General features: G+C 44.1%; 3 long non-coding RNA genes across 6 annotated transcripts; 1 reads left to right on the top strand and 2 right to left on the bottom strand.

Moving 5' to 3' along the window:
* Window positions 1-82,930: 82,930 nt before the first annotated feature.
* On the bottom strand, window positions 82,931-88,195 carry LOC132248309 (uncharacterized). The gene is made up of 2 exons (XR_009459477.1): window positions 87,964-88,195; window positions 82,931-85,271 (listed from the first exon to the last, which is right to left on the bottom strand). It is a non-coding gene; the product is annotated as an uncharacterized LOC132248309 (long non-coding RNA).
* Window positions 88,196-123,024: 34,829 nt separating this feature from the next.
* On the bottom strand, window positions 123,025-318,392 carry LOC132248516 (uncharacterized). 4 transcript variants are annotated; one of them, XR_009459719.1, is made up of 4 exons: window positions 318,242-318,392; window positions 315,593-315,685; window positions 148,958-149,086; window positions 123,025-131,711 (listed from the first exon to the last, which is right to left on the bottom strand). It is a non-coding gene; the product is annotated as an uncharacterized LOC132248516 (long non-coding RNA). The 4 variants fall into 4 exon arrangements; XR_009459718.1 differs by lacking the exons at window positions 123,025-131,711; window positions 148,958-149,086 and adding exons at window positions 313,834-315,044; window positions 316,967-317,090; XR_009459717.1 differs by lacking the exons at window positions 123,025-131,711; window positions 148,958-149,086 and adding an exon at window positions 312,303-313,825.
* LOC109281221 (uncharacterized) lies at window positions 220,987-452,058 on the top strand. The gene is made up of 5 exons (XR_009459720.1): window positions 220,987-221,149; window positions 383,763-383,895; window positions 383,976-384,166; window positions 438,270-438,614; window positions 450,330-452,058. It is a non-coding gene; the product is annotated as an uncharacterized LOC109281221 (long non-coding RNA).
* The last annotated feature ends 124,658 nt before the right edge of the window (window positions 452,059-576,716 follow it).

Genomic DNA, 576,716 nt, shown 5'->3' with positions numbered 1-576,716 from the left:
GCTTTCCCTGGCCCTTTCTAGGACAACTCTATACACTCAGACATACTGGGCTCCCAGCCCTCTGGTTCCCCTCCCATCCCAATCACTGGGACTGCAGGGCTTCCCTCCCCAGTGGACTCAGGTGGCTGTAGCCATGCCTGGCTGCAACTACCTCTCCTCAGGGTTTTGCACCCCACAGGGCTTAGGTGGCTGCAGCCATGCCTGGCCCCCCAACTACATCCAATGATAAATCACCCAAAGGTGAAGGCTGGGGTTAAGGCACCCCTATCCATCTTTCACCAGGGTGGTAACTGGCCTGGTATTTCCTGGGGGCTCCCACACAACTGAGAGCCCCACCAGGCCAACCACTCCCAGCAAGGTGCAGTTTTAGGTCATGGCTAGGACCAGGAGCCATCCCCTACAGCTCCTACCCTTACCTCCAGGATGATATATGCAGCCAAATAATGTTACTACCTGGCCTGCTAGTAAGGAACTGCTCCCTTTATATAGGCGGGCAGAGGTCTAAAATGGCCACCACAATCAAGCACCTGCTGGCTGCTTGGCTCCACTCTTAAAGTGGTAGGCACCAACAGTGCCCTGCCATACACCTTCCCCCTTAAAATAGTTCCTGGGGAGGTTTTCCCTGCTGCTCCTCCAAAGCAGGCTCCCCTCAGAGCCTGTGAAAGCCCTCAAGTGGCCAGCACCCCCAAAGGTACTCTGCCACACCATCTCACCCACCTCACGGGAAGGGTGGGCTTTGGCCTCCGAATTCCAGCCTGCTGACATCTGATATTCAAGAGAGAACCTCAGGGTGAAGCTCACATATTGGCCAGATGAACCTTCCTTCTGTGACAGCTCTAGAACTGGAAGATACAGAATTGTTTGCATTATTCTTATATGCTATCAAAGTGTATCAATAACATTTATCTATTGTCAAATGGTGAAATTGTGGTCAATCTGAGGGTTTGGATCCAACTGGAACAAGGTATCTGGGTCATAAACCCAGTGCCAACAATGCTACTGAACAGTAGCCCTATACTACTGTGCAGTAGCATCACATCATGGTTACTGCCACGCAACACTACTGCGCAACTACTACTGTATGGGGCTACTGCTCAGTCAGCATCTCGTGTAGACACAGCCACAATGTATCAGTAGCATCATAGGGTCATCAATGTTGAAACCTATATTATTAAGTATATGATGATTTACTCTGTCCAGGTCTGTAATGAGCTCATTTGCCAGGACCATTTCTGTGCTCCATCTTATGCTGAGATTAGATTGAAAAGGATTTGGGATGTTGGAAGAAATTAGTTATTTCTGGACAGGTTACTGTCATCATAGAAGTTGGTGGGGCATAACAGGTCCCTTTGGAACAGATTCAGCTCTCATATGCTTCAGGTTGATAGGTAGAATGCTTTCTGTGAGGGGTCTATCAAAGGCTATATTCATTATTGATCCTAGTTACCATTCACTGAAATTCACCAAGAGGCGGAGTGGTCTATTTTATAAAGGTTTCTGTATTATTTTTACCACTGTGATGTCAGAGTGCTTCTCAGCTGAGCTCCACTATGGAAGAGAGAGTGAGAGGAGGAGACAGGGTGACTGGTATGCCCAGTGCTGAAAGATACAAAACTCGCAAGCATTTAGTGGCCTGGGAAAATGTGCCTTGAGTGGTGAGGGCAGAGCAATTCACTCTTCCGTCATACCCCTACATCCTTGCACCACTCCTCAACCAATTCTTGTCCACAATGTCTGTGACCATGGGGATGGCCTGTAGTGGCTGTGGGCCTCAATGGTCCCCCTTTCTTCCTCCTTCCCCTTCCCAAAGGGGCTTCATTCCTCCCCCCCCCCCGCCAATTGCCTGGGTCCCCATCAGGGGTGTGTGGAGTGGAAGCAAACTGTACCATCCCAGGCCACATGGCATCCTCAGTTGGTGCCTGATTCATCAGCAGAAGTGAGGGGAGGGCTGTTCATAGGTCCTGGAGGTCATGCTGTAGAAGCAGCTGCTGCACTGGTATGGAGGGAGAGGGCTGAAGGCACTCTGCAGCTTTGGAAGTAGGCATTGAGGTGGCAGAGGAGTGGGAGTGAAAAACCTGTGGGAGCTATGTGGGGAACAGTATTCCAGGGCCTGTGTGCTTGGTCACAGTCCATGGGGTTGATGACTGGGATTTTAGAGGCTCCCATGGGGTGGAGGGCACAGGGTCAGATTCCAGGTCCTAGGGCTCAATTTCCGTGGCATCAGAGCATTCCCTCTGCTCCTGCATGCTATACTCTCCACTGTCAGCTATGCCTGAAAGGAAGTAAAGGGAATTCAGGTCCAACTACAGGTGCAACTTGGCTCCCACATCTTATAATGATGTGGAGACCAAGACCGATGGAGGGGACTAGCCAGGGACCATCACCATCAGCTGATCTCTTTCTCTGTGGCCCCTGTGAAACTATTCCTGAGTACCTGGGACCTCCCCGCATTTCCTTCTCCGGTGGGGGCCTTGCCGATGACTCCTCCCACCCTACAGCACCCTTGTTGGTGCTGTAGTTGTGCAGGGTTTTGACAGCCCTGTCCTGTCCATGGGGAGAAAGCAGGACATCTCCACATAGAAAGATATGGTCTTCTCTCTTACCCCAGATTTTTTGTTGGCATCATGCACATGTTTATATTGGCTCTTCATCCATTTACTCTTGTGCAGCACTGCACCCAGCCCCTGTTGTGGCCCCATGCCTGCATCTGCTGGGCAGTGCACTTGAAGACATCCCTGTCCTGTGCCCTTTGTGGAGCTGGGTTTTCTCCTCACCCCATGTGGTGATGAAATCCTTCATCTCCCTGTAGTCCCAGTTGTGTGACTAGGGTTGGTTAGTGGAGGAGGATAGGATGAGGTCATCCATGATCTACGGTGGTGCCTGTGGTGTCTCAGTGTATGTGAGTGGGTGTGGGTCTGGCTGTGAGGAGATGGATGGAAGGATGGAAGGAAGGGTGGATGGATGAAAGAAGTGCTGGATGTGCATAGATGTGGTTTTGGCATGTGGTTCTCCCTCCCTATGCATCTGGGTGGAACCCCTGTTCCAGAGTGACTGGGGATACATTGGTCATGTCACCTGCACAAGCTCAAACATTCCAGGGGCTTCCAGCAAACACCCCATGATTCTGGCAATGCTCTGTGCCCCAGCCTGGAAATTTCTAGTGTGCTTTATGTGCAAGAAAGAGGCAGCTGGCCATTCCCCAACAGCTCCTGAAGTTTCCAGGGGCATCTACCTGCTTGTCCTGGCTTGGATGCTCACTGCCTCCCCTCCCTCCCCCCCTCCCTGCATCTTAGTACTCTGGGATCCTGTAGCTGTGGGCCCCGCCCCCCCCCCCAAAAAAAATTACAGCACCACAGATGCACATGCCTTTGTGTTGTTCTAGTCCCAAGTTTTCTGCTGTCCACCACCCTGGCCCACCAGAGGTGAACCACTTGCTCTGGCTTCTGCTTAGGGGTGGGTGGGATCCATGCTGGGGTCTGGGTGGCAAGATGCCTGGCTCTGACCTCTGAGATGTGGTGTGTAGGAACCAGGATTGCGGTCCATGGGATTGTGCCTGAGCATGGGGGCTATGGGGGTCCTTGGCTGGGTGTGCGGGTGCTCAGCCAGTCCCCCTGCCCTGGCCATGTGCCTGAGCATGAGGGCTCTTCTGGGCTCAGTGTCAGGTCTGCTTGTGTATTGTGGGCTGCTTCATAGGCAGTGAGGGGGCACAGCTGGGGGACTCAGGTGTCCAGGTCCTGGGGTTCATGAAGGGAACCCAGATGCCTCTCTTCCCCCCCACTGCCTGCCTGTGGCTGACAGATGACCAGAGGCAGGAGGTGGGGCTAGGGAGATGGGCTGCACTGTTTTGGCTCTGGGAGAGTTTAGGGGCAGGGCCTGCTGGGTGCTCAGCTGGAGCAGCCAAGGACCCATGCAGGGGGGAGGGAGAGGTAGTGAGGCCACCAAGGAGGCTAGGATGCTGGAGGACAGCCATCTACCTTGAATCAATAGGGAATCGGTACAAAAGTTTGATGCACATGTCTAACCTAGATAGATCTGATTTGAGTGTACCTCAAACCAGATCTATTTTAGACAACTTGTATCATTTTTAAATGGGTCTACATGTACCAAATGTCTATATGTTTATGGGTTTAGATCAGTTTCTGATTGCTTAGACCAGTGTAGGCATAATACCTGTATGTGGCCTTAGTGAAAATAGAGTTTATTCATGATTTAGATTTTCTCAACCATTCTAGGTGTGATTTTTCTATAGTATGTGGGGTACAGGGTAAGAGGCATATCTAAGATTTTGAATGAATTTTCAGCTAGAGAGGTGGAGAGATTTACTGGTTGCAGTATTAAATTAAAGTACTCTTGTCTATTTTCCTACTCTTGGAGCAAGTGTTTATATTAATATTTTTAATAAATGTGAGATGGCCAGTGTATCATAGCAATAGCAAATGGCTTGTTAGATATGGTCCACATCACTGAAAACAGAGTAATTACATTACTGTATTATCTAACAGTCCTGAAAACTTGGCTAAAGAGTTTATTTAGCTTATATTATTCTTCAGTGTTTGGGGTCTGTCTATAATAATGTTACATGGGTTGGCCCGTCTTGTATAGATGAGCCTAAAACTGGTTAATGTCATATCCTGAATCCATGATTCTATCCTGTAAAGGTGGAGACCCCGTTTAGTAATGTATGTGATATACTGCAGCCCTAAATTACTTGACAAAACTGTGGGGAAAGCAGCCTAATATTTTTCTACTTGGCTTTGCTTTGCTTTTCTCTGTGATTCAGGGCATGTGTAAATGAAATGGGGGCCCTAAATTGAAGTGGTGGGTTTTAAAAAACACCGCTTCAATTTAGGTCTGATTAAACCCCCACGTGCAAACACCCCTCTGACTTACCCGCCTTTCCAGCAGAGAGGGGAGGGTGAGCTGCCGGTGAGCGGAGTGGTCCCTGGGGTGCAGGGGGGGCTGGTGCTTTCCTCCATGGCAGCTGCGGGCTCCCCACCCCGGTGGCACGCACCCTCGGGCACCCGGCTTGAGTGGTCCCAGGGGGCACCACAGCCTCAGAGGGAAGCACTGGGCCCTCATGCAGCTCAGGCAGGGAGGCAGGCTCCAGCTGTGGGAACGGGGCAGGGGGAGAGGGGAAGATCAGGCTTGCTGTTTTTCCTTGGTGGAGGTGCTTTTCCGGGCTGCTGTCGGGCTATTGGCAGAGCTTCCTGCAGAGCTGTGGTGCTGCATGGAGCCCAGTGCTTCACTCCGCACCTGTAGGGGCAGCAAACTAAAACTCCTCAAAGGAGTTTTAGTTTGCTGCACCCCAAGTTATTTAAGGCACATTATGCCACTGAATTTCCTACAGCAACTGGAATTAATGCGCAATACACTGCTGAGGCGTGCAAACACCAACACCATTAAAGCGGTGAAAAAGCATTTAGCCCTCTTTAAAGTTTCATTCACAAACGCCTCTCATTTCATCTACACATGGCCTAGGAGTATACTTTGTTCCTCTTCTTTATTGGTAACATTCTATACTACATGCCCTCCCACATCATACTTAGTAAGAATGTTCAGCAGCACAATTTGCATGTACCATTTATTTTTCATTTCTGTTTAGCAATTTACCTTTATCTCTGTACTAAGAATCCAGCCTTGTAAAATAGTCTGCTTCCCATGGCAAGGGCTGATCATCCCCCAGCTCTTATTGCAGTCAGGATAGGACCCTGAATTAATATTTTTTCTTAGCAATATTTTATGCATCATAATTCACACATAAGAGACACTTTACATCATGCATTAATAATCATATTGCTGAAGTGCAAATTAATCTACCACAATCCATACCCTGTCTTGTCTTAGACCTCTATTGCTTAACTAATATTGCACTCATCAGATGCTTGCTACTGAACTCATTTTTGCTTGCTTCTCTGAGTTAAAGTCAATGGAACTTGACTGTCACCATTGGAAATAAAATGTCCACAATCTGACTTGTATTTTTAATATGCCTAGAGCAGTGGTTTTTGGCCTTTTTGGGTTTACAACCACTCCATCTTTTTTCTAAATTTAGTGGCACCCCATTTTCCAGGAGGCACAGGTAAACCTAATACAGGCAGGAGCGTCCTTTCAAGTTGTTGTAGCAGGAGGGAGTATAGATAAGTCTAATGCAACCAGAAGCACCCCTCTCCTGCCAAACCTGCTTCCTGGTCTGGACCTGCATAGGCTTCCTGGAAACAGAGGTACATAGGGACAGTTTCACCAGGCCACAGTGGCACTAAAGCACCCTTGAGAAGGTCTTGTGGCACCCTGGTTGAGAACCACTGGTCTAGAGCATATTGAAAATACTTATAATCTGTGGTCTTTGACAGAAGGGAAACTGGAAAAGGGACTGGATAAGGCATAGCTCTGGTGTGGCAGGTAGAACACTGCTCTGGGAAGTCAGAGAGAGATAAATTCCAACTTCCTCTGCACAATGGGGGCAAAGAACCTGTAATTCCTGCTTCCTGGGCAAGTGCCCTAACAGCTCAGTTCTGGGGCTAAATTATGGAAACGTCCTTATCTTCCTCCTTTGGTCTTCTACACCTGTTAGTCACAGGCTTTTGTCAAGATACATTTTTGTGACCTATATTGATTTGAGCATCCACAGCGGGCACGCATATATGACTGGGTATGTGACCAGAGCATAGTCTACTGTTCATACTGAGTCTATATGTGCATGCTTGTGCATCTGCAATACAGGAGTAATAGAATCACAACCCACACATAAAGGCCAAAAATGTCATTTATGCAGCAGGAAAAGGGCCATTTAGGTGTAGAAATCCTGCCTTTTATATATGCATATATTTAGATATAAGTTGTGCACAGGTGTGTGCATATCCAATCATAGTAATACCTTTCATGACCATGTGCCCCATTGTTCTTATATCAGACTGTGAGCTACTTGCTGCAAAATTGAGACTCTGTTTCCAAGGTAGGTAATGGAAGTTTACTGCTGATCTCAGTAACAGCAAATCACAGTGAATTCTTTATGATATATGCATGAGGAAAGACTGCCTACTTATGAGGCTGTCCTACCAGTTTTAAGCATGCTCCACTGTTCCTTTGGGTTCCTTGAGCTATCCACAGTAGTACCCAATAGTTATGGACTTCCTTTGTGGCCCATAATAATCCAATATCACTAGCTTGTTTCTTTAGTCCTGGATACCTGAATATTTATTTGCCTTGAACCTCATTTTTTCTCAGTTCTGGTCACTGGGTTGTCCAGATGGTACCTGCTTCCCTTTCTTTTATGGGGATATACCCTACAGTTTCATAAAACTTTTATTACTGTATATTAGTTTTTCTGTATCTTTTCCAAATATGGGCTATTCTCTTCTTCACCACCACGGATGTTTTACAGAACATAATCACCTGAGACATTCAACACAGATTTACAAGCAAATATTTTTTATGCTAACATGACTAGCAACAATTTTGGCTAAATATAAAGCATGTGTGGCTTATACAATATTAAAATTTAATTTTATTGGAATTCAGTAAAGAGAGGCAAAAATCAAAAAAAGATTCACAGAATCTTGAGATGAAAAACATATATTTGATCATATAGGGAATGTCTATATGTGCAATCAGTGTGAAACAATAAACTCCAGAGTTATTGCCCCCAGGTGTATCATTTGAACATGCACCTGGGAGCAGTAAACTCTGGAGCAATAAACTCCAGAGTTTATTACTACTTGAATGTGTGCCCAGGAACATAGCACATTGAGTTGGGTTGGAGCAGCACTGGCTGGCAGGGGTCCCAGGAGGTCAACCTGCCAGCCCAAGGCTGCTCCCCTCAGCTCGATGTACTGCAGAGGGGCTGGCTGGGGCATGAGGGTGCTTTAGCGTGGGGCTAGCCAGTAGACAGCCTTTACACTGAAGCATCCTTATGTCCCAGCCAGCTGGGGCAGCATCTACATATGCACTGCCATGGAGTTTTTTACTCTGCAGCAGGATAGTACTTCTATTACAAATAGTATTTACAAGCACTATCCTGCTGTAGAGTAAATTAGTTTATTCCAGCGTAACAGGGGCACACACGTAGATGCCGAGATGTTTACGGGGCAGCTAATTAGTCTAACTTCTCATGTAGACACACCCATGCTCTATTAGTAGTCATTACAGTATCTTTCCTCATGCATATTAACCAGTGTTACATCCTGTCTAGTTTGAAATATGCAACTATTTTTAAAATACTTGAATAAATGGGGCGATAATGGTATCTTTGAAACTAGTAGGATTAACATGAGCTACAACAGGCAGGACATGGAGGGATTATCAGTGCCTAGGGAAACCACTCTTATCTCATGCAATTGTCAGCAAAATACTGATTTAGTGACAAACTAAATACTGACTGTTTAGTAGTTGGGTTGGTTTTTACTAGTGAGTTGTTGGCAACAATTGCACACACACAATAAAAGTAGTGAATTGCTAAATTTTATCCTGTCTCAGGGTTCTTGTGCTAACAATGATTTACCACTGCACTGCAGTATTACAAACCCTCCTAATGTTTCATTTTTTGGATTCAAGGGAAGGCGATGATGATTCATCAAAAATTAAGGACTGTGTTTTCTTGTTTGCAAGTAAACACAGGAAGAAACGGTGATAGTGTAAGGAATTTCCCTCCTGCTTTCCTATTGTGTTTGTGGGGATGTTCTTAATGGTAGTGAGGTGAGTACCCCTTAGGGCATCCAGACAGTATATAATTTAATTTGATTATGTCAAGTCGTTAATTTGAAGCCATCCTCCTGATTTTTTTTATGTGCTCCTGTTGCTTTCCTGCAGAAGGAAAAGCGTTGGTGATGGCTGTTCTCCAAAATCCCAAACTGTAGAATTTTCTGTGAATGGAAATTCCTGTTCCTACCTGGCTCTCCTGGGGAATTCTCATGTACTTCCACAGTGCAACTCTCCCCATTGAGAGAGCTTTTAGGGTTTTTCAGACATGGGCCCTATTCCATTTATTAGGTGTCTAAGTGTGATTCTGTTCCATCCCATTCAAGTCCCTGAAAATCTATTAAGGCTTCTGCAACACACCTTGATCTTACACATAAGACTGAGTCATAAAAAAACCCAATGAGGATGTGGAGAATCCATTCAACTTTTGCATTAACTGTTTTTTCAGGGACTTGCATTTAACTGCCCAGATCTATTTACACGGCTAATACTTGGAACAGAATCTGACCAATAGTCTTTTCAACTTATTCTCTTTTCCTTGGAAAAACAGTTCTGGGGGATTTGGTTGCCAAAAAGCATGAAGGCTTGAAGCTCTGAGACTAGTTATATTGTAGCTGCTTTTTGGCATTTTCCACTTCCAGCCACTGTGACTGATGAAAACCATAGCTCTCTGGACTTGGACATTCTATTAGTCCCTCTGCATAAAGAACATTTTAAAATAAATTGTAGGCTGAACTAGCATACCATAGTCGTGGGAGAGGCAGGGAGCTAAGATTTAGAGCTTTGAGTGACAAAGAGCATCCAGCAGCCAGCACTACAGTACTGAGAGTATTGAATACCTTAAACAACCTTATTGTATACCATTATTTCCAAGGGGTCTAATCCCTTCTACTGTTTTCCCACTACACTGCAGGCAGCCCTTAGTATGCTCTCCAACATTCCCTTACACTCACTTGCAATACAAGGATTTCTGTCAGGGAAGTTTCATTTATTAAAGTTATCTAGGAGCGCGTGTAGGAGGACTGTAGAATTTTCTCAATAGATAGCCAGACCAACTTTCAGGGAGGGGCAGCATTCTCTACTAGTACTCAAAACAAAATGAGGAATGCAAAATGGGTGACAGCTGACAATAATGAACACTTTTGCCTTAGATAAGATTAAATGATCATGGTATTTACTGTATTTTCTTTATTTTTTTGGATAGGGAGTAATACCTGGTGAATATTTTGAATGCTGTGGTAACTGGACACCTGCAGTAATGCTAGATAATAAAAACAAATAGTTGACAGTTTTTAAGGATCACCTCTGTGCATAGGTCACATACCTGAGAATCTAAATCCAGCCTTTGTTTGTCAGTGCAGTTGGGAGACCTATAGTCCTTCCTGTAATCTCGTATTCTTAGTTCCATATTCAGGAGCATATGGAAAATGTTATCAGTCAAGTTTAAATACCTATAAATGCCTGAAAACTGAATTTGTCACACGAGTTCAACTCATTTAGTCTGACTTATTGGGCTCATCCACACAGGCAGGCACATGCATTTGCAGCACCCCAAGTAGCAGAAGCACACATTTGTGCCAGAGATTTGTGCCTAAGCACACATGCCTGAACATGCAACATACTTGGGGGTCAGACTCGATGATCTATTGAGGTCCCTTCCGACCCTAACATCTATGAATCTATGCACTTTGGAATGGGGCAAATTGTGCCACTTGGCACAATACCTCCCGCTCACTGCCTCCCACCAGGAGCTCTGTCCCAGCATCAGGACATGGGTCCAGCTGAAGCTGTTCCACCTGCTGCTTTGTAGCTCTGAGCAATGCCAGCCCTTGCTGTTCTGCCCCCTGCACCTGTGCCCAGGCCCCAGCAATCCCCATGCCCTTCCTGGGAAGCCCTCAACTGGGGCTCAGGGACTGGTCTGGGCAAGCCCCTTCACTTCCAGGATAGCCTCCCCTTGCACAGGCTGCTCTAGGCAGCAGAAGGACTCCAAACATGGCTCTGGTGGCCACTCCTACCTGGAGCACTCCCTCACCCCCATCTCTCTGTCTCTCATACACACCCATACACTCTGGCCCATCACATACACTGACACCCCTGGCTCATCACATACACCCATACACTGTGCTGCCGCCTCAATCCCCACCCTGCCCATTACACACCCCTGCTGCCACCTCCACCCCTCCTCCCAGCCCAGCACACCCCTCAAGTTGTTTCTGGGACCAGGAGCCTCCACCCAGGTTGGGGCTGCATGCCCCAGCACCAGTGTGGGCATGGGGCAGGGTTGCAGTCCGGCAGTTGCCTCCGCAGCCATAGCTCCTACCAGAAGTTCCTCTGGCAGCTAGGCACACAGGTTGTGAGATTTGTGGTGGGGATGTGGGGTTTATGGGTGGAAGGGTGTGGGGAAAGAGTGTGGGAGGGTTGTGGGGGATTTGTGGTGGTGGTTGTTGGTTTGGGGTTTGTGGTGGGGAGCAGCCACATGCTCACCATGCCCCCCCATGGTATGCCACATGCCACCCCCATGGGGCTGCCACATGCCTCCCACCACCACCACAGCACACAGCTCCTGCCACTGGCAGCAGCAGCCACCAATGGGCTCTTGGGGTGCTCATGGCCCCTGGTAGCACTCAGAATTGCCTGAGACACAGGGGTTGCATCTGGAGGCAGGAGCCAGTCCAGTCCTATGGCATGCAGCTCCTGAGTGCAATGCTGGGAGCCCCAGGTGGCAGTAGGAGCCAGCATGGTCTTGTCCGAAGGTGCATGCCAGTGGGTTGGGCTGGCTCCATGCACCACATATAGCCCCCGGGTGCCAGGAGGCACCAGACACTGCTGTGTGCTCTGCCTGTAGTGGGCCATGAGAACCCCAGGTCCCTGCTGTTAGCTGGTGCTGCCAGCAGTGGGGTCTGTGTGCCATGAGGCGTGGGCAGGGGACCCACCCCATGCACATAGTCCCTCCACACCCACAGTCCCTCCACCCCACACAGTCTCCCTACCCCTAGCCCCCCACCCACACAGTCCCCCCACCCCCACATTCCCCAACCCCATGTCTCTGCTTCCTGGGAACAGAGTCTGGGTCCCAGCAAGCTCCAAACCACTGCTGCCAGCACACCGAGGCAGCATGCAGGAGCAGCAGGGGCATGCAGCAGGCATAGAGATGCTCTGGCTGCATGCCAGAGCATTTCTTTGGACCCAGCCTCCAGTTGCTTCAGGACACACTCCAGGATCATGCCCTGCACCACTTTTTTTCTGGTGTGTTTTGATACCAACTTTTCACGGTATCAAACTTAAGAGTCCACTCTGCAAATATGCAGCACGGGGAACATATTTTAGTTCAAGGAGTGCCTCCTGCAGTGTCTCAAACTGCTTTGAGATGCCACAACGGACACATGCTCACTCATGTGGATGTGGCCATTTAGTCCAATTTTGTGACTTTAACTGGTGCTTTTTATTTGAAGGATTGTGTAATCAAGCATTGAGGGGATATCTATGAACTAATTTTCTCATTACTTGGCAGTTTCCTCATGCCCTGAAGCACTAATCTTTATATCCAATCCTTTTTCATGCACACAAAACAATATTTTATCTTTAGGCTTCTCCTATATTTTTTGAGAGAGAGGTTGACTAGATTAGGACATACAACACTTGCTATATAGTGGCTTTAGAATATCTTTATTTTCTGTTCCATTCTTTATACAGAATATTATTATGGAAGTTCTTTTGATTGCTGTTATACATTGAGCTAAGGTTTTCATTATGGTATTTCCAGTGCCACCCAGAATGTTTCCCATGGTACTACACAAAATTTAGAACCCAGAAATCTGTATAACTAGTTCACATTAAACCAAAAACATCACTAGTTCTGAGATGAAGCTTGGTACATTTATTAATTTGATTATATTACATGGCTGCTTGTGATAGCAGCGGATTGGATTCTATGGCTTAGCAGCTCCCTACCAGCCTTGTGCTTCCAAATTATCCAGTCTAACACCTTGCGTTTATCAGCATTGCATTCTCCTGCTTTTTTGTCACCCAGCCTAATAAAGTCCTGAATTTTGTCTTGAGTCTCCTTTTGTCTTGAATTGAACTAAGTAATTTTGTCATTGGCAAATTTGGGCATATGACTGTCACTTCTTCCAGCTAAATATATTTAATCCAGTATTTAATACACAATCTTACAGCTTTTCACTGTTAACTAGTTCTTAAGTTAGCAATTGGATTTTCAGTCCTTCTGTTTTTCTTATATGTCTTTTAGCCATGTCTTTGTGAACCTTGACAGAACTCTACTGCCCATGAGTACTTTGTTTTGCTTAATAGGCTCTTGTGAAAAGTTTTTTTCCGGTATCATTTTGAAAGCCAAACACTTTTTATCTACCTCCATCATTTGTGTGGCTGAAATTCTCAACGCATTACAGTAGAATAGAGAAGAACAAGTTTACGGTGCTGATTCATCCCTGTCATACCATACTTATCTTAGGGTCTGTTTAGTAATTCCATTTTAATTAATGTTTCAATAATGTCCCTGGACCTGAAGTTAAAAATTTCCACTGTGTAATTCCCAATCTCCCCTAGTATAACTTTGAAAGATAAGGACATTTGCCACCCTTCTATTCTGTGGTATAGTAGCTAATTTTTATGAGATTACATATTTTTGTTAGCAGGTCAGACAGAATATCACATTGTGATATTCTTACAGAACTATTGGACGAATGCTGTGAGTTCAGGTGATGTTGCTTTTTAATCTCTCAGTTTATTATTCTATTACTTCCTCTCTTGGCAACTCAGTCAGACAATACCTCAGCTTTATTCTCTGAAAAGTATATGCCTTGAATAGGATCTCCTCAGCACTTTTTGTGGTGAAGTCTGATTTGGAATATTATATGATATCTTATCTAATATAGAATAATGCTATTTCCCAATGTCTACAATTTATGTTTTCTCCTTACAGTCTGTCTTTCCTGTGTGGTTTATGACCAGGCAGCCCACCATCCTATTAATTTGCCATTCTACTGTGTTTCTGGAAATCTTATTATGTTAGGGTCTTGTTCTGTTGTGAGTTAGTCTAATTCACCTATTTTGGCTTTGGAGCACCTTGCATAAAAATTGCAGATACAAATAGTTTTTATGTGGCAGTGCACCTATTCTTCTTTCATTCCCCTTTCTGACAGAGATCTCAGCCTCTCTAGTTTTGTTGCAGCTTCCGAACTAGCCATTCCCAGATTCAAAAGTAGCTCTGAATTAGTGTCATCTGTTTAACCCAAGTGCCCGTCAGCACCTGACACTTTTCTAGATCCTAGTTTAAATAATATCCCCATAAGTTGTAAATGTCGTTCATCGGCAGCCTAGTTCCACTCTGAGAAGAGCCCATTCTGTCTGTAGAAGCTCTTCCTGTCAAACTTATCCATCTGTCATGTTTTAAACCCCTCCTCTTTATATCACCTTCTCATCCATTCATTTGGACTCTAGCCTGAAGCTCTCACGTGTAACTGGTGTGGTTCCTGACAGTAGAAGCTACTATAGATACCTTGGGTTCAGACCTTTCCTGTAGCTTCCAGGACCTCCCTCTTGCACCTCCTTGTGTCAGTTTTACTAGCATATAGCATGAACACAGGTTCCTCCCCAGCACTCATGGAACCTCATTTCTTTTTAAAGTGATTGCTGTCTTTTATACAATATATTGTACTCAGACATTCAAAATTTAATAAATATTGTGTGTTAATAGAAAAATATAAATCTGTATCTTTCAAATACACAAATGGAAAATTATAGCACAAATAGCAGCTTTTAATGGGAAAGTCAATGTTATGCCAATAGCGTATGTGAGAACAAGATGGCATCATTTCCTGTAAAACCTATTACTGTATAGGGAAAATTGTCACTTATCCCAGGCTGTGCAAAGATCAATGTTTACCCTTTTCTGAATCACATATAAAACAAATGATGTGAAGAGAAGATTCACCATCTATTTAAAAACACGGGTTTCTATTTTGGACATAACATGTAAAATTTCTGTTTAGCAATTTCAGTTAATTGTTAGATTAACATTTTTGGGAACAGATTGCAAACTTCAAAATGGAAAAGATCATTTTAGGGAGGGAACCAAGGCAGCTGTCAGTGCGCAAAAATTAACATAAATTTGCATAACAGATGTACAGTAAGGTGTCTATGACAGACAATCGCTGAATATTAATGATACAGACCACGACATCATTTGCGTAAATGCTGTCTGCTGGGTATTGAAGCTGCTGCGTTATTTGCAGAAGACAAAGGAGCGCAGAGCTGAACAGATGCACCAAATACATCGATGCATCTTAATTTATGACATCCTCATGAAAGACCTTGTGGTGTGATTTCAGGTTTTATTACAAATAATTCAGAGATAAAGGAACTAAGTAATTATCTTTTCCACTACAGTCAGTCCTTTTCTAAGGGAGTGGGGGCAGTGGGGTGGGGGGCAGCTCATTTTTGACAGCCATTGTGATGTATTTTTGTGAAAAGCATCCTTTAAAAAAAGCATTACTGAGAGTCAAGTATTCAGCATCTCATAAAAGATTAGCATGCTGCATGGCACCTGCCACCTACAGAACCATTGCCACCACTACTCAAGTCCCACAGCAGGTGATTGTACAGTGAGGTTCAACTGTACTGCAAGAAGCAAAGCTGGGAAGAAAGGTAGCACTGATTTATGCAGGCAATGGATTCTTCGTGTTAGGGGCATGTGTGCAGTTTTTTTCATTGTTTTTGTTTTGTTTTGTTTTTTGATACACCTAGACCAGAGTGTTGTGGCATTAGTTCATATGAGTTCAATGAGTTCAATGTGTCACAGCTACTCAGAAAAGATTCAAAGGTATGGATTGCATGTATTGTGCTATATTCCACTTTCAATAGCCCTATTTATGTTCTACTAGAACCTAAAGGCAAGGTAATTTGAAGCTACTACTATGTATTGCTGTAAGGAAACTGAATGATGAAAGAAGAAAAAAAAGACCCAGATATGTAAGGCATGCAGAGGAACCTAGTAAAGTCAGGGGATGTTTCTCTGCTATGCTGGTAATTCACTCTCTTTTTAATGGATTACCCTTAAAGCTCCTGCCACCCTAAGCAAATGACTTGCTGACATGATGGAGCAGTGGTAGCACACAAACAGTTATAACACACACAGTGTTCAATTTTGTCCTTGTCAGCTAATCAGCAGCAGCCAGGCGTTTTTCTTTCCAGGGATTTCCTCTTCTCGATTGTAGAACACAGAAAATGGTTCAGCAAGCACCTTACATAGGCTCAGTGTTTTATCCATTACTTTTATTTGACTTTCACACAGAATCTGTATTGTATCTTATTTCCAGTAACTCAATAATGTCCTTTCAAGGCAATGAGGTTCTCTAGGATCCATTATGAAACTGTACATCTGAATGGGATACAAAAACAGGCAGCTTACAGTTCCTAAAAGAACCGTATCTATTTTATTCTAATGAATGTTCATTGTATGCCTATGAGGCAGTTAAAACATTATTTCACTTTTCTTAGTAAATGGACCCTTTACATAGGATAACAGCAGTTTGCATCTCTGTCCGATTTGCAACCTTGAGCTGTGTTGTGAAGCTATATTGTGAAACTTGGATACAACCTTCCCTGGTGAACAAAGCTTAACATTAGCTTAGTTTAGCTCCCTCCCCCAGTGGCATCAAGATTTTAAAAAAGGTTATAAAAATGACTATTTCAGGAAGCAAGGTGTTTAGCCCAAACATGAAGAAGAGCACTTTGTGCCCAATAACTTGTTTAACATATCTCCCAATTGTATAGTTGGGACAATAAAAAATGTCACCAAAAAAAACCCTTGTTTCTTGCCTGTCTCCTGGGTCATCACAGTTGTAACAATATTCCAACCTGATACTATTCTGGGGAACAGAATAGAGAAACTGCCTTTGGAAAGAGAGGTTACCATATCCAGAATTCATAGGATGGGAATGAGTTTAAGAGCTAGGAGTTCTTTCCTTTCTCATGGTATACATTTTAATGTGTTTTTCATGTTACAAACAATAACTCTTGAAGATGTAATTTTGCTGACTGAACATTTATTTATTTTGAATCATTTCACCAAATTACATGCACAGCACAATACAGTGTTGAGCAAAGATCCCTGAGCTAGCCTGAAAGGGTAAGCTTTGGTACCAGAATCAGTATAACACCAATACCGCAGCATTGTCCAGGCTAATATACCCTGGGGGCATCTACATGTGTGCTTTAACAGAGTTGACTAATTAGCTCCACAGTAAAGTGTCACCATCTACATGTGTAGCACTGTGAGGCTGGAGTAAAGTAATTAACCCTGCTGTAGGATAGTACTGCCTGAGACAAGTACTGTCCTACACCAGATTATTTAGTCTTCTGCAATGCACATGCAGATTGTTACTGGGACTGGATGGGGCATGAGGGTGCTACAGTGCAGAGGCTGGCTGCTGGCTAGACCTACACTGCAGCACCCTCATGCCCTCGCCAGTCCCTCTGCAGCATGTTGAGCCATGGTGGAGCAGCTCTGGGCTGGCAGGCTAACCTCTTGGGCCCTCTGCAGCTGGGGCTGCGCCACTTTGGCTCACTGTGCTGTGGTTCAGGGCACACATGTAAATGGTGCACCTGGGAGCAATAAACTCCAGTATGAACTGCACCGGAGCTTCTTCAGGTGAACTAATTTCACATGTAGATGCCCCTGTGGCAGAAATGCCACCGTTGGTGCCCCTCTCCAGAGACCTGTCTCAGCCAGCCTGGGAGGCTGGTGTTTCATTCCTCAGGGTGGGGATCTCCCACCTGGTCTACATGACAAAAGCCTGGCGCCTGGGAGGCGATGCTCTAGTCACCTGGGCAGGGGGGAAAGACCCGGCCCTGCGCGGGCCCAGGTAGCCAGGGATGCTGGGGAGATTGGTCGGCTTGTGGCCAGTATTGGCAGCTTCGATTGGACCGGGCTGCTGAGGTCAGAGAGGTTATTTAAGGGCTCGGTCCAAGAAGAAGGGGCAGTCAGCCATTAGTGATTAGCCATGCGGTCATCCAGGTGAATCTGAGCCTGGCTCTTTCCTCATCACCGCATGCTCCAAGAGTGCACTGCCTTCAGAGGAAACAACAACTACCTCTGGACGATGAGAGTGAGTAAGCTACTAAAGATCCGATTAGATATTTAGTTTCAGTAACTCAGATGCGTTTAAACGGCTACCTCAGCCACCCTGGTTTGCTCTATGGGATTCCTTTGATATTCCTGTAAGATTTCTATGATATTGCTCTACCTTTTACCCTGTTTCTGCCCTACCCCCTGTAATCAATAAAGTTCTCCTTTGTGACCGGTGTGGGAGACTTATTGAGGGGTGGGTCTAAATTATGCCAAGGAGGCCCCTTAGGTCGGTGGACTAAGGGAGACTTTCCTAATAAGCCCCTGACTTGGGGAAGTGCCCCAAGTGCTTGTATTGGGTCTAGCACCCATTGGACGATCAGGCCTGTGTTTTCCAAGGTGCGCAGAGCCAGAAGTGAGTCCAGAGCCTTGGATGGTGGCAGCGGGATCCCAGGCTAGCGGGTGTGCTCCAGGGAAGGGGTCGGCCGGACGGGAGGCACCCTAAGGGAGGCACTCAGAGCCTGGAAGGTGGTCGGGTGCGGGGAGGTGGGAGGCTCAACGCAGGAGCGCCCCCTACTGGCCCGCCACAGCCCCCCCTGTAAACTATAACTTTAAACATATGCTTATGTAGTATCCTAAATGGGGGAAGGCTTTCTCACTAAAAAATAGTTCAGGCACACTTTATAATTAGTGAAAAAAGTACTATAGTTACTACCAAGCTGGAACAATCCCCTAACAAAACATAAAATAATAATTTTAAGGCCAGAATAGATCCGAGTGTAGTGCGATGGTCTTATACAGGGAAGAATTTTCTGAAGATATAGTTATTTTTTAGATATTAAAAAAAAATACCTTTTCTTGATGTTGCAAGGTCCCACAGAAAACAAAGAAATATGTACCACATGTATATAAATTCAGTAATTCCAACTTTGTGTTTCTTTATCAAATGAATTGGACTATTCAAAATTGCCATATTGCAATGGAACATGCAGATGTTAGAATTCAAGCACTGTTAGCATCACAAAAATCAACCCAGATCCTTAATATCTGATATCCTGGAAACCCATGTTAATCAGATTAGTAGGTTTTCAGAAACAGTGAATAACAGCCCTAGGTCAACCCAGAAAAACAGAAAAATTGGCATCCTATCCATACTGTGAAGCCAATGGAATTATCTGAAAGTATGAATGCAAGCATTAGATTCAGATTTAAATTTCAGTTCTGATTTGAGAACAACCCAAACCATGAGATATTGATTCAGATCTTGACTTGTATTTCAAATGCCCAGGATGGGTTTGTTCTTTTTTTTTTGTTTTTTGTTGTTGTTGTTGTTTTTTTTTTGGGGGGGGGGGAGGATTGCGGGGGTGCTTTGCTTGAATCTGGCATTTTGTAAAGAGCTCTTAGTAACTGATGATATGCATCCTTAAATTCAGATGTTTCTCTAAACAGCTCAAACCTCTGTAGGGTTAGAAAACCCATGAAAAGAGGCTTCTAGAGAAATATTCATCACCTCTAACTTTAGATGGTAATCAAATTAGGGAAACAAAATACTTTTTGGTTGTTGAGGAGGGGGGAAAAGAGGAAAGAATTTCAAGAGTTCAAATGTAATTCTACAAATGTGAAAGTTCATTTAGCAGCATCCCTAGGGAGCCTTATTTATTTGGGATCAGCTGAATTTTAATAGTTTTACTCTTCCCTATAAACTGGCTTATAGTCAACTTCAGTCAGTATCCACTCCTCATTTCCAGATGTCAACTAGCCTTTTAGCTGTCACTAGGGATTCTTGCATTACCTCAGCTGCTTTGCTTGAAACTTAAACTATAGCAATGTTTGAAACATTTTGGGCTGGGTCTAATAAAAGGACTTGGGTGTTTGAAAGGCATTGCAATTCCTAACTGGAATCTAGAAACCTGAATTTAGACCTGTAGGCTCCCTATACCCCTCGGAGTGGGCTCCAAATCCACCCATACTCTGAGAAAGGAGCAGTTTAGAGCCAGCCAATAAGAAAATGCTGAGGACAGAGGTGAGTCCTGCATCTCACCAAGTCACTCTTTCTGATAGTTTAAAATAATGACAATGACAATACTACCTCTGCTGCTTTTCTGTCCACTGCTGGCAGCTATTCAAACTCACTTCTCTCACCTCTCTGGACTGTGCTGTAACTACTAGGTTATGCATCATTCTGGAAGGTTTAGGATACTATCTACTCCTTCTGTCAAGGAAGAGTCTCTGAAAAGGATTCAAGACTCATTGGGTTAGAGAGACAGCAATCATGAACATGACTTTGGATTGCTCAAGGCAGGCACCTAGATGGGGATAGTCCTGGGTTACACTTCCAGAACCATTTCTGTATTCTTTGCAGTCTCTTTAATGTAACATATATGAACAGTATTAAGTATTCACCCACTTCCTTCAGGCAAGTGTACTAATTGCTACCTTACAGCCATGAACAATCATGCATTTCATTTTTAGCCAATAAAGCATTCTTTTTTCTCTACACAGTGGCACAGTTTCAGTAGGCAGGTTGAAGTATCTTGAGCTAGACAAACTGATTTCTTGATTGTTAGGGCTGTCCGCAGGGCCATGAGAGATATAGCTTTTAATTCCCTTCAAGCAAAGTAGGGAATTGAACCTTGTTTATCATTTCAAAGGCAAATGGTATAACCAGTATACTATTACATAAAAGGGAAACATCATTTTCTCTTCCTGGCCATATTATTAAATAAGTCAGAAGCAGTCTTTTCAAAGGAGTCTAATACTATTAGCATATATTATGCATGCTCTGAAGATACCAACCAGACTGAGTACTTCAGAGGACTCAAAGAAAAGGTATGGAGCCTTAACGGTCTTCAAGGTTATGATTTTTAGGCTGATGATTTTGGATTTAAACAGGTAAATTCCATCCAAGTCTCACTTTAGGTGCCTAGCCCTTCTTGGATCTGGGTCTTTGTTTTTTAAGCATAAACCATTTGTAACAATTATAGTGACTGTTATTTCATTCTTTCAACAAGTAGAGATGGTTAACCCTTTAAGTAAATTCATACAAGGTTCAAAATTAATCTTCAGGAGCATGTGCTTTCTCCTGACTAAATAAAATAATCCCTTTAGAGAGTATGTTATATAAGGTTCCTTGTAACGGGCTCAGAGAAGAGCAGAAAAGGAAAACTCACAGATTATTTTTTCATGTTTTATTGCAAATTTCCTAGTTCAAGACAAATTGTTACCATCTTTGAAAATCTTCAAGATGTTTTCTAAATGATATTTAACAAGCCCACAAATTCATAAGCAAAAAAACTAATCAAACCAAAGAAAGCAGCCACTTTATTTCTTCAAAGTTATCAGTTTCTAGCATTTTGTACACAGTTGTACACAAAGAACTGTGTAACCCATCTTTTTTTAAGATGCTACACCTAATCAGAACCCAGCTGGGAGTATCTATTTCTGACTGCATCTATGTTCCTACTTGTGATGCAGCAGGACTTCATGGTGCTTGCCAAGGGCTTCCCCAGAAACCATGCACATTCTATGATTGTTACCAAACAAAATATGAGGTGCAGCAGGGCTCATTTTGCTTTATTTTGCGCAAATGGAAATCCACTGTTTTCAATAGATTTGCTTCTAGTTGCCATGGTGTAACTGAGAGCAAATGTGGCTCTGTAGGCATAATATATATTTTAGTCATTCAGGGTTTTTTGTTGGTTTGTTTTTTTCCTAAAACAATGTTAGAGAATGTAGTAAAAGGAGCCTCAGGTTGATAAATAATAAACTAAGCTGAGCAGTAACTAAAATAGATTTTCTTCCGCTACCTCAAGACTCACTACTTCACTTTACAAAAACTGCTGCAACACTTTTCAGTAAACAAAGATTTTTGTATTCAGTTGGATTCAGCTTTCAGAATGAGGTCACCTCCTGAAATGAATCCTGCAACAGGGCAAACTCAATGAGAGTTTTGCCATAATAATGGCAGCAGAATTTGTCATTCTATATTTTTATAAATAAATACCATAGTTATTCTAAATGTCCTATCATGTTCTTCCATCCTTGTCTGAACAGATTGAAGATAGCGCACAATTTTTTTATGTATACAATAGTTGGGCTTTTGTGTGATATGACTTCATCCTCTGTTTGGTTACACTATAAATCACATCATAAAGAAGTATTGACCATGAAAAAACTATTGCTTATCCTTTCCTCTTATTACATTGACATGCTGTCTTCAATAATACTAATGTAAGGAGGAAAATATATTTTCCTTAAAGAGGTGTCTGAATCATCCATCCACCCAAATTTAGAGATGAAGGGAGTCCTGAGTAGAAATATCCGTGCAGTGGTAAAAAACAGAAGCACAAGAGACCTGTCTCTGTTCAGAAACAGAATCTATTTCAGTCTTTGGTGACAAGTTTGCCACCTACGTTGCAGAAAAAAACACTCCTATCCGTCACATTTTGGGGACTACCATTTTTGCTACAGAATCAGAGTTTGGGGTTGAAGAAGCCCAGTCTTGTCCTGTTTATATGGATCATTTCAAATCACTGTTACCCACTGATGCAGAGGATATGCTTTAAAGGACAGGAGTGACTATCTTCAAGCTGGACCCAAAACTGTAAAATTCAGCAGGGGAAGACTGGGGCCACTGCTGGTAGTGGTTGCTAACTCCTTCCTTCAGTAGGGCAAGGTACCAAATACTCTTATGTTTGTGCTCATCCAGTCCCTACTAAAGAAACCATCACTTGATGCTGCCTCTGCAGACAGTTATAGCCCTGTCTGCAACCTTCACTGTCTTGGAGAAGATAGTCTGACAGCTCCAGGTGTGACTGCACACCATCGCTTTCCTGGACCCTCAACAATCCAGCTTTGTCCTGGATATAGACTGTGCTTCTGGCCTCAGTTGATGATCTTCACCTGGAGCTTGACAGGGGAAATCATGCCCTGCTGACCTTACTCAATCATTCTGCAGCCTCTGATATAGTTGACTATGAAGCACTGGTAAAGTTTTTACATGGTGGGTATTTGCAGAACAGCTCCAAATTGGTTCTGCTCCATTCTAGCAGGGAGGCTGCAGAGTGTGATGATGAATGCATGCTTGTCATCCCCTCAGGACCTTTCCTGTGGGGTCTTCCAGGGCTCTATCTTGTTGTCCCTCCTTTTCAATGTGCATATGAGGCCATTGCACAAGATTTGTGTCGAGATTTGGAATGAGGTGCCATCAGTATGCATATGATGCTCAGCTCTTCCTCTTCTTCTCTTGTGACCTTTGCCCTACAGTCTGTCTTTCCCAGTGCCTGCCTGCAGTTGGAAACTGGCTACTACTGAACCAATCAAAACTGAATCCAGGCATGATTCAGTGCTCATAGTGGGTGAAACACTCGATTTGGTGAGGAATGGGGCATCAGCCTCCCCTTGTTACTGAGATTTGTGACTTTGGGTACTCCTGGGTCCCCTGCTGCACTTGTTTTCATGTCGTGGCTGTGGCTAACAGCACCTTTTGCAAACTCCATCTGTTGAGAAGGCTGAGCCTCTTTGGCTGTTTATATATGTGCTCCAAGGCGGGGCGGGAGGAGGGGGGGGCAGGAACTGTAATTAGAGAAGCTCTGAGAACTGCTCTAATTAATGTGCCTGTAACATCTTGCGTATCAGTGTCCCTACACTGAAAAATGGCGGCTGGTGCACTTTAACTGAAACTCATTAAACGAGCTTTAGCTAAAGTGCCCCCACCACCATTTTTCAGTGTGGGAACATTGATACGCAAAATGCTGTAGTCTGCTGGAGTGCAATAATTACCATGCTCTGGCAGACTTGATTAATTGGGTCTGCTCTGATGGGCTATAATTACAGCATGTTGGAGCAGCCTCTCTGCTCATATATAGGCGCCCTTTATTTTAAACTCTGATCTGGCTAGACTACATTAAACTCAACACAAGGTTGCCTTTGACAACACCTGGAAGCTGCAGGTAGCACAGAATGAAGTGTCCCACCTTCTGATGGGTAATGGTCACCAACAACACATAATTCAACCCGCCAGCATCTGCCCTGGCTCCTAGTAGCTTTCTGAGCACAATTCAGGGTGCTAGTTTTGACCTATAAGGGCATGGAGAGCCTAGGCCCTAAGGGACCACTTTCTCCCTTATAGGTATATCGTGATCCACATGGTTAGCTGAGAGTATCCTCCTGCTAGTGCTATCAGTGCACAAAGTCTACTTGACAAAGGAAAAAAGGGAGATCATTTTTGGCAGTTGTTCCTCAGTTTTGAAACTCCCTCTGTCTTAAGACCCACCAGAGCCTGAGCCTGGACATCTTTTGGAAGCGCTACAAGATCTTTCTATTTGGACAGGCATGTAGCAACCCAAGTTAGGCTGAGATGTTATTTAATGGGTCTTTGCTTTATTTTATGTGATTATTTTGTTTTATTTATTCTAGTTTCTCTTTTAAGTTGTTCTGTTTCTTGTACCGTAACTGCTGCCCCCACCCCCTTTGTTGAGAAGGGCATTATATAAATCACATAAATAAATAAATATAGTCAGTTCAGACCTGATGTAAGTGGGCACGGTTCTATTGAAGTTACTGCTCTCTTTCATCAGATCTGAATTTGATCCATTGTCTTCTTATTAACTATGGGCTACTGGAATGTTCTAAGGCAGCTTTGCCCATATCAGCAATGCAGCCCTTGGATGGTGACGTACATATCAGAAGCACAGCGGTGTGAACAATAAATTGTTGTCGTTTCCTAACAGTTCCAAGGACATAAAAGGAAAAACATTGTTTTGAGGCAAACTGAAACGAATTTTTGGCAAATTAAAAGAATAGTAATTTTATTTGACCCCAAACAAAATGTGTTGTGTGTTGTAATCATGCTCCTTCCTTTGGCTTCTTTTTTTTTAATTTGAAGCAAATCAATTTGTCATTTTGAAGGCATTTTGAAGAAGAAAAAGGAAAAGTCAAATATCAAAATAAAAGGTTTCAGTTTCTTTGGATTTTTTTTTCAATTTTGCACCAGCTAGTCAGCAGCACTGACATACATACTTTATATGTTTTAGTTTTCCAAAATTTGCATTTTGTTTCCAATGGAAAAGGTTTTAGCTGAAAAATGTTTACTAAGCTCTATTCACAATAAACATATAAATCTGATTGTTGTCTGCATAATAGCAGTGGACATAAATCATTTCAGGCTAACTTAAATAACTTTAAAATGTAATTTATAGGAGCAAAAATTACATAGGAACTACTAGGAAACCACACATTTTTTTCTTGATGATGGTTGAGATGGAAAGATGACCGTTGAGACCACATATCATTGATTTTTATCTTTTGGAATAACTGGCAACACAGTGTGTGTTTGTTGAGAAGGAAGAGCAATTGGTAGGAAAAGGCAATGTGGAAAAGGTCATTTAATTCTGAGAGATCTAGACAAGATTTTTCCCAATATTGCTTCATACAATAATACTTGAGACTGAAGAAAACTAGGTCTTTTGCAGTAGTATGAAATATTTAGAGACATAAACTGATTGATTTATGTCAAGTACTCAGTCACTCCAGCATTGTTCCAATAACCTTTGAGCTCACTGTCATTATATCACAGATAGCAGAGAGAAAGACTACAAAAGTAATAACAATGTGGAACAATAATATGAAAGCAGGAATTTTTATACACAATTCCTTCAATAAACTCTGTGCTAAAGGCTAATGCAATGCCAAATTGAAATCTCTCATTAGACAGATATCAACTAACCCTACTTATTAAAAATGAGTTTAGAAGAGAATAGAAGTTCCTTTAGTGACAGTTTAATGAAACTCACCACTTAGGGTAGATATCACAGAAAGAACTTCTCTCTAGTATACACTAGGGCTGTGCAGAGCTTCGGTTCCTGATTTGATTCGGTGGAGATTTGACCTGATTCGGTGGCCAAATCTCCAAATCAGAATTGAATCAGAGGACCCTTTAATCTCTCCAAATCAAATTGGAATCCTCTGAATCGATTCAGCGATTAGGACATAGACACAGCTTTAAATGTTTTTTCTATATACCTCTAGGTAGCAGGAGGCTCGTGAATGCTGTGATGCTGGGGCACATGGAGCGTCCCACAGGAGTGCTGGGGGCTCCCAGCTTGCTTGGCAGCAGACCCAGAAGTGGACCAGAAGCAATTCTGGTCCACTTCCAGGTCCTTGAGGGAGTGCATAGGGGGGCCCACTTGCACCCCCCCCAGCTCTGTGACTGGTGCCTCTTGGGTCTGGAGGGGCAGAGGGGAGCCCCCTGTGCACTCCCTGGCTGACCCAGAAGTGGACCAGAAATACTTCCGGTCCACTTCCAGGTTTGCCGCTGAGCACGTGGAGGGCCCTCCCTCACTCCTGTGGGACTCTCCATGTGCCCCACCATCATAACGATCACGAGCCACCTCAAGGTATATAGCCATCTACATCAAGGTATATAGAAAAAACATTTAAAACTGTGTCTATGTCCAAACTGCTGATTCTCTGAATCAGCATTGAATCTTCAGATTCGGATTTGGCCGAATTGAATCAAAGACAGTGATCTGAATCAATTAATTGAATCACTGTCCCTGATTCAGGCCAAATCCAAATCGAATAGGGCCCGCTTCGCACACCCCTGGTATACACTAGATCTATACTAGATCCAATCTCACATAATCTACTTCTAGTTTTAATAAACGGTACACCATAAAATACTGCATATAGGTAGACAGGTCAAGATAAACACTGTAACACTGAAACTAGAATTAGGCAAAATATTCTCAACAAAGAAGTAATTCTTCACATGGAAGTTTGGAGAGTAGCAATAGTACATGTTTATACCAGATATACTTTTCTCGCTGTGTGTGTTGTGCATCCTCCTTGTTTCATGTTAGCTTAACTGCATTGACTTAAATATTGCTACTAATTTACATCTCTTGGAGTGGGATGAACCTCATTGTCTTTGTGAGTGAGAGTAGTGGGAGTCTACAAAGTTAGGATGCAAGTGTTTTTACCACAACAAAGCCTTGCCAAATTTTCCAAATGCTTTTCTGTGTCATACTGTTCTTCCTTTTCATTGGGATATGGAATAGGGAACCTAACCTTTTGTTTTCGAGCTCAGCAGCTAGGCAAAATTTGGGATTGTTTCAGTTAAAGGAGAGAAATTGTATTTTTGATGCATTTGTCTTCATTTACAAGAATGTACAAAGTCCCACTTTGTCAAAAGAGTAATTGAACAATCCGAGACAGTTTCTCTGCTTACAGATCCAACCTTGTCTCAGACCGCACTCCCAAAGTCCTCCTTCTCTGGGTATTATCTCAGTAGGATGACTATATGGGACCATGGACATCCAAGATACTGCGCCCCCCCCCCCCAAGTCAGTGATACTGCTGCAGGCAAGAGGGAGAAACTGAGGCAGAGGTGGAGGTGGAGTGGTATGGTTCACCAGGCAGGAGTGCAGCAATGGTAAAAAAAAGTAACTAGTTGCATTTTTTAAATATTTTAATTTGAATGGTACCGCAGATGCAGGGCAGGAGGGGAGGCAGTTGGGCCTAGGATGAGCACTCTACCCATGCATATCTCAGGAGTAAACTCGATTCACTTTTGCATTATAGGGTCCCCATATAAGCTAATAACAGTGCCTTAGTGTCTTTTTTCCTGGCACAAAAAGAGAATGTACAGGGACTCAATGGATTTCTTGCAGAAGAGAACTGGCTCTTTTGCCAGAAAGTTAGATCAATTCCTGCTAAGAAGATCTTCATCCTCCCAATCCAACTTGAATGGCCACTTCTCTTGGGTGTGGAGGACACCCAATATCCCCCAGTCCTCTGCTTTCCCTCCCTCCAAAGAAAAGGGAGGGAAAAGAGCACTAGCTCTCTGATAGCTTGTCCAGGAACAATCTGCAAGACAGCCCCCTGGGGATCCTCCAGGGAAAATCCCTCCACTTCCCACCAGTTAGCTGATTGGTGGAAGAAGGAGAGCACTCTCCTGTGATGGGTACCCCCCAGGAAAGTTACCACCATGGGAGAATGCCCCCATGCTACTGCCAATCAGTTGATTAGCTGGTTAGGGGAAGGACTTTTTCCCGACGGGTAATTTTAAAAGACATCAGGGCTAGGAACTCTCCACTGTGGTTCCTATCCCTGTGGATAGGAAGTGTCGTGCATGCTTCTAATACTTCCCATCAGGGACGGTGATTTAAAAGCTAGGGAGCCAGGAACCATGGGTGGGAGGCTCTTATTCCCATATGGGCATCCCTAGGTGGCTAATAGTCACAAGATTTTTTTTTTTTGAAACTGCATGTGTGTCATTAATTTCTACATGTGTAATTAATGTGAAGCAATAAACTCTAGTGCTTATTGCTCCAGAGTTAATTGCTCCCAGGCACACCATTCAAATATGCACCCAGGATCGCAGCATGGTGAGCTAGTTTGGAGCAGCCTCAATGGAGGGCCCCAGGGGTTTGGCCTGCCAACCCAGGGCTGCCGCCCCCTGGCTCAATGTGCTACAGAGGGGCTGGTTGGGCATGAGGGTGCCCCAGTGTGGGGCTAGCTCACAGGCAGCCCCCATACTAAAGCACCATCATGTCCCAACCAGCGAGGGCAGCATCTAATAAAAAACCTTGTCCACCTTTACCTGCACAGCCCCCAAATGTTCTGTCTAGCCCACCTCAGCCTCCCCCTCCTCCACTAGAATGAGGCTAGTGTCACCCCTGACACTGAGTTTTCAAACCTGGGTTCATTTATACAAAAATATAAGAACTTCAGTTTACAGTGGCATTGTTTGAAGTATTATATATGATGCAGGGGTGTAACTAGCAGGGTTTGCTAGTTTTCCTTTTCTGGGGACTTAAAAAATGTCCCTGGTTGCTATTGCTGTGGTCTGCCTGTCTCGTTGTTGTGCCAGAGCAGCAGCACAGTGTCTATGCATCCACCTGCTCCTGTAACAGCAGCAGTATGGGGCTGCTGTTGCTACCAGGGTGGACTTCTGGGGAGGGCATCATTTTGGCACCCCCACTAAGTGAGGTGCCTGCTTGCTCACCCGCAAGTTACACTACTAATATGATGGTGTGAATGACAAGGTTCCTTGGGTGAATTTGATATCTTTTATGGTGTGAATGACACATTTTCAATCTCTCAATCTTTGCTGAAGGACAGGAGAAAAGTGGAGAGCACTGCAGGGAAAAAAGCATAGATAATTTGTTAGCCTCCTTTGTCTCTGTGGCTTGAAATGAAGCTTAACAAAGACCTTCCACCTTCATTTTTTAAATATAAAATGAAGTGTTTCTTTGAGGGCATATTTAATTTAATATAAGTCAGAGTAATTTTGTTATTGAAACATTAATGGCAAGCTGGTAAATGGGTATATAGAAACCCCACACTATGCACAGCATTTTATCAATACTACAAGGTCTGGCCAAACTCTGATGTAGAGGCGTGTGAATAATTGATTTTTGCCTAGGATGGAAAATACTAAGGATCCCTGGTCTGAAGAGACCTAAATGTGGTTGTGTCAATCTTTCCTAATGGAGCTGTTGCATTATGTAGAAAGATCCACTGTGTGGGCTACAACGTGAACCTGGATTTCTTAGATCTTCAGTGACTGCCCAAAGCACATAATTATGGGATATTTTGGGATAGGTTTCTGTATCTGGTTGTCTCTGATAGTAAGTCTGCACCACAGCAGCAGCAGCATGCCATGAACCCATAACTCTAAGCATTAAAAAGGAATGGTTTGTTTCTTGAAAATTCTCAGATGCAGTTTTGCACCAAAAACTGAAATGGAAAAGTTCTTTTTCCATTCCAAAATATGAGATTGATATCGTGTTGTAATGTACTTTATTTCATTCCTGTTTTTACATTTTGAATTTAACAAATACTTTTGGACCAAGATACTTTGAATGAAAACAAGTTACAAATCAAACTTACACATGTGCTTGATGCAAAATCAGTTCTTTTCTCTCAGATTTTTCAAATGTAGAATTTCTAATTGCCAAAGTTGCTGATCATAAAATGACAAATATTTTCTTCATGATATTCCATCACCTGTCTAGGTAACCTGTTTCAGTGCTTCACCACCCTCCTAGTGAAAGAGTTTTTCCTCTTATCCTACTTAAACCTCCCTTACTGGATCTAGGTTTCAGGCAAGCAGCAGACCTCCTGGGACAACAGGTCAGGCCAGCAGATAGACATCTATGTCCCCCACAGAAGGAAGTCTCCAACCACCACCACCCATCACTTTCTCTTCATGGCAGTGGTCTCAATTCTCCCCACTTCGGGGATTCCTGGCCTGGCCTCTTCCACTAATGGCATGCACTCCTCCTCCCCTGTTGCTGGCACTCCATATCTGTTCTCCAGGCAAACCATTGCACCTGGGGATCACAACTTCTTCTTGCTGGCAAAAGATACAAACTTCCATTTTCCACCTTCCTGAGAGTCCATGTCCTCTTCCTCTTCTAGCACCACCTCTAGCAGTCCTTTCTCCATAGCCCTAGAGGTTTTCTCCAGCATGGAATCGATGAAGTCCTTATGGCGGAGGATGCTTTGAAGCCTTGCTACCTTGTCCTGTAGCTCTCTTGCCATTTCCCTGAGGGACACCATCTGAAGTCACTTCTCACATTGCAGGCACTTTCCCACCTGGTTGACTGCAAGCTGCAGTCTGCACAGCACCAAGCCAGGTCTTGGGTGGAAACCTCAATGGTATACGGTCCTTCACAGGTGGAAGCAGAGGAAGAGCTGGAAGTGACAGTGGCTCTAGTGACATCCTCCAGCCATGTCTCTCAGTCTTCTAATCTGCTGCCTCTCACTTCTTGTCTCTTTTTCCAAGCAGACCTTCCCTAAATCCATGGTCAACACAACATCTGTTGCCTTTATCATCTCCTGCATCTTCTGGTGGTTGGTCATGATCACTGGGACTTCATTATATAGATCATATTTGTTTCAGAAACATTCTAGGATGTTATTAGAACCATGCCAGCTACATGGCTCATGGTCTCCCATTGAATGGCTTGTACACCCATCAGTATCACATCAGCTACCCTGTGAAGTACCTTATGAAACAAGCTGTTCTGGATTCTGCCCAGTTGTATTTTTTCAGATCTGGCTCATGTACTTGGCACAGTGGAACAGCAATGCATTGGGTATCCCTCTGCCCCTTGTCCACGTTATTTTTATAGTGTAGTCCATGCCACCTGCTCCCATCTGGAACCCTAGAAGGAGATGCACCTGGCTCTTTGGATTTTGTAAGCAACCTGCTCCAGGAGTAGAAGACCAGTGTAGTGTACAGAAGCACTGGTAGAAACACTGCCTTCATGAGTACCATACCCCTCCCCACCCTGCCTTGACAGGCAGTGCATGTGTCACAGTCGGTCTCTGTTTGACTTTGGTTTCAATCTTTTTCCATTATTTTTCCATGCCCTCTGCCTGGTCAGTTCTGGGTTAAACTCCACCCCAAGGATCTTTAACCCTTCATGGGATACAGAGAAACCCCAGGGCTGACAAGTCCCTGAGTTCATCCAGAACCCGGCAAATCCTTTTGCTCATGTTGAGGTTGGCCCCTGCCACCATTCCTTACACCTGCGTGTATGGCAACACACTTTCAACTGACCACTTTTCTCTGCATAGGAGATTGAGATCATCCATGTAGGCCAGGACACACATCTCTTCTCAGCTGCTTCTGGGGATTGGCATTCTGCTGATCCTGGGGCCCCACCTGAACTGCTGGGATAGTGATTCCATTATGCAGATGAACAGGACTGGGGAGAGTGGGCAGCTGGATGCCCAACTCCACCATGATTGGCAGTCAGGAATCCATTCACCTCACATTGGTGTACAACATCTTTATCCAGGCAATGAAGTTTGTGGGATTTCATTGCCTGGATAAAGGCTCCCATTTTCTGCAGTATCTTGAACAGGAAACAGTGGGACATTTGGTCATAGGTTGAGGTTCAGCATGACAATGTTCTGCTGTTTCTCCCATTGGTATGGTAGCTCTGTAAATCTGTGTCTCCGGTACTGCACACAATTAGTCTTTAGTTATCACCTTGACTGTGACAGATTTGAAATACTTAGCCATGACTTTGGCCAGCGGCTTATAATTGAAGTTCAGGAGTGTTATGGATCTCCAGTTCTTCAGATCCTCCCTTGGCCCCTTCTCATACAGAAGGGTCATGAGACCATTCCCAGGCCCAGGTGGTCCTCCTGCAGTTGTTCCCTAAAGAATTCCAGCAGGTCAGGCCCCATCTGGTTCCAAAATGTGACATAGAATTCCATGGGCAAACCTCTGCTCCAGGAGTCTTACTGCTCTTGAAGCTGTGGAACATCTTGTGAATCTCTTCCAGTGTCCACTCCTGCACCAGTTTCTGCCTCTCATCCTTTGCAAGAGTCTAGGTAAGCTCTTGCAGACATTCATGCATGGCCCCCAGATCCTTCAGGTATGCACATTAGAGCTCCCAATACAAGACTTCCACCATCTCCAGCATCTCTTCATTTGACCATTGCTGTAAACCTGCTTTGTCTTTCAAGCTGGTCATGACCTCCCTCTTGGTCTTCTTTAACCTGCTGAAGTAAGCAAACCTCCCCCTCCTCCACACAGGGGGCCTAGGCTGGGAAGATCTTCTTCATGGCCTGGTCCCTGTACCAGGCTCTGATCTGGGCCTTCACCTACAGTATGACCTCCCTTATGTCCCAACCTATAGCTGGCTGCTTGTGCAGGCTCTATAACTTGTGGTTTAGGCATTTGTGTTGCCTCCTTTGGAACTGGCTTGTCTTCTGCTGGCCTGCTGGCCTGCTGGAAGAAGGCCCATGTCCTCTCCTTGATGCTGGCCCACCACTTTTTGTGGTACCCAGCTCTGAGGGCCCTCCACTCTATGTAGCACTGCTTGAACTCCTGCTGGGTCCTTTTGTTTCCCAGGAGGCTCACATTTAGCTCCCATACCCTTCTGCCCCTGTCAGACACCCTCCTCCCCCCATCTCTGCCTATACTGCCAGGAGGCAGTGGCCTGAGAAGCAGATGGGTGTGGATTTGTCTTTCACTACTTTCCATCCCCTGGGGAGAAAAACAAAGTCTATCTGTGATTTGATTTTCCTGGCAGGGTCTACCCAGGTGAACTTTCCCTAAGGCTGTGGGCTCCTTTGCCTGCATTCACCAGGTTGTGGTTGCTGATGAACTGATTTGATTTCCTCAACAGCCTGGAGGATCTGTCTGGGTCTTTCTTTTGGGTTCTGCTTAGTCTTTTGCAGCTGACAGAAATCTGAATTGCTCTCTGGATTCCTGAAATTCAACTCCCATTCTAACCTACACAGCATGCAACTTAGATAAAGTCAATTTTTCACGTGTACCTTGATCATGTCTCACATGATCTTCAGTGTGATGTCCTCTCTTTCCATCCCATCTGGCATCTTTCCTGGGTGCAGGTTTCCATGCTTCACTTGAAACCTCATTGGGTAGCTTCTTCTTTTTGCTTCCATGTTGTGCTGGGACTCCTGGAACTGGGGTCCATGCCTCCTCACCCTCCCCACTTCTCTGCCCTGCACAAGCAAATAATCCAGTCAAGTCTTGCTATCTGAACAGATTAAACTTTATTAGTGAATGTTAAAAAAGAAATTTACACAGCTGAAGGGGTAGAGGGAAATATAAACACCTGGGTGAGGGTGGCTACATAGTATGAGGTGGTGGTGGAGGGGTGCAGCTAAGTTATATAGTAAAGGTGTAACCTACTTGACCTGGGGCTGGGTTGAGGTGGGCAGTAGGGGAGCTAGGGGTACATTGCTTACAAAGGAGAGAGGATACATAATGCCCCATGCAAGGAAGCTGCATCATTACAAAGTGGGGAGTTCTAAAGAGTATACACAGATACAAATAATGTCATTGCAGGGGTTAGGGAGAGTCTAGGTATGAGGGCTCTCATTCACAACCCACTGGAAGGAGAGTGTTCAGGTAGTCCCCTCTGGTTCACTTCCAGCTGGTGGTCTTCTGGGGTCCATGTGCTGGTGTTCCCCTCTGATATGTTTGATGTAGATGCCTCTGGACCATCTGATGCTGTCAGATACCATAAGGCACCTCATCAGCTTGGTGTAGCAGCAGAATATTTGGCAGGTATGCAGAATGCTCTTACTGCTGGGACCCCAGTGAGACCCAGTGTAGGCCTGAGGTCTACACTTGATCTTAGCCCACAAGAAACTGAGAAGTAATTGGACATACATACTGATGAGAATCTACCACAAGGTTAAATTAGTACAGGTCATCTGAATAAAATATAATGCCCATTTTGCTGTGTCCTTTCAGTGCTAATTCTTTTCCAACTCATGGAGAGCCACTATATTGAATACATTTTGAGTTGTCTTCACTCTCACAGCTGAGCAGCACCTGTCTTTCCTGTTTCCCATGATTCCTGTTTCTTTACTAGCCTTACATGTCTGAAAAACATCACCAAATATCTATGTAGCTGAAAGGAAGCTGAGAGGGTCTGTTGCCCCCTCTTTCAGCCTGTCACATGATCAGTGAGGCCCTGCCCTCCTTGAGATGGAGCTGGTCCTGTGCCTCATGTGCATATACATTGTTGGAGGATCCCAGAACACCCAGTTCTAGTCATGAGTGTGGGGTGGGAGGTGGTAACTAGCGTATGGATCCTTTGTGAGGTGTATCTGAAATACATACACATACTGGGCATGTCTACATGAGAAGCTTTACTGAGATTCTTGATACATTTTCCCTATATAAAATATAATTATTTGCAATTTGTCTTAAATTCAGGGTCATCTTAAATTCTAGTAGATAGTATAATTCAAGTCTGTGAGTCATCTCCTCTCCTTTAGAGACCAATGTTATTACATGTTTTCAAATTCAGTAGAATAATCCTCCCACTTTATATGCCTAATCCATAGCTCATTATTTTGAAAGCTCAGGAGCCTCTAGAGTAGTAGTTATCAACCTTTTTAGGATCAAATCACAGCTTGTTAGATTCAAAGCATCCATCACAAAGTGCAAACTTAGTTTTCACTCTGTTTTTAACTACAGAAAAATAATAGAGCAAATCTTCTCTTGCAAAAAAAACTGGCAAAAACCACAACAGGTTCAGGATATTTCTGACACTATAGGTTTCTATTTGAAATCTCTGCATTTACCCTGTGAATCATGTATAGGTGTTTGCATATTGTAGGGCATTCCACAGCACTCTTCAAATATTGTATGGCATCCCATATCACCCTGGTGAGAATCACTGCTCTGCAAAATTAAGGTTCACCTATGTTGGGTTATCAAACACAATGGGCGAACCACCACAAACTTACACATGCAGTTTGCAGCACCTCAAAGCAGTTTGAGGTGCCACAAACCTCACACAGCACATGTGTAAGTGTTTGCTGTGCTGCTCATCTGCAGTGCAGTGGGATTTTTGACACTGAGAGATCCTGGTATAAAAACAAAAAAAAAAGCATTGCTGAAAAAAGCAGCATGTTGCATGTTGCATGCAGCAGCAGCATATGCCGCTATAAAGGGAGCCTGGTCAGCCAAAACCCTGCTGTGGCTGCTGGTCAGACCTAAGGTGGCCATCATAGAGACAGTCCAGTTGTCCTCTGTCTTCTGTCCTCTATTGATACCAAGCTGGACGCCTTTATGTCCTCTATTTTTCTCTTCAAGAAAGGTGGACATAAAGAGGACATAAAGGCGTTGGGTTTCGTATCGATAGAGGACTGAGGAAAGAGTAGCAGAAAACTGGAATGTGCTCTATGAAGGGCACCCTAGTCAGGCCCTGAGCAGCTGGCTTGATGCCACTGGTGCCCTGAGTGGCCTCCAGGACCCCAGGTAAGGCTTCTGAGGCCAGCACAGATGCTCGCTCCAGCCTCCCCTACCCCACCTGGATCACTTTGCCATGTGCCAGAGCACATATGTGCAGGGGCATGCCCAGGGACAAATGTGACACAAATATGTGCTGCTGCTATTTGTCCCATAGGAAACATGCACCCCTGCATATGCACACCCATAGGGGAGCACACAGTAAGGCTTATTTTTGTTATGTGTTGTTTCATTTCTAAGAAAATAACTGGTGTTCTAGTTTGTTGTTGTTGTTCTTACCCTAGCCCTGACTTCGTAGCTGGAGGAAAGCTTTTTTGTATTCATGAGTTCAAGATCTTGTAGTCTGCTCAATCTGGCCACAAGAGAATTTTTTTAGATACATTATAAAAATTGTTTCCTCCGGAATAACTGCCCTGTCAGCATTCAAGTCAGCAAGATTGCACAGACATACCTATCTCAGTTCACCTTTACTGCTATACTACAGTGCTATCATTTTTTAGAGCTATGTACTCCATAAATTTGATAGCTGTATTCTGAAGCTATAACTTTTGACACTGTCTTCATTTTTTGTACACATTCCACAGAAAAGTTACAATTAGAAAATACCAAGGCTTTCTTAATACAGAATATATAACAGGCTATAATAGAAACATCTATGGAAACCATACTAATTAATTTGTACTACTATACAGTAGCTCCTTTACAATGTCATGAAATCCATTTTGTATGGTCTTTGTTCTTATCGCACCACTCTGCTAATCCATTTTTATTAAGGAGTAATTGATGTCAATAGAATTACACCAGTATAAGCATAGTAGTAATGCAGTAGGGAGCCAGCCATCAAAATGTTTTCCTATTGTTTCTTCCCAAAAGTTATCCTGTTCTTTTCAGAAATTGACCAACTTGATCTTCCACTGCAAAATGTAACTTTTATGGGGTTTTCCAATGCTTCATTGGAATGATGCACAAATATATTGTGTCAGAGCAGTTAGAACTCTAAACCTGGTTCCCAGACCTCCTGATCTGGGGCAGTCCAGTGTTTACAACTTGAGGGCATCTTTCACATAAATGGGAGTACAAGGCAGGTGCTATTTTAGAGACAGTGCAATAAAATGATTACTTCATCTTATTACCATATTTACTTGAATCCAAGATGAGTTTTTCTTTTTGCACCCGAACTAGCATGGGGAAAGAATACAAGTGGGGAGAGATAGGTAGCAGGGGTCAGGCACAAGGATGGTGGGGAAAGAGGCAGTGGGGGCAGGTATGGAAGGGGGATCTGGGGTAGGTGCAGGGGGTAAGAGGTTAGGTGTCAGGGGGTGGTGGCAATGAGTGGGATGCCAGGGACAGGCACGGGGGGGGGGGGGGGGGGGCAAGGGGCAAGGAGGGAAGGTGGCAAGGGGCACAGGAGCAGGCATGAGTGGGAAAGGCATGTGGTGGGCAGGAGGCAGGCTGCAGAGGGCACACATTAGGGGGCAGGTGGTAGGGGGATGGGGAACAAGTGGTGGAGGGGCAGGAAGTAGTGGGCAGACACAAGCATGGGGGGCAGGCAGCAGGGGGTAATGTGGCAGGTGGGGGGCAGGCTGGAAGGGCAAGAGGAGGGGGGAAAGGGACAGGGGTCTGGCTTTTCATCCCCCAATGCTGTTTACCCTACCATAACAATGGGAGGATGAATATAAGACAACTTTCCACTAATTATAGTTGAATTATAGTTCCATATATAAAAATATAACAAATGTATTATATTGCATGTATAGAATCTGATTATGGGGGGGGGTTCATCTTGGATTTCAAAGTCATCTCAGATTTGGCTATATACAGTACTTTACTATTGCATAAAGGAATACTGTTAGAATATCACAGTGCAATTCTTTTACAACAACATCAATAGCACCATGAAGGGCTCAATCCAACCCTACAAGGATATAATATAACCAACCAAGTTTTATGCACAATAAAATGAGAGATACTGCATCAGTGTTTCAAAACCATGGCCAACAGCACAGTTTAAATGCATTAATTGTCCAGCTTGCTAAAGTCCAGAATATTGGTAGAGAAATTCCTCACTAGCTAAAACCCCATTTTCAAACTCATTAGATTCAGTGATGGTCAGAGGCATGATTTCTTCAGAGGCCTTTTTTTGTTCCTTGCTGGTCTACTTTATTCCAGTGAACACCACGCCATCAACTCCTAATCCAATATACAGCTACTTGCTGCACTTCTGTGCAGCAACCAGTTTAGGTGCTCCTTGCTATGATGTCACCTCTGGATTCCCAACATGGATTTAGTCAGGTCTCTGTCTACTGCTAGTGATACTGAGTCAGCTAGCTCTGATCCAGCAGAAACACTGCAATTCAAAATATCCAGGAGGCGAACCCAGAGCAAATGGGGTTCTTGGACAGAATCCCTATAGGAGAATTTTTTATCAGTAGAACTAATGCCCATTCCTTGTTAAACTTGAATCCCATTCCCAAACCCAAGTCCACTGGCTAGACAGTTAGGTTGGTCTATTTATTCCTGGATACATCCTACACAACATCTGTGTCCTGTTATGAGCGCTGATACAAAAACACTGCGTTGTTTATATTATCAGAATGTAAATACATCACAACTAAGGTAATAACACTAATGATGTGGAGCTATGAGTTTGCAACATTATAACTTATGTAAATGAGGACAGGCGGAGCTGGATTTTCCTCTGAAAAATGAGTACAGATTTCTATTCTTCAGCCCTATACTTCTGGGTGCTACATCTGCCATTTATCAGCATTAAAAGGCAGTTCCAAAACACTCATACCTAGCTGTGAGTCCATCCACATTTTGCTTTGGTTCGATCACATGCAGTAAAACACATTCATGTCTTACATGAGTTCCAGAAGCTTGCAGGAGCAAGACATCCTCAGAACATTATTGAGGCAAGTTCAATTTTCTAGAAACAAGTTTTGCAAACTTGTGGGCTGAGCTACATTTTAGACCCCTGGGTGTGTCTACATGAGATGCTTTACTGTGTATTGGACTAATTTAATGCACAGTATAGTGTCACCACCTACATGTTTGTGTTAATTACTGCACATTAAATTAGTCTAATGCTCTGTTTGCTAGTACCAATACATACAGGCACTAGAAAAACAGTGCATTAACTAATGCACCAAAGTGCACATGCAGACCCTGACCAGAAGCAATTTGCTACCTGTCAGCCCAGGCAGCAGGGGGCCACAACTGCTGGTTGGCTAAGCCCCAATCTCTGCAGGATGTGGGGGAGCTGTCCCTGATCTGGGGCAGCTCAGTCACAAATGTGGGGAAATGGAGGCTTGCCCTGATCTCCACACAGCTATGAGGGAGCTGCCCTCAGAGCAGGGACATCTTCCCCCACACCTGGGCTTCAGGGCCAGTCCCAATCTCTCCATAGCTGTAAGAGAGCTACCCAAAGAGCAGGGACAGCTCCAAGCACCACCTGGGGCTTGGGGCCAGCCCTGATCTTCCCAGAGCTGTGAGGCAGCTGCCTCCAGAGCAGGGACAGCTTCTCCTAGCCCCCAAGGCTTGGGGCCAGCCCTAATCTCCATGCAGCTGTGAGGGAGCTGTCCCTGGAACTGGGGCCCAGGCCTGGCCCCTGTTCCCCCTGCCAGCCCAGAGCTGGCACCTGGGGGAGCCTGGAGCACCCTCTGCCTGCTGTGCAATAAATTCAGGTGCATTAATTGCCCATGCAAACACACCCTCTGTTCCTAAGAAGAAATAACAAGTTAGGGAATAGAGTGTGAATAAGGAGCTGGGTGAGGACCAAATTTCATCTTTACCTAAAGCATTAACAGGTATGACTGGCTCCAGCAGTAATAATAGTAAAAGATACTGCATATCAAGAAGCATGAATTGTTTAGGCGTAGGCCTACTGAAAACACCCTGTAGAATTGTGGTTTCATAATGGTTTAAACTTCTTTTTGTTTCTATTTCAGAAAACATGAGCCATCTGAAATCCTACTGAGAGAGTATATGTGTGTCATTTTTATATACTATATTGCCTCTTGAAATCTAAATGCAGAGTGCATTTCTGTATTTTATAATATAATCCTACCAGTAATATAATTTTATATCTCCTAGGATATAATAACAGACACTCCACTATAAACATTCAGCATCAGTATTCCTACTGTTATGTACTACAATTGTACTGCTCTGTTTTTTGTAGGCAGCTCAAAAGATTCTTTAACTTGGCTTCTGTTCAGACCCCCTTCTCATCATTGGTGCTCTTTCTTTCTTCCTTTTTTAAACTTTGGGGATTTCCTTTGTCTCTAACCATGTGCATAAAAATTTCCAGTGAAGGTGAAATGTGCACACACAGTGTTGCCTGTCATGGATTGGATCATCATTTTTTCCTAGTCTGACAGTTGTGGTCTTTTTACTCTGTCATGCATTAGTACAGTGTGTTCTCTTTCTAACCCTGTACCTGAGAACACTCTTCATTTATATTTAATTTTGTGGTTTACTTGCTGCATCTGAAAAAAAACCAAAAAAACTTACACAGAACTTTTTAAAACCTATGCCTTGAAAGTAAAGGGCTCATTTCTGCTCTCAGTGGGTGCATCTACACATGCATATTAATGCAAATCAATAAATTCAGGGATGTATTGTGCTGGAGTTCATTGCTCCAGAGCACTGTGTTTACATGTGCACCCAGGACTGCAGCATGTTGAGCTGGGTCAGAGCAGCCCTGGCTGGAAGGGGCCTTGGGGATCAGCCTGCCAGTCTGGGGCTGCTGTCACCTGCCCCAGTGTACTGCAGAGGGTCTGGTTAGGGCATAATGGTGCTTTAGTGTGGGGTTAGCTGGTAGGGAGCCCCTACACTGAAACACCCTTATGCCCCAGCCAGCCAGGGCAGTTTCTACACATGCATTACTATGCATGAAAAAAACTTTACAGCAGGACTGTACTCGTATTTACAAGGGCTAACCTACTGTGGAATTTATTAGTTCCTATAGCTGAATAGGGTTGTTGAGCAGGAGATAGATGAGTTGAACAGCAAGGCTTTGCAGTAGAAGAATGAGGACAAAAATTGAAGTGGGAGGACCTGAATGGAACTGAGTAGAAAGCGGTCACATCAGGCTCCAGGCCACATCCTGCAAGGGAAACCTCTCCAGTTCAGCTGTGCAACAGGTATGAGACCCTTGCATCACTGGTGGAGGGAGGACTGGTGGAGGAAGGACCGGAAGCACCTGCTTCAGAGGAGGAAAGGAGGCAAACCCCTGTCCAGAGGAGGAAATGGACAGTGCAGTGGAGGCTGCCATCTGCTGGCCAGATCCCTTTGCACAGGAGGTCAGCTGCTTTCCTGGAGCCCATATCCAGGATGTGACTGAGAGGATTACAAAATGTATCCAGCCCTCTGGCCATGCTGCTTATCTATGTGGGCATGAATGACACAGCCAGGAACAACCTTGGGCAGGTCATGAATGACTACAGGGCTCTGGGGGCTGGGCTCAAGGGGCTGGGGGATGCAGGTGGTTTTGTCTTCCGTCTACCCAGTTAGGGGTCAGGGGTCAGAGGTAGGGGCCCCTGGAGGGACAGTTGTATTGAGATGGTCAACTGGAGGCTCAGGAGATGGTGCCACAGTGAGGGGTTTGGATTTTATGATCATGGAACACTGTTCCGGGATACAGTCTTGTTGGGAAGAGATGGCATCCACCTCACACGAAGGAGGAAGAAACTATTTTCTTCCAGGATGGATGACTTGCTGGAGAGGGCTTTAAACTAGGTGTGCTGGGAGATGTGTGTGCAGATGGGAATACAAGCTAGAGGACATCCAAGCAAGAAAGATGTTGAGAGGGTGGAACAATGTCGGAGTGGCAGGGGTTACCAAGTGGGGACTTAAGTGTCTATACACAAATGCTAGGAGTATGAAGAATAAGCAGCAGGAGCTGGAACTTCTGATAGCAAATAGGAAATGTGATCTTACTGGAATAATGGAGACCTGGTGGGATGCCATGCATGACTGGGCCATATGCATAGAGAGCTACATGCACAGAAGGGATCAGGTAGGGAAGAAGGTAGGAGGTGCAGCTCTCTATGTAAAGGAGTGGTATGCCTCCTTGGAGACTCAAATTGGTTTGAGAGAAGGGTGACTCAAAGCCCTGTGGGTCAAGATATGGGGGGATGAGGAGAAGGGTACTCGATGGAAAGTATCTATTACAAACCACCACACCAGGAGGAGGAGCTGGATATGGAATTTTCCAGAGAACAGATGGAGGCTGCACATTCAAAGCAAATGTAGTCATGGGTGACCTCAATTACCCTGACATCTGCTGGGAGGATTACTTGGCCAGGTCTAACTGGTCATGTAGATTTTTGACCTGTGTGGAAGAATGTTATTTAGTACAAGAGGTAAATAGGCCAACCAAGGGAAGGCTTTGTTGGATTTGGCTCTAGCCAAAGGGGGCGATCTGGTGGGAGATGTGAGGATTGAGGGTAATCTGGGAGACAGTCATCATGAGATGATAGAATTCACTATCCATCGTAGGGTAGGGAAGTCAGCCAGTAGGGCAGAGTTCCTTGACTTGAGGAAGGCTGACTTCAATGAGCATAGGAAAATAGTGGGATAGACCCTATGGGAAGAGGGAATGGAGAGGAAGGGAGTTCAGGAAGGGTAGTCATTCCTCAAAGGAGTGATCCTCAGAGAGCAGAAAAGGTCTGTTCCTATATCCAGGAAAGGTGGTAAAGGGGCTGGGAAGCCGTCTTAGGTTACCAGAGGAAACAAGGAGTGCTTTAAAAAGAAAAAGAAGGCTTACAGGCAGTAGAAACAAGAGGTAGTCATCCAAGGAGAAATACACAAGTATAGTCCGTGTTTGTAAGGAGAGAATAAGGAAGGCAAGGGCAGCAATTTAAATCAGGTTAGTGACTGAAATTAATGACAATAAGAAGTCCTTCTTTAGGTATACAGTTAGCAGGAGGAAGACCAAGGGAAATGTGGGGCCCTTGCAGAATGGGACAGGACATCTGATAACAGACACTCAGGAGAAAGCTGAACTCTTTAATTAATACTTTGCATCAGTGTTCCTGCATACAAATGGTGGTTGTCTGCCTGGCTGGAGTCATTGCAGGACCATTGGTGAAGGTATTTGAAGACTCATGGTGCTTGGGAGAAGTCCTGAAAGACTGGAAAAAAGCCAATGTGGTGCCAATCTTTAAGGGGAGAAGGGACGATCCAAGAAACTACAGGCCGATCAGTTTGACCTTGATACCAGGTAAAATTTTGGAAAAAATTATCAAGAAATCCATTTGTGAGAGAATGGCAGAAGGCATGATGCTGAAGGATAACCAACATAATTTTGTTGCAAGCAAGTCATGTCTGACCAGCTCCATTTCCCTCTATGATTAAGTAAAAAACCACGTAGATGTGGGAAACACGGTTGATGCCATATACTTGGATTTTAAAAAGGCCTCTGATATGATCTCCCATGATGCTTTTATTAAACAATGGGATATTGTGGGCTGGCAGAGTCCACACTCAGGTCAGTTGGGACCTGGCTAAGGGGTCAAACCTAGAGACTCCTTGCTGGGATCATATAATCTCAGCAGTATTCCTGTCCAGTTCAGAAGAGTTGGACTTGATGATCATTTGAGGTCCCTTCTAGCCTTTAATTTCTATGATTTCTATTTCTATGATTCTATGTAGATGCCAAGATGTCCACTGCAGAGCTAATTAAGCAACTCTGCAGTAAATGCCTTGCATAGACCTGCCCAGGGTTTCCAAAGGTACCCATATTTGTAGCCTATTTTACTAGACATTAAAGCATCTCATTAAAAAATGTGCTATTACGCTAATACTTGGTCAAATAGGCTACTGCACATTAAGCGTCACTTAAAACCTGTGCACATTCATTACTGTGCATTAAGGCAGCCTAATGCATATTTTATTTAGTACCTCACATAGGAGGTACTAAATTTAATGAGCATTAGGAAAAGTACCTTAATGTATGGGTAGACATGTCCAGTTTTGACAGAGCAAAGTAATTCAGTGCCCATCTCGCACCTAAGCCCAATCAAGATCTAGGAACTATGTTAGTTCACTGTGATGCTTAATTAAGTGACAGTTCTCAGCACATGCCTAAGATGAAACAATAAAGCTAGGTTCCATGCTAAAAGAATGTGCGGCCACTTCTTTTCTTTAAAATAACATTGTGGCAATGCCAGCTCCTCCTTCTTTACAAAATCTTTGTGGTTACAGCTCTTACCCAAAAAATGGTAAAATTCCCTCCTTTGACTGGAAGGTTCAAATCTATATACACTACCTCCAAGGAGAGTATCATTTACTTATGGGTTATTCTGGATATGGGCAGGAGATAGGAGAAACTTTGTATCATTCCTACAGAAGGTTTGCCACTGCACAGAAAAAAATCATTGGGTCAAAGAGAGAAGGGATGGGGGAGGAGTTTTTGTTTCTAGTTACCTCTCTGATCATAGTTCCTGCATTTTATATAGTGACTATAAAATGTAAAATGCATAAACAGGCCTTTGAACAGGGACCTAAAACCAGATATCCTCCTTATCATGAATGATAGATCATGCTGCTGCTTTTGTTTTTGGCTTATTGAATTTCTGAATATTGCCAATGCTCAATGGGTACATTGGAAAGTATCCTTCTCTCATGCCCCCTTAAATTCCATTAGTTAAGGTACTCTCCAGGAAGGTGAGGGATATCTACCTTCAAGGATATGGAGCCTGAGTAGACAAAGTCATCTCCCTATACTTTTGAATAAAGTCTTGCAGAGGTAAGACTCATCTCTGTGCTTATTATATGGATAAAAGGTATAATTTAGAGATACCCCCTTACTGAGAAGACTAGAAGTTGAGATTTGGAAGATCGTCCCTCAGTGAAGTCACAGCTGATGGTTAGAGTGACAGACCAAGGGTCTGTAAAGGTTGTCAACTGCTCTATGAAAAAGTTCATTGTTTAGTTCTACATTCAGGGACCTAAAGATAGACATTCACATATTCCTGTGTTTCATGAACAGAGGCATACGTCATGGACAAATATAATGCCCATCTTTAAGAGCAGGGAAAATGAGAATCAGGGGCATTAGAGGCCAGACAGTCAGTCCTCAATATCTAGAAAGATCATGAAGTAGGTCTTAAAGGAATCATGTGGAAAAGAATGGGTAAAAAATTGGCTGATGGAGCGTGCCCACAGAGTAGTGGTGGATGGGTTGTACTCAACCTGGTGAGATGTGAACAGTGGGGTACCCCAGGGCTCTGTCCTCGGGCCCGCACTGTTTAACATCTTCATCAGCAACTTGGATGAGGGGATGGAAAGTACACTGTCTAAGTTTGCTGATGACACTAAGATGTGGGGTGAGGTGGACACACTTGAAGGGGGAGAGAGGCTGCAAATAGACTTAGACTACAAAAGTGGACAGATGAGAATAGGATGGGATTCAATATAAATAAATGCAGGGTGCTGCACCTTGGGAGAAGGAATCCACAGCATACATACAGGCTGGGGAGTTCTGCTCTTGGAAGCACAGAGGTGGAACGGGATCTTGGAGTCATTATTGACTCCAAGATGAACATGAACTGCCAATACCAGACCACAGCCAGCAAGGCTAGCCATATCTTGTCATGCATCCAAAGATGCATCTCAAGCCAGTCCAGAGAGGTGATGCTCCCCCTCTATGTGACTTGGGTGAGGCCGCAGTTGGAGTACTGCGTCCAGTACTGGGCGCCACACTTCAAAAGGGATGTGACCAGCCTGCAGAGGGTTCAGAGGAGGGCCACCCACTTGGTGAGAGGGCAGCAGGACAGGCCCTATGAGGAGAGACTGAAGGACCTGAACTTGTTCAGCCTCAGCAAGAGGAGGCTGAGGGGGGCCTGCCTACAAACTCATCAGGGGAGATCAACAACAAATAGGCAAAGCCCTTTTCACCCCAGCACCACCTGGGTGATGAGGAACAATGGTCATAAGCTGATGGAGAATAGGTTTAGGTTAGTGATCAGAAGGCAATATTTTACAGTTAGGGTGGCCAAAATCTGGAACCAACTTCCCAGGGAAGTGGTCCTCGCCCCTACCTTGGGCAAATTCAAGAGGAGGTTGGATGATTACCTGTCTGGGGTCTTGTGAACCCAGCATTCATTCCTGCCTGTGGCAGGGGGTCAGGCTAAATGATCTGATCAGGTCCCTCCTGACCCTAGCTACTATGAAACTATAAGAACAAAGTGATCAGTAACATCCATTGTGGATTCACCAAGAGCAAGACATGCCTTACCAACCTGATTTCCATAGGCTTTGTGGAGGGGTGGAGAGGAATGGATGTGATATACCTTGACTTTAGCAAGGCTTTTAAAACTGCCTCCCACAACACTCTCATTAACAAGCTAAGGAAATACAGACTAGATAAAAGTATTGTAAAATGGATACATAACAGATTAGATCATTCTGCTCAACGAGTAGTCATCAATGGCCCAACATCCACTGGTTAGGGGGTATCAAGTGTGGTTCCCCAGGGTTCTTTCCTGGGTCTCCTACTCTTCAACATCATTAATGATTTGAAAGATGGTCTAGAGTGCATGTTTAGTTAACTTGTGGATGAAACCAAGTTGGGTAGGGTTGCAAATACTCTGAAGGAGAGGGTTAGAATCCATAATGACCTGGCTAGACAAGGAAAGTGGTCTTCAGTGAATTAGATAAGATTCAGCAAGGACAAATGCAAAGTCCTTCATTTGGGACAGAATAATTGCAGGCACAAATACAGACTGGGAAACAATTGGCTAAGCACAGTACTTCAGGGAAAGACCTAGGGTTACAATAGGTCATAACCTGAATATGACCCAACAGTGTGGTCTTGTTGCAAAAAAAGGCAACCGCACACTGGGCTGTATCAACAGGAGAGTCACTTGCATAGTCCTGTGCTATGTCTGACTTGTTCTTGTCAGATCTAATGAAGCTTACATCTAAAAGCTTGTCTAACTTTATCCCAGCCTATGCTGTTGGTCCAATAAAAGATACCATGCTAAGAAAGCCTTGCCTTTCAAAGGAAACTTGAAAGAAATAGAGAATCAAGCTGAAACAGAAGTTGGAAACTAGAGCAAGTGGAGAAACACAGACATGTGGAAGGACAAGGGCCACAGTATGTGAGCTGCTTTCACAGTTAAGTAAAAGTACCTCATGGAAGTTCTGCAACCTTCACCTGCCTTTCTTATGTTGGGAAATATAGCAAAGAACTGTAGGGTTTTTCAGACAAAGGTTTGAGTGGTAGCTAGCATCCACAGAGGCAGATGAGAAAAATGAAAAAGTAAAATCCTCAATCTTGCATATTGCTAGGGAGGCGGCTGTGTATTAATACCTTTACCTTTGAAAAAGGTCAGCATTTGAAATTAAGTAAAGTATCTGCATCTCAGGAGTACTGCATGCCAAAAAAGAATGAGACTCTTGAAAGACACAAGTTTTTTTATTTTCACACAAACAAGAAGAGAAAGTACGAATCTGCATCAGTGGTGATGCATAGGAGGTGCATGGGGGTGCACGTGCGCCCCCTGAGAGCGGTGGTGCACCCCCTGAGAGCCAACGCTCCCTGCTTAGGTGATGGGCAGGGGGAGCAAGCAGGAGCACCAGTGCCCCCTCTCTGAGTGCCAGCCAGGGAGTGGGGGCACCAGGAGAAGCACTGCTGGCACTTCCGGGAGCACCACTGGCACTTCTGGCTGCCCTGCTTGTGCTTCTGGGTCAGCGTGACTAGCCGTGGGGGATCCCTGCTTCCCCCGGTCACTGACTGGGTGCTGGAGGGCATGTGCCCCCCCTGACTCAGGAGGCACCAGTCACCCATGATCAGCATGTTACTGAACTGAAGGGCCTGAGTAGGAACTGTGCCCTTGGGAACTTGATAGAATCTATGCTTAGAAATAGGATCATTTGTTGCATTGCAGACATTGCATTACAAGAAAGGGTATTGTGTTAGGGAGATTTGTCCCTAGAAAACACTATCCACATATTCAGGGCAGCAGAAACTGTGAAGGCCCAGGCTGCAGAGCAGAATGCACCAGAAGGGGTTACCTGTACAGTAAGCATGAAAGAATGTGGCCAGAGAAAGCTACAGGGTGGAATTTTCAACTCACAAGAAGCCATCTGACAGAGGGGAAGTTCCCATTAGCAAAGAGCATACAAGGAGAGAGAGAAAATATGTTGATGTTGTGAAGTGATAATAGAGCCCTGGTCCTCCAGACCTACTAGAGAGGAACAGAAATCTGCATTAGGGGAACAGTAATAAGGATCAGACATCCCTGGCCATGCTGGGGCAAGGGTCCCTGGTCCCTGTTTCTGCACTGGTGGTGAGATGCTTCTTGGGATGTAGTCCAAGCAGAGAGACAACCTGTTGTCTTTTGCTGTTTCTTTTATGACTCAGTGTCATGTCACTATTGTTAGGCAGTTGCCTAACAATAAATAAATAAACTGTTAGGCAGTTGCCTAACAGTTGTCACTGTTGCTACCCTGTTTTCCTTTTCTAAGCAGTCCTATCTTTCCATGCAATATTTACAATATTTACAGCCACAATCGCCCCTTGGGCTGACTCAGACAACAAAAATGTATTTCCCAAGGTTCTTTCTTTCTTTCTTTCTTTCTTTCTTTCTTTCTTTCTTTCTTTCTTTCTTTCTACTGGAACTTTCTGATCTGTCTTTTTTCTATATCTGTTTTTTGTTCTGTTAAGTCTCCAGGTCTAAGTGCAAAACTGCTGCAAATCAACTATTTGAGCCAATCTGAGTATGCTGTTCATGTCAAATAGCTACAGAAGGGGGGGCTGATTACAAAATGGCTGCATGTGTCTCTGTGGGCATGTCTACACATCATTGTATGGCAACATTGCTATGGCACTGTGCTTTATGGGTGGTTACTGCACCATACATGTGGTGTACAGATTTTGCCGCTACATCAGGCAACACAATTTAACTGCTACATCAGACTGGCAACACAAATTAAAGACAATGAAAAGTCTTTTTATAGGTATGTAGGGAGCAAAAGGAAGGTGCAGGGCAGCATAGGACCCCTACTGAACAAGCAGGAGCAATTAGTGACAGGCAGGGGGGACAAGGCTGAGCTCTTCAATGATTTTTTTGCCTCAGTGTTCCTGAACAAGGGTTAAGATAAGACTCCTAATGGGTTCTTAGATGGGCATCAGAGGGACACCAGCCTACCAACTGTCAATGCTGATGTGGTGCAGAGTCACTTGGATGGACTGGATGTATTTAACTCAGCATGCCCAGATGAGCTTCATCCAAGGGTACTGAAGGAATTAGCTGGTGTCATGGCAGAACCAGTGGCGTGGCTGTTTGAGCACTCATGGTGCTTGGGTCAGGTCCCAGAGGACTGGAAAAGGATCAATGTGGTCCTTATTTTCAAGAAGAGGAAGAAGGAGGATCCCAGTAATTATAGGCCAGTCAGTTTTACTTCCATCCTTGGAAAAGTCTTTTGAAAAGATTATTAAGGATCATAGTCCTGTGAGTCCAGTGAGAAAAATAATGCAACAGGGCAGCCAGCATGGATTTGTAGCAGGCAGATCATGCCTGACTAATCTGGTTTCATGATCAGGTCACAAAATGCTTAGATGCAGGAGTAGAGGTGGATGTTGTTTTCTAGGATTTTAGGAAGGCCTTCAATATAGTATCTCATCCCATTCTCATAAATAAATTAAGAGGTTGTGATATAGATGTTTACATGGTCCAGTGGGTGACAAATTTGCTTGGGGGTTACACCTAAATAGTGGTAGTAGATAGGTTGGTATCGACTTGGAAGGATGTGCGTAGTTGGACTATGCAAAGCTTCACTCCCTGATTAGATTCAGCAGAGATTCAGCCTGATTCAGTGGCTGAATCTCTGAACCTAAATTGAATCAGGAGGCCCTTTAATCCCTCCTAATTGTATCGCAACCCTTGAATCGATTTGGAAAGATTAGGAAAGATTCAGTGATTTGGATGTAGACACAGCTTTAAATGTTTTTTCTACATACCTCAAAGTACCAGGCAGCTCATCAATGCTCCAATGCTGGGGTGGATGGAGCACCCTACAGGAGTAGGGCAGCAGACCCAGAAGTGGACTAAAAGCACCACCAGTCCACTTACAGTTCTGCCAAGGAGTGCACCAGACCCCCCCCGCACCCCACCGGCTCAGTGACTGGTGCCTCCTCGGTTGGGGGGGCACCCGGGTCCCCCTGTGGCTGATCGCTAAGCCAGGGGAGGGGTGCTCCCTGGTGGACCTGGAAGTGGACCAGAAGTACTTCCAGTCCACTTCTGGGTTCACCACCGAGCATGCAGGGCCCCCTCCCCCCCCCCCCCCCACACACACACTCCTGTGGGATGTTCCATCTGCCCCAGCATTGCAGCGTTCACAAGGCATGCCTGGTACCTTGAGGTGTGTAGAAAAAAATGTAAAGCCAAAACACTGTGGCCGAAACACTGATTCTCTGAATCAGCATTGAATCTTCAGATTCAGATTTAGCCAAATCAAATTGGGGACAGTGATACAAATCAACAAATCAAATCACTGTCCCTGATTTGGGCCAAATCCAAACTTAATACAGTCCATTTTGCACATCCCTAGTTGGTAGTGGGGTCCCACAGGGCTTAGTCCTTGGACCTGTACTTTTCAATGTCTTCATCAGTGACTTGGATGTGGGTGTGAAGTGTACTCTGTCCAAGTTTGTGGATGATACTAAATTGTGGGGAGAAGTGAACACACCAGAGGGTAGGGAATGATTGCAGGCAGACCTGGACAGGTTGGAAAACTAGGCAGAACGTAATAAGATGCAGTACAAGGACAACTTGAAAAGTCAACAACTTGGTACACTAATATAGATCAAAATGGTTGAAACATTACATTCCAAATAGTTGCTGGTGCTGGAGTTACTACCATTCCTGCAAATGATTATGATCAGTTCTGGGACAGAGATCTGCAAAGGTCAGATAAAATTCTCATAGGGGCAAGTAATGCTGCAATAGAAGTGTGTGGCTAGTTCAAGGGAAAATTAGAAAAAAGAGAAAAAAATTGTCTCGGTGTATCTACATTGTTCAACGGTTCCTTTACTGGGATTGCCAGCAATGCAAAGACTACACCTAATAGAGAAACTGGATTCAATTAATAGCAAAAGGCAGCTGTATAAGACATGTATCCTCAGGTCTTCAGAGGGTTAGGGAAGGTGTCAGGGGAAAATAAAAATAAACTGGCACTATCACCATTTACTCTAACAGCTCTTTGCTCCATCCCTGTTCCTTCACAACAGAAAGTCAAGGAAGAATTCAAGAAGATGGAAACAATGGGGTTATTTCCCAAATGGATGAATCTACAGACTGGTATTTAGGAATAATTGTAGTGCCAAAACCCAATGGAAAAATGTGCAATTGTGTGGAACCTCTTCAGTTTAGCAAAAATGTATGCAGAGAAAGACACATACTTCCTGCAGTAGAACAGACATTGGCTTAGTTGTCAGAGGCTAAACCATTTTCACAATTAGATGCTACAGAAGGATTTTGGCAAATCCCTCCTGCTAAAGAATCTAAAGCAACAATCTTCAACCCTAGGGGTCTGCAGACTATGTCTAAGGGGTCTGCAAAAGGTGGCTATGACCAATCAAAAGTATGTGAACACCCACACTTAAAGGGCTCTGCACCTCCATTCATTTTTTTTTAGGGGTACACAAATGAAAAAAAAGTTGAAAAACACGGATCTAGAGTATTAACTATATTCATTACCCTGTTCAGGACATATTGTTTCAACTGGCTGCCTTCTGCCATATCATTAGGACAAGAGCATTTAAAAAATTAATCTCTCAGATTTTGGTGAGGATGTCCAATATCCTTTGCCATGCAGATGATGTGTTGGTATACGGCAAAAATAAATGGGAACATAGTGAATGTCTACATGCTGTTTTGCAATGCTTCCAACAATCTGGCTTCACTTTGAATGATAAATGTGAATTTGGGAAGGAACAAATAAAATTTGTTGGACATATAATTACCAAAAATGGAATTCAGTGAGACCTAGACAAAATAAAGGCATTGTTTGCCTTATCAGAATGCCATGATGTTCCTGTCATAAGACAGTTGCTAAGTATAGCCAAACAGTTTGGAATTTTTTTGCCGAATTAGCACAGCTAACAAAACCCTTAAGATACCTCCTTAATGGATGCAATATCTGGAGCTGAGAGAATGCAGGGGAATTCAATACAAACAAAAACTACCAGCATCACCACCTGGTATAGTATTCAGTAAATTACCCAGTGGAAGTCACAGCAGATGCATCTTTTTGGACCAGTTCTCATTCAAACACAGTCAGAAGGACACCAGAGGTCTGTTTTCTTTATAGCAAGATATCTTAAAGTAACAAGCAATGCTATGTTCAAGTGGAAAAAGAAGCCTTGGCAGTAACTTGGCCCTGTGAATGGCTCACCTCTTACTTGCTGGAAGACTGAGAAGACCTCCAAAGAGACTTGACCTTTAACATCCAATTACAATTTTAGGTGTATATTCGGTTGGTATAATAGTGTAAACAGTTTTAAGGGTTATAGTGTGTTCTTAATAATTTACAATGAATTGGAAATATTACCCTGTTTGTTATAAAGAAAGGGACATGTGGAGTGACTGTAGAGCCCTGGTCCTCAGGACCTACTAGAAAGGAACAAAAGGCTCTCTTAGGGGAACACTAATAAAGCCCTAAAGGAGGGGCAGATTACAACACACACAAGATGGCTGCACATGTTTCTGTTTCACTCCCACTGCAAACGTTTACCAAGTGTAGAAGGCAAAATGTCTGCAATGTTTTACTGCATTTGGAAAGCTCTGTTTTAACTGTATCAAGAGGACTGATTTTGTCAGGTTCTGCAGATCCCAGGCACAAAACCCCCAAGTTTTTGCAAGAAGAATTAGCTCAGCTAATACCAGAAGAACATTATATAGATATGGCTGAATCAAGCAAATCAATGAGAAGGACAAGATTTTGCTAGTTGAAGTGCAAGGAAAAATGTTTTTGTTTCAAATTAGACAGTAGAGTTCAGATTAATATTTTGCCAGGCTATGAATACAAAGAATTAAAATTGAGACTAAAAGTGAGTTCAACAAGCATAAAATAACTGGCTATTCTGGAACAAATATACTAGTGACAGGACAAAGTATTGCTGGCCTCCAATATCAAAGTAAAATATATTAACTCTCATTCATTGTGGTACGGAAGGAGGTGACATGAAATTTAGGTCTTTTGGCCTGTGAAAAACTGAATCTAGTTAAGCATGTGCTTGTAGTACAATATTAATGCCTTGTGATGATTCTCTGGGTTGTTATAGCCCCAAACTGGACAATCTTGTTAGTAAGACACCTATTGTTCCAGAACACATGCAGCAACCATGTCCTAATGGGAAGAAATGTGCCTGTGGACAGAAATGCAAATGCTATCATGCTAAAAGAAGAAATCAGATTCCATGGTCAGTCAGATCCCAGTCAAGTCTATCAAGCATTAAAGGAAAAACTTCCTACCAAAAACAAATCAGAAACTGAATCTGATACTTCATTGCTCTGGGAAGAAAGTGATACCTCTTGAAAGACTCACAACGATTTGCTAAAGAGCTACAGAAAAGGGAGAATAGGAATGTGAGTTGTAAAAACTTGGAGTGAAGTGTTAATAATTTCTCCTCTGTAAATGAGTGTGAATTGCTTTTTGTGTTGATTGATTTTCTAGTTATTGTTAAGAAGAAAAATAAAATGTATGCTTTGGAGACGCTCCCTAATTTAGAAGAGTTGAAAACAGAGATGGTCCCTCAGTGGCATAGTAGCTATTGGTTAGAGTGGGAGACAGGCCAGAGGTCTGCAGAGGTTGCCTATTGTTCCACAATCAAGTTCATTGTTTAGTTCTTCTCATTCTTGCATGCCTATGTTTATTGAACCTAGTGATCACTATACTTATCCTTTTATTTTTGCCCACTTTAGGCAGGTGCATGCTGAGTGTAGTAACCTTAGATGTATTTGCTGCTCAACATAGTGGCTGGTTTTTTGGGGATCTCATTTCTGAAATATCTAAATCTCCCCACCCCTGGCAATATATAGGAAGATAAGAGTAAATACCTAATGGAAGGTTCTAGAATCTGTTTTGATGGCAAGCACCTAAGACTTGGGTGATGCAGCACCTATAATTTAAGCATCCAAGTTCTCATTGGGTTGGCAAAGAAAAATATTAATGTTGTTAAAATGCCATTAAAAAAAAGTTTTTCACTAAGAAAGCTACACCTTTTCTGATAAGTATCCTATCACCCTCTTTAATAAGTATCTTTGATCTGCTGTTGTTCCCTTACTGTCCTAAAATATCTTCGCTTGTTCTATGTGTCCTCATAGATCAATTTTCATAGGCTCAAATACATCTGAATCTACAGTGTTCCGGTTACTAAGGTTTCCTTGTATATCTGCTTTCCTTTTCTGGAGATATTTTAATAATTATCTGTCTTAAAATATATACATTTTCAATTGAATTTAAGTAGTTCTAGCAGGTGAATGAATCCTGTATGCATAGAATGGGTTCAGAGCAGCCAACAAGGAATGTGTTAAATAGAAGGCTAGTTAAAATTTTCATTGACGCTGGTGTGGAGAGACCACCTCAATGGGCAAGTCGACAGTAAATGTCCATGCTGACTAAAAACTGGGAGAAACATTCTTAGCAACTTGTTTTGATGATTTCAGCTGTTTATTTTTGGAAATTTTGCCACAAACCCTTTAAAAATTGATGACTAATCAAAGTTTGCCAATGAATATTTTTTGTGAACAGACTACAGATTATAAAGATTATGACCAGCTTTCTTACTCTGAGCATTTTTCAATTATATGTGATTTGATATTAGTGATTTGCTATTGTCTATATAGGAAAAAGGAAGCAATATCATGCGGCATGTGCAGACTTCCTGTTGCAACACATAAACTATGCTTGTCCATTTTGCTTTGCCATGAATCAAACTTATTTATCATAATTAAACAAATGCCAATTATGGTCTTGAAATTGGCTTTGTGTGAGGATTTATTCAAATTCAACTTCACCGTAGTAATGGGTCATAGAAATTAGTTGGCTACAGTGAAAACATGTTCACAGCCAAACTCTGCTTAGAAGCCATCAAACATTTATGAATAATTTTTCCCACTATTTGCTGAACTCTGACACTGATACAAAAAAACATAGCTTCAGGGCAAATCTTGGGATTTCCCTTTCCCAAACTGTAGTTTAGGGCCCCATTGACTACAACTGGCATTGGACTGAGCCCTTCATGCTCTTAGTGGTTAGCGTCCTCGGTAATGTAAGGTTACATCTCAGAAAATACATATTCAGTCTCTTTGAAGTGAGAGAATATACTACAGTGCAGATCCTTACAATAAGGGGCATATCAAGGGGAAAAAACCAAGATGAAACACAACAAAGTATGGTATATATTCATCAGAACAGCTCAGAACAGGTGGTGGTTGGCAGAAGTCAATCGTCATGGTGCGCTGTGACCAGTGGAGTCCCTCAAGGCTCTGTCCTAGGGCCTATACTATTTAGCATCTTCATTAATGATGTAGACATTGGGGTCAGAAGTGGACTGGCCAAGTTTGCTGATGACACCAAACTCTGGGGTAAAGCATTCACACCTGAAGACAGGAGGGTGATCCAGGCAGATCTTGACAGGCTCAGGAAATGGGAGGATGAGAACCTGATGGTGTTTGACACCGAAAAATGCAAGGTTCTCCACCTTGGGAAGAAAAACCTGTAGCATGCTTATAGGCTTGGCAGTGCTATACTGGCTAGCACTACGGACGAAAGGGACTTGGGGGTCATAACTGACCACAAAATGGACATGAGCCTTTAATGTGATGCTGCAGCTACTAAAGCAAGCAAAATGCTGGCTTGTATCCACAGCTGATTCTCAAGCAAATCCCAGGACATCATTCTCCCATTGTACTCGGCCTTGGTGAGGCCGCAGCTGGAGTACTGTGTCCAGTTTTGGGCTCCACAATTCAAAAAGGATGTGGAGAATCTTGACAGAGTATAGAGGAGAGCCACACGCATGATAAGAGGTCTGGAAAACAGACTTTATAATGAGAGGCTAAGAGCAATGGAACTCTTTAGGCTGGAAAAACAAAGTCTCAGGGTGATCCGGTGCCCACCTACAAGTTATCAGGGGTGCTCACCAGGATCTGAGGGAATGTTTGTTCACCAGAGCACCCCAAGAGAGGACAAGGTCAAACTCCTCCATGACCATTTCAGGCTGGACATAAGGAAGAACTTCTTTACTGTCCAAGCCCCCAAGGTTTGGAATAGACTGCCACCGGAGGTGATTCAAGCACCTACTTTGAATGCCTTCAAGAGAAATTTGGATGTTTATCTTGCTGGGATCCCATGATCCCTGCTGGCTTCCTGACCCTGAGGCAGGGGACTGGACTCGATGATCCTCCAGGGTCCCTTACAGCCCTAGTGTCTATGAATATATGAATATTTAAATCATGACAGTGTTTAATTCAGAATACATACAAGAGCCATCTGTAAGCCCTGGTGGTAGCTAGGGGTGTGCGAAGCTGGCAGTATTCGATTCGGATTCAGCCTGATTCAGGAGACAAGGAGACAGTGATTCAATTCACTGATTCTGTCCCAATTTGATTTGGCCAAATCTGAAGATTTGACTGATTCAGAGAATCAGTGTGTTCCAGGGGAACGGAACTGGGGGAACAGGGGACCCCTTCCGCAGCAAGGCCCGAGGCAGAAAAAGCCTGTCCCTGTAAGGAAAGCCCTAAAGACAGGGCAGACTCTCCCTAATTACCTTTTCCAGGAGGAGAAGGGATGGATAAGCCATGCCGAGATGAAGCACCCACGCAGTTCGTCAGCCACTTATATTTTTAGCTGAAGACAGGGAGGATGACGTCACTGAAGAGCATTGCCCAGCAAAGATAAAAGCCGGCAGCAAAGAAACAGCTCAGGAGGCACTGCAGGAGAGCACTGCCTGCCAACAGAAAGCCCAAGGGTGGAAACTCTGGAGGGGCCCTCGAGCAATTAAAGTGACGGAGACAGCATCAAGGGACTGTGAAGCCACAGATGCCAGAGCCATGAGTGGGGAAGGGAGTAGACCCCACTCTCCTTTTTTCTTTTCCTTAGAACTAATTTTGTTTTCTAAAGGGGTTGCCATGAAATGTCCTAAGATAGGGACTAAGGCCATGAGCAATGCTCCAGAGATAGAAGTGACCGAGGCAGCGCTACAAGCTACAGTGCAGCCAGGAAGAGCCAACATAGTGGCAGTAACGGTCTGGCATCCCAAAGAGACCCAAGGCAGGACAAGATCAGAGGGAACCCTTCAGACAAGAAGGGCCCAAGGGGCAACACCGGAGGGCAGGCTGCTTGATCATGAAGTGCCATCTTACAGGCTGGCGCATGGCTGGGGTGTAGGGGAGGTGGAGACCCAAGAATACCTGTGAGGGAGTGTGACTGACCGGTGAGGGGTCACAAGAGGGAGTCCCACCACTGGAAATAAGATTGAAGTTATGGCAGGTGAGTATCGGGGCTTCCCTCGGGGAGAAAACAAGTCCTCACCACGGCCTCAGGAACAAACACTGCGGCCATATCCAGGCACATGCTCCAAGGTGGCAAGGGAGCACCTACATGAGACCAGGTGGGCACACAGTGATTCAGCCATAGATACTGCTTTATATGCTTTTTCTACATACCTTGAGGTACTAGGCACGTCTTGTGAACATTGAGATGGTGGGGCAGATGGAGTGTCCCACAGGAGCATGGGGGAATCCACTGCCGAGCGTGTGGGGGACCCTGCCCGCACCCCCCAACTTGGTGATTGGCTGCAGGGGGACCCCAGGTGCCCCCCCAGACCTAGGAGTCACCAGTTGCCGTCCTCTAACTCTCTGGGAATGGCCCCTGAATGGGCCCTGTAATGAAGCCTCTCACTCTCACTGATAAATATTTTTAAAATATTCTTTCAGTGGTGCTTTGTTGAGTCTAAACTTTAAGTTGAATTACAACCAAATACTTTGAGGCCTTTGAGAGTGTAAATACACAACTAAGAATCCAATGAAGAGAACAGCACTGAGAGACAGTGTGGTTCCATGGATAGACTCCAGGAGCTCTTGGGTTCCTTCCTAGTTCCTCCTGGTGAATTACCATAGGCAAAGTGCTTTGTCCATAAGACTTTTGAAGTGAAGATTTTTCTCATATTGTTTTTTTTGTAGAATGACTAGCACAAGGGATTCCCAGTCTCAGTAAGGATGCCTAAATGATGCTTGTAATACAAAAAATAATAAAAAATCATAAAAACACTTGAAAGGCAGAAGAAAATTAGAGTTGTTATTCAAGGACTGCCATTTTTCTCCTTGAGGATTTGTCTAACCATACATATGTAACTTTTCCAGTCTAGTTGGAATTGTCCCAATGAACTGCTGGCATTTGAATTATCCATGAGACTCCCAACTGTTTGTCATGCAGTTTGTGCCATAGGGAATAAAGTTTTCAATGAGGTCAAACAGGGGAGACTGCAAATGCTACAACAGTTTTCTACCTGGAACATCCTGTGTATCTCTGTTTTCAAAAGCAAGTCAGTTCTCCTTTGGGAACAGGAAGAAAGGAGAGTGCTTTACTTACCAAGCACAGGTTCCTGAAAAGCATTCACAGTATGGGACAGCTATTGTAGCATTACTGTAGTTGCAGCAGAAATGGAGATTTATATGAAATATCATGTGTGCAATTTCTAGTTATGAAGTGGATAAGCTTGAAAAATTAGATGAACTTTTGGAATGGATATGATATTATACAGTTCTTCATTTATAGCACAGGTTATACAGCTCCTCCCAATTTGCAGCATAACACATTTATGAAACAAAAAACCCGGAATAAAGAGCTTGGACCCTGATAGACATAGGACAGTCACTTTTATAAAGAGTCTGTAACCACTCCCAGAAGTTTAAAGCTGAGTGCATTTTAAAAATCAAACCTAAAGATCCAAAAACATTTCTCATCCTAATCTGAACAAATCCAAGACTAGGTCCAAAACCCAGTGAAGTAAATGGAAAGAGGCCTATTGAGTTTAAAGGTGTTTGGATTAGGCCTATGAGGAATAAAGGATGGGATTTGTTAGAGCTTTCAATGGTGGCTTTGTTCATCCTATCTTGAAAATAATAGTAAAATTAACTTCAGTGACAGCAGTTACATCAGTGCTGAGTGCTTTAGACAAATGCACCAAGTTTTCTATTTCAATATGGAGGAAAATGGCTTTACCATACATTGGTAAATGTTGCCCTTGCTGAAACAAGGCTAAGCTCATCTGATTTATTTTATGCAAGCAATTTAATAAAAAAAAATATATTTTCAAATATAAAAGTGCATATAAAGGAAACATTGGTAAAAAAATAGCTCATTTTCCCTTAAGTGTAACTTAGATTTATGAAAATTAGAAAGCAATTAGATGTCAAGCAAATTAAAGTGGCATATTTTGTCCTTATATTAAAGTGAACCTTATGTTCTGAAGTGGTTTCCAATTCATTCAAAGCACTGAAACTGGGTCTGAAAGAAAGGACTCACATCTGCCTCTTCAAGGTCTACTCCCCCTCTAACCTCATGAATAATCATTGTCACCAGCTTATCACTGTCAGATTAGGGGCTTAGTATTACATTTTATTTAAACCTGATCCAGATGGCTGCCAAGAGATTTTCAGGCAAATGAACTGTGAGGCAGACTATCAACAAGAAGCATTTTATTGTTCATGCATATGAGTGCATTCCAGGTCTCCAAAGTGCTTTACTGTACAGCTGACAAATACTTTTTTTCACCTTGGCACCTATCAACTTAATCTTCATCAGCAGTTTGTCGATATCATTTTTTTCAAAGCTAAATGAGCAAAGTCTATGACCCATCCTTCATCAGCTATTTAATTTACAGCTGAATTTACCAAGTCATTCAATTAGCAAACAGAAGCAGGAGTCATGAAGTTCTGATAGTTTTGGCAGGCAGAAAGTTTTAGGGGTGGTGACTAAGTATAACCTTGTTCAAAACTGACAAGTCAGCACACACAGAAAATATCTCTTTCAATATTTGCTTTTACTCTTAATCTTTAGCATTAAAACCTGTTGTTAGCCTATAGGAAATGTCTCTTCCTTCACAAGAAATGAAAGCTACACTCTCTCCTGACTGGCATGAAATAATTTCACACCTTTAACACTGATACCAATGAATAAAATGGAAGACACAGCTGATGTTTCAATAAAGCATCATCTTAAATTTCAACTTGGCTTTTAGTTACATTCTGAAAGCTACTGTTGGATTTTACCTTTTTCTTTTGAATCAGTATTCCATGTTGGAATGCTTATGATTGCCTGCCTTTATGTCAAATACATTCTGCATTTGAAGTTCTCAGTGTCTTGCTCAAATTGTTTCAAATTTGTATTTAACATCACAGCTAATCAGAAATTTTTCATCAAAATATTTTTCCCCTCAGAAATAATGTGGTGAAATAATTTCAGTTCTGAGAAAATTCCCTTGGAAAGAAATTCAAATGAAACATTTTGGTTCAATTTTTTTGGTCCATAAAAGTTTGTTTTCAGAACTCTGAATTCAAATGTATTTTCTAGTGTTTTCCATTTTGCCTTATTTTCATTATGTCTCTATCATTTTATGACATATAATAATGTCAAACTAATTGCAGCACATTAAAAACCTATTGTTATAGAAAAGAAGACAACACGTTTCAGTTTGTACAAAGTTGCAGCTGCTCTTAATGATTATAAAAAGGAAAAAAAAGAGAAGAAATGAAAAGAGACTGCTTAAAGTATATTTCCTCTCATTTTTAAGAGCAGGTTTGACTAAACCTTGGACAGCATAGTTTAAACAGGGATGATCCTGCCTTGAGCAAAGGATTTGATCAGAAGGCCTCCTCAGGTGCATTCTAGCCCTATTTTCTACAATTCATGAGACACCAGTAGTAATAGTGCATATTAGTCATTTCTGTCATGAAATCACATACAAATATTAAATGTATAAAATGAAACAACAGAAATAAAATTTGAAAAATAAAACTGAAATGAAATGTTCTAAAAACATTCTTTTTCAGAAACGACATTTTCAGGGAAGTTTGAAAACATTTATTTTTAATTTTGATTTTGAATGAAAGCATTTTTTATAATGTAAAAGTACCCCAAGAAAAAGCCATGTTTTGAGCTCTATTTGGTATGTCACTCTGGTAAAGGCATAATCCCTTGGTGCTACTGTACTGATGCAGTTTATTATTTCTGCAGGAAACAGGCTGAGATTTTCGAGTAATGTAGGACATTTAGAAATATCAACATTAATGGAGGATATGTATTTCAGTCTCCCAGATAGCTTTGAAAATCTCACCTCTAGATTATAACTGTGTTAGTTTATGATAATCTACTGTAATGCATTGTATTTGTGGTGATCATGGAGCTATTATCTCATCGTTGTTTTTCCATGTTTCACACCAGTGGCACCATGTAGGGGGTGCAAAGGGGTTCACGTGCACCCCTGAGAGTGCCGGTGCACCCCCCGATGGCTGCCCTCACCACTTAGGTGATGGGTCAGGGGGACAGGCAGGAATGCCAGGGGAGATCGCTGTGCTCACTGCAGCCACTTTCGAGAGTGGATGCAGCTGCTTCTGGGGGTGACTGCAGCAATCGGCTGGCACTTGCTCCCAGGAGCAGCTTCAGCCACTCCCAGAAGTGGCTGCAGCAAGCACAGCTATCGGCCATTGCAGGATCACCCATAGGGGACCCCCCCACCAGACCTCAGGATCACCCACAGGGGACCCCCCTCTGGTCAGTGGGACTGGCCGCAGGGGGGGCACATGCCCCCCCCCCCAGGTGGCACCAGTCGCCTATGTTTCACATTCTTCATAAACTCATGTACTAGTGATTTTTTTTGCATGATAAAAGTTCATTGTGAAAATATATTTGAGACAACATATAAGGCCTTTGGATAGGGTCCATTATGGGTATGTCCAGCTGTGCGTGGATGTTTGTTTCCCCAGGGACAACTAGCAGCTGTGCACCTTGCACCTTGCAATGCAGCTACTTGTCCCCAGGGAATGTTGGTGCTATGCTCACTTTGGCATGCAGCAAGTTGCCCCAGTTGAGTTAGGGGAGGCTGGAGCCAGCAGCCACTGAGATGGCATGCAGAGCCTGTCTAACAGCTGCAGCACATCTCCAAGATATCCAGGGGTCAAAAAAACCTGAGGAAAAATATCCCAGAACAGCAAATGCTTGGGCAGCATGCCCTTGCAGCATGGAGAACACCAGACTGTGCAGTATGTGACACTGCAAACGTGTTTGCAGTGACACATACCACATGACCGTGCTCGTCTGGATGTGCCCTATGCAGGCTACAAAAGTCCTGATACAGCTTTAGAACATGAAGTACATGATGACACGAGCCACACTTGGAATTTCAAATGCCAGGAACTTAAACTATGATGTACATACAGTGCATAGGTAAGGCTTGTGGAATATTAAAACAGAATCATACATGGCATTGCTTGCTAGCAGATGACTGGAATCGCAAATGTCCCCTGCTTACCCATCAGAATCCTACTACTATTTTAATTAGCATTCTGTCCTCAATGCTCATTTTAATTAGTGACTCAGGAAGTTAGTGGTGCAAATATCAGTACAGTACAGTAGTAAGCATGACAATTACTTACAGTTAAATACAGAATATCTTCCAAAAGGAGCACAAATTACTAAATTTTAAAGTCAGAAGCAATTTACTATTTTTGGCTGCTCAACTTTGAAAGCCTTGTTTTCAGAGGGCACATGGTCAGCATTTTCTGGAAATCAGGCCTATCACTATTCAGGCATCGGAAAACTGTGAAGACTTAAAATCATTAATAGTTTTAGAAAAGAATAGCCTTTTATGGCATGCGGGTCTCTGTGCAGCGTAAATTGGTGTGAACAATTTTGGTCTGTGTGCTTTTTGTGTGCAAGTTAGCAATGAGCAAAAGTGTGTATCCGTTAAAAAAAAAAGAATCAGTCCTAAGTAACTGACCACAGTTATTGTCAATACTCAGAGTCAGAATAAGGTAAGGAATCCCAGGGTATGCCCTGATCAGGATATAGCTATGACTGTGTGGTGTGCATGAAGTGGAAACTTGGACAAGTAACTAGGGAAGAATATAACAGCATTGCTTGGGTATGCAGGAATGAGTCAGGAAAACCAAAATGCAATTAGACTTGCAGCTATCAAAGGATGTGAAGAGTAACAGGAAGGGTTTTTACAAGTATGTTGGTAGGAAGAAGAGGATCAGGGAAAGTGTGGGTCCCTTACTGAATCAGGGAGGCAACCTTGTGACAGAGGATGCAGAAAAGACTGACATACTCAATGCCTATTTTGCCTCAGTTTTCACAGGCAAGGTCTGTTCCCAGACTACTGCACCAGGTAGCACAGTTTGGAGAGGAGGTGAGCAGCCAACAGTGGCAAAAGAACATGTTAGGAACTATTTAGAAAAGCTGGACATATACAAGTCCATGGGGCTGGATGCAGTACACACAAGGGTGCTGAGGGAGTTGGCTGATGTGATTGCAGAGCTATTTGCCATCATCTTTGAAAACTCGTGGTGATTGGGAGAGGTCCTAGATGACTAGGGAAGGATTCACAAGACCATTTATTTGACCACTCTGACTCACCAAAGTTACAAAGTAACTCCTCCTCCACTTTATAAAGTGCCACAGGAAAAACCAGGGCACTGCCAATCACTTGCCACTGCACTGACAGGGATTTGTTTGGTTACTATGATCCTATGAAGAGAAGCAGGCCACACACTGCACAGAAATGGGAGACTTCCCATGTGCCTTGATAATTTGACCTGGGGGAAAAATTCCTTCCTCACCTCAGTTCTAGTGAACTGTTTAAGCCTGAGTACATGGCCAAGACTCTCCAGAAATGTGCCTGAGAAACACTTAAATGTCACCAGGAGCACCAGCATATATACGCAAGACTCTCCAGGAAGGTGCCTGAGAAATACCTAAGTGTCACCAGGAGCACCAGAACCACCAGTCAAATTCCTGTTTCTCATTTTGTGACCAATCTTTAGTGTTTCAGACAAAGGTGAAGCAAACAAAGAAACCAGAAGCCAAATAAAAGAGTTTAGGAGGATATAAATCCTTCCTTGCCTCTGCAGTCAACCAAGGCTCATATTTGTGAGAGCCCGGCAGGACAAATTATGCTGAGGGGAAACCAGCACGGGTTCATAGCAGGCAGATCGTGCCTGACTAATCTAGTCTCTTTTTATGACCAGGTTACGAAATGCCTGGACACAGGAGGAGGGGTGGATGTCGTATACTTAGACTACAGGAAGGCATTCGATATGGTATCCCACCCCATACTGGTGAACAAGTTAAGAGGCTGTGACTTGGATGACTACACAGTCCGGTGGGTGGCAAATTGGCTAGAGGGGCGCACCCAGAGAGTTGTGGTGGATGGGTCGGTGTCGACCTGGAAGGGTGTGGGCAGTGGGGTCCCACAGGGCTCGGTCCTTGGACCGATACTCTTCAATGTCTTCATCAGCGACTTGGACGAAGGAGTGAAAAGTACTCTGTTCAAGTTTGCAGATGACACAAAGCTATGGGGAGAAGTGGACACGCCAGAGGGCAGGAACAGCTGCAAGCAGACCTGGACAGGTTGGACAAGTGGGCAGAAAACAACAGAATGCAGGTCAACAAGGAGAAATGCAAAGTGCTGCACCTAGGGAGGAAAAATGTCCAGCACACCTACAGCCTAGGAAATGACCTGCTGGGTGGCATGGAAGTGGAAAGGGAACTTGGAGTCCTAGTGGACTCCAAGATGAACATGAGTCGGCAGTGTGACGAAGCCATCAGAAAAGCCAATGGCATTTTTTTGTGCATCAGCAGATGCATGACGAATAGATCCAAGGAGGTGATACTTCCCCTCTATTGGGCGCTGGTCAGACTGCAGTTGGAGTACTGCGTGCAATTCTGGGTGCCGCACTTCAAGAGGGATGAGGATAACCTGGAGAGAGTCCAGAGAAGGGCCACTCGTATGGTTAAGGGCTTGCAGGCCAAGCCCTATGAGGAGAGACTAGAGAACCTGGACCTTTTCAGCTTCCGCAAGAGAAGGTTGAGAGGTGACCTTGTGGCTGCCTATAAGTTCATCACGGGGGCACAGAAGGGAATTGGTGAGGTTTTATTCACCAAGGCGCCCCCGGAGGTTACAAGAAATAATGGCCATAAGCTAGCAGAGAGCAGATTTAGATTGGACATTAGGAAGAACTTCTTCACAGTTAGAGTGGCCAAGGTCTGGAACGGGCTCTCAAGAGAGGTGGTGCTCTCCCCTACCCTGGGGGTCTTCAAGAGGAGGTTGAATATGCATCTAGCTGGGGTCATCTAGACCCAGCACTCTTTCCTGCCTATGCAGGGGGTCAGACTCAATGATCTATTATGGTCCCTTCTGACCCTAACATCTATGAATCTATGAAGAGAAGCCCTGCAGCGTGCAATCACCTACATGGAGTTCAAGTCTAGTTTCAAAACCTTCATGGAGATACCAAATAATAGATGGTGCAGACAAAAGTGAGTTTTCACCAAATCTGACCACAGAAAGACCATGTGGCACCCACAAGGACAGCCCAGCCTGAAGAAGGAGAACATTGGGAACCTGAAAGCCATGGGGAGGCCAGCACAACAGAACAGGTAAGGAACAAGAAGGTAAGAAACAATGGGCCCCATGGGACTGGGAGCAGGGGGGCAGCAAAGGCGCCAGTCGCAGGGCTCAAGTGCCTATATACTAATGCTAGGAGCATGGGGAACAAGCAGGATGAGCTAGAGCTCCTGCTTGCACTAAACACCTATGACTTAGTGGGGCTAACAGAGACCTGGTGGGATTCATCCCATGACTGGACGGTACATATTGAGGGCTATAGATTGTACAGAAAGGACAGGTCGGGGAAGAAAGGGGGGGGGGTTGCACTTTATGTCAGTGAGCAATATACATCAACCCTCATCAAGACAGAATCCGAGGCTGAGGAAGTAGAAGGATAGTGGGTTAGGCTACATGGGGGGCAAGGAGAAAGGGATTTGGTGGTAGGGGTCTGTTACAGACCCCCACACCAAGGGGAAGAAATAGATGCGGGGCTCCTGAGGCAACTCTCGGAGACCATAAAAGCTAAAGAGGCGGTAGTCATGGGGGACCTAAACTACCCGGACATCTGCTGGGAGACGCAGACAGCAAGGTCCCATCGCTCACGCAGGTTTCTAACTTGTGTACAGGACCTCCACCTGACACAGGAGGTGTATGGTCCCACTAGGGGGAATGCCATACTGGATCTGGTATTGGCAACGGGAGATGACATGATAGGGGACCTCCAACTCGGTAGCTATCTGGGAGACAGTGATCACCTTATGATAGAATTCAACATAAGACGGCGAGTGGGTAAGGTAACTAGTAGGGTGAAAGTGCTAGACTTTAGGAAAGCTGATCTCATTGCACTCAGGCGATTAGTCAAGGAAGCACTGCAGAGTAGGAGTTTTGATGGGATGGGTGCCCAAGAAGGGTGTCTGTGCCTAAAGGAAACGATCCTTTGGGCACAAAGCAAGACGATCCCCGAGCGAGGCAAAAGAGGGAAAGGGGCCAGGAGGCTTCCATGGCTGACCAGAGAAATCCAGGGCAGCCTAAGGGCCAAAAGGGGAGCACATAAAAAGTGGAAACAGGGTGAGATCACTAAAGATGAATATACCTCCTCTACTCGTGCTTGTAGGGAGGCAGTTAGGCGGGCCAAAGCTACCATGGAGCTGAGGATGGCATCCCAAGTAAAGGACAACAAGAAATTGTTTTTTAGATACATAGGGAGTAAAAGGAAGGCCCAGGGAGGAATAGGACCCCTGCTAAATGGGCAGAAGCAATTGGTGACAGATAGAGGGGACAAGGCTGAACTCCTCAACGAGTTCTTTGCCTCAGTGTTCCTAAGCAAGGGGCACGACAAGTCTCTCACTGGGGTTGTAGAGAGGCAGCAGCAAGGCGCCAGACTTCCATGCGTAGATCCTGAGGTGGTGCAGAGTCATTTGGAAGAACTGGATGCCTTTAAGTCGGCAGGCCCGGATGGGCTCCATCCCAGGGTGCTGAAGGCACTGGCCGACGTCATTGCAGAGCCACTGGCGGGAATATTCGAATGCTCGTGGCGCACGGGCTAAGTCCCGGAGGACTGGAAAAGGGCTAACGTGGTCCCCATTTTCAAAAAGGGGAGGAAGGAGGACCGGGGCAACTATAGGCCGGTCAGTCTCACCTCCATCCTTGGTAAAGTATTTGAAAAAATTATCAAGGCTCACATTTGTGAGAGCCCGGCAGGACAAATTATGCTGAGGGGAAACCAGCATGGGTTTGTGGCGGGCAGATCGTGCCTGACCAACCTAGTCTCTTTCTATGACCAGGTTACGAAACGCCTGGACACAGGAGGAGGGGTGGATGTCGTATACCTGGACTTCAGGAAGGCCTTCGATACGGTATCCCACCCCATACTGGTGAACAAATTAAGAGGCTGTGATGTGGATGACTGCACAGTCCGGTGGGTGGCAAATTGGCTAGAGGGTCGCACCCAAAGAGTCGTGGTAGATGGGTCAGTCTCGACCTGGAAGGGTGTGGGCAGTGGGGTCCCGCAGGTTTCGGTCCTTGGACCGATACTCTTTAATGTCTTCATCAGCGACTTGGACAAGGGAGTCAAATGTACTCTGTCCAAGTTTGCAGATGACACAAAGCTATGGGGAGATGTGGACACGCCGGAGGGCAGGGAACAGCTGCAGGTAGACCTGGATAGGCTGGACAAGTGGGCAGAAAACAACAGGATGCAGTTCAACAAGGAGAAATGCAAAGTGCTGCGCCTAGGGAGGAAAAATGTCCAGCACACCTACAGCCTAGGGAATGACCTGCTGGGTGGCACGGAGGTGGAAAGGGATCTTGGAGTCCTAGTGGACTTCAGGATGAACATGAGCCGGCAGTGTGACGAAGCCATCAGAAAAGCCAATGGCACTTTATCGTGCATCAGCAGATGCATGACAAATAGGTCCAGGGAGGTGATACTTCCCCTCTATAGGGCGTTGGTCAGACCGCAGTTGGAGTACTGCGTGCAATTCTGGGCGCCACACTTCAAGAAGGATGCGGATAACCTGGAGAGGGTACAGCGAAGGGCAACTCGTATGGTCAAGGGCCTGCAGACCAAGCCCTACGAGGAGAGACTAGAGAAACTGGACCTTTTCAGCCTCCGCAAGAGAAGGTTGAGAGGCGACCTTGTGGCTGCCTATAAGTTCATCACGGGGGCACAGAAGGGAATTGGTGAGGATTTATTCACCAAAGCGCCCCCGGGGGTTACAAGAAACAATGGCCACAAGCTAGCAGAAAGCAGATTTAGACTGGACATTAGGAAGAACTTCTTCACAGTTCGAGTGGCCAAGGTCTGGAACGGGCTCCCAAGGGAGGTGGTGCTCTCCCCTACCCTGGGGGTCTTCAAGAGGAGGTTAGACGAGTATCTAGCTGGGGTCATTTAGACCCAGCACTCTTTCCTGCTTATGCAGGGGGTCGGACTTGATGATCTATTGAGGTCCCTTCCGACCCTAACATCTATGAATCTATGAATCTATGAAAGAGGTCTATAGCCATAACCAAACACAAGTGCGTGGCTGCAGACTGCTTCAAAAATTTGGTGACAGGGCAAAAATCAAAATCCTTGTTGCATGAGGGTTCAGATGAAGATGTTTCAAAATAGAACAGCTTCTGTAATTTCTGTCTGCCTGCCTGCCAGCCTCTAACTGTTTTCAGAATGAGAGGGGGGAAAGGGAGCAGAGGAAATTCAGTCTGCAGTTTTTTCAGCTCCTGCTGGAGAGTGGGGAGGGTGGATTGGAGCTCCACCGAGGTGAGGGGGCTCCAATTAACCAACCCTACTGTCCAGTGCCAGCTGGGGAACCCCAAGAATGACGTCCCTCTGCTCCCTTTCCACCCTCCTATTCTGAAAACAGGGACAGGCTGGGACAGAGGAGGGGCCCTTGCTAGGGGAAACCTGCTGCAGGCTTGCAACCTTCCCCCCTGGAACCAACAGTGAATTTCTCTTTGGTCCTGGGGATCATTGTAACTCTATACACTTCCTGCAAAGTTACAGTTGGGAGCTACACTTCTGTCTGCACCCACAATCTACTTACTACATGTACTGATTATTCCCCCTAAATACTCTTCCATATTACTTCCATAAACTTTCCAAGGCCTACCTTTAAGCAATTTCATTATTTAAGCAATCTTATCATAGGAGATAATTAGATTGATCTGATACCATCATTCTTTGCTAAAAACAGTTTGTTTTTTGACCCTAACCTTGTCAGTGGTCAGGGTCTCTAATTTAAACTCTTTGTCCTCACCTTCCACACCCAGCCAGAACTTATTCCTGGTTCTGTTTCTGCTCTGGTTCTGCTTACTACCTACAGTCAAGCTTTTCAGGACCTTAATGCTTTAAATTATGATCAGATTCTTCTTGGACGCACACACTTAGTTTGTTGTACTTCATAAATGAAGGGTAGGGCTGTGCAAAACAGCACCATTTCATTTCAAATTCTGCTTTGCCGTTTCCATAGGACAGTGTTTCATTTTGAGTTTCGTTTGGTTTCAAAAGCACTGTTCTGCTTCATTTTGTTGCCAATAGCCTATAATGGGGAAGCGCAAAGCTGCCTGTAACTTTGTCATTTTTGGCAGCTTTCAATGAAACCAGCAGGGATGGTAGCCCCTTCTGTGGGCATGAAGTCTGCCAAGTTTTAAGGAGATAAGTGCTGGGGTTTCTGGGAAACTGCACCTCAAGCTGCTGGCAAGCAAAACTTGTGACATGGGTTACATTGTGTGTGTGTTAAGGAGCATAGGCAGACAAGGTTCCTTGGGTGAATTTGATATCTTTTATTAGACCAACCCAAATAGTTGGAGAATAGTTATTAAGCAAGCTTTCGAGTTCAAAAACCCTTCATCAGGCTAAGGAAGTTTCACCAGTTGGTGTGTGCTCTTCCTGGATCGAATGAAAAGTAAAGAAGCCAGGGGCTGGGCTGGGGAGTCAGTTGCCAGGCAGATTATAATGTATCAAAAATCCAATGTCTATGTTTAGTCCATGATCTCTAGTATCCAGGAGGTTAAGGAGCAGGACATTTTAGTGTTTCCCAATGAGGCCTCCTCTTCCCCTCCTCTTCCCCTCAGTCAGATCCACCACTTTAATTAGCAACAGGCAATACTAATAATAACTTAGTGAGCAGCACAGTAGCATCAGCAGCATCTCAGGCAGCCAAACTCTCACAGAGCCTTTCTTTCCTTTCCTGCAGGAGCTTCTTCTTCACTGTGTTTGTTAAGGCATGCCCTCACTGTGTGACTGTGTGTGTATGTTAAGGTGCACCCTCACCAGCACTGGGGCTTCTACACAACATGGTAGCGTGCCCTAATGAGGCCTCCTCCTCCCCTACAGCCTCAGTTTGGTCCACCACTTTAATTAACAACAGGTAATACTAATAATAACTTAGTGGGCAGAACAGTAGCATCAGCAGCATCTCAAACTGATGACAGAGCCTTTCTTTCCTCTCCTGAAGGAGCTTCTTCTCTAGCATCTGCCAGAGAGCTCTTCTTGCCAGCCCCAGCCCTGGAGCTTAGATGTGCCCAGGGCCCTGTGTCCTTCCAGTCAGGTGCTAGGGGTGTTGATCTAAGGACATGGTACTGGCAGAGAAGGTCCTTTGGGTCAATCAAATCTGGTATCTTTTAGAAGACCAAAAGAATAGTTACAGAAATATATCTTAGCAAGATTTTAGGTTGAAACTCCCTTCATCAGGTTGAGGAATCCCCTGCAGTTGGCGTTTGTGCTGTTCCCAGATGGAAGGAATAGTAAAGAAGCCAGAGGCTGGCCTGGCATGCAATGAAGGCAAGAAAGCCAGTCAGTGTAAATGGAAATAGAGGTGTCAGAGGGTGAGGGACAGGCTGGGGTTGAGGGATGTAGCAGTGCAAGTAATGGTGGAAAGGTACCTGGGGAGTTAGATGTCCAGCAGGTTGTAGTGTGTCAGAATTACAATGTCTATATTGAGTCCATGAGTTTCTGTACCTAGGAGGCTGATGAACTGCAGATCATAAGCTTGTCTGTGAAATCATGATCACTTGCCTGCATGTCATAGCAGTAGTTCCAACTCTCACCTGCCATGTCTTAATGTTTAATGTTTAATGATCTAGATCAGGAGGTAGTAATTATACCCCCCATTAGACAAAGTTATCTCGAAAGCTTCTCTTTCTTGTGTCCTGGGCGAAACACCTAGTAATCTACAGGGCTGACATCTCTTAATCTCAAAGGGCCCTTGCTAACAGGTCAGGAACTTACTAGTGGTGCTTGGCAGGAGCACAAACGCCTTCTGTCCTGTGTGTAAATCCCTCATCTGTGCATCCTTGTCATAATACTCTTTTTGTTCCTGCTGTGCTTGATGGAGGTGGTCTTGAGGGACCTCTCTGGCCCTCTGTAACCTTTGTTTCAGCTCTCTTACTTATTCCGAGTCTTGTGGGCCTATAGGTTCTTCTCCCTCCCAACCCTCCTGTACCATATCTAAGAGTCCTTTAGGTTGATGTCCATATACCAGTTCAAACGTGGCAAACTCCAAGGAAGATTGTGTGGCCTTTCTCACTGCAAACAACAGAGGAGGTACTAATAGATCCCACTTGCAGGGTTCCTTTTGGGCACACTGGTGTAAAATATTCTTAAGGGTGTCATTAAACTTCTACACTAAACTTCTTCTATACTGTGTACAGGACCTCCACCTGATGCAGGAGGTACACAGTCCCTCTAGGGGGAATGCCTTACTGGATCTGGTATTGGCAACGGGGGATGATATGGTAGGGGACCTACAGATCGGTGGCCATCTGGGGGACAGTGATCACCTATTAATAGAATTCTTCATAAGACATCGAGTGGGTAAGGTAACTAGTAGGGGGAAAGTGCTAGACTTTAGGAAAGCTGATTTCAATGAACTCAGGCGACTAGTCAAGGACACACTGCAGAGTAGGAGTTTTGAAGAGATGAGAGCCCAGGAAGGGTGGCTGTGCCTTAAGGGAATGATCCTTTGGGAACAGAAGGAGACAATCCCAATGCAAGGAAAAAGAGGGAAAGGGGCCAGGAGGCTTCCTTGGCTGACCAGAGAAATCCAGGGTAGCCTACAGGCCAAAAGGGGGGCACATTAAAAGTGGAAAAAGGGAGAGATTACCAAAGAGGAGTATACCTCCTCTGCTCACGCTTGGAGGGAGGCAGTTAGATGGGCTAAAGCTACCATGGAGCTGAGGATGGCTTCCCAAGTAAAAGATAACAAAAAATTGTTTTTTAGATATATAGGGAGTAAAAGGAAGGCCCAGGGTGGAATAGGACCCCTACTAAATGGGCAGAAGCAATTGGTGACGGACAGGGGGGGGACAAGGCTGAACTCCTCAACGAGTTCTTTGCCTCAGTGTTCCTAAGTGAGGAGCAAGACAAGTCTCTCACTGGGATTGTAGAGAGGCAGCAGCAAAGCACCAGACTACCATGCGTAGATCCTGAGATGGTGCAGAGTCACTTGGAGGAACTGGATGCCTTTAAGTTGGCAGGCCCGGATGAGCTCCATCCGAGGGTACTGAAGGCACTGGCCGACATCATTGCACAGCCACTGGTGGGAATATTTGAATGCTCGTGGCGCACGGGCCAAGTCCCGGAGGACTGGAAAAGGTCCAATGTGGTCCCCATTTTCTAGAAGGGGAGGAAGGACGACGCAGGCAACTATAGGCCGGTCAGTCTCACCTCCATCCTTGGCAAAGTCTTTGAAAAAATTATCAAGGCTCACATTTGCGAGAGCCCAGCAGGCTTAATTATGCTGAGGGGAAACCAGCACGGGTTCGTAGCAGGTAGATCATGCCTGACTAATCTAGTCTCTTTTTATGACCATGTTACAAAATGCCTGGACGCAGGAGTAGGGGTTGATGTCGTATACTTAGACTTCAGGAAGGCCTTTGATACGGTATCCCACCCCATACTGGTGAACAAGTTAAGAGGCTGTGACTTGGATGACTACACAGTCCGGTGGGTGGCGAATTGGCTAGGGGGCCGCACCCAGAGAGTCGTGGTGGATGGGTTGGTTTCGACCTGGAAGGGTGTGGGCAGTGGGGTCCTGCAGTGCTCGGTCCTTGGACCGATACTCTTCAATGTCTTCATCAGTGACTTGGACGAGGGAGTGAAGTGTACTCTGTCCAAGTTTGCGGATGACACAAAACTGTGGGTAGTAGTGGACACGCTGGAGGGCAGGGAACAGCTACAAGCAGACCTGGATAGATTGGACAAGTGGGCAGAAAACAACAGAATGCAGTTCAACAAGGAGAAATGCAAAGTGCTGCACCTAGGGAGGAAAAATGTCCAGCATACCTACTGCCTGGGAAATGACCTCCTTGGTGGCACGGAAGCAGAAAGGGATCTTGGAGTCCTAGTGGACTCCAAGATGAACATGAGTCGGCAGTGTGACGAAGCCATCAGAAAAGCCAATGGCACTTTATCGTGCATCAGCAGATGCATGACGTAGATCCAAAGAGGTGATACTTCCACTCTATCGGGCGCTGGTCAGACCGCAGATGGAGTACTGCGTGCAATTCTGGGTGCTGCACTTCAAGAGGGATGAGGATAACCTGGAGAGCGTCCAGAGAAGGGCCACTCATATGGTTAAGGGCCTGCAGACCAAGCCCTACGAGGAGAGACTAGAGAACCTGGACCTTCTCAGCCTCTACAAGAGAAGGTTGAGAGGTGACCTTGTGGCTGCCTATAAGTTCATCACAGGGGCACTGAAGGGAATTGGTGAGGTTTTATTCACCAAGGCACCCCCGGGGGTCACAAGAAATAATGGCCACAAGCTAGCAGAGAGCAGATTTAGATTGGACATTAGGAAGAACTTCTTCACAGCTAGAGTGGCCAAGGTCTGCAACGGGCTCCCAAGGGAGGTGGTACTCTCCCCTACCTTGGGGGTCTTCAAGAGGAGGTTGGATATGCATCTAGCTGGGGTCATCTAGACCTAGCACTCTTTCCTGCCTATGCAGGGGGTCGGACTCGATGATCTATTGAGGTCCCTTCCGACCCTAACATCTATGAATCTATGAATCTATGAATCTAACCCATTCATCTAGGGGTGGTATACTGTCGTACGCAGGTGATGGATTTTAAGTACTCTGCAAAGGCTTCATATGACATGTGACATAAAACTAGTCCCCTGGTTGGTAATTATCTCTTTGGGAATGACCACCCTCAATATCCACTTCAATAATTCCTCTCCTACCCAATGCCCAGTAACAGAGCATAATGGTATTGCATCTGGGAACCGAATTGCATAATCACTTAGGACTAGTATAAACTGGTGTCCCACTGAACTCTTCAGTAGTTGCCCTACTATGTCTAATGCTATCTGCACAAAAGGGTCTGACACTACCAGCATAGACTGTAGTGGGGCCTGTGAGGGTTTTCTTAGACTGACTCATTGGCAATTTGTGCAAGCTTGACAAAAGTCCTCAACTTGCTCATACAGATGTGGCCAGAAACACCATTTGGACAACCGGGCCTCAGTTTTTGCTCTCCCCATCTGTCCTTCCAGTGGGTTCACATGTGTCAGTCTCAATAATGGGGCCCTGTAGGGTTGAGGGATCAAGAGCTAGGGTATTTCTTGCCCTTCTTGCTGACCTGCCGTAATTCTATAAAGTAGGCCCTTTCTCAGTTCGAACCAGGGCAACTTATGACACTGCTCGGGGCAGATTACCTGTTCATTGTTCTTGGCCAGCTCTGTCTGAATAATGGCTCAGAATGCGTCTTCCCCAGCTTGTGCCTCTAAAAAATCCATGTTGCTGGATAAACTCTCCAGGTCAAAACTCTCTAGATCTGCAGCATTCTCTGATTTTTCTCCTACAAGACCTAACTAGTTTTCTCCCTGGGTTGTCACCATATCTAACACATGGTAAATTTCTTCCCAGTCACAGCCCTATACCATCTGGTAAGGTAGATCTTCCACTAGGCTGACTGGCATCTCCTGGGCCACTTGGAGTATTTCCACTTGATACTTCTTTCGGGGATCTGTGGAGAGTTGTTTGTGCATACATATCATCTTGACTGCCTTTGCATCCGATGCCCAGCTGGGAGGAGCTAGATCTGCCTGAATTCAGTGTCCGGTCACAACTGGTATGGATGAGGGCTTGTATTTTCTTTTCCTCAACATTTGCCCAAATCATGGGTTTCTCTTTTTTCTCTTCCCAGTTGCTTTTTCCTAGACTACAATCCATCATCTCTACAGAGCCATTATCCTTTGGGTCATTCCAGTACATCTGTGCTTCAAAATGCATATCTCCTGATAGAGGTCCTGATAGAGGCATGCTGGTACACTCCCTTACCATATGTCCCAGCTTGCCAAAATGAAAACACACTAAGTTGCCTCCATGTGCCTGACAAGTTTCATATGTTTCTTTGCATTCAAGTTCTCATTGACTGGTATTTCAAGGCTTTTTAGCAAAACAGTAGCAAAGGTGGGAATAGGATTTAGGAATTGTGACTCAGTCCCTTTTCTTATCTGTTACCCCTGGGGTCCAGTGTATTAGCCTCTGCGCCATCTCTAGATGTAGGTATTGGTGCAGGAGCAAATTAAAGATTCATTTTCCCCAGCAATACTCACCTTTATATTTCTTTTGCTTTTCCTGGTGTGTTTCTGTTCTGTTTAGACTAAGCTTGTCAGGGAAGGTAGCAACTATATTTTGAATCTCATACAATATCTAGCATATTGTATCTAGCATATTGTCACCAATTAACCAGGGCTATAATGCTGATGCACAATAAATGATAATGTTACTTGTTCAAATGCTAAATCTGCCTATTTATTCATCAGCACAAAATAGTAAACTATGTGTAAAGACGTTAGTCAAAACAGAGGAATTATGGTTTCTATTTGTAAGAACAAATGTCTTTGGGCAACTGTTTCAAGAGAGCACTGCAGATTCACTTTATTCTCTGTTGCTGATGGTATGAGAAATTAGTGAGCTAAGGTTTTACTGGTAGGCTATTTTACTATCTTGTGTCTGATGAGTAAGTGGAGAACTTGCTACAGTTGCCAAGCAACTATCTTCAGGATGATGGTGGTTATGGTGTACAGTATTGTAACAGGAGTATGTCTTACAGCTAAGGTCAACACAGTGATGGGTAACATTTATTAGTGTGTGCTTTGATTGCAGAGCTAGCAGGCCAGTTGTTTTATGCTACAAATCTACCTCTTTTTTGGCCATAGGAAACCTTCTGAACTAACTGACAGAAAACTCCATTTGCCTTGTTCTCACTAAAGTGGAAACATTGATGATTTGTTTTTAAAAGCCAACATAAATAAATAAAAAAGGCAAGCCCCTCTCTTCCCCACCCCCCTGGATCATGTCTGTGGTAAGGGACTCCTTTGTGAAAATCTTCCTGCCCACTAGTTTTATATATTCAAAGTGTACTTTAACCATGGTTTGGCTTTTGCCCAGACCTGCTGTCAGGCTTTCAGTTTTCAGATTAATATTGGTGCCTACCCAGTGCTGCTCTAATGTACACTTTTTTTTTGGCATTTGGTGAGTATGAACAAGGAGCAAGTGGGTGGGGATTAGTACAGGCAAGCCCTAGGTGTTTAGAATCTTGGAGATTAACAGTTAAGGGAAAGGAGGCAAAAATTCAGCCATTTATCATATATTTCAAATAAATGAATGCATGCAAAATATCCTGGAACGTATTCCTTCTCCATTACTGAGGGCAGCACTAAAACATCATATTGCTTTCTTAAATGACACATGTAGGGGGAAGGAGGAGGACAGGGCAGTACCTAGAAGACATTTGGACTTTCCAAGATTCTATTCCATAAAATTTAGCATTTTTCCCTTTCCTTCTGGTTTCACTTTCCTAATCTGCACATGTGCGCCTCCATTTTCTTCAAATAAAAGAATTATTTGCACTAAAAGGCTGTCTTTCAAACTGCACATTCAAACTAGATGCACTGAAATTCTGAGTGGCCCAGAAAATGTTTCTACAATGCCTCTGAGCATTTCAAAGGATCTCTATATTCCTTTATGTATCTGAACTCAAATTTTTTTTGGAGCAGTCTGTGTTAGTATGTTAACAAACAGCAGGAGGTTTCTTGTTTTGGGGGGGTTTTTTTCTCCCATCTGAATTCAGTTTGAAGATGTAAAGTTTATTTAAAATGACCCCAAACATACAGACTATAAATCTATAGTACTGCTAGGACAAAGGCAATAGTATAACCTTTACCATCAAAGTGAAATTGAAACTGTCAGCTAGGAATATCTACTTTAATACTGTAGGAAATTTCATTTTATTTAAATATGATTTAACCTTCAAACAGTACCATTAATGCAGAAGTGGAATCAGTGATGCAAATTCTTATATAATTTTAATACAATGACTTCAGTTTATACTTGTCCAATGGCTTGGAGCCCAATTCCAAATATGTCCTCCTGAAACAACAGGTGTAGCTCACGCATCTCACATGTGAGGTGAGTTTTAATACTTTCTTTACAATTACCCTCTTTGGTAATCTTTAAAGAATCCATTCAAGCTCACTAGGGAGAGTCTACCTGTTACATAAACTTGAAAGTCTATAAGACTTCAGAGAATGTTAACTTTAATCTATGGTCTGTACAAAGATCTAGATGCTAGAAGTCTTTAAATCCTGTCCATGCCACTAATACATTTTATGACCTTGGGAAAGTCACCTGCCCACTCTGCTTAGTTCTTTATTTGGATTCTGAAATTCATAAAATGATCATATCTCATAGGGAAGTTCTCAGGGTAAATTATTTCAAGGCTACTTTTATCATTATTATTTATTTAAAGTATTTTAGCAAAATCAGTAAACCCCAGGTGAGAAACAATATACCAGTATACCACATTTGGGAAGAAAATTTCTTTCCCAAAGCCCTTACAGTTAAAATATTCAGGAAACCCAAGGAGGTGAATAGATTCACACCAGATCAAAACATAGGAAATAAGTAGAGACATTTTTTCCAAGTCTAGGGCCCTATCTATTGAATCAAGCTGCCTTCTATACATTCATTTGGCATTTTAAAGTTGAAAAAATAGTGTAAATAATAGGTATTAATAGGGCTATATGAGAGGTTTGTTAGACAAAATAGAATCAAAAGTTTAACTGAATGAAAATTTCAGTCCTTTTAGTTAACGCTAACTAATTGAGTTGCTTATCCACTCATCTCACAGATGTGGCATCATCATTTAAAGCTTTGGCATGTCACTGGACCCAGAACGAAACCCTGGAATGTACCCTGTGGCCTGATCCAAATCCTACTGAAACCAGCGGGAGCCATTTGATTAGCTTCAATGTGTGCTGGCTTAGGCTTCTGTACCCGTGCAGCCCAGTGGGCACACTTTGACTGATGCAGCTCTTGTGCGAGGCGGCAATGAAGTTGTTAATAACATTGTAAAATGTGGACTGATAGCATGCACTTTTATTCCTTTGGCTAAGGGGTCCTCCAAAGTTTACAAGCTGGCAGCAGATCATCTGGCAGACAGGATTTTGGCAGGAGCCTGATTGTGTCCATTAGGCAGGCCTAAGAAAGGCAACAGTGTCACTCAGCTGGCACAAAATGAAAGGTTTTATAAACACAAGAATCTGCAACGTTGCTGAACCTCGAGATAATGCTACATTGTTGCCTTTTATTAATGAATTAATTATTACATTGCTTTCAATGACCCCAAATGTAGGGAGTGATGACACACGCCTTAATGAATTTTCAATCTAAGGTCTTGATCCAGCAAACACCTATGCATTTAACATTATATTCATATGTTGTCCCATCGCCTTTAAGAAGACTATTCATATGTATAAATAAATTACATGAGTGTTTGGAAGGCAGACAAAACATGAGGGGATAAAATAGATACAAAGTGGTCCAAAGTCAGTGGCAAAGCTGAGACTAGCAACTGGATCTTCCCTGACTCCTCAGCCAATATCCTATTCCCTGAATCATACCGTTTCCTCAGGACAATGGGATTCAGTGTGAAAGCATAGAAGGCCAAGTATAAGGTGGCAGAGGGGCTGAAGTGGTGCTCAAAACTATCAGTAAAATAAGATGGAAAGGGTCACCTGCTCAAATACTTTCCTGAAATGGGACTTCCACGATTGCTATTGGTGCTGTAGTTGTTTTTGAACTGGAGTGAAGTGTGATGGCACACATATTCAGGAGTAAAGCAGTGCTCTGTGCCTCTGGTACTTGTCTTAAAAAGTCTGGCCTTTATTGGCTTTTTAGGGAATTGTATCTTTAAGGGGGCCTCACTACAGCGAGCGGGAATTGGTTGCATTGTGCAGAGAGTAAGATCAAGATACTAAGTAAAGAGGCTCTGGCCAGACTCCTAGGTCCTGTGTGATTACTGAACATCACAGGGTGGATATAGAACCTTTTCCATTTTAATGCCTGACCCTAAAACAGCCTTCCCAAATTCCCCTATATTTAAAACTCTGATTTAACGCGGTTTTAGAATAATATCTAAATAAATATCTAAATAAGATCTAAATATATAAAAACATGACTGTTCCCCAATGTTTTCTATCCCTGAGATTGTAAATGGAAAGAAAAGAAGAAAGAAAGCAACTGTATGCCTGTAGGCTGCTGAAAGATGTGAACCCTGCCCCCCTCCCCCAGCAATTTACTGGGAGAGAAAGCACTTTAGTGTGACCTGGCTCTGCAACATCTGCATAGATTACACATTTCAGCGGTGCTTTTTGGCACTTTTATCTAAAAGAATCATAAAAAATTAGGGCTGAAAGGGACCTCAGGGGGTCATCTAATCCAACCCCCTGCTCAAAACAGTACCATTGCCAACTAGATCATCCCAGCCAAAGCTTTATCTAGCCAGGTCTCAAAAACTTCAAGGATGGAGATGCCACCACCTCTCTGGGTTACTTGTTCTAGTGTTTTTCTACCCTGCTAGTAAGAAAATTCTTCCTAATATCTAATCTAAACTTCCCTTGCTGCAACTTGAAACCATTGCTACTTGTTCTGTCAGCTGCCACCACTGAGAACAGTCTAGCTCCATCCTCTTTCTAACCCCTCTTCACCTAGTTGAAGGCTGCTGTTAAATTCCCACTCAGTCTTCTTTCTCTAGACTAAATAAGGCCAATTTTTCCTCATAAGTCATGTCTCCCAGTCCCCTCACCATTTTGTTGCACTCTGCTGGACTGTCTCCAAATTGTCCACATCCTTTCTGTAGTGGGGACCCAAAACTGAACACAGTACTCCAGATGTGGCCTCACCAGTGCTGAATAAAGGGGAAGAATCACTTCCTTTGACCTACTGGCAACACACCTACCAGTGCAGCCCAATATGCCATTAGCCTTCAGGACAACAAGGGCACACTGCTGGCTCATATTCAACTTATTGTCCACTGTAACCCCCAGGTCCTTTTCTGCAAAGCTGCTGCCCAGTCAGTCAGCCCCCAGCCTGTACTGGTGCATGGAATTGTTCTATCCTAAATGCAGGTCTTTGTACTTGTCCTTGTTGAACCTCATGAGATTTATTTTGGGTCAATCCTCCATTTTGTCTAGGTCACTCTGAATCTTAGCCATACCCTCCAGCATATTTACTACACATCCCAGCTTGGCATCATCTGCAATCTTGCTGAGGATGCACTCTATGCCATCTTCCAGGTCATTGATAAAGACATTGAACAAAACTGAACCCAGAACCAACCCCTGGGGCACTCCACTTGATACCAGCTGCCAACTAGACATCAAACCATTGATTATTACCCTTTGTCCCTGATGCTCCAGACAGTTTTCTATCCACCTTACAGTCCATTCATCCAGCCCATACTTCCTTAGCTTGCCTGCAAAAATGGTGTGGGAGACTGTATCAAACACCTTGCTAAAATCAAGGTATATCTCAGCCACTATATCAATCAGGTATTAGATAAAAGTGCCAAAAAAGCCCCAATAAAGCACCCAATCTATACAGATGTTGGGTGAACCAGGTCCAACTAACGCATTGCCTATTCTGGGTATGCACTGGGCTCAGCTCATGGACACACCAAGCTTAAAGTAAAGCCCTGTTTTTTGAGGGGGGGGGGGGTGTTTATGGCTTTAAGCAGCCATAGTGTTTAACTCTGTGAAGTGTTTTTAGGCACATAGTATGTGTTTTGTCTATATTAGGAATTTTAACAAAAATATTTAAGCAGGATCAACACATTTTATCTTTGCCAGTGGTAGCACCATTAGGATCCTGTGTAACTATTTTGACTGGTTGAAAACTTCTTTATGGCTGTTAATTGATGGGAAATTGAACAACTAAATTCTTCACAAAAAAAGTGTTTTCTTTCCATAGAAAGAATGTAAAAATAGAAATAATTTGGTTAGCTGATGCTGGGAAATAGAATATGCTTTACCCACTCTCTTCCCTCTGCTCTGCACTCCATGGCTCAGTATAGGGTGAGAAACCTCTCATGGCAAAGCTCCCTTTGCATGAGTCCACACGTATTTGGAGGGAAGGACTCATGATTTTGCCCTACCCCTAAGAATCTGTAACATATTTTTAAGAACCTGTAAGACATGCCCCTGTAACACATTTTTAAGAAGGGAATCTTGGTGCAACAAGGAAGATGAGGGTCCCTCAACCTGTAGACTAGAGCATCAAGTAAAGATCTTGAAAGTCACCCAAGTGCTTGCACTAATGTAATTGAATCTATAGTAGCACAGCTGTGAATTCTTTCCTAAAATTCTCTGCTGTGAAAAGTCCATAGATGCGCTAAAACTACTACCTCAGGCCTTAGCACTACCTGATTTGGGGGCTTCAAAACTCAAGCCTAAAATCAGATCTGGGTTTTGATTCAAAACTGAGATGCACATTTTTCCAGCTTGAAGCAATTTTCAGTTTAAAATCACTCTAGAGAAGATTAATTTTAATATATTAAACAGGTTGCATTTCATTATGGATAGGATGACTAAAGCCAGACAGATAAGAAAAAAGAGATGTCTTGAACAATAGAAAGTTAGCATAATTATCACCTATAGCACAAAATTACCTCAATTATTTATATTTTGATTCATGCAGAATTTATGTATTCTTAAGATTATGATTGTTTTCTTTATTTTTAGCTTTTGGGGGGATTTAAGACGCAGCATTTAGCTTAGATTCAGTTTGAAGAGCAATAGCAAATGTTTATCCTTTCTATTTTTTTACTGTAATTAACTATATTTCTACCTTTAAAAATATTCTAAGTATCAAATCACTGCTAGTAGTTCGCGAATGTGTAAGCTAAAAAGAATTTTAAAAAATTGTCTGCAAAGATCACGCAATACATTTTGGAAGGTACAAATGAGAGAATGTTTGTTTACCAGTACAAAAATATTGTGCTGTGGAAAAGAAAAGTGACTTGTCTTAAATTTAAGATTAAGTTTATCCCCTTACCTTGAGCCTTTAATCTATAGAAAAGCCTGGGGATTTATGAGTGTTAACAGACCTGAATTTTTTATTTCTCTTTCTTTCCTTTTATTTGTTCATTTTCCATCAGTGTGTCCCCTAAGAACTTGAGTACAATGATTGAAAGGAAAGATACAATGATTTATTTGATATAACTCTATTCCACCACACAGGCAGCATTGCAGTTAAAAACCAAGGTGATTGCTAATGACTTGAATGAAAGGAAAATTCTGAAAATCAGTGACATTGAGTTGGCAACTGTCTGCTGTGCCCAGGCTAGCACAAGAGGTTTAAATTAATACCTATAAAATTGTACAGCTATGCTAATTTACAACTCAGTAGTACTGAGGAGTGTTTCCTATTACAAATGGTAAAGACATTAAGTATCAATGTTTCACATCTGTATATTTAAAATATATATATTCAGCTTTTGATATCTCCAACACATTCAGGGTTCATTTGGAAATAGACAAATGGCCTCAGATCTAATTCTCCTATCGAGTCCTTTGGCATTAAACAGGAATTACCCAGTTTAAAATCAATGACGTTAACCTGGCAGAGACCTGGTAGGGCATGCAGCCCACCACTGCTGCAAGGGGAGGTGACTGTTTGGGTATCCAGCAGCTATAGTGTTGATGCAGCAAGAGATTCCCATAGCAAGCAACAATGTGAAATCCTTAATTTGGTGTCAAAAAAGGAGCTGTGAGGTCAGGCAAGAGGGTTAATCTGCTGGCTGCTGACCGCACTGGCAGCTACCTCCAAACCAGCAGCATCTCCTACAAGGTGGCGATGAGAGGGGGAGTTGACTTACTTAGTGTTCATGGCTCATACCCTGGTCACCCACCGCTAGTTACCCTACTGGAAACTGGAGTGAACCAACAGTTAACAGAGTTGGATGAAAACTTACTCATCAAGAACAAACGCCATATGATTGATTTATTAAAAACAAGTTAGTAGCTGGTGCGTATATGGGTATCATTATCAGCTATTCCTCAATATGAGGATGATGTCTGCGGGGGTGGGCAGCTTACTGGTGAGTTTTAAGGTGGCTGAGGAATCCAATCCATGCTTTGCAAGTTTTTCCACAGATATGACAAGTAGTACCTTGGGGAGGGAGAGGGTGCACAATTTTCTACACTTTCCTTCCACCTCTATTGTTTACTGTCTCCTGAGCAAGACAGTTCTCTTTGAAGTGGGCTGTAGCTTAATGTATGGTACAGCGCCATTGAGATGTGTTACCAGCCAGCACTTCCCAATTTGCAGAGTTGATGTCACCCTTCTTAAGGTATGCTTTCAGGGTGTCCTTGTAGCACTTCCTCTGTCTTCCGTGGGTCCTCTCACCATAACTAAGTTGAGAGAAGAAGACTTGCATCAGGAGGTCAGTGCCAGCCACCCACACACGCTGGCCAAACCAGTGGAGTTGATGTTTCATGATCTTTGCCTCAGTGCTGGTTATGTTAGTTAAAGAGAGGATGCTAGCATTGGTGCAGTGGTCTTCCCATCTAATGCAAAGGATCTTCCTGAAGCAAAAGTAATGGAATCATTTCAGGTGCTTAAGATGACTTTGATATGCCACTCACGTCTCACACTCATAGAGGAGTATGGGGAAAATCACTGCATTCTAGACTAGGATCTTAGTTTCCTTCTACAGATCTTAATCAGCAAAGACATGGTGAAGCAGCTTTCTGAAGGATATGTTGTCATGGCAAACCCTAAATTGGATTTCTACATCTAGACTGACTGACTGACTGGGAATGGTGACTGCCAAGGTATGGGAAATGCTTCATGGTTTCCAGGGGCTCTCCACCAATAGTAATTTATTGAGCGAGGGGAGAAGCTTGTGCTGAGGCCAGCTGATAAAGCACCTTGGTCTTCCCCATGTTTAGAGAAAGTCCCAGGCTATGATAGGCACCTGAGAAAAGGTGTACTACAGATTGGTCTCACTGTGTTCAAGTATAACACAGTCATCAGTGTACTGAAGGTTGGTGATACCAGACTTGATAACTTTTGTTTCACTGCGAAGGTCCCACAGGTTGAAAAGCTGACTGTCCATTCAATATTTAACTCCAGTCCCAGGAGGAAGGCAGTCAAAATCACATGAAGATGGAAAAAAGGGCTGGGGCAATAATGCAGCCCTGCTTGACACCAATATGAATAGTAAATACATCTGTCTCTGATCCATTGCAAAGGACTATGGTGGTCATCCCATCATGGAGTAGCCTGAGGACACTGATGAACTTCAGTGGACAATGAAATCTAACCAGTACCTTCCATAAGGCTTCACAATAGATGGAGTCAAAGGCCTTGGTTAGGTCAATGAATGCTATAAATATCTCTTGGTGTTACTCTCTACACTTCTCCTGAATCTGTTGTGCAACAAAAATCATGTTGGTGATACCCTGAAATGGTTTAAAGCCACAGTGGGATTCTGGGAGGACATCTTTGGCAAGGGGGAGGAGGTAATTAAGAAGGATGCGAGTAAGAATCTTCCCAGCAATGGGGAGCAGGTCAATGCTTCGGCAGTTCCCACACACCGACTTGTCCTTTTTCTTGAAGATGGGCAAAACATTGGCATTCTTTAAGTCAGGTGGAATTTCCTCATTAACCCATATTTTCATGAGAAGCTGGCGAAATGTTCACATTAGTGCTGTTCCACCAGGCTTTGAAGACCTCTGCACGGATACCATCTGGACCTGGTGCCTTATTGTTCTCGGTCTAAGTAATGGCTCGCCAGCCTTCCTTGAAGGATGGGGGATCAGCAAGAAGTTCTATTCCTGGGTGTTGAGGGATGGACTTGGAAGGAAGATTCACTGTTGAGTAGTCTTGAAGTGTTCCTTCCAGTGTTGCATTGTCCATGAGAAGACTGGAGCTGTCTTGGGATTGCAAGGGGGTTGGGCCATTGGAATATGGCCCATGGATAGCTTTTCTTGCTTGAAAGGAGCTTCTCATGTCATGTTGGTCAGTGAAAATTTGGATCTCCAAGGCCTTTGATTGCCATGCTGGTTCTTGATGTCCTGTAGCCTTCTCTGAAATAGAGGTTTGAGCCACTGGTAAGCCTCTTGTTTTTGCTGGTTGGAGGGTTCATTTTGCCAGCTGCAGAATACGGCTCTCTTCTGATGGATAAATGCTAGGATTTCCTCATTATTCTCATCAAACTGGTCTTGGTGATGGTAAGTACAGTATCCAACGGATTTAGCACGTGCATTGTCAATAATATTCTTAAGTTCCTTAATGAGCTTACAGGGAAAGACCTGTAATAATGAACATATAACAAAAATATATTTGCTTAAAACACACTGTAAAATATAAATTAGTGAAAAAGAATGATAAAGTATGCATCAGAGGAGAAAGACTAATGAAGAAGCACATGCTAAATTTAAAAGCTGCCTTAGAGTGTTTCTTTTCTGTTTCCTGTAACATATTTCCTGCTAAACCCCAACATCCATTCCCACTATCTTCCGTAACATCTGCTGATTTAGGCTGTGATGATCAATTGTAGGCTTCCTGAACTCAAATCTCATCTATCTGTGCAGTTGCAGCCTTCAGTTTGTTTTCTTATAATGACAATCCAATAGGTAGATGGGCAAACACCTTTGTGTATTATACAGAAGCAACCTAGTAATTGAATAGCTCAAAAGAATTTAGCAAGGAAAAGGATTGATTTAAATATCTAATAAAAATAAAAGAATCATGAGATGCAGCAGAAGATAAAAAAGAAAACAAGGAAGAAACAGAAATTCCATTTCCCTTAAAATACTGATTTTACTGTATTTGATTTTGTGACCTGTGGAAGAACAGGAAGTTTAACTGTGGCTCTAGCATCTGAGACTTGCATTTGAAAACACTATGTGGGATGAACATAAAGTGAGGGATTTAAACTCAAACAGAATACATTAAACATTATTATTCAAAAAAGATGTGGTTAAACCACAGTAAAAAGTTTAAATAAGCATGTAAAGAGAACCAGAAAGAAAGACATAATATATGCCAGATCAAACCATCATAAACTATAAGAAGTTCTCTGTTATAACAACAGTGATGTTGCTCTTGTAATTCTCTTTGGCATAGAAAAGGATAATTACATTTTCAACTTTTAACTTTTGCCATTCATTTCTGTACTGTGACCTCAATAGTCTGTTTGATCACCAGCCAGTTAGAAATACAAAGAGAAAAGCAGTGAGGAGTGACACAGCAGAAAACAAATAGCATGAGTCATTTTTTTTTTTAGTTTCCCTTATGTTCTTTATATAATTCTGATAACAGCTGAGCTAAAGTTAATGTACAGGAGTAAAAGTGTCTGCTGAAGCTGTGTCAGTAGATTCATTTCCTTCTTTACACCTGCAGTTCTGCAGAATTTATCCAAGGTCTCTTGGAACACTTTGAAAATTATGGGAAAAGTGTCAGGATTATATGACTCACACAAGGACCATATAGGGACATGGCATCATATATAAATGCTGACATTTAATTTTGTTTTTCTCATTAGTAAACACAAAGACAGGGACTAACAAATTTGAAAATTCAGTTACTTTCCCCCCTTAGGCCAATATCAAATATTTACAATATTAAGTATAGTGAGCAACTAGAGCACTGTGAAATCTCCTGCTGATTTGTCTGAAGTGCCTTTTACCCAGATTGTTAAGGGCAAGTGCCTACTTCTTCCCCCTGAGGGGTGCCCAGACTTTCAAAAGCAGAAGAAAAAACATAGTAAGATTAGTTTCTGGGCTTCGCTGCAGGAGACATTACTTGTATGTGATTGTTCGTTTTCATTATTCATGGGCCAACAGCAAAGTACTAAGACAAAAGAACGTGACAAGGCAAGGAAACACCAGGGAAGGTGTCCAAGTTCTACTCAATAAAATATTTTTTAATAACTGATCAAAATCTAATTTCCTGAAAGAGGAAATACCAAGCATCAACTTATTTGTGTGAATTTCTACTATCATGTGCAATCTGTATAAGAAAAACAATGGGAGATGGATTGCTTTCTCATGAAGATCACATGAAAGAGTGCAGCTTTTTCTTTTCAAGGATACTGTTGGAGACTAAGTACCATAGATATATTAAAACTCACTTTGATTACACATACGGCTCTAAAAATCTCCCAAATTGTCAACTCCTGTGATCTTTATTAACTGTGATATAACTGTAGACAATTCCCAGCTTTGTTAATAATTTAGACCTAGAACTTCAAAGATACTTAGGCACCTAACTCCTCACGTGTTTTAGGGTTGAATACTAAATATCATTGAATATCTTGGCCTTATTTTCTAGCCATGAAAATACAATATATAACAATATTTTTAAAATAATTTATTAAAATTAAATTATGTTTTATAGATGCTTCAAAACACACTGAAATTATCAGATAACAAAGATACTTCAGGGCCATATCCAAAAGAGGACTTAAATATGTAAAATCAAATGTAGAAGGAATTCAGGCAATTAAGCCAAAAGTTGCAGTCCTGAAAACTCCTGTTTAGATTCCCTTTCATTTTCTGGGAAAGGGGGCAGCATTAATGGCGATGTCTCACCATAATGGTATTTAAAAACTGTAAGTGCCTTAGGCTACAAACACATATCACATTTGTCCCAGGCGAAAAAAAACAGGTTTTATTTTATCCCTGAACAAAATCCAGTCATTCAGATGTCCATGTCTGTTTGCCAGGAAAAAATCCTAAAAGGGTTCATGGGAAAAGAAATACTAATAAGTTATCCTGGCACATGGTAAAGTGCTTCTGAAGGGTTGTCCCTGGATTTCATTATCAAATCAATGGCAGAAAAGTGGTAGTGCATTCAGCCACTCACTAAACCCTGATTAGAAGAGCAAGGTATGTACACACCAATCTTGGAATATTTCTGTTTCAGGATAAACACAGGCACAACATGTCCAGGGATAACATGCAATGTCTGTTCCTAGCCTTACTTAAAGGTTTCAGTTACCTATGCTGCTGATGCTGCACGTGCCCAGAAAAGCCTCAGTCTTGAGAGGGTTGAGTAGGTGGCAGCTAGTCTCGTGCCAAAGTTGAATTGAGATCCAGAAACTAGCTGTTCCTCTACCTATCTCCCCTGAGGGGCTTAATCTGGTAAATATTCTCAGAGCACACCTTTTGGATCAAGCAACATGTAAAATACAGTGCCTGCCACCACTTTTTTCCAGCCAGGGAATCTTGAATTCTTTTCTGCATGTGGGACTCACTGATCCTACAGGCAATTTTCCAAGGGAACAGAATTGTGTGTGTTTTGGGGGTGGGACAGTATTTCTAATCTGGTTAGTGATCAGCAGCTTTTGATTGGCTGACATAGCTACCTATGCAAATGGGGGGGAAGGTTAGGCAAATTTTCCTTTGCCTCAGGTGATACAGTAACTAGGAATAGCTCTGTGTTGTACACTCAGGCAGCTTCAAGGAGAGTTGGGGGGGGGGGGAGAGAGAGAGAGAGAGAGAGAGAGAGAGAGAGAGAGAGAGAGAGAGATTAAATGCCTGTAGAGGTTCCTCTACTGTTCCACAAAAAAAAAAACTTGTTGTTAGTTGTTCTCTTTCATGTATACCTGTGTTTACTGATGCCAGTAATCACTACAGAGAACAGGTTGTCCAGCCATGTTTTGAGCACAAGAGTTATCCACACTGTTTTAAAAAAAAGGTGATGTTGGTCTTTACTTTCCTGAGACAGTTCTAGGTTGTAAATCTTAAGTAAATGAAGTTCTGTAAACTCTGGAGAGGGGTTAGATTTAAGACACGCCTTTGTTTTCAATATTTCCCTATTGGATAGCTGTAAGTACCTTCCAATTGAGACTGTTTCCCCACTCAGCATTCCAGTTGTTTTGGAGCCCATGCAAACTGAACTGCAGGGTTCCATTTGTAAACCAAATGATGCAGGTATGTCTACACCACTTCCACGGTACTCCTGAGAGCACTGCTAAGAGGCATGCCCTGACCAAGTGTCAAACTTGATATGAGGCAGTGAAGCTTCCCTGAGAACCCCACTGCTGCCTTCAAGCAGCTGAAACTTCACATCAGAGACAAAGATCTTGATAGAGGTGGTAAGAGCACTATAAGGTGGCTTTCTGTCCTATGACTAGGTGTGGTCAGGCACCTTTGGTGCCTACCATTTTAAGAGGCTTAAGGGGGGCTGAAGAGCTGCATATAGATTGCATAGAGTAGGGTCTGTGCAGGTGGTCCTGAAGGGCTATGCAGGGGCTGCATAAAGTAGGGTCTGTGAGAGGAGCCAGAAGGACTATGTATAGGCTGGCCTCAGTGGTTTGATAAAGCGAGCCCCAGTGAGGGGGCATGAGTTGAGGCCCTATTAAGAGGTCATGAGTTGAGGCCCCAGTGATGGGGGGGCATGGGCCAAAGTAAGTCTTCAGACACCTGAGCCTAAGTTTGGGCCAGAGGGTGAATACGGCCCAGAAATGGGGCCAGGGGAGTTGGGAGTAATTTAGATGTCATCTGCGAGGCATGGGACACAGTAAAGGAGGGGCCGGAGCTGTGTATTATGCCCTTCTCATTGGGCATTAAATGGGCAGGCTCGCACCTTAGAAACAACTTATTAATCACATTGTGCCCGCCTCCGTTCAACTAAGCGCTCCCGCGCAGCCTTCACCTGAACTATGGATCACGTCTGTCCCGGGCTCGCGGGTGGACCCCACAGGCTACCCCTGCCAACGTCAGGGGGACCCCCTTACTCACCTGCCACTACTTTGTTGCTTCAGTGGAGGGGTTCCCCCTTGGGGCAGCCTCCCAGACCGTCGCGCCTTCTGGCGGGCACTCACAGGACTCCGACCTCCCCTACACCCTGGCCACTCGCCACCTTGGGCTGCCCATCTTCGGGCCCCTTTGGTGTCCTCGGCTCCTCCCCAACTTCTGCCTATGGCTTGCCAGCTGCGCGTCTGTGTCTTCAGGCCTGGTGTAAGGTCCACGAAGTCCCACTGCCTAGTCCCTCTAATAGGGCTCCCTATCACCCTATACTGAACACCCTGTGACGTGATGTGCCTGACCACCACCGTGATAACTAAGGCCTTTAAACTACTGGGCCGAGAGGCCCAAAAGGGTGCCTCTGGCCCCTGGGCCGCGTGGATTGCCCCGGGCTTCGGTTCCACCATGCTAGCAGCTCACCCCACTGGGGTGTTAAGTCCCCGCCTCTTCCTGAGGCCACTATGGGCCACGGAGCTCCACTGTCTAACCCCACTACGGGTCTTCGGCCGCCCTCCTGTGCAGCCCGATGGGGCCCCGTTGGGCATGCCCTCTCGTTACCTCTTCTCCGAGGCTCCCATGCAGATTCAGCACCGGCTTGCCCCGCTGCTGCTCTCTGGGTTCCCGCCTCTGGTTCCTCCGTTGGTGCTGCCACTGGCTCTGCTGCAGGTGTACCTGTTAAGTCCCCTGTCGGCGCCGCTCACAGCTTTCCTGCCGCCTCTGTGGCTGACGTCTCTGCCGGCTCTCCAACCGGCTTTGCTTCTGGTGTCGCATCTGGCTTCCCTGCCGGCTCTGCTGTTGGTTCCGTCAGAGCCTCTTCTGGCTCTGCCCCCGGCTTTCTGCGCTGCTGGGCGTGGCGGCTGATTCCCTCCATGTGAGGGCTCTTCCCTCCAGCCTCCACACATCAGCCGCCCCGCCGTATCATCAGGGCTACTTTTTATTTCTCCCAGGCGGCGTCTCCCACCCATACTGCTCGTCTGCAGCTGTATAAACGCGTGGCTAATCACCTTCACCGGTGGTTTCGCTGCTCGTCTCCCCTCCAGCTCTTCGGGCTCTGAGAGAGATAAGTGGGGCTCTCTTTCGGCCCAGGGTCCTCCTGCCACCCCAGCTCCCCTGGGACACACATCAAAAGTGTGGCAGGAGAAGTAGGTGGATGGACTGCCCTAGACAGATGGGTGGGCCAATGTTTTGAAAGGCCCCTGAAATGACACCCTGTCACAATGAGTCTTATGTATGGAATGGGAAGGAGTGGGCAGTGTGTGCTTCTTGGCAGTATTCTTGGGAGTGCTATGGAGCTGGTACAGCCATGTCCACAATGCCTAGCAGTCATGATTGCTGCTAGGCAATTTTCTCTGAATTTTTCTGGTTCAGACTTTGAGAAAAATCTCAGGCTGATTCTTACTGTAACTGAACTCATGATCTCACAAGGTCATCTAGGCCACTTCCCTGCTCAAGGCAGGATCATCCCTGACTAAACCATTCCAGTAGGTTAAGTACAGAAAATTACAAAGCCTGAGGCTAAATAAATTCAATCTTTCCAGGTTAGTCCAAGCTGAGTAGATTGAACTGGTAAGTAAGTGAACAGACATTCACTTCTGATTTTGGAAATGGAGCCACATGCCTGCAGTGGCTCAGGCCAGAAGCTGGGGGTTGCTAGAGCATGCCTTCCTGCTTGGCTGGAGCAAAAAGCTTAGGCCAAGGCTAGCCCACTCACCTGCCCACCCTGTGAGGGTGGGGTTTGCAAGGGAGGTGCAAAGCATCCTGGGATGCTAGGGGATTTTGAGTTAACTTGAATCTGGAGGAAATCTAAGACAGAATTTCAGTAAATTGATTTAACCCAAGTCAGTTAAGTCTGATACTATGCCCATCCAGATTTATCGTAAACTGGTTTCAGCCATTTTGAAAACGATTTATGTGCACTGAACTTCTGTTGTGTTACAAATTTGAATCAGTTTCTGATGATTTATATCGTGTTATGTGGAATTTCTGTCCTTAGCCACAATGTGCTAGTCTAACCTACTCTTGAAAATATCCAGAAACAGAGATTGTACAGGCTCTGTAGGTAGCATTTTCCCAGTTCTCTAATAATTTTTGTTGCCCTATGCTGGACTCTTTCCAATTTCTCCACATCCTTTTTTGAAGTGGATCCCAAGACTGGAGACAGTAATCCAGGTAAGGCCTCATCCAGTGCAAAAGAAAACAGCAAAATCACTTGCTTTGATTTGAATAATCTCTTATCATTTAAGTAAACAGTGTCAACAACTCTTTGCAGTTATATATCACTCATCCAAGGATCTCATTGTGCTGCATTAATATTTATTAACTTAAGCCTTATGACATTCCTGTTAGGTAGGTACTGTTATGACTATTTTACTTTTGGTGAAACTCAGCTACATCAGGAGATTGAACAATTTGATTAATCTTATCAAGTGATTCATTGCACAACCAGGAAAGGAGACAAACATCTCAAATACTAAGTCCCTTGATCGCTTTTTTAAATTAGGCTATGCCACATTGGGGCACTGATAAGAATTTACTTATTAGAATATTGAAAAACATTAATATTTCTAAGAATAATATAGCATTACCCACTCTTCAGTAACTGTATGACTCCTTGGGACTGCATAGAACTTTATGATTTCTGGGTCAGATGATAGAAATAGTAGCAAATGTGACACAATCTGTGCTTTTACCAGTCAGCAATCATAAAACAATCATGAAAGACTGTCTGTGATTGTGTGGCCTCAAAATCCATAAGCCTCTCATATGCCTAAATATTTCTGATGGTTCCTTAGGTTTGGTGCCCTTTTAAAAAAAAATTAAACTCCTACAGGTTCTATTTTTATTGCAGTACATTTTCTAGTAAGAACAGTTTCTATTAGTGGTTTCTAAAAGTCTCTGGCAGAAAAGAGATGTCAGAACTGGAATGCAAACCACTTGCATTGTGCTCGCATTTTTAATGTTGTATTAGAGACTGTGTAAATCACTACTACAATATGAATGTCACTAATATGACAGAGATTATCCAAAACTGCTGACACCAGCAGTCTCCAAGGGAACATTTCTCTGTGATCGGCTTTAGTCGGGCCTTTCTCAGAAGCTTTTATGTAGCCTTCAACTCATACAGGTCAGGGCATCTGCCAAAAGAGTATTTTTCTTTCTGTTTATGTAGTGCAGCAAGCAACCATTTAGCTTGGAGGCAAGAATGTAAATCCTAATATGTTTGATTTGTGGTGCCATGGTGGCACCTTTTCCATCAGAAACAAAGCCTTCTTCTAGTTCAGCTTACTCAGCAGGGGTTGTAAAGCTGGATAATCCCATCGGTTTCAGCTGCTGTACCTGTTGCAGATACTTAATATTAAATGACAGTACCACCATTTTAAAACTATTTTCTTGGCACTTTAAAAAAAATTCTGAACGCACTGACGCAGCATGAAACAACAACTTCTTAGTATGCTAAGAAGTACTTTTAATGATGATTTTTTTCCCAATGTTTCTCAGTTTACATTCAGGGGTTCTCTGAAGTAACTTTGGAAAGCCAAGGATTATAAATAAGATTTCTTAATAATGTGTGCCTTGGGTCTGGTAAAAGTTACCATAGAAATGATTTTATCCTTTAGCATGTCCTTTAGATTTGAGCCCTTTAGGTCTGAAAAGTTTTGTTTTCTTAACCTGAAGTATTTTCTCAAGGATTTCACATACCATTTTGATCTATTTCATCTTATTGAGGTGTTTGAATCCTACATTACATCTCAAGGACAAGCTAAGGACCACATCAAATGGGATAGTTAGTACACATTAAATGCACTTAAAATGTGAGTGTCTGCACATTCAAGCAGTATACCATATGCTAAGTGTGCTTACATAATAACAAACTTACAACTTTACTGGAGAGGAATATCTTCAGATTGTATTAAGTAACATATGTTCAGCTACTGTTAACCTGCTCGATAAAGATAATATGAGCAACTTGCAATCCTTAAGCATCCCAGGATGCACTACTCCCAGTTCCACCTCTAAGTCTAACGTCCAAACTCTAGTGACCAGGGGGTGGTACTGGCCCATGGTAACATCCTCACCACCTGCCCTGAGAAGGTTGTGAGCCCAGCCCACATAGCATCACCCAAAGCACCCACTGAAAGCTTCAAGTTTCACTCCAGCCAGCCATACTGTTTGACTGCTCCGGTGCGAATGGCAATCATCTATCTTTGTGAACTCAACTGAACCACAGAATGGCCTCTTCAGATTTCTGCAGGAGGGCTGTAAACTGGACTCTTGAGGTGCTGGGCCAAATTGCAATCTGGGGCAAAGAGAAAACCACTGCTACTACTGCTATGGGCAGGAAGGGCAGCCAACAAAACCAGGCCGCCTACTAGTGCATCGCAGCCTGAACAGTGGCTCAGGGGCACCAATGGGACTGGCAACAGGTCTACACTAAAACTAAGTGCCTGAAGACAACACAATATGTGTTGTGACAACACAATACCAGCGAACAGGTACCAGTTCCTCCAGTCCAACTGGAGAACAGGTACGAGGCCCTGGCGACCCTGCAGGAGATGGAAGGGGAGGAGGAAACCCTTGGGCAGGAAGAAACACCACATTCTTCATGCTCCGAACAGGTCAAGAGATCCAAGCGGACCCAGAGGAGGAGGCGACAAGTGCTCGTCATAGGCGACTCCATCCTGAGAGGTACAGAAGGGCCCATCTGTCGCCAGGACCCCTCAACACGAGAGGTATATTGCCTGCCCGGAGCAAAGATTCGGGATGTGAAGGAGGTAATCCAGGCCAGGATCAAGCCCACTGATTACTACCCCATGGTCCTAGTCCATGTGGGTACTAATGATGCGGCCAGGAGAACCCCCGATCACCTGATGGCGGACTACAGTGCTCTGGGCGGCGTGCTGAGGGAGTTCGGTGCACAGGTGGTATTCTCTTCCATCCTACCAGTGACCGGACGCGGAAGACGGCATGAGAACTGCATCCAAGAGACCAACTGGCGGCTTCGGCAGTGGTGTCTCGAGGCAGGCTTCGGCTTCCTGGACAACAACCCGCACATCATGACGAGGGACATGCTCAGTTGGGATGGGCTTCACCTGCCCCCCAAAGGTAAGCGTGTGTTTTCTTCTAGGTTGGCGGATCTCCTCCGGTGGGCTTTAAACTAGGCTGGCCGGGGGGAGGGGAAGATGAGGGCGGGGGAAGCTGTGGACCACCAAACCATGTGGCACCCACAAGGACAGCCCAGGCTGAAGAAGGAGAACATTGGGAACCTGCAAGCCATGGGGCGGCCAGCAGTACAGCACAGGTAAGAAACAAGAAGGTAAGAAATAAGGGGCCCCATGGGACTCGGAGCTGGGGGGCAGCAAAGGCACCTGTCACAGGGCTTAAGTGCCTATATACTAATGCTAGGAGCATGGGAAACAAGCAAGATGAACTAGCACTCCTGCTTGCACAAAACACCTACAACTTAGTAGGGCTAACGGAAGCCTGGTGGGATTCGTCCTACGACTGGGCGGTACATATTGAGGTTTATAGATTGTACACAAAGGACAGGGTGGGGAAAAAAGGGGGAGGGGTTGCGCTCTATGTCAATGAGCAATATACGTCAACCCTCATCAAGACAGAATCCAAAGATGATGAAGTAGAAGGATTGTGGGTTAGGCTACATGGGGGGCAAGGAGAAAGGGATTTGGTGGTAGGGGTCTGCTACAGACCCCCACATCAAGGGGAAGAAATAGATGCGGGGCTCCTGAGGCAGCTCACGGAGACCATAAAAGCTAAAGAGGCAGTAGTCATGGGGGACCTAAACTACCCAGACATCTGCTGGGAGACACAGACGGCAAAGTCCCACCATTCACGCAGGTTTCTAACTTGTGTACAGGACCTCCACCTGATGCAGGAGGTACATGGTCCCACTAGGGGGAATGCCATACGGATCTGGTATTGGCAACGGGGGATGACATGGTAGGGGACCTACAGATCAGTAACCATCTGGGGGACAGTGATCACCTAATAATAGAATTCACCATAAGACGTGGAGTGGGTGAGGTAACTAGTAGGGTGAAAGTGCTACACTTTAGGAAAGCTGATTTCAATGAACTCAGGCGATTAGTCAAGGACACACTGCAGAGTAGGAGTTTTGAAGTGATGGGAGCTCAAGAAGGGTGGCTGTGCCTTAAGGAAACGATCCTTCGGGCACAAAGCAAGATGATCCCCGTGCAAGGTAAAAGAGGGAAAGAGGCCAGGAGGCTTCCCTGGCTGACCGCAGAAATCCAGGGCAGCCTAAGGGCCAAAAGGGGAGCACATAAAAAGTGGAAACAAGGAGAGATCACCAAAGACGAATATACCTCCTCTGCTCGTGCTTGTAGGGAGGCAGTTAGATGGGCCAAAGCTACCGTGGAGCTGAGGATGGCATCCCAAGTAAAGGACAACAAGAAATTGTTTTTTAGATATATAGGGAGTAAAAGGAAGGCCCAGGGAGGAATAGGACCCCTGCTAAATGGGCAGAAACAATTGGTGACGGACAGGGGGGACAAGGCTGAACTCCTCAATGAGTTCTTTGCCTCAGTGTTCCTAAGCGAGGGGCACGACAAGTCTCTTGCTGGGATTGTAGACAGGCAGCAACAAGGAGCCAGACTTCCATGCGTAGACCCTGAGATGGTGCAGAGTCACTTGGAAGAATTGGATGCCTTTAAGTCGGCAGGCCCGGATGAACTCCATCCGAGGGTGCTGAAGGCACCGGCCGACATCATTGCAGAGCCACTGGCGGGAATATTCGAATGCTCATGGCGCACGGGCCAAGTCCCAGAGGACTGGAAAAGGGCCAATGTGGTCCCCATTTTCAAGAAGGGGAGGAAGGAGGACCCAGGCAACTATAGGCCAGTCAGTCTCACCTCCATCCTTGGCAAAGTCTTTGAAAAAATTAACAAGGCTCACATCTGTGAGAGCCCGGCAGGACAAATTATGCTGAGGGGAAACCACCACGAGTTCGTAGCAGGTAGATCGTGCCTGACCAATTTAGCCTCTTTTTATGACCAGGTTACAAAACACCTGGACACAGGAGGAGGGGTGGATGTCATATCCTTAGACTTCAGGAAGGCCTTCGATACGGTATCCCACCCCATACTGGTGAACAAGTTAAGAGGCTGTGACTTGGATGACTACACAGTCTGGTGGGTGGTGAATTGGCTAGAGGGTCGCACCCAGAGAGTCGTGGTGGATGGGTCGGTTTTGACCTGGAAGGGTGTGGGCAGTGGGGTCCCGCAGGGCTCGGTCCTTGGACCAATACTCTTTAATGTCTTCATCAGCGACTTGGACGAGGGAATGAAATGTACTCTGTCCAAGTTTGCAGATGACACAAAGCTATGGGGAGAAGTGGACACGCCGGAGGGCAGGGAACAGCTGCAGGCAGACCTGGATAGGTTGGACAAGTGGGCAGAAAACAACAGAATGCAGTTCAACAAGGAGAAATGCAAAGTGCTGCACCTAGGGAGGAAAAATGTCCAGCACACCAACAGCCTAGGGAATGACCTGCTGGGTGGCACAGAAGTGGAAAGGGATCTTGGAGTCCTAGTGGACTCTAAGATGAACATGAGTCGGCAGTGTGACGAAGCCATCAGAAAAGCCAATGGCACTTTATCGTGCATCAGCAGATGCATAACTAATAGGTCCAAGGAGGTGATACTTCCCTTCTATCGGGCGCTGGTCAGACCGCAGTTGGAGTACTGCATGCAATTCTGGGTGCCGCAATTCAAGAGGGATGCGGATAACCTGGAAAGGGTCCAGAGAAGGGCCACTCGTATGATTAAGGGCCTGCAGACCAAGCCCTACGAGGAGAGACTAGAGAACCTGGACCTTTTCAGCCTCCACAAGAGAAGGTTGAGAGGCGACCTTGTGGCTGCCTATAAGTTCATCACGGGGGCACAGAAGGGAATTGGTGAGTATTTATTCACCAAGGCGCCCCCGGGGGTTACAAGAAACAATGGCCACAAGCTAGCAGACAGCAGATTTGGATTGGACATTAGGAAGAACTTCTTCACAGTTCGAGTGGCCAGGGTCTGGAACGGGCTCCCAAGGGAGGTGGTGCTCTCCCCTACCCTGGGGGTCTTCAAGAGGAGGTTAGATAAGCAACTAGCTGGGGTCATCTAGACCCAGCACTCTTTCCTGCCAATGCAGGGGGTCGGACTCGATGATCTATTGAGGTCCCTTCTGACCCTAACATCTGTGAATCTATGAATCTGTGTTCGGGGCAGGGACTCCCTGCACTTCTTCCTTATCTCAGTTATGTAAACATGAAATGTGGTAACGTGGACATAGGACCAAAGTGATCCATGGTAAAATTCAACTGAAGTTAAAGGAATTATTCTAGGATTAATTTTGCCAACTGTATGTTTAATGTTCTCCATAAATAATTATATATTTAGTCCAGATAGTACAATTTTAAATATAATACTCAACCTCTTAACAAGAAATTTAAGTATGTGTGTTTACAGAATACAAAACCAAGACATACCAAATTGCTAAGTGTAAACCCAGAGTCTATATCTCACTTTACCGAACCCCCCCCACCCCCAAAAAACCCTCATTCCCTCCCCTCGTATCACACTGCAATATTCCATATGCCATGTCTGTCCCAAAGCATACTTTATTTTCTGTTGATGTTGTTTCCTCCTTTCAGCAACAGTCCTTATGGCACACTGGCTGGTTTGTTTAGTTCTTCATTAGAATAATTATTAACACATTGGCAGATCTTTCTAATCTGTACTTGCAAGAATAGCAACTAAACTATCAGCTAGTCTGAACCCAGGGAAACAAAGCTATGCTATCACTGAGGGGCACAGACATCAGCTTACACGCAGGGTCAGACTCCTTGTGATAGCCCTGAGTGGCACCGTGGGCAGTACAAACTATCAAACTGTTCAAATAAATCCAGCGATGGACGAAAAGTAGGAATCTACAAGTAGCAATTTTCATTGCTTAAGATAGGAAACTGAGGGGGAGGATGTCAAATTCACTTCAGAATTTCTGTCAGAATGAAGCCAGTATTTTCCAAGGCCTACAAAGAGCACATCAGAGAAGATATAAGTCTAGGGACAGAGTCTCACTCCTGTCACTGGGTTGGGTAAGCCACCTATACAGTACTGCCACCCAGGGGAAATGAGACCCCAAGCTCAAGAGCTGTCATGTCCAAATCTGCCACAATGTGATTAAATCACTTAAAATTCTTGATTGTTCTCCCACTTCCCCCAAGGGTCAGTCAGCAAAAGAGTGAGAGAGTGCTGCAGAGATCTGTTGTTGTTGTTGTTATGTGTCATCAGTCATCAAGAGCAAACGGCTCTTGTCAGCCTAAAACAAAAGTGAGAAATTTATGTTGTATTATGGCAACGAAGAATAATTTGACAAAGAAGCGAGAGGAATAAAGCCTGATTGTGAGTCTAGGATCAGGCTCAAGGAGAAATGAGCAAAAAATGAAAACTCCTCCATAAACACGGGCTGGGCATTGCCTTCAATTTCACCACGTTCTGCTAATACCAGAACAGAGCTTTTATTTTGTCCTTTCCGAGTAATAGCTTGCTATTTATTGGCTAAATTCAGAGGTAATTTTCTCTTTTGCACGTGCTTCTCAGTGTGTATTTTGTGTCATTTCTAAACTTGGCCCTTTGAATGTTAAGGAGCATTAGCACCTATTTCCCTGATTCCAAAAGAGTCAATACCACATCTGATGTTTGGAGCTTTTTTAACCCTAATATGTCAGGGATATTACCAAGGATATTAATTAATATATCTGCACTGAAGCGTTGGTTGTGGGGGGAGAATGAGAAATCTAAGATGACCTTAGGCTAGAGAGGAAAGTGGCTGTCTTGCTCTTGGTCATCTATTAAATTTGTTCTGAATGTCTATTAAGGCTCTTCAAAATTTCTCCCTTTTCCCCATTTAAAATTTGGACAGAAATGGGAGGGAAAAAAAGACCCTCAAAGTTTTCCATGGGAAAAATTGACCTTAGAAAATCAAAATGTAATGCTTTGATTTGAAAATGCTGCTCAGATGCCTCGGGAGAGTTATATCTGGGTGCCTTGTGGTTTCATTCTCTTTTATATGTTGGAGTTGCCGATTGTACTGGGCTCCCATGGTACACTGTCTCCTCTTCATAGCGAGGGCTGTCTCATCACCTGCCGTTAGACATTCTGGAAGGCGTAGTCCATCTGGAGAGCCCAGGCTACAGAGGTGAATGTGGACATGAAAAAGAGGAACTACAACTCATATGGCATCTCAGAACAATATATCTGAATTAATATAGCTTGGTTTTCTGACTTCTGGGTTTTCAATAAAAACATTTCTGTGGATGGTGGACATTGTTCATGAAAATATTCATGTAGCTGAAAATTTGGCAGAATATATTGACAGAATATTCAGTACAAACCTTTAGTATGACTCCTATTTTCATTTTCAGCCCAAAGTATTGATGAATAATGTGGGAAAGAACTGAGAGGAATGACATTTGATTGTGATTCTAGAATTAGGTACAAGAAGTGGAAAATCAGCTATAAGGAAAAATGGTAAATTCTTCTAAAGCTCAACCTGGGCTTTGCCTTCAAAGTTGATGAAAATCTGACGATTCCTGTAGGTAATTGTCCTTCCTGTGCACATAAAACTTTTCTGTTTCTGACTGATTCTGCTATTGTGACAAATTGGGCTTCCCAGAGACAAATTTTTTGCTTTTACTTGCATCTTGCACAAGCATGATGGAAAGGAAACTGCAGTGTTGTTCAAAATCAAAGAAAGTGAGCTGCTGTTTTCTATTTGCTTGGCTCTAAGTCATTGAGGATTCACCTAAGGCTCTTGGAGACATTTGATTCAGCCCATGGACATACGACTTCGGTGGCATTTGACAGCAGAGCGCTTTGGCAGAGTTTGCAGCTGTGGAGAGAAGCAGCAGCAGCAAGTACTTTCTCTATGTCACCACAGGGAAAAGTGGCAGCAGTCCTAGCACCTGCCTGCCTGTGATCCAAACTAGGCATGTCTACATGTGCAGTTAATTCAAAGTAGGTTTACTGTGCAGTCCAAATACTGTGTATTAAGCCTACTGGGGAGCATTTCTACATGTGGTTGCTCCCACCTTGCTCTGCCCCCTGCAGCAGCCAGGGAGAGCTCCAAGCTCCTCTTTGGGTGCTAGCCGAGGTGCAGCACGGAGCATGGAGCCAGGAGATATGCTTGCTGCTAGGGCAGAGGGACATTGTCCTGGCCAGGCTCTGAGCTCAGAGCCTACCCCAAAGTCTGCCCCTCCTTGGGGCAGGGTGGAATCTCCTGCCTCCTGCTGCCAATCTGACTGGAGCTAAATTTGTTCCCAGGTGGCCATCTATGTGTGAGATACTGCACAGTAACTACTTCTCAGTTAATTTGCTACCTGCGTAGTAAATTCACCATTGAGTAAACCAATGTACTGCTCAGTAAGCATCTGAATGTGTAGATGGTGATGCTTACTGTGCAGTATATTGGTCTACTGTGCATTAAAGCATCTTGTGTAGATGTGCCCACTGGGTCATTTTGGCTTGCAGCCTTAAAGGGTTGCCAACTGTTGACCTACAGAATACAGTTCATGCCAGTGTGTTGAAGAAGGGAAGACTTAAGAAGTAAAAGTCCAGATTAGGAATGTCCAAACAAGCATGGCAAAATAAGCACCTCATTTCCCTAGGCAACCTTTACCATTTTGATTTTCAGGCATCAATCATATCTTTGGGGTTTTCTGAAATACCTCAATAAATGTTTTGTTTTGTTTTGTTTTGTTTTTCTACTCTCAGCTGCTATCTCACATAGGAATAAAAAACTCCAAGGAAATGCAAGATAAGCTTTCCATAGATTTAAAATGGAGATGTGTTAGGAATCTCCCAAGGAAGTCTGCTCTCACTGGAATTCCAACATAATTTTTCAGACTTGAGATTCAGATAGGCTTTGGATAAAGCACCAAACTGAAGCAGAATTTCAATCCTTTGAAGATTCATCCATCCGTAACACACAGCATAATTAGGAAACAACATTTTTTTTCTTACTGCCATAGCTTTCCTTTGCTAAGCTTACAATTCACAATTGACTTTTGCTGTGTTTTTTTTGAACAGTGAGACAGTTCACCAGCTCTGAACCAGCTCAAAGATGAGATTGAGCCTCAGATTGTTTCTGCTTTATGAGATATTTCGCATCTCATACAACTTTATGCAAAACATTCAGTTGGAATCTAATTATTGTGGACAATTGAATATTGATTCATATTGGGTTGAAAGCAATTGAGCACAGAGGATAGCTTCAATATAATATAGCTTCTTCTAGGGAATTCTCCATAGCCTTGGTTTGTAATCAACCATTTTGTGAATTATAAATCACATCAAATGTGCATTGTTTTAAAGCTGTCAGTTGGCTCACCAGGCTTTCCAGGTGCACTAGATTGGCTTCCAGGAGTTTTTTTATCCCAAGAGATTTACAGATTGAACATCCTCTTGGTTGAAAAGCGGGAACATTTTCTGTCACTGAAAACTGGCATTATAACACAGTATTTACAGCTGTAACAAACAGTTGTGCAGAATGGAGTACAGTATGCACTTAAAATCCCTCCTTACATTCCTCCATCTTCCTCATTCCCCTTTTAAAGACAATCTCAAGTGGATTTTTTATGTGATATGCATTTTCTATTATTAAGTGCTAACTTGCTGCTTTGAGTAAAACGATATGTGACTGGATAGATTCTGAAGTTGTGCCGGTGCTATTAGCCAAGGTGTCATTAAACTTTATTTTAAAATCATCAGTATTTAAGATAAGATGTTTTAACATGTTTCCTTTAATTCAACCAAAGCTAAGAACTACTTCAATTGGCTCATAGACATGACATATGTGGTGATGATGTCCATTCAACTCATGATAAATCACAAACCTCTGTGAAAAACCTCCTGTGTCTTTGCTCCTTGGATTGTTTCACCTTTACTTTGTCCATCTGCTGAGCAGCTGAAAACAGCTACCAGTAAAAACCTTTTAAAAAACTCACCACAAAATTGGTGCTGAAATCCCCAAGTTAGAACTTTGCCCCAACACTTCTAAAACAAATTCACTGAGCTGAAATGCACAATGGACAATACTCAATCCTGGCCCAGAATCAAATGTGATATTGTAGTGACCATGCAAAAGGTAGATTCCTGGTTTCCTCAAGGGATAAGAAAAAAAATATCTTCTAGCTCGCAAAGCTCTTGAAAAGCATTACTTGATGATTTATGGTCTGTTTGAAGCCCTGTTGAAATCAGTGGATTTTTTTCAATCATTGATTTCAGTGGGATTTCAAGCAGATCCATATAAAATATATTTTAGTTTAAAATAGTTACTATATTGGTTATAAACTATTACTCCCTCTGATAGCTTTACATTTGGACTCATGGTAGCAAAGGGAGCTAGAACTTATAAGCAAAGAAATGTAGAAGAAAAGAAGCAAATATGTTCTAAAAAACTAAACATTTATATATATCTATATATCTATATTTATATATATCTATATATATAAAAGCTTTACACCATGCTGCACCATCATGTAGACTCCTTCACTTGCTACTTAATTTTATTTAATGTGCATGTTCTGCTGAGAAAGCACATTATTACTCTAGATGAAGAGAAAGTGTTGCAACCTTGGCTAACAGTAAAACTAATTTTTGCCTGCTCCTGAATGTAATAGTTATACCAGTGATCAGTGACATTTCTGCTTTGCATTTTAAACACCAGTTGTTTCTGTGTTTTCAAATCACTTTCTCTAGTGTAACGTATCAGTAAAATACGAATATTTTACAGAACAGTGCCCTGTACCATAGAATACCTATAATTTCTTTATGACTCCAATAAATATCATATAGTACAGAAAAAAATATGAACAGCTGCAGTTTTAATTTGAACTTTTAAAAACACTCTCAGCTGCATAATAAAGTCCTTTATATCTGCAGTGTTTGTGGTTTGCATTGTGAGTCAATGTAGCAGAGCACTGAAGTGCTAACTTCTCCTATATCTTGTAGTGATCATTTAGTTAGAAGTCAAAAGAAAGGGCTTCTTGAAGAGCTCTCTATAAGAAATTTGCTGTGACAAAGCTGAAATGTGCCTAGATTTTTTTCACCTTGTTTGTTTCTGTTCAATGCCCTGCTTTTCTAATGATTAGTGTGTGTTCCCTTTAGAGCCTAGAAGATGTATGGTATGACAGGTATATTTTTTTCCCTCTAGCCCTGCAGTTTCTTTCTGAGATTTTCTTGCTGAACTACTTAAATGAGCAGGTTTCTCTCTGGAATGAGCTATGCTCTCTATGCCCTGTGTCTGGCAGATGGGAAGTGCTATTTTATTATAATAATATATTTTTAAATACCTTTGAATAACAAAGAGCTTGAAAACAGGAAGTTATGATATGCACCAAAATGAAAACAGTACTTCCTTCAGCAAACAACACACACCAAAACAGTTAAGCAACTGCTTGCAGAACTTATATTCAAGTTTGAGCAAAAGTTGAGGACAGGTCTTTTGAAGTAACTATCCCTAATTTGCAAACAATTTGGATTTGCAAAAAGCATATTACATCAAGTAATCATTGGTCATATAGTTTATCAGCTGTGATCTAATGGGTATCACAGAGACCTGGTGGGCACCTCTTATGACTGGGACATCAACTTTGAGGGGTATATTCTATTTTGGATAGATATGGTTTAGAGGAAAGGTGGTGGCATTGCCTTTTATGTCAAAAATGTATACACGTTCTCTGGTTCAGGAGAAAGAAGATAGCAGATCCGAATGCATCTGAGTGAAGGTAAAAGGTGAAAGATACAGCACCAATATCATGGTGCAGATTTATTATACACCACCAAGTCAGAAAGAAGTGGATGAGGCACTCATGACAAAAGCTATGAGATGGTACTTCAATTTTCTGGACTTCTGTTGGAAGAACTATACAGCCAGACATAACATGTTGAACCAGTTCCTAACTTGTGTGGAGGACAACTTTCTGTTCCAGAAGATGGAGGATACAACTAAGAGATCATCTGTCTTGGTTCTTATCCTGACCAATAGGAAAGAATTGGTGGAGGATGTGAGGATGATAGGCAGCTTGGGAAGAAGCAAACATGACATGACAGAAGTCCAGATCCTGAAATGCAGGAAGCATAAGCTCAGCAGAACTTGGATACTTGATTTTAAAAGCCAGATTTCAACCAAGTCAAGAAGTTAATAGGTATGGTATCATGGGAATACAGACTAAAGAATAAAGGTGCCCAGGAAATTGTAAAGGACACAGTATTAGAAGCCTAACCAGTATAACCCTGGGTGTGACACTACCCACGCCCTCACCTGAATAGTGGGATCCTGGGGTACCCGGTAGCCAGTGGCCCCACTCAGCTCCCTGGGTAGGTGCTGCAGTGTCCCCAAGTGGAGAGCCTTCCCTTACAATCAAACTATTTAGAGGATTTAATTATTTACAAGGTAACATATAGCTGATGCAATAGAACAAATGTTACACTGCGTGACCTGGTGATGGTGGTTTAAGGGTTAATGCTTCTTGGATATACATTACACTAGGGGAAGGTATACAAATTACCCATGATAAATAAGGAACCAATAAATAAATACATTTATACTCCAACTAATAAACTATCAAGAACTTATTTACACCGTCTGTAACTTATACACTGTGTACTGAGGACCCTGTGTGCACTGCCCCTGGATGGGTGTCTCAGGGAGCAGGACTGCGTCTGTGTCCCTGGCACAGGACCTGTGGGCAGCCCCTGGTGCTGGCATCCTCCAGGGATCCATGCAGCAGGTGGTGGCTCCTCCCCTGTGGTCCCTGCAAGAGAGCTGATTCCTGCCCAGACGCCTGCCCTGGCTCAGCAGGGAGCAGTGTCTGGGCTGCAGATAGTAACAGTTTCCCCTGCCCAGCGCAGCCTCCAGCACCCAGCATATGCAGCCTCTCCCTGGGCCCTGCCTGCCCTGGGACTTCTGGTGGCTGGAGCAGCCCCTGCCCCTCTAGCCCAGGGCTCCCTCCAGCACCTGCCCCTCCCTGGTGGCTTCTCACACACAGGCGAAAAACCATGGCAGTCTCCAGCAGTCTCCCCCTGGCCCTGCATCCCCCTCGCCTGCTGTGCTCACCCAGCCACACAGGGCTTGCAGAAGGGTCTTCCCAGGTTCAGAGTCTCCTCACAGGCAGTTCCTCTCTTGTCCTGCCCTGGCAGGGATAGAGGGGCAGGGAGGGAGAAGAGACACACTGTAGCACTCTCGGTGCAGCCTCTTGCTGCTACTTCTGCAGGGCTGTGCAGGGGGGACGGCCATAGGGAGATCCCTTCCCTGGTCTCCAGCCTGCCTCTTGCCCCCACTCTCTCTCCCCTTTGTTCTTCCCCCTGGGAAAACTGCTCTCCTCTTTTAAACAAGCCTCTCAGCCAATCCTAGGCCAGGGCTCTTCCTGGGCTTTTGCTGACATTTCTCATTCAAACCCTGCTGGGGTTACATCACTCCTCCCACTTCCAAGAGGGCTACCTCTGAAACAGCTCCACTTGCCCTCAGGGCAAATGGTGTCCCTACTGGGACAAACTCTGTCTCTTCGCACTCTGTCCCTCTGCAGGGCAGCCCCTCCTATTCCTTCAGGTGAGTCCATTTTTCATGCTGCTACACAAGAAACTTTTCCAACACTATGGAAGGACAAGGAGAATGGCAAGAGACCAATGTGACTACACAAGGAGCTTCTAGGATGCCTTAAATACAAAAGAAAAGTATACAGGCAATGGAAAAGTGGGCATGTCACCAAGGAAGCATCTCAAGTAATAGAGAGAAAATGCAGGGATGAAATCAGGAAGGCAAAGATAAAGAATGAGCGGCACCTGGCAAGGGAGTTAAAGAAACTAAGAATAGGCTCTACAAATATGTTGGCCAAAAAAGAAAGATCAAGGAACCTGTGGGTCAACTGTTAAATAACGGTGGCAATAATATTCAGGAAGTTGTGAGAGATGGAGGTATCAGAGAATTGGAAAAGACCTGGGGAATTACAAACTGATTAGCCTCACCTCACTATCTGGGAAGTTACTGGAGCAAATGCTAAGGAAGTCCATTTGCAAGCATCTGGAGGAGGAAAAGCTGATCAGAAGCAGCCAGTACAGATTGACTAAGAGCAAAACATGTCAAACAAACTTGATCTTTTTTGACAAAGTAACTACTTGGGTGGATGACGGGAATGCTGCTGATATAGTGTATCGGAACTTCAGCAAGACTTTTGACAAAGTCCTACATGACCTTCTCATAGATAAATTGGAGAAATGTGAGCTAGTTCAATAGCTGCCAGCAAAGGGTAACTATAAACGGATACTTGTCAGAATGGCAGGAGGTTTTGAATGGAGTCCCACAGGGGGCCTGTCCTGGGCCCAGTACTGTTCAACATGTTAATTCATTATTTGGATGCTGAAATTGAGAGCTTCTTGAGCAAGTTTGCAAATGACACAAAACTGGGAAGGATAGTGAACATGCTGGAGCATGGGAGCACAATTCAGAAGAATCTTGACAGATTGGAAAGCTGAGCTGGAGCTAACAGGATGAAGTTAAATGCTGACAAATGCAAGGTACTACACCTTGGGAGGAATTTATAAAAAATACAAATACAAAATGGGTTATACCTAGCTGGATGGCAGCACTACAGAGAAGGATCTGGGAGTCTTGGTAGATTACAAACACAATATGAGTATGCAGTGAGATGCAGCCCCACAAAAGGTGAACGTGGTTTTGGGCTGCATTAATAGAAGCAATAGGCAAGACATAGGAGGCGATATGCCTCTCTACTTGGCACTGGTTAGGCTGTATTGTGCTGTTTTGGGCTCCACATTTTAAATAAAGGGCATGAAGAGGGTCCAGAGGCAGGACACAAAAATTATAAAGGACTTTGAAGGCAAGTCATATGAGAAGAGGTTGAAGGAAATCGGAGGTATGGTTAGTTTGTGAAAAAGGCACAAGATAGAATTCTTCAAACAGATCAATGAGCAGTAGAATAGACTGCCTAGAGAAGTTGTTGAATCTTTGTCACTGGGAGTGTTGAATAAGAGGTTGGACAGGCATTGGTTAGGGATGATCTAGGCATAACTATGTATATATTCTACCATGGGTATTTTTCATGCTTCTGAACTTTGGTGGCTACTGAATTTTTTATCTTCCTGCTGTTAAATTTTCCTCAGAAACATTGCGTATTGGCTGAAGTCAAGGCTGGGGATTCTGACTGAGGTGTGCCAGTGCTCTGCTAGGACTTAAACCGGGAAGTTCCTGGCTAGAGAGACTTGCTTCCCTGCTCAGGATTAGACTGTTTGCTATATTTGGTGTCAGGAAGGAATTTTACCCCTTAGTAAGGTTGGTAGGGACTATGGGGGGGGGGGGGGGTTGCCTTCTTTTGTAGCAGGGGATGTGACCCTCTTCCTGGGATCTCTCAAGCATATTTTAACAAATTTTGGAGCAGCAGGATGTTGGCTGCCATGCTCCCCCTCCTTTACCTATGGCAGTTTAAAGTGTTATGTCTTGTCCTGTGGCAACTTTGTAATTTTGCTAGAAGTCTAAAAATGGATTTGTAAAGGATGATCCTGCTTCTGGCAGGGGGTAGAACTAAATGGCCTCTAGAGATCCCTAGATTTTATGATTCTATTAATGGCACGATATGTTACTGCACAAAGTAACATAGTTTGTAATTCAGTTTCAGGCCTTTAGCACAATAGGAAATGCCACTAGCCTCTTAGGGGGGAAAGATGAACTTCTTCCTAGAAACCTTTTTGACTGTAAATACTGTAAATATATTTTTAAGCCATATAAGAAGACACATTTGGCCCTCTTGGAATAGTAAAGTGGTTGAGAATGGAAACAGAAAACGGAGTGAAGATCCTTTCTATTCTGACAGACATTCCAAAGATCTGTGGTAATGTGTAGGTCTGTGTGAAGCAGCAAGTATTCACTTTGGATTTTGATTTGGCTGATTCAGGAGGACAGTGATTCAATTCAGTCATTCAAATCACTGTCCAAGATTGATTCGGTGTCAATTCGGAGATTCGGCCATAGACTATAATGAGGAATCACTAAAATACCTATACTTTGTCATTTTTTTGCAGATTTGGATGAAAACAGTGGGGATGGTAGCCCCATCTGAGGGCATGAAGCCTTCCAAGTTTCAAGGAGATAGGTGCAGGAGTTTCTCAAGGTTCTGAAAGCAAATAAAAAAGCAAATAGGTGCAGAGTGAGCAGGGTGGCACTCACTCCATCTGCACATGGAGCTTGGGGAACCCCAGCAGCAGGAGGTTCAGCTTGAGGAACATCACCTGCTCCACCAAACCAGGATCCAAGCAGGTGCAGTGGGGTGTCTCAATATCCCCAGCAATGCTGAACACCCTTTCACTCAAAACACTGGTTGGTGGACAGGACAGGTGTTCCCAGGCAACCGTGACCAGATCATAGATTCATAGATGTTAGGGTCGGAAGGGACCTCAATAGATCATCGAGTCCAACCCCCTGCATAAGCAGGAAAGAGTGCTGGGTCTAGATGACCCCAGCTAGATGCATATCCAACCTCCTCTTGAAGACCCCCAGGGTAGGGGAGAGCACCACCTCCCTTGGGAGCCCACTCTAACTGTGAAGAAGTTCTTCCTAATGTCCAGTCTAAATCTGCTCTCTGCTAGCTTGTGGCCATTATTTCTTGTAACCCCCAGGGGCGCCTTGGTGAATAAAACCTCACCAATTCCCTTCTGAGCCCCCGTGATGAATTTATAGGCAGCCACAAGGTCGCCTCTCAACCTTCTCTTGCGGAGTCTGAAAAGGTCCAGGTTCTCTAGTCTCTCCTTGTAGATCCTGCCACACCTGGCTGCAGGCTGCCCAATAGGCCAAGGGGTCACAGTGCAGCAGCTCCACATCCTCAGGAAGATACATAGCCACCATGCTACCTGCCTGATGGTGGGATCTGGTGCCTCTGGACCCCAATATTGATGTGGGTCCATGGCCCACATTGGCAGCAGCTGTGGTGGAGGAGATTAGCTGGTTGTTGAAGTGCTGGAACAGGAAAGTGGATCCCCCTCTTCTACGTCCCCTTGCCTCTCCCCTTCTGCCATCCTGACTCTACTCACCAGTACCTCCGTCCAGTGATCGAGAGTTTTGCTGCTGCACATGTTCCCCGTCACCCCCAGGTTGCACATGCCTGCCAGCACTTGGACTGGACTGGACTGAACCGCAATGGATCCAGCTGTTTTTGATGCCTTCCTTTAGCCATTTCACCAGTGCCCACACCTCTCATGAAAGCAGCTTGCCCCAGACAGGAACATCTATCCCCTGGAACTTCTCCATTTCATTCTCAAACTCCTTCACTACGGGGATCACCTTGCTAAGGAGGGCATTGCCAGCACTGAGGGTCTTGGTGGCCTTGAGTAAGGGCTTTAGGACCACCAAGATCTGGGCGATAGTATCCCACTCCATTTTGTTAAGGGGGGCCACTGATTTCAATCTCCCTGACCAAGGCCATCTTATGGATGGCCTTCTGTTGCTCAACCAGCCTTTCCAGCATCAGTTCCACTGATCATCCAGTTCCTGCATGATTTTTGTGCTGTGGGATACTCAGCTCTGTCTGTTTGTCCCACAGCATCTTGCCTCCCTTGATGCTCGGGTGGAAGTAGCCCACCACCTTCCTGCACTTCAGAATAAGCTGGCTGGTAGTGAAGGCACAATCACCGGGAGCCCTGTCCCCCTCCAAGGCATCCCTGACTGCAAGGTGGAACTTGTGTGCCACACAGCAGATGCCAACAAAGTTGGCATCACTCACGACCTTGACCATATTGTCCCCGTTGCTGGTGGCCATGAACCTGCAGGTGAGCTCACCCTGCCCAACAAGCCACCCCTGCACCATGTGGTTCATGGCCACCATGTTCTCCCTTGCCACGTGGGATTCATCCATCACCTCCACTTGAAGGAGAGTCCGCCGATGGCCTGACTGATTGCACCAGTGCCCTGTGAGGGAGAGGTAGGCATGATCTCCACCCCAGCTGCTCCAGATGTCTGAGGTGAAGTGCAAGGCTACCTGCTGAGCTGCGTTGTGCAGCTTCTCCCAAAGTACTCCCTGCATGCCTCATACAGGGAGGGGACCACCTTTCTGCTAAAGTTGGTGCATGTGGGCACTTGGTACGATGGGGCCAGGAGGGCCAGGAGCCATCTTAACCTGGAGCACTCAACAAAGGAGAAGGGCTGGCCATTGAAAGCAAGCATCTCCTCAATGCTCTGGCTGACCTTGCTCACCTTTGGAATGCACCCCACTTTGTATCTGCCTTTCCCCCACAGGTCCAGGGAGGCCTGCCTCTGCTTCTTGGGGATGGGGGCTTTGGAGCAAGAGGGAGACTTCTTTTGGAGTATGCTCCCACTGGTGCCAGGTTGAGGAGAAACATGGACAAGAGGGTGCTGCCTCCTGAGATGCAGCAGCATCAATGTGGTGGTGAAGTGTTTCATGCTCCTGTCCCGGCTGATCTGCCTTTAGTAGTGCTGGCAGGTAGCATACCTGGGATCATCTGCCACCTCAAAATGATCCCATACTACACTACCCACCTGTTTCTGGGTTGAGGGTAGGGATCTTGCCTTATCCCTCTCCTCACCAGGCAGAGGCACAACAACAGGAGGAGCTGAGCCACCTGCCCCTACAACCTCCTCCCAAGTGCCTTCCAGAGAAGGAGACTGCCTCTAGGGGAACTTCGAGACGTGTGGAGCACAAACTCAGATCCCCACCCCTACTTCTTACCCAGAATTTCCTTCGCTATGGCCCTCAGCTTCCAGATCCAGCTCCTTCTCTGGCACTGAAAGGCTCATGCTGGGAACTGAAGTTGGGGTGGAGAATGTCATGCTGCTGCTGGTTGGCGGTGTTAATGGTAGTGGTGCAGGTGCAGTGGTAGTGGTGCAGGTACCACCTCCTTGCTCCCACTAGCAGCAGAAGACTCATCACTGCCAGGAAAGAGCAGACACAGCTCACAAAAAGCACAAACCACTTCAGACACAGTTTTATATGTTGTTTCTATGTCGCACCTCCCTTCCCCTCCACACCACCCCAGAGCACTGTGATTGAAAGGGAACTCAGAGAAAGATCACAGTCACTGGCCAACTACACATGTCAATATTAGAGCAGTTTTCCCCCCCTCAGCATTTTCCTTACATGGAATATCACCCCATCCCCCTTCCTCTTCTCAGTTTCGGTTTGCTGCAAGCCTTCCAAATCTCTGAATCTCTCCTAATCAATGTGGAGGCTTCCAATTTGATTCAGACCTTTAATGGGTCCCCCAATTCAGTTTGGATTCAGAGATTTGACTGCCAAATCGGGCTGAATCTTTTCCGAATAGAATCAGCTACTGAAGCTTTGCACAGCCCCTAGTAATTTGTGCCTTTTAAAACATAGCCAGACTTCCAAGGGAACCCCCTCCCAAAAAAACAACAACAAAGCCCATAAAAGCCCCTACCCCCATCATTTCACTATGATAATAATCATATGCTTTGGTATATGAAGGCAGGTACTGTTTATGTGGTCATTATGTAACATATATCCATATGAGGTAGTTCGTATTGACATCTATGCTAAAACCTTATCAGGCTGGGCCACTCAGTAAATGAATGCTGCCAGGCTGCTGGAATTATGTGCACAGTCAGATACTTGCTTTTAGCTATTTCATCATGCCTGAAGACAGCTCCACTTGATCTCAGCAAAGTTATTGTAAAGTCCAAGAGTTTGCCAAGTTTTCTTTTCAAAGGATCACATCGAGAGTGACTCATTGCCCTTTGAATTCATTTGTCAAAACAGCCAAGTAGTCTAGCTTTTACATTCCCACTGGCCATTATCTCTATTTGTTAACAGCTAAATGGCTAATGCATGGATTCACATTATTTTTGCACTTCTTTTCTGAGACCTAGTCCTTGCAGGAAATAACATATTTTTAAAGAAACTGGATATAGTATAATTCTACATATCTGAAAGGGGAAAAAAAGTCATTGACTGAAAATATTTATGCAACTTATTGTTTACCAAATATTAGCTCTAGGGCTTTGATTCAGTTGACACCCCCCCCCCCCGCATTTTTTTTGGTTTTTTGGTTTTGTTTTGTTTTTTGCTATTTGCTTTAAGTGCTGAATTGAGTTTTTGTATTGTTGACTGTATTCATTAAAAAAGCATTTCTGCCAGAGGTCAATACTTCATTTCCAAACATGCTAAACTTCAATGCATTCATTGTTTACACAATATGACCCCAATATCACAAAGTTGAGTAAAAACCTACTTATAATTTAATCACATGAATGATCCTACATCTATTCAGCAATGCATTTAATCAAAGTGAGTAGGTCCTATTTGCTACTCAGATGTCTAATATTCAGGCAGTTTTGCTGAGTTGGGGCCTGAATCAATATAAAATTGCATGGAACAAGCAGTTTGATTAACTGATGTGGATCCTGAACCATGGAATTACAAGATTGTGCACAGCTAGGGTTGAATTAATTAGCCGTAGCATTAAAATAACCATTTGATAAACACAATACCCATGAGGGAGAATTGCTGTGTGTCACACAGTATGTGCAACAGAATATGTGCAATCCATTTGTGGCATGTAAAAATAGTCACTTGGCCTAAAATATATCCTGACTCAGGATTGGCATTTACTGGATCAGACTAAAAGTCCATCTTGCCCAGTATCCTGTATTTCACAGTGGCATAGATGGGTGCTGAAAGGGAGAGTCAACAAGGTATGACCAGGTTTTTTTCCCCACTGTTCCTTTCTCACTTGCAGCCTCCAGCATTTAGGCCAGATATGGACATTACGCTTCTACCAGTGTAAGCAATTGGAAACCAGTCTATACCCAGAACAGCACAGAAATTTGGCACACTTAGACTGGTTTAAAAATGGTGGAACCCAGTCTAAGGTTTGTCCCCTTCTCACCAAAGGGTGAATATGTGTTCTGTTCACTACTGATCTGAACTATGCTGTTTACAGAAAACTGTGTAACTTAGATTGATTCTACCTCAGGCTTTTTGAGTGTTTGTACCTAGCCTTAGGAGCTAGGAAGTTTTGATTCAGAGGCTATATCCTTAATTCCCAAGCTCAATACCCACAGACACACCACAAATTTTTCCAATCCCTTTTTGAATCTGGTTAAACTGCCAGTTTCCACAACTTCTTGTGTCAGTGAGTTCCATACTTTAATTACATGTTATATGAAAAATAACTTCCTTTTCTTAGCTTCAAACTTACTACCTACTAATTTTATTTTGTGACCCCTAGCTCTAGTATTGTGAAAGACAGAAAACAGTAAATCTCTACTTACCTTCTCTCCATCATTTAGTATTCTGTAAACCCTTTATTATGATCCCCCTCAAGTGTCTTGTTTCTAAATTAACAGGCCTAGCCTCTAGTCTGATCTCATATGAAAACCCCTCCATACCGGTAGTCATCCTTGTTGCCCTTCTCAGTATCTTCTCTAGTTCTTCTATATTCTTTTTTGAGGTGTGGACACTAGAACTGGGCACAGTATTCAGTGTGGACGCAGCATAAATTTATAAGGGGACATAATTTCATAGATTTCATAGACATTACGGCTGGAAGGGACCTCGGAAGATCATTGAGTCCAGCCCCCCACACAAAGGGCAGGAAGTCAGCTGGGGTCATAGGATCCCAGAAAGATAAGCATCCAATTTTTTCTTGAAGGTGCTCAGTGTAGGTATTTGAACCACCTCCAGTGGCAGGCTATTCCAGACCTTGGGGGTTTGGACAGTAAAGAATTTCTTCCTTATGTCTAGCCTGAAATGGTCTTGCGGTAGTTTATAACTGTTCGACCTTGTCATCCCTTGGGGTGCTCTGGTGAACAAACATTCCCCCAGATACTGGTGGCCACCCCTGATAAACTTATAGGTGGCCATCAGATCACCCCTGAGCCTGAGCTTTTCCAGGCTAAAGAGCCCCATAGCTCTTAGCCTGTCGTCATAAGGTCTGTTTTCCTGACCCCTGATCATGCGCGTGGCTCTTCTCTGGACTCTCTCAAGCTTCTCCACATCCTTTTTGAATTGCGGCGCCCAAAACTGGACGCAGTACTCCAGCTGCGGCCTCACCAAGGCCAAGTACAAAGGGAGAATGACATCCCGGGATTTGCTTGAAAAACATCTATGGCTGCAAGTCAGCTTTTTGGTCGCTTTACTACCTGCAGCATTGCATTGAAGGCTCATGTTCATCTTGTGGTCAATGATGACCACCAAGTCTCTTTCTTCCATAGTGCTAGCCAGTGTAGCACTGCTAAACCTATAAGGATGCTGCAGGTTTTTCCTCCCAAGGTGGAGAACTTTGCATTTTTCAGTGTTAAACACCATCAAGTTCTCGTCCACCCATTTGCTGAGCCTGTCCAGGTCAGCCTGGATTGCTCTCCTGTCTTCAGGTGTGGATGCTTTGCCCCAAACTTTGGTGTCATGAGCGAACTTGGCCAGTCCACTTCTGACTCCAGTGTCCACATCATTAATGAAGATGTTGAACAATATGGGTCCAAGAACAGAGCCTTGGGGGACCCCACTGGTCACAGGGCACCATGACGATTGACTTCTGTCAACCACCACCCTGTGGGTCCAACCACAGAACCAATTCCCCACCCAGTGGATCGTGGTGGACCCAAGGCTACAACTGGCCAGTTTCGCCAAGAGGTGATTATGGGATACCAGATCGAAGGCTTTTTTCAAGTCAAGATATATGACATCAATCTCTTCTTCCTTGTCCAGGTGATAGGTCACCTGGTTGTAGAAGGAAATGAGATTGGTCAAGCAAGACCTACCCGCAACAAAACCATGCTGGTTATCCCTCAAGATGTTGGTGTTGGCCAGTCCATTAAGGATGGCCTCTTTAATAAACTTTTCTAAGACCTTCCCAGGGATAGAGGTCAAGCTGATGGGCCTATAGTTTGCCAGATCCACTTTCCTCCCTTTCTTGAAGATAGGCACCACATTGGCCTTCTTCCAGTCTTTGGGCCTTCTTCCAGTCTTTGGGCACTTCAGCAACATAATGTTACTTTCTATTTTGTTTACAGTTCCCTTCCTAATAATTCATTACATTTTGTTTGCCTTTTTGATGGCTGCTTGAACACTTAACTAATGTTTTTAGCTAACTATCTGCAATAACTCCCAGATCTCTTTTCTGTGTGGCAATAGCTAATATAGAGCCTGTCACAGTGTAGGTATAATTTGCATTATTTGTACCCATATCCATCACTTCTGTAGTTCCTTCTGAAAATCCTTCTGTAGTTCCTCACAGTCTTCCTTGGTCTTTAATATGAATACTTTTGTGTCATTGGCAAATTTGGCCATCTCACTACTTACTCTCATCTCCAGGTAACGTATGAATATATTAAACAGCATACGTCCCAGCACATATCCCTGGGGGACTCCACTGCTTTCCTGAAAACAGACCATTTATATTCAGTCTTTGGCCCCTGCTGCATGTTATATATATTACACAATTAACAGGTTAATCATCCAATACATTTAGACTGCCCATATGTGCAAAGTAATCATTGCACCATAAAAATGACTGTGCAGTGATAAATAAAGCCAACCAGCTAAAAAGCTAGTGCTTAAAAATATGTAACAACTCCTTAGCTGGTTTTTATCCAGCTTTTATTTGAACATGAAGTAGGACCCTTTTTTGCTTTCTATATGTGAGCCAATTTCTAATCTACGAGTGGACTTTCCCTGTAATTCCAAAATCTTCTGATGGGGGACCTTATACAAGGCTTTTTAGAAATCCAGATATACTATGTCAGCTGGATCACCCTGGCCTCATCTACATGAGACGCTGACTAAGCAGCTGTTACTGTGCAGTCACTTAGTATTTACATAATCAAGTACTAAATGATTGTGCAGTAACCAGAGTTACTGTGCAGTAGCATTCACGAATGGCTTCTGAGTGACGCTGACTATGCAGTAACTTGTTACTACTGCACAGTAGCATCGCATCACAGTTCATGCCCTGCTGCACAGTACTAATGAGCTACTGTGCAATAAGCGTCTCATATAGACATGCCCCTGATCTCCCTGCTTATTGACACCTTTACAGAACTCCAGTAGGTTGGTGAGGCAAGATTTCCCTTTGACAAAACAATGTTGATTTCTTCCCAGCAACTCATGTTCATCCTTGTGCTGAACAATTATTTTGTTGTATTATTGTTTCTACCAGTTTTCCAGGAACAGAAGTCAAACTCACAGGCCTCTTGATCCCTTTTTTAAATATAGAAGTCAAATTGGCAATCCTCCAGTCATCTGGTACAAGGCTGTTTTTAGTGACTGATTGTATACGACAGTTAGGAGTTTGGCAATTTCTGACCTGAGCACCTACAGGACCCTAGGGTGAAGGCAGTTGTATCAGTTTCCTCTAAGGTCTCATCTGTGGAAATCTCAGTTTGGTTCAGACCACTGACTTGTCCATAGAGAGGAGTAGATCTGGTGAGGAAATCTCCCTAACTTCTTCCACAATGAGGACAGATGTAAAGAATCTATTCAAATTCTCAACAATTACCTGTTAGCCTTTGGTATCCTTTTTATATCCTGATTATCCAAAGGTCCAACTGAATCCCTGGCAGGTCTTTGGCTTCTAATGTATTTAAAGAATGTTTTATTGTTACCTTTTATGTCTTTAGCAAGTTTCTCCTCAAATTCTTTCCTCAACATCTTAGTTTGTCTCATTACAGTTTTACATTTGATTTGCCAGAGTTTGTGCTCTTTCTTATTTTCCTTGTTTGGATTTGTCTTCTGTCTTTTGAAAGAAACGTTTTTTTCCTGTTTCTTTCCCCTGTAACTCTGCCATTAAAATATGCTGGTGTTCTTTTGTTCTACTTTCCTTTTTTCTTATTTAAAGCATGCATGTTGTGCTTCCAATATGGTGTTTTTAAGCAGTTTCCACACTACTTTCAAGTTCTTCATTTCCTTAGGAGTCTCTTTTAACTTATGTCTAACTAGTTTCCTCATTTTGATATAGTATCCCTTCTTAAAATTAAAGGCTACTGTGGTAGATATTCTTCTTATCTCCCCTCCTATGTGGCTGTCAAACCCAATTGCATTGTGGTCACTATTACAGAGTGGTTCAGTATTACAGTAACAATTTCCCCGCAACATAGTTTGCCTCCAAACAATTTCCTTTCGACCAGAAGAAAGGAACTTGCTGCCTGAAAGCTTGTCCAACAGCTCTACCAACTATACAGTTGGTTCAATGAAAGATATTACAACAAGTCCTTGCCCTTTGAACATGTCCTGGATGATCATCTTGGCTACAACACTCCAAACATCCCATAATAAAAAATCCTTAATTAATCTATGTTTAGCAATTAGGATTAGTGGTCAAATATCTTTCAAACCATTACAGTTTTAGCCTTATGAGACTATTATTCCCTTAAACGAATACAGGAACAAGAATATCTTTGGACATATATAGGTAATAGAAAAATATCAAATCTTTATTATTGGCCTTTTAAGTCAACACTTCATGTAATAAATATATATATATGTCATGAATTGTTCTTGCTGATATTGGATCTGCTCAGGTGAATTATATTGAAATTACTCTATGTATATGGATGCAAGTTCCATATTGAACACAATCCAATTAAAAAAATATATATATATAATCATCTTCTGTGGTATGGAAACCAATGCTGCAGAACAGAGATTCTAGATGTGTTTGTGATTGTGTGACTGCATCTGCAGCACAGATGTTGAGTAATTTAAAAAAAAAATGGATCAAACAAATAGGAATTCCACTGTAAAATAGCAGTGAATTAAGATAATTTTATTACCACAAATGTGTATGGCCCAGACAGATAAACACATTGTTTCTGCCCTGAAGATGTTATCGTCTGAGATGAGCTATAACTTGGTAGAGGGAAGACAGAATAAATGTTACAATGCCAAGGGGAAGTGGATATCTGAGTTGATAAATATACAGTTGGAGTGTCTATAGATTTCTTCATACCAGTTCTGTGACAGTAGCTGAAAAAAAATTCCTGAATTTCATTGTTAAAGCACTTAAAAAAGGAGAACCCCTATATATTTTATGGAGTTAAAGCTCCTTCTGAACTCACTGTATAAGATAATGTGCAATTAGACTACCAACCCTTGGAAAATAAAATCCTTACTATTAATTGTGCTTGAAGAGAATTTTACTTTCATTCAAACAGTAGAAGCCTGTATTTTTGAAGCCAAGTCAGCCTATTTCTATCCTTGGTCCTACAATATATTTAGGGTAGGACAAACATGACAATCTTTCACTAATTCATTTTGCACAGATTACAAATCTTCAACATGTTTGCAAGAAGCAAAATGTTCACTCAATTTTACACATTAAGTCCCTTGCCCTCCATGGGTATATCTACATGGCACAACACCATGGAGCTGGCTTAGGTACTGGAAGCAGAACAGCTATGTTCATGGAGCATTCCACCGAGGCTAATTAGCATTGCTAAGGCATATAACAGCCTAGGTGAAGCACTCTGTTAACATGACTATACTACTTCTAGTATGCAGCCTAGCTTTTCATAGCTGGCTTGGGTATCCATGCACAACCCCACATTGTACTATGCAGACATATTCCATGTGCCACAATTAGTTGGCATGATATTTCAGCATATAACAGAGAAAACAAAATGTATTCATTGGCACATGTATTTCCAATACTTTACAGAGCTGCAAACATCAGGTCATATGTGACAGTAAGGCCAGGAACACTTCTACCAGTACAAGTGATTGAAAACCAGTCTATACCTATAACAGAACAGAAGTTCAGCATGCATAGACTGGTTAAAAAGTGGGAGAACCCAGTCGAAGATTTGCTTTCTCCCTCCTCCTACCAAATGGTGAATGTGTGTTCTGTTCGCCACTGCTCTAAACTACATACAGAAAGCTGCGTAACTTAGATCAACTCTGCCTCAGACTTTTTGAATATCTGTATCTAGCCTAGAAGTTAAGAAAAGAATATTCATACTTTACTCTAGGAAGACAACATTGCTTAGTGATTATGGGTGAGTACAGGTGTTGCCCTTCATGGACTTTAAGCATGTAGAAAGCACTTTACAGCCCTAACAGAACAGATGTTGATGGCACATGAAGTGCTTTAAAAATGGGGGAGCCCACCCTAAGTTAACCCTGGATAGATATAAACTAACCTAAAGCACTTTCTTTTAGAGCACTTGATTGAACATCTGTGCCAAATCCCATTGAGGGTTAATTTAGAGTGCCACTACCTCAGGTGACATTGTGCAGGGCTGTGCTCAAGCCTCAGACAGGGCTCCTGAGCTCTGCCTGACTGCTAGGCTGGCCCAACTTCCTCGACTGTTACTGACCCAAGTCAGTGCTTCAGGGGAAGAAGTCCGGATCTCTCTCCTGGCAGCCACCTTGGCTGGGCTGTGGCATGCTGCTGACTGGCTTGGGGGCAGGGGCTGTAGGGAAAGGACTCGGGTCTGTGCCCCTGCAGCAGTCCAGGCTGTAGCACTGTGGGGTGACCTGGCTGGGGGCTGCTATGGGGGAAGGGCTCTGGGGTCAACCTCACTGTAGCAGGCCTGATCAGGCAGCAGTGCATTGCAGCTGCTGGCTGCAGTTGTCAAGAGGCTGGGAGGGAGTGAGCCCCCCCCCTGCCATGGACCAGGTTCACCTCCCTGACCCCAGTCAACAAGTTAAGGGGAAGGTCTGTTCCCCCTCTCCTCCCTCCACTCCCCCAGCCACTGCTGACAGTCACCAGCTGGTTGGGGGTTCTCTGTCAGCCTCCTGGGAGGCATGCAAGAGCACCCCCAATGGCCAGTGTGGGCAGGCTGCAAGCCCCGCCCCTCCCCCCCCACTGAACAGCAAACAAAGTTTCATAGTAGCTAGGGTCAGGAGGGACCTAAACAGATCATCTAACCTGACCCCCCTGCCACAGGCAGGAATGAATGCTGGGTTCACAAGACCCCAGACAGGTGATCATCCAACCTCCTCTTGAATTTGCCCAAGGTAGGGGCGAGGACCATTTCCCTGGGAAGTTAATTCCAGATTTTGGCCACCCTAAATGTAAAATATTGCCTTCTGATCTCTAATCTAAACCTATTCTCCATCAGCTTATGACCATTGTTCCTTGTCACCCCAGGTGGTGCTGGGGAAAAACGGGCTCTACCTATTTGCTGTTGATCTCCCCTGATGAGTTTGTAGGCAGCCACCAGCTCCCCCCTCAGCCTCCTCTTGCTGAGGCTGAACAGGTTCAGGTCCTTCAGTCTCTCCTCATAGGGCCTGTCCTGCTGCCCTCTCACCAAGCAGGTGGCCCTCCTCTGAACCCTCTCCAGGCTGGCCACATCCCTTTTGAAGTGCGGCATCCAGTGCTGGACGCAGTACTCCAACTGCAGCCTGACCAAAGTCACATAGAGAAGAAGTATCACCTCTCTGGACATCTGCTTGATTGGCATCCCCTGTAACTTACAGTGATTTGAATAAAGTGTGGTAAGTTAGAGCATTTCTGCCAGGGGCTTTTTGAAGATCTGTACTTACCCTAGGGCATTGACCCAGGATTCAGGAGCCTTAGGTTCAGTTTCTGTGGGGGAAATTTGCAGCAGGGGAGCAAAAATAGACCCCTGGATATCCAGGGGTCAAAGAATACCACAGGGGAAAAAGCGAGTCAGGGCATGGTCCCAGACTCTGCCCTGAGGCAACTAGAGGCTTGATCCTCCACAGAGATGATCTGCCAGCCTGCCACAGCATCTCTGTGGTTGGCCCTTTTCCCGGTCCTGAAGCATGCTGTCTGCCCATGGTAGACACGCAATGGTGCAAGCTGCAGGGACCTAGACTTGGCTTCTGCTAGGTAAGTAGGGGGTTGGGGGGGATGAAACAGGGAGGGGACCTTTCCCAACTCCCTGTTTGTTCTCCCTGTTCCCCATTCCCTCTCCCAGCCCCCTTCCCCCCCCCCCCACTCACTGGCAGTAGCAGAGAATGAGCTGGAGGCTGGAGAGAGCAGGGGAATGTCTCCAGCTTATTTCCAGGGGCTTGTCTCCAGCCTCCTGCTTGTCTCCAGCCTCAGGAGGCTGAAGACAGCAGGGGAATGATCAGAAGTCTGGAGACAGCCCCTGGAGACATTCCCCTGCTGTCTCCAGCCCGCTGCTCATTCCCTTGCTCATCTCCAGCCTCCCAAGGCTGGAGACAAGCAAGTGAATGAACAGGGGGCTGGAGACCAGCAGGAGGCTGGAGACAAGCCACTGCTCTCTCCAGCCTCCTGCTCCTTCGCTGCTACTGCTGGTGAGTGTGTGGGGGAGGGCTGGGAGAGGGAACAGGGGTTGGGGCTGGAGACAAGCAGGAGAGGGAGAAGGGTGGGTGGAGAGAGCAGGAGGCTGAAGACAAGTCCATGGACATAAGCTGGAGGCTTCCACTGCTCTCTCCAGCCTCGTGCTCATTCTCTGCTACTGCTGGTGAGTGTGGGGGTGGGTGCAGCTGGGAGAGCAAGCAGGGAGCTGGGGGAATGAACAGAGGGCAGGGGAATAAAAGGGAGATGGTGGGGAATGGACAGGGGATAGGAGAACAAGCCTCCTGCTCATTCTCCTATTCTCTCCAGCCTCCTGCTTGTTCTCCTACTCATCTCCAGCCTCCAGAGGTTGGAGAAGAGCAAGAGAATGAGCAGGGGGCTGGAGACCAGTGCTGGAGCTGGGGGGTGGAGCTGTAGCCCCTGAGGGGCCTGGGACCCTGCTGGCAGGGTAGTCCATGTGTTGGGGGGGGTGCTCTGCCTTGTGTGGGGAAGGGGACCATTGGCAATGCATAGGGGGTGCACACAGGTCCCCTTAAAAAACTTGCTGCCAACATTGTTGGCAGTGCCTGTGGACTGTCACCGCTTGCCTCTGCCCCCTGCCCTGCCCCCCCCCCCCCACTGCCAGCAGCATCTGTGGGCAGCCAGCAATTGCCACTGGCCACCACTATCACTGCCGGCAGAGTCTGCGGGTGGTTACTGACCCCCGGTTGGCGATCGCCACGCCTCCCCCCACTGCTGACAGTGCTGGCAGTGCCTGTGGGACCTCCCCACTTACCACTGCCACCATGCTCCTACCACAACCACGGCCTCTGTGCCCCACCAGCTGCCAGGGGCATGCAGCATTCATGCAGAGGACTCACCCCTCCTAAGCAGCCCCCACACCCACAGTCCCCCAACACCTACCCACACACTGACTCACATCCCTCCACACACATGCACCCAATCCCCTTCCCACCCCCTCCTGCAAACCCCACATCCCCTATAACACAGCTTCCATGTGATAAGGAAACCAAAAGCAACCATTAAAACATAGATATTTAGGATTTATTTTATAATGATACTAGAGACACTAGTAGGCTTCCAAATTTCTTTAACATTGTAAATATAGCAATAAAACATTGCCTGTCTGATCAATCTCCCTTTCTCTCTCTCTTTTGTTCTAATTGTGGAAGAATGTGGATTTGGAGGTATATTAAAAAGTGAATTTGGGATGCTGCTTCAGCAGTCTAGTTGACACAAGGGGCTAGTGTCCCCAGATACCAAGTGGCTGGACCTCAGAAGCTTCTGTCTATTTGTAACATTCAAAATAGTGTGGGCCCTAAGGTCCACCCAGCTAATGAGTAGCCCCTATTGTATGGGGGCTAGTGGGTAAATGTTACAACAAAATACTTGGGACAATTAATGAAAAAACAGGATAGGAGTGTTGTGTGGGTCAAAGGGTCAAAATGTGAAAACAAGTGCATCTGAGGGGGACACCAAGAAGAGCTCCCTGGGCTGCACCCACTGGTCCTCAAAGGCATCCAAGGAGCCAGTGGATGCTGCCCACTGGTGCTCTTCCTGGAAACATACATGGACAAGTGAGAGGAAAGTGGCTCCACAGTCTCCAGGCACCTTCCCAGCCACAGCCTCCTTCCTGGTCAAATACAGGGCCCACTTAGCCAGGGCCAGGGCCAGGAGAAGGTTGACAAGGAGGTCCCGGGACTTGGTGGGGCCATGGATGGGGTGACCAAAAACAAAAAGCTGGGGGATGAAATTCAACCAGAACCTCAACAGGAGGCTCTGGAGGTGGAGGGGCTGCAGCCTGGCACACTTGAGGGTCATGAAGACTGGGGCGTCCAAGAAACTTATCACATACACGCCTATGGTGATGGCTCCATGGAGAAGCCACCAGCTGAGGGCCCCAGTGGCTTGTGGATGAGGGTGGAGTATATATAGACTCAGCCAATGGGGTGCCCCAGCCACACCCTTGCCAAGCAGGTCTCCCCACTTGGTGTCTGGGCGGAATGTGAGAGCAGCATGATGGACAGTGTGGTGCATGAGCATGTAGAGGTGGCAGGGACGGAAAGTGGAAAAGCAGACTGGTCTGCTGTCTTCCAGCCAGCTCAGGTGGTGGAGGAGGGAGCACCATGAAGTTGGGAAAGGCGCCAATCCCATGGCAAACTCCAGTGGGCTAGAGGACACCAGGCGGTGGAAGCAGGCAGGGACCATTGCTGCACAGGACCTGGTCAACAAAGGCAAGGGTGTCAGGAGGTAGGGCAGATTTCATGTCCTGGACCAGATGGCACATTGCACATGTCATGGGCAGACCCATGTGCCAAGCCAGTGTAGCAGGGTCCACTCACTCCTGCCTATCATAGTCCAGGAAGTCTCCAATATGGGTGACACCAGCCAGGATCAACCTCTGTCGCTACTGGGGTGCCTCTGCCATCAGCACCTCCAGCGGGGGTTCCAGAGGAGGGGCTTGATGAGCAGGTCAGCACCCTGGGTGACTGTTGTGGAGCACCTGGAGGCAGAGACCAGCCTCCAGGCCCAGATTAGGTCCCGGTAGAAATCTGGCAGTCCTCGCAGGTCCTGCAGGGAGAAGCCCCACAGACTGAGGAGCTGCCAGTTGTATTAAAGCCCCTGGAAGTAGCAGTGGAAAGCATGCCCCAGGTGGCTCCATGCCATGTGGCCACTGACACCATACAGCAGTTGCTGCAAGGCCTGAAGGTGGAAAGCCAGAGAGGAGTCGCCGGCAGGGCCTCTGGGTGGATAGGTAGTGTGGCATGGTGCTGGTCCAGATGGAGAGGGCATCCCACTGGGTCTGTCTTCACTGCCCCTTTTTATAGGGGCATATCTTGTGTGACCCTAGTGACAGGAGGCATGCCCAGGCAAGGGTCAGCCCCTGGTGTACTGAACATGTGTGCTTCATGCAAGGATGTGCAGTTTCAGGTGTCTGTAATGGTGAGAGTTGCTGGTTTTGCCGGGTCTTTTGTCTTTCAAATGCTCGTCTTGTCTCTGTTCCTGGGTGAGGTCCGTGGATCCTGGATGAATCAATGCAAGGCGGTGGCCCAGCCATTACAGGCCATTCAGTAGAGGCCTGCTACCATTGTATATCAATCATTCCCAATCACACTCATTCATCCGGGAACCAATTTACATGGGAGGGATACATGACTCATACAGTTGCGACACAGGGGATGCCCAGGCAGAGGACACAAGATGGAGACTTGACATGACTTTGGTTCACTTACAAACACAGGCCTAAACCATACAATATCCATATGAAACAATAAAAATCAATATAAAAATGATAATAATACGATATACATCAGTAAGAATCAATATAAACCTAATAATAATACAATATAAAACAGTGGATATCCAAAACCAAAAACTTGCTACCAGAATAAAAATGTTTAAAGCTTATCCTACATCTTAGCTTACATATACTTATCTATAGGGAAAAGCAAGGGAGAGAAAAGGTCAGAAATGGTTGGGGAAGGGGAAGGAATGCATTTTAAAATAAACACCAAAAAAAACCCCCAAACACCGGGGTTTTTACTACACTATAGTGCACTTGATCCCCTCAGGCAATGGTGGTCTAGGCTTAGGGGCAGGGCCCTTTCCCTTCCCACTCCCAGCTGTTTAGGAGGCTAAAGAGGAGCCCTTCCCACTGCCCTTACCCTTGGTCCCTGATGATGGGAGAGGGGGCTTGGGAACCCCTCCGGGGGCGGGGGGCTGGCCAGAGGACACCCCCTGGACCTGTTGGCTCCCTACTGGAGTCCCAGCTGCCCCTGAAGCAGAGGTTGCAGGCTTCTCCACCCCTGGTGGGCTTTAAACTAGGCTCATTGGGGGAAGGGGATGATGAGGATGGAGGGAGCCACGGAACACTGAAACAAGAGTCACCCACAAGAACATGCCAGCCAAGACAGGCAAGGAGCGCAAGAAATACCCAGGTAAGAGACAGGGGCCCAGATAGTCCTGGGAATAGGGGGGTAGCACATGCACCTTCAGGAGGCCTTAAATGCCTCTATACCAATACTTGTAGTATGGGGAACAAGCAGGAGGAACTTACCCTCCTGCTAGCTAACACAGACACAGTGGGGCTCACTGAAACTTGGTGGGATCCAACACATGACTGGGCAGTCAACATCAAGGGCTATAGGCTGTACAGGAGAGATAGAACAGGGAAGAAAGTGGGGGGGGGGGGTGCTCTACATCAAAGAGCAGTACACATCCTCAACAAACAACACTGGGTCAGAGGAGGGGCAGACTGAAGTGCTCTGGGTCAGAATTCAAGGAGGTTGGGGGGAAAGGGACTTAATGGTGGGTGTCTACTACAGGCCATCCAACCAGAGAGAAGAGCTAGACTGGGAAGTCTCAGGTCAGCTTGTGGAGGCAGTTAAGTCAAAGGATGTGGTGATCATGGGTGACCTAAAGTATCCAGAAATCTGCTGGGAAGAGTAGTCAGCCAGGTCTGACCGCTCACGTAGGTTCCCAGCCAAGTTACAGGACCTCATTCTAACCCAGGAGGTGCACAGTCCCACCAGGGGAAATGCCTTGTTGGACCCAGTCCTGGCCACAGGCAACAACCTGGTGAGGGGACTGCGGGTGCTCAACCACGTGGGTGATAGCGATCATCGCCTACTGGAATTCACCATCCAATGCAAGGTGTCAAAAGCCTGCAGCAAGGCAGCAGCCCTGGACTTCAGGAGGACAGATTTTAATGAGGTAAGAAGGCTAGTTGGGGAGGCTCTGGGGTCCTGGAAGGGAGGGGAGTTGGGAGTCCAAGAAGAGTGGTCATTCTTTAAGGAGATGATCCTCCAAGCCCAAAGGGTGACAATCCCAATGCAGATCAAAGGGGGCAAGAGTACTCAAAAACCCCCATGGCTCACCAAAAGCATCCAGGAATGTCTCCTAGCTAAAAATGAGGCATACACCCAAAGGAAGGGAGGGACTATCACCAGGGAGGATTATACCTCCTTGGCTTGAGATTGTAGGGGGGCTGTTAGGAAAGCTAAGGTGGAGATGGAACTGGGACTAGCAACCAAGATCAACAATAACAGGTAGTCCTTTTTTAAATATATAGGGAGTAAAAAGAAGGTACCAAGTAATGTAGGAAATCTGGTCATCACACCAGACAGCAAAGCTAACCTATTTAAGAATTTCTTTGCCTTCATTTTTCTGAGCAGGGACCAGGTCATCCCCACAACTGGGATCCCTGTAGGCCCCAGGGGAGGTACATCCAGGCCTAGGGTCAAAGAAGACATAGTCAGGGAACTTTTGGAGGGATTAGATGTATTTAAATCACCAGGTCCTGATGATCTCCACACCAGAGTGCTGAGGGATTTAGCAGAGGTCATTGTGGGACCCCTGGCACGGCTTTACGAGCACTTATGGTGCTCTGGTGAGGTACCAGAGGACTGGAAAAGGGCCAGTGTGGTTCCCATTTTCAAAAAATGGAGGAAGGAGGACCCAGGAAACGATAGGCCAGTTAGTCTTACCTTGATCCTGGGTAAGCTTTTTGAGAGAATTATCCTGGTGCATGTCCGCGAGGGACCAGCAGGGGAGATTATGCTCAGGGACAAGGAACATGGGTTCATTAGAGGCAGATCCTGTCAGACCAACCTGGTGGCCTTCTATGACTGGGTCACAAAATCCTTGGACACAGGTGTTGCAGTGGTCATAGTCTTTCTGGACTTTTGGAAGGCCTTCAACACTGTCTCTCACCCCATTCTCATTAAAAAACTAGGAGAATGTGGCATCAATACCTACCCAGTCAGATGGGTCACTAATTGGCTGGAAGGCCACACCCAGAGAGTGGTGGTGAATGGGTCTTTTTCAACCTGGAGGGATGTGGGTAGTGGGGTTCCCCAGGGCTCAGTCCTTGGGTCCGCACTGTTCAACATCTTCATCAGCGACTTGGATGAGGGGGTAAAAACCACCCTGTTCAAATTCGCAGATGACACTAAGATGTGGGGAGAAGTGGGCACGCTAGAAGGGAGGAATAGGCTGCAATCGGACCTGGACAGGTTACAGGGGTGGGCAGATGAGAACAGGATGGGTTTCAACACTGAAAAATGCAAGGTACTGCACCTGGGGAGGAAAAACCAGCAGCATACTTACAGGCTGGGGAACTCCCTTCTTGTCAGTGCAGAGGCAGAAATGGATCTTGGAGTCATTATTGATGCCAAAATGAACATGGGCTGACAGTGTGGGGACCAATCAGGAAGACCAGCCATACCTTGCCATGCATCCACAGATGCATCACGAGCAGGTCCAAGGAGGTGATCCTCCTGCTCTATACAACACTTGTCAGGCCACAGTTGGAGTAATGCATTCAGTTCTGGGCACCGCACTTCAGGAGGGATGTGGAGAGGGTCCAGAGGAGGGTCAACATGGAGAGGGTCCAGAGGAGGGCCACCTGCATGATCAGGGGTCAGCAGGGTAGGCCGTATGAGCAGAGGCTACAGGACCCGAACCTGTTCAGCCTCCACAAGAGAAGTCTGAGGGGGGATCTAGTGGCCATTTAAAAACTAGTCGGGGGGCCCAGCAGGCATTGGGAGAGTTCCTGTTCCCCCAAGCACTACCAGGAATGACAAGAAATAATAGTCACAAGCTGGCAGAGGCTTGTGGATTCAGGCTAGATATCAGGTGGCACTACTTCATTGTCAGGACGGCTATGATCTGGAAACAACTTCCAAGAGAAGTGGTGTTGGCTCCTAACCTGGGGGTCTTTAAAAGGAGGCTGGATGAACACCTTGCCGGGGTTGTTTGACTGCAGTACTGTTTCCTGCCATGGCAGTGGGTCGGACTTGATGATCTGCTCAGGTCCCTTCCAACTATGAAACTATGAAACGTGGAGCCCCTGCAGAACATACTAGGAAATCTGGTGGTTGCACCAGATGACAAAGCTAATCTCTAACAATTTCTTTGCCTCCATTTTTCTGAGCAGAGACCAGGTCATCCCCCCAACTGGGATCCCCAACGGTCCCAGGGGAGGCACAGCCAGGCCCAGGGTCAGTAATGACCTAGTCAGGGAACTTCTGGTGGAACTAGACATGTTCAAATCAGCAGGTCCTGACGATCTCCACCCCAGAGTACTGAAGGAATTAGCAGAAGTCATTGAGGGACCCCTGACACGGCTTTATGAGCACTCATGGTGCTCTGGCGAGGTGCCAGGGGACTGGAAAAGTGCCAATGTGGTCCCCATTTTCACAAAAGGGAGGAAGGAGGACCCAGGAAATTATAGAACCATTAGTCTTACCTCAATCCTGGGGAAGCTCCTTGAGAAAATTAGCTAGGTGCATATCTGTGAGGGACCAGCAGGGAAGATTATGCTTAGGGTCAACCAGCATGGGTTCATTAGAGGCAGGTCCTGTCAGACAAACCTGGTGGCCTTCTATGCCTAGGTCACAAGAGCCTTAGACGCAGGTGTCACAGTGGACATAGTCTTTCTGGACTTTAGGAAGGCCTTCGACACTGTTTCTCACCCCATTCTCATTAAAAAATTAGGCAACTGTGGTGTCGATGCCTACATGGTCAGGTAGGTTACTAATTGGCTGAAGGGCCACACCAAAAGAGTGGTGGTGGATGGGTCATTTTTGACCTGGAGGGATGTGGGCAGTGGCGTTCCCTAGGGCTCAGTCCTTGGGCCCGCACTGTTCAACCTCTTCATCAGTGACTTGGACAAGGGGGTGAAAAGCACCTTGTTCAAATTCACAGATGACACTAAGATGTGGGGAGAAGTTGGCACAATAGAGGAGAGGAACAGGCTGAGAACAGGATGGGTTTCAATACTGACAAGTGCAAGGTGTTGCACCTGGGGAGGAAGAATCAGCAGCATACCTACAGGCTGGGGAACTCCCTCCTTGTTAGTGCAGAGGCAGAAAAAGATCTTGGAGTCACTATTGATTCCAAGATGAACATGAGCCGACAATGTGCATCCACAGGTGCATCTCAAGTAGGGCCAAGGAGGTGATCCTTCCCCTCTATGCGACACTGGTCAGGCCACAGCTGGAGTACTGTGTCCAGCTCTGGGCACCCCACTTCAAGAGGGATGTGGACAACATTGAGAGGGTCCAGAGGAGGGCCACCAGCATGATCCAGGGACAGCAGGGCAGACCCCACAATGAGAGGCTATGGGACCTGAAACTGTTCAGCCTTCACAAGACAAGGCTGAGGGGGGACCTGGTGACTGTCTATAAACTCACTAGGGGGGACCAGAAGGGTTTGGGGGAGACCTTGTTTCCCCTACCGCCCCCTGGGATAACAAGGAATAATGGCCACAAGTTGTTGGAGAGTAGGTTTAGATTAGACACCCGTAAGAACTACTTCACAGTCGGTGGCTAGGATCTGGAACCAACTTCCAAGGGAAGTGGTGCTGGCTCCTACCGTGGGGGTCTTTAAGAAGCGACTTGATGCCTACCTGGCTGGGGTCATTTGAACCCAGTTTTCCTCCTACCCAGGCAGGGGGTCGGACTTGAAAATCTATAAGGTCCCTTCCAACCCTACTTCGATGATTCTATGTGGGGATGCAGTCAGGAAGGCTAACCATACCTTGTCATGCATCCACAGATGCATCATGAGCAGGTTCAAGGAGGTGATCCTCCCCCTCTATGCAACATTGGTCAGGCTGCAGTTGGAGTACTGTGTCCAGTTCTGGGCACCACACTTCAGGAGGGATGTGGACAGCATCAAGAGGGTCCAGAGGAGGGCCACTCGCATGATCAGGGGACAGCAAGGATATGAGGGGAGGCTATGGGACCTGAAGATGTTCAGCTTCCACAAGAGAAGGCTGAGAAAGGACCTGGTAGCCGTCTAAAAATTGACCAAGGGGGACCAGCAGGCAATGGGAGAGTCCCTGTTCCCCTGAGCACTACCGGGAATAATGAGGAATAACGGCCATAAACTGACAGAGAGTAGATTCAGGCTAGATATCAAGAGTCAACACTTCACAGTCAGGGTGGCTAGGATCTGGAACCAACTTCCAAGGGAAGTGGTGCTCACTCCTACCCTCGGGGTCTAGAAAAGGAGGCTAGATAGACACCTAGCCGGGATCATTTGACCCCAGAATTCTTTTCTGCTCATGGCATTGATCTGCTCAGGTCCCTTCTGACCCTACCAGCTATGAAACTATGGAGGAGTTTGGTCAGACTCTGCCTCCGGGGTGGAAGTTGCAGGGGCATGTATCCCCTTGGGGGCTTTGCTGGGATCTACCCCCATAGTGGGGGCATCTGCCCCCCCAGAAGTTTTCTGCCCTGGCATTGTTTCACATGAGGGCAGGGAAGACAATAAAGAAAAAACATAATATCCAGTGGAGCTGGTGAATCTAATAGGGGCAAGTTGGGGTTGTCGGGGAGAAGGGGGGTAGGGAGGAAGGGGTCTGAAGCTCAGTAAGCTACAGCTCCATGGGAAAACAACTGGGAGGCCTCTGCTTTGAGAATGTGGGGGAGGGGGAACACACACACAAGAGCTGGGGAAATTTGAGCTGGCTTACTCAGCCACACAACAAACACCAGGGCAGGGGGATTGGACCACAGGACTTACAACACAAGGGCCAGAATGCACAGGGAAGGCTGCTGAGACAAATGTAAAAGATGGCTGGAGTGGTGGAGGGGCTTTGTTTGTTGAAGATCTGTCCAGAAGCTCCACAGGCCTCTAGCCAGGCACTCAGCAGCACAGCAGTAGGCAGGAAGACAAAGCAGGATCAGATGCAGTGAGGTAGCTGTGGGGGAGAGCAGGAGCATTCAGTCAATTAGGAAGTAACCCAGTATAGGTGTGGTGTCAGGTGGTGCAAAGTGGTGTAGCAGGGAATCTCCCTCTCTCCTGAGAGGGGGCAACAGCAGCAGCAGCAGTAGTGGTAGTAGTGATGGTGGGAGCCATCCAGTTCAACCACTCAGGGTGTGCTTCTGGTGAAAGTGGAGGTGAAAGTGGGGGTTGGCCTGCCAAGGCAGCTGAGGTAGGCAAGGCACCTTTAGGTTCTGGCAGTGATGGTGGGGATGGAAGGGCCTACAGGCAGTGCAGTCTCCTTCCCCAGGCTGTCCCCTGACTGCAGCTTGGCAGCTGGCTTGGCAGCAGGCTGCAACAGAGGTGCAGAAGCTGGGGTGCACTGCCATGTAGCAGGCCCCTCCCCAAGGGGGAGGGGCAGGGAAGCAGCATGCAGCAGAAGACCCCTCCATGGTGGGAGGCAGCAACAGCAGCAGCAGCAACCCAAGGCAGGAAAGGATGCAGCCAACTCACTCCTAAACATCCTGAGAAGAAGCCAGCAGCTAGCAGTAGCCAGAGGCAGGAAAACGCCTGGCCATCTTCACCCCAGGAGCTCCTGAGACCAAGCGTGCAGCAACAGCAACAGCAGCAGCCACCACTGCCACCTGAGACAGGAAGGGGCATGGCCAACTTCCTCCCAGAGGCTTCTCCCCCTGAAGCTCCTGAGGGCAAGTAGCTCTGAGCTACTGGTTAGGGCAGCTTTTTATTCTTCTGGGGACAGCACAGGTGCTGGCGCGGGCTCTATCTCCCCCTGGCTGCGGATCCGGGAGGAGCTAGGCAGTGTTATTTTGCCCCAAGTTGTGGTACAAATACGCTAGATTTTAGACACAAAGCCTAGATTTAGACATAATGCTTTACTTTTGCAATATGCTTCTGTATCCAGTACGGCTTGCAAGTAGCTTCTGCATATAGGTTAAGGCCTGCTTAACACTTAGAACTAGCACAGTAACCTAGAGTTACACGAAGACAGGGGGTTACTAGAGGGTACCAAGTTTACCGCAGTACCCCTGTGCAAAACACGCAGGTGCGACATATCCCATAATAAGTTGAGCATAGCAACCTTTGAACTCCGACATCCTGTGGAAGCTTAGATATGACCTTTGGAAACTATGACGTCTTGAATAGAAGCTTGTAGAAATCGTAAGACAACCAATAGTTGCAAGGTTCTTTGTCTAGATAAGCTATAAAAAGACCCCCGGACAGTACCCTGGGGTCGACTCTGCTTTGGGTTACTTAACCCCTTTGTCGATCGATTGCGCGATCAATAAACTTATAACGGACCTAGCCTGAATGTGTGACTCCCTCCTTGAGGTATTTGGATTAAGCCTCCAGGGGCACGAAACTAGCAATTTGTGCAACAAAGTGACACAATTTGTTCCACAATAAAGTGCATGTCCGAGCACGTGTCCTGTGGCAAAAAGCCCAGGCTCAAATTTGCACCACTTCTATTTGAGCTGCTGCAAGCGCACATGCGTACATGTGTGGACATGCCTCATGTGTCTCTTGTTTCCTTATCTGTAAAATGATCCAAATCTCCATTTTAAGCATTTTGGCTACTTGCAGACATGAAAAAAAACCCCCAAAACCCCAGTGCTTTACCAGAAGAGGAAGCATGTCAGTAAGACCTGGCTCCCAACATCTGTATAGATCAGGAGCTTCAGCAGGGCTTTTTTGCATTTTCATCTAAAGATGATTCAATCAGTTATTAAATAAAAGTGCCAAAAAGCCTGGCTGAAGCTTCCAATCTATACAGATGTTGGTGTTAGGTGAACTGAGTCAAACTAATGTAATGCCTCTTTTGGGTATGTGCTGCACTTGGCTCAGGAGCTCATGGAGCTGAAAGTAAAGTGCCTTTTTTTTTTTCCATGTCTGCAAGCAGCATTTGAGATCTATATATGGTAGGTGATACATAGGAACCAGGTATTACTAAAATACTGGGATCTATACTAAGGGCTCGATCTGCATATTTCCTGCCTTTTATCTTCATCACTCCTCCTGTCCTCTTTTTTCCATTTCCTCCTATGAAATCATCCCTACACTCACTGTTCCACACAAAAAAAAACATTTTTTTCAATAAGCCATCTAAAATTATTTAAAAAAAAAAACAGGTTGAAAACAAGGCAATGAAGGCCTAGCCTAATTCACAACTTTATTTTTATTAACCTTGCATAATCCCTCACCAATATTGCTTTGTTACGGTGGTTATTTGGTGTTATATCTATTTTAGGCCAAAAATTCAACAGGGTATGGACTGGACTTTTTAATTATCTGGTGACTCATAAATGATAATAGAAACAATTGCTACATTTTAAAGTGTGAGCTTGATCTTTCTTAACTAAAACATTTCAAAGGACCATCTTGATTCTGTACTATTCTGAAGCTTTGTAAACTTTTTGCTCCCTCCTCCCCCCAGAGACTCAGCCACCTTTTCTGGGTCTTTTTGTCACTGATTCTTTCTGAGTGTTCCTGGTTTCTCTGTCACAAAAGTGAGAAAGGTTCTTTTAAAAGCATTCACTTCGCACTTGTTTATTTCTTGCTAAGTCATATCACTCCACGGCTCGCTCTCAGTGCTGCTTCAAAACAGCTTCTCCCACTAAATGGTGCTATTGCTACTAGCTTCCTGATCTACTTTCTGGGAAAATACTGTTCTTTTGAACAGAACAGTTGATTTATGAAGGAATCAGAAGGCTGCTTTTATATATCTGAAGTCCAAGAGCTCAGAGATATTGAATGGCATATTTTACATGAAGTCTTACTATAGAGTGTTATTGTCTCTCTCCTGATTTCTCTTGTGGTGCCAATGGAAAGTCATGATTCTTTAGACTGAAGCTTTGAAACAAATTATCTTACAAATACTGCTGGAGGAAGCCCTGTGTGTCTTTATATTGCATTAAAAATGCATGTCTCGTGTAAAACAAACTATGAAGAGAATGGACATTAGGAATTAGTCTAAAGCAGTTATTGTACTGAGTAGAATAATGGGAAACTTGCTTTTTTTTAAATTTTCATATAAGTATGCTCACCTTAAGGAAATCCTGGACATTCATCTGCGACATCCCAGGATACTGCCCCCTCCTTGGCAGGGGTGGGGGCAGGGTGGTGTGTCAGGCAGCAGTGCCTGCCTGCCCACCTGCAAGGTCTTTTATGCTGCTCCAGCTGTCAGCCAGAATGCACCCCACACCCTTGCATTTCTAAGGACACCCATTATAATTCTCAACAGCCAGCCAGGACTGGCCTATGAAATCCAGGACAGTCCTGGCTAAACCAGAACATATAGTCACCCTATGTATATAGTAGGTCTGTCTGAAATGACTAGTATTCACTTTGGATTTGGATGTGGCCGATTCGGGGGACAGTGATATGATTTGGTGATTCAAATCACTATCCCGAATTGATTCAGCCAAATCTGATTTGGAGATTCTGCTGAACCGGCTGAATTTCTGAACTGGACAGGTCCCATCCCCTGCCTGCTCTCCCAGCCCTGTCAATGGCTGCCCTGCCCGGCTCCAGCTCTCAATTCTTTAAAAAAAATGAATAAAGCCCTGAACTCACCGGCTCCTGCTAGGTGGGGGCGCCATCCCCACTGCATCCTGCTGCCCCATGCTGCATTCCACTTCCCCATGCATCCCCCTATCCCCCCTAGCCCCACCATGGGTGTCCCACCCAGTCCCAACTCCCAGTTTAAAAAAAAAGAAAGAAAGCTGCAGTCTCATCAGCTCTTGTCAGGCAAGGGGGCCATCCCCACTGCCCTGTGCTGTGTGTGGGGTCTATGCCATGAGCCCCCAGAAGCCCCAAGACTGCTACAGCAGCTGGTGAGTGGGGGCTGTTGTTTGTTTTTTTTTTAAACCAGGAGCTGGGGTGGGTGGGGCAGCGATGGAGGGGGGTGCTGAGATAGTGGGCGGGAGTAAAGGACTGGTAAGGATCCCCCCCGGTCCCTTTACCCCTCCTCCAACCCCCCCTCCCCTGCTCCTGCTTACCAGCACAGAGTCTGGGTCCAGCTCCCTGCATTGATGAGCGGGGAGTGCCCAAATCACTGAAGCTCTCTGAATCTTTTCTGAATTGATTCAGAGAGCTTTGAATCGATTCAGACCTTTTTATTGGTCTTCTGATTTGATTCAGAGATTCAGACGCCAAATCGGCCTGAATCTCCTCCAAATCGAATCAGCACCCAAAGCTTGACACAGCCATAACATATAAGCCTTTTGTATATTTAGGGTCCATAGTCACCCATTCTATCCACATTCTCTCTCTCTCTCTTTCATATCCTCTCTCCTCATGTTCTGCTTTGAACACTGGTTTCAAACACACCTACAACATCGAAGTCAAATTCTTCCCAAACAACACAATTCTGGTCAAAGCCATGTGAAACTGCCAAATATACCTATGTTACATAGTGTTTATGGAGAGAACTATTATAGGATTTTCTAGCTTATCTGGGAATTTCTGGGATGTTCCACAATGTACTGCTATCACAAAAATAGAAAATCTCATTCTGGGATTTATTAACAGGTCATTTTTAAGACAGGTAGATAATTATCTTGTTCTATTCAGCACTGCAGAGGGTGCAGTAGTTTATACAATGTCTATTTTGTGGCACCACATTCAAGGAAGATAGTGGTAAATTAGAGAAAGGCCAAAGGGGAGCAACATGAATGATAAAATATCTAGAAAACAGGGCATATGTGAAGAAAATACAAGAAATGTGATTTTTTTTTTTTTGTTTACTAAAGAGAAGACCAAGAACATGAAAACTTTCCTTCAGTATGTATAAAGACTGGCACAAAAAAAAAAAAAAAAAAACAACAGTGAATTTTCTCCATATATTCTGGAAGTGGGATAAAAAGAAATTGGCATAATTTACAGCTAGAAACCCAGACTCAACCATTTTTTTCCTAGGCATTAGGAAAAAAACTTTTACCTGTAAGAATAGTGAAGCATTGGAGGAAGGTAGCTAGAGATAGAAACTTGTTCACTGGAGGTATTTTAAGAGAGGTTGTTAGCTGTGTTAGTCTGAAGTTAGGCAGAAGACAGATATGCATATTACAGACTAACTAAATAAGATATATGTACAGCATAAGCTTTTGTGAACTTGAGCTCACTTCATGTTATATCAACAGCTATGACAAATGGTGCCTCTACAGGGGGATAGAGTAGGCGACCTATAAAAGTCCTGCCTGGGCAAACTCTGTATTATTTTTATGAGCTACAAATCAAAATTGAAGACTCTTGCATGGCCTAAATGAAACTGCCCATGTCTACTGTATTACATTGCTGCAGATAATACAACTGTGCTAGAAAATGTTTCTGCCTATATTGTTAAAGATGCAGGCTTTAGAAATCTGTTGGCAAAATGAAGATCCAAAGAGAGCATTCCATCTGGGTTAACCTTTTTTTCCATATGTCATCCCCTGTGAAATGTTTTATGTATGTATTCTTTGGAAATAAATTGGAAGAAGCAGCTGTGTGTGCTGCCCACCTGCTAAAGCCTACAATCTAGTGTTATTTCAATTAGATTTGATTGCAGGAAAAAGTTTATGAAACAGCTATCAGTGATTTCATGCCATCTGGCTTCCGCTATTCTCCTATTTAGAGATACCCTGTGTTTACATTGATTGGCCTTCTATATATGCAAGCACAGTTGAGCTCTATGTTTCTTTTTATTTGCTTGATAACAGTGTGCTTGGTGCTGCACAAAAATAGTGAAATAAAAGTCCTAGCTCTCAAGAAACTCAAATGAATTTAGTTTGGACAGTACAGACAGAAACACATGATGCAGAGGTCAAGAGTATACTTCCAGAGGGGTAATTAAAAAAAAAAAAAGGACTACCTGGTTTATCTATTCAAAATTAATGCAAATGCTAAGGAAAGTTCCTATTAAATTTAATGAGTATATGAAAATCTTTTCTCTCCTTAATCAATATTATTCCATGACCAGTTACTAACTTAGTAACATTCCAAAGGCCAGGGAGATGGGAACATTCCCTCTCCCTCCTTTTGGATGAGGTTTGAGATCGAGAATTGAATGTAACAACCTAGAAATACATTCTCCATTCCTTCAAAGTTTTCTTAATGTGCCTTGATACATTGCCAGGAAGAATCTAGTGTATAGACACAAGATATAATTCACTCTAACAGAATAATTTTTATTCTGACTTCAACCTAAGTCAGATTAAATTTCATAGTTGTGATGGAGTTTCTCTGAGTTTTGAGCAGGTTTGAACCCTGTGCTTGAGGCAAACCCTGAAAGGAAGACCACATGGATGAACCATGGATGGAAGTGGTGCTGGCTCCTACCTTGGGGGTCTTTAAGAGGAGGCTTGACATTTATTTACCTAGCTGGGGTTATTTGAGTCCAGTTTTCTCTTCTGCCCAGGGCAGGGAGTCTGACTAGAAGTTCTACAAGGTCCCTTCTCACCCTACATCTATGAATCTATGAATCTAATCTATGAACCTTCTGTATGAAATGATAGTTTAGGCTTGGGAATGAATATTGCCTCCCTGAAACATTTTATGTTCACTCTTCCTATGTGCCTTCATTTCCCCACTAAAATGGTGAATGCTTTGTAATAATAGTAATTACCATTACCATTGTACTACTTTGTACTAATGGTAATTACCATTGCACAATCTGGAAGTGTCACATGATCTTCATTTTGAACCTTTTGAAACTCTGTCGCAGGGTACCTTTGGTGCCTGACACTTTAAGAGGCTTAAACAGGCTGTGGAGAAGCTGGCAGGTTCAGTGTGGCTAAATGAGGCAGTCACATGAGCAGAAGGGAGTTCCTGGATTACAAGTTGGGGCTGAGCAGCCTCACTGTAAACCCAAGGTTCAGGGTAGGAACTATGGGCATGGAGGAGTGTCCTAGTCCTGGGGCATGACCTAAAACTATACCCTGCTAAAGTTGGATGGTGGGGTGGGGCTGCTTTTGGAGGTGTGATCCCCAGGAAATGCCACACCAGTGCCTCCCTAGTGAAAGGCAACGTTGGGATGCCTTATAGCCGCAGCCCCCATGATCTGGTGGGTTACCCTGTAGATAGGACAGGGGAAGGGTGCAGGTATGTCATCAAGCCTGAGACCCAAGAGGCATAAGTCCGAGAGCCCCAGGCAGAAGGCAGAACAGTAGCCCCAGTAAGGAGGTGGTGTGATGGTCTCAGTGGGAGGACATGTGAGGGAACAGCTGCACAGTAGGCCATTTAGAGTAGGGCCCGTATGGGGCCTGAAGGGCTGTGCATAGATGGCGTAGAGTAGGGTCTTCGCAGGCAGGCCTGAAGGGCTGCACGGGGGCTGCACAGAATAGGGTCCATGTGAGGGGTCTGAAGGACTGTGCATAGGCCAGCCCCAGTAGTTTGACAGAGCAAGCCCCAGTGAGAGGGCAGAGTAGTTAACCCAGCAAGAGGATAGTGTGAGGCCCCAATGAGGGGGGCATGTGGCCAAGATAAGTCTTCGGACACCTGAGGCCAAGTTTGGGCCAGAGGCCGAGTGCAGGCCCAGCAATGGGACTGAGGGAGTTCGGAGTAATTTGGATGCCATTTGTGAGGCATGGAACATGGTATAAGGGGAGGTTCAGAGCCAGGGACTATGCCCTTGGCATAGGGCAATAAATGAGCAGCCTCGCACCTTGTAAACATCTACTAATTAGGTACATCAAAGGTAAAGCAGGTGGGCAGACTACCCTAAACAGGTGAGCAAGCCAATGATTTGACCACCCATGAGATGGCCCCATCACACTCTGTAAAAGCAAAACATTATTCATTCATCAGAAAACTCAGAGCTCTTTTAAATCTATATTTAATTTTCATTTTGCAGCCCTACTGCTAATGCTTATCTCTCTTGAATTATTATTACTTGTATAAAATGGATTTGAAATAATTTACATTGTAAACAGTTTGGGGTATGAGAGCTTTCTATTCTGTGCAAGTGCAAAGCCTAACACAAGGTTCTGGTGCCTCTGGCCACATTCAGACAAGCATGGTCGTGTGGCATGTGGTGCCGCAGACATGTCTGTGCAACGGGATGGGGTCTTAAAGGATGGCTGTGATCTTCCAAGGCCCCTTACCATGCCAAGTTGGTTCAATAGGCATCCTTGATTCTCACCCGCCACGTCTTTGATGGAAACTATATAGTAGGGAGGCTGCCTTTATATCCTCTTGGACACAGTTTGCTGTATTCTCTGGCCCTGTGGGCTCCTGGACCCCTTGTGGGTCCCATTTTAAAGTGGGTGTTTTGGGGCACCCTAGCCTTATGGGCTGTATGCATGGCTCCAACCACCCCTTTACCATGCCCCAAGCCTCGCAGGTGGTACCAACATTGTTCGGTCTGGGCCTTGTTGCAATTTGGCCCCTTTGTCCTCCCTGGGCTCTCCGCAGCCCTGTCTCGCTTGGCGCCTCACTGGCGCTTGGGATCAATGCAGCCCTGCAAAATGCTGCGCCTTCTCTGGCGCTGGGGTTGGTGCACCCCAAACGCTAGGCCCTCTCTGGCTCTGGGGTCCCCACTCTGCCGTGGATCCCCTATGAGACCTCCTCCTTCCCCTAATAGCCTCACCCAAACCACTGGGATTTTATACAACAATAAACAAAACACAAGCCCCTGGGCTGTAACATAAATTCAAGCAGCTCGGCTATAACCTCAGACCAACCCTACCAGGGAATGCTCCTTTCCTTAACAGTATTGGAAGCTGCTCCTGCAGACAAGCCTCTCCCCTTTGCTTGCTCTGGGAGAGCTCCTTCCCCCTTGGCTGCTGGCAGGGAACTGCCCTCCCTCCCTGGACCTGGGCCTGGGCCTTGCCCCTTCTGGTCAGCTGACCATGTGCAGATGCAGGCTAATTTACCCTCTGGCTTGTTGCCCTAGTAACCTGCACCTGGGCTTCTGTCTCTCTCTCCCTGGGCCTCTTCCCAGGCAGCCTCTGCCCCTCTAGGAGCAGGGCACCTTTGTGCCCTGTGACAGTCTGCAGCACCACATACTGCACATTCAGGTGTTCTCCACACTGCAAGGTAGGAGGGGGGGGGGTGACCCTGGGAGATCCCAGGGTGTAAAAAACCCTGTGAAAAAAAAAAAAGCAGGGTGGCGTATGCTGGGACAGCATGTGCCACCCAAAATCAGAGCCTGGCCAGCCAGAGCCATGCTCCAGCTGCCAGCCAGGCTTGACACTGCTGCAGCCCCAGGAGGCCCCCAAAACCCCAGGTAAGAGTGCTGGGGCCATCTCAGGGCTAGCTCCAGCCTCCACTACCCCACCCAGGATAACCTGCTGTGCACCAGAGGGTGCAAGGCACAGGCATTCCCCAGGGACAAGTACCAGCAGCACAAGGTATCCTACAGCTAGTTGTCCCTGGGGAACCAAACATCCGTGCTCATGTGGCACGACCTGTGGGTCTTATGTGGTATCATACTATAAATAGGAAATAATAATGAGTGCTCAGTTTTGGTGTGATTGTGCTCTCACTGAACTCAATGGCAGTAAAAGGTCCTAGTGACTTCAGCTGAAATTAAGTCAGTGTTGTGCAGAATGCATTCAGGACCAGATTTTTAAAGGCATTTAAAAATCTGGTCCATTGTATATTGCAAATTAAGCCCGACCGTGCTTTGTTGGTCTCACTTTCTCTTGAGAATGAACTTAGAAAATCAGGTTTCTCCAAACTTCTTTGTTAGTTTCATTACTTCACAAAGGTATCAGTCACTTTACTTTGAAAAAGCAAAACACAGTACAGATGGAGTGGCAAACAATGTACAGTACCTGCATTAATAAGTCAAATATTTGAAGAAACTGAACAATTTCCTTTGATCCTGATGAAAATGGGGGGGGGGGGGGGGGGGAGAAACATATTTGCTTTTGCAAATTCCCTTATGAATTATTTACTATATCACTAAAACAACTTATGCTAATAATACTGTAATAAGCTGTGCAGTTCAGGCTCTGACTCATGTTCCACTGAAGAGGTATCTAGTGAAAGCTCAGGAAATTATGCTTTACCTTGCCATCGTTCTCTAGAATATAAATGATGTAATTAGCCTAGCATCATGGAATATACCGGTATGTTATGTGACTTCAAATGTGCATTTTTTACCTTCTAGACGCTTGTTAATGAACAAAGAATAATCACACACTGATATTACCCTGATGTTCATGGTTGTTGTTTTATTATTTGTTGAAATCAGGACTACACATAATGAGATGTTCCCTTCTAAAAAGCTTGCAATCTGAACAGAAGAGAAAATAAAAGTGGGAGGAAGAAGTATAATTGTCCCAATTTTTTTAAGAGAATAGGAATGGAGACACTGTGAGCCTGTGCATAGACAAAACAAGAGGTGTGTTTGCATGACACTTTAAAATGGGCTAAATATTTTTGCATTGCTTTAATGGTGTCAGTGTTTGCACGCCATGACAGCATAGTGCAGATTAATTCCAGTTGCTGTAGGAAATTCGGTGGTGTAATGCACCTTAAATAACTTGGGGCACAGCAATCTAAAACTCTTTTGAGGAGTTTTAGTTTGTTGCCCTATATCCATGGAGCAAAGCACTAGGCTTTGTGCAGCTCCACGGCTCTTCAGAAAACCCTGCAGGCAGCCTGGCACCAGCCTGGGAAAGCAAGCTCCATGCAAGAAAAGAGGTGAGCCTGATCTGTCCCCCCTTCCCCTCCCAGAGCCTGCCTGCCTGCCTGAGCTGCGTGGGGGCCCAGCGATTCCCTCCACGGCTGTGTTGATCCGTGGGACTGCCCAAGCTGGGTGCCGCCTGGGGGGGGGGGGGCGCCACTGCCACAGAGGGAAGCACCAGCCCCAATACCTGCAACCCAAGGACTGCTCCTCCCACTGGCAGTTCGCCCTCCCCTCCCCACTGGACAGGCAGGTAAGTCAGCAGGGTGTGTGCACAACATGGGGTTTTAATCAGCCCTAAATTGAAATGGTGTTTTTTAAAATCCACCACTTCATTAGGGCCCTCGTTTCATCTATACATGCCCAGAGAGTTTGCAGACCCAACCCTACAATCAATAATGTCTAGAGGGGTTGCTGCACTTGTAACGGAACTCTGTCTGGTCTTTTGTGAGCTCAGCTGCAGAACATGTACAAGTACATGGGCACCTAACTCTCTTTGATTCAAAGTGAAATGTGAAGTTCATAGGCAATAGACAGGAAAATCATACCTTTGTGGATATGGGCCTAGCTGATTTACTCAAGGTCAATGAGGCACCAATATCTCCCAAGGTTCAACTAGGCCCTTGCCGTCAAGATCAGTCATCTTTGAATCCAAATTATACTGTGTGCATCTACACAAGATGCTACTGCACAGTCATTACTGCACATTTATTTAGTACTTCTATTAGCAAGTACTAAATAAATGTGAACTAACTGGAGTTACTGCACAGTGGTGCCAGTGAATGTCTTTTAGGTGATGCCACTGTGCAGTAATGCACTGCGCACTGTCTACACTGTGACATGCTACTGCACAGTTGGTTTTTTTTCCGGCTACTTTGCAGTCAGCATCTCATGTAGACACACCCACTGTGAAACACAATATTTAGCATCTACTTATCATTTGACCCACTGTTTAGGATTCACAAACCTACAAAACAAATGCCACTTAGACCTGTTCCTGCAAAGCCTGTACGTGCTTAACACTAATCCATTGGGTTCAGTGAAATGCCTCACATGTTTGAAGTTAGGCACATGTGCAAGTCAGTACACTGGAGGCTTAGTCATAAAATTAAAAATCTTTAAAATACCTGCCTGTTCTCCTTCTTGATTAATATAATCCTCTGGAACGAAATAACTGCAGACAACCTAATACATAGGGTCTAAATCTGAAATATCTAGAGTTATTATTACAAAAAGAAAATCAGCCAAACAATTGGCAATTTAAGGAACAGAGAGTATTATTATACATGTGCAAAACAGAGGCTGGTGCTATTTCCAGAAATAGACCTGTAAAATATGGAACTGATTAAGCTATTTCATTTGAGAGCCTGTTCATAGTTTGGTCCCTTCTGATCTTAGGTGTACAGTGTGAATCACCACTGATTTCCAGATTTGTTTCTATATGCAGGAGTAAACTCAGCACAGGGTATATGCAAGAGGATAAAAAATGATGAGAATAGGTGTATATCAAATCAATATCAAGTCAGCAGGAGACCCATCCCGAACTTTTGTTTGAAAATCCAAAACCAAGTAAACAATTATGGTTTTGTGACCATTTTGAAAGTCAGTGCACATTTGTCAGGAGGTGCAATGAAGTTCATAAAATGTTTTGAGTAAATGTGGGTCTAGTTATAATCTCCCCCTAGAACCATGCAAAACTTGTTCTGCATGACTGTACAGTGACAATGAAGTGATGCGGGAGTAGTTTCAGATTCCAGCTAAGTGTTATCTTAGGAGGTTTGGGGAACTTTGGGCAAGATCCCAAGTAGTGCAAATTTTAGAACAGCTGTGAATAGGATGGGATTCAATACTGACAAGTGCAAGGTACTACACCTGGGGAGAAAGAACTAGAAGCATATCTATAGGCTGGGGAACTCCCTTCTCGTCAGCACAGAGGCAGAAAAGGATCTTGGAGTCATTATTGATTCCAAAATGAACATGGGCCGCCAATGTGGGGACGCGGTCATTAAAGCTAACCGCACCTTGTCATGAATCCACAGATGCCCATGGAGCTCAATCCTCCATGGAGTTAGGCAGCAGCACACAGGAATTTTCTGGATTTCAGTTTTGGGCTTAGGTACCTTAATTCTGCCTAAATCCGAATCAGGACACCAAAGTCCTTCACTGGCTCTGAACCTAAGTGCCTGTAGTTCCCACTAATATCATTAGAAGTTTTACACACTGGTAGGATTGGGCCTTCTGTGTATGAAATCACAACCCTTCTATATCTACTAACATGATCAGAAATTGTGTTATGTGGCATTTCAGAATACTAAACAGAATACATAAACTGCTCTTGAATTACTCAGAAAATAATGTACCGTTTGGGCCAAGCTGTGTGCATACAATTTCAGAGCGTATAGGCATAAGTCAAAAAGTCCCACAAATTGATGCGCTGTTTCCTCAGCTTGATAATCAATGCTTTATAACTTTCTAAGTTTTTTTTTGTTGTTTTTTTTTTCAAATAATGCTAGACTGTAACAGAAATCAACACAAAAATTGATACACTGTTATTGTCTCAAGTAAAAGGTCTGTCTTTTTCTTGGTGGTGAGAATTAAAACCAGATGGTCAAAGCCTTCAGTATCAGTAGGTTATTTGGTCAGTCAGTGTTATAAATGTAGTGGTTTGTTCAGCTTCTGAAACAAGGAGAATTTCAGGGAGTTCCAGGCACACAGAGTACAGAAAAGATTTGGGGCAGAGGCTGTGCGCCTGATATGTTCTGAAAGTTGCTTAAAATACTTTGAACTGTGTAAAAATAATACTTTAAGTTAAAGCTGTTATGCTTATTTGATTAATGAATGGATATAAACTTCAACCTGGGCTATGATTTTAATAACCAAACTGTTTAAGAAGGAAAAGTATGATCAAACTGAGCTAGGAAAGCAAGGAGTGCTATGCTCTGCAAAAGACCTGGTGCAAGAGCAAATTGAAACCAGATCATTCATAGAAACTCACCTATATAAAGATAATAATGGCTGGTAATTAGTAATCAACTTGAACTGCAACTTTCAGATCCAAACTTTCCTACAGCTAAAGGTGTTACTGTCTGGTGTTACCCTTCCCTGTGATGACTGTAGTGTAGTTATAATTTGAAGGTGCCCCTACTAAGTAAACTTGTGGAAGTTAGTAATTGAGAGATGGTCCCTCAGTTAAGTGTCTAGTTAGAGAAACCAAGGAATTGCTGAGTCTTGTGTAAAGCTCCTCAGATAAAGGTTATTGTTAGTTCTCATTCATATATGCCTGTGCTTATTGAACCTGGTGATCACTACAGGAACAAACACTTGCATCCCTAACTGCAAGTCCTGTATCTCTTCATATGGTTGTCCTGGATAACCTTTGAAGTACCTTCCAAACTTATGATTGTATGATTTTTTCTCTATAATTAAGAAATCATAGAATATGATTGGGGTCTGTCACAGTTTGTGGAGGCATCTAAAAAAGTACACAAGAGAAGACTGGCATGGTATGGGCATGTTCAAAGGAATTCAGAAGAATACATGGGAAGTTACCAGAATAGCACTACCAGGGAGAAGGTGAAGAGAAAGACTGTAAATGAGATGGAGAGATATAGTAGAGGGGGACATGAGAGAGGAGTTGGAAGAAGATACCTATGACCAAAGCTGGTGGAGATCCAGGATCTGCAACTGTGACCCTGTTTAGACAGGACAAGTGAAGGAACAACAACAACAACAACATGATTGGGGTGGTGGACTAGAAAATGCCACCTTTTTAGCTTTCATTCATTTTTGGACTACAGAAAAATAATAGAACAATTCTTCTGTTGCAAAGAACTTGGAAAGACTATAACAGATAAGGATGTTTTTGACACCTTGGATTCCTAGTTGAAATCTCAGGTTTTATCTTGTGAATCATGTATATGTATTTGCAGATCTAACCATGATAATATTGCATACCCCCAAAACCCTGAAAATTATCTTGAGGCACCCTGCTTGAGAAACACTGGTCTAACCATAGTCTGTATATATTCAACTTCTTGTTAGTAGGAATTTTCTAGAGGTTCAACTTGGGAAATGTTTCCCTTTACTAGTGAATTAGAACCATAGAAGAAAGGGTCCCAAATATTGTTACAAGCAGAGTAAACAAAAGTATAAAATGAAACAACTCTGGGGGGAAAAATCCATACCTGAATGGACTAGTTTCAACATAAGCAGAATTCTCAACCCACTTGCTCACTGTTTTCCTCCACAAGCTTGCTTCAAAAATATATCCCTAGTAATAAAACAGTCTGAAGTAACTGAAGATCACTAGGCAGAATGTGAGATCATTCATCCTAATATGTAAACTGCTTCATTTGTTAAAAGCAAGTAAGAGGTCCTTCGATGAAAATACCACATGGCATGTCACTTTGCTTTAAATCTGAGCTAAAAAAAATCAATTAGCAATGTAGAGCTGGTGACTCTAAGATATATACTGCAACTAGAGGTCTGGCAGAATGATGACAATTTAGAATGATAGCTACAGCAAGACAGTAGAGTTGATTAAAAATGTAGCAGTTCTACTGATGAATGTCCTAGTTCAGATTTAGAAAACATTGAGGAACTTAATTTTCCGCTGACTAAATAATCATTTTATAAACTGTGTATAATTCATGTAATGTTAACTTTACAATCTTGTTAAATATGACTGCAGCTAAATAGTTAACACATGTCCAGTGAACTGGGACTTGTAAAGGACCATTAGCATGAATTAGTTTATACAAGCGAGTAGAGCAAAAGCCTTTATCCTAGCTGTCTGCCTTTTTGGCACACACTCTCCTTGCAACCTAGTAACACATACTCTGCACTTAGCACTAGTTTCCCCACCTGAAGCAGCCCCCCTTCTGGAAAAAGAATTTTTTTTTTTTTTTTCAAATTTGGGGCCCTAAAGTTTGATACTAAATCTAGAGAAAGCTACCTATTTACAAGTCCTGATTTTCAGAGCAACCACTGCTCTCACTGAAATCAACAGTAATTTCAACATCAGCTTCAGTGGAAATAAATTTAATCCAAAGTGAGAAAAGCTGAATAACCTAGAAACAAAAGCTCACATGTTGACTTCAACTCAAGCAATTCTATTAGCGAACTGTGGCCCACAGTGAAAATAATTCAACAATGCTGCAAAAAGAGATTGTAATTGAAGTGCTGACACAACATTAACTACCCCTGCCTAGCTACCTAAGGGCAATGACTTCACTGAAACATATTAGAGCATAGTAACAAACTAAAAGACACTAACACCGCAGTTTTCAAACTATGGGGCAGGGCCCCCAAGGGCTATGAAGGAATGTTGGGGGAGAGCAGCTATGTGCAAGGCATATTTTCCTTTGTTTTAATTATTATTATTATTATATAACAAGAATGTGATATTTGATAACATCACACATTGAAATAGTATGAGTGAACCTTTTGCAACTGATTTCACAGGTGTTACAATGTATTTAATTAAGCCAGTGTTCATTTCCATGGCAACAAATACATTTCCCGCCTTCAGGTTTAGCATGCCTATCATACCAGCTCTTACAACACAAAAAAATTACAACAAGCATTTGTGCAGTGCAGCTTATTCTGCCGGTGAGTTTGATATTTTTCATATGATTATGAGGTGAAAATGGATTGGTACTTATTGCCGAAAGATAGTGTTCCGAAATGAAAGGCAGAAGCTAAAATGGCTGAAGCTGATAAAGAGAAAAAATCTGCAAGAACAAGAAAATGTGATGAAGCATATTTGAATTTTGGTTTTACTTACAGTGTAGGCAATGGAGGAATTAGGCCTCCATGTGTACTGTGTGTAGTAACTTTGGCAAATGGTAGCCTGAAGCCAACAAAATTAAGATACCACTTAGAAACAAAACATTGCATTCTGGTAGGAAAGAACAGAGAATTTTTTTTAATGAAACTCACAGGAAATTAACAAACAAAAAAACACAATGAAAAATGTGGTATCCACCCCTGCAAATGCATTAGAAGTAGCATATTGCCAAGAATAAAAAGTTTTACACAACTGGGGAAAAACTGATTCTCCCAGCAGCAACTGACGTGTGCTGGGTGACAGTGTGGCCAAGAAATTAAAATTGATCCTGCTCTCAGACAACACAGTCAGCTGTCAGATCTCTGACTTGTCAGGAACTATCAATGCACAACTGATCTCTCAATTGAAATTCAGTTTATTTGCAATCCAGTTGGATGAAGCAACAGATATATTGAAAGAAGCTCATTTAATGGCATACGTTGTGTATAATCACAAAACAGCAATATTGGAAGATTTTTTGTTCTGTACGCCAATTAGGATGTGTGTAACTGGATTTGAACTTTTTAACATTTTAAACAACTTCTTAAATTCTCATGATCCAAAGTAGGAAGCCTGCATCACAATCTGCACTGATAGAGCTCCTTCAATGGCTGGAGGTAGGGTGGGCTTGAAAACCAAAGTGTTTGAAATTGTACCACAGGTACTGTGGACATGTTATATGATACACTGCTGTGGCAGCGAAGATCATGCTGCCAGTTCAAAGGAGGGTCCGGGGCTCAGGGGGGCCCCAAAGATCATTGGAGAGCTAGCTCCAGGCATGATTACTTACCGTGTTGGGGATGAGCGGCGGAGGCACAGGACTCATTGGAACCATGGATGACACACTTTGTTAGCTCCTGCCAGCTCCAGTCTGCTGGGCATGCAATGAGTGACATCAGAAAAGCATGCCCGGCAATGGCTGTGAGAGAAAAGAATGAAAAGTCTTTGAATGAGCATAGGCTCAGACTAATGCCCTGGCAGGGGTAAAAGGAAGAGAGTGGTAAACTTTCTCCTTCTTTGAGGCCCCTGCAGACAGTCATGGTTGGGTCTTCAGATCTGTTGTGCAGACTCATTGGGGACCCAAAAACAAGTCACAGTGTGCTCAGACTCTACCACCAGGTCAGTGCTAGGCCACAGTGCAAGGGGAGGCGGAGCCCTGAGGAACATCAGTTAGCCAGGCGTCAACAGAGGTTCAGGCCAACAAGCCTTCCTTTTTACTTACCTTCAATATCAAGTCATGGCAGGTTAGATAGGGTGGACATGCTGTTGAACATCTGATAATAGCAATCTGCTGGGACCTAAGGACTAGCACACACCTAGTTCCACCAGGAAAGTAAGCAATTTGCTCCGATAACCCTCAGTGGCTTACAACCACAAAGACCTTGCAACTTGAAACATGGATCAGGAACTTACTGATGTTCTGAGCAGTGCTATCAAAATTGTTAACTCTATCAAGATACAGCCCACAAAGACACACCTCTTTGCAATGCTTTGTGCAGAAATGGGAGTCGAGCATGACGCTTTGTGTTTCATTCCCATTGTTAAGTTACACTATCAAAGAAATGGAATTGAAACTGCTGAGTGTTGTGGAGCCTATCAAGAATCACTTGACTTCTCTCAAAGCCAGTTTGGATAACTATTTTCCAAAAGGGAATTCACCCCTGAATGACTGGACTATCCAGCCTTTTGTAGCTGAGGCACTGATCTTGTCCCATCTCTCAAATGACAATCAAGAGAAACTGATTGAACTTCAGCGTGATGGGGCACTGGGCATTCAATGTAAAAATCAGCCTTTGGGGGAGTTTTGGTTGAAAGCTGGCTCAGAACTTTGCTTTGTCAAAGTTTGTAATCAAAGCTCTTTTACAGTTTGGTTCATCTTATTTGTTTGAGACTCTCTTTAGCACAGCCAGCGCAGAGAATCCAAAGTACCATCCGAGACTGGAGGTGGAGGATAACCTCAGAGTGTCGGTTTCAAAAATCTCTCCACAAATTGATCAACTGCCTGCAGAGAAACAGGCACACCCTTCACATTAATGGTAAGTACAGTATCTGTGAATTTGAAGCTTACAGGTGTAGGTAATGTAAGCTGTGTTAGTCTCTGTTAAGTTTATGAAGGCATATTTTGCATGTCTGTTTTTGTCAGGGTTGGGGTGGGGAGAGGGATGCATGAACAAAATTTTAGCTCAAAGGGGGACTCAGCTCAAAAAAATTGAAAATTATCGCACTAACAGCATACTATCCATGGCATAAATAAGGGCCTTTTCTGACTTCTGTTTATGCTAATGGAAGAATGCACTACAGTTTGGACTAGGCCCTGAGTAAGTAGAAAACAGCTAAGTGGTTCCTTTACTATTGTTTTTAATTTGATGAGAGACAAATAGTAGAAATAACAGGAGAAGGTAAAAATACCAGAAATATCTTGATAATGTCAAAAGGGTAAGTGACAAGTAAGAGTTAAGCTATTTTATTATGAGATTTTTGGGGGTCTCTAGAAAAATCCGAAGTTGAGGAATATTGGGGCAAGGTAAGGCAAAGTTTTATACTCTCATATGCTCTTAGATACAACCTGAACATTTTCTTAGTTCTTTTTGTCTCAAGCATCTACATGAGTCATGCTCTCATTGTTCCAAGGCAATTGGGCCCATTTTTAAAGGGAATAATGAAAATGGGTAAAAATTATTATCCTAATTATAGATGGGCAAAATGTGTTGGGTTTTTTGTTTTCTTTTTAAAAACCCCCAACAAAGACCTCTTCACAAGCCTGGAACTTGGTTCCAGGTTTTTTGTAAAAACTGGCAGGTTAACAAGCCTAGCCCCAGTTTCTCAGAAATCTGACCCCTTCTACATTTTGCCTTTACATTCCCAAAAATATAGTTTCCATTGTTTTTGTCACAAATTCAGATACAACACAGCTACTTTCAGTTACTTTATTTCACTTGGTTTAGAGGGGTTCACTGTAGCTACAGGCAGGGGTTGCAAAACTGTTGAAATTAAGACCACTGAGAACTTTCTATGAGGACCTTTGTGAAATGTACTGGGACATATTTACACTCTTCTAAGTCTAATGCCCAAAGTTTGGTGGACATCGTGGAATATGAGAATTAGAGGCTTAAAAGGAACAAAAAGTGTTACTACAGCACTGTATAACTGACTTGGAGGCTGATTCAGTTGCAGCAGCTATGTGTGGGACTTCCAGCTGCATCTATTTCATACAGACACCTCCTTCTCCTGAGATGTATTTGGTCTTCACAATCTTCCAAAATGTCTTTGTATTTGATGTTATCAAGTTTTTTGAGTAATTGGTCTAATCTCCTTTGGCTCTGGGATTCTGCTGGTGCTTTAAATTCCTTATTCAAAACCCTTTGAGCCTTGCCAAACAGGAATACAACTCACTTACAATACAGTGATTCAGACATAGAACTTTAGAAAAGAAGTTCTAAAAAAGCACAAGGCATGGGAAATGTGTACCAATATATACATATGGTGCAATATCACCCACTGTATGCTATGCGATAGTTAAGTCAGGTTAGTGTTTCCCAAGTTGAGCCTCTGACAGGCTGCTGTGCTGTTTATCTATGAATCACGCCCTATCTGCAGAGTCAGACTAACAGGTACTTAGTTTCTCAGTTGTTATTAAGGCCTATTCTGACTGATAATGTTTTACTCTCAGAACACTCACCCTTCATGATAATGAATGTTTCTTTCCTGTGTAATTTAAACCCTTCCTGGTGTCCAGAGATGAGAAGTGAAAGTGATTTTTCCCACCTCTGAAGGTGAGAAAAATGTTTAGATTACAGATGTTCTATCACCCAGTTGTGCTCTGGCTTTTAAAATAACATTTTTGTTTATAGAGCAAAACAACTCAATTTCAGTTAAATGCTACAGTAGTTGTTCTGTCACTCAATGATATAATGTTGCCATGACAATGCTTGGCAGTATTTCATGGAGGATTTCTGCATTTCAGATAATGGAATTTAAAAGGGTTTGGTTCTGAACTTTTCAGGGTCATTGTGAAACAGAAGATCTTGTCCTTTATCTGTCTCAATAAAGGAAAAGACTGAAGTAGTACTGTACTAGGCAGATCAGAGATAGCTTTCTTAAGACTTTAAAAGAATTGACCATCAAGTAACACTCCTTTCCCCCAGCCCATTTATCTCTTTACTTAAACCTGAACTGTTCACTGATAGGCATATGCATTTCTCTGCAAATGAATAGACAACATATGTCATATAAACTAGAGTTTGAAATTTACATCACTGAATACTACCAAGAGATTTCTTCCTCACTAGATGTCATTTCTCAGGAGACCCAGGAAGTACTTAAAAAATGTGATGATTTCTTTTGAATAATGAGAATGTACAACTTTGATATGGATATAATTCCATCATTCTGCCTCTTTCATACACTCTCATTATACTGAATGAATGTACCATATTTACTTGAATATAAGACAACCCCCTGATACTTTGATTCTATACATGGAAGAATTATAAATTTGTTATCATTTTCTATGTATAAAATCTAATCATTGAAGCTTTGCCTTGAATTTATCCCCTTCCCACTGCTACAGCATGGAAAATAATTGTGGAGAATAAGGTAGCTCTCTTGGCCTCTGCCCTGTCCCCAACAACTTCTTCCCCCTGCAGCCCTTTCCCTCTCTCCTTATTCTCAAACCCTGCTCTCTCTGAACACATGGAATTAATTTGAAAACACTGACCTTGAAATAAACATACCTGTAGTAATCTCTATATAGTATCTATAGACTTCATTCATTCAAAATTGATGTATTTTACCTTTTTTTTTAAACTGATGCAAGTTTTAGCACTGGTGCTTCATAAACACACACACTTTTAAGCAGCACTTTTATACCTACATATACATAGTAAAAAACTATATGTGATATTAGTTCAAAGCCAAAATGCTCATAATTTACCATATAGTTCATTTGGCTAGGCCCCACCAGAGTCAACAGTATTTCAAAAGCCATGGTGACTCCACAGCTCAACACTGTGTTTATATTCCAGATACTCCCCACAAAGGAGCCATGTGCTAATTAGCTCCCCCACTCATGACTGGAACTGGGATCTTCCAAAAAAGTATATGCAGATAAGATGCAGGACAACCTGGTCCTGCTCCACTTCATGGAAGGTGGGGCCACACCAGTCATATGTAACAGGCTGAGAGATGGGGCAACACAGGAATTCTGAGTGAACTGTTTGGAATCTCATTTGGTGATATTTGCCAGACATTGAAGAAAAAGGAATCATGGTAAATGGGAAAGAAAGGCTCAGCTCAGCTATGGGAGTGAAGAGGAAGTTGAAATGTGTTCAATGTCATGGCTCACCATGGCTTGAAGAAAAATTCAGGGACTGGACTCGGTGGGCACTACCATATCTCTTATTCAGATGGGCAGCACTAACTTATCCTTGTAGTAGGTTCCCATCAGTACGTTTGCCAAATATAGGTCATGTGTTTTATAGTCGTGCTCTGTGTTGACTACATTTAATCAACTTCATAGTTGGTTTCCATTACTAAGCCTATGCTGCTTTAGGCTGCAGTTAAATGAAAGACAATGGGCATGTCTACACATGCTTTTACATGCACCTAAACCTAATGCCCATTTACCTAAAGTGCATTTATGAGATTTAGGCATGTGTCTACATGTGCACACGCTAAGGTGCATTAATACATTGTACTTGGACTAAAGTTAGTCCCAAGTCAGTTGACATACACAACGTTAATGTACCTTAGCTTCTTTTCACGCATGTTAAGGCTTTTCAGCTATTTGCACCTAAATTTGATACCTGCTTTTACAGGTATCTCCTGTAAAAGGTCCTTAAATCAGAACATGTAGATGTGCCCAATGCATTTAATGGCAGTTTCCTTTGAATGTAAATGCAAGATGAAGTGGTTTTTTTGCCCACAATAATTGGGTAAAAAACCTTGTCTTGTATTCAAGTAAATATGATAAATATCAGAATACAGTACAAGATGATGAATTAAAGAAAACAAACCCTGAAAAGTCAACCTACAATCATATTGTAGTAGGAAGTTAAAAATTATTAGCCCATCAAAATGAAAAAGCTACAGAAAGTACCCAGTGCTCAACTGTTACATGCACTTATAACAAGATATATTAATTCTAAATAAGTTTATTTCAGAGTATATAAAAATAAATTTGTTGTTTGTGCATGTTGGCTAAGAAAGGCATTTTTATTTAATTAAAAAAATAAAAGTATATTATCCTAGGAATGACTTAATATACGCTCTTATACCTTGTCTTCAGATGAGTCTTGAGGCAGAAGAGCAGATAAAAATTTAACTATATAGGTTATGGTTGGTATGCAACATGGAGTGTGAAGTTAGCAAAATGTATATTAATCACAAGGAAATGTGGAATTTAGGTATCTGCAATTCAGCTCTTTCTTATTTCTTCTGGTGCTGAGAAAAGCAACTTGAGTCAGATTACAACTCCATCTATACATAGTGTGGTTTGGGCATTTGTCATAAGAGTTTGCATGAAATTATATTAAATATGTTTTATCTATCACAGATAAGTAGCAGGCAAGCATTTTAATATGCAGACACACCCAATGGGACAGGCATGAATGTCAGCTTGTCTATAGTCTTTAAATAATTGCACATTTTCCTAGATACTAACGTGTGTGACTCTTTCCAGGCTAAAAGCACGTCCTCTACATTATTTCAGAGTAGCAAGCAAAGATGGGAAAACTGCAAGGCATTTGCGCGTTAACTTATAGTAGTTATAGTTTAAATAACCCCATTAATGTGTGGTATTTTGAAGTTTATTACGTAGAGCCATGATAAGTATAATGAGTGAGCAAATGGGAGTACTGCAGAATAAATAACACTCTTTTGCTTACAAACATCTCCATAAGTTACAATAATAAAGTGTACAAAGTGACAACCCGTGAAGAAGCATGGTTCAGTTGGCTACACTAAACTTTCCTTCCCAGGCAATAAAAGAAGCTACAATAAATTTTTTATGTGTAAAGTTAATTTTTCATTATACCAACTAACATAAATGCAATCAAAATGTCAGCAAAGGTTTTGGTTTGATTTAGCCCAGGACTTTAAAAGATGTTACTCATCTCAAAGGTGGTTTTAGACATTCTTAATGTGTTTTTGAAAAATGTTTTATTGTCTCTAAGACATCCTGAAAGTTTCCACCTTTGTAAATCTAAAGGGATTTTTAGTGGAGTTTTATAAGCTTGTTTTACCAAACAAAGATTTTGAGTCAAAATGTCATTGAAATCTGCTTTTATCAGGATGATTACCTCCTGCAAAATTTAATCTTTTTAACTTTGAAAAGATGAGCATAATAGCATTGTACTCTGGCCAATGTTCCATTCTTCAGCCTGTAGCTCTTATTCAGGTGGTTAGTCATATTTTAAAGTCAATGGAATTAATTGCCTCTGTAAGGGAGTAGAATACCCTTATAATAAATGAGGTTCCAAATTAACAATGGATTCAACAGAATTTTAGGTTTTAGAATGTTAGGCCTGGGCATTAAAGAAATCTACATGTGCTTAAAGCATGTAAAAAAATAAGCATAGGATCTAGAGCCATGGTGAACTTTTATTTCCACCTGTTTTATGTTCAAGTTAAGTTACATCTGTTTTCTGCAGTCTAATGGATTGTAATGTAAAACATCTTGAGCAGAACTCCTTTATACTTGGCATTTCCACTTCACAAGAAATTCCAGTTTTTTAATATTTTCATTAGGCCTGAATTGATTTATAAGAAACACAATTTGTACAAAATATTGCTTTTGAAAATACCAAAATGACCTCACCCAAACATTTCATTTCAATAGGGTCCAAGTGCTGTGTTTCAAGGGGTGTGTCCAGACAAGTATGCACATGAAAAAATTAAAATGTGCACGCTGCAAATGAAAAAATGTTCTCTGTGCTGCATATTTCCAGTGCAGGCTCAAAATTTGATACCTGGATATCCAGGTATAAAAAAATACCCCAGAAAAAAAGCAGGGCAGAAGGACCATGCCGTGAGGTAATTGGGAAGCCGGTCCTTTGGAGAGATGCTCTGGTTTCTGGCACCCATGGGGTGCTCAGGACGTGTCAGAGCCCCCCGCGGCATAGCGTGGCCCCGATCGCTTCAGGGCTCAAGCTGCCTGTGCCACTTCTTGTGGGTGCGGCCCAGCCTGGCTCAGGGCTGTGTGCCTTTCTGCAGATCCAGGCCACTCGCACTGTCACCCAGGGGCCGCAATGCTTGCAGGGACCATCTGTTGTGCCGGACCAGGTCCTGTGTGTACAGGCCCTGTGTGCTGCCAGGCCAGGCCGGTTCTGTGGAGGCAGGACACAGCCCAGCATGACACGTGGTCCCCATGAGTGGTGCTGACTCTCAGATGACAGCACAAGTGACCCGGAGCTGCAGAAAGGGGCATGGTCCCACGTGACGCCACGCCAAGCTGGGCTGCACAGGCAATGCTAGCTGTGCAGGCTGCACAGGCAATGCTAGCTCTGAAACGATTGGAGCTGCACCATGGTACAGGAGAGCTCTGGCAGCAGTGGCACTTTAGCACGGCTGCTGCTGCTAAGGGGGGGAGCTGTGGCCCTGCGGGGGGGGGGCAGTTCATGTGCTGTGTGGGGGAACTGCACCCTGTGGAAGGTAGGGGACCCACCCCTCCTGAGCAACTCCCCTATACAGTCCCCCCACAAACCCTCTGCACCTACCCACACACTGACCCGCATCCCCCCCGCCACATTTCTCCACTCCCACCCCCATCCTGCAAACCTCACATCCTCTACAGGTGCTGGCCCTGCCCAGTTCCTTTAGATTTGGAAGAACTGGGCAGGGTTATTCTTCCCATATGGCACAACTTACCCCACACCAAAGTGCATGTCCGGGTAAAGAGACACTTACCAGATGCTGCAGGACCGGCTGACAAGATGACATCATTTCACCGGTGCTGGGAGCATTTGCAGCATTGGAGACCAGCACAGCTTGTAAAGTGTCAATTAATGAGCCCCTGTAAGAGGAGCTAGACTTGATTAGTAATTTCCCTGGAAGGGGAGAGGAGCCAGAGCTGAGAGACAGTTGCAGTGATGGAGCCAGCTTCCTGCGCGAAGGCACGGGTGTGACACAGGCAGCGTGCCTGAAGGAAAACAGAAACCAGGCAGCCTGTAACACCAGGAGTGAACCTCATTGGAAACTCTGCGGGACCAGGTACTCCTGCTTAGTTAGAGACTTTGTTGCTAGACATCAGGAATGAACGTTTGTGGACTGACTACGTTACCTGACCAGGCTGGAAGCAGGATCTCTCCAGGCGAAGAGAAGGAGCGAATTAAAAAGCCTGCAGTAGGCCAATTAACAATTTGATTTGCGGTTTGTTTATCTCTGCTTTATGAGAGAGAGAGAGAGCAGAGGTGAGGAAGAAGGAAACATCGAGTGCTGGTTAAGGACCTCTGCCCTCCCAGAAGCTTGTTTCAATGCATAAGGGTGTTACTCCTGTGGGAGGTAGTTTGCCGGCTTCCCCACCTGTAGTAGCATTAAGGAAAGAGTGAGCGTCACCCTGGGCATTAGTTAAAATCAGAGGCCACCCACCTGCAAGTACTAACTGTAACTCCCATCAAAGTCGTGGCAGGCAAGAAAAATTCAGGGGAGGTGGGGAATGCTCTGCCAAAGCGCACTGTCTTTCTGACTTGATTTAAGACACCTGCTCACAATCATCATTTTTGTACTTTTGGGACTAGTAATACTGTAGTCACTGCAACCTCCTTTTCTCTCCCTTTTTTGATAACCATTATTTGTTCTTTGTTCATCTGTTCTAAATGCCACTGTTCCTAATTGTTTGACTTGGCCCACTGGTCTCCCTGTATCGCAATGGCTCTCTGTCATGTGGTATGTCACACACATATTTCTTATCCTTCCAGGCCCTTCACCGCTTCACATTTGGAACTGTGTACAAGATCATTTATGAAAGCCACTACAACCTTGTAATAGCAGTCAAAAACATATGCATATATTCTGAACTCTGTACCAAGAGGTAGCAGATATTAAGGTGTTGTTGGTTTTCTTCTGAAAGATAAATCACCGGGTATGCTGGGAAATGAAGAATTCATTTTTTCTAAACAACCTTCAACAGTTTTACATTTACTTTCTTCAAGACCTTTTAATGTACTTTTTGCAAAAAAAAGAAAAAGACAGAGACTCTTCAAAATAGCTAATAATTTATGTCTTATCCCTCTAAAATTCTTCAACTGTTCAGAATAGACAATAACCTCTACTCAGGATGTGGGACATGAAAATCCAGGTCTCTGCTCTACTTAATTCAGAGCAAGGACTTGAACCTGCTTGAATCTTCCATATTCCATGTTGTAACAGGGATCATAAGCCCCTGTTACTGAAAGGGCCATCCACCCCCAGAGGGGTCATCTATGGGTCGGAGCCAAGGGCCGTTCACCCCAGGAGAGGTCATCATCAAGACAAAAGACAAGACTGAAACCACACAGCTGTGACCACCCACAGGTGTCCTGAATAACAGAAGAGAGTATGGAATAAAAAAGGAAGAAAGGAGAGACTAAGCCCCCAGCAGAGGACTGGGGACGATGGAGCTTCTGGATGCCTGGGACCACAGAGGCTGCAAAGGAAAGGAGCCAAAGGATCCTGAGGTCAGAGACTGACACCAGGAAGTTAAAAGGAGAAAAAGAAAGGTATTTACCAAAGTGGGGGAATCAGTCAGTGATTGGCTGAGGCAGTGGCTGTGGCTGTTTCAGTCAAGCCAGCATGGCCAGTAGGGAGGGACTGGAGCCCGTACCTTAGTTGACTTGGCTGGTGAGGCACAGCCAATGCAGTGGGAAGAGTGAGTCCATATCCCCAGCAGGCTCAGCAGAACCATCTCAGCTAACTCAGGGACCAGAATCAGTCTCAGCTGGCTCCAAAAGTGCCACACCAATGCTGTGGGAAGGGAGAATGGAGCCAGCATCCTTGACAGACTCAGTGGAAGAGAGCTGAACAGGCAGCATCTCTACATTCTTGGCAGCAGCCACAAAGCTGGCACTGGGCATGGAGATGATATCCCAAGGGGAATGAGAAACCCCATGGCTGGAGCAATAGCTGTAGTGTATCCACTGAGGGTCAGACCTGCAAGAGGGGGATAAGTAGACCCTGTGAAAAGAAGAGATAAGAAACCCCCAGGAAAGAGAGGGAGAAGCCATCCATGGGGAGGGAATTCATTTTTCACCTACTAAATGAATTTCATGTTCTAAAAAGGTCAACTCACCTGAGTCTTCTTTTCTTCAGTCTTCCCATCAAAGGCATGGCAGGTGGGTCAGATCAGGAAAGCCCCTAGTATAGACACCAAACTTGATAACACATGTAATAGCCCTAAGCACTAGACTAAAAAGTCACTCGTGCTCTCCTGTTTGGACCGTTCCACTGTGGTTAACTAATTCAATATTCATTGGGGCAGTAAGACTGTTCTACAAAATAAAACTGACTCTTAGAACTGAACTAGAACTGACTCAGAACCTTGCTTTAGAATAAAAAAAAGTTAGAGTTGGGAGAAGGTCATCTAGTCTAACACACTGATGAAAGTAGGACCATCCCTAACTAGATCATCCCAAACAAGGTTTTGTCTAGCTGGGTCTTAAACCTTCAAGGATGGATATTTTACAACTTCTCTGGATAATCTGTTCCACTGTCTGACTACTCTCCTAGTGAGAGATTTTTTTTTCCTAATATCTAATCTAAACTTTCCTTACTGCAACTTGAGACAATTGCTCCTTGTTATGTCATCTGCCAGCACTGGGCATATCTTCATGAAACACTTTAATCTGCAGGAGGACAAATTACTGGGCAATTAGTGTCATTAGACACATCTTCACATGCACATTTACTGTGCAGTAATTTAAATTACTGCACAGTAACTGAAAATTACTTTGCAGTACAGGTGTGTGTCTCCATGTGCACACCCAAACTGCACAGTAATTATGGTGGCTTATGTCGATTTGGGTGTAAATTTGCTACCAGACATGTGCATGATGCAGGTAGTAAATTTACAACTAAGGGTCTGCCAAGCCACTAGGGGGCCAGCTGGAGCCCAGCCCCAGGGCTCGTACCTGCTACTAGGCTGGATGCTCTCTGGAAGCCCCTAGCTGCAAGGTATAAAATTATTGTGTTTGCCTAGGCTTTCCCCTTCCTGAGCTCCTTCCTGGCCACAGGTGAGTGCTGCAAAGGACTGCAGATTGCTGCACCCCTTGCCCAGACCTGTAATCCCACCAGGGCTACTGGCCCTGCCAGCTGTGCCATCAGGGCCAGCACCTGCTCCCCAATGCTGCTCACTCCCCACCTTTCTCTCTTTGCAAGATCATGCTGAAGCACCTCAGCCATGCAGCTGCAACTCCCTAGATGTGCTCCTATTGGGGGTGTTGTTCCCAGCCTTCTGGAGCTGGCATCACAGGGCCAGCCACATGGGGGCCCAGTCGGCCAGTGTAGGGAATAATGTTCTCCTTCCCCCTGTGTCCAGCCCTGGTCCTGTCTGCATGTGCCTGCCCATCCAGAGACACAGGGGCCCAAACTGGACCTCGGAGGATGTGTGCACCCTTGTGGCACTGTGGGGTGAGGAAAACATTCTGAGGCAGTTCACCTAGGGTGGGCACTAAAACACCACATTTATGAGGCCCTGGTGACTGGGATGCATTCATGGGGCCACTCCCAGTTGGTGTGGCAGTGCCGCATTAAGGTCAAAGACCATAAGCCCAGTGGGTGGCTGTGAACAACCACAATTGTGAGTCTGGTGGGGCCTCCAGGACTATGCCCTTTGTGTGGGTGCTGACCCACAAGCTGGTGCCTGGGAGCCTGTGCCCACACCCAACCCTAACATCTCCAGTGACACATCACCAGAGGAGTGTCCTTGGGCCTTCAGCACCCCATCCTATACTATGACAGCCACCCACCACCCAGCAGCAGGCCCCCCAGTAGGCCTGTGCTGAGGTGCAGCAATTCTTTTACCAGAGAGGTACCACTGCCCTAGATCCCACTCCAAGCCACCACCTCTGACCTGCTCTGGGGCTGCATGCAGCTGTAGTGAGCAGCAGGGCTGGGCCTAGGTGGGGGAGCTGGGCGGCAGGTGCAGTGGGTGGTGAAGAGGCTCTGTGGGGAGTGAGGGAAGGGGCTCAGGGGGCAGGAGGGATGGGGGTCTGGTATGGGGGAGGGATGGGCTCTGTTGTAGGGGTGAGAAAGGGTTCTGTGTTTGTGGAGGGGATAAACTACTTTTCTGAGAGCTTTCCACAGTGAACGTGGTGCTGGGGCTGCATGGTGGGGCGAGGGTCCAGGGGTGGTTGTCCAGGCGGGCTACCGTAGAGAGTGCAGGAGCAGGTGGTTAGCCAGCACCTCTTGCACCTGGTACCCTCTCTGGTAGGTGAGTGGCTCACCCAAGGACCCGGTGGAAGTGTTCTTCTGCTGTCACTCCACCACAGCTGGTGCTCCTGGTGCCAGGCATCCTGTGCCCACTACACCTTCTCCCCCCAGGCCTCACAGATGTTATGCAGTATGCAGGCTGCAATGATTACCTGGGGGATGTTGGTCTCTGCAGCCTTGAGGTGGGCAGTGAGGGTGCACCAGTGTCCCTTCAGTCAACCGCGGGCACACTCCACCAGTGCACGGATCTGACCTCGGCACTGGTTAAAGTTTGCCTAGCAGGGGTGCATCTGGCTGGTGCTGGGCCACATAAACCAGGGGAGGAGTGGGTAGGTGGGATGAGAAGAGGTCAGATCCCACCCCCACTGCACCCAGCTGGAGGAGGTCTGGCACCCCAACACAAAGTGCCTTCTCTCCACCAGGACTGGCAGGGTGGAGTTGTGGAAGATGTGAGCATCACAGGTGCTGCTCAGCCAGCCAGCTCCCATATTGGTAAGGTGCTGTGGTAGTCAACAACATCTTGGAACACAATGGAGTGGAAGCCCTGCAGAAGAGAGTCTCCAACCACCACCACCCATGGCTTCTTCTTGGTGGCTGTGGTCTCCTCCCACCTTTGGGAGACCTGTCCTGTCTTTTACCAATGTAACATGCTCCTACTCCTCTGTTGCTAGGGCTCCATATCTGTTGTCCAGAAGAACTGCTGCAGGTGGAGATGAACATTTCTACTTGCTACCAGAGTCACAAGCTTCCAGCTTCCACCTTCCTTGCAGCCCATGTCCTCTCCCTTCTCTATTGCTGCCTTTCGCAGTTCTTCCTTCACAGTCCCGGAGTTCTGCTCCAGCATTGAATTGTTGAACTCATAGCAGAGGATGCATCACAGCCTCACCACCTCCTCCTGTAGCAATCTTGCCTGCTCCCGGAGAGACACCACAAGGAGGCACCACTCACATTGCAGGCACTCCCCATTACTGGAAGGAACCTGTAAGCTGCATTCCCCACAGCACCAAACCCAGAACTGCGTGGCAGTAGAGTACTGAGGGTCCCCAGTCCCTCAGGGCCAACACCTCCATTTGCGCCCCCTCCCCCCCCCCCAGGACAATCCAAGCAGGGTGTGGGGTCAAGGCAAATCAGCCTGTGCGGGGCCCTGCCTCCCACCCCACAGCATGTCCACAGGGGAATTACCAGCACGGCACACCAGCTGTGATAGGAGGGGTGCCAGACAGAATTTCTGGCCAGAACAGCAGAACAAGCCCACAACCCACTGAGTGGGAGGGTGAGCCACACAGCAAACACAGGAGGCTCTCCAGCTGGTGCATGTGCTCCCCCCCCTCCCCCCGCCAGCACCCGGGGGGCCATGGCCTTCTACCACTCCCTGCCCATTGATATGTCACTGCTGGGTGGAAGCCTCAACGGTGAGTGGTCCTACCTGGACAGACACCTCACAGACATAGCCAGTCCAACCATTAGGTGAACTAGGCGGTCACCTAGGGTGCCAAAATTATGTGCAAAACAAAATAACACCAACATCATTCTAAGTAACAGAAACTGAAAGCACAAAAAGCAAAGTTCTAATTTTTTACACAAATGTTCATGAGGATTTTCTTTTAATTGTACGTGTATTATCAATAAAAAATGTTTTTATTATTTTATTGTTCATTTCAAATATTAAATCAGTACATGTAAAAGTTCATTCTAGACGTCTTATTTTCCTCTATAGTGGAAGTGGTGGGGGCGCCAAGGTGCACAGTGCACCTAGGGCGCCAATTACCCTTGGACCTGCCTGCTCACAGATGCAAGCAGAAATAGTGACAGTGGCGCCACAATTGCAATGTCGTGCAGCCATTTCTCTAAGTCTCTTAATCTGCCACCTCTCTCTTGCTGCCTCTCTTTCCAAGCAGACCTTTCCTAGGAAACTTCCCTGGAAGCTGGCCTGTTTAGTACTCCTTCGTCCTAAAAGGTTCCTTTTTCCCTGCTTCCTCATACTAAGCTGAAAGGCTCCCCATCAGAGTGGGGTGCAAACTGACTCACAAACTGATAAGCGAACTGCCTGTGAGCTGCTTGCCTTGTTTGCTGCCCCCTTTCACTTACTCCCTGGTCACTCAGGGAGTCCCCTTTTATACCCTGCTGGCCCTGGACCGGCTCCACCCACTCACTAGGGTTTTTGTCATGTACAGACAGCAATCACTCAGCAATCACTCAGCTAGTAACACTCCCTGCTTCTCAGAGCACATGCCCAAACCATACACAGCCCACCAAAAACATTCAGCAAGCCACAGGCACAGGCAATTCTGAATCACTTACCTTGCCCAGGCAGGATCTGGTGCCTGGATTCTCTTCCTGTTCCCTTTCCTCCTCTTGCTCCCAGCAAACTTCCAGCAAACTGCTTGCCCTCTTTGCTGCCCCTGTTCACTCACTGCCCACTGTTCACTTAATATATTATCAAATTAAAGAGAACCAAAAACTTTCCTGCATATTCTCATACATCACTCAGGAAGCATGGATGAGAACAAAGTCTATAAAGTTCAGGAGTTCTAACCTTTCTGATGATCCATAATGTCAGTGGAGTGACTGAGATGAAATTGACCTACTAGTCTCAACGTTTAGCGAGGTGAGGTGTGATTGCTAATAAATGTTGCTCTGAAATTGTTATAAAAGTCATGTGGTTGGAAATCAAGAAGATGGCAGGATTAGTAGAGTATGTTTCAAAGTCAGTAGGAGGAATGAGGTTTTATACTGCTGACAATAAGAGGAACAGAAGGTGGGGAACTAAACTAGTGTCTGCAAATCCTGAGGTAGGAAAAATGTATCTGATTCCCTTCTTAAATGGGCATGTTATGCACATATGGAGGAGCTGTCAAAGGACTGTATACCACTTCAATCCCACTGGAGTCTTTACATGTGCAATTAATTGACCTGAATTTTCTGTGCAGAAAATTCTGGTGCATTAAACTACATCCCCACATGCATCCAAACATGCACCCATCAGAAGCAAATCTGCTTCTGGCAGGAGCAGTTCAGGACCCATCCTGATCTCCACATGGCTGGGAGCCAGCTCCCCAGCAGCTGGGACAGCTCCCCTGTGTCCTGCAGAGATCAGTACCAGCCACCTTGCCTCCTGCCAACTCAGGGTTGGCACCCAGGGGAACCTGAAGTCCCAGGTCCCTATGTCCATGAGTCTCAATCTCCACATGGCTGGGAGAGAGCTGCCTGACAGCCAGTGCAGTTCTTCCAGCCCCATGGAGATTGGGACCGTTCCTGATCTCCGTGTGTCTGGAAGGCAGCCTCCCACCAAGCTGGAACAGCTATCCCCACCCCATGTGGCCCCCTGCTGCCTAGGCTGACTAGCAACAAATTGCTCCTAGTCAGCATCTACACCTGCTTTTGGCGCATTAGTTTAATGCACTGATTTCTAGGTACTAGAAAATAGCATAGTATTCAACTGTGCAGTAATTGCTTTAGTGCACATTAGATTAGTCTAATGCACAGTAAAGCATTTAGTGTAGATGCACCAACACACTATTTACTCTTTGAGGGCTTAAATCAGGTGAGTAGTGCATAGGACTTGCGAAAATCACCATTAAAGATCATAGAACCCAAACAAGCCTGCGGAAAAAAGTAGACACACAAAAACATTATCTTCTGAGGCAACTGAAGGAAAGAGGTTTCTGGTTCGTTTTTTTTTGTTTGTTTGTTTGTTTGTTTTTTAATCCATTAGCTGATTTTGACACAATTATAAACATGTAACCAATTCAATAAAGTTCATAAGAATATGGAATATCTTCATTTAATTTTAAAAAAAAACCCAGGGAAATCCTTGTCAGCAAGATATATATAGCACTAACACAGGAAAGGGAACATACCCACTATCCAGAACAAAACATATCTAAGTTGGTAGCACCACCTGTTATTTAGGTTGCTTGACACCTACAATGAAAAGCCTCCATGTTCAGTTACTTATCGTTTTGTCAGCCTCAGGATGATTTATTCCTTTTATTTGCCAGGCAGTGGGAGGGGAAAGCATGCAGAGACTTTCAGGCCATACAGTTCACATGCTTAACTGCAGTTTGAGGGAGCTTCACAGCTACACTCTAATTCTATCCCTCTTGTATGTGCTCCTTCCCCTCCTAGCTCCTTTGTATGACACAAGTGCAAATATGCAAGCTACCACCACAAGAAAATTAAGCAGGCTCCAGACTAGGCTTACAGGGGCTTGAAAGGACTTGCCTTATAATGACTGTTACAGATTGCTCCAACCTAGGTACTGGAATTGTGTACAGGAGTTTGTCTGTCTACACTTTTAGTAATTTTAGAGCTGTCAGTGTGGATAAGGAATATGCCAGATTTGAATTCAGAGGAGATAAAAACCAGGCTGGGTAAGAGAAAGTATACTGGGATAAGAAGTCTAGCTGGAACTGGAAATGGGCAGAAAAACTGTAACTGAAAGTTGATGGTAGAAAACTAGCACTGAGATTGGCCATTGGGGGAAATTATATTTGCTGGACAATGAGATCAAGAGCTAGGGGCAAGTAGGCTGAGAAACTCCAAAAAGAAGTTGATGGTAGAAAACTGAAAACAGCTGGGACAAAGAGACATATAAAGAAGTAGGTGACAGGAGGAGAGTGCTACTGTTTGGGTAAAAAACTTGTAGTAGACACTATCGAAGAGAGACTTGTGATCAAATGTCAATGAAGAGAATTGGAGTGACTATGGCTAGTTGGGTCATGAGGAGCACTAAGGTTGAGTGAAGAGTTGGGATGTGGAGAGTGGAGTCAAAACAACAAGGGATAGGAATGGGGAAGAGAGGCAGGTCTAAAACAGCAAAGGTGAGAGAGAAAAAGCCTGGGCAAAAACAAAGGAGAAAGGAAATAGGTGGTGGTAGTGGAAGACTGAAATGAAATGAGGAGGCAGTGGAGAGGGACAGGAGGGACAGATTATAAGAGAAACATAGGGACATCCTGAGTAAGGAGACAAGGATAGGGTATGGGGAGGGAGTTAGTGGGAAACAAACTCAGACAGCCAGTTTGGAAGAAGAGACTAGGAATGATAAAATATGAAGACTATTAATGACATGAGAAGCCTGAGAAGTGGAGACAGGAGCTGGTTAGGCAAGGAGAGTGAGATTGGAACAAGAGTTGGGGTAGGAAAAAGAAAGAACTAGGACAGTAACCCACATGAGGGAATGAGCTAAATGTGGGGCATGGTCATAGGAAAAAGTGAGAAAAAGACTGTGCAGTAGAGGAAAGTCCCTTGGGGTACTGGAATGGAATGGAAAATTCTTGAGCCTTAGCATTCCTATGCTGTCAGTAAAACCCACTGTAAAAGTGTGCACCTCATCCCCCTCAAGTACTAGGCCACCCAGAAAGACAATCTTCTATAACTAAGGGTCTATATACATTTCTATAAAAGTATATACAATATAAATTATAATATAATATGAATTACATATAACATATCATCATCATTTATTATTATATGTAGCATTCTGCAAAAAGTGAAGGTAAAACTTCTTTACTATCTCTTTAAGAAAATAAGGTATGAGTTAGGAGTGGAGAACAGGGCTCCCAGGTATTCCATAGGTAGTTCTGTACCTTTGAATTTTGTATAGTCCACTTGGGAAGGCACTTCTCAATGGCAAGATCTAGGCTTCCACTTTCAGTAAGAAATGAGTCCCATACCTTCAATACCACAAGATCACCCTGGTTTTAGTACCTCTAATTTCTCACCAGGGTTCTTCCAGCAAGCTGGAAAAGAAGACTCCACCCAGACAGAGACTCCACCCTCTTAGAGGCTGATCCCTCTTAGGAGCCTTTGACCAGCACACTTATTTAGTGACATGCATAAAACAGCCTTTTCAAAATAAGCCAGAATTTGTTGGCTAACTGGAATGCAGTATTTGGGGTCCCCTGGTGAGAATGGAGAAGTAAAGTTTACAAGCTCATCCATGACTGCAGCATTATCTCTCTCTACCACAATTTAATTTTGTTCCTTGCACTGGGAGATATCTTAACTCAGTGTCCTGGCACTTCAGTTCTTCATTTCAAATTGCAGTCACACTATTTTCACCTCCTCTGCCTCTCTTGGCTGGCACTTGTTAAAAGTTTGTGTCTGATTGGTGATCTTCCATTGCATCTTTGAAGTAGTGTCATTTGTACATTGAGACAGTCCTTGATAATTCAGCCATACCAACCTTGGCTTGCTCATTTGACCAAGGTCCATATTTATTTTCCTTTTCTCTAGAAAAAAATAACCTCTTTGGGTCTAGTAGTTTACAGTACAACACTCTGTTCCCAACCTAAGACATACATAATTTTGATAAAATATAGAAATTTCCCACTTACAGAAAATTAATATAGAATTCCCCACGAGAAATTATGCTTAAAACAACAGTCAGTTTAATGAGACCTGCAGCTGCAGACAGAATGAGTGTGACGAAAGACATTTTTTTTAAATATATCTTGGTAGTTTTTTTTTTAATTTGAGACCAAGATGCAGAAGAATAAAGTAAGCCTGAATGATGTGACTTGTACTTTATTCAGTATCCCACTAAATTCTCTGTGAGCTGCCAAATAGAGGATGAGCTGGTCACTATTTGCTGAGGCTTCTACTTCAAAGGACTCTCTTTCTCCACTCAGCAGTCAGGGACAGCTGTTGCTATGGCTCCATATAGTCCCATTTGGCAGGCAAATCCACATCTCTAGAAAAGGCTATGAAACCTAAACCTATGAAATATCTGGGTTGTGCTATACATACTTAGGTTACACACCTGAGAACTCTGGTACCCACACACAACTTTGGGGAAAATGTTCCCTATTTGAAGGCAGAAATCTGTGGGGTATGTATTTACAAACTGCATGAAAGACTGTTGAGAGGGGTCTAATTCAAGAGAAAGGCTTCATATAACAAAAGTACCTGAATTATTAAAGGAAGGGATCAAAACTAATAGCTATTCTTGCAAAATACATGTATGAACTCTAGTTAATGGAATGTGGGCAGCTGGGTACACCCAATATGACTGAGAATACTAACAGCATAGTCCAGTATATGTGTTGTAGAAAGCAGCTTGAAAGGTGCTGTAAAAAACATTTGAAAAAATTCCCAGGCAGTGGGCAGAAGCATACAGAGTATGGGAAACAACCATTCTATGAACCAATATCACAGCTGCTCAGGGGAAAAAATGCAGCAGTATATGCAGTAATTGAGGACTGCCATTGAGGAGAGCATCTGAAGTGTGACTTTAGCTTTCAGTGCATGCACACACACTGCAGAAGAAAGCTGCCAGCCACTCAACTGCCATATCTGCAACTATGCTATTAGATCAAAGAGAGATTTGATGTCAGATGCAATATAATCCCAATTACATTGATAAGCAGCAGTTTTAGATGAAGAAATGTACCAAATGCTAATGATATATAGTGGGTGCATCTACACATGCCCTTTACTTCAGAGTTGACTAATTGGCTCCGCAGTAAAGCATCACAGTCTACACTTGTGCTGGTATTAGGGCACACAAAATTAATTAACTCTGCTGAAATGAACATGTCGACAGTGACAGAGGCTGGGGCACAAAGGTACTAAAGTGCGTGGGGCTGCCTGCTGCTTAGCCCTGCACTGTAGTTCCTTCATGTCCCAGCCAACCCCAACACCACTCAAAGCTGCCACCCGGAGCCTGGGGCTGATCCCCCAGAGTACCTTCAAGTCTGGGGCTCCTCCACCCCAGCTCAAACTGCTGCAGTCCCAGGCACACATGTAGTTGTTATACCTGGAAGCAGCTGACTCCAGTAAAAACTGAACTGGAGTTTATCATATCACCTTAATGACATATGTAGATGCACCCAGTGAAACCATTTTGAGGCTGAGCAGACAAATGCAGGTTGTTCATAATAAACCTATGAAACAAGAAATATTATTGTTTGGTGTATATAATTCCTGACACCTAAAAGTATCATCCACTTCTGCACAGCAGGGTAAGGCAAGTCATGGATGTGATTGCACCAGCTGAAACTAGTACAAAGTCAATCAACAGGCTAACAGTGGTAAAAAATAAAAACCAAAAAACCAAAACAAAAAACCCCTTCTGGTATACTGAGAGTTGCATTGACCTAAAATCACTGAATTGTTTTTTGAAAAAGTCATCTATTTCCAGTGAGTGAGGATATGTTACCCTTTTTATCCAGAGCCAAAGTGTTCGCCATGTCAGGAATGGGCTCTGAGCTAGATAAATTTTCCAGCCATCTGACAGCATTTGTCACATCTTTGGTATGAATGCCTGTGAGAACCAGCCCATCCTTAAGGGCTGTTTCGCTGTAAATTGAACCAGGGGTTAGACGCAACTTCAGACATCAATAATGTGGCAGATTACCTCTTTATTTACATCCCCTTCTCTTAAAAAAAGTATATAGTCAAGGGCCATGAAACTGAGATGTGATCATTTCTAAGCAGTTGATTACGCTGAATACAAACAAGGTGAAGCTGAGGAGAGGTATGGTCCCTTATAATGAACTCAAAACTTCTGAAGGACTCTAGTCAGACTTCCTTGCAAAGCAGAGGTATTAAGGAAGTGCCCAGATGAAAAGATGTTAAGTAGTTTAAAGAGGGGGCCAACTGTCTTTTCAGATTCTGCACCCAACTATAAAAAGCCTGTGGTCTCTTGAGATGGTTAATGCATAATGATGCAGTGTGAGAATAGTTAAGAGTGAATAAAATGATAAACCAGGGAGTTGTTCCAAGGCACTACAAGTCAATGGAGCAGTTTGAGTTGTAGTGTGGTGCCTTGAATGCTGATGCAAAGCCAGCAGCCCATAGCCTTTTCCTCATAGATCTCTGACAAACCCAGAAAAGAGGATATGACTGGCTTGTTGTACTCTTGGAGTTGTTAAGTAAATTCACCTTTAGATCAAAGTGGGTCTGAAGTCTGATCACAAGCTGTTAGAAAGCATCATGAAGAAGTCACTCCTGTGTGCAAACAAACAACAATCCAGGTCACTGAGATTCCAGTGTTTTAGTGAAAGTATACTGTGCTGTCCAGGAAAGTAATCACTTGTGGTATACAGCAAACAGGATGTGCCTTTCAGTATTAGCACAGATGGAATGGGAACTAGACCATGAACAAGTTACAGTATCTTTACAAAATCATGGTTTGGAGCTGTGTTCATTAACCTAACAGCTGCCTAAGATACAGTCAACCATCCACAGCTCCTCCACAAGACCCTGGAAATGACAAAAGATCTACATTTTACAGAGCTAGTATGAACCCTGCTCAAAAAAATACTTTTTTTTTTTTGTCAAACTGGATGGGAAGTGAAGCAGATGGAGGTGACAGATTAATGACCTCCACCAAGGAAGTGTACTTGCACCACTGTTGTATAATAGCTATACCAGGGGTTGTCAACTGGGGGTATGCGTACCCCCAGCGGTACTTGAGAAAGCCCTAGGGAGTACATGTAGGTGGGTAGGGACAGAGCACCGCCACCTACCACCCCATGCTGTAGCCTCCCAGGAGCAGGGCCGGGAGGGGGGAGGGGGCACAAGGGTAGTGGCGCCCCTCTGTGGGCCACACAGGCATAGCCCAGCTAGCCAGAGATGGGGGGCGGGGTGGGGAAGGCACATGGCAGCTGCCACAGCTACCTATCACCCTGCGCTGACGCTACTCTATGTCTGGCTGCGCACCATCCACCCCTCCCCCTGCCGAGGGCACACATATTAAAAAAGGTTGAAATCCCCTGATCTATACAAATGACCAACTGATTGATTCAGAAACAAAATATTTCATCTACGCCGACAACCTGTGCATAACAGCCTAAAACACTGGTTTTGACCATGTTGAAAAATCTCTAAGTGAGGCACTAACTGGCTTAACTTCATACTACATTGAAAACCAATTACATGCCAACCCAGCAAAAATACAAGTATGTGTCTTCCATCTGAAAAGCCATAAGGCCGACCGCCTGCTCAACATTACATGGTCTGGGACCCCACTATCCCACTTTGCAAACCCAATTTTCCTTGGTGGTACCCTCAATAAAATCCTCCCATACAAAAAACACATCATGAAGAGAAAAGCAAAGGTAAGCACTTGTAATAATATTCTATATACACTCACCAACTTGAAATGGGAAGCCAGACACAGCCATCTGAACCACGGCTCTGGCTCTCAGCTTCTCCTCTACTGAGTATGTATGTCCTGTATGGGAGGGATCCATACACGCTAAGTGCCTTGACCCCATTGTGAATGACAGCTACCAATGCATTACAGGATGTTTAAAGCCTACCAGCCTAAGCAGCGTGTAACTGCTGGCTAACATTGCTCCAGGTGACATCAAAAGAGCAGTGGCAAGCAGGATAGGATGATTGAGACAAACTGAATGGGAATCCCAAACATATGGGACCCACTTGCTATATGACCACCTTGGAGCACACAAACATCTGAAGTCACTCAGGAGCTTCTTCATCAGCACCCAACCTCGCGATACCACATCCAAGGAGACACAACAACGGATGTGGAATGAGAGGCTGAAATAAATACCTGACAGTAGAAAAATGGGCATTCTAGCAGCCCAGTCCTTACCACCAAGGGCTGACAAACTATGGCAAGGTTGGCAGTATCTCAACCACCTAGGTGTGGGAGTCACACAGTCCAAGGAACTAATGAAGAAGTGGGGCTATACCATTGGTTCAACCCCCTGTGACTCCAGCACAAAGCCTCCGACTACGCAACATCTGCTGCAATGCCCACTGCCAGTGCCATACCAATGAAGTTTGGTGCCTGGGGTAAAGCCCACAGTGGCAGCCTGCCCTCACCCAAGCATGTGTAACAAAATGGCTAAATGTGGTGTAGAGACATGAGAAAAAGAAGTATCTTTACATCTTTGATGGAAGGCTTCTCTGAAATCCTCCAAAGAACCAAACAGAATGGGCTGTTCTTGATAGTAAAATTGTTCATACTCCAGGACTGGCCAGCTTGTGGCATATAGTACATGATCCATTTTGCATACTGAATGAGGGGGGATCCCTCCAAAAAGCAGTAGGTCACTATGTAATTAAGACTATGTATGCATACAAGGGAGTCCATTAATATTGCACAAGCAATATTAATTTTGGTATTTCCTAACTTCTGTGTTTTGGTTGAAAAATGTTTTTAATGGGTTTTGTGTATAATAAAAAACAATATAAAGAGTGCTGTCTTGGTTGGCACATGCAGATCTGATTCTGGGATGTTGAGAGCTAGTATTATGAGTTGATACCACTTAATTTGGCATTCTTGAGCTGTGATTGCTACAGATTCTCATCCTCTAGGAGTCGGGGCCTGTCAGGTCCTGAAATATACACTAACCAAACCAAAGGGTTACATTAGCACCATGAAAATTGTAGTAGAAAATTTAATTTCTCAAATTATTAATATTAAAACAAATTTTGAAAGTTTAGGAGTTTTATAAAAAATACAGGGGATTAATAATTTTTTGTCCTTAGTTTGGGTAGACTGTAAAATATCTTGATATGTAAATTTTATTTTATTCAGAATATGCACATTATTTTTTTCTGGATTTATACTAATGTAGAATAATGAAAGGACATGCTAAAGTTTAGAAAACTAAAGAGGAAATAGAAGACAGTTTTACATTTCAAGATTTTTAGGTGGGTATAAAGCAACTTTTATATGGTAAGTAGAAGATTAAATTCAGGAAGATAGCTCAAAAAACCCCACAAGAAATGCTATCACCTGAAGGGTCAGGTATGCCCTACAGCCATATACTATTTGATGTAATAAAATTTTCCTTTATTTCCAATTTTCAGTGTACCAGAACATTATCCTTTATTAAGACCCCAGTTAGAAAGTTCATGCTATCATTTTTGTGTCTGTGTCTCATTAATTTTATCTTTTAAAGTCATTCCTTTTATTTTCCCCATAGACACACCACCATGCTTTTATATGTTAATTTTTTTAGTAGAAATCAAATCCAACTTCAGTTCAAAGGAATTAAATTTTAGTTTGTTCATTGCTGAATGGCCAAAAAGTTCATTAGGAAACATTAGAAAATGCCTGATGTTTTAAAAATATAGATATCATTTAAATTTAGGAGGAAAGGAAGATCGATGTTGTGTTTAGGGTATTAATCTGGCATTAGGGTTCAATTACAGGTTCTGACACATATTTTCATTTTATTCACATGGGAAAATCTGCCTCAGTTCCTTGTCTGTGAAATGGGGATAACTACATCCTTTGTCTGACTCATCTGTTGACATCCCAATCCTGATCTGCCTAAGGACAGGGATACCTCAGCAGGAAACATCTTTCAAGATGAAGCCGTGGAACAATGAACTGTTCATGGCAGAAATATTCACTTATTTTACATTGAATACCATGGCACAGAATTGGCCCTTGATTTTGTTTGAGCTGCATGAATACAATTCATTAATGGGATTAGTTTCTTTGAATTGTGCCACATTTATAAACTATTCCTATTGCTGACTATTCACTCTGGGGCAAGGAATTCCTGTCTATCTGTTTTAGCAACGCTAAATACCATTGCTGCACGGAATTATTATCATTACTGTTTCTGTTTGTAATTTATTCAAACAGCAACCTATGTTTTGAATAAAGCAGATAGGTATCTGCACCTAGGAGTTTATAATCTATGTTAGATCTAGCTCAGCAAGGGATGGGAAAAAAAAGAGAAGCATTGGTAGTAGATGGCTTCGACAGAGAGACAAAGCACTAGTTGTTGTTTTTGCTTTTTTCTTTACATTCACATCTTGCCAGTCTCCTGCAGCCTTAACTCCTGTTTGTCCAAAGAGCTGAGTGCTTACTCATACAGCTTTTACATTCTCTTATCACTGGATGCAATATATTTCAACTAAGATTTTGAAAGACATAGAAGGGATTTGTTTTAAAGGCTGTGGGAGCTGGAGGATGTGAATACCTTGGATAGCTTGAAAAAGATCAGTCTGGTAATGTGTGGGAGAACTGTCATCAAGAGACCTGGAGTGGTACAAAGCAGGGCAAAAATCTAAAGCAAAACAACCTATCGCACCGGACATCTCCATGGACCTATCCCCGCACTCCTGGATGTACTCAAAGAGCTGAAGAACCCTTGAGACCCATTCTGGTGCAGGACAGACACTTTACGAGATGGGGATTATCATCTGTCAAATAGTTAGGAATATAGATTTAAGAGAATTAGTGACACTGGGAGGGGAGCATTTGGGTATAGACCAGATAGAAGGAGAAAAAATAACATAAGAAATCTGTTAAATGTAATAGTTGAAAAAGAATATGCCTTTAGCTAGGATTAATTGTTATCAGGAGCATGGCAAATATTAAAGAGAGCCTAGTAACACATATATATTTTTAAAAATAATAACTAAATAAAGTTTGGCATGATTCAATTACGCACTTGAGGTGCGATCCAAAGCCCACCTAAAGAAATGGGAAGGTTCCCTCTAGGCTTTGAATCAGGCCCTACTTATTAGCTTTAATACCATGAAAACTGTTTTCCTATTTTCCTTCCTGTAGTTTATCATATGCTTTGGTTGACTCTTAACTGAGATTTTCAACTGAATTTTCTTCCCTGCCAGCACTTCATCTACTGGTGTACTTTGGCAATACTTATGTATTTTGACCCCTGCCACAAGGGGAGTGCATATCTGATTGGGGCTTCTACACATTGCTACAATAAACATTAAAAACAAAAGCAACCAAATAAGAAGAGAGAGTATTTAGGGATCTGAAGGAAAAAGGAGATAGAGGAGTAGATTCCAGGCTTTAAGGGGTAATATGAGAAAAAATATGGAGTCTTTGTGGAAGATGAAGACTTGGAAAGAGTAAAATACATTGATTTTCTTTTACTACAGAGATTCCACTCTATGTTGAAAATGAAAATGTCGCCCTAGAGTACAGTGTTAGATTATTTGGCTACAGACAGCACAAAAGTGAGAAAGAAAAAAAGGTGAAAAGGACCAAAAAGCAATTAATGTCTCCTGATGCCAGGGTGAAAGGCTGTCAGTGTGTCCTGATGAGAGGGCTGTAAACTGTTAGAGATTGAGCCAATGACCACTGAAGCCAGTGACCACTAAAGCCAAAAGAAAGGCTGCTGGTGAGAACAACAAGCCCATACTTTATCTCTATTATTTGCAATCCTGGATGTAAACAACCAGAAGGAAATGTAAAAAGTCACACTAGTTGGAAGGAGATTTTGGCCCCTATTGCCATGTGGCCTGCTGACAGCACACTCCTCTGTAGGGCTGCTGTTATCACTGCTCCCTTCTTATCAAAATGTCAATACATTCTTTTCTGTCTTTTGAACTTTGCTTGGAAAGTATATATTGGCACTGACTACAGTGAAGAAAGAGTCATGAGTTCTGCAATGTTAAGATATCTACAGTGAGGAAAGGTCCTGAGGTATAGTCAGAAATACTGACAAAAATACAAACAACTATTATTTAGTTATTTTTCTATGGTTAAACTTACCATGGGGGAGCGAGGGATTTTCAAAGGTATAAATGAAAGTTAGCAGCCTGATTCCAACTGAAAGTTATAAAATCAAGGAAAATTAGGCATCTAGCTGTCCCATTCTCACTATTAAAAATAGTCTCCTTTCCCTTCTTTCATTAATGTCCCTATTAGTTAAATGAATCCTGATGCCATTGGGAAATTTGTGGAATATATGCCCTTCAATTTCATTGAGTTTCTCATTATTATCATTTAAAAATAATTCAGATCTCTAGGAGGAAATTATTATGCTAGTGAATCTTGGAGAGTTTTGCCTTTTATTTCAACATGGTTGGAATACTGGTGAACAAGTTAAGAGGCTGTGATGTGGATGACTACAAAGTCCGGTGGGTGGCGAATTGGCTAGAGGGTTGCACCCAGAGAGTCGTGGTGGATGGGTCGGTCTCGACCCGGAAGGGTGTGGGCAGTGGGGTCCCGCAGGGCTCGGTCCTTGGACTGATACTCTTTAATGTCTTCATCAGTGACTTGGACAAGGGAGTCAAATGTACTCTGTCCAAGTTTGCAGATGACACAAAGCTATGGGGAGAAGTGGACACGCCGGAGGGCAGGGAACAGCTGCAGGCAGACCTGGACAGGTTGGACAAGTAGGCAGAAAACAACAGGATGCAGTTCAACAAGGAGAAATGCAAAGTGCTGCACCTAGGGAGGAAAAATGTCCAGCACACCTACAGCCTAGGGAATGACCTGCTGGGTGGCACAGAGGTGGAAAGGGATCTTGGAGTCCTAGTGGACTGCAAGATGAACATGAGCCGGCAGTGTGACGAAGCCATCAGAAAAGCCAATGGCACTTTATCGTGCATCAGCAGATGCATGACGAATAGGTCCAAGGAGGTGATACTTCCCCTCTATCGGGCGCTGGTCAGACTGCAGTTGGAGTACTGCGTGCAATTCTGGGCGCCACACTTCAAGAAGGATGCGGAAAACCTGGAGAGGGTCCAGAAAAGGGCAACTCGTATGGTCAAGGGCCTGCAGACCAAGCCCTACGAGGAGAGACTAGAGAAACTGGACCTTTTCAGCCTCCACAAGAGAAGGTTGAGAGGCGACCTTGTGGCTGCCTTTAAGTTCATCACGGGGGCACAGAAGGGATTTGGTGAGTATTTATTCACCAAGGCGCCCCCGGGGGTTACAAGAAACAATGGCCACAAGCTAGCAGAGAGCAGATTTAGATTGGACATTAGGAAGAACTTCTTCACAGTTCGAGTGTCCAAGGTCTGGAACGGGCTCCCAAGGGAGGTGGTGCTCTCCCAGACCCTGGGGGTCTTCAAAAGGAGGTTAGATGAGTATCTAGCTGGGGTCATCTAGACCCAGCACTCTTTCCTGCTTATGCAGGGGGTCGGACTCGATGATCTATTGAGGTCCCTTCCGACCCTAACATCTATGAATCTATGAATCTATGGAATATCAACTTATTTTCTAATTCTCTCTGCCCCTCTGATTTTTCTGATTTGGGGTGCATAATACTGAATAACATGAAATGCACAGAATTAAAACAGTAAAAGGTGTCATTGTGACCAATGCAGCTCCTCACTTGGGCTCATTTCCTGTCCAGACTTGTTCCCTCAGCAACAGGTACGCACCTCTTGCCTCTCCAGCACAGCCTGCTGAGTTGCCGGTTCCCACAGGCAACATGGGCCCAACTGCTGCTACTGCCCCTGCTCTCCCCAAGACAAAATGTAAGGTGTTTGTTGTGGGAGACGCCGTCCTGAGGGGGACTGAGGGGGCAATCTGCCACCCCGACCCCTTAGCCCGGGAAGTCTGTTGCTTCCCGGGGGCCCGCATCTGGGACATTGCGGAGAGGATCCCAAAGCTCCTCCAACCCACAGACCACTATCCCATGCTCCTTATTCATGTGGGCACCAATGACATGGCTCGGAGCACTCCCAGCCAGGTCATGAGGCACTACAGGGATTTGGGAGCGGGGCTAAAGGGTCTGGGGGCACAGGTGGTGTTCTCGTCAATCCTCCCAGTCTCAGGCTATGGGCTGAGCAGAGAGAGGAGGATTCATGTGGTCAACCAAAGACTGCGGCGCTGGTGTCATCGGGAAGGCTTTGGCTTCCATGACCACAGCCTGCTCTTTGGCGAGAGAGGCAGCGAGCTGCTGGGAAGAGATGGCCTCCACCTCTCTCCCCTAGGGAGGAAGCTCTTCTCAGCCAGACTGGCTGACCTGCTCCACCAGGCTTTGAACTAAGTCCGCTAGGGGACAGGGGGACTACTGTCACTGCTGGCCCACTGAGCAATCCCTGCAAAGCCAACAGGTCAAGGCACTTAAGGGAGCCCACCCCTGCCCCAGCCCTGGTAAAATCTGTGGGCAAGGAAGGAGCCCCCCAGGGGACACTTGCCTGCCTGTACACAAATGCCAGGAGCTTGGGGAATAAGCAGGAGGAGCTCATCCTCCTGCTCAATGCAAATAATTATGATGTCATAGGGATAACGGAGACCTGGTGGGACTCCACCCATGACTGGACCACGGGTATAGATGGCTATACCCTGTACAGGAGGGATCGTGTAGATAAAAGGGCTGGGGGTGTAGCTCTCTATGTTAAGGAAAGCTACACATCCCTGCAAGCCAATATTGGCAACCAGGGTGGATGGCTGGAGACCCTCTGGGTTAAAATCCGTGGGGAACACGGCACGGGGGACACAATGGTGGGAGTCTACTACAGACCTCCCACCGAAAGTCCTGAGCTTGACCAGGAGTTTGCCTGGGAACTGGCTGAGGCCGCATGCTCCAGGACCATGGTTGTCAGGGTGACTTCAATTACCCGGACATCTCGTGGGAGGATCGCTCAGCAAAATTTGAGCGGTCGCAAAGCTTCCTCTCATGCGTGGATGACCTCTACCTGACTCAAGAAGTCTATGGGCCAATGAGAGGCAAAGCGCTGCTCGACCTGGTATTGGCTACTGGGGATGACCTAGTCGGCGACCTAGTGATGGATGGGAAGCTGGGTGACAGCGACCACGAGCTGATCACCTTCACCATCTGCCGAAAAGCTGGCAAGTCAGTCAGCAACACGGAAGTCCTTGACTTCAGGAAAGCCGACTTTGACAAGCTCAGGAGGCTTGTCAGTGAGGCCCTAAGGGACCATGACCACAGGGATAGGGGAGTTCAAGAAGAGTGGTTGGTCCTTAAGGGAGCGATCCTCAATGCACAAGCTAAGTCTATTCCATCTCGGAGGAAAGGCAGCAAGAGGGCACAGCAGCCCCCCTGGCTCTCCAGGGATCTAGCAGACCTCCTGAGGCTAAAAAGAAAGGCCTACAAAGGATGGAGGATGGGAGTCACCTCCATGGAGGATTATTCTGCACTGGTCTGGTCCTGTAGGGAGCAAACCAGGAAAGCCAAGGCTGCAACTGAACTCCAACTAGCTTCGAGCATCAAGGACAATAAAAAGTCCTTTTTCAGATATGTGGGGAGCCGGAAGAAAAGCAGGGGCAACATTGGACCCCTGCTGAACCAGATGGGGCAACTGACAACTGACGCCCAGGGAAAAGCCAACTTATTAAATGGGTACTTTGCGTCGGTCTTTCATCAGTCCCACGGGATGCCTATGCTTGCTACGGGACAGGGAAGTCCGGGTGAGGGTGATCCCCTGACCTCCATTAATGCTGACCTCATGAAGAAACATCTTGAGAAGCTGGATACCTTCAAGTCAGCCAGCCTTGACAATCTTCACCCCAGGGTACTCAAGGAGCTGGCAAGCATCATAGCCCAGCCACTAGCACGGATCTTTGGAAACTCTTGGCGCTCTGGTGTAGTGCCCGAAGACTGGAAGAAGGCCAACGTGGTGCCTATCTTCAAGAAAGGGAGGAAAGTGGATCTGGCTAACTATAGGCCCATCAGCCTGACTTCTATCCCAGGGAAGATCTTAGAAAAGTTTATTAAAAAGGCCATCCTTAATGGACTGGCCAATGCCAACATCTTAAGGGATAGCCAGCATGGGTTTGTTGCTGGTAGGTCTTGCTTGACCAATCTCATTTCCTTCTACAACCAGGTGACCTATCACCTGGACAAGGGAGAAGAGATTGATGTCATATATCTTGACTTCAAAAAAGCCTTCGATCTGGTATCCCATGATCACCTCTTGGTGAAACTGGCCAATTGTCGCCTTGGGTTCACTACAATCCACTGGCTGGAAAATTGGCTCCGGGGTCGGACCCAGAGGGTAGTAATTGATGGAAGTCACTCAACATGGTGTCCTGTGACCAGTGGGGTCCCCCAAGGCTCTGTCCTTGGACCCAAATTGTTCAACATCTTCGTTAATGATGTGGACACTGGAGTCAGAAGTGAACTGGCCAAGTTCGCCGATGACACCAAACTTTGGGGCAAAGCATCCACACCAGAAGTCAGGCGGGTGATCCAGGCTGACCTGGACAGGCTCAGCAAGTGGGCGGATGAGAATCTGATGGTGTTCAATGCTGATAAATGCAAGGTTCTCCACCTTGGGAAGAAAACCCCGCAGCATCCTTATAGGCTCGGCAGTGCTATGTTGGCTAGCACTAAGGAAGAAAGAGACTTGGGGGTCATCGTTGACCACAAGATGAACATGAGCCTGCAATGCAATGCTGCGGCTAGTAAAGCGACCAAAATGCTGGCTTGCATCCATAGACGCTTCTCAAGCAAATCCCGGGATGTCATTCTCCCCTTGTACTCAGCCTTGGTGAGGCCGCAGCTGGAGTACTGCGTCCAGTTTTGGGCTCCACAATTCAAAAAGGATGTGGAGAAGCTTGAGAGAGTCCAGAAAAGAGCCACGCACATGATTAGAGGTCAGGGAAGCAGACCCTACGATGACAGGCTGAGACCCCTGGGGCTCTTTCGCCTGGAAAAGCACAGGCTCAGGGGTGATCTGATGGCCACCTATAAGTTTATCAGGGGTGACCACCAGTATCTGGGGGAACGTTTGTTCACCAGAGCACCCCAAGGGATGATGACTAGGTCGAACGGTCATAAACTACTACAAGAGTGTTTCAGGCTGGACATAAGGAAGAATTCCTTTACTGTCCGAGCCCCCAAGGTCTGGAACAGCCTGCCACCGGAGGTGGTTTAAGTGCCTACATTGAACACCTTCAAGAGCAAACTGGATGCTTATCTTGCTGGGATCCTATGACCCCTGCTGACTTCCTGCCCTTTGGGCAGGGGGCTGGACTCGATGATCTTCCGAGGTCCCTTCCAGCCCTAATGTCTGTGAATCTATGACTCTATGAATAACTATTAGCTGTACAAGAACCATTTTTAGTATACGTCTTTTGCTGTTATGATGATTTAGACAATGTTGACTGTGCCAGAATATTTCTCTGAGTGTGCATGGAGATATAATAGATTCATAGATGTTAGGGTGGGAAAGGACCTCAATAGATCATCGAGTCCAACCATCTGCATAGGCAGGGAAGAGTGCTGGGTTCAGATGACCCCAGCCAGATGCCTATCTAACCTCCTCTTGAAGACCCGCAGGGTAGGGGAGAGCACCACCTCCCTTGGGACTCCAGATTTTGGCCACTCTAACTGTGAAGAAGTTCTTCCTAATGTCTAGTCTAAATCTGCTCTCTGCTAGCTTGTGGCCATTATTTCTTGTGACCCCCAGGGGCGCTTTAGTGAGTAGAGCCTCACCAATTCCCTTCTGCACCCCCGTGATGAATTTATAGGCAGCCACAAGGTCGCCTGTCAACCTTCTCTTGCGGAGGCTGAGAAGGTCCAGGTGCCCCAGTCTCCTCTCGTAGGGCTTGGCCTGCAAGCCCTTAACCATATGAGTTGCCCTTCTCATATCATTGTACAATAAAATCATTTCACAGCAAATCTTAAAAGCCAATATTATTGAAGAAATTTCATATATAATTTTCCAAATTACTTCAATTTTAGGTGGACAAAAGTGGAAGTCTCTGAAAGGGCATTTCCCTGACACAGGGAGATTCTCAAAGGAATCTCCTGAGACCAGTAGGGTGATGATGTTGATGTTGCAGGGCACCAGTGGGAACTGTGGTCTATTGCCCGGGTTTATTTATAACAACTGCAGAATGAATTTAAGGCAAAGATGAATCCCCCTGAATAGACTGATTGTTTATGTAGAATAGGCTCTCTAATGTAAAAGCTAAATGTAAAAAGTGCAAGAGCAATAGATAGTGCTAGAAGCGAGAACAAGATAACTACTAATGGATTGGGATTTAGAAGCAGTTTCAAGGTAAATTTATATTCACACAGAAGCGTGGGTATGGAATTTATATGAGCAACTAAATGAAAACAAAAATCAAATCTGAGCACAGAGACGCACTTGCTTTTCTGCCATATTTGAATTTTATGTGCATGTCTGGTAGCTGATCACTTGGACAGAGACAAATTTGTTTTATTTCTCTCCCTGCAGCTTATTCATTAAAATTCTGTTTTACTGTAGGAGCCAACATTGTGCTACATTCTGACAACAGCACGGAAGAAAAAGTGCCGTATAGATACACACCAGCTGTCCTTTACAATCCAGCTTCCCCTCATGGAAAACTGGCATTTACCATTTTTTCTAGGGCAATAACGTGTTCTGATGAAAGATAATAGATTGCATTTGTTCATACGTGCTTAAACTGAACACATGGCTGGATCCATGACTCCTTTATTCGAATTTTATCCAGATTTATTCCTGTGATTTCCAGAAATCCATGTTATTTGTTTCCTATTATGTTCTCTCCTGCTCATGTCCACAACACCCACAAAATACATATGCTCTTACATAGCTACACAGTTGCCTTACACTTAAATCACGTATGCTTTTGTAAAGTCTGTAAGAACATGACTTATCCTTATCTGCTAGATGAGTTGTATACATTTCTATTCAGCTTTGAAAATTCCAGGATTTTTCCAGAATCCCTGGCTTCCTGAATGAGGACTTGGGTACTTTAAAAGCATGTTAGATGGGATTTAGGCATCTAAGTTTAAAACTCCAACTTACCTGTCTTCTAACCCTAGAGTTGTTTAGCATAACTGGCAAATTCCTTTTTTTACTTTAAAGTTCCTCAGGTGCACGTGACTTGAGATGACTCCCTGTTCTATATGCTGGCTGCTTCAGAGCCTGTTCTCAGGTGTCTAACTCTCCCCATGCACCATATAGGGAGCCTCGGCAGCTGGCAGAGGGCTTCAAGTTTCAATCTAAGGGCCAGGCACCTAAAAGTTAAATACTTACGTTCTTTATTGGATTTGGCCTATAAAACTATAATTAGGCATTTACATACAAGGATTCACTTCTAGAGGTTCTGATTAGTGCTGTACAGAAGGTGCAAGTGTTCGGTGTTGAAAATAAGACTATTCATTCGAGTACCTAATTATGGATTGAGGTGCAGAACTTGGCTTCTAGGTTTGAAAATTCTGACCTCAGCCTATAGTGCTGGGGGGGGGGGGGGGGGAGTCACCTTTATAGTTTAAACAAATATGTTTTCAAACCTGTGAGATACTGGGTGTAAACAAGGGAGTTAGTGCCTGCATCTACTGAATTCCTAAAGCTTTTAGGACATAGATTTAGATTATATTAGAACTTAGATATGTGGGGACTTATGTATAGAAATACTCTTAGCAGTAAAGTGTGTCTGGATGGCTTTCACATTGACCTGAAAGACCTAACCGCTCATTCAGCATTAGAAAGCTATTCAGGCCTAGACTTTAATAGGTGAAGTATCAAAGCAGGAGGAGATTCTGCGTCAGTGTGTGGGCTGTGAATGCAGGAAGGAGCTTATTAAATGGCCACTGGTAGCAGAAGATAAAGTTAGCAATTATGTTCTGACCATGAGGCCTTTTCCAGGAAGAATCTGCACAGAATACAATTATCACTATAACTAAAAGCAGTAGATAAAGGTAAACTTCTATATCCAGAGTTGTCTGCTTTTGTTGAGAAAGGATTTATCCTTTTCCTTTAGCTACCAACTAAATGATTAGACAGATTCCCTTTTGTTTCAATAGCAGTACATATTTTTACGATTATATTTATTATTATTGTCCTGTCTGAAAACTAATAATCCTCAGGTAAAGTGTCAAGCTGCCAGATGTGGAGAATGATGCTCTTTGATCACAAGAGTGATACAGCATAAACAGTGTCATTTTAAGGCTTCCTTCATCTTCTTATCACTGTACTTCAAGCCTGATCGGAAGGGCCAATTATCTGAGAAAGAGTAATTTTCTATACCCCATTCAGTACTTAGTTTCAACAGAAAAACTAATCAGCAAGGCTCCCATTTGTGTCAACTGTACTGCGAATACCTGTCCATTAACATTTCTTCCACATAGGCCACCAGAAACATGGAAAATGACAAGTACTTTGAGTCACTGATAACCTAGGTGACCCAAAACAAGCACTCTGCTCCAAGCTTAGTAAGAGCTGGAGATCTCATGGTAGCCAGAGGAAACACTACAAAAAAACATGGAATGCATAACTCAAGAAAACAGATGCAGACATCAAGAGTTGGGAGGAGCCAATCTACTTCAACGGTGTTGCAACCTTAACTAAATGGCAGCCCATTTCAAGATAAAATGTCTTGTCTCAACCAGAGAAGAGAGTGGAGGAAGAAAAAGGTGAGGAATGCCATCCTGTTGCCTGCTTTCCCCTGCAGAAAGACCTAAAACTTCTGCAGACAGATCTGTGGCTCAAGGATTGGACTCTTAAGTCACTTCAAGATCCATCAATGAACAGTGGAAGAGATTATCCTCAAGTCAAGACACCGTTGATGATGATTATGAAACAATGACATGTGCTTTCATTTTAAGAAAATTGATTAATGCAGTGTAAACTCAAAACTGTATTTAGCCAGAGTTGGGCAACAGGAATGGTGTTCTGATCAAGTTCTTGATTATGTCTGTGTTTAAGTTGGAATAAGGACTTAGGGTAGGGGTTAGCTTCGGTAGAATTTAGCTTATGTGAGATGTTTCCATGAGATATGACATTAAAATATAAGACATTTTCTCGGGTTTGTGGGCAGTTAAACCTGCAAGTTTTGTTGAATAGTAGGAAATAGCTGTTCCCCTAACATTTATACTATCACGGTTAAAATATCACAAACAGTTTTTTGAGAGACTCTGGGTATGTCTACACAAGATGCTCACTACACAGTAGCTTGATACGGCTTTGCAGTAGCATCACATAGCAAAATCCATGACACAACACTACTGTGCAGTAGTATTAGGGTGCTGCAAAGTAGCATCACAAAAAAGGTGTTCACCAACACTACTGTGCAGTAACTTGGGTTACTGCACATTTATTTTGCATTTCTTTATTCAAGTACTAAATAAATGAGTAGTAACGACTGCACAGTAGCATCTCATCTCTTAAGAACCAGTACCCCAAAACAGGTTCCTTAAAGCCTGGGTTCCAGACAGTGTAAGTCACTGCATTTTCTCAGATGTGAATCCAACTCCAAACTAAATCCATAGATTTTAAAATCAAAAGGGACAATTATGCTTACTATGTTTTCTATGTGAGGGCCATGTGGCTGGGCTACTGGGCACTAAACAGACCAGGTAAGACAGGTCTGTTTGTTTGTACCTCTCTTAAGATCATGCAAATGGGACCCATTGGTCTGGGTTTGAAATCACTGACTCATTAATCATTCCTAATTAGCAGGAGGTGGAGCTAGCAGAAAAGCTTCATATAGAAGTCAGTTGCTAGGTTAACACCTGAGCCAGTGTACAGGGATGGCACATTAGGGAAGTTTAGAAAGAAAGTGTTCAAGGCTTTTGTTCTAAGAGTGTTATAATGACCATCAATTATTGTAATTTGTAACACACGTGCCATGTTTCCTTTCCTGCCTAAAGCCAGTAACTTAGTGACTAAGAAACAAGAAAGAAGAAAAGTGGAAAAAAGGACTGGCTGCTCACCAGAGGCAGCATTCTACATGACTAAAAATCAAAGGAGGATGGGTAGGCTGTAAGCCCCTGGGGGACAACAATATGGAAGAATTTCATATGGCTAAAACCATCCAGTTGTTTAAAGGTTTCAGAACGAAAAGATGGAGAAAATATCTATCGTAGTAAGCTGTAAGTGACACCTGTGGATTCTCTCTCAGGCTAACCTGTAAGACTATAAAGAATGCCCACAAAAATCTGTCCAACCAGCCAAATATTCTACTCTAAATAGAATGGAAAGAGCAATCTGGAAGGGATGGATGGATAACAAGCTGATGCGCTACCTTCTTGGCGCCAAGACACAAGGTGTCATTCAGGGAAGGCTGCAGAAGATGGTGGCCTCCACATATGGCGGTCAGGATCATCATGAATGACACCGTTTCATGTTAAACCTGATATTTTAGTGATGACTTCAGAGTACTTGGAAGGATGATGAATCAGAAGAATTTTCAAATTTTGTCTTGGAAGACCAAGGATTTGACTGGCTATGTGAATTCTTCTGGGTAGATTATTTTGTTTTTATAGATGAGTGGGCCACCTTTTATGGGGATAAATTGATTTCTCTTACAGGCCCTCTCAGGGGAAGGATTGGCAAAACTTGTTAGGAGTATGTTAAATTACAAGCAAAAGGGGGGGGTGGAAAGAAACAAAAAAAAAAGACAATTCATTAGCAGAAAATCAAAGTGTCAAGAACAAAATTAATCAAGGCACAAAGGGGCATGAAGAGAAGGGATTCTTTAATTACCTATATATCAATGTTAGGTGCCTGAGTAATAAGAGGAACTGGAATTCCTCATTTATGTATAAGCATAAATTTGACTTGGTATTACTGAAACCTACTAAGAAATTCAAATCACTGAAATGTTAAAATCACTAGTCATAAACTATTTAGGAAGAATTGAGTCAGTAAAAGGAGAGAGAGAGAATGGTCATCTGTCAAAAATTGCATTACTTGTTTCTGAGACACTAATAACTCACGAACAGATTATCCTGAAAGCTAATGGATCTAAAAATGCAAGGTAGGGAGGTCATAGTTGATGTCTGCTACAGATCATCAAATCTTTCTGGAGAAAAAGATGACCAGTTCCTTACCATAGGGGGACCTCAATATGAGTGACACATGCTGGCAGTTTCATTTTAAAAGAAATATGTATGTCTTTGCCCTTCTAAAAATTATAGAAGACCATTTCTTAATGCAAAAAGAATTCAAACCCAGGGAATTTTGTATTAGGCTTCAGACTGACAGATACAGAGTAAATGATCACAGAAGTAAAAGTGGCTGCTTATAATTAAATTATATTTAATATAATTATCCCCAACCAGTAATATATATATACTTGGTCTTTCAAAGGTCCAATTTAATAATGCTGAAAGAATTATGGCTCATGCCACTTGGAAGAAAAAAATTAAACAGAGAACTGTGAATGATAGCTGAAGACTGTTTCATAAAATTTTACTATATGTCTAGAAGATCACAATTCATAGTTTCATAGTTGGTAAAGTTGGAAGGGACCTGAGCAGATCATCAAGTCTGACCCCCTGCCATGGGCAGGAAAGGATGCTGGGGTCAAAGGACCCCAGCTAGGTGATTGTATAGCCTCCTTTTGAAGACCCCCAGGGTAGGGGCGAGCACCACCTCCCTTGGAAGTTGGTTCCAGCTCCTAGCCGCCCTGACCATGAAGTAGTGCCTCCTGATGTCCAGCCTGAACCTACTCTCAGTCAGCTTATAGCCAGTATTCCTTGTAACTCCTGGTAGTGCTTGGGGAAGCAGGGACTCTCCCATTGCCTGCTGGTCCCCCTTGGCAAGTTTGTAGGTGGCCCAGATCCCCCCTCAGCCTTCTCTTGTAGAAGCTGAACACGTTCAGGTCCTGTAGCCTCTCCTCATAGGGCCTGCCCTGCTGCCCCCTGATCATGCAAGTGGCCCTCCTCTGGACCCTCTCGATGCTGTCCACGTCCCTCCTGAAGTGTGGTGCCCAGAACTGGATGCAGTACTCCAACTGTGGCCTGACCAATGTCGCAAACAGGGGGGTGGATCACCTCCTTGGACCTGTTCGTGATACATCTATGGATGCATGACAAAATGTGGTTAGCCTTCCTGACCGCTTCCGCACATTGGTGGCCCATGTTCATCTTGGAATCAAAAGTGACTCCAAGATCCTTTTCTGCCTCTGTCCTGACATGAAGGGAGTTCCCCAGCCTGTAGGTATGCTGCTGGTTCTTCCTGCCCAGGTGCAGTACCTTGCACTTGTCCATATTGAATCCCATCCTATTCTCATCCGCCCACCTCTATAATCTGTCCAGGTCTAGTTGTAGCCTGTCCCTCTCTTCTAGCATGCTCACTTCTCCCCACATCTTAGTGTCATCTGTGAACTTGAACAAGGTGCTTTTCACCACCTCGTCTAAGTCACTGATAAAGAAGTTGAACAGTGCGGGCCAGAGGATCAAGCCTTGGGGGACCCCACTGCCCATGTCCCTCCAGGTCAAAAATGACCCATCCACCACCACCACTCTCTGGGTGCAGCGCTCCAGGCAATTAGCAACCCATCTGACTGTGTAGGCGTTGACACCACAGTTGCCAAATTTTTTAATGAGGATGGGGTGAGAGACAGTGTCGAAGGCCTTCCTAAAGTCCAGAAAGACTATGTCCACTGCTACACCTGCATCTAAGGATTTTGTGACCTGGTTGTAGAAGGCCACCAGGTTTGTCTGACAGGACCTGCCTCTAATGAACCCATGTTGGTTGCCCCTAAGCATAATCTCCCCTGCTGGTCCCTCTCAGATGTGCTCCTGGATAATTTTCTCAAACAGTTTCCCCAGGACCGAGATAAGACTAACAGTTGTATAGTTTCCTAGGTCCTCTTTCCTCCCTTTTTTAGAAATGGGGACCACACTGGCCCTTTTCCAGTCCCCTGGCACCTTGCCAGAGCACCATGAGTGCTCGTAAAGCTGTGCCAGGGGTCCTCTGCCGATTCCCTCAGCACTCTGGGGTGGAGATCATAAGGATCTACTGATTTGAACATGTCTAGTCTCTCCAGAAGTTCCCTGACTAGGTCCTCACTGACCCTGAGCCTGGCTGTGCCTCCCCTGGGACCGTCGGGGATCCCAGTTGGGGGGATGATCTGGTCTCTGCTCAGAAAAATGGAGGCAAAGAAATTGTTAGAGATTAGCTTTGTCATCTGGTGCTACCACCAGATTACCAAGCATGTTCTGCAGAGACCCCATGTTGCTTGGTACCTTCTTTTTACCCCCTTTGTATTTAAAAAAAAAGGACTCCTTGTTATCTTTCTTCCAGATCACTAGTCCCAGTTCCATCCCTGCCTTAGCCTTCCTAACAGCCTCACCACAATCTTGAGTAGTAGATGTATAATCCTCTTTGGTGATGGCCCCTCCCTTCCATTGGGTATACACCTCCTTTTTGGCTTTGAGACATTCCGAGATGCTTTTGGTGAGCCATGGGGGCTTTTGAGTGCTCTTGCCCCCTTTGATTCCAAAGTCAAGGAAGAAGACAGCATGGGTAAAAAGGGAAGGGAAGGGAAGGGAAGGGAGTAGAGGTGTAGTAGGGCAGCTCTGTGCCCTGGATATGCATGGCACACAGGGCAGTGCCAGCTATTGCATTGCCAACAGCAGTGGTGCAACAAGCTGCCACTGGAGCAGTAGCTATTTCTGCACCTACCCACAAAGGAAGCACCTGGGGCTGCTGCTCTGGTCTCCACCCCCTGCTAAGTTATGCTATTGGAAGGCAGCACCAAAACTCAGATGGGGGAGGGACATGAAGTTAATGACTACAAATATAACTTTGTAGGAATGGGAAGGGTCTCCTGAGAAGTTGTGACTCAGAAAGATTTAAGGGTCCTGGTGGAAAATTAGATTAATACATGGTGTTATGCCCAAAAGAATTAATGCAATCCTTGGATGTATAAAGAAGGCAATATCAAGAAGCAGAGATGATATTACCTCTATATTTGACACACTGGATACTGGAGGGCTGTGTCCAGTTCTGCAGTCCACACTTCAAAATGGTGAAGACTGTTTGGAGAAGAGCCATGAGACTGATTATGGGACAGGAAATTACAGTGAAGACCCATGGCATCCATTATTTTTAGCTTATCAAAGAGAGGGTTACGGTTATTTGATCACAGTCTGTGGGTTGCTACATATAACCAAAATTTTGATAATAGAGAACTAGTCATTCTACAGTGAGGCATTAGCTAGAAGATGAAGCCAGATGAATTTAGTTTAGAAACAAAGCTCACTTTTTAAACAATAATTAAACATTTGAATAATTAACCACAAATTGTGCTAAATTTTTAATCTTGCAATGTTTAAATGAAGATTGTAGCCCCATCCAGATAAGCACAGCCGTGCAGTAGGGCTGTGCGAAACTTCATTTGCCAATTTGATTTGGAAAAGATTTGGCCCATTTCAGTGGCTGAATCTCCAAATCTGAATCAAGTTGGGAGACTAATTAAAAGGTTTGAATCAAATTGAAAGCCTCCTAATCGATTTGGAAAAGATTTGGCACCGCTTTGGAGATTTGGCCATAGACTAAACAGGCAGCAGTCCTGACCACGCTGGACACAACTGCCTCCAGTTGGTAAGTCTGTTGTTGTGGGCGGGGTGGGGAGGGAGGGATTGGGGCTGGGGCTGGGGCTGGGACAAGCTGCCCAGCCAGGGCGGAGCGGGGGTGCGAGACTTGGGGAGGGGGTTGTGGGATGCAGTGCTGGGAGCAGGGGCTATGCCCTGCTGCTGCTTGCCCAGCTGGAGTGGTGGGGGGGGTGTGCAATGTAGGCACACTCGCTCCAGGCAGCAGGGGGCAAGCGGCAGCACAGCATAGCCCCTGCTCCCAGTGCTGCCATATCTTCATCCTGCTGCCCCTCACCCCACCTTAGCAAGTGGCAGCAGCACCCACATCCCATGCCCCCCCGCCCCAGCTGGGCAAGTGGTGGCTATGCTCTGCTGCTGTTTGCTCAGCTGGGGCAGGGGGGTGCGGGATGCAGGTGCTACCACCACTTACCTAGCCTGGGTGAAGGGATGGGCACTAATGCTGCTTGCCCAGCCGGCACGGAGGGGTTGTGGGATGTGGGTGTTGCTGCTGCTTGCCCAGCTGGGATGGGGGGGGGGGGCAGGTGCTACTGCTGCTTGCCTAACTGGGGGGGGGGGGGGAGGGAGGCACTGCCACTGCTTGCCCAACCAGGGCAGGGTGGGGCAGGTGACATGGGATGCAAGCAGAGCAGCCCTGGGAGCAGGGACTATGCCCTGCTGCCACTTGCCCCCTTCCACCCAGAGCAAGCTGCAGCACCCCCCACCCCCTACCCCAGGTAGGCAAGTGGCAGCAGAGCACAGCCCCCACTCCCAGCGCTGCTGCACCTGCATCCCATGCCCCCCCGACCCCATCCCCAAGTCCTGTGCCTCCCTGCACCAGCCCTAACCCTAATCACTCCCTCCCCAATACCCTTCCCACCCCCTCCGCCCACCACAACAGAGTTACCAGCTGGAAGCCGCTGTGTCCAGCATGGTGAAGACTGCTGTCTAAGTCTATGGTCAAATCTCCAAAGCGGCACCAAACTTTGATCTGATTCAGCCAAATTGAATTGGGACAGTGATTCAAATATCAGAATTGAATCACTGTCCCTCTGTATTGGCTGAATCCAAATCCAAAGCAAATGATTGCTGCTTTGCACAGGCCTACCGTGCGGTATGTGGCATTGCAGACATGTCTGTGGTGCCACATACCACACATTCAGCTGTTCTCCATGCTGCAAGGAAGCAACATTTGCGGGGTGGGGAGGGTTCAATAAAACCCACACAAAAATAAAGTGGAGCAGCGCACATGGGGGCAGCACACACTGCTCAAAGTCGGAGCCTGGTAAGCTGGAGCTATGTTCAACCTGCTAGACAGACTTTGAGCAGCAGGATTGCCATTGCTGCAGCCTAAGGAGGCTGTCAGGACCCCAGGTAAGGCTGCTGGGGCCAGCTCAGTGCTGTTGCAAGCCTCCTCTACCTCATCCAGAGTAACCTGCCGGGCGCCAGAGGGCATGTGGCACAGGCATGCCCCAGGGACAACTAAGGTGACTCAAGTTGTGCCCCTGCTAGTTATCCCCAGGAAACCAAACATGTCCACGCTTGTGTTGACACAGCCAAGGTGTTTTTCTAAAATCTGCAGTTCAGTTCAACAAATAGCTACTGGCCTTTAACGGGAATTAATTCAAGAGAATCCTGTGCCCTTACAGTTATTATGGAAGAGAATCTATGAATCTATTAAACATTTAAGGACAGGATGAGAAAGATACCTTACACAGCTTAACCCAAGAAGGAGTTAGAGTCAAGGTGAAAGTAACTGCTCAGCTGAAAATTGGTTAGAGGTCTGAAGTTAGCATCTTTTTTTTTCTGCAGGACATCTCACAGAGTCTTTAAAGGTTGGAACATAACCTCAGATTTTTATATAGATGTCTTGTTACTTTGTTTTAATAATAATATGTAAGCTTTTATGATTGCCCCTGATTGAGTTCGTGATTTCTGTTTCTAAGGGGAAAACACAAAGTTTTGTGATAAAGATGTTTTCATTTATGAACGGAAAAAGGTTTTACTCTGGGTTACTTTTTTCTTTTTCCTCTCTCCCTTTATAGTTGTTTCTTTCCCAAGATAACTGGGCTTGAGTACCATTTTGTGTGGCACAGTAAATGTATGAGTCATTATGTGTTTGTAGGCAGGTGATAATTTTCTGTGGTTACTGCCTACCAGAAACTAGTATTTAGATCTATGCACTTTGATTAGTAGTGGTGATTTTAGTCTCCTTTAAAGCAAAGCATTCTTGTTAATAAAACCTTTATTCATAGGCTTCAATTGGGACACCTAATAATAAATTATAATGGATATTTTCTTACAGCTCAAGTGGTAGAGTGGCTGCTTTTGGATCTACTATACGTCACTTTGTAATTCTGACTCTCTTTGAGAGGTCCCAGTCCTTCACATATTACTATCTCATTTACTGTTTACTGTTATAGAACTAGAAAGGTATACAATAACCTGAAGATAAACAGGATGTGTACCCTTTGCAGCATTGTGGAAATGTCTGTCCTCTTGTGAAGAGCAGGATGTGCAGTGCGCAGTGCAACTTCCCAGTGCTTCTTTTTGAGTCAAGTACTGGGGTAGGGCTGTGAGCTGTTCCGTCTTCTCAACGCCCTTTCAAGGGTGGCATACAGCTCTCTCAGTAAATAGTGGAACTCTGTCCAATCTCTAAGAAATTTAAAAGAAAGGAAAGATTCTTATATCTTTGCCTTTTTATTTATTTGAATGTGAACACTGCTGTTGTGGCATTGACACCAGTTCTATAGTAAGTGTGAGATCCAGAAGGAACTGTAGCTCTTACGGTATGCAAGTCCAACAATTATGACCATTAGCATTCACAAAATTCCCACTTAGCTGCCATGTGATCTCATAGGTGCCTACATTTCTGCCACCAAGTCTGTACCGAAAAGTCTGACTCTTAACAGTATTGAATAGCTTGCTGCCCTAGGTCACCTTTCCATGAGTTCTTCCAGAAAATCTTATGGACCTGCTATGCAGGAGAACCTTTGACTCTACATAAAGAGTTTTAAAATAGGGAGTGACACCTATTTGATCTCTGGGGCCCGGTAGGGTAGGCAATCCCAGAGACTAGGTAGCCAACAGAAAAAGGGGTGAGACTTTGGTTGGCTGCCTGTCTATTTCTCTGTATACACAAACCCATGGTACCCAACATAGATTCATAGATGAAAGGGTCAGAAGGGACCTCAATAGATCATCGAGTCCGACCCCCTGCATAGGCAGGAAAGAGTGATGGGTCTAGATGACCCCAGCTAGATGCCCATCTAACCTCCTCTTGAAGACCCCCAGGGTAGGGGAGAGCACCACCTCCCTTGGGAGCCCATTCCAGACTTTGGCCACTCTGTGAAGAAGTTCTTCCTAATGTCTAGTCTAAATCTGCTCTCTGCTAGCTTGTGGCCATTATGTCTTGTAACCCCTGCGGGCGCCTTGGTGAATAAAACCTCACCAATTCCCTTCTGTGCCCCCGTGATGAACTTATAGGCAGCCACAAGGTCACCTCTCAACCTTCTCTTGCGGAGGCTGAAGAGGTCCAGGTGCCCCAGTCTCTCCTCATAGGGCTTGGCCTGCAAGCCCTTAACCATATGCGTGGCCCTTCTCTGGACCCTCTCCAGGTTCTCCACATCCCTCTTGAAGTGCGGTGCCCAAACTTGCACGCAGTACTCCAACTGCGGTCTGACCAGCGCCCGATAGAGGGGAAGTATCACCTCCTTGGTTCTGTTTGTCATGCATCTGCTGGTGCACGATAAAGTGCCATTAACTTCTCTGATGACTTCGTTACACTGCCGACTCATGTTCATCTTGGAGTCCACTAGGACTCCAAGATCCCTTTCCGCTTCTGTGCCTCCAGGCAGGTCATTTCCTAGGCAGTAGGTATGCTGGACATTTTTCCTCCCTAGGTGCAGCACTTTGCATTTCTCCTTGTTGAATTGCATTCTGTTGTTTTCTGCCCATACGTCCAACCTGTCCAGGTCTGCTTGTAGCTGTTCCCTGCCCTCCGGTGTGTCCACTTCTCCCCACAGTTTTGTGTCATCCACAAACTTGGACAGAGTATACTTCACTCCCTCGTCCAAGTTGCTGATGAAGACATTGAAGAGTATCGGTCCAAGGACCGAGCCCTGCGGGACCCCACTGCCCACACCCTTCCAGGTTGATACCAACCCATCCACTACGATTCTCTGGGTACGACCCTCTAGCCAATTCACCAACCACCAGACTGTGTAGTCATCCAAGTCACAGCCTCTTAACTTGTTCACCAGTATGGTGTGGGATACCGTATCGAAGGCCTTCCTGAAGTCTAAGTAAATGACGTCAACCCCTACTCCTGCGTCCAGGTGTTTTGTAACCTGGTCTTAAAAGGAGACTAGATTAGACAGGCATGATCTACCTGCTACGAACCCATGCTGGTTTCCCCTCAGCATAATTTTTCCTACCGGGCTCTCGCAAATATGAGCCTTGATAACATGTTCCTGGGATGCTGGAGACGGTGATTTCAATCTCTACTTCCTTTAATAGGAGCAGGCAGTTGAATGGAGATCCCCAATGTCTCAGGACAGTGCCTTAACTGACAGCTTTCTAGGGATCCTGGGGTGAGTCTCTCTCTGCTTGAAGCTGTTCCATAATTAAATATTTAGTGGGCAAGAGGACGTATAGCTGACTTCATAGCCAAGTAGTGAATATACCAACTTGTGAATTGAGAAACCTCTGCTCCAAATCAGGCAGAGTTGAGATTTGAAAATAGGTCTCCCGGTGAGTGTCCTAACATACTGGGCTGTGGGTTAGGGTATAATGGAGTACTGGGAGGGTTGTGTTCTGGTTTTGTGGGGGCTCATCTGGCCTAAGTGCTTCACTTCTGGATAGTGTTTATGACTAAAAATCCTGAAGAAAGACCATGCTTGAGGTTTATGGTATGGGCTGTATCCCTATCCTTGACTTTTCCTTCTAGCTAGCATAGGCTACTGGAAGGAAGCTATCCTCTGCTTGTTGGCTTCCATGAATCTACTTCATGAGTATGTTGTGCAGGCCGGGAGTGGTCTGAGGCCCTCGGGGGCGTGCGGCGGGCTGTGGCCAGCAGCCCTGGCACGTGGGTCGGGGAATGCAGGCTGGCGGACTAGAATTAGGCACAGACGCGTAGCGGTTGATTAAAGATTATTTTACTTACACCGTAGATGGTCGCGGTGCAGGCAGGAAAACTTGCTTGAGTTGCAGTTACAGACAGGAAAGAAGAAGAGCGGACAAGAGTTCTAACCTCACGAACTCTAGCCCAATCCAGCTGAAGGCTCTAAAAATGTGAGCCCGTTGTGTCAACCGAAGAAAACAACTCGGAGAAGAGCTCTGGATACACACACACAAAGTTTGCTAGGCTCCGTGGAACTTGTGCGCAGGGAAGGGGTTCATCGAGGGATCGTTCGGCGACGGGGAGAGGCCAGAGGTTGATCAGACCCCTATAGCCTTCTTAAGGTACACGCTGGGTCCGTTAGGCTCCACAGCGCTTAGAGTTCTTCACAAGACGTGAAGTCCTCCTCCTCCAGATGGTTGTGGAGTCCTCCAACTTGGGCGGAAACCGCTCAAGCCTCTTATACGGCTAGCAAGCCAATCACTAGCCACCACGTGGGAATAATTTAGAACTGGCCAATAGTGGGACACAAATTTGCATGCGGGTGGCGGGAACTCCTTTGCACAGGGGTTTTCTCTTTGCAACTGAGAAATGCACCCTGCAAAGAAAGCTCCTCGTGGTGGGAAATAATTTAGCAGTGCCGAAGCGCACACACACAAAATCACACCCTTGGGTTGTGACATCCCCCCTTGCTGAAGGCACAGCTGAATTATACCACACGCTCATCACTTGGGTCATCGAGAGCTCTTACCACGGGTTGCTAAACTAAATAGGTAAACACAAAATTCGCTAACATAAGAAGTTCGTCCTCTAGGGATCGACTCAAATAATAACCAGCACAAATACATATACACATAATCAGATTCATAACAAAGAACTGCATGATCAGGGCTTCAGTGGGCATCATGGCGAAGTCGCGCGTCAAGCCCTCACTTCCTCGATGATGTTATCCTTCTTGGGGCTTCTCTCTGCCACGCACTCTGAATTCCGGATCTGTGAACAAAACTCTCAAAAAATAAGTTAACGTATATCAAAATATTTACAAAATCCACACACAATAGGGCGGTTAGTCAAGCTCAAACTCCATGGACATGAGTCCCAGCCATGAGACTATAGCCTCGTCAGATTCCATTTCAGATTCTCTGTACAGCTCCTGTAACTCCATCCAAGCACGAATGCGACTGGTGGCAGCATCTTGTGCATCAGTCACTGGGTTGATTGTTGTTACAGGACAAGCTGCTCTTTCGGGAGTCGATGTTGTTACAGGCTGAACTACTGCTGCGGGAGTCATTGCTGTTATTACTTCAGGCAGGAGGGGCAGATGCACTCCTCCGCTTGATTCTCCCTTCCGTTGGCATGAAGGCGTGGTCGCCGGAAGTGACACTGCGTCAGTGGGTGGGGGTCGCCGGAAGCGACGCTGCGTCGGTGGGCGGGGTCACTGGCCGAACTCTCACGGGTTCCTCCGAAGCTTCACCCTTCTCTTCCGGTTCTTCCACGTGGTCTCCCTCTTGCTCGGCGCCATCTTGGTGTAGCGTCTCAGGATTTTCTTTCGCAGCTGCTTCTTTGACCGCTTGAACGGTCATACGCAGCTGGGCTTTCAAACTTAAATTCTTCTGCATTAGATCGGTTACAGTACAAAAAGTTGTAGTTAACACTCCCCCCTTGTCGTATTGTGGGGCTACCCTCTCATCCACGACGCATTCCTCCATCTCCAGATCTTCGCGGAGCTCGGATGGAAGCTTGTGACCCCTTAATCTAGACACCAGCATAAAGGGGGCGAACCGGTCGATCGGCACCGGTTCTTCACTCTCCCAAGCACATCTTAGGCAACGGGCACACTCCCAGGTGAGGGTTGGGTTTACTGTGCCCGCCAGGTTGACTCTGGCTAGGGACACAATGTTGAGGGGCCTAAACAGGACCCACTCATCACTCATTATACACCCGAATGCCACGGGGTGCAGATACACTTCCCTCTCTCTCGAGGCTCCATCTTCGGAAGCTCCCTCTTCTCCCTTCAGCGAAAGATGACCGCTGATAAACCTCTCACCCGTTCCGCCCGCCTGGTGATAAGTGATATGCGCCTCCAGTTCCATAAAGTTTTCTACTTGGTGTTTTCCACTGCGTCAAGGGCAGTTCTAAACTAATTCTAGCTCCAGCGTGCCTTCCCCTGATCCCATCCTCATCGCCATGTGCGGGCAGGAAGCGGTCCGAGGCCCTCGGGGGTGTGCGGCGGGCTGTGGCCAGCAGCCCTGGCACGTGGGTCAGGGAATGCAGGCCGGCGGACTAGAATTAGGCACGGACACATAGCAGTTGATTAAAGATTATTTTACTTACACCGTAAATGGTTGCGGTGCAGGCAGGAAAACTTGCTTGAGTTGCAGTTACAGACAGGAAAGAAGAAAAACGGACAAGAGTTCTAAACTCGTGAACTCTAGCCCAATCCAGCTGAAGGCTCTAAAAACGCGAGCCCGTCATGTCAACCGAAGAAAACAACTCAGACAAGAGCTCTGGGTACACTCTCACGGAGTTTGCTAGGCTCCGTGGAACTTGCGCGCAGGGAAGGGGTTCGTCGAGGGATCGTTCGGCGATGGGGAGAGGCCAGAGGTTGATCAGACCCCTATAGCCTTCTTAAGGTACACGCTGGGTCCGTTGGGCTCTGCAGCGCTTAGAGTTCTTCACGAGACGCGAAGTCCTCCTCCTCCAGATGGTTGTGGAGTCCTCCAACTTGGGCGGAAACCGCTCAAGCCTCTTATACGGCTAGCAAGCCTATCGCTAGCCGCCACGTGGGAATAATTTAGAACTGGCCAATAGTGGGACACAAATTTGTATGCGGGTGGCAGGAACTCCTTTGCACCGGGGTTTTCTCTTTGCAACTGAGAAATGCACCCTGCAAAGAAAGCTCCTCATGGCGGGAAATAATTTAGCAGTGCCGAAGCGCGCACACACAAAATCACACCCTTGGGTTGTGACATATGTAACTCCTTTATATAGGGTGCCTGAATACCCAATTTAAGATGGTAAATTATACTAAAATTCAGCACAAAATGCTCCATTAGGATATCCCATTTGCAAAGAATTAATTTAGCCTGGACATACATAATGCTGCTTCACATTTGAGAAGTATTTTAGAGGTAATAAATTTCTTCAGGCAGATAACATTGAAATAACAGGTTTATCTTTCTATCTAAGAAACTGCAATTGACATGGAAAAACGGTATGTCTGGGAGCCCATACATGTGCTGCAGTGTCACGTATTCAGCACCCACATTTCAAAATGGTGGTGGGGGTGCTTTAACTAAAACTCATTAAATGAGCTTTAGTTAAAGTGCCCCCTTACCCATTTTAATATGACGGATATTGAATACACGTGACTCTGTGGAATTTTAATTAGAGTGGCTGTCTGGGAGCTGATCTAATTAAAATGCTCCCCCTCCCCACCTCCACCGGAGCACATGTATAGACACCCTTTGGTAGTAGATAAAATCCATTAGATAACATATAAACTGATTCTTACAGTTAAATGTCTCCATCTGCCTACTTTGATCATTTAAAATCAACTCTGCAATCTTGGGAACTGCACATTTGGGGTTATTTTTGTTTCCAAAGAGGACAAAATTCCCATTGACTTCATTCATGGAAGATGGGAGAGCCTAAAGACATGTCCTATTCTGAACCAATGGCAAAACTCTCAGTTTCCTAGAGGAAGAGCAGGTCCTAAAATTCATATGTTATGGTTTAATGATTTTTTTGTTTAGTTTAGGCCGCCTTCAAAAGTTCAGATGTTCCTATTAATTTTGCCTGAATCTCATGTGTAGGGAAATATAGGACTGGAAATCTCACAAGACCAGATTTCTTATAAGATTATTTATAGTTCTAGCTTTTCCTGAATCTGAAATACATACAGATCCTTTGTTGGGCTAATTTGATACATCTTTTCCTAGGTCCAGCCAGAAACAGGAAAAATGTGAAAAAGCTAGTTATCCAAACCCCATAAAGGATTTCATTCAGGATTGGCTTAAAGACTGGAAGTGAAACCTAGAAGTGGACCTCTTGTCATCCAAGTGGATGATTCCATGCTGTAACCTCCAGGGGTATTTGTGTCACCCCCTAGTGGCTGTACAGCTGAACTTGGCCCCTTAGTCTGGCTCCTCTCTCCTGCCTGCCATGCTTTGATATGAGAGTTAGTAAGTTGTTTAACAGGCTTCCTTGGGTAGCCAGGGTGTAGCTCAGGATGTCTCTGGGGTTTCAGTTCCCGCCTAGGGCTCTGCCTGGCAGAGGCAGCTGCCCACCTCCCTCTCTGGGACCACTATAAAATATTAGAAAAGAGTTAACAGAAAAAAAAAAAAGCCAGGAGAAAATTCATGGGGTGCTGAGCATTCTGCTCTGTGGCCTCCATACCTACCCTCACAGCTGCCCTGGTAAACCAGATGTTACTAACAAATAAGCAGAGGAAAAAGGGCAAAGTGACTCTCTTTTGGGTCAACATAAATGGCTGCTGGTGTGCACCCACTCCCCCAGGCCCCTCCTGGGCCAACATAAAGTCCCCGGCCTTCTGGCTGTGCTCATTCTCTATGACTCCTCCTGGGTTAACATAAATTGTCTTCAGCCTTCTGGGTGTACTCACCACTCCCCCAGGATCCTTCCTGAGTTAACATAAAAATCCGTAGTGTTTCCTATGCATGCACGCATGCACGCACTCTTTTTCCACCATCAAAGGTTCCTATTCTTAGGCTACAGCCCCTTTTTCTGGGCTTGCATTCATCCTCCTCTACCAAAGGAACCAGTCCCCACTGCCACTGCTTTGAGGAAGGGTTTATATCCCAGTTAACCCCTGTCTCTCATTCAGGTGACTGGACCTCCTACCTACTTGGCCCAGGTGCTGGCAGTCCTTATAGCCAGCTGCCTGAAAGCTGGGCTTTGCAAAACAGAAAAGAGGTAGAGGGTTTTAGGGGCTCTGCACTGAGCTCCTCATGTCTCTGAGGTGTTCCTGCCCTTAACTGCAGCTGTCAGCTTGCCCACCCTGCTCATTACTTGATGTCTTTTCTAGCCACTGTTGCCTCAGCCCCTCTGGCTGGTTTATCAGTGCTACCCCTGTTGCAGGTAGCCAACCCTCTCCTTAATATTGTTTAAGGTATGTATCATAGTATCATAGTAGCTAGGGTCAGGAGGGACCTGAACAGATCATCTAGCTTGACCCCCTGCCACAGGAATGAATGCTGGGATCACAAGACCCCAGACAGGTGATTGTCCAACCTCCTCTTGAATATGTCCAAGATATGGGCCAGGACCACCTCCTTGGGAAGTTGGTTCCAGATTTTGGCCACCCTAACTGTAAAATATTGCCTTCTGATCTCCATCCTAAACCTATTCCCCATCAGCTTATGACCATTGTTCCTCATCACCCCAGGTGGTGCTGGGGAGAAAAAAGCTCTGCCTATTTGCTGTTGATCCCCCATGATGAGCTTGTAGGCAGCCACCAGGTCCCCCCTCAGCCTCCTCTTGCTGAGGCTGAACAGGTTCAGGTCCTTCAGTCTCTCCTCATAGGGCCTGTCCTGCTGCCCGCTCACCAAGCGGGTGGCCCTCCTCTGCACCCTCTCCAGGCTGACCACATCTCTTTTGAAGTGCGGTGCCCAGTACTGGACATAGTACTCCAACTGCGGCCTGACTGGTGTCGCACAGAGGGGGAGTATCACATCTCTGGACCGGCTTGAGATGCACCTTTGGATGTATGACAAGGTATGACTGGCCTTGCTGGCTGCAGTCTGGCATTGGCGGCTCATGTTCATCTTGGAGCCAATAATGTGTTTTCAAAGGTAGTTATGAGTCCATATGTACTAATGATGGATTTCCAACATTCATGTCCATATATTAAGATGAACATACTATTTCAGCTGAAGCTCTGATTTTTAAGTTGTAGATTTTTCAATAATCAAATCTTGTTTAAACCAGTAAATGGTAGTGTAACAGGGTCGTCTGTCAATTTAAGGAGAAACACTCAGCCCTGTTAAGAAAGCCCAGCTGTGGGGCATTTAGCTAAGCAGGGAGTATGCCACTGGGAGTTCCCCAAACAAGAATAAGCACAAGAGGAAGAAGCAAGTAGGCTGTAAAGGTATAGCTTGCTGCAGGGAGGGGCAAGGTTGCTATTCTTGGGCCAGAGCAGAAAAGGGCTCATTTCCTAGTGTCTGGAAAGAACAGAGACATTTTGTTTTGATTGTTTAGTTAAAGGCTAAACTTTGCTTTGAAGAGCTGCCTGAGTTTCCCTTAATGGAGCAAGTTCTCCTTCAAAAGCCAGCAGGCTAAAGGACCTGCTTAGAGGTGATGGAAAACGCAGGCCATTCAACTCCTCCCATTCAACTTTCCTAATCCTTTTCTTCAGGAACCACGCTTTACACATTCTATTCTAGTAGTATACATATGCATGCTTATACCATATTCAGACATCTGAACCTCCCAGATTAATACCCCCTTCACCTTTTGTTGGTTAATACTAAATTATATATTCATCTCATTTTAATATAAACATTATCATTACCACAGTATCCTTTACAGATTTAAAGACTTTCAATTATTAAAATATCCCAAACCATCTGATTGTGAATGTTTGTAGGTACTACTTACACACATTTCTCTGAAATCACCTGATGAAGCCCATGTCTTAGTTATCTATTCTTACCAAGCCTAGATATGCCTGAAGCCTACTCATGGCAAGATTATTTCTCTAAGTCTCATGGGTTTTCTTACTTAGCCTCACTAACTAGCGTCCTAACTCACACCCTATAGACAACAAATGGTATTTGAAATCTTCAAAAATATTCTAGGAAAATGCCTAGAAATACTATGAACCGAAACATACATTGTAGCCTACATCAAATATGTCTTCATGTTCACAACATAAAAAAGACCACTTAGCTCTGCTGACCCAGCCCATGACAGCTCACCAAAACGGCCTATGTGGCCCTTGGGCTCCACTAATTGCCACCTCTGCTCTAGAACTGTCCCTTCAACCCTTCTCCCCCTCGGGAGGAGAGTGACTGCGACACCAGCCCAGGGTGCCAACCCTAAGGTGGAGAGTAAAAAAATAGAAGTGGCTGCACTGCAGGACCACCTGCCACCATAGTGCTAGCAGCACAGACAGCGACATTGTCCTACCCATGCAATACTGCACGCAGGACTCTCAAATATCATACTGTGCCTCTGCATAAGTGGTGTCCCCTGGAGCACGACCTGTGTCTCATGCCCAGTAGTGAGTGAACAATGGCTAAAAACCTTGTCATGTTAGCTAGGTGAACATGGTGCAGCTGCTGATACTTACTAGAATTAATCAGTGGCAAAATTATTATTTAGGGTGGTGGAATGGAAGGAATATGGGGCAGCTGCTTAAATATTCATTTTAAGGATATAGTTATGTATCTCTGTTATAGTTAAAGTGGCAGACCCCCCAAAAGCATGCAGGAAAAATGTATTATAACACCAATTCTGGAATGAAGAAAGCTGATAGGAATGTGGATATCATCAAAGAAAATGCTTTGAGTAGGTTTATTTTGTGTTGTCCCAGAAGACTGGGAGGCATCAGCCTAAAAGTCAGGAGTCCTGAGCTCTACTTTTGGCTTTGGCACTGAATTAATGTTTAATATTGGGCAAGTTACTTTACCCTGCTATGCAAATGCTTCCCTCCCCAGCCTTTGTTTATAGACTACGAGTCCTTCTGGAGGGGATATGTCTCACTATGTTGTTATATGACACCTAACACAATGGATCTCTGATTTCATCTCAGATGTGTAGGTGCTACTGTAATACAAATAACAGCAATAATAATAATACATCTTGCCAATAAGCATCCTTCCCTTTCAATTATTCAGTGCATTGGTAATTCATTATGAACTATGTTGGGTGGCCAAATTTTGGCCTGAAGTAATTTTCTAACATTAAGAGCATTATTAATAGAGTAAAACTCATTACTAGCTAACTTGAGCCTATAGGACAAAATCTTTTTTAAATGGTTGTTGAAAAAAAATGATTTATTGATTGTAGTTTTTCTAAATAAAATAGACTAACATATACTTATGGCTTTGTTGCACATTACACTTAGGGTATGTTAACTGCACTTAAAACACAAGCATCAAGCAGGAAAACGTGCCAAGCGCTACTGAACTGTAATAAAGTTAAAACTTTTCGGGTGAGGCGTGTTAAGTAATACAGATTGTTTTAAGTAATACTGTACATGGTAAGCTATCATGGGACTACTTCTAGAAGTAACAGCAGTGGTCTTTACTGGCTCCAGTACAGTGCTAGCACTGGGACCAATAAACAGCTGTTTGTGGGTGAGGGGGCTTGGGCCAACAATCAGCTCTCTGCCAGCCCCAGCTTCTGAACTGCAATGGAGTCTTGACCTGACTTTGATGAGGTACCAAGGCAGTTTGTTGGTCCGAGTACCCTCCATGCTCCCTGCACCCCCCTTCACCATAGTCTTGAATTGGCTCGATGTGGTTGCAGGGCTCGATGTGGTTGCAGGGGGAGTTACCCTTGGTAACTTGAGACCAAGGGAGATAGGGCTATATTTGCTCTATTTTTGCTTCATTTTCATACTCTCATTAGCATCTTGTTACCTACGCTATGACAAAAGTTATTTAATTTATCTGCTTTTCTTTTCATGGTAATGAATGAACTATGTTGACAGCAACTGCAACAAGTGAAGCAAGACTGAGACCAACAATCAGCTGCTTATCAACCACTCAGCCAGCTTCAGCTCTGTTCAGAGGCCTGAGATCATAATAGGCATTATTACGTGATTGCTCAGAAAACTCACTCAGAGAAATACTTACTATAACCTAAATAAAACATGCCCAAAGTATAATGTGCGGCAAAACCCTTATTCATCAGTCATTAAATTAATGTATATTGTGTTACTATATTCCACAATAACTCTTTAGAACATTTACTTTTTTTCTAGAAATACTAAGTAACTTGAGACCAAGGGTGATAGGGCTATATTTGCTCTATTTTTACTTCATTTTCGTACTCTCATTAGCCTCTTGTTACCTACGCCATGACAAAAGGTCTCTAATTTATCTGCTTTTCTTTTCATGGTAATGAATTAACTATGTTGATAGCAACTGCAACAAGTGAAGCAAGAAGTTCATTAAACAAGAATTTTCAGGGTGTCCCATGCATTGTTATACTACCTTTGGTAAAAGGTAATGTCTTCTACAGTATTATCTTAAGCAGAATAAAGGAAACAATAAATTAAGGATAAGACTGAATAGCAGGATGGATTTCAAACTAGAAGATCATATGTTGAGCAGATTTTTGACCTAAGAATATGAATCAAAGAGAACACTGAATGGGAAAAAAAAACACTCTTAAACTTCATAGATTTCAAGAAAACTTTGACAGTCTCCATTGTGATTCACACTACAACATCTTGAAGTATTATAGTATGACACCAAAAATAATCATCAAAACTTTATATCAAAGGTGCTGCATGCACCACTGAAGTCAATGCAGACTTGAGTGAATGGTTCAGACTAGATCCTGCTTTCAAGTAGGAGATCAGTTCTCTCAATGTTACTGTTAGGTAATGCCTTTGACTTTGCTATTAAGAAAAATGAGTAGGCACACAGCACACATCACATGGCTAAATAAGAGAACACCACATCAAGTTCCCCTTTCTCTTGTCCTGGCACTACATAGATAATTCTTGACTAGGCAAACTGTCTTCTTGGTATCACCACACTGGTGTCTGAAAACCCACTCCCAGGTGCCACAAACAGTATCTGGCAAAATTGCTCCAGGGTTTTCAACACTATTTCTGTGGTTGAGCAGGACTCCAGTGTAAACTACTGAACACACAAATCCTTGAGGTGTTGGGCAATTGATCAGGGCCAGGAATCTGAATTAAATGGTTCTTCCTGTTGGTATGTCTCTTCAGTGAGACTCAAGTGCTCTAAAATGGCTTGGAGGGCTTCATAGTCCTGTGCAGGCTCAACTCCTGACCTCAGTATGTTGCTTGAGCTTCCCCTGTCAGGTAAAGGGCTAGCTTAGTAGCCCACTGACCCCAGGTCCTTTGCTACATTCTGGCCACCCATTCAAAGGTTTCCAAAAAGGTCTCAGGATCATCATCTGGTCCCATCTTTGTGAAGAATTCACTTCCTTTTGTTCAGACTATGCTAGTCATCCCCCTGTGCCGGGCTTCCCCAGTAGCTAGAAAACAGTATGGCTGCTACTGGGACACTTGTTGTTGCTGACAGTGTAGCCCCTCTAAGCCATTTCAGCAAGGCTTCTGTATCCATTCTTCAGCTGCTGGTGGCTGAGGCTGAGATCATCTACAAAATATGGGCTAGAGAACTTGGTTGGGAAGTGAAACAAAGTTTAAAACCCCCATTGGGTGAGGGGTCCTACAACAGCAGTTTTCCACTCCCTGTGGAAGTTACCTAACAGCTAGGATATTACACTAAAAAGTATAATGGGTTTTTCCTCTTCTGGTGTCAGACACTTGCAAGTTTTGTTTCTCTCCAAACATACTTTCAGGCGTTTACATGCCTACCTGGGCTCTTCCCTTTCTACAGCTAGCATCTGAAGAAGTAAGTTGTTGTTTGTGAAACTTTATGCATCTCTGATTTAGTTAGTGTATAGGAGCAATCGTGTTCTGCCACAGAGCATTATGCGGCCATAGTGGGGCATTCTGAATGTGCTCAGAAGGCAAGTGCAAGGCAAGCAAAGCTACACAGATGGAGGGAGAATGTTAAATTTAGGCAAATACCAAAAATTACACTTATTTGGCTATACTGGATAGGGAAGTACAACTTCAGCATGTTAAAAGAAAAATAGGTTTGGTCCAGTATGTCTTATATGAGGTCTAAATGTTATCAATCCAAAGGTGTTTTGAATGATCAGACTTATACAATCTAAACTAAACAGTCAAAACAATCAAAATTAAACAGACAAACACATGTATAGGCCAGGGTGCTACTTAATATTAAATAAAAAATGTTAAATGGTAGTAAAACACTATTGGACAAAATGTCTCTGACTATCCAGTAAATCGAGCAAAGTTTAATAGTATTTTATTTTCAAATAAGCTTTGGTCCAACCCTGGAGAACTATGATGAAGACTCTGTACTCAAACAGGTGCATTACTATTTTATTTCAAGGGTGGAGCAGAGGGAGAGCAGATCTCATGGTCCATGTGGGCATACCTCATCCCTCACACTCTAGGAGAGAGGCATTGTCAAGCATGTCCTGATCACTAATTTTTTGCTTGCTTGTGCTAAATTGGGCTATGAGGCGGCAAAGCCATGCCTCAAATTTTCTATCTCTGGTACATCTGAGTGGCCACAAGGCATGACCCCCAAAACAGAAGCATCATAGGGAGCCACAAACACCAAGCCCTATTTATAAAACTAAGACTATATCATAGAAGAAATGTCTTTCTTTCATATAGCTAAAAGTCATGGGCATTTGAAAGCATTGTTTACTATTTAATATTGTAAATAATGGCAATACATGTTGTTTCTATTTAAAAAACAAATTGAAACTTTAGTTACAAGTAACCACATTTAAAATGAACACAGGAAGGCAAACCTGATATCTTCAAAGCCCTCAGAAAAAGGAGGTACGGTAACATTCAGAGCCGGCATATATAATGATTTACTGTTAATACTTTAAACAGGACCTGTAATGTTGAATTATAATTTAAATAGGACAAAAACCTAAGAAAATGACCAGAAGCTGCCTGCTCCCACAGAGCACAAAGGTACCTATATGCCGGAAGGCAAAAAAAAAAAAATGTGTTCCTCTTATTGGATGTCTCTTGAATCAAAGCAGAAATGTGCAAAAGGCAGAAAAATCTGATTGGAACAATATAGACAGAATAAAAAGCTTATCTGGTTTTGAAGCCATGTTTTTACATCAGGCAACGTTTTGAATAGAATGGCTATTTGTGCAGGATAGGGAAAAGTACACATTTATATTATAACTATGAATATATTTACAAACACTATCTTTAGCAACAATGGTGAATATGCCATCGTTAGCAACAATGGTGCACGTCTTTATTGTCTAGTTAGTGTGGAAAAAGCAACTTTAGACTGTAAATTACTAGGCAAGTAAAATTACTTTGTAACCATACATATGATTAATGCCACTTTGTTTTAAAAACCCTTTTTTAACCCAGCCTGTGTTTATGTAAGCCTAACAAATTATGCAGTTAAAGAATAATGCTAACTAAATTTTGTTTGATCATTAAGGAAAAGGCTTATCTGCAGACGCTGCATTTAGACTGGGCAAAAAATGGCTGGCTGAATCTAAATTATTTTACCTGAGGAAGTGAACTAAGTTTGCTCTTTCTCCCTTTTTGCTCTTTCTCCCCTTTTACCTTCTTCTTTTTCTTTCTTTTTTCCTTCTTTCCCTCTTTCTCTCTCCTTTGTTTCTCTCTCTCTTGCTGTCCTCTTTTTTTTTTCCTCTGTCTCGCTCTCACTTTTAATTTCCTCTCTCCCTCTCTCTCTCATTGCAACATGCTTAATAAAAAAAACAATACACAACTAAGGTAGTATATGAAGTTTTATTTATTGTCACAAGGTTTAGAATTTTTAGAAAACCTGGTATTTGCTGTTAACCCCCCACCCCAACATTTATTATTATTAACTAATATTGATATACTGTACCCTCTGCCCTGGTTTTGTTTTTCTGGCAAGTTGTTTTTCTGGTACTTTGGCACCTTGCAAGGTAGATATTGTGTTTTTTTTCAGCACTCTGGCCAAAAATGTTGCCTACTCTGACTTAGATACTCCCTTCAGACTGGCCTGTGGCTTATACATTGAGGCGGAGGAAAGTAAGGGGAAGAAACCAACTGTGGAAGTAAAAAGAGATGCATCTCTTCAACTTCCAGATCCACAGTCTGAAAATATATCTAGTTGTGCAAAGTGAAATCTGAACATTTTGCAGTAGTCTTTCAAATCTCTGCCATAGCCGTGAAAGTTATATTGTGCTTGGCCTTTGTTGATGTAGTAGTGTCCATCTCAGAAATAGCTTCCTGTACCTTAAGAGGAAATGTACTTTTGACAAAAGAACCAAGCAAGTCTGATGACAGAGACACATATTTATAAAAAGCATATGTAATTAAAAAAAGAAAAAAAATGTAGCTGGTAAAATGCCTGAAGTAGTTTATCATGCCTCTGTTTAAGCTTTCCTATCCTTTGAATAATGGGACCCCTGACTAGTTTATAATGGAATATGGAATAAACATATACCTGGTGCTTCATCACCAGTTGTGACAATTAAGGACTTTATCTCTAGTAGCCAAGAGCATCAAAGCCACCAGGACTTACCTATTGGGTGTTGAAATAAAGAAATCCTCCAAAAAAAAATGCAAAAAGCTAAACTTTACACAGGTAGGTTTTTAAAATACCTAATGGATATGAGCTAGGGCAATGAGATACAAATAATTCTGTCTCTACCAGAATAGGACCAAAGCATGAATGCCAAAACCTGAGGAATTCCCCCAAAATTCCAACCCTGTTATTCAAGAAGTGTTGGGACAGTGTGAATATCAGGCACAACAAAAATCTCAACATGCTGTTACACAAGTAGAAAATATTTCTTCCTGACATAAGGGAGCTTTTATATGCAGTTGCTAAGTATTCTAACATGTTCAGTTTGGTCCGGCTGAATGGCTGGGATGTGTTTATGAAAACCACAGCTGAACTTAATATGTCATCTTCTGTCATGGACAGCCAAGAACTTATAGAACATCTCAGAGCATCAACATCAGAGACAAACTTGATCAAGAATCACCAGCATTCCTTTTTTATCTTTGCAAATTTAGATAAAGTTTCTTAGGCTTAGATTCCATATTTTTATGATATGCATGTGTGTATATATAGTAAAAACAGTGTGTGTGTGTGTGTGTTTGCGTACGAGTGTATATATGTATATTCTACATTCTTCACCAGTCTTATTGTGTACGACTTTTGATTTAAAAACAAAACAGAAAAAAGTTAGACATTAGTGGGCCTTTAATCTCAACAAGGAACAACGTATTGAGAAACATGAAACTCGTTGCAAGGAATCCATTCCTATACTTGCTAGAGTATATTTTGAGAACATCTAGGCATGTCCAAAATGCATAAGCACCATCAGAATACAGCTTAAAAATCTATGAAAAATGAACCCATGCTATGCTGGTGTGATTTCAACCCCACCACCCCAGGCAACAGAGTAGGGGTCTTGTATTTGTCTAATGTAAGGCTGTCTAATTGGTGGCCCACAGACCACATGCAGTCAGTAGGAGTTAATTTGCAGCCCCCTGGCTCCTCCTGATTGTTCCAGCCTGCAGACTTATGCTCCTTGCTCTTGTTTCCACTTCTTGCCCCCACTCCCAGGGGCAGGGTGGGATAGCACAACACAGCCTCTGGGGCTGGGGAAGCCTGCACACTGAGTAGACTGCAGCCAGGGAGCTGAGGGTAAGACCAGGGTACTTGTGCTGTGGTGCAATTTGGGAGGGACACTCACATGACATGTGGTCTGGAGGGCCTGTGACTCAGATTGGTTTGGCCCACAGAGTTTGCAGCCCCCACTAGTGCATCCTGCAAGATGTGTATCCCCCACCTACTTAGAAGATGGACAGCCCTGATCTAGTGAAAACAGTGCAGGAGTGTAGGTTGTAGCCGTGTTAGTCTAAGGAAACCGTGTTGCTGAAACTTCCTTAGCCTGACGAAGGGTTTTTGAACCCGAAAGCTTGCTTAATAATTATTTTGCAACTATTTAAGTTGGTCTAATAAAAGATATTATATTCACCCACAGAACCTTGTCTAGAAACAGTGCAGGAGGCACTTTTATTAAAATTGTCATGCGTCTAGGGAAGAAAGCATTGTTTGGGAAATATTTGTAAAAGTTAAAGATTCCCCATGGCCTTGCCATACCAGATGCACAGTAAACCTGGCTGTTTATATCCAAATATGTGTTGATCACTAAGCTCAAGGGTGTCACAACCCAAGGGTGTGATTTTTGTTTTGTGTGTGCTTTGGCACCACTGAATTATTTTCCCACCATTTTGAAGCTTTCTTTGCAGTGTGCATTTCTTCTTTGCAGCTAAGAAATGCACGTTGCAAGGAGTTCCCGCCATTTGTATTCTAATTCGAGCCCCATTATTGGGTTGCGTTAAATTATTCACACGTGGCGGCTAGCGATTGGCTTGCTAGCCGTATAAGAGGCTTGAGTGGTTTCCGCCCAAGTTGGAGGACTCCACGACTATCAGGAGGAAGAGAACTTCATGTCTTGTGAAGATCTCTAAGCGCTGCGGAGCTTATTGGACCCAGCGTATTCAAAGAAGGCAACAGGGGTCTGATCAGCCTCTAGCCTCTCCCTGTCACCGAGCGCAATCCTCGACGTATCCCTCTTCCCTGCGCGCAAAAGGATCCACGGAGCCTCAACAACTCCGTGGGAGTGATCCAAATACTGAGTCCTCAAATGAGGATTTAAGCGGAGCTTTGCCTAGGAAACTGTCCAGCCTACACCGCGACCATCTTCGGTGTAAGTAAACAATCTTGAATCAACCATTATGAGTCTGTGCCTAATTCTAGCATGTCACCTGCTTTCTCCGACCCAGCGTGCCTGGGCTGCTGGCCACAGCCCACGCGGCGCGAAAAAGGGCCCGGATCGCTCCCGGCCCGCACAAAGTGGTTTTTGGGAGAGCCTGATTTCTAAGAGCTGGTCACCAGGATATATGTTTAAGAAAGTCTCTTTTGTTTAAGCATCCAGTGATAGAACGTGATGTAGTGGAATAGGACATTTATCCTCCTATTTATATCTATAGTACTGACAAAAATCCCAGTGTTCTCAGATTGACAGTGACCTAAAACTTCCCAAATATACTTCTGCTCTCAGGGTACTAGTTTTAATTAGTGAATAGTGATCAGCACATTCCTAGTCAGGAGACAGGTCAAAGGCAAACAAGATGTAACCCTATGCAAATCCCTTTCAATTGATTAACAGAGCGCAATATCACACATACCTAAGAGCTACCTGAGATAGATTTTGGACTGTGTCACACTATTTGCAGCCTCCTAATCTTGTTGCATAGTTGTAGCTAATATCTTCTCATACCCCCATACCATACTATGAAATTAATATGATAATATTTAAAGCTGAAGGGGACTTTAAGAGTAAGTCTCATAAAAGACATTGGATTGAGTAGATATCCCTAGACTAGCCTACCAGGGGTCTTGAGCATTTTCATCTCTGCACAATCTATGGGTTATTTAACAATGGCAGTAAGCAGACCTTCCATATGCCCAGGATAAATAACAAACCCTCACTTACTCAAAATTAATGTGGATCAAACCTTGGTCATATCATCACTAAGGAGTTGGATAAAAAAGTGTTATTATGCAGCAATTAGTTTCACACCCATGACTAGTGTTGCCTCTAAGCTGCTCACGTGCATGGCTGCACTCAAGTTAAAATCTTGCTGCACACAAACTTTCTAAGGCCATGCAACCACTCAGAGAGGAGCTGGGCATTGAGTGCAATGGAGGCACTGGGACCAGCGTGGGACACTTACCGAAGGTAAGCTCCTCACTCCTCATGCAGGAGAGGCAGCGGCTCCTCCCCGAGGTGAGGCGAGGCGGGGGTGGGAACAGAGACAGGGATGGGGACTGGGGCTGGCGTAGGTTCCGCCAGGTCCAGGGAACTGCTCCACTCCCCCTCATCGCCTCGGGGAGGGAGGAGGCCCATCACATTAGGGCTGGGGAGTGAAGCAGTTTCCTCAAGCCCACGGAGCAGTTCCCCAGAACTGGCAGACCCTCACGCGGGGCAGGCAGCGACTCCTCCCTGAAGTGAGGCAAGGCAGGATTGTGGGCTGGGGCCAGGGGCTGGAGTGGGCAGCCCCCTGAGTTATTCACCAATCCCACCTATTGAGATTGGTTCCATTTTTTTTGTGATGATGCAAGGCAACAAGTTATTTAAATCCATGCTACCTATGCTATTCCCAACAATAAAAAGTTATGTGGGGTGATTCACTTTGTGCTACCTGATAAAGGCAAGAACTAAATGTATATGCATTCCCTGATGCTGGTCTGTATTGAGGCTCTTTTGACCAGATCTAGTTTGATTTTGGTATTTTGTTCAGGGCTACCGGAAACAAAATCCTTAGTGTTCAGCTGTTTCTTTTACTTGAAGAAGGCTGCTTCCTCTTTCGGCTTCTCCTTGGTCTTTCACTTACACTGGCCAGAAGTTTCAATGTCTTTCTTTTAAAGAATTCAGGGGGACCTGTGAATCAAACGTACAATGGATTTTCTTTCTTTCTAGGTTCTTCCTTTTAATAGCCTGAAATTTGTTTCTTTTCTGCAGGGTCAGATTATCCAGTTTATCCAGAACAGCTTAGGTACCATAAAGTGTCATAGCTTTGCCTATGAACATAGCCCAAGCTGCCCCACAACCTCTGCCACTGCCTGGAGGGCTAATTGTGGCTGTGCTACATGTCCAAGCCCCTACAGCCAACAACATCGCCACTGGCATCAATGCATTCTTTGGCACGTGAAAGACTCATGCCCACCTGGTGGTAGGGGCACAGGCTGCTCAAAAAAGTTTTGTGCTGTCTTCTGCCTCCCTGTGTGCTATGGGGGGAACCCAAGGGCCAGAGAAGCGTGGCTTGGCTGTGTGGGGAAGGTGTGTAAAGGGCAGGGGCCAGGCCTTTGGGCAGGGGCCAGGAGGGCTCTCCCCACTGTGCAGGCCTTACCACATGCCCAGGGCTGGCATGGCCAGGGGTTTTGGTCAGGCCCAACTGGTGGCAACAGCATGTAGCACCTGGTGGAATCATCAGATGGCAGGGCACAATGTGTGGCCACCTGGGCAGGCCCCCCGGCCAGGGAGCAGCTGGCATTGCTGGCAGCTGGTGTTGATGTCATGGCTTGGCCTGAGGCTGCAGAGCTGTCAGGGCAGACAGTGGCCCAGGCTCCCTGAGCTGCTTGTGGAGGCTGCAGGTGGGGACCTCAGCAGGATGGGCTGCTGGTGCCCCAAGGGATTCTTCCCCAGCAATGTCAACACAGGTGTCAGGCCAGGGTGGGGCCTTAGCAAGCCACCTGTACTGCTGTACACAGCACAGCTGTGGCCTGGGCCCTGGGGCACAAGGATCTGTCATTTGCTGCATAAAGGGTATGGTCTTGTGAGCACTCCCCAACCAACAGTTGTGATCAGAGATGGAAACCTACTGTGCCTGCAAGACCTTGACCTTTATGTGGCACTGCTGCTCTGACCGGTTGTGCCCATGCTGGGCACAACTGGCGACCTGACAGCCCCTCGTAGACATGGGTGGTGAAGTGCCCACCTAGTATGCACTGCTATTGCACCTCCATGTCACCTCACAATGACAAAAGGACAAGGTTGTCAGTCTCCTTCTGTAACCAGTTGGGGTCCCGGGTGGCAGGGTGTGGCATCGACAATGACAAGGCCATCAGGGCTCCTGCTCCAGCTCTCTGGGTGTCCATATGACTCTCCCTGTGCTGCTGGGCCTGGGCAGCTATCCCCAGCACCTAGCGTAGGGGCACAGCATGGGACTGGCAGCCATGTGGCAAGGCAATGCCTCACAGTGCCTGCAGGCTCAGGGTAGGCTGCTGGAAGTTGGCTGCAGGCAGCTAGAATTGGCCTTGGTGGCCAGGAGCTACCTGCAGCTGGGCCTGGGTGCTGATAGACGTGGCATGAGCTTGGAGCCACCTACAGGCCTAACCAGTGTGGGCTTGGCAGCCACACAGAACTGCGGTGCCAGGCAGCAGCACCAGGATACAGGCAGGCTGGTGCACCTAGCCTGCAGCCTGCCTAGGGGGACACAGAGGCCTGGAGTGGCCTTAGGATGCCTAATTAAACCCCAGGGCTCTGCCTACAGGCTTTTAGGGACCTGAGGCTGGGGAACATATAGTGCCAGCCCAGCCCTGTGTCCAGAGAAACTCCCAGCCCCCAAGCTTGGAGCCAGCTTCAGGCTGGCCTTCTAGTAGCAGGGCTGACTGTAGCAGGGAGCAAATCTGCTCTCATCTGGCATCTGCACATGCATTACTGTGCAGTTAATACTTGCATGTAAATTTGCTACTTGCATTTGAAGGTAGCAAATGTACTCACAAGTAGCATCATTCTCCATACATGTGCATGTGTAGCTGTGCACACTTACTGCTTAGTAAACTAGGCTACTGCACAGTAAAGCATCTCATGTAGATGTGGCCCCAGCATCTAAAATGTAGCCACCTCATCCCCAGAGAATTATTGGATTTGAATAGATTTAGGTGACTAGGATCACTATCCAGTCAGTGGTGGGAAATAGGTGCCTCCAAAGAACAATCCAATTAGACTGAGTTTGGGTATGTAGGTGTCCCATACAGGCAATGTAAGTACCTCCAAAAGGTAATTCAGAAAGTCTAGAGGCAGACAATAGGGACTGCTAAGCACTGAGGTGTGAAACTCTCAGGAATGACTCTAGACAACTCTAGTCATTTGTGATGTACTATACACAGTCCTACTTTTAAGAGTAGGCAACAGACTGATGGTGCTGCATAAAAAGTCCTGGAAATAGGGACCAAAACCCAGACCTTTTTCCTCACAGGGTCCAAGGCCTTAAGCATTAGGCTGTAGAGGCAGTCTCCCTCTTGTTTAATCTCTTCAGCCCCAGGACTCTTGCTTACCTGGCAGCCCAGTGCACCAGCTTCAACAAGAAGGTAGGAAGCACCTGCACTTAATCTAATCCATGATTTGGTGATTAGGGCAATCTCCTGACAAGTGAGAGAGGTAGATTAACCAGAGAAGGGCCTAGCATCCATGTCTCACATTTCCTAAGTCAATGCTTTAATCTATAGGCAACTATGTAAATGGTGGACAAGCCATTGAGCCAAACTAAATATTATTGATGTTAATTAGGTATATCCTAATGGATTTAGTTCTTTAAGGTATTGAGGCACTTCCCAAATATCAACTTAATTCACAACAGAATCAAGGTTGGGTCTGGGCACCCGGGTGATCAAATCAGATTCTAGGCATGAACAGAAGCCCAAGGCTAAACATCTACAATACTTCATAGACCAAAGAGAAGGTGCTGCCTCCAGGGTTTTGTCTGGGATCCATCTGGTTCTGCTCTACAGATCTGGATCGCTCTTTGGAACTTAGGACCCTAGATTCCACCTAAGTCCTGTCTAGATACTTCTGAGACCAAACTGGACCTGGCACTGATTCTTATATATGCAGCGGTGGTGAACTCTACATTAATTTCTTCAGATGAGGACACAACATAATAGTAGTACAGAATATACCCAGCAAACTGGTGGTTTATGCTATTTGTGTATGAATGCAAATAGTTGAAAGAATTGAGACCTCCTACCCATAATGTCTTCAGAAATAGATTTTTGGGACACTGAAATCAGAGAACAATTTCAAAATATTGGGTAATTCCCCTTAAGTAGAAAATGTATCAAAGACCTTAAGCCTGATTTTCTACCCACAGGATTATAACCAGGGCCAGCGTGAATGGCCAGGCAACACAGGTGGCTGCCGAAGGTGGCTAATTGAAGGAGGTGGCAAAAATGGCAAGCACGCACCTTGTTGTTCTTGACTTTCCTTCCTTGTCATTAGTGCAACATCCTCTTTGCAGGCTTCTAAGCACAACTGGAGAAAAATAAAGGAGGTTTTGAAGGGAAAGATAGAAATTCATGTTTCCTTTCTGTTTCTCTGGTTACAGAGATATGTTCTTTAGACAAGATGGTCCCTGGGGTTTCTAAGGTGACAGTATCAGTTTGACAACAGGATGGATTTCCTGCTTGGCCATTCTGTCTTGGGGCTTGGAGATCTCACCTACATTCCAAATGCGGTTCACATTCCCAGTATGACTATACCAGGCCTAGATGAGGACTAACTATAATGGGACTGCATAGAAGTGTGTAGGAGTAGCTAATGTAACCTGAAAAATGAAAACAAACATCTCCAATACACTGTCCTTGTAGAAAGAGAATAGGGAGACATCTAGAGGAGGGATTTCCTACAGCACAGATTAACCAATGGGTTTGTGGAGCAGCTACTATTGAAAGAATGGGCTGGTTTCCACAACACATTCTCTGGCTATCTGGGGCCAGGACTTGGGATCAGTGTGTAAGCTGACTCAATGCTGACTGGTCAGTGGCAAGGCATGGACAGTGAGATTACTTAATTATTCTACAACGACTAGGTTCTTCCTTATTTTTCATATAAAAATTTAATTTCTCATGTAATGGGCTACTTGTGCACCTGAATACCTTACAACATCAAAAACAAATATCCACAAAATTAAAAAATGTGGGAGCTGCCAGGCTTTCTCAGTATAACATTTGCTGCTGCTGCTACTGCTTTGGTGAGGAAGTGAGCCCAACCAGAGGACAATCACATAGTTAATAATTATTGTGGTATGCTGCTCAAATTTTCCTAAGGATTATAAACCAGAAAAGGGAAAGGATATAATTTAATAGTTTAAGTATCAGCAAAAGATTAACAGAATTATGCAGAAATAGAGAAAACATATTTCTTATAGGCTGGTGGTGCCCCCTGCAAAGTATCAAGGGCCTGATACAAACAATAGAAGTATAAGAAGCCTTTCACAAAAAAAGTCACAAGAGCCCTTTTGTAATAGAAAATGGTAAGCAACCTAAATATAGGTGTTGCTAATAGACCGCCCCCACCCCCTGTTATAAATTAATAAGTAACATTTCCTACCGGGAAATTTCCTATAGGAACATTTCCCACCTGGGAGATGAGGGAGTGGGATTTGTTTTTTACCAGATGAAAAATATAAATCATATGAATCAACTGCTATGTAATGTCCTAAACTTCATGCTAGTACATAGATAAAAGTTTTTGAAATCACACATGATAGACAGTGATAGGTAGAATTTAGTATTAATAGCTGCAGCTGTAAATTCACTGAAGCAAAATTGTCAGCAAGCTGTTCAGAGAGAGTTCTATTGATAGGGATGTAAAAATAAACCATTTTCAGCTGTTATATATTGCTAGCTGTTTCAGATGGGCAAAATGCTGAATCTGCTATTTTTTCTGTTTCTTTTTTTGCTTTAGAGAAATTCAGAGTTATATACTGCAGTCCTTGGGATATACTGACATTTAATAGAGAGAACTTTTAATATTACTATTATTGCTCTGAAGTACTTGATTACCAGCACTAAAGCAGCAACATTTTATTTCCTTTTGCTTGCTGTTTGGCTTTTCATAAGCAAGCAGCTATTTACATTTGGAAAACATTTCAATCAGAATTTCAGGTAAGACAATTCATTTAGCAGGAGTCAAATCCTATCAAAGTGAGGCTTAGTCCACACAGGGAGCAGAACCATGGTAACTGTAACCATGTTTAAATACAGTTACTGCTAGCAGGTCTGTAACAGAGCTTCATTAACGAATGTGGGCAAAGATAATTGGTTTTTTCTCAATGGTATGTTAGTCAAACCATGATGTAGACATGATTTAGACATAACATTCTCAGTTGTCAATAGCATGCTGCTTTAACATGGTGTGGATTGGTTTCCAGGACAAAAACCTCTTTTCCACCCCAGTCTGATTGGAATCTGAGTGACGAAACACTGTAGTGCTCAGGAGGATACTAAAAGGGTGTAACAAATCTTTCAATGAAGCAAAAGAAAAGCTGATGTTAGGAAGGAAAAACTAGCAGATGGAAGCAGACAGAGTGACAGCTGAAGAATAGCTGTCTATGACCACAGAACTACAAGAACCAGAAGCAGTAGTTTCTTCATTCACCACAAATTTCTGTTGTTTGCTTTTCCAACCAAGAAACGAAAATACGTGTCATAAGGAAATATTGTGCTTGGTAAAAATTAACCGCATTAGAAGTTTATAAAAGCTGCTCTGTGCCAAATTCATGCCTGGTGTAATTCCACTGAAATCAATGAAGGCAGACCTCAGAACTTAGAAACATAACTCGAATGAAACTGGCATGTTACTTCTCAGCTATTTTGGGTCATTTTTTTTTAGCAAAGATAAATGAATACCTTCCTTAGCATGTAACATGTTTTTAATCCATATGGATTTTGCATGGATTTTGATGTTCAATAATGCATAATTATCTATTATTATTAGATCTGGGAGAATACTGAGATGGCCACTTACACCTTTCTTTAGTTTTCTTTTTGGTAAAAGTTCACGCTAAATCTATCAGTGTTATGGTTTTATACTGTCACCCATAACTGTAACATCTGAGCACTTTCCATGTAAAATCATGAGAAATAGTAAAGTTCCTAGCATGCAGAAGTAGACTTGGAAATTACATAGTGAATATGGACACATAAGAATTCATGGAGTAGAGGTGGAATGGGTCTTAGGTACCTTTGTTACTAAGTTTTCCATTTTTTTTTTTTTTTTTTTTTTTGTCATTTCTGAATTTCTTAGACCTCTATCTCTTCAGCCCTCTTTTGCTCTGTTTTTTTTTTGTCTCCTCTTCTAGCCAATTACATTAATTGAATTCTTTTTTAACAGCCTGTGTTTGAGGGGAGATCTTACCCTGTGGGATACTAATAACTCTCATTTATCTGAATGACTTATTCATGTCCTGCAGCATTAGAATAAAGCTTGGTATCCCATTGTGTGCATGTGTTTCTTTTTTTTTTCTTTTTTTCTTTTTTGCAGAGGGGAGGGCAGGGAGCAGGGCCTTTTCTGCTCAATTTCTTTCCATGTTCCTATCACTTTTTTTTTTTTCTAGGTACCATCCAGTGTTTTCTCTTCTCTTCATTTCTTACCATCTCTCTGCCCCTTACCCTTTCACTCCTTGCCTAACTCTTACTGTTTTTCCTGTTGGAAATCATGGAAGTAAGACAAGAACAGCATGTTTTCTTTGTATGATTTTTCATATTGTTTTCATGGTCTTTTACTGACAAACTGCAGTATTTGGATCTGGTTCATTTTAACAGCCCTTTTAACATCTGGGAAGAGAGGGAGATTGTGAAGAGAGCTTCCTGCTGTTTTCTAAATGGTATGTTCATCCGCCCCCAGTCACTTATAATTACCTTGAACTTTATTTCATTAATGAATACAGGGCCTGATTCTGCAAATGCTTGAGCATCTTAGCACCCCATTTTATTTTTCTTCTGACAACTAAACTGGGAACATGCTGCACAAAATAGAGCAACCCACCAAGGTTTCCTATTATTTAGTACAGTATTTTTCAACCTATGGTTCATGGACCCCTGGGAGGTCTAAGGGGTCCATGAAAGATGACTATGATCAATCAAAAGTATGTGAATACCCACACTTGCTATTCAAGGGGGTCTGCACCTCCATTCAGAATTTGCAAAGGGGTCCACAACTCCATTAAAAAATTTGGGGGGGGTCTGCAAATGACAAAAGGTTGAAAACCACTGTTTTACTACATCCTGAATTCTTCTGGAAATCATTTAAAGTTGGAATGATGACAGTCCAGGATAATTAAACAGCAGGACATTTTACAAATAATTCAAACTATTTGCTCTCCTTTTCTTGCCCAACTTCACTTTTACCCTCTTGAAAAAAATAATTCTGACCAGCTCAGAATGAACCCATTTGATAACTAGACTCACAACCTAGAGATGAAAACATAAGGAATACTATTTGTGCCTGAGCTGGTGTCTGAATATTTAACTAGAAAGAACAGTCAGGATTCCTGACTGAAAGTATCATTAATAACATAAAAGGCATTCATATGCTTTGCCAAAATTTAAAATGATTGCTGGTTGAATAGGGGGGAAAGGATTTGCACAAATGTTTGTGGATCTTAGGGTACATTTCCATTGCCTTATTGCCCTGCCTGGGAATGCCATTGTGAAGCATGCCCTGGCTACTTGCTTCCATTTCCCAAAAATGAAAATAATGTAGCCACCTCAGAGCCATGCTGAATGCTGCCCAGCACTGTCCTCAGGTTCCCTGAGTCAGGGAGTACACTGAGCTGCTGTAAGGTGGCTACAGTACCCATTTGTGGCATTGGGCACATGTGGAGTAGGAGCGAGAGGGTGACACTCATTTCATAATGGAACTTCTGAACACAAAAAGTAGCAGTGTTGACATATCCTTAACTACATTTGAAACCAGCCATTTTCACACCTTTTTGTTAGCTTTTTCCTGACAATGGAACAGGCAAATATTTCCATACACAAGTGTCTTTGGAAAATTTGTTTCAGGCCTTCTGCTGAGTGTCTTGTAATCAAGAAAGTAAATACATGAGGAAATACTTTATAAAAAATGCACAATAACAGCTGAGGTCAGCCAAGCAGGCAACAGGGGAGCAACAGTATGATTGAGGTGCAGTTCTAGGTGTAAAGAAATCCCCCTCTGCCTCTCCCTGCTTGGATCGTTCCAGCTACACCCCTCTCTCTCTCACTTGCTTGCCATTTGGTTCAACCTGGTCACCCAGGTGACTGGGCTAGGTAAATTCCTGAGGGGAGGGGGAGCTCGCTCTCTTCCTCCAGCAGCATTTTGGAACACACAAGCAACAGCCTCCAGAGACTTTCTGGATGAATCAGTGAGTAAAGACCTGAAAACTAGCTAGTAGATTAGAACCAGGTAATTCAGATGTGTATTAAAAGGGTCCCTGTACCCAAGATCTGTAAGGCGCAACTTATTTTGGTTTGCTCAAAATTTTTTTTGTAACTCTTTTTTTTCTACCCCACCCGTACTCTCTCCCCCTGATCAATAAAGGTAGCAGGTTACAGTATGACTGGCTGTTCCACTGTGTAAGGGGCTGAGAAGGGGCCTTTTGGCTCCCTGCAGAGCTTGTCTGTTTATTGTTTCCCTCAGTTGTATCTGGGGTTACCTTGGAAGGCTTCAGGCTAAAAGAAGCACCCAAAAATATTACCAGTGGGCAAAGCACCCCCAAGGCTTGTAATATCTGTGTACCCCAGGCTGCACAGAGCCCTAACAGAGGCCAGTGCCCAGGCGATGGCAGCATTACCCCAGGCTTGCAGGAGTTCTCCAGGAGGAGGGCCAGCCGGCTGTAGGCTCCACAGGGGAGACTCCCGAAGCATGGTTTTGGGCCTGGCACAGTGAGGTGGGTGGCTTTGCATAATAGCACCCCTTACTGTGCCACCACATAAGTACCGTTCAAAGTGCTCAGAACCACCACTCTTGCAATGGTATATTCCCCAGCAGAATATTGTGCTCCTGTATTGTCCAGAAGTTGTTGCACTAAAAAGCTCAATAATGTACTTAACAGTCTGCAGAGATTCATAACAGGCTGCACAACTTGCATACACACAGATGTACTCCCTGTACTCCTGGGCATTGGACCAAGTGATATAAGAGGACAGGCCCTAATATCATTACTGACAATAGAGGCAAGAGATGACCAAAATCAGCTGCTCCATCAACTATTAACTGAAGATCTGAATAGATGGAGGTTTAAGAGGCTCAAAAGTCATAAACTCTTCATCCACAAAGCCCACTAGCTCCTGGAAGAGATTGGGGATGCTGAACCAAACCTATGGGCAGTAATGGAGCAGGCCAGGAAAGGTCAGATCTACTCCTATGCTCTTATAGTGTTTTATACCAACACTAAATGAGTCTCCGATTGGGCAAAACTTTGGCAGAGAAGCATGGGTCAAGCTGAACAGGCTGAGATTTGGATATGGACACTTCAAAACAAGATGTCACAAGATGAACATCTTAGAGAGTCCCCTTTGTGAATGTGGTGCTCAACAAGCAGCACAGCACTTAATCAAAAGCTGTAATCTTTATAAATGAAATCTGCACATTGAGCTATAATGCCAGACAGTGGCTCACAGATTTAGAAGTTGATATGTGACACCACATGAAAGAAAGAGAGAGTCCCAATGTCTCCAAAAGGATGCAGTAGCTTAAGAGAAGGTACGGAGAAGGGCAACAAAAAATGATTGTGAGCCTGGAGCAGCTGCCATACTAGGAGAGACTAAAAAGGCTAGGACTCTTCAGTTCAGAAGAGAGAAGGCTGAGGGGGGATTGGATACAGGTCTATGAAACCATGAAAGGTATGGGCCAAATGAACATAATAAATCTATTGTTCGCCAAGTCTGAAATACTAGAACTAGGGGGTACATGCTGAAATTAGTAGGTGACAGATTTAAAACTAACAAGGACAAGTACTTTTTAGGCAATATGTAATTAATTTGTAGAATTCATTGCTACAGGAGGTGGTGGAGGCAGATGGCATAGCCAGGTACAAAATGCACCTGGATAAATTTATGGATGATAGATCTATTAATAGCTAGAATGGTTGGAGATGTTTCCTTTGGCATCTCTAATCCAAGAAATAAGGGATATCCGGGAGGATGCTGAATAGGGAATAGATCACTCTAGAGATATTTCAGTGTTCTTTCTGTATAGTAGCCATTTCTACAACTGTAAGAGACAGGAAACTGGGTTAGATGAATCACTGGTCTGACCCAGTATGGTATGTTCTTCTTATGTTCTTATGTTCATGGGCAACTGATGCCTCCTGAGTCTGGAGGGGTACCTGAAAAAGCCAGCATTGGCAGAGGGGACGGAGATGGCAAGCACCTGAAGACGCCACCAGTGGCAGTGAGGACAGCTCTGTCAGGGACAGGGAACACATGCCTGTCCCCCCTCCCCCCCACCCGGGCCCTTCTACCAGTCATCTATGACTTACGTTGTTATGTTCTTAGGTAACCAGTCACTCAGCTCAGATAGTAAATTCCAGCTTATCCGAGTAAATACTGTGAGAGTTTGTGAATGACCCATATGTAGAAATGTGCTCATATACATTGAAAACTTCTAAATACTAACCAGAGGCATATCGAGTTTATTCAGTGGGGAGGCTGGGATGCTGGTCACTGTTGAGCAGGAGAAGAGGGTGAGAGGAAGGGAAGTCTTAGTTGCCTAGGCTCTCTGCGCAAGGAATACAGATGCTGCTGTTACTGATGTGCCTGCTGCTGCCTTTCCTACACAGAGAGCCCAGGCAGCAGTGGCAGAGAGAGAGTCTGGCAGAGAAACCCTGTAGCACAGGTCCCCCATCCCCCCAAATGCTACTGGGTGCAAGGCTATGCTGTGAGAAATACTCCCTGGGGGAAGAGCACCATTCTGCTTGCCCCCCACCTCCCAGATGTTCTGCTGGGTGTGGGGCTTTCTAATGGCCAGGCAAAGTCAACACAGGGCTGGCAAAGACTTTGGGTGGATGGTGATTCTGGCACCACTCTCATAGTTAGCACCTGGAACTGATACCTTATTTACCCTGCACTAGTTAAGCTACTGACACTAAACAAGTGGGTAAATACTGTTACTTCTTTAAGAACCTTGCAATAAAATAGAGATAATTTCAGACACATCCCTCCAAAAAAATGGGAATCTGAAGATCTGGATTATATTCATGGCTATGCTATTGATTTACTGGGTGACTTTTGACAGGTAGCTTTATGTTTCTGTGGTTGTATCTACACATCGCTGTATGGTGACGTAGCCAAGCACTATGTCACTGTATGGCACGTTATGGTGTTATAGTGTGAGTCTACACGTGATCAGCGGCTGTGTCACCATAGCAGCATGTTTTAGCCTGCCACTACAGCAACTATACAGCACTACAGCAGAAAAATGTAACCACGCACAGCAAACACGGTGCAGTACAGGAAGTTACTGCACTGTGCTTTAGTACTTACAAGAGGAAGTACTAAAGCACACTACTGTAGCAATAGTGCTGTAGCAACATCACCATATGGTTATGTGTAGATGCACCCTGTATGATATTTTCCCATCCTGAAAAATGGTGATACAAGTGTAAGTAAAGCATCCTGAAATATCAGGATGATCAAAGAGTTACACAAATACTACCATTTTTTTCAGCACCTAATTAAAGCAAAATTCCACTTTTGTAGGTAGGGCCACTACATTCAGTAGGGTCAGTGAGGCAGAGTTTCTCCTAGAATTTTCATGTTCAGTATTTTCATAAAAACTGAGTAGTAGCTGAGAAAAGAATCAGGTTTTGAGACTTGTATGATAAAACCTTAACACCTAAGTATGCTTCAACTTAGTATCTTGTTGGACCTGCTTTTAATTTGAATGCTGTAATGTGCTATGGCATGAAAGACAGCCCCCAAAATCAGGGTACAAAATTGTGCATACAAGTAGTCCCATTAGGTTATTATAACACAAAGTTATAAAATAATTTGAGGGCACAATTTTTTGCCAGATTGGAGCCTAAATTTGCATTGAATAATTAAATCAATTTCTTTACTGTGATGATATCCATCTGGTAGATCTCTGGAGATCAAGTCTGTTGTGTCTTTAAATTTACTTCAGCCAGATTATACAGTGTTTAAATAAGGACAGACACTGACCTGAACTTTTTGTGTTTTTATTGATAAATTGATCTACTTTTGTGTCCAACTTGTGCTTACTACAGATCCAATCAATTAAGAAAATTACTGAACTAATATTCTAATATTATTATTCTAATATAATAAAATCCCTGGCACTGTGTGTCTGTCTGTCTGTAATGCTCCAGGCCAAATGTGCATGCACCGCCTGGAGCCTATGGACAGACAGACATACAGCCGGAAGTGCTATGGCTTTTATTATATTACAATAAAAGCCAGAGGCGGAGGTGGTCAGGGCCAAGGGGTGCTCCCCACTGTGGGAAGCGGTGCAGGGAGAGCCCTGGGGTGTGGGTTAGGGTGCGCTGCCACATGGGGTGGGGGCGTAGCTTGTGGCCATGCAGAGGGCGTGGCATGTGGTGCACGGGGGGCGTGGTGCATGGCCATAGGGTGCCAAGCTGGGAGCAGGTGCAGGTGGGTGTGGGCAGCCCTGCGCCTCACCAAGGGGCCACTGCCCACACCACACATTCCCCACATCATGGCCACTCCCTACACCGCTCCCTGTGGTCGTGTGCCACTCCACCCTGTGCACCCTGCACCACATCCCAGGGCTGCTCCCCTCACTACACAGCCACCAAGTGCTCCCCATATCATGGCCACTCCTGCGCCATGCTCTGTGGCCACCCCCCACCCCCCCCGTGCAGCGTTTGTGTGAAGCGGCGGGAAGGGGGGTTGAGTGGGGCATGAACCAGAGAGGCAAGTATAGCAGGGCATAACCCAAAGCAGCAGTGGGAGGAGCAGGGAGCAGGGCAGGACCTGAGTGGTGGCAAGATGTGGGGAGAGCGGGGCTGGACTTGGAGCAGTGGCGGGGGGCACGGGATCGGATGCCCATTCACAATGGGCATTTCGCTAGTAGATGTATAAAACTATATATAATATCATCTATCTATCTAGATAGCTATATTAGTTCAGTAGTGTGTGTGTGTGTGTGTGTGTGTGTGTGTGTGTGTATCTCAAAAGAGAGAAAGAGAGAGAAAGAAGAAAGAGTTATACACAAATAGGGAAGCAAGATTTGTTATGATATCTTTTACTGGACTGACAATACAATACAGCTGGGAAAGCTGCTGGATAAGCTTTCAGACATCAGGTGCCCTTCCCTGAAAGCCTGACCAACAGATTTCCCAACTATATTGTTGGTCCAGTAAAAGATACTACCAAAAAGCCTTGCCTCTTGACATTTATTGGGCCATCATGGATATAAAAACATTGTAATCCTACTACTGCTATATGTACATGTATACATGCATTCCCCATACATTATATATTAGTGGCACCTCAGTTAATCTGGCTGTATAGTATTAATAGGGTTTTTTCACAAGAAGTATTCAGAAGATGCTACTAAAATGGTTGTTGTTAGGCTTTCATTTGCTGTGCCATACTGATAAGTCCTTTTCTCAGAGAAGATAAACACTTGCAACAATACAGCTGAGAGAGATTGGGAAAAAAATAACCTGGCAAGCAAGTTCTATGGTTCTTTGAAAGCTGTCCAACTTCATGAGTCCTGTGAGAGCTTAATTAAAATGAAGAACAAAATTTCAAAGGAAAAAATAAGCCCTTTAAATGGTCTATTTTTTGTTCTAGGCTCAGAAAATCTCTCCCGTTCAACTGATTTCCCCAAAACATAAATATTGGCAGCTTTCAGGTTTGCATTTTATCCCTTTTGGGCAAGTAGCAGTGAGTTCAAAAGCTTTTTCCAATCAAGCTTAGACTGTTTGTTCACCAGAGTTTGAATCTCTGACACAACTGGTACATCTTGTAACAATAAACATTGCCATGGAATTAAAGTCACTCTTTCAAGGGAACTATGATTAAAGTACTGCATTTACTTTTCTAATGATTTGAGGGAATCTGTCTATGTACTAGTTAGAAATTCTGGTTATTGTTATGAAGTTCTTATTATGAAAAGTGCTGCATCATGGAATGCTTCTATGCATATCCAACTTGCTGACAAGACCTCTAGCACATATTTCCCAGAATAAGGACTGTACTACGACTGAACCATTGGCATACTAAGGAGGCTGACTACAGACTAGCAGAACCAGTTCATTCCAAATGACTCGGCAGGAGGCTGGCATTTAAAGTGGTGGAAAATTACTAAAGGCGGAACAAAAAAGGCTGTTAGAAGGGGCAAGGCTTACAGAAATGCACAAGAAATTGGCGATGAGGTACAGGAAGTTTTGGGAAGGACAAAAGAAGAAACAGATGAGTTATCCATAGCACGGGAACTGATTTAACTGTGGGACTAAGCAAGGATAGAGAATGACTACTGAACCAAAAAATGACATCATTCAGAGGAAAAGCCATGAACTTCAGGAAAAGGACCATGGATAACCCAATAGGGCCCTGACCCAAGCTGAAAGCACCCTTTCGAAAGAAGAGGAAAATGAGGCAGGGAAATACTTCTAAAGGTTATTATCTTTGTGCAGATCTGTATATCTTTTTGGTGGTGAGTTAAAGACCTATGGTATTTCAGAATCTTGTGTGTACTACATTCTGGCTCTCACTTACCTTTTAAGAGATACATTTTACCAGAAAGCTCACGCCTTCAGACGGAACATAGGAAATAAGGAAGAGCTGTTGGGAAGTTGAGGGTATGGAAGGCACTGGTTTCAGGGCATAAACAGTTAGATTTGTACAGTCACCAATACTAAAAGAGGTGATGGATATGAGATCTTCACTTGGAGTGCATGTCTGGAAGTCCAAAGCCAGAGATAGACAATCAGAGTCAGTATTTCTTCAATACGCAGTAGATTCTTAATCCAAGATAACCAATACCTCCATTACTGACTCAAAGGTACTACAGGACCATCCATAAATAGGACAAATAAGTAGGGCTCCAATTAAAAAAATTCAGTGGTCTTCATAAAAATATATTTAGGCATGTCTCTGCCTCTTATGCCCACAGAACACTGCCTTTGTGTAAATTCTTGGTGCCAGTTCATAAATAGCCTGTGTGGGAAGATAGTATGGTATATTCTATATCATATTATTATACGTTATACTAATTTATTAAACCAGATCAATAGGGACCGACCGAATTCATGGCAGAAGTGGGGTGTGCTGTGGCTCCTTTAATCTTGCAGGTTCCCCTGTGCTGCCCCCCCTGCCCCCCCCCCACTGATTGGTGGAGGGTCCCACTTGTCACTCACTCCTAATCAGCAAGGAGGCAAAAACTGTGGTTTTAAATATGGCACCATTTATGCCTCCTGCCCCTGATTGACTGAGGGGCCCCAGACAGCCCTGCTGTTTGCTGCTGACTGGTGGGGAGACAAAAACAGCGTCATGTTTAAAACCACGGTTTTAGTTTCCCTGCTGATCAGGAGGGAGCTGCGGGGTCCTCCGCTAATCAGAAGCGGGGGAGGATGGGGGGTGTGGGGCGCCAGGGGCGAGGTGCATGCGGGGGAACATGCAAGATTAAAGGAGCTGCCATGCACTCTACTTCCTCTGTGAATTTGGTAGGTCCCTACAGATAAAACAGAAGCAAGCACACTTCTTTTGCTATATGAGTTACTTTCCCACTATTTGCCTCACTGCACTGTGGTCACCATTATTCTCTTACACCAGCACTGTTCACAGTAAAATGTCTTCTGGAAGAAAGGATCCAGGCAAATGGAAATGACTAACCTAATGGCAGATCAAACTATCTTTTCCCTTTCACAAGGGCAAGTAATCTCATCCTCAAAGCCTGATTCAAGAACTACATCTGAAGAAAGGAAGAGGTAGTTTGGGTGGCCCTGATATTAACTATTCATGAAAACAGGTTTCAGAATTCTCACTGATTTTTGCAGGTATTAATCACTGGATTCTTGCCATTACATCTTGTGGATTTCCACATGCTCTGCACATAAATAATAGTTTTAAGAACTCCTCCAACAAAATCTTTGTTGCGGTGAAAACTTTATATATGGAGTTTTTAACCTGAAGTTATTTCTATCTTGGAGCACATGTTAGTCCATCCTGTGGGGAACACCCTTTCAATTCCATTTTGATGGACCGATTATCTAAGGTACTAGTCACCTGGATTTAATGCCCTGCTCTGCCAGAGGCTTCCCATATAGTTTAGGGTACTCTTGGCAATCTTGCTTCATGTCTTTGTACCTCAGTTCTGTATAAAAAGGTGATAAGTACTTCTTATTTTACAAAGCTGTGATGACATACATGTTAAAGTTTGGCAGATGCTCAAATACCATAGTAACAAGCAGAGGTTACTCTTGTTAGCTTTTTTCCCCATTTTACAGCGTGAAGTAGAATGCATCAAATAATAATAATAATAACAATCCTGAGTAAATTATTCATTGATAGAAGGAAAATGAGAGAAAATGATTAAATAAGCTATTTGTGTGCATTATTCAGCCAGTACCAGCAAATCATTTATAAACTAATGCGTATTATTATATATTAGAAATGTCTTCAACTTCAAAATCCAGACCCAGTCCTGATATCAAATACAAAATTTGAGAGTTTGGTGATGACCAGGACTAGAGTTTTTGGCCTGGGCTGCTCTTAAGGGACTATATAAAACATTCAGATCACATGTATGTTTTATCGCATGCCAAAGAAGTATATTAAAAGGACATTAAGTTTGCAGAGTCAGCCATCCAGGGTTTAAAAATATTAGAATTAAGATTTCTAATCAAAGTCAGTCTTCCCTGCTTGTCTCTTTAAATTATGGGATAGCTTAGGTGGTCAAGAATGTTTCAATTGCATGTTTGTTTGCTTTTTGCTGAAAAATGCCAGTTCATCAAAACAAAACGATTTGGACACTGGACATTTTCTATGAATTTCCCAATTTAACAATGTTGAAATAAAAACATTTGAAAATGCTGGAATTGGTTGCTTGGACTTTTTGTAAGCAAAATTTCAGTATTTCAGTTTTAAATGATTTTCCATTTTTAAATTAAATTTGCATTTATGCTAAAAGAAAATTATAAGAAAATAGACTACCAAAACTGAAATAAACTATTTCAGAACTACAAAATGAAGCATTTCAGTTGAACCAAAAGAATTTTGGGATTTAAATTTTTCCCCACCCCAAAATCAGGACAAAAAAAGCAAAATTTCACATTTTCATAAATTAAAAAAAAAAATCCATCTCCCTAGAGCCATCTGCATGTAATCTTTAATTCCTAGAAATTACCTTCAGTTACATAGTCACATGTTATATTTGCCACAGCAAAGGAACAGGGATTTTTGACTCAGCAGTGCCTCATTCCCAGTCTGAGCTCAAATCAGATCACCTCACTCTCTGTGTAATAGTTTTGTATCCTACAATAGATGTCCCATTCATAAAATGGTTACAGCTACCCAACCCCTTAATCCTGAAGAGGCAAATACCATCTGCAGGCAACTGGTATACACCACCTACACCAATATTTACAATGACATACATTTCTCAACAAAACTTTATTCCAACTCTAGCAAGAGACTCACTGCTTTGAGTCCATTGCAGTGATAGTGTTTATATGCAAGATTTTCTTTCTAAGGACATTCATAGGATAGACTAAAGCTCTTCCAGACCAGTGGTACAGACTTTCAACAATGTGGCTTGCACTAGTCTTAAATATTGATGCTAAAAGTTACCCAAGGTGGTTTGAGGTTAACAGTAGACTATGCAACTGGTCAGCACTCAGTGACTTGCTAATTGATTTCTCCACCTCATAGGAAATTTGCTATGTCACTAGTCCATAGGCTGGCCCATTCTCCCCCTACTCATTTGTAATTTAACCCAGTTATTTAATGACTTACAGAAGTGGAGAGAAATTAGCCTATCAGCAAAATTTATTCCTAATTAAGGACTATGAATATGGGCCACACTTTGCAAGAAGGAAGCATAAGTCAAGCATCATTCTTCTTGATTTGTTCCAGGTCATTGTTTTTCTCTGCCTGGCTGCAAAACTCTAATGGGCCATCTTGATAAAAATTCACTTTTGCATCCATCTGTTATATTGCACTTTTAATGTCAATTTTACTTAATGTATCTTGATTTCACCCAAGTCACAGCTGCAACCACACCACATTTTATTAGAATAAAATCTCATCCCTTTTGGTCCTCTAAATGAGAAAAGACACTGTAGACAGTTTTCTCAGCAGCTCTGGCAGTTTTAAGTTTTAGCATATGTTAGCATAATAAATTCATTCAATACAATTTTGAAACACACATTCCTTTCAGAGTCAGTTTTCTAGACACTGCAGTGGGACCCTCTAATCTAAGTTGTTTAAACTGGCTTTAATAGAGGGATCATTCTATAACAACCCCCACACCGCCTCCCTCACCCATCAAACTCAGTGGGGAGGCTGAAGACATGAAAGGGATGCTGAGAATTTTCTCTCTTCCTGTTAAAATGAGGCCTAGATAAATCTCCTTTAGCCTAAGGGTTCTCCTCTGCCTCACGATAAGCAAGAGATCATGATCACACTGATATCCCGTAACTGCAAAGAATCTTTCAAGTATACAATGGAGAAAAAGAAATAATGACGGTTATACACAGAATCTATCAATAGAGCATGAGCACAGAGAGGAGGTATGTCATAATGGTTACAGCATAAGATTTATATAATGGCAGTTAGTTGTATTGTGGCAGCACAGCACAGTTTCAATCAGCGTCGGGGCCCTGTACTAGGGCATGTACACACGTATGAAGATGAGGCAGTTCATGTCCCTGAGAAATCTCCAGTACATAGCAGATGGATGCAATAGTGCAGAGAAGCAGGAAGGCAAGCAGGAGATGATTCTATCAGAAGCAGAAGGCACAGTATGCCAGGGCCCTAGTTATTGTGAAGTGCTTTGCAGACTTCATATGTCATTCCTGACTTTGCCTCTGATTGACTAAGCAAATTACTATCTTTGTATTTATTCCAAATGGGGATTATCATATTTACCCAACTGGCATGACAAGATTTATTCCATTCTTTATCACCTTTGTATCTTGAATTTTTGCATCATACCCATCACCACCATTAACACTTTGAGATAATCAGAGGAAAGGTGCTATTTCTATAACTGTATAATTGACACACCAATGGTTATGTTTTCCACAGAGTTGGTCATATTATTTGTATGATCTATGCCTTTTCTGAAAAGATTACCTCACTTTCATGCATGGTAGTGGCATTACTGAACTGCCAGTATTCTAAGAAAAACTCATAGAAACGTGAACACACCAGTTAAATGATGTCTCACTGCATGTACTGTTTGCATCACACAATTCTGCAAGTTCTAATTAGAGCATATTTTGAGTAAAACCATGCCATTTTCTGAGAAGATTTGAAATCCCAATGAGTTGGGCATCTGGATCTCCAGAATTGTCAATTGCCCCTTTATTCTTTGCTCAGTTTGAAAATAATTAGCAGTGATCTGCTGTTTCTCAAAGAACTGAACGAAGGTCTCCCATTTCCTGTATGAGTGCATTAGGCATACGCGACTGGTAGGGGCTGCACAAGGGTGCACGTTCCCCCCCCCCCCCCCGAAAGCTGACACTGATGCTGTCAGTAGGGCTGGTGCTTCCCCGACAGGGTTGGTGGCTTCTCTGGGTGCCCCCCTCCCGATTCAGGAGGCACCAGTCACTCATGGCATTAGGCAGCAGGTTTTTATATAAAGGGGGTCACTGCTGTCATTAATGGTACCACCTCCCTTTCTGGAAAAATTGTTTTTAAATAAAAGTACTGGCTGCTTCTATATTTGATGAGAAGCCCAATCTTGAAGGTGTGCTCAGAGCATACCTATTGAATCGGAGCACTCAGGACACAGAGGTGGAAAACTACCAGGGTTATGAATGTCAACAGGGCTTAAGTGTGAGATAAGATTTGAGCTGCTTGGCCTTATCAGGACTGAGATATTTCAGGGGGTGTAGAGAAGCAAAGGTCCAGGTGCCTGGAGAGCTTTACTGAACAAAATTAAAACAACTATGGACTCTAGGTGCCTAAGAGATTAGACAGTAACTGTGCAGTTACTGTGAATATTGCTATTTTGGATGGAAATTGCTTAAGTCTCACTTTAATTCACTAAGTCTCTTTGCAGGTCCACCCATAATAAATGTTATCATCTTCTGTTGAAGATTGTATGCTACTAAGAACAATATTCCTGAATACACTATAGTCAGGAATTATTGGATTAATCATACATTTTCTGATAACATGTTGCTTCATTGAAAAATGCCTGCATTACATTGAACCCTGAATTTTTCCAATCCATCTTGGGATCAGTACTTTTTTAGAGCATCCGAAGCAAGACTCTTGTGGAACCCTGTCTGAACCCTGTGCTTACAAGTCCAAGGATCTGGGACAGACTCACAGGGTCCTGAGCAGTCCTTGCACCCGAGGTCCATAACTCTGGAACAGCCAGCTATTCCTGGCTGTTTGTCACAGTGTGTTAACTCGGCCTGGTATTACAGACCCAGGAAATGCAAGTAGTTGGTCAGGAAACAATGACTATGGAACAGATTTTGTTTCAGAAGCACTGTGGATAGGTGTTCCTGAAATGACATTTTCTAAAAATGTCACATCCGTGAGAAAAGTAGTGTTTTTGTTTGCTTGCTTGTTTGGGGAAGGGGGAAAGATGCAATTCAGATTGAAAACAGAATTTTCAAAAAAAATCTGCAGACTGGAAATCCTGCTTTATAGCTAGATCTTATAACGACATTCTGCTTTTTCCAGCAAGATCCCTATTGCTCCAGTTTGAGAAGGTTGCTTCACTTTCTTTACTGAACCAGTAGTGTTCACTGTTTAGGGACTGTGAGGATTGTAGGCTGGGGACACTTCAATTCCTCTGCCCCTTTCTGCTTTTAGGACATGAGGATTCCCTCACCAATTTTATCTTTTTTTGCTGTATTACTTTTTACCCTCCACATTCAGGCATGAATCCTGTGCATATGAAAATGGCTGTACATTTTTCTTTGTAGATCCTATCACCCTGAGGGAAAACACACCTATTGTGGTACAAACATGCAGTCCTGCAACAGTATATTTTATATAGCATTTACACTGAGAGCCTGAATCCTGTGTCATCTGGCTCAGGGGGCTTGTCATGGGTCTGGAAATTTGCAGACTGGAAATTTGACATTTGGAGAGTCATGGCAGCATTAATTGCCACACCTTCCAGAGCTGGGGCAATTAATGCTGCCACCATTCCCTGCTGACAAATTTTCAGACCTATTGTCAGCCCCACAGATTGAATGACATGGCCATTACAATGTGATCAAATAAAGTAGTTGCTAATATTTGTGGAAAAACTCCTTTTCCAAAGAACTATATTCTAATCAAGATTACAGTATATATGTTATCACAGAGCTTGAATACTTTACTAATGTAAGTCCACACAACTACTCAGTAGTGGATTTTTCAAGGTATGCAGCTATATACATCACACATCTCAGATCAGAATCTGGCCTTGAATTGGAAAGGGATTAAGCAAGTCAATTTCAGTTCTTCATAAAACCTCAGGCTCCTAGTGACGCTAATAGATTGTTTGAGTCATAGCTTCATATTTATAAACCATCTCTAGTGTTCTCACACACTTCAGAATAAAAATAAATCAATTTTAAAGCCATTTGTTAAAGAAAATGCAGCATCTCCAAAGCACAGGTTTATGCTCTCCTCGTTACAACTTGAAATAAAAGTTGCAACAAAAAACTGACAGGATATTTTTTATACAAGATTGGAATATTGTATAACATCCCAGGAAGTTCACTTTAAATTTCAATTTTATAACAGAAGAGCTAAAAATCTATCTCTGTACTGGAATGAGACATATTTTCAGCACTTCATCAAATTAAATTTAAAAGACAGTTTTTCTGAAATATTATGCAATATTCTGACCTTATATAAAATATATCTCCTGTCAGTTTTTGTTGCAACTTTCCTTTTGAGTGGTAACTAGAAGAACATAAGCTTGTGCTTTGGAGATGGGGCATTTCCTTTTAATAAGTGGTTATAAGATTGGTTTCTTTAAATGCTAAAAAATATTGTGAAAGAAACCATGGTTTATAAATATGAAGGTATGACTTGGCCAATTTATTAGCATTACAAAAAGCCCGAGGTTTTATAAAGAATCTTAAATAATGTTTGTTCAGAGCTTAAAATGTATAAAGCACAGAGCAAGTGACTATTAGTTGATAGTTTAATTATTAAGCATAGGAACTAATACCTGTCTGAAATAAAATATTATGTTTGGGATAATGGTATAAAAATGCCCAGACATCATTTAGAAACCTAACAATAATTGTGTTTATTAAGTGAAAATAATCACATTTCATAATCAAAATTAAATAGGAGGCAGAGACCAGAAGTTCAAATCTCTTCCATTTCTCTTTCAATAAAATGTGCCTACTAGCTCAATAATGAGTGACACTAGATACAACATAGCACCATTTCACTGCAGAATATTTTTATCAGCTAAGCATACCCATAAGAGTCACATTGAAACTTAATAAGAGATACTTGACCCTCTCCTGCTGTCATTTCTAGTACAGAAAATTATTCTATGTTATCAGACAAAGGGTTTCCACCATGATTCACCCATGGTGGTAAAGAACATAATTTTTTTAAAAGTGTAACTAAAACATTTAAGTCTATTGATTTCAGTGGCACATAAGCACTTATTTTCTCAGACATTTTTCAAGCACTCTGACCCTTAATCATTACAAATTAAGTCCCTGATTCAGGAAAGCTTCCCTGAGTAAGAAGAGGAATTTTGGGTACCTATACACATGCATGTTCTAGTTGAGTCTGCTTCATGTTCTAATTAGAACTCTAGCATTGCCATAGTGTCACATGCATAAGCCCCTGCAAGTTTAAAAATGTCCACTGGGGCACTTTAATGAAAGCTTGTTGAATGAGTTATCCCACCCTGCCATCCAAAAGGCATTTTTAAACATGCATGTGATGTTATGGTGTTTTAATTAGAGTGACTCTCCAAAACCTACTCTAATTAAAATGCCCCTCCCCTGAGCACATATATAAGCACCCTTTGTGTTTAAGCCTTAAAGTTTGGGAACTCTTCTGGGAGGTAAAAAGCATGGGTTTAAACCTTGAAAGTCTGAGGAAAGAACAATTCTAGCATCTTTTGTTACCTTGGGAGAGTGATTTAGCCCAATGTTATATAAAAGGGAAATGCCACCATTTAAAAGAAAGTGATAGCCACAGATGCATTGTTGATGAGGCCAACCCCATTGGTATCCATTCAGGCTTACTTTTTCAGATTGAGCCTTTCATGAGGTTTAGGCAGGTAGATTTCTGGATTATAAACAGGCTTAAGTGTGGACTCAGCATTGAGCAGCTCAGCACTTTCAAAACTGTAGCACTTTTGGGCCTACACACAGATACCTTTCCAAGCACCTTTGAGTCAGAAGGCTCCTCTGGAGTTTACACACAGTTGAAATGACACAAAGTGTAAATTGAACAAGGGTTTTCAAGATTGCAGTTTTGTGCTTGGGCACCTAAATTCCACCTAAATTGCACTTGTGGTGCCTAAGTCCTGTTTTGGATCTGGCTCTAAGTGCTTTCGTGAATTGAAGCCTAATATATAAACCTTAAAATGCAACAGCTCATCTGTTTGAATTTACTGGCTAACTCTTATTGCAATGATTATCCAATTCCATTATATTGATAGCTACCATATGCTTGAGACAATACCATAAAATTCACAGCCATGAAGTTTTACTGACATCAGATGTAATGCCCAAATATGTTTGGTTTATTTAGTATTATGCCGTACGTATCTGATTTCTGTGTTTGTCGAGTGCCACATATTTATTAATTATGAAGTTAATTTGGAAAGATCTATGGGTCACACATTATTTAGTGTTATTTATTAATTTTCTATAAAGCTAGTATGAATTTACCACAAAAGTAGATAGGGGACCTGGCTCACTAAAGCAGACTTATTCACTTCTAAAAACACTAATGATTTCTTTATTTTCTGAAATTCTTTTACTGAAAGGTTTTGGGGTACTTGTTGCAGAATATTTGCCAGGGCTTAAGCAGCTGCAATCACCTGCAAATTTTTACAGCCTATCTAGTTACCAACGTGTTATCTTCCTTATTCTGTAGCCTTTTAAATAGTAGAACAAAACTTTGTAGAATGTCCCAACCATGCAAACATCTGATGCTGCTTAATGAACTCCATTTAAAACAGACCACAAGTAAAAAAATAATTCCCAGCACCCTAGTCTATAGCTAAGCAGTAAGCACACGTTAGGATACATGACAGCATGTGTTCCATTAGAACCTTGTGTGGAATATCAACAAGACCAGTGTATTAAGAAGCAGAAAGATGCCATTGTAGTAAATTTATATTATCTTAAGCCCCAGTCTAGAGAAATATTTAAATCACATGCTTAAGTCCCATTGAAATCAATGGGAGTTAGGTCCACAGCACTTTTGCAAATCCTAACAAGCACTTGTAACAGGGAGCCCTGTTACTGTTAGGTGGCTGAAGAGCAAGAGGGTAGGGCACGGTCCATTTAAGGATCAGACTTTTGTAACCTGGAGGATCGAAACTCCAGATTAGCAGCTACAGGAGCCCAAAGACAGAAGCCATAAGAATGCAGGTGGATACTTATGACCCCGCTGCTGTTCTGTGAGCAACAGGTGGAATCCCAGCAAAGCAGTTAAGTGAGCCTGTAGAGCAAACTGATTAGGGGTGAGCAAAATGTGGCCCAGGGGCTGGATGTGGCCTGCCAGGCTATTCTATCTGGCCCACGGGGCCCCTAAAAAATTTAGAAAATTAATATTTATCTGCCCCTGGCTGCCTGTCATGTGGCCCTTGATGGCTTGCCAAAACTCAGTAAGTTGCCCTCTGCCCAAAATAATTGCCTGCCCCTGAACTAGATAAACTCGGGGAGCAAGCTTGTTGATTGAGTAGAAACCCCTTGGCTTGTTCACAAAGATTAAAAACAGGTGGCTAGAAGGGGTGGAGTCCAGAAGTAGATAAGCACAGTTATGGGACCAGAGAGGACAGACTGGCTCTGGAGGGAAAGGGGCTCCAGACAGACAAAGCTGCTACAGCTGGAAAACCACAGCCTTGGAAAGGTACCTGGAAGGGTGGAGGGGAGTCAGAAAACTGGGGATGGAATTTTACAGCACTGGGTCACTAGGTTTGAGGAGCTAGTTGGTCTGTGCTTTGTGTTTTGACCTTAGGTTTGGAGGTGGCTACAGGGGTGGTTGGAGGCCACAGGGCTTGTCTAAGAGGCACCCTGTGCATTGATCCCTGCCAAAGAACTGATGCCATTAAAAGACCAGCCTTGCTAAGGCCCAGGGGGCCCAGTGGTCTAAATCTGGTATAGGGCCAGATGTTGAGTAGAGTTGGGGGAAGACCCACAGGGCACAGGTGTATCTATGAGGGAGGCTGGAGGCCACTACTAGTGCCCCTAAGGCATAGTTAGGGCCAACAGGGCTACCATCAGTGCCCAGGAAGCACAGGTGCCAGTAAAGCACAGAACAGGAGACAGTGAATTTAGGATACCTTAGCATGCATATGTGCAAGTTGAACTAGGCTGAGTATAAACTCACTAGGCCCACTTACAGGCTCTGAGAACAGCCTTCTGAAGTATCACACAGATAGTATCAAGGATTGCCAGGTAAAACAGAGAAAGTGGTATCCTGGAGGCCTTATCACTATGGTCCCCCAGAAGTGGGTCCTCTTATATAGCATCTATCTGCTTTTTTAGGTACTGGAACAACTTTGAAATCTGTCTGTATTTAAATATAGTACGACATAAATGCATGCTCATGTGTTGTTTTTTTTAAATCAGACCTAAGAGTATCAACCAAACAATTTGCTATGGACAGTTGATTTACTTTCTGAACTGATAACAAATAGAAGAAAGGAGATGTGGCCTATTATTTTCATCACAGGATTCAGAGCCAAGAACTGCTAAGTTGCAATGCCAGTTCTGAACTGTATCCTCCCATGTCTTCAGTATATTTCCACTGACTTCAATGATGGATCAAGTCTTCAATTAGCCAAGGTGGAATTTTCAAAAAGGGGGGTTTTACTACTGACTTTAGTGGGAAAAGTGTTGGCAAATTTGAAGCATTTAAACATTTGTGAAAATAAAAATATTCTTATGTACATGCTAATTATTGTACAGCACACATCTGCCAAGAGAAAACAAAACCAAAAACTCTCACTTTGGAGTTGAAGTTTTAGGTGAGCTGGTAACTATAAACTGAATAGAGGACATTTTCATAGTCAACTTTCAGATTTGCTTTGAATTTTTATTTAGTAAAATCGAGTGCTAAGGAGCCTTGGCATCTACTTTTGGGATTTAAATTATGCTCCACTAAACTCAATTTATGTGTATTGAACATAAAACCAGAAGGGATTTTTGTGCTCTTCTACTCTGATGCCCTCTTTAACATAAACTATACAATTTTCCTGAATGAAATATCTGAATTAGAACATATTTTTCAGGAGAAGGTTCCCATCTTTATTTGAAACGTGTGGTGGTGAAGCCACCACAACACATAGTTTGTTGTTCCAATAATTCATTATCCTCCTTGTTAAAAATGTGCATCTTATTTCAAGTTAATTTATCTGGTTTCAACTTCTAGCCATTGGATTTTGTTGCATCACTGCCTGGTATACTGAAGAGCCTTCTCTCAAAGTGTTCATCCCCTTGTAGGTACCTATACATTTTGTGCAAATTATCTTTTAATCTTCTTTTTGATAAGCAAACTAGGTTGAACTCTTGGACTCTTTCACTGTAAAGCCTGTTTTCTAATCCTTTAATTATTCTGTGCCTCTTCCGTGAACCTCCTACAAATTGTTAACATCCTTTTGAAGTACAGACCCTACAGCCAGGCACACCTATGCCAAACACAAAAGCAATATAACCTACCTACTCTTATTCAAGATTTGACTGATTTTACATCTCAGAATCACAATAGTCCTTTTAGTCATGCTGGCCACTTCTGTTCAGCTGATGATGCCCAAGTCTTTTTCTGTTGTCACTTTTCAGAACAGAGTCTATCCTGTATATATTGTCTATATACTTTATGCCCCAAACTGTGGATCAGTCTCTTTCAGTCAGTAGTTTAAAAATTACCCAAAGAGAAAATTTAATACAAAACACATTTTCTTTGACTATTGATTGCAGAGAAGGTACATGAAGGTTCTGGTTCAGCATTTTATTTATATTCCAATATCGGTAATGCTCCCTTTGCCAGGAATATTGTCTCACATTTATATCTTTCTAACATATTAGCATTTAATGTGACAGAAATCTATCCATGCCTAACATAATAATACTGTACACTTCACAAAATTTTTGCAATTTGACTTGAAAATAAATTGGTTTTCATTGCCTAACCATATTGTTTGTTTTATTGCAAAAAATATTGATGTCCTGAGATATCACAGATATCATTAAACTGCTCTTTTTCCATTAGATCAACTATATAACTATAGTAAGTTTTACAGGAACATGGTGGTTTGTGACCAAATGATTCATCCCTGTAAACTGCAACTGCCAGAATTAAACTTATCTTCCATAGAGAAATCAAGAAGCATTTTCTAATCATGATCCTTGTCTTTAAAATTCAGCTCAAGAAAATAACTTGGGAGAGGGGAAGACTGAAACAGATGTACCCATAACATAGTCTGTTGCTGCTTCATAGCTACAACTTCTGTATTCATGCTTTGCCTACATACATGTTAACACAGTACTTTTTATAGTGGATAATCCTAAATCAACAGCTAGTTAGTCCATAAAGCTCACTGGGGAGTATGTTGTTCTAAGTTATCACCAATTATCACTTAAAAACCAGGTAGATAGCTCACTGCTACCAGGGCATAGGGACATTGTCCCTGCCTGGGCCCCAGTGACCAAGCATCAGGCAGCTTCTGGGGCAGGGAAAAATCTCCTGTCCCCTGTTCCCTGGCTGACCTGCTCCCAGTCAAATGTCTACACTTGCTGTAGGGCATAGTAAGTAATCATGAGTAAATTTGCTATTTGTATTTAAAATCACAGCAAATTACCATGCAGTAAGCATCTGTGCACGTAGACTGTGACACTTACTATGCTCTTATCTCCAGTAAAGCATCTCATTGTGATGTGCCCAGTGATGGGCAGCAATGCACTATTTAGAGCAAAGAGGTAATAAAATGGGCTTTCTGAATGAACTGGTGTATTTTCTTTCCCCAAATAAGAAGTGTTGTGCTTAGGTGCAACTATAATTAGAATGTGTTTATTTTGAAGAAGATAATGGGTATTTGAAAAGTCTTGGGAAGCAGTGAGACTGTTCTTAGAAGTGAAAGTTCTAAGAAATGTGTAGAAAACCCTTCTTGCTGCAGCATCAGGGGGATGAATTTTCAGAGACAGAAGAACGGCAAATGAGTGACTTGTTGGTTTAGGAGTATGATTCTTGCTTTGGGTGCAAGAAGTCCTGGGTTTAAATGCCAGATGAGCCCTATATGGCTGACAGGGGCAAAAGGTGTCCTAGACTGCTGGGAAGCATCTATTAGGGACCTGATACAGCACTGAGGGCTGCTCTTGCTGGCCTGCTGGTTGCAGGGATCCCAGGTGCCTTTCTCCTTTGTGCATTTTGGGGAGGCTCTTCTGTTGCTGAAGGGCCTGAGTTGCAAACTGGTGACCAAAATTTTGACAGTTCAAGTCTTCTGGTTGGCCGGCAATTTTAAGTCTCAATTCATGGCCGTCACTGGATAAATTTTAGTGGGGCTGGACCTGATGATCTGTAAGGTCCCTTCTAGCCCCTAACAGCTATGAAACTATGTAGCTGTGTGGCCACCAACCCAGTCATAGCTAGGTCATAAATAGGATTCTGGGGGAGGCTGCTTGGAAATGAGTAAAGCCACCCTGCAGACATACCCACTGGGCGCATCTACACGTGAATTTGCTGAGGCACCAGTTTACACATGAGTAAATGGTGCCAGGAAAGTGTCTACACATGCAGGGAAGAAGGAGCTCCTTTTGGGGCCCTGCAGTGGGCCTCTACTTCCACTGGAAGAGGCTCCAGGCTCCAGCTGCAGCTGCCAGCAGCCGGCAGCTCTTTTCAGAAGTCAGCCCCACTCGCTGCTGTCTGGCCAACCACTTCCCTGACCACAAGCATCATACACAGTCTGCTGGACCTGGCCACATCAGCCACCTGTTTGGTATGAGCAAGGCCACCACTAGAGAGGCCATCTTGGAAGTGTGCAGGGCCTTTCAGGAATGCTGGGAACACATGCTCCGAGTGCACAAACCCCTGCTGGTGGTGGTGGGGTTCCATGCCCTGGGATTCCCCCAGTGCATCAGGGCCCTGGACAGGACCTACATCTCAATCACCAGCCCATCCCAGGGCCACTGCCCCTGTTACAGCCAGAGGGGCTTTTACTCTGTGGTACTCCAGGCCATCATGGACCACCATGGGGCCTTCATTGCATGTGAGTACCAGGTGGGTGGGCAGCATCAAAGATTCCCACATCTTCAGGAACTCCAGCTTGCTGAGCCTGGTGGAGAGTGGACACTTCACGCTGGGGATGCCAGACCTGCAGCTGGGCACCATGGTAGTCCTGCCCCTCCTCATCGGTGACTCCACCTACCCACTCATGTCCTAGCTCATGTGGCCCAACACCAGCCACCTAGACCCCTGGCAGGCCAACTTTAACTGCTGCCTGGTTTGACCCACACCGTGGTGCACTGTGCCAACAAATAAGCAGAAGAACCAACCAGACTCATGGACATTGCAGTGATCCCTAGGTGGGGAGAACATCATTATGAAGAAAGTATGAATTAGGCAGAAATTTGGTGAGGATGTAAATACTCATAATTGGTGGTACCAATGGTGGTGATGGTGGTAGGAGAAAAATGTAATTGCCCTGAAGGGACACCAATGAATATCAGTGGTAAAAACCTCAGTTTTACATCTCATCTGAAAGATCAACAAAGTTATCTTGGACCAGACAGTGTAAAACTTTCCGTAAAATAAGATGACAAACAAATTGGTATTTGACTTTATATCTACCAGGAGCAATAAACACAGAGGCCTCCCAGCTTCTGCAGTGTCTGAGTAATTCTAAAAATTTCAGGACTCCAGCATGTAAGTGGTAAAACATCTGTTCTGCATGTAGGGTTGTATATATTTGTTGGAATTGTTTTTGTCATCACTGGCTGATAAATTGTTTTGGGGCCCCTATTGTATAGAAATGGCTAACTGCAGAGTTTATTCTCTTGATGTCTCTTTGACCCTTAACCATTTGTGTATCATGTTCTCTGAACTGAGCTCCTTGTTCTCAATATTTTTCTAGTTTGCAAACCCTTTTTATGTAGAGCTATTAAAAGCAGGTTTTATTACAGTTTTCAGCTTCTACACATTGCATATTGTGAAACTACTTTCTTTTTCATCCCTTTAAATGACATACTTTTAAAAGTATTATTATTATTGTTTAAATAATTTGGAATTAGATCAGAATACCACTGCTTGTAGTAGACTTTTAAACTCGGTATCTTGTGTTGACATGATAGAAATTTAAAAAAATCAAATCTGGAACTGTGAATTAATTCTGAGCATATCCCAAGTGATGAATTTTGATGAATTTTGCATTTGGGTTTTTTGATTCAGACCGTTCTGTGGCTTAAGCTAAGTAGAGGATGATTACAGCACTTGAGTACTTGGGGCTAGATTTCATTATGCCTGTTAGGTGGCTCATGCAAGCCTCTTCCACCCAGTTTGAATCCTGCATTTAGCAGCCCTCCTTAAAAGGCAGTCCTACTCTTTGCTTTCTGGGCAGCTAGTTCCTGTGCTCAGGAGCAGCCTGGGAAGAGTAGAGGCAGCATGTGGCAACTTTGTCTGTGCCCACCCTGCCTCCCTGCACTATAGCCACCCAGCCCCTGGCTCTGGCAGCAAGGAACAGCATCTTCAAATCCTGCTGGCTGCCTCGATCTCCCTGCTTGCCTGCCGTGCTGTCACCTGGCCCATGTCCATGTCACCCTGCCCAGCTCCCCCATGACCAGCCACCACCTGCCCACCCACAGCATGTGCTCCCAGGGCCAGCATTGCCATGCAGCTGCTGCCACCAGGGATGCCAATGCGGTCACCACTGGGCACACTGTCACCTTCCTGGGCCTCCAATCATGCTACCTCTGGACCTATGGTGCTAGCCAGCACTGGTGGTAGCACCCTGTCCAAAAAATTAGAAAAATGTGCAATGGATGGATGCCTTCCAGCTCACCTGGACCACCTTCAGGGGCCTGTTCCACAAACTCCAACCCCATCTGGAGTGCCAGGACACTGGCATGTGCCTGACCCTTCCTGCCGACTCCTACCTGGGCCTGGTGCTGCTCACACTGGCCACACCTGCCAGCCTCCAGTATATGGGCCACCTGTTCGGCATGGGCAAGGCCATCACCGAGGAGGCTATCCTGGAGGTGTGCAGTGCCCTCCAGGATGTACTGTCAGACACCATCCTCCGTGTCCATGACCCCCCAGGCAGTGGTGTCAGGGTTCCATGCACTGGGATTCCCCCAGTGTATTGGGGCCTTGGATGGGACCCGCATACCAGTCATCTGCCTTTCTTGTGGAAACCACCCCTATTATAGTCACAGGAGGTTCCACTCCGTGGTCCTGGAGGCCATTGTAGAGCACCGGGGCACATTTACACATGTGAGTGCCAGCTGCGTGGGTAACGCACACAACGCCCACATATTTAGGAACTCCAGTCTCACAGGACTGCTAGAGAGTGGGTACTTCGCCCTAGAGGTACTGGACCTGCAGCTGGGCAACATCATGGTCCCACCCCTGATCATTGGTGACCCTGGCTATCCACTCCTGCCCTGGCTGATGAGGCCCTACAATGGGCCCCCCACCAGCCCCACTTTAATCATTGCCTGGGCTGGATCTGTGCCTCAAGGTCACCAAGGAGTATGTCTCCTGGGTCACCATTGCAGCCTGTGTGCTGCATAATATCTGCGAGGTCCAAGGACAGCTGTTCCGCGAGGCCTGGGCAGAGGAGGCACCGCAGGCGGAGCTGGCTTGGAAGTGGGAGTACCAGCTGCAGTGGCAGCGGTAGCTCCCCACCATCAAGGCCCCAGGAGAGCCATGCACCTTCTAGCAGTGCACAGGGCACCAGATGTAGGAGGCTCTTGTCTAGTGGACCACATTCTGCAGCACTCCCTGCTCTAGCCTGCTTGCCTTGCCATCCACAGACCCCCTACCCCCTGTCCACCCACAGCACCAATTTCATGGGAGATAACAGTTATTGTTTGCACATGCTATTCCCCATAAATCAGAAGCACACCCCCTCAACAAACAGAGCCAACTCCCCACCCCCTACCCAACAAACAGAGCCCCTCCACCACCCGCCCCACCCACCAACAATAAAAAACCCTCTTTCCAGTGTGAAAACTATTTACAATACCTGAGTTTTGCTGTCCCAGAGTGTGGAGCGGTGGGGTGGGGGCACCTAGGGTTCAGAGCCCAGGGCAGGTGGCCAGCACTCCAGCCTCAGCCTGTTCACCTTCAGGTGTGCACAGCACAATATGTGCAGCAGGGATGATGGCAGCCGGTGCTTCTCCAGGGTGGGTGGCTCCCCCTCTGTCTGCTAGAGTCCAGACCCAGCAGAGCTGATGTCAAGTCCTGGCACTGCTCCGGGAAGCTCTGACTCCACACCCATGTGGAGCCAGGGCAGGCAATAGCCCTGGGCTTAGGCAGGTGGTGGAAGATCTGGGGCAGGGGCTAGATCAGGAGCTCCTGCAGGTGGGAGATAGTGCCTCAGGACCAGCTCCCTCCCACCCCCCAACACACCACCACTGTGCCCTGTGTATGCCTCTGCTATGCATGCCCAAGCCAGTGCACAATGTGCTGTTTGTGCACACTGAAGCCCACTACACCTTGCTGCTGATGATCCTCATGGTGCTCCGGCCAAACCTGTGCATCATGGGACCATGAGCTACAACAACACAGGGAGCAAACCCAGGCTGCCCTGAAACCTCCACCATTACCTAGAAGGCCACCTGTGGCAGCACTATATGTCCCTGCCCACTGCTACCAAGGAGAACATTGTCGCTGGCATTGACACCTTCTTCGGGGTGTGAAAGGCCTATGGCCACCAAGCTATGGGTGCACAGCCTGATCAATACACTTTGTTCCACCTCCCTCCATGCTGTGGGCAGGCCAAGCAGCGAGGCAGGGCAGGGGCCAGGGGCAGAGGTTGGGGCTGGGGTAGATAGGGCTCTCCCCCCCATGTGGGTCTTACTACATGTCCAGGGCTGGTGTGACTGATGGCTCGGCATGGCCCTCCCCATCAATGATCGTGTCCGCCTGCACCCAGTGTCCTGGGCCTGTGATGCATGGTGTGTAGATGCCTGGCCAGGGGCCTCCTCTGGGAAGGAGCTGGTGTTGCTGATGGCCAGTGGTAACATTGTTGGCTGGTCCTTGTGGTGGAGCCTGGGGCTTCACAGCTGCCAAAGTAGGTGCTAGCCAGGGCTCCCTGAGCTGCTGGTGGACTGTGCAGCCAGGGAGCTGGGCAGGATGGGACACTCCATGCCCAAGGGCCCTTCCTCCAGTGACATGTCACTGGAGAGGTCAGCTGGGGCGGGGGCTTGGGCAGGCCACCTATGCTGGCAAAAACTGCACAGTTGTGGCCTGTGCCCTGGGGCACCAAAATGCAGGTCAGATGCCACATAAAGGGTATAATCTTATAAGCACAGCTGGACTGAAAATCGTGGTCGGTCATGGTCACCCACTGGGCCCGCAAGGCCTTGACCTTTATGTGGCACTGCTGCACTGACCGCACTGACCAGGACCATGCCTGCATCCTGCCCAACAGGGCCTCATAAATGTGGGCATTTGAGTGCCTGCCCTGCTCAAACTCGCACAGCACCTCTGCATTGCCCCAGAGTACCATGACATCAGCAACCTCCTCCTGGCTGCAGTTGGAGTCCCAGGTGTAGGGCATGGGCATGCACTCACAGGCAGGGGCAGGCCTGGACAGGGAGGACAAGGACATTGTGGGTTCTGCACCAGGTCTCTGGGTCCCAGCATGGCTGTCCTGCCATTGCCAGCCCTAGGCAGCTGCCAACAGTGCCCAGCACAGGAGCATGGCACGGGTCTAGGAGCCGCACAGCACAGGCTACACCCCACAGCAGCTGCAGGTACAGGATAAGTTGCTAGGGGTCTACAGCAGGTGTTGGGGCAGCCCTGGGGTGCTGACGGCCTGGCCAGGGGCTGCAGCAGCCTGCAGAAACTGATCTGCAACCATCTGCCTGACAGTGGTGCCCTAGCAGCCACAAGACTGAAGGGACACACAGGAACGGAGGGCTCTAGGAAGACAGGATGAGCTGAGCAGTGGCCTGCCAGGGGAGGCACACAGGGCCTGCACTGCCCTCAGGCTGCCTGTTATGTGTGCCCTAGGGCACAAAATGTCTGCTGGCTTTTATAGCCATGGAGCAGGAGAAGCTCCCAGCCACTAGCCCTGGGGCTAGCTTCGAGCCAGCCCCATAGTGCCTGGGCAGATCCGGCAGCAAATTTGCTGCCGGGTCATGTCTACATGTGCATTACTACACCGTTACTAATCGCAAAAGCAGGTAGTAAATTTAAGTGCAATTAAGGGTTTTACTGCACAGTAAGCGCACACACACGTAGACACGTGCTTACTGTGCAAGAAATTAGGCAACCATGCAGTAACGCATCTCATGTAAACCACCCATTCGCATCTTACTCCTAAGCTTAAGTCCCAAAAAGTTGCAAAGGAGAAGAAATTTCACCCTTCCTTTGCATTAGCTGCTTTTCAGGGACTTGAACAGGTTGGAACAGAATCACATGTAGGCACTCAGAAGCCCAATAGCTAGACTACTGTGGACCTCACTATGTTTCTGTATGGCAAGAAATGCAGTATACTAGCCTCACAAGTTGAAGTCCCTCCCAAAAAATGTCTTAATTAGCCCATCTCTTTTCTAGGCTCTGGTTTCTAGAGGTTTACGCTGTTAAATATCAAACTTTGCTGTGTACACTAATTGCACTAATAAAGCAAAATAGTCTACATAAAAGTTCCTAAACAGTATATGTAGAGATCAGACCTCAACACTTATAGGAAGTAAGAGTGGATTTTCCTCACTTTTAGCCTTTGGTTCTTTAATGGAACTTGATTTGTGTTAACAAGAAGTAGACAGAGAGGAGAAAATAAAGCTGCTTTTTTTTTAACCAGGAAAAGCTTTAGCAACTAATTATTCCATTTTGCACAAGTTTGCATTTTCCCATCAAAGCTGTGTCAGAAAACAATTTAATAACCTGTAGCTGAAGAAACATGCTGAAAATGTGTGCCAGATATATTTGCTTTCCTTTCAGAAGACTCCAGTATGAACTGCAGTTGCATAGTTACAAAGCATAGCATTACACTAAATAGCATTCTTCTCTGTCGTTACAACCAGGCATTTGTAACATGTTATGTCACTTGAAAGAGATGAATTAAACTTATTTTTCTATTTAGTTGTTCACATTTATCTAAACTGTTTACAGAAGAAATAATATACTTACCATAAACTGGTAAAACAATGTATAGCCACATAGGAAATAGAGGGAAGGGAAAGCTGTATTAATTTTGTTCTGTAGCTACAGAGGTTGGACAGAGCACTGCCCCAGGAGGTCTAGAATCTGAAAATATATTGGTCATTTTTTAAATGAAGTCTCATATTTTATCCTCCTAGGATATGTCCCCTTCTGTACATATTACAGTTTTGTTGTTTATTAATTGCAATTTAGCACCAAAGACATCACCCGAATGTGCAGGAACAAGTCTCCAATATGGGTTTGACCTGTGACCTCTAGAGGTGAGAAGCTAATGAAGTCTGCAGTACTGTGTTGGATGGGAGGGCAGCCTCTCTTGCTTTTTAAATTCACACAGTGTAAAATTAATTAGCTGACTCTTTTCACCTCTGAAAGACACAGCTATGGTTAATAGGGGTTGAATGAGAGGAACAGCACATATCCCCAGGCTCCAATCTTTTTGTTATACAGTTAGTGAATGTTTATCTGATCTAGTATAATCAGGACATACTGCAAGCATCAAATTACAGCATACCTAGTGCAAGACTTCATTCCAACAGAAAACCAGAACTTGTCCAAGAGCTGTCTTTAATGCTCAACAACCAGGTAGACCTTTCTTTTTAGGCAGGCATTTACCAAACCAAGCTAGGGTGAGATGTTCTTTAGGGGAATCTGTTTTATCTTGATATTCTAGTTCCCCTTACAGTTGTTTTTGTTCTCTTCTAGTTCTCTTCCTTTTAAGTTATTCATTTTTCTTACTGTAAGCCACCCTGAACCTTTGTTGGCAAGGGTGGTATATGAATTGAATAAATAAATAGATAAATACCTTGTCCAAAAGAAATAACATTTGCTTTTGCTTTAGTTTTCAGTGAACTAAATGACTTAAGTCCCTCTCAACTTCAGTAGGATAGGCCCTTTAATCAGAAACAGGATAGGCCCTTTAATCCTGTACCCTATGGAACACCATTTAAGTCACTGGGAGCGTTGCTAGTCTTTTCAATCAGAGCAAAAATGAGCCCCAAGAACACAACTCTAGTGAAAGTGTGGTGTGTCTACACTCCATTTTGAGAACTTGACTGACTCAGATCAGCAAGACAGAGGCTGGAGTCAGAATCTGGATAAAAGTTTGCCTGTGTTGGAGTTTTAGTCGAACATGACAGGTATAATCCCCGCTAGAGTTACAGGGTGGAAGGCACAAAACCAGTTAGGACAGGTCCAATGTGTACCACTTTGGTTGATGGGGAGAGGAGCAACCTGACAAGCCAAGAGACAGTACATCCCCTAGGGCAACCTCTGGCAACAAGTTCCTATACAGTGCTAAACAAAAATTGAAGTTGTACTTTCCTAAAAGAATCCCCTTACATTCCTCTCTGACTGACAGTTATATCTGGTGTACATTGCTTTGCTACCACTCTTCATCTGTCTGGAGGAGGGAATCAAGACTTGGATTGTTCAAGGTACATTGTTAATGGATCCCTTAGAAATCACTGGAACCAAAGAAGCTATAAATTTCTGGTTACTAATTAATGTGCTTCAATTCTGAGAGCTACTTCATTTTAGGATAGAATGCAGAGCACTAGAACAGAGAGAGAAAGATGCAGAATTAAATTATTACAAAGATCAAGTTTCTTTTAAACCCAGTCACAGATACCAATCCCTTTTTTCGGCATTCACTATAATTGGTAGGAACCAAATGGCCTTTAGAGCATCTTTCTAACAGATGCTAGAAGAAAAATTTCCACACAACCCATTTTTTTCTGAGTCATAGTGAATATTGAAAACCAAGATAGAGAAAGCAATTTAAATCCTGTTGAGACAATGTTTTCATAAACATTTCAGTCAAATATTAATTAATTCCCATCAGTGTGGGTATAATATATGATTGCATGATTAATTTTACTACATTCTTAAACTAAAAGAGTGAGAAAAATATCTTGCAGAAAACAACAGAATAATAAGGGCCTGATTACACACTGCATTTAAGCATCTGCTTAAGTCTAAGCATACAGGAAATTCAATCCATATTCACCAAAATGCATACTTAATCACATGCTTGATTTTAATCAATGAAATTCTGATGGCTAAGTGCTTTGCTAACCTGAAGTCTATAAGAAAAGTTCAGAAATATGAGGATGTGAAAAAATAGGATTATCTATTCAAAGGGTCAAATTAACAAAGATGCTGTTAGGGGTAACTTGGTTCTTTCTTGCTGGTTCCAAACTACCATGCGTGGAATGTGTTTAGGCAGGTGACTGTTTGCTTTCATGTCTCATTTAACTTGACCTTTTGGATGACTGACCCTTTTCTAATGTACTTAATGTTTTGGGATACCACAGGTCAAACTGTCCTCTCTGACTCCAAAAGAGTTACTGCAGATTCACACAGGTATAATTTGAGCCAATCCTCTTATATATATATGTAAGCTGTTCTTTTCTAATTTTTACTGAAAATATAAAATCTTTTTAATTTGCAGTCAGAGCAAGCTTTAAGGCAATGCCAGAAAAAAGGACCATTACCAGATACATTCTGAATCCTTTTTCTTAATATCAAACAATAATCCCACAGGTAATAACGTGGTCTGTGAAATCCTTTAGCTAAGTGCTTAATTAAAAAAGCAGGAGCAAAGGCCGTCGTTTCATATATCATACAATTCTTTTTCTCAGACTCTGAGGGAGGGGGGCACTGTTCAAAAACCTAAATTACAACGCATTGGTTCGTCAGTCTTTTGCAAACCCTGCTGCAAGGTCATCATCACTAGAATTTACCAAGCATGTCAGAACTCTCTATAGTTCCTCCCTAAACAAGGCATCTTGAATTCATATGCTGTCAGACTGATCCAGCAACCCAACTGCCAATAGAGGTGCAGCTTGTGTAAGGTTAGCAGTATCAAGTCAATTATGACTGAAGTCTCAGTGTTACCCATGGGAAAAATGGAACTGTGTGATCTGGAGCAAAGATGTGGCATAACTGTATCCAGATCATAGAAAAATGTGGGATATAGGAAAAGTTATAGCCATTGTCTACTATAGTCAATATAGTTACATGCTGTTTCTTAGGCTCTTCCAAATGTAGTCAAAATTGAAAATATACCATTACCTTACTGAGTTTGTTCTTGACTCTTACATATAGTATGGACAACAAAGTGTAACTCTGAATATGAATATATAAACCATGAATGAAGGATCAGGTTGGAATTTGCAAGGGTGCTCCACAATGACCTAGTTCTACTCCGGTGAAATCTATGAAAAATCTTTCATAGATTTAGTTGGAACAGAAGTCAATTAGAGTCAGTAAATGTGTGCAATTTATAATGAAAAACAAAAACTAGTAAAATCATCCAGGGTGCGTTTACATGTTCATTAATGCACCTTAATTATGGCACATTACGTTTAGTACTTGTAATAACAGGCACTAAATGCACTGTAATTGGTGCTACTACTATCAAATTTCTTAGAAATTTGTACAGTATCTTATATCTTACATAGTTGGTAGCTACTGACTTCTTAAGGATGACAATCTTAGTTTTAACATTTTGCATTTATCATTTTCATAAGAATATAAGAACTGCCATTTACTGGATCAGACCATAGGTCCATCTTGCCCAGGATCCTGTGTCAGAGTGGCAGAAAGTGGATGCTGAAAGGGAGAGTGTATGATGCAGATTTGATCAGAGTATGATCAGGCTTTTTCCCCTGGTTCCTCTCCCACTTCAAATCTCTAGCATTTAAGATCTAGGAGGTTCCGATTCAGAGGCTGTACATCTAAACCTCATGTTTCATTTTAAAACTGGTCCTAATCCAAAACTCGCTTAGTGTAATGGAAGTCCATTCTTTAATTTCAATAGGCATTGGATCAATGGTTCAGACAACAATGAATTTACTGATATCTTTATTTGCCCTAAATACCAAGAATGACATTTTGCACTATTTTTGGAACAGACATTTTGGGTGCCTATAAACACGATCATTAGTTTTCTAATTAGAATGCATCAGAACAGGCTTGATTAATCGAGTCTTCTCTGTATTCTAATTAGAATACTCTATCATTGCCTCAGTGTCACGTGTATTAAGCCCCCAGCATTTCAAAATGGCTCTGGAGGCGCTTTAAAGCTCATTGAATGAGCTTTAGTTAAAAGTGCCTCCACGGCCATTTTGAAATGCTGGGGGGGAGGGGTTAATACACAGGGAAGTGAGCCATTTTAATTAGAGCGGCTGTCTGGGAACTGATCTAATTAAAATGCCTCCCCCTACCTCCAAGCACATGTATAGGCAGCCTTTATTTTAAATAATCATGAAATTCATTGAATAAAGTTTGAAAGTAATATACTTGTGAAATATTGCACCAACATTATAAATTGGTGAATAATGGAAAAATATATTTGCTGAATAATTTATTTGAAAGAGATCATAAAAATCGTATAATAAATGAGTCAATTAATGATTCAACTGGCTGTGAAGTAGGTTTAGTTAGCTTGTGCTCCCTCTACTGGATGAAGAGCTACCTCTATAGAAACAGAGGAAGAAAATTGTAGTCATGCAATAAGAATTAGTATTTTTAAAAGTAATTAAAAAATGTCTTAGCTACAAAACTACAGATTTTAAAGTATTGATTCTTACAATCTAGACAACGTTTATCGTAGGACTATATTTTAAAAAAGATGAAATTCTGGACCTAATTAGTTGGCAATATACTTTGAATTTATAAAATAAAAAACTTACAATTTTAAACACTTTGGGTCAGATTTTCGGATGCATTTAGCAACTAGCAGTTTTCACTGAATACACGTGCATGTGAGGGTAATCACATGCTTAGATACTTTACTGATCTAGGGACTAAGCAGGGTGAGTGTGGATATAGTAAAGTGCATTGACTCTTAGACTTCACTAACCAGCTAGAGACAGAGACAATGTGTTTGTGTAGCACATATCCCACTGGAGAACAGACTCAGTCAGGACTTTGGTGAACAAGGTAATACAAATACTACATCAAAATAATTACGGTATTCAGGACACTGATTGTTTCTGCTCAGTACATAACATTTATGACATTTGACTAAGCATGGAAAGTTCTGCTGATTTCTGACCACCACCTCATAAGAGGAGATTGGACCCAATTCCAAAAACCTTACTGAAATCAGAAGTAACTCCACTTAAATCACCAAAGTTAAATCAGAGTGAATCTAGTGTAACTGAAAGAAATATTACACCCAATTTTCAGCACTGGAAAAGTCCACAATTGCTGATGTTATAACTGGCTACCCAGTACATGGACAGAAATCAGTAAAGTCTATTAAACATCCTTTAACAGAAAATCCTTAACAAAATTACATTGTGTTGCTAGCCTCTATGGGGATCTTTACATGTGTTCCAGGGTGGCATGGGTACTTTAATTAGAGCACTTCTCAAAAACCACTCTAATTAAAGTGCCTGCAGCATCTCATGTATTCAGCATCCCATGCTTCAAAATGGCAGCTGGGGTGTTTTAACTAAAGCTTGTTTGATAAACTTTAGTTAACGCACCCCCACAGCCATTTTGAAGTGTGGGGCTGCTGAATACACGTGACACCAAGGCAGCTGGAGCATGCTAATTAGTAGACTTGATTAATTGAGTCTGCTCTGATGCATCCTAATTAGCATGCATTGGAGCAGGCATCTGGCACGTGTGTAGAGGCCCTATGCTATCAGTAGTCTTTACATTAAGCTTTTTTGAAAGAGTGTATGGCATTACTTTGGAAAAATAAAAAGGACTAAAAATAGATTCATGGCTGTATACACTAGAATTTAGAGCAGAAATCTTGAATTAATTTATTTCATTCAAATGTGAAATAATATAAATATTTGCTATTGTGTCTAATGTGAAAATAAAGAAAAGCTCATATAAAAAGAATCTGACAGTATACTGATGATGCCTCCATTATCTTTGAAAAAACATGATGTGGGATCCATTTACATACAAGAGAGACTGAAAGCTTAACTCATTCCATTACGTTACATCAACATTTGAGAGCTATTTCAATACAATATCATCGTGATATAGATTTGTTTATAGACACTGCAAAAATGGCCCTGCAGGAATTTTTTTTCACAAGCAAAATAAAGGGAGGAGATCAAACATTAAAGGGCAAATGATTTTACTAGCAAAAAAGGCTCTTGGTTTATTTACTAATAAAAATATTCTTAACAATGTTAAGATGAAGGAAGTCAAGCATTATTGAACAGCCTCCTTGTAAAATCCATTTTATCACCTTCATTCTTGTGGTTAGTTGTTTATAATAGCACTGGTGTCACCAGCACATGTCTGTTACCTCATTAATGAACAGTATTTGGGGTTTCTTGTTTAGATAGAGGAAGTGTGTGTGTGTGTGTGTGTGTGTGTGTAAGTATTCAAGAAAAGAGCGTCAGAGAACAGACTTCAATAAAAATACAAAATAATAGGATTCTGTGGCTATGCCTAGACTACAAAATTCACTGTGCCAGAGGCAGAAATGCCAGAGCACTTCATTCTTCTTAATACATGGACTGAAAGCTAAGTAACCATGTCCACCTGGTGCCAAAAATCAGGTGTTAGATTGGGCACTCCAAATCAGTACATATTTCTGACCTTAACTGCTCTGCATATCAGTTTCCCATCTGTAAAATGTGGATGATAACACCATTTGTCAAATACTCAAATCCCATAGAAAGTACCTTCATAGACAAGTCCATGAGCAAATGATATTTCTATCTTCAGATCAGGGTTCAAGTAAGTGCAGTAAATGGGTGTGTATACTTAAACCATTTACTGCCTAGCTGCCTAATTAGCTCTGCAGTACATGGCTTAGCATTTACACATGCAGCCCTATTAGGCCTCAGTAAACTAATAAACTCTGCAGAAGGGTAGTACTTGTATTTACAAATACTACCCTAATGCAGAGGGTTTTTTTATTGCGCAGCAACAGAGGTGTAAATGCTGCCCTGGCTGGCTGGGGCATGAGAGTGCTTCAGTGTGGGGGCTGCCTGCCAGCTAGCCCTGCATTGAAGCACCTTCATGCCCCAGCCAGCCCCTCCTCAGCATGCTGAGTTGTGCAGAGCCAGCCTCGAGTTGGCAAGCTGACCCCTGGGGGCCTCCTACCAGGCTGCTCTGACTCAGCTCAACATGCTGCAGTCCTGGGCGCATGTGCGAACAGGATACCCAGGAGCAATAAACTCCATTGTGATAAGCACCAGAGTTTATTGCTCTACATTAATTGCGTAGTAGATGCACCCAGTAAGAAGCCACATACTCCACAATAAGAAAACAAAATATTACATAGCTGCTCATGACCTGACCACCATCCATCCTATATGCAAATAATTGTGGCAGGCCCATAATTTACAAACCTGGTGCCCTTACTAAAAATTAAAAGGGATCATATAAATAATTCTTAAACCACTCATCACTCAAAGAGCAAGTTTTCTACAAGACACAAAAGACTCTCTCAATCTAATCATTAACAAACACCTTGAGAATGTCATCCTACCTACCATTATTGTTACCAATTGATCCCTCAGTATCCCCCACTATGAAGGCATGTGTCAGCCAGCCTGACACATATACAAAACCAGAACATTAGGTTTTCCAACACCAATGTATTACTAAACTCACCCACCTTATTTTCACTCAACAATTTTACCTTTCATATCCAATATTTCTTTCACACCATTGGCACAAAGATGCTCCCTCCATATGGAAATCTCTTTATGAACCACCTTGAAGACATTTTTTTAGAAAAAATATATCACTGTGTCAGTACTATATCTAAGCTATAGAAAGGACCTCTTCCTAATTTGTATTGAACACCGGGATTCTCTCGTTTATTTTCACTGCACCTTCAACCACTATCATCTTTTCCTCTGGAATACTCTTACACCAACATCAACTTCCTTAATATGTGGACCAACATCAAGAATGGCACCTACAAACAATCCTATACAAGAAAACCCTAGACACCTCACTTACCTCCATAAAAACAGTAAGCATTCAAATTACTGTAATCTGTAGGCAAGTCCTTAGATATCCCCACCTGTGCTCCAAGGACAATATTCATTAACACCAGTCTCACCAATCTAAAAACTTTCTGTATCCAAAAAAGATACCACATCAAGGAAACAAACCATCGCTTTGCAAGAACCATCCAACTAACCTACACATACCATCTACAATAGAAAAATAATATAGCCACTGACTGCTTGCTCCTGGTGTTACATAATATCCCGCATTGAAACCTATAAGAAAGATTATCTGAAAGTTACAACCTATACTTAAAGATCACACCTTAAAATTAACTTTCCCCAAGTTACTCTCCTGGTTTTCAAATTACTCCCAACCACTCTCTGCTGACTAAACAGCACCAAATGAAACCGGACCTTACCAAAAGAACAGATGCAAAACCTTCCCTGACTGTAACCACAAGAATCAACACCTCCACGACAAAACTGACAAAATACACGGATCCTACCCATGGCTATCACAATGTGCAATAGATCCCATCCAGTGTACAAAATGCCCTTAGAAACTATATGGTGGAAACCAAACCACCATTACATTCCAGAAAGAATCCCACAGAAAATAATAAACGGCAAAAACACACTTTTACCAGTGGGAAACATTTTTCACAAAACACCTATTCCAGACCTGCCTGAATAGTCTTTGTCCTCGTAGAACCACAAAACCTTCAGAAAACTGGCCTGGCAACAGAAATTCAGAACTTAAGCTGAATATGAGCCAACAGTGTGTTCTTGTTCCAAAAAAAAGCCAACAGCATACTGGGTTGTATCAATAGGAGTGTCACACGCAAATCAAGGGAAGTGATTCTTCTGGCTCTATTCAGCACAGGTGTACCGTGTCCAGTTTTGGGCCCCAAACTTTAAGAAGGATATGGACAGGTTGGAAAAAGTCCAGTGCAGAGCAACAAAAATTATTATGGACCTAGGAAGCAAGATTTCTGAGGAAAGGGTAAAAGAGCTAGGGTTATTTAGTCTGGAGAAGAGAAAACTGAGGAGGGATGTCATAACTGTCTTCAAATACCTGAAGGGTGATTATAGTGAAGAAGGAGATGGGCTTTTCTCTGTGGCTGTAGGAGACAGGACTAAGGGCAATGGCCTCAACCTGCAGCAGAAGAAAGGTTGGACATTAGGAGGACATTTCTGACTGTGAGAGCAGTCAAGCATGGGATAGGTTGCCTAGAGAAACTGTGTAAGCTCCATCCTTGGAAATTTCAAGACCACATTGGAAAGACACTTGGCTGGGAACACAGGAAAGTAGGGCTGAAAGGGACCTCACAAGATCATCTAGTCCATCTCTCTGCTCAAGGCAGGATCATCCCTAAGTCACCCCACTCTCATTTGCTGTTGAAAATTTCCAGGGATAGAGATTCCTTAACATTTCTAGGCAGCCTTCTCCAACGTTCTTTATAATCACCCTTCAGATTTAGACAGGGACGATCCTTCCTTGAGAGGCAGACTGAAATGGATAACCTTGTGAGGTCCTTTTCAGCCCTATTTTCTTATGATCCTATGAACTTTACTGGACATAAAAAGTATGTATTTATCACAGACATTGGTTGTATGGCTCATCATAATTGACTTCCCACCTCTTTCTCTCCTAACTTTTGTTTGATACTTAGACGATAACTGCCCACTTCCCTTGCAAGTGGTCCAATTCATAAAAATAACTGAGCTAAGCTAAAGCAAATGTTCTTAACTTGTATGTAGTTTGGGCTGTGACTGCTTTGTTTTCAGACCTAATGAAAAGTGCTCAAAGTCTAAAATCTTGTCTCCTATCACTGCCAACTACAATGGATCCCATTACAGATATTAACTTGCTTCATAAATCTTTCTTCTCTTTTAGACTACAAAAGCTAGATCCAGAAAGGGACTTAGCTATGGAACTACTAATTTAAGCACCCCTCAAATTCTCAATGACTGAGATTCTCAGGTACCACATAATCTTGTAGGCATAATCCTATAAATATCATGACAATAATCATGCAAACATAGCCACCTAAATTCTGAAATGGTTGAACTTCTTGGCACCTAGGAACCAGTGATATTCTCAAACTACTTACCCCGGTTTTTCTCACCTGTGGAGGCAGTTCTCAGAGCTTACCTACTGGAGATAATCTTGCACAAAATACAACAATGGATGAGACTGTTGACAAGGTAAATGCCAATTTACTCAACAGTTCAGGCTTCTCACTTGAGATTTGGAAAACCTGGTTTCAAATCCCCAGTCCACATGACTTGGCATTGGGACCTGAATGAGAGTGCTCAATCAACCAGGCTAATGGATATTCTAGTCTGAGTGCTTCTCAGTCTCTCTTGCTATTCACTGGCTCACAAAATGAATCAAATGGCCAGTGAGTAGGGCAGTCACCAAGAATAAGGAACAATCCAGATAAGGAACTACATTTTCTTTCAGATATTTTATGTGGCTCCTCATTAATCATGTGGACTTCTGTGAACTGCCTTCTTGGGTACATTGAATAGGGAGCCTGCATGCCTAATTCAGGGCAGAGGATTTATTAGGTGGCAAAGCTTCTACACTTGGCCTATAGCTATGTTCTCCACTGCAAAATCTACTATCCTTTGGGTGCAAACAAACATCGCCTTTGTGCTTTGATGAAAATTTTTATGGTGTCTCAAGTCATGAGCAAACAGATGTCAGCCCCTTGTCACATTTCAAGTGCCCAAAAATGTTGCCACAATGAAAGGTAGTCAGTTTAGGACACCTTATTTGGGAGGACACCTATTTGCTTATTGTGCACCATGGGAATTCTGCAGTGGATTACCATAGCATGCGTATCATGCTGCCATGTCCCCAAGGCTATGTTCCCACAGGATCTGGTCCCTGAAGCCCCAAGAGCAGCAGGTTCCTGACTCTGTGGGACAATGTGTATAAATGTCAGTGACCTGCATCATCTGGGTTTGGACAGCTCCCGGCATAGCTGATCCCACTCCCAAGAGGACATCTGTTTATAATCTTTGTAGAATTAGCCATAGGCTATTAGATACAGAGTTGGATATTTTTTGTGTGTGTTGTACAGGGCCAGGCACATATGATACAAGAAACAATGAAGAATCCATGAAGCATTTTTTTTGTGCAAACAGCAGCTTAAGTAGTATATAAATGTGTGTGTATGTATGTGTGTATGTATATATATATGTATTTTATCAGACAGACAAATTCAGAAATGATATTGTCATAAGACCAATTTTCCATGAAATATGTTGCTTTTTTATTATAGCCTTTTAGATGCTGATTTGACATGACACAATTTTTTTATGAATCTTTCATCTTTTATGCATCTTTCATTCCGCTATTAACTGAATAAACATCTAAAGCTTTTTAGTTTTAGGATAAACTATATCAATTTATTTCCCTTCTCCTGTGAGTTTGCTTATATTAAGAGGCCATGAGACTCAGTTAATCTTTGCAATGGAACCATTATATTGGTAATAAAATGGGAAGTGATCATGCTGAAAACAACACATCTATACAGGGAGTCTGGAGATGCAAAACAATTTCAGAGAAGCATATCCATTAGCAAAAACAACAGATTACTGAAGGCATATAACCAGATATATGGACAGAATCCTTGATAAAGCTTACACAAAAAATGTCTAGCTGTCTAATCCTGTTGCATATTTTTTTAAAGGCATATTTCAGGCAGTATACAACATGAAAAAATCACCCACAAGTCCCTAATAGGCATAAACCTATGATGTTATAAAAACAGTATAGGAATAGTTTAGAATACAGGAACTGGAATGGGCTTCCTGTGCCATTGGGTCCCCTGCATAACCAAATGAATTTCCCCTAATTGTGATTTCAAACCCGCATCCACAACAAAAAGAAACAGCATCCTAAACATCAAGAATACTTGGCAACACACTACAAGAAAAAGCAGAAGACAGAGGGGTACTGCAATAACAGGGAAGAAATTAATTCATGCTCAGAAGATCCTAGAAAAAGAACCAGGCTCCACACTACAGAGGAAGGCAAAAGAAAAAAAAACCTAGCTCCACATTCAATGCCAACCCAACCTAAGGAAAAAAATCCTTGGTGCCAAATTTTGGCAATGGGTATGACCCTGAGTGAAACAGAAAGACCTTCTAGCCAGGAACCTCTGGGATTTTGAACAGCCAGCAGGATCATTGATGTACCCCAGTCAAAAGCCCCCAGTCTTTCTTCTAGCAAATATCCAAATGCCTCAGATAAAGGAATAAAAAGACTCCAGAAACGTGTAGTATTCATGCGGGGGAGATAATTCCTCCTCGGCCCCAAATGGTGACCAGCAAAAGCCCAGAGACATGGGGGTGCCAGTCATCTGTCATACTGCAAGATATACCTTTATACACCATCCTGGGTTAGGGTTCCCATCATAGAGGACAGTCCAGTTGTCCTGTCCTCTATTGATACAAAACCCGATGCGTTTATGTCCTCTATTTTTCTCTGAGACATAAAGGTGTCAGGTTTTGTATTAATAGAGGACAGAGTAGCACAAAACTGGAATGTGCTCTATGATGGCCACCCTATCGTGGCTACTGAAAATATGTAACACTACCTCAGTCACGCTACTTGATGAGCCAGAATTCTACATTCTATGAGACCATGACCTCTCTACTTCAATCTTAAAGAAATTTGGGTTTCCTGTCCCCACCATTTTGCCTAGAAAATTGTTCTAAAATTTCACTCCTTTAGAAATCGTTTAATTTCTAATCTACATTTATTAATGGTCAGTTGATAGCCATTTGATCCTATGCTAGTCTTATTTTTCAGCACAAAAAGTTCTTCATCTTCTCTAATATTTGCCGCATATACTGGTAATTGGGGCAAATATTAGTACTTTTAAAATCTGATCATATCTGCTCTCAAACTTTGTTTTGCTGAAATAACAAGCCAAGCTCTTTCAATCTTCTTTAATAAGAAACCATCCTAGTGGCCTTTTTTGAACTTGTTCCAATATAAGTTATTGGTTTCTGAACACTGTGGACCAGCACTATTCACAGTATTCTAAATAGGGGTATACCATTGCCCCATATAGTGATACTAGTACCTCCTTGTCTCTACTAGAGGGGTATCTTACTCACCCTGGAGCCCAGGCTGGATCCTGACCATGGAGCATCCTCCCAGGCCAGATCTAGGGAGCCAGTAGCAGGTGTGGTGACCAGTCTGGGGCCAGGTCTGGGGCCAGTGGCTCAGAGCTACATTCAGGCAGGTTAGGGAATGGACAGCGCACAGGTCCAGGGGTAGGCAGTAACAAGGTAAGTGAGAACTGTATCTGCACAGCCTTCATTTACCTTCCTGCTCCTGATCCATCAGGGTCCAGGGAATCTGAATTTTGGAGCAGGCTGTACCCTACTGGCTACACCCCTCCAACTTCCAATAACACATGGGAGTACCAGCAGGCTGGCTGAAATGGTTCTGTAAGCTGAATGTTTGACACCCCTGCTGTTGCATATACCTTGCCTAATACTTATTTAAATTGCAATGGCTGTTTCACTATTGGATCCTGGTCTACCTATGATTAATCAATACATCTAGATTCCTCCTTTCCTCAGATGTGTCCCGTTTGTGTACCTCCCATCTAGTAGGTGAAGTCCTTTTATTGGTCTCTAAGGGCACTTTTACATGTGCTCCAAGAGTTGGGGGGGGGGGGTGGCGGGAGACAGGACACTTTAATTAGGGTGATTCCAAAAGCCTCTCTAATTAAAGTGCCACTGCGTCTTGTGTATTAGCATCTCTGTGCTTAAAAATGATGGTGGGGGTGCTTGAACTAAAGCTCGTTTGACAAGCTTTAGTTCAAATGCCCCTGCCACCATTTGGAAGTGTGGGGATGCTGACACACGAGATGCAGGAGGCTGCTGGAGCACAGTAATTGCCAACTGCACGGAATTGCTGAAATTCTAGCACATTGGAGCAGCTTCTGTGCTTGTGTATAGGCTCTCTAAGTGCATGATTCATTCCATTTATCATGCTGTATTCCACAAGATTATCTAAATCTTCCTATCAATAAACTGTATTTGCAGTTCTTTCAAGTTTAGTGCCATCTGCAAATCTCATGAGGTGATGATCCCTCTCTGACAGCACCCATTATAGGATTCAGATGTGTGTTGTGGAGGCCAAGGAAAGAAGGAAACAAGGAATATTGGGAGAAAGATAGGCAAAGAACACCAAACTTTGGCAATCCACAGATGGCATGTGTCCCTTAAGGATAATAAACAACTAACAGGGAATTATAAAGTAATTCCCTTACACCCTTGTCCCATCAGCTACTTTGCTGTAGTCAGCAGAAGCCAAGGATCTTAAAATGTTGCTTGGATCTAGACACAATAGTATAAGGGGAGATCACTTTTTGCTATTTGCTGACTTCCCTTAGTTCTTGTGGAGCTCAGTTTGAATAGTTGAGGCTTTTGTCTTCAATATACTTAAATATCTGGGCTATCCAAGCACTTAAGCTTATGTACACCCTGAAGTGCTTTTCCAGTTTAGGTCCAAAGAGAGAGTTGAATGATACTAGCCCACGGTAACAAAGTGATCAATGGCACTTGAGTGTTTGAGTTTTGCTAGCACAACACATGTAACCACCAGTCTTTTTTAGGTTGAATGCTCACAGTCACTAACAAGAATTTCCAAGCTATGGCCCGTTGGAATGTCGAAACACAGCAATTCTGTGGTAGCATTTGAGCCAAATTTGGCAAAACTTGGGTTGTACATTTTATTTATAAAAATAAACACTTTGAAAACTTGAATCTTCTTATACAATCTATGAAGATTATCACCATAACATATTCCTTTCTCAGAGTCTTTGTACAGTATCAAAAATGGAGCAGGAATGTTCTGAAGTGACAGCTTACAAAACTCACATTGAAATAGTATTAAAATGCTTTTCAAATCCTTTTTTAATATGAGGATTCAAAGCTTTGATAATAAACTCCTGCAACTTGCTTGGCACATTATATGTCATTTTCCCTAGGAATTAGCTTCAAAACATGGGCCTGCTTTTGGACTTTCCAAAAGAAACAAAAGCAAATGGAATGAAGAAAGGAAAGAGAAAAGACTAGAGCTTTGATTGTAGGTTTATTTGAATAAAGATGTTGGTTTAAAAAATAGCTCCAATGTGTAAGGTAGAATTAGGAGAAATATTCAAACCCAAATAAATAAATAGATAGACAAATGGATGAAATAAAAATTAAATGCTTGTAGTGTCAGGAAACTCCATTTAGAGCTGGTGTAAACTACAAAAACATTGTTTGCAGTCCTTTAGCTGAATTTCTAAATGATTTTTCATCAGTTGTGTCTGTACCTGTCCTGTGATTGTATTCTTGGATTTTTGAGAAAACACATTTAATGGTAGGAAAGTTTGCTGTAACAGTACATCTCAGGGGAATGCTAGGTCCATTGAAGCCAATGGGAATGTCGGCACTGACAGCAGTGCGGTCTTATTGCACAATGTGCATGGAAAGTGGATTTAATGTTTCACAATTATAGTTGCAGGGATATGCAACTGAAACTAGGACAGGAGGCTTAGGATGAAGACGGCTGATACAGGGTCATCTGAGGAGGAGGGTTCAAAAAAAGGGGTCTGAGAGCTAGAGCCAGGAGGGCCTGGAGTTGAGATTGAGCTGGGGCCAGGAGGTCCAGAGGTCTACAGCCCAGGAGGGGCATATGACATGAAGGGGAAGCCCAGGAGGAGGCCAGAATGGTTAGATGGTTAGATCAGGGTAGCTTAGAGATTCATCCTGGGTAAGACCTGAAACTGCACCCTGCTGGGGCTGGTTAGCATGCTGGGCCTGCCTGTGGCAGAGCAGCCTCCATGAAATGCCACATGTAGGCCACTCCAGGGAAAGTCCCACTGCCTTGTGGATAACCCCATGGATGGAGGAAAGCTAAGGAATCACACCCTAACAGAAAAGAGGACCAGGAGGATCCAGAGGCTGAGAGAGGGGCCAGGAATACAGTGGGAGCAAAAGGGTCCAAGGGCCTAGAGAGCAGCCTGCAAAAAGTGAGGCCAGGGGTCTGAGGACCTAGAGAAGAAGCTGAGTGACAGACCAAGGAGTCTGAACACCCAAAGAGGGGCTATACATGTAAAGAAAGAACAGCAATGAGGATGACATCTGTGAGGCATGGTGTATAGTGTATGGATACATAATAGAGCTATGCAGTTAGCCCATAAGGGTTGGACCACAGATAGCTGGTGGTCAGTCAGTTAAGACCAGGGCAGCCTCCTGCATTTGAATGGCAATTAACACTAAGATATGGTGGGTGAGGAGGGAAGACTGCCCATAGAGCAGGGTAACAGTAAAGTTTTTGGTCTCCAGGGCTTTATAGCCACCCCTGGAGATGGTACACTGTAACAAGTGGGTTATAGGAGTAACTGGGTGAATGGTCTGTTTAATACAGGAGGTCAGATCAAGTGGTCTCCTGTGCCCTTAGAATCTATGAATCAATGATATTTGTTAAATTCTGTTTTGGTTTCTTTTACTGGTTTCAGAGACTCCTGCCAGTGTTTGTTCATTGTTTTTCTGTGTTGAAACTTCCTCATTCTTTTTTTCTCTGGCTATTTTTTAAAGTATTTTTTAAAAAGTTCAAATTTGGTCTTTCTCTTCTACTTCTGTCAATCAGTTTTCCCCCCACTTTTGCTTTCTCTCAGTGTCTTGCCTTCATTTTCATTCCAGCTATTTTAACTTCTGCTTATTTTTGGACTATTACTTAGCTCCCTTTCTTCGGCTTTTTTTTTTTCTCAGGATATTTTTTTCCTTTGGACTGGTTTTCCTCCTTCCCAATTATATTTCTTCCTTTCATGTTGTTTTTCTTTGCTCTTGCTTTTCACTTGGTTCCCCTGCTAGTACATTTGTTTTTCAGATTGTGTAACCTCTTTAGGCTATAACTTCTATCAGCTGCCAGTACTGAGAGGAACAGTATACAATGGACTAGTCTTCAGGGACCACTGTTTCAATGTGCTGAGAATGCTTGGAGGCCTCAGACAGACCTAATCATACAGCACAGTTTGATTGCAGTGTGATCAGCACTGGAAGAGGTTTTTCCCACTATGGAGATGCAGATTGTCAGCAGTGAATAAGAGAAAGTTTGAATGGTGTGAGACAATTGCAATACTTTTTAAATAATGGAGGTGCAGCTTGACTACAGTAACTAAGAACCTGATCCTATTATTGAATGCATTGGAAGCTACAGTGAGCTCCTAAAAGAGTACTTTCACATGGGAACAAGTGTGTTTAAAAATAAATAAATAAATAAATAAATAAAGGAAAATAACTTGGCTATTTTTTCAGCACTCTAATGATATTGTTTTATACCTATACACAGACTAAACAAAAAATGATAGCTTTGGAACATATACCTTACTGACACAAAATCTAGCCATATAAATATACACAAGGGACAGACGTCTACAGATACTCAGCTTATATTTCATCTGTATTTTAACAAGGGCAAGCCTGACAGCCTGGATTTTTACAAGATGGAAGAATGAGAGAAGTTTTTTGCTTGTTTCCACTGTAATCCCCAGTCAGAAGCACTGTCCCATTGTAAGAGCTGAAAGAGTTTACAAGAGACTTGTCCTCCCAGAGTATATGAACTGCCACAGATGCAGGTTGCAGCATGGTTTTTTTTCTACGTATGGGAAATAGGGAACTAAGGAAGTTAATTGTGACACACTGGTTCATAATCCGATTCCTGGACTGTTCCTAGAGCAGGGCAAGTTACCCCACACCCATAATTTAGTAGAAACTAGTTTAAAACAAACTAAATTGAAGTGGGGGTAAAGGGGTGCCTCACCCTCCCATCCACCATCTGCACCCGCTCCAATTCCATTCTTAGCATCTGTTGAAGTAGGTTGTTGCCTGCAAAAGCCAGTGCCTCTCAGTTAAGTTATAAGGTGCTATCCTGCCATGCCTTCTGTCTGACTTCAGATTAATATGGCTAATCACTACTCTTTGTTCATATTTTTGTATTAATGACAACGTAGGCTACCCCCTTACCCTCACTGTCACTCTATGACCAGTATCTCACAGGTGTCAGAGCAAATGTAGTTCTTGAGAATAGATTTGAGGAAGCAGCACTTGTGGCCTTGAAGATTCTTTTCAGAGAGGGAGTTTCAATACGGAAAATACAGCATATAAGAGAGGCTGCAAGCACACTGAAGAATTTTATAGATGCACATACAAGGCTAGTATTGTTAGTGAAGTGGAAAGGGCTATGTGATAAGAGACAGGAGTAGATAAGCACAGAAGGGACCAGAGTTTTGAAGGGGCCAGAAGGTGAAGACAAGTCTGAGCTTGAATTTGATACGATAAAGAAAGGGAAGCCATTCATCAAGGGTGGTGCTGTGGTCAAACTGATAAGTGAAGAAGGTGTTTTGAATGCAGTGGAGGAGGGTGAAGGGGCAGTCAGGGAAGTCACAGAGGAGGAAGTTCTCATAATCAAGATGGAAAATAAATGTCTGAGCAAGAATTTAATGATCATTCTCTTTATCCCCGAGAGAAATTGTAGTCCTGGGTTTATGAAAGGATAGAAATCTTTATGTTGTCACAAATCCACCATTGTGACTTCCCAAACCAAATAGGAGTTGGGCTGAGTGAAAAACCTCCTCTAAGTGCAATAACTTAGGCATAATTGGGAAAATTGGAAAGATGAATTAATTTTTAATATGAATAAAGTTTCCATTGGAAACAAACCCTCATCTTGAGATGACCATAATTAGGATCAACACAGTAAAAATAATAGCAATAAACCATAAAGAAGATGTATGCATCAGTAAACAATTCTTGCTAACAGTATATCCAAATATTTCATGCTATTTTATAGGCTCTACAAGCAATAAGAGATTTCATATATTCTGAGGTTATCTGCGTTACTGCTTATCTAAAGTAACCAAGACATCTAAAGTACTCTAGCTCTTTCAGTTTGGGGCATATCATCTTCTCACCTAGTCTCAAACCTGGATGTGATATTCTATGGACTAATATAGCTTATGTATATATTTCAAACAGACAGAGGAATAAAGATGCGAATTACAAGCATGTAGCATTTTCTAATGATTAGCAGTGGTCAAAATATTGGGCTATACTACTCTGAGTGCAAAATTACTGCAAGATAAAATATTCCCAAGGGAATGGGTATACTGGACACTTGTTGGTTGATATGTGGTCCATCGGATAATGATACATGCTCACTAGGGATCAATTTGACACATACTGGATATGGCATCATGCTATTGACATTTTGATCAAATGTTTGAGAGTCTGGTATCATAGAGTGCCTATACATGTGTCTGACACATTCTTATTGGAGTGTTTCAGAGCAGACTCAATAAATCAAGTCTGTTCCATGTTTTAATTAAAACACTCTATCATTGTTGCAGCGGCATGTGTATTAGCCCCTGTGGGATTAAAATGGCCACTGGGGCATTTTAACTAAAGCTTGTCAAATGAGCTTTAGTTAAAGTGTCCTGTGGCCATTTTCTAAATGTTCAGGGACTTAATACATGTGATGCTGTGGCATTTTAATTAGAGCGGTTCTCCAGGAACTACTTTTATTAAAATATTCTCCAACCCACAAGCACATGTATAGGCACCCATATGCTACAAGTCATCAGAATTGTATTTGCTAAATTTTCTCTACAATACATGGCCCTACACAGAATTTTAAAAATGGCTTTTGGTCACCTCTGGTTGTGCAAGGAGACTGATCCCTATAAAATAGGAACGCTCTTGTGTCCCTACTTCATAGGAGTGAGACGCTGACATGACAGAAATTTCTTCATGTGGACATTTTATAAATAAAATTAAGGACAAAAATGAAGAATGTCATGTGCTATAGGAAGAATATATCTCATATCTAAAGAAAAGCACAGATGTGCAGGCCAGAGGTATGAGGTCCCTGGAAAAGTGTTGAGAAAGTGACATAGTAGTACAATCTTGGAGTTCTCCTGTGGATACTTCTCCTGTCTGCCTATTACCTTCGTCTCATTCATTGTTATGTATGCTTGCTTTAAAATTCCTAGCGAGTTCAAAAACACCTCATCCACAGAGAGTTCATAAAACTTGTAATGTGTTATACTTGATAACAAAGGGTGAGACCCAATGAAGGACAGGGTGCCTACAAGTTGGATTCTGGTACCTCAGTGGAATCCACCTAGCTTATTCATAGATTCATAGATGTTAGGGTCGGAACGGACCTCAATAGATCATCGAGTCCGACCCCCTGCATAGGCAGGAAAGAGTGCTGGGTCTAAATGGCCCCAGCTAGATGCTTATCTAACCTCCTCTTGAAGACCCCCAGGGTAGGGGAGAGCACCACCTCCCTTGGGAGCCCGTTCCAGACCTTGGCCACTCGAACTGTGAAGAAGGTCTTCCTAATGTCCAATCTAAATCTGCTCTCTGCTAGCTTGTGGCCATTATTTCTTGTAACCCCCGGGGGCGCCTTGGTGAATAAATACTCACCAATTCCCTTCTGTGCCCCCGTGATGAACTTATAGGCAGCCACAAGGTCAACTCTCTACCTTCTCTTGCGGAGGCTGAAAAAGTCCAGTTTCTCTAGTCTCTCCTCGTAGGGCTTGGCCTGCAGGCCCTTAACCATACGAGTGGCCCTTCTCTGGACACTCTCCAGGTTATCCGCATCCCTCTTGAAGTGCGGCACCCAGAATTGCACACAGTACTCCAACTGCAGTCTGACCAGTACCCGATAGAGGGGAAGTATCACCTTAGACCTATTCGTCATGCATCTGCTGATGCGCGATAAAGTGCCATAGGCTTTTCTGATGGCTTCGTCACACTGCCGGCTCATGTTCATCTTGGAGTCCACTAGGACTCCAAGATCCCTTTCCACTTCTGTGCCACCCAGCAGGTCATTCCCTAGGCTGTAGGTGTGCTGGACATTCTTCCTCCCTAGGTGCAGCACTTTGCATTTCTCCTTGTTGAACTGCATTCTGTTGTTTTCTGCCCACTTGTCCAACCTGTCCAGGTCAGCTTGCAGCTGTTCCCTGCTCTCCGGCGTGTCCACTTCTCCCCATAGCTTTGTGTCATCTGCAAACTTGGAAAGAGTACATTTCATTCCCTCGTCCAAGTCGCTGATGAAGACATTAAAGAGTATCGGTCCAAGGACCGAGGCCTGCGGGACCCCACTGCCCACACCCTTCCAGGTCGAAACCGACCCATCCACCACGACTCTCTGGGTGCGACCCTCTAGCCAATTCACCACCCACCAGACTCTGTAGTCATCCAAGTCACAGCCTCTTAACTTCTTCACGAGTATGGGGTGGGATACCGTATCGAAGGCCTTCCTGAAGTCTAAGTATACGACATCCACCCCTCCTCCTGTGTCCAGGCATTTTGTAACCTGGTCACAAAAAGAGACTAGATTGGTCAGGCACGATCTGCCTGCCACGAACCCGTGCTGGTTTCCCCTCAGCATAATTTGTCCTGCCGGGCTCTCGCAAATGTGAGCCTTGATAATTTTTTCAAAGACTTTGCCAAAGACGCAGGTGAGGCTGACTGGCCTATAGTTCCCCGGGTCCTCCTTCCTCCCCTTCTTGAAAATGGGGACCACATTGGCCCTTTTCCAGTCCTCCAGGACTTGGCCCATGCGCCATGATCGTTCAAATATTCCCACCAGTGGCTCTGCAATGATGTTGGCCAGTGCCTTCAGCACCCTCGGATGGAGCTCATCCGGGCCTGCCGACTTAAAGGCATCCAGTTCTTCCAAGTGACTCTGCACCATCTCAGAGGTCTACGCATGGAAGTCTGGCGCCTTGCTGCTGCCTCTCTACAACCCCAGTGAGAGACTTGTCTTGCCCCTCGCTTAGGAACACTGAGGCAAAGAACTCATTGAGGAGTTCAGCCTTGTCCCCCCTGTCTGTCACCAATTGTTTCTGCCCATTTAGCAGGGGTCCTATTCCTCCCTGGGCCTTCCTTTTATGCTTGTTATGCACCTTAGAGTGAATGCTCCAAAAATGTCTGCTGACTGAGAAGCTTCCAGTAGGAATCAGTACAGAGAAGTGTCCTAAATCCCTTCCCATCATAGGGGCTTTAGGCAGCCCTTAGCCCACTGTCTCCATCCACCTCAGAGGGCATGTCTACATGTTAATTAATGCACTGTATTAATAAAATGTATGCTGCATTGAGTACCTGTAATAACAGGTGATAACTTAATGTGCCACAATTGGCGCTATTGAGTAGTAGCACCAGCATATACTTTTTTTTTTTTGTGATGCTAATGCACAGTAGACTAATTCTGCTGTGCATAATTATGGTTTTTGACTGCCATGCTAATGCACAGTAGAATTAGTCTATTGCACATTTTGCGTCTTGTGCAGATGCACCCAGTTACAACTAAATCCTGCTTTAGGGGTTTGTGACCTTTACTGTAACTAGCCCAAGGCCCTTCCAGTTGTTTACCTTAATTGACTCTTTTGTTACTTAGTTGCCTCACTCCCAAACATGCCATCATGCAAACATGCACTCAGCCTTGGAGAGGCCGCAGCTGGAGTACTGCGTCCAGTTTTGGGCTCCACAATTCAAAAAGGATGTGGAGAAGCTTGAGAGTCCAGAGAAGAGCCACGCGCATGATCAGAGGTCAGGGAAGCAGACCCTACGATGACAGGCTGAGAGCCCTGGGGCTCTTTAGCCTGGAAAAGCGCAGGTTCAGGGGTGATCTGATAGCCACCTATAAGTTTATCAGGGGTGACCACCAGTATCTGGGGGAATGTTTGTTCACCAGAGCGCCCCAAGGGATGACGACTAGGTCGAATGGTCATAAACTACTACAAGACCATTTCAGGCTGGACATAAGGAAGAATTTCTTTACTGTCCGAGCCCCCAAGGTCTGGAACAGCCAGCCACCGGAGGTGGTTCAAGCGCCTACATTGAACACCTTCAAGAGCAAACTGGATGCTTATCTTGCTGGGATCCTATGACCCCAGCTGACTTCCTGCCCTTTGGGCAGGGGGCTGGACTCGATGATCTTCCGAGGTCCCTTCCAGCCCTAATGTCTATGAAATCTATGAAATCATGGCCACAGTTGCCATTACTATTATAGCCCATTCCCAGTCAGCCTCCATCAGGATCAAATGCTGAATGTTCTGAATAATTTGCATTAATAACATTTAACCTGTAGGGTGTTCATAAATCATTCACTTCTGTTATCAGTGTCCATTATTCCTGTTGTATGATTTAGTGACCAACAGTTCAAGATTCAGATCTGTCTACAAGGCTCTGCATGAAGGTCCCACTGGAGTTCATAGAAGCGGGACCATTTATTTGTAGCTGCCAGTAAAGCAGAACAACAGAAGAGATGAGGAACACTGTTTGCACAGAGGGTGAGGTGTAGAAGGGAAGAGTTTTCCACAGATATCCCTGAAGCAGGCAGCCAGTGTATGATAGAGCCAAGATACTTGTTTGCAGTTGTCCTACAGAGGTTTATGTCTGGGGCTAAGAAAAAAAATGTGAAGGAGAACTAGTGCATTCTTGTGAGAAAAGCTAAACGACTGAGAAAAAGCAATGCTTTTATTTGTTTGTGTACAGTATTTCAATTATGACAGAATTAGTTAGTATGGGGAACAAGGGGAGAGTGGTGCAAGTGACAGTGAGAAGTTGGCATAACGAGACCATTCATCAAAAAGAATATGAAAGAGTTAAGAGGAAAGAGCATTTTGTTCCATTCAGGAGGGCAAATGCATTAAAGAAAACAAGAGAAAGTGACTCAACATTAGGATCTTGGCAGGAGAAATTGATTTGGTTTTGAAAATATATTTTCCCCACAGATGTGGCAGGAAGTTGTTGGACTAGAAAAGGGATGGACAAAATATGGCCCACAGGCCACATGCAGGGCCGTATTAACGCATAGGCAGACTAGGCATATGCCTAGGGCCCTAAGTGAAGAAGGGGCCCAGTTGTGCTTATTTTACATATTATAATTATTGAGTGAAAAAAGTAATACATAGTTTTAAGTAGGGACCCACGAATTTGTTTGCCTAGGGCCCACTAAAGGGTTAATCCAGCTGGCCATCCCCAGCCTGCCAATTAGTTCTACCCAGCCTGTGGGCAGGCAGTTCAGTGGTTGGCTTTGGGTCTGGTCTCTACTGGCACCAATGGGGAGGCTAGGTGGAGAAAACAGCCCCGCTTGCTTGCTTGCACAGTAGCACATGGCAGGCTCTGGAAAGCTGCATTTGGGCACCAGCAGCTCTGGTTCAGGCTGCTGGCACTATGGGGGACACTGGGAGGAAGCAGCCCTGCCCACTCAGTTCCACATAGCTGGCCCTGGGTGAGCTGTGCTCAGGCCCCAGTGTCCCCACTCAGGCTGGGTCACTGGTACCCTGCCTGTCTGCAGCTTGTAGTTGGTGGGTGCCACCCCAGGTGCTAGAACTCTGCACCTGTGCCCAGAGGCGTTGGACCTTCCCCAGTGCCTCCCTGCATGTGAAGCCCCAGTCCTACCCCCACCTCTCACCTTGCCCCATGCAGCACCATGAGCTGGCACAGCCACCAGCCACTTGCCACTTATAGCCAACTTGGCTCCTGTCCTGTCCTGTCCAGCCAGATGAGGCTGCTGCCAGTGCCTTGATGCTGGGGAACCTCCTGGGGGAAGGAAGAAATCTATGCTGCAGGTAGACACAGCCTGCATGGCCATGGCAGGAAGCTGGAGCAGACTGAAGGGGCCTGCTGGACTTCCCCAGGCTTTGGGAGGACAAGTGCGAATGGGAAAGCATGGGAGCAGGTGGGTTTGTGGTGAAGGCAGCTTTTGAGGAGCATGTTAGAGTGCAGGCTGAGCTAGGAACTCCCTTGATATTTGCGGGGGGTGGATGGGTGTTGGCAGGGTTCTGCTGGCAGAGGGGGCATCCTCCCTTGCCTGAGTGTCCTGCTGGTTGGTTTTGGTTTCCTTGGGAGAGTGACATTATTTTGAGCTATTATGCAATTGCCTGTATATATATGACTCAAAAAACATAAATTAGCACAAAACATAGTTTTTTAAATAAAATTAAAATATATTATGTTTGATTTTTAGCCTGTGATTTGTTTTTTATATTATAATTTGTTAAAATGATAGTCTTAATGACTAATTTTGTGTGAAGCCCTCAACAGCTCACCAAAACTTAAGTGGCCCTCCAGCCAAAAGAATTGCCCACTCTTAGACTAGAAAAATTGAATTTAGATGGAAACGGGACGACTCAAGAGATGTGGATGGAAAAACACTATGAAAAGCAAGGGGTTTCTGTCTTTTTTCTTTTTTTGTACAAAGAAACAATTGCTGTGCCCAAAGAATACAATGTGAAGAAGCACTTATCTAAGAAACACAGCCAGTTCAGAGTGTCAAGATGAAAACTGCAAAAGGAAAATTGCTTCTAGTGTTCATGTATTCCTTCTCGTGGCCTGACCAGCACAAACTGTTCAACAAAGGCCATTCATTGTGTTGCAATTTCCACACAGGTCAGCTATGGAATTGTTCCAGTGACAGCAAAGAAAAAAACCGAAAGCATTAGCCCTTAAACTTTTTGGATTTTGTGAAATACCCATGTTTGAATAATAGAATCACAGAGATGTAGGGCTGGAAGGTACCTTGAGATATCATCTACTCCAAGCCCCAAATATTATATATGAAAATAATACCAGCATTCACTTACAGGTTTATAAATTTTGAGAGTCAGGTGGATGACTATTCAGAGAAAAGTAAAAGACTAATGTGATCATATTGTAGTAAAGGAGGTAATGAAGGCTTTCCTTGCCTTTTCATTTAGATATAGGACTGCTGATTCCACATTTATAGCTCAAATGCTTATTTTTCTTCATATGATGATGAAATTACAAATAAGTGAAGGACTTATGGGTATGACAAATTTTCAAGGCCAGAAAGGGGGCTAAGGCTCCCTAAAGAATATGTCTGATACAAGTCACGAATTCTCTGGGTTTGTATTTGCGTAAATTTGCTGGCATCCTCACAAATGGCTTTTTTACAATTGCCAGAGCAAAACATATCTTAGAATAACTTCTTATCACCATCTAAGCAATCATGAAGGAAAATTATTTTGGTATTTCTATCATACGTGAGTGAAAACTATGTGGGAAAGATTTATAGTAGTCTCAATAAAGCTGTCTTCACTACACAGAACCTTAGTATATCACTAGTTTAAATCAGCTCTGATTAAATGCTTCTTTGGGGGAAATGGGAGCTGAATAGGGTAATAGAGATTTGATGGCTATGGAAAAGGAAGATTTGTTGCCTTCTGGAAGGGATTATGCTATTTTATAATTGAGAACAAATGATACGTTAATATGGCAGACGATTGCCAGTGGAAAGCGATACAGTGCTTCAAACCTAAAAGATCTCAATTTTGAGCATCAGGGCTAGAATCAGGTAATTTCAGAATTTGTATGCAAGGTAGCAAAATCCCAAATGAATCTGATGCTTTTTTTGCAGAGTGCTGGTAACACTGCCTTTTGCATTTTCAGTCTTTCCAATGGCTGCTCAAGGAAAAAAAGAAAGAACTATATGCAGAAGGGATCAAGAATCTTCAGAATTAATTTGAGCTGCTGTTGAAGACTTTAAATAGACAAAAAAGCTTAAGTTGTTTAACAGTCTGATGAACATGAAAAGCAAAAATAGATTTTAGCTAGAACTCTCACTTGCAGTTAAAGCTTGTGGAGAACAGAGGCTCTGTTTTGCAAAGGATTTTGAGGTTCCAGCACTTGGCTTAGTCCCAAATCTGAACAAAACCAAAATAGTCTTTAGGGGAAGAAATTACACATTTTTTTCCATTTTTGTGAAGCATTTTCTTTTGACTTGGCCTTTTTTTAAATCCTGTATTAGATCTCTTACACTCACTTTCAATGCACTAGCCATCCTCTAAACAATGTTTCCTTTCCCTTATCTCTTCATTCACCCTGCAACCCAGGGCTAGCTCTTCCCTTTACCAAATGACCAAGTCAAGTGAATGGTCTTCACCAAACACTACTTCCTCTTGCTGAGTTCCCCCACCCAAGCCCTCACTTCTCTTCTGTATAGCCCATCAGCCACACTCCACTGTCACCTGATTTTCTGTGCCTCCCAGTCCATCAGTGCTAGTCACCACTTAGCTGCTATTTGCAATATCTTTCCATTAAGTTTTTTTTTAAATATTTCCATGATTAACACTTTTCTGTCCTTAACTGTGTTAGCTCATACTGCCATCCCTCTAACTTACCATCAAAATCTGCTTCCTCCACTCCTGCTCACACTACACAATGTCTCTACCATAAATCCCATGACCAGATTTACTTCATATACAAATTAATTCTCTTTCCTTCTACTGCTTTCTTAGCTTAACTCTACTTTTCCAATGTAATTGAATCCCAACCATTGCTGCCTTTTAGCCAGTTGGACTCCCCCTCCTGCTACAGACATTAGTCTCTGCACAGGATTCAATATTTTCCTCAAGAGAAAACAAACAGATAAAATGTGATACAAGCTCCCCAATCCTCTTTTCCTGCCTCTTCCATTCCTACAACATTACTGTAACAGACTCATAAGTTTCTTAAATACTCTTACCTCCTCAATCTTCCACTCACTCTCCCTTTGACTTACTTTCCTTAACCTCTTACGTCCCTATAGCTTTTGTGCTCATTATCATCCTTGTTTTGTCAGCTATGGTGGCATAGTTGATCATGCTGTTCTTGAAGGTTCTTCCACCTGTCTTCCTTGACTCTGTCCTCTCCTCATGCTCATCCTACATCTCTAGTCATTCCTCCATGGTGTCTTTCTAAAACTCTTTGCCGAGGTTTCACATGATCTGCCATTGATTCACCTCTCATCTCCTTTTACACACTATCTATAGATAATAATCAACTGCAAACACATATGTGTCTACCATCTCTATGCTAATGACTTTCAGATCTACTTTTATACTTTTGACCTGTGTCCTGTCTGAACTAAAGTTGCATTCTCTCTTTAATTATATCTTTTGGATAAGTGAACATCAGCTTAAGCTAAATATGGCTAAAAGAGAGCTTTAAAGCATTTCTATACCTTTTTTTCTCATCACTGTGAACATTGCCTCATCCTGCCATCACTCATGTCATAAAAACGGTTCTCAACATCAGGTTTTGTTTAAATATTGCAGATTCTGTCTGTGAAGCCTCTCTAAGATATGTCTTTATTTGTCCATCCTCTCCAGACTCACATTACTTCACACCTTGATTACTACAACATCCTCTCCTCTAGCCTGGACAAATGCAGTCATACAATAGAGTCTTGGTCCAAGATACTATGATCAGCTGAATAATATGAGTAATAGCAATACATAAATAAAATGTAGCTCTCAGAGGTCTATAAAAGGTTCAGAGCTATGAAGGTTATGTTGCAGCTTACTAAACAATATTGTGGCCAAATCATGATCTCAGTTACACAGTATTAACCTAGACTCACTCCTTTTGAACTCATTAAACTTACTTCAGAATCTGACCACCTTTGCTTCTTCAGCTCAGCTCCAGGGAAAAATCTGTTTTTTCCTTCTGCTATCTTGGAAATCCCCTTTGCTCTTCAAAGTGTCTACCCAATTTAGAAACTCAATTCCTTATATTCTGCAATTAGGAAACAGTAATTTGGGTAGCAAATACTACAGGAAGAGGAAAACAACAGTAAATCTTATTTTTGAACCATACATTGATCTCTTGATGAGAAAAGGTGAGATCATACTTTCTCATGTATGAGAGAAATTTAACACGAAATCCCATGCAAAAACTGATTCCTTCTGCTATTTCTCTAACCCAGGGGTTGGCAACCTATGGTCTGTGGGCCGGACCTAGCCCACAAAACATGAAGTTTCAGCAGTGTTCAGTGGTGGGGGCTTTCCACAATCTGGGTCATTCCACCCTGTGGACTGAAAAGGTTGCCAACTGTTGTTCTGAATTATTATGATTAATAATCATCCTCATCTAGGGTACTGTGGAAACCTCCTTATTTAGGAACTTCTAAAGAGCTACTTCAGGTCATAACTGGGTCCTGATCTTGAAGATCTGATGGAAGTCCTATGGTAACTAGGAGTCCATAGATGTGTCTGAATACTTTAGAATCTTCTTAATACATTTTGTCTTCTTGAGGTTCATTTAACTAATGGCTTGAGTCACAAGAGGGATTTAGAATAATAGAATCATAGAAAATTAGGGTTTGAAGGGACCTCAAGAGGTCATCTAGTCCAACCCCCTGCTCAAAGCAGGACCAGCCCCAACTAGATCTTCCCAGCCAAAGTTCCAGTGTAACCTGTTCCAGTGTTTTACTACCCTCTTAGTGAGAAAATTATTTCTAATATCTAACCTAAGCTTCCCTTGCTGCAATTTGAGACTCTTGCTCCTCATTCTGTCATCTGTCACCACTGAGAACAGGCTAGATCCATCCTCTTTTGAACCCTACTTCAGGTAGTTTTAGGCTGCTATTAAATCCCATCTCAGTCTTCTCTTCTTTAGATTAAATAAACCCAGTTCCCTCAGTCTCTCCCCATAAGTCATGTACCCCAGCCCCCACACCATTTTCATTCCCTTCTGCTGGACCCTCTCCAATTTTTCCACATCCTTTCTGTAGTGGGGGGCCTGAAACTGAACACAGTACTCCAGATGGGCCTCACCAGTACTGAATAGAGGGGAATAATCACTTCCCTTGACCTGCTGGCAACACAACTATCAATGCAGTCTGTGGGGTTTTCCCTTAATATTTGATGGTCCTGTTTTTGCCCCTATCTCCTCAATTGCCCAGTCTGGGTACTCCTGCATTATATTCTGACTCTCGCCTGCCACGTCTTGATCTAGTTCTATGTTATCAGTCGGGAGGTGTTACTGATGCAGTAGGACACCAGCAATTTAACTAGATTTTTGTCTGTGTTACACTCTCTCTTCTAGCTCACTCAGACAACACCCAAGATTTTTAATCATCAATTGAATCCAAGTTCTATATGGGTTGATCAATTCTCTTTATTATTAATTTTTTTTCTTCTATATCCACAATCAGTTCATAGACAGACAGATTGTGACTATTTCAAACTGGTTTACATACTTTTACTTTTCCCTCTAGAAACACTTTGCTGTATTTTGTCTAAATACACACACACACAATTATGTAAAGTCAACTACAGAAACTTTTTTTTTAACATGACTTTACACTACTTTCAGTCTCTTTCTTTCTTCCCTTTTTGTTTCACAGTGAGATCTTATCTTAATGAGTTCTTTAGTACACTCCCATTTCTTTCCTGCATGGGTGTGAGAGTAGCCAGGACTCAGGATCTTCTCATGCTGAACCTCATGAGATTTCTTTTGACCCAGTCCTCCAATTTGTCTAGCTCTCTCTGAATCCTAACCCTACCCTTCAGCATATCTACTACTTTAGATATCTAATCACCATGTTGAGTCTGAAATTTAGATTTAAAAAAAACCCTCATGTACTTAAATCCTCAGATTATTTATTTTCCATCAGTAAATCTCCACAGAAACATAAATTCTGCTTCTGACCTTTCACAGAACTACTAAATTGTTAAACAGCTCAACTCCTACCCTACACCTAAACCTCCTTAGGAATTTCCCTACCTATCTAACCCAAGAAGACCCATTCTGGTAAACATATCCAGAGTATGTGTACCCAAAAACCATCATAGCCATAAGGAGGAGAGTGGAGGAAGGAGATGGTATCAATCTTTTTTTTTAACTTATATTTGTAGTCAGAGTTTCCCATAGGATTTGTAAGGCTTGAGTTTGAATAATTCCTCTACTAGTGAGGACTCGAATCCCACAAGAGTCTACTATTAACACTAGTCAATAGTGGAGTCCAGGGTGGAGCTTTCCATCTCCCCTTTGAAGCTGTTCTGATTTTGAAAGAATTAATTTAATATATATTGGCACAAAGAAAGAGAACTTAAGAATGACTCTTTTGCCCAGTAACTAATGCACTGACCTGGAAAAGGAGAAACATGTTCCATTCCCTCTTCCAATAAATATTTAAGCATTTTTATATTTAAGTATTTATATTTAAAAGTAATGAGTCTAAATTTCTGAGAGGTGAGGCTTAATCCACCACCTTGCCTTTAATTTCCTGTTGGCTTAATTTAGGCATCCCCTTGCTCAGTGGCCTTTGTGACATCTGTTCTCAGATGTCTGTTTTCTTGCACATTATATAGGGAGTTGAAGTGCCTAATTTGGGTTCAGGGATGTATTTGGTAGTCGTGTTGGTCTGAGACAAAAAGAAATGCAAAAATCTAGAACTCTTGGTTCAGAGATTATACCTTTTATTAGACCAACTAAAAAACTGCAAAAAAATTATTTTTTTCTGCAAGCTTTCAGGCACACAAGCCCTTCCTCAGGCTCAGGGAAAATTAAAGATGTTAAAAAGTCCCCATTGGTAGAAAATAAACTTAATTTTTGCACAGAGGAAGCTGAACATAGTGAATGTCTATTCCTCTGGGCCCAGGAGAGTATCTTTGCGAGTTGCTCTTTGATGTGCAGATAAGGCAGGATTCCTTCCCTGGTGGTGTCAAAGCATTTGTAAACAACACTTTAAAGCATGTTTAAAACAGGTAAAATGTTTTTTGCACCACTTTAATGGCATTGTTGTTTGCACATTTGGTGGTGTATTGTGCATTAACTCCAGCCACTGTAGCACTTTCAGCAGCATAATGCGCCTTAAATGACTTTGGGACGCAGCAAATGATTTTGGAATGCTGCAAAATAAAACACCTCCAGAGAGTTCTAGTTTCTAAACCCTACAGCCATAGAGAGAAGCACCGGGCTCCATGCAGCTCAGGGGCTGTGCAGGTAAACCCTGAAGGCAGCCTGGAGAAAAAAAAAAAAAAGGAGAAAAAAAAAAAAAACGGTGAGCATGATCTTTTTTTTTCCCACAAAGCCTGCCTGACTGCCTGAATTGCATGGGGGCCCAGTGCTTCCATCTGCAGGTGTGGTGCCCCCGGGACTGCCCCAGCTGGGTGCCGCCTAGGTAGAGGCCAACGCTGCCGCAGAGGGAAACACCAGCCTCCCCCGCCCCACCACCCAGTTCAGGGACTGCTCTACCCACCAGCAGCTTGCTCACCCCTCCCTGCCACTGGAGAGGCAGGTAAGGATTGGGCTTCAACATGGACGTACACGACATGGGGGTTTACTTCACCCTAAATTGAAGTCATATTTTTTTTTAAAAATACTGCTTTCAGTTTAGGAAGAATTAAACCCCCATGTCATGTACAAACCCCCTCAGATGGGAGAAAGGCAGGGAGATAATTTTTTGGTGATTTCTTAGTTCATCTAATAAATGGTATCATCTCTGAATCAAGAATTCTAGAGCTTTGCATTTCTTTTTATCTCAGACCAATACAGCTACCAAATACGTCCCTGAAACATGGAAAATGCTGAATTGTGTACAATTTTAGCCAATTTTGGATGTAAAATTCATTGCTGAAAGATTTCTATACCTCCCTGCCTTCCTATCTGTAGGTCCCTGGGGTCAGAAGCAGCAGCCCTGCCTGGAAGCTGCCTGCTGACCAGGTGGGCCCTTCTGCCCATGAGGGTAGGAGTGAGGCACAATAGGGTATGTTGTGGGCTGTGTACATGTGGTTTCCTCACTCTCACCCTCATAGGTGGAAGGGCTGGGCTGAGTACAATTTGTTGTGGGGGACTGTGGGCTAGATGGAAGTGCTTGGTGGGCCAGATCCAGCCTGTGGGCCATATTTTGCCCACCCCTGATCTAGATAGAAGTCATTCTAGCACCAGGCTCAAATCCCCAGGCTCAAATCCCCTATGTGAATCCAGCCTAAGGCCTGACCTGAATCCAGATCTCCTAAGTCTTAAAGCTAGTTCCCAAATCCCTTGGTCTTTCTTACTGTCTAGAATAAGTATTTATTCAGGAAAATCAAAAAGTACCTGTTGAGCTGGTAATCTTATTCCATTTTAGGGTGAAGATTCATTTTAGATTCATTTTAGTTCATACTACTCTAAGTACAGTAAAAGTTCTGCTAACCGGCATCTTACAAGCCAGCATGGTCTACTAACCGGCATGCCGGCTTGTAAGATAAAGTGAAACTGGAAGAGCCTACCGTGGCACTTCTGGTTTCTCTGAGCCCCCACAGCCCGGGGCAAAGAAGCCTGCACTGCTGAGCACCCACGGCCTGGGAGCATAACAGCCTGCGCAGGGCTGTGCAGGGCCCACCACCCTGTCCCACAGGGCCCATGGGAGGGGCGGCAATGCAGTGGGAGGGGTGGAGGGACTCCCTAGATGCGGCAGGAGAAGCGGCGGCCGGGGCCACTCAGTTAACCAGCATATTTTGTTTTCCAGTATTCCCCATTCCCGGGGGAAGCCAGATAACAGAGCTTTTACTGTACTGCTATTGTTGACACCTTGGTTGTTTTCTTCTTGTTTGAGTTGTACCAAAGCAAGAAATCACCACAAAAATCACTAGAATATAAAGCCATCCCCTTCCCCCTGAAAATCTTTTCAGTATTTTCTCTTTCCTTTTCATTTTTAAGCCCATGTTATCCCATGACATATGATGTCTTTATACTACAAGATGGTGTTAGAGAAAGAGGAATTTAAACCACACTATAATCCAACTTTCTCTTGCAAATTCAATCATTTTCAAAAGAAACCATTTCATGATAAAGTTAGCAACTAAGAGAAGGATACACGTGAAACAACAAGAATAAGCTATCAACTGATTTTATTACGGTATTATTAGTCCTAGACTAGCAGTGAGAGGCCTCAGATGAGATCAGAGTCCACAGTCTCCATTTCAAAGAATTTACAACCTAAATAGACAAGACAGAGGGGAAAAGGCAACACGGAGTAATATGTGACTTTGTTCATGGTATTATAGCTGGCCAAAGGCATAGGCAGGAAGAGAACCCAGATGTTTTAACTCACCATCAGATGCCTGATCTACTGATGCACACACCCATCACAAATACAGAGGTTTGTATATTTCTTTGTATGTCCAAGAGATATTTCTTAGTATATCCTTATTTCCTGATATCCAAATATATTTCTTAGTATATTCATATTAGCTATCACACTTAGGTAAATAAAAATCAGGAAATATAGCATCTCCATAGTCTCTAAATGAGGATTCTTGTTTTAGCATTTATTCTGAATGAGAACCCTTTTGGGCAGAAAGAGAGGGGAAGATCTTTAAGGTTATTTAGGTGCCTAAGGATGAAGAAAAGTGCCTGATGTGATTTTCAGAAGTACCTTGATGAGACTATAAATTGTATTCTGCAACTGTCTGCATCGCTAGCTACCTACATACCTTTAGAAGTCTAAATATTGTATTGATTGTTTTTGCACAAAGTTAGACTTGATTTTAAGTTATTAAAATCTCTGCAGTGCTCATTGAAGTCAGTGAGAACTGCAGAGCCTCAACAACTCTAAGATCAGCAAGTCCTAAGCCAGAAACTCTAGCATTAAATGTGGCTTCAATATTAGCAGAAATAAATCCAACCCAACTAAAGTAACACTGTTGAATATCAATACATTCTTAGTCTCTATGGGTGAAATGCATTCCTGGGCAGAAACCCAGCACCAGGCCTATAGAGTGCTTACCTCTGTAAAACAGAGCTTAGGAAAGATTTAAATGGTGCACTGGTCTCTGTGAGCTAGCTTACTGCATGACAGTGAATTTCACTTCCCACAAAGTTTTCTTTGACTTCAAATTCTATACATAGTTTTGGTTTTGTAAACAAAGGAAGTTGGGCCACCTGTTGTCACATTCACTATTGTGGTGAGAGTGCAGCAGAGTTATGACTGAAGGAAATATTTAATCAGTAAATAGGGAACAACACTTTCAAAACCAGGTGCCTAAGATTTACACATCCAAATGAAAGTGGCCTGGCTTTCAAAGGTGCTGAGAAGCCACAGACCCTGTTGTCATTGCTGTTTCATCCCTATTCGTACATTAACGCCATTTGAGGAATGAGACACAAAAGTCACAAAATTTGTCAGTCATCCATAAAAATATAAACAACAACATTTACCCATCTGCATCTCAGGGGGCTCTAAAGCTTATGTATGGCATACAACACAGTATTGTTTAGTGCTTGGAAACTTTCAGATGGGAGGTTTTATAGGAGTACAGAGAAGGATTATCATTGCTCTTGTTTCCACCAGAAGGGGAAATAGTATCCCATTGTGCCGTTAACCGTGTTAACAATGTACAAGTAGCCACGTTGCCTTCTCTCAGTATATGGATGTCATTAGGAGTGCTGGATACAGATACTAATGGGAGATGGCCTATACTAGGGCTATGTCTGAAGCTAGAGCTGCATTTGGCAGGTTCCCCAAATAATAGGATCTTCTATTTCCCAGGAAGAAGAGAAAAAGAAAAGGCACCAGAATCTATATTTGTGCCATTATCTTGACAGCTGCAGTCTTGGCAACACACTGATGTCTCTGCCTTCTTCATAAGCAGCAGCAATAGTCTCATTCCTCTTGTATGAGCCATGTTTTGGGTCTGTACTTTTGCAGTTAGGGTTGGACCCAGTACAGTGTCATAGAATCCCTGCTGCCCTCAGCTCCTGATGACTTTGATGCAAATGGAACAGTAAGCCAATGCTCTCCACAGTGAGCTGATATGCAGAGAAAAACTAGATCTGTAAAGATGGGACTTTTATTGTTAGATCTTTGTGGGTGTTAAATGAACCTGTTTTGGAGGAATGCCAAAGTGAGGAGATGCAGGAAAGTCTGATGAGAGATACCAGGCATAGGATTTAATTGCGTTTCAGGGGTTAGAGAGAAGCTAAAATTAAACCATTATCAAAGAAAATCCTTGGACAGTTTGTTTTAAAACAGAGTTAATGGCTAAAGCCTGAAGCAAACCTAATTAAAAGAGAAAAGAAAACAAATGAGTTTTAAGACTGTAGCTTTGTATGCAGGGGGTGGTTTATATATAGATTTTCTGTTCTTCCAGACTGTACTACTGTGACTAAGCAAGCCATTATTGCTAGGTATATTAAAAGTTTATGTACTAGTTAAGAACACCATATTTTGAATAGGATTGGATTTCTAAACAACGTGCCTTATTTTTGCTAATAGAAATCACTTGTAGAAAATAGCCTTCTGTATGATATGCTTCTTATTCAAAGGACCAAAGTGCTTTGAATTGATCCATTTCAGTAAAGCAGTGGGCTATTATGTTTGTTGTTTTAAGTGTGATCTGATTTAATTAAATATAATATAAACAATTGAAATTCAAAAATCTATTTTCTTTTATCTTCCATATTTTGGTGGCCCTGTATTTTTAGATATATTCTGTCTCTTTGATTCTGCTGTGAGCAAATGACATGCGTTAAATACATTTATTGAAAGTTGAGGGGAAGCTCCTTTGATATTGACCCTGTTAACTTTCTCTTAAGTGAGAATTTTTCATCCTTGGTGAACTTGAACCTCCATATTACATGAGTTAGGAATACATATAGGTAGGTATACCAAAAGGACCCTTCTTTAACCAGGAGAGATGAGGTAACTCTATGAAGTCCACTGGGGCCTTGCATGACATGCATTATCTACAAGAGTGTGATTGGTATTATTTGGATTCGGTAATGGGTATTGTACAAAATCTTGAAACAGAAAAGTCTGACTGAAAATTTGTACTGAGGGCCTCTGGCATTTTGAGCAATTTGGAGGCATTTGAGGGCCCTTATCATTTCTTGGCATAATTTATTATCAGTGACAAAAAATGAGGCTTCAGTATTCTTAAGAACGCAAAATTTTACTGGTGTGTGTATTTTGTCTAAAATTAATGAAATTTCAGTAAACATAATTCCCTATTTATATATCACAAGAATCAGGAGTCAGAGGAGTCATAGTTCAAGGTATCCTAATAGACTGTAAAGTCAGAAAAGTCTATCATTTCTACAATTATTAATAGAATAGAAAAAACTAGAGTGGAAGAGACCTCATGAAATAATCTAGTCCAACACCTTGAAGCAGGATCATCTCTAACTAAATCATTCCTGACAAGTGCTTGTCTAACCTGCTCTTAAAAACTTCCAAAGATAAAGATTCCCAGTCTCTCTAGGTAATCTATTCTATCCTAAGTTCAGTGCTTTGTACTTGACCTTATTGAATTTCATTTAATAAATTTTGGACCATTTTCCAGACTATAAAGGTACTTTTGAAATCTTATCCTGTCCTCCAAAATATCTGCAACTCATTCACCCTGTTGTCATTTGTAAATGTGTTAACTGTGCACTCATAGTCAACCTCCAAGTCATTAATAAAGATTAAACAGTACAGACCACTAGCAAACTCCACTTGATTCCTGTTCCCAGTTAGACATCAAGCCACTGGTGGTGACTATTTGAGCATGTGGATCCTGACCTTACAATAATTGTTTCTAGACAACATTTCCTTAACTTACTAATGAATATGTCTTGGGAGACTGTCTAAAGCTTTGCTAATGTCACAGTATATCATGTCCACTGCTTTCTTGCCATTAATCAAGGATCTTTCTGTAAACAAATATGATTTCATAGACATTAGGAATGGAAGGGACCTTGGAAGATCATCGAGTCCAGCCCCCTGCCCCAGGAGCAGGATGTCCGCTAAGGTCAAAGGATCCCAGCAAGATAGGCATCCAAATGTTTCTTAAAAGAATCCAGAGTAGGTGCTTGCACCACCTCTGGAGGGAGTCTATTCCAGGCCTTGGGGGCTCAGACAGTAAAGAAGTTTTTTTCTTATGTACAGCCTGAAACAGTCTTGGAGGAGTTTGTGACTGTTTGATCTTGTCATCCCTTGGGGCGCTCTGGTGAACAGGAGTTCCCCCATATCCTGATGTATATCCCTTATATACTTATAGGCAGCCACTAGGTCACCCCTGAGCCTGCGTTTTTCCAGGCTGAAGAGTCCCATGGCTCTCAGCCTTTCATCATAAGGCCTATTCTCTTGCCCTCTCATCATGCATGTGGCTCTCCTCTGGACTCTCTCAAGCTTTTTCACATCCTTTTTAAATTGTGGAGCCCAGAATTGGATACAGTACTTCAGCTGCAGCCTCACCAGGGCCAAGTAGAGCAGGAGGATGACATCCTGGGATTTGCATGAGAAGCATCTGTGGATGCAAGCCAGAGTTTTGTTCACTTTACCAGCTGTGACATTGCATTGGTAGCTCATGTTCATCTTGTGGTCAATAATGACCCCTGCTAAACCAGTCCCTTTTGGCTGCAGTCCTAGCAAATGTAGCATTGCCGAGCCTATAAGCGTGGTGCAGGGTTCCGTCCCCACCGCCCCGCCTGCCCCACACCAAGGTGGAGTACCTTGCATTTTTCCATATTAAATGTCATCAGGTTTTTATCCTCCCACTTTCTAAGCCTGTCAAGGTTGGCCTGGATCACCAGTCTATCCTCAGGTGTGGATGCTTTACCCCAAAGTTTGGTGTCATCGGTGAACTTGGCCAGTCTGCTTCTGACACCAATGTCCACATTGTTAATAAAGATGTTAAAGAGTATAGGTTGAAGGATGGAGCTTTGCGGGACACCACTGGTCATGGAGCACCATGATGATTCACTTCTGTCAACTACCACTCTCTAGGTCCAACCTCGGAGAAAATTCCTCAGGCATCTGACTGTGATGTAGCTGAGGCCACAATTGGCCAATTTTTCCATGAGGAAATCATAGGACACCAGATCAAAGGCTTTTTTAAAGTCCAGGTATATGACGTCAATCTCTTCTCTCTTGTCCAGGTGATATGTCACCTGGTCATAGAAGAAGATGAGATTGGTCAGGCAAGACCTACCTGCAACAAACCCATGCTGGCTGTACCTCAGGATGTTGCCATCAGCCAGTTTGTCAAGAATGGTCTCCTTGATAATTTTTTCTAAAATCTACCCAGGGATTGAGGTCAAGCTGATTGGCCTATAATTCCCCAAATCTACTTTCCTCCCTTTCTTGAAGATAGGCACCACATTGGCCTTCTTCCAATCTTCGGGTACTTCACCTGAGTACCATGAGCTCACAAGATCCTTGCCAGTGGCTAGGCTATGATGCCTGCCAGTTCCTTAAGCACCCTGGGGTGCAAACTGTCAGAACCAGCTGACTTGAAGGTGTCCAGCCTCTCAAGGTGTTCCTTTACAAGGTCTACACCAATGTTGGGTATAAATTCACCCTCACCCCAGCCATCACACATCAAGATAGGCAGGCGGTCCCTTTGGGTTGGTGAAAAACCAATGCAAAATACCCATTAAGCAGGTTGGCTTTTTCCTGGGTGTTCGTTGTCAGTTGTCCTATTTGGTTTAGCAGGGGTCCAGTGTTACCCTTGCTTTTCTTCCAACTCCCCACATATCTGAAAAAGGACTTTTTACTGTCCTTGATACATATAGCCAATTGGAGTTTGGTTGTAGCCTTGGCTTTCCTGGTTTGCTCCCTATAGGTCTGGACCAGTGCAGAATACTCCTCCTTAGTGGTGATTCCAGTCTTCCATCCTTTATAAGCCTCTCTTTTGAGACACAGGAGGTCCATGAGTTCCCTGATGAGCCAAGGGTGTTGCTGTGCCCTTTTGCTACCTTTCTTCCAAGATGGGATGACATCACTTGTGCTTTCAGGATCACTGACCGACTTGCCAGCTTTATGGTGGATAGTGAAAGTGATCAGCTCACGGTCACCGTCTCCCAGCTTTCCTTCAATTCTTAGATCATTACCGTACCCAAATTATAATACCAATTACCAGTACCAATTACCACATAGATATGGACTAAATCATCCCCTTTGACCAGTATCAGGTCCAGCAGCACTTTACCTCTTATCAGTGCATAGACTTCTTGAGTCAGGTAGAGCTCATCCATGCACGTGAAGAAGTTTTGTGACCATTCAGATTTTGCCGAGTGCTCTACCCATGAGATGTCTGGGTAGTTGAAGTCTCCCATGACAACCATGCACCAAAAGCATGAAGCCTCAGCCAGTTCTTTGACAAATTCCTGGTCAAGCTCTTGTTTCTGATTAGCAGGTCTGTAGTAGACTCCTACCATTGTGTCCCCTGTGCCACGTTCCCCAAGTATTTTAACCCAGAGGGTCTCCAATCATCCTCCCTGGCTGCCAATGTCAGCTTGCAGGGATGTGTAGCTTTCCTTGACATAGAAAGCTACTCCCCCGCCCCTTTTTTCTGCATGATCACTCCTGTACAGGGTATAGCCATCTATACCCATGGCCCAGTCATAGGTGGAGTCCCACCAGGTCTCTGTTATCGCTATGAGATCATTGTCATTCTTGTTTAGCGGGAGGAGCAGTTCCTCCTGTTTGTTCACCCAAGCTCCTGGCACTGATGTACAGGCACGTAAGTGTCCCATTGGAAGCCATAGGCTTCCTTGCACTCCCAGGAGGACATTGTTCCGGGGCTGGGGTAGGAGTGGATTCCTTTGAGTGCCCTAACCTGCTGGTTTTGCATAAGTTGCCTAGTAGGCTTGCTTTGCCAGTTGTCCATCCATCCTCTAGTGGACTTAGTTTAAAGCCCAGTCAAGCAGGTCAGTCATTCTGGCTGAAAAGAGCTAATGACAAAAGCTAAAGAAGACATGAGATAATCTCCTTCCAAATTCTGAGCTTCCATAACTTCCTTTGACTACAAAGTAGATTGGATGCAATTTGTAGGTCCATGATATCTGTTTCAGTTTCTAATGCTCTTCAAATTATCCACAAAAGTTCTATGATTTGATAGTACTTGATATAATTATCTAAAAGAGTACAGTATCTATTTTAGGCTAGGATTATTCAAAATATACCTATAAGTGATTTGTAAATGTTACCTTGATTTAATGTTTCAAAAGGGGATTTATCCAATAGGGGCTCTCCTGTTGTTATAAGGGCAGAAAAGTAGGAAGACATTGATCTAAAGAGAGGAGTTGAAAACTAAGCAATTTCTGATTTACTTAGAAATATTATTAAAAATGCACTTGTGGTCATTTTCTAGTTATCTCTAAATATTGCAATATCACACACTTATATGGTCTTTTATCAGCTAACAAAAGCTTTTGCCTCTCTTATTATAAAGTACTTTTTTGCCCAGCAGCAACAACAGGGTTCAAGAAGCAAGGGGTCTGTCTTTAAACAAAGCAACACAACATCTTCAACTCCCACCACCCAGAATTCCTGAGACCAGAAAATATTTCTGAGACCTCCCTTGAGAATTTTCAATAGAAAATATCTTTTTACTCATCATCACTGTATCTTACAAGGAAAACTGTATTAGAGAAAAAGGGAACAACTTGGTAAAATATGGCAGCAATATATTTAAATGACTGATTAACAAACAGCCAGATAGTAGCCTTATGGAGCATTCTACTCCAGACAGTCTGAGGAACCAAGGTAGGTTTGAGAGTGCTCTCTCAGTAACAACTATCCTAAAGGACTGGTTATAAGAACACCTGAATATAACTCTTAATCTGAAAATATGTTAAATGACTACAGAACTGTACAATGTCAATGATTTGTAACAAAATTATTGTTATTATAATTACAAGTAATCAAATGTACTTAAATCTGGAAAAGACATGGTTAAAGTGATAACATCATTAAGACTTGAAAAGTTACAAATGATTAAGAAAGAGACCTAGAAAAAAATATGAAAAAATGAAATTTGTATCAATAAAAATGCTCAAGTTGCAATAAGGGAAGTTTAGGTTTGATATTAGGAAGAATTTTCTCACTAGGTGGGTAGTAAAACACTGGAACAGGTTACCCAGAGAGGTGGTAGAAACTCCATCCTGGCTAGATGAACCTTTGGCTGGGATGATCTAGTTGGGGCTAGTCCTGCTTTGAGCAGGGGGGTTGACTAGATGACCTCCTGAGGTCCCTTCCAACCCTAACTTTCTATGGCCACATCTAGATGAATGTGGAGGTTTGATTCCCTGGGGCAAGTAGCAGTGGCACACCTTGAGCTGCCGCTACTTGTCCTTGGGGAATGCCCATGCCACACATGCTTTGGTGCATGGCAAGTTACACTATGCTGGCCCCAGCAGCCTTACCTGGGGTCCTAGGGGCCTCCCAGGGCTTCAGCAGCAGCGATCCTGCTGAGCAGAGACTGGCTGGCAGCCGCAGCACAGCTCTGGGTGGCCCGGCTCTGCTTTTTAGCAGCACACATTGCCTGCTGCTCTGTTTGTTTGGTTTTTTCCCCATGGTTTTTTTTGACCCCTGGATAAATTCTAAGCTTTAATAAACAGGCAGGAGTCTTCACTATCGCTAACGCCAAAAGGGGTGAAACTCAAACTCTAAACTGGTGTAATACATCAGTTTTCTCCATTTCTCTGCTTTTCCCTTACAAAGCTTCAGTTGGTCCATGGTAACTGCCTAACTGCATGGTCTTACCCTGAAGTAAGTGTGAACCAATCACCGGTGTTTTACCTTTAAGTGAAAGAAGGCGAAGTTACCCCAGCTTAGCTTTTACTTACTACGAGGGAAGAACATGCACATGGAAAGTTACTACAAATCATCTGATGTGTGGTAAGGCCCAACTTCTTTTAACTATAATTTGTTCATTTCTCCATGCTCTATAATTCTAGCTCAACCTGGGGAGCATGGTGTACTCTGGCAATGAGTCCAGGCATGTGTCCAGAACTGCTCTTATAGTAACAATGTGTGCTTTCGGATTCACATGTTGCTGTTAAAAATAATGGAATATTATGTAAAAAATAACAGAATAATCCGAATTGATACAACTATTTCCAGTCCAATCTGGAAAATACAGAGCAGAGATGGCCTCAGGCACAAATATAGCCCAGGGCAACCTGAAATCCAACACACAGAAAACCTCCTGAGTAATAGGATGAAGCCAAGCAACTTCAGGGTTTTCTTTTCTTTTCTGGGGAAACTCAAATGACAATTTTTTAGTTAGTGATCATGGAGAATACAAGTACAAAGTAACGTTTCCCCCAAACTATTATTACAGTGGGTCACCTTAGAAAAATTAGTCCATGACCTCTTTGTAGTATTGAGAAACATTGTGTTATCTTCCCATGTAAGTAATTGTTAAATGATACTATTCCAAATATAAAATGACTAAAATAACATCAATACAATGAGCAGTGACATAATAAAAATATCAAAGTAATCAAATTATTCAAATGGGCTGTGATGAATTATGAACCAACCAACCATTGTTTTATTTAAAAAAAAACATTTTGGAGATTAAATATGAAAATCTGCCCAAATGTTTCAAAGAGAAAGTTGAAAAAAGGGTTATGCTTCTGTTCAAATGCTGACCTGGAACTTGAGATCTGGGTTAAAACTCACGCTATGCTGTTGACATAAATGGCACATCTAGATGGCAGGTACATCTACCCGTGCAATTAATGTTCATGAATAAATGCCAGAGCTTATTGCTCTGGAGATTTTTGCTCCCAGGCATACCATTTGAATGTGCACCCTGGAGTTTATTCATACGCAGCACATGGAGCCCAGTTGGAGCAGCCTGGGCTGACAAGGGACCCGGGCGGGGGGTCAGCCTGGCAGCCTAGGGCTTCTCCATGTGCTGTGTAGGGGCTTGCTGAGGCAAAAGGGTGCTTCAGTGCAACGGCTACTTGTCGGCTAGCTCTGTACCGAAGCACCCTGTGTCCCAGCCAGCAGGGGCAGCATCTATGTGTGCTATTGTGCACAAAAAAACCTCTGCAGCAGGGTAGTACTTGCATTTTACATGTACTACCCTGCCGCAGAGGTTTTTTGTTTCATTAGCCCTAATCAGGGCTCTTGTGTAGATACCAAGACATTTTTTTTGTAATCCCTTACAGTCAAGGATGATTGTCTTCTATGATTATAATACCTGTGTGTCCAAAGATGGCTGATGAGGACTATCCTGTGCTGAGGTACTCTTCTGCAGCTCAGACATGTTTCCATGTGTGATGGATGGCTCTGGATTCTTGATTTGGTCTGCAACATGCTGTTTCTTCCACTCACACTTTTCTATCTCATGTTGTTTTGAGGTTTCAAAGTACTGACAGCCCTGCAGCAGACTCTTCCTCCATTTGGAGCAGTCCTGGGTGATAGTCTGTCACAAGTTGACATCAATATTGCATTTTTTTAAGTGGCCTTGAGCACATCCCTGAAGCACTTTCTCTGCCCTCCTCTTGAGCATATGCCTTGTTTCAGCTGGGAGAATGAAATTTGTTTTGGGTGGAGGACATCTGGATGACATGGCTGAACCAATGAAGTTGATGTTGAATGATCATTGCCTCAGTACTCATGGTGTTTGCTTGCAGGAGGATGCTAACATTGGTGCATATGTCTTCCCACTGAATTCAGAAGATCTTCCACAGGTAGTGTTGATGATACTTCAACAACTTTAGATTTCTCCTGTACGTTGTCCATGTGTTAGCTCCATACAGCAAAGTAAGGATCATGAGTGCTTGATAAACCATGAGTTTAGTTTTGAATCTGATGTCATGATCTTTAAACACCTATTTCTGCAGACTTCCAAAAATCACACTTGCACATTTGAGGTGATGTTGGATTTCTTCATTGAAGTCAGCCTTCTAAAAGAGATGGCTTCCAAGGTACAGGATATACCCTATGTTCTCCAGAGTCTCACTATGGATCTGGATCACCAGAGCTGGGGACTAGAAGGTGGCATGAACAAAGTGAAAGTTGTGTGTCAGGACAACATTGCCTTGTGTAGCATAAATATACCACCCACAACTTGACCTTTGGCTGGTCACTTAGGTTCAGTTTTCCGATGAGCCAATTGTATTTTAAATCTCTCTCAAATACTTCGGGTGATCTGGGCTACAGTTTTTCTGCCCCTGTGTTTCCTACTAGTAGAATTGTGATAATACTCTCCTATCTCACAAAGATGATCCGAACATAAAATTCATTAATAATTATGATGTAGTATATTGAGGAGGGCCCAAACTAGAAAATAAACACTCCTCTTTGAGTACAGGGGATGAAGCAGTCTATGTTCTCCAAATTCCAGGACTGAGATTGTCTCTCTATAATACAAAGTTCACAAGAAGATGAAATACTTTATGCGCTTCCCTAACTGCACAGTCACATAAGGGTCAGATGCAATCTGACAGTCAGGCAGGGAACACCATTGAATTCAGTGGGTGTCTTACTTGACTAGAGACTAGGCTGCATGATTTGCCCCTAGGAGGATGAGGACTTGATCCTATCAGTGAAGTTAAAGAAAGCTCTCCCTTTGATTTCAGTAGGAGCAAGGTCTGACCCTCAGAGCAGACTACAAACTAGATTTGTTAGAATACTGAAGTGTACACTTGAAAGAGACACATAAGAGTTAACACAGCTAAGCATTCATTCTGTGTAAGGTTACACAAAAAAAAAAAGCCAAGGTTTCCCTACCTTCTATTATTTGTCATGAAGAATTAAGCCACGTGAAATAATTACCTTACAAAGGCAGCCTGTGTAGGGGTTAGCAGCAAGTTATGCAGGGAAAACTTCTATTACAACCTTATATATATTATATTATTTTATATACACGCATATACACACACATAAACAGGCTCTCTTTGAAGGTTTTGAGTTAAGCTAGATAAAAAAAAAAAAAGGAGAGTCATTAATTTGTGCTCTGGAAAACCTGTCATAAAACTGGAAATATTGCAATGCAGCTGTAAGGGTAGGATCCTATAGAAAATAATTTAGCAAAATGTATTTTGTCTTCATGAATTGTCCATGAATAAATTGTCATTTTTTTCAAATTTACATTGTGTAAAATTATGCAATAAATACATTCAGCAAATATTTGTCCATGTGTAGACTATATGTGAGCAGAAGCATAACTTGCAAGTTTTGCACCCTGAGCAAAGCACTGCAGGGGGTGGGAGAGACTCAGACAAAAAGTCTGGGGGAGGGTAGGTGGGGACAGCGGGGGAAGGTAAGAGAAGGGAGGGAAAGTCTGTGCACCCAAATGCTGCCTCTATAGTCACAGTGTAGGGCTACTGCTGATATAGCACCACAGACTCCCTGAGGAGCTACATTCTAGCACCCCCTCAAGTGGGCATCCAAGGCTAGTGCTCCACTTGTTCACCCCAGGTTACGCTACTGTATGTGAGTTGTCTGTTTTAAGAATTCAGAATTTGCAATAAGTCTTTTAGTTTTGACCAGCCACATACTAGATATCATTGGAAAACATGAGGAAGGAGGGACGTGGAAAAAATTTACTATTTGTTGAAAAACAGAAAAACAAAAATATTCAGCCAAAAACAGTAAAAGAGAGAGAAAAAACTTTTGTGATGCAAAACTAATTTTTGGAGAGAGCAGATACTTTCTACAAAAAAATAATTTAGTCTAAACTTGATTTTTTCTTCTCAATGGAAAATTCTACATATTTTTTTGTACTAGCCCTACCACCAAGTTACCTCCATATAATACTACAACAGTAGTTGCTTCAACTTCATCCTCAGAGGGACAAATGTTGATCCTGGGTCTTCTTTCCCTTCTTGGACTTGATCCCTTTTTCTTCCTTTAACTGCTTTAAGGTACTTCCACTACCAGGAACCCTGCCCTACACATTACAGATTGCCTTATTCATACTCCAAAGCCTCTGGCTTTTTCTGTATGCCTGCACAGTGAATGCTGGGAGGATTCTGAGTAGTGGAAGCAGCATAGAAAATTGAACAGCAGCACAAAGAACAACTGGAACTAAGGCAACATTTTCATTATAGGAGGACAAAGTTGTAGCGGCAGGCATGCAGCTTACAGAATAGGGAGAGAAGAAAAGCAAAAGGAAATGGATTTCATCAGTAGAACCATACTGAAGGGGAGAAATCAGACACTGGTACAAGGGAGCAGCTCTGTGGACAGAAGGGAATTGAATTTCACCTCATGAACTGGAAAAGACATAAAAGCATGCAAAGTATTCAGACAAAAGGAACTACCTGAATCTCAAAATACATTTGAGGTTCATTCTCCAGATAAAAGGTGAACTTTTACCACATCTTCCTTCCTCTTAACAAAAGGAAACCGTGGAGTCTGCTTTGATAATTTTTCAGTCTGTTTGCTGGTTCATCCCCACTACCGCCCCTGTTTATATTTGATCCGTTTTATTTTCTTTCCCTCCCTTTTTGTGCATTTGAGATACTTCATCCTCCCAAATGACACAAAAGCATTACCTGATTATTAATGCACCATGCCAGTAGCCGGATTTTCACTTCTCACATGAGTGTTTATGAGAACATCCTTCCAATGATCTGTTTTCTCACTGTAAAAATACAGTTTCAAATTTGCCCTTGAAATGCAAAACAATCAATGCTGGCAGCACTTATTCCTTCCTGTCAAATATTTTACTTATTTTCTGGTCTGTAAACAACTTAAGAATAATGTCTTGTGACAGGGACACTGCAATCCAGTAGGGCTTCCTTTGCTTTTTAATTTATTTTGCATTAGTTCAAATCAAGGGGTAAGGAATATACAAGATATCAGTGGCAGCATTTGGCTTAATCATCTCGTCACTAATTTGTCCAATGATCAGTGCAGACAAGCAATGGTGAAGGTGGCTATAAGATGCTAATCTTTTCAAGCAAAAGAAACATCCACTTTAACTCCCATCCCCTCCATCTTCCTAATGCAGAAGGAGCCATCCCTACATGCAGGTAAGGTTATTGTTTGTTTTAAGGATGAGCAGACCTTGTGGTCTTTACTTGCTTGTCCAGGAGCTCTTGCTGAACCAATGTTTTTGCTGACAGATGCCAAGCCTCAGCCAGCAAAACTACTTTCCCCCCAGCCCCTTGTCTACAAGTGCTTATTTCTGGAATTTTTCACTCCCTATTTGACTTTTTTTTCAACAAAACTTTGAATAATGTCTATGTTTCCTGTGAAATCTTCTGGCTGTGACACATCCTGCCTATTCACACAAAATAGAATTTACCTCTTTGATAATGTTTTCAGCCTCAGCTTTTGCAGTAATCCTTTCAAACATGGGGAGCAACTGTGCAGGAATTCTTGTCTACCAGTGTCTTCTATATGGTCCTCTGGGTTTAGTTATGTGACCCAACAATATCCAATATTCCATTTATTCTGGTCAGTATTGTATAGGAGGGGTGTCAAATTCCCCCTGTGCCCTGTGAATCATCCATGGGGCCAGAAGTATTGGCTTGTGGCAGAGCCAGCAACAGCAAGCCACAGTCCTTGGTCATTTGCCTGCCACTGAAGGCCATGTCCAATGGGTCCCTGGGCCCCAGATTCTGCCCTGCCTCACCACTAGCCATGCTTACAAATTCCCTGGTCTGTCAGTAGCTCAGTGGGCTACATAGGGCAACTCCATGGGCCAGGTCTAGCTTGTGGGCCATATGTTTGACACCTCTGTTTCATAGGGGTTTCCTAAGGCTTATTTACCTTAAGGTGTTCTGTCTTTGTAGGACTGTGGAAGCAAAACAGATCCCCACCTTTAAAAAAAAAAAAAGTTTCTCCAATAGCCTTACACAAAATCTGCAGGATGTCCCACTAAAGGTTATCTTCCAATTTTCTCTAGAAAAAAAAACATGAGAGGGGTTTTTTTCTGTTTTGGATTGTAGTTGAAATGGTCAAAATACGTTTGTTCTTTTTCAGAAGCTCCACAAAAAATGTTTGTTGGTTCTTAGCTCATTTCCAAATATTGTAAGTTCTAGCATATGTATTGTACTCTCAGTGATTGTTTTTCTATCAGCTATCTAAAGGAATGGTATATGCTGGTCCTAGCCCCAGTACTGCTGTTCTACAAAGATAGCAGAATGCCTAGATCCTACTAGGCAATCAGGACTCATAGTAGAGATGATATCTTTTATTAGACCAACAAGATTTTTGGAAAAAAAAAAGTCTTTAGTTGCAAGTTGTCGGGCACAAACATACCAGCTATTAATTGACTGCCCAGAGGAGTTTTCCATCTATTGACTCCTCTGTGAAATCCTATGAAAGATGAACTTTCATTTCTACCCAGGAGAACTTTTACAATCTTTTCTCCAATGCCTGATGAAGGGTGTTTGTGCCCAAAAGCTTGCAATTAAAGAATTTCTTTTTGCAAAAAGCTTGTTGGTCTAATAAAAGATATCATCTCTACTATGAGTCTAGATCCTCATAGCCTAGATCCTACTGTAATGTTTCATCCTCCTGACATACTGTGGTGAACATTTTATGGAAGAATACAATCTCACAAACTTGTTGAAACTTGTTCAAAATTTCTTTTTTGATTTGGAAGTAACTGACCTAGGGCCCAGAGTCTGATGAATTCATGAACTAAGTCCTCTGCTACTGTAACCTCTATTTGGATTCTTACTGGGCAAGCTTCAACCTATTTTTTAAGTAGTCAATAGGAATCGACAAATTGCCAGCTTCTCTCTCACATGAAAGTCCTAGCAAACCAATAGTAATATGCTGCACTAGTGCCCCCATGAGATACTGCTGCAGAGGAATTTGTCCAATCTTGGAGAAACGTTCAATGCATTGAAAGCATCACAGTTCTGTACCTACTTCCTACTTTCCTTCTGGAAGATAGAATTGCTTTTCTCTTTGCATATCTAAAGGTTTTGCAACCCCAAAATGTCCAATGGTTTTCAAATAATAATATAATCTCAGAATTTCCTTTTTCAATCTGTCTAGTAGCACCAACTGATGCTTCTAACCATCACCTGATGGTTTCTCTCACATCCTATACAATACTGCACCTTCAAACCCCAAGCTTTCCCATTACGAACAAAACATTTTTACTGTGATGTTGTGAGGGAACACTACATTCCAGGGTGACTGTATTTGCTAATTATTTCCCAATCGCACATTATTTTAATATCAGAAACATCTTTTAGGAATAGATTGGTTGCTGTGGAGTCTACGCCTGCAACTCAACATCCACTCTTCTAGTAAATTAACTTGAAACATTTGCACTTCAGCAAATTATAGGGAAAGGAGCCAATCTCTTCCTCAGCACACTTATTCTCTTGATCATCTGATTCCTTGCTCTCCTGCTCAGGACAGTATTTGCAATTACCCTCCAACAAGGCCATCTGAACTAGACATCAACTTTACCATAATGATGCCCCCACTTGTGTAACTGTAATATTTTAGCACTTTAACTTTTCCACCCTGGAAAATGGCCTCTCAGTAACAAAAAAAGAGTTATTTCAGTTAAACATGGTCTGTCCTGACCTTTCACCTGTATGCATAGGTAATAAAGAACTATATATTAAATCACTCCTAGGAGTTCCTTTCAGGTGCCGCAATAATTTCTCTTTGAAGAGCCAAGTCATTTGCTGTAATAAACCACTACCTGTCAAGTTCTTTGTAATCTTGTGTCAGTACTGCTTCTAAACTGTAAGCAGTCAGAAAGGGGGTTGAAACACAGATAGGTCAAGACAGGAGCTGTCACACGAACTTGCTTGTACTCTGGAAATACAGTATCATATGCTACCAACCAGTGAAATGGCTCCCTGTTCCACCCAACCTATGTAAACATTTAGCAAAATAGGCAAAACCACAAATAAACCCATGTAATATGTGCAGAATTCTGTAGGATTCTGCACCTCAGTGAACAGCTGGGAAGTTGCCCAGTTTGTACAGGCTCAATTTTTGTTTCCTAGTGAAAAGCGCAATTAACTGAGTCTGCTCCAATGTGTTCTAATTAGAATGCATTGGACCAGGCTCCAGACACATGTATAAGTGTCTGGGTTACCTTTTTGACTATTTGCTGTTAGAAACTTTCAGCAAATGAGCAGAGATGTGTCCTTGTTTCAAGCAGGATTGAAGCATTCATCATCTTTCCTTTTCTGGAAAACTACCACACCATGGGTGCATCCAGATGAACATGGCTGTTTGTTTCCCCAGGGAACACTCAAGGCACATGTGCTCTGGCATATGGCAGGTTACCGGGGTGAGGTAGGGGAGGCTGGGGCCACACAGCCTTACCTAGGTTACTGGGGGCCTCCCAGGGCTGCAGCTGTAGCAGGCAGCCTGGCTGGCAGCTGGAGTGTGGCTTTTAGCCAGCCAGGCTCCAGTTTTGGGTGGCACGTGCTGCCACCATGTGTGTCACCCTGCTTGTGAACTGTTTTGACCCCAGGAGATCCCAGGGTCAACCCCCCTCCCCTCACTGCAAGGTAGTAGCATGGGGAATGCCTGCATATGTGGTATGTGGCACAACAGGCAGGTCCACGCGCATCTGTACACAGCCCATATGGCCACAATAATAGTCTTTACCCTTGAGGTAGGGCAGTTTGTTCCCTGAAAATCAATTGCCTTTAAACCGTTTCTGTCATATGGGTGACATCTTTAAAGGGACTTTATATAGCACCTTTCCTGGCTTTGACTAAAGAGTTATTGGACACAAAATCAAAATAAGTTATATTCAGCATCTAAAATAAACTCAGATCAAATTCCAGAAGTCCAGTTTTTAGGTGAGTGCCATTGGCCATCACCATTTCCATCAAGACCAACAGTTAGCTCTATTTTGGATCCCCCAATGCATGTCTGGTCTAATAACCCTATCTGACCCCATGATACTTCTTATGCCCCACTGAGTCCCACACTACACCTCAATGCCCCATTAACCCAGTGCACATTGTACAAACTTGTCCACATCACACCCCACCCCAACACCCTGATGCCTCACCATCTTCACTGAGCCTTCTCCAGCTCCCCTGAGCATTCAAACCTCACTGCAGCCCCCCCGAACCCTCTTCTTTCCCAGTTCCTCTTGCTCCCAACACCTTCATACCTATTTCACCACCTATTAAACCCCACCACCCTCTTCAGCCCCAAACCCCATCTACCCATGACATTTCCCCACCTCCATAATGCCTCAGCTCCTCCTCACCCCCCACCCCTGTACCTCACAGTCCCCCACCCCTCCCCAAAAACCCCCTGGTGCTTGTGATATTCCATCTAGACGCTCATGGCCCCCAAGAGCCCTTTCCTCTCAAAAGCCAACCCACACATTTCCTCCTCCCTCGCACCATCCCACCCAACCCTCGTGCATGATGCAAGTGGGGGAAGGGTTGTAACTGCTCTTTCTCCTTATGCTTTATAGGCACAAAAGTAAACATACAGGTTTCGTGATGAGCAGCTTCCTTTTCCCTCCCCAGGAGCACCTTCTTGTTCAAGTTTTGTGGCACCTTCCACCACCTTCTGCCTCTGTTCATTGGTCTTGATCTGGAAATCCTCACTCCCCCAAATGTCTCTAAAACAGTCACTACTAATTTATTGCATAAGTCTTTGTTGCTATCTAGCAGAACTCAAAGTCTCAGCAGGTCCTCTGCCAGTTTAGTTGGCTTTTCTCCTCTTCCTCCCTTCCTGGTAGCTGTGTCCTAGCGGATTCCAAAAAGCATACCAAAGGCTTGTGCTAGACCTGGATAATTCATCTCTTTTCTGAAAACAAGCTCCATAGGACAATCAGAGCTAGGTCACTCAAGTTAGCTGCTTTCTGTCAACCTCCACATGACTGTAAAACTGAAGTAAATTTTAAAAAGTCTCCAAGAAAATTCCCCACCTTTTCAGTCAAAATAGGCTGCCCTTTCTTCTTAGGGCGTCTGCTAGTTAAACCAGGGAAGAAATATGTTGTGAACGGCAGGTCTTACCCATCTTCTCCAGTTTACCCAGTTCCACATCCAGGCAAGTGAATCCTACTGTGGTCTGTGAACATTTGATTTCCTGCTGAGACTGAATTTTTAGCACCTTGCAACAGCTCATCTCCATTAAAAAATTCTAAGATAGCCAGTAATTTCATAGGCTCCCTTATTTCATTGAAAGAACTGTCAATTGATGGCAGTCACATCACCTTGTCAATCCATTGCACCATTACAGACTGGCTGCACCTGGGGTCCCTAATCTATCCCAGGGCTTTGTAATTGCGGTTCAAACAGAGATTGCATCTCCACCTGCAGGTCACCTCAGCAGTTTCTAGGATATGTCTAGTTCCTTATTTAATTCCCTTTATGAAGTATCCACCCCTTGTTTTAGATCTCAGTTCCTTATGGTCTTGTAATTCCTCCCTGCAATTTTTGTTTCCGGAAGAATTTCTATTATTTGTTCCATCTTATTTCAACAGGAATACGAGTTCAAAATTTTTCTTCTTAGAAACTGTGCCCCACTACCAGTTTTGAGGATTTGTCTTTTCTTGGGAGGTAGGGGAAAGGATTGATGAGGTTTGGTTTTTTTGCCTGAGCCATTGCTTAAAGTTTGGGACCCTGCAAGTTTTTTTTTCCATTAAGAAAAGCTGATGGAGTTTTGCAACCTTGATGCAAACCTGCTTATTTACAAAAAAATGCACAAGGCTTTTTTATTCTTAGCGTGGGAGAAATCAAATGGAAGAGTTTTTTTGCTCACAGTGACAAGCTTCTTTTGCCTAGCACCTATCCAAAAAGCACACATTCTCTCTAGGTTTTTCTCACACCCATTTTCAGTTCTTGTTCAGGCTGTCTGGAGTTCTGTGGTCTCTGTGTAAGGATTGACTGAGGCACAGGCAGTCAAACCTAGCAGTTCATACAAGACTCAGAGTTAGGGAGTTTACCAGAGTGGAAATAGCCAAGGCACGTAACAGTCCAGATTCCGGGATGTCAAAACAGAGTCATGATCAGTCAAGAGCAGGAGGTCTCCCCACTGTAACTCATGGCCCTTCTCAGAAAATGCTATGTGTTACAGTCATCCCCAGGATATGTTCCCTGTTGGGTCCCAAGGACTGGGAGATGAGCTGCAATTCAGAGCATCTGTGTCTTTGCAGCCACTCTCCCCCTAGCCCTGCCCTTCCCCCCCCCAGCACTGGCACTGTCTTCAGGGGAAGGGAGTAGAGGGAGTTTGTTTTGGGGGTTGCCCAGCTGATGTTGGAGCATTGGCTGGGCAACCCCCAGAATGAGTTCCCTCCACTCCCCCCCACCTCCCATTCTGAAGACAGCATGGGGAGCAGAGCTCGGCTGCATCAGCTGAGGCCTGCTCCAAGCTGAGCTGACAGATGTTAATGAAGGTGCTCCACTTTGGAGTGCCTCCATCTGAACCCTCATATTGAGGGTTCAGATTGTTGCCTGATTGTGCATTTTAAAGCATTCTGCAGCTATGCACTTCTGTCAGCACATGGCTGTAGAGCGTTTTCAGTGGCTAATTGCAAAACAAATTGTCACATCTGTCAGTGCCACTGTCATGTCTGTCAGCACCCCAAAAGAGCAACAAGGTTAACTAGAGTCAAAGCTGGAGGATCCTGGACAGCAATACCATTAGTGCTTCTGCCAAGACAAGGTTCTGCAAGATGTGGGAAGGTTTTTTAGCCCTTCAATCGGGAACTAGTTGCTCTCATTGGTCCACCTAGGTACCATCTGGACCCCCACTGGAGATGTCAAAGGACTGAGATGGTCCTAGTATCTGGCCACCAACCTGGCAGGACTGTAGCCCAGGCTTCTGCCTTTAGAGGATATAGGTTCAAATCCAAGGAATTGAAAAAGTATGCTTCTGTCTTATTTTTCCTATCCCACCAACAATTTTGCTTAAACTACTCAGTGAAACACCTCCATCCATAGTGTAATAACTGATGAGTGAAATCACTTGTGTCTTTGTTCTGGGGGTAATATATGCCTGTATTTTGGTTCTGAGATCAATATTATTTCATAATAAAATCTGACTGTTTCTTACAATAACCTTAAACAAAGGGCATGATTACAATTACCAGTTTCAGTCCAGCCCAGCCTACAGGTCAATGTTTCAGAGATAAATATAATGCCAATGACCAATAAGAAATTGACAGTATTAGCTATAATAAGACCAAGGAAGAACTGTGCAAGATCCTTGTCTGTATATTCCTTTCCCTACCTACAACATGACCAAAATGGTAAATCTGAATGACTCTTAGGCAAAAATTTCCAGCAAGTATATCTTATTGTTCCAGATAATAAAATGTATCTGTGGTATGAACAAATGAGTAGTATGACAGTTAGGCAGTTCTATTGCTTCTCTTTCTGAGTAATATAGCCAGGGGGATTTTCTATACAATCTTTCCAGAAAAACAGTTAACATTCTCAATATTTGTAACTGAGTACAAAGGGTCCAAAATCTGCTAACCTGTTCTCATCAGTAGTTCCAAGGAATCCAGTGGAAGCCTAGTTACAGAACTAAGGATTACTCGCATAAGCAAAGGATGCAGGATCAAACCTCAAATTTACTGCTTATTAGTGACAAACAGCAATACAGAAACAATTGTTCCATTTTCTTTTTAAAAAAAATTATTTTTGTTTTATGAAGACAGGGTACTTTATGCAGCAAGCTGCCCAAATTCATCACTGGAATGAGCAAATGTAACACCAGTGAAGACCATGCCATTGCACCCAAACCCATCAACACAGCATGACGCCAGGTGCAACTACATTTGTAGTTATCCCAGAAGTCCCATGAGATCAATTTTAACAGCAGTGCCGCATAATGGCACATATTTCATAGACATTAGGGCTGGAAGGGACCTCGGAAGATCATCGAATCCAGCCCCTTGTCCAAAGGGCAGGAAGTCAGCTGGGGTCATAGGATCCCAGCAAGATAAGCATCCAGTTTGCTCTTGAAGGTGTTCAATGTAGGCGTTTGAACCACCTCTGGTGGCAGGCTGTTCCAGACCTTGGGGGCTCGGACAGTAAAGAAATTCTTCCTTATGTCCAGCCTGAAATGGTCTTGCAGTAGTTTATGACCATTCGACCTAGTCCTCATCCCTTGGGGCGCTCTGGTGAACAAACGTTCCCCCAGATACTGGTGGTCACCCCTGATAAACTTATAGGTGGCCATCAGATCACCCCTGAGCCTGCGCTTTTCCAGGCTAAAGAGCCCCAGGGCTCTGAACCTGTCATCGTAGGGTCTGCTTCCCTGACCTCTGATCATGCGCGTGGCTCTTCTCTGGACTCTCTCAAGCTTCTCCACATCCTTTTTGAATTGTGGAGCCCAATACTGGATGCAGTACTCCAGCAGTACTCCAGCTGTGGCCTCACTAAGGCCGAGTACAAGGGGAGAATGACGTCCCGGGATTTGCTTGAGAAGCATCTATGGATGCAAGCCAGCGTTTTGGTCGCTTTACTAGCCGCAGCATCGCACTGCAGGTTCATGTTCATCTTGTGGTCAAGGATGACCCCCAAGTCTCTTACTTCCATAGTGCTAGCCAACATAGCACTGCCGAGCCTATAAGGATGCTGTGGGTTTTTCTTCCCAAGGTGAAGAACTTTGCATTTATCGGTGTTGAACACCATCAGATTCTCATCCGCCCACTTGCTGAGCCTGTCCAGGTCAGCCTGGATCACCCGCCTCTCTTCTGGTGTGGATGCTTTGCCCCAAAGTTTGGTGTCATCGGCGAACTTGGCCAGTCCACTTCTGACTCCAGTGTCCACATCATTAATGAAGATGTTGAACAGTATGGGTCCAAGAACAGAGCCTTGGGGGACCCCACTGGTCATATTAGTTAACCAGGTACTGCCAAGGGATTTCATAATAACCTATTTTTAAAAGAGAGCTTAATAAATGTAAAACAAGGATTGTAAGATATGGTTGGTTATGATACTGGAGGACTGGGTTTGGTAACCCAGGAGATCCCTTCAAGTCTTACATCCCCATGTGTGTATAATAAAGAACTTTTAAGATAAATAGGAAACATCTATAGCATTTCTGAAGCAGTCTTGGGACTGCTACCTGCTCCACCTCTGTATGCATCAAAACTCGAAATGAGGTGGTAAACCTGCCCTACCAGGTATACCTCATCTCTCTCCTCAAACATGTTAGAGACAGACAGCCTAAGAGTGGTGGCAGGGGTACCCCCCACGGCAGGTTTACTGCTCCATTTCTAGGTTGGGTACATGTAAAATGGAAGTGTGCTTCTTGGCAGTGCTCTCAAAAGCAGTAGGCATAATCACACTACCAAGCCATCATTTATCTTGCTCAGAAAGATGATGTGCTGAATTGACCCTGCTGGGAATTGAACCTACCTTTCAAGACTTCTTGGCATAACAAAAATAATATCTAAAATGATGCTGAAAAACCAGTGAACACTACTGAGATAATCCTTGGTGCTGTTAGCTTCAATGCATTTAACTACAATTTGGAATACTTTTTGGATCTATATTAATAGGCTCAAGAGTAATTTTCAGAACATTATACCTTTTTTGGACAGTGGCTTTATTTTTCTTTTCTTGCCTATTGCACTTCCCTCCCATTGTTAGGGAAGCAAAATACATCAAAACTGAAAAATGTGGAGTGTTTGGTGGGGCTATATGTCTTTTGCCTCATAAATCCTTCATTCTTCTTTGTACATTGTGCATATACCTTTGTGAATGTGTCCCTTTATATTAAAAACTGGTGTTTCTGTATTTGAATAGCTTATACCATCATAAGCAGTCACAGTCTTGCTAGCGTATCTCAGGTATATTATTTTCTTTTGTTAGATTATTTGTGAATGTTTGACATTGATAATCATTATTAGCACTTGGCTAAAGAGGTGTCTATTGTCTTTGTTTCCAACATAACCAAGAAGTGACCTTCTGCAATATAAGAAGCTCCGACTAATGAAAAAGGACCTCAGCCTTTTCTTGTTTTCAGGTTCACACATCCCTGAACATATACTAGTTTAAAGTTTGTTTGACATCTTAGATCAGCTGAAGGTTGTAAGTAATTTAAAGTCATTCATCTAAGTCAGCACCTAAAATGAAAGCAGAAATGGTTTATTCCATGGGGAGTTACTTGTGAGGAGCTAAAAGGGTGTAACAGTCTATTGCACAGTGCAAAACCAAGCTCAGTAGAAAGTAGATGAAAACCTATACGTGGTTTAAAGGGCATCAGCAAGTATTCATTTTACCCCAGACATTCAGTACAGGGGCCACTTGTCTTTTTATCAACAGTATCTGATAACATGAAGAAATTAATAATTTACAGAGGGCAGGCAGTACTTTTCCATTAAAAACTGTGCACAAAGGAAAAAAGAACTGCTGGCACACGCCAGAGTGTTCCCTGCAAGGTCATTCTGCCTCGCTTTCATAAATGTGTTTCTCTTTAACCCTTTCATCATTACCAGAAAATTCACATTTCAGAAACAAATGTTTTGCTTTTATTAAGTAAAGCAAAACTTGCCTTCAGCTATGCCAGACTGAATGTACCTGCTCTTGTCTGATCTTGAAAACTAAGTGGTGCTAGGCCTGAATGGAAAACCATGTGGGAATTGTGGGTGCTGTAAGGTATAGGCAAAACAGTTATGTTTGAACACTTGGCAAATATTAGAGCATATAACTTGGATGGGTGAGAAAGCTTTGTTTGGCCTCATTATTATTGGTGAGCTGCTGGAATGCAAAAAGTAACTCAACCCAATGCAGGAATGCAAATCTGAGAGTGTAGATTTAACATAAAATAATCAGAAACTGCTGTAGATATGATTCCTATAGCAATATTAACTCAGCCACAGGCAGAGTAAAATTGTTCCTAGATCTTTATCTTCCTTGCCAAATCCTTACCTTATACTCCACAATATTTCTGTTCCTGTTATTAATGCCAGCCATAAAAGATAAAGGATGAGCAACATGGTGGCAGCACTTCTACTTATATTATCCTGGTTGCATTTAGGAAGCAGAAATATTATGTAGCATTTGCAGAATTAATAAAAAATTAGAGAGATTCTCGCATTGATATACAATTTTTATGTGAACACATGATTTAATTTTCCCTTCTTGTTCTTACATGGAGTTTTTTTCCCCCTGAAATACTCGTGTGTGTGTGTGTGTGTGTAATGGTGGAGCAGGCTGGAAGACTGTTTTTCTTTTTTTTTTCCTTAGGATTGTGCGGTGTGTCTTTCAGGGAAACACTCCCAGTGCAAACTGTCCTTGCAGCCATTTCTCAGACTGTGCACAGACCATGTACATTCTGATATTATCACAAAACGAGCAAGGTTTCATTAAGCTCTTCTAAAAATCCTGGCAGATTCCATCTGAGCATGCTCAGAAGTGCAAGCAGTTATAATTTCATAATGTCCAATCAACCTTTTTCCCCTTGTTTAGGCACTAAAGTGTACATTCATGATTCATGGAACATTTTTTACATGTCAAGCCTTTCCCCTGAAGATATATCAGGTTTCCTTTTAAGCTTACTGTATATCCATCTTCCGTTAATGTAAATGTGTGTAAAATGAAGGAGGAGAATTATGAAAGAACTGGGCACAGCTCCAGAGTTTAGCTTGAATTTAAGTTTGCACCTAAAGCAAGGATTCAATCACTCTGTTATTAGTGAATAACACACTCTGTTATTAGTGAATAACATGAAAAGTACAATATATCCTTCCCAAAATTACAGTGCTTGCACACTAAGTATAACATGTATTTTCTGAGAATTTACAAGTAAATCCATTAATTAGTTTGAGTTACAGTTAATTGAAAATGAGTTCATTGTAGAATTTCATACATAATGTCACACCAACTGCTGAAACTTCCTTAGCCTGATGAAGGGTTTTTGAACCCGAAAGCTTGCTTAATAAATATTCTCCAACTATTTGAGTTGGTCTAATAAAAGATATCAAATTCACCCAAGGAACCTTGTCTGCATACATAATGTCAGGCTTCTATTTATCCCTAATGAACTCCATAATTAAATACAGACCCTTCCTTTTCCCTATATGGATAAAATTCCATGAAAGCTTTGCATAGAGTACCTTCGAAGAAATTATTTTAGGATTTATGGTCAGTTTTGCTATAACTCATCATAACTAAGAGTTTCTCATTCATCAGAGGCCAAAGAAAAATGTTTCATGAAAGTCTCTGAAGCAGAACTGCCATCTTTCAAAATGGATGCCATTGCCTATTGTTCTCAGAGGGATAACTCTACTCTGTCATGGCATGATGAGAGGAAGAGAAAAATGTAATTTATCTTTAAAAACCAGTTTAATCTAATCTAGAATGAAGAGGGAGTGAGAGAGCAGGGACAGCAAACTGACCAGTTTGCAAGCAGTTCATTGGGAGCAAGAGTAGGAAAGGGGAAAAGGAAGAGGAGCAAGGCTCCAGGCACCAAATCTTCTTCTGGGAAGGTAAGTGAGCCAGAGCTGCCTGTGTGTTTGGCGGGCTGGGTGGGTGCCTATATATGTAGGTGCCTATACAGCTGATGCATTCTAATTAGATACTCTGAGTAAGGACTCTGGACTTCAGAAAAACAGATTTTGACTCCCTCAGGGAACTGATGGGCAGCATCCCCTGGGAGGCTGATCTGAGGAGGAAAGGAGTCAGAAGAGTTGGTTGTATTTTAAAGAGACCCTACTGAGGGTGAGGGAACAAACCATCCCAATGTATACAAAGACTAACAATTATAGTAGAAGACCAGCTTGGCTTAGCTGGGAATTCTTCAGTGAGCTTAAACACAAAAAGGAAGCTTACAAGAAATGAAAGCTTGGACAAACAACTAGGGAGAAGTATAAGAATACTGCTTAGGCATGCAGGGATGAAGTCAGGTTGCAACTGGAGTTGCAGCTAGAAAGGGACATGAAGGGTAACACAAAGGGTTTCTACAAGTATGTCAGCAACAAGAGGAAGATCTGGGAAAGTGTGGCCACATCTACATGAGACACTGACTGTGCAGTAGCCTGATACTATTGTGCTGTAGTGTTGTCATTGAAAAAAACATGACACAATGCTACTGCACAGTAGTATTAAGCTACAGTGCAGTAACATCACAAAAAAGATGTTTGTCAGTGCTACTGTGCAGTAACTTGGGTTACTGTTTATACAATTACTAAATGACTGTGCAGTAATGCCTGTGCAGTCAGCATCTCATGTAGATGCAGCTTGTGAATCCTGTACTGAATGGTGGAAGCAACCTAGTAATAGATGATGCAGTAAAGACTGAAGTACTCAATGCCTTTTTCACTTTGGTCTTCACAGTTGAAGTCAACTCCCAGACTATTACACTGAACAGCACAGTTTGGGAAGGTGGTTAGCAGCCCTCAGTGGTGAAAGAACAGGATAGGGACTGTTTAGAGAAGCTGGATGTGTACAAGTCCATAGGGCCAGATGCAATGCATCTGAGGATCCTGAGGGAGGTGGCTGATGTGATTGCAGAGCCACTAGCCATTATCTTTGAACACATGAGGTGATTGAGGGAGGTCCATGAGTTTTCAAAGATATGGCCAAATATAGTGCCCATCTTTAAGAAAGGGAAGAAGGAGGATCCAGAGAACTACAGACCAGTCAGCCTCACCTCAGTCACTGGAAAAATCATGGAGCAGGTCCTCAAGGAATCCATTTCTAAGCATCTGAAGGAGAAGAAGGAGATCAGGAACAATCAGCATGGATTCACCAAGGGCAAATCATGTCTGAATAACCTGAGATGACTGGGTCTGTGGATGTGGGAAGAGCAGTGGACTTGATATACCTTGACTTTAGCAAGGCTTTTGACATGGTGTTCCAGAACATTCTCACAAGCAAGCTAAGGAAGTCCAGGTTGGGAAAATAAGGAGGACAGAAAACTGGCTGGATCATTGGGTAGTAGTCAATGGCTCAATGTCTAGTTGCCAGCTGGTATGAAGTGCAATACCCTAGGGGTAGGTCCTAGGGTTCATTTTGTTCAATATCTTGTTGTGAAGAAGGCTAACCGCATACTGGCTGTATTAGTAGGAGTGTTGCCAGCAGATCGAGGGAAATGATTCTTCCCCTCTATATGGCACTGGTAAGGCCACATCTGGAGTACTGTATCCAGTTTTGGGTCCCCCACTACAGAAAGGATGTAGACAAATTGGAGAGAGTTCTTCAGAGGGCAACGGAAATGGTTAGTGGGTTGGGGCACATGACTTATAAGGAAAGACTCAGGGAACTGGTCTTATTCAATCTAGAGATGAAAAGACTGAGATGGGATTTAATAGCAGCCTTCAACTACCTGAAGCGGGGTTCGAAAGAGGATGGAGCTAGACTGTTCTCAGTGGTGACAGATGACAGAACAAGAAGCAGTGGTCTCAAGTTGCAGCAATGGTCTTTTCATATATCAAAAGAACTTTGAATGACTGAATTCTACAACTTTAAAAAAAGAACATGCATTATCTGTCATCAAAAACAGTGCTGCGCAAGATATGAAGTGTACATCAAAGTACTGGGTATTAGGATACCTGTTATTCAGTTGAGGAGAAAAAAAGATAATGTCTGAGTGATTTAGCGTAGAAAACATTGATTGCCAAGGAGTACTACATATAAAGATTTGTGAACAGTTTTGATTAATTTGAATGTGAATAAGCAATGTGCATTGAGGTTGCAAAAATAACTGAACTCCAGCCATGCTGTCAGCGGTACTAGGGGGCTGTCACATTACAGTTTGCACATGCTAACTATACAGTATTAAAGTTAGAGCATGTTCAGAACAGTCGCATGTTAAAGCTTAATACAGGGGCAGGCAATTTTTTTGGCTGAAGAGCCACTTACAAAAAGTATTTGTCATGATTCGTGTTTGTGTACTGTATATAGAGGGGACTGCATAATAATTAAAAAATTAAGTCTTACTCTTGTATATTGTGTGTGGGGAATGTGGTGTTTGACTCGGGGGATGTATGGTAGGGTGTGGGGAGGTATATGGTGGGGTGTGGGTGTGTGGGGGCAGTTTGTGAGGGGGTGTGGTTGAGTGGGTGGGGGGACATAGTGTATGTTGAGGGGGTGTATATGTTGTGGCGTTGTGGGGGCAGGGTGTGAGAGTCAGGGAGGGTGGGGGGTGTGGGGTCCCCTCACAATTCCACTCATGGCATGCAGCCCCTGCAGCAGCAACAGGTGGGGGTGCTCATGCCCCGTGCAGGCACTGACACCCAGCAGCCTGCTCAGTCCATTTCTATTGCAGGGGCTCTGCCTGGTGTGCCAGCAGCTCCAGCATTCACATGGCAATAAAAGAAGCCCTGTGCTGGAGTCAGCTACCTTCACCACCCCTGCCACACAGGTACCCAAACTCCACAGAGAAGCATAGGGCAAGGTTCCCTCCATTCCTAGTGGAGCCCTGGGATTTATGCAAAAAGGGATAGGGAAGGCAGCCAGCTCCAGCGTGGGCCTTCCCCTGGTGCCGTATGAGTACAGGAGCTGCAGGCATGCTGCGTGGAGCCCCCACAATAGAGAAGTGGGCCAGGCAGGCTATGCTCTGTCACAACCCAAGGGTGTGATTTTTGTTGTGTGTGCACTTCAGCACCACTGAATTATTTTCCCGCCGTTTTGGAGCTTTCTTTGCAGGGTGCATTTCTTCTTTGCAGCACAGAGATGCATGGTGCAAAGAGTTCCCGCCATCTGTATTAGAATTCGAGCCCCATTATTGGCTTGTGTTAAAATATTCCCACGTGGCAGCTAGCGATTGGCTTGCTAGCCATATAAGAGGCTTGAGTGGTTTCCGCCCAAGTTGGAGGACTCCACAACCATCTGGAGAGAGAAAAAGAGAAAGAGGAGGGCTTCGCATTTTGTGAAGCACTCCAAGCGCTGCGGAACCTATTGGACCCAGCGTATTCAAAGAAGGCAACAGGGGTCTGATCAGCCTCTAGCCTCTCCCCGTCACCGAGCACAATCCTCGACGTATCCCTCTTCCCTGCGCGCAAAAAAGGATCCACGGAGCCTCGACAACTCCGTGGGAGTGATCCGAGTACAGTCTGAGTCCTCAAACTGGGGATTTAAGCGGAGCTTTGCCTGGGAAACTGTCCAGCCTACACCGCGACCATCTACGGTGTAAGTAAACAATCTTGAATCAACCATTACGCGTCCGTGCCTAATTCTAGTGTGTCGCCTGCTTTCTCCGACCCAGCGTGCCCCGGCTGCTGGCCACAGCCTGCGGCGCGAAAAAGGGCCCGGATCGCTTCCGGCCCGCACATGCTCCACACCCCCACATGCAGCACTGGCCAGAGCCATGTGCTGCTGGGAGCTAGTGCCTGTTTTGGGCACAAGCGCCTCAAGTGACCCTGCCTGCTGCTGCTGCCCGCCTGAGGGGCTGCATGCCTGCCCCAGGCTTAATATTATCTCTGACCTTCCACAGCTCTGACTTGCCACTGGAGGGCTGGCAAGCAGCAATGCATCTGAATGGTTCTATCTGTCCTTTGGGAGGGGTGTGGGAGTCAGAGCAGAGGAGCTTCCAGCACCTTTATGCTCCTGTACCATTTGGGGCTGCTCCAGAGGAAATGTATTTAAGAGGGAAATGTGCATCCTGGTCCACTGTAGGGCACTGGAGGAGAAGCCCCCATCTCCATCAGAGTTTGGGGTCTCACACACTAGCACAGATGAGTTGGGAGCAGTGGAATATTTTATTTTCTTCTTTTTTAACAAACAGATTGTTACAGCTTGCGTTCCCCCCTTTCAGAGCCATGTCCAATAACGAGCATCCAAAGGTTAGGATAATGGGGTTGACTGCTTTGGTTGTGAAGGTGACCTTGTTAAGTGACTGCTGTCATTTTGTTTGTTTGATGGGAGAGATGCTGGCTGTCCTGCTGGTTGGGGTAAGAGAGTCTAGGCTGCTGCTGCCTAGAAGTACTAGCAACTGAGCTTCCCATGCTCTCTGCTGGTTGCATCAACGCTGTATGGATAGGAGGACTGCAGTACAGAACACAGGAAACTCAGTGTTCCCACCCAACATTGCCACCATATGTCTGGTTGGGCTCTGTCTGGCTCTTCTGCACAGGGGACTCATCCATGGCTAGGGCAGCAACCCCAAGCAAGCAGAAGGCAGCATGGTGACCGTACAGCTCCATGCCTCTACCATGCTAACCCCCCCCTCCCAGCAGTTGTGGTTTCAAGCTTCTTGGGAAAACCAGATTGAGCATGGAGCCTCCAGGAAGGGGAGAAGCAAGCTCCATGTGTCCACCAGGCAAACCCCTTTCCCAGCAGGTCCAGGCCCCAACTTTTCTTGCAGTCACTGGGATCAGGGGCTTGCGCAATAAAAGCATGGGGCTTGCTTGTCTTCCTCTTGCTGGCTTCATGCTCCCACCATGCCAACTCCTTGCATGGATTTGCTGAGGGGGAAAAAGCAAGGTCCATGCTTCTGCTGCACAAACACCGCTCCCAATGGCTCAATGGGCTATGTGAGTCTGGCTTCCCTCATGATGGGGGGGTTGGCATGGCAGGATGATACAGCCACTGGGAGGAGGAGGAGGAGAAGGATGTTCCATACTCCCACCATGCCACTGCAGCTGTCCCCAGCCACAAGGGAGTCCAGCTTCCCCATGAGTGTAGAGCCACAGCTGCTGAGGGGTGACCAGTGTGCCAGGAGCAGCAGGGCACTTTCTTGGAATTTGAGATACTCTAGGTCCAGTCCTTGCATCTCTGATATTGCAGGTGGGGACCCTAAAATGGGATATTCTGGGACGAGCCTCCCTCTTCAACTGAAACCCAGGGCTTCCACAGTCAGGTGACCATCTTAACCTCTGGGGTACTTGCCGCCGTCTAATTTTGACCAAAAAATCTGGTCCCGAGTAAACTTTTTGATGAAAGTTCTGTCCAAACTTGCACATTCCTAAGAAAATTACAGTTCTGATGTTTCTGTCCAAAAACAAAAAACAAACAAGCCTGTATTTGTTCAGATAAATCCTGACCAGCTGTACTCCCACAACCCATCAGGTTTAGGGAAGTAATATTTATTTATCTTATCTTTATTATATAGATATGAAACAGGCATGCTAAGTTTGCATAATTAGTCCAAGGTCACACTAGCACTCTATAGTAGAAAAGGCAATTGAATTGGGCCTCCTGGATCTCAGACTAACACCCTGACCAACACATAGGGCAACCAAGATCTAGCTCTGTGTATGAAGCACTCTTGTGACCTCATCTGGAGTGTTCTGTATCAGGCTCTGCAATTAAAAAGGGATGTTGGCTCACTGAAAAATAAGCTGGAGAGAAAGAAGAATGATAAAAGTATTTGGGAAAAAAACCTATTAAAGGAGATGGCAGTGCAGAGCAAGGATGGCAATATGCATAGGCCAGAAGAGAAGTGACTCAGGGTAGATAAGGGTTTATAAATATTTATATCATCTGCATAGATGAAACAAAGAGGGAGGCAGGGGTACTCTTTCATGTGTAAATTAAGCAACAATGTGAAGCCATGATATAAAATCAAAACAGGAAAGCCATAGGTTAAATCACAGAATCAACTATACAACTCAAATGACACATAGGCAATAGAACTAGCTGCCAAGAGAGCTGAATAATTACATTGCTAGAAATACTATAGCTTGAGTAGACTAGGTAACGTTGGAAATCCTATAGCAGCTGAAGTAAGTTCTGTAGTAATGCACAGGAGGAAATTTGATGGTCCAGGAATTCATTTCTAGCCTCAGTGGCAATGGGAAAACTTCTTGACTTGTACAGGTTCTTTTGCTCTTTATCTTGCTCCACACCTGACTCTTGAACCACTTTTCTGTTTTTAGGTACCCGAGACTGAAAGATATATCTGGCTGAGTCATTAGCAAATAGTGTTTAATTAGCTGCTTTGTGGTGCCTATCCTGAGCTGAACATCATTGGCTGGGAGTGTCACTCTTAAGAGGTAGCACTTACTGAAACCATCATTCAGTCCAAAGATAACAGATGTATTCTGGACATGCTGAGATATTTTTGGATGAAAGGTGCTATTACCGGTATATTGTTGTTATTCAAGAGTTGCTTTCACATCTCCAAGATAATAATAAACACTGCAAAATGGCATAGCAATTGCCCAATGGCTTTTAATACACCATGATAAATGTCCTTTCATTTGTATATCTGGAATGAAAAAATAGCATCCATAATAAAATGGACACTCCTGCTGTGTTTAACGTTACCATTATGCTACCTAGAGATAGTTTCCTCTTTAAAAGGTACACATATAACTATTTAGCAATAATCGGGTAATATCTGCTTGTTCAGCATGTGTGTTAAATACCAATGTGTGTTCACTTACATATTACTCCTTAAGGGTATTTCCCCTTTATTGCACACTCCAGCATTTAATCCCCTGGGCTGGTCCTAGTCCGAATGCTTTACTAATATAGAAAGCTTCCTGGGTAATAGTACAATTTAGATAAAGTATTTATCTATCCTAAACTTTGAAAACTTTTTAGATACAAAAAAGTCCAAATCACAGTGGAAATAGCTGAATTGCAACTTAATGGCTGAGTGTGCAGACCCAAACAAAGCAAAGCAAATCTTAAAATTGCAGATATAGTCATCAGAGCACTAATTAGTATTTCACCTGCTGCCTCTCCACTGCAAACCTTCACTTTAATTGCATAATGGTAAGAAAATAATCCAAAATCTGTGATCTGCCTCACCCTTTTGTTGGTGCAGGGGAGGAGGGAGAGTGAAGAATTCCTTCTTTGCCTGGATGGATCCACACAGCCTCAGGGAAATCAGCATGAAGCATTCTGCCCCAAGGAAAGAGAATGTCTGCTTAGAGCTCCAGACACACAAAGGTTGCATGGCTAGTTCTCATTCTTATGTGGGGTGCAATAGGTTCCTCTGTCTCACTGCCAGCACTAATAGGCAAAGCACAGAAGTGCAAGTCATAACCATATTTCCTCACTGAGCCCTAGAGACACTGTGCCCTCCCCCCCAAGGATGGAGTGGTGATCTACTTCCCAGATCACTGGAGCTACAGTTCTGGCTTACATGAAAACCATCCAATATAGCATTAGCCATATAGCCTCTGCGTGCCTTACCACTGCTCGGAAAACCATTTTTCACTCTTGGGGCTTGCCCCCCAAGTCTGGCATGATCTATACTGCCCCTCACTGCGCGGGCATGGCACATTCTAACCCTCAAGAAGGTGGTATGTATCCTCCATGATTAGAATCTATTTTCTAAAAACATAATCAAACAAAACAGCTGTATGTTAGTCAAGAGAGAAAGAAAGCTGTGTATTATTCTGCTGTGCCAACCTCCCAGCAGTTAAGCTGCCCTTGCTTGAAAGCGGAAAAATAAAAAGCTGCTATCATTGCCATGTTATTACTTTTTGCCATCTGAAAAAGAGCTGCTAGCATTCTGATTACCATCGCCACCATTTATTTTACCATGTGAATGTAAAAGGTTAATAACATTTTGAGAATACCACCATCCTGCAGCTCTTAAAAATGATGATGGAGTTCTTCTTATAATCATGAGACTGGTTCTCTGGCAACCCTAATGTTTAAGCTGTTAGTACTAGGAGTCCATTTGCAATCCAGAACTGCTACTCCCCTCCCCCCACACTGGGATCAGTGTGCTGGAATGGGTTTGCCCTAAGAACCTGCCCTTGGCTCTTCTCTACTTACTGTAGCTTTAGTTACCCTTTGTTTTGGCTCTTGCCCTCCCTATCCCATTATATGTTTGTCAATTGTATTTCAGCTTCATAGCACAGGAATCCTGAATGGTTTTTTAAACCGAGTGTGTAGGGCCAAATTATGTTAACTTTTTTCAAACTTTACCATTCTAAAATGATATTAAAGGGCTTTTGCAACAAGTGTCTATACACTAAATATCCATTTATAAAGATCCTCTACTTTCCTCTTTCATACAAAACTAATATAACTCTCACTAACAGGAATGTGATTAGGGGTGAAAGGTTTTATTGGCACCCATCTAGGGTGGCCTGAATAATTCACATATCTTCACTCCTCGTATGTAACTTGTCCATCTCCAACTCAATTTGATAAATTTTTAAAGCACACCTTGCTGGAATGCATTCTCTATATTGTGTGTGGTTGGCATGACTGCAACTGCACAGTTAAGTCCATTGACATCATCGGTATATAAGGCATGCAGAATTAATCTGGTCCCTTACATGATTTTTTGCTAGAAAATATAAGAAAAATAGAAACATTCAAGAAAAGTTTAAAGGGTCCATTTTAGATGCTTATCATTCAAATCAATTAAATTTTTATTTGAAAATGCTCACAAGAAGCATTTTTTTAAAAAAAACACAAAAGCAAATCATGTTGCCAGAGGAAACTGTTATTTTACCATGAGCCTCACAGTGTTGGGTGTTTTTTTCCTTAAAGTTTCAGTTCCTGGAATCATGTTATCGTATAGGAATTGGAGATTTTTTTTTTTTATTTTTTTTTTTTTATTATTGCTTTAAAGGAAACCTCTCTCATATGGTTGCAAAAAAGATATTGAAAGAATAAATGCTAAAGTGATCAAAAACAAGAAGCCAAAAAAAACCTAACCCCTCTGCAACAGGGGGCCAGCTTGAGGCCACCTCTGTGTCAACCTACCCACCTGTCTTGGACAGTCCACCTGCCTACCATGCCTTGTTAGTAAATAATTAAGTTATTAGGCAGGAGGCTGCCCTTCATGCATTCAGCTATACCAAGCAGTACATACATGTGCCAACCTTCCCTACACATGTCCCATGCCTCCCAGGTGTTACTACCTTTGTCAATTCTATATCCCCCTGGTGTTGAGCCCTCTGGCTCCTGTCTCTCTGCAACCCACAGGCACAGAGTTCTCTAGCAGTTGGCTTTCTGTGCCTTTCTCTCAGCTGCCTGACTCTGTGCCTCTCTCCTGGGCACCCAGTTCTGCACCCCCTTAGCTGTGTTCCTCTGGTGCTATGGGTGCTGCTTCTCTCTGGCTTTACCTCTGTAGTGCTATGCGCTTGCCCTGACCCTGTACATGTGCCCTCTGGTGCTATGGCTTCACCAAGCCCTTCTGTCTGTGCCCCTCTGGCCTCACTGCACCCTTGGTGCTGCACCCCTCTGGCATTATGGCTTACACTGGACTCTACCAAATCAAATGCCCTCTCTCTCTCTCTCTCTCTGCACTAATGCAGCCTCCAAGCCTCCCCTTCTAGCCTCATCCCAATTCATCAGGGCAAACCTGAACACAAACACAAGCCCCTATAACTTAACACAAGGCTATGAATTAAATACTAACAATAACAATAGTGCTATGCCCCCTGGAGGGAACAAATATCCACTCAGAGTAACATGCCCTCATCTAGGTACCTGGGAGACTCCCTGTAGGCATGTAGCACCTAGATAGCAGAGCAGGCAGTAGCAGGGAGAGCTAGGCAGACAGCACCACATCTCCAGTAACTGCAGCAGGCAGGAGCACTTTCTCTGTCAAGTGCCAAAGAGAGAGTGTTTGCCTGCTAGCTACACCCCGGGCTTATATATCCCAGACCCCTGCCTCCTGCCGGTCAGGTGATGTCAGCAGGTGTGGCCAATTACTCCCTCAGGCTGTTACCCCAGCAACCTGCAGCTGGGGAGCTCTGTTTGTCCTGCAGAGCCTCCTGGCCAGGCTTCTTCAGCCTTAAGGAGCAGGCACGTCTTAGTGCCCTGCTACACCCTCCTTCCCAAAACTTATACAGAGTCCAAAATTTCATGATTTAAGCCATCTCATCATTTTGGGAATGAGTCATCCCTAAAATTGAGTCATCTTATTTGAATATATGGGATTGGCAATATTAAGTACCCTAAATTTGAAGAGGTTTTCTAGCATTACTTATATGAAGCAAATTGAATCACTGTTTTACGTGCAAATCAATATATCCATAATGGCCCCTCCATAATTTAGCTGCTCTGGGTCTGAATTACATATACACTCCAAACCCCTAAACCATGCTATCTGTGTAAGGTTGGCATGAAGAATCCTTAACACAAATGACATTTAGATGAAGAGCAGGTACATTATGAGAGAGAAGAGAGAAGGTACATTATGGATTCATAGAGGGACTTCAGTGTAAATGAAAATCAGGACTGCAAAATGTATTTCTACAAAGAAGTAGAAAAGAAAGAAGAGCATTTCAGTAAAAGCTCACTAGTCAGATCAGTTCTATTAATTAATCATAAAAATGCAGATGAAGGATTCCATAGATAGCATTAAATTTTCCTCATATAAAACTCCTGTTCACAAAATCCCAGGTTAGCAATACAATGAGAATGATCTTACCTTCCTATATAAACATATCCTACTTTCCCAGACAGGCATAAAATTTGGTCCTACATCTATATATTCCTAATTTTTTCTAACTTAGCTTTCTTTGAATGTGCAGTATTAAGGATCCAATATAGACATACAGCAGACACTCACACAATACATACAAAATCAATATTTCATTTTTACAAAATGATTTTTTCACCAGAGCAACACTTTATTTCCTCTGTTCCTTCATCCTCCCTGTCAAATCCCTAACACAGCAAAGTCATTTTTAAATTAAGAAGTCATTTCTCTCTCCTCTTAGCTACAGTAATAATTTTCTAGTTGCTATGTGTTACAAATGGCATGGTTCAATATGTAACCAAGTATAGCAATTGGCAAACAAGTGCATCTTGCTTTGCTGTTGTGCTGTGACATTTCCTACCCAGCTCTGCCCAAGAACCCTGCAGCTCCCCTGATCTTGGTCTCTGAACTTGTGGTTAACCCCCAGGGGAAACATACTACGAGAAAATAATGGAAACCTAGATATTTCATATCTTGGAACAAAAACTCTTCCAGGCAGCAAAGGATATAAACTAAAAATATTGTTTGATAACAGAAAAAAAAAAGAATTGCCTACCATTTACTTTGTAAGATCAACTGCAAAATCTTTATTATCTAGTAATTAGGGTGAAACATCATAATGGAAGTAACACTTATGAATTCGGGGCAGATAGATGAATATCTATTTTACATAGATATCAGAGATCTCAGGTGTTTGCATTGCCTAATGTGGTTTTTAGTTTAATTCTGTAAACTCAAAGGACTAAAATGGTTGCATGCAGGAGAATATAATTTGTCTTCCTTAGTTAATTGCATGAAGTACAAGCACACACACAGATCAGAAGTACTAAACTCTAGGACTGACCAAAGCCCTGTGCTCCTCAAATGCTAGAAATGTAAACGGTGAGGATGGGGCCACCATTCAAAAAAATGAGGTAGCATGGAGAGGAGCTCACACCTGAAGCATGAAGCTCAAATCTGAAGCATGAGGTTGCACTTCAATAACTGCCCACAAGCAAATAAGAGACCTCTATCTTTTCCTAAAGATGTTCCTTTAGCATAGGTAATACAGGGCTGCAGTTGGGGGGAATACATAAACCTATCCTGCCTCTTCTTGAAAACCTCTAAGGAAGAACATTTCAGAGGTTCACTAAGCAGTTTGTTCTCTTGAACTGAGATTGCACCTGAATTTGCTTTGCTGCAGTTTAAACTCATTGACACATGTCCAATTTAGATGACATCTCAGGACAAACTTCCTAACTGTAAGAACCACAGAATAGTGGAACATAGCATCTTATTTAAACTATTTTTAAACCAATGTTATTTGACAAACTTCAATAGAGTAATTCCTCAGATAAAGTGAGATCATAATCAGACCTATTGGGAGCCTGTAGATGTGCAGGGAAGCTGCTTTGATGTGCTGTAATTACAGCATGTCAGAGCAGACTCGATTAATCGAGTCTGCTGGAGCATGCAAATTAACATGCTTCAGCAGTCTCCATGTCTCATGTATTCAGTGTCCCCACACTTCAAAATGATGGCATGGATGATTCAACTAAAGCTCATCAACTAAGCTTTAGTTAAAGAGCCCCCACTGCCATTTTGAAGCAAGGGATGCTGAATACATGAGATGCTGTGAACGCTTTAATTAGAGTGGCTCTTGGAGCTGCTCTAATTAAAAGACCACTCCCCACCCCTGGAGCACATGTAAAGATGTCCATTCTGTCTGCCTGAGGCCCCCAGAGACTATGCTGTTGGAGATCTTCCTCCCATGGATGATAGCTTAACATTACAATCTAACCCAACGTTTTGGGGCTAGAAATGAGTTTGGTTCAGACAGCAAGGAAAGTTGAATTCTTAACCAAACTATGCAAATCATTAAGATCTGGAAATTTCTTTCTCCCTGCTCCTAAATTTCTGGTATTTCCTTGCCCTTCCTTGCTTCAAAGGCCTAGCTGTTCTGAGATCAGAGAATCTTAGAATCATAAAAAAGTAGATGCTGGAGATCATCTAATCCATGAGGCAGAATCATCCCTATCCAAACAATCCCAAACAAATCCTTGTGTAACCTATTACTAAAACTACACAGTCAACCCTCTGACACAAACACAAAGCATAGCACCTGCCACAAGTAAAGAGGGGTACAATAGTGGCCAATGCCCTATGGCCACAAGGGTTATTAAAATACACTTGAGAGAGTCAAGGAGAATCAAGGAAGAGTCAAGGCCCTCCACTCAGGTAGAGGAACCCTCTAACCAAGACCCTCCAGGTTTTAGTCCCAGGAGGAGCATTGGTACACCCCAGTCAAAATCTCTAACCTTGGCTACAGTCAACACCCACTTCTGAGGTAGGCAGCAACAAACACACACTCTAACATGTAACAACAGGAGGGGGAATAAAATCCTGCCTGGCTCCATGTGGCAACCAGCAAAGCCCAGAAACTTGGGAAATATCCATAGTGAAGCATAGGCATAGCTGCTCCTAGATCACCCCTGATCAATGCTCGTCCATCTCTTTTTAAACACCTCCATTGAAGGAAATTCCAGAACTTCCCTTAGACACCTACTCCACTACATCGCTATCCTAATAATGAAGATTTTTTCCCCTAATATTCAACTTAAATTTATTTCACTACAGCTTCAAGTCATTGGTATTGTAATATTCCGGTTATTCAGTATGAAAACCTTGTTTTGTGGATCTGGTGTCCTTAACCTCATTTAGAGGGAGCCCATTAAAAGTACACCAAAAGGTATGAAATCAAAATAAAATGAATCTACAGTTAGTTCCTCTAATGCAACACTTTAGGGAAAGAATATAATCAACTATAATAAACTAAATCTTTTAATTAACTGTGTCATCATTATTTGGGTGGTATGAGTTTCTTTTGCTTATTTTGTCTGTCTTGTTTAATCCTAAAGATAGAAGTATTAAAACATAGCAGCAGTAGCATAAAAGAAGCTCTTCTGAAAAACTTCAAAATCTCCATAAGGATCCTTATAAATTCATAGGCATACACTAGCCAATCAGTTTATCTTAAGCACTGCACTAAAGTATACCCTCTTTTGAATCAAATACCAAATTTCCTCTGACAGATTATCTTAAGACTTTTCTGTCTTTTCTTCATTATGAAACTACCAAATTCTTAAGTTCTCATCCAAATAAGATAGGGAAAATTCCTACTATAGAAAAACAGCAATGACCTCTAAGCCAAGCTATTTGAATTGTCTTATAGAGCTTTTTACTTGTAGCCTTGCATTTTTTTTAGACTGGCATCTTGGTCCATCCTGCTGCTCTCTATCAATTTTACCCAAAGAATAGGAAAGGCAAGGTGTAGTGACTCAGCTACAAGATGGTGGCTGGAGAAAGCACTTGGATAATGCCTATGGCCTAGTAATTAAAGCACTGTGTTATAAAGCAAGAGAGATCTATGTGCAAACCACTTCGAGTAAGGGTGAGGTAGAACCAGGTCTTCCAGTTCCTGGGTGAGCTCTGTGAGCACTAGGCTATTAGGCTAAAACATAGGAAGGCTCTTATCTGGCATCTAACTCTTGCTAGTTAAGGATTTCAGGACTTAACAGTTGCCCAGGTACACAGATATGGAGCTGTGTACCTGCCTGACCAGAGCTCAGACTAACCATGAGCAGTCACTACTTGGGCACTTGTGCATCCACAATGCATGTGGAATAGGCTTGTGAACTGTGTGTTAGTATCAAAACCAGCAGTTATGCAGTTGGAGAAGTGTCATTTAGGCATGTAAAATGAAATAGGATTCTGCCCTTAGTGTATGAATCTGGATGAGGCTTAGGCATGAAATAGATGCCACTATCTAGACCAGTGTTCCTCAACCCGTGGGTTGAGACCCAAAAGTTGGTCACAAGAATATATGAAAGGGTCATGAACAAACTTTAAAAAATGGATCAACAAATTTTAAAAATGGATTCCCCTTTAAAGGAGAAAAACGTGGGAAACCATGGGTTTCCCTTTGCAAGCTGGCAAAAGTTCCAGCCTTCAAGGCACTGCTCAGAGCTGGAGGGAGTGGGAGGACAGAGATAAGGCAGGAGGCACCACATGCAGGTGTGCGCACACACATGCACATGGCAGCCAGGCAGCATGGAGAGCAGTTCCCCACAGGTAAGTCTATGAGGCAGGAGGTCGGGGGGTGGGGGTGGGTTATAGATGATGTGTTGAGGGGGGGAAGGTGGCACTGCCTACCACCCCACTTCCTTTCTGGGGTGGGGCTGTGGCCGGAGGTGAACAGTGGTGGCAGCCAGGCCATGGCGGCAGGGTAAAGCTGTGGCCCAGCACATGAGCAGCTGGCGGCAAGAGAAGGTGAGGACAGCGCAGCCCCCTCCCCTGTCCATTACTCCTTGCACTGCTGGCAACATGGCTGGCATGGGGGTTTTGGCAGCAGTGGCAGCAATGAGTCTCGCCACCCTGCTCTGCCCTCCCACACCGAGTCTCACCCGCTAGGTCATGGAGGCAGCTCCTGCCTGTGTTGGTCCAGCCAGGCTGCAGTCCCATGCCCATTGTGGGTGCACAAATCTGGGGGGGGGGCACATGCCCCCCCATGCCACACCCACCCCATGGCCCACACATTGTGGGGCTGGGGGCTGGAGGCAGAGGACAGCAAGTCAGGAGTGAGGGACACCAGCAGGGCTGGGGGTGGGGGGGCTGTGGGTTGGGTGTGAAGGGCACTGGCAGGTCCAGGGGCTGTTTTCTACTTAAACTGTTTACTGGGTCAGGAGTGGCCATCAATGTTTACAAATGAGTCTGGGTACAAAAAAGGTTGAAGACCACTGATCTAGACTACTATGCTTGCCCAACCTTCCATGCCCAGGAGCAAAAGGTTAGGAACCTGAGGAACTTCATCATCAAAAGTTTAGTTGCCTCCAGGGTTAGAAGGGGTTAGGAGGCAACTGAACAGAGATTTTAGAATCTCAGTTTTAGACTTTGGTACCTAAGGTGGTCATTAAGTGCCTCAATCCAACCCAAATTTCTTTGCAGATACAGCTCATAGCTCGAGAGGTTCAGGAATATAAACTGAATTGTCACTAAGCAAAGCCAATGCTTTCAGCAAGAAACATGGGTCCCGATGTCCATTCAATATGACACACAGTGTCCTACAGCTTTCCTCCTTACTGCATCATATATTGTTAATGAAGCACCTAGTACCTCTGAAAAGAAGGTTGCCCAGCTTTTGTTCCTCAACCCTCAAGCTACAAAATAGGAATACTTTATTACATAGGCTACATCCAAAAAAATATGGCAGTTATGCAGATATAGTGGGGGTAGCGGGGAATGGGAACACATACTTATAACTAGAGAGATATAATATTGTCTGAGGACAGTTTTAAGTATAGCTGCATTTAGTTTGGCTCATAGAATCAAATATTATGAATGATGGGCATATCCTAATCATTAAAAAAATACTGCAGAAATGTCATGACAAGCTCTGGCAAGCTTGTTTTCATCTCTTCCTGAGGGCTGTAAAAGAACAGTGACTTGATGGCAGTTGTTGTTTTGTTTGGGGGATTTTCTTGCTAAAGATTTTCAAAGAAATTGAGCATCTGCACTTTAAATGACCACAAAAGAAGCACGTCAGTGGGAAGTTGTGAGCTGGTACCAGACGAGTGGCAAGGCATGTTCACGGCAAGTCTGAGTTATGAGCAGCAAGGGTCCTTTCTGAGCTAAGTTGGCCCATCTTGGTTGTTCTCCTGCTGACACAACTAGCTGCAGAAGCTTTCATCAAGTCTGAGTTCAGACAGGAAACATCAGCAGGAAATTTAGCAAATAATTAGCAACTAGAACTTACAGTGAAAAATCAGATTGTGTGGGGGATTTTTTTTCTTTGCATCCTATGGTAGTAGCCTAATAATAAGTGCTTCCAATCGGACACAAATCTTTCTTCTTTCTTCATAGACTCTCTTTTTTTATTAATCAGAAGACTACAACTTTAATAATAAAAAAAATTATATTTCTGGGTATGGGATTTTTTTTCTGTTTTGATGAGGACACACAGCATGCCTAAGCTAATTATTTTCTACCTACTGTCCCTATGCAAGCCTCATACTTTCTTGTCGGCATTTTGGGGGTCCAAATAACAGGTTTCGCTTTATAATGGGTCATACAAACTACTCACTGCTGCTTTTGTCAGTCCTGGTTCAACTAATAGTTCAGTTCAAGTAGAGTCTTGAAGTCATGTCCTGCAAGGTGCTGAACATCCTAAACACCTATTAAATTAATTGGGGATTAAAAGCATTCAGCACGTCCTGGAACTGAACTCCCTATGTGAAATTCAATGCTTGACTCCTTAAGTCCTGCTAAGCAGCACATTCCTACAATTAAACTTCATTATACACCTGCACTCTTTTATCTTTGCATTCAAACTCTCATCAGGGAAAGGGAGAATGAAATTACAGCTAATTAGAAACTTTTATGTCCTATTTTCGAAAGTGTTGAAAGCCACAGCAGGAGCAGGATACCAAAAGTAGCTATTGTACTACCTGGTAATCTAACTCATGCAAAGCATCTAAGTGGAAAGAACTGATTCATCAGTGCTACTCTTGGTTTCCATGCTATGTAGCACCTAGCTCTAGAAATAATTGTGCGGGCCGGGAGTGGTCCGAGGCTTTCGGGGGCGCGCGGCGGGCTGTGGCCAGCAGCCCTGGCATGTGGGTCGGGGAATTCGGCACGGCAGACTAGAATTAGGCACGGACGCGTAGAGGTTGATTAAAGATTATTTTACTTACACCGTAGATGGTCGCGGTGCAGGCAGGAAAACTTGCTTGAGTTGCAGTTACAAACAAAAAGAAAACTCGCACGAACAAGACCCGTAGAAAACTCGAGCCTCTTAAACCCAGACAGAGCTCTGGATACCATGATGAGAGTCCAAAAGGTGACTCTCCACAAACGCGCAGGGAAGGGTACGTCGAGGGATCAGGCGGCGACAGGGAGAGGCTAGAGGTTGATCAGGCCCCTATATCCTTCTTAAGGCACACACTGGGTTCGTTAAGCTCCACAGCATGCTTAGAGTTCTTCACGAGATGTAAAGTCCTCCTTCTCCTACTTCAACTTGGGCGGAAACCGCTCAAGCCTCTTATACAGCTAGCAAGCCAATCGCTAGCCGCCATGTGGGAATAATTTAGAAACAGCCAATAGTGGGACACAAATATGCATGCGAATGGCAGGAACTCCTTTGCACCGGGGTTCTCTCTGTGCAACTGAGAATTGCACCGTGCAAAGAAAGCTCCTCGTGGCGGGAAATAATTCTGCAGTGCCGAAGCACTCACAAAATCATACCCTTTGGGTCATGACAACAATGAGTGAAATCCTGGCTCTGTTGAAATTAATGGCAAAACTCCCTAGACCTTATTGGTGCTGTCCCCATGACCGTGCATATACAGTTTGTGGCACCTTAAAGTCGTTTGAGGTACTGCAAACAGACCTTGAACTATGCTACCAGCAAGTAGGCCTGCTAAGATAGAAACTCTTTTTACCCTTATTAGATCCTCATTGAAGCTGATAGACTATCTGAAGATTTAAGGTACTACTCAATATATGAAAGAGGTTCCCATTAAGGCTCATAATGATCTGTTAAAAGTTTGGCTTGGGGGCATGGATTTGGCTAACTTAGTATTCTCCCTTGAAGTCATTTGGGGCAAGTCACTCATAATTCGAGGTGGTGTGTTGGGCTAATGGGAAAAGAGTGTGCCATCCAAAAGTTACAAGTGAAAACTCTTTGACTTCAGTTCAAGATTAATGATTTGCTATACATTGTCCCTGGCCTAAATCTTGAAATTAAATTAAAAATATAAAACAATGTAAAGAAAGGTTCCTATACATCAGGGTTGTCCAATTTCTGAGTGGGTGGGGAACATAGGACCCCTGGCCACATACTGTCCGGACCACACCAACCCAGGCAAGTGCTGTACAAGCTGCATGTTGCATCATGGATTCTTCCTCCCTCCCCCTACCGCCACACAGCATGGACCGCTGACACATTGTGTCAGTCCCCCAAGTCACGATCTTCCTCCCTTCCTTTTCTTCTTCTGACATATCACATAGTCTCCCCCCCCTTCCTGAATGAATGCATTGCAATGAACCACACAGCCTCCATCCCCTTTCCATGCCATGTGGATGCACTGCAACATGCCATCCTCCCTCCCCACAACTTCCACGTGGTGGGTGATTCCTGTGGCACTGCACCAGCAACGATGCTGCGCTAGGCCTCTGAGTCCACAGACCTCTCTGGCCATGGGCTCCCTCAGCCCTGCAAGTCAGGCCACTCCATCTCCAGAGGCTGGATTAGGCAGCAGAACGTGATAAGGTGCAAGGAGTCTAAGGACTCCAGTAGCAGAGCACAGAGGAGGCGCAACACCTGAACTAAGAGCCTGGGAGCCCCTTGGGAGCCATGTACAGCCTGCATCAGCCCTGCTACACATGACTGAAATAAGTGATATCAGTAATATCCAAGATGCCTGCCAGATAGTTTTAAGAGTACAAAAAACAATATTGTTTTTTTTTAATTTTGTATCCCTGTCATGTTGTAGTTTTAAAAAAGAGAATATTATTCAAGAGAAAGGGTTGTAGAGGATGGAATTATAAAGATTTACACCAGCTAAGGATCTGGCCAATACATTGCTTCATCCCTTCTTTATGAGCACCTTTATTAGCAGTGTTCAGTAGCTGCTTTTTAGGATTCTTTGTGCTCACATAATACCATTCACCTGGGGATATCAAATACTTTACAAACACCTCTGGTTGCCCCATGAGGCCAGCTTTCAATCACCCACTCACCATTTCAAACAAGCACTTCATGCTTTCTCTCATGCTGCCATCATGCTAGGAAGGAGCCCCCCTCTAAACATCTACAAAGCCACTTCATTGTTTCTCTCCAAATTCCTCCTTAAAACTTTCCCTTGCCATGATGCTTACAAAATAAACTTGAAAATGTTAGGCTGCAAATGTACTGAGACTACTGTCTGCTTTGCTGACCAGTGCTGTACTCCCCCATTTGACTGTATCCTTTTGTTGTCTCGTGCCTTATGGTTAAATTGTAAGTTCTTTGAAGCATAAACCATCTTTTTGTTTTGTGTTTGTGCACTGCTTAACACAATGGTTCTGGTTCATGACTAGGGTCCCTGGGTACTGTGCAATACAAAGAACAATAAATATTGCAATACTCCTTTGAGATAAGGAAATGTTATCCCCATTTCCTGATAGATAAATAGAAGTACAGAATAACAGAATAACTTGCAGAGTTACAGAGTAACTCAGAATAACAGTGTTTCACAATGGATCAGTGACAGAGCTGAGAATAAAATCTGGATTTTTTAAATATATCTATATTGCTTCTGCAGTGCTAGCAAGCACAAACCACACCCCCTCCACAAACACCACACCTGGAAATGATGTAGTGAATCCATTCCTGGACTCTTTCATTTATATGATTGCTCTTTAACATGCTGGAGACAAAGGTCTCGAGAGCAGTCTCAGGTGTATGACCCCAGAAGAGCTGCATTATCACATTTCTGGTTTAGTGTGTGCAAATAGGAGCAGGTTGGCAGCACAAGATCAGCAGCATGCCTTACACAAAACACTATGGAAGCAGTATAGGTGTGCCCTTTGCTTCCTACCACGCTAGATCATTTATGCCTGCAGTAAGGATAGTAGATTATTACACTTACCTTGCACTCACTTTGTGCAGATGCTAATGACTCTACCAGAAGCAAGGCAGTGAAATTCAGACCCTAAATAAATACTTTCTTTACCAGGTCTCAAAATAAAATATATACAATGCAGATGAAACTACACAGTCAACCCTCCAAAAGTGTTCAGTGGTCACTTTAATATTCAGATGAGCATCCTACTTGCATCATAAAATGTCTTTACATGAAGATAAAGCAAATGACCCTTTGAGTGTGTGGTAACTGTTATATCCCATCCCTAATCTACTTCTAAGACATCTTGAGGATCTTGAGGGCCTGGTGCATCCCCTACCAAAGTGAAACAAAGACTCCTATTTGGATCAGTCCCTTCATTACTTAAGAAAATGTGATGTCACCTAGCTAGCACAGCAGCCATGCCATCCCTCAGTGTCAATTAATATTCATTAAAAAACAGAAACAGTCTTAAATGCGGAAGAGGTTGTACTAGCATATTAACACCACAAAATTCCCATTTACAACTAGCTTTTCATTTAAGTGATATTTCTATTAAAAGTAATATCCATTGCCTTGGAAGGTAATGAGGAAAGAAATCACACTGTTGGTTAACAGAAACATAGCAAAATGGTAACTACTAACAAATGTCTTAATTAGATACTGCACCAAATTCATCCCTGGTGTACCTATTGACTTGGCTTGTTCATTGTTGACTTTTTATGGTGTATTTAAAGGACTCTCCTAAGGCACTGCTCATTCTCTTACTTAGGGTTAGATTCTCTATATTCTTCAGGTTCTTTCCCCGCTAATGCATTATCCTTCTCCATCTGTCGTTCTTCCCCTAATTTATAGTTCATAACTGAAACTGAAAGTGGAGATTTGTCAGAAAACATTGCAGATTGGTGTGTAAGGTCAAAGTTAGAACAAACACCATTAAAAGATGCTTATTGATCATTATTTAAAAAAAAAAAACAACTTTTGTATCTTCTGTGATCCATCTATTTGAAAAAGCAGTAAGTTCAAGCCTAATTCTGTGTGTAGGTAACTGGAGAAAACAAATGAATGCAATGAAAATCTTCTGGTTTGGAAGATAGGAATACCTACCTAACAAGGAGAGGTTTGTGTCTGGAGATGCAAGCTGATTCAAGTGTATAGTTTATTAGGTCAACTGAGTGACGGAGGAAGTCATTCTTCTGTCTCTGGAGACAGCAACAATGGACTGACTCTAACAACTGAATATCAGAGCAGAGCCTCGGTTTTTTGAGCGATATGATCCATTTCCCTTATACCTTAGGTGGGATGCCCTACCTAGCTTAGTCTGAGAAGTACAAATCTAAAACAAATTAAGGAAACAGTTTAATTCCATTCTCCATTTTCATAAACTTTGTTGTTATTAAGATTGTTGTTAGGCAAATAACATTACACAGGTGTCCTCTAAGTGAAGCCAACTCCATTAACTAGTGGTAATCTCCCCTACCTTGGAGGTCTTTAAGAGGAAACTAGACAAGCACCTAGGTGGGGTCATCTGACCCCAGCGCTCTTTCCTGTCCAAGGCGGGGGGTTGGACTCAGTGACCTACTGAGGTCCCTTCCAGCCCCCAAAATCTATGAAATTGGAGACATGAAGATGGGTGAAGAGTTTCTGGAACCTGCCTGTCCTCCTCAGTTTTGGTCAGAAGGCCTTCGCCAAGCTATTCTAGCCTATGGCGCTGCACTAAATGTAAGCTGTAGTGGGTATGCACATGGAGAAACTAAGTACCATGTGGGAGGTGAGAGCTGGCAAGAAATGGTTTTCTCCTTCTATTAAACTTGTGGTTTCAAAAGTCTTCCTCTTCCTCCCCCACAACTTTTTGAAGTGTTTGTGCCCTCTCCTGCCTGACTGACCAGACATTTAATCATAAAATTTCCAACTGAAGCTCTAGTCATAGCTTCTTTTTAAGGCTTGATTTGGATTTGTTTTTCATTGTATTCTTTAGTTGTATAGGGGCTAAGAAATATTTTTCCTGAAGTCACTGGAAATTTCAACATTAGATCTTTCTGGGCTGAAGAAGCCATTAGTAGAGCTACGGTATAGAAACTATCTGCTCCAGTTTTACCTTTTCAGAAACCAGAAGAAAGCTAGGCTGAGCACCTGTGGGTCACATCTTAGGTCATGCAGTTTACTTATTTAAAAACATCCCTCATACAAACTTCTCGTGTCATGTACACCTAGTCCTGCCAGGACTGATCTGCCTGCAGATGCCAAGGGTGATCAGCATTGCCACTATGCCCATTTGACAGTCATTCATACCTGTATCACTCCTGGAGTAAACATTTGGCCTCACCATGGCATTTAATCAGAATATGTAGTGAACTTACTCATTACCTGTTTTGTTCAATTTGGATTACTCAGGTCATTTTCTTCTATTTAACATCAATTAAATGTTTCCATTTTCTCTTTCTCCCTGCCTTGTCATCTTTGTTGTAATCACTCTATTCTAATACAATTCCTGTTATACAGGGTCATCCTAATCTTTTTCTTTCCTACTTACAGCCTACTTCCTCTTACTTCTCTTCTCCACGTGCAGGGCCTTCATTATAAATCATCTCCCTTGAGATGTTTTTGTTCCAATAATAGCCTTGTCTGTCATGTAGCCTTAAATCTGTCTCTGCTATTATCATCCTCCATTTCTAATTTCCTTTGCAGCTTCTTATATTTCTCCCCTCTAGATGTAGCAACTACAAACTCTTGGCTCTTACTGTCACTCTATTCTGCTGAAAAGCCTTCAGTACTGCCATACATCTGAAGTCCCCAGTCTATTGTTCTGTCTCTGAGTCACCCAGTCATTTAAGCAATGTGGAAAGTTATTATGAAACAAATAGGGGATTGCAGTTTGCAGGTAATTTACGTGCTAGAAAGTGAGGCACAAAATCAGTTCTATTGGAGGAAAATACAGCTGCTCAGAAAGATTTGTTTAGGTTGGCTGCATTCCCCGATTCCTCTTTCCTAGAGCCATCAAAGTATGATTCTTGCTGCCCTCAGTGCACAGGTGGAAGACCTCTTTGAAATGTCTCTCTGACTACCTCTTACATTCAAAGAAAAATATATAACTGGCTGTGCAATTACATCTCTCTATCTCCCTTTAAACTCACAAATTTGGGGTTTGAGGTATTTCTTTTTTGTAGAAGCATAGAAAGATAGAAAATTAGGCCTGGAAGGGACCTCAGGAGGTCATCTAGGCCAACCCCTTGATCATAGCAGGACCATACCCAACTAGACCACCCCAGCCAAAGCTTTGTCTTAAAAATCTCCAAGGATGGGGATTCCACAACCTGTCTGGGTAACCTGTTTCAGTGCTTTCAGTGAGAAAATTCTTCCTAATATCTAACCTTAACTACCTTTGCTGCAACTTGAGACCATTGCTTCTTGTTCTGTCATCTGCCACCACTGAGAACAGTCTAGCTCCATCCTCTTTTGAGCCCCCCTTCAGATAGTTGAAGGCTGCTGTTAGATCCCCTCTCAGTCTTCTCTTCTCTAAACTAACCAAGCCCAGTTCCCTCAGCCTCTCCTCACCAAGTCATGTTCCCCAGCCCCCTCACAATTTTTGTTGCCCTGCACTGGATTTGTTGCCCTGCACTCTCCAATTTGTCTACATCCTTTCTGTAGTGAGAGGCCCAAAACTAAACACAGTACTCCAGATTTGGCCTTACCAGTGCTGAATAGAGGGGAATAATCACTTCCCTGGACCTACTGTAACACACCTACCAATGTAGCCCAGTATGCTGTTAGCCTGCTTGGCAACAAGGGCACACTGCTGGCTCATATTCAGCTTATTGTCCATTGCAACTCCTAGGTCCTTTTCTGCAGAGCTTCTGCCCAGCCAATCACCCCCAGCCTGTACTGGTGCATTGGATTGTTCCGTCCTAAGTGCAGGACTTTGCACTTGTCCTTGCTGAACTTCATGAGATTCCTTTTGGCCCAATCCTCCAATTTGTCTAGGTCACTGAATCCTAGCCCTACCCACCATCATATCTACTACTCCCCCCAGCTTGGTGTCATCTTCAAACTTACTGAGGGTGCACTCTATGCCATCTTCTAGCTCATTGATGAAAATATTGAATAAAACTGGCCCCAGGACCAACCTCTGGGGCACTCCACTTCATACCAGATGCCAACTAGATATCATGCCATTGATTATTACCCTCTGAGCCTGATGCTCCAGCCAGTTTTCTTTCCACCTTCCAGTCCATTCATGCAACCCACATTTTCTTAGCTTCTCTGCGATAATGTTGTAGGAGACCATATCAAAAGCCTTGCTAAAATCAAGGTACACCACATCCACTGGTCTCCCTGCATCCAGAGAGCCAGTCATCTCATCATAGAAGGCAATCAGGTTGGTTAGGCATGACTTGCCCTTGGTGAATCCATGCTGACTGTTCCTAATCACCTTCTCTTCCAAGTGCTTCAAGATGGATTCCTTGAGGATCTGCTCTATGATTTTTCCAAGGACTGAAGTAAGGCTGACTGGTCTTTAATTCCCTGGATCCTCCTTTTTCCCTTTCTTAAACATGAGCACTATGTTGGCCCTTTTCCAATCTTTTCCTGATTGCCATGAGTTTTCAAAGATGATGGCCAATGGCTCTACAATCACATCAGCCAACTCCCTCAGCACCGTTGGGTGCATTCTATCTGGCCCCATGGACTTGTACACATCCAGATTTTCTTAATAGTCCCTAACCTGTTCTTTTGCCACTGTTGGCTGCTCACCTCATTCCTAAACTGTGCTGCCTGGTGCCGTAGTCTGGGAGCTGACCTTGCCTGGGAAGTCTGAGGTGAAATAGGTATTGAGTTCATCAGCCTTTTCTGCATCCTCTGTCACAAGGTTGCCTCCCTGATTCAGTAAGGGACCCACACTTTCCCTGATCCTCTTCTTGCTACCAACATACTCATAGAAACCCTTCTTGTTACCTTTCACATCCCAAACTCCAATTGCAGTTTGGTCTTCCTGACTTCATCCCTGCATGCCCAAGCAACTGTCTTATATTCTTCCCTAGTTATTTGTCCAAGTTTCCACTTCTTATAAGCTTCCTTTTTGTGATTTAGTTTACTGAAGAGTCCCCTGCTAAGCCAAGCTGGCCTTCTTCCCTACTTGCTAGTCTTCTTACACATTGGGATGATTTATTCCTGCACTCTCAGTAAGCCTTCTTTAAAGTACAGACACAGCTCTCTGGATTCCTCTCCCTGTCTCTGGACTCCTCTCCCCCTTAGACTAGCTTCCCAGGAGATCCTGCCCATGACTTCCCTGAGCAAGTCAAAGTCTGCTTTTCGAAAGTCCGGGGTCCTTACTCTGCTCCTCTCCATCCTTTCTTTCCTCAGGATCCTGAACTCAATCATCTCATGGTCACGGCTGCCCAAGTTTTCACCCACTACTACATTGCCCACCAATTCTTCCCTGTTTGTGAGCAGCAGGTCAGGAAGAGCATAGCCCCTAGTTGGCCGCTCCAGCACTTGCACAAGGAAGTTGTCCCCAACACTCTCCAAAAACTTCCTGTATTGCTTGTACACTGCTGTATTGCCCTCCCAGCAGATGTCAGGGTGATTGAACTCCTCCATGAGAACCAGGGTCTGTGATCGGGAAACTTCCACTAGCTGTTTGAAAACAGCTTCTTCCACCACTTCCTCCTGGTCTGGTGTCTATAGCAGACCCCCACCATGACATCACCCTTGTCACTTTCCCCTCTAACCTTAACCCAGAGACTTTCAACAGGCCTATCTCCAGTTTTGTACTGGAGCTCTGAGCAATCATATGGCCCTTTTACATAAAGTGCAATGCCTCCTTCTTTTCTCCCCTGCCTGTCCTTCCTGAACACTTTGTATCCATCCATGACAGTGCTCCAGGTGTGTGAGCTCCCACCAAGTCTCTGTTATTCCAACTATATCATAGTTCCATAACTGTGCAAGGACTTCCAATTCTTCCTGCTTGTTTCCCAAGCTCTGTACATTTGTGTACAGGAACCTGAGGTAACTAATTGATTGCCCTGGTTTCTCAGGATGTATGACAACACCTCCCCTGTTGCCACCTCCTGTTTGTTCTTCCTCCACATTGCCCACTTCCCCACTTACCTTAGGGCTTTGGTCTCCAAACCCCAGTGAACCTAGTTTAAAGCCCTCCTCACTAGGTTAGCGAGCCTGTCTGAAAAGATGTTCTTCCCTCTCTTCGTCAGGTGGATCCCATGTTGTCCCAGTAATCCTTTTTCTTGGAAGAACATCCCATGGTCGAAGAAGCCAAAGCCTTTGTGGTGACACCACCTGCACACCCAGGTGTTGATCTGCAGGATGCCCCTGCTTCTGCCTGGGCCCTTTCCCTTGACTGGAAGCATTGAAAAGAACACAACCTGAGCCCCAGACCTCTTCACCCATGCATCCAGAGCCCTGTAATCACTTTTGATAGGCTTAGGATCTCCCCTGGCAGTATCATTGGTGCCCACATGGATGAGCAGTATGGGGTAGTAGTCAGAGGGTCAGATAAGCCTTGGTAGTCCCTCTGTGACATCCTGGATCTGGTCTCCAGGCAAGCAGCAGACTTCCTGGGATAACAGGTCAGGTCAACAGATAGCTCCCTTCATCCCCTGTAGAAGGTAGTCTCCAACCACCACAACCCATCGTTTCTTCTTGGTGGCAGTCATCTTGATCCTTCCCACCTTGGTGAGGCCTGGCCTGTCTTCCTCCACCAAAGGAATATGCTCCCCTCTCTCTACTGCTAGGTATGCGTATCTGACTTCATAGACTTCATAGACATTAGGGCTGGAAGAGACCTTGAGAGATCATTGGGTCTAGCTCCCTGCCCAAGCAGGAAGTCAGCTGAGGTCAGATCACCCCAGCAGGATAAGCATCCAAATGTAGAAACATATCCAGACATATTTGCACCACTTCTGGGGGGAGTTATTTCAGATGCTGGAGACTTGGACGATAAAGAAGTTTTTTCTTATGTCCAGTCTAAAACCATCATCCAGCATTTTGCTAGACCTTGTCATCCCTTGGGGTGCCCTGATGAACAACTGTTCTCCCATTTCCTGATGCACACCCCGATATACTTATAGGCTGCCACCAAGTTGCCCCTGAGCCTTCTGTTGTCCAGATGAACCACTGCAGGTGGAGGTGAAGATCTCTGCTTGCTGCCAGAAGTCACAAGCCTCCAGTTTCCACACTCTTGGGGGTCCATGTCCTCTCTCTTCTCTAGTGTGGCCTCTGGCATTTCTTCCTGCACAGTACCCATGGTCTCCACCAGCATGGAATTGATGAACTCCTCATGGCAGAGGATGCTTGGGAGCCTTGCCACCTCCTCCTATATGTCTCTTGCCTGTTCCCTGAGAGACACTACCAGGAGGTATTGTTTACACTATAGGTACTCCCTGACCTAGCCATCACTGGGAGGAACCTGCAAACCGTGATTCCCACAGTGCCAAACCTGGACCTGGATGGACGTGTCAATGGTGAGTGGTGCTGCCTGGACAGAAACCTCACAGGTGCAAGCAGAGGCACTGGCAGTGGCTCTGGAAATGCGATGTCCTCCAGCCATTTCCCTGGGTCTCTTAACCTGCCTTCTCTCTCTTACTGCTCTTCTTCCAAGCAGATCTTTACTAGTGAACTGACCTGAAAGCTGGCCTGTTTATTGCTCATTTACCCCAAACAGTTCCTATTTTTCCTGCTTCCTCATGCCAAGTGGGAAGGCACTCACCTCAAAGGGGGGAGGGGGAGCTGTGAACTGGCCTAGGAATTGCTTACACTGTTTGCAGGCCCTGTTTGCTGGCTCCCTGATCACGTGAAGAGTCTCCTGTTATACGCTGCTAGGCCTGAACTGGCTCTACCCCCTCATTAGGGCTTCTGTCAGGCCCAAGCAGCAATCACTCAGTAATCAACAACCACTTAGTCAGCAACACTCCCATCTTCTTAGAGCACACACACCATACACACAGAGCCCACCAGACAAACACTAAGCAAGCCATAGGTACAGGCAGCTCTGGACCACTTACCTCCCGTGGGCAGGATCTAGTGCCTGGTGCCTACCTTCTCACCCCCTTCCTCCTCTTGCCCCCAGCAACCTGCAGATATACTTATGCTGACACCTTTTAAAGCAGTGGTCTGTCTCCTTTGTTAAGTGTTTCCTTGATCATCCACTGAATCCACTGACACTTCTTTTATAACCATTCATGGTAGTATTAAGAACATGTGTAAACTGTCAAGGCACAATTACCAATAGACAGCCACACAAAACGTGAGGCAATTACCCTATTTTCTACTGTTGAACCTCACTTACAAGACCAAGGGCTAGCATATAATATCAATCTAAATGGCTGTTAAATGAAGGAAACAAGTAAGCAAGGGGGAAAAAAAAGCAAAGTCTTCCTGAAAGAGTAAAGTATTCATTGTCTTTAACATGCTGCATTGACTCTGCATTGACTCTCCTCCTAAAATGGCTGCTGGTCTGACAGGCAGGAAGACTTCTCTGAAATTTAAATTATGAAAAACCCTAAACCATAACTATTACATATATATACAACCGGGGTCAAAAAGGGAAGAAGATTAGGTATGTTGGCTCAGCTGATATGGTAACCCCTACTTATATTTAAACTTTTGAATAGCTTTGTCAATTGGCACTGTGAGTGGGAAAAAAAATCAAGCTACCTATTTAAATGCCTAATAATTAGGCAACTCTTAATCCTCCCGATCATAGTGTAAGTGTACGTGGGCTACGCAGGTGCCTGATGATGAATCTGCTTGTTGCGGACAAGCCCAATTTTAGAGTGACACAGCTTCTTACAAGTTCCACAGATCCATATGTTGTTCAAGCTGGAGTCCAAATTTACAGTGCACTGCTTCCTTCCTTCTTGCTTTGCTTCCATCCTCTGGATCAAAGCTACTTAACACTGAACTGCACCTAGTGCCAGATGTTCCCTCCAGATTGGATAGGACTCTGTGCCCTCTTCCCAGCTTTTTACATGGAAGTTGAACAACTTTATATAAGTTTTCACACAGCATGGTACTGCCAGAGAGCAATCCTGATTTCTAGTGCCATCTTGAATCTCACTGTACAAAATATTCTTAGAGATACAGTCTCCTCTCATTCTTCTGATATGGTAAAACCATCACAACTTCCTCTCTTTGATAGTGGTTTCTAAGTGTGTCAGTCCTGTATGCTCCAGTACCTCTTTATTTGACATTTCTCTTCCCACTTTATGTTCACAATCTTGTGTAGGCATCTCATGTGAAAGCTGTTCAGTCTCCTGATGTGTATAGATGGTCCATGTTTCTGAACCAGAAAGCAGTGGTAACAGCACACAAGTCTTGTAGATTCCCACTTTCACCTTAGCTGATGATATGTTATTATTCCATGCACCTTTCTGTAATAGCCCAAAATTCTTAGCTGCTTTTCCAATTCTGTTAGTCAATTCATTTTGAAGGTGAAGATTCCTGCTCATCACAGAATGCAAGTAGCGAACACTGTCAATGACAGCAAGAGACTTACCCTCCAAAGTGATGTCAGGCAGTGGTTCTTCCACCCGTTGGTACGTAATCACACTCTTCTCGAGACTAATTGTCAACCTGAAGCTCCTGCATAATGCAGAAAATCTTCCCAAGAGATTTGGCAGGGCAACCAAGGCCACGTGATCTGCAAACAGGAACTCTCTCAGAAACAGTTCTTTCACCTTGGTTTTTGCTCTGCAAATTTTCTAATATAGGCTTGTTAATAGTACTGTCTTGTATAAACACCTAAAATTCAGTCTTGAAAAGTACTGAGAAACGACAACCAAGTGATGCCATCTTCACTCTGCTGAAAGGTAGCAGATGGGTATTACTACAACAAGGGCTGAGTTAAAACTGCTAAGAGTACTCCTTAAAACTACCAACCACTGCCTGAAGCCCCAATTCTAAATCTGCAGAATCACAAAACACCTACTTCAGTGCCTATAATAAGCAGTATTTCCTCCCAGGCAATCACTAACTCAGCATATATAACAAGGAAAACTTTCTTAGGGGAAAATAAAACACCTCATTTTAGTACTTAAGTGTCCTTATAGCTCAAAAGTTTTCCTTCATATCTAACATAAATATTATTTGCTGCAAATTAAGCTATGTTTTTCTTATTGTATCTTCTGTAAACATGAAGAACAATTATTTATTGTCCTCTTTAAAATACCATTTTATTTATAGCATGCCCCTACCCCCATCTTCTGTTTCCAAACTAAACAAAGCCAGTCTCTTCAACCTTTCTTCACAAGCCATTTCCTAACCCTCTTAACATTCTTGTTGCTCTCTCATGGGCTCTCTCTAATTTGTCTATATATTTCTTAAATTGCGTTGCCCCCAAGCGAGGCTTTTTAAATTGTTAAACACCGCTTATCAGTGAGTGACATTTGTTGATTTTTGTTATGGTCTTTGTCATTATTAATAATAGACTGGTACAGAGCTTTGGGTTACATCTACCAAAACCTCCCAGGTGGACATACTATGCCATGTAGTAAATTTGCTGTTACTATTTCTTATGCTTTATATTTATTTTCTTTTTCCTTTCTTTTCTTCTTTCCCCTCATAATCTTTTCCAAAGTGTGGTTGAGATTGTATGCTGTTATGATTTCTAAATATATGGGAGAATATCAATATCACAACTATAGCAGTATACAGATAAACATCTTATATCTGATTTACAGAAACTGGCAAATTACCAGTTGAACAACATACAAGTTGAACATAGCAGATAAAGTCCTGAGAATGGCCAGTCTAAGTGTGTATCTTAGAACGTTAAGAGACTTAAAAGCCATATTAAAAATAAGAAAATATTATCTTTTCTTAAAAAAACAGAAGTCTGATATTGCTATGCTTCAAGAAACTCATCTTCCAGTAGAGGAATGTCAAAGTTTAAAGCATAGTTGGGTGGGATTAGCAATCTCTTTTGCATATACCAGAAAGTCACATGGAGTTTCTATTTTAGTTCACAAAAGACTGTGCCCCCATTTAATTGACATGGCTGATGATCCAGGGGTATATTTATTCTTGCAAATGTTAAAATTACAGATTCCGTTTTCACTTTGGGATGTGTCATTGGTCCCAATACAAACAATCCAACATTAATCATTCACTTTTTTTGTAAATCTCTCTGAATTTGGGAAATACCCTTATATTCTGGGGGACAATAGAATGAATATTTGAATCCTTTAATTGATTGGTCTTGTGCCCTTTTATCAACAAAATCTACTTCTTGAGAACTAATATAAAAGTTGTTGTGGATGTCTAGGGTAGCCATCCATCCCATATTTCCCAGGATACTCATGGATTTTGGAAGCCAGTCCCAGGCATGGGACAGAGAATAAAATGAATGTCCTGGGCTTGAGGCACAGTCCAGTGGGGAAGAGAAGTGGTGCAGTGTCCCAGGAAGGCACCTGGTAGGCTGCCTGTCACTTTCCCTCCATCTCTCCCTGCAGCAAGCCAATGATTTGGAATTGAGGGAGGGAAGCAGCAAGGGAAGAGGAGGGGAGGGGGAAGTGGGAGGGGGCATTTTCCCAGATGTCCCATATTTTCAGCCAGGATGGCTGGTCACTCTACATGTCAGACCTGGGTTTAGTAGATAATTTGGCACATAGTGAATCCAACAATGAGGGATTATAGTTTTGCTTTTTTTAATGTGTCATTCAGTATATTCTACAGTTGACTGCTCTTTAATTTTTCAAAGTATAATTGACTATGTGGTCAATGTCTTTATTAGCTCTGTAGCTGTTCTGGGCCATGTTGAGATAGAGCTTTACTCTTCTTTGCAGAACTAGCTGTAAATAATTACTGGTGACTCAACACCTCCCAGTTGAATGATTGTAAATTTGAAACAGTCTTCTTGAAGAAGTTAAAACATTTTATGGAGCTTAATTAACCTTTTTTGTCCACTGCTACTTTATAGGAAACTACTAAAGTCTTCCTATGAGGGCGTATAATGTGCTTCTGCAAAAAAGAAAAAATAGAGACACTGAAACAGATACTTTAATAGGAAAAATTAAGGCTTTAGATGAAGATTATGTCATAAATCCTCTGCCTGATGAACTATGTATTCTTACCAATATGAGATATGAATTGAATAAATTATAGTCCCAGGAGGCAGAGTCTGCTTTATATAGATTACTGGGATTATTGGGAATCAGGGGAATATGCAGGCAGGTTACTAACATATAGACTAAAGAGTAAATCCAAACATAATAAAATATCAGTTATAAGAGACACACTGGAGAATATGCATATGATACTGAGACAAACCAACCAATAGTTTAATCAATTCATTCTAAATGATACACCAAGAATCTGAATGTTACTGGTAAGGAAAGAAAAATCTCTTCCTGAACTTTATACCCATACATTAAATTTCACAGACAGAGAAGGAAATTTTATCAGCTCCTTTATCATTAGATGAAATAACTTTGTTCTTAAAGGCCATGAAAGATAATAAATCTCCCAGCAGTGATGGATTTCCTGTGGAGGTTTATTAAAAAAAAATTAAATATGTTGTTACCTAAATTATTGAATCTGTATAATAACAGTAAAAATCAAGGTACTCTACCAACCAGCTATTCCTCTCAAAGAGTGTTTTGAATAATGATAAGGAGAGACAGAAAAAAAATGTACCCAGTGTCTTACAGCAACTTTCCTTCTGGATGCTGAAAAGGACATTTACTAAAGAACAGATTTAACTAAACATGGAAAAGCTAAGCTTCATGCTGTTTAAAAATACCCAATGAATGTGAAGCGAAGCAATGTGGATACAAGAAAAGTCTGTTTCTACCATATCGGTTACTAACATACTTGATTTAGTTCAGGGTATTACCCACACTCATTCTACTTCCATTACTCACAAACTCACACCTAAAGGCTGGACTGTTTTTCTGAAAGCCAGGCTGAATTGAAAATGCCATAGTCTGTCATAAACAACACTATCACTATAATACTTGCAATAGCTTCACATCAAAAACAATACAGACAGACTTTTTTGCAAAACTAATAGCAATGCTACATTTCTTCAAAGACTGCACTCACACACTAAGATTAAGTCAAAACTCTGTGTGTAACACCCCCGTTAGTTCCTACCAAAACCATATGAAGGGGAGTTGAAGGTGTTCATAATCTTTCCTTCACAGGATTTGCTCTATGCAGAAATTACACATGAATACAATGAAGGTACAGATATCATCAGTCATACATGAAGATACTGCCTGATGAAGGAGCTATATCAAGTAGCCCTTGCCCGAAGGCTGCAATGTTATAAATAAATTGAAATCTAGCTACTGGAATTCACGTGACCTACAGTTCTGATTTAACTGTATTTTATTTGGCAAAGACAGGCTTAGGCTCTCTTAAAGGCTTAGATGTGTTTATTTGCAAGTAAAGATTCAAACTGAAATAGTAAAGCAGCTTTGAAGGCATAACCTTCTTTAGGAGACCAACTTATTTGTGCAATGTTTACTCACATTTGTGAGCATTTACTCCCATGAAGAGTCCTACAAGCCAAAGAATATGGACAAACAACAGAAAAGTAGTAAGAGTAGGGTCCAGAGGAGGGCCACTCACATGATCAGGGGGCCACAGGGCAGGCCCTACGAGGAGAAGCTACAGGATCTGAACCTGTTCAGCCTTCACAAGAGAAGGCTGAGGTGGGATCTGGTGAATGTCTATAAACTGGCCAAGGGTAACCAGCAGGCAATGGGAGAGTCCCTCTTCCCCCGAGCACTACTGGGGGTAACAAGGAATAATGGCCATAAGTTGACTGACAGTAGATTCAGGCTAGACATCAGGAGGCACTACTTCACGGTCAAGGTGGCTAGGAGCTGGAACCAACTTCCAAGGGAAGTGGTGCTCGCTCCTACCCTGGGGGTCTTTAAAGGAGGCTAGACAATCACCTAGCCGGGGTCGCTCATGGCAGGGGGTCGGACTTCATGATCTGCTTAGGTCCCTTCCAACCCTACCAACTATGAAACTATGAAGAAAAAATGAAAAGCAAAAGAAATTTGGGGTTGTTTTATGTTGCTCCCCATCTGGAAGTCCTACTGTGCAGTGGTGTCCATTTTCCCTTTCTTATAATATGACCCTAATGTCTGACCCTTCATGCGCTCAACTTCTCTACTGAAGCCTGCCACGTGAACAATAACCCTCATCTATAAATTATCAAATATACCTAGTAGCTATAAAGCTGTCCTCTTGCTAACACCAATGGGAAAGCTAAAAGAAAAGAAACACATAGTAGGAAGAATGTGAATGAGAACAAAATGGATGAACAACTAGAGACAGTTAAATTGAATTAGGTAGCCAGTATCCTACATGAATAAAATAGGATTAATGTAAATTCAAAATTTCCTAACTTGTGAATAATTAATGTTGATGTTAATTAAAGCCTTGTCAACTAGCATGTTGTCAAAAACTGCCAGTTTCCCTAGTCTATAGAAGGCATACAAGATCTCCTTTAAGTAAACTGTGTGACAGTTTTCCTTAATGGTCCAGGAACTTCTAGAGCCAAGGAATCTTGGCATTGCATATTGCCATTCCATCCATGTTTCTTTTGTATACAATAAGACATGGTTACCCAGTATTTGAGAGTTAACTTAATCTTTGATTAAACAGCAAAGAAATAATGCATTCCACTAGAGAAACTGGTTATATATGATGGGATTTTTCTTCTTTAAAGGTATCAAAACAGGAAGAGAAAGGCAGGCAGACAGATTTAAACTTGTCTTGATAATAGAATGTAAATGCATAAATCAAACATTTTGTCTGAAGCAATAAGTACTATGAGATACTGCTTAGCCTGGCAGCATAAGAGAAATTACATAAACAGTTGCCCATAGAAATCATGGCATAATGAATAAAATCTGTCTTGAATTATTTATTTTTAGTGCTTTATTTTATCTTCTATCTTGCATGGCCTGGAAATTATTCCTGATGAGAGCTTTTCGGTGCCTAAATCTCAAATTAAAACAACGCATTAATGTCTTATATATACTACAGCGGTAGGAAGATTAAAGTGGATTGCTTAGAAATGCACAGGCTTCAACACTTTTCACTAATAGGACCACTAGTGTGTACCACTTTAATTTACTGCCTTAAGACATATCCATGAGAGACACCATTCTGGGATGCACTGTGACTTTATAAAAATTAATATATACACAAGTGGCAGAGCAGAACTAATCCTTTCCAAGGTACTGGCCCTGCTGTAAACTTATTTATTTTGGAATCTGACTAAAAACATGTCTTGCAGCATTAGTAAGAGCTTCGAGAGAGGGAAATCAAATGTAGTGTGAGCCATAGGAGATTTCAAATGACTGGATCATCTATAATAGGAGTCTTTTTTTTCCCTTCCTTATTGAGGAAGAGATTTCTTTTTTTTATCAGAACCTGTAAATCTTTAAAAACCCTTTCTGAGCCAAGCTTTCAGGGCCTAGTGTTGCATCACCTAGCCAATGAGAAAAAAGAAGAGGGATTCCTTCTGATGATGCATGTGCTAGCCTTCAACTTGCCAGGGGCACTGAGTGACGTTCCCCTGCCCCAGTGCACCACTGGGAGGACTCAGTTTAGTGATATTACTATTCTCCAATCTGCTGCTAGAGTAGGGAGCATGAGTTTTGGAGAAATCTTCTTTGTTCCAATTAAGTTCCTTGGTTCTACCTTAAAAAAACCTATGATTCTTTGCCCGTGTCACATTACTATCACACAGTCTGGCTCCCAATCCAGAGTTCTGTTCCTTTTTGCTGTCCCTTGTGAAGTTAAGGGTCACATCTTTAAAGGTAGGTAGGCACCTAATGGCCATTGATTTAATTTAGTTTAGTTAGGCACCTAAATGCTTTTAAAATTGACTGTAATAAGTTATTTTGAAGTGTGTGAAACCTGTTTCTGTGTACATATATGAGCGTGAGTAAAGGACTCCATACGAATTGCCCTCCTGTTTATCTCAATAGTTTGCTGCATACTAGGGCACTCTCTAAACCTATATCTAAAAGGGGTAGAGTAAAAGAAGAGAAGAACTACCAACAATTTTAATTTACTTTAATGCAAGCATTGTCACATATTTAAAAACTTCTAAGTAAAATTAGCTTTAAAACCAAGCTGATGCATATAGAGACAGTGTTTAGATAATGTGACAGATATTGCCATTCTCTCCCTCCCCCTCTTCCTTCCCCTCCCCCCATTTTAGGCATCTATAAGCCATTTTCCATAATATCTAGCATGATCCCCAACAAACAAAGAGGTTGATTTCAGTTCAGCTCCCTCTTCTTCTTGTGCAGCTGCTCTGGGAAAGGGCTATAGGAGATGCTGCTCTTCTCTGAGACAAAGGGAGACTAAGAGAATAGCTGGAAAAATCGTTGTGTTTTTTTTCTCACAGAAATTTTTGACAAAATATTTTTTTTCATTGCCATTCAAACTTTGCTTCCAGACATTCCATATCATCATTAAAAAAGATAAATATATATATATATATATATATATATATATATATATATATATATATATATATATATATATTGGCTTTCAGTAACAGAAACTAAAAAATATTCAGTTGGGGTGTCTATATTTTTCTGTGTTTCTTGAAAGAAACACAATTTCACTGAAAATGAAACCTTATATTAATTTGAAAAGTTATTTTCCATTGAAAACATGCATTTTTTCTTTTATCAGATGTAGGGATAGTGCTTTTGAAAAAGGAAGATGTCTGATTCAGGGTATAAGACAGAGTGCAACCTTAAGTTTTTCTGTTCGCTTCTGCCTCTGTTAGCTTATATTTTGCTTTCTTGTTACAAACATCTAAGAAAAGATCTTGCTGAGAACATCTGTGTTGTTTGTTTGGGTTTTTTTTTTGGTTAATTACTAGAAGTAAGGGTTAAATATGAATTAATAACAAACCTTCCTTTATGACATCCCAAATTTATTAGGCATTTATAGTACAGTACTTTATGTACTTAAGAATATATCCTAGGTGCATCCCGACAAGCGCGCACATGCGGTTTGTGGTGCCTCAAAGCAGTTTGCAGCTAATTTGCAGCACAGCAGGCTTTTTCTGACACCAGGAGATCCTAGTGTAAAAAACCCCCCAAAAACAAACAAAACAAAAAACAAACAAAACAAAAAAAATTTAAAAAAAGGTATGCTGCTTGCAGAAGCAGTGTGTGTAGCTAGCAAGGGAGCCGGGTCAGTCAGAGCCATGCTCTAGCTGCCAGCCAGGCTCTGAGCAAGCATCTTGCTGCTGCTGCTTCCCTGGGAGGCCTCCAGGACCCAAGGTAAAGCTTATGGGGCCAACACAGGTGGGCACTAAGCATAATTTAAAAAGCATTTATCTGTACTAATGCTCAGTAGTGCTGATTATGGCTCATTTAGTACCTGTTATTACATGTACTAAACTTAATGCGCCACAATTACAGAGCATTAATGAATGTGTAAATGCACCCATAGAGGATAGCAAAAGTAGAGGATCATGTTCATAGCTCACATCTATTTTTTTTATTCTTTTTTGGATTCCTTCTCAAGGTTCCAGTCCCTTGGGGCAAGTGATAGTATTAGTGACATCTATCTTTTTTCTGTTGGGCACTAAAATAGCTAAACCCCACCTAGATATCTGCATCTTTTTTACCTCACCTTCTTGAAGCAACATGGTTCTTGTGGGGACAGCAGTTTTTCACATCAGAAATGCCAGTATCAAATAAGTCTTCACTTCCTCGGTATTTGTTAAAAAACTAATCGTTTCCTCTGCATGACACCTTGATGGACACTGCCTCTTTGTTACTTAACATGCCATATGCATTGGACAGGACTTCCTAATTTCTTCTCCTTCTATGGTAGGAAAGGAAATATAAAAAAACATACAGTTGTTGACTGGTCCCTTTAGAAGGAAACCAGCCAAACTGTAAGACACAATAATAATGTTTTGCTGAAAATATATCTGATTATGTAACAGATTGCTGTATTAAAAATTAAATAAGCCTTGAAATATACAGTAATTTGTCGGCACAAGGGACCTGAGCTTAATAAAAGGGAATGCATTAGCTACTCCTACTTTTTAAAATCTGGTCTATAAATATCACACCATCTTCCTTTTTTGCTTCAAAAATGGGAGGAACAAATTTTGTGCACCTGCTTGTTAAAAATCAGTGTTAATTTTTCCTGATTGTTTTGAGATACGTTCTGGTGTTATTCTTGCTGTAATCATCATGTTACAATTGCTATTCAGATCTTTAGATATGGCATATGGACTTTATTTTCTATTTGTGCTGTGACTTTAGAGCCTGATCCTGCCAAGGGAAAGCAATGGGAAATGGAGATGTACTTTACTCCTGAGAGGAGGCACTCAGAGTTTCACAGGATTGAGAAATGTTACATTATCATGCCAGTGGTTCTATGGCTAATGTTAAATGTCCAAGTCTGCATAATATTAACTAGATATTTCTCAAAAGTTAAGCATAATGAAATTGAACTAACTTCAGCAGAAGCTGGGGTCAAGATACTCTCAAAAATCCTATTAGGTGCCAGTATTTACATCTGTAGGTGCCTATGTGCTTTCAACATATGGCCCTTAGCAACATAAGCCTCACTGAAAGTCATTCATGGGAGTAAAGGGCAGAATTCACAAAAGGATTTATATACTACAATGTTCAATTTGCAAAGAGTAGTTAAATATGGAAATAACATAATACCCCAGGGCCAGGGCACGCAGGGAGAGTGGCCAGGCAGGGAGGGAGGAGGAGAGGGGGGACACATTTGGGTTCCAGCTCTGCCCCAGTGATTATTAAAATATATAATACAAAAGCGAACAACTTCAATAGGAGTGACTTCAGTAGTGGTGACTCCCTTCCCCTCAACTGCCCCATCTTGGTCTATTGCATAAAACAGACACATGTCCTTTGACTACAAAACCATTCTCTGGATGCAACTCAGATTGATAATACCAGGAATCATGACTTCGTGTAAAATGAGTTGGTTATCTCAGTTGTGTTCTTGGTGGACTTACAATCACAATTATTAACAGTGTTAATACTGTAGTCTTAGCAGTGCAGTCTATTACTGACCAGGCGTAGAAACTGAACTAAGTAATAATGCCTAATTTTAATAGTCCCCATGGCAGAAACTGGAACCCAGACTTTCTCCCTCACAAGTGATGGCCCCAACCACTTGGCTATTTACTCATTGTCACACTATTTCTGTCCCAAGGAACTATTCCAAGCAGAAGCGAAACATGAAGTGTTCTGTAAAGTGAAAAATACATTAAACAAGTTAAACAAATTGACTGTGCACTGGGTATCTGCATCATCCTTTTTGCCACAGTCAGTGAAAACAGCAACAACCCAGTTTGAGTGCACACTGGGCTAGGTTAGACAGCTCATCTGGCATTCAGTACTCGCCTCCCAGCTTCCCCTTGAAAAATAAAGGCAGTGGCCCTAATGAGAATTAATTAAGGCTGATGTTTTCCACCATGTTTTTGTGTGCATTGTTTGTTTTCTGTAAACCCATGGAGGAAAAAATCATATTACTTTTCCATGCAATATAGTAAATGCAATAAAAATGAACACATGGTAATTAGCTTCTCCATTAAGCATACCAAGCATAGACAATAGTAATCGCAGAGTGCTGATTATTCAAGCCTTGTTTTTTTTTCACCATTCAATCAACACTACTAAATAGAAGCCTCAGTGTTCACTATTATAAGACACTAGCTGGCAGTTATACAAAGATGCCTTACACAATGTCATCTGGCTTTGTGCCCAATTCTCATATTACCTTCTTGTTTTGCCTTATACAGTAATATACATGGCTGATTAGAGGGAAAATACAAAATTCTTCCTCCTCTTGCTTTTTTTCTCCAGCCTTATGCCTTGATGGAAAGGTTGAATCATGTTAATTTTACCATCAAGCCTAACTTGGGTTAGGAAGCCATTCCCTTTTAACCAGTGTTAGTTAAGTACAGCATCATATACAAACACTTTGCTGCCTTAGACTAACTGGCTATTTTTTTATTTCACTGTAAGATATATTTCAATTTCAGTTGTCATATAGAAACACTGAAATAACCTCAATAAAATGTCTGTTTTTACCTTTTTAGTTCAAAATAGACATATTTGGGTGGGTTATAACATACAGCATGCTTTATCAGATATCTGAAAAGAGGATTTCAAGATCACAGAGAAAGCACCAATGATTCTGAAGAACATCTAAGCTTTCTGGAAATGCTACATACCCATCATACTTTAGAAAGCTTTTCTGCAGTTAAAACAATGTACTACCACAGCTATACAAGCTACCCTTTAGCAGAGACTCAGCTTACATAAGCTTGGCGGTATATCTTAAATGAGCTCCTCAAATGGGAAAAGCTCCCCATGCAGAAAGAAATTTTTATGCTTTTAATAGCATCTGCACTATAATTTTGCTGGATTAGGAACCCAGGCCCAAATCCTGATCTAGCCAGCCCGGCACATGTAGATGCCTGACCCAAAGCAAATAGCTCCTAGTCAGCCGGGCAGCAGGGGGCAGGAGATTGTCCCCTGCCCCTGGAAGCTGTCTGCTGCCAGGGGGGACTCCACTACTGGAGCCTGGGAGGAGACAATGTCCCCTGCCCAGCAGCAAGGAGCCCCCAGCCCCTGCTCTGCAATCGCAGGGCTGGGACTGGGAGATCTTCATCTCCCAACCCGAATCACACAGCCTTGTGACACAGCCTGGGAGATCCTCATCTCCCAGCCCCAGTCCCGCAACCATGGGACAGGCTGGGAGATCCTTATCTCCCAAACTGAGTCCCACAGTGTTGGGGCTCAGGTCAAGAGATCCTTCTCTCCTAGCTCCAGCTCTATGGCCATGGAGCTGGCACTGGGAGCTGGCACTGGGAGTGAAGCATCTCCCAAAGCTGGCCCCACAACCATGGAGCTGGTACTGGGAAAGAAAAATCGCCCAGCCCTGCCTGCCCCCGAAATGTGGGGCTTGGGCTGGGCAATCTGGATCTCCCAGCCTGGGCCCTGTAATCACAGTATAGGGGCTGGGAGCTCCCTGCTGACAGTGCAGGGAAACACTGTCCCCACTTGAGCTCCAGTGGTGGAGCCTGCCTCAGCAGCAGGCAGCTCCTGGGGGCAGAGAGCAATATCCCAGCCCCTGCCAGGAGACAGCTGTCTCCTGGCCCCTGGGCTAGCACCCAGAGGTAGACTAGAGCTCCCCCTGGCTGCTGCAGGGGCCCATTGCAGGGCCACAGGGAGTGGGAGCAGTTTGCTGCTAGGAGCAGCAAATCTTCTCCCGCGTCCCTGCATGTGTAGACACATGACTGAGAGAGTTTACCCTCAAGTGGTTTACTTGAGAGTAAACTGCTCTCAGATTATTTGCACATGTGAATGCACCCAGTGTGTCTATGGATATCTGAGCAGGGGTGAGAGAGGCTTCAGATCACCCTTTGCCCCCTATTACATGCCTTACCCTTGCCAACATAACAAGCAATTTAAATCAGCTCGTTGATGTCCACACAGGGAGAACCAGATGCTAAATCTAGAAAATGAGATAGTATCATAGAAAATGAGGACTGGAAGGGGCCTTGGGGGGTCATCTAGTACAGCTCCCTGTTCAAAGCAGGACCACCCCACCTCTACCCAAGTCTTAAAAACTTCCAAGAATGGAGATTCTACAACCTCTATGAGTAGCCTATTCTAGTGCTTTGTTATCCTCCTAGTGAGAAAGTTTTTCCCACTGGCTGAATGCAACATCCTGAGGGACAGCCAGCACGGGTTTGTTGCAGGTAGGTCTTGCTTGACCAATCTCATTTCCTTTTTATGACTGTCGCAGCACACCTCACTGCCCCACTCCTAGAGAGGGGAGAACTGCTGGGGAAAAGCCTCAGCAGAGATAATGAGCACAGCTGCAGGTTGCCAGGGCAACTAATGAGAGTCAGCTGATCCTGAGGGGGCAGGGCCTGGCCCCTATAAAGCCTAGAACCAAGGGCAGGCTAGTGGTTCCTTACTAGCAGTCAGAGGGGTAGGAGTCTGAGCTTCTGGAGTTAGGATGTGGAGAGAAGCCTAACAGCAAGTATCGCTCAAGTGGAGTCAAGCAATGATGTTAAGTTATAGTCAGGAGGCTTGAAGTTGTGTTTGTATTACACCAGTGGTTTGGGTGAGGCTGTAGGGGTTGGAGGAGGCCTCATAAGGGGCTCACGGTAAAGTGAGGACCCCGGTGCCAGTGAGGGTGCACTAGGCCCTGAGAGTTGCAGGGCAGAGTTGTGGGGTCAGTGAAGCTCGGAGAAGAGCGGCTGAACCCCAAGGGACCCACACGGGTGTGGGGCCCTAGCGCCAGCGAGGGCACAGCATTCTCAGAGGGAACCCCAGTGGTGTGGGAACCCTGGTGCTAGTGAGGGCGCAGTATCCTTAAAGGGGCCTCATGGCGGAGTGTGAGGACCCTGGTGCCCAAGGGGGGGTGCAGCAAGCCCCAGAGAGGGGCTGTATTATTTGAGCCCAAGAGTGGGTGTAGCAAGCCTCTGAGAGGGGGCAGTATTATTGGAGAGCCCAGCGTGGGCTCAGCGAGTCCCAAAAGAGGGGGACTATGGAGAAGCCCAGGATGGGCGTAGCAAGCCCGGGTAGTAGGCTAGTGCTGCAATAGACCTCAGACAGGGGCAGGGTGCTGCGGTGGACCCTGACAAAAGGGGTTAGCAGTACAGAGCCCAGGAGAAGGGCAAAGTGCGGCGGTGGTCCCCGGCAAAAGAGGATAGCAGCACAGTGCGCCCGGAGGAGGGAGATTAGCAGTGCGGTGGGCCTAAGAAACCGTAGGGCTTGATACGAAGTCCCAGAGTGGATAAGGGTCCCTGAAAGGGACAACACTTTAGAGAAGGCCTAAAGTCAGCCTCGAGAGCCCCAAGAGAGGGGCAGTATACTAGAGAGCGCCCGGAGTGGGCACAGAGAGAGAGAGCCCAGGAGGGGGCACTTCCATGGAGCATACGGAGTAGGCCCGAGGGAGCGGGTGAGTTGATTTGTGACAGGACAATGTCCAGAACATCTGCGAGGCTTGGGGCGTGGTATTAGGGGTTGGTAGGAGCCACGTGGGGCCCTAAGGCTAGGGTGCCTGGGGAGCACCCATCGTACAGGGAGACCCCCGGGGGGTCCAGGAGAACACGGAGACCACGGGGACGGAGGTCCCGATTAGCCGTGCCCAAGGAGATGTAAGGCAGCCTCCCGAGCTTACTGAACATCAAAGATGTGGTGGGCAAGAATAAGAGGGTGCCCTTGGGCCGGATTTGAAACAGTGAGAGGGACCTCAGGGAGATCATGGCCCTCCTATAGGACCCCGACGCGACAATGACCAAGTGACCTATCACCTGGACAAGGGAGAGAGATTGATGTCATATATCATGACTTTTAAAAAGCCTTGCATCTGATATCCCACGATCATCTCTTGGCAAAACTGGCTAACTGTGGCCTTGGCCTCACCATGATCCACTGGGTGGGGAATTGGTTCTGTGGTAGGACCCAGAGGGTGATGGTTGATGAAGTCAATCATTGTGGTGCACAGTGACCAGAGAGGTCCCTCAAGTTCTCTGTCCTAGGACCTATACTATTTAACATCTTCATTAATGATGTAGACATTGGTGTCAGAAGCAGACTGGCCAAGTTCACCAATGACACCAAACTCTGGGGTAAAGCATCCACACCTAAGGACAGAAGGGTAATCCAGGCAGATCTTGACAGGCTCAGGTATTGATTTCATAGATTTCATAGACATTAGGGCTGGAAGGGACCTCGGAAGATCATTGAGTCCAGCCCCCAGCCCAAAGGGCAGGACGTCAGCTGGGGTCATAGGATCCCAGCAAGATAAGCATCCAGTTTCATCTTGAAGGTGTTCAATGAAGGCGCTTGAACAACCTCCGGCGGCAGGCTGTTCCAGACCTTGGGGGCTCGGACAGTAAAGAAATTCTTCCTTATGTCCAGCCTGAAACGAACTTGTAGTAGTTTGTGACCATTCGTCCTCGTCATCCCTTGGGGCGCTCTGGTGAAAAAACGTTCCCCTAGATACTGGTGATCACCCCTAATAAACTTGTAGGTGGCCATCAGATCACCCCTGAGCCTGCGCTTTTCCAGGCTAAAGAGCCCCAGGGCTCTCAGCCTGTCATCGAAGGGTCTGCTTCCATGACCCCTGATCATGTGCGTGGCTCTTCTCTGGACTCTCTCAAGCTTCTCCACATCCTTTTTGAATTGTGGAGCCCAAAACTGGACGCAGTACTCCAGCTGCGGCCTCACTAAGGCCGAGTACAGGGGGAGAATGACGTCCCGGGATTTGCTTGAGAAGCATCTATGGATGCAAGCCAGCGTTTTGGTCGCTTTACTAGCCGCAACATCGCATTGCAGGCTCATGTTCATCTTGTGGTCAATGATGACCCCCAAGTCTCTTTCTTCCATAGTGCTAGCCAACACAGCACTGCCGAGCCTATAAGGATGCTGCGGGTTTTTCTTCCCAAGGTGGAGAACCTTGCATTTATCGGCGTTGAACACCATCAGATTCTCATCCGCCCACTTGCTGAGCCTGTCCAGGTCAGCCTGGATCACCCGCCTGTCTTCTGGCGTGGATGCTTTGCCCCAAAGTTTGGTGTCATCGGCGAACTTGGCCAGTCCGCTTCTGACTCCAGTGTCCACATCGTTAATGAAGATGTTGAACAGTATGGGTCCAAGGACAGAGCCCTGGGGGACCCCACTGGTCACAGGACACCACGATGAGTGACTTCCATCAATTACTACCCTCTGGGTCCGACCCCGGAGCCAATTTTCCAGCCAGTGGATCGTGGGGGACCCAAGGCGACAATTGGCCAGTTTCTCCAAGAGACGATCATGGGACACCAGATCGAAGGCTTTTTTGAAGTCAAGATATATGACATCAATCTCATCTCCCTTGTCCAGGTGATAGGTCACCTGGTTGTAGAAGGAAATGAGATTGGTCAAGCAAGACCTACCCGCAACAAACCCGTGCTGGCTATCCCTTAAGATGTTGGCGTCGGCCAGTCCATTAAGGATGGCTTCCTTAATAAACTTTTCTAAGATCTTCCCCGGGATAGAAGTCAGGCTGATGGGCCTATAGTTAGCCGGATCCACTTTCCTCCCTTTCTTGAAGATAGGCACCACGTTGGCCTTCTTCCAGTCTTCGGGCACTACACCAGAGCGCCAAGAGTTTTCAAAGATCCGCGCTAGAGGCTGGGCTATGATGCTCGCCAGCTCCTTGAGTACCCTGGGGTGAAGATTGTCAGGGCCGGCTGACTTGAAGGTATCCAGCTTCTCAAGATGTTCCTTCACAAAGTCAGCATTAATGGAGGGCAGGGGATCACCCTCACCCGGACTTCCCGGCCCTGTAGCGGGCACGGGCGTCCCATGGGGCTGATGAAAGACCGACGCAAAGTACCTATTTAATAGGTTGGCTTTTTCCTGGGCGTCAGTTGTCAGTTGCCCCATCTGGTTCAGCAGGGGTCCAACGTTGCCCCTGCTTTTCCTCTGGCTCCCCACATATCTGAAAAAGGACTTTTTATTGTCCTTGATGCTCAAAGCTAGCTGGAGTTCAGTTGCAGCCTTGGCTTTCCTGGTCTGCTCCCTACAGGACCGGACCAGTGCAGAATAATCCTCCTTGGAGGTGACTCCCATCCTCCATCCTTTGTAGGCCTTTCTTTTTAGCCTCAGGAGGTCTGCTAGGTCCCTGGAGAGCCAGGGGGGCTGCTGCGCCCTCTTGCTGCCTTTCCTCCGAGATGGAATAGACTTCGTTTGTGCATTGAGGATCGCTCCCTTGAGGAGCAACCACTCTTCTTGAACTCCCCTCTCCCTGCGGTCACAGTCCCTTAGGGCCTCACTGACAAGCCTCCTGAGCTTGTCAAAGTCGGCTTTCCTGAAGTCAAGGACTTGCGTGTTGCTGACCGACTTGCCAGCTTTTCGGCGGATGGTGAAGGTGATCAGCTCGTGGTCGCTGTCACCCAGCTTCCCATCGATCACTAGGTCGCCGACTAGGTCCTCCCCAGTAGCCAGCACCAGGTCGAGCAGTGCTTTGCCTCTCGTTGGCCCATAGACTTCTTGAGTCAGGTAGAGGTCATCCATGCACAAGAGGAAGCTCTGCGACCGCTCAGATTTTGCTGAGCGATCCTCCCATGAGATGTCTGGGTAATTGAAGTCACCCATGACAACCATGGTCCTGGAGCAAGCTGCCTCAGCCAGTTCCTGGGCAAACTACTGGTCTAGCTCAGGACTTTGGGTGGGAGGTCTGTAATAGACTCCCACCATTGTGTCCCCTGTGCCGTGTTCCCCGCGGATTTTAACCCAGAGGGTCTCCAGCCGTCCACCCTGGTCGCCAATATCAGCTTGCAGGGACACGTAGCTTTCTTTAACATAGAGAGCTACACCCCCGCCCCTTTTCTCTACACGATCCCTCCTGTACAGGGTATAGCCATCTATCCCCATGGTCCAGTCATGGGTGGAGTCCCACCAGGTCTCTGTGATCCCTATGACATCGTAATTGTTTGCACTGAGCAGGAGGATGAGCTCCTCCTGCTTATTCCCCAAGCTCCTGGCATTTGTGTACAGGCAGGCAAGCACCCCCTGGGGGGCTCCTTCCTTGCCCACAGATTTTACCAGGGCTGGGGCTGGGGCGGGCTCCCTTGAGTGCCGTGATCCGCTGGCTTTGCAAGATTTGCTCAGCGGGCCAGCAGTGGCGGTCGTGCCCCCGTCCCCCAGCGGGCTTAGTTTAAAGCCCGGTGGAGCAGGTCAGCCAGTCTGGCTGAGAAGAGCCTCCTCCCTAGGGGAGAGAGGTGGAGACCATCTCTTCCCAGCAGCTCGCTGCCTCTCTCGCCAAAGAGCAGGCTGTGGTCATGGAAGCCAAAGCCTTCCTGACGACACCAGCGCCGCAGTCTTTGGTTGACCACATAGATCCTCCTGTCCCTTCTCAGCCCATAGTCTGAGACTGGGAGGATCGACGAGAACACCACCTGTGCCCCCAGACCCTTAAGCCCCGCTCCCAAATCCCTGTAGCGCCTCATGACCTGGCTGGGAGTGCTCCGAGCCGTGTCATTGGTGCCCACATGAATAAGGAGCATGGGATAGCGGTCTGTGGGTTTGAGGAGCTTGGGGATCCTCTCCGCAATGTCCCGGATGCGGGCCCCTGGGAAGCAGCAGACTTGCCGGGCTAAGGGGTCAGGGTGGCAGATTGGCCCCCCCGTCCCCCTCAGGAGGGAGTCTCCCACAACAAACACCTTACGTTTTGTCTTGGGGAGAGCAGGGGCGGGAGTTGCAGTTGGGCCCATGTTGCCTGTGGGGGCCGGCAACTCAGCAGGCTCTGCTGGGGCAGCAAGAGGTGCATACCTGTTGCTCAGTTGTGGCGGGGGTGGGGCCTTGGTGCGGCGGGCCTTACGGCCCTTGACCACCTTGGTCCATGCCCCTGGCTGGACACAGCAGGAGGTCCCAGAGTCCTCCTCTGGCCTGGAGGGAGACTGTGATCTACCCTCTGCCTCCCAGGGGAGAAGGGCCTGGCAGTAGGAGTCTATCTCCTGCTCGCAGTCCCTGATGGCACGCAGTCTGTGGACTGTGGCCTGGAGCTCCTCCAGCTGGCGTGCCAGAGACCCCAAAAGGGAGCAGACCCCGCAAGGGGAGGTCGCCATGCTCCCAGGCCCCAGAGCCTGAAAAAGGGACAGGCAGCCCCCGCAGCCGAGAGCCAGGGGCTCCGTCTGCGTGGAGCCTGGAACCAGGGGCTCCGTCTGGGTGGCCGTCTCTGAGGTGCCAGAGGGGGGGGCCACGGAGCCCGAGGGGACCCTCGGGGTGCGGTGCGTGCCCATCCGTGTCATGCCTCTGGTAGGCTGGCTACAGCTGGGACTGTCTACCCTGGGGGGTGCGCAGGCAGGGTCCGGCGCCCACCCGCACTCCCTCCCGCGCGAACTCCGCGCTAACTCACGCGCTGGCAGAGAAGCGCGCCTGTTTGTGCAGCCTGTTCGCGCAGCTCCGGTCGCGTGGCTCCCTGGGGGGCTGGGCCAAGTAGGGGCCTGGGCGGGGCTTGACCCGGCCCGGCTCCACTCAGCTGCCGCCTCCCACACACACACTAAGGGGTTAGCCCCTTCTCTCCATGGGCCCCGCTTACCCCGGCTGCGCTGGGGGTCAGCGGGGGGCTCCGCGGCTGCTGGAGGGTTTCTGGGGGGCTTCGGGGGAGCGGGGGCGCAGCAAGCTTTCACCCGCGCGTCTCTATTGGGCAGACAATAACTTGATCGTGTTTTAAACTGAAAAATGTAAGGTTCTCCACCTTAGGAGGAAAAACCTGCAGCATGCTTATAGGCTTGGCAGTGCTACACTGGTTAGCACTACGGATAAAAGGGATTTGGGGGTCATGAATGACCACAAGATGAACATGAGCCTTCACTGTGATGCTGCAGCTAGTAAAGCAGGCAAAATGCTGGCTTGCATCCATAGATGCTTCTCAAGTAAATCCCAGGATGTCATTTTCCCATTGCACTCGGCCTTGGTGAGGCCGCAGCTGGAGTACTGCATCCAGTTTTGAGCTCCACAATTCAAAAAGGATGTGGAGAAGCTTGAGACAGTGCAGAGGAGAGCCACGCAGATGATCAGAGGCAAGGAAAACAGGCCTTATGAAGAGAAGCTGAGAGCTATGGGGCTCTTCAGCCTGGAAAATCGCAGGCTCAGGGGTGATCTGGTGGCCACCTATAAGTTTATCAGGGGTGCTCACCAGGATCTGGGGGAACGTTTCTTCACCAGAGTGATCCAAGGGATGACAAGGTCGAACTGTCACAAACTCCTCCATGACCTTTTCAGGCTGGACATAAGGAAGAACTTTTTTACTGTCCGAGCCCCCAAGGTTTGGAATAGACTGCTGCCGGAGGTGGTTCAAGCACCTACTTTGAACACCTTCAAAAGACATTTGGATGTTTATCTTGCTGGGATCCTATGATCCCTGCTGGCTTCCTGCCCTTGGGGCAGGGGGCTGGACTCGATGATCTTCCGAGGTCCCTTCCAACCCTAGTGTCTATGACTCTATGAACTACCTAACCAAAACTTCCCTGACTGCAAAGTCTGTTGCTCCTTGTTGTGTCATCTGCCACTACTGAGAACAGTCTAGCAGCTTTATCCTCTTTGTAACTACCCTTCAGGTACTTGAAGGCTACTACTAAATCCACTCTCAGTTTTCTCTTCTCCAGACTAAATATGTCTAGTTCCCTCAGTTTCTTCTCATAAATTGTGTGCCCTAACCCCCTAACCATTTTCACTGACTTCCATTGGACTCTCTCCAATTTCTCCACATGTTTTCTTTAGTGGAGGGCCCATCAAAAACTGGACAAAAAAGAAAGATTTTCCTTTAAATTTCTATTTCCTCCAAATAAGAATAGTCCACAACCCTGAGTTTTGAGGGCAATTCCAAGGTACCAGGGCAGGCAGACACTTTGCAGCTGCTAGCATAGCTTTATTGATTGGAACAGGAGCTTTTCAAGTGAGACAAGTAAATATAAAACAGGAGATACAACAAGTAGAGATATACTCTTTACTCCAAGATGGCAGCAGCCGTAGCTCACCAGCAGACAGTGGATATGTCTACTTCATTGCTTAATAGAATACTAACTAAATGCATAGCAACTCACACTACTGCACAGCAGCACCAGCACAGTTGTTTTGTAATGCTTACTGTGCAATAGCCTAATAACACTGTGCAGTAGCATATTAGCATGCTTTATGACCAACACGCTACTGCACAGTTTTCACTAAGTGTCTCATGTAGATGTGCCCTGCAGCATGCACCTGAGGAAATAGTTAAAACATCAGTAAAATCCCTGTCACGTACTTGTGATTAAAAAGCCAGTCAAGCAAGTTTGTTTTGGCAAAAGCTTGTTCCCTAGAGGAGTGACCCTCTATTCGAAGTGTACTCAGAGTACTGTACAGAGTACAGTACAGTTTCACTACTACTGGAGTTATCATGGTAAGCTAAAAAAATAACAGTTCAAGTAAAGTCAAGCACATAATTTCGTAAATTGAATTTCAAGCATTTCCTGGATTATATCCATGTTCCTCCAACTAGCTTACACTCCAGATGATGAGATACTGAGTGGGGAGACATTTGGAATATTTATATGTATGAGAAAATGCAATAGCTAGAGGTGATTCTGCCATAAAAGCTGACTGCCTTTGTCTATTAGAAACTGAAATGTTTCCACCAGATATATATAGCTTTGAGCATTCCTGATCTCCCTGCAGAAGTTACCAAATGTCTCTTGCTTTTGTCAAACATGATTGAGTGGTGAAAGAAAGATTCAATAGCAGTGTGAAGGGTCATAGTCCAAATATGATATTCTTTTCTTTTTAGCCCCTCTCATTTCCTTCTTCTCTTCCATTTCTTGCAATTGTTCCAGTTCTGAATACTGATTCAGTCCAGTCTTTTTAACTCATCATTTTATGAATTTGGAAAGTATACCTAATACAAACAAATTTACATGGGAGATCTTGTAAACCAATAAGTAAGTTAACTACTGGTATCTTAAAAGAATGATTCCAAGCAGAAGTGACACTTCTTCTGCCAGAGGATGTAATAAATTACATATCTTTGATTAAGGGATATAAATGTATAAATACATTCTTACTACAAAAATATGAGACACTAAAGCATTCTTTAGCCAAGCAAAGAAAGACATAAGAGCAGATGGAACTTGAGGGTGTTGAGGGAGCTAGCAGGGGTCATCGCGGAGCCCTTGGCCCGGCTCTATGAGCATTCGTGGTCATCTGGCCAGGTGCTGGGGGATTGGAAGCTGGCTAATGTGGTCCCAATTTTCACGAAAGGGAGGAAGGAGGACCCAAGTAATTATAGGCCTGTAAGCCTCACCTCAGTGCTCGGGAAGATCTTGGAGAGAATCATCAAGGAGCAAATCTGGGGGGGGCTTGCATGAGAGATCATGCTCAGGTGCAATCAGCATGGGTTCATCAAAGGCAGGTTCTGCCTGAACAACCTGATTGCCTTTTATGACCAAGTAACTAAATCCTTGGATGATGGTGTCACCATGGACGTAGTCTTTCTAGACTTTAAGAAGGCCTTTGACACTGTCTCTCACTCCATCCTCATCAATAAATTAAGCAACTGTGGCATTGATGTCTACACAGTTGGATGGGTAAAAAATTGGCTGATGGGCCACACTCATAGAGTAGTGGTGGATGGGTTGTGCTCAAATTGTTGAGATGTGAGCAGTGGGGTACCCTGGGGCTTGGTCCTCGGGCCCGCACTGTTTAACATCTTCATCAGCGACTTGGACGAGGGAGTGGAAAGCACGCTAAGTTGCAGGGGTTTAGGTTGTAGCTGTGTTGGTCTAAGGATATAGGCAGACAAGGTTCCTTGGGTAAATTTGATATCTTTCATTAGACCAACCCAAATGGCTGGAGAATAGTTATTAAGCAAGCTTTTGGGTTCAAAAACCCTTCGTCAGGCTAAGGAAGCTGCAGCAGTTGGTGCGTGCTCTTCCTGGATGGAATGAAGAGTAAAGAAGCCTGGGGCTGGGGAGTCAGTTGCCAGGCAGATTGTAATGTATCAAAAACCCAATGTCTATGTTTAGTCCCTGATCTCTAGTATCCAGCAGGTTGATGAAATGGAGCTCATAGGCTCGTCTCTGGGAAGTGTTGTGTAAGTTTCCCTTGAGGATCAGGACTGAGAGATTGGAGAGAGAGTGGCCCTCCTGTGAGAAATGTGCCCCCACCGGTAATTGAGTGTTTTTGTCTTTGATGGATTTCCGGTGTGCGTTCATTGTGGTGCACAGTTGTTGTTTGGTCTCTCTTACATATCTTCCATCAGGGCATTTGGTGCATTGGATGGGATATACTACATTTCTGGAGGTGCAGCTGTAAGATCCAGGGATACTGATGGCTCTGTTGTGGGGTGTAGTAATAGTGGGGGTGGTGGAGATGTGTGGGCAGGTTTTGCATTTCTTGTCCTGGCACGGTCTGGATCCTTTTGGTGTGTTCTGGACGTGAGGAAGTTTGCTTCTGGTGATGAGGTTGGCGAGGTTTGGTGTTTGTCTGAAGGCTAGGATGGGTGGCTCTGGGAAGATCTTTTTTAAGAATAGGGTCTTTTTCTAATATGGGTTGCAATTTTCTGAGGCTTTTCCGTACAGGTTCAAGGGATGGGTGATATGTCATAACCAGTTGTGTGCGATTTGTGGGTGTTTTTCTTCTGTACTGCAGCAGTTCTTCACGTGGTATCCAGGTGGCTCTTTCAAACGTGTGATCTACCTCTCTGGAGGAGTGTCCTTGCTGGGTGAAAGCCTTTTTAAGATTGGTGAGGTGGCAATCCCGGGTGTTCTCTTCAGTACAGATGCGGTGGTATCTGGGGGCTTGGCTGTATATCACAGCTTTTTTGGTGTGTTTCGGGTGATTGCTGGTTCTGTGCAGATATGTATGTTGGTCTGTGGGTTTCTTGTATACTGTGGTCTGTATTTTACCCTTCTGGATACTGATCATTGTGTCTAAAAAGGGGATGTTGGTGCTGGAGTATTCTAAAGAAAGTCGGATGGAAGGATGGTGACTGTTGAATTTCTGGTGGAACTCAATCAGAGATTGCAGGTTCTCACTCCAAATGATGAAGATGTCATCAATGTATCATAAGTACAGCAAGGGTTTGATGGTGCAGTTCTTGAGGAAGTCTTCTTCCAGGTGGCTCATAAAAAGGTTGGCATACTGTGGGGCCATTTTAGTGCCCATAGCTGTTCCCATCATCTGGAGGAAGTGTTGATTATTAAAAGTGAAATTGTTGTGTGTGAGGATGAAGTGTATAAGCTCAGTAATATCTTTGGGTCTGTATTCTGGGTTGTAATCTTGTTCCTGTAGTTATGTAAGGCAGGCTTGGATGCCATCCTGGTGTGGGATGTTGGTATATAGGCTGGTAACATCCATGGTGGCTAGGAGTGTGTTGCTGGGAAGGTGGTCTATGTTTTTAAGTCTCCGTAGCAAGTCTGTAATGTCTTGGACAAAACTTGCTCTGTGGGTCTAAGTTTGCTGATGACACTAAGATGTGGGGAGAGGTGGACACACTTGAAGGGAGAGAGAGGCTGCAACTAGATTTAGACAGACTACAAAAGTGGGCAGACGAGAATTGGATGGGGTTCAATGTAGACAAATCCAGGGTGCTGCACCTTGGGAAAAGGAATCCACAGCATACATACAGGCTGGGGAGTTCCCTTCTTGAAAGCACAGAGGCAGAAAAGGATCTTGGAGTCATTAATGACTCCAAGATGGACATGAGCCGCCAATGCCAGACCGCAGCCAGCAAGGCCAGCCATACCTTGTCATGCATCCAAAGGTGCATCTCAAGCCAGTCCAGAGAGGTGATACTCCCCCTCTATGCGATTTTGGTCAGACTGCACTTGGAGTACTGCATCCAGTACTGGACGCCGCACTTCAAAAGGGATGTGGCCAGCCTGGAAAGGGTTCAGAGGAGGGCCACCCACTTGGTGAGAGGGCAGCAGAACAGGCCGTACAAGGAGAGACTGAGGGACCTGAACCTGTTCAGCCTCAGCAAGAGAAGGCTGAGGGGGGACCTTGTGGCTGCCTACAAACTCATCAGGGGAGATCAACAGCAAATAGGTAGAGCTCTTTTCTCCCCAGCACCACCTGGGGTGACAAGGAACAATGGTAATGAGCTGATAGAGAATAGGTTTAGGTTAGAGATCAGAAGGCAATATTTTACAATTAGGGTGGCCAAAATCTGGAACCAACTTCCCAGGGAAGTGGTCCTGGACCCTACCTTGGGCAAATTCAAGAGGGGGTTGGATGATCACCTGTCTGGGGTCTTGTGAACCCAGCATTCATTCCTGCCTGTGGCAGGGGGTCAGGCTAGATGATTTGTTCTGGTGCCTCCTGACCCTTGCTACTATGAAACTTATTTCAATTAGAAATAAGGCACTGAAATAATGAAACAAGCTACCAAGAAAAGTCTTAAAAAAAAAAATTATTGATGTCTTCAGATCAGGACCAGCTGTCTTTCTGGAACATATTTATTACTCAAACACAAGCTATATGTCTCAACAGATAGATAATTGGAGATATTTCTATGACCTTTGTTTCACAAGAGTCAGATAAAAAGATTCTTTGGCTACGAATCAACAGCCATGTCTACACTGGAGCAACAGCATGTCCCAGACAGGATAGATAGCCTCAGCCATGTTCTGTACACCCCATCCCATTCGCATACTCCAAACCTGGAATGTGCTGGTAAGGCTGTTCCATGGTAGTCCCCAGCAGCTACTCTCAAGCATGCCACAAAGACCAAAGTCTAAAGAGCAGCCATAGACAGAAACCCTAACAATCTCACTGGTATACCTTCTGGTTTGGAGCTTCAGAGTTCATGGCTGGTCAGTGTCCAGGGTCATCCTAGCTAGAGAACAAGGCATCTCCATGTTCTATGCATCTAGAAGGCCTTGCATATGAATAGACAGAAATGTATGCAGCACTTCTAACAAAAATAACAAAGGGACAATGATACAAATTCTGTACTTCATAAATGAGGGTAAGTAAAACAACTCTAATTACACCATTTGGTCCATATAGTCCACTTTCTCCAATTTTGCTGATTATCAATCTTTTACAGATCCAACAAGGTATGCAGAAGGTCAGAAGGGAAAGGATGCACTAAAAAATTACTGCTCTCCCAAATGGTAGCTTAAGGAAAGGTTTTATAAGTGTTGCTTTCTAGAAGTTTTGATTTCAAATGTCTCCCTCTCTAGAGGCAATCTGGATCTGTATAACCCAAACCACAAGTAACCAAGAGACAGGCCTCTGATACTGATGTAGAATTAATAGGGTTCTGGCATCATGCCTTTGTGTGGCTCAGACTTGACATACTTATTTAGATTATAGTGACTATTTCAACCTAGCAGAGAAAAATTAAATAGAAACTTGATCTTTGCTGGATTCCAAAGATTTCAAGATTTATTAACTCTCTTGGTCTGGTAGTTAATAATTCTGACTTTCTACCTTTGCATTCTAGACTGCTTCAACATGACTATTACAGAATACATATATTTAATCATTAGCTTATATGTTAGTTAATTTGTCAATATTTATTTCTATAATTTCTCTTGAAGCTGTCCAGGAAGTCATTTCATGATGGGCTATTATGCCACCTTCTATGTCTTGAACTACCCATTTCAGTGGCCTACGCCCATACAATAATATCACCCAGTCAGAATTTGATACAAAAGGAGGCAAAATTACATCTGCTATCTAGTCCCTTCATAAGAAACTGCAGAATTAGAGGTCTTTAAATTCTGCAAGGGATATTGCTGCTTTAAGAAGTGGACACAGAGAAACAAAGATCACTCAGTAATCCCCACAATATCTGTACCGCATCTGGTAAATGCATGGACACTATCCAAATTGTTACAGGCAACTCTTCATGTCCTTATTTTCAAGCTAATATAATGTTATAGTTTACAAACTATAACCAAAGAAGGTAATAAAGTTATACAATGTTTGGGAAGGGGAGAGTGATAGATATGCTATCTTGGCACTAATCAACCCTGGAAGTTTAAGATGTTACAAAATCTGGCATCTTGCCATTTTGTCAGTCATTAAATTAAAGGTCATTTAGGATATCACTAAAGGAATAATGAAAATACTTTGAATACCTGATCTTAAAACATTAAAAGATACTTTAATGTATTCAAGGGATATTTTTGTATCCAGATGGGGTGTATACCTTGTCTTGACCAACTACTTTCACACTGTTAAAGAAATTCTTATATACCACGTTAGCAGAAGGCTGCTTATTAGGCAGAAAGCAAAATACAGTGAGGTAATTCCATAGGATAACACTGGAAGTGCTAGTGAAAAGAAAAACTGAATACTAGCCAACTTTATGATTCATTTGACAGATGATAATCTCTTAGCATTTCCATTTTAACCATGGGAATTCTGAATGAGGTAGGCATTCTTGAGTACTGGAAATATACTTCAAGACCTACAGTAATTGCCTATAGGGACAGGTAAACATTGGAGAAAAGAGAAGCAGTTCAAAATAAAATATGGCTTCCAAGTTCCAAGCCCAGACAATATTAAAAGATGCCATTTATTTTAAAAGAAATATAAAAAGACTTTGACTTGGTGCCAAAATGTGAGGACTTTATTTACTTATATATTTATTTTGTTAATACTATTAGGTTGCTTCAAAAAGAGGCTGGGAACATCTACACATGTATGAATAAGTTTTTCCTAATGTGTATTAAATGTAGTACCTCCAGTGTGAGATACTAAATAAATGTACATTAGGTTGCCCTCATGTGCAGTGCTGAAAGTGCATGTTTTTTAAAGTGATGCTTAATTGACCTGTGCGAAGCGGCTAGTATTCACTTCGGGTTCGGATTCGGCTGATTCAGGGGACAGTGATTTGATTTGGTGATTCAAATCACTGTCCCAAATTGATTCGGATTCCAAATCTCCGAATCAGCCAGGCCCACCCCCTGCCCACTCTCCCAGCCCGGCAATGGCTGCCCTGCCCGCCCAACTCAGGGCACTTTGAAACAAAAAGCCCTGGCTCACTGCCCCATGCTGTGCGGGGGGGACTCTGCACAAGCCCCTCAACCCCTGCCCTGCACTGTCCCAGCCCTCCACATGGCTGCCCTGCCTGCCCCAGCTCCAGCCCTTCAAGAAAAAAATAGAAGAAAAACCCCATACTCACCATTCCTGCCTGTAGGGGGGCAATTTCCATTGCCCCCCACTGCCCCGTGCTGCATGGAGGGGCTCTTCCATGAGCCCCCCAAAGCTCTGAGGCCACTGCAGGAGCAGTGAGTCCCAGGGTTTTTTCTCTTTTTTTTTTTTTTTTTCTTAAACAGCCAGAACTGGGGCAGGTGGGGCGTGTAGTCTGAATCCTGCTTATACAATTACTGAATGGTACCATATTTTGTCACATGTAACAGATACCTTTTTCTCTAAAATCAGGCCCCCCAAAATTGGGGTGTGTGTATTAAGCAAGAAAGATGATTTTTTTGCCCAAGAGAGAAGAATCCTACTTTGATTCCCGCTCCACAGTACATTATTATATTACTATTCAGACAGCCAAGAGAGCCAGTCGATTTAATGGCTCATTGTTATTCACTCCAAAGGTGTTAATGATGGTCTTGATGTTCTGCTCATCAAGATAACCTTTCTTAGGATAATTTCATTTAATGCTAGCTGCTTCTTGTCTTGCTCCTATTTCATGGCCTTGGAAACTATTTAGCTTGTTTCAAAATCTTAGGGTGCAGATGGAAGTGAAATTTTTTGCCCAATCTGGCCACAGAAAGCAGTCTATAGCTGTGAACAAACACAAGTGTGCAGCTGCAGACAGCTTCAAAAATGGCTGACCTGGTAAAAATGTGACCCCTCATTGCATGAGATATTAGATAAAGATGTTGCAAAATGTAGCATCTTTTGTAACTTGTGTTTGTAGAGCTCCCAGCCTATCAGTGTTTTCAGAATGGGGGGGGGAGAGTGAGCAGAGGAAATTCAGTCGGGTGGGGGGGGGGGTTGGGTTCAGCTCTACCTGAAAGGTGAGGTGTGTATATTGAAGCTCCCCTGATATGAGGGGCTCCAATTCACCCACCCCACCCTTCAGCACCAGCTGGGGAGCCACAAAAATGAGCTCCCTGTGCTGCCTTTCCACCCTCCTATTCTAAAAATAGTGAGCACTGGCAGAGAGCCAGACCATTGCTATGGGAACCTGGCTGCAGGCTCTCACCCACAGCTAGATTCCCAATCTCCTCGGAGCCAACAGTGAACTTCTGTTTGGTCGAGGGAAACCTTGCAACTCAGAAGGCTTTGCAAAAATCCTTCTGATTTTCAGCTGGGAGCTTCACTTCTGTCTGCACCCTTAGATCCACCCATGGAGAACAGTCTTCAGAAGCAGCTAGGGAGGGTAACAACTGACAACAAAGCTTTGTTCTTGCTCCATGAAGCCCTAACTAGAAAAATATTTATTTTTCTTCATTCCTTCTTTTTAAAAAGTGCATATTATAATTTTAGGGCACGTTGTAGATAAGAAAATATGGCAAGTGTCTGAAGACCCCTGAATGATATATAGCACACAGCAAAATAGAGAACAACTACATTTTCATATACAATAAAAAAAAAGCAGTGAGCCCTTATGGTCATTAGAGATCCTATACCATTTTTCACAAGAGCAGTAAAAACCTGAGCATCCTGGCTAACTTTCAGACTTCATAATTATATTCTATCCACCTGAAATTCCTTTGGGATTTTCAGCTGCAGATGTTCACCTTCATTTCCTCTTCTAAAACACTGGTGCAGAATAACTGCGGTGCTTTACCGCAGAGGTGATCCCTATATAGACCGAGTATGATCCTTTAATCCTTTCTCACACTGACTTACAGTTACCCATGGGAAGAATCTCACTGACTGGACATATGGGTAAGATGTAGTTGAGACATGACAAGGCTGCAGAATTAGATCCTCAGTTTTTAAAGTATATCAAGGAAAGTTCCTGATAGATGCACCTTATATATTCATACAACCTACCTATTTTATATATTTATCTATGCAGAGTTGAAAAAGGAGAGAACCATAAACAAGTTTTGCACTAGTCTGTTAACCAGTGGGTCAGCCTTTTTGCTGTATCCAATTTACACTGGGTGCAGCACAAATGGGGTCTACAGCTCCCTGCTAGTGCCAGGCTCAGGTTAGACCATCAGGAAAAGGGGCCAGTCAGCAGCTGGGGATAAATAGAGCCCTTCTCACTGTGGCCATTAATATTTTCCCTCTCCCAGAAGAAATCCAACATTGGGGATTTGCAGGGGGAAGGTAGCAGGTACTTCAAGCTCAAAGCAGGCTGGGAACTTCCTCAGTCTAGTGCACATGGAGCAAAGGGAGTATTTATAACATGGAGACATGACTTCACCTTTGGTAGAGGTAATTGAAACTTCAGTGATAACATGAGATATCTTTTCTTACCTTTGTGTCACCCAAGCCCTGCTCAGGGCAAGTTTAGAAGACAGGATTGAGGGATCCTCATCTCTTCTTGATCTGTATTAGACATGCACAATTTGGGGTCTTCCACTGAGAAAAGATGTGACTATTTGGGCTGCTCTTTGTTGATTACATAGTCATAGCCCAAACCCCACGCACAGAGCTCAGTGGGCTATGTGAGGCAGAATTAAGTATGCTCAGGATTATATCATCACACCATCAAATAGCACTTGCAGATAATTCATGATAGATTCCCCCAGTCATTGCACATTCTATTAATGAATACATGTTTTCACTACCCTAGCCACCATTCCACTGAGATGTTGAGAAATATATTTCATTGATAAGTGTGGTAGCTTGGTAAAGAACCTTGTTAAAATACAAGCTAGAATAAACATAGCTGATAGAACTGAAGCCCTTCTATCACCAGCAACTAGAGACTATAGACTTTATTTCTGAGCAGATATGTCCTGGCATGGTTAATCTGCTTGATTGGCAGGTACAGATAAAACCTGTGGTCATTGTCCTGCACAGTCAGGCCCTGCTGCTTCCGGGGGTTCAGGAACCTAGTCCTGCAGGACAATGCCTCTGCGTGCCTTACCCTGATCTGGGGTGTGCATCTGCAAGCTTGGGGGATACAGGCTTGTAATTGGAGCCAGACAGCATGAATATGTGCCTGAGAAATCCCCTGCAGGAGAATCCCTGGAGTGCGCATATCACGCCATAAGCATACAGATATCAGCTTTCATAAAGTAGCAAAATGTTCAGGAATTGGCATGCAACCCTTTTGGGTATTTGTGGAAGAACAAGGGGCAAAGAGGTCTGTATGCTCATGTTTTATCCCACCACAAAAGGTTGTATGGCAGGACAAGGGCAATGGCTTTTTACAGCCATAGATACATAGTAAGCGCATTTTCAGCTGAGCTAGATAATCCATGCAGTTTGCAATAGCCGCAGGGCACAATACTTTACCTAAATTATGATGCTTACTCAGCACTTAAAATGAGATTGTATGCATGTGGGACTACAATGGATACTGACCAAGCAACTAAGAGCCTTTGGGAGTCATACTGGGTTCATGATGAAAAGAAGAAAGTCTGCCATTTTTTGCATTCAATATCATTGGAGAGTAGTAAACATGACAAGGTATTTTTTATGCAGTAAATATTTGCTACATACAAATGAGTTGTTTTCTTATATAGATGGAATGCTATCTTGTACATTTAAACTTTGTCTATGCACTTAACAATTGCATAAAAACAGCATTAATCATCCATCACTATTTGTAAAGGAGGCACAACCTTATTATTAAGGAACTCAGGAGAACTGGAATCAGTTCCCAGTTCTGACATAAGTTGTTCTGTGTGGCTTTGAGCAGGATACCTAGGACATCCATATTCATTCTACCATATATCTCATGGGGCACTCCTACATGTGATATTAATGTGACACAATAAACCCTGATGCAGTTTGCACCAGAGTTTATTACTCCTGGGGGCAGCAATTACACATACAACCAGGACCACAGCACAACGATCTGGGTCAGCACAGTCCTGGCTGGTAAAGGGTGTGGGGGGTCAGCCTAACAGCCCAGAGCTGCTCCCTCTCTGGCTCAACATGCTGTGGAGGGGCTAGCTGGGGCACAAGGGTGCTAAGTGAGTAGCTAGCTGGCAGGCAGCCCCAGCACTGTAGCACCTTTGTGCCCCAGCCAGCCTCTGTCACTGTCTGCACATGCATTGCAGCAAAGTAAATAATTCTGCCATAAGAAAGTACTTGTGTTGGTCACTACTATCCTACAGAGGAGTTAATTAGTTTACTCCAGCCTAACAGGGCCACACATGTAGACAGTGATGCTTTCCTGCAGAGCTAATTTGTCAACTCCACAGTAAAGCATCTCATGTGGATGCACCCCTGCTATGGTGTGTGTGATGTGGCAACAAGTCTGCCCTGTCACAGAACTCCAGGGAAGCAGAGAAAAACAGGGAACTTACCTTGGCAATGAGCCCAGGGAGGGAAGAATAAAATGACAAGCAGAGAATGAGGTGGAGATACCCAGATGAAAAAGAGAGGGACCTGGATGAAAACAAAAACAAAGGGCTGCAGGGCTGAGAGAGCAGAGAGTGTGCCAGGTGCGAAAGATGCAAGAAGGATTTAAAGGGGAACTGAGCTCGGAGCCAGTTCCCAAAAGAAGAAGAAAGAAACCCAGAAGAAGTATGGAGAGACTACAAGAGAGGGACAACAGGCAGCAGAGAGAAGAGACCAGAAGAAGAGTCCTGGAGAGAAGCTAACTGGGTAAACTGAAGAGAGGTGATGATGGAGACCTCTGAGTTGGTGAGTCCAATAGCTGGGGACGTCAGGAACCTTCCCAGGGATCTAAAAGGGAAAGAACCAAGAGTGGATAAGGATTAACCAAGGGAAGCAAACCCCACATTTACATATCATTAGAAAATACAAGGGGGCACAGAATTGCCATTTGCTTGGGGCCCATGCAGAGCAGAATGAGGCAAGCAACCAAGAAAGTGAGAGTTCCCCAAAAGAATGGGAACTAAGTATATCCAAGATGTTGGTTGCCTAGGAGAGACATCATAACTGTGTAGAAGAGTTATCTTGCTGAACCGCAATCATGATATCCACTTCGTCTCTCAGGACTGTGTTTATTTCCCTACCTTATTCCATCAAAGTCATGGCAGGCGAGAAATAAAGGAAATTAACCAGTTTATATTAACTGAGAGACTGTGATTTTATTTTCATAGATTTCATAGACATCAGGACTGGAAGGAACCTTGGAAGATCATCGAGTCTAGCCCCCTGCCCCAGGGGCAGGAAGTTGTACCAGCCGCCAGCGGAGGGTTCAGGATTGAGAGTGTGGTCAGGGGTAGAAATATAAGAAAGGTTTATTGATTTAAACACAGGACTATGCGTACTAGAAAAACAACAAAGGCAGACAATAACAATTTGTATCAGCAATTTATCAGCAATCCCCTCTGATGCCTGATGTATGACAAGTTCCTCTTTTGCAAAGCTCAGCAAAGTCAGGCGTCCCCGATCAGTGCTATCTGAGCGGTACCAGGAAGGACCCTGGTATTCAGTCCTCGGGCTCCTCGAGATCCACTAGCCCATGAATCCAGGTCAGCAGCTAATTCCAAATCAGTAGCTTCTTTTACAGAGCTGCATCTTCCTTCAAAATGATTTCCGGATGTGCTAGTCAATTTATAACTTCTAAGCTATGCTGATAACTAACAGCCATCCAGATTCTCCCATTATAATTATTCTTAGGACTGACCAATAGCAGTACAAGCCTTGCATTCTTCTGATAAGTTTAATTTTTACTACGCCACAGACCCCACTACTTCTACAAGGCATTGTTAAATTTACTAGGCCTTACTACATACAAGGCCTCACTAATCTTTGACTTTAATTAGGCTCTTAACAACAACATATAGCTTAAAATCTAAACAAATGACAGTGTCACAGGGCACTAAGGTGCCTGCTCCTCTGAGAGCAGAGATTGCCCGGGGAGGGAACACAAAGGGCCAGATAAGAGCCCAGGTGCAAGTTGTCATGGCAACTGACTAATGAGGAAATTGGCTGCACCTGCACCTGGTCAGCTGACCAGAAGAGGCAGGGCCCTAGGCCTATATAAACCCTAGAGCTGGGACCAGGCAGTTCAGTTCCCTGCCAGCAGCCGGAGGGAAGGAGCCTTCCGGAAAGAAAGGCTCAGAGGCACTACCAGCCATTTGATACGCTACCCTTAGGGCTAATGGGGCACCAGGAGCCCATAAGGTACCCTCTCCTACAGGCACCCAGTATTAGAGAAGGAGTTTTACTCTTCTAAAGGGGCAGAGCATGCCTTGCACTTCGTTACATTATAGCCCAGGGGCTTATGTTTGATTTCTGTTGCTTGTTTGCTGTTCAATAAGACCGGTAGTTTGGGTGAGGCTATTTGGGGAAGCCCACTGCAGTATGGGGAACCTGGCACCAGAGAGGGTGCAGCATTTTGCGGTGCACAGAGCCCAGCGCTGAGGGGCACAGAGACAAGGGATGTGGAGAGCCCAGCACAAAGGGTTGCAGAGACAGGGCTGCAGAGGGCCCAGTGTGGACAAGGGGCTGAACTATAACGAGGCCTAGGCAAGACAATGCCAGTACGATCTGTGAGGCCTGAGGTGTGGTAACGGGGTGGTTGCAGCCATGCATATGGCCCATAAGGGTGAGAGACTCAGGCACCATACACCATTACGTGGTATGCCAAGGGCTCCATGAACCACAGGGTTCAGTAAGATCTAACCAGACTGTGTCTAAACCCAAAGATCAAGGGCAGCATCCCTATATCAATTATACCAACAAGACATGGTGGGTGAAATAGAGGGTGCCTGTAGGGCAAGACTGGCACGGTGAAGGAGCCTAGGGGTAACACGGCCACTCCTAGGGATCCCATCCTGCTACAGACAGAAAAACACTCGGTCTAATTTTTCACAGCATTCAGCAAGCACCTTAGACACAATTTTCAGCTGTCACAGAAGTTAGCTGGGGTCATAGGATCCCAGCAAGATAAGCATCTAATTTTCTCTTGAAGGTGTTCAACGTAGGTGCTTGAACCACCTCCAATGGCAGGCTATTCCAGACCTTGGGGGCTCGGAAATTAAAGAAATTGTTCCTTATGTCCAGCCTGAAACAGTCTTGCAGGAGTTTATAATGGTTAGACCTTGCTGTCCCTTGGGGCACTCCAGTGAGCAAACGTTCCCCCAGATCCTGGTGGACACCCCTGATAAACTTATAGGTGGCCATCAGATTGCCCCTGAGCCTCCACTTTTTCCAGGCTGAAAAGCCGTATAGCTCTCAGCCTGTCGTCATAAGGTCTGTTTTCCTGACCTCTGATCATGCGCGTGGCTCTTCTCCGGACTCTCTCAAGCTTCTCCACATCCTTTTTGAACTGTGAAGCCCAAAACTGGATGCAGTACTCCAGCTGCGGCCTCACCAAAGCCAAGTACAACAGGAGAATGACGTTCTGGGATTTGCTTGAGAAGCATCTATGGATGCAAGCCAGCATTTTGCTCCCTTTACTAGCTGCAGCATCACATTGAAGGCTTATGTTCATCTTGTGGTCAGTCACGACCCCCAAGTCCCTTTCATCCATAATGCTAACCAGCATAGCACTGCCTATAAGGATGCTGCAGGTTTTTCCTCCCAAGGTGGAAAACCTTGCATTTTTCCATGTTAAACACCATCGGGTTCTTGTCCACCTATTTCCTGAGCCTGTCAAGGTCAGCCTGGATTGCCCTCCTGTCCTCAGGTGTGGATGCTTTACCCCAAAGCTTGGTATCAAATCTGGCCAGTCCGCTTCTGATTCCAATGTCCACATCATTAATGAACATGTTGAACAAAACGGGTTCAAGGACAGAGCCTTGGGGGACCCCACTGGTCACAGGGCACCATGACGATTGACTTCCATCAACCATCACCCTCTGGGTCTGACCACGGGAAGAGGGAGGACCTAGGCAACTAAAGTCCCATTAGTCTTACTTCAATCCTGGGGAAACTCTTTGACAAGATCATCAAGGAGCACATCTGTGATGGGCCAGCAGCAGGGATGATGCTCAAAGACAACCAGCATGGTTTCATTAGGGGCAGGTCCTGTCAGACCAACCTGATTGCCTTCTACGATTAGGTCATAAAAGCACTGGACACAGTTGTAGCGGTGGATGTAGCCTTTCTGAACTTCAGCAAGGCCTTTGAAACTGTCTCCCACCCCATTCTCATCAAAAAATTAGGTAACTGTGGCATTGATGCCTACACAGTCAGATGGATTGCAAATTGGGTCATACTCAGAGGGTAGTGGTGGATGGGTCTTTTTTGACCTGGAGGGAAGTGGGCATTGGAGTCCCCCAGGGCTTGGTCCTTGGGCCCACACTGTTCAATTTCTTTATTAGTGACTTGGACGACGGAGTAAAAAGCAGCCTGTTTAAATTTTCTGAAGATACCAAGATCTGGGGTGAGGTGGGCACACTAGTAGGGAAGGACAGATTGCAGCACCACCTGGACAAGTTACAGGGGTGGGCTAACAAAAATAGGATGGGTTTCAATACTGACGAGTGCAGGGTGCTACACTTGGGCAGTAGGAACCAGCAGCACACTTATAAACTGGGAAACTCTCTTCTCAAGAGCATGGTGGCAGAAAGAGATCTTGGAGTCATTATTGACTCCAAGATGAACACGGGTCGACAATACGAGGTTACGGTCAGTAAGGTTAGCTGTACCTTGTCATGCATCCACAGATGCATCTCAAGCAGGGCCAAGGAAGTGATTCTCCCCCTGTATGCGACATTGGTCAGGCTACAGCTGGAGTACTGTGTTCAGTTCTGGGCGCCGCACTTCAGGAGGGATGTGAAGAGCATTGAGAGGGTCCAGAGGAGGGCCACCTGCATGATCCGGGGACAGCAGGGCAGACCCTACGAAGAGAGGCTACGGGACCTTAACCTGTTCAGCCTTAGGAAGAGAAGGCTGAGGGGGGACCTGGTGGCCATCTATAAAATCACTAGGGGAGACCAGCAGGGTTTGGGAGAGACCCTGTTTTCCCTAGCACCCCCCAGGGTAACAAGGAATAATGTCCACAAATTGTTAGAGAGTAAGTTTAGACTAGACATCCTCAGGTACTACTTCACAGTCAGGGCAGCTAGGATCTGGAACCAACTTCCAAGGGAAGTGGTGATGGCTCCTACCCTGGGGTCTTTAAGAGGAGGACTGACGTCCACCTGGCTGGGGTCATTTCAGCCCAGTTTTCTCTCCTGCCCAGGGCAAGGGGTCAGACTTGATGATCTACAAGGTCCCTCCCAACCCTACTTCTATGAATCTGAGCCAATTCCTCAGCCAGTGGATCGTGGTGGACCCAAGGCCCCAGCTGGCTAGTTTTGCCAAGAGGTGATCATGGAATACCAGATCAAAGGGTTTTTTTAAGTCAAGATATACAACATCAATCTCCTCTCCCTTGTCCAGGTGATAGGTCACCTGGTCATAAAAGGATATAAGACTGGTCAAGCAAGACCTACCCACAACAAACCCATGCTGGCTATCCCTCAGGATGTTGCCATCGGCCAGTCCATTAAGGATGGCCTCTATGATAATCTTTCCTAAGACCTTCCCCAGGATAGAGGTCAGGCTGATGGGCCTATAGTTTGCCAGATGCATGTTCCTCCCTTTCTTGAAGATAGGCACCACACTGGCCTTCTTCCAGTCTTTGGGCACTTCACCAGAGCACCAGGAGTTCTCAAAGATCTATGCCAGGGGCTGAGCTATGGTGTTAGCCAGCTCCTTGAGTACCCTGGGGTGCAGATTGTCAGGGCTGGCTGACTTGAAGAGTCCAGCCTCTCACGGTGTTCCTTCATGAGGTCGCATTGATGGAGGGCAAGGAATCTCCCTCACTCGGCCTCCCTGTCCCATGATGGGCAGAGGCTTCCCGTGGGACTGGTGAAATACTGATGCAAAGTACCCATTTAGTAGGTTGTTTTTTTTCCTGGGCGTCGGTCATCGGTTGTTCCATCTGGTTTAGCAGGGGTCCAATGTTGCCCTTGCTTTTTCTCCGGCTCCCCACATACCTAAAAAAGGACTTTTTATTATCCTTGATCCTAGTAGCCAGTTGGAGTTCCATCACAGTCTTGGCTTTCCTGGTTTGTTCCTGCAGGTCCAGACCAGTGCAGAATATTCCTCCTTGGAGGTGGATCCCATCCTTCATCCTTTGTAGGTCTTTCTTTTTAGATGCAGGAAGTCTGCTAGTTCCTTGCTGAGCCAAGGGGGCTGCTGTGCCCTTTTGCTGCCTTTCCTCCAAGACAGAATAGAATTAGCTTGTGCATCTAGGATCACTCCCTTGAAGAGCAACCACTCTTCCTGAACTCCCCTCCCCTTTGAGTCATGGTCCCTTAGGGCCTCACCAACCAGCCTCCTAAGCTTATCAAAGTCAGCTTTCCTGAAATCGAGGACTTCTCTATTGCTGACTGACTTGCCAGCTTTATGGTGGATGGTGAAGGTGATCAGCTTGTGGTCACTGTCACCCAGCTTCCCTTTGATCATTAGGTCACTGATTAGGTTGTCCCTGGTTGCCGGTACCTAGTTGAGCAGCGCTTTACGTCTCGTTGGCCCATAGACTTCTTGTGTCAGATAGAGGTCATCCATGCATGAGAGGAAGCTTTATGACCGCTCAAATTTGGCTGAGCACTCTTCCCAGAAGATTTCTGGGTAGTTGAAGTGTTGACATTTTTGGTAGTAGTCCCACTTGGAAAATATAAGTGAGACATGGACATCCATGGACTGGGAGCATGCAGCCTCAGCCAATTCCCTGGTGAACTCTTGGTCAAGCTCTTGCTTTTGAGTGGGAGGTCTGTATTAGACTCCCCCCACTGTGTCCCCGTGCCGTGTTCCCCATGGATTTTAACCCAGAGGGTCTCCAGTTGTCCACCCTGGTTGCCAATATTGGCTTGCAGGGATGCATAGCTCTCCTTAACATAGAGAGCTACACCCCCACCCCTTTTGACCCCTTGATATTTCCTGTACAGGGTATAGCCATCTATACCTGAGGTCCAGTCACGGGTGGAGTCCCACCAGGTCTCCATTATCCCTATGACATTGTATTTCTTTGTGTTAAGCAGGAGGACAAGTTCCTCCTGCTTATTCCTCAAGCTCCTGGCATTTGTGTACAGGCAGGCAAGTGTCCCCTTGGGGGCCCTTGCCTTGCCTACAGATTGTTCCAGGGCTGGGGCAGGGGTGGGCTCCGTTAAGTGCCTTGGCCTGCTAGCTTTGCAGGGGTTGCTCAGTGGGCCAGCAGTGGCAGTAGTCTCCCCGGCCCCCAGCAGGCTTAGTTTAGTTTGTGGGCATAGCTAAACTCTCAGAGTGTGAGATACTATTCAGAATAAAAAATGGTATCTCAATCAGACCCTTTCTCTGTGTGTCTCAGTTCTTCATGTTTAAAATGAAGATAGCAACTTCACTTTGTCTGTTTTATCTATGTAGATTATAAGCATTTTTCGGGGTGGAGAACTGTCTCTTACTATGTATATATACAGTGCCTAGTGACCTACAGCCTTGAAGTCAGCCCTAACTGTGATCCATTGTCCATTTGTAGAACGCAACTAAACCTTTCTTAAAGTTCAGAAATATTGGGTAAAAATTTCTCACTTATATTTTCCAAGTGGGACTACTACCAAAAATGTCAACATACTGCAAGAATACTGCCTGTTTCTTGAAACTGTTTTACTATACCCCAAAGCAGAAGTACTGGATATCCCTAGATAAGGATTGTTCATGTGAGATGACTAGCCCATGTCACAAACTTAAGAGGTTCAGATGGTTCTTCCAAAAAAACCAAGAAGCATCTAAATTCTGGAGCAGTATTCTCCTATTGACTTCATTGAGTTACTTATATCTGTTGTGAAGCAAAGTCAAGGTCTTTTAAGCTGCTTATCCACACTGAATCTGAATGATGAACTTTAGAGCTTTCCTCATTGCTGCCACAGATAACCTTCCCTTTATCCACTTTAAAATATTTAAGCCTTCAGAGAATCATAGATGTTTACTCATATCTTTTCTGGCTCACATCAGCCCTAAAGGTCTGAATTATCAACACTTTTACAGAACTCTTGGCTTCACACACATTCTTAAATGAATGTCTTCTGTTCTCAAACTAACAAAAATTTCTCTCCTACCCCTCATCTATTAAAATTTAAACTAACACAGTTCAGCACATTGCAATCATTTTCACCTGCAGAGTAATAATGTTCCTTTTATTTAAAGGTTGGCCATCTTACAGCTCATTGATTAGCAGGGAAAAGTGCAATAAGACTTTCAAGAAGTGAGTGGGTGCTGCATAAACCTTGTAATTTTGTCAAGGACACAGATTTTTCTTTGCTTTTAAAGCTTAGACAGTTACAACCATCTTTTACTGACTAAAGGATGGTAATGAGGCTAACTGGTTTTTGTAGAGAAACATTCTGTCAGTCACAGTGAGGGGTTTCTTTGTAAATATGAATGTTTGTATATCCCTCACTGATCTTTCTGCTGAATCCATTGTCCTTTCCAACTTGTCATGAAGCCTTGGGTGTACATGTGTAAACAAATTGTTTCATAATAACTAGGGAGCTACTCAATTTGCGATTTTGTGAATTTTGCGGAAACCACGGAAAAGGCATTTTCCATGATCACCAAGAAAACTGACGTTCCCTGCAATTGTGTGTGAAAACACAAGAATATATATATATTTTTAAACTTCCTAAAAATAAAATGCTGCCTCTGCAAAGGGAGCCAGTGGCCGCTGTGGCCTGGCCTTGTGGCTCACTAGGGTGAAGGGAGGCGTCAACATGAAGGGGAGCAGCCAAGATGGCAATCGCCCCTTTCTCCTTTCACTGCTGACTGGCCAAGAGGGCTGCCTTTTTGTGTGGTCCTGCAGCAGGGGTGGGGAGTGGCAATTATACCAGATGCCAATTAGACCTCTAACCATTGATTACTACTGTTGAGCCTGACAACCCAGTCAGCTTTCTATCCACCTTACAGTCCATTCATCCAACCCATATTTCCTTAGCTTGCTTACAGACCATAGCAAAAGCCATACTAAAGTCAAGGTGTATGACATACACTGTCTTCCCCACAGCCACAGAGCCACTCAACCCATTGTAGAAGGCAACCAGGTTGGTTAGTCATGACTCACCCTTAGTGAATCCTGACTGTTCCTTATTACTTTCCTTTCCTCCAAGGGCTTAGAAATGGATTCCTGGAGGACCTGTTCCATGAGGTGAAGCTGACTGGTTTGTAGTTCTCTGGGTCCTCCTTCATCCCTTTCTTAAAGATGGGCACTAGATCTTCCTGTTTCCAATTGTCTTGAACCTCTCCTAATGACCATGAGTTTTCAAAAATAATGGCCAGTGGCTATGTAATTACACCAGTCAACTCCCTTAGCACCCTCATGTACATTGTATATGGCCCCATGTATTTGTACACATCCAGATTTTCTAAATAGTCCCTAACCTGTTCTTGCACCACCAACGGTTACTTACCTTTTCCCCAAACTGTGCTACCCAGTACAGTAGTCTGGTAGTTGACCTTGCCTGTGGAGACTGAGGTAAAAAAGGGATTGAGTACTTCAGCCTTTTCCTCATCAACTGTCACTAGGTTGCCTCCCCCATTCAGTAAGGGACCCCGACTTTCCCTGACCTCCCTCTTATTACTACCATACTTGTAGAAACCCTTGTTACCTTTAACATCCCTAGCTAGCTGCAACTCCAATTGCACTTTGGCTTTTCTGATTTTACCGCTGGATGCCCAAGCAATATTCTTATAGTCCTCCCTAGTCATCTGTCCAAGATTCCACTTCTTATAAGCTTCCTTTTTGTGTCTAAGCTCACTAAAGATTTCTCTGTTAAGCCAAGCTGGTCACCTACCATATTTGCTATTCTTCTTGCACATTGGAATGGTTCATTCCTGCAACCTCAGTAAGGTTTTTTTTGTTTTTTGTTTTTTTAAATACAACCAGCTCTCCTGGGCTTCTTTCCCCCTCAGACTGGCATCCCAGGGGATCCTGCCTATCAGTTCTCTGTGGAAGTCAAATCTGCATTTCTGAAATCTAGGGTCCTTACTCTGATGCTCTCATTCCTTCCTTTCCTCAGGATTCTGCACTCAATCATCTTGTGGGCACTGCTGCCCAAATTGCCATCCACTTCTACATTCCCTGTCAATTCTGTCCCATTTGTGAGCAGCAGATCAAGAAGACCATGGCTCCTAGTTGGTCTCTCCAACACTTGCACCAGGATGTCGCCACCAACACTTTCCAAAAATGTCCTAGATTGCCTGACAAGGTTCCTTGTGTGAATCTGATATCTTTTATTAGACCAACCCAAATAGTTGGAAAATAATTATTAAGCAAGCTTTCGGGTTCAAAAACCTTTAGTCAAGCTAAGGAAGTTTCAGCAGTTAGTGTGTGCCCTTCCTGGATGGAATGAAAAGTAAAGAAGCCAGCGGCTGGGCTGGTATGCATACAAGACAGGTAGTCAGTGAAAATGTAGATTGAGGAGTCAATGGGTGAGAGACGGGGGGGGGGGGGGGGGGAGAGAGTGGAGAGATACCTGGAGAGAAAGGGGATGAAAGTGGAGAGATATCTGGGGAGTCAGATGTCAGGCAGGTTATAATGTGTCATAAATCCAATGTCTATGCCTGCACACCCCTTCTAGCATATGTCATGGTGACTGAAGTCTGCCATGAGAACCAGGGCCTGTGATCTGGAAACGTCTGCTAGTTGTCTAAGCTTCATCCACCTCATCCTCCTGGCTTGGTGATCTATAGTAGATACCCACCATGACGTCACCCTTGTTGCTCTCCCCTTTGACCTTAACCCAGAGACTTTCAATAGGCCTATCTCCAGTTTCATACTGGAGCTCTGAGCAATCAATATGTATGCATTGCCTCCCATTGCCCCCTCCTCCTTATGCTTCCTCCAGGTCTCCCCCTTCCCCATTTACCTCAGGGCTTTGGTTTCTATCCCCTGGGGAACCTAGTTTGATGTCTTCCTCACTAGGTTAGAGAGTCTTCTGCAAACATGTTCTTCCCTCTCTTTGTTAAATGGATCCCATTTCTTCCTAGCAGTCCTTCTTCTTGGAAGAATATCCCATACCTAAAGAAGCTGAATCCCAGGCATGCATTGATATGCAGGATGCCTCCACTGCTGCCTGGACCCTTCTCCTTCATATTTCAAAATATTGAAACCTTACCTATTTGCTAAAGAGGAAATGGGTGTCTGCTTTTGGTTTCTAAGAGAAGGTGCTCATTAGGGTCACCATACCTTTTTTCTGTGCTTTTTTGATTATCTAGGGAGAACCCCATTCTGCAGCTGATATTTATTTAGCTGAGGAACACAGGTCTCACATACTACACTAATGCAAGTTCAGGCACTCTCCAAATATCATTCATAGCTTCATAAACCTTTAGGCCAAAATTAGGTCACCTAGCGTACTTATCATATGACATTGAATTGCACCTTGTATTAAACACAAAAATTTATGTTGGGCTATAATACGTTTCAGAAAGGCATCAGATCTTGACCTGAAGATATCCAAAGATATCTTCAAAGAGTCCACCTCATCATTTGGTAATTTGTTCCTATGGTTAATCACTGAAAAAAGTATGAAATATTTCTCTTTTGAATTTGTCTAGGTTTAGCTTCTCCCCTGGATTAAAAAGCCCTTTAGTACCCAGCATTTTGTTCCCATTGAGGTACTTCTACCCTACCAACAAAACACCTCTTTCAAATAAATAGATCACACTTTTTATGCAACTCCAAAGCAAAGCATTTTCTCTAGTTCTCAAATCATTTTCATGGCTCTTTTCTTCAAAGATTCCCAAATTTGTTACATTCATTTTAAAATATGGGTGCTAACCAGAACTGAATGCAAAAATCCAGTATGAGTCTGTAATGAGGAAATGAGAGTAAATAATAGGGCTGTGCGAAATTTCACTGGTTGTTTTGTTTCAACACTGTTTTGACTCATTTTGAGCTTGAAACAGTGAAATCAAAATGAAACAGAGGGCTTCAAAAAGCAGTCAAAACATTTCAAAAGTTTTGAAACCTTTTGAGTTTCAAAGCACCCCAGCTGAGTTCCCCTCCCCAGTGCTACAATCTGGCTGGGGAAGCGAACTCAGCTGGACTGAGTTCCCTTCCCCAGCCCTATTGTAGCACTGGGGAGGAGAACTCAGTCAGGAACTCAGCCCAATGGAAACATTAAAACAGCAAAACCATTTCGACAAAATGGAATGGAACAGTGTTTTCAAATCAAAACAAAACTCAAAATAAAACACTGTTCCATCCAAACGTCAAAATGAATGTCAAAGCAGAATGCTGCTGTTTTGCACAGCTCTAGTAAATAACCTTCTTATTCCTACATCTGAGGATCACAATAGCCAGTTCTGACAGAGCATTATACTGCAAACATTCTGCCTGGACCTAATCTCTGTATATCTCCCTCTAGAGCTAAGGATGTTCTTTTTATACCATATGTAATAAATATGTAGAACCCATTGCCACAAAATATTGTGGAGGTTGATAGTTTAACCTAGTTCACAAGGGGATTCGACAAGTTCATAGAAAGAAAGGGCCACCAGCAGATATTGAACATGGTAGATAGGGCTGCAGCCTCTGAATCAGAACTTCCTAAACCTCTGAATGCTGGAGGCTGCAGTGGTAGAGGAGCCAGAGGGATTGGAAATTCTGAACAAACCCTCTTCAACCTCCCCCTCAGCATCCACCATATGAGACTGACTACTGGGCTAGATGGACTTATTGTTGGATCCAGTGAATGGCAGTTCATATGTCCTTATGTTATGTTCTTAGAAACAATCTATTTAGGATCCCAAAGGACAACTACTTCTTGATATTTGTCTGTCAGTCAGTTCTTAATCAATTTAATATGTGCAATATTTGCACTGTATGATGATCATTTTTAATGAGACTGACATGCAGTACAAAGACAAATACCTTACAAAAGTAGACTACATTGACAGAATTAAATAAATTGACAAAAGCTGTAATATCATCAAGAAATGAAACCATTTTTTTCTACAAAAACATTTTTCTATCTTTTACTTCTGTGTTTATTTAATGTGATTTCCCATTATTTTACCCAGGGTGGATGGCAGTCTAACCATCTTAAAGTAATCTGAGTCTCACTAACTTTCCCTTTTTGAATCAGACTTTCCTGTTCTTTGGGTAATTTCCTTGTATTCCAGTATTTATTAAAACCAGATATCAGGAGGACAGAAATCACCTCAGACAACTCTTCAAAAACTTTTTGGAGAAAAGTATCCAGCTCCATTTATTAACTGTTCCATGAGCTCCTTCTATTTTGAGTGGGCACAAGGGACAATAAGGTAGAACAGAATATATTTTATACCACTTGCCACCTTCTCAGAAATGAAAGAAAAATCACTAGCAGCATGACCAGGACTTTTATAAGAGGATTAGGAGGCTTGAGATTGTAACATTTCTAAAAGAAAGGAAGTAGTGCTAAGGAACTTTCTCTTTGTGAGACAAAAGTAGCGAGGAAATGTAAAAATATTCAAGGAAGTTATTAACATGGGTATATTGGTCAATTGCAGAATGTTTATGATCCATCAATGTGATGTAGCTATGCAAAAGGAGATGCAAACCTAAAATGTATCAGAAGAGTTATTTCCAGTGGTTAGAGAAATATTATTCATGCAGTTGTACAAGGGACTGGTGACACGTCATCTAGTCATTCCCCAGTATTCAGTTCTCCTATATTCAAAAACAGATTAAATCAAATGGAAAAGGGGTAGAGAAAGGTTACTGGGACAATGAGGAGAATTAAGAGGTCATCTTATAAAAGACGTGAAAAATAGCTTGGCTTGCTTAGCTGACCACAGTAAAAGATGAGAGGAGTTATGAGTATTGTCTATGAATACATCCAAGAAAAGGGTTAAACACTAAGCAGAAAAAGTAGTAACTATGTGAAGGGGAACTGTTGAAATAAAAATAAATCTTTTTCATCAATCCCTCACAGTTGAGGACAATTGTTTTCCATGATTGTCTTATTTGTGTATTCAAAGATGACTGGTGAGGCCTAATCATGATCGAGAGACTCTACTGCAGCTTGCACAAATGTTTCCGTGTGGTGTGGGTGCAGCAGACTTCCTCCATTTGGGGTGGTCCTGGGCAATAGTCCCACACAAGTTGACATCAATGTTGTATTTTTTTAAGTTTGCCTTGAGGACAGTCCTAAAGTGCGTTCTGTGCCCTCCTCTTGAGCGTATAACTTGGCTGAGCTGAGAAAAAAAAAAACTTGCCTCAGGAGTCTGGAGTCAGACATCTGGATGACAAGGCTAGCCCAACCAAGTTGATGTTAGATAATCATCACATTAGTACTCATGCTGTTCGCTTGCAGGAGGACACTAACATTGCTGCATCTTTCTTCCCAATGGATTTGGAGGATCTTCTGCAGGCATCATTGATGGTGCTTCTCCGACAACCTTAGATGCTTCCTGTACATTGTCCATGGCTCAGCTCCACACAGCAAGGTGAGGATCACTACTGCTTAATAAACCATGGGCTTGGTTTCAGATCTGATATTGTGATCTTTGAACATGCGTTTCCTCAGGCACCCAAAGGCTGCACTTGCACATTTGAGGCAATGTTGGATTTCTTCATTGATGTCACCCTTCTGTGAGAGAGAGCTTCTGAGGTACGGAAAATACTCAACATTCTCCAGAGTCTCAGCATGGATCTGAATTACTTAAGCTGGGATTGTTCATTAGGAGCCTGCTGGTTGAGGATCTTAGTCTTCTGAATGTAAGTGTCAGTCCCATTTTCTTCTATGCCTTGGTAAAGACACTGATGATTGCCTGAAGGTCTGCTTCCAAGGGAGCACATGCTATAGCATCATCAGCATACTGGAGCTCAGTGATTGAGGTTGGGTGGTCTTGGTTTTGGCTTGGAGTCAGCTGAGGTTAAACAGCTTACCATTCATTTGGTAGTTTAGCTCCACTCCAGCTGGAAGCCTGTTGGGTAAATATAACATTGTGGCAAGGAATATTGAGAAGAGTGTTGCAGCAATGGTGCAACCTTGCTTAACTCCTGTTTTAACCTCAAAGGGTTTTGTGATAGATCCATTACTGAGACCCACCACTCACCATCATGAAGCAAGCAGAGAATGTTGACAAATTTTGGTGGACATCCGTACTTCAAAAGTATCGTCCACAACACTTTAAAAGAGGTGGGTTAGACATTAATTGTCTAGAACAGAATTCAGTTGGCTCAAGAATGAAATTCTGCTTTCTTTTTCTTCAATTCCCTGCCCTGTTCACTGCATACCTTCCAATTTCTGCAAGGTATAAAGGACCATTCTTACAAACAACATTCTTACGCAGTAGAAAATACTGATTTATCCATCTTGTGCACTGAATGACACTATCACCTGGAGGGGAGGGACAGAATCCAGCTAGATCTAGACAAATAACAGATGTGGGTGCATGGAATTCAATGCAGACAAGTGCAAGGTGCTGCATCTAGGGAGAAGGAACCAGCAACACACCAATTGGCTGGGGGACACCCTTCTTGTCAACACAGTGGCAGAAGCGGATCTTAGAGTCATTGCTGACTTCAGGATGACCATGAGCTGCCAATGCAAGGAGGTCCAGAGAGGTGATCCTTCCCCTCTATGCAGCATTGATCAGGCCACAGTTGGAGTACTGCATCCAGCTCTGAGTGTCACATTTCAAGAAGGATGTGGCTAGCATTAAGAGGGTCCAGAGAAGGGCCACTCGCACGGTCCAGGGGCAGCGGGGCAGGCCCTACAAAGAGAGGCTAAAGGGCCTGAATCTATTCAGCCTCCACAAGAGAAGGCTGAGAGGGGATCTGGTGGCCATTTACAAACTCACCAGGGGGGACCAGCAGAAATTGGGTGAGGCTCTGTTCCCACAGGCACCACCAGGGGCTACTACGAATAACGGCAACAAATTGTTTGAGAGAAGGTTCAGGATGGACATCAGGAGACATTACTTTACAATTAGGGCTGCCAGGCTCTGGAATGGGCTCCCAAGTGAGGTAGTGCTCTCTCCTACCTTGGGGGTCTTCAAGAGGAGGCTGGATAGATATTTGGCTGGGGTATTATGACCCCAGCACTCGTTCCTGCCCACGGCAGGGGGTTGGACCAGATGATATGTTTAGGTCCCTTCTGACCCTAAGCAGTATGACACTATGAAACTATAAAACAATGTTAGGAGACTGCAAAATGCAACAGGTATAAGTGGCAGAGCTAAAGAGCAACAGAGCCCAGCCTGCAAACTACAGACAGCAGAAAGCTTGACCACTCTTTAGATGATTAGTAACTCCTGTGCCCTGGGAAAAGGGCCCAGGTGACTGGAAGGAAGAGGAGACAGTGGATATATAAATCTGGCTCCTGGGCTAGAGAAGCACTAGAAAGAGAAGGAGCCCTACAAGAAAGCAAGTCTTCTGCAAAGATAAGTGGTTAATGTTTCCATTTTCAATTCTGTGCTTTAGCTGTAGATATCCTTAGAGCCCTACATTGTATTTATCTTCTGTTTTTATAACTATTAAAATTTAGATAATTTACCTAATTATATATTGATGGATGAAACTATCAGAGTCAAATTACAAGAATCTCCATGTCCTACTTGCATGCTGTAACCCCACTTGTGTATTCTGGTAGGCTTGGAAACCTCCATTCAGTAGAAATGAAAGAATAAAACGATGCCTTTGAAGAAAATAGTTCAGCTTTATGTCAGAAGCGTTTCTGTTTATAATTTCAGAGTAAGAAACAGATTTTGCTTTTTAATTTATGAAATGAAATAAAAAGCATGAAGCCAGGGGGAAAGTTTTTAAAAGAAAATATAACTTGGAATAATTTGTCCATATGCCTCAAACTTCCAAAGCTGAGGGTTATTTTTATTTCTTTCTTTTAAAATGTATAATTTTCCCTCCCCTTTGGATAATCATTATTATCCTACTACCATATATGACAGATGTACATGCAAATTGGTAACAAAAAAAGACATAAGGAAAAAATAATAAGGAGCTGCTGTTGCACTGTAAAGAAGCAGGAAACGGAATTGTGTATAGAAAGTTCTTCTAACCTAGAAAACAGAAATGAGAAGATGACTATCTATTGCTTAGATGTGCAATATTTTTCACTTATTTTTACATTTAAAGTGACCTTTTATCTTCCAAAACGTGTCCTTTTTTATGGTACCTGTAATGTGCATCTTCCACAGAGACAATTAAATGTAGGAATTTTCAGAAAGCTGCAGTACATTGTCATAAAAAATTATGTAAAGTAAAAAGTATTTATAAGCAAACAAGAAAAATTACTCTGTTTTAAAATAACTTTCCTTCTTGTTAACATACCATATCCTGAGTTCAAAAGTCTACTGTGACTTTACAAGGGAACAAAGACTGCAAACTTTCTATGTGAAACACAGAAAGTTTGCAGTTACCAAACAATTGGTGACGGACAGGGGGGACAAGGCTGAACTCCTCAACGAGTTCTTTGCCTCAGTGTTCCTAAGCGAGGGGCAAGACAAGTCTCTCACTGGGGTTGTAGAGAGGCAGCAGCAAGGCGCCACACTACCATGTGTAGACCCTGAGATGGTGCAGAGTCACTTGGAAGAACTGGATGCCTGTAAGTCGGCAGGCCCGGATGAGCTCCATCCGAGGGTGCTGAAGGCACTGGCCGACATCATTGCAGAGCCACTGGCGGGAATATTTGAACGCTCGTGGCACACAGGCCAAGTCCCAGAGGACTGGAAAAGGGCCAATGTGGTCCCCATTTTCAAGAAGGGGAGGAAGGAGGACAGGGCCAACTATAGGCCAGTCACTCTCACCTCCATCCTTGGCAAAGTCTTTGAAAAAATTATCAAGGCTCACATTTGCGAGAGCCCGGCAGGACAAATTATGCTGAGGGGAAACCAGCACGGGTTCGTAGCAGGTAGATCGTGCCTGACCAATCTAGTCTCTTTTTATGACCAGGTTACGAAACGCCTGGACACAGGAGGAGGGGTGGATGTCATATACTTAGACTTCAGGAAGGCCTTTGATACGGTATCCCACCCCATACTGGTGAACAAGTTAAGAGGCTGTGACTTGGATGACTACACAGTCCGGTGGGTGGCAAATTGGCTAGAGCCTTGCACCCAGAGAGTCATGGTGGATGGGTCGGTTTCGACCTGGAAGGGTGTGGGCAGTGGGGTCCCACAGGGCTCGGTCCTTGGACCGATACTCTTTAATGTTTTCATCAGCGACTTGGACGAGGGAGTGAAATGTACTCTGTCCAAGTTTGCAGATGACACAAAGCTATGGGGAGAAGTGGACATGCCGGAGGGCAGGGAACAGCTGCAGGCAGACCTGGATAGGTTGCACAAGTGGGCAGAAAACAACAGGATGCAGTTCAACAAGGAGAAATGCAAAGTGCTGCACCTAGGGAGGAAAAATGTCCAGCACACCTACAGCCTAGGGAATGACCTGCTGGGTGGCATGGAAGTGGAAAGGGATCTTGGAGTCCTAGCGGACTCTAAGATGAACATGAGTCGGCAGTGTGACGAAGCCATCAGAAAAGCTAATGGCACTTTATCATGCATCAGCAGATGCATGACGAATAGATCCAAGGAGGTGATACTTCCCCTCTATCGGGCGCTGGTCAGACCGCAGTTGGAGTACTGCGTGCAATTCTGGGCACCGCAATTCAAGAGGGATGCGGATAACCTGGAGAGGGTCCAGAGAAGGGCCACTTGTATGGTTAAGGGCCTGCAGACCAAGCCCTACGAGGAGAGACTAGAGAAACTGGACCTTTTCAGCCTCCACAAGAGAAGGTTGAGAGGCGACCTTGTGGCTGCCTATAAGTTCATCATGGGGGCACAGAAGGGAATTGGTGAGGATTTATTCACCAAGGCGCCCCCAGGGGTTACAAGAAATAATGACCACAAGCTAGCAGACAGCAGATTTAGACTGGACATTAGGAAGAACTTCTTCACAGTTCGAGTGGCCAAGGTCTGGAACAGGCTCCCAAGGGAGGTGGTGCTCTCCCCTACCCTGGGGGTCTTCAAGAGGAGGTTAGATAAGCATCTAGATGGGGTCATCTAGACCCAGCATTCTTTCCTGCATATGCAGGGGGTCGGACTCAATGCTCTATTGAGGTCCCTTCCGACCCTAACATCTATGAATTTATGAATTGAACCAAAGTAGGAACTAAATTGGCTCTTTATCAACTGTACGAGACTATGGAGATATTTCAGTTTGCCTTCTTAAGTGTTTGCTGGCCAGAAATTTGCAGTTTTGAAATTTCTGCAGTTTATATGTTACTCAGAATTATTTACTGAATAATGTGGGGTCTGTATGCAATTAGTTGCAAGCTTTTGGTATATGAAAATTGTCTTTCTATAAGCTGTTTTGACTAGACATGTAGGCCATGGTTCAGCGTAACAGAATTCTTAGAATCCCAAATACACATACTTACAATGCCAGAGTTTATATTCTGTAGTTATTTTTCTTTAGATAAATATTTCTTCCAGCAAACTCATTTGCTAAAGTACTTGCAAGTACCTCCCCCCTTATTTTAATGCCTAAGGAAAGCCATTGATTTTGCATTGTTATTCAAATGGGCCAATTTCACTGTGAAAGCAAGGAACAGAAGAAAGGAATGTAATGACATTTGTTACATGAATAATAGTTACAAAGGAAAGTTTTAAATTGTTACATTTATCTAAGAGAAGCTAGCACACATGAACCGTCTTTGGAGTGTCAGTCTTTATGCCTCTCATAAGAACATAAGAAAGGCCATACTGGGTTAGACCAATGGTCCACTAGTCCAGTGCTGGGCAAAATATGACCTGCATGACAGATTCAGCCTACCTAGTGATTATATCCAGCGCACAGTGGGTCCCTTGGCCCCACCTGGTCAGCAGCCTGGGCTGTGGAGCATGAAGCTGTACGCACTAACCTGAGGTGTGCGGTGGGACAGGGGCAGTGTGGCACCCAGACGTGGCTTTCCATCAGCCCCTACAGTTGTGGCTCACTCTGCCCAGCTGCCGCTGCCACTCCACCCCGCACCCACCGCTAAGGGCACTGGATGAAGCAGGTGGGGTCTCCATGGAGAAGCATCTGGGACCCCCACAATCAGGGCATGCTTGACCAGGTGGATGGGATGGAGCTGCAGGCAGGTGGAGAATGGCATCTCAGAGCTGGGGGCCTGGGCAGTGCTGCAATCTACTTCCTGCACGTACCTGCTAGCAGAACTGGCACCCATTGCAGTGACATGCAGGAAACGGATTGCAGCCCTTCCCTGGATCCCAGACCCATGTTGTTACCACCCCATGATCCTGGTCCCACCCACCTTTCCTACTCCCAGATGCTGCTCTGTACCTACCTGCAGCCCCATCCCATCTGCCCAGCCAAGCATGCCCTTTCTGTGTGGGTCCCAGTGGCAGCCAGACAGAACGAGCCACCACCACAGAAGCTACCAGGAAGCCTTCCATTCTGCTGCGCTGGGCCAGGTCAGCATCCCCTATCCTGCTGCACTGGGCTAGGTCAGCATCCCCCAGTAGCCTGTGTCCAACAAGGTCAGGGATGGATGGGTTAGAGGGAGAACATTGAACCAGATATGTCTAGAGTGATCTATCCTTTATTCATAACCCACCCTGGCATTCATAATTTGAGATGTTTGAGGAAACATCAACACTTCAGTTCAATACCTATCAATAGAGATATTAATCCATAAATTTATCTAGCCCCTTTTTGAACTGGGCTATGCTATCTGCCTCCACCACATCCTGTGGCAATGAATTCTACAAGTTAATAACCATGCATTGCATAAAAAGGACTTTCTCTTGTTAGTTTTAAACCTGTCTCCTATTAATCTCAGTAGGTGCCCTCTATATCGTATATTCTGGGGATAAGTGAATAACAATTCTCTGTTCCCTTTGTCCTCACTCTTCATGATTTTATAGACCTTTATCATGTCGTACACAGTATTCAAGATGTGTGCATATTATGGATTTGTATAATGGCATATAATGTTCTCAGTTATGTTTTCAATTCCCTTCTTGATGTTGCCCAACACTATTGGGTTTTTTGGTCACTGCTGCACATTGAGCAGATGTTTTTAGACAACTGTCTACAATGACTCAAGGTCCCCTTCCTGAGTCATAACAAGTACATCCTCTGTAGCATTTTTAGTTCAAATACCTTTCCATAATATAGTGGCACCATACGTCAATATATCTGGTATTCAACTTTAGCCATTATGTGTTATGCCTCACAAAATCAAGTGAGGCCATCAGAGCTTTTATTTTAAATCAAAGTTAGCCAAAAAAAAAAAAGGGGGGGGGGGGACAGTGGGAAGAGTCTTGCCTACCAACTGTATCCAGCTCCACTTCATTTTTGAATCAGTCTCCAACTTGGCTCCTTTTGCTACCACTTCCAGCAGATGGGACTTTGGAGTCCTACGAGGATGTGCAATATTCTTCACTTATTTTTACATTCAAAGTGGTCTTTTATCTTTCAAAACATGTCCTTTTCTTTCTGTACCTTGCAGTAGTGCATTATAGAATGTGATTAATATCATGCCAAGGCTACAATGCCTCATAACTGAGACTGCTTTTAAGCTAGCAATGCTTTCTCTTAGTAGCTGGCATGAACAAGGATGAAATCTGTAATACAGATTTAAAATTTGTCTTGGCTACCAAGCCTTCTAAAGTCATATCTGAGACAGCCAGTCTTGATTCAAAGAATTCAAGCAAAGGAGAAACTGGCATGGACCAAATCAAGTTGTTCCAATGGCTGTTCTGGTGGTGCACTGCATGTTTCCTTTCTCCTCTGGACAGAGGCAGAAATTGAAAGTGAACCACAGATGACCGATATTGGTCACATTCCATAATGCACTACTGCAAGGTGCTAAGATACTCAGGGTGATGGTATAGGGATGGAAATAAGAATCCCACTTGCTGTTAAAGTCTGTGCCATAGTTCTACTTTTATTTGTCTAATAAATATACAAACAATCCAGTTTTTTTCCTCTTCTTGAGACAAAATTTAATTACAAGGCATTCCTTTCCCATCCATATGGCTAGCTTTGTGTATTTTAAAGGGGCTCGAGCATTGTTCACCTGTTCAAACAAAACACCATAGAACACTGAGGACTGAAGCACAATAATGGGGGAGTTATTAATATATTTTCCATTTTCACCTCTTTCCTCATTGTCTTTCTAAAGACTGTATTCAACACCTTTCACATAGCAGAGTTTAATTACTGCAGCACATCAATCACTGTTTTAGGTCCATTTTGCAAAGCAAGCAAAATGTACTTGGCATTGTCAATTCAGTGCTTTGTTTTGCAGCAACAGGAACAAATATGTGCACCAGAAGTACTTAGTGGGAAAGATTAAAATAGAGTTTGTCTATGGACAGTGATACACGGTTTGTTTGGCAAAATGAGTTTTTTCAGCTATTTCTTAGTCATGTACCAACTTCTTCTGGACTATCACCACACTGAAACGCTTAACAAAAATCCATATCACCATTAATTCTAATTGGCAAGTATAAGAAAAACATCAAAGGGAGGAGAGAAGGCTATTTCTGAGATGGAGAGGAGGAGAGCTATAGGGCAGAGATGAGGAGAATGAAGTTGAAAGACTTTTCACCCCTTCAGCCACATTTAACTCACTTCCTACTGTAAATGTCTATGTGAAAACTGTCCTATAGGTTTTGTAAAGGAGAACATAAAATTCACCCTTTTGCGAAGGTTGTAAAGCCTTGTGAAGAATTGTAAAGCCTATCTACAAGAAATCTCATTTATGTCTTTAAAAAAAGAAAAAGAATCAATCACTTAGTTAATTTTTTGTCCATTATTATATGGCATAACATTGCACTCGCTGGTTTTCTTAGACAATCTGTTTTCTATTGTTCTTAAAATAGTAATTCTCAGCTAGGGTGCCGCAGCACCCTGGGGTGCTGGGAGCTGCTTTTAACAGTGTTGTGTGGTGTCATGCAATATTAGCACTGTCATGTATGTAAACACACACACAATTTACAAGATTAAACCTAGATAATTTCAAACAGAAATCTATAGTGTCAAAAACATTCTAGCCTGTTGTGGTTTTTCTGAATTCTTTGCAAGAAAATAATTAGTCTATCATAGATTCATAGATGTTAGGGTCGGAAGGGAACTCAATAGATCATCGAATCTAACCCCCTGCATAGGCAGGAAAGAGTGCTGGGTCTAGATGACCCCAGCTAGATGCATATCCAATCTCCTCTTGAAGACCCCCAGGGTAGGGGAGAGCACCACCTCCCTTGGGAGCCCATTCCAGACCTTGGCCACTCGAACTGTGAAGAAGTTCTTCCTAATGTCCAGTCTAAATCTGCTCTCTGCTAGCTTGTGGCCATTATTTCTTGTAACCCCCGGGGGCGCCTTAGTGAATAAAACCTCACCAATTCTCTTCTGTGCCCCCGTGATGAACTTATAGGCAGCCACAAGGTCACCTCTCAACCTTCGCTTGCGGAAGCTGAAATGGTCCAGGTTCTCTAGTCTCTCCTCATAGGGCTTGGCCTGCAAGCCCTTAACCATACGAGTGGCCCTTCTCTGGACCCTCTCCAGGTTATCCGCATCCCTCTTGAATTGCGGTGCCCAGAATTGCACGCAGTACTCCAACTGCGGTCTGACCAGCACCCGATAGAGGGGAAGTATCACCTCTTTGGATCTATTCGTCATGCATCTGCTGATGCACAATAAAGTGCCATTAGCTTTTCTGATGGCTTCGTCACACTGCCGACTCATGTTCATCTTGGAGTCCACTAGGACTCCAAGATCCCTCTCCACTTCCATGCCACCTAGGAGGTCATTCCCTAGGCAGTAGGTATGCTGGACATTTTTCCTCCCTAGGTGCAGCACTTCGCATTTCTCCTTGTTGAATTGCATTCTGTTGTTTTCTGCCCATATGTCCAATCTATCCAAGTCTGCTTGCAGCTGTTCCCTGCCCTCCGGCGTGTCCACTTCTCCTCACAGTTTTGTGTCATCCGCAAACTTGGACAGAGTACACTTCACTCCCTCGTCCAAGTCACTGATGAAGACATTAAAGAGTATTGGTCCAAGGACCGAGCCCTGCGGGACCCCACTGCCCGCACCATTCCAAGTCGAAACCAACCCATCCACCACGACTCTCTGGGTGCAAGCCTCTAGCCAATTCGCCACCCACCGGACTGTGTAGTCATCCAAGTCACAGCCTCTTAACTTGTTCACCAGTATGGGGTGGGATACCGTATCGAAGGCCTTCCTGAAGTCTAAGTATACGACATCCACCCCTCCTCCTGTGTCCAGGCGTTTCGTAACCTGGTCATAAAAAGAGACTAGATTAGTCAGGCACGATCTGCCTTCCACGAACCCGTGCTGGTTTCCCCTCAGCATAATTTGTCCTGCCAGGCTCTCGCAAATGTGAGCCTTGATAATTTTTTCAAAGACTTTGCCAAGGATGGAGGTGAGAGTGACTGGCCTATAGTTGGCCCTGTCCTCCTTCCTCCCCTTCTTGAAAATGGGGACCACATTGGCCCTTTTCCAGTCCTCTGGGACTTGGCCTGTGCGGCACAAGCGTTCAAATATTCCCACCAGTGGCTCTGCAATGACGTCGGCCAGTGCCTTCAGCACCCTCGGATGGAGCTCATCCGGGCTTGCTGATTTAAAGGCATCCAGTTCCTCCAATTGACTCTGCACCATCTCAGGGTCTACGCATGGTAGTCTGGCGCCTTGCTGCTGCCTCTGTACAACCCCAGTGAGAGACTTGTCTTGCCCCTCACTTAGGAACACTGAGGCAAAGAACTCATTGAGGAGTTCAGCCTTGTCCCCCCTGTCCGTCACCAATTGCTTCTGCTCATTTAGTAGGGGTCCTATTCCTCCCTGGGACTTCCTTTTACTCCCTATATATCTAAAAAACAATTTCTTGTTATCCTTTACTTGGGATGCCATCCTCAGCTCCATGGTAGCTTTGGCCCATCTAACTGCCTCCTACAAGCGTGAGCAGAGGAGGTATACTCCTCTTTGGTGATCTCTCCCTGTTTCCACTTTTTATATGTCCCCCTTTTGGCCCGTAGGCTGCCCTGGATTTCTCTGGTCAGCCAAGGAAGCCTCCTGGCCCCTTTCCCTCTTTTTCCTCAAATCTGGATCGTCTCCCTTTTTTGCCGAAGGATCATTTCCTTAAGGCACAGCCACCCTTCTTGGGCTCCCATCACTTCAAAACTACTCTGCAGTGCATCCTTGACTAATTGCCTAAGTCCATTGAAATCAGCTTTCCTAGAGTCTAGCACTTTCACCCTACTAGTTACCTTACCCACTCGATGTCTTATGAAGAATTCTATTATTAGGTGATCACTGTCACCCAGATGGCCACCGATCTGTAGGTCCCCTACCATATCATCCCCCGTTGCCAATACCAGATCCAGTAAGGCATTCCCCCTAGTGGGACTGTGTACCTCCTGTGTCAGGTGAAGGTCCTATACACAGGATAGGAACCTGCGTGAACAGTGGGACTTTGCTGTCTGCGTCTCCCAGCAGATGTCTGGGTAGTTTAGGTCCCCCATGACTACCGCCTCCTTAGCTTTTATGGTCTCCGAGAGCTGCCTCAGGAGCCCAAAATCTAGCTCTTCCCCTTGGTGTGGGGGTCTGTAGCAGACCCCTACCACCAAATCCCTATCCTATTTCCATAGTCAAGAAACCAGTGAAAGTTAAGAACTGGGATTTTTTGAAGGGTGCCTTGAGTCTCACAAATTTGAGCACGACTGTCTTACGTATAACTTTTATTGCAGTCATGCAACACAAATAATTACAAATCTAGAAAGCAGAGTGATTTTGTCAGATATCATAAGCTATGTGAGATGTTGGTAAGCTTAGCTCTTGCAAAAAAGATAACTATGGAAATCCAAGAAGTAAGATGGAGAACAGAGATCTTGAACATGTATAGACATATTACAATAAAATTGGGGTACTTATATAAGTATTGTGGTCATATTCTAAGTGTCCCTGAGTTTCCATTTGACAAAAAGAAATTATACTAAATAGTGTTATACACTGTGTATTGCCAGAATGTTACCAGGGTAGTTGCATTTCACCTCAAAGATGGATGCACCTTTCTCTGTATTCCTTCAGTCGGTGCAATTTGTAAAAAGTGATTTGGGATGGCATTATATCAATGTAAGATCATTATCACTGCAAATAGTTAAGTTCTGGTAAATACATCCTCCAAGAAAAGGTATGTAGTTATTTATTTATTTTGCTTAAAGCAATCTTCAGGAACAATGTTAGTCTAATTCATCAAGGTCTACACGTGAGATTTGTGTTCCTAAATCAGATCAAAAAAGAAAAAGTGATGCAGTCTGGGAAGTCAGCCCAAGATCTCCTTAATTACTAACGGACATATAACTTGGTAGAAATCCAGCTGAATCCATCCTCCCTTTTTAAGAAAAATCTAGAAACTAGTACCAACAGGTCACAGCTTACTGATATACTTCATGGGTTGTTCATGGACCAGACATTAACTGGTGCATGACTGAACGTTTCAGTTCTGGCTGCATGTTCTGATATTAACTGTGTTTGTCATGCTACATAAGGGCTCTGATCAGCAGCTGGCCTCAGGCAAAGGGAAAGTAATCAGCCTTTTGGAGAACTTTTCTAGTGGCTGCCAAGAATTTTCTGCATGAGGAAGCCTATTAACAAGCATCATGTGAGAGAATGTTTACAGAAAGTCAGAAAATGCTGACCTAGGATAAGGAAAATGTCCCCTCTAAATAGTTTCACAGTTGATTAACTAGATGATATTTCATTGAAGGGATTTATAGATAAGGGTTACTAACTAACTATGCAAGTGTTTTAAAAACATGCTTACATAAACTATAGCTTAGGTTCATGTAGAAATTCTTTAAGGGACATTACATTTCAAGGAACAAATGAATTATACCAGTATTTAGGTATAATATTTATGCAAAGCAAAAATCTCAAAGGGTACATCTGGCCCACTGTGCTTTTTAAAAAAAAAAATCTAAACTCCATAATTTAGTGAGCCTGACCACTCTATGAAATCCTTGTTCAGAAACTAACTTATTGAATTCCTGAATGAAGGCTAATAAAGATACAAGTAATGTAATGAAAAGAAACTGAACAATTACTGATACCATAGATGCTGCAATTAATAATCCACAAAGAAAGGGTTCTTTTCTAGTTTGCCAAGCAGCATTCCAGAAAGTCTGGCAGAGTGAATATTTACACGGAAGATTTCTTCTCATTCCGTTTTAGTGAAGCATTTGTTAGCTACAAAAATAAGCTCAGATTTGAAAAATAGAAAATTTTGCAAGGAAAGGGATTTTTTTTTTTCAAAATACCTCAAAGGTATATATATTTTGCATATATATTCCATTATTATTCTAGGTAGGTATCACACTGCATTTGCCTAAACTTTCAGTAGACTAAAGTGCAGCAAGCTTGTGCTTGCAGGCTAGTTATGAATACAACTGTATTGCCCTAATTACTGTACTGAATATTTACAAAATCCTAGTTAGTCTCTGATGTTCTGTAACAGCATACTAACATAGTTTTGTCATTGGCTAGAATGAGATTTTCCTGCTGACTTGTCAATGACTTTATGATGTGGGAGTAAAATCTTTGTGCCCCATCTCTTGCTATGTGTGCAGAATTGTTGGAACTTCCTTACATACACTGCATTTTTAGCTGAAATGTGAAGGGATGAGAAGAAGTGTGGTTAAATTGAGTAGGACTTCCAATATAATCTGGTTTTAATGCAGTTAGATTAATCCACACTTTTTGGCATGGCAGGCCTGCAGTTAGCACTCGGTATTTCTACTTTGACATAGTGATTTTTCCATCTAAAAATTTGGAAATTGAATCATTCTGATGTAGCATAATAATTAAACCAATCTGTCTTTGGAATTGAGATTCTATCTATAATAGCATTTAAAACTGTAAACATAGAGAATAAATTACTTCTTCAGGTTTTACCTTGTGCTTTTTAGTAGATAAACTCCAGAATTATTTATGTTTTACTTATAATATAGCATAGGAAGTAAAATGTAATGTTTTAAAGTTCTATGTTTCATATCTCCATCTGTTCCTGTACGGCTTAATACACACACGTCTAGTTACATGCACAACACATGTGATGGTAATGCTCATACAATAAATAACAAATGTGATATTACATTCTCATGTACTAAATGCCTTGCCAAATAGTTGCATCTGTCTCTGTATCTAACACTCCCAACCTCCACTTAGGCTCAGTCAAAAAAGCCTGAGGCTGAATCAATTGAATCTTCGCAGGCTAGTGGGGGGTGCTAAAGCATGCCTCCGTGCTCTGCTGGACCAGATAGCTTGGGTTTGCAGGGGCAGTGCAAAGCATCCTGGGATGCTGGAACACTTTGAGTTAACTTGAATGTTGAGGGTTTCTGGGACAGAAGTTCAATAAACTGATTTAACCTAAATCAGTTAAGTCTGATACTACATCCATTTAGGTACATCTTAAACAGGTTTCAGCCATTTTGAAAGTAGTTTATGTGCACTGAACTTCTGTTGTGTTACAGATTTGAACTGGTTTCCAATCATTTATATAGATGTGTAATTTCTGTTCCTAGACTTAAAAAGCAACATTTAGTAAGTGAAGGAAAAAGCATCAGGTTTCTTGCCTTCTCCAAATACATTCAATTAAAAAATTCCCCTAAAAATTACACTGCTTTGAATTATTGGAATTTATTTTTGTTCTTTGTTTTATGTGAAGAATTACACTTGAGGGTTATGGTTAAATGGACCATATCTAATAAAGTATTTAATCTGACAAAAGCCCACATAGAGGGCATTTATACACATGCTCCAGGAGTATGGGGGGGGGGGCGAGGCTTCATGTGTATCAGTGTCCCCATGCTCATTTGAGCTTTAGTTAAAACGCTCCCCCCCACCATTTTTCCATGTGGGAATGCTGATACACATGACACTGGAATAATTACCATGCTCTTGCACTTGATTAATCAAGCATCCTGCATAGGACTAGCCTCGCTACACTGGTATAGGTGCTAAATTAACCCTTCTACCACAGAGAGAGTGTGTTTCTTGCCTCCCTGCACCCACTATCTGCACTGTGTGTAACAATTCACTGGAGAGCAGTCTATGTCATCTCATCTCTCCAGCTCCTGCAAAGGTGTATGGGCCCTGACAGGGTGGGTAGGGCAAGAGGCTTCTCTCTCCTCTTCCAGCATTCTGAGCAGTGCAGTGCAGTTCAGATACCTTGAACCCACTATACAGCTGTATAGCTGATTCAAAGTAATTTTCCCCTGACCCCCAAGAGCAGGGGGAAAAGTTAAAGTCACTTCTGTTTTCCATGCTGTTTCCCACAACAATGGGATCCCCTATACATAGGGTTTATAAAAAAAAAAAAAAAAAAAAAAAAAAAGGTCATAATTTAGCTCAAGTTTAATTGAGATCATCTTGGATATAGCATGTTAGATGAATAGAAAACTGGCTGAAAAAATGTAACGCACGAGCTATGATAGACAAGAAAAAAATGAGTTGCAGGGAGGTGTCTAACTGCCTGTTTTAGAGCTGACTTTATTATTGACCTTAACCATCTAGCTAGTTATCTAGAATTATTGCCATCACTATCATCATCTACAGACATAAATGACATGTTAATGAAATAACAGGTGAAAGTGATGCAGATTCCAGTTGAAGACAGAGAAGTAATCCTAAAGGACCTGGCAAGGTTAGAATATGTGGAAGAAAATATCAGTTATAAAGTCCAGCTAAAATGATCAATTAACACTCCAGGGGAAGAGCTATAATGCTATAGAGCTATAATGCTCTATAAAACCATAATGCTAATAGGGGTGAGATTGTGGATATCAAGTTAAAAATGCATCCACAATGTGATATGGCCAATGGTGTAACTAAGGTGGGGTGACCTGACAGCTACCCCAAGCACTGGTTTGCGGGTTACGGGTAAGAAATGAGTCCCACCACCACAGGTGACCTGAGTAGGGTGTGGGGCCCAGGGTGAATCAGCCTGTGTGAGACCCCGCCCCTGGACATGAGGAAGCCAGCAGCGGATTTGATGGCGGGGGGAGGGAGGGTGCCAAACAGCTGGATGTGAAGCCAGTGGCAGTGAGGAGTCACTGCAGCTGCTCTGCCTGGCTCCTCAGGGCCCCCCAAAATGTAGGGCCCAGGGCAGTCGCCCCAATTTGCCCCCTCCCCCGGAACAACCCTGCCCACCACAGCCATACTATCACTCTTGTGGTCGCAACTGCAACTGGAAGTCATCACTGGTCCTGTGTGGCAGCTGCACCTGGATATAACTACTAAATTTAGAACTGTATACTTAGAGGCCTGTAGCTCATAAAAAGAGAAATAAATCCTATGTTTAGCTCAAGTGGCCCAAACCTATAAATGTCACATTCACTTCTAGTAATTTTTAATCTGGGTTTCACGTAGAAAACAAGTGCTCATGCTCCTGTGCATGTACTCTGAAATTTGCCAACTGTTCTTCAGCGCACACATTATGTATGCTTTGTGTCAATGGTTAGAGCATCTTAAAGAACAGCAACTATTTTCAGTAATAAATATCAAATGGGTCAATTTTTTTAGAAAATCTTGTGAGAATGTTTGTTGTTTCAATAAAAGCCCCCAATTGAAAATGTTTTTCAAAACTATTTGCAGTATGACTTTGTAAAAATCAGCTGAATCAAAATCCCAAGAAATTTTGAAGAAAGTAAAAAGAAAAATGCATTACCAGAAAACATTTTCCTGAAAGACTCTCAGTTATTTCCAAAAAAAAAAAAAAAAGTGGGAAATTTTGACCCAAATAAAAGTTGTTTTAAAAGCTATCTTTAAAAAAATATAATAAAAAGCATTTACCTATTATAGCAAAGTCTTAACCTAATTTTCCTTCACTTGTAGCTATAATGGCAACTTATTTTCTTTCCAATAGGAATATGACAATAGCATTAGCTAATAATATCATAGGATAATATAACAATGGGCCTGAAAGGGAACTCAAAAGGTCATCCAGTCCAGGTCCCGGCTCAAGGCAGGATCATTCCTTACTAAACCTTCCCAGCTGAGTGCATGTCCAACCTACTCTCAAAAATTTCCAGAGATGGAGATACCACAACTTCTCTAGGGAGCCTGTACCAATGCTTGATTAGCCTCATAGAAAGTTTCCCCTAATCTCAGCCTAATTTTCCTTTCCTGCATTTTGAGGCCATTGTTCCTAGTCCTGTCCCTTATGGCTCATCTCCATCCTCTCTAATTGCCCTTCAAGTATTTCAAGACTGTTATCAAATCCCCACCTAGGTCTTTTCTTCTCCAAACTAAATAACTGTTGCTCTTTCAGCCTTTTCTCAGAAGTCACACAGACCAGGCTCCAAATTGTTTTTGTCACTCTGTGCTAGACTCTTTCCAATCTGGCCACATCCTTCTTGAAGTGTGCTGCCCAAAACTGAACACAGTAGTCCAGGTGAGGTCTCACCAGTCCTAAATACAGTGGAAAAATAACTTCTCTTTGATTGGCAAGAGTCACTTCCATTAATGCAACCTAGTATACTGTTTGCCATTTTTGCAACAAGAGCACACTGCTGGCTCATTCAGTTTATTGTCTAGTGCAGGGGTGAGCAATTATTTCAGCTGGAGGGCCACTTGACAAGTTTTGGTGAGCTGTTGAGGGCCACACAAGCAAAATCTTTTAGAAGATATAATTTTAATGAATTATAGATAAAAAGCAAATCAACTACTAAAAATCAAATGTCAACTATAACATATTTTGATTTTATTAAAAAAACAAACAACTTTTGTCCTGATTTGTGTGAGTAGCACATATAGAGGCAATTGCATAATAGCTCTAAATAGTCTTACTCCTGTATATTGTGGGGGGAGGGGAGGAAGGGCTCTTCCTGGGCTCTAGGTACTAGTGGGGCTGAGGGTATCTACAGCAGAGCTTGCCTAAGCCATGCGTCTGTGGCTGCCCCTGTGGTACTCTACATGGGACCAAGCCCTGCCTAATCCTACCTGGGGCAGCCAGCACCAGTGGGCACAGATTTCCATGGGCCTGCTCCTGGTGCAGCTAGCTGCAGCCACCTGGGTACTTTTCAGCTCCCTGCATCTCCACCTCCTCCTCTTACTCCTGTCCCTGCTGTACCACTCTGGATGGGGGGAAGCTTCAACTGGGAGGCTCCTGCCCCAACACGCACCTTCCACTAACTCAGCCTCTCCCAGGTGGCTGCTCATCAAGACAGGTGGACAGAGTAGGTGGAAGCTCTTATATTCTTCAATGTTCTTATATTCTTCCCTAGTTATTTCTTCAAGTTTCTACTTTTTATAAGCTGCATTTTTGTGATTTAGTTTACTGAAGAGTTCCCTTCAGTACGAGCTGCTCTCCACCCCACTACCTGGCTGTATTGCCAGCCACATGCATGTGTAAGTCCACACATGCACGTGATGCCCCCCGCCTCTGGTCACCTGCCTCCCACTCCTGCCAGGCCCAAGCAGCCCCTTGCAGGCTGGAACTCTGCCCATCTGCAAGGGCAAATCTGCAGTTTCATGGGGTTTTCTCCTTCAAAGGAAAAAATCTGCCTTTTTCTGTGGGAACTGGAAAACCTGGATCCCTGGATTAATTGTGTGCTCTCCTATATGTATTTTGCTACGTGGTACTGAATTACTATATGGGCATACTAATGCAGAGGAATGCCTAGCTATGTTTTTCCTTGTAGCCTGGAAGTGTCAGGGGTTTTCTGCTGTATGTGGTCTCCTATATGTTTTGGGGGATAGTAGGGATAAGCTAACTCTATGATCTCATATTGTACAGAATGTAGATTTGTACTGTTCATTGCTTGAGGTTTGAACATGGAGTTGCATGAGATTCTACTATTTAATTCCCCTCACATTCCTAGTAAGAAAGAGAGCATTAATTATTTAAAGAGATTATTTTAGCTGCAAGCAAGCAAAGGAAATGTAGGTTGTAATGGCCATGAACCTGAAGCCAAAAGTACGTGCGTTTTCAGTTCTGCCATTGGCTAGCGATTTACCAAAATCAAATCAAAACACACCTGACTTGGCTCTTCTATTTTGTCACCTCCAGGAGAAATGCAAAAGCAGCAAGGCCATGGCTTTGAGTCAGACTGAAAGGAAAAGGGACAGTTTTTACTCTAGCTTAAGTTTTCAGGATGCTTGACATTCTGAAACAGGGCTTTATGGTTCTCTTTTTAAAGATTAAATTCAATAACTTAAAATCATTAGGCCTATTTTTTAAATACTTCTTATTAACTAGCATATGCTGTTGAAATAGCAAACACATAGGGTTATAGGAAAGTAGGGCTGGAAGGGACCTTACAAGGTCATCTAGGCCAGCCCCCTGCTTAAGGCAGGATCTTCCCTGACTAAACCATCCCTATCAAGTGTCTGTCTAACCTGCTCTTAGGTTAGGTATCAGATGGACACAAAGTTTCCAAGGATGGAGATTCCACTTCTCTCAGTAGTCTTTTCCAATGTTTGACCACCCTTATAGTCAAAAAGTTCCTCCTAATCTCCAGCCTAAATTTCCCCTGCTGCATCTTGAGGCTGTTGCTCCTAGTCCTGTCCTATACAGCCACAGAGAGAAAAGCCCATATCCAGACTTAAAAAAAAGTTCTTAAAACTGCATCAAAATAATGCCCATCCTAGGTTCTGTTGGGAGAAATTCCATGATTCCATTTATAAAGAAGAAAGAGATGTTGAGCTGTGGGATGTTAGAGCACTCTTTACTCTGAATGAATCTGGCCTTTTGTCTCACACCTCACTAAAAAAAAAAAGAGTTGCAATGTGGATTCCTGTCTCTACTGCTGAGGCTTACCTAGAAGTATAGCTCAAGTAGTTCTCTGTCCAAGGAAAGATGGGATCCCAGGGACTTCCTGGAGTGGGCAAATAGCCCTATCCAGCACGGGGCTCAGCTTCACATTGATCCTATGCAGCCACATAGTGGAAACAGAGTGTGTCACTGAGAAGATCTTTTAATAGGATGCATTCTGCTCCTATTACCTCAACTCCTGCTGTAGAAGGGACTATAAAACTAGTGCAAGATGTTGCTTTGAAGTACTCTGTTATTTGTCTCCCATTAAGACTAACAACACTTATCAGGATCTGCTCTGACTAATTAGGACAAGCACTAGTGACTAGATGGATGATTTGCCCCTCAGTCATGCCATTTATTATTTTTTACACCATGTGCACTGTGATTCCATGCTCTTTTGAAGGCATTTTGGAGGCAGGAAAGGAGAGTTATTAAACTATATGCCGATTGCATTAAAGCAGCAATCTGTCCTATAGGGCCTTTGGTTAAACTGATCCAATCCAAATTATACTTAATGTACTTAACGGCTAGGGACAGAAGTTGCACATAAACTGGTTTAAGTGATCCAAAACTGGTTTAAACCTGTAACAGAACAGAACTTCAGTGCACATAAGCCACTTTCAAAATGGCCGAAACTGGTTTAAGGTATGTAACAGCTGCTGCTGGATTTGCAGCATGGCTCAGGATCGCCACAAAGTTGTTGCTTGCAAGAGCATATGCATGTTTTTGACTGGCTCCTGAGGCAGGAGAGGGGAGGGAACTCAGCCAGGCTCAGAGAAGGGAAGGTGCCTGGGACCACAAGCTCAGGGAGGAACCACCCTGCATTCTGTCTGTGAAGGAACCTGCCCCTAGTGATGGGGAGACGATAACCTGATATCCTTTTGTCCCTCTGAAGCAGAGGAACCTGTGTGGAGGAAAAAGGGTAGTAAAGGAGACTTGCCTAGGAGGGCAGGGTGTTGGTCTGGGAAGAGTTAACTGAGAATCAGCTTGGGGCCAGATGGATAATAAACCCAGAATTATTTCAGTTATCAACACAAGGAGCCACGTCTGGGAATTGGAGAGAGGTGCTTTGGGGAAGACGGGACAGAGTGTGTTTCTTTGCAGATACCACAGACAGCTGAAGCAGAGGAGAGCTGCTCTTCCCCATGAGGCTCTAGCAGAGACCAGACTTGCTGAAGCAGCAGCACCAGGCATGGGTATTGTGCTGCCAGTGTGAAGGAGAGTAGATGTCTTCTTGACCCCGTGTGCTTCTGCTGAAATTCACTGGAGTCTCAAGGTTTAAGCTGGGGAGTTGTACTGAGGGTGTCTTTGATTCAATTTGTACAGAGTGTTTTAGTTCATTGATACCTGTCTTCAACAATTAGATTATTGATATCCTGTTCTGCTATTAACCTTGTTCATAGGTTGAATGTTTCATAAATAAACGGTGTAAATAACTAGACTGCATAGATTCATAGATGTTAGGGTCGGAAGGGACCTCAATAGATCATCGAGTCCGACCCCCTGCATAAGCAGGAAAGAGTACTGGGTCTAGATGACCCCAGCTAGATACTCATCTAACCTCCTTTTGAAGACCCCCAGGGTAGGGGAAAGCACCACCTCCCTTGGGAGCCCGTTCCAGACCCTGGCCACTCGAACTGTGAAGAAGTTCTTCCTAATGTCCAATCTAAATCTGCTCTCTGCTAGCTTGTGGCCATTGTTTCTTGTAACCCCCAGGGGCGCCTTGGTGAATAAATCCTCACCAATTCCCTTCTGTGCCCCCGTGATGAACTTATAGGCAGCCACAAGGTCGCCTCTCAACCTTCTCTTGCGGAGGCTGAAAAGGTCCAGGTTCTCTAGTCTCTCCTCGTAGGGCTTGGTCTGCAGGCCCTTAACCATATGACTGGCCCTTCTCTAGACCCTCTCCAGGTTGTCCGCATCCTTTTGAAGTGTGGCACCCAGAATTGTACTACAGTGTGTGGGGAAACCACAAGAAAGCACTCCACAGAGAGGTGGCCCCAGCCTTAGGGGCTGGAAGGTTGACCAAGGCTACTGGCCCAGGCTGCAGGGGCAGGGCCCTTCCCAGCTTCATGACAGCCTAGCCTGGCCTGGGCGTGGGGAGCTGGGAGCAATCTGGGCTCCCCATGAGGCTAGGGTTACAGATAAATCTGGTTGAATGTAATGTCAAACTTAACTGATTTGGGTCAAACCAGTTTATTGAACTTTTGTCCCAAAACCCTTCCTGGTTTAAGTTAAATCAGAATTCCCCAGTATCCCAGCATGCTTTTCAGCCCTGGGCTGGGCTGGGCTGTGCTGTCTACTCCAGAGATCAGGGCTGGCCCCACCCCTCTGCTCTCTACCTGCAGCAAGGGTGTGGGCATGGCCAGACACCAGCTGGCATGGCCCCCTAAGGCAAAGGGGCAGGGAGGGAGTTTATTTTCCCCTCCCTCCCTTCTTCCCCTGGGGACCACAGCCAGGGTCTGCCTGGTCAGGATGGAGCAGCCCCTGTCAGGGTCCACCCCCTCACTGCTCCAGGGGCATGGCTAGAGCCAGCCAGGGCAGTAACCTCAGGAAAAGTGGGGCAGGGAGAGGATTAAACTCCCTCGTCTCCCTGCCCCACTGGCCACTTATGTGGCAGGGAACATTGCCAGAGCCGGATGGCATGGCCCCACCTCACCTGGGGCTGAGGCTGGGGTTGTGTGGCTGATCTGGGCTGGTTCATGGATGCTACTGAGGGCAGGTGTGGAAAGGCTGGCCGAGGCTGGGCCATTGGGGCAGGGCCTTTCCCAGCCAGCTGCAGCTCAGGCTGGGCCCACAGGAGCTGTGCACCCCGATTGTTCCTGGCTTCCTACGCCCAGGCCAGGCTAAGCTGTCATGAAGCTGCAGTCAGCTAGGAAGGGCCCTGCCTCCCCGGCCTGGCTGAGCCTGGGACAGCCCCTCTGTGCCCACCCTCAGCAGCACCCACAGCCAGCCTGGCTCAGCCCCGGGTAAGGCAGGCAAATAATAGGGCCGGCCTAGTCCAGGCTGTGGGGGCAGGGCCCTTGCCAACTGGCTACAGCTCCATAATAGCTGGGACTGCAGCTGCAGGCAGGCACCTTGGCAGCCAGACTGGCCACACAGGATGAGTCCTTCATGCTCACGGCTGCCCAAGCTGGCTCAGAGGCACCAGTGGGCTTGGAGCCCAACAGCTGCCCACCATGAGGGCTCATGTGCCTGCATGCACCACCACCACTGCTGCACCCCCTGCATAGTGTTTGCTCATCCATCTGTAGGTACTACATGAGATGGACGAGCAAGCACCATGCAGAGGGTGTGGTAGCAGCAGCTGCAGGCACATGAACCCCCCATGATGGGTGGCTGCCAGGTTCTGGGCCCGCTAGCACCTCTGAGCCAGCCCAGCCAGCCACAGGCATGAAGGACTCATCCTGCACACTCAGTCTGGCTGCCAAAGCACCTGCCTGCAGCTACAGGCTAGGGGTTTAATTCCCTTCCCTCCCCCTTCTTTACCTGAGGCCCTGGACAGTATCTGGCCATACCCTGAACTGGAGACAAACCTGGAAAGGGCTGCTTCTCCCCTCCCCGTCCAGGCACACCCTAGCTGGGGTCCCTGCAGGCCAGGGTGGGGGTTCAAACCCCTCCGCAATCATACTCAGTGGCCTGCCAAGGCCTGGCCCAGCTCCCCCAGTCAGCTTCTGTCTGGCCTTGCACCTGCTAAGGAAGGGAAGGGAGGGCTCGTGCTAGTGCCCCCCGGCTTCTAACCTGAGCCACTGCAGGAATGTGGCTGCATTTCCAAGATCAAAAGTGAATGTCTATTCACTTGCAAATTGATTCAATCTGTGCAGGTTAAACTAACCTGCAAAGATTGAATGAATTTAGACTTGGGATTTTTGAATGTCCGTACTTAGCCAAAATACATGGCATTTTTGCTTCTGTATAAATGAATAAAATTGAAGTAATGTTTACTATGAAAGCAACTGACTCTGTCAGCTACTTTAAACACCGGAAGATCCTTCTTGATTCTGTAATCTCTCAAATGTCATACTGATAAGATATTGCTATGGGGCATTTTCTGACAAATGCTCGACACTTGTGTAGAAAGAAAACATTGCAGTGGTTACACCCTCAGTGCCCTATAGATCACAAAGGCTTGCATTTGTGAATCTCACAATCATTACATATGTATTCCATCACAGGTGTACATTGATCCATAGATGCTGTAGTCTAGGAAGGACTACAGCAATTATTTTAGAATACTTTGGGGTAGTATCAGAAGATGGACTAAACCATGTAATGCTGATCACTGCAACACTTAAGTTTAGGGGCCTTATCACCTTGTGGAATATGAACCCATGAGCTGGACATCCAGGCTCCCTCATGCAATGAAGCTTTTTTTTTGTAAGCAGCTGCTTATACTCTGAAGGGACTGCAGGAAGCAGAGATTCTAAATAGAAAGAGGTGATTAGAATACAAAGGGCAGGGAAAAGAAAGGAAAAAGGAGGAGGCACTGTTGTGAGAGGCAAGGTGGGCAGGAGAGAGAAAAACAAAGCAATTAATCCATTGAGGCCCATAGGAGTTGCAAAAGCTAATCCAGGTAATGGGGTAAGAATCTACAGTTTATACAGCACACAGGAACAGATCAACACCAGACTTGTGCAACTGTCAATCAGCATATAGAACCACCTAATAGAGCTGTGCGAAATTTCACTGGCTGTTTTGTTTTGGTGCTATTTTGACTCGTTTCAAGCTTGAAACCGCAAAATCAAAACAAAATGAGAGGCTTCTAAACAGTCTCGAAACGAAACAAGGGCAGTTGAAATGTTTTGAAACATTTTAAGTTTCAAAGCAGAAGCTGGGCCTGCCTGCAGGGAAACAGAAAGTAAGGAGAGGGAGGGGGAAGAGGAGGGAAGGACTGCTCTGACATTGACTGTGTAGCTGTCCAGTGACTGTGTTGTGTAGAGGCCCCAGCACCAGTAAGGGTGTGCCTTAACACACACACACACACACACACACACATCATAAGTCTTGCTTGTTAGCAGCCTGAGGTGCAGTTTTCCAGAAACCTATAAACCTATCTGCTTGAAAGCTGGCAGGCTTCATGGCTTCAGAAGGGGCTACCATCCCTGCAAGTTTCATCTGAATCAGGCAAGAAATGACAAAGTTATAGGCAGTTTTGTGCTTCCCCATGGGCAAAACAGTGAAACAGTTTCGATTAAACAAAATGAAACAGTGCTTTCAAAACAAAACAAAACGAAACACTGTCCCATTGAAACAGCAAAACGGAAGTCAAAATGAAATGGTGGTGTTCTGCACAGCCCTACCACCTAAATATAAACAACCAGTCTCCCAAGAGGAGATTTCATCAAGCCATGAAGCCTATCACAAACACCTTCAATCACTATTTTAAAGAAGATGAAGGAAGTCCTACAACAACCCTATAATCTATTGTAATATTATCAACCTATCCAACTGTACTCTCAGCATAGTTGAGATGTCTGTACTATCAAAAAAAAAGCCTCAGTCAAGGCTTTTTTCTGACACTTAGGCCTAAAGAAATATTTCTACGACAAGGAGCCACACAATGGTCAACCCACCGCAGACCTGAGTTATGTATAGCACAAGAAAAAGGACTGCGCCTGGACTCTACCTGAGGGCTGCAGCCCCACTCTGGGCTGGTATATAAACAGTTTCTGCCTCCACTCAGTCTGAAACTCTCATACAACAGGATGATGGGGGCAAAGGGAGTTTTCCACTGTTGTCATGAACAAACCAGCATACAGAAACTGAGAGAGAACAAACTCCTGACTAAGGATTCCACTGCACAAGACCGGAAGGAACTAAATAAACTCTTAAAGATGCTACCTCTGGAAATACAGGAGAAAATTACTGCTTCTACCTCCTGGGAACCCTGGCCAGCCAACTTTTACTTATTAGCCAAGATCCACAAACCTGGCAAGCCAGAGGGAGTTTCTGGCTATGTTGACTCAATCCTATTCCCATCCTCCACAGGGTTTGTCAAGTATTTGAAATGTACCATATATTTCCTAAAGAAACTAGCTTTCATTGACAAACTTCCAGGTACCACAATCCTAGCTACAATGGATTTCACACTTCTGGACACCAACTTCTTGCATTTCTGGCCTGGAGCAGTCTGCAGCATGATGGCACCGCCCTTTGCAACTGTCTGCAGAGCCTATGCCCAGTGTAATGGCTGCTCCACCCCCAGACCCAAGGAGCAATAACCCAGACCCAAGGCTCCTGCTTGCCACCCTGCTTGCTGTGCTGCTGCAGTGACTGCCACCTGGCCCAAGTCAGTCTCAGCCATGCCTGCCCCCCATGCTGTGCTGCCACAAAGCCTGGCTTACTGAAGTGTCTAAGGCCACCACGCTGATGCCACACAGCCCCAGGGCTGCTGCCTGGACTACAGCAGAGATGCTGACAATGAGCACCTGGACGCCATCACCACTACCATGCATGAGCTTCTGGGGCTCCAGCCTCGCTGCCTGTGGGCCCACCTGGCCAGCTAAGACTGATGGCTGCACATCATCCAGAGCACCTGGGACAACGAGCAGTGGCTGGAGTCCTTTCAGATGACTAAGGCCACCTGGGCCAGGATCTCTTCAATAAGCTCCACCTGCACACAGAGCAGCAGACCACCACCATGCTGCTGCCCCTCCCCATGGAGCCCCAGCTGGCCACACCTGCCAGCCTGAGCTATGTCGGCCACCTCCTTGGCATGGGCCAAGTGACCACCAGAAGCTGTCCTGGAGGTCTGTGGTGCCCTCCCAGTTGTGCTGAGGCACATGGTGCTTCAGGTCCATGACCCCCTGAAAGTGGTGACGTGCTTCAATGCCCTTGGCTTCCCCCAGTACATTGGGGCCCTGGACAGGACTCACATCCCCATCACCTGTCCACCCCATGGTGACCACCCCTACTACAGAAGGCAGGGCTTTCACTCTATCATGCTGCAGGACATCATTGACCACCATGGCACCTTCACCAACATCAGTGTAGCTGGCCTGTTAGCACCCATGATGCCCAGAATTTCACCCTGCCAGCCCTGGTAGAAAGCAGGTGCTTCATGCCAGGGGTGCCGGACCTCCAGTTGGACGAGACAACAGTCCCAACCCTCCTCAAAGACCCTCCCTACCTGTTCCTCCCCTGGCTCATGAGGATCTACACCAGCCAGCTGGACCCCCACCAAGCACATTTTAATGGGTTCCTGGGCCAGACTTGCCCACTGGTGGAGTGCGTATTTGGCTGCCTGGAGGGACGCTGGCACATTCTCACCACCCACCTCAAGGATGCAGAAGCCAACATCCCCCAGGTCATCATCACAGCCTGTGTGCTGCATAACATCTGTGAGGCCCAGTGAGAACTCTTCCTCAAGGCATGAACAGAGGAGATGCAGGAGGTGAAGGATGCCTGGAACCAGGAGTGCCAGCTGTAGTGGCAGTGACAGGCCCCCACCACCAAAGCCCCAAGCAAGCTGCACACGTGGCAGCAGAGGCCAGGACACCAGGTGTAAGAGGTGCTAGCAGGCCACTTGCTCCTGCACTCCTTGCTGTAGGCCTCCTGGATGGGTGTCCATGGACCCCAGCTGCACTGGGCACCCCCAGCACAACGCTCACTATGGACAGTTTGCTGGAAAGCACTTTATTCCTATCCACAAACACAAACCCCATCCCCCACTCCCTCCAAACAACAGAGCCCCTCCCTTCCCAAAAGCCACCCCTCCTGAACCACAGAGCCTCTCCACCCCCCGACCCACAGAGCCCCACCACCAACCACCCTACCCACCACCATTAAAGTGCCCTCTTCACTGTGTATACTATGTACACTACTCTGTGTGCCCTCCCGGGGTGGGGGGACAATGGGGTGGGGGCACCTACAGGGCTAAGCCCAGGGACAGGGGCCCACCACCCTGGCTTCTGGCAGCACCACTGTGGGTGTGCATGCCACAGCGACACTGGCAGGGCTGTGTGCTGCCTGGTCTCAGATTGAGAGTCATGCACATAACAGGTGCCCAGAGACCATGGTAGGTCAACCAGGCAGGCTCCTGGACAGGCAGCCAACAGCCAAGCCCCCTGTCCCCACTTGCTTTGCAGCGACAGATGGAGCACCAGCACCGATGCATTTCTCCACATGTGAGAGGTCCAAGCCTGCCTAGCTGAGGGGGCACAAGCTGCTCAATTAAGTTTTTCACTGCCTCCCACCTCGCTGTCTGCTGGGGCGGCAGGAGGGGGAACTCCGGGGACCAGAAGGAGCTCAGCCAGGCTGAATGGGGATGGGAGGGCCCTTCTCCCAGTCTGGGGCTTACTGGGTAGGCATGGCAGGCATGCCCAGTGGCTCAAGTCTGTCCCCACTGGCAGTGATTATGTGTAGCTCCTGGTGGCATCCTGGGGTGCAGAAGCGCATCACCTGGTTGATCAGAGGAGGCCCCCTTCAGGGAGGAGCTGGAGCTCATGAGGACAGGCAGTGCCATGGACAGACTAGCCTCCTGGGTGCAGCTGTACATCCAAAGCTGGTGGGGCAGAACTGCCAGAGCTGCTGGATGATGCCAGAGGTGGGGACAATGGTGGGACAGGCTCCTTGTGCCCCAAGGGACCCTCTACCCCTAATGGCTCATTGCTGCTGCCAGGCCTTAGTGGAGGCTCTGGCAGGCCACCCATGCTAGAGAACAGTTTAGCTCCACCTGGGATCCTAGAACATGAGAACGTGATCCATCTGCTGTATAAAGGGCATAGTTCTATGAGCTGCCCCTAATCAGTGGTTGTGGTCAGTGACATTGACCCACTGTACCTGCAGGGCCTTGACCTTTTGAGGTACTGGTGCACTGACCAGTCGCACCTGTGCTCCAGCATGTGGCCCACCAGGCCCTCATAGCTGTGGGTGTTGGAGCACCTGCTCCAGGAGAACTGGCTTTGGATCTCAGTCTTGTCCCACAAGGCTATGAGGTCTGTGGTCTCATCCTGGGACCAGTTATCTCCTCAGGAAGTGGTGTGTGATGTCAGAAGTGACACCAGCATGACTCCCTTGATGCCCCTCAGGAGCTGTGAGTGAGAGTCTGGGCCTGCTGGGCCTGGGCAGTTGCCTGCAGTGCATAGCACAGGCATGGTGCTGGATGTACAAGCAGGCAGTGGAGCTGGGCTAGGGGCCAGCGCCAGGGTCTAGGCAGGCTGCTGCGGTTTGCCCAGGACCACTGCTGTGAGACCCATTGGCCAGAGGCAAGCAGCAGGTGGCATAGGCCCCCGGGGTCACCGCAGAGTTTTAAAGGCCAGGTTAGGGCAGGTAAAGAGCCACCCCAGCCCCAGGACTGGAGAAGCTCCAAGCTCCGTGGCCCTGTGGCTAGCCTGAGCATAGTCCCATGATGGTGGGGCTGACTGGGAGCAAATTTGCTCTTGGTTGCCATCTACATGTGCACTGCTGCACAGTTACTATGGAGTGGTTAATTTGCTACCTTCATTTGCAGGTAGCAAGTTAACCACACAGTAGACTCATTTACTGTACAGTAAGCTCCTGCATATGTAGACAGTGACACTTTTTTGACAATTAGTCAACTGCGCAGTAAAGCATCTCCTGGAGACGCGCCCACTGTAACTTCCCTGGACATTCCATCCTTCAGAATAGCTGTTCATAGATCGTAAGGCCAAAAGGGACCTTGGAAGAGCATCCAGTCTAGCCCCCTGCACCAAGCAGAAAAGATAACTGGGGGTCAGATGACCCCAGCAGTGTGACTGCCTAGTCTCCTCTTGAAGATTTCCAGGGTAGGTGATTGCACCATCTCTGGAGAGATCTTATTCCACAGTCTGGACACCCTGACTGTGAAGAAGTTCTTCCTAATATTGAACCTGAATCGGTCTTCTAGAAGTTTGTGGCCATTACTCCTGGTTTTCCCCTCAGATGCCCTGGTGAACAGTTGTTCACTGAGCCCTTGATGTATTTGATGTTCTTAGACAACAAAGAAAAAAAATCAACTTGAACAGGAAATTACAGAACAAGAAGTCATCCAGACTGGATTGTGTTAAATGTGGTCTAAAAAAAAATTAAAACTATAGATTCTTATCCTAAACCCTAGATTATTTTTTACAACTCCTACTTCCCTCGATGGGTTAACTGCTTGTTCTCTCCCCTACCTACCTTGCCTATTCCAGCAGTGTCTTTTCCTTTCTCATCCCCTTTCCCTATCTCTTGTATTCGAACCTTTGTTTTCTATTTAGACAGTCTGCTTCCTGTATCCCTCCATAGCATCTGATGAAGTAAGCTGCTGCTTACAAAAGCTTATGCTTCTCTAATTTAATTAGTCTATAATTACAAATCTACCCTGCCTTCTGCTTGACTTCAGTCTAACACAGCTAAGTATCTCTGGCAGTGTAATTAGGGAGGGGGAATGGGGGAGGGGCAGCAAAAAAAAAAAGAGTGGCTTCTGCCAGCAGCTACACCTTTGCATTTGTGAAGCCTCCACTACTGCTTTACCCCAGGAACCTGGCCAGGTCCCTACACAACTAACTAGAAATTAGGAAAAGCTACTTCCATTTTAAGGAGTGGAAGGAAAACGTAACCCACAAAAAATTAGGATTTTTAATCCAATCATGATTTAAGCAGCCTGAGCCATGATATTTTAGACTAGTGACTAATGCTTTTTATAGTAATCCAAGCAGACAAGCTATTGAGCTAGTCTTCAGCCAAGTCAATGATATTCTACTTGCTTCTACGGTATTTATCTTTGTTGACACCTGTAGCTTGTCACGCTGAAGAAGATTATTGAATGAGATTGACCTGAGGTCAGATATGGAGTGAGGCAGTCTTCAAATCATTTTCATGGAAAGAATCCAAATATTTCATTGTCAAGAGTGATAGGAGATAGTAAGACATTGGAAATGGTCTATAAACCTGTGAACTGCAGGATGGCAAAATTGAAGTCAATAAAGACATGTCCACACCAATTCACTCTCTCATGCCCTCAGTACTTGGAAGGACCAAGTCACAGGTTGTCTAGCATAGTGGTTAAGTCAGTGGGGGATGGCAGGAACAAAAAGCAAAGACCAAAATACCCAAATTGAGGGGGAATTCCAGGAGCAGAGTCCAAGTCAGAGGCTGAATCTGGGTTCTGGAGTCAGAGAGCAAGGGTGTTTATACATGTGCTTGTGGGGGGAGGACAGGGTGACGCTTAATTAGAGCAGCTTCAAGAGCCACTGTAATTAAAGCGCCCCTATTGTCTCATATATCAGCATCCCCATGCTTCAAAATGGCAGTGAGAGCACTTTATCTAAAGCTCATCAAATGAGCTTTAAATAAAGTGCCCTGCCATCATTTTTAAGTGTGGGGACGCTGATACATGAGATTCTGGAGGCTGCTGGAGCATGGTAATTACCACGCTTTGGTGGACTTGATTAATCAAGTCTGCTCCAACATGCTGTAATTACAGCACATCAAAGCAGCCTCACTGTGTATAGGCACCCTGAGTTACCAAAGCCAAGGAAAATGTCCAAAAATCCAGAGTCCAGGAACAGAGGTGAGCTGGTAAGGAATCAGAGAGCCAGGAGTATAAGATTCAGAGACACATTTTTATTATTAAAGGATCAAAAGAAATTACATTGTCATAGATAAGAGAAATGTTTACATCCATATATACTCTTCTCTTTCCCTGTTCCACCCTTCCCCTTGTCTCTCTCCATATACCTTAAACAAATACAACTGTAACACATCACCTCATTTGAAATGTTTGTTTGATTTCATATCCTGAATGTATACCTTTTCAGGTACACTCCTACTTGCTGCCCCACACAGCTTCCTTGATAACCCATCTCCTTCCACACTCATTCAAAGAGCTCCATCTTTGTAGGTAAAAAGACGTAAAATACTAAAAATGAAAGACTGATAAAACCACAATTGCTCTAAAACCAAGGTAAACATTTGTGCCCCTTGTACATGTACAAGGCTGCAAAAAATCATAAAGCACTTAAATTAGATAACACAACATTCGACTATAACCAGAACTGTCTAAAAATAGGCTAAACAAAACTCAGTCCTTAAAACATTTCCAAATGTGCAAGGAGGGTTAAAACACAGTCCTGCTGCTTGTTGTTTATAATATCCCCCAGTCTTTTGTCTTCCACTGTCAAAATGTTTCCTCTCTGTCCATCCTTTCCTGATCCTGGTTCATGTAAAATCATCATGTAAAAAATGTCTCATGGTCCATGGTTTAAAAATGGTCTGTCACTGAGAAAGCCAGGTTTCAAAACCAAGGAGCTTCCCAAGTTTACAGAAGGCCATGAAGAAATATATTTAAAAAACACATTTATATACAATCATCTCTTTCATTAAAATCTTATTATTAAAAGATTAACTTTTATATTAAAGGTTATATTGGATTAACATATTTAAAAAATAACCTTATACCACAACCAACACGTGAACCCAGTCCATGTATTATCATTTCTTCCTCATTGCATGTTTCTTGTGGGCATCTTGCGGATGGGCCAAGATGTCATGCGTACGAATCATTCTCACTGGTAAAATTCCCCTCATTATCACTCAAGCTAAATACACATGGTTCCTATGACAACCCCTTCTCTGTGACCCTTCCCAAATCTTTTAAAAAAGAGTCCATTAGGACCTAGGTAGGGAATCAGTGACTACCAACCTCTCACTGCATGAAGAACTTAATGTTTGCATCAGAAAGGCTGCTGCCACCACCTTCAGCAGACTAACTAAAAGAGCATGGAACAACTCAAAGCTTACCATCGAGACCAAAATGGTGTACCAGGCTTGTGTACTCAGCACTCCCATGTATGGTGGGGAAACTTGGAAAAAGGTTAAACACCTTCCACCTACACTCACGCCACATACTCAACATCAACATTAAATGGCAAGATAAAGTTACCAACGCAAAGGTTTGTCAAAGGGAAAGTTTACCAAGTTTAACAACCCTACTCAAACACTGGGTGGCTAGGCCATCTGAGCAGACTGGAAAGCCAGAGTTTCAGACTTGGATGCGTACACAAGGACATGATATATGGGGAACTAATCAGAAGGAATAAGAACAACAGGACATCCCAAGCTTTGCTACAAAGACACATGCACTTGAGATATGAAGGCATTTGGAATTGATCCTGACTGGTGGGAAACCTTGGAAGTGATCATAACAAGTGCCATCGCTGTCTCCACCAGGGCATCAAAGTCCATGACAGAAATTGGCTCCAACAGCTTGGAGAGAAAAGAGCCCGTAGGAAGCAAGCAGCTCCCGAACCACCCAACCATGACATATACACTTGTAACCACTGCCACAGATCATGCAAATCTCAGACTGGACTGTTCAGTCACAGGAGACATTGCAAATTATCTGTCATGGGCTTCAATATCCACCATCTCCCATAGATGAAAGGAGGCCAAAGAAGCGTATATGCCACACTGCAGTCACTGCACCCCTGGCTCTCACCACTCCCAACACTGCTTTTTGTGCAATGTAAAAATTGCTTTGCTCTGCAGGCTCAAGCCTGTATTTCTTTAAAAACCATCTCTATCCACTTGTTATGCAGTGATATTTCTTTTCCTTAAAAACATCTCCATGTCTTATCAAAAAGAACTCCTTACCTTCACCTCTTCCTCCACTGCTGCCCTGAAACACATGCACACATAGTTAACACAGATAAAAAGAGCAATGAATAGGTGGGCCCCTGCCTTTCTCTCTTTAAAAAGCACTGTCCAGGCCAGCTGCTCTCTTTCCTCCCCCAAAAAACATACAACATTTTTGTACATAGGCCACCTCTCTCCACATCGAGGGAACACCAAACCCATATAAACCAATGAACAGCAGCACTGCTTTAATTGCCATTACCCAACCCCCTAGTGAGTGTCCATTCCAGAAACCTAAGACCTGTCACACCCAAGTTATCATCTGCTTCCATTCAGCACTCCCTGTCATACCTGGATCACAGGTGACCCCCCAATATTTTAATCCCATCTTTGCTACCTACACCCCCAAGCCTCCCATGTGCCCCATGCTACCCATCAGAATCACTGTCCTTTTTCTGCATTCAGTCTTGCCCTAGCTGCTTCCCCATGTACAACAATGCCCACCTGTAGGGACAAAATAAGTTTGTCCCAAAATAAGTTGACACCATCCATGTAGAGGCAGCACCCCCCTTCTCTCCCCTCCGCCCCCCCCCCCCATCACCCAGGATCAGCACCCCGCTCATTGCTTGATCTTCCCTCAACCATTGTATCAAAGGCTCCATCCTACAAATGAACAGTGTGGGGAACATGGGACAACCCTGACACAGCCCGTCTGTATCTAAAAACTCTGGCTTAACAGATTGTCGATTCAAATTTAACTCTCTGCCCCCTGATATAAAAGCCTTTTTCAATCAACTGCTCCAGAAAAGTCATCTCCATTAAAACTTGGAATAAAAACTTGTGAGCCAGCCTGTCATAGGGGTTTGTTTTTTTTCAAAATCTAAATACATCATAGCTACATTTAAATTCTGCTCCTTACTGCATCCCATATTAGGCATAATGTATCCCTGATTCTTTTCCCTATGATCATGCAAGACTGATTTTCAAGAATTATATTCAGAAGCACTTTCTGCATTCATAAAGCCAGTGCCTTAGCTAAAAGCTTACAACCAACATTTGAAAGTGTAATTGGCCTTCAGTTCTTCAGTTCCTCCCTAACCCCCTTTTTATGCAACAAAACCCCTGCATCTTCATTAAAACTTCTATCTGCAGCCCCATCTGTTAATGTTTCATCAAAAACATCCACAAGATCAGGGCCCATGAGGTCCCAAAACCTTTCATAAAATACCATGGCAGCCCATCTGCTGGGAGGTTTTCCCTTTTCAAAAACTCCCTAACTTCCTTAAAAACCACTATCTCCTCCATCTTCTCTCCTTCCTGTTTTATCAGCTTCCTTTCTACCTCCTTCATAAAACCCTTTAGCTATGCCTTACCTACTCCTTCCGCCTGTACTAACATATACAAAACCTCCTCACTATTTCCAGCACCTCCTTTTGCTCTTCCAGCAAGCCCCTCCTTCCTCTACCACTGCCTTTAGCTGGGCTCTCCCCAACCCAGGGGCAATTATTTTGGACGGAGGGCCACTTACTGAGTTTTAGCAAGCCATCGAGGGCTGCATGACAGGCAGCCAGGGGCAGATTAATATAATTTTTCTAAACTTTTTAAGGGCCCCGCAGGCAGGATAGAATGGCCTGGTGGGCCGCATCCAGCCCGCAGGCAGCATTTTGCCCATTCCTGCCCCAACCTGACCTGGTGGAGAAGTATTAGGACCTGCCACTCCATCCACTAGATTCCACAGTCCACCATTCTGCCCTCTATTTTCATCCTCCACCCACCATCATCTCTCCACAACCTGCTAGTCATATATCATTGCTGATCTGTTGTCCACCGCCATAGTCCACCCGCCATTGTTTGATATTGCAATGGTTCTTGGCAAATAGAGATGCCAACTATCCTCTGCCATTTCCTCCATTGCCACTTAGAGGATCCCCCTCAGCCCCTCTGACCAAGATCCAGCCTTTGCTCATTCTTAGATAAGAGGCCAAGATGTAGAGAGGCTTCCCCAGCAGATGCTCAGGCAGAACTGCTGGCTGACCTCCAGTCTGCTGCCACAGGTGGACTTAAATGGAGAGACTGCTCTCCTCAGCAGCCAGTAAGAAAACCCTAACAGTGCCCAGATGGTTTATCAGTCAGGGTGAGGCTTCCAGTTAGAGCCTCTGGCAGGCTTGGCCAACCAGGCAATTAGTCCTGACTGGGCTGCCTGTAAAGGACCTTACAATATTTGAATATTTCATAGATTTCATAGACATTAGGGCTGGAAGGGACCTCGGAAGATCATCGAGTCCAGCCCCCCGCCCAAAGGGCAGGACGTCAGCTGGGGTCATAGGATCCCAGCAAGATAAGCATCCAGTTTCATCTTGAAGGTGGTCAATGAAGGTGCTTGAACAACCTCCAGCGGCAGGCTGTTCCAGACCTTGGGGGCTCAGACAGTAAAGAAATTCTTCCTTATGTCCAGCCTGAAACGATCTTGTAGTAGTTTGTGACCATTCGTCCTCGTCATCCCTTGGGGCGCTCTGGTGAACAAACGTTCCCCTAGATACTGGTGGTCACCCCTGATAAACTTGTAGGTGGCCATCAGATCACCCCTGAGCCTGCGCTTTTCCAGGCTAAAGAGCCCCAGGGCTCTCAGCCTGTCATCGTAGGGTCTGCTTCCCTGACCCCCTGATCATGCGCGTGGCTCTTCTCTGGACTCTCTCAAGCTTCTCCACATCCTTTTTGAATTGTGGAGCCCAAAACTGGATGCAGTACTCCAGCTGCGGCCTCACTAAGGCCGAGTACGGGGGGAGAATGACGTCCCGGGATTTGCTTGAGAAGCATCTATGGATGCAAGCCAGCGTTTTGGTCGCTTTACTAGCCGCAACATCGCATTGCAGGCTCATGTTCATCTTGTGGTCAATGATGACCCCCAAGTCTCTTTCTTCCATAGTGCTAACCAACATAGCACTGCCGAGCCTATAAGGATGCTGCGGGTTTTTCTTCCCAAGGTGGAGAACCTTGCATTTATCGGCGTTGAACACCATCAGATTCTCATCCGCCCACTTGCTGAGCCTGTCCAGGTCAGCCTGGATCACCCGCCTGTCTTCTGGCGTAGATGCTTTGCCCCAAAGTTTGGTGTCATCGGCGAACTTGGCCAGTCCGCTTCTGACTCCAGTGTCCACATCGTTAATGAAGATGTTGAACAGTATGGGTCCAAGGACAGAGCCCTGGGGGACCCCACTGGTCACAAGACACCACGATGAGTGACTTCCATCAATTACTACCCTCTGGGTCCGACCCCGGAGCCAATTTTCCAGCCAGTGGATCGTGGGGGACCCAAGGCGACAATTGGCCAGTTTCTCCAAGAGACGATCATGGGACACCAGATCGAAGGCTTTTTTGAAGTCAAGATATATGACATCAATCTCATCTCCCTTGTCCAGGTGATAGGTCACCTGGTCGTAGAAGGAAATGAGATTGGTCAAGCAAGACCTACCCGCAACAAACCCGTGCTGGCTATCCCTTAAGATGTTGGTGTTGGCCAGTCCATTAAGGATGGCCTCCTTAATAAACTTTTCTAAGATCTTCCCCGGGATAGAAGTCAGGCTGATGGGCCTATAGTTAGCCGGATCCACTTTCCTCCCTTTCTTGAAGATAGGCACCACGTTGGCCTTCTTCCAGTCTTCGGGCACTACACCAGAGCGCCAAGAGTTTTCAAAGATCCGCGCTAGAGGCTGGGCTATGATGCTTGCCAGCTCCTTGAGTACCCTGGGGTGAAGATTGTCAGGGCCGGCTGACTTGAAGGTATCCAGCTTCTCAAGATGTTCCTTCACAAAGTCAGCATTAATGGAGGGCAGGGGATCACCCTCACCCGGACTTCCCGGCCCTGTAGCAGGCACAGGCGTCCCATGGGGCTGACGAAAGACCGACGCAAAGTACCTATTTAATAGGTTGGCTTTTTCCTGGGCGTCAGTTGTCAGTTGCCCTATCTGGTTCAGCAGGGGATTTAAGTAATTTAAGTCAAGCATTTGTGTTACCATTTGTGTGTAAACAGATGTCTAACTGGAAACAGTTAAAAACCTAGAAGAAAAGAGGAACCTTTACATATTTAACCCTTCCAAGCACTGTTGTTGTTCCTCTGCTAATAAATGGTCAGGGAGAGCACACAGCCTGACAGGTTCGTCCCTGGAATGAATGGCAGTTAACTTGAATACACTGCAGGTCAATTTACAGATACAGTATTATCTCCAGAAAAAAAAAATGTTAACTGCATTTTGTCTCACATTCTTCACAGGTATTTAAAGTAGGACAATGGACTACTACAATAGGCTCTCTCCCCCAAACTTGGGAACCATATTTACACCCATATTAAGCACACAAATAATAACAATAGCCCATTGCTGAACTAGGCAAAGAGATCTACTTCTCTGAAAAAGGAGGTTTGCTGGTAAATAGCTTTTCCACATAACATCTAAACACAAAAATGGCATTATAAGCAGTTCACGGGGGACACACTGCTATGAAACCTTCTGCAGTGAACCAGCTATATATTTCATGTGCAAGTCATGCCATGGAAATGTTTAATGCTCCTCTAGAGAACAATAGACCAGTGACAAGAAAAATAAACAACAGCTGAAGATGAAGAAGTCCTTGAACTGAAAGTGTTTTGTTTTTTGGAACCCAACATGGAGAGAGAGAAAGAACCTGAAGCTCAAATGCATTAAAATAAGCAGCATTTTGGTATATTAAAGGTGAGTACTTGGTGAGGGCTGGGGAGGGTTGGTTTTGTTTCATATTTTAGATCTTATGGTACCATGAACTGTTAAGAGCACTTACTACATTTCACAATGTACTTCTGGGAGGTATGCTGTAATATTATAGTAAAAATCTGTCCATAAGTCTAGGGCTGGAGCTTTCAGCATTTTTCAATAAGTCATTGTGACATTCACCCAAGATGCAAGAAATCCAAGTTCAAGTCCCTGCTCTACCTCATTGAGAGCAGTGACTTGAACGTAGTTTTTGCAAGTACCATAGCCCTCAACTTGTAAAGTTGGCATCTCTTACTCTTGCTTTCTGGCTAATAAAAATTGTGTTTATTGTGGGACAAACACAGCAGGAAATACATAGATACCCACTCCAGAATAGCTATTGATCCCATTGTCATGATGGCTCCTACCTGAGATACAGGCTCAAAGCACTGGAGCAGGGACTGCACTTTGGCTTCCTATACCTTAGCAAGGTCCCTTAAGCACTGGGCTGCAGCATTAATCTCTCTCTGCTTTTAACCAGAAACATCATCCTGTAAAGTTTTCATTAAACCTAACTCTATAGAATGTCTCAGTTTCACAATTCAGTCTTTTCAGACAAATCGACTGTTTTGTCAAAAAAAATTGCAACCAGCTCCATACAAATATTTTAATGTAGCCTTGTCACCAGTGTATATTATACTAAAAAGAAGGTATCGGAATAGTTTACCCACAAAAAATATGAACCATGTGTTTCATTTCCTATTTTAACTGCAGAGAATTGTTAAAAGTGGAGTTGAACCTCCTGGCTTGGGTAGCAACGAGTTTTGTATTGTGTCAAAAGCTTAACAGCAAGCTGAAGTCAGAAAAAGATGAAGGTTTTCATAGCTTTCATTAATTTTAGCGTCGGAAGGGACCTGGTAGAGCACTGAGTCTGACCCCCTGCCCTGGGCAGGAAAGAGTGCTGGGGTCAGATGACCCCAGCCAGGTGTTTGTCCAATCTCCTCTTAAATACCTCCAAGGAAGGTAGCACTGCTACCCTTAGAAGCATATTCCATATTTTGGCAACCCTCGCTGTAAAGAATTTTTTCCTGATGCCCAATCTAAATTTGCTCTCCTTCAGTTTGTGGCCATTGTTTCTAGCTACCCCGATGGGTGCCCTGGTAAACACTGTATCCCCTATTTCCTGCTGTCCCCCCCAATGAGTTTGTAGACAGCTACAAGATCACCTCTCTGCCTTCTCTTGCGGAGGCTGAAGAGATTCAGGTCCCTCAATTGGTCCTTGTAGGGTTTTTCCAGTAGGCCTTTAACCAGACGGGTAGCCCTCCTCTGAACCCTTTCCAGGTTATCTACATCCCTCCTGAAGTGTGGTGCCCAAAACTGGACACAGTACGCCAACTGCGGCCTGACCAATGCTGCATAGAGGGGAAGTATCACGTCCCTAGACCTGTTTGTGATGCACCTATTTATGCAAGAAAGAGTGTGGTTAGCTTTACTCATTACCTCATCACGTTGGTGACTCATGTTCATTTTGGAGTCGACTCCGAGATCCCTTTCCACAGCTGTGCTACTTAGAGTGGTACCTCCCAGGCTATAGGCGTGTTGATGATTCTTCCTCCCTAGGTGCAACTCATGGCACTTATCTTTGTTAAACTGCATCCTATTCTGCTCTGCCCACTTCCCCAGCCTGTCCAAATCCACCTGGATTTGCTTCCTGTTCTCTAGTTTGTTTACCTCCCCCAAAAGTTTGGTGTCATCTGCAAACTTGGACAGACTGCTTTCTACTCCCTCGTCCAAGTCACTAATGAAGATATTGACCAGTACCAGTGCCAAGACAGAGCCACAGGGGACTCCACTGCCCACATTTCTCCAGGTAGAAACCGACCTATTCACCACCACTCTCTGGGTGCGTCCCATAAGTCAATTTTCTACCCACCGGACTGTGTAATAATCTACATTGCAACTGTTTAGTTTATTTATAAGAATTCAGCACGACACTATGTCAAAGGCCTTTTTAAAATCTAAGTAAATAGTATCTACCTCTATTCCTTCTTCCAAGCATTTTGTGAGCCGGTTGTAAAAAGAAACCAGGTTAGTCAGGTAGGATCTGCCTGCTATGAACCCATGCTGGTTGCCCCTTAGCATTATTTTACCTACTGGTCTCCCACAAATGTGATCCTTAACAATTTTCTCAAAGGTCTTGCCAAGGACAGAGGTGAGACTAACTGGCCTATAGTTACCTGTTTCCTCCTTCCTCCCCTTCTTGAAAATAGGGACCACACTGGCCCTTTTCCAATCCTTTGGGACCTGTCCTGAGCACCACAAGTGCTCAAACAGTTGCGCCAGCAGATCTGCTATGACTCCAGCTAATTCCCTAAGTACCCTAGGATGAAGATCATCAGGGCCTTTTGACTTAAATACATTCAACCCCTCCAGGTGCTAGGTCAGTGCTAACAGTTGGTAGGTTGGTATCTATCTTGTGTTAACCTAAAGTCCCATTGGGATGCATGCTTGTATTCATTTCCAGGAACACAGATGCAAATAAATCATTTAGGAGCTCTGCTTTGGCCATCCTATCGGTTACCAGTTGCCATAGTCCATCTTTAAGGGATGTTACCGTTACCCTGCACTTTCTTTTTGCTTCCTATGTATTTAAAGAATGACTTTTTTGTTATCTTTACCTTTTGCTGCAAGCCTAAGCTCCATTTCTGCTTTGGCTCTCCTCGCTGCTTCCGTGCAAGCTCGAGCCAAGCAGGTATACTCCTCCTTGGGGGCTGCCCCCTGCCTCCACAAACCGTAGGCCCTCTCTTTTCCCCTCCAGGCTCTCCTGGATTTCCCTGCTCAACCAAGAGAGTTTCTTTGCTTTTTTGCCCTCCTTTAGGTGTACTGGGATGATTCCTTTCTGTGCCTGCAGGATCAGTCCTTTGAGGAATGCCCACCCTTACTGGACTCTGATCTCTCCAATGCTTTTGCCTGTCAGTCCCTCCCTAATTAATCTCCTGAGCCTGTTGAAGGAGATCAGCTTGCTGAAGGTGATTTCATAGATTGTATAGACATTAGGGCTGGAAGGGACCTCAGAAGATCATCGAGTCCAGCCCCCTGCCCAAGGGGCAGGAAGTCAGCTGGGGTCATAGGATCCCAGCAAGATAAGCATCCAAATTTCTCTTGAAGGTGTTCAGTGTAGGTGCTTGAACCACCTCCAATGGCAGGCTATTCCAGACCTTAGGGGCTCGGACAGTAAAGAAATTCTTCCTTATGTCCAGCCTAAAACAGTCTTGCAGTAGTTTATAACCGTGCGACCTCGTCATCCCTGGGGGCACTCTGGTAAACAAACACTCCCCCAGATACTGGTGGTCACCCCTGATAAACTTATAGGTGGCCATCAGATCACCCCTGAGCCTGCGCTTTTCCAGGCTAAAGAGCCCCATAGCTCTCAGCCTGTCACCATAAGGTCTATTTTCCTGACCGCTGATCATGCGTGTGGCTCTTCTCTGGACTCTCTCAAGCTTCTCCACATCCTTTTTGAATTGTGGGGCCCAAAACTGGATGCAGTACTCCAGCTGCGGCCTCACCAAGGCCAGGCACAAGGGGAAAATGACGTCCTGGGATTTGCTTGAGAAGCATCTATGGATGCAAGCCAGCGTTTTGCTCACTTTACTAGCTGCAGCATCGCATTGAAGGCTCACATTCATCTTGTGGTCAATCATGACCCCCAAGTCTCTTTCTTCTATAGTGCTAGCCAGAGTAGCACTGCTGAGCCTGTAAGCATGCTGCAGGTTTTTTCCTCCCAAGGTGGAGAACCTTGCATTTTTCAGTGTTAAACACCATCAGGTTCTCGTCCACCCATTTGCTGAGCCTGTCCAGGTCAGCCTGGATTGCATTCCTGTCTTCAGGTGTGGCTGCTTTGCCCCAGAGTTTGGTGTCATTGGCGAACTTGGCCAGTCCGCTTCTGACTCCAATGTCCACATCAATAACGAAGGTGTTGAACAACATGGGTCCAAGGACAGAGCCTTGGGGGAGCCCACTGGTCACAGGGCACCATGACGATTGACTTCTGTCAATTACCACCCTCTGGGTCCGACCACAGAGCCAATTTCCCAGCCAGTGGATTGTGGTGGACCCAAGGCCATAGTTGGCCAGTTTCACCAAGAGGTAATCATGGGATACCAGATTGAAGGCTTGTTTGAAGTTAAGATATACGACATCAATCTCTTCTCCCTTGTCCAGGTGATAGGTCACCTGGTCATAAAAGGAAATAAGATTGGTCAAGCAAGACCTACCCATAACAAACCCGTGCTGGCTATCCCTCAGGATGTTGGCATCGGCCAGTCCATTAAGGATGGCCTCTTTAATAAACTTTTCTAAGACCTTCCCCGGGATAGAGGTCAGGCTGATTGATGGGCCTGTAGTTTGCTGGATCCACTTTCCTCCCTTTCTTGAAGATAGGCACCACATTGGCCTTCTTCCAGTCTTCAGGCACTACACCAGAGCGCCAGGAGTTCTCAAAGATCCACGCCAGGGGCTAGGCTATGATGCTCGCCAGCTCCTTGGGTACCCTGGGGTGTAGATTGTCGGGGCCAGCTGACTTGAAGGTATCCAGCCTCTCAAGGTGTTCCTTCATGAGGTCAGCATTGATGGAGGGCAGGGGATCTTCCTCATCCGGACCTCCCTGTCCCATAGTGCACATGGGCATCCCATGGGACTGATGAAAGACCAACTCAAATTACCCATTTAATAGGTTGACTTTTTCCTGGGTGTCAGTTGTCCCATCTGGTTCAGCAGGGGTCCAATGTTGCCCCTGCTTTTCCTCCGGCTCCCCACATATCTGAAAAAGAACTTTTTATTGTCCTTGATACTCGAAGCTAGTTGGAGTTCAGTTGCAGCCTTGGCTTTCCTGGTTTGCTCCCTGCAAGACCAGACCAGTGCAGAATATTCTTCCTTGGAGGTGAATCCCATCCTCCATCCTTTGTAGGCCTTTCTTTTTAGCCTCAGGAGGTCTGCTAGATCCCTGGAGAGCCAGGGGGGCTGCTGTGCCCTCTTGCTGCCTTTTCTCTGAGATGGAATAGAATTAGCTTGTGCCTTGAGAATCGCTCCCTTGAGGAGCAACCACTCTTCCTGAACTCCCCTCCCCTTGGGGTCGTGGTCCCTTAGGGCCTCACTGACAAGCCTCCTGAGCTTGTCGAAGTCAGCTTTCCTGAAATCAAGGACTTCAGTGTTGCTAACTGACTTGCCAGCTTTACAGCGGATGGTGAAGGTGATCAGCTCGTGGTCGCTGTCACCCAGCTTCCCATCGATTACTAGTTCACTGATTAAGTCATCCCCAGTTGCCAATACCAGGTCGAGCAGCGCTTTACCTCTCATTGGCCCATAGACTTCTTGAGTCAGGTAGAGGTCATCCACGCATGATAGGAAGCTTTGCGACCGCTCGGATTTTGCCGAGTGATCCTCCCATGAGATGTCTGGGTACTTGAAGTCACCCATGACAGCCATGGTCCTGGAGCATGCGGCCTCAGCCAGTTCCCAGGCGAAATCCTGGTAAAGCTCTTGACTTTGGGTGGGAGGTCTGTAGCAGACTCCCACCGTTGTGTTCCCTGTGCCGTGTTCCCCATGGATTTTAACCCAGAGGGTGATCAGCTCTGTAACTCAAGGAGGGAAAGCAAAATGCTAAGGTATATACAAGTATATCCCATAAGTGTAAATAAAGTAATAGAAGCCCAATTATGTGGTGGGCTTCCATAAAACATGCACATATGAACTCGCAGCTAGTAAAATTGAATTTTTCCTAGAGATGACAGGAAGGAAAGGCTGCAAAATATTTTTGGCACAATACAATAAAACTACCGATTTGCTGCTTGGGATAGATTGTATGTACATAAATAAAATATGAAATAATGTTATAGAACAAAAGCAATACTCAGCCTAATTCCTAGTTAAAGGTCCTGAGGAAAGTCAATTTATATAATGGTGCAGAGATAACCCTGCACTTGAGTATGAAGAATACTGCTCCAAGTCATTCCTCATATGTGAGGCAAGAAATTCTATGTTTTGAACCATCTGGGAGGTTTCTCATATACGGCATTATTTCACTGAAGGTCTCTGTCATATTATTGTTACTGAGCTACACTGGTGGTCTCTTTAATTGTTTTGAAAACCCTCTCCTATAGTGGCAGTGGTAAACTACAGTCAGTTCCAGCTCTTAGTTTGCTCACAGCCTCCTAATCTGTGGTCAGCCTCCTAATCTGTGGTCTCTAACTGGTTAATCACACAACAAATTTAGACACGCTACACATGCAAAGTCATTCTTGCACAATAAAAATGTCAAACCAGCCACAAAAAATGGCCAGTCAAAAAATGTTGTTTGAAAAAATGTAGAACACTTTTGTAGCTGGTTTCTATGAGGTTAATTTGAATATGTGGTATATCACAGGTAGGGTGATAGTGTTTGGCCAGGTCCTCCAAAATACCACAGTAAACTGCTGTCTCTCCCCCATAGCTACCCACTTCCTGCAAGGGGACTGTAGATGAACTTACATGCTACACTTAGACCATACTAAAAGCACTTAATACATGAGTATCTACATGTTAAAGCACATCAACTGGCCTATGTGCCCTCTGAATGTCTTAAAGCTACCCCACTTCAGGCAAGGGTTAACTCTGGGCTACTTAGCTTGTGTTAGAATACCTTTGGTCTGCTCCATGGAGATAAAACAAGGAATTTTCAGCATCCCAGAATGCACTGGACCCAGCAGCGGCACCTGCCCACCTCGCAAACACCCCCCGACAGAGCAGTGTCCTGGCTTCTACTCATGCCCCTGCTTGCCAGCCCTCTATTGGCAAGTCAGAATGGTGAAGGGAAGAATGGTAATAACCCTTAACATGGGACTGCCCACAACACATTCTAACTTTAACACTCCACAGACCTAGCATGCTCTAAGTGTAATGTGTTACACATGCTGAACTCCGCTGCCTTGGGATGCCTTAACAGGAGTGGTCATGATGCGCTGGGGCCCCTTCTCCCTCTCCCCAACCAGCCTTCAGAGCTGCTTCTTTTCAGGAGCGGTTAGCACCTCTTCCTGCAAGAAGCAATGTAAACAGACATGCAACATGACCAGTTTTACTTGCATACATAGTACTCTGGGAAAGGAAGAGGATTTTTTTTTAGAAAGCTACTGGTGGAGACAAGATGGGGAGAGAGGAAAGCATATATACAAAAACAGCTCATGAGATATTCTGGGAAAGTTCAAGCACTGCTGCTCCTCCTGCCTGCCCCCACTCCCCGCAACCCTGTGCATGGCTCTCTCTTCTCCCAAGGGTTAGAAGTGAGGGCTGAATTAACCAGGGGAACTCAAGGGTGCCTCTACACCAGCCAGAAGGCTGCTCCGATGAGCTCTAATTACAGCATGTCAGAGCACACTTGATTAATCAAGTCTGCTAGAGCGTGCTAATTAGTGCCAGCCTCCACGTCTTGTGTGTCAGCAACCCTGCACTTCAAAATGACAGCAGGGGTGTTTTAACTAATGCTCATTCAATGAGTTTTAGAAAAAGGGCCCCTGCCACCATTTTGACGTGCAGGGATGCTGATACACGGGGCACTCCAGGTGCTTTAATTAGACTGGCTCTTGGAGCCACTCTAATTAAAAAGCCCACCCCTGGAGCATGTGTAAAAATGCCCCAAGAGCTCACTTCTCATTAGCAGCACAGGTGAAGGTGTGGGAGGGGAGCTGACAGCCCCTGCCAGCGTCTCTCCAGCTCCTCTTGCTGGTGAGTGCTGGCACGGCAAGTTCCCAGGGCACTGTTCCCAGCTCTGGATAGCTCTCCCTGTAAAAGTGAAGCAGGTCACAAGGCATGACAAATTCCATCATGATGGTTTTCCATCATGAAGACATTACCTATTGCTTGATGAAAATAATGTCTGCCAGGGCCTAAAACCCAGTCAAATTATTATTAGCCCAGTAGCTAGAGCTACTATTTTTTATGCATTAACAATTTTAACCCATCTTAAAGGACCTTTTCTATGATTTCGGTGTTGTACCTTTAAATAACCTGCTCACTGCAGGGAGGGGAGTTATTTGTCCATCTTTGTCAGTCTTTTCAAACATCAGTCCCATGGCCAACTCCCAGTAACTGTGGAACTTCTTTAGCAGTAGCATCACTTTGTTAGCTGCTTTCCCATGAAACATTTGGCGTCTTTTTTCTCACTTGCCCTGCTGCTCTGTCCCACTGAAAAAAAAATATCTTCTCAGCACCCATACCATGAATTTGACTCTGGCCTGCTCCTCCTTTGCCTCCCAGTTTTTTTCTGGATTGCTGTTCAAACCATGTTACAAGCAAACTTTTATGGAGTTTATAAACCTACCTCCCCTTTTACTACCAAAAGCTACTTCAGGGACTATTTCTGTGACTCCTCTACCTCATAGCTCTTCTGCGATTCCAGAAAATATTTTGTTACCCTCAAGGATTTGGGCCTTCTTGGACATAAAGCAGGGCACAAAATAAAAAATGTTTTCAACTTACTGAATATCTGTTCATCCGGGTCTTCCTTAACCTGGAAATGAATCGACACCCCATGGTAAAGAGCTGATTGGTTATCAAGTCATGGCTTTGAGATCACATGCAGTTTCAAGGAGAATGGAACCAAAATAAACCCCCAGTTTTTCATAGAAATTTTCATGGAAATAATAGTTTTAGATAAAGCAGATTGGAATTTATCTTTTATAATGACTTAATGATATAAAACAACCAATATTTCTTCAGAAAAAAATGTTTGTGTCAAATGTTTCATTTTCCTATCAGCTTTTCTGACTCAGTATTTTAGGAAATTTTCAGTCCATAAAAAAATTTGAAATCTGAACTCATACTAATTTCAGATGGAAACAAGTGCTGAAATTTCAGACTAACCTGTGGGATAAAAATTCATATTTCACTCAATCCTAGTTCTAAGGTCGGAACTGACAGCTGTTCTTAAAATTAAGGTATTAACTGTCGTTTCCCATCAGCCATATTGCCATCTTTATTTTTAAACCAAACCTTTTTTAAGCAAGTCACAAGGTAATCTGCACTATTACTTTCAATTACAGTTTAATAATTTATGAAATTACTTAGTATTATACCTGCAATATGTCAGTCAAGCTTCATTACATTGCAATAAGGTTTGATTTAACATAGTCATTATTACCACTGTTAGAAGTTTGTAGGGGGGAAGAATTTATGCAAATGTATTATTTTTGACCATTTTAGATTAAAATAAGCAGCTGTAGAGGAGCAACAGTATATTACAGAGCACAGAGCCTACCCAGGACTATAACCCCCCTTATAACAATACAGAAATACACTAGCCCATTACTGTGCATTGTGTATTACATGCTCTCAATGTTTCTTACAAAAATTATTTTAAGAGCAAAGATGAAGGAATGAATAGTCATGAAGAATGTAAATCACTCTCCAACACAGAATGTTCTAAGGTTTCATTAAGCCTCACTAAAAATATGTAAAACTACATTCATTGTATACAAAGTACACTTACATACATAGATGCCTTTTCACTGAATCCAAGATAATACTGACATGCTGTTTGTTTTTTAAGTACTGCTATGTAATTACTGTACAACTGATTTAGAGAGCAATAAAGTTTAAAAAAAACAGGAAGGAATATTTTCATTCAATTTGAATAAAGATTTTAAAGAAAAAGTATTCAGGGAGGAAGCTTAATATAGTAAGTCTTTTATATATTGTTATTAATTCTGAAATTCATCCTAAATTTCCCCAGACCATACAAACTAAGATACCACTCTATTCAGAATTTAACAGTCAAGAAAATACAAGTATATATATAATTTCTTCTGTATTTCTCACTCAGTGCTGTCTTCCCTGTTTGTAGTAAAGGCATAGGTGGAAGAAGAAAATATTATTTCAGGAGGCTGAGTAAAAGTTAAAATTAAAACATACTTCTACACGCACACACACACACACTGCCCAGCAGGTAAGTCTGTGAAGGAGAAGAGGCAGGGCGGGCAAGGGGCAGATTGAGGCCCCCACGGTGAGGGAGGGAGTAGGGCAGTGGCAGGGGCTGGGGTGAATGGAGCCCCGGGGCCAGGGCAGGTCATGGGATGCTCGAAGCCCAAGCAGCTCATCCGGGGCACTGTGCACACGCTGTGTGCGGCACGTGCCCCCCAGATTAGTACACAGGGCATCATGAAGGCGGGCTGCCCGCTGGACTCTGAGCCCCACTGGGGATGCCCGGGAGCTGTGCATGACGCCACTGCCTGCTGCCACCAAAAGCCACATGGTGTCACAAGTGGCTCCCTGGCAATGGCAGCAGGGCACAGAGCCCAGAGGGCAGCCTGCCTCTGTGACACCCCGTGCACAAATCCTGGGGGCACGTGTCCCCCCCAGGATGCACACAGCAGCGGAAGCCCCTCCCCACCCCCAATGCCCCTGGACGAAGCCACCTGGGCTCTGAGCATCCCACAACCTGCCCTGGCCCCATTGCCCAATTCACCCTAACCCCTGCCTTTACCCTACTCCCTGCCTCATTGCAGGGGCCTCAACTTGCCCCCCGCATCCCTTCTCCTTCACAGACTTACCTGCTGGGTGCTCCATGCCTGGCCACCTCTGCAGGCTACGGCTGCATGTCTGCCTATGCATGCCCCCTCCCCTCTGCTGCAGCTTCCTGGAGCTGGAAGCTGGGCTGCCCGGCGGCCCTCTTTGCTGCCACCAGTGCCCCACATTTGTGAGGGCTAAGCCCCATTACACCCAACTTCCTACCACCAATAAGTAAAGGCCCATAGTTTGCATATTTTAAAGCACCACTATCACATAGATAAGAACTTTATACTGGACACGTTTACATGAGATGTTTACTGCACAGTAGACTAATTAGCTGTGCAGCACGTCTCAGCATCAATGCATGTGCCCCTATTAGGCTACAGTAAACTAATTTACTCTGCATCTGGATTGTATATGTAAATACAAGTGCTATTTAGCTATGGAATAAAAAACACCACAGCAGCACACATGTATATGCTGCCCTGGCTATTTGGGTTACAATGGTGCTTCAGTGTGGTGGATGCCTTCCAGTTATCCCTGCACTGAAGCACCCCTGTGCCCAAGCCAGACCCCCAGCAGCCTATATCATGACTTGTATTTCTAAGACTGTTCTCTTTGGGCATCTATACACATGTTCTGGGGTGGGGAGCCCTGATAGCCACTCTAAAGCACTCACAGTGTCATGTATATTCATGCTGGAATTCCAGCATATTGGAGCTGACCTGATTAATTAAGTCTGCTGGAGCACTGCAATTGCTGCACTTCAGCTGCCTCCTGTGTCTCATGTATAAGTGTCCCCATACTTAAAAATGGTGGTGGGGGCACTTGAACTAAAGCTCGTCAGACGAGCTTTAGTTCAAGCACCCCCATCACCATTTTAAGTGTGGGGGATGCTAATGCATGAGGCGCAGTGGCACTTTAATTAGAGCAACTCTGCGAGCTGGTGTAATTAAAGAACCACCCCTCCCCCCACCATACACACACACATGTAAAAGTGCCCAGAGGTACTCAATTTAATGTGTATTACCTAAAGCACAGTAATGAAGATGTAGACACACTCCAAGAGCCCAGACATATAGGCCACTTTAAACCAGTTTAAACTTCCTTGAACACTTCTCAAAAGCACACTGGGAAAAATCAAGTACTATTTTGAGCCAGTCCTCTTTGAACCAATTCAAGGTTCTTTGGGGTTGAGGGAAGTAGCCAGGTTTGGAGGAACAGGCACTTTGTAGCCCTTTGTTTGTGGTGGGAGGGTGGTTGTGCCTGTAACAGGAAACACATATCAGTTGCTGAAAGGTGGAGAGTGGGGAAACAGAGCCATTGAACAGTGGGCACTTACTAGAACGGAAGGGCTGCCATGTCTATGCTAGATGTGAACTGTTCCTTATTCTCTGTGCTGCCCTCATGCAGCCAATACTGCCCTCAAGGTTTCACCCAGTACCTGGGGGTTACAAAAGCCAAAGAGTTCTTTGGGGGGCCTAGAGCCCCAGTCATGTGTGTGGACACTTCAGTCCAAGGACATTTATGAATCAGTTCCCAATAAGTGACATCCTTGGAGCCGTTTAAGTGTTATGTCTGTCTGCACTCTTTGCTCTCACTGAAGTCGAAGGGAGTTCCACTGTGACTTCAGTGGGAAAACTGAGCTCTTTCAAAAATCCCAGATTCATTGCAAGCTTGGGTGCCTTTGATTGTAAGCTGTTTGGGTCAAGTATTGTCTTTGTGTTTAATGCAGCTCCAACTACAGCATATTAAACAAACAATAAATAATAATTATGTATTGCTGAAGTCATTTTTCCCTGACTCATGCACTGGCAGATGAAGATGATTCACAGCTGTTTTATGGGGCCATTTAAATGCTCTGTCATTAGATGCAATAGGCCAGTGACAACTAACAGGTCAACTGAGGATTCTGCTAGGGAGAAAAATGATAGATGTGCCTGTGGAATTAGAGCAGGAATAAATACAAGGAGAAAAAAAGAATCATAGCATTGAAGTCTAGAAGAAACAATATTATGACTATATGGATTTAATGGCTGCTGGTATCTAGTTCAGTGACAGGTACTCTCATCCATAGGGACCAAAGTACACAGTGTGCTTCGAGGAGACCTGGAGGCAATCCTTCACCCCAAATCCCTTGATAGGATAATGTGCTATGGCTCTTTTTATGCTGGAGGTGGCATCCTTTCTAGATCCTTTCTTAGTATGTCAGCTGATGATAACAGCATAATTTCCCCTAGAAATTTTAACTCCCCCTCTCTTTGCCTTACAAAGAAGAAAAGCATAAACATTTCCTTTGAGTCATTCTGAATAAATACTTTAAGAATATTAAAAAATGAGAAGTGGATTAAAGTTCTCAGACTGAATTCCAAACCATGTAGACTGCTTTGTTAATTTAAAAAGGAGGAACATTATAACCTTGAGTGCCCTCACTGTGTGACAGGCAAGCATTATCTGTGTTAAAAATATGTACTATGTACCTAGCTGTAACCATAGATATATAATCTCATCTGTTTTTTCTCCTTTCCATGTAGGAAATTTAGCAGGGAGCAGGTAAAGCAATTTTGTGACATCATGGATGTACTACAGGAACTCCTGGGTGTCATTAGCTGTTGCACTTTGTTTCTTTGCATTTAAAATGCAGAATGCATTAGCATTTGCTTGTTTTGAAGTTCTCCAGGGTATTCTACAACCAAGTTGCCTGGTAGCAGAACAATCTGTGTTCCTCAGATATGCAAGTGACTAATTTTCCATCAATCAGAGATGAAACTTAAATAAATAAAGGTACTTCATGGGGCTGCTGTGCCTAATGATAAGCAATTATATAAAGTCAAATTAAGGCAGTTCTTTGTGAGGGTCCTGTGAAATTGGTTAAGCAAAAAGAATAACTGCACCATTTCAGTGATTCATCCTATTGCTCATTTCAGAGGGAGCATTATCTCAGTTAACTGATGCAATTAATATGAAAATGAGGAAATCATTGTTTAAGAAGATGAGGGAAAAAAGGGGGTCTTAATGCAGTGGCACTGAAGAATAAGTGTCACAGAGATGGAAATTTGCATAGGTCAATGGTAATGTAATGCATTTAGCACATATTCAAAGCTTAACTTGCGTAGTAATACATATCCATTAAATTCTCATTATGATGACCTGTGTCCAACACAATTCAATTTTTCTGAATCTTAATGATAAAAAGTTAATTACGCTAAGGTGAAAACCTTTTGTACTTGGTCTTAAAATAAAACACTGAAAGGGCACTGAGACTATCTTTTAGATGTGGCAGGTAGTTTCACTTATGCTTAATTCAATATTTTATTAAGCATGACAAGATTTGAAGTTTGGTTTCTTTGTGCACTGCAGATTTTTAATGTAGTCAGTAGCAATAAATAAGCCTTTGTCTGTACATTTACGATTTAATGCTAGCGATTTTCCACTTAGAGGCTTCAGTCACAGAGCACATTGTCACAGATTATCTTGGTTTTCTTATTTTAGTAACTAGAAAAGCTACCCACATTTAGGGAAGAAAAGATGTATTTTTCACTAGCACACATTCCTGCTTTTGTTCTAGTGATCTGCCTTTGTAGCCAATAACTCTTACTGGGTATATTACAAGTTCTGAAACATCTGTTTCTTGTCATGACCTGATTTCACTTTTCACCCCAGCTACAGGTTAAAGATAAGTGTCGGAGTGGAGCTGAGTCCTTGTGTCTACTAATCTCACATTCTAAGACTGGGGTGGGCAATTATTTAGGACGGAGGGCCGTTTACCCAGTTTTGGCAGGCTGTTGAGGGCTACATGGGTAGCCCCACCCCTTGACAGGTGCCACGCACCCTGGTCACCATCTTAGGACCAATGTCCCAATGTCCTGGGACCAATGTCCCAGTGCCAGCACCGGTGGGGCCCAAAGTGGGGCACAGGCTGGCAGGGGTCTGTGGAGCCCAGCTGGGCAGCACCAGCAGGGAGAGCGGAGAGCTGGTCTGGCTCCATAGAGCCCCTGCCAGCTGGGACCCCACACTCCTGCCACCCTGCTCTGGGCCCCGCTGGCACTGGCCCAGGGACACCAGTGCAGGCCCCATGCTCCTGCTGGCTCCCTACCCACTCACTCCCAGTGCCCCCCAGCCCCACGGTACAGGCAGAGGGCAGCGCACAGCCCTGACCCCCTGCTTGCCCACAGGGAAGAAGCTGGTGCTGAGCGTGGGAAAAAGCAGCCCCTCGCCCACCCCATGGCCAGCACTCCCTGCTTTAGGCACTCACAGCCCATGCGGGGCTGTCCAGAGCAGGTACAGGCAGCCCTACGCGGGCTGCAAGCGGCTACAGTGTGGGGCACTGGCCATGGGGTGAGCAAAGGGCCAGTTTTCCCCGCGCTCAGCACCAGTTTGTAACCCGGCCCCGCTGCCAGCCTGGGCTCCAAACTGGCTCCGGGCTCGCCCATTGGCGGCAGCAACTGCAGCCCTCCCCACCTGCCCTTCTGGGCAGTGTTGACTGCTGCTGCCCGCCCGGAGCTCATGCTCTGGACAGCCTACAAGCGGCAGTGGCAAACACTGCCCAATGCAGCAAGTGGGGGGGGCTACAGCCCGTTGCCACACACAGCCCTGATGGGCGAGTCCAGAGCCGGCATAGGGCACAGGCTGGCAATGGGGCTGTGTCACAAAGTGGTGCTGAGCACAGGGGGGGAAAGCGGTCCCTTGTCCACCCCATGGCCAGCGCTCTGTGCTGCAGCCACTCGCAGCCCGCATGAGGCTGCCTGTGCCTGCTCCAGACAGCCCCCTGGGCTGCGAGTGACTGCAATGCGGGGCACCGGCCACAGGACGGGAGAGGGGCCGCTTTTCCTCAGGCCACTTTTCCCTGGGCTCCTTCCCTGCCCTCCCTCCTCCTCCCCCCTTACCTGAGGTTCTGGCGCAGGGCAGCCATGTGGTCCCAGACCAGAAGCCCCTGCTGGGGCTTCCAGCTGGAGGCATGGGCCCTGCTGTTGTGGGAGCCTGCCAGGCTTCCCCTGGGTCCTACTGCCCTTGGTTCCTGTCATTTTTGACAGGAACCAAGGACAGATGAATATTAATTTTCTAAATTTTTTAGGGGCTCCACAGGCTGGATAGAATGGCCTCGCGGGCCAGATCCAGCCTGTGGGCTGTATTTTACCCACCCTTGCTCTACATGGTGAAGTAAATGTTGTGTTCAGGTTCTGACAGGTATGTAGTTACAGAAAACAGATTGCTGTCATTTATGTTGTGCAATCAAGAGTAAAATATAGACCTAAGTCTCATTTATGTTGAAGCCCCTCTTTACTGCTCTGGCCATTCTAGGTATTTTGAAAAATGGGACTAAATTATTTTAGAATGATCTCTAAGACCCCTTTGCACCAAAATTAGAGTGGCATAAAGTGGTCTTGGTATCAATATGAACTGTTATTTTATTCTGAAATAAGTATTCAGGACATTATTAGTGCCATTCATGGACATGATCCAGCACTGTACTTAGTACATCTTGTGAGGAGTTGAGTTCTCTCAGATCTTGTAATTCAATAGGAATTAAGGGATCCTAGTACATCACAGCAGGTACTAGAAGCCAGACTTTTAAGGTCAGTTAAAAGCCTATAGGTACAGAAAGGCACCTGGTAAGTGTAAGAAATCTCTGATTTCAATGGAAGGTAAGTTTCCACTAGGCAACCATATTCTTCTTTGTGTGCCTAAATACATTTAAAGTTTTGAACACAAGTGCTTTACAAGATTAGCTCAATATTTTTGTCAATATTATTTTGATAACATTATTGTCAATATTTTGCCAAGTACAAATTTATATTAAAAAAAAAAAACAGGCAGGGAAGAATGGTATAGCACATGCATTTCTTTTTCTTTTCTTTTTATCTTTTGTGACTTTTTAGTAAGAGAAGTCTCATAAAATTGAGTATGACAAACCAAAAGGGTACTGTACTATAGAAATTGCTATAAACCTATTTAATGTAATAGAGAGTGAGGTTCCTTGGTATAGAGTTCTATAAGCTAGTTTAAACATTCAATTGATGCTGTCTTTCTATCAAATTATCAGGGCTTGTCTATAAAGTTTCTTTCCTCTATTCTCAATCTTTACAATTGAAAGAATTGATAACCCCTTCTTACTACGCAAGAAGTTGTCGTTTTGTGTGTAGATTAGATGCAGCATGCTCTAGAATTTACACATGCATATGTAATTGGATTTTAAACTTCACTACAGAACAACAAGGAAATTTTTTTACCTCCCTACCTGCCATCTGACACCTCCAGGGAAGAAATTCTACGTGATCAACACATCAAAGAGCTACTCAACACAGCTCACAAAGACACTCTCAAGGACCCAGAGGGATAGCCCTCCATCTTCAGCTCCCTCTGTGCAAAAATGAAGTTTATTTCCTATGGGAACTTTTTACCATCTTGTACTATCTACACTTTTCCCAGAGCCAGATGAAGGGACTTTGATCCTGAAAGCTTGCAGAAAAGGACAGTTTTCTTGCCATTTTCCTTTTGGTCTAATAAAAGGTATCGTTTTGGAACCAAGAGCTCTAGCATCACTAAATCCAAGGTAACCTAGAACACACTAAGAAGTGTACTAAACAGGTGACAATGATGGCTATACAAGTGTTCTCTAGAGATTTAAGGTCTTCTGCTTGAAATACAATAGTCTATTTTCTCAGGAGGATAGGCTGACTCTTCCATCCCTATATTCTGACCCTCTTTCTAGTGGTACCTATTCCAATAACTCCCATTTTTGTTTCTCTCATAACAGACTTTATACTTTCTATATGTTTGGTGGAAATAAAGGAGTACTATCAGGGACAGCACTTTGTTGCTCAGTAGTTGGTTTTCTACACATGAAACACTCACTTTCAGTCCTTAGTCAGTGCCCTTCTTTACTGTAATAGACACAGAAACCTACAAAAAGAAGACATGCTTTTCCATGGATCTAGATCACTTTCAAGTTGTTCTTATACAGGGCTAGAATGACACTAAATTACTTCCCCTGTACATTCCCTAGTTCCCTCTGTTATTCACTTTGGAATAATTTTAATTCCACCTATTAGGCACTTGACTACAATTGTACTATAACTTGTTCAAGACCCTAAAAAAATAATCCATTAATGTATCTACTTTTGTAACCCACTAACATTTGAGCTTGATGATGACCTGAAAGTTGGTTGAAACTATTTGTGCTGCACCCTACTTACCACTCAACAATGACCTGTTTAACCCACCCAAGGCCTGCCTTCCTTCATGACGCTCTTTATGGAGCAACCTCCCTGACCTGGATTTGTTTGCAGATGCCCTCTGGATCAAGGAATGGGAATTACAGGAGGCCACAAACAAGTTCCTTGTGACAAACCCCACTCAGCAACCTGCTGACTTTGAACTACTGCAGTGAGAGTGGTCCCTGCTAAACAGGTTCAGGAGAGGCCAAGGCCCCTGTGCAGCCAACCTTTACTGCTAGGGCCTCAGTGCTAACCCATTATGCACTTGTGGAGAGATACAAACAATGCTGCACATCACTGAGGAGTGTCCCCTCTTAGTTTGTAGATTAAGTAGATTAATAACTTTGAACTCAACTAGGAGGTTATTGCTTGGCTTTGCATTTTTGAATTCACTAAATACATAAATAAATAATTTGAGTCTTAAAACCAAGTTACAAAAAAGCAGTGAGGAGGAGAAGAATCCACTCACCTTTTTCATTGAATGTTTTTCACAGACTGACACCCTATCAGAATCCCTAAAGTAAACTGGAAGTAACCAACAGCAAGTACCACCAGTATGCCAAGTCTGCTTGTGGAAGATGCATGTGGAAAATGCATTTTCTGCAGTTGCTCCTCAGTTCTGAGAGGGGTTTCTCTAGATGTCTGTCAGAGCCTGAGCTTGGACATCTCTTGGAAATTCTACAAGACTTTCCTATTTGGGAAGGCTTTTAGCAAACAAAGCTAAACTGAGATATACTTTAGGGCAGGGGTGGGCAATTATTTGGGCCCAAAGGCCACATAGGCACACAGTGCACAGGCAGGGGAGGGGAGGGAGGGGTGGACCCAGTGGCAGCTCCACGCCCCACCATTCACTTGGAAGCAGTGACCAGGACCAGGCTGGGGCCTGGGGAGGTGGATGGCAATGGGGCACCCTCATCCCGTGCCAGGCCACAGCTCGCCCTGGAATGTCCCCAACCCCACAGGCTCAGCATGGGTTATAGTGGCCCAGAGCAGAGTGGGGGGGCAGTGGCAGCAGCGGGAGCCCTATTGAGCAACTCTTCACCTGAATACACAATCTCCATTCAGACCAGTCCCTGCCCCTGTGCCACTCTGCTTCATACTAAGCCAACAGGGCTGTGGGCTGCCACCGCACTACACTGCTGGTTGGTACAGGATGGGGAATCACCCAGCACTGCCCATAATGGCTGAGGGACCCATCACAGGCAAGGAAAAAAAAATAAAAATCACTCTATAGGCCAGATCCAGCCCACAGGCCATATTTTGCCTACCTCTGCTTTAGGGGGTCTCCATATTACATGAATATTGTAATTCTCTTTTAAGTTGTTTTTAATTTACATTCCCCCATTTTGTTAGCTATTTTGCCCTGTTCTTGCAAACTATTCTGTCCTCTTATTATGAGGCACTTTGAGCTTTTGTTAGAAAGGACATGTAAATCGATAAATAAAGCTCATATTTTTGCGTACCATATGCCCCCAAATCATACATGCATCTAAAATGAGAAAAAAAAAAAAAAAAAAAAAGGTATTTTTTTTCCAGAGATATGGCTACATAAAGCAGAGACGGAGCCTAATCTTAAATTCACTCTCCCCCCCTTTCTGCTCAGGCAAAAGCTACAATTTGAGCATTTCCACAGATTAATCTGCAGAAGCTCTTTGGCTGCTCAGCCAAAAGCTGAAACTGTAGTTACTGCTGAAGACTGGACTCCACATATGGATCTAGGATTTTGAAAAGAGGTAGAAATAGTTTGCAGAGCTGTGAAAGAGACACCAGTACTTGTTGTTAGCTCCTTTGATATGAGAAGGACAGTCTTCCAGTAAATAGGGGAGTCATCAATGAGTACAGAGATGGCCAAGCAGGCCAATCTGAGATCCACCTGTTTGACTGCAGACATGAAAAACATTGGGAGGAAGGAGAGGACCCTGTTAACATTGGGTCACAGCTCTTTCCCTTTGTCTCTGTTGTTTATCTGGCTCTATAGTGAAACAAATTTTCACAAAGTGATTGATACCTTATAGTACATCATGGTGCTACTGGGAATGATTCAATGCCTGAGTCTCCCAAGTATTGATGTTCATATCACATTTCTTCAGATTGACCTTTAAAGTATCCTTGAAACTCTTCACTTCCTTTGTTGACATTGATGTTAAAAAGATTCTCATCTACGTGATACAGGATGCTAACTCTGGATGGAAGGTTATCAGCAATGAAATGTGGAAAAGTTATGATACAGACGGAAAAAAAAGTGTTGGTGCAATCACACATCCTTGCTTAATTCCATTTCTAATAATGAAGGGGGATGTTTATGTGCCATTACTATGTATCGCCACTGTTGTGTCATTAGCAAGGTGCGCCATGATGGAAAAAAAAAATTAAACGACATCCAAATCTCATCAGGATCATCCATTGGGCTTCTCTGTTGATAAAATTAAAGGCCTTATTCAGGCCATGTAAAGATATCAGTGTTAGCATACAATCATAGAAAATTAGGGTTGGAAGGGACCTCAGAAGGTCAAGTCCAATCCCATGCTCAAAGCAGGACCATCCCCAACTTGATCATCCAAGACAAGGCTTTATCTACCTAGGTTTTAAAAAACTCCAAGGATGGAGATTCCACAACTTCTCTGGGTAACCTGTCCCAGTGCTTCACTACCCTCCTCATGAGGTTTCTTCCTAATATCTAACCTAAACTTCCCTTGCTGCAACTTGAGACTATTACTCCTTGTTACTGTTACTTGAGACCATTGCTCCTTGTTCCGTCATTTGCCACCAGTGAGAACAGCCTAGCTCCAGTGTTGCTTACTTCTCCTGCAGGCATTCCTTCTTCAGCTGTCTAGTAACAAAGAAGTTATCTATAGTACCTCTAAATGGTCTGAAACCTCCCTGGGGCTCAGGCAGAATTTCCTCAGCAAGGAAGGTGAGTCTCTTGAGGAGAATTCAGGCAAGCATCTTCCCAGCATATTGCAAAGGAGTGCAATACTAAGAAAATTGCTGCAGTCTGATCTCTATCTTTTCTTGAATATGCTAACAATGTTGGTATCTCTTAGGTCACTGGGAATCTGTCTGTGTTTTCAGAATAATAATGTGTAGTTGGTAAGAAAATTTTTCCACCTTTGTTATAAAATTCAGGTGGTATTCCATCAGGACCATATGCTTTGTTGCTCTTCATATGTTTATTGGCTTTCAAGGCCTCTTGATAAGTTGGTTGGTCTGCAAGGTAGTCCTTAATGGGTTGTTGTGTAATGTTGTCAATGGGATTGTTTTTGACATTAATGTCTCAGTTCAGGAGTTCTTTCAAGTGCTCTTTCTACCATGCCTAGATGGTGGAACCATTTTTAGAGTATTATCCTTGGACCTCAGAGGGAGAGCTCTGTGTGCACTTGGCCCATAGATAAGTTTGGTTGCACTGAAAAAGTTAAGCATGTCAGATGTTGGCAAACTTTTGAATCTCTTTTGTTTTGTCCTTCCACCGCTTACTGGAGTCTAAATGCATCATCTGTGTTGGAGTTGGAGTCGGAGTCTAAGCCCATCAGTTGAAGTCTAAGGTTCACAAGATGCTCATTGATGCCAAACAGACACTCCACCATCTGAGTAACATTCTTGGTCTTGATAGCACAACTAACACCATAAATCTGTTAGTCTTTTTTGCCCATTGTTGGTTTCCTTTCCAGGGTAGCCACTACCACAGCCACTCTGTGAGCTGCCCCTCTCCTACATGTCTGGTCTCACTGAATGCAGCAATGTCAATGTCAAATTGTATAAGTTTTCTGGCCACAAGTGCAGTCCTTCACTCTGGTCAGCTGCTGTTAGGGTAATGAATCCAGGTAAAGATGTTCCAAGTTGCAAACTTTATTACTTGACTTAGACCTCTCAGTCACAGAGGAGTCCAAGTGCTAGTATCTGAAAGGCTGGAAGTTCAAGCCTGGTTGAGGGCAAGTGATCTTAAGTTATAATTTCTGGCCCTGTCTGGGTTAAAAAAATTAATGTATACCTTGATTTTAGCAAGGCTTTTGATGTGGTCTCCCACAACATTCTTTCAGACAAGTTACGGAAATATGAGCTGGATGAATGGACTGTAAGGTAGATAGAAAACTGGCTGGAGCATTGGGTTCAGAGAGTAGTAATCAATGACTCAATGTCCAGTTAGCAGCTGGTATCAAGTGGAGTGCCCCAGGAGTCAGTTCTGAGGCCAGTTTTGTTCAATATCTTCATCAATGACCTGGAAGATGACACAGAATGAACTCTCAGCAAGTTTGCAGATGACACCAAGCTGATGGGAGTAATATATATGCTGGAGGGTAGGGGTAGGATTCAGAGAGACCTAGACAAATTGGAGGATTGGGCCAAAAGGAATCTCATGAGGTTCAGCAAGGGACAAGTGCAAAGTCCTTCACTTAGGAGGGAACAATCCCATGCACCAGTACAGGCTGGGACTGACTGACTGGGCAGCAGCTCTGCAGAAAAGGACCTGGAAGTAACAGTGGACAATAAGCCGAATATGAGACAGCAGTGTGCCCTTGTTGCCGATAAGGCTAACAGCATACTGGGCTGCATTGGTAAGTGTGTTACCAGTAGGTCAAGGAAAGCAATTCTTCCTCTCTATTCAGCGCTGGTGAGGCCACATCTGGAGTACTGTGTTTGGTTTGGGGCCCCCCACTACAGAAAGGATGTGGACAAATTGGAGAGAGTCCAGCAGAGGGCAACAAAATGGTGAGGGGGCTGGGGAACATGACTTATGAGGAAAGACTGAGGGAACTGGGCTTATTTAGTCTAAAGAGGAGACTCAGAGGGACTTAATAGGAGCTTTCAAGTATCTGAAATAGGGCTCAAAAGAGGATGGAGCTAGACTGTTCTCAGTGGTGGCAGCTGACAGAACAAGGAGCAATGGTCTCAAGTTGCAGCAAGGGAAGTTTAGGTTTGATATTAGGAAGAATTTTCTCACTAGTAGGGTAGTAAAACACTGGAACAGGTTACCCAGAAGTCTGAAGTCACATTCCTCCTTGAAGCTTAGGCAGCTGACTTATTGCCACAGTGGGCACCTGTGTCATTTGGGGATCCAGAGTGCTCAGCCACCTACCTGAATCAAGACAACTAGCTCACACTGAAAGCAGCAGTGAACTCAGTATAAGGAAACACCCCATACCACCCAGCCTTTACATTTTGCCATTGTTGCAATGGCAATGCCCATCTTATTCAAAGTAGTCTAATAATGAAAGCATTCAACCAGGAAGTGGGAGACATGGGTTCTAACCCTCTTCAGCCTAAGGAGACTCAAACTCAATATCCCAAGATGAATTATCTTTCTGTTAATCAATAACCATCTAACATAAATGCATTAGCAGCAGGGGAAAAGCTAAAGGATCCCTCTTCCCAGTAAAGTCCCCTGCTTACTGGGCTAGAGTCAGGCTCACTCTTGCCTGTTTTTCTCCTTCCTCATGAATCTTGCACTCTTGACTGCCCGGAAGTCTGACTTGACCAGGAGAGCCAGAAACCCCCCTGCCCAGACTCTTCTAATTTAGTATTTAAGACACTCTTGGGAAGTAGGCGATGTGGTTTTGAATATCCTTATGCTGAGAGGGGTCTAGAAAGTACACGAGCACTCTAGCTACCAACATATTAAACAAAAATGCTAAAGGATGCGTCTGAGAGCTGAAATTAGCCGGGGTGCTACCTTTTGCACTGAATTCAATGCTGCCACCAGCATTAAGCAATCTCTAGGCCTAGTCTGTGGATATCTAACAAACTGAGGATTTAGGTGAACTTCAGACACTTTTCAGCATCAATCAAGATTGCAATAAAGCACAGGAGGCCATTAGGTTCCTTGATGTTTGAATTAGTATGCCTCTGAGCAGGCATATAAGCCTCAACCAATAGGCATAAGGAACACACAGGCCAAAACAGAAGCACTGAAACTAAGCATTCAAGTTGTTTTGCAGATTCTGAAGAGGGCTAATTTGGATCACTTTTGAAGACTTAGGGGGTTCAATTTCAAGTACATCCTGTTTAGTAGCCTACAAGAACGATTTTGATGTACACCAAAGGACACTTATACATGTGCAGGGAGGCTGCTCCAATGCGCTGCAATAACGGCACGTTAAAGCAGACTCAACTGATTGAGTCTGCTGGAGCGTAGTAATTACCGTGCTCCGGAAGACACCAGCATCACATGCATCAGTGGCCCCATGCTGAAAAATGGCAGCAGAGGTGCTTTAACTAAAGTTCGTTTGACAAGTTAAAGTGCCCCCAATGCCATTTTTCAGCACGGGAATGCCAATACACATGATGCTCTGGGTGCTTTAATTAGAACAGCTCTCAGAGCCATTCTAATTAATGCCCCTCCTCCCCTACCCCAAGCATGTCTATAAATGCCCAAAGAAGCTACCTGGATAGCAATTCCAGATGGTTTGCATCTCCCAAATGTGTCAAAAATGCTGATATCAGAAATATTGTGCAGTTAGAGTTTGAGTGTCTTAAAGAAAAAAATATAGACAAATATCAAGCCTAGCTTTTAAACATCACATTTAATATTAAAAAAGGGCTTGAAACTGTTGGCACTGAGCCTCACATTTATCATACAATCCTAGAAAATTAGGGTTGGAAGAGACCTCAGGAAGTTGTCTAGTCCAACCCCCTGCTCAAAAGCAGGACCAGCCCCAACTAAAACATTCCAGCCAAGGCTTTGTCTAGCCAGGTATTAAAAAACTCTAAAGATGGAGATTTCACAGCCTCCCTGGGTAGCCTATTCCAATGCTTCACTACTCTCCTCATGAGCAAGTTCTTCCTGATAGCTAATGAAAACTCCCCTTGCTGCAACTTAAGACCATTGCTGCTTGTCCTGTTATCTGCTACCACTGAGAACAGTCTGCTTCATCCTCTTCGGAAGCCCCCTTTCCAGTAGTTGAATGCTGTTGTTGAAGGCTGTTATTAAATCCCCTGCCCCAGTCTTCTCTAGGTGAAATAAGCCCAGGTCCCTCAGCCTCTCCTCATAAGTCATGTTCCCCAGCCTCCTAACCATTTTCATTGTGCTCCGCTGGACTCTGTCCAGTTTGTCTACATCCTTTCTGTAGTTGGGGGCCCAAAACTGGACACTGTACTCCAGATGTGGCTTCACCAGTGCTGAACAGAGGGAAAGAATCACTTCCCTCAATCTGCTGGCAACACTCCTAGTAATGCAGTTCAGTATGTTGTTAGCTTTCATCGCAACAAGGGCATACAATTGGCTCATATTCAGGTTATTGTCCACTGTAACCCCCACATCCTTTTCTGCAGAGCTGCTGTTTAGCTAGTCAGCTTCCAGCCTGTAGCAGTGCATGGGATTGTTCCATTCTAAGTGCAGGACTTCACACTTCTCCTTATTGAATTTCATGAGATTTGCAGGCAAACTCTCTAGTGAACTCCCCCTCACTCTATTTAAACAAGGGGCTTAATATAGTGTTCTAACTTCTGAGTTTTAGCTATTTACAGGAAATATTGTACGTTAGTTACTCCAATTAAACAGCTTACCTTAATGGCTCCCCTTCAAAGAAGGGGTTGGCACACTGACTTGCAAACTGCCCTGTATGCTGTGCCTGTTTGCTCACTCAAGGAGTCTCCTTTTATACCCTCCTGGGTTTGAACTGACTCCATACCCACACCAGGCAGGAATCATCCAACAATGCTTCAGCTAGTAGTACTCCCAGCTGCTCAGAGCACATGCCCAAACACACGGCCCACCAAACACACAGGCTCACTTACTTTCCCAGAGCAGGATCTGGTGCCCTTCCTCCTCTTGTTTCCAGCAAACTGCTTGCAAAATGCCCCATTTGCTATCCCTGTTCACCCATTCCCTGATCACTCAGGGAGTCTCCTTTTAAACCCCCATGAACCTGGGCTGGCTCTGCCTCCTTGTTAGGGCTTTTATAGCTAATTTTAACATGCCTGATTATGGAACACTAAAAATCAATGACATTTCCACCTCCTTTAAGGCACAAAATTTAAAGACTGATATTTTAGGATAAATGGGCCCAGAGCCTTGTTACACTTTACACTCTAAGTGGCCTAAATGTTATTAGGGTTACCATATTTCCAGTTTCAAAAAATAGGACACCTGTGGGGAGGGGGCTATATGAGTGTGGGTGGGTGAGGGGCAGTGATATGCCCCTGCTCTGCCTCTGCCCCTCACTTCTAAGCCAAAGTCCCCCCAGTCCTGCTGCTGCCTCTCACTTCTGATCCACCGTACCCCACCCCCCAGACCATGCTGGTGCCCCTCATTCCCAATCCACAGCCCCCCTCTCCCTGCTGATACCCCTCACTCCTGACCCACACCCCTATCCCCTCCAGCCCTGCCAGTGCCCCTCACTCCTGACATGCAGCCCCCTGCCCACCCCTAGCCCTACTGCCCATGCAGCTCACTCACACAGATACTCTCTCTCTCACCTGCCTGCAGCCTGGGGGCCTGCACACAGAGCATGTGATCCCCCAGCATCCAATCACCTTCCTCCACTGCCCCCAGGCCCAAGCAGCCAGGCCAGGAGGCCTGGGGAAAAAACAAAGGCAGAGCCAAAACCTGGACATTTGTTTGCATTTAAAATACCCGCCCAGATACAGGACAGCAGACCAGAAAAAAGGACATGTCCAGGAAAACCCAGATGTATGGTAACCCTGTGTTAATCAGTGTTAGTGCTAGCTCCCATTTGGAGCACTCACATGTTCAGGTCAGCGTGGGCCTGGGGGACTGAAAGGTCAGAATGCCCCTCCCTCCCTGTCCCAATTCCAGGCTTCTGCCCTGCCCCGCCTTCTCCTCCCTGGGGCTCCCCCTATTCCTCCCCTCCAACTCACTTGTGACTGCCCATGCTGTCTGTTCCAGGGGAGCAGGCAGGAGAGGTTTAACCTGCCTGCCCAGCCCTAGCTGCCCAGACTTTCAGCCTGCTGCTCTGCTCTAGGCTGGTGGTTGTGGTAGCTGGGCAGACAAGTTAACTCTTCCTTGCCTGCACCCCCTGAACATACAATGGGCAGCCACAAGGAAGCAGGGAAGGAGGGGCAGTTAGTGGGGTTCTGGAGTGCTGGGCTTGGGGGCAGCAAACCTCATCTGGGCCAGCCAGGGAGGGGGAGTGGGTGGGGTGTTTACATTAAGGTGTAGCCTAGAGTGGCTGAACTTTAGTGTTATACAAGCTGGGTAGTACAGATCAGATTATCCTGCCCTAAAAGTAGTTTTCAGGTGTTAATGTGGGGACAATTCAGGTGTTAAGAGCTGCAGGAGCTGCCCAAAACTACCGTGTAGCAAGGCCTTTAGAACAGCATTTCTCAACCCTTGGGTCATGACCCAAAAGTGGATCTCAAGTATATATGAAAGGGTCACAAACAAATTTAAAAAATGGATTCTCCTTTAAAGGAGAAAGAATTGGGAAACCTATGGCTTTTCTCTTGCAGGCTGGTGGAGTTCTATAACCCCCATACCCACCCTGTGCCCCACACACCCACTCCCTACCCCACACACTCAGGGGGTCCAGGGACAGGAGGCAGCAGGTCAAGAGTGAGGGCCACTGGGGCAGGACTGGTCATCAATGTTTACAAATGGGTCCTGATACAAAAAAGATTGAGAACCCCTGAACTAAAAGTCTCTAAACATCTGAGACTCTAACCCCAAGAACTGGTGTTATCCTAATCCCTTGTCAGGGACTCTGATCAACTGGGCCTGGCTGGGCTACACACATGACTTACCACAACTGCCCCTGATCCCTAGTTAACGTAGCTGACCCAGTGCTCTGCAACTAGATTGGCTGTTGAAAGCACCACTCACCCCTTTTAAACACACCTGCATCATCATCAGGCTATAAGCATGCTTTCACACAGCCTGACTCTGTTTTGGCAAGCCTTGTGTTTGCTGTTCTAGGTTTTCCTAACTTCTGACCTAGCTCTCCCCTGCAACTTGGTGAAGGTTTTACTCTCTCTGGTTTTCTTGGCATCCTGACTCAGCTTAGCTTCCTTCACCCTGGAACTTGGCATTGGTTCTCTGACTCCAGACCTCAGCTTACATCTTGGACTACATCTCTTGGATATACCCTCTTGTCTCCAATAATCTGTGCCCCCACCCAGATAACTTCTTATTTGAAGGGCATTTCCACAGGCCTGGCTGCTTATGTCCAGATGAACCCTCACATCCCTACAGGGTCTGATTTGTGTGACCCCACTCAAACCAAGCCCTACAGAGTTTGCTTAGGATATAGATTCCTATAGCCAAATGCAGCTGTTGGTTCTGGTACAGATTTCAAACACTCTCAACGTTTGGGAGACAGATCAACTGGCTTTGCTCAAAACTATAAATATGTCATCAGTGAACCTGAGTGACAATAGAGCATCAAGCCCCTTAAATCACCCAAGCTGACCTTTATCATTTTTATACTCCATCTTTCCCCTTCTCAGCTTACCAATATCTCCTTAAGAAAATCAAAGCATTTTCAACTGGGATTTCCTCAAAATGAGCTTCTTCCATGTTATTAAATAGGCCATTTGTGCTTCTAGTAAAACCACTCTAACTACCGCAGGTTTAGAACATGAAATTAAGACAAACGGATGGCAAATAGTCAGATTTCCTTTCCACACATCTCTGGGTTCCTTTCTCTTTGTAAAGAACATATTTCTCTGCAGCAGCAAGTCCATCTGAAATTTAAGTAGCAAGCTTGATAGCTGGTTTTCCTGAATCTTGCTGCGTTATGCATAAAAGAATGTGAAAGGCTGTATTTTTGCTACAAGTCTTTTCCATTTTAACTCACCAACAGAGAGGAGGCCACAGCTCTGATAAAAACATTACTGCTGCTGGAGAGACAAGGGGTCTTATTATCTCATCTATATCAAGTTAATGTGGCTGCCTCTTCAATGACTATAAGGAAGCTACTTCTGATTTATGACAGTAGAAGAGAAATGAAATGAGGCTTAGTATACCCCCTTAACCTTGATAGAAGAATGATGCAATGCAAAACTTTACAAGCTAAATTCATTCTATTATTGTAAAAGATAATATGAACTTTTACAGGTGCTTGAGCTAAAGATACACCTTCTCTCTCTTTTCTTCTCAGGCTAAAATCAGAGGAATCAAAGTGATTGTTTGAGTGTTAAAACTAAAGTCAAGAAGGACAGTAAGAAGTCAAATGGGTACTGACCCAGGAGATAATATTAAAGCTGAAAAATGCGAAGTGGGCAGAAGATCATCTACCAATTTATGCCAACACTCGGGAAATAGGAACATTAATTAAGATTATTTTATTACTTTATTAATAATGAGGCCATATTGACTTGTAACAAGTCAGAACATGCACACTATTTCTTTGTATTGTTAATAGTACTACTTTCTGTTTTACTGCTTCGAAGTTTCAATATATATTATATGTCAAATAGTATAAGACAAATTTATATTCATTATATCACCAGGTCATACTAGAAGTAGCTCAAAACAATGTAATCCATAGATTTGCTCCAGTCACTCTATTTCTTCCCTCTATGATTATTTATTTCAGTGGCTCTCCTTTTCTAGTACTGTTCTTCTGACTGTTCTCAAAAATCTGATCAATTTGGGTTCAAAAGTCTTATCCTCTGTAGCTTCTGCCCTCTGAAACAGTCCTGTATTTCTAAGCTTCAATACTTTTTCAGATCTCTTCTAAAATCATGATGATAAACCAGATTTTCATCTGGTGTAAGTCAACATTGCTGCATCGATTTAGTGAGGCAATGCTACTTTACATGAACTTAGAGCCTTGCCTGCATTATCTCCATTACCTATGTCTCTGTTTTTTTCCTTCCTCAGCCATTTTAACTGTCTCTCTATGTAAGCTAGAAAGCATTTGAGGACATTTTTCAAGTGAAATTTATTATTTGAAATAGGTTGTATGATAAATAATAAAGAAAGAAACAGTGTAGTTTCCTTCTATACATCACTCCAAGTAAAAGAAAAATGTTAGTACATTATGTTCAGAAGTCTACTCTCATAATGTAATAGCAGCTGTCCTGTGTTGGCAGCTGGTGATCTAGCTTTCTGAGCAGTGGAAAGACTCGAGGTACAGTAGGAACTGAAATGAGATAAAAGTATGCGGGCTTTAGTGCACATTTTAAGGCATCCTTTCTGGACAATCCATAAAGCAGCATTGATGTATCCTAGATGAAGATGACAACTTACCTTTCCTGTTTTTAAGCTAGTAGAAAAAGTATCTCAGAATAAGAAAGCATAGTAACCTTGCAATATGATGGGTTCTACAAATACAGCAATTTGGAAGTAGAAAAAGTTTGACACTAAGTTTCTGAGCTCGCTGAGTATGTGTCCCAAATATTATGGGAAAAATGTCCTGAGTCCACAATTTTGAGCTCCTTCCTGAAATAAAAAACAAATCTACCCTTGCTCTCTCATGCTTCAGCCTTTGCATTTCATTGCAGATACTGAAATCTCCATTCTTTTTTGACACTCAAAGATGTTCCAATCAATATTACTGGAAATGTCATTTGACTTTTCACTCAGACGAAAGGTGATGCTGACATTCTACTTTTCCTGTGTTTCCCTGGAGAACATTTAATCTCTATGACCTTGAAGATATTTAAGAAACCATTCACAAGATAACATTGCCTTGTGATAGCCAGCAGGGACTTTCTCACAGACAGCATTTTGCCTATGGGAACCACAGAAAACATCTGGATTCAGATAGAAAAATTTAAAAAGTGAGAGCACATTATTGCTGTTCATCAGTAGCACTCAATGATACATCATTATTTCAGCCTGTTGGTAACAATGCTGTGGGGTTTTTTAAGCAAAATGACTGTGACCTATGAATCTGACAATGAGAGATTATGGCATTAAAAGAATATGAATAAGATTTATATGTTGTTGAACTCACATCAGCCGGAAGCAGCAATACCAGGTATTGGGACTGAGGTTCTTTCTTTGTATCTCTTGCTCTTTGGCAGATTGAGTGAACCTACTCCATAAATGGCACTATCAGATTCCAGGGTCAATGAGGTTGACTGTCACTAGCTATTCCAAAACCTCCCATGGGCTGTATTTGAACAGCACTGGCATTGGTCTCAAAGGTAGCTACTCATTTGCAAAGTGATATACAGAGAGACAGGGGTTAAATAAATAGCAGAGATCAATAGGACCCAACTGGAGTGGCTTTGGTTGGTCAGGTGTGGGCACAGTAGAGAGCAAAATAAATTAAACTCCTCCAGCTGGAAAATAAATATGAAACAGCAAGTGATTGTGTGCACTTCATGACTGAGTGAGCAAGGCTTAATTCTCTAATTATTACATCTATTCTACCCACTGAGATAAATAGCAAGTTAGGAGAGATAATCAGGTTCTAAAATACTGTGTCCTCTTGAATTGTGCACAAATGTAGCAGTCAGCAATTGTTCCCAAACTGTTCTACTCTTCTGAAAGATTTAGAATTACATATATGTATGTATGTATATGTATGTGTATACACACACACACAGTATTTTAAACATATAGATTATCATATATATTATTTATTTATTTACACATTAGCACAAACAAAAAGCCTAGTTTTAAAACACAGAAAACCTAGAAGTTGCTTTGCATTGCCTATTCAAACAATGAAGCACCGTTAATGCACAACTATGACACAAAACACCTGATTAGGGATTGTGCCTCAAACTATTCTTAATATTAATATTCTCCTAATTTAATGCAAATACTGCTAGTGCCACACTGATGTTGTCTTGCATTCAAGCCTTTGCTTACACCAGTGGCATATTGTGTTTGCATTGGTCCAAAAATTCTGCAGCTTATCAAGGAAGCTTTTGTGTATGGACTATTTTTTCAACAAAATGGGCTTTTGTTTTTACAGTAAGGAAGGATGGAAAGCTATCAATAGAATAATTTAAAAAAATTAATTGCAGTTATGTTATGACCCTGAGGGAAAAATGCCAAATAGCAAAATAAGACTTCAGTCATTAAATGCTGCATTCAGACATTTGGGGAGGTTAGGGAGAGAGTAGACTGAATTAAAAATGGCCACCTCATCTAAGGTAAATTGGGATGCAGGGGACTAGAGGGAGGGATTGGGAGTATTGAGTGGGGGTGCAGCACGTGTGCCTGCCACTTGAAGGGGAGACGCTGCCTGAAAGGCAGCTTCCAGGTGGTGCTGGGGTAGATAAGCCCAATGTCCGAGCAGTCAGGGAGCCTAGCCCTTGGAGCCTGAGGAGAGCAGTTCTTTGCAGCAGGGAAGAAGGGCTTGTGAACAGCCTAAGGTAGGGGAAGCAGAACAAGTCTGCAGGCTTGGGAGCCAGAGAATACTACCCAGGGCACAAAAGAAAGGATTTATGCAGGCAAAGGGCCACTGTTTTATGTTGAAATTATTGTTTGAGTTACAAGCCTTAAGCCTTGCTGGAGGCAGGCCCTGCAAGCCCCACTGATCCTGCTGCACCCTCCCAGATACCCCAGGTTCCCAGGGAAGGGGGCTGAATGGGGCACAGGGTTCAAAAGCCCAAAGGAGGGGCTGAATAAAGGAACAGCACCCACCATCCTAGAGAAGGATCTGAGCGGGGTACAAAGGGTGTCCCAGCCTTGAGAAGGGACTGAGTCATGAAGCTGAACAGAGGACCCGCTGGCCAGGGAACATCAGAGCAAGGGATTAGAGGACCTGCAGTCTCTGAGAGGGATGGTGTGAAGGGATAGGGGTCTGAGGACTCAGAGAAAGAGGGCAGAGAGACCCAGAGGGTCTGAGAGTCTGAAGAGGGGCTTAGAGAAGCTAACATCTGAACTGATAGCACCTGCGAGGCTTGGGTTGTGGTGTAGGGGAGGAATGGAGCTGCATACAATTTGCCCTTAAGGCAGAGGCACTGCCAGGCCGAGAAAGCCTATTTAGCATAAGGGCTGGAACAAGACTAGTGGGGTCCAGGAGTCTGCAAGGGAGTTGCTACAACTGAGATGATTGGGCTTAGGCTCTCTCTCAGGCCCGTGGGCAGCCTCCCTTACTTAACTCCAATAACTTCAAGGCATGGTAGACAAGCAATTAAGGAAGGGCCACATTAGAGACAGAGGCAGGCAGGAGCCACACAGCCACCAGGGGCATCATGGCCACCCCTGTGGCTCAAGTCTGCTACAGGGGGCAAGCAGGCTTCTGGGGGAATGGGGGAATTCTGCAGGGGGGACTTAGGGGGCAGGCATAGCCTGTGGGAGGATTAGGGGGGAAGGTGGCATCTGTGGGGAGGACAGGGAGGCAGGTGATGTCCACAAGGGGGCAGGATTTGGGGTATCTGGGAGGGTGTAGTAGGAGTAGGGAGGCTTGCAGGGTCTGTGGCATGGGCCTGGGAGGATAGGCGGCTCTCATCCCCACCCCCAGGGACCAGGGGCTATTTTTAGTCCCTCAACCCCTAGACAATCAACCTCCCCCCATGAACCTTCCCATCCTGCCCACTTACTCGTTTGGCTCCTGGCACTGGCAAATGCCAGTAAAATTGACCCTTGGAGCAGCCTGCAGGATAGGTGTTTGTGCAAGCTCGGGGAGAGGGCATTGTCCATCTGGGTGTAGGGGTAGGGGACTAAGCTAAAAATAGCCCAGGGCCAGCAAGCAGGTAGGAAAAGCACAACCTGATCTGCACAGAAGTTCAGGACAGTTAAAGCCATCTAAAAATGGCCAAACCAATCTGAGTTGAGTGTACCTTGGAGGTAGGGTTAACTTAGATCAGATCAGCCATTTTTAGACCTGTTCTGAACTTCTGTACAATTTGCATTTAGATCAACTTAACTAATGTAAGGTCTGCACCTGGGCAAACTAAGTTAGATTGGGTGGTCATTTTTAACTAATCTAACCTTCCCATAACCTCCCCAAATGTGTGTATCCAGCCTAAGTTGTACTTTAAACAAGTCATTTAGTCATTCATTACCTGCATCTGATGAGAATACTGCTGTAAGGAAGGAGAAGAACTAGAAGAGGCTTAAATTTTGGTCTATAACGCTGCTTACAGACATGAAAAAAATCCCCCAGCACTTTACTTCAAGCTTGGCGCACCCCTGCACCGAGCCCAGCACATGCCCAGAAGAGGCATCACATTAGTTTGACCCAGTTTGCCCAACATCTGTATAGATCATGCACTTCAGCAGGGCTTTTTGGCACTTTTATCAAATAGCTGATTGAATCAGCATCAGATAAAAGCACCAAAAAGCTCTGCTGAAGTGCCCAATCTATATGGAAGCTGGGGAGCCGAGTCGAACTAACACGCTTTCTCTTCCAGTAAAGTGCTGTTTTTGTTTGGTTGGTTTTTTTCACGTCTGTCAGCAGCCTAGGATTATGCAGGGTGTAGTGAAAGCTGATTAGTCACCTCTTTTTATATTTTCACATTAATGTTATCATTTGTTCATGAATAATGGAGGTAAACTTAGCACAAAGGAAAGGAAATGCAACTTCACGTAGCCTGCATTCAGCCTGTGTGGTGTTAACTGCAGCAGGAGGTCAGAGAGTCAAGTAGGCCAGTGGGGTTGAATTTTCAAAAGGCTGCATAATTCTAGCAATAACACTTGCTATTACAATCGATACCTTCCCAATAGGAAGCACTGTAGCATGATACAATGCTTATGTTTACGGTAAGCCTAGAAGTTTATAGATTTCTGCTACCAGAGAGTGCTTCATGAGTGAGAACTCTGTTTAGAGAAAGGAAAAAAGGTTGAGTTTTGAACTGTATTGGTTCTCTTCTTATCATAGAGAAGTAGGGCTGGAACAGAGCTCCAAAGGTCATCTAGTCCAACCCTCTGCCTGCAGCAGGATCAGCCCTATCCAAACCACTCTATAATCTAAACTCTACATAACAGCACCATCAACCATAACACAACACAGGACATAACATCCTAACCTGCCACAGGTAAAGCAAGAGAACTACAGCAGCCAAAGTTCTTCTATAAAAGTCATCAGAATATGGGATGATATGGTAGGGGACCTACAAATTGGTAGTCACCTGGGGGACACCAAATAATAGAATTCATCATAAGACGTTGAGTGGGTAAGGTAACTAGTAGGGTGAAAGTGCTAGACTTTAGGAAAGCTGATTTCAATGAACTCAGGCGATTAGTCAAGGACGCACTGCAGAGTAGGAGTTTGGAAGAGATGGGAGCCTGGGAAGGGTGGCTGTACCTTAAGGAAATGATCCTTTGGGCACAGAGGGAGATGATCCTGATGCGAGAAAAAAGAGGGAAAGGGGCCAGGAGGCTTCCTTGGCTGACCAGAGAAATCCAGGGCAGCCTGCAGACTAAAAGGGAAGCATATAAAAAGTGGAAACGGGGAGAGATTACCAAAGAGGAATATACCTCCTCTGCTCACACTTGTAGGGAGGCAGTTAGACGGGCCAAAGCTACCATGGAGCTGAGGATGGCATCCCAAGTAAAGGATAACAAGAAATTGTTTTTTAGATACATAGGGAGTAAAAGGAAGGCCCAGGGAGGAATAGGACCCCTTCTAAATGGGCAGAAGCAATTGGTGACGGACAGGGGGGACAAGGCTGAACTCTTCAATGAGTTCTTTGCCTCAGTGTTCCTAAGCGAGGGGTAAGACAAGGCTCTCACTGGGATTGCAGAGAGGCAGCAGCAAGGCACCAGACTGCCATGCGTAGACCCTGAGATGGTGCAGAGTCACTTGGAGGAACTGAATGCCTTTAAGTCGGCAGGCCCGGATGAGCTCCATCCGAGGGTACTGAAGGCACTGGCTGATGTCATTGCACAGCCACTTGCGGGAATATTTGAACACTCGTGGTGCACGGGCCAGGTCCCGGAGGACTAGAAAAGGGCCAATATGGTCCCCATTTTCAAGAAGGGGAGGAAGGAGGACCCAGGCAACTATAGGCCAGTCAGTCTCACTTCCATCCTTGTCAAAGTCTTCAAAAAAATTATCAAGGCTCACATTTGCGAGAGCCCGGCAGGACAAATAATGCTGAGGGCAAACCAGCAGGGGTTCGTAGCAGGTAGATCATGCCTGACTAATCTAGTCTCTTTTTATGACCAGGTTACAAAACGCCTGGATGCAAGAGTAGGGGTTGATGTCGTATACTTAGACTTCAGGAAGGCCTTTGATACGGTATCCCACCCCATACTGGTAAACAAGTTAAGAGGCTGTGACTTGGATGACTACACAGTCCGGTGGGTGGCAAATTGGCTAGAGGGTCGCACCCAGAGAGTCGTAGTGGATGGGTCGGTATCAACCTGGAAGGGTGTAGGCAGTGGGGTCCCGCAGGGCTCGGTCCTTGGACCGATACTCTTCAATATCTTCATCAGCGACTTGGACGAGGGAGTGAAGTGTACTCTGTCCAAGTTTGCAGATGACACAAAACTGTGGGGAAAAGTGGACACGCCAGAGGGCAGAGAACAACTACAAGCAGACCTGGACAGGTTGGACATATGGGCAGAAAACAACAGAATGCAATTCAGCAAGGAGAAATGCAAAGTGCTGCACCTAGGGAGGAAAAATGTCCAGCATACCTACTGCCTAGGAAATGACCTGCTTGGTGGAACAGAAGCGGAAAGGGATCTTGGAGTCCTAGTGTACTCCAAGATGAACATGAGTCGTCACTGTGACGAAGCCATCAGAAAAGCTAATGGCTCTTTATCAGCAGATGCATGACGAACAGAACCAAGGAGGTGATACTTCCCCTCTATCGGGCGCTGGTCAGACCACAGTTGGAATACTGTGTGCAGTTTTGGGCACCACACTTCAAGAGGGATGTGGATAACCTGGAGAGTGTCCAGAGAATGGCCACTTGTATGGTTAAGGGCTTGCAGGCCAAGCCCTATGAGGAGAGACTGGGGCACCTGGACCTCTTCAGCCCCCGCAAGAGAAGGTTGAGAGGCAACCTTGTGGCTGCTTATAAGTTCATCACAGGGGCACAGAAGGGAATTGGTGAGGTTTTATTCACCAAGGCGCCCCCGGGGGTTACAAGAAATAATGGCCACAAGCTAGCAGAGAGCAGATTTAGACTAGACATTAGGAAGAACTTCTTCACAGTTAGAGTAGCTAAGGTCTGGAATGGGCTCCCAAGGGAGGTGGTGCTCTCCCCTACCCTGGGGGTCTTCAAGAGGAGGTTAGATAAGCATCTAGCTGGGGTCATCTGACCCCAGCACTCTTTCCTGCCTATGCAGGGGGTTGGACTCAATGATCTATTGAGGTCCCTTCTGACCCTAGCATCTATGAGTCTATGAATACACTCAAGAGATCCCAGGTAGAGGGCCATACCCCGCCACCACAGAGGAAGGCAAAAACCCCCACAGTCTGTCCAAAATTAACCATGGGGTAAAATTCTTTCCTGTCCCCAAATACGGTGATCAGTCTGACCCTGAGTAGAAAGGCAAGACCCTCTAGCCAGGAATCTCTGGATTTTGTCCCAGCAGAAGCACTGGCTCCCCCTGATCAAGATACCTCTTGGCTGCAGACAATACCCAACACCTCTGAGGGAGGCTTAAAAGCAAAAAGTGGGGTTGGGGGCAACCAGCAAAGCCAAGAAGCATGGGAAATACCCATAGTGGAACATAGGCATGTCTGTACCTAGACTAGTGGGTGTCCAGCCTCTTCTTAACACCTTCAGTGATGGAGAGTCCACAACTTCCCTAGGCAGTCTATTCCACTGCCTCACTATTCTGACAGTGAAGAAGTTTTTCTGGATACCTAACCAAACCTACTTTGCTGCAGCTTCAAGCCGTTGGTCCACATCTGACTCTGCAGCAAGAGAGAAAAGGTGCTTTCCCTCTTCTTTATGGTAGTCCTTCAACTATTTGAAGACTGCTATCATGTCCCCTCGTAAGTGCCTTTTCCCCAGATGAACATGCCTTGCTCTTTCAGCCTCTCCATGCCCAAACACAGAACATTAACCATGGTAAATCCCAAGATAAATTGCTTCTCGAGTTGCCTATTGGTTTCTAGGGGAAGTTCAAGGGCTTCAAGGACTCATCTACCTGAGGGGCTGTCTCCCACCCTGTCCATGCCATGTTGGTTCATATATGCCCCACAGTAGCATACCAGCTGGCCACCTCCTAACCCCATCATAAAAAAGAGGGAACAACTGGTGGGGCCTCCTTGGTGAAAGCTCCAAGACTCTGGAATTTACTCCCTTCTTATTTGAAATAGCGCAAGATTGATGGCTTCTTGGGCATATGGCAAAAGACGTCGTAAATTCCGATTCAGCTCCCAAGGGTATGCTTCTCACATAAGGAAGATGTGGAAAGAAACTGGCTAAGTTTCTGCTGCAGTGATCAATACTGTTGGGTTTTGATTATGTTATTAAACATACATGAGGACACCTAAATCCTGGGCTAGATGCATTTTTTCAATTATTATTTTGAATCTAAATAAGCAAAGAAATGCTGCAGGGCTGGTCTTGGGTACTTAGCAGACCTGGCCAAAAAAAAAATTGGCTTCTCTCTCTCCCTACACTTAGATTTCTGAGCCATGAATTCCTTCCCAGATTGAAGTGTCAGCTCTATTTATGAAAAAAAGAAAGTTTCTACACTAGCTATCCAAGAGCCTTTTTAGATCCTGAGATATGAAGGAGAGGAGTTCACTGTTATTTAGAGGATGCATCCAACAAAAAAGGATTAGAAAACAGCACAAGGAATATTCAGAACTTGCAGCATCTCAGGGTACAAACAGATGCATCCTGGCACAGTTGATCTGCTCTGTAGGATAAGACACACGTTGCAAAGGACCAATGCAAGACAACAGGTGATGTGTTTCCCTTGTCCAGTGATTCCCTGCTTCCCTCACTGCCCTATGACTATGCTGGGACCCACACCAGGTCCCATGCTTCACAGGGTAGCATGAAGATGTGGGGTGCTACAGGACCCACGGAATTCCCAGTGACCCTTGCCTTCACCCCAGATCTCTCACTGGGTCCTGCACTAACACATGCTTCACTCAGAAATGCAAGTCAACATGGGTCCCTCCATGGAGGCACAATGTGCCAGGAACTCCCTAGGTCCTGTGCTGCCCCATGTCTCTTTGCCAGGACCTGCTCCAAACTGTGTCTCCAGGTTGGCGTAGGATCTGGCTTGGGTCCCAGCATGGAGGTATAGGGATTCAGGAACTTCCTGGGTCTTTTGCCTCCATACCAGAACCCGTGTGAGCTTTCCCTGCTTGTGTAGATGCACCCTTGGAGATCCCAGAGCAGGTCTCTCTAAGCAGAGAACTGAGTTTCCCTGCTTAGAGAGAGATGCCCCAAGATTTCCCAGGGTGTGTCTCTGTAAGTAGGGAAGGCCAAGAAAGTTCTTTCATGACTTGAAGGGCCCAATCCTGTGCAGGAATTCCCACAGCATGCAGGATTGGACCCCTCATGCCCTGAAGCATCTGCTCTGGGCAGCTGGGGAGTATGGACAGCTGTGGACTGTCCTCACTGTCATCCCACACAGCAAATACACATCCACTGCAATAAAGTGGCACTATTTTACACTACTTTTTGTCATGGCCACTGATATGGTGCAATAAAAGGTAGGGATGTATATTTGTTTGCCACAAAAAATTATAGCTCACAATTTTTATGGCAGCTCTAATGAGATGTCAAACAATATCTCTTTCTAACCTCAGACATTGTACCAATTGGCTAAGAATGACTTAGCAAGGGAATATGAACAACAACTCATAGTTCTCTCGCCCTTCTGGATAGAAATGCTGGTGTTCAAGCATGAGAGTGTATGAAAGGAAGAAATCCAGTCCTTATTCTACACACGTGATTTGGAACACAGACTTGAACCAGCATCCCAAGGTGGTGTCCTAAGCAACCCAGGGAGATATCTTCTGGGATTCAATAGGTAATCTGTTTCATCCTGGTATATCCAACATGTTGTTTCAGAGCACTCATCTGGGAAGTGGGACATCAAAATTCAAGTCTCTAATTCCAAGTAGGGATTTAAACCTGCTTTCCACATTCCTAGAAGTGTTCTAACTACTAAATTATTTTAGGAACGGAGAGACAGATAGATACACACAGAGATAGATTAACTGTGGTTAGGTGTGATTGGAGCATGACTATGGGATCAGGCCCTACTGGATCCTACTGGAAAGTGAGAGAATTCAATTTTAGGGACTTGACACTGGGTTTGAACTAAAGCCTTCAGCAGTCATCAGCTGTGAGACACTGACAGCATTTAGGCCACATGGTATATACCCCCTGATGCAAATTTAGGCACCTAGGGCATTTTTATATATGTTCTGGGACATGGCGCTGGGCGCTTTAGTTAGTGAGCCACGCTAATTAAAAGAGCCCATGCATCACATGTATCAGCATCCCTACACTGAAAAAACAGCAGTGGGGCACTTAGAACTAAAGCTCATTGAACGTGTTTTATTTCAAAATGCCCCACTGCCATTTTTTCAGTGTGGGGATGTGCAGGGACACTGATGCACATGACATGGAAGGCTCCTGGAGAGCATCAATTTCCATGCTCCAGCCCACTTGATTAATCGAGTCTGCTTCAATGCGCTGGATTTCCAGTGCATTGGAGTAGGCTCCCCGCACATCTTCAGGAGCCCATACAGGCTAATATAGAAGCAAGTTATGCACCTCTGGAATATCAGTGCCAGGAAGGTTAGGTGAAAATTGAACAGCAGTTTTCAAGGATGCCAGTGGCCATGTCTACATGAGACGCACAGTTTTTACTCTGCAGTCATTTAGTACTTGCATACCCAAATACTAAATGACTGAGTAGCAACTGGCATTACTGCACAGTAGGATCCCCACACAGCTTCCTGGGTGATACTGACTGTGCAGTAGCTTGTTAGTACTGTACAGTACCACCACATCATGGTTTGTGCCCTGCAACACTACTGCATAGTCTTGTGTAGATGCAGCCAATGATATCTAAATGGTAGGTTTAGGTATTCAAAGATGCAGACAGGCCCTTGGATAAATTTCAGGTTCTATCCTGAGAAGACTTAGATTCCTGTAAGGTTTATGCAGCAACTGAGAGGCGCATTTAGAACTGTCAGCGGGTGTGACTACATAGAGCGATCTCTTGCGGGGGTAAATTGGGGCGACCGCTCCAGGACCCGTGCTTTGGGGGCCCCATGGACAGTGCCATACAGGCACGTGCCGAGGCTGCCACTACTCTACGTAGTCGCACAGGCTGATATGCCCTGGGCCCCACACACCCCTAGGGTCAGCTTTGTGTCTACATGAGACACTTTACTGTGTAATAAACTAATCTGCTGCACAATTAAGTGTCACCATGTAACACTTTAGCTTTATCAGTCTACTGAAAAGCTAGCTAGATCCTGTAAATACAGGTACTAAACTAACTACATATGAGATACTGCTTGGTAGGGCTCATGTAGATGCAGTCTGGGAGCAAATTTGCTCCTGGTCAGCCACACCATCAGGGGGCTCAGTATTGGCACTGCTCAGCTCCCAGTTACCCCCAGGAGCTGATCAGCATGGGGACCAGGTCTCTCTCTACTCCCCCAATCCTGGCACTGCAGAGCTCCCGGCTCCTCACAGGAGCAGGAAGCTGAACAGCACCAGAAATGGGGAACTCTTCCTTCCCTGCATAGCCAGGGGCTGGGCAGGAGCTGTCCCACCAGTGAGTCCCAAGTGAGCCCCAAGCTCAGCAGGGAATCCCCCTAAGCCAGGGGCTCATTTGAAGGCTGTCCCACCAGTGGGACAGCTCCCAGACATCCCTGGCTGAGCAGGGATTCCTGGGAGGACATGTTTTGCCAGCCCCATGCCCCGATCCATAGATTGGGCATCAGACTGGGAGGCAACTGTCCCAGAAGCAGGACAGCTTTCCCCACCCCCTGGAGACCAGGGTCTGACTCTGGTGCCCCCTGCCAGCCAAGGGCTGGCACCTGGGGGAGCCTGGAGCAACCCCTGGCTGCTGTAGTGGGGCACAGCAGGACTGGAGTAGTCTTGTACTGACCTGTTCTCCTCAGGAGCAAATTTGGTCCCGACAGGAGCGTTGTCAATACCCTGCCAGGAAAAGCTTACTACACAGTACTTTACTGTGCAGTAAGTTTTCTGGGCATTAATTGTACATGTAGACACTCCCACTATCACCCAAATGGTAGATTTTAGGTGCTTTAGAATACTTGAGGATCCAGGCTTCAAATCCACAAGATTTGCTTCTGAGTTCTATTGAATTTAACAGATCCACTGACTGGTGTGATATAGCAAATTCATCTGTTTTAATACGATGAATTCCAGAGCCTTGCCAGATCATTATGAGTGTGATTCTGATCTTTCTCATGGCTAGCACAAAGCAGGAATAGTGCTCACTAATGCCAACTTCATTGCAATAATATGTCATCAGAATCTTCTGAACGTGTCTCCATGACCGGCAATTTAGATTCAATATAACATATATTGTTCACCTTTTTAGCATGTAGAAACAAAGGCAAACCATTTTCTGAAGGATACAATGATTTAGACTGATTTCCACTACAATAAAAGAATATGGCGTAGAAATACTTAAAGAAAAGCAGTACTCGATGCTAGGTTATTGCATGTCAACTACTATCGCAAAGATACATAAGACATCTGAGTTAGGTGCCCAAACATGCAAATTGATTTCCAAGGACTTCTGTTGGCACCATGTTTGGCTTTGTATCTAGCCTTTGAGCTTGAAAGGATGATATGATGAAAGCCATTTGGGTTTATTAGTATTACAGCACTAAATACAATGCATACAATGAATATGCTATTTTAAGTGTAAAATATTCTTTCCCTGTTGTCAACAGGTGTTTGAATTAGACTCCTTGGAAGTTAACTCTGTAGTCTAAACTTAGCACTGTATTGCTCATTTGCAGAAAAAGAATATGGGAAAAATGTATTAGATAACAATCAAGTTCCTGCCTCAGTAATGATAGAATTCCTCTAGGCTTTCTCTACTACCAGTCATTTTGAGATTATAGGTTTTAATGATAAAGCAGTTGGATGAATATGACATCAGTGTAAAAAGGGTATTATCTTTTCTCTAAGTTATTGTTAGGGTGACAGATGTGTCATTCTGTTATAAGAAGAGTAACAGAAATAGACAGGTCTTGATAATAGGATGAAACACACATTTTGAAAAAAAAGAAAGAAAAAAAAGCCAGCTGTAAAGAAAAAATGGTGCTGCTATTTCTTTAAATGTGAGTGATTATACAGATAAGCCTTTGTCCATTTGAATCATGGTTTACAGATCTTTATTGAATCTCTGCAGGCACCATGCTATTCTAACATCCCAGTGGACATCTTCCTCAGTGACATATGTTGAAATCCAAATGGCAGCCCATGTCTTGTGCCAAAAATTTAGCTCACTTATAAGCTGTTTCATTTTAGACACTGTGATGTAGTTTTATTTATCACTATCAACAGACATTCAAGACATCAGGAATTTTCATAACGCAGGCTAGACAAACTGTTCATATCAACCACTGTTGTTACAGTCAAAAAAAACAATTCTGACAAAATAAAGTTCCAAAACTTTTCCCTAATTCAAACTAATTTTACTTTTCATGATTTTTCATTTTTATTCCTCTCTATTCATTTCTATATTAGAGAAGAAAAAATGGCAAAATAGCATGAAATTGCTAACTACCAAAACCAGTAAGACACACAAACTTACTTCATACCTAAATTGTGCAGATACAGCATCTGGAATAGCCCAAATCTCTTTAGCTAAGCTTCTGAATTTTTTAATACTGCCCACCTAAACTGAATATGATCTTTGATTCTTTGTTGGAGTCCCTCCATTGCCAGTATAGATCCAGGAATAGTTTGCCATAAAATCTACCATTAACTATAAAATAGAATGAGTACTATGAAGTAAAATAAAAAAACCTTGAATTAATGTAACATTCATTTAACTTGCATTAACAAATAAAAGTAAATAAATACTAAAAGCAAAAGGCAACTATAAACTTCTTTCTGTATGTAGACTAATATGCAGGACTTTTGCACCACTATTTTAATAGCTTTATATCAATCCATTGACTTAAAATTAGAATACTGCAGTGATAATTCCAGTTTACATTCTATAACAAAAAGATTGCAGAATTAATAGATTCCTATGAAATAAATGGAAAACATATACAATCTCATTTTTTTTCCAATCAGAAATTAAAGGGGGAAATAGTCAAAATGTTATGTGTGATGATACTCTGGAAAAAAGTAAGTCAATTTAGATGTTTAATCCTAAAGGGATTTTTTTATATATTATGCACAATAAAAAATAAATAAAACTATTTCAAAATGGAAAATTAAAATTCTATGTTTTGGGAGAAAAAAAATAGCCTTATCAAATGTTCAATTCTATTAAAAAAAAAAATACAAACCAACAACATTTCAAAATAAACAGTCTTTTGAAAAACTGCATTTTCAATAAACTGGCATTTTCCAATGGAAAAAAAATGTTCTATTGGAAAATGTCTAACCACTGTTTTTATAAAAAAAAAATTCCTATGACTTCCCCCCTGCTTCCTGCCATCCATATAAATGTCTAGTGTCTAGCAGTATAACAGCAGGGAAAACAAATATCCCCAAATATATCTATGCCACCTATTCAGTTATTCCAATAAAAGATACCTCCCACAAGAATTTAATTTTTTTGCATAGCTCCTGAATCACCAGGGCAACAGCATCACCTGAACACTACCCAAATATTCCCACGTATATTTGTTTGGGACAGTCTTATTTTGGTTAGTGGCTCTAAACTAGTAGTAATAACCTTTAACAAACTGACATCAAAGCCTCTCCTACAGCCAACATTTTAAAATAGGTCAAAAACTTTTGAAAATGGCTGCCTAATTTTCAGTTCCCATTCCATAACTTTTCCCCTAAATAAACAACCTGCTTTTGTAGAGCCCGTAAATAAAGTGCCTCACTCCACAACTTCAGTTCATCTGTTCACCACTTTTGTAAATCAGTCCAGAGCCCACAAGTAGTGTGTGCATAACTCTATGGACTTCACAGCACCTGTCACTAGCATTATTAATGTCTATTTATTAAGCCTGAGTTATGTGTTTTCTATATTAAAGAGAAAAAAATTAAGATCGCTTAAATAGCCTATAATCTCAAGGATAGGATTCACTAAGCAACCCAGGTAAAGAAATCATTTGGAAGATTTTCCTCCCATTAGTATTATTTTTGGCTTACATTTTGTGGGCATCATGCAAGAAGCAAGTGATCAGGGATTTTGAACATGTAGGACTACATATTAGTCATAGGTGAGGAGATTTTACAGTTCCCAGAGTAGAAATAAAACATTCTATAGCAGCCAACACAATGACTGTAGTTACTTTCCATAATCAGAATTCAAAAGCACTGGAAATGGATAATGGCCCAACTTTCCACAGGCAGGAATTTAAGAATTTGCAAAATATGTAGGCTTTTCCCATACAAGAATAATACCACTATATCTAATGGAGAAGCAGAATGATTTATGAGAGCTATTGGGGAAATGATTTTATGCTATAAATGTTGAAGGAAAGAACAGGAAGCAATAAATGTAAAAATTGCTACGTAATGAGAGGCCCATGCCTCATTGTGCAATTGGTCTGTCCCTCTACAAATGACATCTTCAGCAGAAATATTGGCATTCAGTTACTCAAGTATTTTCCACCAAATGATGCCAAAAGAAAAAGATGAATGAAGTTGTGACTTCAGATTATTCAGATGGACCCTGCAAAGTAAGTCTGCAATAGAACAAGAAAAAAAAACAACCTGCATAATTAAAATGAGTAGCCATCCCAGACCCTTCTCTGAGAACTGCTCTCCAGTGAGTGCAATGACAACTTCATGTAAAATTTATAAACAGTTTTTTGGAACAGGGATAAGAACCCAGTCCGTCCCTCATATGAAATGCCTAACCCACTAGGCAGCATCACCCTGTTACTCGTGGCCTCTTTGGTCCAATGAAACTTTGTGTTATGGAAAGTAAAACAAACAACAACCTCAAACAGAGACAGGACTTATGCTCCATGACCATTTCAGGACTTATGCTCTGGTATTTGCATGTGGATCTGTGTACCTTCCTGACTAGTGCAAAGCCTACTATGCATGCTCAGTCTCAGCACAGGTGCTGATACTTTCCATGTTGTATGTGGCATCATAAATGGCATAATCCTTCCATATCTTTCCCTCCAAGGGTCTTGGGTACCTTATTTGAACATGCTGGGAGGTGCCTTCCTCATCTTTGAGATTCACAGTCTTGAACCAGCCCTCGAGGTCACGTGCCTGAGCCCTTTCTTTCGAATTCCGAATTGTGCTTACTTCCTTCAGAGACAGTTTCATTTATATAATAGTCTAGTGGCTGGGACACTCACCCAGTCTGTGGTGCAATTCTTCCTCTGCCTAGGGATATTCAAACTTAGGTTTAAAGAAGGGTGTCCTATTGCATTCTAGCCTGATAACAGTTTGATTTGGGCACTTCCTCAGGTAGCCAGAGACCCAGCTCCTAGGTTTACATGTCTCCAACTTCCCTGAAAAGTGCCCTAATAATGAGGCTGCAGATTAGACATCATCTTTTTCACCTTCCACCTTTTCCATCCCTCCTCTCAAAACTGGGCCACTGCATCCTGCACGTAGTGGATAAAGTAGATGAGGAGCAGTGGGAGTGTTCCTGTTCCACTGGGAGCAAGGATCAAAGCTAGAGCCCAGGCCTGCTCCCTGCCAGAGTAACAGCATCTCACTGAACCACACAGACTCTGACTTGTTTTCTTCCTTTTGCCCTCTCCCTCCTCCACAACGTCTCCCTCACTTGGCTGTCAATGGAGGACAGTTTCAAAAGACTTGCAACTGGCCTCTATGAACTTTTTATCATGAGTAGATGGCTGCGATGCAATACTGAAGAGTGGGTTATAGGCACATCTGCATGCACAGGAGAATGAATATTCAGGTCGAGAGTAATCCCAAGAGTTTGGGCAATGCAGATAAATGAGAAGCTTGAGTCAGAGAGATAGGAGATCAAGCTGTGTTTTAGGATACCCAATTTGGAGTAACCACTTCTTCACCTGAAAAAATCAATACTCTGACAGGGATTAATGTTGACATGATATACCTTGATTTGGGCTAGGCTTTGGATGCAGTCTCCCACAACATTCTTGCAAGCAAGCTAAGAAAATATGGGTTGGATGAATGGACTGTAAGGTGAATAGAAAACTGGCTGGAGCATCAGGCTCAAAGGGTAGTAATCAAAGTCTAGGGGGCAGTCAGTATGGAGTGGAGTGCCCCAGGGGTCAGTATTGGGGCCAGTTTTGTTCACTATCCAGTCATCTGGAAGATGGGATGGTGCACCCTCAGCAAGTGTACAGATGACACCAAGCTGCGGGGAATAGTAGATACGTTGGAGGGTACAGGTAAGATTCTGAGACATCTCAACAAATTGGAGGATTGGACCAAAAGGGGGCTTGGATTAGATGACTTCCTGTGGTGCCTTCCAACCTTCATTTTCTGTGATTCTAATTAATTCTTTTACTCATACAAACCTTGCCTAGAAACCCATAACAAAACAAGGTATTAGCCAGCATTTTTAATTTGTGTTGGGTGCCACATCTTGAGTACTCAAAAATAAAACATTCATATTCATTTTAACTTAATTTCTTTTGTACACTGAAACTTACTAAAGCAAAATAAAGGAATGAATTAACTAGGATAAAATATACTAATATTATTAATAAGCTAACAGCATAGGCATTGCCTAAGGGCCAAAAACAGTTGATGGATGATATGACGGCAATCAACAGATGATCCTAATTACAGCTGGAAATTTGATGTCCCCAAAAAATTAATCTCATCAACATCATCACTACATTCACTTTCTGTAGCAGCTGTATTACTACCTTATGGTTTTGGCAGTGTCTGCTTAGTATGTATCTCTGGCACTAATCACAATTCAGATATTGCCACTATGAAAGGAAAAAATAATTCTGGAAGAACAACTCTGCAATGGGATTAATGCAAGGGCGCTCAACTCCCAGTCTGTGGGCCAGACCTGGCTCATGCAACTGTGTTAGCTGGCCCGTGGGTCTCCCCAAAGGTCTGGAAATTTGGCAACAGGAGAGCAGTGACAGTGTTAATTGTTGCTTTTCTACTGCCAAATTTCTGCACTTGTGGGGAGCCCCACAGACTGGACAATGTGGCTCTGTGCATCAGATTGCACCAGTGCCTGGCTGGATAAAGACATGGAGGGTTGCGCCAGAATGTGAGGTGGGGCCAGCATGTGGGTTCAGGCTGGTGCGTGTCCAGATCTGGGCACACGGGGTCGGTTCAGTGTGCAGGACTGCACCCATAAATGGAGCCCTTGTAGGATCCAGCTGCTGGACCGGAGTTTTGCTACTCATCTGACCCATGGGCCTCAAAGGTTGGGCACCACTGGATTAGGAGTAAAACACAGGTCCTTACTGACTGCTTTGGATCCTAAGGAGACAAGAAGTACTGCCAGTACTGACATTCTTGTATCCCTGTATCATAGAGGTGGGGGGAAATAAAGTGAACATAGCCTTAAGATTTCCAACTCAGCAGTTAAAAAGTTCCAGATTAAGTTTACCCAGACAAGCCTCTTTTTGTTTACTGTATATATACAGCCTAATATTCAAATATGTGATAACACGTTACCCTGTGATCATATAATTACAGACCACATCATATGCTAACACACAAAGGGATAGAATTAAGGAGCCCAGACAAACTTAACTCTGATATTTCCTAACTATTGCTTGACCTTGCACTCTCAATAACATCATAACATCTTTAAGATGCAGGGTGGGAGGGTGGGTTTTGGCTGATGAGTAGATTAGACAAAATAAAACATACAGAGCCAAATTCCGGTCTGAAAATTCACTGAAGTTCTTAAGATAGAATTTGGCCTGCATAAAGAAAAAAAAAATACTCAATTCATATGCACTCTGGATAGATACAGATCCAAACTGGATCTTATTGAAAAAGCCCAGTTACCTTCATTTTAAATTAAAGTGGTGAAAATGACTATCTAGATGCTTGATTAATGAAAATTGCCTTCATGGCTAAACCTATGAGTAACATTTTCAATATGTCTCTCTTTATTGATAAATTACCATATATCTCCAAGCATGCTATAATTAGATAATAGTGCAGAAGCTGTAAATCTAATTCAATATTTATTGATGTACTTCAGCTCTGTATCCCATCCTGTGGGATTGCTGGAAAACAAAAGCACTGTTTTTATATCCTTCTGATTTCAGAAAAATGCATATGGTATGTTCACAGAGGTCTGTTAGCTTTAAGTAACTGTATATTGTGTAAAGTACAAAATATTCAGCTCATTTAATTTGCTCAAGTTTTAGCTATTGTTTACCCTTCTTGTCATCAATTTTCCATTTAATTTTAAATGTGAGAGCTCAGTTATTTCTCTGCAGGATCAGGACCTAGTGAAGAGGGTGCTCTTTCATTCCTCAAATGCTAATTTAACTCATGCATGTTATTTTATTTAAATCAAAGTTCAGGTAGCCTAGAAGCTCACTGACTTGGTGAACCTCCTGGAACATGGAACAATGTCCATGAATTGAATATATACATATACATATATTTGCACACACCATCTTAATAGATATACACATGCATATATCCAGTGGTGGATCCAGGGGGATGCAGTGGTACATTTGCTTTGATTCCTGCTTCACCCGAAGTTTAAAAGCAACAGCCTAGGAAGGACAGTGGTATTTCTATTCAGGCAGTGATGAGAAAGTTTATTGACTTCATGACCTTTAATTGTCTCCTTGGTTCCTGATAATTTCTCTCCACACCATGGGTGTTAACAATCCTGTATCCTTTTAATGGTCTTTATGTCTCACTATTCAAACTGTCCTCTATTCTGCAATTGTGCTGTCTGTTAGCCATTCCTGGTAATGTCTCTTTTCTATTTCACAGTGCTCCCAACTGTTTCTAGCTCTATCTAAAAAACCTTAACTCAGATATTAATTTTTTAGTTTAGCTGTAGAAATGATTGACAGTGAAGTTGGCTGGACTGTTGGAGGGATGCTCAAGAAGGCTAGCTTTTGTTATACGAATCTGAATACGAGATGTACATTTAACTATAATGACTACAGGACAAATGAAACAATATATTTTGACTAGATTTTGCCTAATTTGTTGTGTTTCTTTAAAACTGTATATATATATAATCAGGTGCAGCTGGTTAACTCAGACTGGTGGGGTGGTGGAGTATCCCACGGGAGCAGGGAAGGGAGAGGTTTGCAGCCGACCAGCAGCAAGGTATGGGGGAGGTTGAAGCGGGCCAGGAACAGGGGGGTTTCCAGGCTCCCCACTACCGGCCGAAGTGCCTAGCCAGCTGCAAACCCCCACACCCCTCCCCCAGCCAGCTGCAAACCCCTCCCCACCTCACTCCCATGGGACGCTCCACCACCTCACCAGTCTGAATTCACCAGCCACGCCCAATATATATAATCTACCAAATTAGTGCACATTCCAATAGTTATATTTGGTTTTGCTTTGATCTTAAACTGAATGCCATAGTGCTAGCCTATTAGCATATTAGTAAAGCATTTGGTTCAATTTGACTAGAGAAAAAGATATGTTGCATTATATGTGATAATGTGCCACACCTTCTGCATCCCCTTTTTCAGAATCCTTGATTCATCTGTGGATGGATGGATGAATAAACGTATACACAAATGCATCCTGCTTTGTGCTTGTCCTTTCACAGCATCTGTGAAGTGAGCTTGAGTTCACAAAAGCTTATGCTCTTATATATAGATATCTTATTTAGTTAGTCCATAAGGTGCATGTCTATCTTGCCTTCTACCTGGCTTCAGACTAACATAACTAGCTACCTCTCTCTGGGCTCATCTACACATGCATTTGATCCAGGCTGTTTACTCAGGTATAAACTACACTGGAGTAAGCATTCCCGGATAGGCGTCTACACATGCAGGACCTAGGAAGCAGATTTGCTGCTCTCAGTGCCAAAATTCCTGCAGCCCTGCAATGGGCCCCTTCTGCCATGAGGGGAAGCTCCAGACTCCAGCTGCCAGCACTCTTCAAAAGCCAGTCCTGCTCACTGCTCCCTGGCTAGCCACTTCCCTGCCCAAGAACAGCAGCTCTCTCCTTGCTCACTCTGCCTCCCTGTGCTATGGCTGCTCCAGCCACTGCCCATGGCAGAGATGACCAGCACCCCAAGCTCCTGCTGGCCCACCATGCCAACCACTGCCTGGTCCACGGCCATCTCACCCCACCCAGCTCCATGCACAGAGCAACTGCCTGCCTGGCCATAGTGCACTATCCCAGGACCACAGCCACCACACTGCAACTGCTGCTACCAGGGATGCCGACAAGAAGCTTCTGGACACCACCACTAGGGCCACCGTCATCCTCCTGGGCCTACAACCCTGACACCTCTGGGCCCACCAGGCCAGCCAGTACTGGTGGTGGCATATCATTTAGCACACCTGGGATTATGAGCAATGGCTGGAGGCTTTCCGTATAACCATGTTGCCGGACCCTGTGGAGCAGCTCCAGCTGCACTTGAAGTAGCAGGACACCAGCATGCGGCAACCCCTCCCTGCAGACACCCACCACACCCTCACCCTGCTCAAGTTGGCCATGCCCACCAGCCTGCAGTACATCAGCCACCTGTTTGACATGGGCAAAGCCACCTCCAGGAAAGCCATCCTGGAGGTGTGAGGCACACTCCAGGATGTTCTGGTGGACACTGTGCTCCACATGCACAACCCCCTAGTGGTGGTGGCACAGTTCCATGCCCTGGGATTCCTGCAGTGCATTGGTACCCTGGACAGGACCCACATCCCTGTCACCTGCCCACCCCACAAAGACTGCACTTATTACAGCTGAAGGAACTTTCACTCTTTAGTGCTCCAGAGCATTGTAAGCCATCGCAGGGCCTTCATGCACATGAGTGCTGGTTGGGCAGGCAGTGCCAAAATACCCATGTCTTCTGGAACTCTGGCCTGCCAGGTCTGGTGAAGAGCAGCCACTTTGTGCTGGGAGTGCTGGACCTGGAGCTGGGCACCATGGCCATCACACCCTTCCTCACTGGGGACCCCACCTACCTGCTCCTGCCCTGGCTCATGTGGCCCTGCACTGGTCACCTGGACCCCCATCAGGCCCACTTTAACTGCTGCCTGGGCTAGACCCACACCCTGATGGAGTGCACCTTCAGGTGCCTCTAGGACCACTGGTACTCCCTCACAGCCTACATCTGCAAGGCCCACCCCCAGCACCACACTCATCTCACAAGAACATGTTTTAACTCCCCTCACGTCAACCAGAGCACCCCTCTCTCCCCAACATACAGTCCTGCTCTCCCCTCAACAAACAGAGCCCTTCCACCACCCACCCCACCCACCAACAATAAAAAACCTGAAAAGTATTTATAATGTCTTTTGTGGGCCATCCTGGGGTGGGTGCACCTAGGGTGCAGAGCCCAGGGGCAGACAGACAGCACCCCAGCCTCTGCCTATTCCCCCATGGGTCTGAATGCTGTGGTGAGTGAGGTGGGCAGGGGGCTCGCCCAGGGGAAGTGAGGGCTGCTGGTCCAGAACCACGGGCAACTCCCCCTCGGGCAACCAGTGGCCAGGGTTAGCATGGCCGGCATGCAGTCATGGCCCCACTGTAGGCAGCTCTGGCTCTGTGCCCACATGGAGCCAGGGTGAGCAGTGGAGCTGGGTGGCACAGGACCTGGGGTGGGGGCTTGGTCAGGGGATCCTGGCTGCTAGAGGCAGTGCTTGACCTCCTCCCAGTCCCAGATGGGGGCCTGCTGAGGGGCAGCAGGTGGCTGAGAGGGGCAGGCAGGGCTAGGTTCTGGGCAGGGGAGTGAGAAGCACTAACACAACCTTCAGGGCCAGAATGATATCCAGCACCCAGCAGTCATCATCTATGGCCTGCACTGGCTGGCCCAGGATGGCATTTTGTCCTGCAGCAGCTGATGCCACTTGTGCTCCAGAATTTGCAATCTGCCCAGTCCCGCATATCTTTTTGGGTGATGTACCCTGCCAACCAGTTCTGTGAGTCCTTCAGCTAGTCCTGTGACATTACCACCAGTTGCTGCAGGAGGATGGTGTGGTCCTGCATCCTCCTCTGGAGGAGTTGGAGCATGTGGCAGGGCACTGGTTGTGTCCGCCACTTTAAGGTCCTGGAGCTGGCAGCTGCAAGGTGCCTGATTAGGGCAACCATTTTGGGATCCAGGGCTGCCCATATAAACAGGGCAGCTCGGTTGCTAGAGGCCAGGCAACAACATCACCTGGCCAGAGGGCTGCTGTTATCATCTGGAGGCAAGGGAGGAGCTGTAGGGGATGATAAGGAGGCTCCTGGTCCTGGGCATGACCTAAAACTGCACCCTGCCGGGAGTGGGTGGCTTGGTGGGGCTCTTAGTGGCACAGGAGCCCCCAGGAAATGCCAGGCCAGTTACCACCCTGGTGAAAAATGGGTCAGGGCACCTTAACCCCTAGCCCCCACAACCGGGTGGGTTACCCCTTTGTTGAAGGGTCAAGGTGGTGGACCCCATGGCGAAAGAGTAAGGGCCACAGACTCAGGCCTGTCTGAGCTTCCCCTGACTGGCCCATGCTGGGGCCAGGACCTGAAGGGTTGAAGGGCCAGGGGCCCACCACAAGGAACGCCCAAGAACTGAGGGCCTGGGGTTCCAACTGGCATGGAGGTGAGCCAGGGCTAGTAGCCAAAGGTCCCGGTGGGGGGATCACACCTGAATGGGAAGCAGCTCAGGGAGCTATATTGCCCAGTATGATGGCGGAAGACTATGCCTGATGAGAGGATTCTAGGTTGGGGTTCAATCAGTAGGATTCTAGGGGACAGAGCAAGGGACCGGTGATGATGACAACACCTAGATGCCATCTGCGAGGCTTGGTCTGCAGTGTAGGGGAGGAAAGGAGCCGCAGATAGCACCCCCTGGCATCAGAGCAGAAAATGGGCAGCCTCCCGCTTTATTAGCATCTACTAATTAAATATAACAACAAGGCGTGGCAGGCGAGAACGCAAGCGGTTGGCCCAGGAACAAGTGGTCCTTACCACATAACCAGGGGTGGCTCCACTCAGTCCTGGCTGGCGGTGATGGTGTGTGGCTTTGGGTGGTGTCCTCTGATGGTGGGGCATGCCATGCAGGCACCTGATCAGGGCCACCCCCCCGGGGAGGAGCTGGAGCTGCTGGTAGCCGGTGGTGTCATGGCCAGCCACACCTCATGGCTGGCCCTGGGGCTGCAGAGGTAGCAACGCAGGTGCTGGCCAGGGCTCCCCATGCTGCTGGTGGAGACTGCAGCAGGGGAGCTCAGCCTGACAGGGTACTGGATTCCCAAGGGGCCCTCCTCTGGTGATGCATCACTGGAGGTGCCAGGCTTGGGCAAGGGCTCAGGCAGGCTGACTGTATTGCTGTAGACAGTAAGGTTGAAGCCTGGGTCCCAAGGCTCAAGGATGGCTGTCAGTTGCTGCATAAAGGTCATGGACTTACAGGAACTGCTAAACCAATGATCATGGTTGATCACAACAACCCACTGTGCCCACAAGGCCTTAACTGTTATGCGGCACTGCTGTGCCAACTGGTCCTGCCCACACTCCAGCATCCAGACTGACAGCACCTCATAGATGTGGGTATCGGAGCGCTCACCCCACTCGAACTGGCGCTGCACCTCTGCCTCGTCCCACAGCACCACAAGGTCACCAGTCTCCTCTTTGGTCCAGCTGGGGTCCTGGGTGGAAGGCACAGGCATAGGCATGGGCCTGAGTGAGGAGGATTAGGCCATTGTGGGTCCCAGACTGGTTTTCTGGGTCCCTGCAGAGCTGTCCTGGTATTGCAGGACCTGGGCAACTGCCTGCAGCACCCAGAGCAGGGGCATGGCATGGGACTGGCAGCAATACGGCTAAGGCAATGCCCTGAAGCACCTGCAGGCACAGGACAGACTGCTGGAGGTGTGCTACAGGCAGGTGGAGCTGGCTCTGTGGGCTGACAAGCCTGGTCTGCACCTGAATGTGTGGGCTGACAGGCCCGGCCAGACGTTGCAGCAGTCTGCATCACCCTGCTGGCCTGGATGGCACTGTCCTGGCAGCTGCTCAGCACTGCAATGCCAGACAGTGGTGCTGGGGTGCAGGCAGGCTGGTGTGGCTAGCCTATGGCCTGTCAAGGGGAACACGGGGGCCTGGAGTGCCCTCGGGCTCCCTGGTGGTATGCCCCAGGGCTCATAATGCCTGTAAGCTTTTAAAGCCTGAGGCAGGGGCTGCCATAGAGGTAGCCCAGCCCTAGGGCAGGAGAGGCTCCTAGCCCAGAGCCCTGAGGTAGCCTGAGACTGGCCCACTAGGGGCAAGGCAGACCCAGGAGCAAACCTGATCCTGGGTCACCCATACTACTGCACAGCATCTAATCCTGTGTAAATTTGCTACCTGCATTTGCAGATAGCAAAATTACACAGTATTAAGAGTTTTTATTGCACAGTAAGCATGCTCATGTGTAGATGTGTATGCTTACTGCACACTAAACTCAGGCTACTTCATATTTAGATGTCTCGTGTAGATGTGCCCTCTATGAATATACTGGCCTTCTGAGGTTATCCAAATCCTAAGCAAGAAGGCATCAAGCTGCCTGTTCCAAATGAAAAGCCTTACTCTCCTGTTTTGCTTTGGGTCATTAATGCTCAGTTTATGAGAAGTGCTGCAGCTTGCTCATGTGCTCACAAAGGTTACATTTAGCAAATTGAAATTCCAGTGCTGGAGTCCAGTTAGTTATTTCACCCTATTACTTTGCACAATTCAGAGACAAATTAAAAAAAAGGGGAAAAGAGCATCAAGTCCTGTATTACTTGGAGGACTAAAATGTTACTGATTTAGATTTGCTGCAATGTATACTAAACCGAAGGAACAATGACATGTATAATTTTAAAAGTAAATCAAACTGAAAAAAAAAAGATTAACTGATCCCAGATGCAGTATCTATGCTGCACTTTCTGACGAACCAAGATGCAAATACCATTCAGCCCACAAAAAAAACTGCAATTAACCTTTTATTTTCTTCTGCCTCCTTTAGGTGGTATCCTGTTGTCTATTCATGGCTCTTTACTTCCTTTGCTTTTTTTTCTTTCCCTTGACTCTGCCCTCAGTCAGCTTTATCTCCATATTGCTGTGCAGTTAATTAGAGCCAAATGCCTACCTGATGTAAAATTGATGGACTTACATTGACTTCAGTGGAATTACATCAATGCAGCTGAGCATCTGTCATTTTCTGCACTTTTTTTTCCTTATCCATTGGACTTATATAAGGCAATGTGATTCCTGTATAATAATTTTCAGGGGAAACATCAAAAAATGGTTTGACTGAATTAGGTTCACAAAAGTTATGATGCACTGATATTTCCTTACAAAAGTAGATTCCAACATTTAATTTCTGAATGTTCAGTTTCCCTCTGAGAATCATATGGAAGTAATTCTCATCTCTTATATGAGTATGGGGAAGTGATTTTAGTGTAGTTTGTAGAGCCAAGTATTTTAACTGTTCCTTTGTGCGAAAGACTCGAGTATAAAGTTCTGTTTTCCTTATATAAGGTGTGACTTATCATAGTTTGCTACTATTTTACTTCTGGTTAATGGTATTTTGTTTATTTAATTGTTAATCTGTCCATTGCCCTCCAAATATTCGTAGATCTAGATTATGATCTGTTTGGGTCCCTCTTATCCCATCACCTAGTTGACTTATTGGTTGCATTACAGTCAGGTCACATCATCTTCAAGAGTCAGCAAAAGAGGTTTTTTTAGGGTCACTGAAACCATGCTCCCTTATCCTGGTTTGTCTAGCAGTTTCTGCACAGAATTGCTTGGTTACTTAAGTTATGAAATATCAGAATCTGTCAGAAAACAGGATTATTGGTATTAATAAGAAGCTGTTGACAAGATGGCTGCTTAGCAGAAACAATCAACACTACATACAATAGGCCTAGGAACCTGGGATTTAACCTGGAAAAGGGAGGAACATGTTATAGCTGGGATTTAATATTTTACTTGCCCTTTTATTCTAGGAACAATAATACTTCAGGGATACAGAACACTGATAAACATTAACAACGAAAGAACAGGAATCAGTGATTCTTACAGAAGAGTGTATATTTTTGGCCTTCTGACTTTTAGAATCATGTCTTACATCTTTAAACGGGCAGCGGCAAAGCTGTTATGGAGTATGAGCAGACATTACATTTAGACTGACCTAACTAGGGTTAGTTCAATCTAAGTGCCAATATGCACATTTAGACACAGAATGGGAAGGGGTGAGCCCAACCAAGTGAACATCTGCACGTGTTCAGGGTGCAGCACTGGGGCTGGGAAAGCCTAGCCAGTTGCTCCAGCCTCAAGGCAGAGCTCTTCCTACTCTATCGACCTTGACTGGGCTGTTTTTAACTCCCTGATCCCCACACAGAAAACCCGCTCACAGCCCCACCAGCCCACCCAATCCTGCTGCCCACTGTCCAACAAGTCAGTGGCAGAACTGACTCCAATGCTCTATGCACTGGTCCACCCGCCAATAGTTTTTTTAAATGTTGTTTTATATTGTAGCAGAGCACTTAGGTGCCCTGCTCCTAAAGAGGGGAAACTACTAGGGGAAGAGCCCTAGCAGTGAGTAAGGGGCCCAACTGTTGATCACCAGGGCAACCAGAATAGTTAGTGCCCACAACTGCCAGTGATCAGCTGACCGAGAGGGGCAGGGCCTGGCACATATAAACCCTAGGGGCTGAGGCCAGGAGGGAGTTCCCTGCCAGCAGCCAGGGAGGAAGGAGCTCTCCCTGAGCAAAGCTGAGAGGAGAGGCCTGACCGCAGGTACAGCCCCAAGCCGGGTAAAGAATGGAGCATCCCTGGGGTGTTTTGAGTAATGTTGTTATAGCCAGGTGGCTTCAGTTTATATTGTAGCCAAGGGGCTTGCATTTTGTTTACTGTTTAAAACTGGTGGTTTGGGTGAGGCTATTAGGGGTTGGAGGAGGCCTTATAGGGGACCCATAGCAGTGTGGGGACCCAGCGCCAGTGAGGGCACAGCGTTCAGGGTGCACTGACCCCAGCCCTACAGAAGGGGGCAGTTGAGAAGCCCCAGAGAGGGGCTGTTGGTGAGAAGCCCCAGTGCAGGTGTGGTGAGCGCTCAGAGAAAGGGGGCAGCATTTTGGAGAAGCACCAGAGAAAGGGGGCAGCATTTTGGAGAAGCCCCAGAGAAGGGGGCAGCCTGGGAGAAACTCCAGAGAGGGGGCGGCAATAGAAACTCCAGAGAGGGGGCAGCATTGACAAGCGCCAGAGAGGGCGCAGGGTGAGACCAGGGCCGCACAGGGCCCAGAGAGGACAAGGAGGCCAAATTATAACAAGGCCTTGACCAAACAACGTCAATTCCGTCTGCGAGGCTTGGGGCATGGTAAAGGGGTGGCTGGAGCCACGCATAGCCCATAAGGCTAGGGTGCCCCAAAGCACCCATTGCAGAGCAGGACCCACAAGGGGTCTGGGAGTCCACGGGGTCAGATATTACAACAAACTGTGTCCAAGAGTACATAAGGCAGCCTCCCATATATTATTCTCCATCAAAGACGTGGCGGACGAGAAGTGAGGGTGCCCTTTGGGCCAGCTTGGCATGGGAAGGGGCCTTAGGGAGATCACAGCCATCCTGCAGGACCCCGCGCTGTGACATATATATAAAACTTATGCTAGTTCAGAAGCAAGTGTTTCTCATTTCAGGCCTTCCAACCGTATTCTCTGTAATAGCCATTTTACCTTTTTCAGTCTTTCTTTTATATCAGAAGCAGATACTTATGCACAAATTCTGCCTTTTGCCTTATCTGCTTTTTATCCTTTTTAAACTACTGAGCTAATTTTTGCCACTTTTTGTTGTTATATTTCCTCCTCAAGTAAACTCATGTAAAAGGTGAACTTTAATACTCAGTCATGAGTCAGGTGTTGTTATATAGGAAAAAGTCAAAGGCGCACCTGAGCTTAGTGGCCTGTTGGGCTAGCATGATAAGGCATGCTACTTTCTATAGCCAATATCACACAAGGCAGTGACATGGTGGGGAGAAAGAGATCTATAGGGCCAGGAGGTGGTACCTAAGCTAAGGGGAAGAGAGCTCAGCAAAATGGATGTTGCCCTGACAGGATAGGGGGTATGATTTCTGACCCTGGTCCCTCCCCTATGAAACAAAAATTATTCCATTGCTGTTTACCCATTAATATCCAATGAATATTTCAAAAAAACAACTCTGTACAGAAAAGCCATTTGGGGCAAACCATTCAGCTTGTTCTCCAACTCCTGGCCCCATATCTTCCCCTCTTGACTGCTCAGTGCATCAGCTTAAAAAAGAAGGCAGGAGACTACTCTAGGCAATGTCTGGCCCATTCACTTGCGGTTTGAACACTTTGCTGGGAAGCAGACAATGCATATTCAACCTCTGTCTGGATGAGTGGGCTTAGAATCTGTTTCCCATTCTGAGGTCAAGTGCTCCACCCACTGCCTATTATGCATGCATATGGTAGGAGGGCCATCCTCCTCCCCAACCTCAAAAGTCATGGTTTCTTCCCTAACTTAGGTTTCAGATATTCCTGATGTTACATATGCACCCAAGTAATTCTATTCCACCCTGGAGCCTACAAGGCTAGAATGTGGATTTCTGAGCATGGTCAGAAGGCAGCATAGTGTGAACATAGCTACACTAGTGCAAACAGAATCTAAATTATGCACAAGTGCCTACAATTGCAGTTATGCAGCTACTTAAGTGCCACTTAGTTGTGCAAAGGTGAAGTAGGACTTAGCCCCTTGTGCTCCCCAGTCTAACTGTGGGTTATCACATGTTCTCACTATTTAGCAAAACCCTGATTTTACATTAGAGTCAACCATCTCCTGAGATCCTTTATAATATTGAAGTTTTGCTATAATACCTGTTTTGAGAGAACAACATGCCTTAACCATTACAGATTACATGTATCATGAAAGATATTAAACCTGTCAAGATGTTGTTTTTAATATGTCTTTTAGTTAAGACCATATCTAGACATGAATTATTCCTAGCAGAGTCTCTCACACCCTGGTTCAGCAAGCAATCAGTCACTACATCCATCATTTCTGTTGCTGTCTTACCATATGTCCCAGGGGGGGTCCATTTATTTTTTTTTCTTTTGCATTTGCTATGCAAATTATTTTAAACTGAATGATGTGGCAATTGCAAACAACATTGTCTTAAGAAAGACTGAAGTTTAAGTAATCAGTTAAGTTTGATAGGTTTTCTTTTGGGGGATTGTAAAAAAATTCACAGATAGAAAAATCAGACTGATAATCTCTTGCCTATTTTCTCTACAGACATACATTGCAAAAATTGGTTTTGTATTATCTTAGAAAGAGGTTTCTGTTTTTATTATTTCAAACGTTAAGCTGCCCTTGGCTGCCATGACATTCATCTGTCTGATAAAATGGAAAAAATAATGCCAGCCAACTAGTGAATGCCCTTTTAAGAAAATTTGTTAAACAATCACAATGAGTACTGTAGCAAGATCAGCAGTTGTAGTGGCTAGTCTTGTGACTCCTACAAGCATCGGGTCACATAACATATCAAGAGTCAAGGCAGGACATTCAAACAAAAGATCTTTTACTTTTTATGAACAATCTGCTTTCATCAGACTGGGGCTAGCTATGAATTAACCCACAGAACAGTGCTATTGTGTATTTTCCTCTTGGTTCTAATTTGAAGAGGCTTAAAACAGTGTTATTTTATTTTCCGATTCCTCTTATAACCTTATGAAACACAATATTAGGGACTGTCCCACATGAAATGCACATCAGTAAAGCTCATAAGACCCACTTCTAGGATGCAGAAAAAAAAAAACAAGTAAAAGTCCTGAACAAAATCATCAAGGGACTGAAACATGAATTTCACAGCACTAATTAACCAGGCGAGGATACCCATGAATTCAGACCTCAGCTGTTATTACAGAACACTTAGAGAAAGAAAGGAGGGGGCTCCTTTGTTGTTTAACTGAGTGAATCTGTATTGTGCACAGGACAACTAGGTAATACCCTGGTTCATCTGCACTACCCTTCTCTCTAGGGAATTACAGGAAGATACTGGTTCACCATGAGGCACATCCCCACTGCAGGGGTATGCAGTTGGTGCAGCAAAAATAGCAGAAACAAAAATTGGTGCTGCTGCTTTTTGCCACTGAGTATGCCCCTGCACGTGGGGTGGATGCGGGGCAAATTATCCTAGGTGGGTTAGGGGAAGCTGAGGCCAGCACCTGTCCTGGCCCAGCAGACTTATCTGGGGTCCTGGGGGCCTCCCGGGGCAGCAGCAGTGGTGATCTCGCTGCTCAGAGCCTGGCCAGCAGCCAGAGCATGGCTCTGACCAGCCAGGCTCCCTTTCTGGAGGTGCAGGCTCCTGCCACATGCACTATGCTGCTTTTTTCTAGTTCTTTTTGACCCTGAAACTTCTTTGAAGCACTGCAAACCTCACGTGTGGACTCATGAGGACATGCCCAGGGTGTTTTCCCTTTTCACTCCCACAGAGTCAAAGTATTTGGGGGCTTTTGCGCACATACATTCCACCTCAGAATTTGACTCGAATAAAAGACTATTTTCTCACATACAATGCATACTTTTTCCGTGAAAATCAGCCCCCTTCCCCCAAATTGGGATGCATGTAATATTCAGGGAAGCTGATCTTCTGCCAGGGGTAGAAGCACTCTACTTCGATTCCTGCTCCACAATGCAGCAGCCATTGCATTACTCACCTAAGCAGCTAAGGGACTCACTTGACTTAATAGCTCATTGTTCTTCACTCCAGAGGTGCTAATGATTCTCTCTCACCTAATGGTCTTGATATTCCACTAATCAAGCTAACCTTTCTTAGGGTAAGTTTGCTGTCTGCTGAGTTTTCTGGTCCCTCTTCTTTTATTTCACAGCCTTGGAGACTCTTTAGTACTTTTCAAATTATAGATCTACCCATGGACGCTAGTCTTCAGCAGCAGCTAGAGAAGGTGAGTTAGATGAAGATTAGGCTGTCTCTGATTTATCCAGCCATAAATTCGGAAAAGTTTTTTCATCATCATTTTGCCTTTCAAAATGAGGTAATGTATTACATTACATAATACCATTATTGTATGCAATAAAATATAGTATATAACAGCCTTTTTAGAAAATGTAATCATCCGCTTTAAATGGAGGCGTTCAAGAGGTTGGACAAGCATTGGGTAGGAATGATTTAGGAGTAGGTACGCTCCTGGGCTTCGTTGGTTGCTGCATTGGGCCCAGAAGTTTACTGGCTAAAGTGTCTTGTCCCTCCATTCAGAGTCAGACCAATCACCACATCTGGTGTTAAGAAGGAATTTGACTCTATGCTTAGATTGGCATGGACAGTGAGGATATTTGCCTTCCTCTATAGCAGGATACATATCCCCTCTTCCTTAGATCTCTCAAGCATTTTAACAATCCTTGCAGCAGCAGAATGCTACCTGCTGTTGTCGCCCTGCTTAATCTTCAGAGGTCCCTTACAGCCCTACTTTTCTATGATTCTATAAAGGATGGAATTAGTAAACTTAGTAAAAATAAATGTTTTTGTTGTGGCAGCAGCTTTTCCAGGATGTCCCAACACAGTTGATTTGATTCGTCACCAAAAACAAATGTTGCTGCTGTCTCATAGGGTTGGGCCTCTACCACTCCCAGGGCTCACATGTGACATAGCAGGTTCTCAACCTGGAACACAGGTCTGCCGGGGGATCCCTAGGGCAGATAGGCATCAGCAAGTGCAGAGGAGAGAATTCCCATAGGAATTCTCCACACTTGTAGGCCATGCCCTGAATCACACATGCAGAGGAATCGATCCCCAGGAGCACATACCAACAGAGTTACTGCAGGGTTCCCTTATTTGCAAATGCATGCCTCAAGTCAGGGCACAGCAGCATGATACACATTCCCAGGGCAAAACTCTGAAAGCAGGAGAACCAGAGTAAGTGCTCTGAGGGCTTCATGGGCACAATCCTGCATGACCTGGAAGTACCCTACAGGAAATTTCCTGGGGCGGCTGGAGAGCACAGGAAGCTCCAGGCTGTTTGTGTTCTCCCACCATAAAAGACACACACGTCCACTGCAAAAAAGTTGTACAAATGTATACCACCTATTGTCACAGCCACAATTCTGGGCATTTGCGGTTTGACAAGGGATATGAACGTCTCTTTGCTTGGGCTTTGTGCTGTCATAAAAGTTTTGTATATGGTATGTTGAATGTGTCCCTATATAAAGGCATTAATTTTACAAAACTCTGAAAGAGGCAGGATGCTGTTTTTGCTTTTTTTTTTTTTTTAAATAGTGAAGTAACCATTGGCTGAAAAGACTTATCCACTTCTACATTTTACCTCCTAGTCCTACTTCCCAGTCACCTTAAAATGGAAGTAAGATTTTAATTTAAAAAGTATAAGATGCAGGAAGTTTGTCCAATGGTTACATAATATTTTGTCCTGGGTGTGTGTCTGTGTCCCTCTATTCTACAATTGCCAAACACTGTGGTATAAAATGCATGTTATTGGAAAGAGCAACTCAATCCATTAAATTCTGCATCATTTGTTCTTTGGCTCTGTCAACTAGCTCAGTTCTAGTATAGTGGTAGCTGCAGTCTTTTGTAAGCACCTATTACTTATTCCAAGTTCATAGTTTAAGGACAATAGTTTTCACTTTAGTTTGATTATTCTTGCTTGCCGGACCTATTCTACAAAGAGACCGGTTATAAATTACAACATTTCCTTGCTTAAGATCACATGACTTGCTTAAGATCACATTTCTCAAATCCTGTTAACTTTGAAGAAATATTGAAAGTATAAGCTGGTCACCAAAGGAAATGTGAAGTATAAATTTAAAATAGTGAGTCATGAAATTGGGGTAACAAATACATAGAATATTGCAAATATTTAATTATACTTTCTGAACATATGTCTCAAATGTAAAGCATACCAATGATACTATACAAATAACAACATAGGTGTTACAGCACAATATTTATGAACATATTTACAGTTTTCATTTTTTAAGCAGACACTATTGCATTACTTAGGTGTGGCAAGAAACCAATTGTATCTGTGATACAAAGTTGTTATCATTTTAGATTCAGGGATATATCAAATAATTAAGTAGACATTTCAGGATTTCTTTTTTTCTGAGAAAATATAAAGAACAATTTAAAATGTAAATTGAGGTTTTTGTTGGAACCTAAAAATACTGAAATATTTTTTTTCCAGTTTTCAGCAATTGGGTTTTCATTTTTTTTTAAATATACAAACAAGTTTTTTTTTAAACAACACTTGTTTGTTTGTTTGTTTGTTTGTTTTACCAAACAACCTTTTTAACTGAAAAGCCATTTTCTGTCAAACTCTTATATGAAAAAAACTTTCAATCATCTGTGTATCTGAGATGCAAAAGTGTTCTATGAAAATTTTTAATGTTACCCTCTGTGACAGGGGGCTGTCTTGCAGCCAGTCAAATCATTGACCCACCTGCCTGTCTAGGCCAGTCCACCCTCCTGCCTTGCCTGTCATGCCTTTGATGAAACCAATTAGTAGATGTTTACAGGTGGGAGGCTGTCCATTTAATGCCCGATGCCAGGGACGTAATACATGGCTCCAAACCTCCCCTTATACCATGTCCCATGCCTTGCAGATAGCATCTCTATGTGGCTTCAGCCCCACACTGGGCCCCATTACATTCCAGTCTGATGTTCAGACTCCACCTGGATCCCTCCTTCTCAGGCGGTCTACTCTGTCCTGATTCTGGGCTGACAAGCTCCCTGAACCCTTCTCCCTCTTGCATATGGCCCCCTCTAGGACCTTTGGCCACACAGGCCCTGGCCTCACCTCCAGGCCAGTTGGAACCCCAGGCCCGCAGCTCTGCGTGTCCCTTGTGATAGGCACTCTGGCCCTTTGACTGTTCTGGTCCTGGCCCCAGCATTGACCAGTTGAGGGTTTCTGCAGTCAGGTTTCTAAGCAGCTAGCCTACTTCCTCTCATACAGATCCACTTTCTTAGGACCCTCCAAACACAGCTCACTCTTTCACTAAGGTCAGCCTATGCACAGTCCTTCAGGCCCACCCATGTAGACCCTACTTTACATGGCTCACACAAAGTCCTTCAGGCCGATCCATGTGAACCCTTCTCTGCATGACCCAATCAGTCACTCTTACACCCTTCCTTAATGGGGCCAATATTCCGACCACTCACTGGGGCTCTCAGGTCTCTTGGGTCTCAGGTCTCTGATGACATGCCTGAATCCTCACCTGTCCTCTCTATGGTATAACCCACCAGGTCATGAGGGCTGAGGCTATACGGTGCCCCATGCTCACCTTTCACTAGGGAGGCACCAGTGTGGCATTTCCTGGGGACCACCCCACCACAGGCAGCCCCACCACACCATCCATCCCTACCAGGGTGTAGTTTTAGGTCATCCCCCAGGACCAGGAATGTCCACTATCCCCATAGTTCCTACCCTGAACCACCAGGTGTTCTGGGAGCAGCAGCTCCAGCTGGGCAATGTTCTTCCTCCAGCTCCCTGCAGTAACTGCCCACTCAGCTAGGAGGGCCTGGATTTATACTGAGTCTGCTCTGCCCCATCCTCCAATCCAGGAGCCCCCTTCCAGTCATGTGCCTGCCTCATTAAGCTGCACTGCACCTGCCAGCTGTTCCACAGCCTGTTAAAGCCTCTTAAAATGGAAGGTACCAAAGGTGCCCTGCCACTCCCTCTCTTATCTTGCCCACTCTTTATGGTATTTTGCACTTCACTTGACCTGAGAATCAGAGGGTGTTGACAGATACGAGGAAAAAACCTGTGCTTTACTGGAAGAAGCAGCACGTTAGTTCGACCTGGCTCCCCAGTGTCTGTATAGATTGGGCATTTCATCTGGGCTTTTCAGTGCTTTTGTCTAATAGCTGATTCAATCCACTATTATATAGAAGTGACAAAAAGCCCCACTGAAGTGCCCAATCTATACAGACATTGGACAAGCCAGGTCAAACTAATACAGTGCCTCTTCTGGGCATGTGCTACACTTGATGCAGGTGTGGACTGAGCTAAAAGTAAAGCGATGGATTTTTTTCCCATGTCTGTAAGCAGCCAGAAAGCCCTTCAACAGCATCAATTATTTATCCACCCTCAGGAACATAGAAAAAGTGTAATTGTCCTCACAAAATGTGAGAAACTAAAACAAAAGGAAAAGATAAGGATAAAAAAGTCAGAAGTAAAACATTAATTTTGAATGACCATTTTGAGCTATTTTGAGCTCAGCACACAAAACAAAGCAAGTAGATTCATAGACATAGGTTGTAAAGCTGGAAGGCATAAGTAGACACATATAGCTTATGTAATGACTTAACCAAGGTCCCACAGAGAAGTAATCAAAAGAAACTGTAATTCATAGATTCATAAATTGCGAGGTTGGAAGGAACCTCAGAAGATCATCGGGTCCAGCCCCCTGCACCAGGCAAGAAAGACAACTGAGGTCAGGTGACTCCAGCAAGGTGACCGTCCAATCTTCTCTTGAAGATTTCCAGGGTAGGTGACTGCACCACCTCTGGAGGGACCTTATTCCACAGTCTGGACACCCTGAATGTGAAGAAGTTTTTCCTAATGTTGAGCCTGAAATGGTCTTCCAAACATTTATGGCCATTACTTCTGGTTATCCCCAAGGGCACCCTGCTGAACAGTTGTTCACTGGGCCCTTGATGTACACCCCTGATGTAGCAGTAAGCCGCTATCAAGTCCCCTCTCAGTCTTCTCTTTTTCAGGCTGAAGAGTCCCAGGTCCCTCAGCCTTTCTTCATATGGCTTGCCGTGCAAGTCTCTTATCATACAGGTGGTCCTTCTCTGGACTCTCTCGAGCTTTACTACATCCTTGTTGAAATGCAGTGCTCAGTGCTGGATGCAGTACTCCAGCTGCGGTCTCACCAATGCTGAGTACAGTGGAAGAATCACTTCCCTAATTTTGCTGGAGATGCATTGATTGATGCATGCCAGGGTATTATTTGCCCTGTTGGCTATGGTGTTACACAGTCAGCTCATGTTTATACTGTGGTCTATTATTACCCCCAAGTCCCTTTCATTCATGGTGCTGGTCAGTTTGGCATTGCCAAGCCTGTAGGTGTGTAGTGTGGGTTTTGTCCCCAGATGGAGCACTTTACATTTCTTGATGTTGAACCTCATTTGATTCTGATCTGCCCAACCTGCTGGCCTGTGTACATCCATCTGTATCTGCAGCTTATCTTCAAACATGACCATGCTTCCCCATAACTTGGTGTCGTCTGTGAACTTGGCCAGCAAGCTCTTCACCCCCACATCCAAATCATTCATAAAGATGTTGAAAATCATTGGACCAACCACTGACCCCTGAGGGACACCGCTGGCCACCAAAAGGTGAATTGCCCTCCCCACCAAAGGACAAATGTATGTTCTTTTTTCTACCAATATATAATCAGTCTACTCAGGGCTTTGACCTAACCAAGCACGCCTTCCCACTCTTTACCATTTCATAGTGTGAAGACCTGTTAAAAGGGAAATGGAATCAAAAGCATTACATCCACCTCACTGAAGTGTTCCTGAAGAGAAATTAGTTAACTAGTATAAAGTAAATTAAGGCGGAAAGTACAAAGGGACAAATAAAAAGCATCTGATCTTATGAAAATTTCCCAACCCAGTGGTTTCCATACAATGGCATAGTTTTATAACTATTTATTTCACAGTGGGTGTGTCCACACATGCACTTTAATGCACAGTAGTCTATTTTACTGCCCGTTAAAGCATCACATCAAAAACTATGGTAATATGCTAATACACCGTAAAAATAGGATATTGTTCATTAAGCATCAATAAAAAAGTTTTAGCTGTTGCTACTGTGCATTAGGGAAGCCTACTGCACATTTATTTAGTACCTCACATTAGGGGTATTAAATTTAATGCACAGTAGCAAAAACGCATTAATGAATGTTTAGACATGCCCAGTATCACTTAAAAGCTGCAACCAGGATCACAGCAGATGATCCTGTAAATGATCATGCTGCAGCTGATGAATAAGGTTTTTCTTTTAATATGAAAAAGACTCCTGCTGGAAATGTTACAAAGAATATATCCAAAGGCTAGATACAGACACTACATTTTTAACCAGTATAAGTGATTGGAAACCAGTTTATACCCATAACAGAACAGAAGTTCAGCATACCAGATTGGTTTAAAAATGGTGGAAACTGATCTAAGATTTGCTCAGAAAACCGTATAACTTAGATTGATTCTGCCTCAGGCATTTTTAATGTCTGTATTTATGCATACTGCATATCTCTGGGTGCTGATAGATGTGCAGCTGCCCACTTTAACTCATGGCACTTTTCAGGAAGTACCTTGAGTGACAGCATCTCCCCCTGACCCAACAAACATCCGTTGTTGGGTCCAGGGGGATTAAGTACCAGTTTGGAGTGGCTGCATGTCTGCAGGCGCTCTCCCCTAGCCCCACCTCACCCCCTCCCAACTCCCCTGAGTTTTGAGACACAAGCCTCAGATGAACCCCCCTCCCTCCCTTCTCCCCCTCCCATTCTGAAGACAGCACTGGAGATTGCGTTGGATTGTATCAGCCCAGCCCTGCTCCCAGCAAATGCTGGCAAACATTAATGAAAGCACTCTGCTTTGAAATGCCTTTATCTGAACCTTCATGTAATGATTGCATGATCAGGCACTTTTAAAGTACTCTGCAGCCATGCCCTTCTGTAAAGGCATGGCTCTAGAACACTTTCAAGGGGGTGCTTGCACAACAAATGTATTTCTGTCTGTACCTTGTGTGAATCACTGAAAATTTGAATCATGCTGAATTCTATAGTAAAAGAGATATTCTCAATCCCAAAGAGTTTACGTTTGTTGTCTTTAAACACATATGCTGTGGGTATGCTGTAATTACTGTCTACCTTGCTGACCTTTCATCTTTATATTGTCAGGACTTTGTTATTTCCATCTCTTGACTCTTTTTTTATAGTTAGACTGTGTAGTCTTTGGGCCACCTTGGCCACCTTATGACTTGATCATAGTTCATATAGTATGATATGTAGTTAATAAATTAAACCTCTGTCATGTCCCCCTACAGTCATCTCTCATTGTACTAAAGAATTCTAGCCTTCACAGCCTCTCCTCTTACAAAAGCTGCTCTATACCTCTGTCATCTTGGTGGCCTTTCCCTGTACTTTTTTTTAGTCCTACTATATTTATATATATTTTTTATATGTGAAGAAACTAGACCAGTACACAGTATTCAACATGTAGGCACATCATGGATTTATACAATGGCATAACAATGTTTGCTGCTTTGTTTTCTATTCCCTTCCATATGAATCCTAACATTCTATTTGTCTTTTTAACCACTACTGCACAGAAAACAGGTGGTTTGAGGGTACTATCCCTGGGAATACAAAGATCTGTTTCCTGAGAGGCAAGGGCTAATGCAAAACCCAAGGGCTACAGACAGATGTTACACACAAACTGGTTGAGGTGAGCAGAAACTAATTTAAACCTGTAAAAGAACAGAATCTCAGTGCACATAAAACAGTTTCAAGATGGCCAAAACTGGTTTAAGATAAATCTGGCTGAATGTAGTATCAGACTTAAGTGATTTGGGTCAAACCGGTTTATGAAACTTCTGTCCCAGACCCCTTCCCGGTTTAAGTTAAATCAGAGTCCCCCAGCATCCCACCATGCTTTTCAGCTGTGGGCTGGGCTGGGTTGTCTGCTCCAGAGAACAGGGCTGGCTGACAAGGGTGTGGGGGAGGGGCAAGCCCAGCTGGGGATGCCACCCAGTTTAGGAGGGGGCTGCCCCCCCCCCCCGGCAAACCCCAGCTAGGGCTTGGGGTCTGGAGCCAGGGAGGGGTGGGAACTGGGAGGTTAAACACCCTTTTCCCCACCCAGATGTACTGCAGGCTACAACTGTGGACTACAAATCCCAGAGGCACCAGGAAGCATGAAGCACCAGGAAGCATCTGTTTCAATTTAATCTGTGCATTCTGGATTAATTTGCAAAGACTGAATCAACTGAGCTTTGGGCTTTTTGACTGTCTGTACTTAGCCATGCTGTGATAAGGTGTCTGTTTTAAGTATTCTAGTGTCTAAATATTGGTGTCTCTATGACCAAACTGATTTGGCCATAAGTCAGGCTCATGACATTCCTGACCCAATGGTTTTCTTCTGCATAGGAATTATCAATATCTTATCAGCCCAGGCTAGTCTCCAGCTAAGAAACAGCAACTTTATTTACAAGGGCGAAAGAAAAAAAAGCAACAGTATTGGGACAAAAGGGAAAGAGAGTGAGTTAATTAATTGCTGAATTTACTTCAAACCAAAGACCTCATATACTGTATTTTCTTAACTTTTGTTTTTTCACTGCTAAGACAAGAGTTTTAGCTAATATTAACTGTTAGGCACTGATCTTTAGCCAATACTAAGAATTTATATGACAGGGGGGAAAGTTATTGCTAATATATTGTACTGTTTAAAAACAAACTCCTTACACTTCAATAACAAGCTGGCAGTCAGTTATTTATAAAAGTCCAAATAGAAATTTCAGACTATTATTCTTTGTTTGTTATAAAATTAAATAATATCAAAACTGGGGTTTGAAGGAGAAAATGCAAAAACAGTAAAGAGTTCAGAAACTCAATTTTTCGTTCTATCTTGGTAGGTCTATTTACATTTTAATTTTCACTCTCTTCAATTTTCATCTATGGAAGGACATATTTCTGAATGGAAAGTGCAATAATATTCTTCAGTCCATAATTTCCTTGCAATTCACAGAGACAATCTTGCACCAATATATATTATAGTATTCAGTGCAGTGAACATGATGGTTAAGGGTACATTGGAAATTCATAAGTGTATATATTAATAAACTCTTTTTGCTTCATTAGGAATTCCTATAGACTTTTTTGCTGACATAGACCTAACGCTGCTGTAATCACACACATCTACCAAAATTCACTCTGAACTGTGGGTGTTATTTCATTAATTCAAACAATATATAAATGGTAAATAACATTCCTATTTTGAAGGTCAATGCCAATTATCTTGCAGAAATCCTCAGAATGGCTTTCTTTTTCCATATGGCTTTACAGCTTATGAAATACACAGAATAATACAACATGGCATGTCTTGTGTTATTTGGCAACACAGTTTTGCTTTAGAACAGAAATATAGTATGAATTCCCCACCCCTTTTTTTCTTTTTTGCTTTTACTGCAGTCAGTTTTCTTTCTTTCTTTACAAAGATAAATCATATTTTCCTATGTAAAAAAATGGGAACACTACTAAAAGTGTTCTAGAAAATGTATCCATGTTGTATATCTGTTCCATGCACTGACAATTTGGATGGATTTTAGCTACAGACTTTAATCATGTTAGCTATTACAAGAAAATTGAAGAGAAAATATTGCAGTGGTCCAACTTGTGAAACAGACAACAGTATCCAAAGCTAACAGCTCTTCTATCAGGTGCCTAATATATAATTTAAGATTGCTGTGCAGAACTATAAAAACGTACAGACTCTATTCTGAAAAATGCTACATCAATAAATAAGATTAGTTGAGGAACCAACTATAAGGAAGAGGGTCAAAAGAGGGTCTAGAAGATAAAGCTTAGAAGCTAGGAAAAGAAAGAATATATTCCATGCTACAAGAAGAATACAAACAGGCTTCAAGTTATAACTAGTATCCTTGGTTTTTCATCTCAGCAGTGCCCGTTCACAGCCATCAGAAAGTGTTCCACTAACCAAACTAAGCAATCCAAGTGAGCTGGGATTCAAAGCCTTCTCTTTCTAGAAATTACTTTCTTCTTTCTTGCAAACTTCCTTTTGCCTTCTTTTTAGTTGTAGACCCCGGCCCTGGTCAGACTCATCTAACTTTCCCTCAAAACATACCTTCCATTTCTCCCTGGCTGAGTTTCCAGAAGCTGAACCATTTATCCTAGCTCTAGCTGAGTGAGGCCCAACTACTTGATGAATAGGCCCAGTTTTCAAATGTGGTTCACTTGTTGCCACTAAAGTAGCAGGTCTAAAATGCATAATCCAGGGATCCATCACTTTCCTAGGCTCTTTGAATCATAGCTAAGTGTCCTAATAGACCCCTACACTAGGCTTTATGTTTGCCTTTTAGGTTCTGTTGCTCTATTTATTTTTAAGGCACAAAGTATATAGATCTAGGGTAACTAAGAAGTTAGTTACATGTTGCTTTCCTTCTTGGGAATAAGTCCTAATGCATGCTGCTGTATGTATAATGGGGCTGCTGTGATTTCTTTGTCAAGTCTTGTAGCTCATTCACACTTTGTTTATGAAGTTTTTATAGGCATCCTCTGGTAGTGAAATATTGTTCTTAGCCATTGCTAAAGTGCCTAAACCTATAAGTTATTGTGCCAAGAAGAAGCATCTTCTAATATGTTGTACTGCTCCATGAAGAATGCCTCCTGATCTAAAAGTACATGGCACTTGGACCTGGCTAATTAATACTGCTGATAAACTCTGCCAGTTAGCCTGGCCTACGCTAGTTAGTCTTCCCACAGTGCTGCACTGCTGCACAGAGGCTACATTGCTCCCAGTTCAAAAGACTGCCTGTACAAAGTACAATGATGGGTCTGCAGACATCACAACTGGCCACAATAACATTGTCTCTGCCTTTGGTCAGCCAGAAAGAAGATGAAAGACCATGTTACAGCCAATAAAAGACAAATGCAATTCTAGGATGTATTAGGACAGGTATTTTCAGTAGAGATAGGATAATACAATACAAGGCACTGTTGAGATCCCCTAGAAATAGTGTATCAAACATTGTGTATGCTATTGTGGTCAGCCGTACTAGGAAAAATTAATTTGTCTGGAGCAAGTGCAGAGAACAAATTTAACTTTATTAGAAAATGTTAAGGATCAAAGAAAAAGATGATAAAGCCATAAGGGAAATACAGAGTGCCCAAGTGAGGGACTGACATAAGAGGGATGGGGGTGAGGAGGGGAACGCAACTAGGTTACGTAATTACAATGTTAGCCATCTACGCCTGGGGGGGGAGGAAGGGGAGGGATGGGGTTGCGATGCTGAGACAGAAGATAGATACAAACCCTTAACAAAAGTCTGCAATGGTGGAGGGGGTAGGTTAAACAAAGAAGTTAGTCCATAGAGTCCTATCATGGTGGTCTTTGTCAGGTAGGGTGGAGAGGTCCGTGGTTGAGGAATAGCTCTCAGGGTCCATAATGTGCAGAGGGGGGTTCAGACTGTCCCCTCTGGGTCCCTGGGGGAAATAAAGGGAAAAGAAAAAGTACAGGAGGAAGGGGGGAGGAGGGGAAAGGCTGTGCCTCTTTTATAGAAGAAAGATAGGAAAAAAGATCAAAAGAATTTTTAGACTTGGATTTCTAAAACTAAGTGATTCAGGAGCATACACAATTGCTTAGAAAATCCAATCCTGTGATTTGGTAATGAGAGGTTGATTAGTTTTGCTCCTAACAAACTCTTAAACCAAGGACCCTGACGGTTTTTTCCCCTTGTCCCAAACTGTCTCACAAAACTGATGCACATTTAAAATGTGTGTATATTTTTAATTCTAATTGAAATATAATGTAAAAATAAGAAGGAAGAGTGTTTGGTTCTAATTTGGCTCTATATAGCTAAACTGTTATAATATATGGTACATGCATATGTAGTTGTTTTAACAAACTGACATTTAACAGGAGACCAGAGCAGAATTCTGATTCTTTTAATGACATGGAAGAAATAAGACTTGTTCCCTCACAGGATTATGTATTTTATATTGCTGGAAAATATACAAAATTGTCCCATTCACTCACTCCAACTTATTTGACCTTAATTCTATACCTGAGGATGTACTGGTTAGGCCAAAAAGGGATGTTCCAGACATAAAAAAAGATGTGCCAAGCTGCAAGGGAACGCTCATAAATGACTATTTATAAACCTCTCAGTTTCCTAAAGATGTGCTACACTACCAATTTGGCATTTATTTTTTCTTCAGTTGCATTTTAGGAACTGTTTTCAGTTTGTTACTAAAATAAACTAGACTTCTCCATCAACTAGAATTATTTTTAATTTTCTAATTTGTTGTATTTTAACAGCTACACAACAAAAAAAATCTTTTCCCTGCTACAGAGCAGTTATACTTAGTAAAATGAGGCAGTCTGGTTTAGAGTTCCTCCCAGGCAAAATTCTCTTTGATTTCTGTGGATGTTTTGTCTAAGTTAGAACTGCACGACTGGACCCTCAGTTTGCAGTTGCAAGTCAAGAGCATTTTTTTTTACCTCTCCATTGCTCATCTGTGTCTATTTTTTCTTCTCGACTCTATCACTTTTATGTAGCTGCCACATTTATTTCACCTTGAAGATGATAGATGAGCCAGGAAACACTTCTTTAGGAATACTGGGGGCACTTGCCCAATGCTTAGTGTTAAAGTAGTGGGAAAATATTTTAACATTTAGTTTGGTCAATTTTAGCTAAACAGAAGAGCTTTGATTCATATTCCCCAGATCCCTTGTGAGTCTGTTACCCTCATTCTGCAGGTGGGAACACTTGTAGTTTTTACAGAAGTTTTAACTGACAATCCAAAATCTTTCAGGCCAAAACCTACAGGGATTTTTTTTAAATGAACCATACATTTCTATGAAAAAAAAAAAAACATTAACATTATCTGGAGGGGAATCCTTCCCCCTTCCCCAACTAGCTCTCTAGTCATTGTATTCCTTCCTGTAGGAAGGAGAGTTGAGTGAGCATCACTGAGCTACCCTGCTTTTATACATGAGGCTTTTTACACATAAGGTGAAGTAATCTAAGTGGAATGGGTCCTGCTGTCTGGCAGTTGATAAGGACACTGCCCACATCACAAGGCAGTGAACAGCTACCTAAGAGAGCTTCATAGGAAATCTTGGGGTTTTGTAGAACCCGCAGTGGTGTCTACAGGTTTTCCCTGAAGTGCGGCAAAATCTTGAAGTGGCGCCCTATGGATAGGGCTCCCATGCATGGCTTGACCTGCTGTGCTGGGTGCATCCTAAAATTAAGCTTTTGGATTAGTGTTCCCTGAGGAAACAGCAGCATTGGGCACCAGCCATATGGTAGCACCTACTAACTTGGCATTATTTGTGATCTCGTTATTGATTTTGGTTACTTTCTGCCAAAGTAAGCACTTTCCCACATTTGGGTAAATTTCTACCACATGCAGAAGCTGGATTTACGGCAAATAATGAAAATTCCTCTTTGCTCGGAGAAAATCTTGCTCCCACGGAAGTCGATAGTCCAGATCCTACTACAATTCCATGTCCTATGTGCATACAGTTGTACTAACCCTGTATTAAGCCCATTCTCTCCTCTCCAGTATAACCATTCGCCCTTGCTCACCTCACTTCAGTGCAAGCACACAAGTTACTCATATGGTTAAGCACCATGTACCCCACTTCACAGTATGCAGAAAGCTCTCAGTTCAAGGCTGAGTTTGGTATTGTCCCTCTTACAGTCTTTTTTCAGCTGACAGAATCAAGCCCTTGCTTCTCTCAGAGACAAAATAAGTGAAAAATACTTAGAGTGGGTTTTGTTTTTCTTTGGCTATAGCTTCTGGATTTTGTGGGCTTTTCTTCATTCAGCAGAGCTGAATATCACAGCAAATGGCATAGATTAAGTTCTGTGCTCTGAGCAGGGATTTCTCATTTCATACATCATTTATAACTTTCTGCAGTGATTCCACAGAGTCAGTATCTCTCCATAACACAAAGATGAGAAGGACAGAAAATATAGCTGAAAAAGTGACAAACCTGCAAATTGCATTTATGTACAATGCTGGAGCCACAAAGCTTCTATGGCAATTTTTATGGAAACCTAGCAAATTCAATATAAATAAATTTGCAGTTTAAGAAAGTTATGTATTTATGGATTTTGGTGCAGTATCATGTAACAGCTTAGCAAAGAAGCTAAATATCTTTAGCATAAAAATGGAAATAAAATATACTGTTTTATTTTGTCATGTCAGATTTCTGTCTGTGGTACATAGATTACAGTTCCCTATCACAACCTGAGGTAATAGTGGAAATCATATAACAAAAACTCACTTCTGAGAAGGTCACAAACAGTAACCCACAACAGATTATTAATTATCAAATGGATAGGTAACAGCTTTTTTCAGTATCTTCTATTTTCTCTGTAAACACCCTGTCATTCATTCTTTGTAAAAACAAAACCATACCATGGTATAATATGGCCCCAATGATCTTTGATTAAATCCTGGTCCCATTGACATAAAATGCAACATTCCCATTGATTTTACCAGGGTCAGGATTTTTTTTTCTTTGTTAGGTTTGTCCTGTGTATCTGATTAGATTTGATAAGACCTGGAGGTTTGGAACTCTCGAGCTGCTCCTGCTCCTAAATACAGTCAGGAATGATATGATCTAAAGGACAGGAATCAAGATGGTGCAAACCTGGGGAGCACTAAGGAACTGGGAGCACATGGTTAAAAGATGAATTCTCAGACACCCTGATCTCCTGCTGATCACTGCACAGGCTAGAAAGCAGCTGCCTGTGGAAGGGGACAGTTCCCCTGCCCCCTGCTGCCTGGGTTGACTGAGAGTAATATGCTCCTGGACACCTGTCTACGCATGTGCTACTGTGCAGTAGCTACTGTGTAGTTCATCTACTACCTATATCTACAGGTATAAGCCAACCATGCAGTGGACTAATTTATTGCACAGTAAATGCCACACCCATGTAGACAATGATGCTTCTCTGTGCAGTAAAGCATCTCGTGTAGCTGCACCCTCTGATTTTTTTTCCAGAAGCCAATTTTCCTTGTGTTACTTTTAACCTGATTTAAACCCATTCTTGTTAGCAATAAAACTATTTTTTCTGTTAAATTATTTTCTTTATTAGAATCAGAAATCTATCCAGAATTTCTGATGTCTTAATCATGTATTTTGTTAATTTATCCACTTAATTAGCTAAGTTAAATTGTAATTATTTAACGTCCAAGGAAAATATCATGATCAAATATCCATAATCAGGATTAAACCGGAAGTAGTCTGTAGACATTACTTTAAAAACCAAGGAGAGTTATCTGAATAATTACTTTCTTTGGAGAAATCTTATGGAATTTTAGAGCAATGGTACAATCATCTATTCTTGTTTAGGCAGTTAAACCTATAATAAGGTTGTCATTTTTCATATAGTTTCATAAGCTTAAAGCTAGACTGGGACCACCAGAACATCTAAACTGAACTCCAATATATCACAGACCATTAAATTTCACTTGGTCACCACTATATTGAGTGAAATAACTTGGGCAAGAGTAAAAGCAATTTGGTCTTCAGAAGATTAAACTGTCAGGTGCATCATGCAGAAAACTGGACACTGCAAGCTGCCAACAATGCTCTGGATTCTTGCAATGGCAGGGAATTGATTTGAAGAGATGAGCCCAGATGATTCTAGGAGGCAATCCGTGCATCATGCTGAGAATGAAGACAACCCCCCCATCAAAAAAACCCCAAGATCCTGGCTAGCCTGACCGTAGGAAATTCTTTCCTTTCCTCCTAAATGCTATAATTTAACCATAAGCATGTGAGCTTACTTAATCAACTGAAACAGAAAAAAGGATTCTCTACACCATCTCAGAGCTTTTGATGTCCTTTCTCAAGCAGTGGTCCTGTTCCGATGTATCAGAGAAGGGCAAACCCATAAAATGCCACAAAAAATACTGGGTTAATTGTACATTGGAGGATTGGGTGGTGGGGTGGAGAAATTCTTTTCTTGACCAGTGCAGGTTTCTGGCTGAAGCAGTACAGTCTGAGATCTGACTACAGTTACATCTTAAGGAAGATATGTAAGTGTTATAAGCATGTTGAAGGCAATGCAAAGCTTTCAATCTTCCCACATGACGCAGGAAGGAATAGAAGGAATAAGAATTCCTAAGCTTACAAATACTGAGACTCCACAGACAGAAGGAACCACCACTAGCATCCAGCCCTAGCACCTTGCACTCACAGGCTGCATAATTTTTCCTAGAACCTGAATTAAGGGATTTTTTTATGAATACATGTAGTTTTACCATATGCACTCTAAATGACAGTGCATCTACCACCTACCTTAATAAACAGTTCCCAATGTTTCAATGTCGAAGTCTAGGGGGCGCACAGGGGTGTACGTGTACCCGCTGACAGGCCGCAATCCCCGCTTAGGCAATGGGCAGGGAAGGCAGGTGAGAGTGCCAGTACCCCCCTGAGAGCACCAGCTGGGGAGTAGGAGCACCAGACAAAGTGCCGTGGCCACTTCCGGGAGCACCATGGCTGCTTCCCGCTTGGCGCGATCGGCCACGGGGGGACCTCCTCCCCCAGCTGATGAAATTGGCTGCAGGGGGGACACCCTCTTCCCCCCCCAGTCGCTGACTGGTCGCTGGGGGCGGGGGGGGGCACATGCCCCACCTGACCAAGGTGACACCAGTTGCCCATGCAATGTTTAATCATCCTCACTGCTAAAAAATTGCATCTTATTTCAAGGTTGAATTTGTCTTAACTTCATTTCCCAGCTATTAGGTCTTATTATGCCTTTTACAGGAAGATTTAAGGACCTATACCAGGAAGAGGCAAGTACCTATATACAATGATCTGTTCTTTGCTCTACCTTCTTTTTGATAAATGTGCTACATTGAGCTCCTAAAGCCTCATATCATGAGGCTTGTTCCCCACCCCTTGGATCACTTCCGTGACCTTCCTTTGAGCCCTTTTGTAGTTTCACCTCCCCTTCAAAAAGTCTGGATACTACAGTTGGGCACAACAGTTTAGTAGTGCTCTTTCCAGTGACATGTTCTGAGTCAAGGTTATTTCCCCATGTCTACTTGATATTTCTCTCTCTTACATGCAAGGAACACATTAGCCCTTTTTGGCACAGTACAGTACTGGGAGTCATGATTAGGCAGTTATTTATGATGGCCCTTAAATTCCTGACTGAATCATTGATTTCCAAAGATAGTCTCCAACCTTATAAGTTTAGCCAATATTTTTTGTTCTCATGAATTACCTCACATTTGGCTATATTGAAACATATTTTGTTAGACTGTGACAATTTGATCAAGCAATTTAGATCATTCTGCAGTAGTAACCTATCATTATTTACCACTTACTTTTGTAGACCTTGGTATAATCTTTTGGATCACTAATAAAAATATTGAACAACAGTGGATCAACCAAGGGGCCCCACTAGCTACATGTTTGCTCATTGATGCATTCCTGCAAACACTTACATTCTGGGATTTGTCAAGGAGCCAGTTTTTAATCCATCTCACATGTGCCCTCTTAATTCCATATAATACGTGTTTTTAAATCAATATGACATGTGTTTTGAAGTCAAATGCCTTGAAAAAATTCAAGAATAATCAATCAACACAGTTGTTCTCTTTTACCAGATCTGTCTCACAAAAAAAAATAATTTGACAGCACTTCCTTCCACAAAACTATGGTAATTGGCATTAGTTATATTTTAGCTTCTAGTTCTTAAAATCTCAATTAACAGTTCCAACATTTAGCTCTAGATCAATATTAGGATAACTTGTCTATGCTTCTTGGGGTCATCCCTTCTACAATTTATAAATGTTAGAATGACATTAGTTCTTAATCCTTGGGAAATTCCCCAGCTTTTCAAAATTTGTTTAAAATTAATATTAGCAGTTGAAGGAGTGCAAATTTTAAACTTTTTTAAAGACTTCTTGGTGCAAGGTTATTAGCTCTTCTCTTTCCTTCAGAATGAGATTCAATATAATTATCCCATTATGGGTGAAGAACTATCTGTTCTTTTATCATCTCTTTGAAAGTTTTGTGATTGGCCTGCCTGAAATTTCAAGCATATATCCAACAGATTGAAGTAATGCATGGCAAAACAGTTTTTCTTCCTGCATATGACAGACAGATGTTTAAGGACCAGTTCATCCTATTCTGTAGCAAGAATTGGTGATCTGTAACAGATGCTCATCACTAATTATAATGTTAATGGATAAGCATCTAGAAGCCTATAACTCTGAACAGTTTATAATGAACAGGTAACTGTCTTTGATGTGAATTTCCATTCCACCCCCCTCCCCTTTTCCCTATTCTGTTTTAACAAACACATGACAGCACTGATTTAAACATCTTAAGAACTGGTCATATGGTCCATGCCACCAAGTATCAGTAATATCAACCATACTGCTTGTTCTCATACAGGAACATCTCCAAATACTCTTGTTTACTACGCAAGCTCTAAGCATTAGGCTCAGTATGAGTCTGCAGTATGATGTGGCTACACAAAGAGTAAACGCAGTTTTGGGTTGCATCACTAGATCCATTAGATGCAAAATGTGGAAGGTCATAGTGCCTCTTTACTCAGCAGTGGTTGGGCCTCATTTGGAGTACTGTGTTCAGTTTTGGGCTCTATATTATAAAAAGGACGTGGCAACATTAGAGAGGGTCTGGAGGTGGACAACACATATGATAAAGGGCTTGGAAGGCAAGTTATATGAGGAGAGGTAGAAGGAAATAGGCATGTTTAGCTTGCAGAAAAGGCACTTAAGAGGGAACATGAAAACAGTCTTCAAATATTTGCAGGACTGCCATAAAGAAGAGGCAGAGAGCAGGACACAGAAAAGTAGGTTTTGACATGACATCAGGAAAAACATTTTCACTGCTCAAACAATGTGGCAGTGGGACTGACTGCCTGGGGATATTGTGGAATCTCCATCACTGGAAGTGTTGATGAAGAGACGGGTCAAGCATTGGTGAGGGATGATCTAAAATTAGCTATGTGTGCTCTACAATAGATACAGGGGTCAAAAAAACCACAGTGAAAAAAAACGGGGCAGGGCAGCTGGAGGCAGCTGGAGGCTGGATCCTCCACAGAGATGCTCTGGCTGCCAGGGCGTCTCTGTGCTTGGTCCTCGCCCTGGTGCTGAAGCACGCTGTCTGCCCATGCAGGGCAGGCAGCATGCCAGCCGCAGAGAGCTGGACCCGGGTTCCAGTGCTGATAAATAGGGGGCTGGGGGGGCTAGAGGAGGGAATGATTGGGGGGACTCCCACCAGCCCCACCTGCTCCCCCAGCCCCCCAGATCCCTTTGAGGTCAGGAACAAATTTTACCTCAATGGTCAAATTGGTACAGACTGGGGGGGATTTTGCCTTCCTCTGTAGCAGGGTGTATGATCAAATTCCTTGGATCTCTCAACCGTAATTTTTAAGAACAACCTTTATAACTGCAGGCCATTTGGCTGCCATTGTCCCCCTACTTTATCTGTGGTAGCTTAGGGTGTTACTGTTACACAAATTGCCAATTGGTCAAATCATGAGTGAGACCTTATGAGGGAGGATAAGTCAAGATGCTGCATTTATTGATTAAGCTCTTAACACACACACACACACACACACACACACACATTTATACCCCAGTTTCTGTTCTGTACTGGTATACATTACCAGCCTTATGAGTGCTCGGATCAACTTAGTGGCCAGCCAAGTTGGTCACGAGTAGGAGCCAAGCTCCTGCCAGTCCATCTCGTCAGACAAACCAATGCTCCAGGATGACATGCAGAACAAGACCCAACATCGATATGTCTCGCCCCAATTTTTATAGCCTTGTCAATTCACCCAGTCCTCTGGGCTTTTGCTGAGTTATAACTGTTCTTTGTTGAAGGTCAATTGCTGTTGTCCTCTCGCTGTTCTGGGGCAGATTCTTCTTGTTTGGTTTTTTATCTGTCTGCATTCTTCAGCCAGTTGCCAGCTGATGTTTTTCTTTTCTACAAACACACTCTCATCCATACAGCATACAAAAGAGTAAAAGGTTGAGCATTTATGTCAAGCTACAGAGCAATACAAAATGGAGTTTCTTAAGGAAATGCAAAACTCAAGAAAATATATAAGATTAAAAGCAACAGGCAAAAATTCTATTTGCATAACATTATGTCTTGTAGCTATGTCAGGGCCAAATATGTAGTTTTACTAATGGATTTATAGAGGATGGATAGAAATGATCCTGCCTATTGCAGAGGGGTGGACTAGATGACCTGCTGAGGTTCCTTCCAGCCCTGCTTTTCTATGATTTTATGATATATACAATTTGGAAAATAAATTTCTGGCACATACCTTTGTACTTGTTTGTGTCATGTTTGGGACAACTTAGTACAAATATTCAGACATATAAGTAGCCCTATGTCTTCTCTATCAGCAATTTCCCACTTTATTACTAGATTTAAATCCTCTCAACTACATTAGCTAATCTATTATCCAAGGGACTGGCACCCCTGCTATGGAAATGGAGGTCATCAGAGTCATGTCCTCCCCCCAATCACTGGAAGAGGTATCCCAATATTCCACAAAACAAGAGCCTTCCACTACTTAATTAAACAGCTTTTGACTCAACTCCCACTTAATGAACAGGAAGGATTTTTTAGAAGATAGGCTGGATATTACTCTTATTCACCTCTTTCCCCATATTTCTCAAGTTTTCACAGGATCTGTGGAATGGTACTTGATGCAGTGCCAATGTGGTTCACTAAAGGAAGTTCTCCTACTCACTTCAGAATCTTGTTTGTTCTTGAGGTTTCTGAAAAGCAGTAAACTGTCATACTGTCCTTCTGCTCCTTACAAATGTCATACTATCCATTTGTTTTAGACATTTTTCACTGGAGGCTCCAAGCTATCTCCACTGCACCCAAAAGAGCATTCAGAGCTAAGTCCAGCTGGTTTGAGCTGGACAATCCTCAGTTCTTTCCTCCTGCAAGTGCCTTCCTCCAGATAGGCTTGCTGAAGGACACACTTTAGATGTTTTACTAAGCACCTAACAAATGTTGCAAAGGTATCTTTTTGGTTCTCTTGTTTCTGGTTTTATCAAGTTTCCACTCTTATTTCTTTGTCTTTTCTTGTCACTTGATTTTGCCTCTGGCAGGTTGTGTTATGGTGCTGCCCAGATCTGTGTATTCAGGAAAACTTCCATATACCTGACGTTTCACCTTTAGCAGAACAATCGTCTTGCACTTCACAGAAAAAGTGACATCTCTTTGCAGCTGGGAAACAGAATATGGCATACTGGAGGCAGGTCACTAAAAGTCTGTGTCAGTTCTTGTTACTGTGGTGAAAGCTTAACCCCCAAATGACTACAGAAATTCCGCTCCTTAGTACTCAAGTATTTGTAGATAGATAGCTTTTAAGTCTATGCAAACAAGGTTAGCACCACCCATTCTGTAAGTGATACAAGCAAGCTCTCTAAAGCAGAGGTTCTCAAAGTGTGATCCATAGACCACCACTGGTTCATGAGCTCCATTCAGGTGATCCACAGAAAGGTTGTGGAACAATCGAGAATATCTGTAAGGTAAGACTACTGATATTAAAATATGAGTTGTGTGCTTTGATTTGTAGAACAAAAAAACAGTTTATTAAGTGGTCTGCCAAGACCCTCAGCAATTTTCAAGTGGTCCACAAAAAAAAAGTTTGTGAACCACTGCGCTAGAGTATGATCAGGCACTAGATCAAGGCCTCATACCTGTAACAAAACACTCAAGGATCAAAACTGCAGTCCTAAAATTCAGTCGCCTCCAAACACAAGACTCATGGCACACTCTTCTCAAACAGAGTCCCATGGAAACTTATAAGTGGTTACTGCTAAATTATGTACTTGTATAGGACTTTCCCAAATTTCCCTTTGCCACAGGAAATGGAATTTTAAGAGTAAATTTTATAGCGATTTTAGTAACATTTATTTTAAAATGCACTGATATGCTTGAATTCAACATGAATCCAGTGTGAACTGGTTTTAATAGTTAAACAGTAAAAGCTGCGCTATCCAGCATCTTACAAGCTAGCACGCTCCACTAACTGGCATACCGGCTTGTAAGATAAAGTGAAACCAGAACTGCCCACTGCAGCACTTCCAGTTTCTCTGAGCCCCCACGGCCCAGGGGTATAACAGGCTATGCGGGGCCATGCAATGCAGCGCAAGGGGCAGCGATGCCATGGGAGAGGTGGGGTGACGCCCCAGACACAGCGGGAGAAGCGGCACCTAGGGCCGTTAAATTAACCAGAATATTTTGTAATCTGGCATCCCCCATTCCCAGGACATGCCAGATAGCAGAGCTTTTACTGTAGTAATTTAATGTATTTCCCAAGACATTCATTTTCTCATTTCCCTCTCCATACTTCTTCAACAAATCTACTGACACACACATCACCTCCTACCACAAAGGGATAAAAGAGTCTGTTCCATGGTCTGAGTAGATATTCTCCTCCTGCACTTATGCACCTTCCAGACCAAGCTGACCTGCAAATACTTAATGTAATATACCCATGTGATCTTTGTCCTGCCACAACTTTTCAGAGTAGAAACAGAAGTCAGTCTCTTAGTGGATCCTGTATGCACTTAGAATATTATTAGAAGTAGCAAAAATTTTACTGGCTTAAGTTAATTTATAAACAGCCAATTTCTAAATGAAACAGATGGCTTATTAAAAATGAGCAGTCACTTGTCTGGCACACAATGATTACATTAAAAATGTTTGTATAATAATATTTCCGGTCTTGAGTAGATCATGAATAAAATTGACAAGTTTCATGGGCCAGACCTCTTAAAGGAAAATAAAACCTAATTTCGTGCTTTTTGTCACAAATTAAAAGCTCTTATCCTTTTCCTGTATTTGTATGTAATTGGGCTGAGTGATTTTTTTTTATTTTTTGCAAAATTGTAAATTCAACAAAAAAATGCAATTTCTCGTACCTCCAAATCTACTGAATAGTTTTGTTGGAAAAATATTGGGGTTAGAGAGTCACAACCATACGATGGTATCCCCTTTTTATTCTGTAGATCAGGGGGTCTCAAACTCGTCTGCCCCTCTCGACTAGATCTGGATAATGGAGCTGCCTGTGGGCCAGATCTGGACTATCAGGCTTCTCACAGGCCAGATCCAGACTCACCTGTGGCAGTGGAGCAAGTGGCAGCAGTGGAGTGAGAAATGTTAGAGAACCACTGGGGTTAAACACAGCCATTGCTCACCTTGCTGCCATGGAAATATATTCCCCAACAGGGCTGCATACCCTGAAATTTGGTAGTGTGCCCTGCCCTTGCTCACCCCACCCCTGAATTCCCAGTACCAGTGACACAGCTCTGGAAGCCAAATCAGACCTACAAGCCATATGTTTGACACCCTGTAAAACATTGATAATTACAGCCCTCCCACTACCCCAGAGGGTGGCCCAACTAGGATATTACTTAGGCAAATTTTTCTCAGATCTTGCCTGTTGGAACTATTCCCTTTACATACACACAGTTTCCAGTGCAGGCAATGTTTGTTTAGAGTAGTGGTTTTCAGTTTGTGGTCCAGGGACCCTTGGGGGTCTGCAGACTATTTCTAAGGGGTCCTCAAAAGATGACGGATCAGAAGTATGTGAATACTCACTTATAATTCAAAGGGGTCCGCACTTCTATTCAAAATTTTAGGGGTCTGCAAATGAAAGAGGTCGAAAACCACTGGTTTAGACAGTGCAACAATGTCAAGAGAAGAGATTGAAAGGCCCCACCCTACTTCACACCATGCAAATGTTACCTGCAGTGTAGTGAATATTATGGGCGACTGGTGCCTCTTGAGTCGGGGGATCATGCGCCCCCCTAACAACAGTCAGCAATTGGCCAGTCCCACTGACTGGGGTGGAAGTCTTCTGCGGCAAATCACACTCACCGAAAAAGTGGCTGCACTGTTTCCAGAAGTCCCCGTGGCCACTTCCTGAAGCAGCATGGCTGCTTCTGTTGGCAGCCCCACTCCCCGGCCAGCGCTCACAGGGGGGACACTGGTGCTCCTGCCTCCCTGCCCCCCCACCTAAACAGGGAGCACAGTCTGACAGGAGGTACACCGGCACCCCCGTGCACCTGCTACACGTCACCACTGGTGGACATAGCTATCTCCTGGAAGATGTAAACCACGGTTGAAGTCTCCTCAGATTGAGGAGGAAACTGAATCTAGAGTTCCACATGCTGGAGGAGTACTCTAACTACTGAACTGTTGGATATAAGAGGGATAGCACTATCCTTCTTCTTTAAACCTAGCCCTTCATTACTTTTTTATAAGTTCCCTCAATGAAATATTTTATTTTTGGGATGAGTGGAATGATTTGCATCTAATACCACATTTTCTGAGTTTTTCATTTTGGAAAAAAAGGAGAAACAAGTGAGCCAAACTAAGCGGTAGTAGTAATATTAATGATAAGAACAACAACAACCTTTTCCCCTTGCTCACTAAGCCAAAACTCAATTACTCCTATACCCTTTTGTCTGTAACCTAAAAAAATGGTCACAGATGAGACAGCATTTTTAAATGGTGAAGATTTGCTTCATTACTACAGCAACTGGTAAAAGGAAAAAACTGTATTCAGTGTGCTGCACAGGACACAAATCTGACAAAAGTCTACAGACTTTTCCTCCAAACCCTTGAGAAGAAGCAATTCTCCCCCCAGATTTAGGCTGATTGAAGAAGTTCCTCCATATGTAACATCTGCATATAGTTTTTTTAAAAATATTTCTTTGGTTCTACCATGTTCATCACAACTCCTTCCCAGTTTAATGGAAATAACATTAGTGTGAGTCATGCAGTCAAGTGATGTTTGTTTGAACAGGGGCCAACATTGGACAAAATACATTTGCTCCTCCCTAATGCAAAATTGGGGTTGCTCATTTAAGTGAAGTATTTCAAATAACTTCCAAACGTATTAAGACTTCCTCCTCTTTAACTGTGATTCTAAATAAAAAGAATAGATCTGCATATATTCATTTGAAACTGATGCCCGCAGAAGATTAATACACTTATATTTTGGTTAGATGTATGCTGCCAATGAAGAATTCAGCACTTGAATTCACTCACAGGCACTGCTTTGTCAGATAGCCCGGCAAGGAAACATTAATTACTAGCCCTATTCCCCAAAAAAGATGAAAGATCCAAATGCCATGTCCATGCCATCAAATCAGCGTTTTTAGTGAAAAAAGTATTTTTATGAAAGTGGATTAAACATGCCCATTTATGTGGAACTTATACAAATATTAACCAACAAACCCACCATGATAAAATGGCATAGTCTACCTTGGAATCATAAGTAATTTGTTACTAAAATATCTGCACCAGTGAAAAAATAGTTCTCTATCTTGTGCTGTACTAACTTCTACAGAGCTATGCTGTTGATACTGTTAGCAGGATACTGGAGCATTTAAGCTGTATCTGAGCACTTCAAAAGCCTTTCAGAGAAAGAAGCCCTATGACTTATATTCACTGGGCCTGTGTCTTAATCTTATGAATAATGAATCTGCAGTAATTTCATTTAGAGAAAAGTAAAAAAAAGGTCACCTCAAACATAAGGAATGAGGCAAAGTGATTCTATGCAAAATTATGTTGAATGGATTAGTTTCTCCTGAAATAAAATGAAAGAGCAGCTAAAATTATTAATTTTGCCCCCAGCTGTCTTTAAGAAAAAAAGACAACGCAGAAATTAGCATCTGGCACGTAATAGATATGTCAGTACAGAAATAATTACTGACTCATAAATGAAAAAAGTAAGACAAAAACATTTATAATGTTTATATATTCCTTTTTTATTCAATTGTTTCCTTTATTTGGAAGGACATTACAAATTAGTAAATACTGCAACTGCCTTTCCCCCCAGAAACTATCCCACAGGAAAACAAGATGGGGTTCTTGTACCAGAAAAAAAAACTATATGAAAAACTAGCATGATGCTGCCAAATATTAACAAAGGCATCTGTGGAAGTGAGATGTAATGAGTGCTTTATTTTCATGAATGTTGTGATTGATTTTAAAAATACTATAAGCAGAAAAACTACTGGTGATGTTTCCAGTTCCCCTAGACAATATATGTTGTCCACCAGATCATAATGAAATATCTTGACTTCTGTGCATGTGTTTCTAATCTCTACAGAGGTAAAAGCATTCCTGTATAATCTTTACTCCTCCAGTGGTTGTGATTTGTACTTTGTTGGTTGAAAGCAATGGGTTTAGTTCTAGGTGACATCTGTATATGTCCAAACAGCCTACCTTTGAAGTCTCTAGTTCAAGGGCGAGCAAAGTCTGGCCTGCAGGCCATTTTCAGCCCACAGTGAACTCCATTTCCCAGCAGCTGCTGCCCATGTCACTGTGGCCAGTTTCTATGGAGACCCCAGGAGGCAGTGACAGCACAGAGCTAGGGTTTCCGTGGAGACTGGCCCAAGCAGTGCTGGCAGTGTGTGTGGCTGGATGGGGAGCTGCTCCAGGGCTGGGACTAGGCTTTTGCAGCAGTGACAACGTGGTCTGAAGCCAGGCCAGAACCGCAATCTGCTGCCTGTGTGCCCTGGGCAGGGGTATGCAGGCAGTGGATCACAGCTCTGCCCCAGTTCCAGACCACATTGTCACTGCTGCAAGATGCCAGCCCCAGGCCTGGAGTAGGTCCCCACCCAGCTGCATGCCCTACCGGTGCTGGAAACCCTGGCCCTGCATGGTCATGGCCCCACCCCTCCAGGGTCTCCATAGAAACTGGCTGCAGAGACATGGGCAGGAGCTGCTGGAAAATGGCATCCAGCTGCCTGCTGGCTCTGCCACCTAGTCTATTTGGCTAGATACTTGAAAGCATACTCAGACCATGCTAAATTAAATGTAACAGCTTCAAAGGCTTGCTTGGCTGCAAGCTAAGTGGGTGATCTGTGCCTAAGGACTTTGCAAGAAAAAATTTGCAGAGGGTGCAGTAGCTTTTCCAAACGGAAGGTATGCTATGCACAATGCATGCTTTTTAATGGAGGATTTGAACAGCGACCAGAGCCCCCATTGCAAACCCCGGGCTCTGATTGGCTATTATGGAGCCACAAAACCTGAGGCAGGGAAGCAGCAGGAGAGGGAAGCTGCAGGAGAGCTACACCAGCTTGGAGAGAGGGGCAGAGACTCAACACCTCCTTTTACCCCCAGCAGAGGGACGGAGGTGAGGCTTGTGGGGGACCAGACTTCAGGACAGAGAGCCTGAGTCATCCCAGGAGAAGCTGATTCCCCACCAGGGTCCGAGCTGTGCAATCAGACACAGGTACCCAGGGAAAGAGTGGGGAGGGGTTGGTAAGCTGGCTGGTGTCAGTACTTAGTGATTAAAAGTGCCTCGACACAGCAGAATTCTTAGCACGATGCGGGTACTCGGTGCAAGGAATGCCTCGCTGCGGCAGGAAAAGCCTTGGTGCAGTGATCAGCTCCTGCCAAAAACTGGCAGCTGCACCGTTTGGATGCATGCTACCGATTGGCTCATTGTAAATTATTCATACCGGCGGCTAGCAGTTGCCTCACTAGCCGTATAAAAGCTTGGGTAGTTTCCGCCCAAGTCGGAGAACTCCGTGTGTACGTTGGGAACGAGTTCCTCGCGTACCTTGGAGCAAAATTGGGGCCTGATCAACCACCAACCACTCCCCATCAACGACTGTCCCAACGTACCCCGTGCTCTGCATGCTCGGAAAACATCGGTGATTTTGCTTGTGCCTACGCTGTGTGCATCGACGCAAGTCCCTGTAAGTCAGTTTGTAAGTAAAGTTCTTTTCAATTCAACCAGTACGCATTTGTGCCTAATTCCACTCCATCGCGGCCCCATTCCGGCTATATTCAGCACCCACATGGCGTCACGAACAGGATCAGTATCCAGGGAAGATGCAATGGAGTCGGAATTAGTTAAGAATTGCCCCTGGCACAGTGGGAAACGCCATGTGCAGAATGCCGTGGAGTTAGGTGCACACATCGCCTACCAGCAAGCGGGCGGAATGGGTGGAAGACTCATCAGCGGTTACCTTTCACTCGAAGGAGAAGAGGAAGCTGCAAAAGAATGGGAAGTACATCTCCATCCCGGGGCATTTGGATGTGTGATGGGAAGTGAGCGGGTTCTATTTAGACCCTGAGAGGAAGGGGGCACAGAACTCTTCGCCGGAAAAAAGCCGAGCGAAGAAAGCACTGCCCTCAGCCAGGATTTTGCCCACTGCATGCGCTGCGCGCAGGAGAGCGAAGAGCCAGCGCTGATTAATCTAGCACTGGCGCCTGAGCTGAGAGATCCCGAGCTTCTTTCAGAGCTTTGCGGAAAGTTAGAAGTGGAAAGTCACCCCGCGATTAGAAGGACTGGCTCGGAACACGGAAAGGGGAAAATGTTAACTGCAATGTTCTGCATGGTAACAACTTTGATGCAGGAAAAGGCAGACCTGGAAGCCCGACTGCTTGCCGTCCAGGCGGCTGAGCAAACGACAACAGGAAAAAACCCTGGTCCCCTGCCATTTCAAGATGGCGTCGAGAGGGAAGGGAGAAGCCCGGAGGACCCGGAAGAGAAAGACGGATCCTTTGACGGACGGGCGGAAGTTCAGTCACTGACTCCGCCCCATGAGGCTGCATCGCTCCCGACTGCCCCACCCTCGCAGTACAGCAAGGGGGCAACAGAGAAACTGTTGTATCCGGTTCCCCTAACGGATGCAGCGACGTCTCAGATGGCCACACATTCGGTGGCAGCGAGAAGCCGAGTGATTGGTGTGCAGAGTACAGCTTGTATCACTGCTAACACCTGTCACGCCGGAACCTTGACGGAATTGCAAGAGCTATGCAAGAAGTCCAAGATGAGACCTGAGGAAACCTTAGCTATGTGGTTGGGATGCCTGGTTGTGGAGTTTGGGTCCGACCTAGTGGACAGAGAAGAGGCAAGTTTTCTAACTGGACGAGCCTCGTGGAATGGAGGACATGCCACCGACATTAATACAGTGATGTATAATCCCCACTGGCCCATTCCACTTTCAGCGCTTGTTGCAGATCAAGTCAGCCGCAAGTCTTATGCATGGCATGGAGGTTGCCCATTAAAAGTTGATATAAAGCAGATCGTACTGGCAACGATTGGAATCTTGTACTGCACCTGGAATCCTAGAACACATGCACTGGGACTGACACCACCCCAGCAAAGAGGACCATGGCCTCACCGTCACCTGCAAGATCCTGGAGCTGTCCCTATAATGCTCAACGGCGTGGAAGCCTGCATTGAAGTTTACGGAGGAAAAGCCACCACCCTTCTCTGAATTCTTCTAAACCCGCTAGTTGGATGGTCCACAGGCAATCTTTTGTGTCAACTCCCATGATTGCAAGCTCTCATCAAGCCAGACATAGAGACAACCAGTGATTCGGAGCATCGATCCACCATATACCCACACAAGTCTGGCTCGCGACGACTACATGTGTCCACAGAGACCACCAGAAGAGCGGATAATGTTCGGATTTCTCCTGCAGCATTCCAGACTCACAAAATGGCAATTGCGAATTTTGGGAGATGAGGGTCAATGGAAACTAGCATACGAGCTAGGTTTTCGATACTCAGTTAAGCCAGATGATGAGTCATCTTGTTAGTAGTATTGTAAGATAAGTTGATTAATGGTTTAGAGAGTTTCTTTCTCCACAGGTCCGAGATCTGAGACGCGTGCCGGAACCGGACAAGAGAGGGAAAGAATACTCCAAGAAGCAAGGACTCGATGTGTGACGTCATCATGACACTCACCGAAATCCTTGTGATTGAACTTTTTGTGACAAATGTATTAATATGTAGTTGTGTTCTGCTAGGTTATTGTTTAATCCAATCTTTAGAGAACGAACTTGTTTCATTATCTACCTTTGTTCATACCTATTTGCCTTATGAACCCTTCGGACAAGGCAACGACTTGACCGACTCGCATATGCTCTTAATTTCAGCTGTGCCATTGGCAAGGGTGCATGTCAGTACTTAGTGATTAAAAGTGCCTCGACACAGCAGAATTCTAAGCACGATGAGAGTACTCGGTGCAAGGGATGCCTCGCTACAGCGGGAAAAGCCTTGGTGCAGTGATCAGCTGCCACCAAAAACTAGCAGCTGCACCATTTGGATGCATGCTACTGATTGGCTCATTGTAAATTATTCATACCGGCGGCTAGCAACTGGCTCACTAGCCGTATAAAAGCTTGGGTAGTTTCCACCCAAGTCGGAGAACTCCGCGTGTACGTTGGGAACGAGTTCTTTGCGTACCTTGGAGCAAAACTGGGGCCTGATCAACCACCAACCACTCCCCATCGACGACTGTCCCAATGTATCCCGTACCCTGCATGCTCGGAAAACATCAGTGATTTTGCTTGTGCCTACACTGTGTGCATCGACGCGAGTCCCTGTACGTCAGTTTGTAAGTAAAGTTCTTTTCAATTCAACCAGTACGCGTTTGTGCCTAATTCCACTCCATCGCGGCCCCATTCCGGCTATACTCGGCACCCACAGCTGGCAGCTGGGAGAAGCTGCCTGGTCAAGGACCTGCAGAGGGAAGTCCTCTATTTGGGCTGGAAAGGCTTGTACTGCAGGGACAGAGACCTGCAGAGGGAATCCTTTGTCTGCATGTGAAGGTGCTGAGGGAGAGAGAGCCCAGAGGGGGAGCAACTATGAGAATCCCAAATCTGCATGGCTGTGTGAGGGGACACTTAACCCCTATTGTTTGCAGGAGGTATATTGCAAGAAGGAAACTAAAGAAAAGAAGCTTATTACCTGCAGTGGTGGATCGGAGACTTGTTTTTTTTATTGAGTGACCAAGAAAAAGCAGAGTCCACCATCCCCAGAGCAGCAGAAGCCTTGCCTCTGCCACCTAGCGGTGGATCATAGTTAAAGCTGTGCAAAACGGCTGTGTTTTGATTTGGTTTCGGATTTGGCTGTTTCAGAGGACAGTGATTTGTTTCAGATCACTGTCCTGTTTCGTTTCGGCCGAATCTCCTCCGAAATTGTTTTGAACGAGCTGCAAGGAAAGCTTCACATAGCCCTACCCAGCCAGGCAGGGCTTGGGGCCAGGGCCATCAGGCCCCAGCAAGGAGCAGGATGTGGCCGTGGGTGGCTTGTCCAGGCGAGGGTGAGGGCTGCTGCCCTCCGTGCAGGTGAGGAGACCCTTGAGCGAATCTCTGATCCCTATGATGCTGAGTCACGGGGCAGGGAAGCAGCGCAGAGCGGTGAGCAAGCCTGCTGGTCCCTGCCGCACAACTTGGCTCTGCAGGGAGCAGAGATCCATGCTGGGGGTCTCCTCCCAGCCACTGCCTGCCTTGGATCTATCTCTACTCCCTGCAGAGCCAGGTCATACGGCAGGGGCCAGCACTGCCCTGCCACATGACCTGGTTCCACAGGGAGCAGAGATTCATGCTGGGAGTCTCCTCCCCGCTCCTGTCACCAGGGCAGCACGGGGTGGGCAGCAGCAGGGAGGAGACCCCCAGCGCAGATTTCTGCTCCCTGCAGAGCCAAGTTGCATGGCAGGGCAGCAATGTACAGCTATTTCCCTGCAAGCCTGGCTCCAAAACTCCTAAATTTTCCGAAACATTTCCAAAACATTTTAGATGCCTTGTTTCATTTCAGAGATGTTTCTGAGCCTTCCGTTTCAATTCAGATTCAATGTTTCAGGCGCCGAAATAGCCTAAAACACCTCCAAAATGAAACGGCTGCCAAAATTTCACACAGCCCTAATTGATATTTATTGTTATGGGAAGGGGAGTATGACCAGTGGAAAAACCAACCTGGGTTATGCAGGGGAAACTTGTTTTAAAGTGTTATAACCAGATTAATGTAATCATTGAGCTTGCTTGATACAAGTGGGACCACCCAGTATAATGGAATTATTCACCTATTGTTGCAGTTGTAAATTCTATTCAGGTTGTTAGTTTTATTATTAACTATTGATATTGTATACATACGTGTATATATCTTCTCTTGATTAATTATTTATTTTCTGTATATAGTTGTGTATCATAAAGAAACCCATTTATTTATTGGCCTTAAAGTAAATTCTTGGGCAGTGAGGTTGAGGGACCCACCTCTCCGAGGGACACCTCAGTTGGCAACCTGCCTGAGGAGGTTCCCAGGGCTACTCGCATCCTGAGGATCCAGAATCCAGCACGTCACCCAGCCTAGCATGCTGGTGAGGGTTACATAAAAATCAAATACCTGAGAGAGAGAGTATTTCAGTGTTTTGTTTTGTTTTTTTATCAGAATATTAGTGATAAAACTAATAGTAATAATTATACTTGGAAAACTTGGATTTACTACTTGGAGGTTATTTTTATAGGAGCAGATCTTACAAACCAGCTCAAGAACAAGACATTAATGTTACTGGTGTTCCATTGTGCTAATAAACTACAACATGAATGGAAGTATGAAAGTCTGACTTTAATTGACCATTAGAGGGAAATAGACCTGGCCATTGTTGGTGACGGGGGACTAGAAAGCACCCAAGATTTAGGACCCCTGGACACTTTCGAAGTATTATGCAATTAACTGGTTAATTGCATGATTATCTTAGACCAACTACACTTGCAAAGTAGTTATCATGCCATAAAATGCTCCAACCAGCTATAAAGCTAGACCTCAAAAATGTGTAATAACTTTATAGCTTTAATTTTCACATGCAACAGGATCTCCCCTGCAGCTGGGAGTCCCATCAGCTGATGGAGCTCCCAGCCTCAAAGATGCACCATGCCCAGCTAGGACTAGTAGTCTGAAGAGACTCTCAACCGCAGCAGATACAGACTCTGGGTTCCAGCAGCACCCCAAGCTGCAGATGCTGGTTTTCCAGTGTGCCAGGGGTGTGTGAGACCCCTGGAGCTGGAAGATCACTATTGCCACAATGTCCCAGCCCTATGGGTTTGTAAAACCCCTGAGACTGGGAGATCCTTGCAGATGGGAGCTCATGGCTGCTGTGATCTCTCAGCTCTACGGGTTTCACACACCCCTTGGGCTGGAAGATGACAGCAGCTGCATCTCCCAGTTGTAGGGATGCATGGGAATTCCCACAGATGGGAGCCCCCTCAGCTGAGGGAGCTCCCAGCTGTGACAGCTTGCTTTTTGCTGATGAAGGGGAAGCTTAGGCTCATGCTTCCTCTGCACCAGCAATAAGGCATAATGGGATCTAATGCACAATCCCACAATTGCACCTCCTGCCATGCATGTATGGCATGGCAGGAGGCACAGTTGTATAGATTATGCATTAGATCACATTGCACCTTTACCTACACACATAGAAGGGGCCCTAGATTCACAAAAGCAATGTAGGTACTCATGCTTAACGTTTATAGTCTCAAAACCTTTGCCTTCCCTGGCAGAATCTAAGTTTCTGGCACTAAGATTCCCCTTAGCACATACATTTTTGCTTCTGGATATATAAAGCAGAAATGCTACCTGGTTGAGTCTGAATTCCTGGAGTTCACATGGGCATTCCTCCATGTAAGCACTCACCCAGCTTCTTTAGCTAAGTCAGTCAGCTTTCAGTTCAGGCTTTCAAAACAGTTTTTTATTCTTCTTTAGAGATGCTTCATAGTCTCAATAAACAAATCAACCCAAATCAGGGCCATTTGACCAGCCAGCACCTGTTGCCTCCTTTTAGACAGTGGAAGAGCCTCTTTGGCCCTGTACTTCTTTCCATTACTATTGTCTCTCTTACTGCACTCCTCCTCTGAAGTTTTTAAACCACCTTCATGGCTCCTCTTCTTTATCTGGTAGCAGCTCCAGCTGGCTCTCAGTCTCCCAGCTAAGCAGATTATTATCTGAGGAGTACCTGTCACTGGGTTTCAGCCCCCTAAATGCGAAGTATTTCCTTTCCCTTTACCTATCCTGCTTCAGGGGCCTGACCTTTGCAGCTAGCTGGAGGCATACATGGTGACCCAAACTTTGTAAAAAAGATATTAGAATAAGAAAATTACTAAGGAAAGTATTTACTGTATGGAGAGTGGAAACTAATAACTGCCACAGGGCACAGGCAGCTGAAATGTTTCTTCCCTGTTTTATTTCAGTCTTCAAAACTTCAGCTATCAGATGTCAAGTATTTATCAACAAGGACAAGCTGGGTAGATAGTCAGCCTAGAGTAGGAGATTAGGTAAACTAAATGTTTGCAATTCAATAGGCCCTAGTGAGGTTCATCCTAGATTTCTTTGGGAGTTAGCTGAGCCATTGGCTATTATTTTTGAGAATTCATGGAGGCCAGGTAAGGTTCCAGAAGACTACAAAAGGACAAATCGGAAAATAGGAGGAACCAGGGAATTATAGACCAATCAGTCTAACTTTAATATGTGATCTAGATGAAATTATTGTAAGGGGGGTATATAGTTGGTTGGATAATTGTTCTTAAAGAGTATTTATAAATGGTTCAAGGGCAAATGGGAGGAATTATGAAATGGGATTCCCCAGGAATGTGTTCTGGGAACAGTACTGTTTAATAAAATTGTTAATGACTTGAGGGATGGAACTGAGTGTGCACTTAATAAATTTGTAGATGAACTCAAGTAGTGAATGTTTCAGAGGACAGGATTAAAATTAAAGTAACTTTGAGTTGGAAAGAAACCTTGAACTAAAGGGATAACATTCAGTAAGGATAAATGCAAATATCTATACATAGTTGGAAACAAGCAAATACACAGCTACAAATATTGATGCAATACTGTAGAAAATGACCTGGGGTTTATATAATGAACCACAATCTGAATATGAGTCAATGACACAATATTTTGGGGAGCAAAAAAACTAATTGGATACTTGCATGTATTCACAGGAGTATCATGTGAAAGTCACAGGAAGTGATTCTTCTACCATATTCATAATTGATGAGTCCTCACATGAAATACCATGACAAATTTTGAGAATTGTGCTTCAAGGCATGTATGGACAAATTGTAAAGAATCCAGAGGACAGGAACAGAAAAAAATTTGAGGTCTTGAAAATGTGATCTATGAGGCTCATCTAAAAGGATTGGAATTTAGTCTGGAGACAAGAAGACTGAGGGGCAATTTGATAAAAGTCTTCAAATATAAAAAGGATTATTCTAAACAAGACAGTGATCAAGTGTTCTCTAAGTCAGAATCATACAATAATGGAAAATTAGGGTTGGAAGGGACCTCAGGAGGTCATCTAATCCAACCCCCTGCTCAAAGCAGGACCATCCCCAACTAAATCATCCAAACCAAGGCCTCATTTACCCATGTCTTAAAAATCTCCAAGGATAGATTCCAAATCCTCTCTGGGTAGCCTGTTCCAGTGCTTCACTACCTTCCTGGTGAAAACGTTTTTCCTAATATGCAACCTAAACTTCCCTTGCTGCAACTTGAGACCATTGCTCCTTGTTCTGTCATCTGCCACCACTGAGAATAGCTTAGCTCCATCCTCTTTGGAACCACCTATCAGGTAGGTAAAGGCTGTTATTAAATCCTCCCTCAGTCTTCTCTTCTACAGAATAAATAAGCCCAGTTTCCTCAGCCTCTCTTTTTAAGTCATGGGCCGAAGCACATAATTTACAACTAACCATTGTTGTTGCCCTCCACTGGACTCTCTCCAATTTGTCTACACCCTTTCTGTAGTGGGACCCAAAACTGGACACAGTACTCCAGATGTGGCCTCACCAGTGCCAAATAGAGGGGAAGAATAACTTCCTTCAATCTGCTGGCAACACTCCTACCAATGCAGCCCTGTATGCCATTAGCCTGTTTTGCAACGAGGGCATACAGTTGGCTCATATTCAGTTCATTGTCCACTGTAACCCCCAGGGCCATTTCTGCAGAGCTGGTGCTTAGCCAGTCATTCCTCAGCTTGCACTTTTGCATGGGATTTTTCCATCCTAAGTGCAGGACTTTGTACTTGTACTTGCTCTTGTCTCGTACCCTCAGAATTGAACCTCATGGGATTTCTTTTAGTCCAGTCCTCCAATTTGTCTAGGTCACTCTGAATCCTAGCCTCCTCTCCAGCATATCTACTGCTCCCCCCAGCTTGGCGTCATCTGCAAACTTGCTGAGGGTGGACTCTATGCCATCTTCCATATTGTTGATCAAGTTATTGAACAATACCAGCCCGAGGGATGACTCCTGGGGCACTCCACTTGATACCAGCTGCCAACTAGAGATTGAGCTGTTGATTACTACCCTTTGAGCCTGACATCCAGTCAGTTTTCTAAGCACCTTAAAGTCCATTCATCCAACCCGTATTTCCTTAGGTTGCTTGTGGGAATATTGTGGGATTCCATATTAAAAGCCTTGCTAAAGTCAAAGTATATCACATCCACTGCTCTCCCAGCATCCACACATCAGGATGGTTCATTCCTACGCCCTCAGTAAAGATTCCAGCTCTCCTGTACTCCTTCCCCCGCAGACAGGCCTCCCAGGGGGTCCTGCTTATCAGTTGCCTGAGGGAGTCAAAGTCTGCTTTTCTGAAGTGCAGGGTTCTTATTCTGTTGTTCTGCTTCCTTTCTTTCCTCAGGATCCTCAACTCCATCTTCTTGTGGTTGCTGCTGCCCAAGTTGCCATCCACTACTATATACCCCACAAATTCTTCCCTGTTTGTAAGCAGCAGGTAAAAAAGAGCATGGCTCCTGGTAGGTCTCTCTAATACTTACACCAAGAAGTTGTCCCCAGGACTCTCTAGAAACTTCCTGGATTGCCTGTGCTGTATTGCTCTGCCAGCAGATGTCAGGGTGACTGAAGTTCTCCATGAGAACCAGTGCCCGTGATCCGGAAACTTCTGCTAGCTATTTGAAAAAAGCTTCATCCATGTCATCTCTTGAGTCTGGTTGGTGTCTACAGCAGACACCTACCACAACATCACACTTGTTGCTCTCCTCTCTTACCCTAACACAAAGACTTTCAATAGGCCTATCTCCATTGTCATACTGGAGCTCTGATTTATCATACGGCTCTTTTACATACAGCGTAACTTCTCCTATTCTCCTCTGCCTGGCCCTCCTGAACAGTTTATACCCATCCATGACAGTACCCCAGTCATGCAAGCTATCCCACTAAGTCTTTGTTATTCCAATCATGTCATAGTTCTGTGATTGTGTGAGGACTTCCTTCATGTAGAGATACCTGAAGTAACTAGCTGAATGCCCTACTTTCTCAGGAAGAATGAGAGAGCCTCCCTGTTGCCCCTTCCTACTTGTGCTTCCTCCAAGTCACCCGCTTCCCCAGTTATCTCAGAGCTTTGGTCTCCATCCACCAGAAGCCCTACTTTAAAGCCCTCCTCCCTAGGTTAGTGAGCCTATCTGTGAAGATGTTCTTCTCTCTCTTTGTTAAATCCACAGATGATACGATGGGAATTAATGGACTTAAATGGCAACAAGGGGGAATGTAGGTTAGATATTAGGAAGAACTTTTTAACTATGAAAGTAGTTAAATAGTGGAACCAATAACCAAAACAATAACTATTACTGAAAGTTTTTAAGTGTAAGTTAGACATATATTTTACTGCATGGTTTAAGTAGATGTGATTTTTCCTCAAGAATGTTGGACTAGATGACTCCAGGAGGTCCAATCCTGCCCTATTTTTCTCTGTGTTTGAGCATATCTAAACCCAGCTAAAGCACAAAGTTAGAAGTGCTTCCTTTATCCATTATCCTAGTGATGAGGACTATAGGAAACCAATGTTTAGTTCCATCTTTTCCCTGATTGGACATTATCTTAATCTCCCATATCCCAGAAGCATGGCCTAATCACCAGCCATTCTGGCAAGGGGCTTTCTCAGTCTCTTCTGTAGAATCTGTTCCACTTTGTATAAACTATTTCAATATTTATTGGAGTAGGGATTGGAGTGATCCCTGTGATTGCCTGGACTAATGGACTACAGCTTCTCCCCTCACTGACTATTCCATGCAAAATGGAATATCTTCAAAGGGAAAAAATTGAGAGCACTCCACCTGAGTACCCTAGAGAAGTGATTAGGGTACTCTGGGATGTAGGAAAAGTGGGTTCAAATCCCATCAAGCAAAGGAGGGATTTACATCTGTGTATTCCAAATCCTGGATAAATGTTCTGACCTTTATAACATGAGGTGAAAAGATGTGCACAAACACCCTATACTTGCTTTAGGCACTTACCTCTAGAAGACAGCTCATGGTTTTGAACCCTAAGCAGAGACACCTAAATGCCTCAAAGAGGTAAGACTTAAATCACAACCATTTTGTCAGCATTTCCCACTGGCAAGTTCAGGTAGTCTGTAGAGGGGACCCAGGCCAAGTGGCCACACCGGGCTGAGGCCTATATGCCACATACTCAGCAGGTGTCTTGCTCTCACGTTCAAATTTTGCGTGTCCTGACTTGATGTAGTTGAAAAGAGTATTACCTGCTTAGAGAGAGTATGCCGAGGTTAGCCTGAGTGGATGTCGAGGTCTTCTGTGCAGTTCCTCCTCCCCTATACCCCACCCCTTTCCACTAGGGGTTCCACTTGGTGCTGGGTACACTTTTGCCTGGCCTGAATAACTGTCCTGAAGCTCAGGGACAGAAGGAAGCAGCTGGGGAGTCAGAAATCAGCACGTTTCAGCTGTGATTGCTGAGGTTTGCTGGAAGTTCTGGGATCACTTGGGCTTGACCTGTGTAAAGAAGCAAATCAAATAAATAACAACTCAAAAAGCCATGCCCTAGGCCTTTCTCTGGCCGTACAAGTACTTCAGTCGCATTCCGTCAGGCAATCTCAGTCCAACAGGGGTGGCCCAGTACTGGCTTATTCTGTATGGACGTGCCTGTTGTAGGCAAACCCCTGGAGTAAAGTGGGACCAGAGGCACCACGAACCCTGGTTTAGCCCCTAGAGACACCTGGCTTCTCCCAGCAGTGTGGTGGTCTGGTGTCAGTCTAGAGAGTTCAGATGCATATTGTCCTGGGTTCCTGGTCCCCTGCCTCGGTGGGGGAATGTGATGAGAACACCCATCAGACTGTGTTCCCCCATGTCCTGGCATTGGTACATGCTTTCATAGGGGTATCCAGGCCCTCATTCACCCCCATGTGCTCGGCTGCTGCCAGCAGGTGTTAGGAACCCCTGGGGGACTCATTTTCCCCTGCAACTGATACCACCAGGACCCAGGCAGTGCTCTCGTTCTTAGGCAATTAATTTTCCCCATGTTTTGCACACAAATGTAGGCATGTAATTGGGGTTGTGAATTCCAGTAGTTGGCAGGCCACTTAAAGTCAAGCATTACAAAGCTGAAAGTTAAGGGAATGTCTGCAGCATGTCCTCTGAGTTCTCAAAGAGGAACATTCCCAAGAATGTCCTGCTCATCCATTCCCACTTGCATGTACCATACTTAGAAATGGGGCAATAAAGTTGCTCTGGGGGCAACCCTTGAGGTTTCTCTCCAAACCAGTATCAGGCATGCTTGAGAGTCAACAAAGAAACCCAAAACCTAGAGAGGCTTCACACAAGTATTTCTAGGTTTAGCAGAAGCAATTGGAATGGCTGGGTGGGTCAGGTAAAGCTAACAGCAATGTAGACACCCTCAGAATCCCTTGTTCATCTAGACCTGGGCCTGTTCAAAATCAACCTCATCTCATTCCAAATGATCCATACTGACCATGAAGAAGGCTGAGATAGATACTTACCCCAGTGTCATTAGAAAATTGTTCTTATTTAGCCACCAGGTTTTTTTAGGGGTGAAATCCTGGCTTTATTAGAGAGCAATGGCAATGGAGCCACTGTTTGACACTTGGATTTTATTCTCTCTTTTGGACAGTTACTAAAACATATAACAATAATCACTTATTGACACTTATAGTTGTACTCAGAAATTATGCTCAAAAAGGTCTGATCCCTATGTTTCTATGAGAAGATCTGATAATGATAAAATAAGCTGATAGCTGATTACATTAAAAACATTTTAATATATTACAGTAGAACTCTGCACAATGTACTACTGTTTAAAGATAAACATGTTTCAAAGTATAATAAAGATACAGAGAAGCACATGTAAGAGCCGCTATAATTAAAGATTTCTCAAATTCCACTTTTTTTAATTTTATTTTGAAGTCCTAAAAACTATTAAAACCACACCGGGCTAAAATATTATTCTCAAGTTATGTTTCATAAGCAAAAGTATCCTTACAAGAAGTAATTTAGTAGACATTTTTTTTGTAACTAAAAGTAATCAAAATTGTGTGTGTGTGTGTGTGTGTGTGTATCTCCGCTGTGAATCATATACTCTTCAAACTAAGAAGTTTGAAGATGGAAATTAGGTTTATTTGTAAGAAAAACGTTACATTACATTATTTCAGAATTACAAGCAGACACTTATGGAAATAAAAAAATGTCAGAGTTATTAACATTATAAAGAAATGTGGCACCTCCAGTAAGTATGCTATTTATTTTGTCAGGATTAAGTTTTTGGCACAGCACTGCACTGACCTTTTGAAAAGAATATACAAACGTCAATGGAACTTTGTATATTACTAATTATTTTGCATTAAATAGTACATGCAAGCCTCATTATACAAACACATAGTTAGAGACAATCCCCACTTGTACACTTTACAACCTCAGCAGTCAAAAAGAGGGATGGGAAAGAGAGGCAGAGAGAGCCAAAGTGATTTGCTCAGTCCAGAGGCCATTTAAGGATATTGGCCTTTTAAGAGGCTTGTACTAATGTAATCATGCTTGTTTGAAAGTACTGGCTGGGCTCATCCAGAGAAGCACGAATGTGCCCGTTTGTTTTAAAACTGTAAATCAATAAAACATTGCCCAGTTGATCTCTCTCTCTCTCTCTTTCTCTCTCTCTCTAGATAGATAGATAGATAGATACACACGTGTGTGTGTGTTGGGGAAAAATTGTGCCTTTTAAAACCAAACCTTGAAGCTGGCCTAAACAACTGCTTCTCCTCAGATTTCTCCCCGAAAGGTAAGGTGGATCTTGGCCCTGTCCGTATCTGTCATTGGTTTAATTAATAATCACTAAGAGGAAGTCCTGAGGTACATGAATGGAACAGTTCATTAAGCAACACAAAACAGCCACCACTTTGTTAGTAATATATATAAGGAACAACAGTAACACCAGTAACAATCAACACTAAATATAAATCCTATAACCAGAACAAAGGGACAGCAATCACGAGAGAGATTTATTAGACCACCACCATCGGCGACTCTGTCTGCCTCTTCAGACCCAGTGCCAGGGCTTACCTTACCCTATTACTGGTCACTGGTCTTTTACAAGGGTATATGACAGAAAGGATAGCCCACAAAAGTATCCCTTCCCAAGGTATGGGGGATACTCACCAACTTCTCAGTGAGGCCGCTACTAAAGCCCTTATGCACCGACGGGAAAAATGGCAGGGAGCCAACCTCTGACTGAGTATAGCAGTGTGCTGAGCAGTGGTCTCCAGGGATCCTTGCTCCTCCCTCACAGAGGACCCAGATTCTGCGGAAGATCTATACCCGCTCACACAAGCTGTCACTCTCTCTCCGTCCCCTCAATCACTGTCTCTCTATCAATCACTCTTTACAGGCCCTCAGGCACTCCTATACAATCTCTCTCACAAGTGTACCCTCGCCAACACACACAACACCAGCCACACGCACAGACCAAGCCCCACTCACTTGCGCAGGTTCTGTCAAAACCCTTTATAGGGGTAGTGCACCTGGCACACCAGGGCTCTGCACACAGCACACGAGTGTGCGCACAGCACTCTATCTATTTTAACTAAGGGTATCGTATGGAAAATTACCAAACTGAGGACCAGCATGACATCATTCATCCTACTTACAGTCTCACCTGTGAATGACCTTACTAACTTGAACTGTCCTGGTCCCATAACCTAACATGAGCCAGCCATGAGCATCTTAATTTGCTCTCAACGTATATATATAGATTAGCTAATTGCCCATCAAGAAGGATGGATTTCAGAGAGTGTTTACATGGCCCCCCTCTTCCCCCCCCCACCCTTCGGGGCTGGCCATGTAAAGACTCCCTCTGCTGCCTCCTCCTCCAGGCTCCAGTGCGGGGGCTCCCTCCCCCAGCCTGCCTACGTCTTGCAGCAGGGCTTCCCCCCGCCTCCCCTCCTTCCCTGCTCCCTTTCTCCATCCCTCCCTCCCTGCCAACTGTTGTCAGGGCTGGTTGTCAGGGGCACTGCCACCATGACCCTGCCCCCCTTCCCCACTTCTCTCCCTGCCACCTGCCCCCAACAACAGCCACCACCATGATCCCCCCCTTCGACTCCCCCCACCCCACACCCACGCAGGCCCATGCAGCATCCCTCCCTCCCCGCCACCTCCCCTCCCTGCTGGCTGTTGTCAGGGCCCCCTTCCCGCTCCCCTCCCTCCCTGCCACCTGCCCTGACAACAGCCACCACTGTGACCCCCTCACCATTTAACCTCCCCTCAGCTGTTCTGGGCAGCAGTGGGGATGGGTGGCAGGGGGACACCACCACCGTGACCACCCCATTTGCTCACAAGCAGGAAGGCATGGGGAAGCCCTGCTGCACAGGCAGCCAGGGTGTGTATGCTGCCACCACAAACTTCTCTGGCAGTGGCTCAAACTTAGGCCTGCACAGCCCATGTCTGCACAGCCAATTGCCTCCTGCTATCTTGATGGCATAGGCACAGTTGGCCAATAGCGTTATGGACAGACAAACATACAGGCAGACAGACTAAGCCCTCTATTATATTAGGCTATATAGATATCTATAGGTATAACTATCAATAGATAGATAGATAGATAGATAGATAGATAGATAGATAGATAGATACCGCTAATAATATAAATGCCACTAATATATATAGATATATAGATACATAGATCTACTAGCAAAGTGCCCATCAAGAATGACGGATGGGCGTCAGGGACAGAGCACCACCACCCACTGCCCCGCACTGCCGTCACTCCATGCCCGGCCCTGCACAACCCCCTCCCCCCTGCTCTGTGTCCAGCCCCGTGTGCCCCCCCACACCAGACACACCCACCCACACCCACCCAGCCACACACCACACAAACACAGCCGTACACCACAGACACCCACCTAGCCGCACGCCCCACACTCACCCAGCCACACACAGGCAACACACCCCCCCCGCACATGCACACACCCACTCACCCAGCCACACACGTGCCACACACACACCCACAGCCACCCACCCTTGCCACACACCACCACCCAGCCACCCACCCACACCACATACATACACCCAGCAACACACATGCCACACAACCACCCAACCACGTGCCACACACACACCCAGCCACACACACACACACACCCACCCACCCATATGCCACACTCACCCACACACCCACATGCCACACCCACCCACAGGTGAAAGGGCTGCAACTTTGCTCATTCAAAGGTCATGTGCGCCCGGGTCTTCCTCTGCCCTCTAAAGGGGCAGGAGACTGGGGTGTCTGTGAAGCTCACCACCTACATTCCCATGGCAATGGCTCCATGGAGGAGCTGTCAGCTGAGGTCCCCAGTGGCTCATGGGATGAGATTGGAGTACAGACTCAGCCACTGGGGTGCCCCAGCCATGCCCTCACTGGGCAGGTCCTGCCACTTGGTGTCTGGGTGGGACGCAAGGGCAGCATGATGGATCATGCAGCACACAAGCATGTAGAGGTGGCGGTGATGTAGAAAAGTAGACCGGTCTGGTGTCCTCCAGCTGGCTGAAGTGGTGGAGCAGGGAGTGCCATGAGCCTGGGCGAGGATCCGGCCCCACAACAAACTCCAATGGGCTGGAGGACATGGGCTGAGGGGAGGCGGCGGAGACCACCACCGCACAGGACCTGATCAACAAAGGCAAGGGCATCAGGAGATAGGGCAGATTTCACGTCCTGGAGCAGACAGTAGGTCGCACTTGTCGTGGGTAGATCCATGCTCCGGGCCAACACAACAGGGTCCACCCACTCATGCCTATCGTAGTCCAGGAGGTCTCTGACACAGGTGACACCAGCCAAGATCAACCTCTGTCACAACCAGAGTGCCTCTGCTGTTGGCACCTCCAGCTGGGGGTTCCAGAGGAGGGGCTCCATGAGCAGGTTGGCGCCCTGGGTGAGTATTGCAGGGGACCTACAAGCAGAGACAAGCCTCCAGGCCTAGGTGAGGTCCTGGTAGAATTCTGGCAGCCCTTGCATGTCCTGCAGGGAGAAGACCCACAGGCCAAGGAGCTGCCAGTCACATCAGAGCCCCAAGTGGCAAAGGAAGGCGCACCCCAGGTGGCCCCATGTTGTGTGGCTACTGACACCGTATAGCAGTCACTACAGGGCCTGAAAGCGGAAGGTCAGGACCTGGCTACGGAGGCAAACAAGGCTCTGGCCACCCTCCCGCAAGAAGAGGCTCAGGACCTCCACAATGACCCAGGGCCATCCTGGCCAGAAAACTCCAGCATCCATCTCTGGAGCCTTGCCAGGACCTCAGGGGACACTGGCCAGGTGTGTAAGCGGTGCCAAAGCATGGGCAGGATCAGCTGGTTCAGCACCAGTATTCCCCCATGCAGGGAGAGACACCTCAGGAGCCCTGCCCATGCCCAGAGCTGCTTTACCACCCTTGCCTCCAGCTAGTGCCAGTTCTCTGGCAGGGAGAGGTCTGTGGGGGACAGGTAGACCCCCAAGTAAAGCAGTGAGCCCACGCTCCAGCAAATCCTGCGGAGCATGGATGGGAGTGAGCCCACCTGCCACCTGTCACCCACCACCAAGCCAAAGCTCTTGACCCAGTTGACCCGTGCAGAGGAGGCTGCCAAGTACAACACCTGGTTCGAGTTGTATCCAACACTCCACCTGGTTTGAATTGTATCCAAGTTATATCCCTCCACTTTAGTTTATTGTACTAAAAGGGCACATCCCAATGAGTACGTGTATTCAGGGGCACACATTTCCTGCGGGACAAACAATAGCGGCACATATTTGTGCTGCTGCTATTCGTCCCTGGGCACGCCCCTGCACACATGCTCCAGCGTGCAGCAAATGGACCCAGGTGGGGTAAGGGAAGCTAGGGCCAGTATGTGTGCTGCCCCTAGAAACCTTAACTGGGGTCCTGGGGGCCTCCCAGGGCAGCAGCAGTACCAAGTTGGCTGCTTAGAGTCTGGCTGGCAGCCAGAGTGTGGCTCTGGCCAGCCAGGATCCAGTTGCTGGTGGAACACACTACTGCCATATGCACTGCACTACTTCCTTTAGCAGCAGTTTTTTTGACACCAGGGTTTCCCAGTGTAAAGAAAACCTGTCACCCTGCAAATTAGCAGTGCAGCACATGGGTGTACTATGTGCAGTTTGAGGTGCCTCAAACAGCTTCAAGGCACCACAAGCATCATGTGCACTCTTGGGAATGTGCCCATAAAATCTAACCTGTCCTTTAAAGCCAACTACAGCTCCTCCACTGAACCCCCAAATACAACAGGCCAGTGTGAAAAGGCAAGGATGGAACTGACATCTGCAGACTCCTTGTCCAGTGCCCTAGCCCCTAGACCATGTTAGTAACATTAAAGGCACAATTATTTAGGAAGAAAGTCTTGTTAGGATAGTAGGCTTTGTGGTGCAGAGGCAGTCTTTTATTTTACTTGTATAAATTAACCTCAATCCCTGTCTTGAGTTTGTAAGTGCTTGCCCCATTGAAATCACTTATAATTGTGTAGTCCTGTGCAAAGATCAAAATTTATGGGAATATAGTTGCAAAAATAAAGCCTCAAACGCTACCATAATGGTAGGTTCTGGCTTTTTTATGGCATTTTAACAAATACTCAAGGGTTACTGCTCTGAATATGAGAGAGAGGTAGAATGTTATCCAGGAGCTATACTGCAAACAACAGTGTCTGTGCCAAAATAAATTGGTTTTAAAGACTGCTTTGAAGTCATGATACTTTTTTGGGGAGCTTGTGCAACAGTGTGAGAATCTCTCCTTTATTTCTGAGTCCCTTCTCAATTACTGGAGTATTGACTGGTTCTCTGATGGATCTCTAGCTACTTCTACCTGGCTGAGCTCCATTTTGGAGTTATCAGTGCACTGCTGTTTTCGGACTGCGTTGTCTCATCCAACTTTGTCCTGTCTGGGAACAGCAGTTCCCCAGTAGGCTGAGACACTGAAGAAATGTGTCACCTGTCCTGCTTCATTCCAATGTTACCCTTAGGGTCTATCTTCTATACATCAATCAAGTAGGAGCACAACTGCTCTCCCCCCCCCCCCCCCCCCCCCCGCTCCCGGCCCCCTTAGGAAAAGTAAGGAAGAAAGTAACTGCATAAGCTGTAAGCAGCTTCAAGACAGAGCTCTGCAGGATGGAAGTTGGCCTGCAGTGCACAGACAATACAGAACATTGGGACTGGGCCCTCAATCAATTAACCCCACAAAGCATTTGACAATAGTTTGTATGGAAGATACTGTATGAAATGAATAGCATTGTACCATGCACTGACAGCATGTGCTGTTTTGGCTTCAGTGGAGCAGTTATGATTTACTGTGTGTGGTCAATGAATACTACATTCAATGCAGGCCAGTCTTTGCTGTCACAGTAAATGCAAGGCAGGCAGGAACCTGGTGAGGCAGATCATTCTCAACAATAATCTCTAGTGCAGAATGAAGTAGCAGAAATAGCACATCAAGGGCATTATCTTCATTATCTCTTGCTACTTCAGATAGGTTTATTTCATTTCCCTTATTTTTATAGCTTACTGGTCCAGGACAGACATTCTTTATAATTCACTGGAAGAAGTGTTTGATTTGAGTTACTTTTGTCAGTAGAACTGTCATCAAATCAGTAAAATTTATGGTATATAGGGGATGTTGCTGAAGAGGTAAAACTACCTTTTCTTAATCAGTTTAGAGTCTAAGAATTCTATTTTTTTAATATATAGAAGGAACATGCCAAGGAATATCATGAGCTTTTTTACTTTGATTTTCTAGAATTCTCTTTGTATGCATATTTTTTGTTTTACAGTTCCGCCTTTGTGAGGAGGTTGTGCAGAAGCTAGAGGCTCTCACCTTTATTTCTGCCTCCTTCCTCCATAACTAGGAGTTGGCTGGTTCTCCAGTGAGCTTCTACCCTAATCATCTCTGTGCTGGTAAAATTACTATAAACATTGCACAAAATAGACAATAGTGGGTCCACAGGGCATCGAGGGATGTCAGCTGCAGATGTCAAGTGGCCATATAAAATGACTGCATAATACCCTTAAATAAACACTTTAGAATTTTTGCATAGCAGAATGATTGTCTACTTTAAAACCACCTTAAGGAATTGAACAGAAGGATGCTTTTGCTAGGGAAATTCCCTAGATTGACTTAAAATATTTTTATTATGGAAATGGCACATTTAACACAAGAGTTGCCACAGGACACTGTCATTATTTGCCATGTGGGCGAGTGGAATCTTCAGCCCTACAGTATTTTGATTCGTTCACAGTGCCTGGCTCACCAACTTTTTTTTTTGATGTAGTAAGTTGGGAAGATAGAAGTTTCTTTTCAGGCTACACTGCTCATCAGTCTCTCCTTAGCATGGCATCACTCAACAGGGTTCCTTACAGGAACAACATTGATTGACCTGTGCATGCCTAATGCCTCAATTAATCTAAGTCTTCAGAGACCAGTTTCCATTGGTAGCAACTAAACAGGGTGGAGTTTGACACTCCAACTCTGAGATGACTTTGAGTGTGTTCTCTTGTATTCACAATATGCTGTATCTCCGACTCTCTATTGGTAGAACAAAGCTACACAACAGAGAGGATAATGTTCTGTTCTATGTAGTTGCCTATACTGACTATCATTATCATATCTGAGCTCCAAAGAGTAGTGCACAAAAGTTACATGACTAACAGCAGTCATACAGCTTCTTTTTTTTTCTTTCCCCAAGTACAGAATTGTATGCAGTGAAGCATTTATTTTGGTAGGGTTTATGTTGCTATATATCTGTTAGAGAAAGAAAGGTAACAAACATTAAGTCAAACATAAAAATAGAAAATGAAAGGGATTTTTTTTAGTCATTACTTCTTGTGGAAGTTCATTCCAGTTGCAGACTGGCCTCCATGGCAGCTCTGTCTCCCACGCATTAGTTTTACCCTTATTGTAGAAAGTTCCATTATTCCAGACAAGGAGAATTGGTGACACTCACAAATTTTAGGTCAACCTTTTAGATATGTTGCATTGATGTCACTAAGGGCCTCAAAGATAAGAACTGATATCTCAAACTTGCATTGATATTCTGTGATAAGCCAAATAGAGACAAGTGGACACGTCCAATATGCTTCCAGCATCCTGTATTACTAAGGAAACTCACTGCTGCATGCTGTACTAATTACAGTTATCACAAGTGCTGGTGGCTTCATGGCAAGGTTTATAGCTTTACTGTTGTCATAGATTTCATAGACATTTGGGCTGGAAGGGACCCCGAAGGATCATCGAGTCCAGCCCCCTGCCCCAGAGGCAGGAAGTCAGCAGGGATCATAGGATCCCAGCAGGATAAACATCCAAATGTGTCTTGAAGGCATTCGAAGTGGGTGCTTGAACTGCCTCTGCAGCAGTCTGTTCCAAACCTTGGGAGCTCAGACAGTGAAGAAGTTATTTCTTATGTCCAGCCTGAATCCAGTCCAACTAAAAGATAACAAAAGAGTAAATAACTGAGATCAGGTCAGTTTAACCAGGATGAGACAATTACCCTACCAAGCAAAGATGGCAGAAAACATTACTTGTGGTGCTGTTATCTGAGAGCAGAATTGCTGGTATTTTGAGTCTAGGTCATCTAATCAGTTCATCTACTGGCTACATGGATACATTAAGTAGAACCAATTGATTCTTCTGAGCCCCTACAATTAAGGGAGCGGATGTTCCTTAATTCAGAATTTAGACACTACCCTTAAGTAGTATACATAACGCATGCTTACAGTCTAGTGACTTAAATGGAATTGAATTTATACAGTCAGACACACATCTATGAAAGTGAGCAAATATTTTCTATTATAGACCTTTATATACTGTCCTGATACCCAAATTGGATGTTCCTTTTGAAAGACTGCATTTATATTAAATCTGTGGCATTGAGGAAGCAATAGAAATGATATACCAATAACAGATTTTTCATTTTTTTGAACCAGTGGAAAGGTTTGTATTTGATTGCTGCATGTTGATAAGATCATTAATTTAATGTTTTCCATTTCAGCTGAAAGTTATAATTTTATGTAAGCAGTAAATTTAATATCATATACTCCTGAAAAAGATAGTACTTCGTTTTCATCTGTACGCATTCATATTTTATAATAAAAGATAGCAAGGTAAACATAAAAAAGCCAAAAAACTGTCAAACAGGGGAATTTTGCTTCAAATTAAGTCTTTGTGCTCAAGTCCTGCTCATTTGGCTAATTAAACTTGGAAGCTAAAACTTCTACCTATGGATAAAATTATTAATGTTACCTTCAGGCACAGGTTCTCAACAAGGGTACCAGTCATCTTGGGGTACCATGAAATCCTTTTAAGAGTGCCATGGGGTACTGTACAATATTGTATACCTAACAGTGCTAAATACCTGCATATGATTCATAAGATAGACCCAAAGATTTCAAATAAAAATCCATAGTGCCTAAAGCATTTCTGACCTGTTGTGGTCTTTCTGGCCAGGTACAGAAGGTACTCTTATTTTGTGGTAGGCATGCGGAAAGCCCTCTACAGCTGTAACCAAACATATGGTCAGGACACATGAAGCATTGTAAAAATGGCAGATCTCACTCTAAGACAGTGGCTCCCAACCTCCGGGCCATAGCTGCCGGTCTGCAGGAGGGCTGGCTGCCGGACTGGAAGTGACTGGAATACTGTGGATTGGCAGCCAACCTTTTTTCATACTGAATATAAAAAAGGGCTGGCTGCCTGCCCGTAGTATGCTGGTCACTGCTGGTCCGCAGTTTGCCGGTCCGCAGTAACTTCCAGTCTGCAGCTTGCCGGTCCTTGGCATAAAAATGTTGGGAACCCCTGCTCTAAGATAACCCTAGATGGAAGTGGTATTACACTTCAGCACTGTAGGTTACAGCACTGTAACAAATATATGTACCAGATCCCATTAAGACTCACGTAGGTCACATTCTGCTGGCAACCCATATGGCTTTGTGGCACCCTACTCACCCCTGTTCCCAAGACAGCGCTCTAGTCCCGGTCAGAGCTCATGTGGTCTGCTCACGCGCTGGACCAGCCCTGCCCGCAGGCTGTGACTGACAACAGTCAATGAAGCCCCTGTTTCCAATCCCTTCACCCTTTTGTTCCCTCCCGCCAGCCATGAGCCACTATCTGGTATTACTGCTCAGTGTGCGGATTCCATCTACCTTACCTGGGCATTTGTAAAATGTCCAGCTTTTGATTAGGCAGACAAGGTTCCTTGTGTGAATCTGGTATCTTTTATTAGACCAACCCAAATGGTTGGAGAATAGTTATTAAGCAAGCTTTCGGGTTCAAAAACCCTTCGCCAGGCTAAGGAAGCTTCAGCAGTTGGTGTGTGCTCTTCCTGGATGGAATGAAAAGTAAAGAAGCCCGGGGCTGGGCTGGGGAGTCAGTTGTCAGGCAGATTATAATGTGTCATAAATCCAATGTCTATATTTAGTACATGATTTTTAGTATCCAGGAAGTTGATGAAATGGAGCTCATAGGCTCGTCTCTGGGAAGTGTTGTGTAAGTTTCCTTTGAGGATCAGGACTGAGAGATTGGAGAGAGAGTGGTTTTCTTGTGAGAAATGTGCCCCCACCGGTATTTCTGTCTTTGATAGATTTCCGGTGTGCGTTTATTCTGGTGCACAGTTGTTGTTTGGTCTCTCCTACGTATTTTCCATCAGGGCATTTGGTGCAGTGGATGAGGTATATTACATTTCTGGAGGTGCAGCTGTAAGATCTGGGAATGCTGATGGCTCTGTTGTGGGGTGTAGTAATAGTGGGGGTGGTGGAGATGTGTGGGCAGGTTTTGCATTTCTCGTCATGGCACGGTCTGGATCCTTTTGGTGTGTTCTGGGCGTGAGGAAGTTTGCTTCTGGTGATGAGGTTGGCGAGGTTCAGTGCTTGTTTGAAGGCTAGGATGGGTGGCTCTGGGAAGATTCTTTTTAACAATAGGGTTTCTGTCTAGTATGGGTTGCAATTGTTTGAGGATTTTCCGTACAGGTTCAAGGGATGGGTGATATGTCATAACCAGCAGTGTGCCATTTGTGGGAGGGGGGGTTCTGTACTGCAGCAGTTCTTCACGTGGTATCCAGGTGGCTCTTTCAAACGTGCGATCTCTCTCTCTGGAGGAGTGTCCTTGTTGGGTGAAAGCCTTTTTAAGATTGGTGAGGTGGCAATCCTGGGTATTCTCTTCAGTACAAATGCCATGTTATCTGAGGGCTTGTCTGTATATCACAGCTTTTTTGGTGTGTTTCGGGTGATTGCTGGTTCTGTGCAGATATGTATGATCTGTGGGTTTCTTGTATAACGTGGTCTGTATTTTATCATTCTGGATACTGATCATCATGTCTAAAAAGGAGATGCTGGTGCTGGAGTATTCTAGAGAAAGTTGGATGGAGGGATGGTGATTGTTGAATTTCTGATGGAACTCAATCAGAGATTGTAGGTTTTCAGTCCAAATGATGAAGATGTCATCGATATATCTTAGGTATAGCAAGGGTTTGATGATGCAGTTCTTGAGGAAGTCTTCTTCCAGGTGGCTCATAAAAAGGTTGGCATATTATGGGACCATTTTAGTGCCTATAACTGTTCCCATCATCTGGAGGAAGTGTTGATTATTAAAAGTGAAATTGTTGTGTGTGAGGATGAAGTGTATAAGCTCAGTAATATCTTTGGGTCTGTATTCTGAGTTGTAATCTTGTTCCTGTAGATATGTAAGGCAGGCTTGGATGCCATCCTGGTGTGGGATGTTGGTATATAGGCTGGTAACATCCATGGTGGCTAGGAGTGTGTTGCTGGGAAGGTGGTCTATGTTTTTAAGTTTCCGTAGCAAGTCTGTAGTGTTTTGTACAAAATTTGCTCTGTGGGTGGCGAGCGGTTTTAGGATGGATTCAACAAAACCTGATATTTCCTCAGTTAGTGTCCCATGGTTGGATATGATAGGTCTGCCAAGGTTCCCTTGTTTGTGGATTTTAGGGAGCATGTAAAAAGTCCCCGGGTTAGGTAGTAGGGGTATCAAGGTCTGTAGTTTTTCTTGTAGTCTTGATGGAAATGATTTGATGGTATTGTTGAGTTTTTGGTGAAAAGGGGAGTAGGATCTTCTTGTACTTCTTTGTAGTAGGTGGTGTCAGAGAGCTGTCTGTTGGCTTCCTGTATGTAATCTTCACAGTTTAGGATGACTATGGCTCCTCCTTTATCTGCTGGTTTTATTACTATTTGGTGGTTACATCTTAGAGATTCTATGGCCTTTTTCTCTGGTAGAAAGAGGTTGTTGTGGTAGCGCGTGTTGCTGATTATTTCATTGTTCATTCTTTCCCTGAAGCAGTCAATGTAGCAGTCAAGGTTAGGGTTTCGTCCACTGTGAGGTGTCCAATCTGATGTTTTTGGGGGCTTTTTGGCGTTGATCTTTTCCTGAATGTTGTCAGAGGATGAGTTGTTGTTGGGAGTGGGTTCAGTTTGGTTGTGGAAATATTCTTTGAGGTGCAGGCATCGGAAGAATTATTCTAGTTCTCCACATTGAAGTATTTTATTAGGGTATTTTTCTGGACAGAAATTTAGGTCTTTAGAAAAGACAGATTTTTCAGTTTTGGTAAGCGTGTGTGTGGAGAGATTGATAATATTTGTGGGTTGGTTGCTGCTTTCAGTTTCATCAAGTCTGAGGTTGGAATGTTGTAAGGTGTTGGTGTTGTTCCTCTGATGGTTGTTTTGTGGCTGAGGAGCCTGTTCTTGAAGTAATTTGTTCCATTTCTTCTTTTATGTAGAATGAATGCTGTAATGCAAAACCTGCCAACACATCTCCACCACCCCCACTATTACTACACCCCACAACAGAGACATCAGCATTCCTGGATCTTACAGCTGCACCTCCAGAAATGTGATATACCTCATCCAATGCACCAAATGCCCTGATGGAAAATACATAGGAGAAACCAAACAACAACTGCACACCAGAATAAACGCACACCAGAAATCTATCAAAGATAGAAATACCAGTGGGGGCACATTTCTTACAAGAAAACCACTCTCTCTCCAATCTCTCAGTCCTGATCCTCAAAGGAAACTTACACAACACTTCCCAGAGACGAGCCTATGAACTCCACTTCATCAACTTCCTGGATACTAAAAATCATGGACTAAGCATAGACATTGGATTTATGACACATTATAATCTGCCTGACAACTGATTCCCCAGCCCAGCCTCTGGGTTCTTACTTTTCATTCCATCCAGGAAGAGCGCACACCAACTGCTGAAACTTCCTTAGCCTGACGAAGGATTTTTGGACCCAAAAGCTTGCTTAATAACTATTCTCCAACTATTTGGGTTGGTCTAATAAAAGATATCAAATTCACCCAAGGAACCTTGTCTGCCTATGTCCTTAGACCAACACGGCTACAACCTAAACCCCTGCAGCTAGATCCAGTCACTCACAGAGCTTCCTCACTTGCATCGAGGAGCTCTGTCTAACTCAGGAAGTCTACTAGCTGACCAGGGTCAAGGCGCTTCTAGACTTGGTTCTGGCCAAAGGGGATGATCTAGTGAGCAACCTGTGGATTGAAGGGAAACTGGGTGACAGCAACCATGAGATGATCAGTTTGTCCATCCACCATGAGCCAGGGAAATCAGCCAGTAGGGTAGAAATCTCTGATTTTAAGAAAACTAATTTCCAAATTCAGGAGATTGGTTGGTGAGGCTCCCTTCCTCATCAGACCATGATGAGTCATGCACAATGAGGGACTTGTTTGGTGTTGGTATAAAGTGCTGTAGCAATAAATTTTGACCAGATTACCTTGAACAATCATTTCATTTCCATTCACCCCACCGCTTATCTAAATTTAGATAAGGCCGTACCTAACCTGCTGGGCTCTCCTCAGGCCCAGAAACTTGGCAGCAGGAGAACAGTTAGGGTCTGTCTTCTTATGTTATTTGGTCTAATGCCCTAGGGTGCAGAAAATACATCTATATGTAAATTTTGCAGCCTATTATGAATTTCTACACCCCGTTACATACTATAGTGTTGAGCTTTTTAGTGCAACAACTTCCCAGCCCTCCCAGCTCCCAGGCATCTGGATGGAACCCAGACACCTGGGTTTTCCTAACTGGTAGGAGGAACTCAGGCATTTCACTCCATGGCCAGTGCCAGGTTGCAAGCAGCTGTGCAGCTCATAGCCCTGAGTGGGGGAAAGGGTCTGGACAAGGGACTCACCAGAGGTCTCTCAGTGTCTCCCTTGTCTGTAAACGCCACAATTGGGTGCAAAAGGCCCTGTTATCTGAGGGAGGCCACCCTCACTGCTATGGAGCTACAGAGTAAGGAGTTTATGAACACACTCAAAGATCCCCCAAGCGGGGACCACCTACAGACAGCAGCAGCAAGGGGGGAGCAGGTGGCAAGCGGTAAATCGGGGGGGGGGGCACGTGCCTCACCTACGCATCATTATGCATCAGCGGGGGACTTGCCTTCTCCCCTATGCCTGTGCTGTGTGTGTTCATGGTGCCAAGCCCAGTCCATAGTTGAAACGCTTCTTTCTATAGTTCAGCTGCTCCATAGGACCTCATGAGCCAGGGAAGGAGGGGGTAGACTAGATCCCTGACAAGGATTGGAGGTTGATGACATCATTGATGATAAAACCAGGGACCCTGGGGATGTAGCACCTACTCTGTATCACTCCAGGGAATGGGAGTTGCACAATAGGCAAGTATTATCTTCATCAGCCATATGAAAGTTGGTGGCCCATTCATGTCCTGAATGCCTGGATTCTGGGTGTGTGTATGCATGCATACCCTAGACACCTGGGTTCTGTGTGTGCACAAGCACCCTGCACACCTGGGGTTTGTGTTTATGTGCATGTGTACGTCCCATATGCCTGGGTTCTGTGTATGTGTGTGTTGGGGGAGTGCACGCACACATACACATGGAACCCAGGAGTCTGGGACAGGCGCACACACACACACACACACACACACACACACACACACACACACACACACACACACACACAGCACCCAGACATCTAGGGTGCACACACACACTTGACAGGCGCAGGGTGTGCTGGGTGGGTATGTGTGGAACGGCCTGCTTATAGAGTCCAGGTTTCAGTTCTGTTGAGTATGCACAGTTGAAGCAAGGCTTGGAAAAGCCTGGAAGGAGTAAACTTTTGACCTCATAACCTATTTGTTATTAGTAAGCAGGTGTGTTTGATGAAAAACAGAGCGATTGACAGGTCATTTGAGTGACATGCCTCAGGTAAAAGTGACAGATGAGTGAAAGATTGTTGCAAGCTGAGCGATTGGCAGGTATTGTCAATTGGCTAGTGATGAGGCAGCATGTTGCCATAAACCATTAATATAAAAGGACACAGCAACAGTGTCTTTGTGCATGTCTGAATTTGCTTGTGCAGGTGTCACATCTGGGGGAGACGTGGAGCTCTGTATCCCCATGGGTTCCTGTGCAATTGACCAGAACACTCCAGGACCAGATCAGTGGTGTTCCTGTGTGAGTAACCAGACAACTCCAGGACCAGCTCTATGGTGTGTTTGTGCCTCTGGGCCAGTGTGACTGCCTGTGTACCTAGGAGATAGTGTGCTGCTGCATGTATGGTGGCTCATGTGTGAGTGGCCAGACTGCTCTAGGGCCTCTGGATTTCTAAATCACTGCAGCAAGGGAGTGACCAGCAGCAAAGCTTCCCAGCAGTCAAGGACAGTAGTGAACTAGTTTTGTCAAAGCTGAACCATAGTGGTAAAGTATTACCCTATTTTACACCAGTGTTTTGTTGTCTGGTTTCCCTATTGTTATTGGTCTGTGTTTACATTCTTGTTCTGGTTCTTGATATTACTGTTCTATTTTGTTTTATCTATTGTTGTTACCCAGTAAAACTGACTGAACCAAGCTGGACACCATTATTGGCTTGGCTAACCAAGATTCTATTTCCCCCACCACTTTTCCAGCATCCTGATTTATATAATTAATACATTAAATCAGAGGCTCCTTGCAACAGGCTGATGGCTTGTGGCCATGAAAAGCTGCTGCTGCATCAGGTCCAGATTGGCTGGCTGGGCCATCACAACCACCAATCTGGGGTGGCTCAGCCAGTGGAAGCCTTGGAAGTCTTTGGCAGCCTGGGGAGCCTGCAGGACATGCTGGGAGGCATGTGTGAGTCCCTTCTACCTACTGGGCTCAGGCTGTGCAGGCAAGATCCAGGCCCCTCATTTCTTCCCCTCCCCCCAAGGGCTAACTTGTATTTTGTTTGTGACCAACCTAACCTTGGGCACTTAGGCTGCCTATACATGTGCTTGTTCATGTTTTAATTAGAACACATTGGAGCAGACTCAGTTAATCAAGTGTGCTCTGCGTTCTAATTAAAACACTCTAGCATTGCCTCATCATCATGTCTATTAAGCCTCTGTGCATTTTAAAATGGCTGTGGGGACACTTTAGCTAAACCTCATGCAATGAGGTTTAGCTAAAGTATCCTGCAGCATTTTTTAAATGTGGAGGCTTAATAGATGCAACTTTGGGGTGTTTTAATTAAAGCAGCTCTCCAGGAACCACTCCAATTAAAATGCCTCCTCCCCCAAACACATGTATAGATTCGCCTTAGGGTAAAACTCAAAAGTTAGAGTGCTTCCACCTCAACCTTCTTCAATGCCTGTGCTTAGCTTCTGAGTTCTTTGCAACAGAAGAATTTCTCCCACTTTTCCTTAGTCATCAAATGAAGAAAAGCTAAGAGCTGGCATTTTCTGAGGGCCACCTGATGTCTGAAAAGGTTGAGAACAATGAAGGATACATGAAGGGGCTTCTAAAATTTTTGTTTTGTGGTTGAAATGAAAACAAAGTATATCTTCATAGGTTTATAAAAAGCAATATACCCATTTTCAGACTGGTAACTTTCCACACCAATGATTGCCAGAAGCTCATTGTCCCAGGGGGGCACAAGTGGAAGCCATGGAGCTCTCTCCTACAGCAGGGCCCGTGGCAGAGCTGACCTGCCTGAAGAAAGAAACAAAAAGCCTTGAACAGAGGGCTCACTTACCATTTTTAGGAGAAGCCAAGCCGCGCCAAGAAGGGCCACCGGCATGGTTCATCAGCCACTTTTATTTCTGGCTGGGAACAACGCCAGTGGATGACATCATCAAAAACTGCCACCCAGCTGATTTAAAAGCCAGCGGCAGGGAAACAGAGGTGGGGGCAGCAACACTGGAGCCAGAAGGCAAAGCTGCTTCCCCAGGCTGCACAGCAGCAGGGTTGTCAGCTCAGCAGGGGGCCAGGCGGGGACCCACAGGAAGGGTCCCAGCTCCTCTAAAAGGAATACCCACCCAGCTCAGCAGGGCAGCTGGGCCAAGGAGGACAGGTGTCAAGGGATCCCAAGGACCACAGATGCCAGATCCATGAGTGGGGTGAGCTGAGGCCCATACCCCGACTATTCTTTTCTTCTCTTTTCTTTTATTTGATTATTTTGGAGGGCACACAGAGCCCAGACTGGGGAAGGCATCTCCAAGTAATCCCAGGTCAAGAGGAAGAGCGGAGTCAGAACAGTGGACTGCAACGCCTCAAAAGGGGAGCAGATGCTGAGACGAGGACAGTTCCGCACCCCACAAAATCACCCAGGGTGAAGGGGCATCGAGAGACGGGCAGGAAGAGACAAGAGCAGGAGGGAACGCCAAGGGGACAGGCCAGCAATCCATCATCCAGTTGTCCTGAGGGCTGGCATATGGCTGGGGTGTAGGGGAGGTGGAGCCCCAAGAATGCCTGCAAAGGGCAGCACCCAGTCTGCGAGAATCCGCAAGGGGGAGCCCCACCATTGAAGAAAAGATCAAGTCCTGGCAGGCGAGTGTCGGGGCCTCCCTCGGGGGTGAACGTGACCCAACGCACAGGTCCTGGGGACATACCCCACAACTGGAGTCAGGTGCGTGCTCTAAGGTTGCTAGAGAGTGCCTATACAAGACCAGATGGGTGCACTCATATAGGCACGTAAGAATAGACAATGCACAGACAAATGCATGTCTGTGCAGCAGTCTGTGCATGTTTTCCTGAATATTTACCAACTATTATGTTCTCACGTTTATGAAAATATTTATTAATTGTTTTGTTAATTAACCAGCTTTAATTGTCATCTTTAAGCTAATAGTGATATGAGGTGACAAATACAGTAGGTCACCAGTCTGATCTCTTGACAACATGCTACTCTCAGATAATACTGAGACTGACAATTCAATTTCCATTTCCATGGTAACACCCTGGTGCTTTAAATGAGGAGGTTATTTTTTTAAAGTCTTATTTAGAAAAACTTACTGTAAAACAATTCCATCCTATTAATAGTTTCTAAACTGTAATTATACAATTGTATAGTCACTCTAATGGTGATCTTTGCTGTCTCATAGAAAGATATAGCACCATATTGTTTTGAATAAAATATGTAGCAGCAAATATGCATTTTAGTTTTTTGTTTGCAATGCTAGAAGCTACATGATAATGCTAGCTTTGAAAAGAAGCACAAATTAGAAATGGAAAATTATTATGAAACTGATTACCTTCATGTAAGTTATTACTGTATATTGAAATAACATAATCATTCAATTTTGCAAAGCAAAAGGAATTAAATTACTATACATAATACAAAGGGAACATATTATGAGTATCAAATTCAGGGGGCCATTACCTGCTATTACTAACTCTTTTTTAACTGATTTATTGTTCTAATGCAACCAACCTTCCATCCAGTTCACTTTTAGAAATCACGTAGCTTGGTGAAATTATAGTTACAGTATCCCACACATGCCTATTGTTAAGTTACAAATTCAGAGCTGTTAAATCAAGAGACCAGTTCTTAGAAGCTACACTGCACATTAAAACCTCTGCATCACAAAGCCAAGCACAATTACTGCAGGGACGCTGCAGGATGACAGCATACCAAAGGTAGCCTCGCTTACAATATTTGACCAACTACAATTTCAAATTAAATAAATGGAGACGGAAACTGTATATTACACCGTAGCATATGAAGGTGACTATACTGTGTAATTTCTGAATTGCAAACCTTACAACCTGAAATTTTTCATGCTGTTCACACACACATGGTATTATTTCACACACACACACTTTCAATGAGTGATATGTAGATATTTTAGTTCTTAGATACTCTTTCCTATCTGTACCCAGAAAACCCAGAAATTAATCTTTTAAAATAACTGAACTTATCTTGGAAGCTTTCTTCCATTTAAAAGGAAATGTAGTATAATACCATCTTGTGGACACAACACATATCTATCAAGAAGCGTTAGAAGTGAGAGGAAGTAGACTAAACAGTTAGGAAAATATGCAGTTTAGAGGTTCCCTGCAGATCTCTGAATCCTATTATCTCGGTATGATAGTTGAAATCATTAAATGTAGGTAACTTAAACCAGAAGCTCATTGCTTCCTCAGTCAGGATAGTCTGCTAGCTAGCAAAGCCGAAGCTCAAGAGCTGTTTTTGTACCTATTTCTATGCCTTCTCCCATCTTTGCCCCCCTTTTGATCTACTACCTGCACTGTATTTAAACATAAGGGCATTACATAATGATATCAAGTACACTTGCTTTACAGCTGTATGCAGCACTGCAATACATAATGAACCTACAGAAAGTTAAAAGAAGCCTGGGTTTTGTTGTTAACTTTTTAAAGCACTGTTTTGCCATTCTAGTTTTGATGAGAAAGGGAAAGAGAGTACAGAGTACACAAGCAGTAATCATAGCTATAAAAATAGCTTTCTGTTTAGGATGGAATGAAGTTTGTGTGGGTCTATTTGGTCTGTCTGTTGTTTATATAGAAAAGGAAGGACTGGAGTGAAGCAGTTTTCTGCTGGAAACAATGGATTACGTATGTAAAATTGGAAGATGTGCTGGGGGGGGGAAAAAAAAAAAAAACCAGACACATTTGTAACAGCATGAGTGCATCTTGGGGAAAACTTCAGCTGACAGAAGGAGGTTGTACAGCAAGAAGAGTGCTGGAAAATACTAGGTGACTGACTGGCACATATGTGGTTTCTGCTGATTTAAATAAGCCATTTAAAAACAGATCTGCTTGAAAAGCAAAAAAAAGTAACTGATGTTATACTGGATGGAACAGCTACCAGATGGTCCAGTTATCCACAGCTACTAGTCCTTTTTAAAGCAGGGGGGAAAAATACTAAAGCACTCTTCTGGCTCATGGGCCAGCCTGGACTGTAAATTCTATTTGGCACAACCTGTGTAAATGTACTGCACTGAAACACCCTGTTCCAAACATACACTACAGTTAGACAAACTATTCTAGTTGTAGGCAGACAAAGCAGGAGGTAATCTAAAGTATCAGAATTCAAAGGCACCAAAACAGCAGAAAATGTCACAAAGTGTATTCTTTCATGTGATGAGGAAAATAAAAATCTACTCTCACCTAACTCTAGTCTAAATCAAGATGGCAAAAATTACCCCGTCCTTTCTAGAGTATAAATCAGGACCACATAAGAAGCATCCCCCTTTAGAACCAGACATATAAAGTATTTTAACTAGATTTGTACCTCGCACACTATTGTCTCTGTTGTCCTTTGCCTCTTTTATTCACATCAGCTGGAACATTAGTGTTTAATGAGCCTCAACTGTTTGTTTCAGTATCCACCAACTTAACCTCTCTCAGTCCAATTCCATACCCCTGTTATGACAGAGGGGAAAGAAGAGGGTTGTGGTAGCACCTTAATGGTCTGGAGCTGTTCTGAGACTCAGGAAAGGTGGCCATCCTGTTAAAACTACAACAAAGCAGTTTTAAACACAACACATACAGACACAAAGTACTTAGTCCATTACTAATGAAAAGTATCATCCTGCTTCCACATAGCCATTCCATAGCTTTTAATAAAGATATTAATGTGTATATTTGCAAGGCCCTCATCCCTGCAGTGTCTGGACCTCAAATTTATTAGATAACCAGGAAGGTAAAAATAAATATTGTAGCACCATGCTATAATGGTGACTTAAGAGTCCAATCCTTGAGCCACAGACCCGTTCACAGAAGTTGCAGGTCTTTCTGAGAAAAAGAGTAGGCCATAGACCAGGATTTCTCTTCTTTTCCTTCCTTTAAGTTTTCCTCTGCTTTGAGGGCAAGACACTTTACCTTGAAACGGGCCGTTGCTTGGTTGAGGTTCATAGATGTTAGGGTCGGAAGGGACCTCAATAGATCATCGAGTCCGACACCCTGCATAAGCAGGAAAGAGTGCTGGGTCTAGATGACCCCAGCTAGATACTCATCTAACCTCCTCTTGAAGACCCCCAGGGTAGGGGAGAGCACCACCTCCCTTGGGAGCCCGTTCCAGACCTTGGCCACTCGAACTGTGAAGAAGTTCTTCCTAATGTCCAGTCTAAATCTGCTCTCTGCTATCTTGTGGCCGTTATTTCTTGTAACCCCTGGGGGCGCCTTGGTGAATAAATCCTCACCAATTCCCTTCTGTGCCCCCGTGATGAGCTTATAGGCAGCCGCAAGTTCGCCTCTCAACCTTCTCTTGCGGAGGCTGAAAAGGTCCAGGTTCTCTAGTCTCTCCTTGTAGGGCTTGGTCTGCAAGCTCTTAACCATACAAGCAAGCCCTTAACCATATGATAGGTTGCAGTGCCACAGGGGTCGATTTGTAGCTAGCTCCTCGTAGCTCTTGATGTAAGCATCCATTTCCTTTATGTATGCCTTCAATGTGTCCTTGCAGCATTTCTCTTGGCCACCACAAGATCTCAGGCCATTACTAACCTGGGAGTAGAGCGCTTGCTTTAGGAGTTGAGTCAGTTATCTGCATACAATGTCTGCTCTAGAGAAGTCAGAGGTGGAGGATTACCAATTCAATGCTGGTAATATTGGCTTTAGCAAGGATGCTGGCGCTGTAAGGAACCAAAGCATAGGAAGTCTAACTTAATGGTTAGACCATTAAGAGAAAGCAGATTCTAGGGCCTGGTCAAAAGGTAGGAGCTGTATGCCAAAACCTGAGGGAAATTCAGAAGCAGGGTCCACAACACAGGATCAGGGACAATCCACAGGGTGAAGCCTGAAAACAAAGCAAAACTGGGGTCAGAAGCCAGGAAACAGAGCCACAGGGAAATCCAAAGCCGAAGTCCAAAATAAGCTGAAAACCAGAGTCAGGAACCAAGAGAACCAGAGTCCAGGAACCAGAAGCCTTGCCATAGCAGAACTGTTGAGGGCCCCAGGTGGTGCTAAATTAATAGACACTGCTCCCAGCAGCCAATCAGGATACTTGCTGCTCCTAAAGTGGCACAGAGTTCATTAGCTGGTGCTTACTGCAGGTGTGGCTGCTGAGTACTTGATTCAGGCTGACCTGCTGAGAGTTCCTGACTGCTTGGCCCAGACTGGACTGCTTGATCAGCATCCCTGGCAGGCATTTGTGCAGTGATCTTCCCATTTGATGTGGAGGATTTTCCAAGGGCATCATTAGTGATACCTGTTCAGGCTCTTCACATGGCAGTGGTAGGTCACCCACATTTCACATCTGTAGAGGAATGTGGGGATGATGACTGCATGATAGACCTAGATTTGGTTGTTTTTCCAGAGACTGATAAATAAAGACATGTCAAAGCAATTTCTCATAGAAAGCAGTTGCTCACTGCAGCCTGTGGTGGATCTCCTCAAAGTTCACTCTCTGAGAGAGGTGGCTACAAGGTAGGAGAAAAGCTTGACGACCTCCAGGGCCTTTCCCTCAATGATAACTTGGTGGGGGAGGGGTCACATCCATTACCCGGGGCAGGTTGATAGAGCACTTTAGGTCTCTCTTTCAACATGAAAGAAACTAAAGTTTGGTAGGCTTCTCTGAAAAGTTCCACTGTGGTCTAAAGGTTTTCCTCAGTGTGTGAAAGGAAGGCACAGTCATTGGTGTATTGAAGGTCAAGGATGGTTGTTTTGAATACTTTGGTCTTCAAGCAAAAACATCCCAGACTGAAGGGCCCTCCATCCGATCAGTATTCAGTGTCAATGCCAAGAGGAAGGCAGTCCTTAATAAGAACCAAGATGACTGTCAAAAGGATAACAGAGTTAGGGTGATGACACATCCTTGCTTGATTTCTTGTTGGATGACAAATGGATCTGTCTCTGATTCACTAAACAGAACAGTCACAGTTGTCTGGTCATGGAGAAGCCTCAGGACTTTGATGTTCCAAATTCACACAATAAATCTGTGGAGTCTCAGTACCAGTTCCTCACCCTTGTAGATTTCAGCAGGTATGCCATCCAGTCCAGTAGCTTTGTTGTTCTTGGTTTTCTTGATGGCAAGCCAGACTTCTTCTCAGATAGAAGGGTTGGCAAGTGATCCCCTTTCAGGATCTTCACATTGCTTTTGGCTATTTTTGGTGTTTTAGAGCAAGCCAAATGTTCATAATGGATATGACAAGATGGTGGTCTGTCCAACAGTTGTTGATTCCTTGCATAGCTCACATGATACAGATCATGGGCTCTAACTGACATAGTTGAGAAGGTACCAGTGCTTAGAGTGATGGTGTCTTCAGATGATCTTGTATTTGTCACTCTGTCTAAAGACGGTGTTTGTGTGATGACAAGACTGTGCTCCGTGCATTTGCTCAGGAGAAGGATGCCATTGAAGGATACCATTGAAGTTGACCTTCCTTACTCCTTCCTTCCCAATGATGCCACTTCAGGATTTCAGGTCATGTCCAACTTTAGCATTGAAGACACCAAGAAGAATGACCTTTCCCTCCTTGCAATTATTAATCAGTGCATGGTCAAGATTGGAGTAGAACTGTTCTTTGACATCACTGTCAGCATCAAGCATTGGGGCATATGCACCGATGATGGTGGTGTACTTGTTGCTGAGCTTAAGATGGAGGGTGATAAGGCATGATTCATTAATGCCCACAAGGAGCTCCATAAGTTGACTGATGGTTCTGTAAGTTGACAAAGAGCTCTCCCAGTGGTGAGCTGATTTCCAATGACAAAGCCAATGCTGTGAACACATCTGTCCTGGGCCTCTTCCCCCAGCTGACCCTCATCCAGATATCTTGTCTCACTCAGAGCTGCTGTGTCAATGTTGTATCTCCCTAGTTCCCTGGAGACAATGACAGTTCTTCTTTCTGATCATTCACTGTCTTGATTATAGAGTCAATATAGGCAGACTTCAGTTAACTTCATTAGGACTCTGTGTGGGTGTGGGGACTACAAGTGAATGGCTGGATGCAGAATCAGACCTTGGAAAAGAGAAAGAGAGAGATTTCTGTTCCCCCAAAAATGAAAGCCAGGAAATAAAGGATTAACCTTTCTGATGATCAAAGTAGATGCTCCACAGAAAATTCAGCCAGACTCAGATATATGCAGAATTTACAGAATCAGCACAGACTGAACAGGTGTCCTGCAGGTGAGAAGTTTTGTTGAAGGGAACTTGACAGAAACTCCTAGGTATATGAAGCCAGCAACTATCTTAGGCTGTGTAACAGACATTATCCCTGGTGAGGCTAAGGGAGCTCACTAGGACATAGTCCAGGGCTGAGAGGCTATCCTAGGTGAGAGAAACTTTTCCTTAAAGGTGCAGAGGGCTGCTTCCCCTTTTGGTATTTATGTTATAGCCTGAGGGCTTATGGTTTGAGTTAGTTTTACACTTGCAGTTTGGGTTGGGACTGTAGGGGCTGTATATGGAGATCCCATTAGTGTCTGAGGTACACGTGATTGCCTTGAGCCCTGCCAGGGGCAGGCTCAAGGTCCAAGTGAGGATTGAGTCCAGAGATGGGCAGAGTGCAAGGCCGCAGAGATAAACAGGGGCCAAGGGCCCAGCACCCAAGAAGGGCACGACCAGACAGGGGCCAGGGCCCAATGCCCAAAAGGGGCAAACCAGAGCTAGTGCCTCAAAGTCAGGTCCAGTACAGTAGGCCCAGCTAGAAGGCCTAGTTGAGAGTAAAGGGGTAGAGGCCAAGGAGGCTAAAGCCCCAAGAAGAGAACAACATTACTGTAACACTTGTGAGACTTGGGGCATGGTGTAGAGGTCACATGGACCTACACAATTAGTCCCTAAGACTTTAGGTGCCCTGTAGGGCACAGTTGACCAAAGAGGCCCAGCAAGTGGCCTGGGACCAGAGATACTCAGTGAGGGGCCTGGGAGTAATAGAGTTGAGTAGGGTGTCAGGTGGGGGGGGGGGTTTCACCTAGACCAGGGCTCATGCAAAGGCCCATGGGCACTCTCCTTTTTCATATTATTATTATTATTATTATTATTATTCCATCAAGGCATGGCAGATGAGAAGGGAAGGCACCCTAGGGGCAGAGTGGGGAATGGTTATGGAGCCACCAAAAGATGTCATGGCTGCCCCTGGGACCCCAACATACTACAGGCTCATAAAAGGGAAAGGAGTCCAAGCAAAGATATCTCCAGCAAAGAGCTTAAATCCAGTAAGGGCACCTATAAATTAGGGTCTTCACTGACTAACTTTTAGATACCGGACTACAGAGTGGAATTCAGAGCTCAGAGTTACATGCTTTATCACCTATACAATGCATGCAGAAAGATAGATGCCTCAGAATGGCATCTGAAACAGTCAGTATGCAGAACAAGAAGCCACCTCAAGTTAGCCAATTGAAAATACTGAAGATAGCTCTAACCCCTCTCTAAAGCTTCGGCATCCTCCACCCATTCAGAAACCACAGCCTAGAATCCTCTCATGAGTCCACCTTCCCAAGGGGAGAGAAATTGGTCAAAATGAATTCTCACAGCAGGTATGATGCAACACCTTTTACTGAGAACACGCAATATGACTGTGTCACAGAGTATTGTATGTGATGGACATGACAAGAACCTTACCATGTGTTGGGAGGTCTGATGAGGATGTACCAGTTAAATCATTTCTGTTCAGGCACATTAGACACCTCATTTTCACCCTGACACTGACCCTATTGTACAACCAATACTAGTCCCATCATGTAACCACTCATGCATGAACACATTCTCTGTCATGCTGGTTTTCTGCCTAGCAACATTAATACGAGTATTAGTTTAATACTACAGAGCTACTACTTGCAACTAGCATAAGCAGTTACTAAACATACCTTCCTAACATGATGTTACTTTCCTATGAACTACCTTTTTGAGACCACCTCGCCTGGTCCTACTGAATTGTCAAAGGGTAGAACCTGCTCCCAACAGGCAGGTCCTTTGGCCCTGTGATGGTACACCGAGTAGGAAACTGCCTATAACTAGCCAATAGGAGACAGAGAATAGAGGTGTCTGAAATCTAGCCCCTCATGAGCTTAGGCATTTCTCCACCACTCTGAGTCAACAGCCTGGAATCCTCTCCTGACAGTAGACACCTGTATCCATTCTTTAATGAAAGAGCAGAGTTCCTTTTTTTCTTTAGAACACTGCTACCATCAGGAAGTGGCGATGGCACCCACCTTTTATATAATGCAATTATGGTACTGTAACAGGTGGTCGCTCGGGGCCGGGCTAAAACATGGCCCTCACACCTGCTCCTGAGGCAACTGCCCGCCTTCTCTCCTGCCATGCCTTGCTGTCAATTAATTAATTTATGTTAATTAGCGGGAGGCTGCCCTTGTACTGCCCTGCTGCCAGGGGGCGCTATCTGCGGCTCGATTTCTTCCCCTACACCGCAGTCCACACCTCGCTGATGGAATACTCATTGTCTCAGCCTTATCACAATCGGGCCCCTCTTTATCCTCTCCAGGCCTTCCTTCCAGTGAGCAACTGTGCTGCCCCCTCTCTGGGGCCTCCACGTCCACACTGGGACTTCTCAGTCACTGCGCCTTCTCTGGGGCTTTCAGCAATGCTGCCCCTTCTTCGGGGCTCCCCATTCCTGCACTGGGCTCCTCAGTGAGGCTGTCCCCCTCTCTACGACTCCTCAGTAAAGCTGATCCTCTCTGGGGCCTTCTCCGTAATGCTGCCCCCCTCTTTGGGCCTTCTGAAGTGTTGCCCCCTCGGGCTTCTCAATAGTGCCCCCTCTCTGGGGCTCACCACGCCCGCACTGGGGCTTCTCAAATGCTCTTCCCTGGGGCTGGGGTCTATGTACCCTGTACACTGCGCCCTTACTGGCACTGGGGTCCCCACGCTACTGTGGGTTCCCTATGAGGCCTCCTCCAACCCCTAATAGCCTCACCCAAACCACCGGTGTAACAACAAAACGGAACAGAAACTCAAGTCTCTTGGCTGTAACCTAAACATAAGCTGCTTGGCTATAACAACATTGCTCAAGCATCTTAGAGCTGCTGTAAGCTGTACCTGTGGTCAGACTTCTTCCCACATCCTGGCTTAGGGAGCTCCTGCCTCTCTGGCTGCTGACAGGAAACTGCCTCTGGCCTCCTGTCTGTGCTTTATATAGGAGCCAGGCCCTGCCCCTTTCAGTCAGCTGACCTCCTGGTTGCCCTGGCAACCCACAGCTGGGCTCCTTATTCCCTGCTAGGGCTCTTTCCCTGGCAGTTTCCCCTCTTTAGGAGCAGGGCACCTTAGTGCTCTGTGACAGGTACCCAACCACAAAAGGGAAGACCTGGGTTCTGGGCCCTCTTCTGCCCAAGGGGGTTCAAATTCACATCTCCCACCTCCAGGTAGTTAAGGTAGAGGAGTACCCTAACCACCAACTTGAAATCAGGCTAGGGGGATCCCTCTGTTTAATCCTCTTGAAGTTTTTCTCTTGTGAAGAAAAGAATGCAAGATTCATAATGTATAAGTGAGAGAGCACCTGACTGTGTGGTTGTAGGGGTTACAGCCCTCAGCTGGGAAGGGAGAGTTTTGGATTCTGATTCCCCCTTCCAGAACTTTATCTAGTGTCTGTTTAATGTAAAATAAGATTCCCAGCTGAGTGCTTTGGCCTCAAGTTAGAGAGGCTTGCTCTGTGTTGCACACAGTCTCTCTCTGGTGCTTTATCAGAGAAAGGTATTCAACCCTGACCTTCCATTCTCTAAGCAAAGTCTTTCCATCTATAGGTAAACACATACATATTTTGCTGGACAGCACTTGAGTCAATTTAGGACTTGTCCACAAGAGGACACTCAGGAAAGTTAATGTGAATTAACTTTTAAAGTGAATTAGTTGAAACATATTAAATCCCTGCATAAATAAAATATAATTTAGAATTAAAATGTCTTTAATTAGATTTAGCTTAATTCACATCATTAAATCATATTAAAACCACTTTCATTTGGAGTAAAAGTGGATGTATATAATTTCAACTAATCCACTTTTAACGTTAATTCAGATTAACTTTCCTAAGTGCCTTTATGTCAGGGGTGGGCAAAATGGCAGATCTGGCTGGTGGCTGGACTCCATTTCCTAGCAGCCCCTGCCCGTGTCGCTGAAGCCGCTTTCCACAGAGACCCCAGCAGTGGCACTGCTATGACAGCATGGGGCCAGGGTTTCCATGGAGACCAGCCCCAGCAGCACTGGCAGGATGCATGGCTGGGTAGGAGGGTCTCTATGGCCAGGGATGGCATCTTGCAGTGGTGACAGTGTGGTCCAAAGCCAGGGCAGAGCTGCAATCCAGTGCCTGCACACCCCTGCCCACGGCATACAGGCAGTGGATCATAGCTCTGCTATGGTTCCAGTCAACAGTGTCACTGCTGCAAGATGTCAGCCCTGGGAGCAGCTCCCCACCTGGATGCATGCCCTGCCACCACTGCTGAGCCTGAACAGCATGGAAACCCTGGCCCAGCACTGTCATGGCCCCGCCACTACTCGGGTCTCCATGGAAACTAGCCACAGTGACTTGGGCAGGGGCTGCTGGGTAATGGAGTCTGCCATGGGCCTGATCCAGCCTATGGGTCAGACTTTGCCCACTCCTGCTGTATGTGGACAAGCCCTAAGAAACACCAATGTATTGTTTTCATTGATGGTTTCTTTAGAAAATAAAACTGTTCTAAGTACTGTTTACTTTACAGTGAGCATTCAGATCTGGACTAATGGATAAAGCCACTCTCAAAGTATTTGCTACAAATGTCAAACTTTTTTTAAAAGTATATATTTTAATCAATAATTTAATCATCAGGACTCAGATGCAAAATTTCATGAGTTCAGCCTTTCTGGCTAACATAATTTCATTTTATGTGGATGAAAGCAATAGGATTTTATTGAAGTTATTCAAAAACCCTATAGCATTTAAGAAAGAAGGTTTTCTACCTAAAGATTTGTGCACCATTTCATCAAATTCTATAGCAGACATATTATTCTCTATTAATTGTACAAGATAGGGCAAAACCTGTAAAAAGCATTTCTTTCTGTAGGATTTTTCCATAAGGACATGACTTTGTTATTAATAGCCTAAACTTATAGTTGTCATACAGAAGAATACATTGACTGTTACACAATATTATCACTTCAGGAAGGCAATTTTGGGTGCATCTATACATGCAGTTACATAGATTCATAGATGTTAGGGTCGGAAGGGACCTCAATAGATCATCAAGTCCGACCCCCTGCATAAGCAGGAAAGAGTGCTGGGTCTAGATGACCCCAGCTAGATACTCGTCTAACCTCCTCTTGAAGACCCCCAGGGTAGGGGAGAGCACCACCTCCCTTGGGAGCCCGTTCCAGACCTTGGCCACTTGAACTGTGAAGAAGTTCTTCCTAATGTCCAGTCTAAATCTGCTCTCTGCTAGCTTGTGGCCATTGCTTCTTGTAACCCCCGGGGGCGCCTTGGTGAATAAATCCTCACCAATTCCCTTCTGTGCCCCCGTGATGAACTTATAGGCAGCCACAAGGTCGCCTCTCAACCTTCTCTTGCGGAGGCTGAAAAGGTCCAGTTTCTCTAGTCTCTCCTCATAGGGCTTGGTCTGCAGGCCCTTGACCATACTGTGCAGTAACTTAGATTACTGAGTGGTAACCAAAAATTACTGCACAGTATGGGCGCATGTTTACACGTGTGTGCCCGTACTCTGCAGTAATTATGGTAATTTACGCTGATGTGGGCATAAATTTGCTACCAGCATGATGCATATAGCAAATTTACGCCCAAGTAGTTACTGCATGGAAAGGGCATGTGTGGACTCTTTACTGTGCAGTAACCCTGTGTGTGTGGACTGACTTGGGACTAATTTTAGTCCCAAGTCAGTCCACACACAGCATTACTGCACTGTAACACCTATATACAGATGCCGGCATAAAAACCGCTTACTGTACAGTAAATGCACATGTAGATACCCCCGTTACCTATTGGATTAGCTTCAGATTGCTAGTACTAATTTCAGAGCTTTTGATTAGATAGAAACAATCTATGCAAAGATAAGTTCACCTTCTACAACTCACCTCAAGAGCTACAGGCATCAAGTACCTTGGCTCATATTCTCAGGTGGCACAAATCACTGTAATTTCATGGGGTGACACTGATTTTTTTCTACCTGAGGTTATGGTTAAAATACATCAGGCAAACACTTGAGGAAACTGGGGATATAGTTAGCACCAGGGCAAGGGTTCTGGAGTCCACTCCTCATCCCAGGGAGAGCATCTTTTTCAGGTCACAGGCAAAGATTAATCTCTTCACCAGGGATTTTCAACTGCTCCCCCTACTTTTCAAGGTCTTGCCCTTAAAATACACTAGACTGCAGACCTAACAGTTCTTCCTTTTTTTAAATGCTTGTACTTCTTCTTAAGCATAATGATGATAATCCCTTTAGAAATGATTTACATTAGATGTTATTTATTTTAAAATTTCATTTTTAATCTGGGTTTGGGCAGTAAAGAATGTGAGTTAGCTGAGGACACTACTGGGTACAGTTGGCCGTAAAAGAAGATGCAAGCCTTCAGATTCATAAATTTGGATGACAACACAATAAACATCATTAATGTTTAGTACCAGACACTTCCAACTTGCAAGCTTAATCAAAAGTAAGAGAACTGAAAGACTGTCCTCACTGAGAAGGATCATAGTTAGATACATGTAGCATTGAATGTTCTTGTTCCAGGAACTATTGGGCGTATGATAAAATATCACCTCCTAAACAGCAGCTAGAACTTTCCTTAAAAACAAAACAAAAAAGCAAAACCAAAAAACAATACACAGACTCATACAAAACAAAAAAAACAAACATACAAACAAAACAAAACTTGATTTTTCATTTCCATGAGTCATAAGTTTTTGATTATATATGCTGTGTGCATTCTCAACAGCTTAATCAATGTATCATTCAACCATTTAATACAAATATTTTGACCCAGCACTAAGAACAAAACAAAATGCATCACCAAGAATATTGGTACATATTGATGATTCATATGCATATTTTAGCACACTAATTCTTTAAACTCATTTTTTTAACTATGGATAGAATAGGCCACTTTTTATTCACTGGGGGTTTTTTTAATTTCACATTTCTGTTACAGCCACATGAAGAGAACATTTCTGAGTTTTATGACATTACTTACTAGTACAGCTCTTATGATAAGGTCCCAACAGTTAATGAATCCAATCACTGGAAGCCATGCAGTTTGGAAAAATTCTCCAGAAACTTGAGGGTTTCTTTTCCCAAGGTTTCTTCAACAGCCTCCAGAGAGAGGATAGGTAGCAAACCATAGAGCAACTATGCCCATGCTCCTAAACCCTCTTACCCCAGCCTATCAACTCTAGAATCCTAGAGCCCCAACCAAAAACTTCTTCCATGAAGGGGCTTCTACAAGAAACCATAGTCTAGGTACAGAAGTTATAGCTATTGTGCTATAAGCATGCAGAAAATACTCTATAGCCATAATAGAACAGACATTCACAGCTCATAGAGGGCTTTAAAAATGGTAGATCATGCTCTAAGTTAACCCTCAATGCATATGCTATCAGACTAAAGTGCTTTAAGTGAGCACTTTTTAAAATGTCTGTGACATTCCATCAGGCATTAAGCTAGACCACATTCACCAGTTCATAGATTTCATAGACATTAGGGATGGAAGGGACCTCGGAAGATCATTGAGTCCAGCCCCCCGCCCGAAGGGCAAGAATTCAGCTGGGGTCATAGGATCCCAGCAAGATAAGCATCCAATTTACTCTTGAAGGTGTTCAATGTAGGTGCTTGAACCACCTCCAATGGCAGGCTATTCCAGACCTTGGGGGCTCGGACAGTAAAGAAACTCTTCCTTATGTCCAGCCTGAAACAGTCTTGCAATAGTTTATAACCATTTGACCTCGTCATCCCTTGGGGCGCTCTGATGAACAAACGTTCCCCCAGATATTGGTGGTCACCCCGATAAACTTATAGGTGGCCATCAGATCACTCAAGCCTGCGCTTTTCCAGGCTAAAGAGCCCCATAGCTCTCAGCTTGTCATGGTAAGGTCTGTTTTCCTGACCTCTGATCATACGTGTGGATCTTCTCTGGACTCTCTCAAGCTTCTCCACATCCTTTTTGAATAGTGGGGCCCAAAACTGGACGCAGTACTCCAGCTGTGGCCTCACCAAGGCTGAGTACAAGGGGAGAATGACATCCCGGGATTTGCTTGAGAAGCATCTGTGGATGCAAGCCAGTGTTTTGGTCGCTTTACTAGCTGCATCATCACACTGAAGGCTCATGTTCATCTTGTGGTCAATGATGACCCCCAAGTCTCTTTCTTCCATAGTGCTAGCCAGCGCAGCACTGCCAAGCCTATAAGGATGCTGCAGGTTTTTCCTCCCAAGGTGGAGAACTTTGCATTTTTCAGTGTTAAACACCATCAGGTTCTCATCCGCCCATTTGCTGAGCCTGTCCAGGTCAGCCTGGATCGTCCTCCTGTCTTCAGGTGTGGATGCTTTGCCCCAAAGTTTGGTGTCATCAGTGAACCAGTATCCCAGGAGTCCCTTGTAGGATGGCATGCTCTCCTCTGGCAGAGCTTGTCTGCTGTGCCTGAGCACCAAGCCAACACTACCCCTCAGCTGTCATGGATCTGAGTCAGTGATAGCCTCTAATCCCACCCCTGTGTCCTCCCTCCAGTCATCTGTGAGCCACAGCCTGGGCAGGGGTCAGGGGGAAAGGTGGGAAAGAGATTTTTGTCCCCACAACTAGCCTGGCCCCAAGGTGTGCTGCAGCCCAGCCTGGGGGGGGGCTCCTTTCCCGCAGCTGCAGCCAGGAGCTGCAGTGTGGCATCGCTTTTCACTATGCCAAGAAACTCTGGCGGGGGGTGAAAAAGGAGCCCTCCACCAGGCAGGCCTCCCCACCTTCCCAGCTCAGGTTTTGGTGGGAACTGGGCCAAAGCCCCCATGGTAGTGGGCTCCGTTTTCCAGGCTGCAGCCAGTAGCAGCAGCACAGAGCTGTGCTGCTTTTCACTGCACTGGGAACTCTGGCAGAGGACATGGAAAAGGAGCCCCCCTGCTAGGTAGGCCAGGCCCAGCCCACACCAAAACCTGAGCTGGGGGGGGGGGGGGCGGGTGCTCAGTAGGGGAGCTCCTTTTCCATCCCTGTCAGGTGCGGACACAAAGCAATTCAGCTCTGCACTGCCACTCTGGCTGGCTCTCTGCAGAGAGCGGTGTGTGTGTGTGTGTGTGTGTGTGTGTGTGTGTGTGTGTGTGTGTGTGTGTGTGTGTGTGTGGCCCCAAGCAATCCTGCCTTGCACCCCACCCCTCCCCTGATCCACAACAGATCCAAGTGGGATAGGCACCCCCAGACTCCATCACGGCATCTCCAGGAAGATGCTGATGCCTAGCTTGCCCTCACTGGCACTCAGCAAACAGGCTCTGTGACAGCTGAAAATTTTGTCTAAGGTGCTTGCTGAACGCTGTGAAGATTAAACCAAGTGTTTTTCTGTCATTTGTTCAGATATTAAGCTATATGTTGTTCTTAAGAGCCTCATTGAAGTCAAAGAGTAATGAGGTGGAATGTATGTAGTAAGGCCTAGTAAATTTAGCAAGGTCTTGTAGAAGTAGTGGTAGGCTTTGTGGCATACTTAAAATTAATCTTATCAGAAGAATGCAAGGCTTGTACTGCTATTGGTCAGTCCTAAGAATAATTATAATGGGAGAATCTGGATGGCTGTAAGTTATCAGCATAGCTCAGAAGTTATAAATTGGTTGGCACATCCGGAAATCATTTAGAAGGAAGCTGCAACTCTGTGAAAAAGCTACTGATTTAAGATTAGCTGCTGATCTGGAGCCGTGGGCCAGTGGATCTCAAAAAGCCTAAAGACTGAATACCAGGGTCTTTCCCGGTACCCCTCGGACAGCGCTGATCTGGGACGTCTGACTTTGCTGAGCTTTGCAGAAGAGAAACTTATCATACATCAGGCATCAGAGGGGACTACCAGTAAGTTGCCAATGCGAATTATTATTGTCTGTCATTGTCTGTCTTATTATACAATGCATAGTCGTGTTTTTGTTAAGTCAATAAAACTTTCTTGCCTTTTACTCCCGACTACACTCTCAATCCCGAACCCTCCACAGGCGGTGGGACAAGTCTCCTCTGCCTGGATCCCAGCCCCTGGGCATCCCCAGCCTGGTCCAGAGCTCCCTTTCAGCCGTACTTCTCTGTGATTCTCTGATTCCTGTCACTGATAGAGCAGCAGGAAGAAAAACTGCTCCTCCACACCACTCAGCCAATCAGGGAATCAGCTGTCTCTGGCAGCCTGGGAAGTCTGTAGGACAGGGGTGGGCAAAATACAGCCCACGGGCCAGATCTGGCCCACAAGGCCATTCTATCTGGCCCACGGGGCCCCTAAAAAATATAGAAAATTAATATTTATCTGCCCTTGGTTCCTGTAAAAAATGACAGGAACCAAGGGCAGTAGGACCGAGGGGAAGTTCGGTGGGCTCCCACAACAGGGAGCTCCTGTCCGGGGCTCCTGCCCGGCCCCACCCCCCAGCCAGAAGCCCCAGCCAGGACTTCTGGACTGGGAGCACGTGGCTGCCGCATGCAGGAACTGCAAGTAAGGGGTGAGGGAGAAGGGCAGGGGGGACCCTGGGCAGGGAAGAAGCACGGGGGGGGGGAAGCAGCCCCTCACCTGCCCTGTGGCTGGCACCCTGCACTGTAGCTGCTCACAGCCCACGTGGGGCTGTCCAGAGCAGGCACAGGCAGCCCCACACGGGCTGCGAGCAGCTGCAGCATGGGGCATTGGACATGGGGCAGGGAGGGGCCACTTCTCCCCCCCACACTCAGCACCACCTTGTGACCTGGCCCCACTGCCAGCTTGGACCCTGCACTGGCTCTGGGCTTACCTGTTCAGGCTGTGCATGGCGGCAGCAGCTGCGGCCCCCCCACTTGCTACGCTGGGCAGTGTTTGCCACCACCACCTCAGGGCTGCCCTGCGCATGAGCTCCGGGCAGGCAGCAGCAGCCAACACTGCCTGGCCTGGCAAGTGGAGGGACCACAGCTGCTGCCACTGACAGGCAAGCCCAGAGCCGGCACAGGGCCCAGGCTGGCAGCAGGGGCAGGTTACAAGCTGGTGCTGAACATGGGGAAAAGTGGCCCCTCGCTCACCCCGTGGCTGATGCCCTGCACTGTAGCTGCTTGCAGCCCACATGAGGCTGCCTGTGCCTGCTCCAGACAGCCCCATGTGGGTTGCAAGCACCTGCAGCAGGGAATGCTGGCCATGGGGCGGGTGAGGGGCCACTTTACCCTGCGCTCAGCACCAGCTTCTTCCTTGCCAGTGAGCAGGGGGTCAGGGCTATGTGCTGCCCCCCTCCTGTACTGCGGGGCTGAGGGGCACTGGGAATGAGTGGGTGGGGAGCCAGCAGGAGCACAGGGTCAGCAACGGTACCCCAGGGCCAGTGCCAGCGGGGCCCAGAGCAGGGTGGCAGGAGAATGGGGTCCCAGCTGGCAGGGGCTCTATGGAGCCAGGCAAGTCTACAGCAAGAATTCCAAACAGAAAAATATGTAAAAGATACCTTTGGTTGGATGTTGTCATGCTCTGAATTACTGGCAATTTTTTTTGAATGGTATAAAAGATTTTAACATTCTTGTGTTTCCAGCCAATCATTGCAGACTTAAGTACTGCTATGTGAACTAGAAATGGAACAAGAAATGGGTGTAAAGCGCTATTAATTCCACTGAATGCCACATGTGCTGATGTCTCAGAAGTTTGGATTTCATTTGCATTTCGGATAACAAGAACTCATAGAAATTTTGCCTGCCAGATACACCAAGTTCTAGATCCTAATGATGTCATTTTCAAAAAAAAGAGGATGTGTTATCTAATGTTCTCAGCATCACTGGGAGCTAGGAACTCCTGAGCAGAGCAGATATGAAACTTTTTCTTGCAGAAAATGTTGTTGGGAACAGCTTTTCAAGTACAGGATTTTGTGCTCAAAATTAAAAAGAGACCAGTCCATTCCAAGATTAGGTAGTAGCAAAGTGGTCAAGGCACTTACATGGACTGTGAGAGACCCAAATTCAACTGTTTGGCCTACGCAAGACCAAAAATTGGGAGTTGAGTCTTCCACTTCCCCAGTCAATGCCTTGACTGAAAGGTTATTCTGGGATAAAACATTCTCCCTCCCTCATCATAAAAGCTTTGAAAGATATAGAATTTAATTAAACCAAAAATAGGAAAGAATCTCAATTTTTTGTGGATGGGCAAGGTTTCCTGTTTAGCTCTGTTCCCAGTTACTAATCCCAGCTATGACATAGATTTCTGCTGGGGCCTCGGGCAAGTTTCAACCTCAGCTCAGAGTCCCCATCTGTAAAATGAGATAACAGCTTGTAGAATTGTTGAGGGTTAGTGCTTAAAAGCAAACAGCATTATATAAGTGCTATACTTGGAAGTCCTTTGGGACAGGGACTTTCATTTACTCTTTGTTTGTTATGCCAGACATAACGAGGCCTTGACCAGGTTAAGGCCACTAGGAACCACTGCAGTCTAAGTGTATATTAAATTAGTTGCTGTTTAAGTGCTGCCACTGAAAAGCAGTTTCTAGGCATGACTAGTCCACTATTTTCAATTCAGCAGCCTTTCCTACTTATCTGTCTTCACAGCAGTCATCACCATGGTATCTGAGCACCTGAAACTATTACCTAGGGGACAATATGTAAATGACATGGCAGCTCCCACCATAGTTCGGAAGATTCAAGGGTAGCTCTGTGCCCATGCTATCTACAGCCTTCCAAACAACCCCATTGTGAAATGGTGATGCATTATTTTATTCTAAATTTGCATGACTCATCCTCAGTGTGGGAACCTTCAGATGCCAACAGGCAGTAAACTCAAATTACAGTTCTGAAACCATCAGTGGATGAGGCATTCAGATCTCATAATAGCACTGTGTAGCTACATACAGGGACAGAAAGAAGAGGAAGGTCATAAACAGAGTAGATGCTATTTTTAAAAACAACTCTCCTCAATGAGCTTAAATTCTATTTGAAACTTCAAATGGCCTGCATTTTTCTTGTATACTTTGCCCCAACTGCAAAAGCCTCCTTATAACAATTGCATTTGCTCAGTAAATTTCCTTTTCAACCAGATACCATACACAACCTGTCAAGGTTTGTTTGTTCCAGTGGACTAAGTGCTGTAATTGTAATTGCTTAACTTGGCTGTAACTTAATTTCCAATTCATCTTCATCAAATTTCCTCAAGTCTTCTGAATACTGACAATGTTTAATAATAGATTCTAGGCATTAATACTCATGAACAAACAACAATAAAAGGCCAGTAATACCAATTTCTTGTTTCTGCGATAAGGTAAAATACTTCAACTTACTATGCTTCTCAAACTACTTGTAACAAACTTGTATCAAACTACTGATATAAAACTAAAAGTCAAATAATTTGCAATGGAAGGGATAAGAAATTTCCCCTTTTTTGCCCTATTTCACCCCTGATATTAAAAGAGAATTCAAATTTATTCTGGAACATATGTACGCAAATCAACATGCAGTCATCTACATTTTAGAGCAGATTTGGCATATGTCTGGTATGTGAAGGAAGTCCCAAAATGGGACAGAGAATGTGCATGATGGAAAGGAACTGCCCTTAGAAGGATCCACATGGCAGAACTGCCACTTCTGCAGCAGATAACTCAAGGTCTTACTGACCTTGGCTACACTGTTGGTCATTTTCTCTGTAAAGAACATATGATTGTTTTTCCAACTAGGTCAAACCAATGAACATCAGGCCTGGAAATACCTTCATTGCTTCTTGAGAATTGTAATGAGTATTGTTCATTAATCTCTTTACAAGATTCATTTTAACATAGCTGTAAACTGTTTTAGGTCTTGGTTTGCCTGTGTAAGTTTAAGAAGCTTTGAATATTGACAGATTCAGACAAACCACAGACTTAAAACTAAAGAATAAAATTAACACAATGGGATTTACTATTCTTGTTTTGGGTTTATATAAGTTTCTTTCTGCATATGACTGAGAGTAGAGGGAAGAAGGAAGAATTGTGGTTGTTATAAAAACAAATATAATCTGTTTGAAAATTACATTGATAACTAAGTATGCATTTAAACATTACAGAAGAGTTCTGGACGAGATCTCAGCTAGCTCCCCGATTTAATATGTATTGTATAATACAAACATCTATTTGAATAAAAGAATAGCTTACGTTTTCCATGAAACTTTTCTGGAGAAGTACAGATGAAAAGAAGATATTGCCACCTGCTGACTAAATGGAAAATAGCAATGTGAATAAAAAATTAAAAGGAAATTGCCATAAAATCTAGGCCCCATTGAAGGCTATGGAATTATTGCACTTTTGCAAGGGGGGTCAGGATTTCACCCTTGCTCTTAATTTTTAGGTCAAGCAAACAGAACTGAGATCTTTATTAAAAAACATTCCTTCCTTTCCTTAATACCTTGTCACAAGGACATAGCAGAATTTGCAGATTAATTGGAATCTGACGTGGCTGCACCCGTAAGCACTTCTGCTATGGCCTTGAACTCTTGACTTCTAGCTGCTTGACCCAGTATCCAAACCACCAGACACCACCACCAGATGGGGTGTTAATAAATGTTCAAAGTTATATGCATATCTCCGTGTTGGAGAATAGCTGAAAGAAAAAAAAAGCAATAAATTATTCAGCCATATGTGGAGTTTGGGAATTAAATTCTTTACTTCGTGCTCATCAGCGAGAGGTCTGTTACCCTTTACTTTGGCCTGCAAAAACTTAAAAATACGCTATAAGCTGCTACCTTACTATGGCTATCTGCAACAATTCTATAAGAGGCATGATTAGCATGAATTAAGTATGTGGTGTGAGAGTTGTCCCAGGGCAGCATATTTATTCTTCTGCTCCTATGATTGCCATTTCTCGAAATATATGAGACCATACATTGAAATTCTGTACCATTGATTCCTGTGCATACCAACATGATGGAAAGAGGAAAGGGGCACAAATTACTAGCTGTATTTTTACAATAAATAAAACATGATAAATACAACAATAATGGCTTATTTTAAGTACTATCCATGTAACATGTCCTTAGTGTATAATGTGAACTACTAGTCATGAAAGCATATAAAAATGAAAATCTATAAGTTACATTCCAGAATGGACATTTTTCAGAAAAATCTGTTTTTTGAGGGAGGAAGAGAGGAGTTTGGAGTTTTCTGCAAATCTGAAACTTATTTTTAATTATTTATATTCTAGTCATGCACAGGAATTTATGATAACGTCACAAAACCTAGCACAGGACCAAAAAAACCCAGTCCCTTCCCCAAAGAACTTTGTATAGAAGCTCCACTTCCTTGTGGTCTATAAGACCCTGTCTATATTAATATTTAAAGTAAAATAGTACTATATGGGCATGTCTACACATCACTGTGCCTTAGTATGTCTTTTTGGAAGTACGAAAGCCCCACGCAGTATAGATGGTTACTGTGCCATGAGCACGGTGCACGGTTAGGTTTTGCTGCTATGCTGGCATAGCAGCACACGATACCTAGGGAGTGCTCTGCTACAGCGACGGAGTTGGCAATCATGTGCAGACCCATGTGATCACTATGATGCTGTAGCATGCCATAGGTTGATGTGTAGGTGCACCCTATAGTCACTAAAATAAATCTCATGTAGGCAAGCTGCGTTGCCTTTAAATATCCTTAAATAGGATTATCTGTACCACATTACTATCTGGTCTTATGAAGGATATGACTAAGCAAACCCTGGCCATGTTGTGTCCACTTGAGTCTGCTGACACACTTCAGAGCTGAAAGTATGCAATGAGATTGCTTTGGCCCACTCTTCAGCCTGCTGGAGACTGAATGATCAAGAAAAGACATTGCGGATGAACCCAGAGCAGGGTCACTTTTGCATCTGGAACGTGTCAGCATTTTGCTGCTCTCTATGCCTTATCTTGACCAGCTTAGCCTGGCAGTGCACTGTGTTTACATTTGCCTTTTAAAACAGGTTATTTAGTGCATGTTAGTTAACAGCTCAACTTTAAAATCCCAGTCTAGACAAGGCACAAGAGTGGCATGAGAATCTAGAACCTAAGGAATTCCATTTTCAGACAGCCTACAACCTTGCCTTCCTTTTTGTGTAAACAATTTATATTCAAAATATTGGTTCCTACTTTTTGTATTATCTAATTGATTGTGCCTCTCACTAATTTGTTCCTGGAGTTAGGTAGCCAAAACCTTAAATATCCAGCTACCTCTCCACTATTTACCTGCTACATTCATCCCCCTTTCCTGAATCAGGCTGCCCCACCCCCCAGCCTGTCTCTCACCCACTGATTCCTCAATTGACATCTTCACTGACTGCTTGTCTTGCATGCATACCAGCCTCTGGCCTCTTTACTATTCATTCTATCCAGAAAGAGCACACACCAACTGCAGATGCTTCCTCAGCCTGACGAAGGGATTTTAAACCCAAAAGCTTGCTAAGAAAAAATGTTCCAACTATTTAAGTTGGTCTAATAAAAGATCTCAGATTCATCCAAAGAACCTTATCTGCCTATGTCCTTAGACCAACACAGCTACAACCTACACCCCTGTAAATACCTACACTTGCACTCACAGTTCAAATGGAAATGGATAAAGGTAGATGCCACATAAGCAGAGTTGCCACTCTAAGATTTTTTAAAAATTGTTAGCAATCTATGAACTTTTTACTGACAACCAAACTTTTTTTACTGACACATGTTTTTACTGGTATATGTTTTATATAATGTAAATTTAACTCTTCTGCCAGGCCCTGTCCCGCTGCTAGGCCCTAAATAGAAGGACCAGGTTCAAATGTAAGGGTTTAACAGAAAGCATAATAAAAAAAAATGTTTGGTTGTCAGTAAAAAGGTTGCAGTAAAATGAAAATGTTCTTAGATTGGCAAATGTGTCTGAGGGCAACAATGGTTTTACACCATGTTGTCCCCATCTCATTGGTCCCCTTCTCCCAGATGCTGATGCCCTCAACTGCACCCTGCACCTGGCTGCCCCCCCAGTCCACTCCGCAGCTTTACCCCACCAGTCCTGCCCAGATGTGCAAAAAGTGCTTTACCGGAAAAGCAGCATGTAAGTTCGACTAGCTGTGTAGCAGCTGTATAGATCAGTTACTCCAGTGGGGGGGGGGTTGACATTTTTATGTAATAGGCAATTGAATCAACTATTAGATAAAAGTGCCAAAAAACCCTGCTGAAGCATCTGATCTATATAGATATTGGACAAGCCGGGTCCAACTAATGTGATGCCTCTTCTGGGAATGCGCTGGGCTCAGTGCAGCAGCATGCTGAGTTTAAAGTGCCAGTTTTTGTTTTTCTTAACAACTGTAAGCAGCCAAACTACCAATGCTGTGTTGTGTCCTCCCTTCAATCAAGCTTCAGCTGTCCAGCTTCTTTTCAAGAGGCAGCTTCACAAAACAGGCACAGCTCGATTGTTTTCATGGGCAGGTCAGGTTTTTTAATGGACTTTAAGGACAGGCATTTTAGGGTGATTTTTTACTGACTGTAAATTGATGGACAATTGACAACCCTGCATATGTGTCTGTGCGCATGTGTGTGCACACATACAAATTCAAATTGCATTCACAAAAAAGTGAAAACCATCAGTCTGAAAATGGGACCTGATTTATATTGGTATATTGTGATGTAGAAAAGGAAGGGAAACTGGCCAGCAGTGCAGGGATAAAAATCAAACTCAGGCATATAACACAAATTGAGCAGAAGCAAGAGTGCCCTACTCCAATTATACTGGAAAGAATCATTCTTACAAAAAATATTACAGCAGTTTTGTACTGTCCAAATACTGACCCATGCACTGGGCAACCTTGATGTCCCGAACACTGACTTGTGCTCCCAACCTCTCAAAAAAGTCTGCATTTTGAATAGATATGTATTATTCATTCTGTCATTACACCTATTTTCCCTTTTTCATCCGGTGATTTAGTAGTTTTCATCCACCCATTCTCAGTGTAACTTATCACCCATTAAGTTAATGTTTGCTTTAGCACATCAATTTCTGAGCAAGTTGGACATAAATCTCAAGCTCAGCATTATATAGGCTGTTGGCAAATGGAGCCCCAAAAACACTGGTGCCAACTTCAACGAATCTGGCAGGAAAGTGAAACTTACTCATGGCTTTGCCAACAAACTCCTTTGACTTCTGGAAGAATTCAAACTGACAAAAGTTAGATGATCTTTTTCCCTAGTTTTAAGATGGAACAAATGTGACTTTTGCCATACCCTCTACAACAGGAGCCATGCTTCACTCCCAAGAAACTTACTGAACAGTACACCTTTCCTAGTATGAAGGAGCATGCAGCCACTTTTCACAAGCTCCTTCCCTGGCAGACAACTGCTGAAGCGCCAGTTCAGGATCCGTTCCTGGTTACATCAATCTCTTTCTTCATAACAGCTCTTCAGCAGAAGAATCTCAAAGATCATTAGTACTTGCTATGTTGAACTACTGAAGGTTTGCAAATGTCAATGAGAGTAATATTTTGTGCAACAGTTTTCCAGAAAGACTTATCTATGTATGTTTACATTGCCTATCATGGAAACTAAGTGGTGGTCCATCACCCTGGACAAGAAGACAAATAATCAGATGATATATTGGTGGGATATATTACAGTACAAAGTGTACATCTCCTCAAAGAAGGGACACTGAACTCTTCTACTTCTGCTAACAGTTACTACAGTGGTTCTCAACCTTTTTGGACTTGAGGCATGTGTTAAGTGTCACATGAAACAATACCCTAAAATTAAAAAAGAACAGTTTGCTATACAAGGAAGGCAAACTCCAGCAATTCCCCCCATAATGTGTTCCCCCCATAATGTGTTCATTATATTTTATTTAAGTTTTGAATAAAATCTTGACCTAAGTTGAACCTGAAAATAAAACTGTGATCTGAGATTGTTCTCTCTCTCTTTGCCAAGACATTATTTTACTAGCAACTTCATAGATTTCATAGACATTAGAGCTGGAGGAGACCTCGTAAGATCATCAGGTCTAGCCCCCTGCCCAGGGGGCAGGAAATGAGCTAGGTCAAAGGATCCCAGCAAGATAAGTGTCCAAATGTTTCTTGAAACTGTCCACAGTAGGTGCTTTCACCACCTCTGGAGGAAGTTTGTTCCAGGCCTTGGGGGCTCGGACAGTAAAGAAGTTTTTCCTTATGTCCAGCCTAAAACCGTCTCGCAGGAGTTTTTGACTGTTGGACCTTGTCATCCCCTGGGGTGCTCTGGTGAACAGGCATTCCCCCAGATCCTGATGCACACCCCTTATGCACTTATAGGCTGGCACCAAGTCACCTCTGAGCCTGCGCTTCTCCAGGCTGAAGAGTCTCATAGCTTGCAGCTTCTCTTCATAAGACCTGTTCTCTTGCCCTCCGATCATGCACCTGGCTCTCCTCTGGACTCTTTCAAGCTTCTCCATGTCCTTCCTAAATTATGGAGACCAGAATTGGATGCAGTACTTCAGGTGCGGCGTCATCAACGCCACGTACAGCGGGAGGATGTCATCCTGGGTCTTGCTTGAGATGCATTGGTAGATGCAAGCCAGAGTTTTGTTCACTTCACCAGCTATGGTATCACATTGGTGGCTAATATTCATCTTGTGGTCAATCATGACCCACAAGTCTCTTTCGGTCATGGTGCTACCAACTGTAGCATTGCCAAACCTATAAATGTGATGCGGGTTTTTATTCCCGAGGTGGAACACCTTGTATTTCTCTGTATTGAATGGCATCAGGCTTTCATCCACCCCTCTTGCTAGCCTATCATGGTTGGCCTGTGCCATGTTGATTCAGTTCTGTCAACTACGACTCTCTGGGTCCAACCTCGGTAGGAAATGAGATTGGTCTAGCAAGACCTACCTGCAACAAACCCGTGCTGGCTATCCCTCAGAATGTTGCCTTCTGTTAGCCTGTCAAGAATGGTTTCTTTGATAATTTTTTCCAAAATCTTCCCAGGGATTGAGGTCAAACTGATTTGCTTGTAGTTTCTCGGGTCTTCTTTCCTCCCTTTCTTGAAGATGGGCACCACATTGGCCCTCTTCCGATCTTCAGGTACTTCATCCAAGCACCACAAGTTCTCAGATATCCTCACCAGTGGCTGTGCTATGATGTCTTCTAGTTCCTTTAGTACTCTTGGGTACAACCTATCCAGACCAGCTGATTTATGGGGGTCCAGCCTCACTAAATGCTCCCTCACAAGATCCATGCCAATGGATGTTAGGCCAGGTGGTCCCTTTGGAATGGTGCAAAACTGATGCAAAGTAATCATTAAGAAGATTGGCTTTTTCCTGGGTGTTGGTAGTCAGCTGCCCCAGCTGGTTTAGCAGGGGTCCAAAGTTGAATGGACTCCCCTTGTGCTTCTAGGATCACTTCTTTAAGGAGCAACCATTCATCGTGAACTCCCTTCCCTGTGAAATCATGGCCTCTCGGGGCCTCAAGAACAAGCCTCCTGAGCTTATGAAAGTTAGCTTTCCTAAGGCCAAGGATTACTGCATTGCTGGCTGACTTGCCAGCTTTGGGATGGATAGTGAAAGTGATCAACTCGTGGTCACTGTCACCCAGCTTCCCTTTGATTCTTAGGTCATTGACTAGATCATCCCCTTTGGCCAGTACCAGGTCCAGCAGCACCTTGCCTCTTGTTGGCTCATAAACTTCTTGGGACAGGTAACTTGGGACTTCAGTCTATATTTTCCTTTTTACCCAGGTAAGGCACATCATATAGAGGTTGTAATGGAGAATGGAAAACTAGAATGAAACTGGATTAATACACAATAATTTCTGCATTCATAATTTATGGATCCATTGTTTGTCTTCAAGTGAGGGCAAGAAATGCTAAAAAGTATAACATATAAGGTAACCTACATAACCTGGGAGCCTTGTATTTCTGTGTGATAGCATTTTCTGATTCTAGTGAAATTACCCATCTAAAATAACAATGGAATTATAAAGAACAGAATTTCAGTGTGTTTTAACTGTGACTACCTTATTCTAAATGTAAATAAAAACAATAAAAAGCTTTCTGCCATGAAAGGTGGATTTTTTTTAAGACATAAGGAAGGGAGAGGGGGTTGGGTTTGTTTTACGAAGTTCACTAGTAAAATCTTAACTGGTTACTGAGATAAAATAGAAACAGTTATGAGGAAAATTATTTAAAAGAAATAGTTGGGGGTGAGATTTATTCTAAGTGGGCTAAGAGCTGAGAAATAGCCTATGGTATACAACCCAGGAGGATCTGGAAATATTTTTACCTAATCCTGGACACTTGGTTTACTTGTCTATTGGGGTTATTTTAATCTCAGTCCCCCGAAGCAAAGCAAGAACTTTAGTTTAATATATGGTAAAAAAAAAAAAAAAATCTCTCCCTTCTTGGGAGTGGGGGTGTACATACATGTATACAGGGTGTTTATAAAGTCCTTGTGCAACTTTAAACTTCAATAACTTTGGATGTACACATGATAGAAGCAAACTGCAAATGGTGTTTGAAAGCATAACCCACTGTTTTAACACAATACGCTCAAATTTATAGATTTCAGTGTAACTGCATCTTTTGTGATACATCATTCAATCCAATTTTCCAACTCATAGAAAACATTTTCCAGTTGCTGATGAGTGATTTCATGAATTGCATTTGTTATCCTTACCCTATACACAGTTTACACTATGCTAAAAAAACTTAATGAATTATGCTTCCAATCACCATTTACAGTTTACTTCTATCATGTGTATATCCAAAGTTATTAAAGTTTAAAGTTGCACAAGGACCTTATAAACACCCTGTATATGTGTGTGTGTGTGTGTGTGTGTGTGTGTGTGTGTATGAGTTCCATTCTCATTTACATGCTGCACACCACCAAAATTAATGGAATTGCACAAGGGTAAGTCAGGGCACATTCTAAGTCTGTAACCATTCCTGAGAACTTTCCATATTGCTGGCTTTTTATTGAGTCTGAAAAGTTTAAGTATCTTTCCTTCCATGCTTGAATTGTTTTATTGTAGGCCAATACAGAAAGATTTGCTATATGGAATTTTAGCTATGGCTAGCTTGTGTGCATCTTATTTGTGATGCTCTTTTCTTGTTCAAAGTCTTTTCATCAGGCTATAAATTACAAAACTGCTCAGAATTTTAGCTGAAACCATCAACTACAAAAAAAGAAAAGAAGCTTCACTACCATCGAAGTTTTAAATTCTGCTGAATGGGGTTTTTTTAAACAGCCAGTTTGATAGTCAGTGTCTCCAGTTCTCTAATTCTAGGAAATGGAGCAGTGTTTTGGTCATGTGAACCACATGAATTAGACCATCCAGGTTTGTTGTATTCATGTGGATGGGCAGACAGCTGGACAATCCTGAAGGCTTCCTTGGATGTTGGGGATTCTCTAGGACACCAACACTGGAGAAGCTCCATTTACTCTAGAACAACTTCAGAACCATCTAGTCTCATGAGCTCCCTCCTGAAACATTGCTCTGCATTGCCAATAAAGGAAACCCCATATTTTGACTCCTGGCCAAATCCACCTGGGTACTTGTTGCCTTCACTTCTATGCTTGTCTTTAGAGATAGGAGCAGGAATTAACAATGAAACAGAATCCTGTGATCCTCCATTTATAGAAGAAGCTTGTGTAATTTATAGGATTATTTGTTAGATGTGTTGCATTTAGTATGGGAAGTCATGATGGGAAATATACAACCATTCTTCTCATATGAGAATGGACACTACACGTTTGATCTAGATGCTTTGATTCCTCTGTGCTTTATGGACTGTCTTGATTTCTTGGGGGTTAATTTCACTGTTCCAGTGGGATGCATCTGTTGTATGGAGTAATAGCTGTTGAGAAAGGTATTATTTCCTCAGAAGCTAGCCAGTTCCATGTCTGGCTTTCACTAACACAATTTACTTCAAGGACAGATGGCCTGGGCAATAATGGGTTTTATGGAGAGTCCTGTATAAGGAAAGTGTTATTCTAACTATAATAATTAGGTAAATCTTGCCTAGTTCAGCTTTAGCCAGTTGCTTATTCTACCTTGGCATAAAGGAAGTTGAGCTCTGGTACTGCATACTTTGATCATAAGAGATACAGAACTGGGGACAAGTAGAATTTCGGCCTATACTGCCTCACAATGCTAATCAGTGCATGTAGGAGAGTATTGAGTGCTGGAACTTGGGAGGCAGAAGAACAGCTTCCCTACCTGTTTGCCCCAGACCAGTTTGAGAAAACCAAGCACATTTCAAGTCAATTCCATTGCCATCTCCAAGAGTAAGAAGGGCATGGCCCCTTCCATCAGGGTAAGGGCACCACCTAGTTTGTCCTGCAACTGCAGGACAAACATCTGCCCTGTAGTTTCCTGCCAAAACTATCCAGCTTGAAAGAGTTCAATTGCTCTTACTGTGTGTGCCAGGTACATCAAAATAGACATGGAAAGATCATCCCTGCCTCATAGTTACATAATATAGTCTGTTTTAAAAAACAGTCTTGCTGAGAAGTTCCAGAGACCCCACAGCAAATGTCCTTTATTCCTCATAGGCTTCCTCTTCCAAGGATACTGCAGCTCAGCAGCGTATTGGAGACAGCAGGGCACCAGGTTAAATTTTCACTGAGCTCTGGTAACAGTAACACAAACAATGTTACTTATGAACTAGTTTAACATATGAGGAAAACATTAAGGGACAGAAGCCAAGCGTTCTTCATATAAAAGGTGTCAAATAGCTACGTAAAAGAATCTTCAACAAACAGGGTGGCAACTATCAAACACTCCTAATTACAAAATAAAAGGTAATCAGGCTTCAGCATAACATTTTTTTTTTCTTAACAGGTTACCCCTGGTCTAACCAAAAGTGAACTGGAACAGCAATGGATTTAAAAGAGCATAAGTTTAAATTGTGTTTTTACTTTTTAATCAAAAAAACATTCAGTTTCACTTTCTCTCTAAAAAGAGAGAACAGTATTTTGATTTCCTTGTGATAAGCAGCAGCAAAATTAGAGATTCTAAATAATACAACTTCCAGTCTAGGTGGCTCTTCTACTTCTAGACCTTCCAATGAACAGCATCCAACACCTTTCCATCCTAATGCCAACTCATGAACAGACACACCCATTACCCAATTCCAAATAAGCAGACTATGGCACACCTTATTCTTATTTCTCTGTATCTACAATTCCCCTGCAAACAGATGCAGCTCATTTAACAGATCCATGATTTGCCCTCTGGTTAAAATGGACATAAGTAAGGAATATACAGAGCTGGAATAATCTCGGCTAAATGTGAAAACCATTTCCACTAGAGGAAATTAAGAAGGACAGATAACTTCTCCCATAATTCATTCCTGGAGTGGCTCAGATGGAGGTGGTGCTAAGAATCCTGGGATACAATCCTAAAAATCCTAATGTCAAATACATATAACTGGAGGGGCAGCTTGGCCATGGCTATGTTAAATTTGGCATGTGTCCTGCTCAGCAATGTATACGCAGAGGCAGATTTCCCCGGCTCATGTGCATATGCGCATAGGCCAGGAAACAGACACCTGTAGCAGTGCAGACAGCTTAAGGAGCAGAAAAATTAAGCTACTAAACTGCTAAAAAGTTTACCCTCCTTACACCGCTACAAAATCTCATAATGTTATTGGAAATCCTGCAATATTTAGTGTTTCATAGGCCCCACTTTCTTGAGATCAACTGATTTAATTATATCCCATTATATTTGCACGTAAAATGTATGACTGCGCATAATTGTATAATATCATGTAATTCCTCGGGATGTAGTTAGTGACCGGGAAGGTGGAGGAGAGGGGGCTGTCTGCAGGAGAGGGGGTGGGCATGGGGGTGTGTGTGGGGTTTATGGGTGGGTGTGGGTCTCCCTACCACATGTCCCCCACCCCATGGTGCACAGCCGCTGTTACCAGCAGCAGCAGTTGTTAGCGGGCCCTCAGGGTGCTCCTGGCTGGGGGAGGTAGAATCCCCAGTGATGTGCAGCTACAGCTGAGTGCCTGAAGCTGTACGTGGTTCCTGCCTGCCGTGCCATGAGCCCCATGTGCTAGCATGGAGCCAGCACACTGGGCCACCTCCATGTCAAATGTGTAGCCCCCAGGATTTGCCAGAGCCACGTGCCAGGAGCGCCTCAAAGGACTGCTGGGAGTGGTGGCTGTGCAGCAGGGGTGTATGGCAGCAGGGGCTGTCCCCAGGGGGGGAGTGCAGGTGGCAGCAGGGACTCTGCGTGTGGGGGCCATGTGGGAGGACATGTGGAGAGGGATGTATGGTGGCAGGGGCTGTGCACAGGGGGTGTGTGGCAGGGGAGCCCATGGCAGAGGAGCCCACACTTCCCCCACAAACCCCACAAACTCTTCTACAAAGGCCACATATACCCACACTCTCCACCCCTTCACAAACCCCCACACACACACCTGACACCCCCCCCACAAAATATATACTTGTATATATTTCTAAAGAAGGTTCAAATAATGTTATGTTTAGTTTAATTTATAAAGAAAAATGTAATTAATTTTGCATAATTTTGAAATTTTCTGGGCATAATTTTGAATTTCTGTGCATAATTTCCTGGGGTTTATTTAATGATACACTGCTTCCATGTTAAGAATGTTTCCAGACTTCCTGGTTGAAGTCTGAGGCATGAAAATGTGAATGCCAGACAGCTGAGACCAGAGGACAAATCACACACAAAAAACCTACCAAAAATGTCTCTTCATCCTGAGTCAGGATGTTTGAATCTATGGAACTGCAATAGTTAAATTCTTACCAACTTTTCATTCTCCTTCCAGACAAACTAGATAATCCTGCATTCCACGTCCCCTGCAAAGGATTGAATTCCTGTAGAAGCACTGCTGCTGAGGCATGGGCAGATCCAGAATTTTGAAAAGGGGATGCAGGATGGTGACATGCATCATCACTTATAAAACAAATTTTTCTCCAGTTAAAAATAAACTGGAAGATTTACTAATATGCTAGGGGCCTAGCACTGTATTCAGTTTAAGATTGAAGCAAAACCTAATATAACGACGTTGAAATCAGTTAAAAAAAACAATCTGCAGGGCTGTAAAATAGAAGCTTCATTACTAGGAGCAGCTAACAGAGCAGAATTGCAGAACAAAGGATAGCTTGATTAATGGAAAATCACAACCATTAAAAAGAAGAGAAAGTCATTAACACCCATGGAATGAAGAATTTAGAAGGGATCAGGTAGATTGCAATGAGCCATGAAGTCAAGTGACTCCCTCAGCACTACCTGACTAGAAATGCTGCTGCCACTGCCAAGCAGTTGGTTTTAAACTTTGAGTGGGACAAAAATCAAAGGGGGTGGGGGGAGTGCAAGTGCACCAGTGCACCCCCATGGATCCACTTCTGTTCTGAGATTACATCCTGTTTAACAACCAACAGGTCTTAAAAAATTACTTGGAGTCTACTGGGCCTACTTGAGAGCTGACACAAGGAGGCAGATTTGTTTTTCTCCAGAAACTGGAAGGGAGTGGACCTCCTGGGCCATCAAATCCAGTTCCCTGCATTATAGGCAGTTGTTAACCCAAGGAGCCCCCAAAATTGCTACTTCAGACCCTTCCTCACAACTTGAAACCCCCAAAACATATGCCATAGATAAAGGCAGAGCAGAAAGGCATTGCAAATGCCCTACCACTTCAGCCACCAAAGTATTTGATTTATTTATGCTTGGAAGACGCCAGGAAGAGGACCATACCGTACAATAAAGGAAGTCACAAAACCACACAGTTCATGCCAGTCTGACCTAAGAGAATAAATTATTTTCTGACCTCAAAAATCATCCCTGCCTCATAGAGTCGAATAATATGGTCTGTTTTAAAAATCAGTCTTACTGAGAAGTTCCAAAGACCCCACAGCAAATGTCCTTTATTCCTCGTAAGCTTCCTCTCTCAAGTGGAAAAGAAAGGCCCTCTAGACAGGAACCTCTGAGTTTTCTAAGTAGCAGCAGGAGCATTACTATATCCTAGTCAACACCCCATGGCCTTCACTGTAACCAGTATCCCAGTGCCTCAAAGAAAAAAAAAAATCAGAAGCCACTAGTAAGAAAAAATAACCTTCTTTTTGGCCCTAATTGGTGAGCAGCAAAAGCTCTGAGGCATAGGGTTACCAACACCTTCAATTCTATCTCCCAGTCTGGGGACTGCAAGCACCTGACTCCACACCACACATACTGATTACTGTGTCAGACCTCCCTATCCTATCAAATTATCCTTTTCACAAACTGACCAAGATAAATGTTAAAGCAATTCAGGTTCTTTGCTCTACTTTTTGCCTGGAAGACCATTCCATAACTTAATTTAGTAAGAAATCAAATTTCCAGTCTAAATGTATCTGTAGTCTTCTTATAAGCATTTGATTTTTTGCCAATGTTGTTTTCCAGCCTAAAAAGCTGTTCCTTCCTCAGCATTCATCCCACCAAAGTACTTGCAAAGATAATCAGATCCCATCCCAATCTCCATTTTCCCAAAGTAAACAAGTTGTTCATCAGAAAAGGTCTCCATTCCTTTAACCATCTTAGCAGCTTTCCTCTGAACTCATTTCAGTTCAAATTAACTTTTGTTGAATACTGGTGACCAGAACTGCACACAGTCTTCTAAATACGGCCTTACCAATGCCTTGTACAATCCTATTAATACCTCCTTGCCCCTACTGTGTATACACAGCTTAATATACCCCAAAATTGACTCTAGCTCTTTTTGACAACTGCATCACACTTATAGTCAATGTTCATCCTATGATCAAGCAATACATGCAAATTCCTTTTTTCCTCAGACACCTCCAATCTGTGTACCCCATCTTATAGCTGAAGTCCTTACTGGGTCTTAAGTGCATGACTTTAAACCTCATACTATTAAACCTCATTCCACTTCAAATGCTCCATTCCACAAGATTATCTAATTTTTGTGTATAATAATCTGGCCATCTTTTGTATTGGCAATAACCTCATTTCATATGTTGTTCTCAAAGTTTAAGAGCACTTCTCATTCAATTGAGAAGTTAATGTAAAGCAAGATAGCTCCTAAAACCAATTCCTGAGGATTGGTAACCACTCTCCAGTGAGATAACTCACCTGTCAACTTAACCTGTTGTAGTCTCCCTTTCCACCAACCCCTTATGCATCTTGTCCACAGAGCACTTCTGTATAACACTGGTCCATAGAGGGGTTATGCCTAGTGGTTAGAGCTGAAGGACATTATTAGCATCCATAGTTAGGGGGAGAGTGAAGGCCAAACCAGGGTTCACATGCTGAGCCAGAGGGGTTACCAAAAGCAGATGTCAGGAAATGAGCCAAGGTCAAACCAGGTTTCTGAAGATCCAGTAGGTACACAGGCAGGAATACAAAAGCAGGCACCAGGGAAGTCACATGGGTGAGAACTGCTCACAGATTGAAACCAGCTTGTTGCACAACAGGGGCCAGGTGCCGCAAGATCTCCTTAAAGCAGCCCTAGAATTGGTCATCAGCCTGAGGCTCAGCTGGCCCTGTTTAGGGTATCGAGTGTTGCTGTCTGGCTGCAGTGCCAACACCTTACACTTCTCTCCAGTTTGGCCAATATTTTCTCATGAGGCACAATATCAAAAGCTTTGCTTAGATCTGGATAAATTAGGTCAATAGCACTACCCTATCCAAGGAATTTGTTGTCTTGTCAAATAAATTGTTTACTCTAATACACTTGTCCTTTGTAAGACCACGGGAAGGGGAGATAGCCACCTTGACACTGAACCCCCTTATGCTCTACCCCAATGGCCAGTCCTTACCTGGTCCACCCTAGCCTCCACTCTCTTTCTTGCCATGACTTTGGTGCTGGTCTGTTGGTTGCTGGGGGAGGCAGTCCTTGGAGCCAGGCATAACTTTGAGGAACATGGTCTGCCTGGTCAGCTTAGTCCAACTTTATGCCTTTGCTCCCTTTCTGGTACCTCCCCTTTAAGGACTTGGTGGGGTTTTGGCTGATACCACCTTGGCCCCTTGTTCTCTTCAACTGTAACCTTTACCTTGGCCCACTGTTCAAGATCTCAGCCTCCAGAAATCAACCTTTCCCTGACAACATCCCCCCCTTTCCTGGGGTGCACTCTTACTTCAGTAGCTGCTGCCCCTTTGCCTTGGGGTGACTTCTGGTACCTGTTGCAGGGCAGAGCACTCAGGCACCCCGTCCATGGCCTCTTCCTACCCCTATAATCACAACTGGTCCCCCACTCACAAATCCAAAATAAAAAACAAAACACGAGACAACCACTTCAAAACAGACAGTCCTCCTCAGAGTAATGTTGTCCACAGGCCCTGCCTTTCATCAGAGCCCTCTCACCTGCAGCTCCCCTAAGGCAGCTTGCAAGGGCCTAGCTCTGTCCCCAGCCATTCCTCTCTCCCAGGCTCCT

The sequence above is a fragment of the Alligator mississippiensis genome, chromosome 2, assembly GCF_030867095.1.
Source record: "Alligator mississippiensis isolate rAllMis1 chromosome 2, rAllMis1, whole genome shotgun sequence".
Classification (NCBI taxonomy): Eukaryota; Metazoa; Chordata; order Crocodylia; family Alligatoridae; genus Alligator; species Alligator mississippiensis.
The sequence above is the reverse complement of the archived record's forward strand: the minus strand, read 5'-3'. Positions and strand labels throughout refer to the sequence as shown.